Source organism: Scyliorhinus torazame, chromosome 11 (genome assembly GCF_047496885.1).
Source record: "Scyliorhinus torazame isolate Kashiwa2021f chromosome 11, sScyTor2.1, whole genome shotgun sequence".
NCBI lineage: Eukaryota > Metazoa > Chordata > Chondrichthyes > Carcharhiniformes > Scyliorhinidae > Scyliorhinus > Scyliorhinus torazame.
In genome coordinates, this window is record NC_092717.1 from 165174233 (window position 1) to 165750948 (window position 576716).

The 576716-nt window shown below is 51.4% G+C and overlaps 1 protein-coding gene across 2 annotated transcripts; it reads left to right on the forward strand.

Moving 5' to 3' along the window:
- Window positions 1–15435: 15435 nt before the first annotated feature.
- cnbd1 (cyclic nucleotide binding domain containing 1) lies at window positions 15436–443011 on the forward strand. Of its 2 annotated transcripts, XM_072468635.1 has the most exons (13): window positions 15436–15491; window positions 32609–32681; window positions 158836–158946; window positions 186950–187096; window positions 281035–281180; window positions 305930–306048; window positions 344457–344591; window positions 344717–344849; window positions 403896–404005; window positions 405627–405777; window positions 406973–407040; window positions 424528–424587; window positions 442473–443011. In XM_072468635.1, the coding sequence occupies exons 1-13, from the start codon at window positions 15437–15439 to the stop codon at window positions 442587–442589; spliced, it is 1425 nt and encodes a 474-aa protein (XP_072324736.1). In that variant the 5' UTR covers window position 15436; the 3' UTR covers window positions 442590–443011. The 2 variants fall into 2 exon arrangements, with proteins under 2 accessions (XP_072324736.1, XP_072324737.1); XM_072468636.1 differs by lacking the exons at window positions 15436–15491; window positions 32609–32681 and adding an exon at window positions 88001–88065.
- Window positions 443012–576716: the final 133705 nt, after the last annotated feature.

Sequence of the window (576716 nt, forward strand, 5' to 3'; positions counted from 1 at the left end):
ATTAATAACCTCAGCCGGTACAGGAATTGAACCCCCATTGCTGGCCTTATTCTGCATCACAGGGGGGGGGGGGGGGGGGGGTGAGGGCACGCCCACTGTGGAGATTAACGTGACGGAGGCTTCATATGTATGAGGTGTGACATATTTCCATTCCCCCTAGCTACAGATAGTAACCCCCCCTCCTCCCCCAGTGCGCCTCACTCTTCTTGATCTTCTGTGATCTAGTGTTACATCTAGGTGTGTACCCAGAGATGGAGATTGGCATGGTTACAGTACATGTGTAAGAATATATAAAATGCAACTTCAGTGATCTGCCAGTGATATTGGGATGACATCCAGCTACTCCAATGGGGGCATCTCAAGACCCTTCCTAGGCTGAAGAGAAATTGCTACTAAACTTATATTTTTGCTCCTAAATATGCATTGAGGGCAATTTCTAAACAGTTGATCCCTTTCAAGGATGATTATCTTTCTGCCAGAAGAGCGTGGGCCTTTTCTTCAGGCTTCACAGTCCTTACAGCAGCTCTCAGCTGGCATGGTTTTCATCGCCGCCCCTTAAAGATGGAATGGACAGAATTTATTGGCAAAGTCCCAAAGTTCCCTCTGGCATTTTCCTTTAATGATAAGCAAGAGGAGTAAGTCAGAAAATGGGTCCACAAATTTCCCCCACCCCCACCTTTTGGAATTTATAAACCAAACTGGATTCTTCTCTGGTCCCAGGTGGAAATCAAACATTTCTCTTTCCCCAGGCCAGGAATTTCAGGGTTTTTTTCCCCCCACATAGTACCTCAGGAACAAAAAGGAAAAAAGGAAAACTATTCTGGCCTTTTAACTCCATTCAATTCAATCATAACTGGTCTGTATGTCAAATTTGCGTGCCTCTTCTATTTTAAAGAGAATTCCATTCGAACAAGCTGTTTATACTATAGCTGAAAGATTTCTGAATCTGTGTGGTGTATTAGTCATAGATGCCAGTTTGAGTTTACCATTTGGCAAGAAAACAAAAATGAGAAGAGGAATGACCAGGTACATTTCTTTAGGCTGAAGCAAATTATAGGATTTCCAACAACATAGGTTTACAAATCAAACAAAAATCTTTTCTATAAATGGTGGTTTTATTTATATAACTGGCTTTGACCCTTGATACAATTATCTTCAGGAACATAATAAGGGGAATAGGTCTCTTAGCCCCCAGAGTCTGCTCAATCAGTCAGTAAGATCATGGGTGATCTGATCTGGCCTTAACTCCACTTTTCTGCCTGGCCCCCAAAACACTTGACTCCCTTGTCTCTGAAAAATCTGTCTAAATTAGCCTCAGATATATTTAATGACCCAGCCTCCATTGCCCGCAGGTCAAGAAAATTCCAAACATTAACGATCCTCTGTGGGAAGAAATTCCCTAAATGGGAGACCCTGGGTGGGACTCTCCACCGGCAGGATTCTCTGTTGTGCCGGCAGCGCACCAACGGCCGCTCTTTTCTCGGTGGCATGGGGTGGCCACAATGGTAAATCCCATTGTCAGGTGGCAGGAATGGAGAATTCCGCTACCGGTGAGGGCGCACCTCCGAGTTACACATGGCTGGCGGACCAGTGAATCCAGCCCCTTTATTTTGAAACAGTGCCTCCGAGTTCTTTATTCCCTTGTGAGAGGAAGCATCTACCTTGTCAAGCCCCATTGGAATCTTACATATCAAAATCACCTCTTATTCTTCCAAACTTTAATGAACATATAGGGGACAATTTTCCAGCCCCATTTACACAAATCCCATTATGGCTGCTAACGTTTTTGCGAAGGCCATAATGGAATTTGCACCAAGGAGATCTCGGAATAGGGGCTGCTGAGCACAGGGCTAAATCGCTGGCTTTGAAAGCAGACCAAGGCAGGCCAGCAGCACGGTTCAATTCCCGTAACAGCCTCCCTGAACAGGTGCCGGAATGTGGCGACTAGGGGCTTTTCACAGTAACTTCATTTGAAGCCTACTTCAAAAACAGCAGCAGCCAGAGCAGTGGCACCACGGCTGGCTCTGATGTTCAGAAGGGAGGGTCAAAGCGCAGAAGAGCAATAGTAATAGGGGACTCTATGGTCAGGGGCGCAGATAGGCGCTTCTGTGGACGTGAAAGAGACTCCAGGATGGTATGTTGCCTCCCTGGTGCCAGGGTCCAGGATGTCTCCGAACGGGTAGAGGGCATCCTGAAGGGGGAGGGCAAATAGGCAGAGGTCGTTGTACATATTGATACTAACGACATAGGCAGGAAGGGGCATGAGGTCCTGCAGCAGGAGTTCAGGGAGCTAGGCAGAAAGTTAAAAGACAGGACCGCTAGGGTTGTAATCTCGGGATTACTCCCTGTGCCACGTGCCAGTGAGGCTAGAAATAGGAAGATAGAGCAGCTAAACACGTGGCTAAACAGCTGGTGTAGGAGGGAGGGTTTCCGTTATCTGGACCACTGAGAGCTCTTCCAGGGCAGGTGTGACCTATATAAGAAGGACGGGTTGCATCTAAACCGGAGAGGCATAAATATCCTGGCCGCGAGGTTTGCTAGTGTCACATGGGAGGGTTTAAACAAGTATGGCAGGGGGGTGGGCATGGGAGCAATAGGTCAGAATGTGAGAGCATTGAGGGAGAACTAGGGAATAGGGACAGTGGGGCTCTGAGGCAGAGCAGACAGGGAGAAGTTGCTGAACACAGCGGGTCTGGTGGCCTGAAGTGCATATGTTTTAATGCAAGAAGTATTACGGGTAAGGCAGATGAACTTAGAGCTTGGATTAGTACTTGGAACTATGATGTTGTTGCCATTACAGAGACCTGGTTGAGGGAAGGGCAGGATTGGCAGCTAAACGTTCCAGGATTTAGATGTTTCAGGAGGGATAGAGGGGGATGTAAAAGGGGAGGCGGCGTTGCGCTATTGGTTCGGGAGAATATCACAGCTGTACTGCGGGAGGACACCTCAGAGGGCAGTGAGGCTATATGGGTAGAGATCAGGAATAAGAAGGGTGCAGTCACAATGTTGGGGGTTTACTACAGGCCTCCCAACAGCCAGCGGGAGATAGAGGAGCAGATAGGTAGACAGATTTTGGAAAAGAGTAAAAACAACAGGGTTGTGGTGATGGGAGACTTCAACTTTCCCAATATTGACTGGGACTCACTTAGTGCCAGGGGCTTAGACGGGGCGGAGTTTGTAAGGAGCATCCAGGAGGGCTTCTTAAAACAATATGTAGACAGTCCAACTAGGGAAGGGGCGGTACTGGACCTGATATTGGGGAATGAGCCCGGCCAGGTGGTAGATGTTTCAGTAGGGGAGCATTTCGGTAACAGTGACCACAATTCAGTAAGTTTTAAAGTACTGGTGGACAAGGATAAGAGTGGTCCTAGGATGAATGTGCTAAATTGGGGGAAGGCTAATTATAACAATATTAGGTGGGAACTGAAGAACATAGATTGGGGGCGGATGTTTGAGGGCAAATCAACATCTGACATATGGGAGGCTTTCAAGTGTCAGTTGAAAGGAATTCAGGACCGGCATGTTCCTGTGAGGAAGAAGGATAAATACGGCAATTTTCGGGAACCTTGGATAACGAGAGATATTGTAGGCCTCGTCAAAAAGAAAAAGGAGGCATTTGTCAGAGCTGAAAGGCTGGGAACAGACGAAGCCTGCGTGGAATATAAGGGAAGTAGGAAGGAACTTAAGCAAGGAGTCAGGAGGGCTAGAAGGGGTCACGAAAAGTCATTGGCAAATAGGGTTAAGGAAAATCCCAAGACTTTTTACACGTACATAAAAAGCAAGAGGGTAGCCAGGGAAAGGGTTGGCCCACTGAAGGATAGGCAAGGGAATCTATGTGTGGAGCCAGAGGAAATGGGCGAGGTACTAAATGAATACTTTGCATCAGTATTCACCAAAGAGAAGAAATTGGTAGATGTTGAGTCTGGAGAAGGGTGTGTAGATAGCCTGGGTCACATTGAGATCCAAAAAGACGAGGTGTTGGGTGTCTTAAAAAATATTAAGGTAGATAAGTCTGGGATCTACCCCAGAATACTGAAGGAGGCTGGAGAGGAAATTGCTGAGGTCTTGACAGAAATCTTTGGATCCTCACTGTCTTCAGGGGATGTCCCGGAGGACTGGAGAATAGCCAATGTTGTTCCTCTGTTTAAGAAGGGTAGCAAGGATAATCCAGGGAACTACAGGCCGGTGAGCCTTACTTCAGTGGTAGGGAAATTACTGGAGAGAATTCTTCGAGACAGGATCTACTCCCATTTGGAAGCAAATGAAAGTATTAGTGAGAGGCAGCATGGTTTTGTGAAGGGGAGGTCGTATCTCACTAACTTGATAGAGTTTTTCGAGGAGGTCACTAAGATGATGGATGCAGGTAGGGCAGTGGATGTTGTCTATATGGACTTCAGTAAGGCCTTTGACAAGGTTCCTCGTGGTAGACTAGTACAAAAGGTGAAGTCACACGGGATCAGGGGGGAGCTGGCAAGGTGGATACAGAACTGGCTAGGTCATAGAAGGCAGAGAGTAGCAATGGAAGGATGCTTTTCTAATTGAAGGGCTGTGACCAGTGGTGTTCCACAGGGATCAGTGCTGGGACCTTTGCTCTTTGTAGTATATATCAATGATTTGGAGGAAAATGTAACTGGTCTGATTAGTAAGTTTGCAGACGACACAAAGGTTGGTGGAATTGCGGATAGCGATGAGGACTGTCAGAGGATACAGCAGGATTTAGATTGTTTGGAGACTTGGGCGGAGAGATGGCAGATGGAGTTTAATCCGGACAAATGTGAGGTAATGCATTTTGGAAGGTCTAATGCAGGTAGGGAATATACAGTGAATGGTAGAACCCTCAAGAGTATTGAAAGTCAAAGAGATCTAGGAGTACAGGTCCACAGGTCATTGAAAGGGGCAACACAGGTGGAGAAGGTAGTCAAGAAGGCATACGGCATGCTTGCCTTCATTGGCCGGGGCATTGAGTATAAGAATTGGCAAGTCATGTTGCAGCTGTATAGAACCTTAGTTAGGCCACACTTGGAGTACAGTGTTCAATTCTGGTCGCCACACTACCAGAAGGATGTGGAGGCTTTAGAGAGGGTGCAGAAGAGATTTACCAGAATGTTGCCTGGTATGGAGGGCATTAGCTATGAGGAGCGGTTGAATAAACTCGGTTTGTTCTCACTGGAACGAAGGAGGTTGAGGGGAGACCTGATAGAGGTCTACAAAATTATGAGGGGCATAGACAGAGTGGATAGTCAGAGGCTTTTCCCCAGGGTAGAGGGGTCAAACACTAGGGGGCATAGGTTTAAGGTGAGAGGGGCAAGGTTTAGAGTAAATGTACGAGGCAAGTTTTTCCGCAGAGGGTAGTGGGTGCCTGGAACTCGCTACCGGAGGAGGTGGTGGAAGCAGGGACGATAGTGACATTTAAGGGGCATCTTGACAAATACATGAATAGGATGGGAATAGAGGGATACGGACCCAGGAAGTGTAGAAGATTGTAGTTTAGTCGGGCAGCATGGTCGGCACGGGCTTGGAGGGCCGAAGGGCCTGTTCCTGTGCTGTACATTTCCTTGTTCTTTGTTCTTGTGACAATAAGCGATTTTCATTTCATTTCATTTTTTTTCATTTTCAGAATGATATCTCAGAATGAGATATCCCTCCCAGTGAAGTATCCCTCCCAGCGAAGTAATCAGTTCATGCCCAGCACGAACGTGAACCTGATTACCAACAATTTAAATAAATTTGAATATGCCTCACCTTACTTTCCGAATTTGCTGGATGTTCCCAGCACACCGGCAGGATTCACTACTGCTCTGCAGCAGTCGAGATGACCACGCTGGGGTCATGGAAGCCAATGTAGCCACCAAGTGGTCAGGGACATGGTAAGGCAGTGCCCTGGCACTGCCAGGTTGGCATTGCCAAGGGGGCAGGGCCACGATTGGGGGGGCACCACGATATATGGAGGAAATTGTCAGCGATGATTTGTAGAGGGGGCTGAAATGCCGGTGATGTTGGATGGGGGGGGGGGGGGGGTGATGTCTGTGGGTGGGATCCCATCTCTTAACCTTGAGATCTGGATCTGTGTGGAACCAGGCTTGCTGCCATCTTTATGCCCCACTCCTCTAGAATGACAGTGCAGAACGTGCTCCCTGTTTTCTTTTGACGAAGTGTCAAAAGATCTTGAGAGAACCTGGCTGTTTCGCTGGGAAGAAACACACTGGTTTTCAGTCAGAACCATACACATGCCATTTTCTGGAAAAATTCCACGTATAGTCTCAACCTTTCATCATAAGACAATCCCTTCATCCTAGGAATCAGCCTAGTACACCTTCATTGAACCACCTCCAATGCAAGTATCTCCCTCCTAAAGTAAGGTGACTAAAACTGCACAAAATGGTCACACCAAAGCAGTTGAGACAATACTTCTCTATTTTTATGTTCCATACCCCTTGCTAGAAAGACTAACAATCTTTTTGCCTTCCTACTTACTTGCTCTACCTGCTTGCTGACGCTTTGTGATTCATGCACAAGGACACCCAGCTCCCTCTGTACTGCAGCATGCTGCAATCTCTCTCTCCATGTAAATACAGTAAAAGTGTTACAACACCAGGTTAAAGTCCACCAGGTTTGTTTCGAATCACTAGTTTTCGGAGCACTGCTCCTTCCTTAGGTGAATGAAGAGGTGGGTTCCATAAACATATATATATATAGGCAAACTCAAAGATGCAATACGATACTTTGAATGCAAGTCTTTGCAGGTAATTAAGTCTGCAGGTCCAGCTGGAGCAACTGGAGAGAGGGATAATCACAGGTTAAAGAGGTGTGAATTGTCTCAAGCCAGGACAGTTGGTAGGATTTTGCAAGCCCAGGCCAGATGCTGGGGGATGAATGTAATGCAAAATGAATCCAAGGTCCCGGTTGAGGCCGCACTCATGTGTGCGGAACTTGGCTCTACGTCTCTGCTCGGTGATTCTGCGTTGTTGCGCGTCCTGAAGGCTGCCTTGGAGAATGCTTACCCGAAGATCAGAGGCTGAATGCCCTTGATTGCTGAAGTGTTCCCCGACTGGAAGAGAACATTCCTGTCTGGTGATTGTCTCGCGGTGTCCGTTCATCCGTTGTCGCAGCGTCTGCATGGTCTCGCCAATGTACCACGCTTCGGGACAAGGGGGACACTACCCTGGTTCTGGGAGGGGGGATAGGGGGTGAAGGCAGAGGTGGGGAGATGGGTCGGACACGGTTGAGAGCCCTGTTGATCACAGTGGGTGGATAGCCACAATTAAGGAAGAATGAAGACATGTCAGCAGCACCATTTTGGGAAGTGGCATCATCGGAACAGATGCAACTGAGGCGAAGGAACTGGGAGAATGGGATGGAGGCCTTACAGGGGTGTGAAGAGTTGCAGTCAAGGTAGCTGTAGGAGTCAGTGGGTTTGTAATGGATATAAGTAGGCAGTCTGTCCACAGAAATTGAAATAGAAAGGTCGAAGAAGGGAAGGGAAGTGTCGGAGATGGACATAAATGGTAGCATCAGCTATCATGACACCTATTGCCTGGAGATGTATTCATGGGTGGCAGATAATGAAATCTTGCTGATGGTGCCAGCAGATCTCTGGAACAACTTGCAGCAAAGAAAATCAGGGCTGTGGTATTCTTAATGGGTCACTGGCAATGCATGTGCTTTTTAATTATTTGATTTGTGTGACTGTTCTTTGTGCTGTTAGTCAAAACTCTGGATGTTATTAAAGAGAAAATTAATTTTGCTCTTCAAAGTTTTTTTTAAATGCAGCCCACTCATATTTTTTACAATTAACTTGCTGGGGCAGAACGGTAGCACAGTGGTTAGCACAGTTGCTTCACAGCTCCAAGGTCCCAGGTTTGATTCCTGGCTTGGGTCCCTGGCTGTGCGGAGTCTGCACGTTCTCCCTGTGTGTGTGTGGGTTTCCTTCAGGTGTTCCGGTTTCCTCCCACAGTCCAAAGATGTGCAGGTTAGGTATATTGGTCATGCTAAATTGTGCTTAGTGTCAAAAAGGTTAGGTAGGGTTACTGGGATAAGTTGGAGGTGTGGGCTTAAGTGGGGTGCTCTTTCCAAGGGCCGGTACAGACTCGATGGGCCCAATGGCATCATTCAGTACTGCAAATTCTATGATTCTATAACTTACAATTAGAAGTAAACAAAACTGACTAACTTGGGGGTCAGGCGATGTAAGCACGGGAGTGGCTGCGTTTTCGCAAGCTCTGCTGCTACTCACCTTTAACATTTTTTATCCTGATGCACAACCCATAATTATTTGATCCTGATGTGAATGTTCCTTTAAGATCCTGGTTAAAGTTTGGCGATGGGGAGCCAAGTGAAATCAAGACAATCCTTGGTTGATTGAGGTGGTCGGAGAAGGTCGGAGATGGCCGGGTTGGGCCCAGTTTGCAGTGGCGGTTTCACTGGTGAGCGGGCCTACGCTTCGGCGATGCCGTTGGCGTCAGGATGATGGCTGCCATTGTGAGTGATGTTGTGGATGATGGTCTTGGCTCCCCGACAGAGGTTATTGGTGCTCCTTTTGATGAACTGAGATATATCCTAAAGAGAAATAGATGAAGCGGATAATAGAATCCTGTCAGTCTTTAGGGCAGTTTCCACAATGGGGGCTTGCCTTTAGTCCTTCGAAATCCTTCTGCATGGTATGTCAAACATACTGGTTCATTTCAGAGATGGATCCAGAGAAGGAGTGTTCATGTGCCCAGTACCTTAAGGGGAGCTAGGGACGGATTCCCAGTCGCAGTTGAGAACTGGCTGCCATGTTTTCACATTCTTGATTTGAAGGTTGGGCATTTTGAATTCAACGGAGCACATTGTAGCTAGTCTTTGAGGCCTGGGATCGGTTGGACACTCTGACCACTGGTCTTACTTTGTCTTATTCTCGGTGTTCGTCGAGAATGGTTGGAGAAGGCCGAACACAATGGGTCTTTGCTACCTGATGGGGCCTACATGTTGTTTTATCGGGGCTTCAGGACGACGACATGGCAGAGGTGCAGGGGCTTCGCTGAAACTCTGGATGGATCCTGGTTGCTCCTCGATGATCCTGTCATAGCTGTAGTCTTTCCTAGCTCCGTGGATGGTTATGTAATCCTGCAGTTCATCATCAATCCTGAACTTTGTTCCTTTGTGATGTTACTCCTGATTCCTCAGGCCTTTGGCCTTTCCAAGCTCTGTGGACGGTGATATTATCCTGAGGGTTGTGCAGTGTTTACCTCGTTTTGTTTTTATATATGGGCTGTAATCCTTGCTTTTACAATGAGGGAGTACACTTTTTATTTTAGGCACCCTTCATTTTGTTTACGTAGTGCCACAGCACAGTGGCAGGTAGGTGGTTTAGTGTAGAGGTGGTTGGTATGGCCTTGCAAGTCCTCATTGTGCGTGAGTGAAGTCGCCCCCCCCCCCCCCCCCCCCCCCACCATTAGATCTACTAATATCTTGTTTTTCTTCTCTACTTTTGTTATTTTGTGATTGTGGAATCTTTGCATGTTTCCTTTAGGGGCTGGTTTAGCTCAGTGGGCGAGACAGATGATTTGTGATGCAGAACGAGGCCAGCAGCGCGGGGTCAATTCCCATACCACCTTACCCGAACAGGCGCCGGAATGTGGCGGCAAGGGGCTTTTCACAGTAACTTCATACTTGTGACAATAAAAAATTATTATTATTGAAGATACCTCAGACTATGTAGATTGGGTTCCTTTTTTTTCTCTTTCGTGGTTGGTGCCTTTGGTGCTGTTGGAGTATATGTATTGGTGTATGTCTGGATGTGGTTAGTTAGTCCTCGGATATCTAACCTTTCTTGGGTTGGTCTTAGAGTCTTTCTTCAGTTGGAGTAATGTCTTCTTTCTTGAGGATTAGGCTCCTCTAGGGAAGCAGTGTGCTGTTTTTTATGAGGCTCTGCTGTTCTGTCTTTGGTATCCTTTGTGCACAGGTGTACATTGTTAGACCTTGTTTGACATTTGGTGTCTAATGCTGGTGTGCCTCTCTCTGGGATTTCCTTTATTTGGGTAGGTGAGGTGCTGATACAAACTCTGGGTTATTGTATTTAGTTTTCGAGGGTTTCCCATTTCGTATTGGGGGTGAGGAGAGTTGTATCTCTTTCCAAGACAGCTGTTGATGGGTTTCTCGATGACTCTTTTTCTCTTTATCACAGAATCATAGAATTTACAGTGCAGAAGGAGGCCATTCGGCCCAATTGAGTCTGCACCGTCCCTTGGAAAGAGCACCCTACTTAAGCCCACACCTATCCCCATAGCCCTGTAACCCCACCAACCTTTTTGGACACAAAGGGCAATTTTAGCAAGGCCAATCCACCTAACCTGCATATCTTTGGACTGTGGGAGGAAACCGGAGCAACTGGAGGAAACCCACGCAGACACGGGGAGAACGTGCAGACACCGCACAGTGACCCAAGCCGGGAAGCGAACCTGGGACCCTGGCACTGTGAAGCAACAGTGCTAACCACTGTGCTACCGTCCCACCCACAATACAGAACTTGTCTTGTGGTTTCTCAATGGGGATGGTTTCAGTCTTCCAGTGCTGGCAGGGACCTGAGAGGTGCCTCTGATTTGTCTGGTGGTCCAAGATCTGCTGTGTGACGGATCTTGGCATGATGTAATTACTGGCTGCTATATATGCGAGTGTACACCGCCAAACCATGTCTTGAACTGAGGGTGGTATCCTGCTACCTGAGGGCCTTGGGAGGCTGAGTTGGGTTTGAATGTGTCGCTTTGTCTTATGGAGGAGGGGATTCATGGCTTTATCCTGGTATCCTGTTATCTTCAGATCCCCTGCTCTTTTTGGCATCTGTTTATCCTGTCATTGTTTGTGTGAAGGGAAATGCTGACCACAATGATTACAATCTAAATGAATTGTATGAATATCTGCTTGTCTTTTCTGTATGAATATGTAGAATGGTGATAACTCTACACTGTACTGGATTTTGTTGTGTCTTGTGGTTATAGGTCTTAGAACTGATGTCTTTGCAATTATTTTCTGTATTACTTTCCTTTATTTTGTGGTTAAAGAATCCTAAGCTGCCGCCTGCAAATGTATAGGTAGGTCTCCTATCCGAGGGAGGGACATCATTGATGCCTCTGATACAATTGGAGTTGGGGAGGTATGTTTTGGTGTGTGCGGAGTGTGGCCTCTTGATGATTCTGTCGCCGGGGTTTCCTTGAGTGGTTTCGGCTTTCTGGTGTTGGTGGGGCCTAAACGATGCCTCTGGTACACGTAAAAGTGTGTGCCACTTTAACCATGTTTTTGTGGTTTTATCCTGTTCTCCCTCATTCTTTAGTTTATCTGCTTGTCATCTTTTCGGGTATAAACATAGGCACTAAGATTAATGATTGAGCTAAACTAACTGTGTTGGTGTTCTTGGTGGCACAGTGGTTAGCACTGCTGCCTCACAGGGCCAAGGACCCGGGTTCAATTCCGGCGTCAGGTGACTGTGTGTGAAGTTTGCACTTTCTCCCCGTGTCTGCGTGGGTTTCCTCTGGGTGCTCCGCTTTTCTCCCACAGTCCAAAGTTGTGCAGGTTAGGTGGATTGCACATGCTAAATTTCCCGTTAGTGTCCTTGGATGTGCAGGTTGGGTGGGGTTGCAGGGATAGGGTGGGGGGGGGGGGGGGGCTAAGGTAGGGTGCTCCTTCAGAAGGTTGACTTGATGGGCCAAATGGCCTTCTTCTGCACTGTAGTGGTTCTATGATAACTTCTGTCTTTTTCTCCATTTATGTATGCTGAGACTGTTTAGCACAGGGCTAAATCGCTGGTTTTGAAAGCAGGCCAGCAGCACGGTTCAATTCCCCTACCAGCCTTCCCGAACAGGTGCAGGAATGTGGTGACTAGGGGCTTTTCACAGTAGCTTCATTTGAAGCCTACTTGTGACAATAAGCGATATTTCATTCATTTATATTGTACTGTACCAGTTTTGAGGATTTTATTGCGTTATTTGTAAAAATAGGAAAACTCTCATAAAAATGTGTATAAAAGAAAATTGATTTGCTCAATGTTGTCATGCTTAATGGAGTTAGTCCATTTGTATCCATAAAGATTTACCATGAGCATAGTTTAGAAATGTTTACAGGAAAAGTAAAATAGTTCACGGTTCATGTGAGAGTACCTTTAAGAAATGCGTGTTTAAGAAATGTACCTTTAAGAAATGGGTATTATCAGTGATGTCAGAGTGTGGGTGGAGCTGGGCTGTCTGTCAGCTTTTTACTTTCGTTTTTGAGCAGACTGCAGGGTGTGTTTTAGTTTCGTTTTCAGTGTTGGAGCTGAAGCCAGACCAAGCAGGTGTACTGCTGTTCTCTCTGCCATCAAAAGACTATCTCTTGATCGTTTGGTGAATTCAGAATTATAAATGTTTTCAGTAGTGACTTTAACCTGATGTGCTTCTGGTAAAAGGTGTTTTTAAGTTGTATGGATGTTAAAAGGAAAGCTTAAAGGATTACTTAGTGTTGTAGTCTTTGGGGGTTGTATTTGAATTGATGGTTGCTAAGATATTCACTGTCTGTTTTAAAAAGGTTGAGTTCATAGAATAAACATTGTTTTGCTTTAAAAAATACTTTTCCATTTCTGCTGTACCACACCTGTAGAGTGGGCCGTGTGCTCCACATACCACAATCTATTAAAAGTTGTGGGTCAGGTGAACTCCATGATACACTTTGGGGTTCTCTAAACCCTGGCCCATAACAGTTATGATTACAAATTTAACAGGTTGAGAAAAAAGAATTTAACAAAACAGCAGCTGCTTTGTTACTCTACTCAGAACAATTCAACTCTTCATTGACATCTGGCATCAGAATGTTCAAGTATGTTACTTTCCTTCAAGCTGGTAAACACTTCACCAATGTCTAGCTCAAATATGCTATTAACTGTGGTCATTCCATCATCGGACGTGGTTGGAGAATCTTCTACAGTCTGGCTCTAATTCCTGGAGAACTCCTTTTGATAATTAGAAGGATCTGCTTCCATTTAAACTGCAGCATAGGTTTCCGATATGTTCAATCTTTTCCACCTCAAGTTAGTTTATTATATTGACAAGCCATTCTATCCTGTGTAGCATCTTTTCAAAGCACAATTCAAAATTATGTTCTGTGGCCTTTGTTTCAAGTATGGTTTGAATCTTCCCAGGAAATTGTCCATATTTCTTTTGCTTTCTCCCGAAATGTTCCATTCTGTGAAGCCGTTTATAGCCAATTTTCCAGGAAAAGATGTTTACATTTTGCTGGAACACATTTATCTTAATGTGTAACTAAAACAGTTATATCTCTGTCTGGCCTTTCATCTCTGTTGTTTTCCTTGATGACATTTGTTTTTGTCTCTTGGGTTGCGAGGTTTATTTTCAGAAAATTCGACAAAAGTTTATTTCCCGGTCCAGGTCATTTTATTGCAAAGCGTGACGCGGAGTCTAGTCCACCATTGTGCTGAATTTGTTTAAAAAAAGTGTATTTTTTGACTACAAAGTAGGCTGGAAGCTTGTGGCTTCAGAAATTTTAGAAGCTTTTGCAATAAAATCCTGTTCACACATAGAACCTGAAGTGTATTATCTCTACATAGGTCTGTTGTATTTACATACATTTAAGGTACAAAACACAATGGGCAAAATCTTGTGGCTGTTCACGTGCATGACACACCCCTGCCGCGGGTTTCCCAGATGCGTGGGGTGGATTCAATGGGAAATCCCATTGACAGCGGAAGGAGCAGAATATCCTGTTGCCGACCAATGGCGGGCTGCCTCCTGCCACCGAGAAACACGGCGTGTGGGGAGACCAGGAAATCTCGCCCAATAACTGGTGAAGATAATGGAGAATAATTTAAATTCAGCGGTTTCAGGGCCTTTCCTTTCCTCCCCAAGAATCTATTCCTGCCATAGAATTGATGAATTTTGGGGTTCAAAACCTACTTGCTCATTACAGCTATGGAGGTAGCAGCAAACAGCAAGAAGGGAACATTTGTCCAAAGCCTCAGGGCAGAAGGCCAGCAAGCACTTCTGCAGCTAACAGAAGACACATGGAAGACTGAAACCCCTGAGGTACAGTTGTTCAGTCATGATGTCAAAGCTGATCGTCTGCCTGAACATCCTATGATGGCCGTAATTCTTCCTTCGAGCTGGAGCTGTGTCCATGCTCTCTTCCGTGTAGAGTGGCATATGTCTGGGCAGCAGTTGTTGACATGGGTTTGTTCCTGTTGCTGCTCCTCAGAGATCCAGTGAAGTGTGACAGGCTGAAAGTTCAGATCCAGGTGCGTAAAGTCCAAGACTGATGGAATGATTTCCAAAAATTTGAAAATGACCCAGAAAGTAGGGAAGGTACACTGCCAGAAGAAGCATTTCACATTTGTAAGGAAACAGCTGTGCAGTTTCACTATTTTAAGTCTGTTAATTTTGCAGGGTATTGAATCTATGCTATGCCCACGCCTAGTTGACCCGACTGAGTTTCAAACCGCACAGGAAGCACATTGGTTGTTAAAGTCAGAATCCTGGGTTACAATCAGATTTCATTCACTCTTAACATAAATCAAATTACAAACCTTACATCTCCATTCTGCTCGAATCAGAATTAGAGCTGGTGTGGTAATATGCATCACTGTAAATGTGAATACACTAAGACTAAGTAAACACTAGAGGGAGCACCAGAGACATCATGGCACACAGCCATCCAACCAATAGGTCAGTAAGATAGGACATGACCAATGGGCAGTCAAGACACACCCAGAGGTGACACTACCACAAGGGGGCTACCCATATAAAAGGACAGGGCACACATGCTCTTTCTCTTTCCACAGGGGCAGATCGGAAGCATCATATACCCACGACGTGGATTAGAACAGTTAGTTAGACTGAGTTACTATAGCAAGATTAGCAGGAGAGTCGAACTCAAGTAGGAAAATTGTTAACTGTTCAATAAATGTGGTAAACCTATCTCCAAGTCTGAACCTTCCTTTGTCAGACCATACATCAAGGAAGCAGCTTACCCTACGTGAAGAAGCATAACACAACAGCTGCAAGTTAGAGGGTATTGTGAGCTTTCCGACATGTCAGCATGTTTGGCTAATTAATTCACTCCCCCCTCTTCCTGGCAACATGGTGTTGGGGGAGGGAGGGAGCATTTAAATTCTGCATGTTAACTTTGTTTCCCGCTCCACAGATGCTGCCAGACCTGCCGAGTCTTCTCAGCATTTCGATGTAGCCAGTGCAATTTAACAACTTCATCCTGTTTTAGGGATGGGGGCAGACGTGAACCCACATTCTGTTGAAACCAGTTGCTTATTTTCAGCCACGGCCTCATCATGTCTGTTTTCCCGCCCCACGATGTGACAAAACGCGCGGCCAGCATTGGGCCCGTCACGTGCCCGAGTCTGTGTGTGTGTGTTGTTACCATGGAGACAGACGTCTCGCCCCGACCTTCAACACAAACAACAAACATGTCGATTCGTGCAGCAGCTTTGAGTGACAGGAGCCAGGCAGCCCTGACTCCGGGTAAGAGGCCCTGCAGTGCGGAATGTGTCAGTCAGAGGTGGGGATGATAATATTCCCGGGGCAGCCGGACACTCCGCTCCCTCCACTTCTATCACTGCCTGTGTTATTACTCCCCTCACCGGCTCTTTCACCCAATGCTACTGCTTCAAGCTTTGTTAATCCCTCCTTGCTCTCTGGCCCTGTGTTCATTCTCAACTTCTCCGTTTCATAAGATCTCTTCGGACCTACTTTTCCAGAAAATCCTTTCGGAAAATGACCACAATGTATGGAGGGGGGCGGGGAGAGGGGGATGTGACTTGTTGGATTGCTTTTTCAAAGAGTGCTGATGGGCTAAACCACCTTTCATTCGGTATAATTCCACCTGTATAATTATTCTCATCAGGGTTCATCCGTTTTCTCTCCATTTGGTAATTCAAAAGATCCTCTGATGGGTTCTCATCCTCAACTCATTTTTTTGCATCTGTTATACCGTATCACTGAACCCCTTGACCCACACCTCCGTCTGATTTACATGCTTTTCTTGGGGGACAATTGTGTCATGTTAGGAGTGAACTCCCATTTGTATGCTGACCACACCGCACCTTTATCCTTCCCGCAATTTCAGCATTCTGTGCTGTCAAACTACCCATCTGACATTGACTGGTAGCTGGGTGAGAATTGCCTCCTGCTGAAATTCGGAAAGACGAGTCACGTCGCGCTGGATTCTCTGCCTTCCGACGGCGGCACCTAGAATCGTGATCGGGCGATCAATATTGGGTAATGCAAAAACCGAGATTTACGCCCGGCATCATTTCCTATGCCGTGCTCTGATCCACCATTGGCGTCGTTAGCGAAATACGCACCCAACGCCAGCAGGCCCATGAAAATCTGTAATTTGCATATATTTAAATGTCATTAGCAGGTTGGACACCATGGACTGGATTCTCCGATTTTGAGGCTATGTCCCCACGCCGGTGTGGGAACGGTGCCGTTCTCCGACAGAAAAACGGTGTAAAACTGCCACTGATCTTCCGTTTGGCTGGGGGCTAGCAGCAAGGCAGCGTAAAGCACCTGGCACGCGTGCCCCGGACCACCCCCCAGCCCCTGGCAAAGTTCCCCCTGCCTGCTGATTGGCCCTCCCCCGACTGTGGCGGCGTTGGATTGAGTCCGCAGCCGCCACACCGAATTCCTGAAACAAAACCGCATGAGAGACCCATGCCATCAGGAACTCGGGCGGTGGGCCCCAGGCAATGTCCTGAGGCCGTCGATACGTTGCGTGCCGTACTCAGAGAATACGCCACTTTGGAGGGGGTGGAGCATCGCGAAAGCGGCACCACCCCTGATTTGGTCGTAAACGGGGATTCTCCGGCCGATCGCCGAACGTGATTTCGACATCGGCGACCCGAGAATCCAGCCCCATATGCTCCACCCCTCTGTGTTTCTCCACCCTTCTAAGGAAGGAGTCACACTGGCGCAAACGGTGCTAGTATTTACAAGTGGGGTGCAGTGAGAAGGTAAGAAAACTCTCTAAACATGGTGCCAGGTCCGTGCACTCGGGAAGCCCCCTTGGGATTGGGGTGGCCTGGCTCATACCGCAATTATTGCAATATGTGACTGAAATACATCCCTTTGGTGCAACTTACAGTTCCCTGGCTGTTTACACCTCACTGATCACTGTGTCCTGTAAATGTTCAGAGATGGCAGCAGGGTGGCACAGTGGTTAGCACTGCTGTCTACGATTCTGAGGGCCCGGGTTCGAATCCCGGCCCTGGGTCACTGTCCGTGTGGAGTTTGCACATTCTCCCCGTGTTTGCGTGGGTTTCGCCCCCACAACCCAAAGATGTGCAGGGTAGGTGGATTGGCCACGCTAAATTGCCCTTTAATTGGAAAAAAAAAAAATTGGATACTCTAAATTTAAAAAAAAAGTAAATGTTCAGAGAGCCTTTGGTCATATGGGAACCCAGCCAGCCCCCCTCCCCCCCACATCCCATCTCAGGAACCCTTATAACCCTGCAGTATCGTCAACGGGATGGGCATTGTCATGCTCAGTCGCTGTGTCACCAGGTGTTTGCACTCAGAAGTGCAGCCAGCCAGCCCCACTGCAGAGCTCACCCCAAGCAAAGGACACCTTCACTGTGGAACCGTCCCTGGCACTCTCAGAGTAGAGGCCTCACCAGTGACACTATGAGCTAGCCCGCCCCCCAAGACCACAAGCTGCCTGCAATCCATGCCTGCCCACCACACCCCTGCCCTAGCCAGGAAACCTGACCAGCTAACCTCCCAGCAGACAAATCCATCCCTCGTACACCCCCAGCTGTTGGGGCAACTTGTACACAAAGATCCAGGCATGGAGGTGACTGGAAGCACACGTTGCCAGTCCCCACCACACACATCTGCGGCTCATCTGGCACTATGGGGGTATGAAGGAGGAGAGCAGCTCACGGTGGCTGTGAAGGTAATGGTCGCCCTGAAATCTTACGCCTCTGGCTCATTCCAGGGCTTGAGCGGGAGCCTATGTGGGATCTCTCAAATGAGCTGTATTGGATTGACTATGCACCTGGGCACCAGACTAGGCCCACCAGGATACCTGGCCTAAGGATGTCATTCATCTTCTTCCGGCATTGTGTGCCGGTCCACCTGGAGAGGCTGGCAGCACTGACTGCTTCTGCCACCTCCTTCCAGCACTGTTCAGTGCTGCAGGTTTGAGTCAGCGACCCACCCTCGGAAAGAGGGTATCCCTCCTCCTCGCGGGCCACTTCAGACTCCCAAATTGGGGGCAGGTCTTCTCTGAGCCATCTTCTTGGCTGGAATGTGAGAGCGTGGTGAGTGGAGTGCTTCCAAGCAGCTCCAGCTTGTCAGGCTCTTTAATGCAAATTCCAGCCCCAGCGAATTCAACGCCAACGGGGACGGGAATTGCTTCCAATTCAACTTGGCAGAGTGTTAGCCCATTTGCATCTTGCATCTCCTGAATTCCGATCAATTAGCCCCCCCCCCCCCCTTTCATCTCCTAAACGGAGAATCCAGCCCCTCATTTTTGGTTCCCTACAGGTGAAAAAATTCTTCTGGTTCCCTTGCCACTGAATGTGTCCCCCTCTTTGATTGTTCCCCCTGGATAACCATTTTCAACCTCAGTGTTCAGCTTGATACAGAAGTGTGGTTTTAATGTTTATTCCCCAAAACTGCATGCTTGATTCCCTCCAATCAGATATCCACTCTGCCACAGCACTCAAACTATATTGTCTGTAATGAGCTAGGAACTAATTGTTAAGAGAATGTACATTTGTTGCTGCACTGCAGTGAGGTGCTGAGCAACCATGTATCAATCCACGAGCAATATGGAGAAATGTAAGAGATACATTTGATGATGCCCCAGAATTTTGAGTCTAGAAGCGTGATTATTTTTAACTTATAGGAACCAAAAGCCATAAATACCTGTGCTCAAGATCCAAACAATTTAAATGGGTTTAATGGTGAATTAGATTGAGAAAAGTCAGCCCAAGTTAGTGCCAGAGAAAGAAAAACAGAGCGAATTGTTCAAAAATGAAATTATTAATGTATTTCGCAATAAATGCAAAACTGCAGCCCATGATGAATTGGGGAGCTAATGACATTTGTGGGGTTCAAACAGAAGTGCAGATTGATATTCAGGAGCCTCCTAAATGACATGAGTGAAGAGGAAGGGTCAACTGCTGTGGGTAGCAGATAAAGGGTTACATTTTCTAATACCGGAGAGATAAATGGTAAAAACCCGGACAAGACTTTTGAAAAATTCAGCACACCAGTCCAGTCAAAGTCAAATTTTCAGATCCACCGCTAGGAATTTCAGAGCCTGAGGCAGGAACCAGATGAGCCTGTTGACCATTTCTGAACAGGATTGAAAAATGCAGCCAGATAATGTAAATTCAAAGACGCAGATGAAACGCTGATAGATAAGCTAATTTAGCATTCTGCACACTCTGAAGTGAAAAAAGATTTAATTAGACACGACAATCTCACAAGGTCATGGGACACGAAGCAACCAGATCACATGAAGCTATGAGTAGCTGGATAAGGACACTGCCTATCCAAATGGCTAACCTTCAGTTAAGTCATAAGAAAGCACATAAACAAAATAATGCACACCTGACAGAGAGAAAGATATGCAAGAACTGTGTTCAGTTACTTGAATTCGCAGACATAAAGAAATGGATCAAACCATTGAGCCTGTGGAGAGCCCAGTCAGTGGGAAAATATGTGCAGAGCAAAGAAAGATGGTGGTAAATGAATTATCAGAGGCAAGAGAAGGAACAAAAGCCGAAACATCCACAACCTGGAAGATAACTATGAATTTGAGAACACATTAGACATAGGAACCATGCAACTGCAATAAATGGCTGGATGTGAGCCTTCCCAGAGGAAATAAATTTACACAACCATTCAGATCAGGAAGGAGGGAAGAAATAAACCCATAACCATCAATTTGAAATGGAAGCTTGATACCAGGACATACAATAAAACATTTTAAAATATAAATTTAGAGTGCCCAATTCAATTTTTTCCAATTAAGGGGCAATTTAGCATAGTCAATCCACCTAGCCTGCACATGTTTGGGTTGTGGGTGCGAAACCCACGCAGGCACGGGGAGAATGTGCAAACTCCACATGGAGAGTGACCCAGGGCCGGGATCGAACCTGGGACCCCGACGCCATAAGGCAGCAGTGCTAACCACTGTGCCACGGTGCTGCCCTGACATACAATAACATAATCACACTCTTAGAATATACTAGACAATCTTTACCCTGGACATTTGAAAGAAACTGGTTACTCAAGGAATAATGCTGTGAAACCAAGCAAAGTCATGCTAATAGCAGATTGGGGAACAACCCAAATCAGAGAGTCACAAATGGAAAATATGTTACTTGTCTGTTCTATGTCACTGAAACAGATTTTCCTGCTATCCTGGGGTTGAGCAGTTATAAAGAGCTGCAGCTTATCAGAGTAAACCATGAGGTGAAGGAGACAATGCTGAGGGTAGAAGGTAGTGCAGCTTTGAAAACATCCTCTGATCAAAAGCAAGGAAGATCTGGTAGAAATTTATTCAGGGTGATGCGTTAAGTGAGTTGGTTCAACATTGACCGCAACTCGATGCAGTGAAACTAGAAACAGGCTTCCAACACAGTGGATGGTCCAACATTGTTTTATTGAACTTGTTGATTGCTGTACATAATCTGCTGTGGGTTGACACTCTATTAATCTAACTGATAACCTCCTACTGGCTTGACTGGTATGAAGGCGGAGGTAGTTGATGCAAATGATGAGCATTTAAATTTTACGCAGCACAGGGGCGCCAACGAGTGAGTGTAGCATCAGAGATGTCTTCAGGTGGGAAAACGGAGCTGGAGGGAACTCGGTTGCAGTTAAAGCATGAAAGGGGATTTTTAAAAATGGAGACGAGGCAGAATGAATGGAAATGGAAATGGAAATGAGGAGAGAGGAAAGAGAGAATAAGAGACAGGAAAGAGAGAGAGAGTTCCAGTTTACGGTACTGGCACAGAGTGAAAAGATGCCAGAACCTAGAGGGGAGACTAGTCCTAGAATAGAACTGAGTGATGATATGTTTAAGTTTATACAGGCTCTCCCAAAATTTGACTAGAAAGAAGTAGAAACTTTATTAAGGGCTTTTGAGAAAATAGCAACCCAATTGGAATGGCCAAAAGAGAAGTGGACATTACCTCAGCAGAGTAAGTTGACAAGGGGGCACAGGAAGTTTATGCTGCCTTGCCAGAGCAGGAGTCTAGGGATTATGACACAGTAAAAATTAAAAATGGCCATTCTGGATGCATATGAATTGGTTCCCGAAGCATATAGACAAAAATTCCGGAATTTGAAGAGACTGCTGGGACAGACCTATGCAGAATTTGAGAGGGTTAAACAGAACAATTTGAATCGATGGGTACGAGCATTGGGAGTTGCGACTACCTGTGAGGCTCTGAGAGAGATCATTCTCTCAGAGGACTTTAAGAATTCTTTACCTTCAATAATAAGAACCCACATTGAAGACCAGAGGGTACAAACTGCCAGGCAAGCAGCAATTATGGCTGACGATTACGAGCTAATCCATAAATTTAAACCTTTGTTCCATCACCCCCATAATTTTGAAAAGGGCAGGAAGTGGGAGAGTGAGAGGACTGCAGGTAGCCAAGGTAAATAATGGATAACTGGGAAGGGGCCGTGATCTCCGCCTCAGACCAGGAGGGAAGGTACTGGGGGTGGGAGTGAGACTTGGAAGCCTAGGTGTTATCATTGTAGCAAGGTGGGACACATTCAGTCGACATGCTGGAATTTACAGGGACAACCCATGGCCCTTGTGGGGGTTCGGAAGTAGGATTCTGAGAAAGGAGCGAAAGTGGAGAACGCTCCGTGCAGACGGTAGCGATAATTGGACGTAGCAGACCTCAGGTCAACGCTGCTGTGGGAGCAGGTGTAGAGAATGAGGTAGATGTGAGATATACCGGTTTTGTGTCTCAGGGGACAGTCACCCCATTTTCTTTGACAAAGGTAGCCAAACCCATACTGATTTTAAGAGGAACAGGGACTACTCAAACTCTTGTGCTGGAGAAAGATTTGATTTTTCCTCCAGAGAGCTCTGTGAAAGCTGAGGTATTGGTGAATGGGATGCGTGGATGTTGTATCCCAGTTCCATTATATAAAGTGCAGCTGGAGTGTGACTTTTTGTCAGGTCCAGTAATTGTTGGAGTGGTTAAATAATTCCCAGTAGAAGGAATGGACTTAGTTTTGGGAAATGATCTAGCGGGAGTGAAGGCTGTAGCCTCACCCATGGCTACAGAGAGTCCAAAGGAAAGTTAACCTGACTGCACAGCATTAGTTAGTCAGGATGAGGATGGTAGGGACTGGGATGTGATACCAAGTGAGCGGCTGGCCGACCCACATTCTTTTGTAGGGTTACCCTCCTCTTCGAGGTAGCAGAAGTTGATATCCAGGAAGATGAGGTAGTAGGGCAGCACGGTGGCGCAATGGTTAGCCTTGCTGCCTCACGGCACCGAGGTCCCAGGTTCGATCCCGGCTCTGGGTTACTGTCTGTGTGGAGTTTGCACATTCTCCCCGTGTTTGCATGGGTTTCACCCCCACAGCCCAAAGATGTGCAGTGTAGGTGGATTGGTCATGCTAAACTGCCCCTTAATTGGCAAAATGAGTTGGGTACTCTAAATGTATAAAAGAAAAAAAAAGATGAGGAAGTTGGCCATCAAATCTTTTTAGGAATTAAGGGGGAAGGTGATTGGCAAATTTTGTGGTGGTTCTGTAACCACAGAAGAAAGGAAAATCCAAACTGTTCACGGAGTCAGCAATGTCCCATGTTCTGATTCCAACAATGGAGATGTAGGCAGTAGTTACGAAAACCCTGATGAGGAGGTAAAAGTTGCGACCTTAGGAATAGTGCCTGTCAGGTCAATCAACTTTGAGGACCAACCTCTCAGCAGCCCTTGTTGCTGACAGTGGCCTGTGAATGCCAAGAGAGATGTAAGGCTGGTGGTTGAGATGTAAGGCTGGCAAATAAGTTAAGAGCCCATACTGTTAAGGGTAAGATACTGGCATGGATAGAGGATTGGCTGACTGGCAGATGGCAGAGAGTGGGGATAATGGGGTCAGGATGGCAGCCGGTGACTAATGGTGTGCCTCAGGGGTCGATGTTGGGACCACAACTTTTCACAATATACATTAATGATCTGGAAGAAAGAACTGAGGGCATTGTTGCTAAGTTTGCAGATGATACAAAGATATGGTGTTGAGGAAGCAGGGGGGCTGCAGAAGGACTTGGACAGGCCCGGAGAGTGGGCAGATGGAATACAATGTGGAAAAACTGTGAGGTTATGCACTTTGGTAGGACAAATGGAGGCATAAACTATTTTCTAAATGGGAAAAGGCTGAGGAAATCAGAAGCACAAAGGGATTTAGGAGTCCTAGTTCAAGATTCTCTTCAGGTTAACGTGCAAATTCCAGTTGGCAGTCAGGAAGGCAAAAGCAACGTTAGCATTCATGTTGAGAAGGCTAAATTATAAGAGCAGGGATGTGCTTTCTGAGGCTGTATAAAGCTCTGGTCAGACCCCATTTGGAGTATTGTGAGCAGTTTTAGGTCCATATCTAATAATAATCTTCATTAGTGCTTAGTAAGCAGGCTTACATTAACACTGCAATGAGGTTACTGTGAAAATCCCCACACAAGTCGCCACACTCCGGCACCTGTTCGGATACACTGAGGGAGAATTCAGAATGTCCAATTCTCCTAACAAGCACGTCTTTCGTACTTGTGGGAGGAAACTGGAGCGCCCGGATGATACCCACGCAGACATGGGGAGAATGTGCAGACTCCGCACAGACAATGATCCAAGCTGGGATTTGAATCCGGGTCACTGGTGCTGTGAAGTGCTAACTATAATGTTCTTGTCAGCTGGCCTGATTTATATTACAAGAACACTTGTAGTTAAAGCTATAAATGATATCTTAACATTAACCATAGGTCTACTATATACAAAACAACAGATGAATAACAGTATTAACATGCACAAGCAACCTCTCTCTTCCAGCTCTCCAATAATTCTAAGGTCACCTGACTCTTACATTCACTTATATACTAATGAGACTCTTAATAGCCAGTCGGTGAATTGCAACACAACCATGATATCATTACACTAACCACTGTGCTACTGTGCAAGGAAGGATGAGCTGGCTTTGGAAAGGGTCCAGAGGAGGTTCACAAGATTGATCTCTGGAATAAAGAGCTTGTCATATTAGGAGCGGTTGAGGACACTGGGTCTGTACTTGTTGAAGTTTAGAAGGATGAGGGGGGATCTTATTGAAACTTATAAGATACTGAGAGGTCTGGATAGAGTTGACATGGAGTGGATGTTTCCACTCGTGGGAAAAACTAAAACCCAAGGGCACAGCCTCAGACTGAAGGGATAATCCTTTAAAACTGAGATGAGGAGGAATTTCTTCAGCCAGAGGGTGGTGAATCTGGAACTCTTTGTTGCAGAAGGCTGTGGAGGCCAAATCACTGGGTGCCTTTAAGACAGAGATGGATAGGTTCTTGATTAATAGGGGGGATCAGGTTTATGGGGAGAAGATAGGAGAATTTGTATGAAAAACATGTCAACCATGATTGAATGACCGAGCAGGCTCGATGGGCTGAATGGCCTAATTCTGCTCCTATGTCTTATGGTTTCATGTTGCTGAAACATTAATTTATGTCTTCACTAGCTCGAGGCTAGACTATTCTAAAATACTCCTGGCAGCAAAACACTGCTTACCCTGCCTTAACTTGCAGCAAGTATCCTTCCCCTATCACCCTTGTGCTTGCTGCCTACCATTGGCTTCTTGTCAAGCCAATGCCTTGATTTTAACATTTTGATCCTTGTTTTCAAATCCCTCCATAGCCTTGCCATTCCTTGTCTCCTCCAACCGCACAATCCTTCAACATAATCTACGCTCCTCTAATTCCTTCTGTTCGTGCCAAGGGCTCCAAACATTGGAATTCCCTCCCTAAAACTCTGCGCCTCTCTAGCTCAATTTCTTCCTCTAAGACTCTGCTATGTGGCTTGGTACAGACTTTGTTTTATAATGCTCCTCTGTAAAGTGGCAAGGGATGTTTCATTTTGTTAAAGATGCTATATAAATATAAAACCCTGTCCTATCCATTGCTAAGACTATTGATACCTTCACAGCACCTGTTTACACCTCAGCTGTCAAAATACTTAGACATACATTCTGTACTCTATATTCAATTTCTTTCACAGCCTCAATGCCACACATCTGATATACATTCCATAAACTCTTGTTAAAAACTTATTCACTACTTTGAAGTCCCAATTTCTCATCACATCTGTCGTTACTTACATAAAATATGTTCCTGACCTTATAAGTATGATACCCTTGTGTTTATCTACAAGATCCTCCACTATCATCCTGCCCTATCTTTAATGTTATATTGCCTTGCATGGTCACTGATTTATTTGGTTTTCCTTTTGATAAATCTTAATATCTATTGAGTGAACATTGACCCTTATTGATCAGAGTGATACAAATTCAGCAGTTCATACTAGACACATTACTGTCCAATCATTCACAAGGTATAATTAGGAGATCGATGAGCTAATTTATGCCTTTAGTAAAAGTTGAGGTAACAGGTGCCTGCATCCTCTGGTCTGAACCCCTGGCATATCCTCTGTAGCGCACAAAGACTCCATGAGACGAAAAGAGTGAAGTCGATGAGGCTTTATTAAGCGTGTCTGTTCCCCAGCAGCCCGATAGTAAACTGGCCTGCGGGGGAAGGCACCGGCTTCTTATACTTCGCCTTCAGGGCGGAGTATGAGGTCAACGGCCAACCAGGACCGGGATCTGTCAGCCAATGACATTAGGGCTTCCAGTCCCACATGACCCCCAATACATACTACCACATTCACCCCTTGTCAAAAATGAACCCGGCGGGGTGATGCTTCGTATGGTGGTAAGGGTTTACAGGGCTGGTCCTGGGAGGATAGAACAGTTACATGGTAGTACAGTATTGGACAGTATCGTCCTGTTACAACTATTTACAGAGGGTATAGGAAAAACAAAATGTTCGTTGAACAGTCCATCTTTGTTTTACATCGACGCCACGAGTCGGTCGGGCGGTCTGGTCGTCCGTGTCGATCGCCTCGGCCCCCGCGGTGGTGGTGGTGCTTGTACCAGCGTTGTCGCCTCCGGGAGCCGCACGGTTTCAGCTGTCGGTGCAAAGGGGAGGGGGACTGATCCTCCTGGGAAGGGGGCGGTCGCGGGGTGCGGCGGTGGCAGGAAGGGGGGCGGTTGGGTTGATGGTGTCGGGGGGGTGTGCGTGGTGCCGGCGGGCGCCAGATCCCGCAGGGAGACCGTGTTCTGTCGGCCGTCGGGGTACTCCACGTAGGCGTACTGGGGGTTTGCGTGGAGGAGGTGAACCCTTTCAACCAACGGGTCCGCCTTATGTGCCCGCACATGCTTTCGGAGCAGGATGGGTCCTGGGGCCGCCAGCCAGGTTGGCAGCGACGTTCCAGAGGAGGACCTCCTAGGGAAGACAAGGAGACGCTCGTGCGGCGTTTGATTAGTGCTTGTACATAATAACGACCGGATGGTATGGAGAGCGTCCGGGAGGACCTCCTGCCACCGTGAAACTGGGAGATCCCTGGACCGTAGGGCCAGTAGGACGGCCTTCCAGACCGTGCCGTTCTCCCTTTCTACTTGCCCGTTCCCCCGGGGGTTGTAGCTGGTCGTCCTGCTTGAGGCTATGCCCTTGCTGAGCAGGAACTGGCGCAGCTCGTCACTCATCAAAGAGGACCCCCTGTCGCTGTGGACGTATGCGGGGTAACCGAACAGCGTGAAGATGCTGTTCAGGGCTTTAATGACTGTGGCCGCGGTCATGTCGGAGCAGGGAATGGCAAAAGGGAAGCGGGAGTATTCGTCCACTACATTAAGGAAATATGCGTTGCGGTCGGTGGAGGGGAGGGGCCCTTTGAAATCGAGACTGAGGCGTTCAAAGGGGCGGGAAGCCTTACTCAGGTGCGCTCCATCTGGCCTGAAAAAATGCGGCTTGCATTCCGCGCAGATGTGGCAGTCCTTTGTGACTGTACGGACCTCTTCTAAAGAGTATGGGAGATTGCGGGACTTGAGGAAGTGGTAAAACCGAGTGACCCCCGGGTGGCAGAGGTCCTCGTGGAGGGTTTGGAGGCGGTTAATTTGTGCGTTGGCACATGTGCCGCGGGATAGGGCATCGGACGGCTCGTTCAGCTTCCCGGGCCGGTACAAGATCTCATAGTTAAAGGTGGAGAGCTCGATCCTCCACCTTAAGATCTTGTCATTTTTAATCTTGCCCCGCTGTGCATTATCGAACATGAAGGCTACCGACCGTTGGTCAGTGAGGAGAGTGAATCTCCTGCCGGCCAGGTAATGCCTCCAATGTCGCACAGCTTCCACTATGGCTTGGGCTTCCTTTTCCACTGAGGAGTGGCGGATTTCTGAGGCGTGGAGGGTTCGGGAGAAAAAGGCCACGGGTCTGCCCGCTTGGTTAAGGGTAGCCGCTAGAGCTACGTCGGAGGCGTCGCTCTCGACCTGGAAGGGGAGGGACTCGTCGATGGCGCGCATCGTGGCCTTTGCAATGTCCGCTTTGATGCGGCTGAAGGCCTGGCAAGCTTCTGTCGACAGAGGGAAGGTCGTGGTCTGTATTAGGGGGCGGGCCTTGTCTGCGTACTGGGGGACCCACTGGGCGTAGTACGAAAAGAACCCCAGGCAGCGTTTCAGGGCTTTTGGGCAGTGCGGGAGGGGAAATTCCATGAGTGCGCGCATACGTTCGGGGCCGGGGCCTATTATCCCATTGCGCACTATGTAGCCCAGAATGGCTAGCCGATCGGTGCTAAAAACGCACTTGTCCTCGTTGTACGTGAGGTTCAAGGCTTTGGCGGTCTGGAGGAATTTTTGGAGGTTGGCGTCGTGGTCCTGCTGATCGTGGCCGCAGATGGTTACATTGTCGAGGTATGGGAACGTGGCCCGTAACCCATGTTGATCAACCATTCGGTCCATCTCCCATTGGAAGACCGAGACCCCGTTTGTGACGCCAAAAGGGACCCGTAGGAAATGGTATAATCGCCCGTCTGCCTCGAAGGCTGTGTACTTGCGGTCACTTGGGCGGATGGGGAGCTGATGGTAGGCGGACTTGAGGTCCACGGTGGAGAAGACTTTATACTGGGCAATCCGATTGACCATGTCGGATATGCGGGGGAGAGGGTACGCGTCTAGTTGTGTGTACCTGTTGATGGTCTGGCTATAGTCAATGACCATCCTTTGTTTCTCCCCTGTCTTCACTACTACCACCTGCGCTCTCCAGGGACTATTGCTGGCCTGGATTATGCCCTCCTTTAGTAGCCGCTGGACTTCGGACCGAATGAAGGTCCGGTCCTGGGCGCTGTACCGTCTGCTCCTAGTGGCGACGGGTTTGCAATCCGGGGTGAGGTTCGCAAACAAGGACGGGGGTTGCACCTTGAGGGTAGCGAGGCCGCAGATAGTGAGTGGGGGTATGGGGGCGCCGAATTTAAACGTAAGGCTCTGTAGGTTACATTGGAAGTCTAAGCCCAGCAAGGTGGGGGCACAGAGTTGGGGAAGGACGTTAAGTTTGTAGTTTTTCAATTCCCTCCCCTGTACCGTTAGGGTGACTATGCAGAATCCCTGGATCTGTACGGAGTGGGATCCTGCAGCTAGGCAAATCTTCTGTGCGCTGGGGTAGGTAGTTAAGGAACAGCGTCTTACCGTGTCGGGGTGTATAAAACTTTCCGTGCTCCCGGAGTCGACTAGGCATGGCGTCACGTGGCCGTTAATTAGGACCGTTGTCGTCGTCGTCTGGAGAGTCCGGGGCTGAGCCTGATCGAGCGTAACCGAAGCGAGCCGTGGTTGTAGTAGTGGGGTGTGGTCCGTTGTTGCCATCCAAGATGGCGTCGGGGATGGACAAAATGGCTGCCCCCATACATCGCACGTGGCTGGGGGGTCACAAGATGGCGTCGGGGGTGGACAAAATGGCCGCCCCCATGCGTCGTACAGGTCGGGGGCGGTCCAAGATGGCGGCGCCCCTCCTCCCCTCGTGGTGGTCGGGACCCAAAATGGCGGCGTCTGCGGGTCGCACATGGTGTGCTGGGGGGTCTGGGGAGCGCTAGGACCGCGCGGAGTTCCTTCACTGCGAGCGCCAGGGCCGCGGGCGCTAGGACCGCGTGGAGCTCCCTCTCTGCGAGCGCCAGGGCCGCGGGCGCTAGGACCGCACGGAGCTCCCTCGCCGGGGACAGCGGTCGTCGGGGCCCAGGTAAGTTGCGCCGGCGGGTCAGGCGTGGGGCACGGGACGGGGGTGAGGGCCCAGGTCGGTGGCGCCGCCGGGACAGTCGTAGGGCCGCGAGCGCAAGGAGCGCGAGGAGCTCCCTCACCGGGGACAGCGGCGGTCGGGGCCCAGGTAAGTTGCGCCGGCGGGTCAGGCGTGGGGCGCGGGACGGGGGTGAGGGCCCAGGTCGGCGGCGCCGGCGGGACAGGCGTGGGGCGCGGGACGGGGGTGAGGGCCCAGGTCGGCGGCGCCGGCGGGACAGGCGTGGGGCGGCGAGCGCTAGGACCGCGCGGAGCTCCCTCACCGGGGACAGCGGTGGTCGGGGCCCAAGTCGGCGGAGCCGGCGGGTCAGGCGTGGGGCGTGGGAGGGGGGTGAGGGTGGCTTTCGGGACGCGAAAGACCCATTCCTCTCCGTGGAGAGTGTTGGCCGGCACCCAAATCGGGAGCGCCGGCGGCGGGTCGTACATGGACTGCGGGGAGGGGGGTTGGGGAGCGTAGGCGGCGTGCAGGGCTCCCAGTTCTCCCGGGGCCGCGGTGGTCGGGACCCAGAGCGGCTGCGCCTGCCGGTCGCACATGGCGTGCTGGGGGCGTTGGGAGGCATAGACTGCCTGTAGGGCTCCCTGTGGCCCCGGGACGGCGGCGACCTCGCGGGATCGGCACACCACCGCATAGTCGCCCTTTTTCCCGCAGCTATTGCAGATGGCTGCGCGGGCCGGACAGCGTTGTCGGGGGTGGTTCGCTTGGCCGCAGAAATAACAGCGCAAGCCTGTGGGGTGTCCGGGGGGGGGGGGGTTTGCCGCGACGGGTACGTACGGGGCCCAATGGCCTGCCGCGCGGTCGGGGCCGTAGGCGCGGGTAGCGCGGCGTAGAACTCGTCCATCGATTCTTCGGGAGCTTGCCGTCTCGTCGCGAGCTGGTAGCGAGCGTAGATTTGGTTAACTGGGCGGACATAGAGACTTTTCAGTGCTGCGAACGCCGTCTGGAAATCGTCAGTGTCTTCAATGAGGGTGAAAATCTCCATGCTCACCCTCGAGTGCAGGACCTGCAGTTTTTGTTCGTCTGAGACCCGGCCAGTGGTCGGTCTGAGGTAGGCCTCGAAGCAAGTCTGCCAGTGTTTGAAGGCTGCTGCCGCATTCACTGCGTGGGGGCTGATCCTCAGGCATTCTGGAATGATCCTGAGCTCCATAGTCCTTTTTAGGCACGCTTAATAAATTGTAGCGCACAAAGACTCCATGAGACGAAAAGAGTGAAGTCGATGAGGCTTTATTAAGCGTGTCTGTTCCCCAGCAGCCCGATAGTAAACTGGCCTGCGGGGGAAGGCACCGGCTTCTTATACTTCGCCTTCAGGGCGGAGTATGAGGTCAACGGCCAACCAGGACCCGGGATCTGTCAGCCAATGACATTAGGGCTTCCAGTCCCACATGACTCCCAATACATACTACCACATCCTCTGAGTATCTCTTGAAGCATTCCGTTCTGATGGAAGGCATTCTCCTGAAACACTGGGCTGGAATTAAGGCAGCCCTTTACAGCAGGAATAGGGGCCCACTTAATCCTGGTTGAGGCTTGGGCGAGTCACCATGTGGCAGCAAAAACTACCCTGATTAAGTTGAAGGGCGAATGGGCTGCTGCGCGATTCCTGGCCAGTGACAATGGGATGTCAAACAGTCTCATTAATGAGCCAATCGACACCCATTTTCCTGAGTCCACTGCAATTCAGTAGTGGCTCAGGGACTAACTGGGAGCTGCACCGCTTTTCTGCACTTCCTGAAGGTTGCCCAACAAACCCTGTCGGGTTGACAGTAGCCTTATGGCATGGAAGGGGGGTCGGGGGGGGGGGGGGGGGGGTGGTTGATCCTCATTATCAGGCACTCAGTGTCTGATCGAGGGACCCTGCATTGGGAGGGAGAATGTGCTGAAAGCCACGCCCACAACTTCACTTCTTTAAAAAAAAAAAATTTTGAGTACCCAATTCACTTTTTTCTAATTCAGAGGCAATTTAGTGTGGCCAATCACCTACCCTGCGCATCTTTGAGTTGTGGGGGCAAAACCCATGCAAACACGGGGAGAATGTGCAAACTCCACACGCACAGTGACCCAGAGCCGGGATCGTACCTGGGATCTCGGCGCCGTGAGGCAGCAGTGCTAACCACTGCGCCACCGTGCTGCCCCCACAACTTCACTTCTGACCGCTGCTGCCATCCCGTGACTCCAGTCCGTAGTCCCCATCCCGCCTTCACTCACATTTAGCCTGGGATACTCAGCAATTCTGTCCTTGCTCTCAGTCGCACTGATTGCAATAAGAATCTGCCAGCCTCTGATTGGCCAGCAGCTCTTGATGTGCAGGACCTCTGACACAAAAGTCCTGAATCCCAGAGAAGGCCGAGTGGTGGCCATTTATGTGACTGAAGGGCACTGACCCCCATTAGGCTTCACCCATGGAACTGCTGCTTCTCTGACGAGTGGATGAGACACCCCGTTGGGCTGGCTAAATCTACCCATTGTCTCTGTTTTCTGTCCATGGATGCCGCCAGACCTATTTCCGGCAATTTCTGTTCATATTCCATAGAAATTACAGTTTTCCTTTATATAATATCTCTGTGGATTATTATTTGGTAATTACTAGATGGAACATCTATTTCAGCATCTCTTATCTGCTTAAAGCTTTTGGCACTAGTATTACTGCCAATTTTCTTACATGCTGAGTGAGTAATTTCAGCTTATTTGTTCCTGCTGTGGTTTCTCTTTCAATTAGGCGTATACACACATTTTCATCAATGGTGATTAAACCCCATATGCCTTTCTTTCAGAGATTGTACTCAGTTGCCAACCAACCTGTTCAAAACTCTCCCACACATAAAACAGGTTAATTTTAATGCCAAATTTTGATCTATTCCTGCCCATGATATCTTTTACCTTCTGGGTATCTTACCTATTTGACAAGGTTTCCCAAGCAGTTTAGCTATTGGTATTATTGTTCAATAATTTCTAGATCTTTTTGCTATGTTGTTTGGTGAGCACGAATCAAATCCCTGAAAGATTGGTTTACAAACTCCTGACGCAAGGTAGCATTCATGGAAACTGAAAACTTGGCTTTAATACCTCACTAGTAAATGTGTGCAGTTGCTGCTGCAACCCTGTCCACACTTGATAGTTCAAATATTAGGCTCTTCATTTAATATCTAGAGATATAATGATATGGAGGTCATTTACCAAGACATTAATTGTGCAAGATGTTTTCAAACAAATGTTACTTTCAACTTTTCTTTCCTTCTAGGAATACAGTATTTTTTTGGGATTGAATATAATAATTTGGAGAAATTATGCAACATCTGTGGTCTACAGAGCAGGTACCAGTCAAAATAATATTTTGTGAGCTGCTTGAAGCATTTAGAGGCAGGAATGAAAATTGCCATCAATGACTCTGAAGGCTGCCATTGCCAGTGAATCTGAAGTATGATTAAATAAATCAATTTCTGCCCCATTCCAAAAAAGGGATACAAATTCAAGCTGCCATATAACACCAATAGCCTGGCTAAAAACAAATCAATTAAATTATCCAAGTAAGACATGTTATCATGATGAGTAACACACGCACTCAAAACTCATGGCTTTTTGGGTGGGGATTGAACACTGAACCATTTGAGTCAAAAGGGCACTCAGACTGAACCGATCTATTCAGCATGTTAGGATTAACTAACCCAGCAATATACTAGTGCTGCTGAAACCCTTATACTTACCTTTGTTACCACTCAATTTTGCTATTTCAGTGCTCTCCTGGCAGGCCTTCCATCTTACACCCTCCCAAAGCAAGGGCTCATCTAAAACTCCACTGCCCATATTCTCACTCATGTAAATCCAATTCACCCAGCTCCTCTGACCTCACTGAACTACATTGACTCCTGATCTGGCAACATGTCAACTTTAAATGTATCTTTAAGATCTCTCCAAGGCCTTGCCTTTCTATGTCTCTGGTACCTCCTCCAGCACCACAGTCCTGCATGAGATTTGTTTTCCTCTAATTCTGGATCTTTGCACATCCCCAGCTTTAATCATGTGGCTGTGCATTCAGCTGCTTCAGTCCTACACTCTGGAATTTCCTCGCTATACATCTGTGTCTCTCCATCTCTCTCTCCTTCTTTCAGCTGCTCCTTAAAATCTAGCTTTTTATCCAAGCTCCTGCTCAGCGGTTCTAGTATGTCTTTATGTATCAGGAGATTGACAGTTAATCACCAAGCATTATTTGACATTGAAACCAGGCAGATTGACCCAAATTGGTCAAGTAACGAATCAGTGAATGACTATCACTTATTTTGTTTAGTTGAGAAAGGCACAATATGTGTACATGTTATTTCTGTTGACAAGGAACCGGGCCCTGTATATTAATATATGTAATTTCTAGTGTAGGCATATATGCCGCATTGCGACATAATTTGGTTGTGAGTGTAGGTTTTAGCACACTGAGAATTATTGAGCAAATGATGTCCAATTGCAGACTCACATCTAATGTTGAACACGGTGTTTTGAGTTTTGCACGCATGGGCTGGTTAGGTACAGTCTGTACCTTACGCGTAGCCAACAGTGGCTGGGACATGCTGTTTGATATTACCCATAAGTCTTTGGGATGTATGGTTTACATACCGAGTATCACAAGGACACTGAAATTCTTCAGCCAGAGGGTGGTCAATCTGTGGAACTCTTTGCCGTAGAAAACGGTGGAGGCCAAATCACTGAGTGTCTTTAAAAAAAAAATGTTTATTCAAAGTTTTTCCAACAAAAATTTTCAACCAGTTAAACCCCCCCCCACCGTAACAGAAAAGAAAAAGAAAAAAGAGCAGAACAGAACATAAACGTATCAATCAAACATAATACAGAACTTATACAATGAGTTTCTCCCGCACATATTAACACTCCCGTATGCTTTTACAAATGCCACCTGGGAAAAAAAACCTCCCCCACTCGCCCAAATATCCCCCCCCGAAAGAAACACCCCCCTCCCCTCCCCGCCCCCCCCCCCCCCCCCCCCCCCCCCCCCTCCCCTCCCTCCCTGGGTTGCTGCTGCTGCTGACCGAGCTCCTTCTAGCGCTTCGTGAAATAGTCTAGGAACGGTTGCCACCGCCTGAAGAACCCCTGCGCAGACCCTCTCAAGGCAAACGTTATCCTCTCCAGCTTAATGAACCCTGCCATGTCATTTATCCAGGCTTCCACACTGGGAGGTTTTGTGTCCTTCCATAATAGCAAAATCCTCCGCCGGGCTACCAGGGACGCAAAGGCCAGAATGCCGGCCTCTTCCGCCTCTTGCACACCCGGCTCGTCCGCCACCCCAAATAATGCCAGGCCCCAACTTGGTTTGACCTGGACTTTCACCACCTTGGACATAGTCCTCGCGAAACCCCTCCAGAACCCATCCAGTGCCGGGCACGACCAAAACATGTGGACGTGATTCGCCGGGCTTCCCGAGCACCTCCCACATCTGTCCTCCACCCCAAAGAAACTACTCAGCCTCGCCCCTGTCATATGCGCTCTGTGAATAACCTTAAACTGTTTCAGGCTGAGCCTGGCACATGAGGAAGAGGAATTGACCCTACTCAGGGCATCCGCCCACAGACCCTCTTCAATCTCCTCCCCCAACTCCTCTTCCCACTTGCCCTTCAGCTCCTCTACCAAAGCCTCCCCCTCTTCTTTCATCTCCTGATATATCGCCGAAATCTTGCCTTCTCCGACCCATACACCCGAAATCACCCTGTCCTGAATCCGCTGTGCCGGGAGCGACGGGAATTCCCTCACCTGCCACCTCACAAACGCCCTCACTTGCATATACCTGAACGCATTTCCCGGGGGTAACCTGAACTTCTCCTCCAGCGCCCCTAGGCTCGCAAACGTCCCGTCTATAAACAGGTCCCCCATCCTTCTGATCCCTGCCCGATGCCAGCTCCGAAACCCCCCATCCATCCTCCCTGGGACGAACTGATGGTTCTCCCGGATCGGGGACCACACCGAGGCTCCCATCGCACCCCTATGTCGTCTCCACTGTCCCCAGATCTTTAGCGTTGCCGCCACTCCCGGACTCGTGGTGTACCTTGTCGGCGGGAGCGGCAGCGGTGCCGTCACCAGCGCCCTCAGGCTCGTTCCTTTGCAGGACGCCATCTCCAACCTCTTCCATGCCGCCCCCTCTCCCTCCATTACCCACTTACGGATCATCGCCACGTTGGCTGCCCAATAATTGTCACCCAGATTCGGCAACGCCAGCCCTCCCTGTCCCTACTACGCTCCAGAAACCCCCTCCTTACCCTCGGGGTCTTGTTTGCCCACCAAAACCCATGATGCTTCTACCTACCCGCTTAAAAAAGGCCTTGGTAATCATAATAGGAAGGCACTGGAACACACAAAGAAACCTCGGGAGGACCATCATTTTAATCGACTGTACCCTGCCCGCTAGCGAGAGTGGCAACACATCCCATCTTTTGAAGTCCTCCTCCATCTGCTCCACCAGCCGCGTCAAATTAAGTTTGTGCAGGGCCCCCCAGCTACTTGCTACCTGGATCCCCAAGTACCGAAAGCTCCTTTCCGCCCTCCTCAACGGTAGGTCGTCTATCCCTCTTCCCTGGTCCCCTGGATGCACCACAAAGAGCTCACTTTTCCCTACATTGAGCTTATAGCCCGAGAAGTCCCCAAACTCCCTTAGGATCCGCATGACCTCCACCATCCCCTCTACTGGATCTGCCACGTACAGCAACAGGTCGTCCGCATACAGCGACACCCTATGCTCCTCTCCCCCTCGGACCACCCCCCTCCATTTCCTGGACTCTCTTAATGCCATGGCCAAAGGCTCAATTGCTAATGCAAACAACAGGGGGGACAGGGGGCACCCCTGCCTCGTCCCTCGATACAGCCGAAAATACTCCGACCTCCGCCGATTCGTAGCCACACTCACCACCAGGGCTCTATATAAGAGCTTAACCCACCTGATAAACCCCTCCCCAAACCCAAACCTCCGCAACACTTCCCAGAGATACTCCCACTCTACTCGGTCAAAGGCCTTCTCCGCGTCCATAGCTGCCACTATCTCCGCCTCTCCCTCCACCGATGGCATCATAATCACGTTTAGGAGCCTCCGCACATTGATGTTCAGCTGCCTGCCCTTTACAAATCCCGTCTGGTCCTCATGAATCACCCCCGGGACACAGTCCTCAATTTTCGTAGCCAGCACTTTTGCCAGCAACTTAGCGTCCACATTGAGGAGCGAGATCGGTCCATACGACCCACATTGCCAAAGATGCCATGGACACAAGAGAAAGGAAGTCTTAATGGTAGCATTAACGACTAAATAAGGTTCTGATAGTGGTGGAAAGGTAAGATAGCAGAATGTGTTAATCGGAGAACAGAGTTCAGTGGTCTGTGAAAGCAAAAAATAACAAGTGACAGATGATCTAGAAACAGGGGCACTGGCATTGGGACAAACAAAGAGCTTCCAAAAATGCAGGAGCAGCCGAAATTGAAAATAGCTTGAGGAAACAAAACATCCCAGCAAAACAGCAATTTGATTGGTTGGAGAAGCTTACTGTGGGTGCTTGTTTGGTGAGAATCCAGTAAAATCCAGTGTTTAAGGTTATTCCATTCCTAAGGTTTAAAATAGCACACAACTGCACTTTGTTAAGTTAAAAATATATAAAAAGAACCATAAATAAGTAAATAATTTAAGTCAGTAATTATTTAAAACACATTTAGGATGACAGGACAGATGATGTTCAAGGCTGCAGCATGTGGGAGCTCCTGAATAACACTGTGATCCGGGGCTAACACGTCTGCAGTAAGTGATTGTGCCTGGAAGAGCCTTGGCTCAGAACATTGAGCTGGAGGATGAGCTATGAACACCGCAACACATCAGGAAGGTGGAGAGTTAACTAGGCGCTTTGTTTCAGGCGGTGGTCACACCCCGTCGGATAGGATCTTCTGGTTTGGAAAGTGTCAGGGACAAGGGGTGTGTGACTGCAGCCAAGACAGATAAGGGGTCCCAGACGGCAGGAATGTCAGCAGCGGCAAATGTCCAGCAGGTTTGAGATTGTCCCAGCTTGTTTGGATGAGAGTGGGGGCTGCAGGATGGATGAGCTGACTGACCATGGAACTGGAACTGAAGGACATTCAAGTGAGGGGGGGCACAAAGTGGTAGTAGGGGAGAACATAGTGAGGGGGATTAACACTGTTCTCCATAGCAAAGAGCCAGAGTCCAGATTGCTGTGTTGCCTGCCTAGTGCCAGGGTTCTGGACATCTGCTCTGGGGTTGAAAGGAACTTTCAGTGGGAGAGAGCACATTTCATTGGCAGGGACAATGTAAGTACCATTGGCATAGGTAGAACGGGTTAAGAGGTTTTGCACATCTTGAGGAGGTAGGCACAAAATTGAGCAAGAGAACCTCCAAGGTTATAATTGTTACCTGAGGTATGTGCAAATCGGCATAGGGTACATAAAATTAGAGAGATGAATATGTGCTCAAAGACATGGGGTGGGAGAAGTGGTTTTGGGTTCAAGGGGCACTGGCATCAGTATTGGAAAAGTAGGGGCTGTACCGTTGGGACGGCCTACATTTGAATCATGCTGGGATCAGTGGGCGGGATTCTCTCAGCCCACGCCGGGTTGGAGAATAGCCGGGCCGGGCGCGAACTGCGCGCGCCGCCCCAACACCGGTTCACCGACTCTCCGCTCATCATTGCCGTTGGCGCGGTTGGCGCGTCGCCGGTCGGGGGCCGCTCTACGCAGCGCCCCCCAGGCGATTCTCCGCCTGGGATGGGCCAAGTGGCCACCCAAAAAAGCCCGAGTCCCGCCGCCGCCGTTCACCTCTGGTCTTACCCAGCGGGAACTCAGCATCCATCCTGTCTGGAGCGGCCTGGTGGGGGGGAGGGGGTCCGACCCCGGAGAGGGCCTCCACCGAGGCCTGGCCCACAATCGGGGCCTACCGATCGGCGGGCTGTCTCTGGGTGGGGGTCTCTTTTGCTCCGCATCGGCCCCTGTAGCCCTCTGCCATGTTGCGTCAGGGCCGGCGCGGGGAAGGAGGCTACCGCGTATGCGCGCATTCGCGCCGGTCACAGCACACATGAGCAGACCCGCGGCGCCCATTTGACGCCGGTATCGGCAGATGGAGCAGCGTGGGTCACTCCAGTGCCGTGCTGGCACCCTGTAGGGCAGAGGATTGCTACACATAGCAGTCCGATGAGGCCGTCGTTAAACTCTCCAGTTTTTACGACGGCATCAACACTCTGCCTTCAGATGGGAGAATCCCGCCCAGTGTTCTTGCATAATTAGGAAAGTAGAAAGGCTTTTAAACTAAATAGAGGGGAGAGGGTGGTTCTGGAGGGGGATACGTTGGCTTACAAAGCAAAAAGATATGGCAGCTTTGCAAGGGAAGTATTTAGGTAATGATGCTCAAAGTGTGACAGGAAAGGACAGAGTTTACAAACATTTTTTAAAAATCAGCAAATAGGTTTAAAGGGGGGCATAAATGGTAAAAAAAAAAGCACCATTAATGTTATTTACTTAAATGCATGTAGCACTCAGCACAAAATAAATAAATTAAGACACAAATTGAGGTTAATGGGTATGAGCTTCTAACCGTTACAGAGATGTGTATACAAGGAGATCTTTTTCTCCTAAATTGTTTATTAAATCTGTCTCATTACACATTACCAGATCTAAAATAGCATGACCCACATGCTTGATAAGAGCATAAGAGCATAAGAACATAGGAGCATAGGAATTAGGAGCAAAAGTAGGCAATTCGAGCCTGCTCCCCCATTTAATCAGATCATAGCTGATCTCTTCCTGGGGCGGGATTCTCCGACCCCCCGCCGGGTCAGAGAATCGCCGGGGGCTGGCGTGAATCCCGCCCCCGCCGGTTGCCGCATTCTCCGGCACCGGATATTCGGCAGGGGTGGGAATCGCGCCACGCCGGTTGGCAGCCCCCCCCTGGCTATTCTCCGGCCCGTGATGGACCGAAGTCCCGCTGCTGGAATGCCTGTCCCACCGGCGAGAATCAAACCACCTCCCTTACCGGCGGGACAAGGCGGCGCGGGCAGGCTCCGGGGTCCTGGGGGGGGCACGGGGCGATCTGGCCCCGGGAGATGCCCCCACGGTGGCCTGGCACGCGACCCCGATCCGCGGGCGGGCCTGTGCCGCGGGGGCACTCTTTTCCTTCCGCCTTCGCCATGGTCTCCACTATGGCGGAGGCGGAAGAGACCCCCTCCACTGCGCATACGCGGGGATGCCGTGAGCGGCCGCTAATGCTCCCGGCATGCGCCGCATGGCAAAGTAATTTCCACGCCAGCTGGTGGGGCACCAAAGGCCTTTCCCGCTAGCTGGCGAGGTGGAAATCAGTCCGGCTCGGGCCTAGCCCCTCAAGGTGAGGGCTCGGCCCCTCAAGATGCGGAGAATTCCGCACCTTTGGGGCGGCGCGATGCCGCACTGATTTGCCCCGTTTTTTGGCGCCGGTCGGCGGACATTGCGCCGATTGCGGAGAATCACGCCCCTGGTCTCAAATCCACCTCCCTACCTCTTCCCCATATCTCTTTAACCCATTTTTAAAATCAGAAATATATCCATCTCCTTCTTGGAACCATTTAGTGATTCAGACGCCACCGCACTATGCGGCAATGAGTTCCACAAATTTACCACCCTCTGCGAGAAGTAGTGCCTCCTCATCTCAGTTTTAAATCTATTGCCTCTTAACCGGTATCTGTGACCTCTTGTTCTAGATTGCCCCACAAAGGGGAACATTTGCTTTATCAATCCCTTTTAGTATTTTACATACCTCGATCAGATCCCCTCTCAGCCTTCTAAACTCCAGTGAGTATAAGCCCAAACTGTTTAATCTTTCCTCACATGTAGTATTAAATTGAAAGAAAAATCGTACAATGTGGCAAAGATTAATGGCAAGACAGAGGATTGGGAATGTTTTAAAACCCAACAAAAGATAACCAAATAAATAATCGAAAGGGAGAAGATAATCTATGAGGATAAATTGGCAAATAATATAAAAATGGACAGTAAGAGAGAGGCCAAAATGAACATAAGCCCTTTAGAGAATGAGACTGGGGAAATAATTATGGTAAACCAGGAAAAGGCAGAGGAGTTAAAAAAGTACTTTGCATTAGTCTTCACAGTAGAAGACACTAATAGCATTCCAAAACAATACTAAATTATCAAGGGGCAAAAAGGGGAGGAAATAAATAAAATAATGGTCACTAGAGAAAAAGTACTAAGGAAAGGGATATTATAGCCATAACTGAAACATGGCTATGGGAGGGGCAGGACTGGCCTCAATGTTCCAGGGTACAGATGCTATAGGAAAGATAGAACAGGAGGTAAGAGAGATGGGGGGATTGTGTTTTCGATTCTGGAGAATATCACGGCAGTACAGAGGGGATATATCCGAGGATTGGCGCATTACGTCTATATGGATAGAACTGAAAAATAAGAAGGGAGAGATCATTTTGATAGGATTGTACTATAGGCCCCCAAATAGTCAGTGAAAATTGAGGAGCAAATATGTAAGGAGATTACAGATAGCCGCAAGAAAAATAGGGTGGTAATAGTTTGGGACTTTAACTTTCCCAACATATACTGGGACAGCTATTGAATTAGGGGCTTGGATGGAGAGAAATTTGTTGAGTGTATTCAGGAGGAATGTCTCATTCAGTATGTGGATGGCCCGACTAGAGAGGGGGAACAACTTGACTTCCTCTTGGGAAATAAGGAAGGGCAGGTGACAGAAGTGTTAGTGAGGGATCACTTTGGGACCAGTGACCATAATTTCATTTGTTTTAAGATAACTATGGAGAATGATAGGTCTGGCCCAAAAGTTAAAATTCTAAATCGGAACAAGGCCAATTTTGGTGGTATTAGACAGGAACTTTCAAAAGTTGACTGGTGGTATCTGTTGGCAGGCAAAGGGATGGCTGGGAGGTGGGAGGCTTTCAAAAGTGTGTTAACCAGGGTTCAGAGTAAGCACCCAAAGAGAAAATGCTGGAAAATCTCAGCAGGTCTGGCAGCATCTGGAGGGAGAGAAAGGAGCTAACGTTTCGAGTCCAAATTACCCTTTGTCAAAGCTAAAAGGCAGAGAAAGTTGGAAATATTTATACTGTGGAGGGAGAATGAAAGATGAGTCATAGCCACAGATACCAAGGGAAAAGAGTGCTAATAGCCACAGAAACCAAGGGAAAGAGTGCTAATGGCAGTCCCCAGAGAGGACAAAAGGTGTGAAAGGCCAAAACAGCAGAGGGTAAGCTGTGACAGATATAAATGTGGGGGGAGGGGAAGGGGAAGCAACGGGGAGAAAGGGTAAGGAAAGGTGGATAAGATGTGGGGGGGGGGGGTAAATATATTATAAAGAAAGACAAGAGAGAAAGAAATGGTAAAAGACAGTTAAAATGAAATGGGATGAAAACAAATGGGTCGAGGTGGGATATGTCATGATATTCAAACACACACATCATGATAGACACACCAACAGACAAATCAGAACACACAACACCACAACCAATTACAGAAAGATATAAAAGCACAAACACGACACCTGGTGGTCAGTATTAGCTGGAGAGGAGGACCAGGACAGACCTGCTACACGACACACTCAGGGAGACAGCACGTGCAGAGTATCCAGAACGAACTGTAGATAAGAGTTAAAATAAAATAGAGTTGTACTACATACAAATGTGTTGGCTCATCTGTGCACCAGAGAACCCAACACCACATGGTACAGGAGTGGATCGATACCTGCCGGCATACCTCAGTGTACAGAGACAACCAGCAGTGCCCAGGCAAAATGATAGAGCTCCCGGTTCCACAGCCGCTCCAGTGCCACGGCGATCTCCGCGAAAACTGGCGGCGATTCCGGCAAGTGTTCGAATTGTTCCTGGTGGCAGCTGAACTCCAAGACCTGGATGATAGCGAAAAAATTGAATTTCTCCTCACCATCGCCGGTGCAAGGGCAAGAGAAATATTCACAAGGTTCAGGTTCTTCAGGAGGCAGCAAAGGTACGATTACCAGGCAGTCCTGGATAAATTCCCCAAGTACTGTGAAGAAAACGCAATCCAATCGGCAAGTAAAGGTAAGAAAAGCGGCAGTACTCACCTCGTGGCCGGGATCCCGGAGCCCGAATTCCCAGAGGCTGAAATCCTGGGCCTGAGAGAGGGCTGGGTCGAGGTCGGTGGCCATCTTGCTAAAGGTATCACGCTAGCACAGTTGCGCGAGCAGTGCGCAGAACCGGAAGTATCGTTTGCGCATGCGCGAGATGCTGCGCATGCGCAGTCAAGAAAACGGCCATCGGTAAAGGAACAGCGATCTGCGCATGCGCAGTCGCTTCCTACGTGCTACATACCGAGCGTCAGGATGTCAGAGGCCCCAGACTGCACCAATTTAAAGGGGAAACGTCCCAAATCCAATTTAAAAGGGAAACGTCCCAAATCAAAAAAACAAAAATCTGTTGAAGCTGTAAAATAACCTTCCCTCACCTGGAATGACAGCACATTGCCGCAAATTGACCCAGGAGATGAATTTGACCTCCGAAGAGCCCTCCGACAAGCAGTTACCTACGCACAAGCCGATGATTCCGACCTCGAATACTTCGATGATGATCTTTACAGTGTTTCCGGACCTCGCGAGCCCAATGATAGCTCCGTGGTCCTATACGACTATGACTTGGACGAACCTTTCGTGTTGCACATTGGCGGCCCCCACATTGAATCCGACGCAGATGCGGATTCATTTTTCGGATTTGAGGATCTTCAACCCAGCAGATATGACATCCCAACTTATCAGTGCCGGATGATGCTGCAGCCTGACATTAACAGACAGGGAGCGCTGCAAGCACACGGAGAGCGCCCTGCTGCCACACAGAGCGTGGTCCACATCCCGCTCAACGTTCCCGACTCTATGAAAGAAGACATGCAAGACTCCAGAGCGCAGTCCTCGCATGAACCAGAAGTGACTCCAGAGTCACAAGCCTCCACAGCAAGCTCGTGGACAGACTCCACAATTGCAGAAACGCAAGACTCCAGAGCGCAGTCCTTGCATGAACAAGAAGTGACTCCAGAGTCACAAGCCTCCACACAGAGCTCGTGGACAGACTCCACAATTGCAGAAACGCAAGACTCCAGAGCGCAGTCCTTGCACGAACAAGAAGTGACTCCAGTGTCACAAGCCTCCACAGAGAGCTCGTGGACAGCCTCCACGATAGAAGCAACGCAAGACTCCAGAGCGCAGTCCTTGCACGAACAAGAAGTGACTCCAGTGTCACAAGCCTCCACAGAGAGCTCGTGGACAGCCTCCACGATAGAAGCAACGCAAGACTCCAATGTGCGGTCCTTGCAGGAACAAGACCATGAGGGTCTAGCAACCTCTCCTGACCAACCAGCGGCAGACGATGCAAGTCTGCCATGCTCACGTGAACAGCAAGAAGGCTATAACAGCCTACCATGCTCCACTACACAGCAGCATGACCATGACGGTCTCTCATGCTACAATGAAGGGCACAGCGCTGAAGACTGTTCCAGCCCAACTGAAGACAAGCCAAAGGAATCGCCTCTTCCAAGCCCGAAGAAAAAAGGTTTATGCGCTGACCTTCAGGATCATTATAGCCGAACAGAGATTAATAATGCTGCACGGTCACAGAAGGATGCTGAGGATTTGCTAAAGAAATTAATTGAATGTTTAACTTGCAAGGAGCAGACTGAGAATTGCCTGTGTTTTAGTACGGATCGAAAAAATGGACAAGACATTGATCCTCAGGTAATGGAAATAACTCGACCTGAATCATATCTACAGCAGGGACAAATGTCTTCCTTCAACACAACGCCGCAAAGTCCCAACTTCGGAGACCAGCTGTTAGTCAGTAATGACTCTTCAAACCTTGAGGGGAACATTAATTGCATTGAACCTATACACACTCCACTGATAAATGAGCAGAACATTGGAGCAAGAATCCTGAGGACACCGACATCGAGTAGCCAGATAACAAATTTAAAACCCGCAGCAGTTTCAAGTGAACCAAGTGTGCTTTCCACTAATGGTGAAGATGCAGATAAGGTCGACCCGATTATCCATTGTACTACACTAACCCCAGTGATTAAGCAGTTATGTATGGGGAGTATAATGTGGGCAATTGAGAACAGTAAAAGAGAGACTGTGACCATGCCAGTCCCAGCAAAATCAGACCCAGAGACCATGAAGGCATGTACAGTCGACAAAGATACATATGAGGTACCTGAGAAGAAAAGTGAAACGGAATTTTCTTTGGAAAATAGTATAATGTCGATAGAAACATTGGATCCTATATTCGAGACCATACATATGGGAGAATTTGGGGGTAATAAACAAGGTTCTGCAATGTCTGGGGGAAGATTTAAAATTCCAAAGAAGAAAAGCCCAAATGAAGGACAACGGCAAGACAATGCCAGTCCACCGACATGGTGTGCACCACCAGATGAAAACTCTGACAATTTACCCAACCCTAGTGAACAGCAAGCTGCTGATGAGGATCTATCCACGGGATGTGAGACAAGTGACGACAGCATCCCACTTCCCATGCAAAAAGGTGCAAGGTGACAGACCTCGCCTAGTGCGTACCGAGGCACTCGACGATCACGGTGGGACCACTGACGACTGCGGTGGCGGCGCACCGCTTCCACCCTCGATGGCTCGAGCCTCTCCACTGGTCGGTGCATTCCTGCATGTTCCGACTCCGGAAGTGCAGCTTCAGGGAATCTCGGCTGCCTCCAGTGAACCTGTTGGGACTCCGGACGGGGAGCATCGACAGAAGGCAGACCGGACTCCAGATGGGGAGCAGCCAAGCGCCGACTCTGATTCGCGCACGCCAGACCTTGCTCCGGACGGGCGGTGTCGCGGCCTCGGTGATGGCACGCTCAGGGTGACGGCGGATGCCATGGCGACAGGGAATGGATCGCGTGGCAGTCCCACTGGGTCGGCAGTGGCGACCAGCACCGGCGGTCCAAGACGGACACACCAATTCGCGCCATCGCCAGACGTTGATGCGAGCAACAATTCTCTCTCCAAGGCGACATGCTTCGACGTTTCTCTGTGGAGTCGCCCTTCCGGCACAGCAGGTGGCCGGAACCAGCGTGCACGGTCTCGGCCAACTTCCACATCTGGCACAGTCATCGCCTTGCATGATATTAGTGATGGTGCTTCTTCGATGGCAACGACCCATTGGCTACAAGATGCCGTCCACCACAAACATAAAAAGAAAAAAGACTCCACCTTGTTCCTGGCATGCAGGGCGGATGGATTGGGGCGTAGGCGCAATCAGTGAGCTTTGCGCCGCCTTCCACGCTCGCAACTGAACCGTACGCACACGCCGGATCCTCCATTGGTTCCCAAGGATGACTTTGTGGAGATGCCACGGATCATGCCCCTTCCATCGCCACCCGTGACCAGGCCACAGCAGCTAAAATCCTCCCCATGCAGAAGCTAAGGCTGTTTCTGGGACCTTGCCACCTGTCAAATCCAGGGCAAACTTTATTGAAGCAGACAAGTATTTTCTCCCTTTTGAGTTGGCATGCCAGTCGAAATGTCCCCGCATAGTCAGCACATCATCTGACTGTTTACAGAAATTAATTGATAGAATTATAGAGACAATATGTGGTGGTTCTCAAGGACCACAAACCGACGAAGGTGTTCAGTTGCAGATAATTAAGGCCTTACTAACTACAGTAACATCTCAGCACATAGAAATACACGAAGGAACTGTGTTACAGGCTGTTAGAACGCGCTACAATATACACCTGGCCAGCAAAAAAACTTAGTAAACCAAACCACAGCCAAGGCAACACTAACAAAGATGTTGAATGTTATATTTGCACGAATGGAAAACCAAGCACTGCACGAAGTACAACAAATGGAAAAGTAGAGACTTCGGCAACAGCATCACCTCCAACAGTCCAAGGTGAACCAGTGTGAACCCAAATCTCCACAGCTGAACCGGCTTGAGGACCAGCCTATTCTTGAGGCGGTCACCCATTAGACTGGACTTATAACGCTGTTCATACATTCAAAAAGTCAAACACTTCTGTATTATAACCTGTTGTTGTTTATCGTTCCAGATATCATCTGACCGGACCACTGTTCAAGTTTTTTTTTCTCTCGCATTCATGTTTTGTTATGGTACAACCTTGTTAGTGTGACGCACCCGACATCGCCCCATGTAAATAGTTACGTCATATACACACGCTGTACACAACACACACACACTCTTAGATGCACTCACGACACGATTATATTTATAACCACGTAGGCACATACCTTTGTAAAAAGGGGGGATGTCATGATATTCAAACACACACATCATGATAGACACACCAACAGACAAATCAGAACACACAACACCACAGCCAATTACAGAAAGATATAAAAGCACAAACACGACACCTGGTGGTCAGTATTAGCTGGAGAGGAGGACCAGGACAGACCTGCTACACGACACACTCAGGGAGACAGCACGTGCAGAGTATCCAGAACGAACTGTAGATAAGAGTTAAAATAAAACAGAGTTGTACTACATACAACTGTGTTGGCTCATCTGTGCACCAGAGAACCCAACACCACAGGATAGAGCTAATCATCTGAAGTTGTTGAATTCGATGTTGAGACCGGAAGGCTGTAGCATGCCTAACCGGAAGATGAGATGTTGCTCCTCCAGTTTGCGTTGAGCTTCACTGGAACATTGCAGCAGGCCAAGGACAGACATGTGGGCATGAGAGCAGGGTCTTGTGTTAAAATGGCAGCAACAGGAAGGTCAGCGTTCTGAATGCGTACAGACCGAAGATGCTCAGCAAAGCGATCACCCAGTCTGCGTTTGGTCTCTCTGATATAGAGGAGACCACATTGGCAGCAGCGAATGCAATAGACCAAGTTGAAAGAGGTGCAAGAGAAACGCTGCTTAACCTGAAATGAGTGTTTTGGGCCTGGGATGTTAAGCATGGAAGAGATAAAGGGGCAGGTGCTACACCTTCTGCGATTGCATGGGAAGGTGCCATGGGTGATGGGAGAGGTGTTGTGTGTGGTGGAGGAGTGGACTAGATTATCTTGGAGGGAAAGTCGAGTGGGGACGTAGCCCCATTTTTGGAGAATCCAGCCTCAGGCATTTAGAGAGGCAAGGACTGATTAGGGACAGTCAGCATGGCTTTGTGAGTGGAAAATCACGGGCTTGATTCTCATAAAATGGGGCTAAGTCTCCATGCCAGCGTAGAAATGCTGGCGTCTCATTTTGGACTTTCCTTAATAAAGTCTGAGCGATTCTCCGACCTGCAGGAGGCTAGCAGGGCCCCGGAGTGCTTCTTGCAGCTCTGGCTGCAGATATGGGGCGCCGCACTTCCAGTCGGGAGTCCACGCATGCGCACGGCGGCGGCCTGTGATGGCCGTGCCGTGCGACATGGCAGACTCACACTGCGGACCATCGTGCAAAATGTAGGCCTTCCCGGGATCGCGCGCGCCCACGGGTCCGTGTCACCCGATCGCTCCCCTGGCCGTCCATGAGGCCCCCCCCCCCCTCCCGGGTGATCGAACCCCCCGCCCCCCACCAGCCGCCACCCGAGGTTCCCAACGGCCAATATGTACTTGGAACCACGCCGTCAGGAACTTGGCCAGTTTTGCCCAGAGAATCGTGGGAGGGGGCGAACGCGATTTCGGCCCGGAGGCTCGGAGAATCCAGCCCCTGTCTCACGAATTTGATTGAATTTTTAAAAATAAATTTAGAGTACCCAATTATTTTTTTTTCCAATTAAGAGCCAATTTAGCGTGGCCAATCCACCGAACCTATACATCTTTGGGTTGTGGGGGTTGAACCCACACAGACACGGGGAGAATGTGCATAGTCCACGCGGACTACGTCCGTTTACGTCGCACAAAGTGCGTATTTCAGGCAAAGGAAGTAGTCTACCTAGGTTATCGGGTGGACCGCAAAGGTTTGCACCCCGTCGCAGAGAAGGTGCGTGCAATTCAACAGGCCCCCGCCCCGACTGACACTTCGCATCTTCGTTCTTTTCTCGGTCTCGTAAACTATTACGGGATGTTCCTCCCCAATCTGGCAACTACGCTGGCCCCTTTGCACCTTCTGCTAAAGAAAAATCACACCTGGGTTTGGGGTCAGCCGCAAGAAACCGCTTTCCGGCGTGTAAAGCACAATTGTCGTTGTCTGGGTTACTAACCCACTATGACCCTTGGAAGCCTTTGCTCGTCACATGTGATGCATCCCCGTATGGTTTTGGGGCCGTCCTGTCCCACAAGATGGAGAACGGGGCCGAGCGACCGATAGCTTTCTCCTCCCGCACATTGACTGCAGCGGAGAAAATGTACGCGCAGATCGAGAAGGAGGGCCTGGCAGTGGTTTTTGCGGTGAAACGCTTCCACCAGTACGTGTAAGGCCGCCATTTCACTATCGTGACTGATCATAAGCCTCTGCTGGGACTTTTCAGAGAGGATAAGCCAATACCGCCCATTGCTTCCGCACGGATCCAGCGCTGGGCTTTGTTGCTTGCCTCATACGAGTATTCTCTGGAGCACAAACCAGGTACACAGCTAGCAAATGCCGACGCACTGAGCTGATTGCCTTTATCGACTGGCCCCATGTCGACCCCCACGACCGGTGAGGTCGTTGCAACCCTAAATTCTATGGACACCTTGCCTGTCACGGCATCACAGATCCGTGAGTGGACCCAGACGCAGCCAGTCCTGTCAAAGGTTCGGCACATAGTCCTGTATGGTGGGCAGCATAGTCAGCTCCCAGGCGAGTTGCGGGCATTTTCCTCCAAGCTGTAAGAATTCAGCGTGGAAGACGGCATCCTCTTGTGGGGGACGCGTGTGATTGTCCCGGAAAAAGGCCAGGAGCTGATACTAACAGACTTGCACAATGGGCATCCAGGTGTGACCAAAATGAAAATGTTGGCCTGGAGTTATGTCTGGTGGCCAGGCCTCGACACCGACATTGAGAAGGTGGCCCAAAACTGCTCCATTTGCCAGGAGCATCAGAAGCTTCCGCTGGCCGCGTCCCTACATCACTGGGAATGGCCAGGGCGGCCTTGGGCACGCTTGCATGCAGATTTCACAGGCCCTTTTCAAGGATCCATGTTCCTTCCATTAATTGACGCCCAGTCTAAACGGCTAGAGGTGCATAAGATGCATAGGACAACGTCCTGCGCAACAATTGAAAAGATGCGTTTGTCGTTTAGTACGCATGGCCTCCCCGAGGTGCTGGTCACGGATAACGGCACTCCATTCATGAGTGAGGAGTTTGCGAGGTTCACGAAGATGAACGGCATATGCCATATCCGCACTGCCCCTTACCACCCGGCTTCAAATGGGTTGGCAGAGCGCGCAGTGCAGACATTCAAAAGAGGCCTAAAGAAGCAGTCTTCCGGATCAATGGACACGGGACTGGCTCGCTTTTTGTTTACGTATAGGACCACCCCCCCATGCGGTGACTGGGGCAGCTCCCGCAGAACTCCTAATGGGCCGGAGACTTCGCACCCGCCTTAGTATGATTTTCCCGGACATTGGCGCAAAAGTACGCCGCACACAAGAACGGCAGGGACAGGGATTTTCTCGGCATCGGACGATTCGGCAGTTTGCGCCCGGTGACCCAGTGTTCGTTCGGAATTTTGCTGGTGGTGCCCAGTGGGTTCCTGGTGTAATCTTTCGCCAAATGGGCCCTATATCTTATCAGGTGCAAGCCAAGGGTCGTCTCCAGCGCAAACATGTAGACCACGTTCGGTCCAGAAGACTATCCCCTCAAAAGATTCCCCGCCCCCGGAGCTCATTTCTACAGCCGCAGAGACCAGAGACAAGGGAAGGTAGTCTTCACAATCTTCCACTGGTTCCTCACTCGAAGCCTGCGCAGGTCGTTACAGAACCGAATGGAGATAGAGACGCTGACATGACAGAGGCAGCAGACTCTGACTCCGAGATGGAGACACAGGATGCATCAGAGGGGGAATCCTCGGGTCCACGGGCCATGGATGTACAACCGTTGCGCCATTCATCACGGAAGCACCGGTCTCCGTCTTGTTACACGCCGCCTGATCCAGCGCCGCGTGCAAATGGTGTCCGGCCTGCGGCAAAACAAATCCGACGCCCTCCTTCGCCAGGGTCTTCGGTGGATTCCTTGGACTTTGGGGGGGAGGGGTGTTGTAACCTGCCTACTTACCATTGGCTGGGGACTAATGACAATCCCACAATCCTGTGGGAGTATGAGCTTCCCCAATGAGGGGGGCGGAGCAACCATTAGTAAACTCCTAGTATAAATAAAGCTGGCAGTTTAGGAACCAGCAGGAAGGAGTGTGCAGCAAGGGAAGTTGCTGCTGCTGTTTTATATATATATATATATATATATATATATGTTATTGTAAATAAATGTTATTACTTTGTATCCTTAAAACTCGTGCTGGATTCTTCGTGGCCCTCACAAAATCTATTTTCCATAAGTAAGTTGTTCAAGACAGCAGTTTGTCCAAACTATTATTAGCTATTTATAGCTCGATGTACATGTTAGTAATTCTACATGAGCTTGGAACTCTCCTCCCTCCAGATCTCTGTTACTTAGTCATGTGACATTACATCATTGTTACATCACCATCAGGTGCTTCTGATGTTAACCTTTCACGTTACATCTCTGCATGCTTTTATGCAACTCCCAAAATCTGTTGTTTGCATCTGATTCGGTGAATGGGGTACTTTTACTTGATCAATAAGACTCTCATCCACTGATGCCATCAGGTGAATCACATAATCGACTGATTTGTTTAGTTTAGCCAATTACACGCTTATTCTCATTGAACCATCAGGCTTTGGGACCATGACCATTGCAGAACATCACTTTATCAGTAAGGTTACTGGAGAGATAACCCCCTTCTGTAGCATGTGCTTAATTTCACCTCTTACCCTATCCAAAGTAGGCGAGGGACCTTCCTCAGTGTGAAGAGATAAATTGGTTTAGCATCAGCTCTTACGGTAACATAGTATTCAGTCTTGAGTTTCCAAAGCCTGTAAATGGTCTTTTAAATTCATTGCTGCATGTGGTATTGTACTGCTTGTCAGCAACTTCATCAACTTGATTTGATTTGATTTATTATTGTCACATGTATTAGTATACAATGAAAAGTATTGTTTCTTGCATGCTATATAGACAACGATACCGTACATAGGGAAGGAAGGAGACACTGCAGAATGTAATGTTATAGTCATAGCTAGGGTGCAGAGAAAAGATCAACTTAACACAAGATAGGTCCATTCAAAAGTCTGATGGCAGAAGGAAAGAAGCTATTCTTGAGAAGGTCGGTACGTGACCTCAAACTATTGTATCTTTTTCCTGACGGAAGAAGGTGGAAGAGAGTATGTCCGGGATGCGTGGGGTACTTAATTATGCTGGCTGCCTTTCCGAGGCAGCGGGAATGGTAGACAGAGTCCATGGATGGGAGGCTGGTTTGCGTGATGGATTGGGCTACAGTTTTGTAGTTTCCTGCGGTCTTGGGTAGAGCAGGATCCATACCAAGCTGTGATACAATCAGAAAGAATGCTTTCTATGGTGCATCTGTAAACGTTGCTGAGAGTCGTAGCTGACATGTCAAATTTCCTTTGTCTTCGGAGAAAGTAGAGTCGTTGGTGGGCTTTCTTAACTATAGTGTCGGCATGGGGGGACCAGGACAGGTTGTTGGTGATCTCGGTATCTCAAAACTTGAAGCCCTCAACCCTTTCTACTTCATTCCCATTGATGTAGATAGGGGCATGTTCTCCACTACGCTTCCTGAAATCGATGTCAATCTCCTTCGTTTTGTTGACATTGAGGGAGAGATTATTGTCGTCGCACCAGTTCACCAGATTCTCTATCTCATTCTAGTACTCAATCTCATCTTTATAGGTCAGTTTCAATTGTAAGCATGCCTTCCTGCTTAATTACAGTGATTCTTGGCTCTATATGACATGCAGGGGTTCAATGTCTTCTTGATTCTTTTATTTTAATTTTGCCAGGTGTTGTCCTATGGCTTTCAGTATAGTTCCACCTGGATCTTGCAACTGGATGGATGATAGCTGCAGTGATATGCTGCTTAAGCCACTTAACTTAATCGGATAAGATTAAAGCATCTGTCCCGTGTTCTAATTTTTCAAAAGAACTCTGTGGGGTGTCCATCCACTTCAAGCATCCCAGTATTTATTTGCTGTTTTGTGTATTTCACCCAGCAAAGTTATTCTTTTATCTGTGGTTCTTCCACATCTTGACCACGGATTAGACATCGGCCGGATTCTCCGTTCCTGAGACTACGCCAGGTCAGGATTCATGGTCTACTACGACAGCAAAACTGGTGCCGCACCTGGACCGATTCAGCAACTGCTGAGGGGCAAGCACTGGCACAATGTGGGATACGATCAATTCCAATGGAAAATGGATCCGATTCGCCACGGTCGGGATTGACGTTCCTGAGGCTGACAAAATGTGGTAGTTTGTGTAGAGGTATTATGGTACCTGGTAATGCTGGAACACCATTGGTAGATATTGCATGCTTCCTATTGGTCAAGCTGTATGGTAGCTCCGCCCTGCTAGGCGGGGTATAAGAGCCCGTGCCGTCCCAGCAGCATTCTGTACTTGAGCTGCTGGGGGAAACATCTAGCTTATTAAATTGATGCACGATCAATGACCACTAAAGCGAGGTTGTAGCACCGAATCAAGCCAGAGTGTCTGCAACTCCCCCGCGCGGCGAACTCAGTGGCAATCTTCAAGCACTGGCTGGCGTGTTTTAAAGGATATCTCGGAACGGCCGAAAACACACCCATGGGAGAATAGAAAATGCAAGGCCTGCACTCGAGGGTGAGCCCAGAGATTTACACCGTCATCGAGGAAGCGGAAGACTTCGATGCAGCAAGAAAGCTACTAAAAGGACATTATATTCGCCCGGTAAACCAGGTCTACGCCCGACATCTGCTAGCAACGAAGCGACAAATCCCTGGGGAATCGCTGGAAGAATTCTACCATGCACTCCTGGTGTTGGGGAGAAACAGCAGCTGCCCGCAAGTTTCGGCGAGCGAACACACAGAACTCTTGGTCCGGGACGCTTTCATGGCAGGTATGCTGTCCTCCCAAATCCACCAGCGATTGCTGGAGAAAGACACCCTAGGCCTCAAGGAGGCATATGCCCTTGCAGGCTCCCTGGATGTGGTCTCCAGAAACGACCGCGCTTACGTTCCCGACCGCGCGGCAGCCCCCTGGGCAGCGTGGAACCCCTCCGCAGCCGACCCCGAGACACCCCCCATCCCCCCACGAGCTTGTGCTGCAAGGCAGCCTGACAACCCCGGGGGGCCCGACTGCTACTTTTGTGGGCAGGCCAAGCACCCCTGCCAGCACAGCCCGGACCGCGCATCCACCTGCAAGGGATGCAGTAAAAAGGGCCATTTCGTGGTGGTATGCCAGGCCCGTGCGGGATGTCTCCGGCGGTGAATGCGGACCGCCACCACAAACCTCTCCACGGTCCCCATGCGGCCATTGGGTGCCGCCATCTTCCCACTCCAGGGTCACGTGCGGCCCCCGGGCGCCGCCATCTTGTCCCGCGGACACCACGTTAGATGGATGGGCGCCGCCATTTTGTGCACCCCCAGCCATGTGCAACCAATGGGAGCCGCCATCTTGGATGGACCCCCAGGACCCCAGCTCGGCTAACCACACACCGCCCGAGGAGAACACTCAACTGCTGCAATTAGCCTCTGTGTCTCTGGATCAGTCCTGGCCTCGAACACTCTCAACTGCTACAACGACTGTACTTATCAACGGGCATGAGACGTCCTACTGGCCCTACGGTCCAGGAATCTCCCAGTCTCCTGCTGGCAGGAAGTCCTCCCGGATGCCCTCCACTCCATCCGGTCACTGCTTTCTACCACAACCAACCAGGCACCTCACGAACGTCTCATCTTCCCCAGGATGTCCTCCTCTGGGACCTCGCTCCCGACCTGCTGGCAGCTCCCAGACCCATCCTGCTCCGAAAACACGTGCGGGCGCACAAGTCGGACCCGTTGGTCGAGAGGGTCCATCTTCTCCACGCTAACCCCCAGTACGCCTACGTGGCGTACCCTGACGGCCGACAAGATACGGTCCCCCTACGAGACCTGGCGCCCACCAGAGCCCCAGGCACACCCCAGCCACCAGTCCCACCCTCCCCTCCATCAGGGCACCTTACAGGAGGATTGGTCCTTCCGCCGCCACCCCCCCCCCCCCACCCACCAATGCACCCCGCAGGCGCTCCCTTCCCAGGTCAACCATTTTCCCCACCAGCGCCGTCTAGTGGTGTTGAAGCTGCCACAGAGATCGAGGCCACGCTCCCGGAGTCACAGACGCCCGAGCCTCCACCGGAGTCACCACCGAAGCTCTGACGATCACAGAGGACGACCAGGGCCCCCGATCGTCTGATTGCTTCATTTTAAATTGTAAATTTAAATCATAGACTGTAAATAGTTAATAGAATTGTAAATAGTTACAAAACGCTGTACGGAGGTATTACGGTACCTCCATAACTAATTCTACCACGTTGCCATGTTTGTAGTATCAGGCCACCACCCCCGCCGGACTCTTTCTTAACAGGGGGTGAATGTGGTAGGCTGTGTAGAGGTATTACGGTACCTGGTAATGCTGGAACACGATTGGTAGATATTGTATGCTTCCTATTGGTCAAGCTGTATGGTAGCTCCGCCCTGCTAGGCGGGGTATAAGAGCCTGTGCCGCCCCAGCAGCCTTCATTCTGTACCTGAGCTGCTGGGGGAAACATCTAGCTTATCAAAGCCTTCAGTTGGACTACAACCTAGCTTTAGTGGTCATTGATCGTGCATCACAAGCATATTAGTACTCCAATCCCCACACACACTCATCCCAGCCAACAAGATGGCACTGTTATGCTGAAGCACTCCCATCCTGTTGAAGGGTCAGCTAGGAGGGGTGGCCTGGAGGGGCACCCTTATGACTCACGGTGCTAGGTTCACAGTCGGCAGTCAGCGGTATGCGCAGTCACATGGCTGCCTGGCAGGCTGCAGCAGTAGCGTTCCGTGCCTGTCCACCGAGACCTCGCCCACCTCATGGTCGCTCCCACCCAGTCCTGACAGAAGCCCCCCGGCCAGCCGCACAATTGTCAGCACACGATATTTGACACTTTCCTTACCTCTTCTCTCCCCCTCATCAGCCACGGTGCCTGTTTCACGATTTTTGAAAGCACAAATGAACCTCACCGTCAGGAATTCCTCCCCGGTGGAGACAAAGGATCCCCAAGGCCCCGGAGAATACCAGGTCAGTCCTGCTATTGATATGCCAAAAGCACCGGCCACGATTTTAGCGTCAAAACCGATTCTCTGCCCAATCGCGTTTATTGATTCCAGCGTTGACCGACGGAAAATCCCACACAATATGTTTTTCATTCTTTTTGCAGACTGTCTTTTCAATCAAAGACAATTTAAAAATATCCCATTTTTCCTCAATTGTGGCACTCTACTCCCTTTACTGGGCATTCTTCTGGTTGTGAAAGTTTGCCCCGCCATGGCAAGAGCATTTCAAGATGGCAGTTGCGCATTTTTCCCCATTTTCACGGTCTTCTGTTTTGGAAGCGTGTCCCTCTTCTGGGTTACATATTGAAAGGTCTCGAGGGGCGAAATTCTCTGTAAACGGCGCGATGTCCGCCGACTGGCGCCCAAAACGGCGCCAATCAGACGGGCATCGCGCCGCCCCAAAGGTGCGGAATGCTCCACATCTTTGGGGGCCGAGCCCCAACATTGAGGGGCTAGGTCGACGCCGGAGGAATTTACACCCCGCCAGCTGGCGGAAACGGCCTTTGTTGCCCCGCCAGCTGGCGCGGAAATGACATCTCCGGGCGGCGCATGCGCGGGAGCGTCAGCGGCCGCTGACAGTTTCCCACGCATACGCAGTGGAGGGAGTCTCTTCCATGGCGGAAGCGGAAGGGAAAGAGTGCCCCCACGGCACAGGCCCGCCCGCAGATCGGTGGGCCCCGATCGCGGGTCAGGCCACCGTGGGGGCACCCCCCGGGGCCAGATCGGCCCGCGCCCCCCCCCAGGACCCCAGAGCCCTCCCGCGCCGCCTTGTCCCTCCGGTAAGGTAGGTGATTTAATTTACGCCGGCGGGACAGGCAATTAATCGGCGGGACTTCGGCCCATTCGGGCCGGAGAATCGAGCAGGGGGGGCCGCCAACCGGCGCGGCGCGATTCCCGCCCCTGCCGAATCTCAGGTGCCGGAGACTTCGGCAACCGGCGGGGGCGGGATTCACGCCAGCCCCCGGCGATTCTCCGACCCGGTGGGGGGTCGGAGAATGTCGCCCCTGATCTCAATTTGCCTCACAATTTGTACTGCCTTAATTAAAGTTAGATCTCCTCTTTGTTTGCAAGAAATCTGCTAGAGCTTCATATAGAACCACAACTACTATGCAATCATAAGTTAATTCATCACTCAATGTTCCGTAGTCATAATTTTCTGCCAGCCTGTACAGATCATTCATGAATAAATCCATGTTTTCATCTGTTCCTTGATTTCACTTGTTAAATTTTGCGCAATCTATAATTGCATTTTTGTGAACATTTAAATACGTGTCAAATGCATGGTGGACCTTATCGTAAGAGCTTGAACTTAGTCACTTAGAGTAAAGTTCAAAAGACTGCTCGGTAGTGCACCAATGCTCTTGACGACAACTTTGCGAGAGTGTCCATATGTACTTTGGCACAGGGAATGTTCAAGGCATGTATGAAATAAGCAAAAAAGCAACAGGTCCTTCAGAAAAGAAAACAGCTCCATTGAAAGCAGGGAAGTCATCATTGACTGCAGTAATCTTGGAGAGATGGGTGAAATACCACCTTGAATTGTACTCCAGAAAGAACACTGTCACCTAAGGAAGCTTGAGACACCATACAGAGCCTGCCTGTCATGGCCGAGCTGGATATTGAACCCACAGTGGTGAAGCAAAGCTATTGACTTACTTGTCAAGGAAAAGCTCCAGGTGCTGATGCTATACAGCAGCAATTCATCAAACATAGGAAACTGGGGGTATACCTGTCGTACCTGCACAATCTTCTCTGTCTCTGCTGAATGGAGGGAGTTGATCTCCAGGATATGCATGTTGCAAAGATTGTCACTCAGTATTAGAACAAAGGCAGCTTCAGCGATTGCAACAACTATTGAGGCATACTGAGCATGATGGGAAAAGTATTCCCTATGCTGTCAGACTTCAGATCCTGACTGAGTGCATCTACCCCAAATCACAGTGTGATTTTAGAACTGGAGGATCCACAATTAACATTACCTTCTCAATCTGGTAACTGCAAGACAAATTTTGTGAACAAAGGGGACCACTATACATTTGCTTTATTGATCTCACCAAAACATTGTGCCATGTGAGCAGAGGCAGTCTATTGAAGCTGCTGGAGAAAATTGGCTGCCTGCCAAAGCTGCTTATTGTGACCTCTTTCCATAACAACATGATGGGTAAGATCACATAGGTCCTAAAGAAGAGTTATACGGATTCAAAATATTTACTCTGCTTCTTCCTCCACAGATGCTGCCAGACCTGCTGAGTCTTCCAGAATTTTCTGATATTATACCAGTGTTAACACAATTGAAGAGAAACTTAAGATGCAATAATTAGAATGAATAAGTAAAAACAATTAAGAATCCAACTTGACATTAAAACATTGTTGATATATTCAAATCATTGTCAGGAAGCCAAGTATAAACATGTCCTTGAGTACTTTGTTGTTGAAAGAATGCCAGACAGCTGCTTTCTCCAGACACTCAGACACTGTTAGGATACCAGACAAGAACCCAACTATTTTAAACCTGTAAAACTATGAGGAAATGTTACTGCACCACAGGAATGATAATACTGGCCAAAAGGTATCTTTCATGTTAAAACAAACTTTAATTTAAAATCCGAATTAACCACATTGGCAACAAGGAAATAGCTTTACAGTTAACAGTTACAACAGTTTTTAAGTAAAAGAGAAAACCTTAACTTACTTCCTAAACTGACCACTAAATTCTAATTAAGAAAACCAATATATTTCAAATACCACTCACGAATAAAGGTAACAACCAGGTTTCTACTTGATATTCTCCATGCAGAATTGTTAGAGAGAACCTTTCAGCACCAAACTGTTCACATGAGAGTTCTAAGACCAGCTACCTTTTCAGACAGATTTGCTCCTCCCATTAACTGCATCATCTGTACCTAAAGCATAAAGTATTCCTTTGTCTCTTTTTTTTAAGAAATGTTTTTTATTGGGTTTTAGAACAAAGTATATTTACCGTTATGTACACAGAATAAGATATATATATATATATAGACGAGAAGGGCACACACAAACATACCAAAATATAGGTAATAATAAAAAAGAAATAAAAAATTAAATTAAATAACTGGTAAGTTTTATGCACCAGCTCAATAGCAGGCCTTTGTCTCTTTTTACAAGATGTCCTTTGACTTGCTTTGCCAGGACCAAACACAATGGGTGGGATTCTCTGATCCTGAGGCTAAGTGTTGATGCCGTTGTAAATGCTGTCGCGTTTCCCGATGGCGTCAACATGGCCTCAGGATCAGCAATTCTGGCCCCTACAAGGGGTCAGCACGTCACTGGAATGGCCACACCGCTCCATGCCGATCCAACGTCAACTGTGCGCCGCGGGGCCGCGCATGCGCAGTGGCACCGGCGCCAACGCGCGCATTCACAGTGGCACCAGCACCAACGTGCGCATGCGCAGTGGCTCCCTTCTCCGCGCCAGCCCCGATGCAACATGGCATAGGGCTAAAGGGGCCGGCGCGGAACAAAGGAGGCCCCCAGCCCGAGAGGCCGCCCACCCCCCCCCCCCCCCGGGTCGCACCCCACCTCCCCCCCCACAGGTTGCCCTCAGACCCTTCTACGCCGAGGTCCCGCTGGATAAGACCACACGTGAACGGCGCGAGAGTATTTTGTTACGGCCGCTCGGACCATCCCGAGCCGAGAATTGTCGGGGCGGGGGCTGCTCTACCGGCGCCACGCGGACAACGCCGCCGCCAATGGCGCCGATTCTCCGCAGACCAGCATCGGGGTGGCAGGGCGTGATTCACGCCGGTCGCGGCGATTCTCCGGCCCAGCCCCGGGCTGAAAGAATCCCGCCCAATATTCATCATAAATTATGTACACTCCAGGGGTCCTTCAAATGTAAACAATATTCCATTCACTAGCTTTCTGTAAACAAGTAAATTCTTCTCAAGTTCTATCAGCAGAACACTTCACCTGCAAATCAATGATTACCTCACTTGTGACACCACACAGCTCTAGCAGTCAAACAGTCTGTATACATCTTAACCCAGGTTCTAAAAACATTACTGCAGAAAAATATAAAATATGACAATTTCTTACATTCATCACAACACCCAAAAGATAGCGCAAAAATATTTTAAAATTCGATAATTTTTTTTGTATTTTCTGAATAACAAAGGACAATGAACATCAGTTTTGCTTTCGCTGAATTGTCTTAAAAAAGACACTTTAGTCAATCATCCTTGGATATAGGTTGAGTCCTGGCCTAGTCCAGGATTCCCTTCTTGAGACAAAGACACTTCCAATTAAGGAGAAATTATACAGGATTGTGAGTATAATTATCTGTAATCAATATTTGTTTGTTGTGGTGGATTCAAACTTTGTATGCTATCTTCAACATTCTTAAACATCTTATGCATGTTATAATTAACATTATCATCTATAATCCACGTGTATAAGCTGGAATCTAGAATTGGTTTCAATAACAACAAATATTAAAAGAGTTATGGTCTCACATATACCGCCTAATAAACCTATGTATAAAAGATAACAAAATGCTTGGATTCTAGGTTAGAATTCCAAGAGCTGATATTGGGAAACTCCATGATAGTTGGTTCTTCCATGATGTACCTCAATGTATGTTCTGTCCTGAGTTAATTTTGCTGGAAGCTCCTGGGAAAGGACTTTTTATTTCAAGATCCAGTCTGTGGTTAATCTCGCAGACTATGTTCCTTTCACGATCAAACATTTCTTTCAGTTAAGACTCAAATAAATTAGAGGGAATAGGTTCACTTTACCAGGGGATAAAGATAGTAGGACCATCAATAACTTATCTGGTGCTAACCCACAATATACCATAAATGGCATCTGTTTCTTTTACATGAATGATATTATCCGCAGGATTTGTCAATCAGACATCTATCAGCAGCTCAGAAAAAATGTAGATTAAACTGTTGATCGGAATCTTTAAGAGAAAAATCAGACACAGTATAAAAATTCAGTACAGCCTTAACTCAAGAACTGGATTGTTTTCCCTTCCCCAGAAGCTGTTACTCAAGTTGTGTTGTACACTGTGAATTTATAACCTATCCCCACCAGTTCCATACGATGCTACATTACACATTATTGAAATAATTGTGCAAATAGTATTTTTTGAAGTATTATTGCTGCTTGAGTGGTGAAAGAAACAGGCAAATTAAATGGGAAAATGTAATTAATAAATAGGAAACTTCAGGTGTGACAGTAATATCCTGAGATAAATAATTTCTAGAAGCACTTAAATCATAAGATTTGGTTTTTATAAATGCCCCATATAGCAAAAGCTGTGTCTCTGGTAATTCAATGGATCTTATTACCAAAGTTACAATGTATGATTAAGAATCTACCCCTCAGGGAAATCTCAGTTCCATAGTCACATACCTCCTGCTAGATTTTATACAAGATGCTGCAGGGTGGGATGAACCTTGAATGGAGTAGAGTTGGTACAATCTTCCTTTGAGCAAACCCTTAGTGACAAAGATGGATTTAATTCCCAGATTTTGCAAGAACAATAAAGTGGACATGGGGCGAAATTCTCCGTTATCGGCGCAAAGTCCGCCGATCGGCGCAAAAAACGGCGCAAATCTGACTTGCGTCACGCCGGAAAAATGGTTCAAAAGTCTCCGGCCCGAAATGGGCTAGCAGCGACGTGACGGAATCCGCGCTTGCGCACGTGGTACACGCCGTGCAGCATCATACACGCCGCACGGCGTGACGGCTCATAAGGCCGCGCTGCTCCCCCCCACCCGACCGGAACACCCGACCGGAACACCCGACTGGATGGCTGGCCGCCGCTCAGCCCCGAGGTTCCAGTCACGGGATGTGGAGGCGCTCCTGGACGCAGTGGAGCAGAGGAGGGACGCCCTGTATCCCGGGCACGGCCGCAGAGTTGCCCCACGCCACAGCCGGCGTCTGTGGAGGGAGGTGGCAGAGGCCGTCACCGCTGCGGCCCTGACACCACGGACAGGCACCCAGTGCCACAAGGTGAACGACCTCGTCAGAGCAGGCAGGGTGAGCCTCCCCATATCCCCCTCCCCCATATACCCCCTTCCCCATATCCCCCCTCCCATATCCCCCCTCCCCCATATCCCCCCTCCCCATATCCCCCTCCCCATATCCCCCCTTCCCCATATCCCCCCCTCCCCCATATCCCCCCTCCCCATATCCCCCCCTCCCCCATATCCCCCCTCCCCCATATCCCCCATATCCCCCCCTCCCCCACATCCCCCCTCCCCCATATCCCCCCTCCCCCATATCCCCCTCCCCCATATCCCCCCTACCCATATCCCCCTCCCCCATATCCCCCATATCCCCAAGTGAATCCAGCCCTAACCTTAACCTCAACCGATGGGGTGCATTCATATACCTGCCTAACACTGTTGCCTTTTACCCCTGCCACCACCCCCACCCACCCCCCCGCCACAGGAGAAGCGCGTACACAACAATAGGAAGCATGTGAGGACTGGAGGAGGCCCCGCTGATGAGAGGCCACTGACCGAAAACGAGGAAAGGGCCCTGGAACTGGCTGGCGGACCTGACGACCGGGAGGTTGCTGATGCAGAGGTCGGGGGCGTAGTAGCAAGTGAGCCACCGACAGCCCGTCCCCATATCCCCCCTCCCCTATATCCCCCTCCCCCATATCACCTGATCACTGCCTGATGTCTAACCATGCATGCTTCATTGTGTATCGCAGGAGCAAACGCCGAGGCACCCATCCCCGCAGATGCAGACCGCCTGCAGGATGCCCCTCGGAGGCCACGGGAGACGGAGAGACCCGGACCCTCCGGCATGCGACGCCCGCAGGATGCCCCTCGCACACCACGGGAGACGGAGAGACCCAGACCCTCCGGCATGCGACGCCCGCAGGATGTCCCTCGCACACCACGGGAGACGGAGAGACCTGGAGCAACAGGGAGACGACACCCCCGTCACGTGCGGGAGCGACGACGCAGGCGTGTGCCACCCAGCGACGAGGGGGGCAGCCACAGGTCCCCGTCACATCCGAGCCAGGACACCACTACCCAGGACACCACTGCCCAGGACACCACTACCCAGGTCACCACTACCCAGGACACCACTACCCAGGACACCCCTACCCGGGACAGCACTACCCAGGACACCCCTACCCGGGACAGCACTACCCAGGAAGACGAAATACCGGACAGTGACTCAGAGTGGATGGGTGGAGACGAACCCCCACCCCAAAGTGCCATGGACTCAGAGTGGGACGAAGAGCACGACACAACGCCACTGCTGTCACCAACACCCTCCACCATCGCAGAGACACTCACCTCGGTTGGGCACTTTAGTGATGAGGCGTCTGGTACACTCACTGGTGCGCACAACACAGCCGTCCCGGTACAGCAGGTGGAGGTAGGAGCAGCAGAGGGGCCGGGCGGTCGGAGGGCAGCCCAGCCCAAGCGAACATCTGCCGCCCAGATGGATCCCGGGTTCCTGGAGTTTCCACACCCACACATAGATCCGATGCAACCACCGACCCGGAGACGAGCGAAGAGGGTGACGGGCGGCTTGCGGCGGCTGCAGTCGCAGGTGGAGGAGTCCACCCGCGTCCAGGAGCTGGAAGTGGTGCCGGTCATGCGTGCCACCCAGGCCGACACCGTTGTGCCGCAGGTGGCGTCCGCGGTGGAGGCAATGGGTGCGACGGTGTCAGACATGGGGAATGGTTTGCGAGGCCTGGGGCGTCGTCTCATAAGGCGACTGTGGCCCAGGACATGGCTGCCCTCTCACAGGAGGCCATGAGCCAGCGCCAGATGGCAGAGGCGCTCAACACCATAGCCCAGTCTCAGCAGGCCATGGCCCAGTCTCAGCAGGCCATAGCCCAGTCTCTGCAGGCCATGGACCAGTCTCTGCAGGCCATCGCTGAGGGCATCGGCGCCAGTGGCCATGTGCGAGCCGGCGTCGCACTGTCACAGACAGGGTTTGCCAACCCCCTGGGCTCCATGGCTGCAAACCTGCAGACCCCTGTCGATACCAGCACGGGCCTCCAGGACTGGCAGCGCCAGATGCCGGGGGGGCGTCAGATGGCCAGTCCGTTCGCATCCCCCACCCATGTAGAGGCCTGGGGGCCATCGGGCACCCCGAGGGAGGAGGAGGTGGTGTGGTCCGTCCCGGGTCCCCCTGTAGGGGAGGTCCGGGAACACCGCGACACCTCGGACTCCCCCCCCTTCTGTCCCAGGTGCATCGGGTGGGCAACGGGCAGGACAGGCTGGTAGCTCGCCATCCCAGTCACCCGGGCCGCAGCCTGGCCCATCTAGGCCAGCACACCCCAGGAAACGGCCGCCAAAGGGTTACCGTGTCAGAGGGCAGGAATCACAAGAGTCCACCTCCAGTTCTGCTGTACCGTCTGGGGAACCACGTAGACGTAGTCAAAGGGCCCGTAAGGCCAAACAATTAGACACTGAGTAAGTTGGCACGGGTGCAGGGCACAGATGAGTTTTAGGGGCTAGGGCACGTGCATGAACTCCTTTGGTTATTAAAGTCAATGTTACACCTACAGAAGCTACCTTTGTGCTCTGTCCAAAGCGTGTGGGGGTGTCATGTACGTTGAGCGCAAGTGTGTGTGTGAGGGGTGGTCTTACCTCAGCCCCAGGTGAGTCTGCCCCCTTCCCCCTGGGCCGCCATCAACATCCCCCCGGGCAGAGGACGGGACCGTGCGCTGCAGTGTCACAGCCGCATGCAGGGATGGTCCGGGTGGATGGTGGTATTGTGGCCATGGGTCAGACATAGTCCAACGATGTGGAGCCAGGAGCTCACCGCAGGGCGGGTTGTCATCATCCTCCATGGCCTGCAATAGACACGCGTCCACCCGCAACTGTGTGAGCCCGGCCGTTGTGCCGCAGGTGGATCGGCAATGGGGGGGTGGTGTGCATGCGGGTGGGGTGGGTGGGGTTGGGGAGGGGGGTGAGGGTGCTGGGTGGGTGGATGGGTGGGGGGTGTGGGTGGTCGGCTGTTGCCATGGTGTACGGTCTGTGGCCATCCTACCCGATTCCCACGCCCATCTAGTCAGTGAAGCGGGCGGCTATCAGTCTGTCCCGTGCCCGCTGGGCCAGCCGGTAACGGTGGACAGCCACCCGCCTGTGTCTACCCCGTCTGCCCTGACCATTGCCCCTATCCCCCTCATCTGGGGAGGACTGCGCCTCTTCCTGCTGCTCCTCCACTCCGCCCTCCTCTGCCTGCGGCACATCGCCCCTCTGCTGGGCTATGTTGTGCAGGACGCAGCACACCACAATGATGCGGCCGACCCTATCTGACCGATACTGGAGGGCGCCCCCAGAGAGGTCCAGGCACCTGAAACGCACCTTCAGCACGCCAAAGCACCTCTCTATCACTCCCCTTGTCGCTACATGGGCATCATTGTAGCGGTTCTCCGCCTCATTGCGTGGCCTCCGTACAGGCGTCATCAGCCACGATCGCATTGGGTAGCCCCTGTCGCCCAGCAACCAGCCCCTCAGCCGGGGATGGCGTCCCTTGTACATGCCGGGGATGGATGACCGCGACAACACGTATGAGTTGTGTACACTGCCTGGGTAACGGGCGCAGACGTGCAGGATCATAATGCGGTGGTCGCAGACCACCTGTATGTTCATCGAATAAGTCCCCTTCCTATTGGTGAACACGGCCCTGTTATCTGCAGGTGGCCGCACGGCGACGTGCATCCCATCGATCGCGCCCTGGACCATGGGGAACCCGGCCACGGCAGAGAAGCCCACGGCCGGGGCATCTTGGCTGGCCCGGTCCACGGGGAAGCGGATGTAGCGGTGCGCCATGGCATATAGGGCATCTGTCACTGCCCGGATGCACCGATGTCTGCGATATGCCGGACAGGTCCCCACTCGGTGCCTGGAATGACCCCGTTGCATAAAAGTTCAGGGCAACCGTAACCTGGACGGACACGGGGAGAGGGTGTCCCCCGCCAGTGCCACGCGGTGACAGGTGTGCCAGCAGGTGGCAGATGTGTGCCACGGTTTCCCGCCTCATCCGGAGTTTCCTCCTGCATTCCCGGTCCGTGAGGTCCTGGTATGACTGCCGGGGCCGGTACAAACGGGGCGCCCTCGGGTGCCTCCGTTGCCGTGGGGCCGCGACGTCCTCCTCCCCCTCCTCGTCCTGTCGGTCAGATGTCCCTCCTGCCTGGGCGGCTGCCGCCTGCCCCTCTGCGGCAGCCTGCGGCGCCTCTCTGGCACGCTCCTCCTCCTCCAGGGCAACATGGACATTAGCGGCTGCCGCCACGGCGGCCAACATCGCTGGATGATCAGAAAACATGACGGCCTGGTGGGGGGGGGGGAACGACGACATGTCATCATTGCCCATATCCCCTCCTCCCCCCAGCCAGGTGGCATGGACCGCATGGGTCCAACTGTTGGAGGCTGGCAGCTGGCCAGGTGGACCAACTCACTTGCCCCCCCATTCCCCTCACTTGCACGGACCCCCTATCCTCCTCCCCGGAACGGACCCCCCATCCCCCTCCCCGGCACGGACCCCCTATCCTCCTCCCCGGCACGGACCCTAACCTCCTCCCCGGCACGGACCCCCCCCCCCCCATCCGCCTCCCCGGCACGGACCCGAACCTCCTCCCCGGCACGGAACCCCCCCCCCATCCCCCTCCCTGGCACGGACCCCCTATCCTCCTCCCCGGCACGGACCCCAACCTCCTCCCCGGCACGGACCACCCCCCATCCCCCTCCCCGGCACGGGTCCCCCCATCCCCCTCCCCGGCACGGACCCCCTATCCTCCTCCCCGGCACGGACCCCCCATCCCCCTCCCCGGCACGGACCCCCTATCCTCCTCCCCGGCAAGGACCCCAACATCCTCCCCTGCATGGACCCCCCCCCCCCCATCCCCCTCCCCGGCACGGACCCCCTATCCTCCTCCCCAACACAGACCCCAACCTCCTCTCCGGCACGGACCCCCCCCCATCCCCCTCCCCGGCACGGACCCCCCCCCATCCTCCTCCCCGGCATGGACCCCAACCTCCTCCCCAGCACGGAACCCCTCCCATCCCCCTCCCCGGCACAGACCACCCATCCCCCTCCCCAGCACGCACCCACCATCCTCCTCCCCGGCACGGACCCCAACCTCCTCCCCGGCACGGACCCCCCCCATCCCCCTCCCCGGCACGGACCGCCTATCCTCCTCCCCGGCACGGGCCCCCACCCCCCCATCCTCCTCCCCGGCACAGACCCCCATCCCCCTCCCCGCACGGACCCCCCCCCATCCCCCTCCCCGGCACGGACCCCCTATCCTCCTCCCCGACACGGACCCCAACCTCCTCTCCGGCACGGACACACCCCCATCCCCCTCCCCGGCACGGACCCCCCCCCATCCTCCTCCCCGGCACGGACCCCAACCTCCTCCCCGGCACGGACCCCCCCCCCCCCCATCCCCCTCCCCGGCACGGACCCCCCATCCCCCTCCCCAGCACGCACCCACCATCCTCCTCCCCGGCACGGACCCCAACCTCGTCCCCGGCACGGACCCCCCCCCATCCCCCACCCCGGCACGGACCGCCTATCCTCCTCCCCGGCACGGGCCCCCACCCCCCCACCGGCACAGACCCCCATCCCCCTCCCCGGCACGGACCCCCCATCCCCCTCCCCGCACGGAACCCCCCCCCATCCCCCTCCCCGGCACAGACCCCCTATCCCCCTCCCCGGCACGGACCCCAACCTCCTCCCCGGCACGGACCCCCCATCCTCCTCCCCGGCACGGACCCCCCTCCCGGCACTCCACCGGAGCCCAGCCCACTCTAACCAACCCCCCCGCCGCACACACACACACACAACCCGAGACACACCTCTCCCCACACATTCAGTCTGCGGCCACGCCATCGCCTGCCCAGCGGCCAACCCCCCAGGCCGCCACTCACCTCCACGCTGGTCGGCGTGAACCTGGAGCACAGGTTCACGCCGATGAAAAGGAGGTTTGAGTTACGTCGACGCGAACGGTCATCACGACGGGACTTCGGCTCATCCGGAAGGGAGAATATCGGCAGGCCCAAAATCGGCTGCCTTGCGCAGACCCGTGCCATTCTCCGACGTCAGCGGCGCCATTAACGCCCCGCCGACTTTTCTCCCTTCGGAGACTTCGGCAACCGGCGGGGGCGGGATTCACGGCGGCCAACGGCCATTCTCCGACCCTCTGGGGGGTCGTAGAATGACGCCCATGATGTGGGGATGCCTGCATTGGACTGGGGTGAGCACTGTAAGACGTCTTACAACGCCAGGTTAAAGTCCAACAGGTTTGTTAGACTTTAACCATTCAATAAAATGGACGACAGTGAATCAATGCCTGTTTTGGATCACTCCATGTTTACTCAGTCACCTTTGAGTATATTTTGATGAGGCCTAACATTGTCAAGTCTCTTGTACATCAGCACAGTGTGTCATCAGAATTTTGCTTACTTTCGAGCATAGACTGCAATTTATATGCCGGTTTAAATTCAAAAGAGAATCTTGAGAAATGCACAGTATTTAATTTTGTAGTACAAAAACCACCAGGCGATGCTTAACACTGAACTGACCGCCATTGTCTTATGAGGCGAAAGGCTGTCACTGGTCAAATGGACCCCCTTTGCCCAGCAGTTATTATTAAGATGCTATTCCACCATTAAGGCAGTTGGGCTAAGGCATGGTTTGCAGAGTTGGTACAGAGAGTGGCTTTCATCACACATAGGCAGGTGTAGCAGCTGAATCTCATCCTCACATGTCCTGCAGTTTCCTTTTCAGTTTGAAGGCTGTCTTTTTTCACTACCCTTCTATTGTTACCGATAAGCGATCTCACGTGTTGTGATTTTTTATTTTTCCTTCAGTACTCCATGTATGCATTCATATACAGACCTCTAATACATATTCCATAAAGTATTTCTGTTTGTGGCGGAGGAGAAAAGATAACTCATGCAGTACATCCTTAAAGGTGGTGTGATTTCTGGGGGCCTGGAACTGCACCAAGCTCACAGCAGTACCAAAGAAGTCCTTGAAGCTTGAATGTTTCATGTCCAGGCAAGATTAATGTCTGCAGTCCAGTAGTGGCTTAATTGCCACTCGATTAGAAAAGAAGAATTCATACCATTACAATTGTAACCGTGTGAAGAGGATAATAGAGCATACAATTTGCTAGGATAAGAACACTGGTATCAGATATCACCTTGTTGGAGTCTATTTATAGAAGTGTCTTTCAATTCAGAGGCTTAATTTCATTGGAAGGTAACTCTAAGATAGAGAAAGAAATAACAGCAACTTGCATTTATATACTGGAGTGGATTCTCTGCCGCCCGCCACCAGTAGCAGGGATCCCGATGTGGCAGAGAATTGGGCGTTGTGAAGACAATCGTAGCAGCGCCCATTCTGAACCTCTGGCCCCCCCACTGGTGGTGGGAACGAGGTTCGCCCCCATATGCCAGGAGGATGCAAAGGGGTCCATAAGACCATAAGACATAGGAGCAGAATTAGGCCTTTTGGCCCATCGAGTCTGCTTCGCCATTCAATCATGGCTGATGTGTTTCTCATCCCCATTCTCCTGCCTTCTTCCCATAACCCCTGATCCCCTTAATAATCAAGAACCTATCTATCTCTGTCTTAAAGACACTCAGTGAGACTTCCGGTTGCGGCAATGCGGAGCTAAGCCGCACATTCGGCGGCTCCCATTAAAACGGACTTTTGGGCTCTCTTGAGGAGCCCCAACGGCAATTTTTTTCACAACTTCCAGTGTGGGAAGGTGAGCAAGGTCCCCCCTCCATAGTATATGGATTGGACCAGGAGTGGAGCGGTCAAAAAAGCGTTTTTGGAGCAGCGAAAAGTGCGAGGGAGAAAAAACAAGATGGTAGCGGGCGTAGATCAAGCAGCATGGGTGCAGGAGCAGCAGGAGTTTCTCAGGCGCTGCTTTGGGGAGCTGAAGAAAGAGGTGCTGGCGCCAATGCTGACGGCGATCGAGGGGTTAGTGGAGACCCAGAAGGCCCAAGGGGCGGCGATCCAGGAGATGCGGGAAAAAGCCGCGGAGAATGAGGATGAGATCTTGGGCCTGGCAGTGAAGGTGGAGGCGCACGAGGCGTTACACAAGAGGTGGGCGGAAAGATTCGAGGACCTGGAGAACAGGTCGAGGAGGAAGAATCTTCGGATATTCTGGGTCTCCCTGTAGGAGTGAAGGGGGCCGATGCTGGAGCATATGTGAGCACCATGCTCAATTCGCTGATGGGAGCGGGGGCCTTTCCGAATCCCCTGGAACTAGATGGGGCTCATCGGGTCCTGGCGAGGAGACCCAAGGCCAACGAGCCGCCAATGGCGGTAGTGGTGAGGTTTCAACGTCTCGTGGATAGAGAGTGTGTTTTGAGATGGGCCAAGAAAGAGCGGAGCAGCAGGTGGGAGAATACGGACATCAGAATCTACCAGGACTGGAGGGCGGAGGTGGCAAAGAAGAGAGCTGGTTTTAATCGGGCCAAGGCGGTGCTACATTGGAAGGGGGTGAGGTTCGGAATGTTGCAGCCAGCGCGATTGTGGGTCACATTTCAGGATTGACACCACTACTTCGAAACGCCTGAGGAGGCTTGGAACTTTATACAAACTGAAAAGTTGGACTCAAACTGAGGGTCTGTGGTTGTGGGGGGGAGGTCGGTTGTATACAGGGTTTTAACTATGCGTAGGGAATGTTCCACGGGTTGGATGATGGATGGGGATGGGGGAAGAGATCTGATGGGGAGACTGTGAGAAAATGTGGGCGTCGGTGCTGGAGGGAGGGGAGGCCCGGGGATGGGGGAATTGGGATACAGCCGCAAAAGGAGCTGCGCCATAGGGGGTGGCTTAGGAAAGCGAGGGCTTTTTCCCGCGTTAGGGAAGGATGGAGGGGGGGGTGGAGGAGCGCACACTGACTCATGAGGAGGAGGGGGAGGGGGGATTCCCACACGGGGGGGGGGGGTCAATGGGATGGCGGGGGAGGCCGGGGTCAGCAGGAGTCAGCTGACTTACGGGAGTGTTATGGGGGGAGCAAAAGAGCTAGACACGGGTCTAGCGGGGGAGGGGGGGAGATATAGGGTTGCTGCTGCATTGGCCGATGGGGAACTGGAAACAGAAGAGGTGGTCGGGACGGGGGACTGGAGGGTGTGGGAGGCGCGGGCATGGGACTGGCCGAGAAAATGAGATGGCTAGTCGGCAGGGGGTGGGGTGGGAAGCCCCCCAATCCGGCTGATAACTTGGAATGTGAGGGGCCTGAATGGGCCGGTTGAGAGGGCCCGAGTGTTCGCGCACTTTTTTTTTTTTTTAAATTTTTTATTCTCCTCCTTTTTCACATTTTCTCCCACATTTACATCCATCAACAATAAACAATAATCAGCAAGATATGTCAGTCCCCATAATAACAATGATCCCATCTACCCACCAACCCCCGAACCTCAACCCGCATGTTTACATAAACAAATGACAAAAAGGAATCAGGGATTACCCGTAGTCATCCTTAATCTTACACAGCTCCCCCCACTCCCCCCCCCCACCCACCACCTCCCCCCCCCCCCCCCCCGCCGCCACCCCCCCCCCCCCCCCACCCCCCCCCCCCCCCCCACCCCCCCCCCCCCCGCAGCCCCTTCCCCCACCTCACTCCCGTTCACTGGCCGGCTTAAACCGGCCAGTGTGGAGGCCCCCGCCCGGGTCCCTTTCCCACTTGCCCGGCCCGAGGAAAGCCCAAAGATCCCCTTTTAGCACACAAATCCACCTACACCCCAAAGAACCCTCATTTCGAGTGAAAGTCCCGTCCCTTCCCTTGTCCAAATATATACCACATTGGCTCCTTTAGTCTCTACACCCGCGCGCAGTGATACAAAAAAGAAGAAAATACAGTCATGAGGTTACATCGGCACATGGCCATTCCTCAATTTGTCAGTTCTGCCACAGTCCTTCTGCTTTCGCAAACTCCTCCGCTGCTTCCGCCGTTCCAAAATAAAAGTCCCTGAACTTGTAAGTCACCCTCAGCTTCGCTGGATGTACTCACTGTCTCCATGCATTTCGCAATCTGCGCCAACTGCTTTTCAAATTCCACAGCCATCACCTTAGTTATTTCTTCAGCCGTAAGCAGTGCGGCCTTCCCTGGTGCTCCAGCCTCCATTTTCCTTGGTGACCCCGCGGTGACCTTTCCACTCCCCGACGGACCTTCAGCTGTTTTTTTTCGGCCGTTTTCTTGCTCACCCTTGACATTTTTCTTTGTTCCTTTTTTCCTCCTGTGTCTTCACTGTGCCTCCTCTGTGCCTTCTTCCTGCTTCTGCCGCCTCCGTGGACCCTGGGACCGGGCTTCAAGCCCCGAAAATGCCGTTGCCGAACGGGAGCCCTCCATTGTGTGGCCGCCTCCCGCCCACCGTCACCGGAAGTCTTAGGTCCTCGAGTGTTCGCGCACTTAAAGGGACTGAAGGCAGACGTGGTCATGCTTCAGGAGACACATTTTAAGGTGGCAGACCAGGTCAGGTTACGAAAGGGATGGGTAGGACAGGTATTCCATTCGGGGCTGGATGCAAAGAACAGAGGGGTGGCAATACTGGTGGGGAAGCGGGTGTCGTTTAAGGCCAAGAATATTGTAGTGGACAATGGAGGTCGATACGTGATGGTGAGCGGTATGCTGCAGGGGGTGTGGGTGGTATTGGTAAACGTATACGCCCTGAACTGGGATGATGCAGGATTTATGAAGCGCATGTTGGGGCGGATTCCGGATCTGGAGGCAGGAAGCTTGATAATGGGGGGGGATTTCAACATGGTGTTGGACCCAGCATTAGATCGCTCCAGATCTAGGACGGGGAAGAGGCCGGCTGCGGCCAAGGTGCTTAGGGGGTTTATGGACCAGATGGGGAAGTAGATCCATGGAGATTTGCTAGGCCCCTGGCCAGAGAATTTTCTTTTTTTTCTCACGTACACAGAGCCTACTCCCAGATTGATTTTTTTGTTTTGAATCGGGCGCTGATCCCGAAAGTGGAGGGAACGGAGTACTCGGCCATAGCCATCTCAGACCACGCCCCGCACTGGGTGGAGCTGGAGTTAGGAGAGGAGAGGGACCAACGCCCGCTGTGGCGTCTGGATGTGGGATTACTGGCAGATGAGGAGGTGTGCGGGAGGGTGCAGGGGTGCATTGAAAGGTATTTGGAGGCCAACGACAATGGAGAGGTGCAGGTGGGGGTAGTATGGGAGGCGCTGAAGGCGGTGGTCAGGGGAGAGTTAATCTCCATCAGGGCTCACAGGGAGAAGACAGAGGGCAGGGAAAGGGAGAGGTTAGTGGGGGAGATCCTAAGGGTTGACAGGAGATATGCAGAGGCCCCCGAGGAGGGACTACTTAGGGAGCGGCAAAGTCTCCAGACGGAATTCGACCTGTTGACCACAGGGAAGGCAGAGGCACAGTGGAGGAAAGCACAGGGGGCGACGTACGAGTATGGGGAGAAGGCGAGCCGGATGCTGGCACATCAGCTCCGTAAGAGGATGGCAGCGAGGGAGATAGGTGGAGTCAAGGATAGCAGGGGAACTACGGTGCGGAGTGCGGTGAAAGTAAATGAGGCATTTAAGGACTTTTATGAGGAGCTGTACAGATCTCAGCCCCCAGCGGGGGAAGAGGGGATGCGACGATTTCGAGATCAATTGAGGTTCCCGAGGGTGGAGGAGCAGGAGGTGGCTGGTTTGGGGGTGCCAATTGGGTTGGAGGAGCTGGTTAAAGGACTGGGGAGCATGCAGGCGGGGAAGGCCCCGGGGCCAGATGGGTTCCCGGTTGAGTTTTACAGGAAGTATGTGGACCTGTTAGCCCTGTTGCTAGTGAGGATTTTCAATGAGGCAAGGGAGCGCTGATCTCTCTGATCCTGAAGCGGGACAAGGACCCACTGTCAATGTTTCCTTAGTTCCATCTATCCTTAACTTTCTATTCTACTCCACCTTCTCCCCCCTCCTCGATTCTACACCTTCTCCACAATCTTCACTCCTCTATTCTACTCCACCTTCTCACATTGCTCACTCCTCTATTCTACTCCACCGTCTCTACTCTCTTCCCTCCTCTATTCTTCTCCACAATCCTCCCTCCTCTATTCTTCTCCACAATCCTCCCTCCTCTATTCTACTCCACCTTCTCTACCCTCTTCCCTCCTCTATTCTACTCCACCTTCTCCACAATGCTCACTCCTCTATTCTACTCTACCTTCTCTACCCTCCTCTATTCTACTCCGTCTTCTCCACCCTCCTCACTTTCCCTCCTCTATTCTTCTCCACCCTCCTCACTCTATTCTACTCCACCCTCTCCACCATCCTCTATTTTACTCCACGTCCACCCTCCTCACTCCTCTATTCTACTCCACCTTCTCCACCCTCCTGACTCCTCTATTCTACTCCACCTTCTCCACCCTCCTCTCCCACTATATAATCAATCAGGGCGGCAAGGTGGCACAGTGGTTAGCACTGCTGCCTCTCAGCTCCAGGGACCTGTGTTCAATTCCAGCCTCGGGTTACTGTCTGGGCAGAGTTTGCACTTTCTCCGCGTATTTGCGTGCGTTTCCTCCGGGTGCTCCTGTTTCCTCCCACAGTCCAAAGATGTGCAGGTTAGGTGGGTTGGATGTGCTAAATTGTCCCTAGGTGGGGTTATGAGGTTATGGTGGGGGATTGAATCTAGGTTGGGGTGCTCTTTCAGAGGGTCGGTGCAGGCTCGATGGACCGAATGGCCTCCTTCTGCACTGTAGGGATTCTATTCTTCATATTCTTCTATTCTACATTTATACCCCTCTTCAGCTCTGAGGAAGTCATACGGACTCGAAGCGTTAACTCTGTTTCTCTCACCACGGATGCTGCCAGAACTGTTGAGTTTTCTGTTTTCATTTCAGATTTCGATCATCCGCAGCAGTATTTTGCTTTTATTTTAATTGAATTCTAATCTTGGTTCACACAAGGCAGTGATCTGTATCACAGTTAGCACTGTGGTAGCTGTGTGTGTTGAGAATTTTGTTCAGAGTCAGGTCTGGTGATGACCAAATCCAACTGGTACCAATGCCCTGAACTTGAATGTTAGTTACACAAAGCAAGTGGTAGTAGCAAAGCTCAAGTAGTCTCTGTCCACGTCCATTTATTTTTCCTCGGCTATGATGTCTGAGGCAAGAGGGCCATGCATCATGGTCTGCAACCACACTTATGTTGATGTCCTGACTTAGGGATTCTGCTGATAAGAGTTTCATGTTCTTTATTGAACTGGTCTTTCCCCTCTGTAGTGGAGTACAGTGTTGGATTATAGATACTAATGAGGTTTACTGGCCCTGCTTGATTTGAGAGGCAGAAGGAGAGAACATATTCTGATCAATTCTCTCGTTCATAGACAAGTCAGTCCGGTTGAATGAATAGAAGCAACATTTTTATTTCTTAAAAACACATTTTGGTACATTCACACAAAATTAACTGGAAAATGCTTTCTCCGTGCCTCTCGAAGTGTCCTTGAACAAGTAGAAGCAAAAACTTCAAGATAAAAGTGACCTCAGATTTTAAAAGACATTTCAACAAAGGCCTCGGTTGAAATGTTTTTTGTCCGACGACTATTATAATAATTTTTTAAATCGCTGGCTTTGAAAGCAGACCAAGGCAGGCCAGCAGCACGGTTCGATTCCCCTAACAGCCTCCCGGAACAGGCGCCGTAATGTGGCAACTAGGGGCTTTTCACAGTAACTTCATTTGAAGCCTACTTGTGGCAATAAGCGATTTTCATTCATTCATTTCATTCAAATTCTTAAGGGAATCCTTATCTGCATTCAGGTCCTTGCTTACTTTCATTGGATCTAGTCCTCAGCTGAGACCCCCTTGATTCATTCAGGAAAGCGTCAGTCACTTAACAGGCGGTTGGTTAATTGGACATTAATCAATTATTCCAAGTTAATTAAGGGTCCCATGACTTCTGTCTCATGTTCAAACTCCCTACGTCACGTCTGGTCTCAGCTATGATACTGTTTCAATCTTGTTGAATGTACCTTCACATCAGATAATGTCAGAACTTGTAGTTCATTATTTGTAACATTTGATACAGCCATGGGCAGTATTCATAATTATAACTTACTCATATTATTTCATATTATTTCTACAAATTCAGTACTTTTCAGGAATCTTTTTAGCTAATACTTTAAAAGACCCCCCTCTATAATTGCTGAATCCAACAGGTTCCATCATTGAGAATAGCAGGTTCCTTACAGTGAAACCTAAACCTTGCTCACCCCATGTGGAAGGGACTTTAGTTGGCGGATTAGTTGCCTTAATACCCTGTATTCTTTCTTAACCGGCTGCTTGACTATATTTCATGGCAATAGAGGACTTGGTAAAGCATGATGGGTATATTAGCTTTATTTCAGTCAAGAAGTTCTGCATGTAATAGGCAGAAGGTCAGACTATGTAAACAAGTGCACAGCTGCACATTGTTGCTGACAGTAGACAATTATTATTGTTCTTAGGCTAGGAATTCAAGGCCTGTTGTTTAAATCTGCTTGCTTTTCGGTCTCTGGGCTTATCAAAGGAATGCCTCGTTTTTCTAAATATTGCTTATTGTACCATATAAAGTACTGCTGTGCTTTTTGTAAGGTGGGGACATTTGGAAAGACTGCAGTCATTCTAATTCCCTCCACGAACTTCGTGTTAAATAAAGGACCTTTTGTGAAAACTCGAAGTGCTGACTATTTTTTCTTCAACACCCCATTTTCTCCAAACTCTTCTCCTGACAGATGAACACAGAATCATAGAATGTGATTTCGGTGTCAGCAATCTGGGAATTCCGCCCCTTATTTATGGAAGTCATTCCTATTTCTTTTTAAAAAAAATATTTTATTGAAAATTTTTGGTCAACCATCACAGTACATTGTGTATCCTTTACACAATAATATAACAGTATAAATAACAATGACCTGTTTTATAAACAAAGAATAAATAATATATAACAAAAACGAAAACTAAAACTAAATGGCAACTGCCTTGTCTCAGATAAACACTCTCCAAAAATATGATTTAACAGTCTAATATACAATTATTTATAGCAACGACCTATACATATTATACATATATATTAACAACCCTGAGAGTCCTTCTGGTTCCTCCCCCCCCCCACCGCCCCCCCCCCCCCCCTGGGCTGCTGCTGCTTCCTTCTTCTTTTCCATTCCCTCTATCTTTCTGTGAGGTATTCGACGAACGGTTGCCACCGCCTGGTGAACCCTTGAGCCGATCCCCTTAGGACGAACTTAATCCGTTCCAGCTTTATAAACCCTGCCATGTCATTTATCCAGGTCTCCACCCCCGGGGGCTTGGCTTCCTTCCACATCAAAAGTATCCTGCGCCGGGCTACTAGGGACGCAAAGGCCAAAACATCGGCCTCTCTCGCCTCCTGTACTCCCGGCTCTTGTGCAACCCCAAATATAGCCAACCCCCAGCTTGGTTCGACCTGGACCCCCACAACTTTCGAAAGCACCTTTGTCACCCCCATCCAGAACCCCTGTAGTGCCGCACATGACCAGAACATGTGGGTGTGATTCGCTGGGCTTCTCGAGCATCTCGCACACCTATCCTCTACCCCAAAAAATTTACTGAGCCGTGCTCCAGTCATATGCGCCCTGTGTAACACCTTAAATTGAATCAGGCTTAGCCTGGCTCACGAGGACGATGAGTTTACCCTACTTAGGGCATCCGCCCACAGCCCCTCCTCAATTTCCTCCCCCAGCTCTTCTTCCCATTTCCCTTTCAGCTCATCTACCATAATCTCCCCCTCGTCCCTCATTTCCCTATATATATCTGACACCTTACCGTCCCCCACCCATGTCTTTGAGATCACTCTGTCCTGCACCTCATGCGTCGGGAGCTGCGGGAATTCCCTCACCTGTTGCCTCGCAAAAGCCCTCAGTTGCATATACCGGAATGCATTCCCTTGGGGCAACCCATATTTCTCGGTCAGCGCTCCCAGACTTGCGAACTTCCCACCCACAAACAGATCTTTCAGTTGCGTTACTCCTGCTCTTTGCCATATTCCAAATCCCCCATCCATTCTCCCCGGGGCAAACCTATGGTTATTTCTTATCGGGGACCCCACCAAGGCTCCCGTCTTTCCCCTATGCCGTCTCCACTGTCCCCAAATTTTCAAAGTCGCCACCACCACCGGGCTTGTGGTGTATTTCTTCGGTGAGAACGGCAATGGGGCCGTCACCATAGCTTGTAGGCTAGCCCCCTACAGGACGCCCTCTCCAATCTCTTCCACGCCGCTCCCTCCTCTTCTCCCATCCACTTACTCACCATTGAGATATTGGCGGCCCAGTAGTACTCACTTAGGCTCGGTAATGCCAGCCCCCCCTATCCCTACTACGCTGTAAGAATCCCTTCCTCACTCTCGGGGTCTTCCCGGCCCACACAAAACTCTTGATACTCTTTTCGATCCTTTTGAAAAAAGCCTTCGTGATCACCACCGGGAGGCACTGAAACACAAAGAGGAATCTCGGGAGGACTACCATTTTAACCGCCTGCACCCTCCCTGCCAGTGACAGGGATACCATGTCCCATCTCTTGAAGTCCTCCTCCATTTGTTCCACCAATCGCGTTAAATTTAACCTATGCAATGTACCCCAATTCTTGGCTATCTGGATCCCTAAGTAACGAAAGTCCCTTGTTACCTTCCTCAGCGGAAAGTCCTCTATTTCTCTGCTCTGCTCCCCTGGATGCACCACAAACAACTCACTTTTCCCCATGTTCAGTTTATATCCTGAGAATTCTCCAAACTCCCGAAGTGTCCGCATTATCTCTGGCATCCCCTCCGCCGGGTCCGCTACATATAACAACAAATCATCCGCATATAGAGATACCCAGTGTTCTTCTCCTCCTCTAAGTACTCCCCTCCACTTCTTGGAACCCCTCAATGCTATTGCCAGGGGCTCAATCGCCAGTGCAAACAATAATGGGGACAGAGGGCATCCCTGCCTTGTCCCTCTATGGAGCCGAAAGTATGCAGATCCCCGTCCATTCGTGACCACACTCGCCACTGGGGCCCGATACAACAGCTGCACCCATCCAACATACTCATCTCCAAAACCAAATCTCCTCAGCACCTCCCACAGATAATCCCACTCCACTCTATCAAATGCTTTCTCGGCATCCATCACCACCACTATCTCCGCTTCCCCCTCTGGTGGGGGCATCATCATTACCCCTAGCAGCCTCCGTATATTCGTATTCAGCTGTCTCCCCTTCACAAACCCAGTTTGGTCCTCATGGACCACCCTCGGGACACAATCCTCTGTCCTCATTGCCATTACCTTGGCCAGAATCTTAGCGTCTACATTTAGGAGGGAAATAGGTCTATAGGACCCACATTGCAGCGGGTCCTTTTCCTTCTTTAGGAGAAGCGATATCGTTGCCTCTGACATAGTCGGGGGCAGTTGTCCCCTTTCCTTTGCCTCATTAAAGGTCCTCATCAGTAGCGGGGCGAGCAAGTCCATATATTCCCTGTAAAATTCAACTGGGAATCCATCCGGTCCCGAAGCCTTCCCCGCCTGCATGCTCCTAATTCCTTTCACTACTTCCTCTATTTCAATCTGTGCTCCCAGTCCCACCCTTTCCTGCTCCTCCACATTGGGAAATTCAAGCCGGTCCAGAAAGCCCATCATTCTCTCCCTCCCATCCGGGGGTTGAGCTTCGTATAATTTTTATAAAATGCCTTGAACACTCCATTCACTCTCTCCGCTCCCCGCTCCATCTCTCCTTCCTCAACCCTCACTCCCCCTATTTCCCTCGCTGCTCCCCTTTTCCTCAATTGGTGGGCCAGCAACCTGCTCGCCTTCTCCCCATATTCGTACTGTACACCCTGTGCCTTCCTCCACTGTGCCTCTGCAGTACCCGTTGTCAGCAAGTCAAATTCTACGTGTAACCTTTGCCTTTCCCTGTACAGTCCCTCCTCCGGTGCCTCCGCATATTGCCTGTCCACCCTCAGAAGTTCTTGCAGCAACCGCTCCCGTTCCCTACTCTCCTGCTTTCCTTTATGTGTCCTTATTGATATCAACTCCCCTCTAACCACTGCCTTCAGCGCCTCCCAGACCACTCCCACCTGGACCTCCCCATTATCATTGAGTTCCAAGTACTTTTCAATGCACCCCCTCACCCTTAGACACACCCCCTCATCTGCTATTAGTCCAATGTCCATTCTCCAGGGTGGACGCCCTTCTGTTTCCTCCCCTATCTCCAAGTCCACCCAATGTGGAGCGTGATCCGAAATGGCTATAGCCGTATACTCCGTTCCCCTCACCTTCGGGATCAACGCCCTTCCCAAAACAAAAAAGCCTATTCGCGAATAGACTTTGTGGACATAGGAGAAAAACGAAAACTCCTTACTCCTAGTTCTGCTAAATCTCCACGGGTCTACTCCTCCCATCTGCTCCATAAAATCTTTAAGCACCTTGGCTGCTGCCGGCCTCCTTCCAGTCCTGGACCTCGACCTGTCCAGCCCTGGTTCCAACACCGTATTGAAAGCTCCCCCCATTACCAACTTTCCCACCTCTAGGTCCGGGATGCGTCCTAGCATACGCCTCATAAAATTGGCATCATCCCAGTTCGGGGCATATACGTTTACCAAAACCACCGTCTCCCCCTGTAGTTTGCCACTCACCATCTCGTATCTGCCCCCGCTATCCGCCACTATAGTCTTTGCCTCAAACATTACCCGCTTCCCCACTAATATAGCCACCCCCCAGTTTTTCGCATCTAGCCCCGAATGGAACACCTGCCCCACCCAACCTTTGCGTAGTCTCACCTGGTCTATCAGTTTCAAGTGCGTTTCCTGTAACATAACCACGTCTGCCTTAAGTTTCTTAAGGTGTGCGAGTACCCGTGCTCTCTTTATCGGCCCGTTCAGCCCTCTCACGTTCCACGTGATCAGCCGGGTTGGGGGGCTTTTTACCCCCCCCCCTTGTCGATTAGCCATCCCCTTTTTACAGCTCCTCACCCGGTTCCCACGCAGCTGTGTCCCCCCCAGGCGGTGCCCCCCCGCCCATCCCACCCCATGCCAGCTCCCCCCTCTCCCCAGCAGCAGCAGCCCAATAATTCCCCCCTCCCACCCCCCCCGCTAGATCCCCCACTAGCGTAGTTACACCCCCCATGTTGCTCCCAGAAGTCAGCAAATTCTGGCCGACCTCGGCTTCCCCCGTGACCTCGGCTTGCACCGTGCGACGCCCCCTCCTTCCTGCTTCCCTATTCCCGCCATGATTATCATAGCGCGGGAACCGAGCCTGCGCTTCCCCCTTGGCCCCGCCCCCAATGGCCAACGCCCCATCTCCTCCACCTCCTTTCCTCCCCCCACCACCTCCTGTGGAAGAAAGAAAAGTTACCACATCGCAGGATTAATAACATAAAACTCCTCTTTCCCCCCTTCGCCCCCCATACTCACCCCACCACTTTGTTTCAAACGTTCTTTTTTTAATAACCCGCTCATTCCAATTTTTCTTCCACGATAAAAGTCCACGCCTCATCCGCCGTCTCAAAGTAGTGGTGCCTCCCTTGATATGTGACCCACAGTCTTGCCGGTTGCAGCATTCCGAATTTTATCTTTTTGTGAAGCACCGCCTTGGCCCGATTAAAGCTCGCCCTCCTTCTCGTCACCTCCGCACTCCAGTCTTGGTATCCGCGGATCACCGCGTTCTCCCACTTACTGCTCCGAGTTTTCTTTGCCCATCTAAGGACCATCTCTCTATCCTCTCTGCAGAGGAATCTCACCACTATGGCTCTCGGAATTTCTCCTGCTCTCGGTCCTCGCGCCATCACTCGGTATGCTCCCTCCACCTCCAGCGGACCCGCCGGGGCCTCCGCTCCCATTAACGAGTGCAGCATCGTGCTCACATATGCCCCGACGTCCGCTCCCTCCGCACCTTCAGGAAGACCAAGAATCCTTAGGTTGTTCCTCCTCGCGTTGTTCTCCAGCGCCTCCAGCCTTTCCACACATCGTTTATGGTGTGCCTCGTGCATCTCCGTCTTCACCACCAGGCCCTGTATGTCGTCCTCATTCTCGGCAGCCTTTGCCTTCACGACCCGAAGCTCCCGCTCCTGGGTCTTTTGCTCCTCCTTTAGCCCTTCGATCGCCTGTAATATCGGGGCCAACAGCTCCTTCTTCATTTCCTTTTTGAGTTCTTCCACGCAGCGTTTCAAAAACTCTTGTTGTTCAGGGCCCCATATTAAACTGCCACCTTCCGATGCCATCTTGGTTTTTGCTTGCCTTCCTTGCCGCTGCTCTAAAGGATCCACCGCAATCCGGCCACCTTCCTCTCCTTTTTACATCCGTATCCAGGGGGGATTCCCTTCTGGTTCACCGCACAGTACTTTTAGCCGTTAAAATTGCCGTTGGGGCTCTTATTAAGAGCCCAAAAGTCCGTTCCACCGGGAGCTGCCGAAACGTGCGACTCAGCTGGTCATCGCCGCACCCGGAAGTCCGTCATTCCTATTTCTTATATACATATGTTTAATATAATTGGAATGGTCTCTTATTAAAAAACGTACTTGGGTCTTAAACTTTTTGACATTTTTAATGGGAGGATTGTTGCTGCTCCTTTGTTCAAACCAGCGGAGTTCTGCTGGAATGCTCATTTCTGACATCCACACCCATTCCTCACTCACACACACACCATCCTCACACACACACACACACTCATCCACACACACACACTCATCTCTCATGTGCACAAACCCGTCTCTCACACATGCACACTCATCTCACACACACACATACACATCCTCACTCACACAAAGACCCGTCCTCACACAAACACTTATTGTAACACACACACTCATCTCTCACACATTCATTTCAGCCACACAAGCACACACTCATCCCTCACACCTCGCCGCTCTTGGATGCCCGAACCCCATCGAAGGCCAAGCTGTTCCCTGCTTCATCTTGCAGCCTCTCACAAACTGCACTCTTCCCCGTTCCACCTCAGACCACACTCTTCCCTGTGTATTATTCCTTGTGTCTGAATAAAGCTCGTAGTCTTACAGTTGAAGTAGATGCTTTATTTCTATGAGTTCATTCTCTCTCCAGCGCTTAGACTGTGTTACATCTGAGCTGCCTGTCTGTGTCCTGCTCACCAGCTGCCGTTCCTGTGAAGAGAGGCTACTTCCTGTTTGTCTATGTACATATACACATCTCTGGTGCTCCCTCTAGTGGTTACTTAGTTGTAGTGTATTTACCTTAACCCCTTGTGTATATACAGTGATGCATATCACTACATCCCCTCTTTTTTCTTGTTACATATTTTCTGTACTTTGTTATAGAAAATTGTACAAAACAGGTAGATAAATGATGATATGTACAAGTTGTGATGATATTGCTGATTATACAAAGCCAATTAATATTTATGAGTCCAATCTTAATTTTAAAAATGTATGAGTCCAAACTTTATGAATTTGTTCGGTTGAGTTGCTTTCTTCTTCTGTTGTTGAAGTGGTGATGTTGATGTTGTCATTTCTTTGTGAACGTCGTCAGTGTTCTTGTGTTTAAATAACCAAGAAGTCGTCATGAGGTGTTCGAATGGTCGAATCATTTTGTTGTCTGATTTAGACTTTTTTTCCTGTGCTTGTGGTAGCGATTCTGTGTGTCATCTTTGTTGTCTGACCTGGACTTTTTCCTGTGCTTGTGGTATTGACTCTGGATGTCATCTTTGTTGTCTGATCTGGACTTTTTTCAATGCTTGCGGTATTGACTCTGGATGTCATCTTTGTTGTCTGACCTGGACATTTTCCTCTGCTTGCGGTATTGATTCTGGATATCATCTTTGATGCATGACCTGGACTTTTTCCTGTGCTTACGGTATTGATTCTGTATGTCATCTTACTTGAAAGCTGGTTTGCTTGTTTGTAGTGGAGCAAATGCGAATTTGTGAGATTCGTTGTCATGCCATGGTATGTTTGTACTCTTGTCATTGGTTTGAGCTGTGCTGTTACATTGTCCTTCATGTGCAGAGTTGTACCATGTCGTAAAATTTGTTGTTTCATTGTTGTTGTTTTTGTCGTTTCTGTCTTTGTTGTTTTTGTTGTCGTACTTGTTTCTGTTTTTGTTGTTTTCATTGTTGTTCTTGTTGTTGTTGTTGTGTTTGTTGTTGCTGTTGTTGTCTTTGTTGTCTTTGTTCTGTTTCTCATTGTAGTTTTTGTTGTTGTTCTTGTTGCGCTCAATTACTTCCGTGTGGATAATTCGAGTCATTCTCAAAGTTATTTGTGTCAGTGTCCTGTGTGGTATTTGATGTTTCATTGAGCGTTTCTTCTTGAGGATTGTGAGAATGATCTGATGTTGCACTGATGTTGCACTGAAAGGTGACATCACTCCTTTGTAGTTGATGTGATTCCTCTTTGATTCCTTGGTGCTCCTCTTCTGGAGTCATTTCTGGTTCACTTGAATCATCTTTGGTTTCTTGATGCTCCTCTTCTGGAGTCAAAAGCTTCAAGATTTCATTTTCTTGTGGATAGGTTAGAGTCGATGAGGTTTTTTTAAATTTTAATTTAAAAAAAAAAAAAAAATTTTATTCAAGGTTTTCATTAAATATCAATAACAAAATGAGAAAAAAAAACAACAGGGTTAAGTACAAAACACAATCTAGAAAAGCAACCCCCCATACCCCACCCCCCCTGTACATAAATAATAAATTAACAGTAACACCCCGACTTAACACAACAGGTATATACACCCCCTCAGACCCTTCAGTGTAAATAACAAAAATAATAATAAAGTAACCCTCCCCCCCCGAGCTGCTGCTGCCATTGACCAATGTCTATCGTTCTGCCAGAAAGTCTAAGAACGATTGCCACCGCCTAAAGAACCCTTGGACCGACCCTCTCAAAGCGAATTTCACCCTCTCCAATTTAATGAACCCTGCCATATCGCTGATCCAGGATTCCACGCTTGGGGGCCTCGCATCCTTCCACTGAAGAAGAATCCTTCGCCGGGCTACCAGGGACGCAAAGGCCAGAATACCGGCCTCTTTCGCCTTCTGCACTCGTCGCTCCTCTGCCACCCCAAATATTGCGAGCCCCCAGCCCGGTTGGACCCTGGATCCTATCACCCTCGACACCGTCCTTGCTACGCCCTTCCAAAATTCCTCCAGCGCTGGGCATGCCCAGAACATATGGGTGTGATTTGCTGGGCTCCCTGAGCACCTAACACACCTGTCCTCACCCCCAAAAAAACGGCTCATCCTTGTCCCGGTCATGTGTGCCCTGTGCAGCACCTTAAACTGTATGAGGCTGAGCCTCACACACGATGAGGAAGAGTTCACCCTCCCTAAGGCATCTGCCCACATCCCTTCCTCAATCTCCTCTCCCAACTCCTCCTCCCACTTACCTTTCACCTCCACCACCGAGGCCTGCTCCTCCTCCTGCATCACAGAATCACAGAATTTACAGTGCAGAAGGAGACCATTCAGCCCATCGAGTCTGCACCGCCTCTTGGAAAGAGCAACCCCACCCAAGTTCGCACCTCCACACTATCCCCATAACCCAGCAACCCCACCCAACACTAAGGGCAATTTTGGACACTAAGGGCAATTTAGCATGGCCAATCCACCTAACCTGCACATCTTTGGACTGTGGGAGGAAACCGGAGCACCCGGAGGAAACCCACGCACACACAGGGAGAATGTGCAGACTCCGCACAGACAGTGACCCAAGCCGGGAATCGAACCTGGGACCCTGGAGCTGTGAAGCAATTGTGCTAACCACTGTGCTACCGTGCTGCCCAAACTCACCTGGTAAGTTTCTGAGATCTTCCCCATTCCCATCCACCCCCCACGAGAGCACCTTGTCCTGTACTGTGTGTGGCAGTAGCCGCGGGAATTCCACCACCTGTCGTCTGGCAAACGCCCTTACCTGTAAGTACCTGAAGGTGTTCCCCGGGGGGAGCCCGTACTTTTCCTCCAGCTCACCGAGGCTCTCAAACTTCCCGTCAACAAACAGGTCCCCCAACTTTCGTATGCCTGCCCTGTGCCACCCTGAAAACCCTCCACCTGTTCTTTCTGGGGCGAACCGGTGGTTCCCCCGTATTGGGGTCCACGCCGAGGCCCCAACTTCCCCCCTGTGCCACCTCCACTGCCCCCAAATTTTGAGGGCAGCCGCCACCACCGGGCTCGTGGTCTACCTCCTTGGAGGGAGTGGCAGCGGCGCCGTTGCCAGCGCCGCCGTTGCCAGCGCCCCCAAACTCGTACCCACACAAGACACCGTCTGCAGCCTCTTCCATGCAGCCCCCTCCCCCTCCATCACCCACTTGCGCAACATCGTCGCATTGGCGGCCCAGTAGTACCCACAGAGGCTGGGCAGCGCCAGTCCCCCCCTATCTCTACTCCATTCCAGGAACACCCTTCTCACCCTTGGAGTTCCTCGCGCCCACACAATCCTGTTAACCCGCCTGAAAAAAGCCTTCAGGATAAACACGGGGAGGCACTGGAACAGGAACAAAAACCTTGGGAACACCGTCATTTTGATTGACTGCACCCTACCCTCCAAGGACAGCGGCAACGCGTCCCACCTCTTGAACTCCTCCTCCATTTGCTCCACCAGCCTTGTAAAGTTAAGCCTATGCAGGGCCCCCCAGCTCCTGGCCACCTGGACCCCCAAGTACCTGAAGCTCTTCTCCGCCCTTTGAAGCTCCTCTCCGCCTTAGTAGATGAGGTTTAAATTGACATGGTATCACTGGACTCAAGAGTAGTTTCACTTTGATTGTTGAGTGCTTCTGTACATACGAGCTGAGATCTGTCAGTCTCGCTGTGATCTTGCACATCTTGTATGGGAATTGTGATTACTTCATCACTTGTCTCAGATACAGTGGGTAGACATTCACTGTCTTCTTGTTGGTTAAATGAGCCGGGTAGACATTCATAGTCTTTTTGTTGTTCACGTGAGCTTGGTAAACTTTCATAGTCAGTTGCTAGTTGCTCAGATAAGGTTGATAGACCTTCATGGTTTTGTTCATGCATGAACTTCGTTATGGAGTCTTGAGGTGCTCCCATTGTGGAGTCTGTCAACGAGCTCTCTGTGGAGGCTTGTATCACTCTCTCTGTGGAGTCTTTCATCGCTCTCCGTGTGGAGTCGTGCAGTGGTCTCTCTGTGGAGTCAATCTGTGCTCTCCCAACAGAGTCGTTCAGTACTTGCTGTGTGGCATCGTTTTCTTCTTGGGTATTTGACATGTTGCTGTCATCCAATGTATCGACGATCTGCCATTGCATCGTGGTATTCGAATCATTTACCATGCGTACAGTCGTGTTGAGCTTTTCAACCGTGGCGTTGATGCTTTTATGATCATCATATCCAAATTACTCAGCCATGTCTGAGTAGTATTCTATGATACACAAATCATTTTCTTATGTTTCGGATTTGTCATCGTGCTCTTCACTTCGGGTGGTGCAAACTGCTTGTTCCAGGGTGCTGTGGAAGTTATTTTCAAATGCTGGGAGAAGTTCAGGCATTGTTCTGTCTTTTGAGGTGAAGGAATTGTGTTTTGTAGCTTCAAAACTCTTTTTTTCAATTTTCGGACATTTTCCCTTTAAGTAGGCGTGGTCCGGGGCTTCTGACGTCATGACGCTCGTGACGTAAAGCGTAGGAATGGATTGTGAATGTGCAAATCGCTTTTCCATTACTGTGTGCTTTTTCGTAAATTGCGCATGCGATCCCTCTTCGAGCTGTGCGCTCTTTTTGTTCAACTGCGCATGTGCAGAACGATTTGCGCTATGTGGTTTCTTTCTGTTCTGATGATTGTTTGAGTTTGAGTTTTGCAATTCATTCCCTGTGCAATTTGGTCTCTGAGCATTGAATGTCTTAAAGCAACATTGTTACTGGTGTTACAGTAATCTTCAAATTTTTAAAGTACTACTTCTAATTTGATGTTGTCTTCAGCTTCCAAGTAATTCAAGCCGTTATAGATTTCTCTAGCTTCATGTCATGCTAGGAGAAGTGCTATTTTCATTTCTTCTGAGGCCACACTCAACTTATTAGCTACGATATATAGTTCGAGCGTTTGTTTAAAGATTTTCCATTTTCCATTTATGACTTAAATTACCGGTTGTTTTCAGCTGCGGTGGAGTTCCAACGAGTTGCATCGACTCAGCGAAGTCTCCCCACGTCCGAGTTTTCTTCTGTTTTCGATCGTGTTTTGTCTGCATCTTGTGTAACTTTTTCTAGCAAGCGTTCTGAAGTCACCTGGTCCTGGTACCATGTATTATCCCTTGTGTTTGAATAAAGCTCGTAGTCTTCCAGTTGAAGTAGATGCTTTATTTCTATGCGTTTGTTCTCTCTCCAGCGCTAAAACTATGTTACATCTGAGCTGCCTGTCTGTGTCCTGCTCACCAGCTGCCGTTCCTGTGAAGAGAGAGACTGACTTCCTGTTTGTCGATGTAAATATACACATCTCTGGTGCTCCCTCTAGTGGTTACTTAGTTGTAGTGTATTTATCTTAACCCCTTGTGTATATACAGTGATACATATCACAACACCCTGCTCCATCTCACACTCTTCCCTGCTCCATCTCACACTCTCTCCTGCTCCATCTCACAGACCAGGCTCTTCCTAGCTTCATCTCACTGCCAAGCTCATCCATGCTCCATCTCACAGACCACACTCTGCCCCGCTCCATCTCACATGCCTCACTCTGCCCCGCTCCATCTCACAGACCACACTCCGTTCCGCTCCATCTCACAGACCACACTCTGTTCCGCTCCATCTCACATGCCTCACTCTGCTCCGCTCCATCTCACAGACCACACTCTGCCCCGCTCCATCTCACATGCCTCACTCTGCCCCGCTCCATCTCACAGACCATACTCCGTTCCGCTCCATCTCACAGACCACACTCCGTTCCGCTCCATCTCACAGACCACACTCTGTTCCGCTCCATCTCATAGACCACACTCTGCCCCGCTCCATCTCACAGGCCTCACTCTGCTCCGCTCCATCTCACAGACCACAGTCTGCCCCGCTCCATCTCACAGACCACACTCTGCTCCGCTCCATCTCACAGACCACACTCCGTTCCGCTCCATCTCACAGACCACACTCCGTTCCGCTCCATCTCACATGCCTCACTCTGCCCCGCTCCATCTCACAGACTACACTCCGTTCCGCTCCATCTCACAGACCACACTCTGCCCCGCTCCATCTCACAGACCACACTCTGCCCCGCTCCATCTCACAGACCACACTCTGCTCCGCTCCATCTCACAGACCACACTCTGCTCCGCTCCATCTCAGAGACCACACTCTGCTCCGCTCCATCTCACAGACCACACTCTGCCCCGCTCCATCTCACAGACCACACTCTGCTCCGCTCCATCTCACAGACCACACTCTGCTCCGCTCCATCTCAGAGACCACACTCTGCCCCGCTCCATCTCACAGACCACACTCCATTCCGCTCCATCTCACAGACTACACTCCGTTCCGCTCCATCTCACAGACCACACTCTGCCCCGCTCCATCTCACGGACCACACTCTGCTCCGCTCCATCTCACAGACCACACTCTGCTCCGCTCCATCTCACAGACCACACTCTGCCCCGCTCCATCTCACAGACCACACTCTGCTCCGCTCCATCTCACAGACCACACTCTGCCCCGCTCCATCTCACAGACCACACTCTGCCCCGCTCCATCTCACAGACCACACTCCGTTCCGCTCCATCTCACAGACCACACTCTGCCCCGCTCCATCTCACATGCCTCACTCTGCTCCGCTCCATCTCACAGACCACACTCCGTTCCGCTCCATCTCACAGACCACACTCTGCCCCGCTCCATCTCACAGACCACACTCTGCCCCGCTCCATCTCACAGACCACACTCTGCTCCGCTCCATCTCACAGACCACACTCTGCCCCGCTCCATCTCACAGACCACACTCCGTTCCGCTCCATCTCACAGACCACACTCTGCCCCGCTCCATCTCACAGACCACACTCCGTTCCGCTCCATCTCACAGACCACACTCTGCCCCGCTCCATCTCACATGCCTCACTCTGCTCCGCTCCATCTCACAGACCACACTCCGTTCCGCTCCATCTCACAGACCACACTCCGTTCCGCTCCATCTCACAGACCACACTCTGCTCCGCTCCATCTCACAGACCACACTCCGTTCAGCTCCATCTCACAGACCACACTCTGCCCCGCTCCATCTCACAGACCACACTCTGCCCCGCTCCATCTCACAGACCACACTCTGCTCCGCTCCATCTCACAGACCACACTCTGCCCCGCTCCATCTCACAGACCACACTCCGTTCCGCTCCATCTCACAGACCACACTCTGCCCCGCTCCATCTCACAGACCACACTCCGTTCCGCTCCATCTCACAGACCACACTCTGCCCCGCTCCATCTCACATGCCTCACTCTGCTCCGCTCCATCTCACAGACCACACTCCGTTCCGCTCCATCTCACAGACCACACTCCGTTCCGCTCCATCTCACAGACCACACTCTGCGCCGCTCCATCTCACATGCCTCACTCTGCTCCGCTCCATCTCACAGACCACACTCCGTTCCGCTCCATCTCACAGACCACACTCCGTTCCGCTCCATCTCACAGACCACACTCTGCCCCGCTCCATCTCACAGACCACACTCTGCTCCGCTCCATCTCACAGACCACACTCTGCTCCGCTCCATCTCACAGACCACACTCCGTTCCGCTCCATCTCACAGACCACACTCTGCCCCGCTCCATCTCACAGACCACACTCTGCCCCGCTCCATCTCACAGACCACACTCTGCTCCGCTCCATCTCACAGACCACACTCTGCCCCGCTCCATCTCACAGACCACACTCTGCCCCGCTCCATCTCACAGACCACACTCTGCCCCGCTCCATCTCACAGACCACACTCTGCCCCGCTCCATCTCACAGACCACACTCCGTTCCGCTCCATCTCACAAACCACACTCTGCACCGCTCCATCTCACAGACCACACTCTGCTCCGCTCCATCTCACAGACCACACTCTGCCCCGCTCCATCTCACAGACCACACTCTGCCCCGCTCGATCTCACGGACCACACTCTGCTCCGCTCCATCTCACAGACCACACTCTGCCCCGCTCCATCTCACAGACCACACTCCGTTCCGCTCCATCTCACATGCCTCACTCTGCTCCGCTCCATCTCACAGACCACACTCCGTTCCGCTCCATCTCACAGACCACACTCTGCCCCGCTCCATCTCACAGACCACACTCTGCCCCGCTCCATCTCACATGCCTCACTCTGCTCCGCTCCATCTCACAGACCACACTCTGCTCCGCTCCATCTCACAGACCACACTCTGCCCCGCTCCATCTCACAGACCACACTCTGCTCCGCTCCATCTCACAGACCACACTCCGTTCCGCTCCATCTCACATGCCTCACTCTTCCCCGCTCCATCTCACAGACCACACTCTGCCCCGCTCCATCTCACAGACCACACTCTGCCCCGCTCCATCTCACAGACCACACTCTGCTCCGCTCCATGTCACAGACCACACTCTGCTCCGCTTCATCTCACGGACCACACTCTGCCCCGCTCCATCTCACAGACCACACTCCGCTCCGCTCCATCTCACAGACCACACTCTGCCCTGCTCCATCTCACAGACCACACTCTGCCCCGCTCCATCTCACAGACCACACTCTGCTCCGCTCCATCTCACAGACCACACTCTGCCCCGCTCCATCTCACAGACCTCACTCTGCCCCGATCCATCTCACAGACCACACTCTGCTCCGCTCCATCTCACAGACCACACTCCGTTCCGCTCCATCTCACAGACCACACTCTGCTCCGCTCCTACTCACAGGCCTCACTCTGCCCCGCTCCATCTCACAGACCACACTCTGCTCCGCTCCATCTCACAGACCACACTCTGCCCCGCTCCATCTCACAGACCACACTCTGCTCCGCTCCATCTCACAGACCACACTCTGCTCCGCTCCATCTCACAGACCACACTCCGTTCCGCTCCATCTCACAGACCACACTCTGCTCCGCTCCATCTCACAGACCACACTCTGCTCCGCTCCATCTCACAAACCACACTCCGTTCCGCTCCATCTCACAGACCACACTCCGCTCCGCTCCATCTCACAGACCACACTCTGCCCCGCTCCATCTCACAGACCACACTCTGCTCCGCTCCACCTCACAGACCACACTCTGCTCCGCTCCATCTCACAGACCACACTCCGTTCCGCTCCATCTCACAGATCACACTCTGCCCCGCTCCATCTCACAGACCACACTCTGCCCCGCTCCATCTCACAGACCACACTCTGCTCCGCTCCATCTCACAAACCACACTCTGCTCCGCTCCATCTCACAGACCACACTCCGTTCCGCTCCATCTCACAAATCACACTCTGCCCCGCTCCATCTCACAGATTACACTCTGCTCCGCTCGATCTCACAGACCACACTCTGCCCCGCTCCATCTCACAGATCACACTCTGCTCCGCTCCATCTCACATGCCTCACTCTGCTCCGCTCCATCTCACAGACCACACTCTGCTCCGCTCCATCTCACAGACCACACTCCGTTCCGCTCCATCTCACAGATCACACTCTGCCCCGCTCCATCTCACAGATCACACTCTGCCCCGCTCCATCTCACAGACCACACTCAGTTCCGCTGCATCTCACAGACCACACGCTGCCCCGCTCCATCTCACAGACCACACTCCGTTCCGCTCCATCTCACAGATCACACTCTGCCCCGCTCCATCTCACAGACCACACTCCGTTCCGCTCCATCTCACAGATCACACTCTGCCCCGCTCCATCTCACAGACCACACTCAGTTCCGCTGCATCTCACGGACCACACTCTGCCCCGCTCCATCTCACAGACCACACTCTGCTCCGCTCCATCTCACAGACCACACTCTGCTCCGCTCCATCTCACAAACCACACTCCGTTCCGCTCCATCTCACAGATCACACTCTGCCCCGCTCCATCTCACAGACCACACTCCGTTCCGCTCCATCTCACAGATCACACTCTGCCCCGCTCCATCTCACAGATCACACTCTGCCCCGCTCCATCTCACAGACCACACTCAGTTCCGCTGCATCTCACAGACCACACTCTGCTCCGCTCCATCTCACAGACCACACTCTGCCCCGCTCCATCTCACTGACCACACTCTGCCCCGCTCCATCTCACAGACCACACGCAGTTCCGCTCCATCTCACAGACCACACTCAGTTCCGCTCCATCTCACAGACCACACTCCGTTCCGCTCCATCTCACAGACCACACTCTTCCCCACTCCATCTCACAGACCACACTCTGCTCCGCTCCATCTCACAGACCACACTCAGTTCCGCTCCATCTCACAGACCACACTCAGTTCCGCTCCATCTCACAGACCACACTCCGTTCCGCTCCATCTCACAGACCACACTCTGCTCCGCTCCATCTCACAGACCACACTCTGTTCCGCTCCATCTCACAGACCACACTCTGCCCCGCTCCATCTCACAGACCACACTCTGCCCCGCTCCATCTCACAGACCACACTCTGCTCCGCTCCATCTCACAGACCACACTCAGTTCCGCTCCATCTCACAGGCCTCACTCTGCTCCGCTCCATCTCACAGACCACACTCTGTTCCGCTCCATCTCACAGACCACACTCTGCCCCGCTCCATCTCAGAGACCACACTCCATTCCGCTCCATCTCACAGACCACACTCTGCCCCGCTCCATCTCACATGCCTCACTCTGCTCCGCTCCATCTCACAGACCACACTCTGCTCCGCTCCATCTCAGAGACCACACTCTGCTCCGCTCCATCTCACAGACCACACTCTGCTCCGCTCCATCTCACAAACCACACTCTGCTCCGCTCCATCTCACAGACCACACTCTGCCCCGCTCCATCTCACATGCCTCACTCTGCTCCGCTCCATCTCACATGCCTCACTCTGCTCCGCTCCATCTCACAGACCACACTCTGCCCCGCTCCATCTCACAGACCACACTCTGCCCCGCTCCATCTCACAGACCACACTCTGCCCCGCTTCATCTCACATGCCTCACCCTGCTCCGCTCCATCTCAGAGACCACACTCTGCTCCGCTCCATCTCACAAACCACACTCTGCTCCGCTCCATCTCACAGACCACACTCTGCCCCGCTCCATCTCACAAACCACACTCTGCCCCGCTCCATCTCACAGACCACACTCTGCTCCGCTCCATCTCACAGACCACACTCTGCCCCGCTCCATCTCACAGACCACACTCTGCCCCGCTCCATCTCACAGACCACACTCTGCCCCGCTCCATCTCACAGACCACACTCTGCCCCGCTCCATCTCACAGACCACACTCTGCCCCGCTCCATCTCACATGCCTCACTCTGCTCCGCTCCATCTCACATGCCTCACTCTGCTCCGCTCCATCTCACAGGCCTCACTCTGCTCCGCTCCATCTCACAGACCACACTCTGCCCCGCTCCATCTCACATGCCTCACTCTGCCCCGCTCCATCTCACAGACCACACTCTGCCCCGCTCCATCTCACATGCCTCACTCTGCCCCGCTCCATCTCACAAACCACACTCTGCTCCGCTCCATCTCACAGACCACACTCTGCCCCGCTCCATCTCACAGACCACACTCTGCTCCGCTCCATCTCACAGACCACACTCTGCCCCGCTCCATCTCACATGCCTCACTCTGCTCCGCTCCATCTCACAGGCCTCACTCTGCTCCGCTCCATCTCACAGACCACATTCTGCCCCGCTCCATCTCACAGACCTCACTCTGCTCCGCTCCATTTCACAGACCTCACTCTGCCCCGCTCCATCTCACAGACCACACTCTGCTCCGCTCCATCTCACAGACCTCACTCTGCTCCGCTCCATCTCACAGACCACACTCTGCCCCGCTCCATCTCACAGACCACACTCTGCTCCGCTCCATCTCACAAACCACACTCCGTTCCGCTCCATCTCACAGACCACACTCTGCTCCGCTCCATCTCACAGACCACACTCCGTTCCGCTCCATCTCACAGACCACACTCTGCCCCGCTCCATCTCACAGACCACACTCTGCCCCGCTCCATCTCACAGACCACACTCTGCTCCGCTCCATCTCACAGACCACACTCTGCCCCGCTCCATCTCACAGACCACACTCTGCTCCGCTCCATCTCACAGACCACACTCAGTTCCGCTCCATCTCACAGGCCTCACTCTGCTCCGCTCCATCTCACAGACCACACTCTGTTCCGCTCCATCTCACAGACCACACTCTGCCCCGCTCCATCTCAGAGACCACACTCCATTCCGCTCCATCTCACAGACCACACTCTGCCCCGCTCCATCTCACATGCCTCACTCTGCTCCGCTCCATCTCACAGACCACACTCTGCTCCGCTCCATCTCAGAGACCACACTCTGCTCCGCTCCATCTCACAGACCACACTCTGCTCCGCTCCATCTCACAAACCACACTCTGCTCCGCTCCATCTCACAGACCACACTCTGCCCCGCTCCATCTCACATGCCTCAATCTGCTCCGCTCCATCTCACATGCCTCACTCTGCTCCGCTCCATCTCACAGACCACACTCTGCCCCGCTCCATCTCACAGACCACACTCTGCCCCGCTCCATCTCACAGACCACACTCTGCCCCGCTCCATCTCACATGCCTCACCCTGCTCCGCTCCATCTCAGAGACCACACTCTGCTCCGCTCCATCTCACAAACCACACTCTGCTCCGCTCCATCTCACAGACCACACTCTGCCCCGCTCCATCTCACAAACCACACTCTGCCCCGCTCCATCTCACAGACCACAATCTGCTCCGCTCCATCTCACAGACCACACTCTGCCCCGCTCCATCTCACATGCCTCACTCTGCTCCGCTCCATCTCACATGCCTCACTCTGCTCCGCTCCATCTCACAGGCCTCACTCTGCTCCGCTCCATCTCACAGACCACACTCTGCCCCGCTCCATCTCACATGCCTCACTCTGCCCCGCTCCATCTCACAGACCACACTCTGCCCCGCTCCATCTCACATGCCTCACTCTGCCCCGCTCCATCTCACAAACCACACTCTGCTCCGCTCCATCTCACAGACCACACTCTGCCCAGCTCCATCTCACAGACCACACTCTGCTCCGCTCCATCTCACAGACCACACTCTGCCCCGCTCCATCTCACATGCCTCACTCTGCTCCGCTCCATCTCACAGGCCTCACTCTGCTCCGCTCCATCTCACAGACCACACTCTGCCCCGCTCCATCTCACAGACCTCACTCTGCTCCGCTCCATTTCACAGACCTCACTCTGCCCCGCTCCATCTCACAGACCACACTCTGCTCCGCTCCATCTCACAGACCTCACTCTGCTCCGCTCCATCTCACAGACCACACTCTGCCCCGCTCCATCTCACAGACCACACTCTGCTCCGCTCCATCTCACAAACCACACTCCGTTCCGCTCCATCTCACAGACCACACTCTGCTCCGCTCCATCTCACAGACCACACTCCGTTCCGCTCCATCTCACAGACCACACTCTGCCCCGCTCCATCTCACAGACCACACTCTGCCCCGCTCCATCTCACAGACCACACTCTGCTCCGCTCCATCTCACAGACCACACTCAGTTCCGCTCCATCTCACAGGCCTCACTCTGCTCCGCTCCATCTCACAGACCACACTCTGTTCCGCTCCATCTCACAGACCACACTCTGCCCCGCTCCATCTCAGAGACCACACTCCATTCCGCTCCATCTCACAGACCACACTTTGCCCCGCTCCATCTCACATGCCTCACTCTGCTCCGCTCCATCTCACAGACCACACTCTGCTCCGCTCCATCTCAGAGACCACACTCTGCTCCGCTCCATCTCACAGACCACACTCTGCTCCGCTCCATCTCACAGACCACACTCCGTTCCGCTCCATCTCACAGACCACACTCTGCCCCGCTCCATCTCACATGCCTCACTCTGCTCCGCTCCATCTCACATGCCTCACTCTGCTCCGCTCCATCTCACAGACCACACTCTGCCCCGCTCCATCTCACAGACCACACTCTGCCCCGCTCCATCTCACAGACCACACTCTGCCCCGCTCCATCTCACATGCCTCACTCTGCTCCGCTCCATCTCAGAGACCACACTCTGCTCCGCTCCATCTGACAAACCACACTCTGCTCCGCTCCATCTCACAGACCACACTCTGCCCCGCTCCATCTCACAAACCACACTCTGCCCCGCTCCATCTCACAGACCACACTCTGCTCCGCTCCATCTCAGAGACCACACTCTGCCCCGCTCCATCTCACATGCCTCACTCTGCTCCGCTCCATCTCACATGCCTCACTCTGCTCCGCTCCATCTCACAGGCCTCTCTCTGCTCCGCTCCATCTCACAGACCACACTCTGCCCCGCTCCATCTCACATGCCTCACTCTGCCCCGCTCCATCTCACAGACCACACTCTGCCCCGCTCCATCTCACATGCCTCACTCTGCCCCGCTCCATCTCACAAACCACACTCTGCTCCGCTCCATCTCACAGACCACACTCTGCCCCGCTCCATCTCACAGACCACACTCTGCTCCGCTCCATCTCACAGACCACACTCTGCCCCGCTCCATCTCACATGCCTCACTCTGCTCCGCTCCATCTCACAGGCCTCACTCTGCTCCGCTCCATCTCACAGACCACACTCTGCCCCGCTCCATCTCACAGACCTCACTCTGCTCCGCTCCATCTCACAGACCTCACTCTGCCCCGCTCCATCTCACAGACCACACTCTGCTCCGCTCCATCTCACAGACCTCACTCTGCTCCGCTCCATCTCACAGACCACACTCTGCCCCGCTCCATCTCACAGACCACACTCTGCTCCGCTCCATCTCACAAACCACACTCCGTTCCGCTCCATCTCACAGACCACACTCTGCTCCGCTCCATCTCACAGACCACACTCCGTTCCGCTCCATCTCACAGATCACACTCTGCCCCGCTCCATCTCACAGATCACACTCTGCCCCGCTCCATCTCACAGACCACACTCTGCTCCGCTCCATCTCACAAACCACACTCCGTTCCGCTCCATCTCACAGACCACACTCTGCTCCGCTCCATCTCACAGACCACACTCCGTTCCGCTCCATCTCACAGATCACACTCTGCCCCGCTCCATCTCACAGACCACACTCTGCCCCGCTCCATCTCACAGACCACACTCTGCTCCGCTCCATCTCACAAACCACACTCTGCTCCGCTCCATCTCACAGACCACACTCCGTTCCGCTCCATCTCACAAATCACACTCTGCCCCGCTCCATCTCACAAATTACACTCTGCTCCGCTCCATCTCACAGACCACACTCTGCCCCGCTCCATCTCACAGATCACACTCTGCTCCGCTCCATCTCACATGCCTCACTCTGCTCCGCTCCATCTCACAGACCACACTCTGCTCCGCTCCATCTCACAGACCACACTCCGTTCCGCTCCATCTCACAGATCACACTCTGCCCCGCTCCATCTCACAGATCACACTCTGCCCCGCTCCATCTCACAGACCACACTCAGTTCCGCTGCATCTCACAGACCACACGCTGCCCCGCTCCATCTCACAGACCACACTCCGTTCCGCTCCATCTCACAGATCACACTCTGCCCCGCTCCATCTCACAGACCACACTCCGTTCCGCTCCATCTCACAGATCACACTCTGCCCCGCTCCATCTCACAGACCACACTCAGTTCCGCTGCATCTCACGGACCACACTCTGCCCCGCTCCATCTCACAGACCACATTCTGCTCCGCTCCATCTCACAGACCACACTCTGCTCCGCTCCATCTCACAAACCACACTCCGTTCCGCTCCATCTCACAGATCACACTCTGCCCCGCTCCATCTCACAGACCACACTCTGCCCCGCTCCATCTCACAGACCACACTCTGCTCCGCTCCATCTCACAGACCACACTCTGCCCCGCTCCATCTCACAGATCACACTCTGCCCCGCTCCATCTCACATGCCTCACTCTGCTCCGCTCCATCTCACAGACCACACTCTGCTCCGCTCCATCTCACAGACCACACTCTGCCCCGCTCCATCTCACAGACCACACTCTGCCCCGCTCCATCTCACAGACCACACTCTGCCCCGCTCCATCTCACAGACCACACTCTGCCCCGCTCCATCTCACAGACCACACTCTGCTCCGCTCCATCTCACAGACCACACTCTGCCCCGCTCCATCTCACAGATCACACTCTGCCCCGCTCCATCTCACATGCCTCACTCTGCTCCGCTCCATCTCACAGACCACACTCTGCTCCGCTCCATCTCACAGACCACACTCTGCCCCGCTCCATCTCACAGATCACACTCTGCCCCGCTCCATCTCACATGCCTCACTCTGCTCCGCTCCATCTCACAGACCACACTCTGCCCCGCTCCATCTCACAGACCACACTCTGCTCCGCTCCATCTCACATGCCTCACTGCGTTCCGCTCCATCTCACAAACCACACTCTGCCCCGCTCCATCTCACAGACCACACTCTGCTCCGCTCCATCTCACAGACCACACTCTGCTCCGCTCCATCTCACAGACCACACTCTGCCCCGCTCCATCTCACAGACCACACTCTGCTCCGCTCCACCTCACAGACCACACTCTGCTCCGCTCCATCTCACAGACCACACTCTGCCCCGCTCCATCTCACAGACCACACTCTGCTCCGCTCCATCTCACAGACCACACTCTGCCCCGCTCCATCTCACATGCCTCACTCTGCTCCGCTCCATCTCACAGACCTCACTCTGCTCCGCTCCATCTCACAGACCTCACTCTGCTCCGCTCCATCTCACAGACCTCACTCTGCTCCGCTCCATCTCACAGACCACACTCTGCTCCGCTCCATCTCACAGACCACACTCTGCTCCGCTCCATCTCACAGACCACACTCTGCTCCGCTCCATCTCACAGACCACACTCTGCCCCGCTCCATCTCACAGACCACACTCTGCTCCGCTCCATCTCACAGACCACACTCTGCTCCGCTCCATCTCACAGACCTCACTCTGCTCCGCTCCATCTCACAGACCACACTCTGCTCCGCTCCATCTCACAGACCTCACTCTGCTCCGCTCCATCTCACAGATCACACTCTGCCCCGCTCCATCTCACAGACCACACTCATTTCCGCTGCATCTCACGGACCACACTCTGCCCCGCTCCATCTCACAGACCACACTCTGCTCCGCTCCATCTCACAGACCACACTCTGCTCCGCTCCATCTCACAAACCACACTCCGTTCCGCTCCATCTCACAGATCACACTCTGCCCCGCTCCATCTCACAGACCACACTCTGCCCCGCTCCATCTCACAGACCACACTCTGCTCCGCTCCATCTCACAGACCACACTCTGCCCCGCTCCATCTCACAGATCACACTCTGCCCCGCTCCATCTCACATGCCTCACTCTGCTCCGCTCCATCTCACAGACCACACTCTGCTCCGCTCCATCTCACAGACCACACTCTGCCCCGCTCCATCTCACAGACCACACTCTGCCCCGCTCCATCTCACAGACCACACTCTGCCCCGCTCCATCTCACAGACCACACTCTGCCCCGCTCCATCTCACAGACCACACTCTGCTCCGCTCCATCTCACAGACCACACTCTGCCCCGCTCCATCTCACAGATCACACTCTGCCCCGCTCCATCTCACATGCCTCACTCTGCTCCGCTCCATCTCACAGACCACACTCTGCTCCGCTCCATCTCACCGACCACACTCTGCCCCGCTCCATCTCACAGATCACACTCTGCCCCGCTCCATCTCACATGCCTCACTCTGCTCCGCTCCATCTCACAGACCACACGCAGTTCCGCTCCATCTCACAGACCACACTCTGCTCCGCTCCATCTCACAGACCACACTCTGCTCCGCTCCATCTCACATGCCTCACTCTGCTCCGCTCCATCTCACAGACCACACTCTGCCCCGCTCCATCTCACAGACCACACTCTGCTCCGCTCCATCTCACATGCCTCACTGCGTTCCGCTCCATCTCACAAACCACACTCTGCCCCGCTCCATCTCACAGACCACACTCTGCTCCGCGCCATCTCACAGACCACACTCTGCTCCGCTCCATCTCACAGACCACACTCTGCCCCGCTCCATCTCACAGACCACACTCTGCTCCGCTCCACCTCACAGACCACACTCTGCCCCGCTCCATCTCACAGATCACACTCTGCCCCGCTCCATCTCACATGCCTCACTCTGCTCCGCTCCATCTCACAGACCACACTCTGCTCCGCTCCATCTCACAGACCACACTCTGCCCCGCTCCATCTCACAGACCACACTCTGCCCCGCTCCATCTCACAGACCACACTCTGCCCCGCTCCATCTCACAGACCACACTCTGCCCCGCTCCATCTCACAGACCACACTCTGCTCCGCTCCATCTCACAGACCACACTCTGCCCCGCTCCATCTCACAGATCACACTCTGCCCCGCTCCATCTCACATGCCTCACTCTGCTCCGCTCCATCTCACAGACCACACTCTGCTCCGCTCCATCTCACAGACCACACTCTGCCCCGCTCCATCTCACAGATCACACTCTGCCCCGCTCCATCTCACATGCCTCACTCTGCTCCGCTCCATCTCACAGACCACACGCAGTTCCGCTCCATCTCACAGACCACACTCTGCTCCGCTCCATCTCACAGACCACACTCTGCTCCGCTCCATCTCACATGCCTCACTCTGCTCCGCTCCATCTCACAGACCACACTCTGCCCCGCTCCATCTCACAGACCACACTCTGCTCCGCTCCATCTCACATGCCTCACTGCGTTCCGCTCCATCTCACAAACCACACTCTGCCCCGCTCCATCTCACAGACCACACTCTGCTCCGCTCCATCTCACAGACCACACTCTGCTCCGCTCCATCTCACAGACCACACTCTGCCCCGCTCCATCTCACAGACCACACTCTGCTCCGCTCCACCTCACAGACCACACTCTGCTCCGCTCCATCTCACAGACCACACTCTGCCCCGCTCCATCTCACAGACCACACTCTGCTCCGCTCCATCTCACAGACCACACTCTGCCCCGCTCCATCTCACATGCCTCACTCTGCTCCGCTCCATCTCACAGACCTCACTCTGCTCCGCTCCATCTCACAGACCTCACTCTGCTCCGCTCCATCTCACAGACCTCACTCTGCTCCGCTCCATCTCACAGACCACACTCTGCTCCGCTCCATCTCACAGACCACACTCTGCTCCGCTCCATCTCACAGACCACACTCTGCTCCGCTCCATCTCACAGACCACACTCTGCCCCGCTCCATCTCACAGACCACACTCTGCTCCGCTCCATCTCACAGACCACACTCTGCTCCGCTCCATCTCACAGACCTCACTCTGCTCCGCTCCATCTCACAGACCACACTCTGCTCCGCTCCATCTCACAGACCTCACTCTGCTCCGCTCCATCTCACAGATCACACTCTGCCCCGCTCCATCTCACAGACCACACTCATTTCCGCTGCATCTCACGGACCACACTCTGCCCCGCTCCATCTCACAGACCACACTCTGCTCCGCTCCATCTCACAGACCACACTCTGCTCCGCTCCATCTCACAAACCACACTCCGTTCCGCTCCATCTCACAGATCACACTCTGCCCCGCTCCATCTCACAGACCACATTCTGCCCCGCTCCATCTCACAGACCACACTCTGCTCCGCTCCATCTCACAGACCACACTCTGCCCCGCTCCATCTCACAGACCACACTCTGCCCCGCTCCATCTCACATGCCTCACTCTGCCCCGCTCCATCTCACAGACCACACTCTGCCCCGCTCCATCTCACATGCCTCACTCTGCCCCGCTCCATCTCACAAACCACACTCTGCTCCGCTCCATCTCACAGACCACACTCTGCCCAGCTCCATCTCACAGACCACACTCTGCTCCGCTCCATCTCACAGACCACACTCTGCCCCGCTCCATCTCACATGCCTCACTCTGCTCCGCTCCATCTCACAGGCCTCACTCTGCTCCGCTCCATCTCACAGACCACACTCTGCCCCGCTCCATCTCACAGACCTCACTCTGCTCCGCTCCATTTCACAGACCTCACTCTGCCCCGCTCCATCTCACAGACCACACTCTGCTCCGCTCCATCTCACAGACCTCACTCTGCTCCGCTCCATCTCACAGACCACACTCTGCCCCGCTCCATCTCACAGACCACACTCTGCTCCGCTCCATCTCACAAACCACACTCCGTTCCGCTCCATCTCACAGACCACACTCTGCTCCGCTCCATCTCACAGACCACACTCCGTTCCGCTCCATCTCACAGACCACACTCTGCCCCGCTCCATCTCACAGACCACACTCTGCCCCGCTCCATCTCACAGACCACACTCTGCTCCGCTCCATCTCACAGACCACACTCAGTTCCGCTCCATCTCACAGGCCTCACTCTGCTCCGCTCCATCTCACAGACCACACTCTGTTCCGCTCCATCTCACAGACCACACTCTGCCCCGCTCCATCTCAGAGACCACACTCCATTCCGCTCCATCTCACAGACCACACTTTGCCCCGCTCCATCTCACATGCCTCACTCTGCTCCGCTCCATCTCACAGACCACACTCTGCTCCGCTCCATCTCAGAGACCACACTCTGCTCCGCTCCATCTCACAGACCACACTCTGCTCCGCTCCATCTCACAGACCACACTCCGTTCCGCTCCATCTCACAGACCACACTCTGCCCCGCTCCATCTCACATGCCTCACTCTGCTCCGCTCCATCTCACATGCCTCACTCTGCTCCGCTCCATCTCACAGACCACACTCTGCCCCGCTCCATCTCACAGACCACACTCTGCCCCGCTCCATCTCACAGACCACACTCTGCCCCGCTCCATCTCACATGCCTCACTCTGCTCCGCTCCATCTCAGAGACCACACTCTGCTCCGCTCCATCTGACAAACCACACTCTGCTCCGCTCCATCTCACAGACCACACTCTGCCCCGCTCCATCTCACAAACCACACTCTGCCCCGCTCCATCTCACAGACCACACTCTGCTCCGCTCCATCTCAGAGACCACACTCTGCCCCGCTCCATCTCACATGCCTCACTCTGCTCCGCTCCATCTCACATGCCTCACTCTGCTCCGCTCCATCTCACAGGCCTCTCTCTGCTCCGCTCCATCTCACAGACCACACTCTGCCCCGCTCCATCTCACATGCCTCACTCTGCCCCGCTCCATCTCACAGACCACACTCTGCCCCGCTCCATCTCACATGCCTCACTCTGCCCCGCTCCATCTCACAAACCACACTCTGCTCCGCTCCATCTCACAGACCACACTCTGCCCCGCTCCATCTCACAGACCACACTCTGCTCCGCTCCATCTCACAGACCACACTCTGCCCCGCTCCATCTCACATGCCTCACTCTGCTCCGCTCCATCTCACAGGCCTCACTCTGCTCCGCTCCATCTCACAGACCACACTCTGCCCCGCTCCATCTCACAGACCTCACTCTGCTCCGCTCCATCTCACAGACCTCACTCTGCCCCGCTCCATCTCACAGACCACACTCTGCTCCGCTCCATCTCACAGACCTCACTCTGCTCCGCTCCATCTCACAGACCACACTCTGCCCCGCTCCATCTCACAGACCACACTCTGCTCCGCTCCATCTCACAAACCACACTCCGTTCCGCTCCATCTCACAGACCACACTCTGCTCCGCTCCATATCACAGACCACACTCCGTTCCGCTCCATCTCACAGATCACACTCTGCCCCGCTCCATCTCACAGATCACACTCTGCCCCGCTCCATCTCACAGACCACACTCTGCTCCGCTCCATCTCACAAACCACACTCCGTTCCGCTCCATCTCACAGACCACACTCTGCTCCGCTCCATCTCACAGACCACACTCCGTTCCGCTCCATCTCACAGATCACACTCTGCCCCGCTCCATCTCACAGACCACACTCTGCCCCGCTCCATCTCACAGACCACACTCTGCTCCGCTCCATCTCACAAACCACACTCTGCTCCGCTCCATCTCACAGACCACACTCCGTTCCGCTCCATCTCACAAATCACACTCTGCCCCGCTCCATCTCACAAATTACACTCTGCTCCGCTCCATCTCACAGACCACACTCTGCCCCGCTCCATCTCACAGATCACACTCTGCTCCGCTCCATCTCACATGCCTCACTCTGCTCCGCTCCATCTCACAGACCACACTCTGCTCCGCTCCATCTCACAGACCACACTCCGTTCCGCTCCATCTCACAGATCACACTCTGCCCCGCTCCATCTCACAGATCACACTCTGCCCCGCTCCATCTCACAGACCACACTCAGTTCCGCTGCATCTCACAGACCACACGCTGCCCCGCTCCATCTCACAGACCACACTCCGTTCCGCTCCATCTCACAGATCACACTCTGCCCCGCTCCATCTCACAGACCACACTCCGTTCCGCTCCATCTCACAGATCACACTCTGCCCCGCTCCATCTCACAGACCACACTCAGTTCCGCTGCATCTCACGGACCACACTCTGCCCCGCTCCATCTCACAGACCACATTCTGCTCCGCTCCATCTCACAGACCACACTCTGCTCCGCTCCATCTCACAAACCACACTCCGTTCCGCTCCATCTCACAGATCACACTCTGCCCCGCTCCATCTCACAGACCACACTCTGCCCCGCTCCATCTCACAGACCACACTCTGCTCCGCTCCATCTCACAGACCACACTCTGCCCCGCTCCATCTCACAGATCACACTCTGCCCCGCTCCATCTCACATGCCTCACTCTGCTCCGCTCCATCTCACAGACCACACTCTGCTCCGCTCCATCTCACAGACCACACTCTGCCCCGCTCCATCTCACAGACCACACTCTGCCCCGCTCCATCTCACAGACCACACTCTGCCCCGCTCCATCTCACAGACCACACTCTGCCCCGCTCCATCTCACAGACCACACTCTGCTCCGCTCCATCTCACAGACCACACTCTGCCCCGCTCCATCTCACAGATCACACTCTGCCCCGCTCCATCTCACATGCCTCACTCTGCTCCGCTCCATCTCACAGACCACACTCTGCTCCGCTCCATCTCACAGACCACACTCTGCCCCGCTCCATCTCACAGATCACACTCTGCCCCGCTCCATCTCACATGCCTCACTCTGCTCCGCTCCATCTCACAGACCACACTCTGCCCCGCTCCATCTCACAGACCACACTCTGCTCCGCTCCATCTCACATGCCTCACTGCGTTCCGCTCCATCTCACAAACCACACTCTGCCCCGCTCCATCTCACAGACCACACTCTGCTCCGCTCCATCTCACAGACCACACTCTGCTCCGCTCCATCTCACAGACCACACTCTGCCCCGCTCCATCTCACAGACCACACTCTGCTCCGCTCCACCTCACAGACCACACTCTGCTCCGCTCCATCTCACAGACCACACTCTGCCCCGCTCCATCTCACAGACCACACTCTGCTCCGCTCCATCTCACAGACCACACTCTGCCCCGCTCCATCTCACATGCCTCACTCTGCTCCGCTCCATCTCACAGACCTCACTCTGCTCCGCTCCATCTCACAGACCTCACTCTGCTCCGCTCCATCTCACAGACCTCACTCTGCTCCGCTCCATCTCACAGACCACACTCTGCTCCGCTCCATCTCACAGACCACACTCTGCTCCGCTCCATCTCACAGACCACACTCTGCTCCGCTCCATCTCACAGACCACACTCTGCCCCGCTCCATCTCACAGACCACACTCTGCTCCGCTCCATCTCACAGACCACACTCTGCTCCGCTCCATCTCACAGACCTCACTCTGCTCCGCTCCATCTCACAGACCACACTCTGCTCCGCTCCATCTCACAGACCTCACTCTGCTCCGCTCCATCTCACAGATCACACTCTGCCCCGCTCCATCTCACAGACCACACTCATTTCCGCTGCATCTCACGGACCACACTCTGCCCCGCTCCATCTCACAGACCACACTCTGCTCCGCTCCATCTCACAGACCACACTCTGCTCCGCTCCATCTCACAAACCACACTCCGTTCCGCTCCATCTCACAGATCACACTCTGCCCCGCTCCATCTCACAGACCACACTCTGCCCCGCTCCATCTCACAGACCACACTCTGCTCCGCTCCATCTCACAGACCACACTCTGCCCCGCTCCATCTCACAGATCACACTCTGCCCCGCTCCATCTCACATGCCTCACTCTGCTCCGCTCCATCTCACAGACCACACTCTGCTCCGCTCCATCTCACAGACCACACTCTGCCCCGCTCCATCTCACAGACCACACTCTGCCCCGCTCCATCTCACAGACCACACTCTGCCCCGCTCCATCTCACAGACCACACTCTGCCCCGCTCCATCTCACAGACCACACTCTGCTCCGCTCCATCTCACAGACCACACTCTGCCCCGCTCCATCTCACAGATCACACTCTGCCCCGCTCCATCTCACATGCCTCACTCTGCTCCGCTCCATCTCACAGACCACACTCTGCTCCGCTCCATCTCACCGACCACACTCTGCCCCGCTCCATCTCACAGATCACACTCTGCCCCGCTCCATCTCACATGCCTCACTCTGCTCCGCTCCATCTCACAGACCACACGCAGTTCCGCTCCATCTCACAGACCACACTCTGCTCCGCTCCATCTCACAGACCACACTCTGCTCCGCTCCATCTCACATGCCTCACTCTGCTCCGCTCCATCTCACAGACCACACTCTGCCCCGCTCCATCTCACAGACCACACTCTGCTCCGCTCCATCTCACATGCCTCACTGCGTTCCGCTCCATCTCACAAACCACACTCTGCCCCGCTCCATCTCACAGACCACACTCTGCTCCGCGCCATCTCACAGACCACACTCTGCTCCGCTCCATCTCACAGACCACACTCTGCCCCGCTCCATCTCACAGACCACACTCTGCTCCGCTCCACCTCACAGACCACACTCTGCCCCGCTCCATCTCACAGATCACACTCTGCCCCGCTCCATCTCACATGCCTCACTCTGCTCCGCTCCATCTCACAGACCACACTCTGCTCCGCTCCATCTCACAGACCACACTCTGCCCCGCTCCATCTCACAGACCACACTCTGCCCCGCTCCATCTCACAGACCACACTCTGCCCCGCTCCATCTCACAGACCACACTCTGCCCCGCTCCATCTCACAGACCACACTCTGCTCCGCTCCATCTCACAGACCACACTCTGCCCCGCTCCATCTCACAGATCACACTCTGCCCCGCTCCATCTCACATGCCTCACTCTGCTCCGCTCCATCTCACAGACCACACTCTGCTCCGCTCCATCTCACAGACCACACTCTGCCCCGCTCCATCTCACAGATCACACTCTGCCCCGCTCCATCTCACATGCCTCACTCTGCTCCGCTCCATCTCACAGACCACACGCAGTTCCGCTCCATCTCACAGACCACACTCTGCTCCGCTCCATCTCACAGACCACACTCTGCTCCGCTCCATCTCACATGCCTCACTCTGCTCCGCTCCATCTCACAGACCACACTCTGCCCCGCTCCATCTCACAGACCACACTCTGCTCCGCTCCATCTCACATGCCTCACTGCGTTCCGCTCCATCTCACAAACCACACTCTGCCCCGCTCCATCTCACAGACCACACTCTGCTCCGCTCCATCTCACAGACCACACTCTGCTCCGCTCCATCTCACAGACCACACTCTGCCCCGCTCCATCTCACAGACCACACTCTGCTCCGCTCCACCTCACAGACCACACTCTGCTCCGCTCCATCTCACAGACCACACTCTGCCCCGCTCCATCTCACAGACCACACTCTGCTCCGCTCCATCTCACAGACCACACTCTGCCCCGCTCCATCTCACATGCCTCACTCTGCTCCGCTCCATCTCACAGACCTCACTCTGCTCCGCTCCATCTCACAGACCTCACTCTGCTCCGCTCCATCTCACAGACCTCACTCTGCTCCGCTCCATCTCACAGACCACACTCTGCTCCGCTCCATCTCACAGACCACACTCTGCTCCGCTCCATCTCACAGACCACACTCTGCTCCGCTCCATCTCACAGACCACACTCTGCCCCGCTCCATCTCACAGACCACACTCTGCTCCGCTCCATCTCACAGACCACACTCTGCTCCGCTCCATCTCACAGACCTCACTCTGCTCCGCTCCATCTCACAGACCACACTCTGCTCCGCTCCATCTCACAGACCTCACTCTGCTCCGCTCCATCTCACAGATCACACTCTGCCCCGCTCCATCTCACAGACCACACTCATTTCCGCTGCATCTCACGGACCACACTCTGCCCCGCTCCATCTCACAGACCACACTCTGCTCCGCTCCATCTCACAGACCACACTCTGCTCCGCTCCATCTCACAAACCACACTCCGTTCCGCTCCATCTCACAGATCACACTCTGCCCCGCTCCATCTCACAGACCACACTCTGCCCCGCTCCATCTCACAGACCACACTCTGCTCCGCTCCATCTCACAGACCACACTCTGCCCCGCTCCATCTCACAGATCACACTCTGCCCCGCTCCATCTCACATGCCTCACTCTGCTCCGCTCCATCTCACAGACCACACTCTGCTCCGCTCCATCTCACAGACCACACTCTGCCCCGCTCCATCTCACAGACCACACTCTGCCCCGCTCCATCTCACAGACCACACTCTGCCCCGCTCCATCTCACAGACCACACTCTGCCCCGCTCCATCTCACAGACCACACTCTGCTCCGCTCCATCTCACAGACCACACTCTGCCCCGCTCCATCTCACAGATCACACTCTGCCCCGCTCCATCTCACATGCCTCACTCTGCTCCGCTCCATCTCACAGACCACACTCTGCTCCGCTCCATCTCACAGACCACACTCTGCCCCGCTCCATCTCACAGATCACACTCTGCCCCGCTCCATCTCACATGCCTCACTCTGCTCCGCTCCATCTCACAGACCACACGCAGTTCCGCTCCATCTCACAGACCACACTCTGCTCCGCTCCATCTCACAGACCACACTCTGCTCCGCTCCATCTCACATGCCTCACTCTGCTCCGCTCCATCTCACAGACCACACTCTGCCCCGCTCCATCTCACAGACCACACTCTGCTCCGCTCCATCTCACATGCCTCACTGCGTTCCGCTCCATCTCACAAACCACACTCTGCCCCGCTCCATCTCACAGACCACACTCTGCTCCGCTCCATCTCACAGACCACACTCTGCTCCGCTCCATCTCACAGACCACACTCTGCCCCGCTCCATCTCACAGACCACACTCTGCTCCGCTCCACCTCACAGACCACACTCTGCTCCGCTCCATCTCACAGACCACACTCTGCCCCGCTCCATCTCACAGACCACACTCTGCTCCGCTCCATCTCACAGACCACACTCTGCCCCTCTCCATCTCACAATCCTCACTCTGCTCCGCTCCATCTCACAGACCTCACTCTGCTCCGCTCCATCTCACAGACCTCACTCTGCTCCGCTCCATCTCACAGACCTCACTCTGCTCCGCTCCATCTCACAGACCACACTCTGCTCCGCTCCATCTCACAGACCACACTCTGCTCCGCTCCATCTCACAGACCACACTCTGCTCCGCTCCATCTCACAGACCACACTCTGCCCCGCTCCATCTCACAGACCACACTCTGCTCCGCTCCATCTCACAGACCACACTCTGCTCCGCTCCATCTCACAGACCTCACTCTGCTCCGCTCCATCTCACAGACCACACTCTGCTCCGCTCCATCTCACAGACCTCACTCTGCTCCGCTCCATCTCACAGACCACACTCTGCTCCGCTCCATCTCACAGACCACACTCTGCCCCGCTCCATCTCACAGACCACACTCTGCCCCGCTCCATCTCACAGACCACACTCTGCCCCGCTCCATCTCACGGACCACACTCTGCCCCGCTCCATCTCACATGCCTCACTCTGCTCCGCTCCATCTCACATGCCTCACTCTGCCCCGCTCCATCTCACAGACCACACTCTGCCCCGCTCCATCTCACATGCCTCACTCTGCTCCGCTCCATCTCACATGCCTCACTCTGCTCCGCTCCATCTCACAGACCACACTCTGCCCCGCTCCATCTCACAGACCACACTCTGCCCCGCTCCATCTCACAGACCACACTCTGCTCCGCTCCATCTCACAGACCACACTCTGCTCCGCTCCATCTCACAGACCACACTCTGCTCCGCTCCATCTCACATGCCTCACTCTGCCCCGCTCCATCTCACAGACCACACTCTGCTTCGCTCCATCTCACAGACCACACTCTGCTCCGCTCCATCTCACAGACCACACTCTGCTCCGCTCCATCTCACAGACCACACTCCGTTCCGCTCCATCTCACAGACCACACTCTGCCCCGCTCCATCTCACAGACCACACTCTGCCCCGCTCCATCTCACAGACCACACTCTGCTCCGCTCCATCTCACAGACCACACGCAGTTCCGCTCCATCTCACAGATCACACTCTGCCCCGCTCCATCTCACAGACCACACTCTGCTCCGCTCCATCTCACATGCCTCACTCTGCTCCGCTCCATCTCACAGACCACACTCTGCTCCGCTCCATCTCACAGACCACACTCTGCCCCGCTCCATCTCACAGACCACACTCTGCCCCGCTCCATCTCACAGACCACACTCAGTTCCGCTCCATCTCACAGACCACACTCTGCTCCGCTCCATCTCACAGACCACACTCTGCTCCGCTCCATCTCACAGACCACACTCAGTTCCGCTCCATCTCACAGACCACACTCAGTTCCGCTCCATCTCACAGACCACACTCTGCTCCGCTCCATCTCACAGACCACTCTCTGCTCCGCTCCATCTCACAGACCACACTCAGTTCCGCTCCATCTCACAGACCACACTCTGCTCCGCTCCATCTCACAGACCACACTCTGCCCCGCTCCATCTCACAGACCACACTCTACCCCGCTCCATCTCACAGACCACTCTCTGCTTCGCTCCATCTCACAGACCACACTCTGCCCCGCTCCATCTCACAGACCACACTCTGCTCCGCTCCATCTCACAGACCACACTCAGTTCCGCTCCATCTCACAGACCACACTCAGTTCCGCTCCATCTCACAGACCACACTCTGCTCCGCTCCACCTCACAGACCACACTCTGCTCCGCTCCATCTCACAGACCACACTCTGCCCCGCTCCATCTCACAGACCACACTCTGCTCCGCTCCATCTCACAGACCACACTCTGCCCCGCTCCATCTCACATGCCTCACTCTGCTCCGCTCCATCTCACAGACCTCACTCTGCTCCGCTCCATCTCACAGACCTCACTCTGCTCCGCTCCATCTCACAGACCTCACTCTGCTCCGCTCCATCTCACAGACCACACTCTGCTCCGCTCCATCTCACAGACCACACTCTGCTCCGCTCCATCTCACAGACCACACTCTGCTCCGCTCCATCTCACAGACCACACTCTGCCCCGCTCCATCTCACAGACCACACTCTGCTCCGCTCCATCTCACAGACCACACTCTGCTCCGCTCCATCTCACAGACCTCACTCTGCTCCGCTCCATCTCACAGACCACACTCTGCTCCGCTCCATCTCACAGACCTCACTCTGCTCCGCTCCATCTCACAGATCACACTCTGCCCCGCTCCATCTCACAGACCACACTCATTTCCGCTGCATCTCACGGACCACACTCTGCCCCGCTCCATCTCACAGACCACACTCTGCTCCGCTCCATCTCACAGACCACACTCTGCTCCGCTCCATCTCACAAACCACACTCCGTTCCGCTCCATCTCACAGATCACACTCTGCCCCGCTCCATCTCACAGACCACACTCTGCCCCGCTCCATCTCACAGACCACACTCTGCTCCGCTCCATCTCACAGACCACACTCTGCCCCGCTCCATCTCACAGATCACACTCTGCCCCGCTCCATCTCACATGCCTCACTCTGCTCCGCTCCATCTCACAGACCACACTCTGCTCCGCTCCATCTCACAGACCACACTCTGCCCCGCTCCATCTCACAGACCACACTCTGCCCCGCTCCATCTCACAGACCACACTCTGCCCCGCTCCATCTCACAGACCACACTCTGCCCCGCTCCATCTCACAGACCACACTCTGCTCCGCTCCATCTCACAGACCACACTCTGCCCCGCTCCATCTCACAGATCACACTCTGCCCCGCTCCATCTCACATGCCTCACTCTGCTCCGCTCCATCTCACAGACCACACTCTGCTCCGCTCCATCTCACAGACCACACTCTGCCCCGCTCCATCTCACAGATCACACTCTGCCCCGCTCCATCTCACATGCCTCACTCTGCTCCGCTCCATCTCACAGACCACACGCAGTTCCGCTCCATCTCACAGACCACACTCTGCTCCGCTCCATCTCACAGACCACACTCTGCTCCGCTCCATCTCACATGCCTCACTCTGCTCCGCTCCATCTCACAGACCACACTCTGCCCCGCTCCATCTCACAGACCACACTCTGCTCCGCTCCATCTCACATGCCTCACTGCGTTCCGCTCCATCTCACAAACCACACTCTGCCCCGCTCCATCTCACAGACCACACTCTGCTCCGCTCCATCTCACAGACCACACTCTGCTCCGCTCCATCTCACAGACCACACTCTGCCCCGCTCCATCTCACAGACCACACTCTGCTCCGCTCCACCTCACAGACCACACTCTGCTCCGCTCCATCTCACAGACCACACTCTGCCCCGCTCCATCTCACAGACCACACTCTGCTCCGCTCCATCTCACAGACCACACTCTGCCCCTCTCCATCTCACAATCCTCACTCTGCTCCGCTCCATCTCACAGACCTCACTCTGCTCCGCTCCATCTCACAGACCTCACTCTGCTCCGCTCCATCTCACAGACCTCACTCTGCTCCGCTCCATCTCACAGACCACACTCTGCTCCGCTCCATCTCACAGACCACACTCTGCTCCGCTCCATCTCACAGACCACACTCTGCTCCGCTCCATCTCACAGACCACACTCTGCCCCGCTCCATCTCACAGACCACACTCTGCTCCGCTCCATCTCACAGACCACACTCTGCTCCGCTCCATCTCACAGACCTCACTCTGCTCCGCTCCATCTCACAGACCACACTCTGCTCCGCTCCATCTCACAGACCTCACTCTGCTCCGCTCCATCTCACAGACCACACTCTGCTCCGCTCCATCTCACAGACCACACTCTGCCCCGCTCCATCTCACAGACCACACTCTGCCCCGCTCCATCTCACAGACCACACTCTGCCCCGCTCCATCTCACGGACCACACTCTGCCCCGCTCCATCTCACATGCCTCACTCTGCTCCGCTCCATCTCACATGCCTCACTCTGCCCCGCTCCATCTCACAGACCACACTCTGCCCCGCTCCATCTCACATGCCTCACTCTGCTCCGCTCCATCTCACATGCCTCACTCTGCTCCGCTCAATCTCACAGACCACACTCTGCCCCGCTCCATCTCACAGACCACACTCTGCCCCGCTCCATCTCACAGACCACACTCTGCTCCGCTCCATCTCACAGACCACACTCTGCTCCGCTCCATCTCACAGACCACACTCTGCTCCGCTCCATCTCACATGCCTCACTCTGCCCCGCTCCATCTCACAGACCACACTCTGCTTCGCTCCATCTCACAGACCACACTCTGCTCCGCTCCATCTCACAGACCACACTCTGCTCCGCTCCATCTCACAGACCACACTCCGTTCCGCTCCATCTCACAGACCACACTCTGCCCCGCTCCATCTCACAGACCACACTCTGCCCCGCTCCATCTCACAGACCACACTCTGCTCCGCTCCATCTCACAGACCACACGCAGTTCCGCTCCATCTCACAGATCACACTCTGCCCCGCTCCATCTCACAGACCACACTCTGCTCCGCTCCATCTCACATGCCTCACTCTGCTCCGCTCCATCTCACAGACCACACTCTGCTCCGCTCCATCTCACAGACCACACTCTGCCCCGCTCCATCTCACAGACCACACTCTGCCCCGCTCCATCTCACAGACCACACTCAGTTCCGCTCCATCTCACAGACCACACTCTGCTCCGCTCCATCTCACAGACCACACTCTGCTCCGCTCCATCTCACAGACCACACTCAGTTCCGCTCCATCTCACAGACCACACTCAGTTCCGCTCCATCTCACAGACCACACTCTGCTCCGCTCCATCTCACAGACCACTCTCTGCTCCGCTCCATCTCACAGACCACACTCAGTTCCGCTCCATCTCACAGACCACACTCTGCTCCGCTCCATCTCACAGACCACACTCTGCCCCGCTCCATCTCACAGACCACACTCTACCCCGCTCCATCTCACAGACCACTCTCTGCTTCGCTCCATCTCACAGACCACACTCTGCCCCGCTCCATCTCACAGACCACACTCTGCTCCGCTCCATCTCACAGACCACACTCAGTTCCCCTCCATCTCACAGACCACACTCAGTTCCGCTCCATCTCACAGACCACACTCTGCTCCGCTCCATCTCACAGACCACACTCTGCCCCGCTCCATCTCACAGACCACACTCTGCCCCGCTCCATCTCACAGACCACACTCTGCCCTGCTCCATCTCACAGACCACACTCTGCCCCGCTCCATCTCACAGACCACACTCTGCCCCGCTCCATCTCACAGACCACACTCTGCTCCGCTCCATCTCACAGACCACACTCTGCCCCGCTCCATCTCACAGACCACACTCTGCCCCGCTCCATCTCACAGACCACACTCTGCCCCGCTCCATCTCACAGACCACACTCTGCTCCGCTCCATCTCACAGACCACACTCCGTTCCGCTCCATCTCACAGACCACACTCTGCCCCGCTCCATCTCAGAGACCACACTCTGCCCCGCTCCATCTCACATGCCTCACTCTGCTCCGCTCCATCTCACAGACCACACTCTGCTCCGCTCCATCTCACAGACCACACTCCGTTCCGTTCCATCTCACATGCCTCACTCTGCTCCGCTCCATCTCACAGACCACACTCTGCTCCGCTCCATCTCACAGACCACACTCCGTTCCGCTCCATCTCACATGCCTCACTCTGCCCCGCTCCATCTCACATGCCTCACTCTGCTCCGCTCCATCTCACAGACCACACTCTGCCCCGCTCCATCTCACAGACCACACTCTGCTCCGCTCCATCTCACAGACCACACTCTGCTCCGCTCCATCTCACAGACCACACTCTGCTCCGCTCCATCTCACAGACCACACTCTGCTCCGCTCCATCTCACAGACCACACTCTGCTCCGCTCCATCTCACAGACCACACTCTGCCCCGCTCCATCTCACAGACCACACTCTGCTCCGCTCCATCTCACAGACCACACTCTGCTCCGCTCCATCTCACAGACCTCACTCTGCTCAGCTCCATCTCACAGACCACACTCTGCTCCGCTCCATCTCACAGACCTCACTCTGCTCCGCTCCATCTCACAGATCACACTCTGCCCCGCTCCATCTCACAGACCACACTCATTTCCGCTGCATCTCACGGACCACACTCTGCCCCGCTCCATCTCACAGACCACACTCTGCTCCGCTCCATCTCACAGACCACACTCTGCTCCGCTCCATCTCACAAACCACACTCCGTTCCGCTCCATCTCACAGATCACACTCTGCCCCGCTCCATCTCACAGACCACACTCTGCCCCGCTCCATCTCACAGACCACACTCTGCTCCGCTCCATCTCACAGACCACACTCTGCCCCGCTCCATCTCACAGATCACACTCTGCCCCGCTCCATCTCACATGCCTCACTCTGCTCCGCTCCATCTCACAGACCACACTCTGCTCCGCTCCATCTCACAGACCACACTCTGCCCCGCTCCATCTCACAGACCACACTCTGCCCCGCTCCATCTCACAGACCACACTCTGCCCCGCTCCATCTCACAGACCACACTCTGCCCCGCTCCATCTCACAGACCACACTCTGCTCCGCTCCATCTCACAGACCACACTCTGCCCCGCTCCATCTCACAGATCACACTCTGCCCCGCTCCATCTCACATGCCTCACTCTGCTCCGCTCCATCTCACAGACCACACTCTGCTCCGCTCCATCTCACAGACCACACTCTGCCCCGCTCCATCTCACAGATCACACTCTGCCCCGCTCCATCTCACATGCCTCACTCTGCTCCGCTCCATCTCACAGACCACACGCAGTTCCGCTCCATCTCACAGACCACACTCTGCTCCGCTCCATCTCACAGACCACACTCTGCTCCGCTCCATCTCACATGCCTCACTCTGCTCCGCTCCATCTCACAGACCACACTCTGCCCCGCTCCATCTCACAGACCACACTCTGCTCCGCTCCATCTCACATGCCTCACTGCGTTCCGCTCCATCTCACAAACCACACTCTGCCCCGCTCCATCTCACAGACCACACTCTGCTCCGCTCCATCTCACAGACCACACTCTGCTCCGCTCCATCTCACAGACCACACTCTGCCCCGCTCCATCTCACAGACCACACTCTGCTCCGCTCCACCTCACAGACCACACTCTGCTCCGCTCCATCTCACAGACCACACTCTGCCCCGCTCCATCTCACAGACCACACTCTGCTCCGCTCCATCTCACAGACCACACTCTGCCCCTCTCCATCTCACATGCCTCACTCTGCTCCGCTCCATCTCACAGACCTCACTCTGCTCCGCTCCATCTCACAGACCTCACTCTGCTCCGCTCCATCTCACAGACCTCACTCTGCTCCGCTCCATCTCACAGACCACACTCTGCTCCGCTCCATCTCACAGACCACACTCTGCTCCGCTCCATCTCACAGACCACACTCTGCTCCGCTCCATCTCACAGACCACACTCTGCTCCGCTCCATCTCACAGACCACACTCTGCCCCGCTCCATCTCACAGACCACACTCTGCCCCGCTCCATCTCACAGACCACACTCTGCCCCGCTCCATCTCACGGACCACACTCTGCCCCGCTCCATCTCACATGCCTCACTCTGCTCCGCTCCATCTCACATGCCTCACTCTGCCCCGCTCCATCTCACAGACCACACTCTGCCCCGCTCCATCTCACATGCCTCACTCTGCTCCGCTCCATCTCACATGCCTCACTCTGCTCCGCTCCATCTCACAGACCACACTCTGCCCCGCTCCATCTCACAGACCACACTCTGCCCCGCTCCATCTCACAGACCACACTCTGCTCCGCTCCATCTCACAGACCACACTCTGCTCCGCTCCATCTCACAGACCACACTCTGCTCCGCTCCATCTCACATGCCTCACTCTGCCCCGCTCCATCTCACAGACCACACTCTGCTTCGCTCCATCTCACAGACCACACTCTGCTCCGCTCCATCTCACAGACCACACTCTGCTCCGCTCCATCTCACAGACCACACTCCGTTCCGCTCCATCTCACAGACCACACTCTGCCCCGCTCCATCTCACAGACCACACTCTGCCCCGCTCCATCTCACAGACCACACTCTGCTCCGCTCCATCTCACAGACCACACGCAGTTCCGCTCCATCTCACAGATCACACTCTGCCCCGCTCCATCTCACAGACCACACTCTGCCCCGCTCCATCTCACAGACCACACTCTGCCCCGCTCCATCTCACAGACCACACTCTGCTCCGCTCCATCTCACAGACCACACGCAGTTCCGCTCCATCTCACAGATCACACTCTGCCCCGCTCCATCTCACAGACCACACTCTGCTCCGCTCCATCTCACATGCCTCACTCTGCTCCGCTCCATCTCACAGACCACACTCTGCTCCGCTCCATCTCACAGACCACACTCTGCTCCGCTCCATCTCACAGACCACACTCTGCTCCGCTCCATCTCACAGACCACACTCAGTTCCGCTCCATCTCACAGACCACACTCAGTTCCGCTCCATCTCACAGACCACACTCTGCTCCGCTCCATCTCACAGACCACTCTCTGCTCCGCTCCATCTCACAGACCACACTCAGTTCCGCTCCATCTCACAGACCACACTCTGCTCCGCTCCATCTCACAGACCACACTCTGCCCCGCTCCATCTCACAGACCACACTCTACCCCGCTCCATCTCACAGACCACTCTCTGCTTCGCTCCATCTCACAGACCACACTCTGCCCCGCTCCATCTCACAGACCACACTCTGCTCCGCTCCATCTCACAGACCACACTCAGTTCCGCTCCATCTCACAGACCACACTCAGTTCCGCTCCATCTCACAGACCACACTCCGTTCCGCTCCATCTCACAGACCACACTCTGCCCCGCTCCATCTCACAGACCACACTCTGCCCCGCTCCATCTCACAGACCACACTCTGCCCCGCTCCATCTTACAGGCCTCACTCTGCCCCGCTCCATCTCACAGACCACACTCTGCTCCGCTCCATCTCACAGACCACACTCTGCTCCGCTCCATCTCACAGACCACACTCTGCTCCGCTCCATCTCACAGACCACACTCTGCCCCGCTCCATCTCACAGACCACACTCTGCCCCGCTCCATCTCACAGACCACACTCTGCCCTGCTCCATCTCACAGACCACACTCTGCCCCGCTCCATCTCACAGACCACACTCTGCCCCGCTCCATCTCACAGACCACACTCTGCTCCGCTCCATCTCACAGACCACACTCTGCCCCGCTCCATCTCACAGACCACACGCTGCCCCGCTCCATCTCACAGACCACACTCTGCCCCGCTCCATCTCACAGACCACACTCTGCTCCGCTCCATCTCACAGACCACACTCCGTTCCGCTCCATCTCACAGACCACACTCTGCCCCGCTCCATCTCAGAGACCACACTCTGCCCCGCTCCATCTCACATGCCTCACTCTGCTCCGCTCCATCTCACAGACCACACTCTGCTCCGCTCCATCTCACAGACCACACTCCGTTCCGCTCCATCTCACATGCCTCACTCTGCTCCGCTCCATCTCACAGACCACACTCTGCTCCGCTCCATCTCACAGACCACACTCCGTTCCGCTCCATCTCACATGCCTCACTCTGCCCCGCTCCATCTCACATGCCTCACTCTGCTCCGCTCCATCTCACAGACCACACTCTGCCCCGCTCCATCTCACAGACCACACTCTGCTCCGCTCCATCTCACAGACCACACTCTGCTCCGCTCCATCTCACAGACCACACTCCGTTCCGCTCCATCTCACATGCCTCACTCTGCCCCGCTCCATCTCACATGCCTCACTCTGCTCCGCTCCATCTCACAGACCACACTCTGCTCCGCTCCATCTCACAGACCACACTCTGCCCCGCTCCATCTCACAGACCACACTCTGCTCCGCTCCATGTCACAGACCACACTCTGCTCCGCTCCATCTCACGGACCACACTCTGCCCCGCTCCATCTCACAGACCACACTCTGCTCCGCTCCATTTCACAGACCACACTCTGCCCCGCTCCATCTCACAGACCACACTCTGCCCCGCTCCATCTCACAGACCACACTCTGCTCCGCTCCATCTCACAGACCACACTCTGCCCCGCTCCATCTCACAGACCTCACTCTGCCCCGATCCATCTCACAGACCACACTCTGCTCCGCTCCATCTCACAGACCACACTCTGCTCCGCTCCATCTCACAGACCACACTCCGTTCCGCTCCATCTCACAGACCACACTCTGCTCCGCTCCTTCTCACAGGCCTCACTCTGCCCCGCTCCATCTCACAGACCACACTCTGCTCCGCTCCATCTCACAGACCACACTCTGCCCCGCTCCATCTCACAGACCACACTCTGCCCCGCTCCATCTCACAGACCACACTCTGCTCCGCTCCATCTCACAGACCACACTCCGTTCCGCTCCATCTCACAGACCACACTCTGCTCCGCTCCATCTCACAGACCACACTCTGCTCCGCTCCATCTCACAGACCACACTCCGCTCCGCTCCATCTCACAGACCACACTCTGCCCCGCTCCATCTCACAGACCACACTCTGCCCCGCTCCATCTCACAGACCACACTCTGCCCCGCTCCATCTCACAGACCACACTCTGCTCCGCTCCATCTCACAGACCACACTCCGTTCCGCTCCATCTCACAGACCACACTCTGCCCCGCTCCATCTCACAGACCACACTCTGCTCCGCTCCATCTCACAGACCACACTCCGTTCCGCTCCATCTCACAGACCACACTCTGCCCCGCTCCATCTCACAGACCACACTCTGCTCCGCTCCATCTCACATGCCTCACTCTGCTCCGCTCCATCTCACAGACCACACTCTGCTCCGCTCCATCTCACAGACCACACTCTGCCCCGCTCCATCTCACAGACCACACTCTGCCCCGCTCCATCTCACAGACCACACTCTGCCCCGCTCCATCTCACAGACCACACTCTGCCCCGCTCCATCTCACAGACCACACGCAGTTCCGCTCCATCTCACAGACCACACTCAGTTCCGCTCCATCTCACAGACCACACTCCGTTCCGCTCCATCTCACAGACCACACTCTTCCCCACTCCATCTCACAGACCACACTCTGCTCCGCTCCATCTCACAGACCACACTCAGTTCCGCTCCATCTCACAGACCACACTCCGTTCCGCTCCATCTCACAGACCACACTCTGCTCCGCTCCATCTCACAGACCACACTCTGTTCCGCTCTATCTCACAGACCACACTCTGCCCCGCTCCATCTCACAGACCACACTCTGCCCCGCTCCATCTCACAGACCACACTCTGCTCCGCTCCATCTCACAGACCACACTCAGTTCTGCTCCATCTCACAGGCCTCACTCTGCTCCGCTCCATCTCACAGACCACACTCTGCCCCGCTCCATCTCAGAGACCACACTCCATTCCGCTCCATCTCACAGACCACACTCTGCCCCGCTCCATCTCACATGCCTCACTCTGCTCCGCTCCATCTCACAGACCACACTCTGCTCCGCTCCATCTCAGAGACCACACTCTGCTCCGCTCCATCTCACAGACCACACTCTGCTCCGCTCCATCTCACAAACCACACTCTGCTCCGCTCCATCTCACAGACCACACTCTGCCCCGCTCCATCTCACATGCCTCACTCTGCTCCGCTCCATCTCACATGCCTCACTCTGCTCCGCTCCATCTCACAGACCACACTCTGCCCCGCTCCATCTCACAGACCACACTCTGCCCCGCTCCATCTCACAGACCACACTCTGCCCCGCTCCATCTCACATGCCTCACTCTGCTCCGCTCCATCTCAGAGACCACACTCTGCTCCGCTCCATCTCACAAACCACACTCTGCTCCGCTCCATCTCACAGACCACACTCTGCCCCGCTCCATCTCACAAACCACACTCTGCCCCGCTCCATCTCACAGACCACACTCTGCTCCGCTCCATCTCACAGACCACACTCTGCCCCGCTCCATCTCACATGCCTCACTCTGCTCCGCTCCATCTCACATGCCTCACTCTGCTCCGCTCCATCTCACAGGCCTCACTCTGCTCCGCTCCATCTCACAGACCACACTCTGCCCCGCTCCATCTCACATGCCTCACTCTGCCCCGCTCCATCTCACAGACCACACTCTGCCCCGCTCCATCTCACAGACCACACTCTGCTCCGCTCCATCTCACAGACCACACTCTGCCCCGCTCCATCTCACAGATCACACTCTGCCCCGCTCCATCTCACATGCCTCACTATGCTCCGCTCCATCTCACAGACCACACTCTGCTCCGCTCCATCTCACAGACCACACTCTGCCCCGCTCCATCTCACAGACCACACTCTGCCCCGCTCCATCTCACAGACCACACTCTGCCCCGCTCCATCTCACAGACCACACTCTGCCCCGCTCCATCTCACAGACCACACTCTGCTCCGCTCCATCTCACAGACCACACTCTGCCCCGCTCCATCTCACAGATCACACTCTGCCCCGCTCCATCTCACATGCCTCACTCTGCTCCGCTCCATCTCACAGACCACACTCTGCTCCGCTCCATCTCACAGACCACACTCTGCCCCGCTCCATCTCACAGATCACACTCTGCCCCGCTCCATCTCACATGCCTCACTCTGCTCCGCTCCATCTCACAGACCACACGCAGTTCCGCTCCATCTCACAGACCACACTCTGCTCCGCTCCATCTCACAGACCACACTCTGCTCCGCTCCATCTCACATGCCTCACTCTGCTCCGCTCCATCTCACAGACCACACTCTGCCCCGCTCCATCTCACAGACCACACTCTGCTCCGCTCCATCTCACATGCCTCACTGCGTTCCGCTCCATCTCACAAACCACACTCTGCCCCGCTCCATCTCACAGACCACACTCTGCTCCGCTCCATCTCACAGACCACACTCTGCTCCGCTCCATCTCACAGACCACACTCTGCCCCGCTCCATCTCACAGACCACACTCTGCTCCGCTCCACCTCACAGACCACACTCTGCTCCGCTCCATCTCACAGACCACACTCTGCCCCGCTCCATCTCACAGACCACACTCTGCTCCGCTCCATCTCACAGACCACACTCTGCCCCTCTCCATCTCACAATCCTCACTCTGCTCCGCTCCATCTCACAGACCTCACTCTGCTCCGCTCCATCTCACAGACCTCACTCTGCTCCGCTCCATCTCACAGACCTCACTCTGCTCCGCTCCATCTCACAGACCACACTCTGCTCCGCTCCATCTCACAGACCACACTCTGCTCCGCTCCATCTCACAGACCACACTCTGCTCCGCTCCATCTCACAGACCACACTCTGCCCCGCTCCATCTCACAGACCACACTCTGCTCCGCTCCATCTCACAGACCACACTCTGCTCCGCTCCATCTCACAGACCTCACTCTGCTCCGCCCCATCTCACAGACCACACTCTGCTCCGCTCCATCTCACAGACCTCACTCTGCTCCGCTCCATCTCACAGACCACACTCTGCTCCGCTCCATCTCACAGACCACACTCTGCCCCGCTCCATCTCACAGACCACACTCTGCCCCGCTCCATCTCACAGACCACACTCTGCCCCGCTCCATCTCACGGACCACACTCTGCCCCGCTCCATCTCACATGCCTCACTCTGCTCCGCTCCATCTCACATGCCTCACTCTGCCCCGCTCCATCTCACAGACCACACTCTGCCCCGCTCCATCTCACATGCCTCACTCTGCTCCGCTCCATCTCACATGCCTCACTCTGCTCCGCTCCATCTCACAGACCACACTCTGCCCCGCTCCATCTCACAGACCACACTCTGCCCCGCTCCATCTCACAGACCACACTCTGCTCCGCTCCATCTCACAGACCACACTCTGCTCCGCTCCATCTCACAGACCACACTCTGCTCCGCTCCATCTCACATGCCTCACTCTGCCCCGCTCCATCTCACAGACCACACTCTGCTTCGCTCCATCTCACAGACCACACTCTGCTCCGCTCCATCTCACAGACCACACTCTGCTCCGCTCCATCTCACAGACCACACTCCGTTCCGCTCCATCTCACAGACCACACTCTGCCCCGCTCCATCTCACAGACCACACTCTGCCCCGCTCCATCTCACAGACCACACTCTGCTCCGCTCCATCTCACAGACCACACGCAGTTCCGCTCCATCTCACAGATCACACTCTGCCCCGCTCCATCTCACAGACCACACTCTGCTCCGCTCCATCTCACATGCCTCACTCTGCTCCGCTCCATCTCACAGACCACACTCTGCTCCGCTCCATCTCACAGACCACACTCTGCCCCGCTCCATCTCACAGACCACACTCTGCCCCGCTCCATCTCACAGACCACACTCAGTTCCGCTCCATCTCACAGACCACACTCTGCTCCGCTCCATCTCACAGACCACACTCTGCTCCGCTCCATCTCACAGACCACACTCAGTTCCGCTCCATCTCACAGACCACACTCAGTTCCGCTCCATCTCACAGACCACACTCTGCTCCGCTCCATCTCACAGACCACTCTCTGCTCCGCTCCATCTCACAGACCACACTCAGTTCCGCTCCATCTCACAGACCACACTCTGCTCCGCTCCATCTCACAGACCACACTCAGCCCCGCTCCATCTCACAGACCACACTCTACCCCGCTCCATCTCACAGACCACTCTCTGCTTCGCTCCATCTCACAGACCACACTCTGCCCCGCTCCATCTCACAGACCACACTCTGCTCCGCTCCATCTCACAGACCACACTCAGTTCCGCTCCATCTCACAGACCACACTCAGTTCCGCTCCATCTCACAGACCACACTCTGCTCCGCTCCACCTCACAGACCACACTCTGCTCCGCTCCATCTCACAGACCACACTCTGCCCCGCTCCATCTCACAGACCACACTCTGCTCCGCTCCATCTCACAGACCACACTCTGCCCCGCTCCATCTCACATGCCTCACTCTGCTCCGCTCCATCTCACAGACCTCACTCTGCTCCGCTCCATCTCACAGACCTCACTCTGCTCCGCTCCATCTCACAGACCTCACTCTGCTCCGCTCCATCTCACAGACCACACTCTGCTCCGCTCCATCTCACAGACCACACTCTGCTCCGCTCCATCTCACAGACCACACTCTGCTCCGCTCCATCTCACAGACCACACTCTGCCCCGCTCCATCTCACAGACCACACTCTGCTCCGCTCCATCTCACAGACCACACTCTGCTCCGCTCCATCTCACAGACCTCACTCTGCTCCGCTCCATCTCACAGATCACACTCTGCCCCGCTCCATCTCACAGACCACACTCATTTCCGCTGCATCTCACGGACCACACTCTGCCCCGCTCCATCTCACAGACCACACTCTGCTCCGCTCCATCTCACAGACCACACTCTGCTCCGCTCCATCTCACAAACCACACTCCGTTCCGCTCCATCTCACAGATCACACTCTGCCCCGCTCCATCTCACAGACCACACTCTGCCCCGCTCCATCTCACAGACCACACTCTGCTCCGCTCCATCTCACAGACCACACTCTGCCCCGCTCCATCTCACAGATCACACTCTGCCCCGCTCCATCTCACATGCCTCACTCTGCTCCGCTCCATCTCACAGACCACACTCTGCTCCGCTCCATCTCACAGACCACACTCTGCCCCGCTCCATCTCACAGACCACACTCTGCCCCGCTCCATCTCACAGACCACACTCTGCTCCGCTCCATCTCACAGACCACACTGTGCCCCGCTCCATCTCACAGATCACACTCTGCCCCGCTCCATCTCACATGCCTCACTCTGCTCCGCTCCATCTCACAGACCACACTCTGCTCCGCTCCATCTCACAGACCACACTCTGCCCCGCTCCATCTCACAGATCACACTCTGCCCCGCTCCATCTCACATGCCTCACTCTGCTCCGCTCCATCTCACAGACCACACGCAGTTACGCTCCATCTCACAGACCACACTCTGCTCCGCTCCATCTCACAGACCACACTCTGCCCCGCTCCATCTCACAGATCACACTCTGCCCCGCTCCATCTCACATGCCTCACTCTGCTCCGCTCCATCTCACAGACCACACGCAGTTACGCTCCATCTCACAGACCACACTCTGCTCCGCTCCATCTCACAGACCACACTCTGCCCCGCTCCATCTCACAGACCACACTCTGCTCCGCTCCACCTCACAGACCACACTCTGCTCCGCTCCATCTCACAGACCACACTCTGCCCCGCTCCATCTCACAGACCACACTCTGCTCCGCTCCATCTCACAGACCACACTCTGCCCCTCTCCATCTCACAATCCTCACTCTGCTCCGCTCCATCTCACAGACCTCACTCTGCTCCGCTCCATCTCACAGACCTCACTCTGCTCCGCTCCATCTCACAGACCTCACTCTGCTCCGCTCCATCTCACAGACCACACTCTGCTCCGCTCCATCTCACAGACCACACTCTGCTCCGCTCCATCTCACAGACCACACTCTGCTCCGCTCCATCTCACAGACCACACTCTGCCCCGCTCCATCTCACAGACCACACTCTGCTCCGCTCCATCTCACAGACCACACTCTGCTCCGCTCCATCTCACAGACCTCACTCTGCTCCGCTCCATCTCACAGACCACACTCTGCTCCGCTCCATCTCACAGACCTCACTCTGCTCCGCTCCATCTCACAGACCACACTCTGCTCCGCTCCATCTCACAGACCACACTCTGCCCCGCTCCATCTCACAGACCACACTCTGCCCCGCTCCATCTCACAGACCACACTCTGCCCCGCTCCATCTCACGGACCACACTCTGCCCCGCTCCATCTCACATGCCTCACTCTGCTCCGCTCCATCTCACATGCCTCACTCTGCCCCGCTCCATCTCACAGACCACACTCTGCCCCGCTCCATCTCACATGCCTCACTCTGCTCCGCTCCATCTCACATGCCTCACTCTGCTCCGCTCCATCTCACAGACCACACTCTGCCCCGCTCCATCTCACAGACCACACTCTGCCCCGCTCCATCTCACAGACCACACTCTGCTCCGCTCCATCTCACAGACCACACTCTGCTCCGCTCCATCTCACAGACCACACTCTGCTCCGCTCCATCTCACATGCCTCACTCTGCCCCGCTCCATCTCACAGACCACACTCTGCTTCGCTCCATCTCACAGACCACACTCTGCTCCGCTCCATCTCACAGACCACACTCTGCTCCGCTCCATCTCACAGACCACACTCCGTTCCGCTCCATCTCACAGACCACACTCTGCCCCGCTCCATCTCACAGACCACACTCTGCCCCGCTCCATCTCACAGACCACACTCTGCTCCGCTCCATCTCACAGACCACACGCAGTTCCGCTCCATCTCACAGATCACACTCTGCCCCGCTCCATCTCACAGACCACACTCTGCTCCGCTCCATCTCACATGCCTCACTCTGCTCCGCTCCATCTCACAGACCACACTCTGCTCCGCTCCATCTCACAGACCACACTCTGCCCCGCTCCATCTCACAGACCACACTCTGCCCCGCTCCATCTCACAGACCACACTCAGTTCCGCTCCATCTCACAGACCACACTCTGCTCCGCTCCATCTCACAGACCACACTCTGCTCCGCTCCATCTCACAGACCACACTCAGTTCCGCTCCATCTCACAGACCACACTCAGTTCCGCTCCATCTCACAGACCACACTCTGCTCCGCTCCATCTCACAGACCACTCTCTGCTCCGCTCCATCTCACAGACCACACTCAGTTCCGCTCCATCTCACAGACCACACTCTGCTCCGCTCCATCTCACAGACCACACTCTGCCCCGCTCCATCTCACAGACCACACTCTACCCCGCTCCATCTCACAGACCACTCTCTGTTTCGCTCCATCTCACAGACCACACTCTGCCCCGCTCCATCTCACAGACCACACTCTGCTCCGCTCCATCTCACAGACCACACTCAGTTCCGCTCCATCTCACAGACCACACTCAGTTCCGCTCCATCTCACAGAACACACTCCGTTCCGCTCCATCTCACAGACCACACTCTGCCCCGCTCCATCTCACAGACCACACTCTGCCCCGCTCCATCTCACAGACCACACTCTGCCCCGCTCCATCTTACAGGCCTCACTCTGCCCCGCTCCATCTCACAGACCACACTCTGCTCCGCTCCATCTCACAGACCACACTCTGCTCCGCTCCATCTCACAGACCACACTCTGCTCCGCTCCATCTCACAGACCACACTCTGCCCCGCTCCATCTCACAGACCACACTCTGCCCCGCTCCATCTCACAGACCACACTCTGCCCTGCTCCATCTCACAGACCACACTCTGCCCCGCTCCATCTCACAGACCACACTCTGCCCCGCTCCATCTCACAGACCACACTCTGCTCCGCTCCATCTCACAGACCACACTCTGCCCCGCTCCATCTCACAGACCACACTCTGCCCCGCTCCATCTCACAGACCACACTCTGCCCCGCTCCATCTCACAGACCACACTCTGCTCCGCTCCATCTCACAGACCACACTCCGTTCCGCTCCATCTCACAGACCACACTCTGCCCCGCTCCATCTCAGAGACCACACTCTGCCCCGCTCCATCTCACATGCCTCACTCTGCTCCGCTCCATCTCACAGACCACACTCTGCTCCGCTCCATCTCACAGACCACACTCCGTTCCGCTCCATCTCACAGACCACACTCTGCCCCGCTCCATCTCACAGACCACACTCTGCCCCGCTCCATCTCACAGACCACACTCTGCTCCGCTCCATCTCACAGACCACACGCAGTTCCGCTCCATCTCACAGATCACACTCTGCCCCGCTCCATCTCACAGACCACACTCTGCTCCGCTCCATCTCACATGCCTCACTCTGCTCCGCTCCATCTCACAGACCACACTCTGCTCCGCTCCATCTCACAGACCACACTCTGCCCCGCTCCATCTCACAGACCACACTCTGCCCCGCTCCATCTCACAGACCACACTCAGTTCCGCTCCATCTCACAGACCACACTCTGCTCCGCTCCATCTCACAGACCACACTCTGCTCCGCTCCATCTCACAGACCACACTCAGTTCCGCTCCATCTCACAGACCACACTCAGTTCCGCTCCATCTCACAGACCACACTCTGCTCCGCTCCATCTCACAGACCACTCTCTGCTCCGCTCCATCTCACAGACCACACTCAGTTCCGCTCCATCTCACAGACCACACTCTGCTCCGCTCCATCTCACAGACCACACTCTGCCCCGCTCCATCTCACAGACCACACTCTACCCCGCTCCATCTCACAGACCACTCTCTGTTTCGCTCCATCTCACAGACCACACTCTGCCCCGCTCCATCTCACAGACCACACTCTGCTCCGCTCCATCTCACAGACCACACTCAGTTCCGCTCCATCTCACAGACCACACTCAGTTCCGCTCCATCTCACAGAACACACTCCGTTCCGCTCCATCTCACAGACCACACTCTGCCCCGCTCCATCTCACAGACCACACTCTGCCCCGCTCCATCTCACAGACCACACTCTGCCCCGCTCCATCTTACAGGCCTCACTCTGCCCCGCTCCATCTCACAGACCACACTCTGCTCCGCTCCATCTCACAGACCACACTCTGCTCCGCTCCATCTCACAGACCACACTCTGCTCCGCTCCATCTCACAGACCACACTCTGCCCCGCTCCATCTCACAGACCACACTCTGCCCCGCTCCATCTCACAGACCACACTCTGCCCTGCTCCATCTCACAGACCACACTCTGCCCCGCTCCATCTCACAGACCACACTCTGCCCCGCTCCATCTCACAGACCACACTCTGCTCCGCTCCATCTCACAGACCACACTCTGCCCCGCTCCATCTCACAGACCACACTCTGCCCCGCTCCATCTCACAGACCACACTCTGCCCCGCTCCATCTCACAGACCACACTCTGCTCCGCTCCATCTCACAGACCACACTCCGTTCCGCTCCATCTCACAGACCACACTCTGCCCCGCTCCATCTCAGAGACCACACTCTGCCCCGCTCCATCTCACATGCCTCACTCTGCTCCGCTCCATCTCACAGACCACACTGTGCTCCGCTCCATCTCACAGACCACACTCCGTTCCGTTCCATCTCACATGCCTCACTCTGCTCCGCTCCATCTCACAGACCACACTCTGCTCCGCTCCATCTCACAGACCACACTCCGTTCCGCTCCATCTCACATGCCTCACTCTGCCCCGCTCCATCTCACATGCCTCACTCTGCTCCGCTCCATCTCACAGACCACACTCTGCCCCGCTCCATCTCACAGACCACACTCTGCTCCGCTCCATCTCACAGACCACACTCTGCTCCGCTCCATCTCACAGACCACACTCTGCTCCGCTCCATCTCACAGACCACACTCTGCTCCGCTCCATCTCACAGACCACACTCTGCTCCGCTCCATCTCACAGACCACACTCTGCCCCGCTCCATCTCACAGACCACACTCTGCTCCGCTCCATCTCACAGACCACACTCTGCTCCGCTCCATCTCACAGACCTCACTCTGCTCCGCTCCATCTCACAGACCACACTCTGCTCCGCTCCATCTCACAGACCTCACTCTGCTCCGCTCCATCTCACAGATCACACTCTGCCCCGCTCCATCTCACAGACCACACTCATTTCCGCTGCATCTCACGGACCACACTCTGCCCCGCTCCATCTCACAGACCACACTCTGCTCCGCTCCATCTCACAGACCACACTCTGCTCCGCTCCATCTCACAAACCACACTCCGTTCCGCTCCATCTCACAGATCACACTCTGCCCCGCTCCATCTCACAGACCACACTCTGCCCCGCTCCATCTCACAGACCACACTCTGCTCCGCTCCATCTCACAGACCACACTCTGCCCCGCTCCATCTCACAGATCACACTCTGCCCCGCTCCATCTCACATGCCTCACTCTGCTCCGCTCCATCTCACAGACCACACTCTGCTCCGCTCCATCTCACAGACCACACTCTGCCCCGCTCCATCTCACAGACCACACTCTGCCCCGCTCCATCTCACAGACCACACTCTGCCCCGCTCCATCTCACAGACCACACTCTGCCCCGCTCCATCTCACAGACCACACTCTGCTCCGCTCCATCTCACAGACCACACTCTGCCCCGCTCCATCTCACAGATCACACTCTGCCCCGCTCCATCTCACATGCCTCACTCTGCTCCGCTCCATCTCACAGACCACACTCTGCTCCGCTCCATCTCACAGACCACACTCTGCCCCGCTCCATCTCACAGATCACACTCTGCCCCGCTCCATCTCACATGCCTCACTCTGCTCCGCTCCATCTCACAGACCACACGCAGTTCCGCTCCATCTCACAGACCACACTCTGCTCCGCTCCATCTCACAGACCACACTCTGCCCCGCTCCATCTCACAGACCACACTCTGCCCCGCTCCATCTCACAGACCACACTCTGCCCCGCTCCATCTCACGGACCACACTCTGCCCCGCTCCATCTCACATGCCTCACTCTGCTCCGCTCCATCTCACATGCCTCACTCTGCCCCGCTCCATCTCACAGACCACACTCTGCCCCGCTCCATCTCACATGCCTCACTCTGCTCCGCTCCATCTCACATGCCTCACTCTGCTCCGCTCCATCTCACAGACCACACTCTGCCCCGCTCCATCTCACAGACCACACTCTGCCCCGCTCTATCTCACAGACCACACTCTGCTCCGCTCCATCTCACAGACCACACTCTGCTCCGCTCCATCTCACAGACCACACTCTGCTCCGCTCCATCTCACATGCCTCACTCTGCCCCGCTCCATCTCACAGACCACACTCTGCTTCGCTCCATCTCACAGACCACACTCTGCTCCGCTCCATCTCACAGACCACACTCTGCTCCGCTCCATCTCACAGACCACACTCCGTTCCGCTCCATCTCACAGACCACACTCTGCCCCGCTCCATCTCACAGACCACACTCTGCCCCGCTCCATCTCACAGACCACACTCTGCTCCGCTCCATCTCACAGACCACACGCAGTTCCGCTCCATCTCACAGATCACACTCTGCCCCGCTCCATCTCACAGACCACACTCTGCTCCGCTCCATCTCACATGCCTCACTCTGCTCCGCTCCATCTCACAGACCACACTCTGCTCCGCTCCATCTCACAGACCACACTCTGCCCCGCTCCATCTCACAGACCACACTCTGCCCCGCTCCATCTCACAGACCACACTCAGTTCCGCTCCATCTCACAGACCACACTCTGCTCCGCTCCATCTCACAGACCACACTCTGCTCCGCTCCATCTCACAGACCACACTCAGTTCCGCTCCATCTCACAGACCACACTCAGTTCCGCTCCATCTCACAGACCACACTCTGCTCCGCTCCATCTCACAGACCACTCTCTGCTCCGCTCCATCTCACAGACCACACTCAGTTCCGCTCCATCTCACAGACCACACTCTGCTCCGCTCCATCTCACAGACCACACTCTGCCCCGCTCCATCTCACAGACCACACTCTACCCCGCTCCATCTCACAGACCACTCTCTGTTTCGCTCCATCTCACAGACCACACTCTGCCCCGCTCCATCTCACAGACCACACTCTGCTCCGCTCCATCTCACAGACCACACTCAGTTCCGCTCCATCTCACAGACCACACTCAGTTCCGCTCCATCTCACAGAACACACTCCGTTCCGCTCCATCTCACAGACCACACTCTGCCCCGCTCCATCTCACAGACCACACTCTGCCCCGCTCCATCTCACAGACCACACTCTGCCCCGCTCCATCTTACAGGCCTCACTCTGCCCCGCTCCATCTCACAGACCACACTCTGCTCCGCTCCATCTCACAGACCACACTCTGCTCCGCTCCATCTCACAGACCACACTCTGCTCCGCTCCATCTCACAGACCACACTCTGCCCCGCTCCATCTCACAGACCACACTCTGCCCCGCTCCATCTCACAGACCACACTCTGCCCTGCTCCATCTCACAGACCACACTCTGCCCCGCTCCATCTCACAGACCACACTCTGCCCCGCTCCATCTCACAGACCACACTCTGCTCCGCTCCATCTCACAGACCACACTCTGCCCCGCTCCATCTCACAGACCACACTCTGCCCCGCTCCATCTCACAGACCACACTCTGCCCCGCTCCATCTCACAGACCACACTCTGCTCCGCTCCATCTCACAGACCACACTCCGTTCCGCTCCATCTCACAGACCACACTCTGCCCCGCTCCATCTCAGAGACCACACTCTGCCCCGCTCCATCTCACATGCCTCACTCTGCTCCGCTCCATCTCACAGACCACACTCTGCTCCGCTCCATCTCACAGACCACACTCCGTTCCGTTCCATCTCACATGCCTCACTCTGCTCCGCTCCATCTCACAGACCACACTCTGCTCCGCTCCATCTCACAGACCACACTCCGTTCCGCTCCATCTCACATGCCTCACTCTGCCCCGCTCCATCTCACATGCCTCACTCTGCTCCGCTCCATCTCACAGACCACACTCTGCCCCGCTCCATCTCACAGACCACACTCTGCTCCGCTCCATCTCACAGACCACACTCTGCTCCGCTCCATCTCACAGACCACACTCTGCTCCGCTCCATCTCACAGACCACACTCTGCTCCGCTCCATCTCACAGACCACACTCTGCTCCGCTCCATCTCACAGACCACACTCTGCCCCGCTCCATCTCACAGACCACACTCTGCTCCGCTCCATCTCACAGACCACACTCTGCTCCGCTCCATCTCACAGACCTCACTCTGCTCCGCTCCATCTCACAGACCACACTCTGCTCCGCTCCATCTCACAGACCTCACTCTGCTCCGCTCCATCTCACAGATCACACTCTGCCCCGCTCCATCTCACAGACCACACTCATTTCCGCTGCATCTCACGGACCACACTCTGCCCCGCTCCATCTCACAGACCACACTCTGCTCCGCTCCATCTCACAGACCACACTCTGCTCCGCTCCATCTCACAAACCACACTCCGTTCCGCTCCATCTCACAGATCACACTCTGCCCCGCTCCATCTCACAGACCACACTCTGCCCCGCTCCATCTCACAGACCACACTCTGCTCCGCTCCATCTCACAGACCACACTCTGCCCCGCTCCATCTCACAGATCACACTCTGCCCCGCTCCATCTCACATGCCTCACTCTGCTCCGCTCCATCTCACAGACCACACTCTGCTCCGCTCCATCTCACAGACCACACTCTGCCCCGCTCCATCTCACAGACCACACTCTGCCCCGCTCCATCTCACAGACCACACTCTGCCCCGCTCCATCTCACATGCCTCACTCTGCTCCGCTCCATCTCACAGACCACACTCTGCTCCGCTCCATCTCACAGACCACACTCTGCCCCGCTCCATCTCACAGATCACACTCTGCCCCGCTCCATCTCACATGCCTCACTCTGCTCCGCTCCATCTCACAGACCACACGCAGTTCCGCTCCATCTCACAGACCACACTCTGCTCCGCTCCATCTCACAGACCACACTCTGCTCCGCTCCATCTCACATGCCTCACTCTGCTCCGCTCCATCTCACAGACCACACTCTGCCCCGCTCCATCTCACAGACCACACTCTGCTCCGCTCCATCTCACATGCCTCACTGCGTTCCGCTCCATCTCACAAACCACACTCTGCCCCGCTCCATCTCACAGACCACACTCTGCTCCGCTCCATCTCACAGACCACACTCTGCTCCGCTCCATCTCACAGACCACACTCTGCCCCGCTCCATCTCACAGACCACACTCTGCTCCGCTCCACCTCACAGACCACACTCTGCTCCGCTCCATCTCACAGACCACACTCTGCCCCGCTCCATCTCACAGACCACACTCTGCTCCGCTCCATCTCACAGACCACACTCTGCCCCTCTCCATCTCACATGCCTCACTCTGCTCCGCTCCATCTCACAGACCTCACTCTGCTCCGCTCCATCTCACAGACCTCACTCTGCTCCGCTCCATCTCACAGACCTCACTCTGCTCCGCTCCATCTCACAGACCACACTCTGCTCCGCTCCATCTCACAGACCACACTCTGCTCCGCTCCATCTCACAGACCACACTCTGCTCCGCTCCATCTCACAGACCACACTCTGCCCCGCTCCATCTCACAGACCACACTCTGCTCCGCTCCATCTCACAGACCACACTCTGCTCCGCTCCATCTCACAGACCTCACTCTGCTCCGCTCCATCTCACAGACCACACTCTGCTCCGCTCCATCTCACAGACCTCACTCTGCTCCGCTCCATCTCACAGACCACACTCTGCTCCGCTCCATCTCACAGACCACACTCTGCCCCGCTCCATCTCACAGACCACACTCTGCCCCGCTCCATCTCACAGACCACACTCTGCCCCGCTCCATCTCACGGACCACACTCTGCCCCGCTCCATCTCACATGCCTCACTCTGCTCCGCTCCATCTCACATGCCTCACTCTGCCCCGCTCCATCTCACAGACCACACTCTGCCCCGCTCCATCTCACATGCCTCACTCTGCTCCGCTCCATCTCACATGCCTCACTCTGCTCCGCTCCATCTCACAGACCACACTCTGCCCCGCTCCATCTCACAGACCACACTCTGCCCCGCTCCATCTCACAGACCACACTCTGCTCCGCTCCATCTCACAGACCACACTCTGCTCCGCTCCATCTCACAGACCACACTCTGCTCCGCTCCATCTCACATGCCTCACTCTGCCCCGCTCCATCTCACAGACCACACTCTGCTTCGCTCCATCTCACAGACCACACTCTGCTCCGCTCCATCTCACAGACCACACTCTGCTCCGCTCCATCTCACAGACCACACTCCGTTCCGCTCCATCTCACAGACCACACTCTGCCCCGCTCCATCTCACAGACCACACTCTGCCCCGCTCCATCTCACAGACCACACTCTGCTCCGCTCCATCTCACAGACCACACGCAGTTCCGCTCCATCTCACAGATCACACTCTGCCCCGCTCCATCTCACAGACCACACTCTGCCCCGCTCCATCTCACAGACCACACTCTGCCCCGCTCCATCTCACAGACCACACTCTGCTCCGCTCCATCTCACAGACCACACGCAGTTCCGCTCCATCTCACAGATCACACTCTGCCCCGCTCCATCTCACAGACCACACTCTGCTCCGCTCCATCTCACATGCCTCACTCTGCTCCGCTCCATCTCACAGACCACACTCTGCTCCGCTCCATCTCACAGACCACACTCTGCTCCGCTCCATCTCACAGACCACACTCTGCTCCGCTCCATCTCACAGACCACACTCAGTTCCGCTCCATCTCACAGACCACACTCAGTTCCGCTCCATCTCACAGACCACACTCTGCTCCGCTCCATCTCACAGACCACTCTCTGCTCCGCTCCATCTCACAGACCACACTCAGTTCCGCTCCATCTCACAGACCACACTCTGCTCCGCTCCATCTCACAGACCACACTCTGCCCCGCTCCATCTCACAGACCACACTCTACCCCGCTCCATCTCACAGACCACTCTCTGCTTCGCTCCATCTCACAGACCACACTCTGCCCCGCTCCATCTCACAGACCACACTCTGCTCCGCTCCATCTCACAGACCACACTCAGTTCCGCTCCATCTCACAGACCACACTCAGTTCCGCTCCATCTCACAGACCACACTCCGTTCCGCTCCATCTCACAGACCACACTCTGCCCCGCTCCATCTCACAGACCACACTCTGCCCCGCTCCATCTCACAGACATCACTCTGCCCCGCTCCATCTTACAGGCCTCACTCTGCCCCGCTCCATCTCACAGACCACACTCTGCTCCGCTCCATCTCACAGACCACACTCTGCTCCGCTCCATCTCACAGACCACACTCTGCTCCGCTCCATCTCACAGACCACACTCTGCCCCGCTCCATCTCACAGACCACACTCTGCCCCGCTCCATCTCACAGACCACACTCTGCCCTGCTCCATCTCACAGACCACACTCTGCCCCGCTCCATCTCACAGACCACACTCTGCCCCGCTCCATCTCACAGACCACACTCTGCTCCGCTCCATCTCACAGACCACACTCTGCCCCGCTCCATCTCACAGACCACACGCTGCCCCGCTCCATCTCACAGACCACACTCTGCCCCGCTCCATCTCACAGACCACACTCTGCTCCGCTCCATCTCACAGACCACACTCCGTTCCGCTCCATCTCACAGACCACACTCTGCCCCGCTCCATCTCAGAGACCACACTCTGCCCCGCTCCATCTCACATGCCTCACTCTGCTCCGCTCCATCTCACAGACCACACTCTGCTCCGCTCCATCTCACAGACCACACTCCGTTCCGCTCCATCTCACATGCCTCACTCTGCTCCGCTCCATCTCACAGACCACACTCTGCTCCGCTCCATCTCACAGACCACACTCCGTTCCGCTCCATCTCACATGCCTCACTCTGCCCCGCTCCATCTCACATGCCTCACTCTGCTCCGCTCCATCTCACAGACCACACTCTGCCCCGCTCCATCTCACAGACCACACTCTGCTCCGCTCCATCTCACAGACCACACTCTGCTCCGCTCCATCTCACAGACCACACTCCGTTCCGCTCCATCTCACATGCCTCACTCTGCCCCGCTCCATCTAACATGCCTCACTCTGCTCCGCTCCATCTCACAGACCACACTCTGCTCCGCTCCATCTCACAGACCACACTCTGCCCCGCTCCATCTCACAGACCACACTCTGCCCCGCTCCATCTCACAGACCACACTCTGCTCCGCTCCATCTCACAGACCACACTCCGTTCCGCTCCATCTCACAGACCACACTCTGCTCCGCTCCATCTCACAGACCACACTCTGCTCCGCTCCATCTCACAGACCACACTCCGCTCCGCTCCATCTCACAGACCACACTCTGCCCCGCTCCATCTCACAGACCACACTCTGCCCCGCTCCATCTCACAGACCACACTCTGCCCCGCTCCATCTCACAGACCACACTCTGCTCCGCTCCATCTCACAGACCACACTCCGTTCCGCTCCATCTCACAGACCACACTCTGCTCCGCTCCATCTCACAGACCACACTCCGCTCCGCTCCATCTCACAGACCACACTCTGCCCCGCTCCATCTCACAGACCACACTCTGCTCCGCTCCATCTCACAGACCACACTCTGCCCCGCTCCATCTCACAGACCACACTCTGCTCCGCTCCATCTCACAGACCACACTCTGCCCCGCTCCATCTCACAGACCACACTCTGCCCCGCTCCATCTCACAGACCACACGCAGTTCCGCTCCATCTCACAGACCACACTCAGTTCCGCTCCATCTCACAGACCACACTCCGTTCCGCTCCATCTCACAGACCACACTCTTCCCCACTCCATCTCACAGACCACACTCTGCTCCGCTCCATCTCACAGACCACACTCAGTTCCGCTCCATCTCACAGACCACACTCAGTTCCGCTCCATCTCACAGACCACACTCCGTTCCGCTCCATCTCACAGACCACACTCTGCTCCGCTCCATCTCACAGACCACACTCTGTTCCGCTCCATCTCACAGACCACACTCTGCCCCGCTCCATCTCACAGACCACACTCTGCTCCGCTCCATCTCACAGACCACACTCAGTTCTGCTCCATCTCACAGGCCTCACTCTGCTCCGCTCCATCTCACAGACCACACTCTGCCCCGCTCCATCTCAGAGACCACACTCCATTCCGCTCCATCTCACAGACCACACTCTGCCCCGCTCCATCTCACATGCCTCACTCTGCTCCGCTCCATCTCACAGACCACACTCTGCTCCGCTCCATCTCAGAGACCACACTCTGCTCCGCTCCATCTCACAGACCACACTCTGCTCCGCTCCATCTCACAAACCACACTCTGCTCCGCTCCATCTCACAGACCACACTCTGCCCCGCTCCATCTCACATGCCTCACTCTGCTCCGCTCCATCTCACATGCCTCACTCTGCTCCGCTCCATCTCACAGACCACACTCTGCCCCGCTCCATCTCACAGACCACACTCTGCCCCGCTCCATCTCACAGACCACACTCTGCCCCGCTCCATCTCACATGCCTCACTCTGCTCCGCTCCATCTCAGAGACCACACTCTGCTCCGCTCCATCTCACAAACCACACTCTGCTCCGCTCCATCTCACAGACCACACTCTGCCCCGCTCCATCTCACAAACCACACTCTGCCCCGCTCCATCTCACAGACCACACTCTGCTCCGCTCCATCTCACAGACCACACTCTGCCCCGCTCCATCTCACATGCCTCACTCTGCTCCGCTCCATCTCACATGCCTCACTCTGCTCCGCTCCATCTCACAGGCCTCACTCTGCTCCGCTCCATCTCACAGACCACACTCTGCCCCGCTCCATCTCACATGCCTCACTCTGCCCCGCTCCATCTCACAGACCACACTCTGCCCCGCTCCATCTCACATGCCTCACTCTGCCCCGCTCCATCTCACAAACCACACTCTGCTCCGCTCCATCTCACAGACCACACTCTGCCCCGCTCCATCTCACAGACCACACTCTGCTCCGCTCCATCTCACAGACCACACTCTGCCCCGCTCCATCTCACATGCCTCACTCTGCTCCGCTCCATCTCACATGCCTCACTCTGCTCCGCTCCATCTCACAGGCCTCACTCTGCTCCGCTCCATCTCACAGGCCTCACTCTGCCCCGCTCCATCTCACTGCCTCACTCTGCCCCGCTCCATCTCACAGACCACACTCTGCCCCGCTCCATCTCACAGACCACACTCTGCCCCGCTCCATCTCACAGACCTCACTCTGCTCTGCTCCATCTCACAGACCACACTCTGCCCCGCTCCATCTCACAGACCACACTCTGCTCCGCTCCATCTCACAAACCACACTCCGTTCCGCTCCATCTCACATGCCTCACTCTGCTCCGCTCCATCTCACAGGCCTCACTCTGCTCCGCTCCATCTCACAGACCACACTCTGCCCCGCTCCATCTCACAGACCACACTCTGCTCCGCTCCATCTCACAGACCACACTCTGCTCCGCTCCATCTCACAGACCACACTCCGTTCCGCTCCATCTCACAGATCACACTCTGCCCCGCTCCATCTCACAGACCACACTCTGCCCCGCTCCATCTCACAGACCACACTCTGCCCCGCTCCATCTCACAGACCACACTCTGCTCCGCTCCATCTCACAGACCACACTCTGCTCCGCTCCATCTCACAGACCACACTCCGTTCCGCTCCATCTCACAGATCACACTCTGCCCCGCTCCATCTCACAGACCACACTCTGCCCCGCTCCATGTCACAGACCACACTCTGCTCCGCTCCATCTCACAGACCACACTCCGTTCCGCTCCATCTCACAGATCACACTCTGCCCCGCTCCATCTCACAGATCACACTCTGCCCCGCTCCATCTCACAGACCACACTCAGTTCCGCTGCATCTCACAGACCACACGCTGCCCCGCTCCATCTCACAGACCACACTCCGTTCCGCTCCATCTCACAGATCACACTCTGCCCCACTCCATCTCACAGACCACACTCAGTTCCGCTGCATCTCACGGACCACACTCTGCCCCGCTCCATCTCACAGACCACACTCTGCTCCGCTCCATCTCACAGACCACACTCTGCTCCGCTCCATCTCACAAACCACACTCCATTCCGCTCCATCTCACAGATCACACTCTGCCCCGCTCCATCTCACAGACCACACTCTGCCCCGCTCCATCTCACAGACCACACTCTGCTCCGCTCCATCTCACAGACCACACTCTGCCCCGCTCCATCTCACAGATCACACTCTGCCCCGCTCCATCTCACAGACCACACTCTGCTCCGCTCCATCTCACAGACCACACTCTGCTCCGCTCCATCTCACAGACCACACTCTGCCCCGCTCCATCTCACAGATCACACTCTGCCCCGCTCCATCTCACATGCCTCACTCTGCTCCGCTCCATCTCACAGACCACACGCAGTTCCGCTCCATCTCACAGACCACACTCTGCTCCGCTCCATCTCACAGACCACACTCTGCTCCGCTCCATCTCACATGCCTCACTCTGCTCCGCTCCATCTCACAGACCACACTCTGCCCCGCTCCATCTCACAGACCACACTCTGCTCCGCTCCATCTCACATGCCTCACTCCGTTCCGCTCCATCTCACAGAACACACTCTGCTCCGCTCCATCTTACATGCCTCACTCTGCTCCGCTCCATCTCACAGACCACACTCTGCCCCGCTCCATCTCACAGACCACACTCTGCTCCGCTCCATCTCACAGACCACACTCTGCTCCGCTCCATCTCACAGACCACACTCTGCCCCGCTCCATCTCACAGACCACACTCTGCTCCGCTCCACCTCACAGACCACACTCTGCTCCGCTCCATCTCACAGACCACACTCTGCCCCGCTCTATCTCACAGACCACACACTGCTCCGCTCCATCTCACAGACCACACTCTGCCCCGCTCCATCTCACATGCCTCACTCTGCTCCGCTCCATCTCACAGACCTCACTCTGCTCCGCTCCATCTCACAGACCTCACTCTGCTCCGCTCCATCTCACAGACCTCACTCTGCTCCGCTCCATCTCACAGACCACACTCTGCTCCGCTCCATCTCACAGACCACACTCTGCTCCGCTCCATCTCACAGACCACACTCTGCTCCGCTCCATCTCACAGACCACACTCTGCCCCGCTCCATCTCACAGACCACACTCTGCTCCGCTCCATCTCACATGCCTCACTCTGCTCCGCTCCATCTCACAGACCTCACTCTGCTCCGCTCCATCTCACAGACCTCACTCTGCTCCGCTCCATCTCACAGACCACACTCTGCTCCGCTCCATCTCACAGACCACACTCTGCCACGCTCCATCTCACAGACCACACTCTGCCCCGCTCCATCTCACAGACCACACTCTGCCCCGCTCCATCTCACGGACCACACTCTGCCCCGCTCCATCTCACATGCCTCACTCTACTCCGCTCCATCTCACATGCCTCACTCTGCTCCGCTCCATCTCACAGACCACACTCTGCTCCGCTCCATCTCACAGACCACACTCTGCTCCGCTCCATCTCACATGCCTCACTCTGCCCCGCTCCATCTCACAGACCACACTCTGCTTCGCTCCATCTCACAGACCACACTCTGCTCCGCTCCATCTCACAGACCACACTCTGCTCCGCTCCATCTCACAGACCACACTCCGTTCCGCTCCATCTCACAGACCACACTCTGCCCCGCTCCATCTCACAGACCACACTCTGCCCCGCTCCATCTCACAGACCACACTCTGCTCCGCTCCATCTCACAGACCACACTCTGCCCCGCTCCATCTCACAGACCACACTCTGCCCCGCTCCATCTCACAGACCACACTCTGCTCCGCTCCATCTCACAGACCACACTCTGCTCCGCTCCATCTCACATGCCTCACTCTGCTCCGCTCCATCTCACAGACCACACTCTGCTCCGCTCCATCTCACAGACCACACTCTGCCCCGCTCCATCTCACAGACCACACTCTGCTCCGCTCCATCTCACAGACCACACTCTGCTCCGCTCCATCTCACAGACCACACTCCGTTCCGCTCCATCTCACAGACCACACTCTGCCTCGCTCCATCTCACAGACCACACTCTGCCCCGCTCCATCTCACAGACCACACTCTGCTCCGCTCCATCTCACAGACCACACGCAGTTCCGCTCCATCTCACAGATCACACTCTGCCCCGCTCCATCTCACAGACCACACTCTGCTCCGCTCCATCTCACATGCCTCACTCTGCTCCGCTCCATCTCACAGACCACACTCTGCTCCGCTCCATCTCACAGACCACACTCTGCCCCGCTCCATCTCACGGACCACACTCTGCCCCGCTCCATCTCACAGACCACACTCTGCTCCGCTCCATCTCACAGACCACACTCTGCTCCGCTCCATCTCACAGACCACACTCAGTTCCGCTCCATCTCACAGACCACACTCAGTTCCGCTCCATCTCACAGACCACACTCTGCTCCGCTCCATCTCACAGACCACTCTCTGCTCCGCTCCATCTCACAGACCACACTCTGCCCCGCTCCATCTCACAGACCACACTCTGCTCCGCTCCATCTCACAGACCACACTCAGTTCCGCTCCATCTCACAGACCACACTCAGTTCCGCTCCATCTCACAGACCACACTCCGTTCCGCTCCATCTCACAGACCACACTCTGCCCCGCTCCATCTCACAGACCACACTCAGTTCCGCTCCATCTCACAGACCACACTCCGTTCCGCTCCATCTCACAGACCACACTCTGCCCCGCTCCATCTCACAGACCACACTCTGCCCCGCTCCATCTTACAGGCCTCACTCTGCCCCGCTCCATCTCACAGACCACACTCTGCTCCGCTCCATCTCACAGACCACACTCTGCTCCGCTCCATCTCACAGACCACACTCTGCTCCGCTCCATCTCACAGACCACACTCTGCCCCGCTCCATCTCACAGACCACACTCTGCCCCGCTCCATCTCACAGCCCACACTCTGCCCTGCTCCATCTCACAGACCACACTCTGCCCCGCTCCATCTCACAGACCACACTCTGCCCCGCTCCATCTCACAGACCACACTCTGCTCCGCTCCATCTCACAGACCACACTCTGCCCCGCTCCATCTCACAGACCACACTCTGCTCCGCTCCATCTCACAGACCACACTCTGCTCCGCTCCATCTCACAGACCACACTCTGCTCCGCTCCATCTCACAGACCACACTCTGCCCCGCTCCATCTCACAGACCACACTCTGCTCCGCTCCATCTCACAGACCACACTCTGCCCCGCTCCATCTCACAGACCACACTCTGCTCCGCTCCATCTCACAGACCACACTCTGCCCCGCTCCATCTCACAGACCACACTCTGCTCCGCTCCATCTCACAGACCACACTCTGCCCCGCTCCATCTCACAGACCACACTCCGTTCCGCTCCATCTCACAGACCACACTCTGCCCCGCTCCATCTCACAGACCACACTCTGCTCCGCTCCATCTCAAAGACCACACTCTGCCCCGCTCCATCTCACAGACCACACTCTGCCCCGCTCCATCTCACAGACCACACTCTGCTCCGCTCCATCTCACAGACCACACTCTGCCCCGCTCCATCTCACAGACCACACTCTGCTCCGCTCCATCTCACAGACCACTCTCTGCCCCGCTCCATCTCACAGACCACACTCTGCTCCGCTCCATCTCACAGACCACACTCTGCCCCGCTCCATCTCACAGACAACACTCCGTTCCGCTCCATCTCACAGACCACACTCTGCCCCGCTCCATCTCACAGACCACACTCTGCTCCGCTCCATCTCACAGACCACACTCTGCCCCGCTCCATCTCACAGACCACACTCTGCCCCGCTCCATCTCACAGACCACACTCTGCCCCGCTCCATCTCACAGACCACACTCTGCTCCGCTCCATCTCACATGCCTCACTCTGCCCCTCTCCATCTCACAGACCACACTCTGCTCCGCTCCATCTCACAGACCACACTCTGCCCCGCTCCATCTCACAGACCACACTCTGCCCCGCTCCATCTCACAGACCACACTCTGCCCCGCTCCATCTCACAGACCACACTCTGCTCCGCTCCATCTCACATGCCTCACTCTGCTCCGCTCCATCTCACATGCCTCACTCTGCTCCACTCCATCTCACAGACCACACTCTGCTCCGCTCCTTCTCACAGGCCTCACTCTGCTCCGCTCCATCTCACAGACCACACTCTGCCCCGCTCCATCTCACAGACCACACTCTGCTCCGCTCCATCTCACAGACCACACTCTGCTCCGCTCCATCTCACAGACCACACTCTGCCCCGCTCCATCTCACAGACCACACTCTGCTCCGCTCCATCTCACATGCCTCACTCTGCTCCGCTCCATCTCACAGACCACACTCTGCTCCGCTCCTTCTCACAGGCCTCACTCTGCTCCGCTCCATCTCACAGACCACACTCTGCCCCGCTCCATCTCACAGACCACACTCTGCTCCGCTCCATCTCACAGACCACACTCTGCTCCGCTCCATCTCACAGACCACACTCTGCCCCGCTCCATCTCACAGACCACACTTTGCCCCGCTCCATCTCACAGACCACACTCTGCCCCGCTCCATCTCACAGACCACACTCTGCTCCGCTCCATCTCACATGCCTCACTCTGCTCCGCTCCATCTCACAGACCACACTCTGCTCCGCTCCTTCTCACAGGCCTCACTCTGCTCCGCTCCATCTCACAGACCACACTCTGCCCCGCTCCATCTCACAGACCACACTCTGCCCCGCTCCATCTCACAGACCACACTCTGCTCCGCTCCATCTCACATGCCTCACTCTGCTCCGCTCCATCTCACAGACCACACTCTGCTCCGCTCCATCTCACAGACCACACTCTGCCCCGCTCCATCTCACAGAACACACTCTGCTCCGCTCCATCTCACAGACCACACTCTGCCCCGCTCCATCTCACAGACCACACTCTGCTCCGCTCCATCTCACAGACCACACTCTGCCCCGCTCCATCTCACAGAACACACTCTGCTCCGCTCCATCTCACAGACCACACTCTGCCCCGCTCCATCTCACAGACCACACTCTGCTCCGCTCCATCTCACAGACCACACTCTGCCCCGCTCCATCTCACAGACCACACTCTGCCCCGCTCCATCTCACAGACCACACTCTGCTCCGCTCCATCTCACAGACCACACTCTGCTCCGCTCCATCTCACAGACCACACTCTGCCCCGCTCATTCTCACAGACCACACTCTGCCCCGCTCCATCTCACAGACCACACTCTGCTCCGCTCCATCTCACAGACCACACTCTGCCCCGCTCCATCTCACAGACCACACTCTGCTCCGCTCCATCTCACATGCCTCACTCTGCTCCGCTCCATCTCACAGACCACACTCTGCTCCGCTCCATCTCACATGCCTCACTCTGCTCCGCTCCATCTCACAGACCACACTCTGCTCCGCTCCATCTCACAGACCACACTCTGCCCCGCTCCATCTCACAGACCACACTCCGTTCCGCTCCATCTCACAGACCACACTCTGCCCCGCTCCATCTCACAGACCACACTCTGCTCCGCTCCATCTCACAGACCACACTCTGCCCCGCTCCATCTCACAGACCACACTCTGCCCCGCTCCATCTCACAGACCACACTCTGCTCCGCTCCATCTCACAGACCACACTCTGCTCCGCTCCATCTCACATGCCTCACTCTGCTCCGCTCCATCTCACAGACCACACTCTGCCCCGCTCCATCTCACAGACCACACTCTGCTCCGCTCCATCTCACATGCCCCACTCTGCTCCGCTCCATCTCACAGACCACACTCTGCTCCGCTCCATCTCACATGCCTCACTCTGCACCGCTCCATCTCACAGACCACACTCTGCTCCGCTCCATCTCACAGACCACACTCTGCCCCGCTCCATCTCACAGACCACACTCTGCTCCGCTCCATCTCACAGGCCTCACTCTGCTCCGCTCCATCTCACATGCCTCACTCTGCTCCGCTCCATCTCACAGGCCTCACTCTGCTCCGCTCCATCTCACATGCCTCACTCTGCTCCGCTCCATCTCACAGACCACACTCTGCTCCGCTCCATCTCACAGACCACACTCTGCTCCGCTCCATCTCACAGACCACACTCTGCTCCGCTCCATCTCACATGCCTCACTCTGCTCCGCTCCATCTCACAGGCCTCACTCTGCTCCGCTCCATCTCACATGCCTCACTCTGCTCCGCTCCATCTCACAGACCACACTCTGCCCCGCTCCATCTCACAGACCACACTCTGCTCCGCTCCATCTCACAGACCACACTCTGCCCCGCTCCATCTCACATGCCTCACTCTGCTCCGCTCCATCTCACAGACCTCACTCTGCTCCGCTCCATCTCACAGACCACACTCTGCCCCGCTCCATCTCACAGACCACACTCTGCTCCGCTCCATCTCACAGACCACACTCTGCCCCGCTCCATCTCACAGACCACACTCTGCCCCGCTCCATCTCACAGACCACACTCTGCCCCGCTCCATCTCACAGACCACACTCTGCCCCGCTCCATCTCACAGACCACACTCTGCCCCGCTCCATCTCACAGACCACACTCTGCCCCGCTCCATCTCACAGACCACACTCTGCTCCGCTCCATCTCACAGACCACACTCTGCCCCGCTCCATCTCACAGACCACACTCTGCCCCGCTCCATCTCACAGACCACACTCTGCCCCGCTCCATCTCACAGACCACACTCTGCCCCGCTCCATCTCACAGACCACACTCTGCCCCGCTCCATCTCACAGACCACACTCTGCCCCGCTCCATCTCACAGACCACACTCTGCCCCGCTCCATCTTACAGGCCTCACTCTGCTCTGCTCCATCTCACAGACCACACTCTGCCCCGCTCCATCTCACAGACCACACTCTGCCCCGCTCCATCTCACAGACCACACTCTGCCCCGCTCCATCTCACAGACCACACTCTGCCCCGCTCCATCTCACAGACCACACTCTGCCCCGCTCCATCTTACAGGCCTCACTCTGCTCCGCTCCATCTCACAGACCACACTCTGCCCCGCTCCATCTCACAGACCACACTCTGCCCCGCTCCATCTCACAGACCACACTCTGCCCCGCTCCATCTCACAGACCACACTCTGCTCCGCTCCATCTCACATACCACACTCTGCCCCGCTCCATCTCACAGACCACACTCTGCTCCGCTCCATCTCACAGACCACACTCTGCCCCGCTCCATCTCACAGACCACACTCTGCTCCGCTCCATCTCACAGACCACACTCTGCCCCGCTCCATCTCACAGACCACACTCTGCTCCGCTCCATCTCACAGACCACACTCTGCTCCGCTCCATCTCACAGACCACACTCTGCCCCGCTCCATCTCACAGACCACACTCTGCCCCGCTCCATCTCACAGACCACACTCTGCTCCGCTCCATCTCACAGACCACACTCTGCCCCGCTCCATCTCACAGACCACACTCTGCTCCGCTCCATCTCACATGCCTCACTCTGCTCCGCTCCATCTCACAGACCACACTCTGCTCCGCTCCATCTCACATGCCTCACTCTGCTCCGCTCCATCTCACAGACCACACTCTGCTCCGCTCCATCTCACAGACCACACTCTGCCCCGCTCCATCTCACAGACCACACTCTGCTCCGCTCCATCTCACAGGCCTCACTCTGCTCCGCTCCATCTCACATGCCTCACTCTGCTCCGCTCCATCTCACAGGCCTCACTCTGCTCCGCTCCATCTCACATACCTCACTCTGCTCCGCTCCATCTCACAGACCACACTCTGCTCCGCTCCATCTCACAGACCACACTCTGCTCCGCTCCATCTCACATGCCTCACTCTGCTCCGCTCCATCTCACAGACCACACTCTGCTCCGCTCCATCTCACATGCCTCACTCTGCTCCGCTCCATCTCACAGGCCTCACTCTGCTCCGCTCCATCTCACATGCCTCACTCTGCTCCGCTCCATCTCACAGACCACACTCTGCCCCGCACCATCTCACAGACCACACTCTGCTCCGCTCCATCTCACAGACCACACTCTGCCCCGCTCCATCTCACATGCCTCACTCTGCTCCGCTCCATCTCACAGACCTCACTCTGCTCCGCTCCATCTCACAGACCACACTCTGCCCCGCTCCATCTCACAGACCACACTCTGCTCCGCTCCATCTCACAGACCACACTCTGCCCCGCTCCATCTCACAGACCACACTCTGCCCCGCTCCATCTCACAGACCACACTCTGCCCCGCTCCATCTCACAGACCACACTCTGCCCCGCTCCATCTCACAGACCACACTCTGCCCCGCTCCATCTCACAGACCACACTCTGCCCCGCTCCAGCTCACAGACCACACTCTGCTCCGCTCCATCTCACAGACCACACTCTGCCCCGCTCCATCTCACAGACCACACTCTGCCCCGCTCCATCTCACAGACCACACTCTGCCCCGCTCCATCTCACAGACCACACTCTGCCCCGCTCCATCTCACAGACCACACTCTGCCCCGCTCCATCTCACAGACCACACTCTGCCCCGCTCCATCTCACAGACCACACTCTGCCCCGCTCCATCTTACAGGCCTCACTCTGCTCCGCTCCATCTCACAGACCACACTCTGCCCCGCTCCATCTCACAGACCACACTCTGCCCCGCTCCATCTCACAGACCACACTCTGCCCCGCTCCATCTCACAGACCACACTCTGCCCCGCTCCATCTCACAGGCCTCACTCTGCTCCGCTCCATCTCACAGACCACACTCTGCCCCGCTCCATCTCACAGACCACACTCTGCCCCGCTCCATCTCACAGACCACACTCTGCCCCGCTCCATCTCACAGACCACACTCTGCCCCGCTCCATCTTACAGGCCTCACTCTGCTCCGCTCCATCTCACAGACCACACTCTGCCCGGCTCCATCTCACAGACCACACTCTGCCCCGCTCCATCTCACAGACCACACTCTGCCCCGCTCCATCTCACAGACCACACTCTGCTCCGCTCCATCTCACATACCACACTCTGCCCCGCTCCATCTCACAGACCACACTCTGCCCCGCTCCATCTTACAGGCCTCACTCTGCCCCGCTCCATCTCACACACCACACTCTGCCCCGCTCCATCTCACATGCCTCACTCTGCTCCGCTCCATCTCACAGACCACACTCTGCCCCGCTGCATCTCACAGACCACACTCTGCCCCGCTCCATCTTACAGGCCTCACTCTGCTCTGCTCCATCTCACAGATCACACTCTGCTCCGCTCCATCTTACAGGCCTCACTCTGCCCCGCTCCATCTCACAGACCACACTCTGCCCCGCTCCATCTCACGGACCGCACTCTGCCCCGCTCCATCTCACAGACCACACTCTGCCCCGCTCCATCTCACAGACCACACTCTGCTCCGCTCCATATCACAGACCGCACTCTGCCCCGCTCCATCTTACAGGCCTCACTCTGCCCCGCTCCATCTCACAGACCACACTCTGCCCCGCTCCATCTCACATGCCTCACTCTGCTCCGCTCCATCTCACAGACCACACTCTGCCCCGCTGCATCTCACAGACCACACTCTGCCCCGCTCCATCTTACAGGCCTCACTCTGCCCCGCTCCATCTCACAGACCACACTCTGCCCCGCTCCATCTCACATGCCTCACTCTGCTCCGCTCCATCTCACAGACCACACTCTGCCCCGCTGCATCTCACAGACCACACTCTGCCCCGCTCCATCTCACATGCCTCACTCTGCTCCGCTCCGTCTCACAGACCACACTCTGCCCCGCTCCATCTCACAGACCGCACTCTGCCCCGCTCCATCTCACAGACCACACTCTGCCCCGCTCCATCTCACATGCCTCACTCTGCTCCGCTCCATCTCACAGACCACACTCTGCCCCGCTCCATCTCACAGACCACACTCTGCCCCGCTCCATCTTACAGGCCTCACTCTGCTCCGCTCCATCTCACAGACCGCACTCTGCCCCGCTCCATCTCACAGACCACACTCTGCCCCGCTCCATCTCACAGACCGCACTCTGCCCCGCTCCATCTCACAGACCACACTCTGCCCCGCTCCATCTCACAGACCACACTCTGCCCCGCTCCATCTCACAGACCACACTCTGCCCCGCTCCACCTCACAGACCACACTCTGCCCCGCTCCATCTCACAGACCACACTCTGCCCCGCTCCATCTCACAGACCACACTCTGCTCCGCTCCATCTCACAGACCACACTCTGCCCCACTCCATCTCACAGACCACACTCTGCTCCGCTGCATCTCACAGACCACACTCTGCTCCGCTCCATCTCACAGACCACACTCTGCCCCGCTCCATCTCACATGCCTCACTCTGCTCCGCTGCATCTCACAGACCACACTCCGTTCCGCTCCATCTCACAGACCACACGCTGCCCCGCTCCATCTCACAGGCCTCACTCTGCTCCGCTCCATCTCACAGACCACACTCTGCCCCGCTCCATCTCACAGGCCTCACTCTGCCCCGCTCCATCTCACAGACCACTCTCTGCTCCGCTCCATCTCACAGGCCTCACTCTGCTCCGCTCCATCTCAGAGACCACACTCCGTTCCGCTCCATCTCAGAGACCACACTCCGTTCCGCTCCATCTCACAGACCACACTCTGCTCCGCTCCATCTCACATGCCTCACTCTGCCCCACTCCATCTCACAGACCACACTCTGCCCCGCTCCATCTCACAGACCACACTCTGCCCCGCTCCATCTCACAGACCACACTCTGCCCCGCTCCATCTCACAGACCACACTTTTCCCCACTCCATCTCACAGACCACACTCTGCCCCGCTCCATCTCACAGACCACACTCTTCCCCACTCCATCTTACAGACCACACTCTGTCCCGCTCCATCTCACAGACCACACTTTTCCCCACTCCATCTCACAGACCACACTCTGCCCCGCTCCATCTCACAGACCACACTCTGCCCCGCTCCATCTCACAGACCACACTTTTCCCCACTCCATCTCACAGACCACACTCTGCCCCGCTCCATCTCACAGACCACACTCTGCCCCGCTCCATCTCACAGACCACACTTTTCCCCACTCCATCTCACAGACCACACTCTGTTCCACTCCATCTCACAGACCACACTCTGCCCCGCTCCATCTCACAGACCACACTCTGCCCCGCTCCATCTCACAGACCACACTTTTCCCCACTCCATCTCACAGACCACACTCTGCCCCGCTCCATCTCACAGACCACACTCTGCTCCGCTCCATCTCACAGACCACACTCTGCCCCGCTCCATCTCACAGACCACACTCTGCCCCGCTCCATCTCACAGACCACACTTTTCCCCACTCCATCTCACAGACCACACTCTGCCCCGCTCCATCTCACAGACCACACTCTGCCCCGCTCCATCTCACAGACCACACTTTTCCCCACTCCATCTCACAGACCACACTTTTCCCCACTCCATCTCACAGACCACACTCTGCCCCGCTCCATCTCACAGACCACACTCTGCCCCGCTCCATCTCACAGACCACACTTTTCCCCACTCCATCTCACAGACCACACTCTGCCCCGCTCCATCTCACAGACCACACTCTGCTCCGCTCCATCTCACAGACCACACTCTGCTCCGCTCCATCTCACAGACCACACTCTGCTCCGCTCCATCTCACAGACCACACTCTGCCCCGCTCCATCTCACAGACCACACTCTGCCCCGCTCCATCTCACAGACCACACTTTTCCCCGCTCCATCTCACAGACTACACTCCGTTCTGCTCCATCTCACAGACCACACTCTGCCCCGCTCCATCTCACATGCCTCACTCTGCTCCGCTCCATCTCAGAGACCACACTCTGCTCCGCTCCATCTCACAGTCCGCACTCAGCTTCGCTCCATCTCACAGACCACACTCAGCTTTGCTCCATCTCACAGACCACACTTTTCCCCACTCCATCTCACAGACCACACTCTGCTCCGCTCCATCTCAGAGACCACACTCTGCTCCGCTCCATCTCACAGTCCGCACTCAGCTTCGCTCCATCTCACAGACCACACTCTGCCCCACTCCATCTCACAGACCACACTCTGCCCCGCTCCATCTCACAGTCCACACTCGGTTCCACTCCATCTCACAGACCACACTCTTCCCCACTCCATCTCACAGACCACACTCTTCCCCACTCCATCTCACAGACCACACGCAGTTCCACTCCATCTCACAGACCACACTCTGCCCCGCTCCATCTCACAGACCTCACTCTGCTCCGCTCCATCTCACAGACCACACTCTGCCCCGCTCCATCTCACAGTCCACACTCGGTTCCACTCCATCTCACAGTCCACACTCTGCCCCGCTCCATCTTACAGGCCACGCTCTTCCCCGGTCCATGTCACAGGCCACAAATGTTACATTCTTGTTCAAAAAGGTTTGTAAGGATAAACCCACCAATTAGTTTAACCTTGGTGGTGGGAAGGGTTTTAGAAATGATAATCCAGGATAACATCAACATTTTCTTGAACATGTGTGGATTAGTTAAGGCAAGTCCGCACGTGCTGTTAAGGGAAAATTATGTTTAACAAATTGAATTGAGTTTTTCAGTGAGGTAACTGAAAGGGTGAACAAAGATATAGTGCGGTACATGGACTTCCAGAAAGCTTGTGGTAAAGTGTACTTGTCGATGAAATTGAAGTTCACAGAATGATTGGGACAGTACAGCAAAGATATAAAATGGCCAAGTGACAGGATTCAGAGAGTATCCTGAACAGCTGTTTTCTGGGCTGGAGGAGGTAGATGGTAGAGTTATCCATGGGCCACTATTGGGATTACTGTTTTTCTTGATCTATGTTAATAACATGGTCTTGGGAGTGCAGGACTCAATTTCAAAATTGTTGGGCTGGAGTTCGCACATGTGTGGTTTCAGGAGGCAGCTGGCCAGTTAAAACACTAGTTACTTCCACTGAAGTGGTACTTTGGTAGCCAGGAGTGTGAAACCTGAAGTATGCAGGTTAGACTAAGTAACGGCAGGTCTGTGTTTGGTGTATTTATTTGGATAGCCAATTGTTTTGTACCCCTTGTCCTGGGGCACCTTTGGGAGAGATAAGGCACCCTTTGGGATTGTTAAAAGAGTGTTGCAGTTTTTATGCACAAATTATTTGGAACAGTCAAGCTGTTAATGAACTGTTAAAGTGCTGCCCAGAACTGTTCAGCTGTCAAAAAAAATGTCAAAGAACTACACGACTGTCAAGGGACTGTCAAAGAAACATCAAAGATCTGTCCGGCTATCAAAGAACTTTCAAAGAATTATCCAGCTGTCAAAGAACAAACAAAAACAGTCTAGCTGTCAAGGAATTGTTCAACTGTCAAGGAACATTCAAAGCTGTCAAAGAGCTGTTGAATAATATTCAGTGAATTTGCATGGAGGGATAAGCAGAAAAGGTGCTGGTTGGGAAGGACATGGGTTGTCTCTATGTCTACCTGGGGCCTGTAAAGGGCCATGGGATTTTGGGGCATTAAGGATATGAGAGGCTATGGGGGTTGGGTAAAGGAGCACGTATTGATATAAGGTGAATGAAGGACCATGGGGAGTGGGTAGAGGGGTATTGGTTGGCAAAGGGAGAATGAAGAGCCATGGGGGTTGAGTAGGGGGGCATGGGTTGACATGGGGGGGAATGAAGAGCTATGGGATGGGAGGGTGCGGGTGGAGGTGGTATAGGCTGCCATGAATGCAGAATTGGAGTGAATGGGGATTGAGGAGAGGATGAGGGCTGTAGGGAATTATTTTTGTTTTATTATTTTTCTATTTTAATACAGTGTTAGAGCACAGCGCCAGTTAGTCCACCCATCCTGCTTCACACCTGGCAACGTCCACACACGTTCTTGGGGTGGCCGGTCCAACTTCTAACCGAGCCCGCCGACTGGAAGGGGGCTTGATAATCTGACCTGCTGGTGGCTATTTTTAAAGGTTGGGTTTGCGGAGCTGCGCATTCTCCTATCTCTGCACACCTGACCTGAGAATGAAAATCTGGGTCCCAGGTGCCTTTCCCTATTCTGCACCAGTATTGCTCTAAATATGTCTGTTGATGTATTTAAGTGTCACATTTCCTAGAAGGGTCTGAGGAGTTTGAAATATTGCCTTGCTTCCCTTCAAACTTCTCCCTTCTTTGTGTGGAGCTATCTAAAGTATCCTATTAAATTTGATATTGATTTGAAGAGGCCACTGGGTTGGAGACTCAGTTTCAGTTCTTTTCTATCTGGAAGGTTGGACACTTGTATGATAGATTCTCATTATCCGTGACTGTAAATTCCAATGTTCTGTTGTGGACGTTTTGCAATAGCGGCAGAAAAGGCATTAGGTGTGACATCAGGAAATTCAAATGAGGGATGAAACTGAATGACAGTTTAATCTGCCTCCACTTGTTCACTAGACCCAATGATATAGGCTGGTGGAATTGTCTGTGGATTGGTTCTCTACCCATGTGTAATTTAGGAAGAGGAATACTTGAGGATGCTGTTAAAATGAATAAACCTGACACTGATGTTATGCTTAATATGGAATTATTATAACTGCTGTCCCCAGTGATAAGCACTATTTTAAGACAGATCATTGATATCAAGCACCGGCTTTACTTGGTGAAAGTCATTTTTTTTTTTAATTTAAGAGTACCCAATTAATTTTTTCCAATTGAGGGGCAATATAGTGTGGCCAATCCACCTATTCTGCACATCTTTGGGTTGTGGGGACGAACCCACGCAATCATGGGGAGAATGTGCAAACTCCACACGGACAGTGACCCAGAGCCGGGATCGAACCTGGGACCTCGGCAGCGTGATGCAGCAATGCTAACCACTGCACCACCGTGCTGCCTGTGAAAGTCGTTTTTTAGTGCAACCCGTTGAAACCATCGCGCAGACCCCAAATAAAAAAGTTTCTCTGCTCCTTGTTTCTCCCCATTTAGAAAATGCTTTATATTTTTATTCACCATCTTTCACGGGTTTAAAGATGACCTCTCGCTCGACTCCATTCACCACATTTAACCTTGCTGGAGCCAACCCAGAATTTAAAATGAAAATTCCAGCCTCCACTTGCTGGCTCTGCCTGAAGCAGGGCTTGAATTCAACTCAGAGGTGGAATTCTACAACTAAGCTAAAGAGATTTGCTCCAGAAAGAGTATTTGTAGAGTACCGTTCATAACCCCAGCGTGCCCCAAAATGCTTTCCAATGAACCAAGTCGCTAAGTCATTGTTCTAATATAAGCAACAGAGCAGGTGTGGCTTAGATTTTAACACCTCATCTGAAAAACAATACCTGCAACCATGCAGCATTGGTAACAGGAACTGGGCCCCATCTGTGTCAGAAACTCACTTCTGCTGGGAAACCAACTGAAGTTCAAATTTCCAGGGAGTGAGCCTTTAATTGACATGGATAAGGGTTTTCTGTACAATTAAAGCCATTGGTGTGGGAACAGTGGTGGTTCAGGTGAAGTGGTAGACCTATTTATGTACTCAGGGCAACTATCACCGAGGCTGCTGGTTGCCCTGAGGCCGAAATCTAGGATTTGTGCCAAAGCCTTCCATTGCGTCCCAGAGAAGTGGGATGTCACAGGGAAGCCAGAGGCCTGGCACTCATAAGCGAAATGGAGAAAGGTCCTTTTCCTGGAGAGTGGCAGGAAGAGGCTGCCTTTTAGGTAACAGGGATACCTCTACGTTCAACGTCTTGTTCCATTGTCTCCAATTCCTCCTCCTCTTTTGCCTCCTGTTCCTTACCCAATGAGTTGTTCCCTTCGGGACTCAGTGTCTTCAAATTCCGTATCTCTCTGGAGGATCATGTTATGGAGAGTGCAGCAGACCACCAAACCCCTTGTAGGGGGGTATTGGACAAACAAACCAAACCAGATTATTCACCGCACCCAGTGTCCTCTGAGCCTGTGATGCTCCATTGGTTATGAATTTGATGCCCTGTATTGGTGAGGAAGGCATCAGTCACCTGGGTGATGCACTGGTGTGCAGCTGCCAGTGAGATCCTGCAAAGGTCCACATCTGACCCATGAAAGGAGCCAGTGGCATCAAAATTCAAGGCACAGTTACCTTATTTGCTACTGGCATGGCATGAGTGGTGCGAGGTGTGAGTACCACACTGATGAGGGCACAGATGTCTATGACCACCTGCCTGGAGAATCGCTGTCTCCTTCGGCACTGGTTCTTAGTCATGTCCAGAAACCTTTACCTCTGCCTAAAGATCCTCTGCTCAGGGCTGTGTCTCTTTCCTGCCCCTTTTCCCTCTCCTCTGGCTTCTTGGTGCCTGGTGCTCTGCCCTTCCAGTGCAGGCAGCTGCTCTTAATCTCCAATGGGCTTGATTTCTGAGAAATGAATTGAAAATTGCTTATTGTCACAAGTAGGCTTCAAATGAAGTTACTGTGAAAAGCCCCTAGCAGAGCTTCCAGCAGCCTTCCTGGTTCTCAGTCCAAGCAGCCTTGTCCACTGCTTCAGTATCCATGAGATGTCAGACGGAGGGTGACCCCTGGAACTGGCACAGTTCTCAATGCCAACTCCTCCCCTGATGTGTGATGTGCTGCTGCCACTTTTTCTTAAAAGGAGTAAACTGTTTCACCTATGATCAGCATGTAGACTTATGCTCAGAAATCTTTCTGGCCTCCCTGACAAGGTTCACACCTGCAGTCAGCTGGTAGGGGCAGGCAGCAACTAAACGCTGGCATCATCCATCAAATTTAAAAAGGTTCAGTAAGGCAAGCTTTTAACAAGCCCTGAATTACTTTAATTGGCTTCAACAGGAGAGTGGACAAGTTCGCAGGCCCACATTCACCCCAGCCATGTGAAATTTCAGGTGACCAGAATGGAGGTGGGACATCACTATCATCTTTTCTGGTCACCTACCTACTTGAACCTGATTCAAGTCTCAAAAGTCTGACCACAAGTGTCTGGAGTGGCAATTAAACCCAAAACCTTCTCCTGCAGAGGAGGAAATGTGATCACTGAGCCATATTCAAATTATTTTTATGGATTTCTGACATAAAAAATGGGTGGGGCCAGAAAATGCGACGAGCCATTCAAAATGCCATTGGGCTTGGAAGGAAGGTGATCCCGCTAGTGGGGGCGGGGGTGGGGGGGGGGCAATAAAATTCTGGCTAAGAGTTGAAAATGTCTATTCTAGACCATAGAAAGCCTATTTGGTTCTGTGGAAGACCCAGGGCAGATAGCTGAGATGTAGGACAATCTGCAGAAAGTATTTGAAGCTAAAAAAATACAGGTGTATTGCTAGTCAGCAAAAATGTTGTTCTGCTAACATGACATCCGTGGCCATTCTTTGTAGGTCTCCTGAATATAACCTTCAGCCACCGTTATTGAATTTATAAATTTAAAATCAACGGAGTAGACATAAGGCTGGTGATTAATTTGTTCTACATGATTACAGAAATAGCTCTGTACTTGTTTTCTACAAATTATTTCTACTAAATCATTAGTTGTACTTAATTTGAATTCTGTACTGATTGATTGTAAAATGAATTGTTTTGGATCGAATGAATGGAAGTTTCAGCTAAACTGGACTTTATTTGCTCTATTTGCAGGGATAATCCTCACACAACACCAGAGGCCCACCATGAATTCCTGCAGACATATCAAAGTGTATTCATTCAACCAACGAACGTGCTACCCAAGATTCCTGAGCTAATAGTCAAGTGAGAAATGCAAGACAAGCTTGTAAACAGCATCAGTAATTACAAAAATAGAAATATATAATTTTAAAAAGAGTAAATCTCAAATTAAGGCAGGATTGAAACAAATAAGCAGAGAAAGAGTGCTGAAGTATAGGTTTAACTATGTAATGTATAATACACAATATTATATAAATATATACACATATATAAACTGTACCAACCAGGGGCAAGGATGGCAGGATGCTATTGATGGATGAAGAGCAATGTGGGTGGAACATTTTCGGGAGGCTTCTGTCATTTATTGCAAGGGGAGTAGAACATAAAAGTAAGGATATGCTGCTATAGTTGTACAAGGTGTTGGTGAGACCACATCTAGAGTAATGTGTACAATTTTGGTCTCCTATTTAAGAAAGGATATAAATGTGGAATTAAGTGGTTATCCTATGATGAAAGGTTGGACAGGCTGGGCCTGCATTCATTGAAATTTTGGAAGATTGAGATGTTTCTTTTTGGTACATATGAGATCCTAAAGGGACTTGACAAGATGGATGTCAAACTCTCTCCCAAACAAGAATTGATGGAATTTCTTGACACCGAAGATAATCCTCACTGCTTGCCGTTCAATCTGGGAAGAGTTACTCTCAGCTTTGCTGAAGGTTCGAGAAGTCTTTCTTCACCCGATGGCATGATGGCAGAATGTAGCTGCCTTTTCAAGACGAGTAACACAAGTATAGTGTTTCGATAGACCAGTACAAATTCGTTGAGGCTGCAGGATCACTTATTTATTTTGAAAATACGAGTCATAGGTCCGGTTGATTGGAGGTGTTCAAAATACAACTTTATTGCTAAATAGTCACTTTAGTACACTTGCATAAGAACTAAAGTAAAGCTTAGAAATGAAATATACTTAGAAAAGGGTCGAACCCATGGCAAAAAAGCATAAAACATAAAAGCATAAAGAAATCTATTTAAACACAAACAGATTGATGATTCATGAACTCAGGAATGCAGGAATTCAAGAACGAATCCTTGCCAACGAGGTCTTACTTTTAAGGGAATCCATATCTATGGTCTAACCCCTTATTTACTCTCATTGGTTCTAATTCTCAGCTGAGGCTTTCTGATTTGTTCAAACAACTGTCTGTCACTTAGAACATGATTTGTTATCTAAGCATTGGTCATTACTTAAAATTCACTAATGTCCATCAAATTAATTAAATGTCTACGTGCACTCGCCACGTATGCCAATCCTACAAAGATAAGGCTGGGATTCTCCGACCCCGCGCTGGTCTCAGTCCATTCAAGATCTAATTGCTTGCCATTTGAATCAATGCAGGAGCAGATGAGATACCAATGGCAATCTTCGGTACCTGAACCAGCCCATGTGTGTCATGATTGTCAGAAGTTCCTGTGACTTTTTATCCATAACCATCTGCAATAAGCCTGGCTCAGGTCAAGTTTGCTGTATTTTGGCCTTCCACCAATCCTGCAAAACAGGTCCTCAATGTGAGGTAATAGTGTTCAGCACATAGCACTAGATTTATGGTGACTTTAAAGTCCCCACAAATCCTCACGGAGCCATATTTCTTGATGATTGGAACAATAGGTGAGGCCCATTCACTGACTGACAAGTTCTAAAACTACAGTCTTCGCAAGCTGCTCCAAGTCATCTGCCACCTTCGGCCTAATAGCATATGGTACAGGCTGTGCCTTCAAACATTTTGTTTGCCTTCCATTTTCTATTTTTAATTTAACTTCAATGTCCTTCACCTTTCCTTGGATTGCCACCTTGCCATGGTAGAGAGGCTTGAATGTTCCATTGGTAATGCTCTGGGGACACAGCTACAAAGATGTTGGAATTTAAATTCAATAAAAATCTGGAATTAAAAGTCCAATGGCGACCATGAAACCCTTGTTGATTGTTGTAAAAACTCATCTGGTTCACTAATGTCCTTTAGGGAAGGAAATCTGCCATCCTTACTTGGTCTGGCCTACATGTGACTCCAGACCCACAGCAATGTGGTTGGCTCTTCAGTGCCCTCAGGGATGGGCAATAAATGCTGGTCCAGCCAGCGACGCACACATCCCATGAACAAATAAAGAAAAAAAATGGACAAACCATCGACTCCTCTCTGCCATTAAACACTACTAGAAGCAACTGAGGATGAAAAAATAGCTCAGAAAAAAGATCAACGTTGAGTGGCTTCAAGAGCCGAGCATGCTAGTGAGCTTTCAACAATGTCTCCTCCATAATCTCCAAAGTTTTGTCCATTCTAATGGAGTGGAGGTAAACTAGAAAGAGCTGAATACAGCCATCATCTCAAAACTGTAGCGAAACCATCAGCTATAAGGACAGGAAACACCACGACTGGTTCGACGAGAATGACCACACCATTCAGGACCTCATTGACAAGAGGAGAGAAGCTCTCTGGCAAAATGACATAACCGTCAAGGCAAAGAGGAGAGTTGATCAATCAGCCAAGACGGAGGTACAAAGAAGAACTAGGAAAAACAAGAACCAATGGTGTACTGAGAAAGCTAAGGAGCTGTAACTCCTCATTGAGAAGCATGACACTCGAGGCTTCTTCAGTGCTACCAAGACAATATATGGACCCAATAGCCAAGGTCTCAAACTGGTGTGGAGTAAGGACCTTTCCCTCTTGAGAGACAGAGAAAACATCAGCCTTCCTTCAATGGAGAGAACACTTTAAAGAACTCGTAAACCATAATCCGATCATAGATGAGGATGTGTTTGACGGAATCCCCCAACGCCCATCAAAGATGATCTTGGAATCCCACCAATGTGGAAAAAGTCGAAGCCGCCATTAAACATATGAAGAATGGAAAAGTAGCGGATGGGATTCCAGCAGTGATTTAGAAACTTGGAGGAGAAGAGTTCACCCATCTTCTCCAACAGCTGTTGCTGAAAATCTGGGACAGAGAAGAAATTCCTGTTGACCTCAGGGATGCCATCATCGCCACCATCTTCAAGAAAGGAGACAAAGCGGACTGTGGGAATACCGAGGAACATCCCTACTCTCCATCGCTGGGAGGATCATCACCCAAATCCTAGCTTGCCACCTGCTGAAGAAATCCTTCCAGACAGCCAGTGTGGCTTCCAACCAAACCGTGGAACCATGGACATGATTTTCACTGTTCGGCAACTTCAAAAGAAATCCCAGGAGCAACATTAAGCACTCCACATGGTCTTACCAAGGCTTATTGGGAAGTGCTATGGAAGACCCTGTCAAAGACCAGCTATCCAGAGAAATCATCAAGATCTTCTGACTCCTCCACAACAAGATTGTGGGTGACATCCTCACCGATGGAAATAAAACAGAAACCTTTGCGGTCAAGACTGAAGTCAAACAGTGATGTGTAATCACCCCCACTCTTTTTTCCATCTTCACCGCCACCATCCTATACCTTGTCAAGAACAAGCTTCCCAGTGGAGTGGACATCGTCTATAGGATCGACAGAACACTTTTCAAACTCAACCGGTTGAAATCCAAAAAGAAGATGACACTGACATAGCTCGTGGAACTTCAGTATGCAGATGACATCACCATTTCCACTCTCTCAGAAGTGAATCTTCAATCCACACTTGACATATGTGGAATATAGGGTTAACGGTAGAGTTCTTGGCAATGTGGAGGAGCAGAGAGATCTTGGGGTCTATGTTCATACATCTTTGAAAGTTGCCACTCAAGTGGATAGAGCTGTGAAGAAGGCCTATGGTGTGCTCGCGTTCATTAACAGAGGGATTGAATTTAAGAGCCGTGAGGTGATGATGCAGCTGTACAAAACTTTGGTAAGGCCACATTTGGAGTACTGTGTACAGTTCTGGTCGCCTCATTTTAGGAAGGATGTGGAAGCTCTGGAAAAGGTGCAAAGAAGATTTACCAGGATGTTGCCTGGAATGGAGAGTAGGTCTTACGAGGAAAGGTTGAGGGTGCTAGGCCTTTTCTCATTAGAGCGGAGAAGGATGAGGGGCGACTTGATAGAGGTTTATAAGATGATCAGGGGAATAGATAGAGTAGACAGTCAGAGACTTTTTCCCCGGGTGGAACACACCATTACAAGGGGACATAAATTTAAGGTGAAAGGTGGAAGATATAGGAGGGATATCAGAGGTAGGTTCTTTACCCAGAGAGTAGTGGGGGCATGGAATGCACTGCCTGTGGAAGTAGTTGAGTCGGAAACATTAGGGACCTTCAAGCAGCTATTGGATAGGTACATGGATTACGGTAAAATTATATAGTGTAGATTTATTTGTTCTTAAGGGCAGCACGGTAGCATTGTGGATAGCACAATTGCTTCACAGCTCCATGGTCCCAGGTTCGATTCCGGCTTGGGTCATTGTCTGTGCGGAGTCTGCACGTCCTCCCCGTGTCTGCGTGGGTTTCCTCCGGGTGCTCCGGTTTCCTCCCACAGTCCAAAGATGTGCGGGTTAGGTGAATTGGCCAATGATAAATTGCCCTTAATGTCCAAATTGCCCTTGGTGTTGGGTGGAGGTGTTGAGTTTGGGTAGGGTGCTCTTTCCAAGAGCCGGTGCAGACTCAAAGGGCCGAATGGCCTCCTTCTGCACTGTAAATTCTATGATTAATCTAGGACAAAGGTTCGGCACAACATCGTGGGCCGAAGGGCCTGTTCTGTGCTGTATTTTCTATGTTCTATGTTCTATGACACCTTTGGGGAAGCATCCCAAAGAACCAAGGCGGGATTCTCTGTTCTGCCAGACCCATTTTCCAGCACAGCACACCCCAGCCTATAATGGGATTCTCCGTTCCCACAGCCGGCCAACGGGGTTCCCCATTGTGGCCACCCTCCACCATCGGGAAACAAATGGCTGTTGGTGCCCTGCCGGTGAAGCGGAGGATCCAGCCAACGGAAAATCCCACAGCAGGTCTCAGCCTCTACCTGAAGAGGACCAAAATCCTTGTCAACTCGCCCCAGGGCAAGATCCTGGCCGCGATTCTCTGGTCCGGCGCCAGAGTGCCGACGTTGGCGCCAAAATGGGAGTACTTTACTCTGGCACCGGCGCCAGTTCCGAGACCCGATTCTCAGATCCTGGGGGGGCTCCAGCTGCCGGTCCCGGCATCGACCCGGCGCCGTGGGGTCCGTGCATGCGCAGTTGGGCCGGCGCCAACTAGCGCATGCGCACTGGCCGTCATCCCCGCGCTGGGATCCAGGAGCCGGCGCGGAAGAAAAGTGGTTCGCAGCCAGAAAGGCCGGCCTACCGATCAGTGGGGCCCCGATCGCGGGCCAGGCCACTACGGAGGCTCTCCCTGGGGTTGGACCCCCTGCACCCCCCCCCCCCCCCCCCCACAGGCAGCCCCCCCGGACCCTTCAAACCCGAGGTCCCGCCGGCCCAGAGCATGTTAGAATGGCTCCGGTGGGACTCGTATTTTTTCGGACGGCCACTGGGCCGGAGAATCGCAGCGCCGCCGGAGGAGCACAGCTACGGCCGTTTGTGGCGATCTTCCGTGCAGCCCGGCACCATGCGCGTGAAAAAACGGGCGGGAGAATGGCGTCCCGGTGCCGGGTCAGCGTGGCGTGATTCGTGCGGCCCCCCGCCGATTCTCCGGCCCCTCGGGGGATCGGAGAATCGCGCCCCTGACCTCTCTGTTCATCAAGATCAATGGATAAACCCTCCCAGAGTGGAACAATCACATATCTGGGGAGCCACCTCTCCTCTAAGACTGACATCAATGCAAAGATCTAATGTTGTATCCAATCCGTGAATGCCTCATTTGGATGCCTAAAACGTGTGTCTTTGATGACTATGACATCCGTGCTGACACCAAGGTTCTCGTCTACAAGGCAGTTGTCCTTCCAAATCATATATAGCTCAGAAACCTGGACAACGTACAGACGCCACCTCAAGACCCTGGAGAGGTCCAATGAATGCTGCCTGAGACGGATTCTCTGCATCAGCGGGATGGACAGATGTAATAACATCGGTGTCCTTGAAGGAGCCAAGAGTACCAGCATTGAGGTCATGATCATCCGAAAGCAACTCTGCTGGGCTGGTCATGTGCTTATGATGTCAGAGTCCTGACTACCAAAGCTAATTTTCTTTCTCAGCCCAAGGAAGGCTTCCGAACAAGAGGAGGACAAAGGAAGCGCTTCAAAGTCACCCTGAAGGCTTATCTCAAGAAATGCAATGTAGCCATCAATGCCTGGGAGACCTTTGATCAGAAGAGATCTACTTGGATGAACATCCTGATTGAAGGACCACAATTCTTCGAGGACACCCGATGGCAAGACAAGGCCTGAGAAAGGAATATCAGTGACCTAGAGTCCAAGGACCTATCCCACCTCCCGGAAACACCTGTTAAGTGTGCGGTTGAAGATATAGCTCTAGGATCCAGTTCATCTGCCAAGTAAAATCCCACAGAACACATGACCAGAAACATGGGCCGGTATTCTCTGAGCCCCCGCGCTGAATTCACGCTCTGCGCGGGGGCGGAGAATGGAGCCTCAGACCTGCGATCGGGTCCGACACCGGGACGCGATTCTCCGGCGACTGTAGAATTTGCACCAGTCGCGCGCGCGCGGTCGATGCGGCACCGGTCAGGGGCCGTTGAAAGAGTCCCCTGCGGCGATTCTCTGCGGTCGGCCGGCTGAGTTCCCGCCGATGTGGTTCCAGTATGGTTTCACCCAGGGAAGGTCGGACCACGGCCGCGGTGGCCGTCCTAGTGGGGGTCGGGGGGAATCAGACTCCGGGGGGGGGCCTCCACGACGGCCAGGCCCACGATTGGGGACTACCGATTGGCAGGCGCGCGCAATCAGGGCCTATCCTCTTCCTCGCTGGCCCGCTGTGTGGCTCCAGCATGTTGCGCGGGGACTGGCGCGATAATGGCCACCGCGTGCAGGTGCTGACCCGCGGCCGGATGTGCAGGGCCCAGTATCGGCAGCACGAGCTGCGGGGCACACACCAGGGTGCTGGTATCCCTGGATTTTGAAAAAAGTCCGGAGTGATTCGCGCCCGTTTTCCAACAGGCGTGGGGACATAGTCCCATTTTCGGAGAATCCCGGCCACTGAGTTTCTTAGGTGGAGAATCATTCTCGTTAGCGAATGATTACCGAAGAAGAATGTCCTTCAAGCTTCCTAATTCTACTTTGAAAACAACAGTGTCCCTTTTAGAAATTTTTGTGAGGCCTGATTCTCCATTGGCCATCATGTGGACTTCAGCCCAGTTCAGTCGAATCTTCTCCAGCAATGAATGACCCATCAACACTAGGGAGTCTCGCTTCACTACTTGTAAAGACAAATCTGCCGGTTGGCCATTCGGTTGCACACCCACTTCAGTGTGGCCCTTCAGGGGAGCCACTTCTCCGTGCACATCTTTAGCAATATCCTTGATGACCTTAAGGGAATGTGTTGGAGTTTCTCATTGTAGATAGTTTCTGGCACCAGTGAGACTGCTGCACCCGTGTCAACTTCCATCAGAGGCAGACTTACCATGAAACATACAGCGCTGCAGCATCGGGCCCCAGGGGAGGGGGTGCATACTGAGTGGGGCCTGTGTGTTTCACCAAAAGTGTAAGTCTGCCTCTGTCTGAAATCACGGAAATGGTGTTCGGATATTGGCTTTTTTTTAATCAGTCCCCACAGTGATGGAGCTGGTGAGGGGGGGGGGGGGGCGAGCTGCAAAAGGGAGGATTGGAGATAAAACTCTCTCTCTCTGTGCTTCCTAAAACTCAGATTGTTTGTATTGAACCAGAGAACTGCTGATCTACACATATTCAGAATGTGACCCAAAGTCTGCAACAACAAAGACATGCTGGAGGATCCCAAAATAAGAATTAAAACAAAATAATGGCCTGCAGATTGATGAAAAGGCACTTTGAGCACTTATCCGATCTTGCTTTGAGTTCAGATTCCCCAACAATGAGCCCTTTAGTAGTGAAGGTTCCTTTCCAGAAATATTTAACATCTTAGTGAATAATTTGTGAGGATAAGCATCTCGTTGATGGGCAGCAAGGTAGCATTGTGGATAGCACAATTGCTTCACAGCTCCAGGGTCCCAGGTTCGATTCCGGTTTGGGTCACTGTCTGTGCGGAGTCTGCACATCCTCCCCATGTGTGCGTGGGTTTCCTCCGGGTGCTCCGGTTTCCTCCCACAGTCCAAAGATGTGCAGGTTAGGTGGATTGGCCATGATAAATTGCCCTTAATGTCCAGAATTGCCCTTGGTGTTGGGTGGGGTTACTGGGTTACGGGGATAGGGTGGCGGTGTTGACCTTGGATAGGGTGCTCATTACAAGAGCCGGTGCAGACTCGATGAGCCGAATGGCCTCCTTCTGCACTGTAAATTCTATGAATGTTTGCATTCGCCCAGTGTTGTCTACAAGTGAAATCTCATGTAGAACTGGGTACCATTTCTTACTTTGCCAATATATATGTGAAAAGAATACACATAACCGAGATTTTATTTCTTACTTTATGAATATATATGTGAACATAAGAACATTAGAACTAGGAGCAGGAGTAGGCCATCTGGCCCCTCGAGCCTGCTTCGCCATTCAATGAGATCATGGCTGATCTTTTATGGACTCTGCTCCACTTTCCCGCCCGAACACCATAATCCTTTATTCCTTTAGTCTTCAAAAAACTATCTGTCTTTATCTTGAAAACATTTAATGAAGGAGTCTCAACTGCTTCACTGCTCAGGGAATTCCATAAATTCACAACCCTTTGGGTGAAGAAGTTCCTCCTAAACTCAGTCCTAAATCTACTTCTGCTTTCACCCGCCAGTGGAAACAACCTCCCCGCATCTATCCTATCTATTCCCTTCATAATATATGTTTCTATAAGATCCCCTAGCATCCTGTTAAATTCCATCAAGTGAAGTCTTGTGGAGACCATGGCGAAGGCGGAAGGAAAAGAGTGCCCCCACGGCACAGGCCCGCCCGCGGATCGGTAGGCGCTGATCGCAGGCCAGGCCACCGTGGGGGCACCCCTCGGGGCCAGATCGCCCAGCGCCCCCCCCAGGACCCCGGAGCCCGCCTGTGCCGCCTTGTCCCGCCGGTAAGAGAGGTGGTTTGATTCTCGCCGGTGGGACAGGCATTCCAGCAGCGGGACTTCGGCCCATCGCGGGCCGGAGAAGCACCGGGGGGGGGGGGCCCGCCAACCGGCGGGGCGCAATTCCCACCCCCGCTGAATATCCGGTGCCAGAGAATTCGGCAACCGGCGGGGGCGGGATTCACGCCAGCCCCCGGCGATTCTCCGACCCGGCGGGGGGTCGGAGATTCCCGCCCCTTAACTTTCTAATGTTCACGTGCAACAAGGAGTCATATTTTCGTTCACTCTTAAATTTTTATCCAGACTCCCGGCAGCCCGTGGCATCCACGCTCCATATTCCGCAAATGAAATTGCGGAAAAGAACACAAGGAACAGAAGAAGATGGACACTGTGTTAAATGTGAGCAGTTACCTGACTCTGTCAGCTTACTCACACGAGCTTTACGCTTGTGTGGTCAAACATGAGATGCAAGCAAACCTGTTTAAAATAAGCTTCACGAGATTCAGCTGAATCTAATATCATAGAACATAGAAAATACAGCACAGAACAGGCCCTTCGGCCCACGATGTTGTGCCGAACCTTTGTCCTAGATTAATCATAGATTATCATTGAATTTACAGTGCAGAAGGAGGCCACTCGGCCCCCCGAGTCTGCACCGGCTCTTGGAAAGAGCACCACACCCAAACCCAACACCTCCACCCAACACCAAGGGCAATTTGGACATTAAGGGCAATTTATCATTGGCCAATTCACCTAACCCGCACATCTTTGGACTGTGGGAGGAAACCGGAGCACCCGGAGGAAACCCACGCAGACACGGGGAGGACGTGCAGACTCCGCACAGACAATGCCCCAAGCCGGAATCGAACCTGGGACCATGGAGCTGTGAAGCAATTGCGCTATCCACAATGCTACCGTGCTGCCCTTAAGAACAAATAAATCTACACTATATCATTTTACCGTCATCCATGTACCTATCCAATAGCTGCTTGAAGGTACCTAATGTTTCCGACTCAACTGCTTCCACAGGCAGTGCATTCCATGCCCCCACTACTCTCTGGGTAAAGAACCTACCTCTGATATCCCTCCTATATCTTCCACCTTTCACCTTAAATTTATGTCCCCTTGTAATGGTGTGTTCCACCCGGGGAAAAAGTCTCTGACTGTCTACTCTATCTATTCCCCTGATCATCTTATAAACCTCTATCAAGTCGCCCCTCATCCTTCTCCGCTCTAATGAGAAAAGGCCTAGCACCCTCAACCTTTCCTCGTAAGACCTACTCTCCATTCCAGGCAACATCCTGGTAAATCTTCTTTGCACCTTTTCCAGAGCTTCCACATCCTTCCTAAAATGAGGCGACCAGAACTGTACACAGTACTCCAAATGTGGCCTTACCAAAGTTTTGTACAGCTGCATCATCACCTCACGGCTCTTAAATTCAATCCCTCTGTTAATGAACGCGAGCACACCATAGGCCTTCTTCACAGCTCTATCCACTTGAGTGGCAACTTTCAAAGATGTATGAACATAGACCCCAAGATCTCTCTGCTCCTCCACATTGTCAAGAACTCTACCGTTAACCCTATATTCCGCATTTATATTTGTCCTTCCAAAATGGACAACCTCACACTTTTCAGGGTTAAACTCCATCTGCCACTTCTCAGCCCAGCTCTGCATCCTATCTATGTCTCTTTGCAGCCGACAACAGCCCTCCTTACTATCCACAACTCCACCAATCTTCGTATCGTCTGCAAATTTACTGACCCACCCTTCAACTCCCTCATCCAAGTCATTAATGAAAATCACAAACAGCAGAGGACCCAGAACTGATCCCTGCGGTACGCCACTGGTAACTGGGATCCAGGCTGAATATTTGCCATCCACCACCACTCTCTGACTTTTTTCGATTAGCCAGTTCGTTATCCAACTGGCCAAATTTCCCACTATCCCATGCCTCCTTACTTTCTGCATAAGCCTGCCATGGGGAACTTTATCAAATCCCTTACTAAAATCCATGTACACTACATCCACTGCTTTACCTTCATCCACATGCTTGGTCACCTCCTCAAAGAATTCAATAAGATTTGTAAGGCAAGACCTACCCCTCACAAATCCGTGCTGACTATCCCTAATCAAGCAGTGTCTTTCCAGATGCTCAGAAATCCTATCCTTCAGTACCCTTTCCATTACTTTGCCTACCACCGAAGTAAGACTAACTGGCCTGTAATTCCCAGGGTTATCCCTAGTTCCTTTTTTGAACAGGGGCACGACATTCGCCACTCTCCAATCCCCTGGTACCACCCCTGTTGACAGTGAGGACGAAAAGATCATTGCCAACGGCTCTGCAATTTCATCTCTTGCTTCCCATAGAATCCTTGGATATATCCCGTCAGGCCCGGGGGACTTGTCTATCCTCAAGTTTTTCAAAATGCCCAACACATCTTCCTTCCTGACAAGTATTTCCTCGAGCTTACCAATCTGTTTCACACTGTCCTCTCCAACAATATCGCCCCTCTCATTTGTAAATACAGAAGAAAAGTACTCATTCAAGACCTCTCCTATCTCTTCAGACTCAATACACAATCTCCCGCTACTGTCCTTGATCGGACCTACCCTCGCTCTAGTCATTCTCATATTTCTCACATATGTGTAAAAGGCCTTGGGGTTTTCCTTGATCCTACCCGCCAAAGATTGTTCATGCCCTCTCTTAGCTCTCCTAATCCCTTTCTTCAGTTCCCTCCTGGCTATCTTGTATCCCTCCAATGCCCTGTCTGAACCTTGTTTCCTCAGCCTTACATAAGTCACCTTTTTCCTTTTAACAAGACATTCAACCTCTCTTGTCAACCATGGTTCCCTCACTCGACCATCTCTTCCCTGCCTGACAGGGACATACATATCAAGGACACGTAGCACCTGTTCCTTGAACAAGTTCCACATTTCACTTGTGTCCTTCCCTGCCAGCCTATGTTCCCAACTAATGCACTTCAATTCTTGTCTGACAACATCGTATTTACCCTTCCCCCAATTGTAAACCTTGCCCTGTTGCACGTACCTATCCCTCTCATTACTAAAGTGAAAGTCACAGAATTGTGGTCACTATCTCCAAAATACTCCCCCACTAACAAATCTATCACTTGCCCTGGTTCATTACCCAGTACTAAATCCAATATTGCCCCTCCTCTGGTCGGACAATCTACATACTGTGTTAGAAAAGCTTCCTGGACACACTGCACAAACACCACCCCATCCAAACTATTTGATCTAAAGAGTTTCCACTCAATATTTGGGAAGTTAAAGTCGCCCATGACTACTACCCTATGACTTCTGCACCTTTCCAAAATCTGTTTCCCAATCTGTTCCTCCACATCTCTGTTACTATTGGGGGGCCTATAGAAAACTCCTAACAAGGTGACTGCTCCTTTCCTATTTCTGACTTCAACCCATACTACCTCAATAGGGTGATACTCCTCGAACTGCCTTTCTGCAGCTGTTATACTATCTCTAATTAATAATGCCACCCCCCCCACCTCTTTTACCACTCTCCCTAATCTTATTGAAACATCTATAACCAGGGACCTCCAACAACCATTTCTGCCCCTCTTCTATCCAAGTTTCCGTGATGGCCACCACATCGTAGTCCCAAGTACCGATCCATGTCTTTTGTGTTGGCCTGTATTTTACTTAGAAAACACACTTTCGTAATGAATTTTATATTCAGAATGTGACCTATTTGATTTTAAATGGAACGTTTCAAGTTACCAACAGATGGCGGTTTGTCTGTTGGAACCCCTGCCTGTGACTTACACTGTGTTCACACTGATCTGATTACAATTTCAATGAATCAGCACAAATACTACAGTGTATTCATAGAATTTACAGTGTAGCAGGAGGCCATTCGGCCCATCGTATCTACACCAGCCCCTGAAAGAACAGCCGACTGAAGTCCACACCTCCACCCTATCCCCATACACCAGCAACCCACCTAACGTTTTGACACAACTGGGCAATTTAGCATGACCAATTCACCTAACCCGCACATCTTTGGACTGTGGGAAAAAACTGGAGCACCCAGAGGAAACCCACTCAAACACGAGAGAACGTGCAGACTCCTCACAGACAGTGACCAAGCCGGGAATCGAACCCGGGTCCCTGGTGCTGTGAGGCAACAGTGTTAACCACTGTGCTACCATGCTGCCCCTATTTCATTAACCTCAGTGTGGGTATTCTTTTCTGTCCAATACTTCTGCACAAACAATTGGCAACTTTCTAATCATTTCACAAGTATGAGGGAAACTGGCACTGGAAGCAACCGGTTATCTGGCTTCAGCTAGTCTTTCTTGTGAAATTATTTGGCTGGGTCATGGGAGAGAAACGGGAAGGTGATTTGGTGTATGCTTTCCACTGAGTCATTTCTTCGCGCAATCATTCGGCATTTATCCTGAAAACTACTTGATCACGCATCATTGAATCAGAGGCCAAGTTACAGGACTGCACTCTGAGTTTTAAAGCTGTTATGAAACAATCTATTGACTCCCCTCTTAACTGCAGCCTTTTTCTGAACATGTAGCGCTCATAGGTCTCATTCACCTGCTTCTTACAGTGTATATCAAACTTTTGTATCACCGTGTTGGATTTTGTTTTGGCCTCACCAGCAGTAAATTCAGATGAATTATTCAGCTCTGATGCTTGAGGTCCAGCCAAATTTAATAGGAGTGCTATCTTTAATCAGAGGCACTTTCAAGCGCGGAGGCAAAAAGGAAAACTTCAAACTGCTGTTATCAAGTTTTGGTATAGTTTACCATTTGTCCTGAAGTGGTCAGGGTTCTTGAGACCCTCCATCTTCCAATTCATTTTTGATGTAGATTTTCAGAGTTTTGTAGTGTCTTGATTGTTTCTTCAATCTTTTTATGCTAATTTTTACTAATCTAACTGTTGCTTACTTACACCTGGTACCATGTGGTGTTCTTTGTGTTACTTAATTCAGGATGGTTGGCGGAGTGTTCACAAAGACCACAAAATAAGCTTGAACTTAAACAAAGCTATAAATTTATTAACACTACTAACTTGGATTCGACACGTACTTCTAAATAATTTACACAGTTGATTGTTAACATATAAACTACACTCATCTACAACTAATCTTAATACTGGTATAAACTATGATCTGCACTAATTCACACTAATAATACTTCTGACTGTCTCTAGCTAACTTCTGGACTACTCTCACCCACAAGGCTTAGCATCAATGCCTTATGTACTTGTATCTGTAGCTCACACTTGTAGCTACTTTAGACATTTAGTTAACATTTGTAGTTCTTACAGTTATGATAATACCACAGCAAGCACAATGGAGACCTTGATGCAGTAGACCCAGTCGGATTTGTGCTTGGCCTTGCATTTCATGACCACACACTCTGGTGGGCACCATCAGCATATAGGCTACATGGGGAATCCGTACCTTGATTTCTCTCCAGGTGCCCCATCTCCTCCAGCAGTCATGCTAATGCCCTCTGGTATCCACAGGAAGAGGGAAATCTGCCGGATACCTGGGAAACCTCTAGTCAGGACATGTCAAGGGTGTGAAACACTCTGCCTGTGCCCACACCAACTCCAGTGGTAAAAGCCTCCGAGAATGCTTCTGCCCCTGAGCAGGAAACAGTTATGTGTCTGGACCTCTCCAAGGCTTAGGCCCCCAGAGGATGTCTGCCGAGGTCATCACAGGCATCAGGATGTAGCAGTCAGCAGGTTGCTCCACCTGCATCGGTGCAAGACTCGATGGCCCAAATGGCCTCCTTTTGCACTGTAGGTATTCTATGATTACCCCTACTGTGGATGACGGGGCTGCACCAAGGATTGGGTCAGTTGAAAAATATTTCATGTCACTCAGGGTGACGAGTATTCTGTCACTTTGAAAAATTGCACTTTTGAAAACCATTCCATGGGTGTGTGAATTTATTGAGCATAGTTCTGGGTGCAGTGCCAGCAGGCAGTGCTGGTGTCAGTGCCCAGGCAGTGCCCTGGCAGTGCTGGGGGCATTCCTGAGCATGACTGTCTCCCAGCGAGCGATACACTCACCTGAACTCTTATGCAGGGTTCTGCTCGCTAAGTGCATGCCATGGGAGAAAAGTCATAATTCATGTTGGCATGCCCTCATTCCGGTGTGAATGGATAATGTAACGGGTGGATTAACAGGCATGGAGGCTTGAAAAAGAGATGTAAATTTATTTCAATGGGCTTCCTGAGGTTGAACATTGAGATTCCTGTTATGTCATTGGCAGGAAGCGGGGCAATCACAATGGGAAATCAGCCGACGTAAATCGTGTTTTGGGCCTCTTGAGATATTTTGCGCTCCTGTCGCCATTCACACCTGCTCAGGGGCACAAAATCCCCATCATGCACTTTAGGATGAGATCCCTATGCTGATCCACAATTCCTTTGCAATAGTGTTTACATCCTTACATGACATGGGAGGGGTCTAGACTCCACTCACATCGCTTTTCTTCCTTGCTGGATTTTAAGTTGACAGAGTGAGCGCATTAGCAGGATACCCATGACTCCAGCTAAGATCTGATCCTCGTGAGTCATGAGCTGTTAAGGCCCAAGTGTGAGTGCAGGACCCATCCTCTCAGATGGTTCGACTATCTCCTCAGAAGTCACAAAATGGCTTAAAGGGCTAGAGGAGATATGTCCTGATGATCGGTTGGTTTTGCCCCTGGAACCTTTCAGCTATGAGGGTGTCACAGGCAAACCCTCCATGTCTCCCCTGCTCCATGGTATCAACGTGGTCATGTTGTCCCTCAGCAGTCCCCGGGCTTCCTGTATCTCCTTATCTTCCGAGGAGGTCTCCTCCTGCTTTAATTCGCCCTCTGGCAGGGCCTCACCTCTCTGCATAGCCATATCGTGAAGGGCACAGCAAACTGCAATGATGCTGCAAACCTTCTCCAGTAAATATTGCAGAGAGCCACTTAACGCAGTCCAGGCATCTGAATTGCATCTTCAGAAGTCCTATGGTCTGCTCTACGAGGAAACATGTGTTGGTGTGAGCAGAGTTGATGGAATCTGAGGGCAATTCACAGGAGTCATGAGCCAGTGTTTAAGTGAGTAGCACTTATTCCCCAGCCACAATCCCTGCAAACATTCTGGACCCTTGAGGATCGCAGGCACCTAGGTGTAACTGAGGATGCAGGAGTCATTGCAGTTCCCAGGGAACCTTGCATTCACATACAGAATTAGCTTTTGACGGTCACATGACATCCTAGAAGGAATCAAAGCCCTTGCTGGTGGAAAACATTAAGGGCTGCTGCCAGGGAGTATGTGTAGCCACAAGGGTGCAATGTATTGCTTCCTGCATTCTTGGGAACCCAGAGGTAGCTGGAGAGTCTGTGAACCTTTAAGCCTGCCTATCTTTGCTAGTGCAGTTTTCATAATGATGGACTCTTGTGTAAAGGGCATTAGTCACCTCCTGAATGCACCAATATGTTTCTGAAAAGCTGCACGCTTTCTCAGTTGCTCCCTGGAAAGACCAGAGACAAGGAAATTGAATGCTGCTGTCACCTTCACGGCCACTGATGGAGTGAAGCCTCCAAACTCTTGTGGCATCAAGTCTTCACAGAGCATGTGGCAGATCAGATATCTAGACAATCGCAGCCTTGCCCTGCACCACCTCTCACTCATTTGTAGAAAGGATACCCATGGACACCATTTCACTGATGGGATGGCATCATTAATGCAGCTCTTGCCCCTTCACTGTAGCCTTCACTGTCTAAGGCTGATTTCCTGTCTTCCACTATGTAGCGTTTCAAAATTTGACACAAGACTATTGAATTGTCCCTATCATTTTAAAAGCAAAAATTTTGAAATCTGACTTGCTGTTGCTTCCAGGGCAACAGGGTTTGCGTCCTGTTTAATTGACCTGGACCCTGTCCACTGTAGCAGCACCAACAAATGAGTATGCATCCCAAGAAGGAACCCCAAAGCCCAGATTAGCGGTCATCTCACATTTCATCATACCCCTCCGAGACAGAACAGATCTTACTTTCGATTTTGGAAGATGTCATTTTGCCTCGTGCCTGCACGCATCCACTTATAGTAATACATGTGTTATCCCTTAGACCCCCACTTGTTTGTCTGCGTTTCATGCGGCCTTGTCGAGGCCCAGCTTCCCTCCCCTCAGTCTTCCCTCTGCTTTTCATTGTTCATCCTCTTCATCCACCTCCTTGCCCCTCTGTCAACCATTGTGAGTTCTCGCCCTTCTCCCATGCCCCTTCTTGCACAGCCTTCCTTCCACATTGCCCCCCGTGCCTTGGTCAGAGCACCACCCCCTGGCTTCACCACGAACCCAATCCCCATTGAATTTCAGACTTTTGTTGCCATGGCTGCATGAGGACCGCAGCACGGTGCTGTGTAGGTAAAGTCTGGTGGGTTGCACCGGGGCAAAAAATCAACCTCTGTACCCCTCAACCCCAGGAGCAATACTGAACTGACCCAGTGACACAGGCGGGTCCATGGGCCCAGCAGAACCGTGTTGTCCATGTCGACCAGTTCAGCAGGGAGATGGAGGACAGGAACAGGTCTGGTGGATCAGAGGCAATGCAGAACTGCAGCAGATAGGCTTCATTGCTCTCACGTCTAAGTCTCTGACGAACTGAGGGCCACATTGTGCACACCATTTTTAACCAATCGAGTTTCGGACTGGCATAAATTCTCGCTGCCGTGATGCAAGATTGGATGGACTAATGGGATTCTGATGGGCAGCTGTTTGAATGAATATTCATGATTTGCAAATGAATGCAAATTGCAATCATGCTACCAGCCAACAGGAAGACCAACTGGCATTACCCGCCAGTGGGAGAATTGCATCGTGGTTTTACGCCAGTGGGTTCCAACTTGTGGCTTCCAATAGATTTTCCGCTCCAGCCAGCCACCAAACGCGATTGCCATCCTACATCTCAGTCTCATTACCTTGAGCTGCAGGAAATAAAACACTTTAATAAATTTTTTTTAATGGGATATGGACGTCGCTTGTTAGGTCAGTATTTATTGCCCATTCCTAGTTGCCCTTCAGAAGGTGGCGGTGAGTTGACATCTTGCAGTCCTTGAGGTGTAGGTACACCCACTGTGCTGTTAGAGAAGGAGTTCCAGGATGTTGCCCCAGCGTCAGCAAAGGAACGGCGATATATTTCGAAATCAGGGTGGTGAGTGACTTGGAGGGAAACCTCCAGGTGATGGGGCTCCTAGGTATCTGCTGCTGTTGTCCTTCTAGATGGTAGTAGTTTGGAAGGTATTGTCTACACAATCTTGGTGAGTTACTGCAGTACATCTTGGAGATGGTACACGCGGCTGCCACTGTTCATCGGTGGTGGAGGGTGTGAATGTCTGTAGGGGGAGCAATCAAGTGGGCTGCTTTGTCCTGGATGGTGTGGAGCTTCTTGACTGTTGTTGGAGCTGCACTCATCCAGGCAAGTGGAGAGTATTCCATTACACTCCTGACTTGTGCCTTGTAGATGGTGGAGAGGCTTTGAGGGGGTCAGGAGTAAGTTACTCACCATAACAATCCTAGTCTTTGACCTGCCCTTGTAGCCACAATATTAATGTGACTAGTCCAGTTCAGTTTCTGATCACTGGTAACCCCAGGATGTTGATGGTAATAGAAACATAGAAAAATATGAGCAGGAGGAGGCCATTCGGCCCTTCGAGCCTGCTCACCATTCATTATGATCATGGGTGATCATCCAACTCAATAGCCTAATCCTCTTTCCCCCATATCCTTCGATCCCCTTTACCCTAAGTGCTATGTCTAACTGCTTCTTGAAATCATACAATGTTTTGGACTCAACTACTTCCTGTGTTAATGAATTCCACAGGCTCACCACTATCTAGGTGAAGACATTTCTCCTCATCCCTGTCCTAAATGGTCTATCCCCTATCCTCAGACTGTGACTCCTGGGGCAAAATTCTCCATGCTCGGCGCGATGTCCGCCGACCGGCGCCAAAAACGGCGCAAGTCAGTCCGGCATCGCGCCGCCCCAAAGGTGCGAAATCCTCCCCATCCTGACCGGCCGAGCCATAACCTTGAGGGGCTAGGCCCGAGCCGGACTGATTTCCACCCCGCCAGCTGGTGGGAAAGGCCTTTGGTGCCCCGCCAGCGGGCGCGGAAATGACATTGCCGGGCGGCGCATGCGTGGGTGCGTCAGCGGCTGCTCACGGCATCCCCGCGCATGCGCAGTGGAGGGGGTCTCTTCCGCCTCCGCCATGGTGGAGACCATGGCGAAGGCGGAAGGAAAAGTGTGCCCCCACGGCACAGGCCCGCCCACGGATCGGTGGGCCCCGATCGCGGGCCAGGCCACCGTGGGGGCACCCCCAGGGGCCAGATCGCCCTGCACCTCCCCCCCCCCAGGACCCCGGAGCCCGCCCGTGCCGCCTTGTCCCGCCGGTAAGAGAGGTGGTTTAATCCACGCCGGTGGGACAGGCATTCTAGCAGCGGGACTTCGGCCCATCCGGGCCGGAGAATTGCTGGGGGGGTGGGCCCGCCAACCGGTACGGCGCAATTCCCGCCCCCGCCGAATCTCCGATGCCGGAGAATTCAGCAACCGGCGGGGGCGGGATTCACGCCAGCCCCCGGCGATTCTCCGACCTGGCGGGGTGTCGGAGAATCTCGCTCCCGGTTCGGGACACACCCACCATCAGAAACATCCTTCCTGCATTTACCCTGTGCTGTCCTGTTAGAATTTTATTGGTTTTTAATGAGATCCTCCTTCATTCTACTGTACTCCAGCAAATACAATCCTAACTGATTCAATCTCTCCTCGTACGTCAGTCCTGCCACCCTAGGAATCAGTCTGGTAAACCTTCAATGCACTCCCTCTATAGATCGAACATCCTTCCTCAGATAAGGAGACCAAAGCGACACACAATATTCCAGGTGTGGCCTCACCAAGGCCCTGCATAATTTCAGCAAGACATCCCTGCTCCTGTACTCGAATCCTCTCGCAATGAAGGCCAGCATACCATATCCCTTCTTTACCGCCTGCTGCACCTGCATGATTACCTTCAGTAACTGGTGTACGAGGACAAGCAGGTCTTGTTGCACATTCCCCTCTCCTAATTTATGGCCATTTAGATAATAGTCTGCCTTCTTGTTTTTGCTACCTAAGTGGATAACCTAGCATTTATGAAAATTATACTTTATCTGCCATTCATTTGCCCATTCACTTAACTTGTCCAAATCACACTGAACGATCTCTGCATCCTCCTCACAGCTCACTGAATGCCATTGAAGGTCAAGGGGTGGTGGTTAGATCCTCTTTTGTAGGAGATGGTCATTGCCTGACACTTGTGTGGCATGAATGTAACTTGCCACTTGTCAGCTCAAGCCTGAAATATTGTCCAGGTCTTGCTGCATTTGGCCCGAAATATTGTCCGGGTCTTGCTGCATTTGGACAAGGACTGCTTCATAATCTAAGGAGTCACGAATGGTGCTGATCATTGTGCAGCTAGCCGCAAACATCCCCAATTCTGACCTTACGATGGAAGGGAGGTCATTGATGAAGCAGCTGAAGATGGTTGGGCCTAGGATACTACCCTGAGAAGCTTCGGCAGTGATGTCTTGGAGCTGAGATGATCGTCTTCCAACCAGTACAACCATCGTCCTTTGCGCTAGATATGACTCCAAACAGTGGAGAGTTTTCCCCCTGATTCCCATTGACTCAAGTTTAGCTAGGGATCCTTGATGCCATATTCGGTCAAATGCTGCATTGATGTCAAGGGCAGTCACTCTCACCTCACCTCTAGTATTGAGCTCTTTTGTCCATGTTTGAACCAAGGCTTTAATGAGATCAGGAGCTGAGTGACCCTGACGGAGCCCAAACTGAGCACCCATGAGCAAGTTATTGTTTAGAAGGTGCCTCTTGATAGCACAGTTGATGACTCCTTCTATCACTTTGCTGATGATGGAGAATAGACTGATAGGGCGGTAATTGGCAGGTTTGCATTTCTCCTGTTTCTTGTGTACAGGACGCACCTGGGCAACCTTCCACATTGCCGGGTAGATGCCAGTGTTGTAGCTGTACTGAAACAGCTTGGCTAGGGGTATGGCATGTTCTGGAGCATAGGTCTTCAGTACTATTGCCGGGATATTGTCAGGGCCCATATCCTTTGCAGTATCCAATTCCTTCAGTCATTTGTTGATATCATCTGGAGTGAATCATATTGGCTGAAGACTGTCATCGGTGATGCTGGGGACCTCTGGTGGAGATCTAGATGGATCATCCACTCTGCTAACACTAATGTTGTTTAAGCAAGAACAGTAAACTCAATTTTTAAAATATTAATTTATGGTATGTGGACACGTTTGGCACACCAGCAATTAGGAATACGCATTCCTAATTGCCTTTGCGAACGTGGTGGTGAGCAGCTTCTTGAACTGCTGCAGTCCACCTGGTGTAGGTGGACCCATCGTGTTACTTGGAGGGGATTCCAGATTTTCACCCAACAATCAAGAAGGAACGATTTAAGGTTCCAAGTCAGTGAGTGGAACTTGCAGATTGTTTTGTTTCCATGTGTCTGTTTCCCTTGTCCTTCGAGGTGGGACATTTCCTACATTACAACAGTGATTGCACTTCAAGGCTACTTTAATGGCTGTAAAGCAAAGAACAAAGAACAATGCAGCACAGGAACAGGCCCATCGGCCCTCCAAGCCTGCACCGGTCATGATACCAACCTTTGCAAAAACCCTCAGCACTTCCTTGTGCTGTATCGCTCTATACCCATCCTATCCATGTGTTTGTCAAGATCTCTTTTGAACGCCGTTAATGTATCTGCTTCCACAACCTCTCCCGGCAACGCGTTCCAGGCACTCAAGATGCTCTGCGTAAAAATACAGCCTCGCATCAAGTGTATTGAGATGTCTGGTGTTAATGAATGACTGCAAGTCTCTCTTTCATTTATCTTTGGATGAGATCTGGAAAGTGCTGTTGAAGAAGCCTTGGTGAGTCCTGCAAAAGCATCTAATCTCAAACTGTTGCCACTATATGCCGGTGATGGGGTGGTGGGGGGGGGGGGGGGGGGGGGGAATTAACGCGTAAAGTGGTGGATAGGGTGCCAATCAACAGGCTACTTTAGCCAGGATGGCGTTGAGCCTCTTGAGTGTTTTGGGAGTTACACGCATCCAGGCAAGTGGAGAGGGCTTCATTACATTCCTGACTTATGCCTTGTCGCTGGTGGACAGGCTTTCGGGAGTCAGGAGGGGAGTTATTGCTGAATGCCAGCCTTTCACCTGCTTTTGTAGCCACAGTATTTATCTGCCTGGTAAAAGATAAACCTCAATATGTTAATTGTTAGAGATTCATCGATGATTTAACATCAAAGGTAGATGATTTGATTCTAAATTGTTGGAAACCATCCTTCCTTGGAACATTTGTGGTGCAATTGTTACATGTCACTTATCAATCTCAGCCTGAATATTTCCAGGTCTTACTGCATGTGACCACGGACTATTTCAGTATTTGAAGGGCTGTGAATGGTACTGTACACCATGCAATCATCCATCAACATCCACATTAATAACATTATGATGGAGGATAGGTCATTGATGAAGTGTGTAAACAGCAGGACAAATTCTACTTGGCCAATTACGACCCCATCTGTATACACTTGGCCATCAGCAAAGTGATAGAAGGCATCATTGACAGTGCTGTCAGCAATAACCTACCACTGACGTTCAGTTTGGATTCCATCAGGGCCATTCACCCCCTGACCTCATCATAGCCTTGGTCCAACATGAACAAAAGAGCTGAACTCAAGAGGAACTCATTAAGGAGCTCTGGAGCACCTGAGTCAATAGAAATCAGGGGGAAAACTCTACACTGGTTGGAATCATACTTAGCATAAAGGAAGTAGATTATAGTTGTTGGAGGACAATCACCTCAGCCCCAGGACATCGCTGCAGGAGTTCCTCAAGGTAGTGTCCTCGGTCCAACTATCTTCAGCTGCTTCATCAATGAACTTCTCTCCAACATAAGGTCAAAAGTGGGAACGTTCACAGATCTTTGCACAATGTTCAGTTCAGCACCACTTGTGACTCCTCAAATACTGATGCAGTCTATATTAAATCAAGCTATGCCTGAACAATATTCTGGTTTGGGCTGATAAGTGGAAAATAACAAAAGACAGGCAATGCTCATCTCCAACAAGATAGAATCTAATCAGCACCCTTGACATTCAGTGTCATTACCATTGCTGAATCCTCCACTATCAACATCCTGGGGTTACTATTGATGACCAGGCCAGCCATATAAATACTGTGACCACAAGAGCAGGTCAAAGGCTGGGAATTCAGTAGTGAGTAACTCATCTCCTCACCTCCCAATTCTGTTAACCATCTACAACGCTCAAGTTAGGAGTGTAGCCATGTAAAATGGCTAACTTCTGATTAGAATGGCCAAACCCCGATTTAAAATGGCGAACGGAAGAGGCTGATGGCAAAATCAGCCAACAGGACTCAAACAGACAGCTACAGGTAAAACAGTGGGGAAGCCAGACCGAATCGATACCTGCAGCCATCATCATAACAACACCCCAGCCATCTGCATATTAATCAGCAATCTCCGGGAACAATTGATACAAAATAGACACACAAAGCCAACCCAGACCTTTCGGCGCCAGCAGGAGCTGACACAGAGAGGTAAACGACCACCCCTCGATCAAGGCATCGTTCCAGCATTGGAGAATATCGAACCAAGTCTAATCATTTGCAACCAGGTACAAGGTCCGCCCCGAGAGGCGGGAAACCCCTTGGGACCATAAGAATAGGGGCCTAGTTCAATTCGACCCTTCTCCTCCCGGCTGCACCCTTCACCCTTCTTCTCCTCTCTGCACCCTTCGAAACCCTTCTGCTGACCTTCTACAACAGCCGCTAGAATCGTAAGTCTTACTCCAATGATCGCTACAAGATAGACACTCCTGACTATCGACCTGTACCAGCTTTGAATCCCGCAGGCTCAGAACCCATTCGAAAGGCCATTTGTTTCCCTGACCTGGTGGGCCATTTCCAAAGTTAAGTATTGGTCTGTTAGTTGTAGGAAGTAGCTTAGAAGTAGAATTAATGTTTAAGTATTAATTGCTGAATATAATAAATGAGCGTTGATTTAACTCTTACTAAGCGGTGTGTTGGATTATTAATCATTACTCAGACTTGAACCACGTGGCGGTATCAGAAAGATACCTGGCGACTCAACAGCAAAGGTGACAGAATAAGAGCAATTAAACTAAGGCTAAAACGAGCAACAGGAGTATGATGGAATATTCCCCATTTGCCTGGATGAGTGCAGCTCCAACAACACTCAGGAGACTTGGCAGCATCCAGGACAAAGCAGTCCATGTAATTGGCAAATCACCCACCGCCTTAAACATTTATGCACTCCACCATGGATACACAGAGTCAGCAGTGTGCATCATCTACAAAATTCACAGCAGCAACTGACCATCAAAGCGGCAAAGTATTTTGCCTCTTTTCTAACAGCAGAAAGCACTTAGCTGCTTTGATGCGATGAGGGGCTGTTAATCATAGCACAAGTGTTTATACACATTGTGGTTAGCATCAAGCGTGAAGGGAAAGACAAAACCAGCTCAGTCTGAACCACTAAACTGCCAATCACAGGCTAGTTAAAGATGTTCCTCTGTGAAATTGAATGGATGTTTTGCATTTCAATAAGAAAGGGAAAGTGTTCCTGTAATGTTTCTTCACTGGACTGCCTGGACTGCTCTTTAGTTGTCAGGCAGAGCAGTTCAGGCTGAGGAGGCCACTTTACTGTTAACCAAATCAGACTAGCAGTTCAGCAGAGGGCTACCTCAGATCACCATGCCAAAATAAGTGGCGGGAATGTGTATCATTTTTCCAATTTTGTGGAAGGGTTATATCCTAATTATCAAATAATTAATGTGTTCTAAAGACCATAAGATATAGAAGCAGAATTAGGCCACTCGGCCCATCGAGTCTACGCCGCCATTCAATCATGGCTGATATTTTACTCATACCCATTCTCCTGCCTTCTCCCCATGACCCCTGATTGATCAAAAACCTATCAACAGGCGTCAGAATGTGGCGACTAGGGGCTTTACACAGTAACTTCATTTGAAGCCTATTTGTGACAATAAGCGATTTTCATTTTTCATTTCATTTTTTAAATCTCTGTCTTAAAGACACTCAGTGATTTGGCCTCCATAGCCTTCTGTGGCAAAGAGTTCCACAGATTCATCACCCTGTGGCTGAAGAAATTCCACCTCATCTCTGCTTTAAAGGACCATCCCTTTAGTCTGAGATTGTGTCCTCTGCTTCTAGTTTTTCCAACAAGTGAAACATCCTCTCCACGTCCACTCTATCCAGGCCACGCAGTATCCTGTAAGTTTCAATAAGATCCCCCCTCATTCTTCTAAACTCCAATGAGTACAGACCCAGATTCCTCAACTGTTCATCATACGACGACAGGCTCTTCATTCCAGGGATCATTCTTGCGTACCTCCTCTGGACACTTTCCAAGTCTAGCACATCCTTCCTTAGATACAGGGCCCAAAACTGCTCACAATATTACAAATGGGGTCTGACCAGAACCTTATATAGCCTCCGAAGTACATCCCTGGTCTTGTATTCAAGCCCTCTCGACATGAATCTAACATTGCATTTGCCTTCCTAACTGCCGACTGAACTTGCACGTTAACCTTAAGAGAATCGTGAACAAGGATTCCCAAGTTCCTTTGTGCTTCCGATTTCCTAAGCATCTACCCATTTAGAAAATATCTATGCCTCCATTTCTCCTTCCAAAGTGCATAACCTCACATTTTTCCACATTGTATTCCCTCTGCCACTTCTTTGCCCACTCTCCAGCCTGTCCAAGTCCTTCTGTAGCCCGCCTGCCTCCTCAATACTACCTGCCCCTCAACAGATCTTTGTATCTTCTGCAAACCTAGTAACTGTGCCTTCAGTTCCTTCCTCCAGATCATTCATGTATATTGTGAAAAGTTGTGGTCCCAGCACCGACCTCTGAGGTACACCGCTTGTCACCGGCTGCCATCCTGAAAAATACCCCTTTATCCCCACCCTCTGCCTTCTGCCAGTCAGCCAATCCTGTATCTATGCCAGGATCTTATCCTTAACACCATGGGCTCTTAACTTATTTAACAGTCTCCTCTGCAGCACCTTGTCAAAGATCTTCTGGAAATCTAAATAAATCATGTCCACTGGTTCTCCTTTGTCTAACCTCCTTGTTACTTCCTCAAAGAACTCTAACAGATTTGTCAGTCATGACCTCTCCTTGACAAAGCCATGCTGTCTCAGTCCTATTTTATCATGCATTTCCAAGTACTCTGCGATTTCATCTTTAATAATGGACTTTAAAATCTTACCAATGACCAAAGTCAGGCTAACCAGCCTATAATTTTCCATCTTCCGCCTCCCTCCCTTCTTCGACAGCGGTGTTACATTTGCCACTTTCCAGTCCTCTGGGACCCTTCCTGCCTCCAGTGATTCCTGAAAGATCACCACCAATGCCTCCACAGTCTCCTCAGCTATCTCTTTTAGAACCCTGGGGTGTAGTCCGTCCGGTCCAGGTGACTTATCCACCTTCAGACCTTTCAGTTTCCCCAGAACCTTCTCCTTAGTGATGGCCACTGCACTCACCTCTGCCCCCTGATTCTCCTTGAGCTCTGGCATCCCACTGGTGTCTTCCACCATGTAGACTGATGCAAAGTAACTATTCTGTTCACCTGCCATTTCTTTGTTTCCTATTATTACTTCTCCAGCCACGTTTTCCAGTGGTCCAATGTCTATCTTTGCTTTTCTCTTACCTTTTATATATTGAAAAAACTCTTCCTAACTTCCTTTATATTACTAGCTAGCTTGCACTCATACTTCACCTTCTCTCCCATTATTGCTTTTTTAGTTGTCCTCTGCTCGCTTTTAAAGGCTTCCCAATCCTCTGGCTTCCCACTAATCCTTGCCACTTTGTATGCTTTTTCTTCACCTTTTATGCTGTCCTTGACTTCCCTCGTCAGCCATGGATGCCTTGTCCTCCCCTTAGCCTTGTTTCCTCCTCCTTGGGATGAATTTCTGTTGTGCCGCCCGAATAACCCCCCAAAATCCCTGCCATTGCTATTCCACAGTCTTCCCTGCTAACCTCCTTTTCCAATCAACTCTGGCCAGCTCCTCCCTCATGTCTTTGTAATACCCTTATTTAATTGTAATTCCGTTACATCTGATTCCAGCTTCTCCCTCTCAAACCTAAGGGTTCCTTCACCTTAAGTTCCCTAATCAAGTCTGCCTCATTACACATCACCAAATCTAGAATTGCCTGTTCCCCAGTCAGCTCTGTCACAAGCTGCCATAAAAAAACATCTCATAGACATTCCACAAATTCCTTTTCTTGGGGTCCACTACCAACCTGCTTTTTGATGGAGGTTACTTGATATGATGAGCAGCTCCAGTGATATGTTTTTGGTTCACATTTACAGCAGTTGATTGCTTTTTGTTCATAGTAAATGGAAAGAAAAATAAAGAACTTGCATTGACTAGTGCCTTTCCCAAGCTCAGGTCGTCCTTTAAATATCTTTTAAGTGTTGTCATTGTTCTAAGGAAACATAACAGCCAATTGCACATAGGTTTCATATATAGCGACAAGATGATAATCTGCTTTAGCAACTTTGTTTGAGGGTTAAATATTGTAAAAGACATCAGGGAGCTCTTCAAAATAGTGCCTCGCCTATCTAAACATCTCGGCTAAAAATCAGCTCGGACAATATAGTTCTCCCTCAGTGTTGCACTAAAATGCCTGCCTGAAATACGTGCTTCAGGGCTTGTTAATTTGGTTGCAAGTTTTGACTGAATATGTTTCTCACTGGATTTATCAATATACATCTAAATTAGAAAACTGATTAAACTATGGATAAACTTTTGGAGATGACAGTTTATATTTACCTTCAAATTTCTGCTTTTTTTTGTAAGTAGCAGGTACTACAAGAAACCAAGTATAGCTGAATCAGTAAGTGATATTCATGCTCACAGGAAGAAACTACTGGACAGGAAAGCCATGGAGGACATACCGCGACATTTCCAGAAAAAGATTAAAATCCTAATTAAGATACTCAAAAAGCTGTAAGTACCATTATTAGAGAATGAGTTGAATAACAGTTGTTCTTCAAGCATTGATTTAAAAAAATGCTAATTTAATAAAATTAATCAATTATTTCATTTTAAATTTGTTACAAATTTGCTGAGAATTAAATTCTGAAGCTTCCCATATGTTTGTAGCAAATCATATTGTAGTTGCCATGATCACTGTTAATATTGTGATGTTTTAAAAGTACTTCTTGTGCAGCAGAACTGCACCTCACAGAAGTTGGATTAAGACTGTCCAAACAGGAACTGTATCTGCATCCATTTATTTGGAATCAAATCTAACTCCTGGAGATGAAATGTCAATGTTCTGATTTAGCGTGCTGAAGAACTCTGCTGATGCATGTAATAACTTTTGAATGAACTAGTTCAACATGATTTGGAAGTACGAGTTGAAAATGAAAAATGAAATGAAATGAAAATCGCTTATTGTCACAAGTAGACTTCAAATGAAGTTACTGTGAAAAGCCCCTAGTCGCCACATTCCGGCGCCTGTTCGGGGAGGCTAGTACGGGAATTGAACCGTGCTGCTGGCCTGCCTTGGTCTGCTTTAAAAGCCAGATCTTTAGCCCTGTGCTAAATGAGTTAACTGCTATAAGAACATAAACATAAGAACGAGGAGCCATCTGGCCCCTCGAGCCTGCTCCGCCATTCAATGAGATCATAGCTGATCTTTTGTGGACTCAGCTCCACTTTCCGGCCCGAACACCATAACCCTTAATCCCTTTATTCTTCAAAAAATTATCTATCACCTTAAAAACATTTAATGAAGGAGCCTCAACTGCTTCGTCGGGCATGGAATTCCATCTGCCAGATCCTAGCCCATTCAATTAACCTATCCAAATTCCTCTGCAGACTTCCGGTATCCTCTGCACGTTTTGCTTTCCCACTCATCTGAGTGTTGTCTGCGAACTTGGACACATTGCCTTTGGTCCCCAACTCCAAATCATCTAAGTAAATTGTGAATAACCCTTTGGGTGAAGAAGTTCCTCCTAAGCTCAGTCCTAAATCTACTTCCCCTTATTTTCATGGCTATGCCCTCTAGTTCTGCTTTCACCCGCCAATGGAAACAACCTGCCCGCATCTATCCTATCTAATCCCTTCATAATTTTATATGTTTCTATAAGATCCCCCCTCATCCTTCTAAATTCCAATGAGTACAGTCCCAGTCTACTCAACCTCTCCTCGTAATCCAACCCTTCAGCTCTGGGATTAACCTAGTGAATCTCCTCTGCACACCCTTCAGCGCCAGTACGTCCTTTCTCAGGTAAGGAGACCAAAACTGAACACAATACCCCAGGTGTGACCTCACTAGCATCTTATACAATTGCAGCATAAACTCCCTAGTCGTAAACTCCACTAGCAATGAAGGACAAAATTCCATTCGCCTTCTTAATCACCTGTTGCACCTGTAAGCCAACTTTTTGTGACTCATGCACTAGCACACCCAGGTCTCTCTGCACAACAGCATGTTTTAATATTTTATCATTTAAATAATAATCCCTTTTGCTGTTATTCCTGCCAAAATGGATAACCTCACATTTGTCAACATTGTATTCCATCTGCCAGACCCTAGCCCATTCAATTAACCTATCCAAATCCCTCTGCAGACTTCCGGTATCCTCTGCACATTATGCTTTACCACTCATCTTAGTGTCGTCTGCAAACTTGGACAGAGTGGGCGGGATTCTCCACTCCCACGCCGAAGTGGCCGCGCCGTCGTGAACACCGTCGAGGTTCACATTGGCGCGGAATGGCCCCGGTCCCGACCGATTCAGGCTCCGACAATGGGCCAGGATCGGGGCCGCGTCATCTACACGCGCCAGGCCTTGTCGCCGTGTAAAAGCGTCGCCGCATAGATGACGCGGCCGGCGCCGCATAACGGGCATCATCCGCGCATGCACGTGTTGGCCGGCGCCAACCCGCGCATGCGTGTTTGCCGTCCTCTCTAAGTCCGCCCCACAAGAAGATGGGGGACGGATCTTGCGGGGCCGCGGAAGGAAGGAGGTCCTCCTTCAGAGAGGACGGCCCGATGATCGGTGGGCACCGATTGCGGGCCACCCCACATTTAAGGTAAAGTCCGGTGCAGGACCCCCCCTTGCCCCCCTGCAGGCCGCCCCTCCAGCGTTCACGCACCGCTCACGACTGCAGCGACCAGGTGTGGACGGCGCCGGGGGGAACCTCCCGTTTTGGCCTGGCCGCTCGACCCATCCGGGCCTCAGAATAGCGGGGGTGCCGGAGAATCGACATTTTCGGTGTCTCCGGCGATTCTCCGGCCTGCGGCCCGCGAAACCCGACCGGGCCATTCCCGCCGCTTGGGAGAAACGCGGGAGCGCGTCGGACCGGCGTCCCCGGAAATTTTGGCGGCCCAGGCGATTCTCCCAACCGGCGTGGGAGTGGAGAATTGCGCCCAGTGCCTTTGGTCCCCAACTCCAAATCATCTATGTAAACTGTGAACAATTGTGGGCCCAACACTGATCCCTGAGGGACACCACTAGCTACTGATTGCCAACCAGAGAAACACCCATTAATCCCCACTCTTTGCTTTCTATTAATTACCAATCCTCTATCCATGCTACTATTTTACACTTAGTGCCATGCATCTTTATCTTATGCAGCAACCTTTTGCGTGGCACCTTGTCAAAGGCTTTCTGGAAAACCAGATATACCACATCCATTGGCTCCCCGTTATCTACCGCACTGGTAATGTCCTCATAAAATTCCACTAAATTAGGTAGGCACAACCTGCTCTTTATGAACCAATGGGACAATTTCCATCCAGGTGCCTCGCTATTTCTTCCTTGATGATAGATTCTAGCATCTTCCCTACTACCGAAGTTAAGCTAACTGGCCTATAATTACCCGCTTTCTGCCTACCTCCTTTTTAAACAGTGGTGTCACGTTTGCTAATTTCCAATCCGCCGGGACCACCCCAGAGTCGAGTGAATTTTGGTAAATTATCACCAGTGCATTTGCAATTTCCCTAGCCATCTCTTTTAGCACTCTAGGATGCATTCCATCAGTGCCAGGCGACCTGTCTACCTTTAGCCCCATTAGCTTGCCCATCACTACCTCCTTAGTGATAACAATCCTCTCAAGGTCCTCACCTGTCATTGCCTCATTTCCATCAGTCACTGGCATATTATTTGTGTCTTCCACTGTGAAGACCGACCCAAAAAACCTGTTCAGTTCCTCAGCCATTTCCTCATCTCCATTATTAAATCTCCCTTCTCATCCTCTAAAGGACTAATATTTTCCTTAGCCACTCTTTTTTTGTTTTATATATTTGTAGAAACTTTTACAATCAGTTTTTATATTCTGAGCAAGTTTACTCTCATAATCTATCTTTCTCTTCTTTATAGCTTTTTAGTAGCTTTCTGTTGCCCCCTAAAGATTTCCCAGTCCTCTAGTCTCCCGCTAATCTTTGCTACTTTGTATGCTTTTTTCTTCAATTTGATACTCTCCCTTATTTCCTCAGATATCCACGGTCGATTTTCCCTCTTTCTACCATCCTTCCTTTTTGTTGGTATAAACCTTTGCTGCGCACTGTGAAAAATCACTTGGAAGGTTCTCCACTGTTCCTCAACTGTTTCACCATAAAGTCTTTGCTCCCAGTCTATCTTAGCTAGCTCTTCTGTCACCCCATTGTAATCCCCTTTGTTTAAGCACAAAACACGAGTGTTTGATTTTACCTTCTCACCCTCCATCTGTATTTTAAATTCCACCATATTGTGATTGCTCCTTCCGACAGGATCCCTAACTATGAGATCATTAATCAATCCTGTCTCATTACACAGGACCAGGTCTAGGACCGCTTGTTCCCTCGTAGGTTCCATTACATACTGTTCTCGGAAACTATCGCGGATACATTCTATAAACTCCTCCTCAAGGCTGCCTTGACCGACCTGGTAAACCAATCGACATGTAGATTAAAATCCCCCATGATAACTGCTGTACCATTTCTACATGCATCCGTTATTTCTTTGTTTATTGCTTGCCCCACCATAATGTTACTATTTGGTGGCCGATAGACTACTCCTATCAGTGACATTTTCGTCTTACTATTCCTGATTTCCACCCAAATGGATTCAACCTTATCCTCCATATAGCACCGATGTCATCCCTTACTTTTGCCCAGATACCATCCTTAAATAACAGAGCCATACCACCTCCCTTCCCATCCACTCTGTCCTTCCGAATAGTTTGATACCCTTGGATATTTAACTCCCAGTCGCGACCATCCTTTAACCATGTTTCAGTAATGACTACTAAATCATAGTCATTCACGATGATTTGCGCCATCAACTCATTTACATTATTTCGAATACTACGAGCATTCAGGTAAAGTACACTTATGTTGGTTTTTATACCTCTGTTTTGAATCTTAACACCTTGATCTGTAACCTTTCCTAAGTTATTTTTCCTCTGAACTTTTCTCCTAACTTTCCTTGTCGTTGAACCCATATCTTCATGTAACAACCTGCCGCGTCGCTTTCGATTTATGTTTTTACTTCCCGTTTTATTCCTTTAAGTATTACTGGACCTATTCACTGAGCTCCCCTCAGTCACTGTGCCTTCTCCTGTCGCCCTTTTTGATTTTTGACTGTGGCTTCTCGGCCTTACACTTTCCCCCTTACTGCCTTTTGTTTCTGTCCGTTTTACTACCTTCCAACTTCCTGCATCGGTTCCCAGCCCCCTGCCACATTAGTTTAAACACTCCCCAACCGCTCTAGCAAATAGCCCCCCTCGGACATCAGTTCCAGTCCTGCCTAGGTGTAACCCGTCCAGTTTGTACAGGCCCCACCTCCCCCAGAACCGTTCCGAATGCCCCAGGAGTCTGAAACCCTCCCCCGACACCATCCCTTCAGCCACGTATTCCTCCTAGATATCCTGTCATTTCTACTCTGACTAGCATGTGGCACCGGTAGTAATCCTGAGATCACTACCTTCGAGGTCCGATTTCTTAACTTCCTTCCTAGCTCCCTGTATTCTGCTTTTAGGACCTCATCCCTTTTTTTACCTATGTCGTTTGTACCGATGTGTACCACGACCACTGGCTGTTCACCCTCCCCCTCCAGAATGTATCTGCTCCGAGCCATCCTTGACCCGAGCACCAGGGAGGCAACACACCATCCTGGAGTCTCGTTTGCGGCCACAGAAACGCCTGTCTATTCCTCTTACAATTGAATTCCCTATAACTATTGCACTGTCACACATATCACCCCTCCCCTCTGCAGCAGAATCAACCATGGTGCCATGAGTTTGGCTGTTGCTGTTTTCCCCTGAGAGGCCATTCCTCTCAACAGTATCCAAAATGGTTTATCTGTTCTGCAGGGGAATGGCCACAGAGGATTCCTGCACTACCTGCCTCACTCTCTTGCTCTGTCTGGTGGTCACCCATTCCCTTCCTGCCTGCGGAGTCTGAGCCTGCGGTGTGACCCCCTCTCTATACGCGCTATCCACGATGCTCTCCGACTCGCGGATGCTCCAGCCGCTGCTCCAGCGCTCAAACTCGAGCTTCCAGGAGCTGTAACTGGAGACACTTCCTGCACACATGCTGAGCCTGGGGACTGGAACTGTCCCCAGCCTGCCACATGGAGCAAGAGGAGCAGACCACGCCTTGGAGCTGCCCTGCCATGAATTATTCCTTTAAATTAAACCTTTGAAATTAAACTTTCGAAAGATGTTTTTGTGTCAGATCAAATCCAATCCCCGTGTACTATTTAAATAGATTTTTTTTAAAAACTGAGTATTTATCCCTCTTGATCTGACAACAAATTAAAAATAGTTATTTAATTGAAATTTAAAAAGTTATTTAAATCAAATTAAATATAGTAATTTAAATCAACCCAAAATAGTTATTTAAGTCAAATTTAAAAATTTTTAAATAGTAATTCAAATCACCTTAAAAATGGTAATGTAAGTCAAATCGAAACTAGTATTTAAATCAGTAACTCCAGATATTCAAATTTATCCCAGTCTACCTTTCAGCCAATCAGATCACAGTGTCGTGTGATGTCACAATACCTTTTTTTTTAAACAAACAAACAGCTGTCTTACCCGAGAGTGATCTTTACTGAAGACTCCCCCTCTCTCTCTCCGTGCTCTTTACTGAAGACTCCCCCTCTCTCTCTCCGCGCTCTTTACTGAAGACTCCCCCTCTCTCTCTCTCTGCGCTCTATACTGAAGTCTTGCCCTCTCCTTAACCCAATCTTTCTTTCATTCTCAATGGCCTGGAATTTTGCTCCTGAGCCTGGAGCGTAGAGTCACAACATTTCTTGGCCCTGCAAACCGACTTTGGAGAAAGTGTCCACAATGATGGGGTGAGTAATAACATGAATTGAGCCTGCTGCCCCCCCGGAAAGTGTTTGGAGGCAGCCAAAGTGGCTCTCGGGTTCCAGGCTGTGTGATAGCTTGCTCCGGTGCTGCGAGGCTTTGTCATTGCTGTTAAAAAAACTTTTTTTTTAAACCCTTCAGCACTCACCCCCTCACTCCACTACACACTCCCCAAGCTCCATCCATACTGATCCATGCCAACTCATGCCCTATCACCTTTTGCCATGACACCATCCATGCTGACTCATCCAGTATCCACCATTGGGCAGACCTTAGGACCCATGCTGAGATGAAATAAAATAAAGTTCTAAGAGTCTGTTGATGACTTCACAGGTCGAGTATCCTTTATCCAAAACCCTTGGGGCTGATTGTATTTTGGTTTCAGATATTTTCACGTTTCGACAATATATATGACAGGCCGAGCTTACAATAGCCTAAACCTAGACTAGTCGTAGTCTACAAATACTAGGTTGTTTCTCTATTTTATAACTCTCACACACCGTACTTCCTACCTGTTAACGCTTATTACACCTGAAATATAATATTACATTGTTTTATTAACATTCAAATTGATTGCATTGCCTTTCAAAAAATGTTCAGCTTTTGGATGGGTTTAGTTTTCGGATATAAGAATAAAAGATATTCTACTGTATTTTAAAAAATCACTCATTCACAAGAATCTACTCATGATATTTACATTCCTTCAAATGCTTAATCCTCTATAAAACAAATGTGTCATTCAAGTGCTTAATCTCTTATAGAAACAAGTAATTGTATTCATATCCCTATATTAAATGCTTCATAAACCGAGCGATGTTGGCCACCGATGTGGGGGCCGCTGCCCTGCATGTCGCTCCGTGTGTACCGGTGCCACATGTAGTTCCAAGACTCCTGGACAGGGCATGCAGAAGGAGACTGAGGATGAGCCGGGAAACCGTTGGCCGTCAAGGTTACAGTCGCCCTAAACTTCTATGCGTCGGGGTCGTTCCGGTTGCCGAGTGGGGACCTGTCCGGCATCTCACAGGCGTCGGTGCACAGGTGCATCCGTGCCATGACTGACGCCCTGTATGCCATTGCAGACCGGTACATCCAGGTCCCCGTGGACTGCGCCCACCAGAATGCCCAGGCAGCGGGGTTCGCTGCTGTCGCCAGGATACCCATGGTCCAGGGGGTCATCGATGGGACGCACGCCGCCCTGCAGCCACCCGCGGATAACAGGCCAGTGTTCATGAACAGGAAGGGCTACTACTCCATGAACGTGCAGGTGGCCTGTGACCACCAGATGAAGATACAGCACGTCTGCGCCCGGTACCCGGGCAATGTACATGAGTCCTTCATGATGGCACAATCTGTGATCCCCGACATGTTTGAGGGACACTGATGACGCCTATACGGAGGGCACGGACCAACGCGGAGACTCGCTACAATGAGGCCCAATGTGTGACCAGGGGTGTGGTCGAGAGGTGCTTTGGGCTCCTGAAGGGGCCCTCCAATACGACTCAAGGAGGGTCGGCCACATCATTGTGGTCTGCTGCGTCCATCACAATATAGCCCAGCAGAGGGACGATGTGCTGGAGGTAGAGGCGGGGGAGGTTCAGGAGGACGGGCACGCCTCTCCAGATGAGGAGGAGGGGGAGAGGCGGGACATGGGGGCTGGACATGGGCGGGAGGCAGCATGACGCCACCGGCAGGGCCACCGACGGTTTAATAGCCGCACATTTCACCAACTAGAGAGGGGGTTCTCTGATGCTAAGGGGCACGGACACCACAACATGGCACCACCTCACCACCGACCACACTCACCTCCCCCACCACCGACCACCCTCCCCTCCCACACCACCGACCACCCTCCCCTCCCCCACCACCGACCACACTCACCTCCCCCACCACCGACCACACTCACCTCCCCCACCACCGACCACCCTCCCCTCCCCCATCACCGACCACACTCACCTCCCCCACCACCGACCACACTCACCTCCCCCACCACCGACCACCCTCCCCTCCCCCACCACCGACCACACTCGCCTCCCCCACCACCGACCACCCTCCTCTCCCCCACCACCGACCACACTCACCTCCCCCACCACCGACCACCCTCCCCTCCCACACCACCGACCACCCTCCCCTCCCACACCACCGACCACCCTCCCCTCCCCCACCACCGACCACACTCACCTCCCCCACCACCGACCACGCTCACCTCCCCATCACCGACCACCCTCACCTCCCCCACTACCGACCACACTCACCTCCCCCACCACCGACCACCCTCCCCTCCCCCATCACCGACCACACTCACCTCCCCCACCACCGACCACACTCACCTCCCCCACCACCGACCACCCTCCCCTCCCCCACCACCGACCACACTCGCCTCCCCCACCACCGACCACCCTCCTCTCCCCCACCACCGACCACACTCACCTCGCCCACCACCGACCACACTCACCTCCCCCACCACCGACCACCCTCCCCTCCCCCACCACCGACCACACTCAGCTCCCCCACCACCGACCACCCTCCCCTCCCCACCACCGACCATCCTCCCCTCCCCCACCACCGACCACCCTCCTCTCCCCCACCACCGACCACACTCACCTCCCCCACCACCGACCACACTCACCTCCCCCACCACCGACCACCCTCCCCTCCCCCACCACTGACCACACTCACCTCCCCCACCACCGACCACCCTCCCCTCCCCCACCACCGACCACACTCACCTCCCCCACCACCGACCACACTCACCTCCCCCACCACCGACCACCCTCACCTCCTCCACCACAGACCACCCTCCCCTCCCCCACCACCGACCACACTCACCTCCCCCACCACCGACCACCCTCCCCTCCCCCACCACCGACTACACTCACCTACTCCACCACCGACCACACTCACCTCCCCATGCGGTTTTGGCCTGGGTGGCATGCATGACCGGTACCACTCCCTGCTCCTGCATCTGCAGGTGCTGGAAGCCGGCTGTCATCCCCTTGTCTGGTCCCTGGGTCACTGACTGCATCGCCTCTATGGGTGGGAGTAGAGATTCCAGGAACCCGGGACCTATCTGGGCGCCAGCTGGTTGCTGGGGCCGGGCTGCCCTCTGACCGTCCGGTCCCTCGGTTGCTCCTACCGCCACCTGCTGAACCGGATCGGCTGTGTGGTGCTCACCAGTAAGTGTCACAGAAGCCTCCTCACTAATGATCTCAACCGAGGTGATAGTCTCCACGATGGTGGAGGATGTAGGTGATAGCATTGCCAGAGAGTCTAACGCAATGTCCTCATTGGACCTGAAGTCTGGCGTCCCCTGTGTCGGTGTGTGCTGTGTTGCCGTCCCCTGTGTGGTTGTGTACTGTGTGTCCATCCCCTCTGTTTCTGTGCCCTCTGTTTCTGTCCCCTGTGTAGCTGTGTCCTGTGTTATGTGGCCTGTGTAGATGTGTCCTGTGTTGCTAATTGTGTTTCTCTTTATTTGGCTCTGAGTATGGCGGCCAATATGGTCGCCTTCCTTAATTCTAATTACGTTTTGCTCTCAAGTCGCCAGGTATCTTTCGATACCGCCACAAGGTTCATACCAAATACTGATCAAAGACTCAATACACCAGTTAGTTAGTTCAAAGTCAAATGCTTATTTATTTACACACACACAGTTAAATATTCTAATGCACAAATACTACAGACTAAACTATCACTACTGCTAAAGCCTATAATTAGCTTTGGGCACCCACTCAGTCAGGGGAACAATGGCCGTTGTTCGGTTCTGAGGCTGCTGGGGTGGAACTGTTATGGGATAACAGCTAAGGTCGTCTGTCTGGTAGCGTGCGTTGACCTTGGACTTACTTGTTCTGATGTTGCTGTTGGGCAGGTCTCCGTTTAGTGAGAGCCGGAGCCACAAGAGAGCGATTCTCTCTTGGGGGATCCTTCTTATACCCAAAGGGGCTGCGCGCGCTTTTGGGCGGACCTTGAACTTGGCCCCAATTAATTGGGCCGTTTCTCAATCGTTCCTATCGATTTTCTCCAATAAAGGGGTGTGTGCCCTGGTGGCTGGGCGTGTCCTAGGTGGCTGTTGGCCTGCTTTCTTTCGGTCTCTTCTGGCACCGGGGTGTCTGCCTTAGTATCGTTTACTTAAATGTTACTCTTTTGTCCCCGGAGATGGCCCATTAGTATGCTAATGGGTTTGCAGCTTTGGTCTTGTCTAGGAGCTGCGGCTCCAATAAACAGACAAACCCTGAACCTGCTTGTTTTCTCAGTATTGTCAATTTTCCCTGCAATCTTTGCAAAGTGTCCATTTTGTAATCGGGAAGTGGCCATCCCAGATGGCTACAATGTGTCCTATGTAGATGTGTCAGGTGCAGGGCTGTTGAGATGGCTGGCCTCCCCGTCGGTGCTTGCGTCCCTGGGAGTACCGGCCCTGGCACTGGCTGGGGGCGGGGGGCACCGGATGGGCCCGGAACATCACCGGCTGGTCCTGTAAGACACAAGACAGCATGTATGGTTAGACCGACGGGCGGGGGTAAGGGGGGGGGGTGGGTGAGCGGGTTGTGGTGAGGGGTGGTTGGGTGTGAGGGGGTTGTGGTGAGGGGGGTTGTGGTGAGGGTGTTGGGGGGGTTGTGGTGAGCGGGGGCTGGGGTGGGGGTGTTGTGGTGAGGGGTTGTGGTGGGGGAGTGGGGTGGGGTGTTGGGGTGAGGGGGGGTTGTGGTGATGGGGGTGGGGTTTGGCACATGTGTTGTGAGGGGCCACGGGCAGGCAGGGGCGAGTCTCACTTGGTGACACACCTCGGCATCGGCAACCTCCTGATCCTCGATTCCGCCAGCGAAGTCAAGTGCCCTCTGCTCGGTCATGGTGAGGGGACAGAGTTCAGGTGCTGCCCCCACAGTCACCTCCCGCTCCCTGTGGTTATGGCCATTCTTATCCTGGGAGGGCACACAAACATCAACAGTGGTGGGTACTCACCCTGGCTGCCCTGAGTCGGTCGTGCATCTTCTTGCGGCACTGCTCGCCTGTCCTGACAGCCGTCCCGATGGCACTGACTGCATCGCCCACCTCCACCCATGAATGCCAGATGGCGGCGGCTGCTATCCTGTTGCCGGGTGCGGGGTACAGGACCCCCCTCCTCTGCTCCACGGCGTCCAAGAGGGTGTCCAGCTCTCCCTCCTGAAATCTCGGCGCTGCACGGCGGGCGGCCATCCTCCATGCGACGGAAGTGTTTGGGGCGGATCTGGCTTTAAGGCGCTGCAGCATCGCGTCAATGACACGATGCCGCGTATCGGTGGCCGCTGCCTCAGGCGATTCCCGCGGCGCCCGTGCTGGCTCCTTGTGGGCTGTTGAATCGGTGGGCCTGAGGGCCTGTTGACACCGTCGGAAAACTCTACGGTCTTTACGACGGCATCAACATTTAGCCCCATTATCGGAGAATCCAGCTTAGGGTGCCCCAAAGGAGACTTCCATTCTGCTGTAGAAGGTGTCCCCCGCCCTCCACCTTGCACTCTAGACATCCCATAAACTCTGGCGAGCAGAGTTAGATCCTCAAAAGTAGTCAATAAATAAATTAAAGAAATGTAATAATGACAGCCTTCTTCTGTATGATTAAATAATTACTTCTATTGTCCAGCACGAATAAAATGAGGCAGCCTTCATCTGATTTTGGATCAGCAAAAGTTAACAAAGGATTGCAGATGGAGTATGCTGTTAATGGGACCTGATAGACAGGTTTTGTACAAGATTGTCTCTTGAAGGTAGTGCAATATGTCCATTCGGGACCCATGGCAAAACTAATGTGGGAAGGGCAATTAGAGCAAAGATATGTATGGGCGGGATTCTCCGACCCCCTACCGGGTCGGAGAATCACCGGGAGGCAGCGTGAATCCTGCCCCTGCCGGCTGCCGAATTCTCTGGCGCCGGGGATTTGGCTGGGGTGGGAATCGCGCCGCGCCAGTTGGCGGCCGCTGGCAGCGGCCTCCCCAGTGATTCTCCGTCCAGCGATGGGCCGAGTGGCCGCCCGTGTTCGGTGTATGTTACGACAGGTACTTACCAGCTGGACCTGGCTGCGCGGGCAGCCTCCATGGTCCTCGGGGGGGGGGGGGCGCGGGGGGATCTGGCCCCGGGGTGTGTGTAGCGCACAAAGACTCCGAGAGATGAATAGAGTGAAGTCGATGAGCCTTTATTAAGCGTGTCTATTCCCCCGCAGCTCGATAGTAGAATGGCCTGCGGGGGAGGACTCCGGCTTCTTATACTCCGCCTTCAGGGCGGAGCTAGAGGTCAACGGCCAACCAGGACCCAGGATCTGTCAGCCAATGACATTAGGGCTTCCAGTCCCATATGACCCCTAATACATACTACCACATTCACCCCTTGTCAAAAATGAACCCGGCAGGGTGATGCTTCGCATGGTGGTAAGGGTTTACAGGGCTGGTCCTGGGAGGAAAACATTCATATGGCAATGCAGTATGTACAATTTTGTCCTGTTTCAACTATTTACAGAAGGTATCGGGAGAAAAAGCAAAATGTTTTTGTGAAAAGTCCATATATTGATTTAGATCGACGCCACGAGTCGGTCGGGCGGTCTGGTCGTCCGTGTCGATCGCCTCGGCCCCGGTGGTGGTGGTGGTGCTTGTTCTGGTGTTGTCGTCTCCGGGAGCCTTACGGTTTCAGCTTGGGCTTTATTCTTGGTCGGGCCTGAGGGGAGGGGAACCGATCCTCCTGGGAAGGGGGCGGTCGCGGGGTGCGGCGGTGGCAGGAAGGGGGGGTGTTGGGTGAATGGTGTCGGGGGGGTGTGTGTGTTGCCGGCGGGCGCCAGATCCCGCAGGGAGACCGTGTCCTGTCGGCCGTCGGGGTACTCCACGTAAGCGTACTGCGGGTTCGCGTGGAGGAGGTGAACCCTTTCGACCAACGGGTCCGCCTTGTGTGCCCGCACATGCTTTCGGAGCAAGATGGGTCCTGGGGCCGCCAGCCAGGTCGGCAGCGACGTTCCAGAGGAGGACTTCCTAGGGAAGACCAGGAGACGCTCACAAGGCGTTTGATTAGTGCTCGTACATAATAGCGACTGGATGGAGTGGAGAGCGTCCGGGAGGACCTCCTGCCACCGTGAAACTGGGAGGTCCCTGGACCGTAGGGCCAGTAGGACGGTCTTCCAGACCGTGCCGTTCTCTCTTTCTACTTGCCCGTTCCCCCGGGGGTTGTAGCTGGTCGTCCTGCTTGAGGCTATGCCCTTGCTGAGCAGGAACTGGCGCAGCTCGTCACTCATGAAAGAGGACCCCCTGTCGCTGTGGACGTATGAGGGGCAACCGAAAAGTGTGAAGATGGTGTTCAGGGCTTTAATGACTGTGGCCGCGGTCATGTCAGAGCAGGGGATGGCGAATGGGAAGCGGGAGTACTCGTCCACCACATTAAGGAAGTATGTGTTGCGGTCGGTGGAGAGGAGGGGCCCTTTGAAATCCAGACTAAGGCGTTCAAAGGGGCGGGAAGCCTTAATCAGGTGCGCACCATCCGGCCTGAAAAAATGCGGTTTGCATTCTGCGCAGATGTGGCAGTCCCTTGTGACTGTACGGACCTCCTCTAAAGAGTATGGGAGGTTGCGGGACTTGATAAAGTGGAAAACCGAGTGACCTCCGGGTGGCAGAGGTCCTCGTGGAGGGTTTGGAGGCGGTTAATTTGTGCGTTGGCACATGTGCCGCGGGATAGGGCATCGGACGGCTCGTTCAGCTTTCCGGGACGATTCAAGATCTCGTAGTTGAAGGTGGAGGCTCGATCCTCCACCTTAAGATCTTGTCGTTTTTGATTTTGCCCCGCAGTGCATTATCGAACATGAAGGCTACCGACCGTTGGTCGGTGAGGAGCGTGAATCTCCTGCCGGCCAGGTAATGCCTCCAATGTCGCACAGCTTCCACTATGGCTTGGGCTTCCTTTTCCACTGAGGAGTGGCGGATTTCTGAAGCGTGGAGGGTTCGGGAGAAAAAGGCCACGGGTCTGCCCGCTTGGTTAAGGGTGGCCGCTAGAGCTACGTCGGAGGCGTCGCTCTCGACTTGGAAGGGGAGGGACTCATCGATGGCGCGCATCGTGGCCTTTGCGATATCCGCTTTGATGCGGCTGAAGGCCTGGCAAGCCTCTGTCGACAGAGGGAAGGTCGTGGTCTGTATTAGAGGGCGGGCCTTGTCTGCGTACTGGGGGACCCACTGGGCGTAGTATGAAAAAAAACCCAGGCAGCGTTTCAGGGCTTTTGAGCAGTGCGGGAGGGGAAATTCCATGAGGGGGCGCATACGTTCGGGGTCGGGGCCTATTATCCCATTGCGCACTACGTAGCCCAGAATGGCTAGCCGGTTGGTGCTAAAACGCACTTGTCCTCGTTGTACGTGAGGTTCAAGGCTTTTGCGGTCTGGAGGAATTTTTGGAGGTTGGCGTCGTGGTCCTGCTGGTCGTGGCCGCAGATGGTTACATTGTCGAGATACGGGAACGTGGCCCGCAACCCATGTTGATCAACCATTCGGTCCATCTCCCGTTGGAAGACCGAGACCCCGTTTGTGACGCCAAATGGGATCCTTAGGAAATGGTATAATCGCCCGTCTGCCTCGAAGGCTGTGTACTTGCGGTCACTTGGGCGGATGGGGAGCTGATGGTAGGCGGACTTGAGGTCCACGGTGGAGAAGACTTTGTATTGGGCAATCCGATTGACCATGTCGGATATGCGGGGGAGAGGGTACGCGTCTAGTTGTGTGTACCTGTTGATGGTCTGGCCATATAGTCTATGACCATCCTTTGCTTCTCCCCTGTCTTCACTACTACCACCTGTGCTCTCCAGGGACTATTGCTGGCCTGGATTATGCCTTCCTTTAGTAGCCGCTGGACTTCGGACCGAATGAAGGTCCGGTCCTGGGCGCTGTACCGTCTGCTCCTAGTGGCGACGGGTTTGCAATCCGGGGTGAGGTTCGCAAACAAGGACGGGGGTTGCACCTTGAGGGTTGCGAGGCCGCAGATAGTGAGTGGGGGTATTGGGCCGCCGAATTTGAACGTAAGGCTCTGTAGATTGCACTGGAAATCTAATCCCAGTAATGTGGGGGCGCAGAGTTGGGGAAGGACGTGTAGTTTGTAGTTTTTGAACTCCCTCCCCTGCACCGTTAGGGTAACTATGCAGGAACCTTTGATCTGTACGGAGTGGGATCCTGCAGTTAGGGAAATCTTTTGTGCGCTGGGATAGGTGGTCAAGGAACAGCGTCTTACCGTGTCGGGGTGGATAAAGCTCTCCATGCTCCCGGAGTCGACTAGGCATGGTGTCTCGTGCCCGTTTATTAGCACCGTTGTCGTCGTCGTCTGGAGTGTCCGGGGCCGAGCTTGATCGAGCGTTATTGAAGCGAGACGTGGTTGTAGTAGTGGAGCGTCTTCCTCGAACCCCGTGGAGCCGTCGACACTGGGGTCCGTTGTTGCCGTCCAAGATGGCGTCGGGGATGAACAAAATGGCTGCCCCCATACATCGCACATGGCTGGGGGTCACAAGATGGCGGCGGGGGTGGACAAAATGGCCGCCCCCATGCGTCGTACAGGTCTGGGGTGGTCCAAGATGGCGGGGCCCTTCCTCCCCTCATGGTGGCCGGGACCCAAAATGGCGGCATCTGCGGGTCGCACATGGGGCGCTGGGGGGTTGGGGAGCGTTCGGACCACGCGAGGCTCCCTCATCTCTGGGGACAGCGGTGGTCGGGACCCAAATTGGTAGCGCCGGCGGGTCATACGTGGGGACGGGGGGGGGGGGGTTGGGGAGCGTAAGCGGCGTGCAGGGCTCCCTGTTCTCCCGGAACCGCGGTGGTCGGGACCCAGAGTGGCTGCGCCTGCGGGTCGTACATGGGGCGCTGGGGGGGGTTGGGGAGCGTAAGCGGCGTGCAGGGCTCCCTGTTCTCCCGGGACAGCGGCGACCTCGCGGGACCGGCACACAACCGCGAAATGGCCCTTTTTCCCGCAGCTCTTGCAGATAGCTGCGCGGGCCGGGCAGCGCTGCCGGGGGTGTTTTGCCTGGTCGCAGAAATAGCAGCGGGCGCCCCCGGTGCGACTTGGCGTTTGGACCGCGCAAGCATGTGGGGTGTCCGTGGGGGGGGGGGGGGTGGGTTTGTCACGACGGGTACGTACGGAGCCCAATGGGCTGCCGTGCGGTCGGGGCCGTAGGCGCGGGTATTCCGCGCGGCCACGTCTAGGGAGGCTGCTAGGGCCCGTGCCTCTGAGAGTCCTAGCGACTCTTTTTCTAGAAGTCTTTGGCGGATTTGGGAGGAATTCATACCTGCCACAAAAGCATCGCGCATTAACATGTCCGTGTGTTCATTTGCGTTCACCGAAGGGCAGCTGCAGGCTCGTCCCAAAATCAGAAGCGCGGCGTAGAATTCGTCAATCGATTCTCCGGGACTTTGCCGTCTCGTCGCGAGCTGGTAGCGAGCGTAGATTTGGTTAACTGGGCGGACATAGAGACTTTTCAGTGCTGCGAACGCCGTCTGGAAATCCTCCGCGTCTTCGATGAGGGAGAAAATCTCCGTGCTCAACCTCGAGTGCAGGACCTGTAGTTTTTGGTCTTCTGTGACCCGGCCGGTGGCCGTTCTGAGGTAGGCCTCGAAACAAGTCTGCCAGTGCTTGAAGGCTGCTGCCACGTTCACTGCGTGTCTATTCCCCCGCAGCTCGATAGTAGAATGGCCTGCGGGGGAGGACTCCGGCTTCTTATACTCCGCCTTCAGGGCGGAGCTAGAGGTCAACGGCCAACCAGGACCCGGGATCTGTCAGCCAATGACATTAGGGCTTCCAGTCCCACATGACCCCTAATACATACTACCACAGGGTGCCCCCATGGTGGCCTGGCCCGTGATTGGAGCCCACCGATCCGCGTGCGTGCCTGTGCCATGGGGGCAGTCTATTCCTCCGCGCCAGCTGGTGTACCGGTCCGCGATGGCTGGTGTGGAGATGAACCCCCCTGCGCATGGGCTGGGATTACGCCAGCACACGCTGGCTCTCCCGCACATGCGCCAACTCGCGCCAGCCGGCGGAGGCCCTTCGGTGCCCTGGTGGACACAGGTACAAAGAGACAGGTAGCTTCAAAAGCTGAGCTAGTTCGGAGCTTTGCTTATGGCAAAAGTAAGTCATGTGGCTGAATGTTAGTGTGAATCTCTTTGGTGGCAACCATGTGTATCCTTGTGCTAAGTCACAAGCTAAATCTGCAGCTAACTGACTCTGACATATCCATTGCTCAATTGGTTGTCTGGTTTTGGCACATATACATTACTTTGGTGGAAGAGAGAGTGCAACCAATATGATGTTGACCCAAGGATAATAATATCTACTCCAGGTCTGCCTTTGCTACAAAGCACAGCCTCACCATGCTCACTTGTTGACATGAATGCAGACCCATTGACACCAATGAATGCAGTGAAGCCCTGCATAATAATTCTCTCAATATAGGACAGTGTTGGAGATTGCAACCCAAGATCTCTAACAGCAGTTTGAGCATTCCTGAGAACTATTGTAACTAGGATTAGGACCCAGGGCTCTGTTACAGATAGTCTTAGAATTAACCTAATCTCTGGGAGAACTGCAGTTTTGAAAAATGATTATTCATGACTACAGAGATGCAGAAGTGAACATGTGAAGACCTGCCCTCAGAATTTGGAGGTCCTTGGCACATTGAACAATTGCAGGAAATATTGGTACTCCTGTAACATTCTTGTCAGAAACATATTTGAAGAATCGGTGGGTTTTAGCAGCTGAGGGAGGACCTAAAGCAGCTCCTGGATGTCCTTTGTTCTTTGCATTCACCCTCTGTTTCTGCTTGTCTTGTCCTGTATTTCTGATAAGCTCACCTCTAATTAATAATGAGAATTCTTTGAGGTTATTGATTTGCTGGTGTTTGCTCCAGCTGAAACAAGTGATATAGAGTACTTGGGTCCTGCTTTGAGGTGCTACAGGGGCCTGAAGCTTGTGCTTTGGGATCTGCATGAAATTGGCTCAGTGACAGGTCACCGAGAGTAGAGGTTAATAAATGTGCTTTGGGCTGGAGTAATGTTTGTAGTGGAGCCCCCAGGGATCACTGTTGGGACACTTGCTTTTTCTGTTATATATAGTAATGACCTACATCAGGGGCGGGATTCTCCCCTACCCGGCCGGGGGGGGGGTTCCGGCGTAATGGAGTGGCGGGAACCACTCCGGTGTCGGGCCGCCCCAAAGGTGCAGAAGTCTCCGCACCTTTTGGGGCCAAGCCCTCACCTTGAGGGGCTAGGCCCGCGTTGGAGTGGTTTCCGCTCCGCCGGCTGGCGGGAAAGGCCTTTGGTGCCACGCCAGCCGGCGCCGAAAGGTCTACGCCGGGCGACGCATGCGTGGGAGTGTCAGCAGCTGCTGACGTCATCCCCGCGCATACGCAGGGAAGGGGATCTCTTCCGCCTCCGCCATAGTGAAGACCATGGCGAAGGCGGAAGAAAAAGAGTGCCGTCACGGCACAGGCCCGCCCGCGGATCGGTGGGCCCCGATCGCGGGCCAGGCCACTGTGGGGGCACCCCCCCCCCGGGGCCAGATCGCCCCACGCCCCCCCCAGGACCCCGGAGCCTGCCCGCGCCGCCTTGTCCCGCCATTCAAAAGGTGGTTTCATCCACGCCGGCGGGAGAGGGTTGACAGCGTCGGGACTTCGGCCCATTGCGTGCCGGAGAATCGCCGGGGGTGGGCCCACCAAATCTCTGGTGGCGGAGAATTCGGGACACGGCGGGGGTGGGATTCACGGTGGGGGGTCGGAGAATCGCGCCCCAGGTTTCTTTAAACTGGGTTCATAGAATCATAGAATTTACAGCGCAGAAAGAGGCTGTTCAGTCTGCACCAATCCTTGTAAAGAGCACCCTACTTAAGCTCCACCCTATCCCTGTAACCCCACCAAACATTTTTTTGGACACTAAGGGTAATTTAGCATGGCCAATCCACCTGCACATCTTTGGACTGTGGGAAGAAACCGGAGCACCCGGAGGAAATCCACACAGGGAGAACATGCAGACTCCGCACAGACAGTGATCTAAGCCGGGAATTGAACCTGGGACCTTGAAGCTGTGAAGCAATAGCGCTAACCACTGTGCTACCGTGCCGTCCCAGAGATTATCAGAGAATCATAGATAGGTGAATGTGAATGTGTGTGAGCAAGAGTGTATGCATGTTTGTGAAAGAAAGGTGTGAGTGTGTGCATGTGTGTGAGTGCCTGTGTGTGAAAGGGAAAGTGCTTGTGAGAGAGAGGTGTGAGTGTGCATGTGTGTGAGAGTGTGTGCAAGAGAGAATATGTATGCATGTGTGTGTTTGAGAGAGGTCAGTGACAGTGGAGATGTGTCTGTATGTGTGCGAGTGGTGAGAGTGCATGTGTGAGAGAGAGAGATGTGTGTGTGTTTGTAAAGAGAGGTGAGTGTGAATGTGAATGTTTTAAAAAAAATAATCTGTATTAGTGTCACAAATAGGCTTACATTAACACTGCAATGAAATCACTGTGAAAATCCCCTAGTCGACGCACTCCAATGCCTGTTCGGGTACACGGAGGGGGAATTCAGCAAGTCCAATTCACCTTACAAGCACGTCTTTCAGGACTTGTGGGAGGTAACCAGAGCACCGGGAGAAAACCCATTCAGACACGGGGAGAATGTGCAGACTCTGCACAGACAGTGACCCAAGCCGGGAATCGAACCCGGGTCCCTGGTGTGGTGAAGCAACAGTGCTAACCACTGTGCTACCGTGTGGATGTGTTTGTGCATGTGTGTGAGAGGTGAGAGTGTCCATGTCTATGTGTGTGTGTGAGAGAGAAGTGAGAGTGTGAGTGTGTGTGAGGTGAGAGTTTGAGCGTGTGTGTGAGAGAGGGGAGTGTGTGTGAGAGTGTGAGAGAAAGGTGTGAGTGTGTGCGAGAGAGTGCGAGAGCGAGATGAGAGTGAGTGTGCATGTATGTGTGTGAGAGAGAGGTGAGTGAGTGTACGTGTGTGAGAGAGTGTGTATGTGAGTGTCTGCGCATATATGTACATGTGAGAGTGTGTGAATCAATGTTGTGTGTTGTCTGTGTGTCTGATATAATCCAGCTCTTCAGCATGAATTTGTGAGCAAAGAAAACAATATCACTCCTTTGATTAAAAATGATAAAAATAAAGGAAGACTTAAGTACTTTGCTAATAATAATAATCTTTATTAGTGTCACAAGTCGGCTTATATTAACATTGCAATGAAGTTACTATGAAAATTTCAAAGTCGCCACACCCCGGTGCCTGTTAGGGTACACTGAGGGAGAATTTAGAATGTCCAACTCACCTAAGAAACACATCTTTTGGGACTTGTGGGAGGAAACTGGAGCGCCCGGAGGAAACCCACGCAGACACAGGGAGAATGTGCAGAGTCCGCACAGACAGTGACCCAAGCCGGGAATTGAAACCCAGTCCCTGGCGCTGTGAAGCAACAGTGCTAACCACTGTGCTACCATGCCGCCCGTACCGTTGAATAAGGAAACTTCTTAATTATAATAAATATCGACACATAATAAATAGAAAGACTTTTATAAACTTGTCCTTGTGTGTTTGTATGTATTGTGCAAAAACAATCATTTTTGTGTGGTTCAACTCTTCAACATAATGAGACTGTTTTTCGGGGTTCCATCAGTACCCTTGGGAGGCCAAAAGGGTTCCGTGGCTGTAAACAGTTTTACAAATCCTAACCTAGACCTTGAAGCACAAGGTGCAATTTCAAAATACACATATGATACAAAACGTGGAGGCATTGTGAACTGTGATAATAATAATCATTTATTGTCACAAGTAGGCTTCAATGAAGTTAGTGTGAAACGCCCCTAGTCGCCACATTCCGGCGTCTGTTCGGGGAGGCCGGTACGGGAATTGAACTCGCGCTGCTGCTTTGTTCTGCATTACAAGCCAGCTGTTTAGCCCACTGTGCTATACCAGCCCCAGGAGCATGGAGGAGGAGAATGTAGAACTTCAAAAGGTCATAGACAAATTGGTGGAACTGGCAGACAGGGGGCAGATGAAGTTTAATGCAGAGAAATGTAAAGTGATTCATTTTGATAGGAAAAACATTAGAGAAACAATATAAAATAAAAATTACAATTGGATAGAGGGGTGCAGAAGCAGAGGGAGGTTGATGTCTATGTGGAGAGGTAATTGAAGGTGGCTGGATAGGTTGAGAGAATGGTTAATAAAACATACAGTATTCTAGGCTCTGTTAATAGGGGCATAGAGTGAAAGAGCAAGAATATTATGTTGAACTTGAATAGAACATTACTTCAACCTCAGCTGGTGTATTGCGCCAAGTTCTGGGGCCAAGTTTTCAGGAAGAATGTGAACGAATTGAGAAATTGCAGTGAAAATTAATGGGAATAGTTCCAGGGATAAGGAAGATTAGTTCTGAAGATGAATTGGAAAGGTTAGGTGTAATAACATGGGACTCATCCAGCTGGGGATAATTGTTTCCCCATGCTCAATGGAATTGCAAGCTCTCCCTCTATGGGTGGGGTATCTTACCAGCACTGCTATGAAAGGTTGGCCAGTAGAGAGCCGACCAGATAGGAGAGAGGACCTGGTGAGGTGTAACTGGGCCTCGTCGAGATAATATTGTTGTTCAATAAATGTCTTTACTATAACTTGCTGTGGACTGCCCATGCCTTATTAAACTGGCGATGAGGGTAAAACTGGAACTGTCACCATGTAGCCTGTCTGGCTGAGCCACCTCCCCAAAGTTTTGTTTCAGGACTAAGGTCCGGAGTTCATCGATTTCCATTACTGCTGGTCGGGCGTTTGCATGTTTTTGATCCTGGGATGGCCTTCTGGAATCAGTTCGCAGAGTATCTGAGGTGCTTTTTCGGAGCCAGTGGTGACATGGACAATGATTGCCAGGCCAAGGTTTTGCTGCCAACCTGTGGAGCGCATACGTTTGGAGTTTTTAAAAAAATGTATTCATTTAGGGGATGTGTGCGGCACTGGTTAGGCCAGCATTTATTGCCCGTCCCTAGTTGCCCTTCAGAAGATGGTGGTGAGCTATCTTTGTGTATCTCTGCAGTCCCTGAGCTGCTCGGGAGGGGATTCCAGGATATTGACCCAGCGACAGTGAAGGAACAGCGATATATTTCCAAATCATGCTGGCGAGTGGCTTGGAGGGGAACCTCCAGGTGGTGGGGTTCCCATATGTCTGCTGCTCTTGACCTTCTAGGTGATAGCGGTCATGTATCTGGCAGGTGATGTCGAAGGAGTTTGGTAAGTTACTGCTGTGCATCTTGTTGCTGGTACACATGGCTGCCACTGTTCATCGGTGGTGGAGGGTTTGAATGTTTGTGGAAGGGGTAGCAATTAAGCGGGCTGCTTTGTCTTGGATGGTGTCGAGCTTCTTGAGTGTTATTGGAGTTGCACTCATCTAGGTAAGTGGAGAGTACTCCATTATACGCCTTACTTGTGCCTTGTAGATGGAGGACAGGCTTTGAATGGGTCAGGAGGTGAGTTAACTACTTGTTGGTCTCAGGGTAAGCTTCTCGCTTCGGAGCTTGTGCACTGTGAATTTGAGAGAGACCCCGGTTTCAAGTCCCGGATGAGCCCTTTAATTTTGTCTATAGGGCACACAGTAGCATAATGGTTAGCACTGTTGCTTCACAGCGGCAGGGTCCCAGGTTCGATTCCCGGCTTGGGTCACTGACTGTGCGGAGTCTGCACGTTTTCTCCGTGTCTGCGTGGGTTTCCTCTGGGCGCTCTGGTTTCCTCCCACAAGTCCTGAAAGATGTGCATGTTAGGTGATTTGGATATTCTGAATTCTCCCTCAGTGTACCCGAAAAGGCGCAGGAGCATGGCGACTGGGGGATTTTCACAGTAGCTTCATTGCAGTGTTAATCTAAGCCTACTTGTGACAATAATAAAGATTATTATTTGCCAGCAGATTCTTAGCCTTTGACATGCCCTGGTAGTCATGGTATTAATGTGGCTAGTCCAGTTCAGTTTCTGATCAATGGTTACCCTCAGGATGTTGATTGCAGGGGATTCAGTGATGGTAATGTCATTGAATGTCAAGGGGCGTGATTAGGTCCTCTCACCTTTCTTGTAAGAGATGGTCATTGCCTGGCACTTGTGTGGCATCAATATAACTTGCCACTTGTCAGCCCAAGCCTGGATATAGTCCATGTCTTTCTGCATTTGGACATGTACTGCTTCATTATCTGAGGGGTCACAAATGGTGCTGAACATTTGTGCAGTCATCCACAAACATCCCCTCTTCTGACCTTATGATGGGAGGTCATTGATGAAGCAGCTGAAGATGCTTGGGCCAAGGACACTAGCTTGAGGAACTCCTGCAGTGATGTCCTGGAGCTGAGATGTTTAATCTCCAACCACCACAACTATCTTCCTTTGTGCCAGATGTGACTACAAAAAGTGGAGAGTTTTCCTCCTGATTTCCAGTGACTCCAATTTAGCTCAGGTTCCTTGGCCTTGACGTCAAAGGCAGTCACTCTCAATTAACCTCTGGCATTCAGCTCTTTTATCCATATTTGAACCAAGGCTGTAATGAGGTCAGGAGCTGAGTGACCCTGGCAGAACCCAAACTGAGCGTCCGTGAGCAAGTTATTGCTGAGTAAGTGCCGCTTGACAGCACTGTTCATGACTCCATCACTTTGCTGAAGATGAAGAGTAGACTGATAGGACAGGGCACTGTTAAGGCAGGGCCTTACGAATCCGGCAGTACCGGATGTGGTATCATTTGACTCGACTTATCATGATGATGGCACAACTTTTCAGTCTGTCTGTCTCTCACCATTTTGCGGCGGTGTTGTCCAACGTGGAGTGCTTTGTCGAGTTTGCTGCTAGACTTTTGGATCATCGCCGAAGTTATGAAGATGGCACTGTATTGACCACATGTTCCGTGACTGATTGGTCTGCGGGCTACATATCAAATACATTCGAACTGAGACCTGAAGGTTATCGCGTGGCTGCAAGTTTTGCAAATAGAGACACTAACGCATTGTGCATTGCGGGTGCAGGCGACTGTTGCATGGATATGACAACCCTTAGTTTAGAGTTTGGATAGTGTTATCGAACGACTGCTACTCATATTGGGCGACAGCTCCCTGGCATTTCGGTGGATGCAGCAGCCTCCTTTTTAAACTCTAGCACTAAGGGGCTTTCAAGAGATGCGGGAGTGTGGAGGTGGACATTGTCAGGCTCCGCCTCTCCATGTGGTCCCTCTGTGGCTTGGAAGGAACGTTGCAGCGATTCGGGGTTTTTCATCGATGGGTCAGATGCCCTGCCATGCGGTGTCCCCAGGCTCGGCTGTTGCCGTCTTCGCCCCCTGTGAGATGTGTTGGGGTGCCGAGCCAGACGTCATCATTGGCAGGGTACATGCTGACCACTCCTGTTCTGTGACATCCTATCGGAACTCCAATGCATTTGTTTTGTTTTTTTGTCGCCCAGCTGCCACTGGTGCTGTACCGGTTGCATCCTCTTCTTTTTCCTCGTCTCCTCCTCATTGTTGTTCTTCAAGAGGGTTTTGGGACTTGGCTGGAAGGAATGTAATATCCTGCATGGGCCACATCCAGCTGGGGATGATTGCTTCCCCATGCTCATTGGGACTGCGAGCCCTCGGGGTAGCTTACAAGCACTAGTATAAAAGGTCGACTGAAGACCCGGTGAGGTTTAATCGGGCCCGTGTAGATAATATATTCATAAATAAATGGTTTTACTACAACTCGCTGTGGACTCTCCATGCCTTATTAAATTAGGTCTGTTTCCTTTAGAGGAAAGAAGGCTGTCAGGAGTAGAGGTATTCAAAATCATGAGGAGTCTGACAGGGTAACTAGTTTCCACTCCTGAAAGGATCGAGAACGAGCGGACACAGATTTAAAATTATTCGCAAAAGAATCAAAAGCGACATGAGAAAAAACTTTTTCACACAGCACATGGCTAAGATCTGGAATTCACTGTCTTGAGATTGTGATGGAGGCAGGATCAATCAAAGCATTCAAAATAGAATTAGACTGCTATCTGAAGAGGAAGAATTTGCAGGTGCAAGGGGAGAAGGCAGGAGAATGGCCCTAAGTGAACTGCTCATTTGGAGAGCTACTGCAGACATGATGGGCCGAATGGACTCCTTCTGCACTGCAAGAATTCTGTGACTCTGTGATTATAGATAAAGAGCAGAATGTATGTCAGAATGATAGCTGGAAGCACTCCTTTACATTTAATAACTGCGTCATGCTTTAATGTGTGTATATGACTGAGTGCAGGTGAGTCATTAAGGGCAAAGAAGACAGGAAAAAGATCATGCTTGCCCTCAGTTTTAGGAGTCTGCCAGCTTCATCATGGCCGGCTATCTCTTGATGCCAGTTGTGAAGCTTGCTGATTGCCAATTGTGAGATCTAAATTAAGAAAGATCTCTGCCGATTTGTGTTTTCTTCCTGTTGTTATGTACCACTTTGTGCTGCCTTGGCTTGCAAACAAGAAAGTGGTGCTGTAATGTTGAAAGCCTTGAAAATACATGAAAGATTGAAAATCAATTTGTCACCTTGAATGCTACCTCGTGTGGGTATATGAACATTTACTTTTCAGGTTAATTATGCATGTGGTAAACTAGCTTTATGCAGTTACCGTTCCAAATGTTTATGCAAAACAGTTGTAGTTTGAATTGCAGTAATAAAATGTGCTCAGCTACAGTATGGAGATGCATGTGAAGCTTGGCAAGAGCTATTTACTGGTGGCTTAGCTAGCAGCTTCCATCAGAATGTAATAGGATTAGGAGAAACTGATAGTGCCCAGCATTCCTTGCCCATCTACTTCATATAATGCGATGCCGGAGAGCTTTACCTTGGCACAGTTCCTGAGATGATTAGTATGGTTATTCCTGTGCTCCCACATCCTCCAGGTGCATTTAACTCGCCAGTCACCTCCTGTCAAGCAGCAAGAACATTTCTTTTCAGAAGGTAGTGTCTTGGAATAAAAAGAAGGGCTTTTTAAAACATTTTCTACACTTCCAAGAGGACGTCTAAACATTTATCTGAAAATGACACAAAGCCATGATGCTCTTTGGCGAGCAGCTGCAGACAGGCTGGGCCAAATGGCCTCCTACTGCGCTGTAACAATTCTGTGATCTGCTCCGTTCTGCGGTTTTATTTGCCTCTACTGAGCAACACTTAACTTGCTCTTTCAATAGCAGTTTCAAACATTGCTGACTGCAATTCCTTTTCCCCTACTGACAGTGAATTCCCCAGACAAGTTGGGAGCTACTGTTCTTATATAATTAGGCTAGCGTCAGAAACTCAAACAAGATTGGTCCAGAAAGATCACGGGCGGGATACTCCGACCCACCGCCGGGTCGGAGAATAGGCGGGGGGCAGCGTGAATCCCGCGCCGGTCGGGGGCCATTGGTAGCGCCCCCCCCCGGCAATTCTCCGGGCCCCGATGGGCCGAGATGCCACCCGTTTTCGGCCAGTCCCGCCGGCGTGAAATTTACATGGTCCATCCTGGCGGGACCTGGCTTGGAGCGCGGCTTGCAGGGTCTTCAGGGAGCGCGGGGGGATCCGGCCCGGGGGGGGGCCCCACGGTGGCCTGGCCCACGATCGGGCCCACCGATCTGCGGGCGGGCCTGTGCCGTAGGGGTATTCGTTCCCTCTGCACCGGCCTCTGTAAGGCTCCGCCATGGCCGGCGCGGAGAAGAAACCCCCTGCGCATGCGCTGGACACAGACCGGCGGTTCTGCGCATGCGGCAGGACACGCCAGCAGTCCTGCGCATGAGGCAACTCGCGCCGGCCCGCGGCGGCCCTATGGCACCGGTTGGCACGGCACCAACCTCTCCTGCGGTCTCCTCCTCCTAGCCCCCGGAAATGCGGAGAATTCTGCAACTTCCAGGCGGCCCGACGCCGGAGCGGTTCGCGCCGCTCTTGGCGCCGGTACGGGCCGCCCCGCCAATTGTGGGAGAATCCTGCCCCACAAGTGAAAACCCCATTGCGCTGATATTCTGCCTCAAAGTGGAAAATTTCCTTTTGTTTCTCTTTTGAATACTGCTTTAATGGTACAAAATTGAATCTCAGCTTTTGGATAATGATTCAGTACAATATATGACAGGGTTGTGCTAATTCATAGTTTTTTAGGAAAGGTTTTCACTGAATTGCTCAGATCATATATTTTCTTGTGTTATTACTGCAGATTACATTACTGATACCTTATGGTGAAGTCCCTGCATTTTATTCACACTCGGTATTGGGACAATTGACAAGGTCAGGGTCTGATTTGACATTCATAACTGTGATGCCTAATTATATTCTCTTTAATATACACTTCTAAATAACTTAATGAGAGTAAGGATAGTGAGAAATTTTCTGTCTACGTACATAATGCATGTGTTCCTTCGAAGTGCCGAATAACCCCCAGAGGGTCGGAGAATGGCCGTTGGCCGCCGAGAATCCCGCCCCCGCCCCCGCCGAAGTCTCCGAAGGGAGAAAAGTCGGCGGGGCGTTAATGGCGCCGCTGCCGCGGAGAATGTCACGGGTCTGCGCAAGGCAGCCGATTTTCGGCCTGCCGATATTCTCCCTCCCGGATGGGCCGAAGTCCCGTCGACGTGATGACCGTTCACGTCGACGTGAATCAAACCTCCTTTTCATCGGCGTGACCCGGTGCTCCAGGCTCACGCCGACCAGCGTGGAGGTGAGTGACGGCCTGGGGGGTTGGCTGTGGGCAGGAAATGGCGTGGCCGCAGACTGATAGCGTGAGGAGAGGTGTGTCTCGGCTTGTGTGTGTGTGTGTGGCGGGGGCGGGGGGTGGTTAGAGTAGGCTGGGCTCCGGGGGAGTGCCGGGAGGGGGTCTGTGCCGGGGTGGAGGTTGGGGGTTGGGGGGGGTCCGTGCCGGGGTGGAGGTTGGGGGGGGTCCGTGCTGGGGTGGAGGTTGGGGGTTGGGGGGGTCCGTGCCGGGGTGGAGGTTGGGGAGGGGGTCCGTGCTGGGGTGGAGGTTGGGGGTTGGGGGGGGGGTCCGTGCCGGGGTGGAGGTTGGGGGGGGTCCGTGCTGGGGTGGAGGTTGGGGGTTGGGGGGGGGTCCGTGCTGGGGTGGAGGTTGAGGGTTGGGGGGGTCCCTGCTGGGGTGGAGGTTGGGGGTTGGGGGGGGGTCCGTGCCGGGGTGGAGGTTGGGGAGGGGGTCCGTGCTGTGGTGGAGGTTGGGGGTTGGGGGGGGTCCGTGCTGGGGTGGAGGTTGGGGAGGGGGTCCGTGCTGGAGTGGAGGTTGGGGGTTGGGGGGGGTCCGTGCCTGGGTGGAGGTTGGGGGTTGGGGGGGGTCCGTGCTGGGGTGGAGGTTGGGGAGGGGGTCCGTGCTGGGGTGGAGGTTGGGGGTTGGGGGGGTCCGTGCCGGGGTGGAGGTTGGGGGTTGGGGGGGGGTCCGTGTTGGGGTGGAGGTTGGGGGTTGGGTGGGTCCGTGCTGGGGTGGAGGTTGGGGGTTGGGGGGGTCCGTGCCGGGGTGGAGGTTGGGGAGGGGGTCCGTGCTGGGGTGGAGGTTGGGGGTTGGGGGGGGGGTCCGTGCTGGGGTGGAGGTTGGGGAGGGGGTCCGTGCTCGGGTGGAGGTTGGGGGTTGGGGGGGGTCCGTGCCGGGGTGGAGGTTGGGGATTGGGGGGTGTCCGTGCTGGGGTGGAGGTTGGGGAGGGGGTCCGTGCTGGGGTGGAGGTTGGGGAGGGGGTCCGTGCTGGGGTGGAGGTTGGGGGTTGGGGGGGGTCCGTGCCGGGGTGGAGGTTGGGGGTTGGGAGGGTCCGTGCTGGGGTGGAGGTTGGAGAGGGGGTCCGTGCTGGGGTGGAGGTTGGGGAGGGGGTCCGTGCTGGGGTAGAGGTTGGGGAGGGGGTCCGTGCTGGGGTGGAGGTTGGGGGTTGGGGGGGTCCGTGCCGGGGTGGAGGTTGGGGAGGGGGTCCGTGCCGAGGAGGGTGATGGGAGGGCAAATGAGTTGGTCCACCTGGCCAGGTGCCAGCCTCCAACAGTTGGACCCATGCGGTCCATGCCACCTGGCTGGGGGGAGATGGGGATATGGGCAATGATGACATGTCGTCGTTCCCCTCCCCCCCACCAGGCCGTCATGTTTTCAGATCATCCAGCGATGTTGGCCGCCGTGGTGGCAGCCGCTCATGTCTATGTTGCCCTGGATGAGGAGGAGGAGGAGGAAGAGGAGGAGCGTGCCAGAGAGGCGGCGCAGGCTGCCGCAGAGGGGCAGGCGGCAGCCGCCCAGGCTGGAGGGACACCTGTCCGACAGGACGAGGAGGGGGAGGAGGACGTCGCGGCCCCACGGCAACGGAGGCACCCGAGGGCGCCCCGTGTGTACCGGCCCCGGCAGTCATACCAGGACCTCACGGACCGGGAATGCAGGAGGAGACTCCGGATGAGCCGGGAAACCGTGGCACACATCTGCCACCTGCTGGCACACCTGTCACCGCGTGGCACTGGCGGGGGACACCCTCTCCCCGCGTCCGTCAAGGTTACGGTGGCCCTGAACTTTTATGCAACGGGGTCATTCCAGGCACTGAGTGGGGACCTGTCCGGCATATCGCAGACATCGGTGCACCGGTGCATCCGGGCAGTGACAGATGCCCTATATGCCATGGCGCACCGCTACATCTGCTTCCCCGTGGACCGGGCCAGCCAAGATGCCCGGGCCGTGGGCTTCTCTGCCGTGGGCGGGTTCCCCATGGTCCAGGGCGCGATCGATGGGATGCACGTCGCCGTGCGGCCACCTGCAGATAACAGGGCCGTGTTCACTAATAGGAAGGGGACCTATTCAATGAACGTACAGGTGATCTGCGACCACCGCATGATGATCCTGCACGTCTGCACCCGTCACCCAGGCAGTGTACACGACTCATTCGTGTTGTCGCGGTCATCCATCCCCGGCATGTACGAGGGACGCCATCCCCGGCTGAGGGGCTGGTTGCTAGGCGACAGGGGCTACCCATTGCGATCGTGGCTGATGACGCCTATACGGAGGCCACGCAATGAGGCGGAGAACCACTACAATGATGCCCATGTAGCGACAAGGGGTGTGATCGAGAGGTGCTTTGGCGTGCTGAAGATGCGTTTCAGGTGCCTGGACCTCTCTGGGGGCGCCCTCCAGTATCGGTCAGATAGGGTCGGCCGCATCATTGTGGTGTGCTGCGTCCTGCACAACATAGCCCAGCAGAGGGGCGATGTGCCGCAGGCAGAGGAGGGCGGAGTGGAGGAGCAGCAGGAAGAGGCCCAGTCCTCCCCAGATGAGGGGGATGGGGGCAATGGTCAGGGCAGACGGGGTAGACACAGGCGGGTGGCTGTCCACCGTTACCGGCTGGCCCAGCGGGCACGGGACAGACTGATAGCCGCCCGCTTCACTGACTAGATGGGCGTGGGAATCGGGTAGTATGGCCACAGACCGCACACCATGGCAACAGCCGACCACCCCCCCCCCCCCCCCCCCATCCACCCACCCAGCACCCTCACCCCCCTCCCCAACCCCACCCACCCCACCCGCATGCACACCCCCCCCCCCCCCCCCCCCCCATTGCCGATCCACCGGCGGCACAACGGGCCGGGCTCACACAGTTGCGGGTGGACGCGTGTCTATCGCAGGCCATGGAGGATGATGACAACCCGCCCTGCGATGAGCTCCTGGCTCTACATCGTTGGACTATGTCTGACCCATGGCCACAGTACCACCATCCACCCGGACCATCCCTGCATGCGGCTGTGACACTGCAGCGCACGGTCCCGTCCTCTGCCCAGAGGATGTTGATGGCGGCCCAGGGGGAAGGGGGCAGACTCACCTGGGGCTGAGGTAAGACCACCCCTCACACACACACTTGCGCTCAACGTACATGACACCCCCGCACACTTTGGACAGAGCACAAAGGCAGCTTCGGTAGGTGTAACATTGACTTTAATAACCAAAGGAGTTCATGCACGTGCCCTAGCCCCTAAAACTCATCTGTGCCCTGCATCGTGCCAACTTACTCAGTGTCTAATTGTTTGGCCTTACGGGCCCTTTGACTACGTCTACGTGGTTCCCCAGACGGTACAGCAGAACTGGAGGTGGACTCCTGTGATTCCTGCCCTCTGACACTGGATCCCTTTGGCGGCCGTTTCCTGGGGCGTCCTGGCCTAGATGGGCCAGGCTGCGGCCCGGGCGACTGGGATGGCGAGCTGCCAGCCTGTCCTGCCCGTTGCCCACCCGATGCACCTGGGACGGAAGGGGGGGAGTCCGAGGTGTCGCGGTGTACCGGGACCTCCCCTACAGAGGGAGCCGGGACGGACCACACCACCTCCTCCTCCCTCGGGGTGCCCGATGGCCCCCAGGCCTCTACATGGGTGGGGGATGCGAACGGACTGGCCATCCGACGCCCCCCCGACATCTGGCGCTGCCAGTCCTGGAGGCCCGTGCTGGTATCGACAGGGGTCTGCAGGTTTGCAGCCATGGAGCCCAGGGTGTTGGCCAACCCTGTCTGTGACAGTGCGACGCCGGCACGCACATGGCCACTGGCGCCGATGCCCTCAGCGATGGCCTGCTGAGACTGGGCCATGGCCTGCAGAGACTGGGCCATGGCCTGCTGAGACTGGGCCATGGCCTGCAGAGACTGGGCCATGGCCTGCTGAGACTGGGCCATGGCCTGCTGAGACTGGGCCATGGCCTGCAGAGACTGGGCCATGGCCTGCAGAGACTGGGCTATGGCGTTGAGCGCCTCTGCCATCTGGCGCTGGCACTGGCTCATGGCCTCCTGTGAGAGGGCAGCCATTTCCTGGGCCACAGACGCCGCCTGCACGGAAGGCCCCAGGCCTCGCAAACCGTTCCCCATGTCTGACACCGTCGCAACCATTGCCTCCACCGCGGACGCCACCCGTGCGGTGTCAGCCTGGGTGGCACGCATGACCGGGACCACTCCCAGTTCCTGGACGCGGGTGGACTCCTCCACCTGCGACCGCAGCCGCCGCAAGCCGCCCGTCACCCTCTTCGCTCGTCTCCGGGTCGGTGGTTGCATCGGATCTCTGTGTGGGTGTGGTAACTGCAGGAACCCGGGATCCATCTGGGCGGCAGATGTTCGCTTGGCCTGGGCTGCCCTCCGACCGCCCGGTCCCTCTGCTGCTCCTACCTCCACCTGCTGTACCGGGACGGCTGTGTTGTGCGCACCAGTGAGTGTACCAGACGCCTCATCACTTAAGTGCCCAACCGTGGTGAGTGTTTCTGCGATGGTGGAGGGTGTTGGTGACAGCAGTGGCGTTGTGTCGTGCTCTTCGTCCCACTCTGAGTCCATGGCACTTTGGGATGGGGGTTCGTCTCCACCCATCCACTCTGACTCACTGTCCGGTATTTCGTCTTCCCGGGTAGGGGTGTCCTGGGGAGTGCTGTCCCGGGTAGGGGTGTCCTGGGTAGTGGTGTCCCGGGTAGGGGTGTCCTGGGTAGTGGTGTCCCGGGTAGGGGTGTCCTGGGTAGTGGTGTCCTGGGTAGTGGTGTCCTGGGTAGTGGTGTCCTGGCTCGGATGTGACGGGGGCCTGTGGCTGCCCCCCTCATCGCTGGGTGGTCGCTCCCGCACGTGACGGGGGTGTCGTCTCCCCGTCTCCCGTGGTGTGCGAGGGGCATCCTGCGGGCGTCGCATGCTGGAGGGTCCGGGTCTCTCCGTCTCCCGTGGTCTCCGAGGGGCATCCTGCAGGCGTCGCATGCTGGAGGGTCCGGGTCTCTCCGTCTCCCGTGGTATGCGAGGGGCATCCTGCGGGCGTCGCATGCTGGAGGGTGCGGGTCTCTTCGTCTCCCGTGGTCTCCGAGGGGCATCCTGCGGGCGTCGCATGCTGGAGGGTCCGGGTCTCTCCGTCTCCCGTGGTGTGCGAGGGGCATCCTGCGGGCGTCGCATGCTGGAGGGTCCGGGTCTCTCCGTCTCCCGTGGTGTGCGAGGGGCATCCTGCGGGCGTCGCATGCTGGAGGGTGCGGGTCTGTCCGTCTCCTGTGGTCTCCGAGGGGCATCCTGCGGGCGGTGTGCTTCTGTGGGGATGGGTGCCTGGACGTTTGGTCCTGTGATACACAATGAAGCATGCATGGTTAGACATCAGGCAGTGATCAGGTGATACGGGGGAGGGGGATATAGGGGAGGGGGGATATGGGGACGGGCTGTCGGTGGCTCACTCGCTAGTACGCCCCCGACCTCTGCATCAGCAACCTCCCGGTCCTCAGGTCCGCCAGCCAGTTCCAGGGCCCTTTCCTCGTGTACGGTCAGTGGCCTCTCATCAGCGGGCCCTCCTCCAGTCCTCACATGCTCCCTATTGTTGTGTGCGCGCTTCTCCTGTGGGGGGGGGGGGGGTGGTGGCAGGGGTAAAAGGCAACAGTGTTAGGCAGGTATATGAATGCACGCCATCGGTTGCGCGTGCATTGCAGAGGTTAAGGTTAGGGCTGGATTCACTTGGGGATATGGGGGATATGGGGGAGGGGGGATATGGGGGAGGGGGGATATGGGGGAGGGGGGATATGGGGAGGGGGATATGGGGGAGGGGGGATATGGGGGAGGGGGATATGGGGGAGGGGGGATATGGGGGAGGGGGGATATGGGGGATATGGGGGAGGGGGGATATGGGGGAGGGGGGATATGGGGGATAGGGGATATGGGGAGGGGGATATGGGGGAGGGGGGATATGGGGGATATGGGGGAGGGGGGATATGGGGGAGGGGGGATATGGGGGAGGGGGATATGGGGAGGGGGACATGGGGGAGGGGGGACATGGGGGGGAGATATGGGGAGGGGGGATATGGGGGAGGGGGGTTATGGGGGATATGGGGGAGGGGGGGCTATGGGGGAGGGGGGATATGGGGGAGGCTCACCCTGCCTGCTCTGACGAGGTCGTTCACCTTCTTGTGGCACTGGGTGCCTGTCTGTGGTGTCAGGGCCACTGCGGTGACGGCCTCTGCCACTTCCCTCCACAGACGCCGGCTGTGGCGTGGGGCAACTCTGCGGCCATGCCCGGGATACAGGGTGTCCCTCCTCTGCTCCACCGCGTCCAGGAGCGCCTCCACATCGCGTGACTCGAACCTCGGGGCTGAGCGGCGGCCAGCCATCCAGTTGGGTGTTGCGGTCGGGTGTTCCGGTCGGGTGGGGGGGGAGCTGCGCGGCCTTATGAGCCGTCACGCCGTGCAGCGCGTATGACGCTGCACGGCGTGAACCACTGCGCAAGCGCGGATCCCGTTACGTCGCTGCTAGCCCACTTCGGGCCGGAGACTATCGTCCCATTTTTATGACGTGACGCAAGAGGGATTTGCGCCGTTTTTTGCGCCGATCGGCGGACTTTCCGCCGATAACGGAGAATTTCGCCCAATATTCTCTATTTTTATAAATTATTTCACAGGATGCGTGCGCTGCTAGCTATGCCAGCATTTTGCCTATCCCTTGTTGCTCTTGAGCAGGTGGTGTGAACCATCTTCCTGGGTCCATGCTGTTATTACATTTAACAGTCCGGAAACCTAATGGTCTGTGAAGGATGTAACCATCAGCAAAAAGTAATAACTACAGTTTTTGAGGATCACTTTTAGAATAAATCACAGAGTTCTTCCTGCATTTCTATAATCTTAATAGCAGCACAACAATGATAATATATTGTAATTTATGCTTCAACGTATTCCATTGCTTTAAGGGTGAGTTGAGAGGGCAGCATGGTAGCATTGTGGATAGCACAATTACTTCACAGCTCCAGGATCCCAGTTCGATTCCGGCTTGGGTCACTGTCTGTGCGGAGTCTTGCACATCCTCCCCATGTGTGTGTGCGTTTCCTCCGGGTTCTCCGGTTTCCTCCCACAGTCCAAAGATGTGCAGGTTAGGTGGATTGGCCATGATAAATTGCCCTTAGTGTCCGAAATTGCCATTAGTGTTGGGTGGGGTTACTGGGTTATGGGGATAGGGTGGAAGTGTTGACCTTGGGTAGGGTGCTCTTTCCAAGAGCCGATGCAGACTCGATGGGCCGAATGGCCTCCTTCTGCACTGTAAATTCTATGATAATCTATGAACCATTTCTATTTACAATCTGCCAGGTGGTTTTGAAACATAAAGGACGTAATTCTCCCATCGGGAGACGAAGAGCCGACGTCGGAGTGAAAACCGGAGTGTTTCACTCCGGCGTTGGAGGCCGTTCCCAGCTCCTATTCTCCCGCCCCCAGGGGGCTAGGAGCGGCGCCGCGTCATTTACGCGCGCCGGACCTTGGCGGCACGTAAACGCGGCGCCGCGTAAATGACACGGCCGGCGCCGTGTAAATGAGGTCATCCGCACATCGCAGGTTGACGGGCGCCAACCCGCGCATGCTCCGTTGCCGTCCTCCCCGCGGCCGCCCCGCAAGAAGATGTCGGATGGATCTTGCGGGGCAGCGGAGGAAAGGAGGTCCTCCTTCAGAGAGGCCGGCCCGCCGATCGGTGGGCACCGATCGCGGGCCAGACCCCTTTTGAGTCCTGCCCCCAGTGCAGGAAACTCCCCCCCCCACCCCCCCCCCCCACAGGCCGCACCCCCAGCATTCCCACGCTGTTCCCGCCGGCAGTGACCAGGTGTGGACAGCACCGGTGGGAAGCTGTCGTGTTGGGCAGGCCGCTCGGTCCATCCGGGCCGGAGAATCGCCGCTCGCTCGTTACAAACAGCGAGCGGCGATTCTCCGAGCGGCCAGCCGTGATTCTCGCCGCGCCGGTTTGGTGGGGGGGGGGGGGGGGGGGGCGGGGGGTGGCGGTGGGGGAGGGAGAATCGCGTGCGGGTGCCGGGGCGGCGTGGCGGGACTTGCGCGGCACTCCGGTGATTCTCCCACCCGGCGTGGGGGGGGTGGGGGGGAGAATTCCGCCCAAAGTGCTTGAAAAGCTCAGCAGGTCTGGCAGCATCTGTGGAGAGAGAGACAGAATTAATGTTTTGAGTCCAATATGATTCTGAGAGCTGAGATTTTCCGTTCCCATCAGTTTCAGGCAGTTTCGGTGTTGGGAGCAGAAAATATTAGGTGAAGGCCAAAGTCGCATTTTACAGAGGCAAGAAAGCTTGCCACAATCGCCCCTCCCCAGGAGTGGTGGGCTGCATTTCTGATAGTTCAACATCGGGGATTTAATTTAAATACATTTGCATCTCATTATCGGACCTATACACTGGACTAAAATCCCTCCATCAAATGATCCATTTACAGCGGTGCGAGTCAGAATGGCACAAATCACGACGGGCTTCAAAAAGCCTGCACCTGGCAAGCATCCCTCCGAGGGGAGCTGGGAGGTGAGTGCAATAATCGCAGAGCAGCGCCACATATTAAGGGGTCTGACTTGTGGGGGGTGCGGGGGTGGGGGGGTTGGAAAGAGGGGTGTACAGGCTTTGCTTTGGGGCTACCAGTCTCGCAGCGCTGAGATGATGGCGGGACTGGTTAATCAGAGGCCACTCCACCAGCGATATGGCGTGGATCACGTGGATGAAGATGTTTGGCAATAAGCGCTGAATTATACGACAGGAAAAGCAGCCATTGCCATCAGTAGGCTTAACGCTGCTTACCCGCCTGCCATCGGTCTTTGCCGATTTCCAGAAAAATTTTTTTTTCTCTCCATTCACAGATACAGCCAGACCTGCTGAGTTTTTCTGGCACTTGCTGTTTGTACTTCAGATCTCCAGCATCTGCAGTATTTTGCTTTTCGTGCTAGCTGATTGGCTTGCAGCAGGTGGTAAAGCTAAGGCAGTTAACCAGTAATTAACTGACAAGGCCTGCACTTTTGGCCTTGGGCCTGATGATCTCCAGCATAGATACTACACTGTATCTTAAACTACAAATTATTCATGGAAACACGCAGGAGACTGATAATTCAAATCTCAAGTGGCTGGAATCTCAGGGCCAGACATGCGGCCAGAACAGCTTCCTCCTAGTGGCTGAAGAGCTCCTCCCGGAGTCTCTTCCGCCCATCAAGAGGCTCAGTGGGCAAGATCTTCGGTGCACTACAAATCCAAGAGAAGTGCAGGGAGTAGCATCAACCTCTGTACATGGTCTTCTTCGATCTTGTAAAGGTCTTTGATGCTGTCAATCATGAGGGATTGTGGAGCAGCCCCCTCAATTTCGGCTTCCTGCAGAAATTTGTCACCATTCTCCGCCTGCTCCACGACGACATGCAAACTGTGATCCTCACCACTGGAACCGCCACAGACCCAATACATTTACAAACTGGGGTCAACAGGGCTGCACCATCATATCTCAACACATTGCATCGCACCAACGCTCGGTGCAAGCAAACATGGACAATGAAATCCAGCATTGACTCCAATGTGCCAGTGCAGTCTTTGGATGCCTGAGGAACCTGTTGCAATCTCTGGTGCCTTTGGTTTGGCACGAGCATCGTCAGTGGTTACCTTAACAGGAGTTGATGTAGTGATCTGAAGTTGACTCGGTGTTTGACCCGCAATTGAGGTGATGTCTTCTCCACTTAGTTTGGTTAGGTCCAGGTTGTCTCTTGGCACAACCCAGGCAACATCCTGGTGAATCTCCTCTACATCATCTCCAGTACAATCACCTCCTACCTAGTGACCAGAACTACACACAGTATTCCAGCTGTGGCCTAAGCAAACTTTTATTCAGCCCCATCATAACCTCCCTGCTCTTTCAATGTATGCCACGACTGATAAAGGCAAGTGTCCTGTCTATCTTATTAACTATCCTATTAACCGGTCCTGCCACCTTCAAAGATCTGTGGACAAGTTCCCAAAGTCTCTTTGCTCCTCTGAGATTCCTACTGTCCCGCCATTAATTCAGTAGCCTTGAAACTGTTTCATGTTTATCCCAGCATGTCAATACCAAAGATTTGTCAGATGAAGTTGAAAGTCTTCCCTCTGCAGGGCAGAGCACCTGGTCTTTCTTGGAAGCTCCTCGAACAAATAAACAACCTCTTTTTAAAAAAACTGTGATTACAAACAGCCCCTGCTCAAAAGAGGAAGCATTTCACAGTTAATGGACCGGGAAGAGCTGTTAAAATAAAAAACAAAGCCAACCCTCCTTTGCGACCTGACAGTCAATCCAGAGTCTTGGAAAAGATAATGGACTGTGAAATTGAATGTAAACAATGCAGTTCAAAGCTTTTAGTCTTCTCAGCATGCCCAAAATCTTTAAAATGTTATCGGGGAATGAAATCGACTGAGAAAAGTACTTCAAAAGGTTTCCAACACATCAAACAGGTGTTTGTACAAGGTTTCACTTTCATTTGACAGATCACTGAAATTGACGTTCCTGGAGAGACAAAGGGTTTCAAGGCTGGAGAGTGAAGACTTTTACCTTCAATTGACAGATCTTAATATTGACATGCTGGGAGAGACATCAAACGGTTCCAACACATCAGAAGGAACACTTTTAATTTGAACTTGATATACTGAAAACTATGTAATAATTTTGAAAGCTATAAAGCGAAGACCTGCCACACGACCTTGTCATAATATACACCAGTATATCATGGTGCAGATACACACACACTGATGGACACACAGCAAGACCAATCAACACACACAACACCGTAGCCAATCACCAGTTAGAGCACACTCACTATGGGGGCATCAGAGTTCCTGCTCATTCGGGATGCAGCCTCCTACAAGGACAGAGCTTACAGCTTACAGCACAGATCCTCACCATGTGCTGAGTGCATAGACTGGTTCGGACAGGCATAAATCTTTAGTTTAATCTAACATCGTGTTAACCCACAGTGAAAGTATGTTCAACAGTTTCTAACTTAATAAAATAGTGTTGCACTATTTTAAGTGTTGGTGGCCTGTATGTGTTCCACGGATCCAGAGCACCCAACACATCATGATACCAGGAGTTGAGGGATGTTAGAACTTCTTAGACCTACCTGCAAGTGATCTGCCTTCCACCAGCATACAGTCATCCTACAAAATGGACAGCGTCCGCCCGCCGCCGCTGCTCCGCATCACCGGTAACCTGGGGGCCAACTGGAAGATATTCAATCAATGCTTCCAGCTCTACCTGGAAGCCACAGACCGGGAAGATGCCTCGGACACCAAGAAGATCGGTCTCTTCCTATCCACGGCCGGGGAACATGCCATCCACATTTTCAATTCTCTCACCTTTGCTGATGATGAAGATAAATCAAAATTCAAGACGGTCCTCCTCAAGTTTGACACTCACTGCAGCATAGAGGTGAATGAAAGTTTTGAGCGCTATGTATTCCAACAGCGTTTGCAGGATAAGGATGAACCTTTCCAGTCCTTTCTCACCCACCTCCGCATCCTTGTGCAGTCCTGTAATTACGGGCCCACCTCCGACTCCATGATACGCAACCAGATCGTTTTCGGTGTTCGGTCTGACCCCCTACGCCAGCAGCTCCTCAAGGTAAAGCAGCTCACCCTAGCGACTGCCATCGAGACCTGCGTGCTACACGAACACGCCACTAGTCGGTATTCCCACATCCAAGCGGCTGAAACGGCGCGGCAAGGTCCCCACGAGGCAGAACAGGTCCAAGCAATCAAGCAACTCCAGGGCTTCAGCCTGGATGAGGGCGGCCTTTTCGCGGACTCCCGCGCTTGTGTGCACTGACGAGGGGACGGCGACGTCGACGAACGTACTGCGCAGGCGCGCACCATGTATGGCCGCGCCGTGCATGCGCGGTGGCACAGCGAACGTACTGACGCTACAACGTGCGGCAACTGTGGCTCCGCCCACTTAAAGAGGCAATGCCCTGCCAAATCCCTACAATGCCTGGGATGTGGCAAACTTGGACACTATGCTGCTTTATGCCGATCAGCTCGGCCTGCCAATTTGTATCGCTCCGGCCAGCCTCGCAGGAATGTCCGGGCCATTCAACCCATGGTCACCGAGTCCGGTGTGGACCTACTACCCGATATTGACACCGAGGACCCATAAGCACCTTTTCGAATCGGTATCGTTACAAAAAACAGGGTGTCCCCAAAGCAAAGAATCCAGCCTCTATCGGTATACAGCATCGATCCAGACGATGAGTGGTGTGCCACCCTTACGGTCAACCGGTCCCAAATACGATTCCGTCTGGACGCTGATGCCTCCGCCAATCTCATTGCGCGGTCTGATCTCCAAAGCCTTTGTGTCAAACCAGCCATCCTCCCATCAGCCTGCCAGCTATTAGATTATAATGGCAATGTCATTGCTGCCAGCGGCTCGTGTCAGCTCGAAGTGACGCACAAGTCACGCAAAGCCATCCTTCCCTTTGAAATCGTGGGCTCCTCGAAAGCCTCTAATGCTTGGCGCGCAAGCATGCAAGCTGTTGAACCTAGTTCAGAGAGTTCACTCTCTCCTGCTGACGCGTCTGCCTTTCAGGACACCAACTTCAGGGCGCAGCTCAACGCCATTATCAACCAGCACCACGATGTCTTCGTGGGCATGGGCATGCACCCGTACACCTACAAGATTTTATTAAAACTGAATGCCTCGCCTGTGGTGCACGCACCTCGCAGGGTCCCAGCACCCCTTAAGGACCGCCTCAAGCAGCAGCTGCAGGACCTCCAGAACCAAGGAGTGATTTCCAAAGTCACGGAACCGACCGACTGGGTCAGTTCCATGGTATGTGTAAAAAAGCTTTCCGGCGAATTTAGAATTTGCATTGATCCCAAGGATGTAAATCACAATCCCATAAGGGAGCATTATCCAATTCCCAAGCACGAAGAGCTCACATGTGAGATGGCTCGCGCCAAGCTCTTCACCAAACTCGACGCCTCAAAAGGATTCTGGCAAATCCAGCTCGATAAATCCAGCAGGAAACTTTGCACATTTAATGCCCCCTTTGGCAGATATTGTTACAACAGGATGCCGTTCGGGATCATATCTGCATCAGAAGTGTTCCTAGGATTATGGAACAAATGATGGAAGGCATTGAAGGTGTTCGCGTCTATGTCGATGACATAATGATTTGGTCCACCACCCCGCAGGAGCATGTTAGTCGCCTCCAGTGCATATTCAGACGTATACATGAGCATGGCCTCTGCCTCAACAGGGCCAAATGCTCTTTTGGTCAGACAGAACTCAAGTTCCTCGGGGACCACATCTCCCAATTGGGTGTGCAGCCAGATGCGGACAAGGTAGCTGCCATCACAGCTATGAAAACACCAGAGGACAAGAAGGCGGTCCTTTGATTTCTGGGCATGGTCAATGTTTTAGGGAAATTTATCCCTACCCTCGCCTCTCATACCACGGCTCTCAGGAACCTGGTCAGGAAGACGACAGACTTCCAATGGCTCCCTGCCCACGAGCGCGAATGGAGAGAACTCAAAGCAAAACTGATCAAGGCCCCGGTCTTAGCTTTCTTTGATCCAGCAAAGGAGACCAAAATTTTGACCAATGCCAGTCAATCCGGCATTGGGGCAGTGCTCCTTCAACGTGATGAGGCCTCATCATGGGCCCCCGTTGCATTTGCGTCACGTGCGATGACCCCCACGGAGCAGTGCTACGCGCAGATAGAAAAGGAGTGCCTGGGCCTTTTGACCGGTGTGGTTAAGTTTCACGATTATGTCTACGGACTTCCTCAATTCACCGTCGAGACCGACCATCGCCTGCTGGTCAATATAATACAGAAAGACTTGAACGATATGACGCCTCGCCTCCAGCGTATTCTTCTCAAGCTCCGGTGATATGACTTCCAGCTGGTATACACCCCAGGCAAAGACCTCATCATTGCTGATGCTCTCTCCAGGGCAGTCAACACTCCATGTGACCCAGCGGGATTTGTCTGCCAGGTTGACACCCATGTGGCATTCGCGGCCTCCAATCTACCTGCCACGGATGAACGCCTCGTCCAAATTCGCCGCGATACGGTGGCTGACCCCTTGCTACAGCATGCCCTGCGCCACCTAACGGACGGGTGGCTCACGGGCCAATGCCCTCAGTTCAATAATGTGAAAGATGATCTGGCGGTAGTAGACGGGGTTCTTCCAAAACTGGACCGCATTGTCATCCCGCATAGCATGCGCCAACTTGTCCAGGAACAACTACATGAGGGCCACCGTGGCATGGAAAAGTGCCGCCGACGGGCCCGAGAGGCAGTGTACTGGCCCGGCATTAATGAGGACATAGCCAACACAGTGCTCAACTGCCCCACTTGTCAGCGCTTCCAGCCAGCCCAACCACGTGAGATCCTGCAGCCCCATGAGTTGGTCACGTCACCATGGACCAAGGTGGGCATCGACCTGTTTCATGCGCTGGGTAGAGACTATGTCCTGATCGTGGACTACTTTTCGAATTACCCGGAGGTGATACGGTTGCACGATATCACCTCGTCTGCCGTCATTCGTGCATGTAAAGAAACATTTGCTCGACACGGCATCCCGCTCACGGTTATGTCGGACAATGGTCCCTGCTTCGCCAGCCAGGAATGGTCCAACTTTGCCAGGCGGTACAATTTTGCCCATGTGACATCCAGTCCCCTGTACCCCCAATCCAACGGCAAAGCGGAGAAGGGAGTATATATAGTCAAACGGCTCCTTTGCAAGGCTGCCGATGCTGGGTCCGATTTCCACCTTACCTTGCTGGCCTATCGCTCCGTCCCGCTGTCCACTGGCCTGTCGCCAGTTACTCATGGGTCGTATCCTGAGGACGATGGTGCCGTCCATCCATGTCCCAGACCTCGACCACGTTCCGGTCCTTCGCAGGATGCAGCTGTCTCTTGCACAGCACAAGGCGGCTCATGACTCCCGTGCAGCTGATCTCCCTGCTCTGGCTCCAGATGGCAATGTCCACGTCCATCTTCTGGATGGGGGCTGTTATGCGACCGCTGTTGTCCTTCGGCAGGTGGCTCCCTGCTCGTTCCTGGTTCGTCTACCGGATGGCTCTATTCTGCGCCGCAATCGACGCGCCCTTCGTCTCATTCCACGCTCGCCACGTGATCCTCCACTGTCGCCTCGCCCTCCTGCTAACCCTGCCACGGACTATGCAGAGCTCTCTGTCACTCTGCCTCCCCCTGACTCTGACGCAGTCCAGCCCGCTCCTGAAGCGGCGGCTCTCGACCCACCCTTGAGGCGGTCAACCAGAATTCGTCGCCCACCTCAGAGACTTAATTTATGAACTTTGCGGACTTATAGACTCTCTGAATTGTTTCCTTGCTTTGTTTCATCGTTTCCCTGATTTGTATATAGTGTTGATCTCGTTAATCTTGTTGCATACTGCTTCTCTGCACCAGGCACCTTCCCATGTAAATAGCTTAGTTCTCATGTCCGTAGTCCTGTAAATATGTCTTCGCACCCCACATGTAGTTAGGAACATTCTCACCATACATTTTGTATTGCCACACACATACATTCTTTTATAAAAGGGGGATGTCATAATATGCACCAGTATATCATGGTGCAGATACACACACACTGATGGACACACAGCAAGACTAATCAACACACACAACACCGCAGCCAATCACCAGTTAGAGCACACTCACTATAAAGACAGGGGGCATCAGAGTTCCCACTCATTCGGGATGCAGCCTCCTGCAAGGACAGAGCTTACAGCTTACAGCACAGATCCTCACCATGTGCTGAGTGCATAGACTGGTTCGGACTGGCATAGGTCTTTAGTGTAATCTAACATCGTGTTAACCCACAGTGAAAGTATGTTCAACAGTTTCTAACTTAATAAAATAGTGTTGCACTATTTTAAGTGCTGGTGGCCTGTATGTGTTCCACGGATCCAGAGCACCCAACACATCAGACCCCAATCCTGGGAATCACCCCCAACCTGAATCTCCTCCAGCCCAGCCCGAACCCCCTGCCCGAGCTCCACTCTGATAAAGGACGCCTCACAGCACCCTGGAGGTCAGTGTAGAGAGGGTATTCAACCCCTTGCGCCCCGAGAGTCCATGGAACCAGGTCCCTGCATGTCAGGACCAGAAGAGACTTGTGCCCATGAGACTTCCAGCTTGGGGTTAGGGTTGGGAGCATACCGGCAGGTCAGAGCTTTTGGTCTCAAACCTCGTAATTATATTTAAATTCATGTTGATCAGCTGTAATCAGATTCTCGCTCGCTCTGGCTTAGAACATGTTCGGGCAAGGTGCAGCAGGCCTGGAGACATGAAACAGGTTTGACACTCAGCAGGAATCCCATTTTGGCAATCATGCCCGATTCAACAGGTCATTGGGAATCCCGTCTGGGGCTAGCGGCCCCCGGAGAATCACAGTTGCCATCTCTTCATCCCCATTAGAGGTGGCGACCCACAGTTTGGGAGCCACTGCTTTATATAGTTGAAGGAATGGCTGCCAGTGGTAGAACAATTCTAACCCATGATGCTTTGTCAGCCAGGATATGTGGATTGCAGAAATTGGGCTGGGAATGTTGTGGAATTGTGACGCGGTCAGAGCTTACAGAATTAAGGAGAGGTGAGGCTTATGATGCAGTTTGAAACCAATGCTAGGCTGGGTGCCAATTCAGTGAGCACAGAGGAGATAGGTGAATGTGACTCGAGTTAGAACATTGGGTCGATGAGTGTTGAATGCCATCTAGGACACAATAATGGCCATGCTGTGCCCAAAACGCAGAGTACCGTAGCACAACATGACTGATAGAAGCCAGGAGACCCCATTCCTGTGAGCTACCCAGCTCGCAACGCCTCGCAAGATCTTCAAATATGACGTCACTGAGGGGTTCTGGTGAGTGGAGCTCCTGAATGCAGAAAATGGGGCTGTGTGTGGCCATGGCTGTGCATTCCCCGCTGAGGCCCCATATCTAACCTGAGTGATGTTTGATAGCATTGTGTTTCTCGGTGATGCGAGCACCGGGAAACATGTGGCTAAATGTGCTCGCTATGGGACTTTGTTTCAATTTACTTAAATCGCGCCCCTAGTTTTTCAGCGAGTGGAAGGGTCATGGGAGACTGACAAAGTGTTCGTGGAAATAATCAGCCATATAAGTAACAAATATATAAATTTCAATAGCAGCTGAGCTAAGGTAAGGTTGTCGTGCGATGTTATAGAATGTGATGTTTTGTGTTTGTTTTATTTGTCTTTCATTTGGGTTTCACTGGCAAGGTCAGCATTTGTTGCCCATCCCTAATTGTCCTTGAGCTGAGTGGCTTGCTAGGCCATTTCAGAGGACAGATAAGAGTCAACCCCATTGCTGTGGGACTGCCGTCACAAATAGGCAGGCACGGATGGCAGATTTCTGACACGTGGTCATCATTCTTAAAACTAGCTTTCAATTCCAGATATTTTATTAATTGCATTTAAATTCTACCAGTTGCCATGGTGGGATTTGAACCCACGTCGACAGAACATTAGCCTGGGCCACTGGATAAGCTAGTCCGCTGACTTCACCAATATGTCACCATCTCTCCCTGCTTCCTGAGTAGGAAATTCCTGTTTATGCAATACTGGATGTCGGGCAAGCAGGTGAGCCAATTCTGAGAAGGAGGACATGGATCAAGAGCATTGGAATGGTGGAGCTGGATATTGTCAGCAAAGGTATGGAAACTGGTGCCATGATTTTGGATGATGTCACTGAGCAGTGGCATACAAATGAGAAAATGGAGGGGATCAAATGCGAATTCTTGGAGAGCACAAAGGTAACTTTTAAGATAGCTTTGCCAGAGTGAGAAGAGAAGCCACTGTATGTTATTTTATGGCCAGAACTGGACAGGTATAAATGAAACCAGATGTTTGCAGTTCTACCCAGCTGGTGGAGAAGTGTTGTAGATAGGTTGGGGAAGAGGAGAATATTTCACTTTTGTCACAGTCAACTAGTGTCATTTTATCCAACTAAGTATTAGAAAGACAGAAACCATTGCTTTCAGTCCCCATCACAAATTCCAGTCCCTCACCACTAATTCCATCCCTTTCCCTGGCAATTGTCTGATAATAAACAATACTGTCAGTGACCTTGGTCTTACACTTTACCTTGAGCTGAACTTCCTACCACGTATTCGCATCACCACTAAATGGTCATATCCACCGCCGTAACGTGGCTCAACAATGTTACAGATTTTTAAAACATTTCAACAGGTTTTCTGAGTTCTGTAGATGACCATTTATGCAACTATATTGTGCTGCAGCGCAGCACCGGTGGTGCAGTGGTTAGCACTGCTGCTCACAGTGCCGAGGACCCAGGTTAGATCTCAGCCCCGGGGCACTGTCCGTGTGGCGTTTGTACATTCTCCCCGTGTCTGCGTGGGTCTCACTCCCACAACCCAAAGATGCACAGGGTAGTTGGATTGGCAATGCAAAAATGCCCCTCAATTGGGAAAAAATATATATATTGTTTTGCTCTTCTGTCATGGGGCATCCCTGGTCTTTTTAAAATACAATAATTGTCTTCCCTTATTCTTGTTGGCTGTGACACCAACCGCAGCTTTAGTGAAAAAAATGTCTTCAAGACCATGGGCGTGTTTCTTGACGGTGGGATGCAACGTGCTGTTCGCTGGTGGCAGGATACTCTGGTCCCACCAATGTTAATGGGAATTCCCATTGAAGCCATCCCACGCTGCCAGGATCCAAAGGCAGGGGGATGATCTCGCTGGCATGAACGGCCGGCGAATTCCAGCCCATGACTATTCGAGACACAAGTAAAATGTTGAAAGTAATTGGGAATTTGTTACGTCTGACAGGTCATAGAATAGTTGAATTAAATAGAGAATCTTGCTGTTTTTGGATTATATTAAAATCTTTATTATCCAAATTTTAATATTTATCAATGCAGTTTGTAAATATTCATAGAAAAACATTGGCAAATAACTAACTGTTGATTATAGCGCTGATTTGTCACTGCAGTAAAAGAGCAATTAAACACCTTAACCCCTAAAATATGATTTTGTTTCATCATGACAGGAGCGTGACCTTGAGCTATTAATCCGTACAAACAAATATAAATTAGGGTTCTAAAGAGAGAAAAAATACATTTTAAGAAATTGTCTTTGAAATATGCTATAAAAGGCCATAAAATCTTTCTTCCATAGATAAAACATTGTAATATATATATCATAACCCAAATTATACCTAATGCGAAGCAATTGCCATACCATCAAAACATTACTTAGTCAATTTGTTTGTGGGAGAATGAAACTTTGTGAAGGTTTAAAGATCTCCTTAAACATAATTCTGTACAACTGGTGCTTTTGTCTGGATTTAGATGGAAAACAAAAACAGAAGATAGAATTAGGACCTTAGAACTCCTACAGTACAGAAAGAGACTATTTAGCCCATCAGGTCTGCACCAATCCTCTGAAAGAGCACCACACCTAGGCCCACTCCTCCATCCTATCCCCATAACCCGAACTAACTGCATATCTTTGGACACTAAGGGGCAATTTACCATGGCCACCGCATCTTTGGACACTAAGAGGCAATTTACCATGGCCAATCCACCTAACCTTCAAATCTTTGGAGACTAAGGGGCAATTTAGCATGGCCAATCCAACTAACCTGTACATTTTTGGACTGTGGGACGAATCCGGAGCACCCAGAGGAAACCCACGCAGACATGGGGGGAATGTACAAACTCAACTCAGACAGTCACCCAAGGCTGGAATTGAACCCTGCTGTGAGACAGCAATCCGAATCAGTGTCACCGTGCCATCATGGAATTTACAATCTTTTACACAATTGTGCAACATTCCCAGTCTCACCCGAATGAAATGCATTTTGTTTCTGTTAACAGGAATAACTACTGTGAAAGAAGAAATAAGTTACATTTAAATGGTATATTGTGATATGTAGGTGAGGTGTTGAAGGCAGTTGTCTGGGAGGCTCTAAAGGCGGTGGTGAACATAGAACATAGAAAATACAGCACAGAACAGGCCCTTCGGCCCACGATGTTGTGCCGAACCTTTGTCCTAGATTAATCATAGATTATCATTGAATTTACAGTGCAGAAGGAGGCCATTCGGCCCTTCGAGTCTGCACCGGCTCTTGGAAAGAGCACCCTACCCAAACTCAACACCTTCACCCAACACCAAGGGCAATTTTGGACACTAAGGGCAACTTATCATGGCCAATCCACCTAACCTGCACATCCTTGGACTGTGGGAGGAAACCGGAGCACCCGGAGGAAACCCACGCAGACACGGGGAGGACATGCAGACTCCGCACAGACATCGACCCAAGCCGGAACCAAACCTGGGACCCTGGAGCTGTGAAGCAATTGTGCTATCCACAGTGCTACCGTGCTGCCCTTAAGAACAAATAAATCTACACTATCATTTTACCGTAATCCATGTACCTATCCAATAGCTGCTTGAAGGTCCCTAATGTTTCCGACTCAAATACTTCCACAGGCAGTGCATTCCATGCCCCCACTACTGAGGGGGGAGATGATTTTGTTTAAGGCCAGGGTGGACAAAGAGGAAAGGTTGGAGCGGCAGAGGGTAATAGATGAAATGTTGGAGGTAGATAGGAGTTATGCAGACGATGGAGACCCAGCAAAGCTGGAAAAGAGGAACGAACTATAGTGGAGCTTTGACTGACTATCTACCAGGAAGGCGGTGCGCCAACTGAGACGAGCAAGAGGGGCAGTTTATGAACATGGAGATAAGGCGGTGCATATGTTAGCAGGTCAGCTCCGGAGGGAAGCAGCGGCAAGGGAAATTGTTCAGGTGAGGGATAGGGCAGGGAAGTTGGTGGTGGCTCCAGATCTGATTAACAAGGATTTTTTGGAATTTTATGAGAGGTTGTACAGGTCAGAACCACCTGGGGGAGACCGTGAGATGCGGAATTTCTAGATGGGTTGGAGTACCCGAGGTTAGGGGAGGGGAACAGGGCTCCATTAGAAGGAGCAATAGTGGAGCAGGAGATAAAGGATGCGATTGGGAGGATGCAGTCGGGAAAGGTGGCAGGGCCGGATGGATTTCCGGTGGAATATTATAAAAAATTCAAGGACAAGCTGGCACCCCTGAAGGTGGGGATGCTTGAAGAGGTGATAGGGAAGGGGGTGTTGCCACAAACTTTGGGGAAGGCGTCGATTTCCCTATTGCTAAAAAAAGATAAGGATCCGACGGAGTGTGGGTCGTATAGGCTCATATCACTTCTGAATGTGGACTCAAAAGTATTGGCGAAGGTGCTGGCGGGTAGGCGGGAGGAGTGCCTCCCGAAGGTCATAGATGAAGATCAGACGGGGTTCATGAGGGAGGCAACTCTTTTCAAACGTTAGAAGGGTATTGAAAGTCGTTATGGCACCGGCAGAGAGGAAGGAAAAGAGGTGGTTGTGGCATTGGACGCTGAGAAGGCGTTCGACCGGGTAGAATGGGGGTACTTGATGGCAGTTCTGGCGCGGTTTGGGATTGGACCAAGATTTGTGAACTGGGTGAAGCTATTATATAAGGAGCCGAGGGAGAGTGTCCGCACAAACAACATCAGCTCGAGATATTTTTCTCTCCACCGTGGGACGAGGCAGGGATGTCCTATGTCCCCCCTGCTGTTTGCACTCGCGATTGAGCCGTTGGCCATCTCAATAAGAAGTTTGGGGGTATGGAAAGGGATAGTGCGGGGGGCGGGGGGGGGTGGAAATAGAGCATAGGGTGTCCTTATATGCCGATGACTTGCTGTTCTACGTGACGGAACTGAGTGTGTCGATAGGGGGAATTTTGGAGCTGCTTCGAGTTTTTGGGTCTTTCTCGGGCTACAAACTAAATCTAGACAAGAGTGAGTATTTTGTGGTGTCTCGGCCAGAGGTGGGGGGGTTGCCATTCCCTCGGGCAGGGACTCACTTTAGGTACCTGGGGGTGCAGGTTGCCTAGGAGTGAGGGGCGGGGGGGGTGGTGGGGTGGGGGGAGTGCTCCGCTGGTACAACATTTCTAGTTTGGTGGGGAGAGTGAAAGCTGATCTGGCAAGGTGGGATGGTCTCCCGCTGTCACTGGCGGGTCGGGTACAGGCGATTAAAATGAACGTGTTGCCGCGATTTCTGTTTATCTTTCAATGCCTGCCGATTTTCCTGCTAAAGGCTTTTTTCAGAGAGATTGAGGGAAGGATTTTGTCGTTCATATGGGGATGGAAGGTGGCCAGAGTTAGAAAGGTGCTGCTACAGAGGATAAGGCAGGCAGGGGGTTTGGGTCTTCCGAACCTGATGTATTACTACTGGGCGGCGAATGTGGAGAAGGTGCGGAGCTGGGTCAGAGGGGTTGATTCCCGTGGGTCAGAATGGAGGAGAGTTTGTGCAGGGGGTCGGGATTGAAAGCACTAGCAACAGCGCCGCTCCAGATAGCCCCGGGGAAATACTCAGGGAGTCCGGTAATAATAGCTTCATTGAAAATTTGGAGGCAGTTTCGCCAACAATTCGGGTTCGGGGCAGGGACAAGGGAAATGCCGATTCGGGGGAACCACAGATTTGAGCCAGGGAGCTGGGATGGAAATTTTCGGAAATGGGAGGAGAAGGGGATTAAGACACTAAAAGATTTGTTTCTTAGGGGTCGATTTGTAGGACTGAAGGAGCTGGAAGCAAAGTATGGGCTGGAGCAGGGGGAAATGTTTACATGCAGGTTCGAGATTTTGCCAGAAAGGAGATACAGAGCTTCCGGGGGAGCCGGCCTCCACATTGCTGGAGGAGGTGCTGACGACAGGGGGACTGGAGAAGGGGGTAGTGTCAGCTGTTTACGGGGCTATTTTGGAAGAGGAGAAGGCAACACTGGAAGGGATCAAAGCAAAGTGGGAGGAAGAGTTGGGAGAGGATATGGAGGAGGGGTTCTGGTGTGAGGTGCGCCGGAGAGTGAATGCCTCCACCTCGTGCGCGAGGTTGGGGCTGATACAGCTGAAGGTGGTATACAGAGCACACCTCACGAGGGCAAGGATGAGCCGATTCTTTGAGGGAGTGGAAGATGTGTGTGAACGTGGCGAGGGGGGGGGGGGCGCTAATCACATTCATATGTTTTGGTCCTGTCCAAAACTAGATTATTACTGGAAGGAGGTTTTTAGGGTAATTTCTAAAGTGGTGCATGAGAAACTGGACCCGGGCCCCCGGGTGGCCATATTCGGGGTGTCGGACCGGCCAGGGTTGGAAACGGGTGCGGAGGCAGATGTTGTAGCCTTCACCTCGTTGATCGCCCAAAGGCGGATCCTGATGGGTTGGAGAGCAACTTCTCCACCCTGTGCCTTGGCATGGCGGGGGGATCTGTTGGAATTCTTGACTCGAGAAGGTTAAGTTTGAACTGAGGGGAAGGATGGAGGGGTTCCACAATTCATGGGCATTATTCATTATGCACTTTCAATAACTGGATAACATCGAACAATATTTGGGGGGGGGGGGGGCGCGGGGGGGGGGGGGGGGCTGGCGGTGGGTGTTAATGGTGACTATGGGTGATTCCCGATTCCTTTTTGTCATTTGTTTATGTGAACATGCGGGCTAATGTTTGGGGTTTGGTGGGAGGATGGGATCATGGTTATTGATATGGAGATTGACATATTTGTTACTGATTATTGTTTGTCAGTGGGTGTAAATTTGGGAGAAAATGTGAAGAAGGAGGAGAATAAAAAATATTTTTTTTAAAAAATGGTATATTGCATGACCTCTGTTTGTCCCAAAGCACTTGACAGACAATGCAGTACTTTGAAGTGTAGTCATTGTTTTAAACCTAAAACGCACCAGAGTACAGTAAATCATAGATAACGAACACACTAAATATTTTATATTCAGAATGTCTTTTCACCATTAGTTGTCTAACAGATAGTGCACGATAAAGGTGAATGAAAATACATGAAAGTACACAAAGGAATACTGTATCCTGTAGACAAATTCCACTCCAGGGAAATAACATTCACGTTGTTTAGTGCTGTTTCCAAGCATGCTGGAAATCCTTTGTTCCTAAGAATCTAATCCATTGAGTTTTTTTGTGTTGAGGATAATCTTTAATGCGAAGTAAAAACGATTTGGTGTTGCACAATGGAATGTAAAGGTACATTCATAAATGATTGGGGGGGGGTCAGAAAATCAGGGCAGTGTTCCTGAAGTCTTATCTCTGTACTTCCTAATGGAAGTGCAGAAATTATCCTATGGAGAAAATGTTCTTCAATCTTTTTTGACATTTTTACAATATTAGGTCACAGAAGCCGAACTAGCCTAACTATGTGTTCAGGCTCAAAACCACATTTATTTCAGCTACTGTAGGCAGTTGAATTAACCCATACTTCTTGTAAGCTTGCTTATTTGTCACTCCTGGCTGAAGAACCCACCATTCCTCAGTATGAACTGAACATGACGGGCACGATTTACTGGCCGCGTCCCGTTGAAACTGGGGTGAGACATGGCCGGTAGATCGCAGGAGAGGCCTCATCCCAGATTCCTGGTGGCCCTAACACCTTGCGGGATCGAACCAGAACTTGCGAGATGTTGCGATCTGAATCGCGCCCAAATTGGGCGGAATCCTGTCTCGCACGGCTAAGTGAGTTAAAGAGCCCACTTAGCCATGCTCGTGTCGGATCTAATGGCCATCTGGCATCTATTGGCCTCACTGAGGATGCCCAGCCGGGTGCTGTTCAGTACTGGTCCCCACCAACGGGGACCAGGTGGAATGGTAACCAGGTGGTTGGCCTCGGAGCAGGTTGGCACCCTGGCACTGACCACCTGGCACCCTGGCACTGCCCAGATGGCACTACCAGGCTGGAAGGAACACTGCCAGGGTGCTAGGCGGTCAGTGCCCGGCTTGCATTTTGCCCGTGCAAAGGATCGGGCCTGGGGTGCCTGCCAGTTTGAGGTGGAGTGCGGGGATTCTGAGGACCCCCCCAACCGGTGAGCTGGGACTTTGGGGATGCCCGGCTTGCGTAAAGAGGGGAAGCTGGAGAGATTGGGGTGCCATTTTAAAATGGCGTCCTGATCTCTTCCTGCACAGAGGACCTACGTTTGCCGGAACTCCTTGCTACAGGAAATGACACTGAGTGCTGCCTTGGGGGGCTGATCACCACCAGGGCATTAAAAAAAACTACCTTTAGATAGCGGGGTCTACCCCGCTAGTCCCTCTCAGAATGGTCTCTATTTTATTTTTAGTTAGATCGCGCCCGACACTCCCAAAAGTATGCATCTGGCCACAGCACCAGTAGGACATTTGTTAATCAGAGCAAGTTACGCGCACACTGTGCCTGGTGCAACTAAGGCTCTACGAGATATGGAGCCCTTCCTCAAGATCTACTATCCACCGCACGTCTCCATAAATGATCACTAAGGAGGCAAATTCCTGCTGTCCAAGACCGCTCCCTCTTCCACAGTTTCCAAGTCGTCTTTCAAGCTAATGGCTTGAGAATGGTAAATCTGTTAAATTAATCTACGGCAGCACGGTAGCATTGTGGAGGGGCAGCACGGTAGCATTGTGGAGGGGCAGCACGGTAGCATTGTGGAGGGGCAGCACGGTAGCATTGTGGATAGCACAAATGCTTCGCAGCTCCAGGGTCCCAGGTTCGATTCCGGCTTGGGTCACTGTCTGTGCGGAGTCTGCACATCCTCCCAGTGTGTGCGTGGGTTTCCTCCGGGTGCTCCGGTTTCCTCCCACAGTCCAAAGATGTGCGGGTTAGGTGGATTGGCCATGCTAAATTGCCCATAGTGTCCAAAATTGCCCTTAGTGTAGCGTGGGGTTATTGGGTTATGCGGATAGGGTGGATGTGTGGACCTTGGGTAGGGTGCTCTTTCCAAGAGCCGGTGCAGACTCGATGGGCCGAATGGCCTCCTTCTGCACTGTAAATTCTATGATAATCTATGAATACAATCTGAAACAAATAGTAAATATCAGCTTAGCTCAGTATTAGTCTTTATCTCCAACAAGAGAAAATATAACCAAATCCCTTTGACATTCAGTGGCATTACCATCATTTAATCTCCCCACCGTCAACATCCTGGAGGTTACCATTGACCAGAAACTTAACTGTATCAGAAAATTAATTGGCTACCGTGGTGATATGCCTGTGAGCAATATCATAGATTGCTGGTGGTGCGACCTCCAACCAGCAGGTGGCGGTACAGACACCCCATGAGGTCTTGAGACAGTGGTCATGTGACATGGCACTCCAATATAAGTGGGGACACAGCCGGTCACAAGGAGAGGGTTATGAGACGTTAGTGGACAATCGCGTAAGGAGTACTTCCAGAGGAGTGTAAAGAAACTCTCTGATAACATGCTCTGTAACACATCACTATCTTATCATGTGTGATTCAATAAAGATCCTGGCTTGAACAAGACTCAAGTTGTTTGGTAGATTCCTTGCAAGACATTGTTCACCAAACGCAACAGCTACAAGATCAGGTCAGAGACTGGGAATTCTGTGACGAATATCTCACCTCCTGTCCACAATCTTCAAGACACAAGTCAGGAGTGCAATGGGATACTCTCCGTTTGCTAAGATAATAGGAGCTCCAATAAAGCTGAAGAATCTTGGGTGAAATTCTCCGGTATCGGCGCGATGTCCGCCAACCGGTGCCAAAAACGGCGCAAATCAGTCGGGCATCGCGCCGCCCCAAAGGTGCGGAATCCTCCCCATCTTTGGGGGCCGAGCCCCAACCTTGAGGGGCTAGGCCCACGCCGGACTAATTTCCGCCCCGCCAGCTGGCAGAAAAGGCCTTTGGTGCTCCGCCAGAAGGCGCGGAAATGACATCTCCGGGCGGCGCATGCGCGGGAGCGTTAGCGGCTACTCACGGCATCCCCGCGCATGCGCTGTGGAGGGAGTCTCTTCCGCCTCCGCCATGGTGGAGACCGCGGAAGGAAAAGAGTGCCCCCACGGCACAGGCCCGCCCGCGGATCGGTGGGCCCCGATCGCGGGCCAGGCCACCGTGGGGGCACCCCCTGGGGCCAGATCGCCCCCCCCCAGGACCCCAGAGCCCGCCCGCGCCGCCTTGTCCCGCCGGCAAGGTAGGTGGTTCAATCCACGCTGGCGGGACAGGCATCCTAGCAGCGGGACTTCGGCCCAACCGGGCCGGAGAATCGCGGGGGGGCGGGGGCTGCCAACCGGCCCGGCGCGATTCCCGCCCCCGCCGAATCTCCGGTGCCGGAGAATTCGGCAACCGGCGGGGGCGGGATTCACGCCAGCCCCCGGCGATTCTCCGACCTGGCAGGGGGTTGGAGAATCTCGCCCCTTGTCACCACCCACTACAAAGCAATTCATTTTATTGGCTCTCCATCCAACTTCTTAAACATTCACTCTCTCCAGCGCCAATGCACAGTGGCGGGAGTGTGTACTATATTCAAGGTACACTCGAGCAACTTATTATGGCTCCCTCAACTGCACCTTCTAAACCTGCGACCTCCACACCTTGAAGTACAGGGGAAGCAGATGCACCAGAACACCACCACCTGCAACCTCTCCTCTGAGCCACATGAGTTGGAACTACATGGCCATTCTTCCAGCGTTGTTGGTCAAAATCCTGGAACACCCTTCCTAAAAGCACTGTACCAGCATGTGATCGTTTGCAACAGTTCAACAAATGAAAAAATGAAAATGAAAATCGCTTGTCACAAGTAGACTTCAAATGAAGTTACTGTGAAAAGCCCCTAGTCGCCACATTCCAGCACCTGTTCGGGGAGGTTGGTACGGGAATTGAACCGTGCTGCTGTCCTGCATTGGTCTGCTTTCAAAGCCAGCAATTTAGCCGTGTGCTAAACCAACCCCAGTCACGTTCTTAAGAGAAATTAGGGATGGGCAGCAAATGTTGGCTTTGTCAGTGACACTTACATCCCAAGAAAAACGTTTTTAGAAAATAATGATATTATAATCTTTATTTGATGTTGCAAGTAGGCTGACATGAACACTGCAATGAAGTGACTGAAAATCGCCAAGTCTCCACACTCCGGCGCCTCAGTAGATTTAAGCCTGATTGGAGGACTTCAACCTATGTTGGATGAGGTATAACCTGATAATAAAAAGCAAAATGTTGCAGATGCTGGAAATCTGAGGAAGAAACAGAGTATGCTGGAATCTACCATCACCTCAAGCAGCATCTGTCATGGCGTAAATAGAGTTAACATTCCGATATATGGGGCGGTATTCTCTCCACCCCCCCCCCACCCGCCAAGCGGGTGGGAGAATCGCCGAGGCGCCGCGCAAGTCGCGCCACGCCGCCCTGACACCCACACGCGATTCTCCCACCCCGCCGAAACCAGCGCTGCGAGAATTGCGTTGGGCCGCACGGAAAATCGGCGCAAACGGCGAGTGGTGATTCTCTAGCCCGGATGGGCCGAGCGACAGGCGAAGAAAATGACAGTCCCACTGGTGCCGTTCACCCCTGGTCACTGCCGGCGGGAACTGTGCGGGAACACTGGGGGGGGGGGGGCTGCCTCCGTTGGGGTCTAGCCCGCGATCGGGGCCCACCGATCGCCGGGCCAGACTCTCACCCCCCGGGCCTACCTCCTCCCGGCGCCATGTTGGCGAGGGGCCGGCGCGCGTAAGAAGTTCCCGCGCATGCGCAGGATGGGCGCACGGTTCACGCACTATGGGGGTGGGATTCGCTGAACACTGCCACTTGCACCATCACTCCTGTACACGGGCACCACACAACGCCCACCACCTCCCCCCCCCCCCCGCCCCCGCACCGCGTTCACGGCAACAATTCCACAAGACCTTACCACTGCGGCACTACGGGATTGCACAACAGTGATAATTGGGTAAGCGGGTGTGAACAGTGCCATGCCGAATGATGACAGCCCGCTCTGCGATGAGCTGTGTGCTCAGATTCGCCAGCCGAGGTCTGACTCATGGCTATGGCTGAACCATGCACTCCGGTGGTCACAGCCTTCGTGACGGATATTTCACCACATGCCCGTGGGGTGGCTGGCATCGGTGTACCGAGGACAACAGTGTCCGATTATGGGAGGCAGGGGGGAAAGGGTCAGCACATTCGGAACAGACCTTGAACGGCTCGTATACCACTACGCCAATGGAGCCCCCTGGCACCGGACATAGCACACAGGCTTACAAGTCAAATTTAACAGTGCGTTTATTCGTGTGGTAAACATAAGTGCCCTACCCACTACAACTAGACTGTGCCCTGCACCCGTGCCAACTTCTTACGTGCCTAACGACTTTGCCTTACGGGCTCTACCACTATGTCTAGGTGTGTTCCCAGATGGTACAGCAGGAGTGGAGGTGGACTGCTGAGAATCACACCCTTCGACATGGCTCCCCGTCGGCACACGTTTCCTGGGGCGGCCCGTCTTCGATGGGCCAGGCTGCTCTGCGGGCATGCTGGATGGCGTGGTGCCACCCTGACCTGCCCGCTCCCCACCAGATGCGCCAGGGACGGAACGGGAGGAGGCCAAGTGTACCGGGATGTCCCTTGATGGAACTACCGGGACGGGCCCCAGTACCTCCTCCTCCCCCCTCGGGGAGCCTGGTGGCCCCCGGGCCTCACTGTGGGACGGAGATGCGCTCGGAGACATGCCCCGTCGCACCCCCGACACCTGGCGCTGCCAGTCCTGGAGGCCTGCAGCGTTATCGACCACGGTCCGAATGTTCGCCGAGATGGGGCCCAGGGAGTGCCACATTCCTGCCAAGGTCTGTGCGATCTCGACCTGTGAGTGCGCGACACCATCCATCACGTGCGCCAGGCGGTCAATGCTCTCCGCGACTGACTGCTGGGACTGAGCCATCACTTGCTGGGACCGGGCCATGGCACGGTGAGACTCGGCCAGGGCCTGGAGAGCGGCGGCAATGTCATGTTGGCTCTGGCGCATGGCTACCTGTGAGAGGGCAGCCCTCTCCTGGGCCATGGATGACGCGTGCACGTGAAGCCCAACGCCTTGCAGAACCTGACCCATGGTCGAAACCCTTTCACCCATTGCCTCCACCGCGGACGCCACCCGTGCGGTGTCAGCTTGGGTGGCTGCGATGAGCGGCACCATTCCCTGCTCCTGGACACGGATAGACTCCTCCAGCTGCGTGTGCAGGTCCTGAAAGATGGCCCTCATCCAGTTATTCAGTCCCTGGGTGTCCACACGCATCGGTTGTCCGGGTGGGTCAATTACATCCAGGAACCCGGAAACCGTCTGGGTGACAGCTGGTTGCTGGGCCTGGGCTGCCCTCCGACCATCCAGCCCCTCGGCTGCTCCAAACTCCACCTGCTGTACCGGTTCGGCTGTGGGGTGCGTACCAGACAGTGACCCGGGAGCCTCACCACTTATATGCCCAACCGAGGTGGGTGTCTCTGTGATGGTGAACGGTGTGGGAGACAGCAGTGCCGCAAGCTCGAGGTCATCATCCGCCAAGAAGTCTGGTGTGTATTGTTCCCCCTCATGGCCAGGCGCAAGCTCCATGCGGGCCATGTCATCTTGACCTCCAGTTTGATCCAGCGGGTGTGTGGCCGTGATGTGGGCTTCGGCATGACTATCCACCCTGTGTCCCTGACTGATGTCTGTCCCAGAGGTCTCAGCGTCCCGGTCCTGTGTCCCAGACTGTGAGGTCTGCCCTCCTGTCCGACCGACTGCCAACCTCTGGCGTGCGTCCCTGGGTGCAGTTGCGGTGGGCGATGTTGCGCTGCTTCCTGGGCGAGACATGCCTGAAGGTTTGGCGGATGGCCCTGGGGAACATAAAAGATTTGGGGTTCGTTAGACACGGTGGCCCGGGTGTATGGTGGTGGTGGGTGCATAGTGTGAGGGGGGAGGGGATCGGGGGTGCAGTGGCCAGAGTGTGAGGGGGGGATGGGATCGAGGGTGCAGTGGCCAGAGTGTGAGGGGGGATGGGATCGGGGGTGCAGTGGCCAGAGTGTGAGGGGGGATGGGATCTGGGGTGCAGTGGCCAGAGTGTGAGGGGGGATGGGATCGGGGGTGCAGTGGCCAGAGTGTGAGGGGGGGATGGGATCGAGGGTGCAGTGGCCAGAGTGTGAGGGGGGATGGGATCGAGGGTGCAGTGGCCAGAGTGTGAGGGGGGATGGGATCGAGGGTGCAGTGGCCAGAGTGTGAGGGGGGCGATGACGGGTTGGGGTGGAGAGGACATGCAGGGTTCTCTCACTTGCTTCTGCGCCTCCGACCTGGCATGGCGCGATCTCCCGGGTGGCGGATCCCCCAGCGAGGTCCAGGGCCCTCTGCTCGTGAACCACTATTAGGGGGTGCAGGACCGGCGAACCCCCTTCGGTTCTCATACGCTCACGCTGGCTGTGCGCTGTCTTGTCCTGAGGGGGGGGGGGGGGGGGGGGTTGGATAAAGCATCACCATTAGGCGGGTATCATCAGGGCATGCAGATATAGACAACAGTGTTGCTGGTTCAGGAGACAGCACGCCATGGCTTCGCTCCGGGGGGGTCCCGGGGCTCATGTGAGCAGAGTAGATAGTTGGGCACCGTGACCCCCCCAAACCCCCCCTACATCGCCCCTGATGCCCCAGTCCCCCCAAACACTCACAACCGCCCCTGGTCCCCCCCAGCACCACCCCTGATGCCCCAATCCCCCCCAACACTCCCCTCCCCCCTACCCCCACCCCACTTCCCGGGGGGGGGGGGGCCTGGGGGCACCCTCATGGCACTTACCCTGGCAGCCCGTGTGAGGTCGTGCAGCCTCTTGCGGCACTGCTCCCCGTCCAGGGGGTCTGCCCCACAGCACTGACTGCGGTGCCCACCTCCCGCCAGCCGCGCCTCACCGCGCTAGATGGCTGGCGATGCCCACATATTGTGCAGAGGGTGTCCCATCTCCATTCCACCTCATTCACCAGGGTGTCCAGGTCCGTGTCCCGGAACCTCGGTGCGGCTCTTCGGGGCTCAGCCATCTCCTCTCTTCTCCTCCGGGTCCTTTGTGTGCGGACCGCGCAATTTATGATGCATCGCTGCGTCATTCGGGCGTTGCGCGGTGACGACGCGGCCTTCGCGGCACGCCCTCCCCCGAGGTTCCCGCGGCCCCGGTCCTAGCCCATTTTCGGGCCCTGAATCGGTCGGGATCGGGGCCGTTTCGCGCTGTCGTGAACCTCGACGGCGTTCACGACAGCGTGGGCACTTAGGCGCAGGAGCGGAGAATCGCGCCCCCCGGGATGTCTGATGCATGGGGAAACAAGCTTGCTTGTGGACAGGAAGAAAGCACTCCTGATTCTTGGCCATGCCAGGAAAGCACTTCTCATCCAGGCTGCAGACCTCCTCTTCTGCTGCTGGATTTTCCAAGGCCCAGAAGATGTGGCCAACTGGTGTTTAAACTAGAAGAGAGATAAAATTTGAGGCACTGATACACATTAAAATGTTGAAGTGAGTTGACTTGGTTCCTTCCCTCCTTTGTTAGAACCAGAGGTGAGTGGATTCAGGGTGGCTTGGAATTATGTTTGGAATGTTTTTACATTTTAACATCCCACTGGACTTAAACCAGCATGTTTCTTCGGGTTAAAATTACACCCAATAATTCAGATTGATGACTATGCATGCTTTGTCACTGCCAGGCATTGACTCATCAACCAGAAGCTTTCAGAATAACGACCATAAGACATAGGAGCAGAATTAGGCCCCTCGGCCCATCGAGTGTGCTTCGCCATTCAATCATGGCCGATATTTTCTCATTCCCATTCTCCTGCCTTCTCCCCATAACCCCTGATCCCCTTACTAATCAAGAACCTATCAATCTCTGTCATAAAAACACTGTGATTTGGCCTCGACAACCTTCTGCGGCAAAGAGTTCCACAGATTCACCATCCTCTGGCTGAAGGGATTCCTCCTCATCTCTGTTTTAAAGGATCATCCCTTTAGTCTGAGATGGTGTTCTCTGGTTCTAGTTTTTCCTACAAGTGGAAACATCCTCTCCACATCCACTCTATCCAGGCCTCGCCGTATCCTGTAAGTTTTAATAAGATCCCCCCTCATCCTTCTAAACTCCAATGAGTACAGACCCAAAGTCCTCAACCGTTCCTCATACGACAAGTTCTTCATTCCAGGGATCATTCTTGTGAACCTCCTCTGGACCCTTTCCAAGGCCAGCACATCCTTCCTTGGATATGGGGCCCAAAACTGCTCACAATACTCTAAATGGGGTCTGACCAGAGCCTTACACAGCCTCAGAGGTACATCCCTGGTCTTGTATTCTAGCCCTCTTGACATGAATGCGAACATTGCATTTGCCTTCTTAACTGCCAACTGAACCTACACGTTAACCTTAAGAAAATCGTGAACAAGAACTCCCAAATCCCTTTGTGCTTCTAATTTCCTAAGCATTTCCACATTTAGAAAATAGTCTATGCCTAAATTCCTCCTTCCAAAATGCATAACCTCACACTTTTACACATAGTATTTAATTTGCCACTTCACTACCCACTCTCTTAGCTTGTCCAAATCATTTTGCAGCCCCCTTGCTTCCTCAATACTACCTGTCCTCTACAGATCTTTGTATCATCTGCAAACTTAGCAACCGTGCCTTCAGTTCTTTCTTCCAGGTCATTAATGTATCTTGTGAAAAGTTGTGGTCCCAGCACAGACCCCAGAGGTACCCCATGGTCACCAGCTGCCATCCTGAAAAGACCCCTTCATTCTCACTCTCTGCCTTCTGCCAGTCAACCAATCCTCTATCCATGCCAGGATTTTACCCTTAACGCTCTTAACTTATTTAACAGTCTCCAATGCAGCATCTTGGTCAAAGGCCTTCTGGAAATCTGAATAAATCACGTCCACTGGTTCTCCTTTGTCTAACTTCCTTGTTACCTCCTCAAAGAACTAACAGATTTGTCAGACATGACCTCCCTTTGACAAAGCCATGCTGACTCAGTCCTATTTTACCATGCACTTCCAAGTACTTTGCGATCTCACCTTTAATAATAGACTCTAAAATCTTACTAATGACCAAAGTCAGGCTAACCGGCCTATAATGTCCCATCTTCTGCCTCCCTCCCTTCTTAAACAGTGGTGTTACATTAGCCACTTTCCAGTCCTCTGGGACCCTTCCTGCCTCCAGTGATTCCTGAAAGATCACCAACAATGCCTCCACAGTCTCCTCAGCTATCTCTTTTAGAACCCTGGGGTGTAGTCCGTCAGGTCCAGGTGACTTATCCACCTTCTGACCTTTCAGTTTCCCCAGAACCTTCTCCTTAGTGATGGCCACTGCACTCACCTCTGCCCTGATTCTCCTTGAGCTCTGGCATCCCACTGGTGTCATCCACCGTGTACACTGATGCAAAGTAACTATTCAGTTTGTCTGCCATTTCTTTGTTTCATATTATTATTTCGCCAGCCACATTTCCCAGTGGTTCAATGTCTATTTTTGCCAGCCTCTTATCTTTTATATATTGAAACAAAAGAAACTCTTCCTATCTTCTTTTATATTACTAGCTAACTTACACTCATATTTCATCTTCTCTCCCCTTATTACATTTTTATTGGCCTCTGCTCGCTTTCAAATGATTCTGGCTTCCCACTAATCCTTGCCACTTTGTATGCTTTTTCTTTTGCTTTTATGCTGTCCTTGACTTCCCTCATCAACCATGGATGCCTTGTCCTGTCCTTAACATGTTTCCTCCTCTTTGGGATGAATTTCTGCTGTGTCTTCTGAAAACCCCCTGCCATTGCTGTTCCACTAACTTCTCTGCTTGGCTCCTTTTCCAATCAACTCTGGCCAGCTCCTCCCTCATGTCTTTGTAGTTACCCTTATTTAATTGTAATACCGTTACATCTGACTCCACCTTCCCCCTCTCAAACTACAGGGTAATTTCTTTCATATTGTGGTCACTGCTCCCTAAGTGTTCCTTCACCTTATTATCTCTAATCAAATCTGCCTCATCCCAAAATCCAGAATTGCCAGTTCCCTAGTGGGCTCTACCACAAGCTGCTCCAAAAAAAATCTCTTAAACATTCCGCAAATTTGTTGTCTTGGGATCCACTGCCAACCTGATTTTCCTAGTCCACATACATATTGAAGTCGCCATGATTATTGTGATATTGCCTTTTTTACATGCTTTGTATGTCTCCTGATTTATTTTCTGCCCCATATCCTGACTACTGCTAAGGGGCCTGTACATAACTCCCAAAAAGGTCTCTTTACCTTTTGCGATTCCTCAACTCTACCCACAGAGATTCTGGGCAGGATTCTCCGATCCCCCGCCGAGTCGGAGAATCGCCGGGGGGCGCGCGAATTGCACCACGCTGCTCCGACACCGGCCCGCCGATTCTCTGGCGCTGATTCTCAGGCGCCCACGGGATCGCCGCCACGCTGGTTGGGGGCCATTGAAAGCGCCCCCCCCCCCCCCGGCGCTTCTGCATGCCTCGACGGGCTGAGTGCCCGCCGAGTATGGCCGAGTCCCGCCGACATAGGTTACATATGGTCCTACCTGAAGTTGCTGGGGGACGACCTGGTTGGGTGGGGGGGATCCAACTACTGGGGGGCCTCCACAGTGGCCTGGCCTGCGATCGGGGCCTACTGATCGGCGGGCGGGCTATTTCCATGGGGGGCCTATGTTCTTCCGTGCTGGGCCCCTGTAGGGCTCCTCCATATTGTCCTGGGGCTGGCGCGGAGACGGGAACCCATGCACATGCGCGAAGTCCCGCCGGCCGCGGCGCGCCGGATTTTGAGTGCGGAGCTGCAGACACCACTCCGGCGCCGTACTAGCCCCTGAAGAAGGGGTGAATACCTGGGCCTGGAGGCTCATTGACGCCGGAGTGGCTCGTACCGCTTTTGACGCCGGCATCAGAACTGGGCCATGGGATTGGAGAATCCCTCCTTGCTATCGATTTAACATCATTCCTTACTAGCAATGCACCCCCGCCCCCTTTTCCCATCTGCCTGTCCTTTCGATAGGACACATATCCTTGTATATTTAGATCCCAGACTTGAACCCCTTGCAGCCACATCTGTGATGCCCAGAACACCATACCGGCCAATTTCAATGTGCGCAACAAGCTCATTTACCTTGTTCCGTAAACTGCACGCATTAAGGAACAATACCCTCAGTCCTGCATTGACCACCTCCCTTCTCACACTTGTCACCTTTTTTGCTCTGCCTGATGGTGATGTTCAATTATTTTTGTTCTCTATTTCCCCTTCAGTTATGGCACCTTCTAAGCTAGCGCTCTGGTTCCCACCTCCCTGCCATATTAGTTTAAATTCTCCCAAGTGACACTAGCAAACCTCCCAGCCAAGATATTGGTGCCCCTCGAGTTTAGATGCAACCCATCCTTCTTGTACAGGTCACACCTGCCCCGGAAGAGATCTCAATGGACCAGAAATCTGAAACCCACTGGTTTAGCCGCGTGGTTACCTGCACTATCCTCCTACCTGTTGTCTGCGAATGAAAAGTGTCAAGAGTGACTTTGGTGGAATTTATGTGTGGCCAGGAGGAGAAGGATTTATCCTAAACTTAAAAAATATATACTTGACTGCCTCTAATCCAATCCTAGATCAGTCTAAATATCCAGTCCTCGCAAGGCTGAATTTGTCAGCCAGCTCAGCAGGGGTAACCTCTGATGCTGCTCTCCCACAATTGGCAAATTGAAGTTGGGTACTCACTTTCATAATATACACTAGTATATCATGGTGCAGACACACACACACACACACACACACTGATGGACATGCAGTGGGACCAATCAGCATACACAACACCTCAGCCAATCACCAGTGAGAGCACACGCACTATAAAGACAGGGGACGGGAGAGTTCCCGCTCTTTCTAGTATCAGCCAGCTCGGAGCACAGAGCTTGCAGCCTGCAACACAGACATTCACCATGTGCTGAGTGCCACTTGGTTAGGACTAGGCGAGGGTCAACAGTTAAAGCTGGTATTGCATTTACCCACAGTTCAAGTATGTTAATATAGTTAACCTTATAATAAAAGAGTTGCACCACTTCCAGTGTTGGTGACCTGTTTGTGATCCAGAACACCCAACACATCATACTTGGTGCTCAAACTTTACCGGTATCATTTAACTGAGACCTGGCTTCAAATGGACATTACAACCATTACATCCATTTTGGGCAAAAGTCTCCCAATGATCTCTGCATTTTGGGCTTCTATTTCCTGTGATTGATGAGATATGAGCAGTCCTGTATTTTTTGTTTTAAAGTTGTCCACAGAAAGATGTATGCAGTGATAAAACTATGTATCATCCTTGCAGTGACCCTGTGTTGAACCTCTCACTTAAATTACTCCTGCCCTTCCCTCTTCCTTGATATTGTAATAATGGCAGAGCTACCCAGGGAACCTGGTCTGAACTATCACAAATAAAGGAGAACCCCAATCGATTAATATGAATTATAAATAAACATTATTTAATAATTAATTGTAACTTAATTTAATAATTAATAGTAAACAACACATTAATTAATTAGTTTGTTAGGTTTTTTAGTTCATGCTTTGTTCTTGGTCCTGGTATATGTGACCCCCTTCAGCTGACAAGCAAGGTCAGTCTGAGCTGCTGACTTTTAATTTTACCCAGGTTTTATGTAACAGTTTAAGTCGGACAAATGGGATTATATTAATTTCTTCATGCCGATTCCCCCCCACTGCCACCCCCAAACCTGCTACCACCGTCCCTGCTCAAGTTTGCAAATTTCTGGTTCCATGTGGCATTCTAATTTAAGGCAAATGAGTTTGCATGCCAAGTAGCTATTAAAACTTTCAACCTATGTTTTCAGACATTCTTGACCAGTTGAACTACTGAGTTAACCAGCAGATGAGCAATAAGTTTAATATTTGCTTTCTGGCATTTGTGCCCTGGCTGGTACAACATTTATGAGCTAATTTCTACTTCCTTAAGATAAGCAAAGGGCAAGCAGGTATTCCCTGTAGAAACTTACTATTCCTTGAGAGCCTTTGACTTGTGACGATGGTCTAGTTGCATGTAACAAAGGGAAATTATAACATGCAAAGTATGCACGTTGCTTAGATTTATGCTGATCTTTCGAATGTCAGGAACGGGAAGTCTTGATGCAGTGAGGAAAATAAAGTCAGTTATTGTTTTCTTGTCAGAGAAATCACAAAGCGCAATTGCATTTTCTGATGGCACGTCTTCAGCAAACGAATAGATCAACGGATGTTATTTTTAAGGCTTAAGGAAAAGTGCGATGAGTTAATTATTTTTTGTTGAACAGTATTGCATTCCCTTACTATGTATGTTTTTGTCTTGGTGGCACAGTGGTTAGCACTGCTGCCTCACAGCGCCAGGGACCCGGGTTCAATTCCGGCCTCAGGTGACTGTGTGGAGTTTGCACTTTCCAGTGTCTGCGTGGGTTTCCTCCGGGTGCACTAGTTTCCTCCCACAGACCAAAGATGTGCAGGTTAGGTTGATTGGCTGTGCTAAATTGCCCCTTAGTGTCCCAAAGATTACATGGGGTTATTGGGTTACGGAGATAGGGTCCAACATGGGCCTAGGTACTCTTTACGAGGGTCAGTGCAGATTGGATGGGCCGAATGGCCTCCTTCGGCACTGTAGAAATTCTATGATTTGCTGTTTCAGTAATCTGTTATGGAATAAAGATTCATGGCATCTGTTTTATAAGATTTTCTAAAGTATTGCATGCATCAATAAAGCACAACATTGTACGACTAAAATAGAATAAATTTAAATCAAATTGTGTACTCTGTCATTCACAACATAAGCACAGAAAGCCAGCCATCATGCAGCACACTTCTACAATTTCCAGTATACCTCTAACTCTCAATGCCTCTGTTTTCTCAATAAAACTCTCTACCAGTTGCTCTTGAACTTATGTCAATGCCAATGTAACTTCTGGTCTCACTTAACGACTCTCAAGGCTAAGCTACCACAATCACTGTGGCACCAATTTCTGAAAGATTTAGGTTGAGTTCAGGAGTCACAAATTACACAAAAAAGGTGGTTGGGTGCTCACAATATTTTGAACTGAACTTATTAAGTAGTTTGAGAAGCAATAGTTTAGATATGACGCACAAGCTAAAGAGGCAGAAAAATGTATGACCAGTAACAAGTGAAGCTGGCTCACTGATTGTGGAGGACAAATGGAGGGATGATATAGATCTCTGTAGCTTGTGGTGGCAACCTTCTGCTCAATAGCACAAGTGTTAGGAAGCTCTTCTGATTTTCCTTTACCAGCTGTTCCCCACCTGAAGAAGATAGCTTCCTGACAAGGACTATCCCCTCAATCCCGTGGCTCCCATTCTAATATTTTATTTCTAGATCCTGGTTGTTTTATCCGTGTTTTTCAAACTTTTTTTGCCTGGGACCATTTTTATCAACCGGTCATCCTTTGGGACGTGCTTGTTAGGTGAATTGGACATTCTGAATTCTCCCTCAGTTTACCCGAACATGCACCGGAGTGTGGCGACTAGGGGATTTTCACAGTAACTTCATTGCAGTGTTAATGTAAACCGACTTGTGACAATACTAAAGATTATTAGTATTAGCACTGCGCCGTCTGTTGTTGGACCCTCTGCAGAATGACCTAAAAAGTTCTCGTGTATACATTTTAAGAACTCCATTTCATCTAAGCCCTTAACACGATGATTATCCCAATTAATGTTGGAAAAGTTGAAATCACCTAATATAACTACCCTATTGTTATTATTTTTACACAGCTCTGCAAATTGCACACTTATTTGCTCCTCAATATCCCGCTGATTATCTGGGGGTCTATAATAAATACCTAGCAATGTGGCAGACTCTTTTTTATTCCTAAACTCTACCCACAATGCTTCATTCCATGCCCACTCCAAGGTATCATCTCTCCTTACTGCAATAACGGACTCCTAAACTAATAATGCAATGCCTCTTCCGGTCTCGCCTGAATATTCTATATCCTAGGATGTTAAGCTGCCAATCCTGCCTCTCCCTCAACCACTTGTCCATGATGGCTACGATATCACAATTCACATGTCAATCCTCACCCTTAACTCATCCATTTTACCTGTAATACTCCTGACGTTAAAGTGGAGGTCGTTCTACCTTGCTTTACTCCATTGAAACTTACTACCGCTATATTCCCTCTGACTTGATTGCTTTACTGTATTGTGCTGTGTCCCTATTCTGCTAACATTCTGGGCGCGATCCTCCACTCCCACGCCAGTTGGGAGAATCGCCTGGGCCGCCAAAATTTCCGGGGACGCCGGTCTGACGCTCTCCCTCGATTCTCCCAAGCAGCGGGAACGGCCCGGTCGGAGAAAATCTCATTGTTTTCTTGTATCACTCCTCAAAATCCCAATGTTTTCCCATCCTCTCTCCTCGAAATCTCACTGTTTTCTGACCCCACTCTCCTTGAAATCTCGGAATGTAAATGGTGGTGATGATAACTAAAAAAGGTGCTGATAGTGGCCCTGTAAGAGATCAGAATATGTTAATGGGAGAACAGGGATAAGGGGCGACATTCTCCGACCCCCCGCCGGGTCGGAGAATCGCCGGGGGCTGGCGTGAATCCCGCCCCCGCCGGTTGCTGAAGTCTCCGGCACCAGAGATTCGGCGGGGGCGGGAATCGCGCCGTGCCGGTTGGCGGGCCCCCCCGCCCGATTCTCCGGCCCGGATGGGCCGAAGTCCCGCCGATAAATTGCCTGTCCCGCCGGCGTAAATTAAATCACCTACCTTACCGGCGGGACAAGGCGGCGTGGGCGGGCTCCGGGGTCCTGGGGGGGGCGCGGGGCGATCTGACCCCGGGGGGTGCCCCCACGGTGGCCTGCTCGCGATCGGGGCCCACTGATCCGCGGGCGGGCCTGTGCCGTGAGGGCACTCTTTCCCTACGGCCTCCGCCACAGTCTCCACCATGGCGGAGGCGGAAGAGACTCCCTCCACTGCGCATGCGTGGGAAACTGTCAGTGGCCGCTGACGCTCCAGCACATGCGCCGCCCCGAGATGTAATTTCCGCGCCAGCTGGCGGGGCACCAAAGGCCGTTTCCGCCAGCTGGCGGGGCGGAAATTCCTCCGGCGTCGGCCTAGCCCCTCAATGTTGGGTCTCGGCCCCCAAAGATGCGGAGCATTCCTCACCTTTGGGGCAGCGCGATGCCCGTCTGATTGGCGCCGTTTTGGGCGCCAGTCGGCGGACATCGCGCCGTTTCCGGAGAATTTCGCCCAAGCACTGTGCCAAAGGACAGGTTGGAACAGGCAACAGATGGTTCTGGTGGGGTGGGGTGGGTGAAGGGGTGGGGGAGGGGAGACAATGGTGAAGGGAAAATTATTCCATCCGGGATACCCTCGTCCACTCCTCCATCACCCCCAACACCCCACCCACAGCACCTTCCCATGAATCGCAGAAGGTGCAACACCTGCTTCTTTGCCTCCTCCCTGCTCACCTTCCAAGGGCCTGAACATTCTTTTCAGATGAGGCAGCGTTTCACGTGCAGCTCCTTCAATCTGGCCTATTGCATTTGCTGCTCCCGATAAGGTCTACCCTACATTGGAGAGACGCAACGCAGACTGGGTGACCACTTTGGAGAATATCTTTGGTCGGTCTTCAAGCAGGACTCAAGACCTTCCTCTGTTGAACATTTACACTTGGCTGTCATGATCAGATTATGAAGGGGATCAGGGGTTATGGGAAGAAGGCAGGAGAATGGGGATGAGAAAAATATCAGCCAAGATTGAATGGCGGAGCAGACTCGATGGGCTGCGTGGCCTAATTCTGCTCCTATGTCTTATGGTCGTATGGTCTTACTGTTAACTATTAGGTTTTATCCTGAACTTATCAATACCAATGGAAAGGAAAACTGGGAGAGGTGTATAACAGACATACCCCCACTTTACAGTGTCGCCAAATGTTAAAATTAAATTCAGTGTAAATACTTTGTACATAAATTTTGCTGGAAGGGTTTGGGCCTGCAAAGCATTGAGATAATTTTAAATAAAATGATGCAGTCTCCTGCGTGGCACGCTTGCAATCTGGGCTGATGGCATCATGGGGTGTGGTGGTGCTGGTGTGGATTTACTACAATCCAAGCTGGGGAGGATGGATCTTGCTGTGATTAGGGCTGAGGTTGGTGGGGTGGATTGTGGTGGGAGTGGTTTGCCTTAATTTGGGGGGGGGAGGGATATCCAGTCCAAAACAGTCCCTACGCTTCTTTGTGATGCCTGAAAGGAGACTTCTGCCCTTCCTGGACCACAAGAAAACCTGAAAAATAAACATTTAGCTTCCCTGCTGGGCTGTTCCAACTCAGACTCAGCAGATTTCTGCCTGATGTAAAAATGAGACTGCTGCTCCAATCTGCACCTCAAACACCACTTATCCGGCTAGTTGTTATTGCAGGTCAAATCCTGTGCAAAAGAGAAGATCAACATGGAGACATGCAGGTATGGTGGTGGTAACTGCCACATTATGTGGATTGCTGCCCAACTGGTTTCCAAAAACCGGGCCTTTGTCTCTGATCTGTTAATTGTCCAATACTCATTGGTTCTTAATAGTTACATCTATAATAGTACACGCATACTGTTAAAAACATAATTAACAGGAAATAACTAGTAAAGGAGCACTGATCAGTTGTCTTTGAAATATGTGTAGTAGGGTTATCACAAGGGATATTGTGATTTAAAAGCTTTGACACAAAAATAGCTTTCATGCCATCTTTAAGTAATTGGCAAATGCAGAAATATGTGGAAGCCGTGGCTCCAAACGTTTTCGTGGAAATTGAATATATTCATCATCTTGTCATGACCATTACCAAAATCTTTTCAGAGCTGCAAAAGGAATTCCCCACAAGATGAGAAATTGAACAAGAAAAAAAAAAATTACAAATCAGAATACTGCAGACACTGGGGGCGAAATTCTCCTACCCGCCCCGCCACATTTCTGCGCCGACCGGGCGGCGGGAGTCTCCGTAACACCGGCCGGTCAATGGGGTTTCCCATTGTGGGGCAGCCCCACGCCATCGGGAAACCCCCGGGCGCCGGCAGAACGGAGACTCCCGCCGGCGGAGAATGACGCCCAGGAAATCTGAAATAAAAACAGAAAGTGCTGTTAAAAATACTCAACAGGTTAGGTAGCATCTGTGTAGAAAGAGAAAGAGAATGGACTGTTCAGCTCTGTGACCTTTCAGAAGCCTTCTGAGTTTGTCCTAGCATTTTCTGTTTTTATTTAAGGGAGAAATATATTAATAAACCTAAAGCCTATGTTAGAAAAATATTGCTGCTTATTGCTGATTAAATACACACAAATCTTCCTGAATGACCTTCACATAATCAAATTACACCACATGTCATATACTGTATTGTATTAGTAACTATTTATATATGTGCAATTTCATTCTTTAGAAAATTATAATCAAGCTGTCTACAGCAGCTCTTGTATACTAATTTTCTTTAAATTCTGAATTCCATTTTAAGCCCATTAGTCTTGATTCTCCAACTTACGAGAGCAGTGCGGAATGATACCTTTTGGCCTGTGATGCCAGTGTTGGCTCTTTGAAACAGTAATTGTTTCACAGCTCTATCTTTCGTACATAACCCTATATGTTCCTCATGCTTAATTACTTGTCCAAATCCCTTTTAAAAAGTTTCCATCGCCTTATCAGATACAACATCCCAAATTCCAACAACATATGGTCTTATGTTTAACTCTTTAAGTGAAACAATTTCTTATCATCTCCTCTCTAGATTGTTTTCAATGATCTTGAATCTCCATCACTAGAAAGAGATCAAAAAGCCAATTTTAAATGGCGTCCCCATCTCCGAGGCCCCCAAAGTGACCCACGACACCCCCCCAGCCGAACACACTATGGGAAGGTGCGTTTCGATCTCTTTCTACACTTGGGAGTTCCAGTGAGCGGAGCTCCCAGTGTATAAAACAGGGCTATGTGCGGCTTCTTCCAAACATTCCCGCTGACAGAGCAACGCGGAAGGCCCGGAAAATACCACGTCGGGGCCCATTAATATTATGCCAACGGACTTTACTGTACAATTTGCATGCCCACGCTGCTGTGTGGTGTGGAACACATTCACGGCGCTTTCGAGGGACCGGAGCATGGCATTCCGTTTGGCGACCGATGCCAACGCGATTTCTGGCTGACGCCGAGTTCCTCGCCCAATTGCGTTTCCTGATTCTGCTATCGGGCGACAGAGAATTCCACCCGAGATGTCACGGAACAATTTAACATGTGAATGATTATTTAAATTTTAGGATTTGTGGGCACAAGAGTTAGTGTAGATCAACTTGAATGGGGTTGATGCGTGATCTGGACTTTGTTTGGGACTGGACCTGATGCAATTTTGGATAAACTGAAACAGTTGGAAGATGTCAGACTGGACAGAATTGGGGCCAGGATAACAAAGGCATTGATCAGCATTTGAACAGCAAAACTATTGATATTCATGGTGATTGTCATAGGCTCTGGTAATGCGCGTTCACCAGGTGCAACAGGGAGCAGGGGCGAAATTCTCCGGAAACGGCGCGATGTCCGCCGACTGGCACCCAAAACGGCACAAATCAGTCGGGCATCGCGCCGCCCCAAAGGTGCGGAATGCTCCGCATCTTTGGGGGCCGAGCCCCAACCTTAAGGGGCTAGGCCGGTGCCGGGCAAATTTCCGCCCTGCCAGCTGCCGGAAAAGGCCTTTGGTGCCCCGCCAGCTGGCGCGGAAATGACATCTCCGGGCGGCGCATGCGCGGGAATGCCGAAGTGGGGAGAGTCTCTTCCACTTCCGCCATGGTGGAGACCGTGGCGAAGGTGGAAGGGAAAGAGTGCCCCCACAGCACAGGCCCACCCGTGGATCGGTGGGCCCCGATTGTGGGCCAGGCCACCGTGGGGGCACCCCCCGGGGCCAGATCGCCCTGCGCCCCCCCTAGGACACTGGAGCCCGCCCGCGCCGCCTTGTCCCGCCGGTAAGGTAGGTAGTTTAATCTACGCCGGCGGGACAGGCATTTTAGCGGCTAGACTTCGGCCCATCCGGGCCGGAGAATCGCGGGGGGTGGCCCGCCAACCGGCGCACCGCGATTCCCGCCCCCGCCGAATATCCGGTGGTGGAGAATTCGGCAACTGGCGGAGGCGGGATTCACGCCAGCCCCCGGCGATTCTCCAACCCGGCGGGGGGTCGGAGAATCTCGCCCCAGGTCTTTTTCTAGGAGGCTGCAGATGTCTTCGACCATCTGATATGACAACTCCAGACCTTGGAAGAGGTAAAGGAAGTTAACCCTTGTATATCCTGTTATGAGGACTGAGCATTTATGTGTGGGCATTCTGAAGTTGATAGACACCCATGAAGCACACCTGTAACATGCCTCCTTTTTATTGGTCAGTTTTCCAAGATGGAGGTGCTAAATTGGAATGAAAGTTAATTTCCTGTAGAATCATTGCATCCAATTATCACCTTAAAGGAAATCTCCATTTTCCACTGACCTGCTTCTATAGATTGCATTGGTCGCATGCAACTGAACACGCTTCAGTGAACCCCAGAAGTCACCACATTAAGACCATAAGACAAAGGAACAGAATTAAGCCATTCGGCCCGTTGAGTCTGCTATGCCATTTAATCAGGCAGCTATGTTTCTCATCCCAATTCTCCTGCCTTCCCCCCATAACCCCTGATTCCCTTATTGATCAAGAACCTATCCATCTCTGTCTTAAAGACAGTCAGTGACTTTGCCACCACAGCCACCTGCGGCAATGACTTCCACAGATTCACCATACTCTGGCTGAAGAAATTCCTCCTCATCTCTGTTTTAAATTATTATCCCTTCAGTCTGAAGCTGTGCTCTTCGGTTCTAGTTTCTCCAACTAGTGAAACCATCCTTTCCACATTAACGTTATCTAGGCCTCTCAGTATTCAGTAAGTTTCAATGAGATCCCCCTCCCTCATCCTTCTGAACTCTACTGAGCATAGAACAGGAATCCTCAACTTCTCCTCATGTGACAAGTCCTTCATTCCCTCTGGACCCTCTCCAAGGCCAGCGTACCCTTCCAGAGGTACGAGGTCCAAAACTGCTCACAATATTGCAAATTGTGTCTGACCAGACCCTTATACAGTCTCAACATTACATCCCTGCTCTTGTATTCTAGCACTCTCGATATGAATGCGAACATTGCATTTGCTTTCCTCATTGCCAACTGAACCTGCATGTTAACCTTAAGAGAATCCCTAAGTCTCTTTGTGCTTCTGATTTCCAAAGGCTTTTTCCATTTCGAAAATAGTCTATGCCTCCATTCTTCTGACCAAAGTGCATAACCTCACACTTTTCCACATTGTATTCCATCTGCCACTTCTTTGCCCATTCTCCTAGCTTGACCAAGTCTTTCTGCAGCCTCCTGCTTCCTCAATACTACCTGTCTCTCTACATATCTCTGTATCATCTACAAACTTAGCAACAATGCCCTCAGTTCCTTCTCCCAGATCATTAATGTATATCGAGAATAGCTGTGGTCCCACACTGATCCCTGCGGAACACCACTAGTCACCGGCAATCTCATCCGTAATAATAGACTCTAAAATCTTACCAACAACCGAAGTCAGGCTAACCGGCCTGGGTTCTGCTTCCCTTCCTTCTTAAACAGGATGTTACATTAGCCATTTTCCAATCTGGGTGATGAATCCACCTTCAGACCTTTCAGCTTCCCCAGCACCTTCTCCTTAGTGATGGCCACTTCACTCACCTCTACCCCCTGACTCTCTCGAAGTTCAGGTGTGCCACTGGTGTATTCCATTGTGAAGACTGATGCAAAGTAATATTCAGTTCCTCTGCCATTTCTTTGTTTCCTATTACTGCTTCTCCAGCCTAATTTATATATTGAAAAAACTCGTCCTATCTTTTATATTACTAGCTAGTTTACACTCATATTTCATCTTCTTCCCCCTTTCTGCTTTTTTAGTTGTCCTCTGCTTGCTTTTCAAGGCTTCCCAATCCTCTGGCTTCCCACTAATACTCGCCACATTGTATACTTTTTCCTTTGCTTTTATGCTGCCCTTGACTTCCCTTGTCCTACCCTTAGCATGTTTTCTCCTCCTTGGGGTGAATTTCTGATGTGCCTCCCGAACAACCCAAAAAAATCCTGCCATTGCTGTTCAACTGTCTTCCCTGCTAGGCTCCCCTTCCAATCAACTCTGGCCAGCTCCTCCCTCATGTCTTTGCAGTTATCTTTATTCAATTGTAATACAGTTACATCTGATTCCAGCTTCTCCCTCTTAAACTGCAGGATAAAGTCTGTCAGAGTATGATCACTGCCCACTAAGGGCTCCTTCACCTTAAGTTCCCTAAACAAGTCTGCCTCATTATACATCACCAAATCCAGAATTTCTTGTTCCCGAGTGGGCTCTACCACAAGCTGCTCCCAAAAAACATCTCGTAGACAATCCACAAGTTCCTTTTCTTGGGATCGGCTACCAAAATAATTTTCCCAGTCCACCTGCATGTTGAAGTCCCCCATGATTATTGTAATATTGCGTTTCTTTTATGCTTTTTCCATCTCCTGATTTATTTTCTGTCCCACATCCTGACTACTGCTAGGGGGCCTGTACAGAACTCCCATCAGAGTATTTATTTTTTGTGATTCCTCAACTCCACCCACACGGATTCTATACCTTCTGACCCTTTTTCACTTCTTGCTATCGATTTACGTTCATTTCTTACGAACAATATAACCCCACCCCCTCTGCCCATCTGCCTGTCCTTTAGATTGGATATTTAGATCCTAGCCCTGATCCCCTTGCAGCCACGTCTCTGATTCCCACAACATTGTACCAATTTCAATGTGCGCAACAAGCTCACTTACCTTATTTTGTATACTGGGCATATTTAGATACAAGACCCTCAGTCGTGCAGAAACCCGGTTGGCCGGCTGCGGGAATGGAAAATCTTGCTGCCAGCAGGGGTGCGCCGCGCCACAAAAACGCTGCTGGTGGACCGGAGAATCCCGCCCTCATCATTAACCTGTACTCTCACCTTCTCCTTTAACATTGGTTTTCTAATTTGCGATACAACAGAACCCTCCCCCACTATTTAGTTTAAAGCCCTATCTACATTCCTAGTCATGCGATTCGCCGGGACTCTGGTCCCAGCTTGTTTCAGATGAAGATCGTCCCATTGGAACAGGTCCCCTTCTTCCCCAGTACTGGTGTCAATGTCCCATGAATTCAAATCCATTTCTCCCACACCAAATTTTGAGCCATGCATTTACTTCTTTAATCTTATTGACCCTGTGCCAATTAGCTCGTGGCTCAGGTAGTAATCCAAAGATTACCTTTTTGGTTCTGCTTTTTAATTTAGCCCTTAGCTGCTCATATTCCTTCAGCAGAACCTCTGTTCCTGTTCTACCTATATTGTTGGTACCTACATGGACCACAATAACTGGATCTTTCCCCTCCAACTCCAAGTTCCTCTGCAGCCCAGATGAGATATCCTGATTCCGAGCACCAGGACGGTAACGCAACCTTTGCAACTCTTGATCCTGGTCACAGAGAACAATGTCAATGCCCCTAACTATGTGGGCAGTACGGCAGCACAGTGGGTAGCACTGTTGATTCACAGCTCCAGGGTCCCAGGTTCTATTCCCGGCTTGGGTCACTGTCTGTGTGGACTCTGCACATTCTCCCCGTGTCTGCGTGGGCTTCCTCCGGGTGCTCCGGTTTCCACCCACAAGTTCCGAAAGACGTGCTGTTAGGTAATTTGGACATTCTGAATTCTCCCTCTGCGTACCCGAACAGGCGCCGGAATGTGGCGACTACGGACTTTTCACAGTAACTTCATTGCAGTGTTAATGTAAGCCTACTTGTGACAATAAAGATTACTTTACTTTATACTCTCCCCAATTACGACTACATTTCTTTTCTCTCCCCCCTCCCTCCCCCACTTGAATGGCTCCCTCTACCACGGTGCTGTGGTCAGTTTGCTCATCCTCCCTGCAGTCTGCATTCCCTTCCACACAGGGAGCAAGAATCTCAAACCTGTTGGACAAGGTCAGGGGCTGAGGCTCCTACAACCCTACTTCCTGCCTCACTTGTGTGGTGAACCACTGTACACCTGTATTAGGGGATGTAAGGTAGGACCTGTACTACAGGTTCGCCAGCAGCCCCTGCCGGCTGGCTCCGCCCAGTAGGAGGAGTGGGCTGGTTTAGCACACTGGGCTAAATCGCTGGCTTTTAAAGCAGACCAAGGCAGGCCAGCAGCACGGTTCAATTCCCGTACCAGCCTCCCCGAACAGGCGCCGGAATGTGGCGACTAGGGGCTTTTCACAGTAACTTCATTGAAGCCTACTCGTGACAATAAGCGATTTTCATTTCATTTCATTTTCAGCTGCCATTTCGCCAGTTGCAGCAGGAGCCACGCATCTGACTGCAATAAAGCCACAGTTGTACCCAACCTTAGTCTTTGTGCAATTGATCGTGCATCAATTTATTGCAGTCAGATTTGCTACAAGATGGACATGCGTATCAAACCAGATCGCCTGCAGCTGGATCCGTAATCGACCAACACCAGAAAAGACTTTAATCACTGGCTAGCTTGCTTCGAGGACTACATTAACTCAGCGACCACCGCATCGACGGAGGCTCAGAAGATACCGGTCCTGTATTCCAGGTTGAGCTCAAGCGAGTTCCCGCTGATCCAGGATGCCCCGACTTACGCGAAAGCCATGGCACTCCTCAAAGAGAACTACGCGCAGAAAGCGAACACACTCTTCGCCAGGCACGTACTCGCCACTCGCTCTCAACTCCCTGGTGAGTCCATCGAAGACTTCTGGCGGGCCCTAATCCCACTCATCCAGGACTGCGACTGTCAGGCCATTAAGGCCGCCGAACATTCTAATCTCCTCATGCGCGATGCTTTCCTAACGGGGATTGGGTCGGACCTCATCCGACAACGACTGCTGGAAGGGGTCACACACGACCTAGTGGAGACAAAACAATTAGCGCTCTCCATGACATTCGCCTCCCGTAATGTTTAGGCCTACCCCTGCAGCCGCGCGGCCCACCCCTCCTATCCCTCCTGGACCCCGCAAATGACCGCCTCAGCTGGGGCCCTGCCTGGCCAATACGACTGCGCCACATGCAAGACCGCGCACCCCGGGGGTCCCCGATGCTATTTCTGCGGTCAGCAGAAGCACCCTCGCCAACGCTGCCCGGCCCGCGCCGCCATTTGCAAGGCTTGCGGCAAAAAGGGCCACTTCGCTGCAGTGTGCCAGGCCCGCGCAGTCGCCCCCTCCCCCCCTGCCAAACGCACAATGGGCGCCGCTCTCTTCACCCCCACTGACCACGTGCGGCCAGTGGGCGCCGCCATCTTCACCACCCGGGGCCACGCACGGCCAGTGGGCGCCGCCATCATCTCCCCCTCAGTCCACGTGCGGCCCATGGGTGCCGCCATCTTGTCCTGCTCCACCAACGTGCGCCCCATGAGTGCCGCCATTTTGTCCCGTTCCCACAATGTACGCCCCACGGGCGCCGCCATTTTGTTCCCCGCAGGATCTTCAGCCGCCGCCATCTTGCCTTCCCCACGGGGCATGGACGCCAGCGACCTTCCACGACCTGGGCCCCCAACCCTCTTCGTCTGATACCAGTGACGATCACCCGCAGCTCGCCTCGATGATGCTGGGCCAGTCTCGTCCACACAACCTGGCCACCGCTTCGACAACGGTGAAAATCAACGGCCACATGACCTCTTGCCTGCTGGACTCCGGGAGCACCGAACGTTTCATACACCCGGATACGGTAAGGCGCTGCTCCCCGCCAATCAACGGATCTCCCTGGCCTCCGGGTCCCACTGTGTCCCGATCCGAGGGTTCTGCACAGTTATCTCACAGTCCAGGGCGTAGAGTTCAGCGGCTTTCGCCTCCACGTCCTTCCTAACCTCTGCGCTGCACTATTGCTCGGCCTGGATTTTCAGTGCAACCTCCAGAGCCTCACCCTCAAATTCGGCAGGCCCCTTCCAACCCTCACTGTGTGCGGCCTCACGACCCTGAAGGTCGACACCCCCTCCCTCTTTGCCAATCTTACTTCAGATTGCAAGCCCGTCGCCACCAGGAGCAGACGGTACAGCACCCAGGACTAGGCCTTCATCAGGTCCGAGGTCCAGCGGCTGCCTCGGGAGGGTGTCATCGAGGCCAGCAACAGCCCCTGGAGAGCCCAAGTGGTAGTCGTTAAAACTGGGGAGAAACACCAAATGGTCGTGGACTACAGCCAGACCATCAATCAGTACACGCAGCTCGACGCGTACCCAGTCCCATGCATATCTGATATGGTCGATCAGATTGCGCAGTACCGGGTCTTCTCAACGATTGACCTAAAATCCGCCTACCACCAGCTCCCCATCCGTAAATCCGACCGCCCATACACTGCCTTCGAGGCGGACGGTCGACTCTACCATTTTCTTAGGATTCCCTTTGGCATCACTGATGGGGTCTCGGTCTTCCAAAGGGAGATGGACCGAATGGTCGACCGGTAAGGTTTGCGGGTCACGTTCCCGTACCTAGACAATGTCACCATCTGCGGCCATGATCAGCAGGACCACGATGCCAACCTCGCTAAATTTCTCCGCACCGCCACTCGCCTCAATCTTACTTATAACAAAGAGAAGTGTGTGTTCAGCACGACCCTCTTAGCCATCTTCGGCTATGTGGTCCAGAATGGAGTTCTGGGGCCCGATCCTGACCGCATGCGCACCCTCATGGAGCTTCCCCTCCCCCAATGCCTCAAGGCCCTCAAAAGCTGCCGAGGGTTCTTTTCGTACTACACTCAGTGGGTCCCAAGGCCAAGGCCCGCCCACTCATACAGTCCACCCAGTTCCCCCTCACGGCCGAGGCACAACAGGCCTTCGCCCGGATCAGAGCTGATATAGCCAAGGCAGGGCTGCACGCAGTAGACGAGACACTGCCCTTTCAAGTAGAAAGTGACGCATCAGATGTCGCCTTTTCCGCCACCCTCAATCAGGCAGGCAGACCTGTGGCGTTCTTTTCCCGCACCCTTCATGCCTCTGAAATTCGGCACTCATCCGTCGAAAAAGAGATCCAGGCTATCGTTGAAGCTGTGTGGCATTGGCGGCATTACCTGGCCGGCAGGAGATTCACTCTCCTCACTGACCAACGGTCGGTAGCCTTCCTGTTCAACAACACGCAAGATCAAAAATGATAAAACCTTGCGGTGGAGAATCGAGCTCTCCATCTATAATTACGAGATTTTATATCGCCCCAGCAAGCTCAACGAGCCCCCAGACGCCCTCTCCCAAGGTACATGTGACAGCGCACAAGTAGACCAACTCCGGGCCCTACATGACAGCCTTTGTCACCGGGGGTCACATGACTGTACCATCTCATCAAGGCTCACAAACTGCCCTACTCCGTCGAGGAAGTACGGACAGTCACCAGGGACTGCCAGGTCTGTGCGGAGTGCAAGCCGCACTTCGACCGGCCAGACTGTGCGCGCCTGGTGAAGGCCTCCCGCCCCTTTGAACGCCTCAGCGTGGATTTCAAAGGGCCCTCCCCTCCACCGACCGTAACACGTATATTCTCAGTGTGGTCAATGAGTACTCCAGGTTCCCCTTCACCATCCCATGCCCGGATATGATGTCTGCCACCGTCATCACGTCCCTCAACACAATCTTCGCTCTGTTCGGTTTCCCTGCCTACATCCACAGTGACAGGGGATCCTCATTCATGAGTGATGAGCTGCGTCAGTTCCTGCTCAGCAGGGGTATCGCCTCCAGCAGGACGACCAGCTACAACCCCCGGGGAAATGGGCAGGTAGAAAGGGAGAACAGGACTGTTTGGAGGGCCGTCCAGCTGGCCCTACGGTCCAGGAACCTCCCAGCCTCTCGCTGGCAGGAAGTCCTCCCTGATGCACTACACTCCATCCGGTCACTACTGTGCACTGCTACGAATAACACACCCCATGAACGTCTTTTTACCTTCCCCAGGAAGTCCACATCCGGGATGTCGCTCCCGACTTGGCTCGCAGCTCCAGGACCAGTCCTGCTCCGTCAGCACGTCCGACTCCACAAGGCAGACCCGTTGGTGGATAGGGTACTCTTGCTCCACGCCAACCCCAAGTATGCCTACGTTGCGTACCCCAACGGCCGCCAAGATACTGTCTCCCTCAGGGACTTGGCACCGTCAGGTTCCAACTGAACACACTTCCCCGCCCCGGCACCATCCTCCCCTTCCCCGGCGCTTCCATCATTGTCCCCACCAGGCCCATCCCTCCTTCCCTTGCCCACGCAAGAGGACGACGAAGATTTCGGCACGCTCCCGGAGTCATCTAACAACAGGCCAGCACCGCCGTCGCCGCCAGTGTTACGCCACTCCCAGCGGAACGTGAAGGCTCCAGACAGATTGAACTTTTAACTGGACCTTCAAAATGGACAATTTCTTTTCTCTCTCCATGTTGCTTCTACGACACTGTAAATAATGTTCAACACTGTATATAGTTCCACACCACCCCCGCCGAACTCATTTTTAACAGGGGGAGCATGTGGTGAACCACTGTACACCTGTATTCGAGGATGTAAGGTAGGACCTGCACTACAGGTTCGCCAGTAGCCCCTGCTGGCCGGCTCCGCCCAGTAGGAGGAGTATAAATATGCGTGTCCTTCATTCAGCTGCCATTTCGCCAACTGCAGCAGGAGGCCACGCATCTGATGCAATAAAGCCACAGTTGTACCCAACCTTAGTCTTTGTACAATTGATCGTGCATCAACTTGCAGCCACACGCTCCTGTCCCTGACCACTGGCTGAATTCAAGTTAGTGCAGTTGTAATTACTTTTTCTCTGCATTTCCACAGTTGACAGTAAGCCACCCGTTCTTCCCTGTTGAAATTCCTCCCATTGACTCTGTGGCTGTTGGTTCTGCATGACTTTATTTACAAAGTGTAGCTGATTTATTAAAGTTGTCAGGATGATATGTTTCATTTTGGAAGCAATCTTTGATATTGTAAAAATCTTTTCAGTAAACAAATTAAATTGTTATACCGCTAGCTATGACTGGGGTATCTGGAGATAGCTTAGAATAAATAAATAAGGATTCATCCATTTACGGCTGTCTTATGAGAAGCTCTGCAGATTCTTTCAGTATAATTGATACCATAAATAATAACCCGATCAGACCATGTTGCAACATCAACCAATTTATCTATGGCATCTTATTCTGGCATTAAAAAGTAGCTGAGACAACATGGTTAAATGAAACTTAAATTAAGCCAATTTATTTTGTGCTAATAGTATTTTTGATGAGCACAAGACAAAAATGTGTAAAATGAAGACCTTGTTGTAGATGGGAGGCAGAGAGTCCACGAAAAGCCAGGCTACAGGGTATAACTCACTTTATTCCACACTAGTCGCAATACTCACTCCTCGGGGTCTCCTTCCCTGAGCTACTTCCATGTCAGGGTTTATATTCTGTGGGGAGCTCCTCAATTGGGAGGAAGCTCCGCTCCCTAGTCACCTGAGTAGCTCATACTCTCAGGTGTAGGAGGGGAATCGGATGCTATACAAGCTCTATCCGTGCAGGGGGTCATAACACCTCCCCCACCCCCAAGTCCGGAGAAATGCCCGTATCCTCAGGTGGAGGGTCGGTGGCTGCTTGGATTGTGGGCGGAGTTCCAGGTGGTACAGCCGGCCCGGGAGGTGTGTAGCACACTGGGGACCGCCGCATCCACGATGAACGTTATCGCTGGCCTGACCCAGCTGGTAAGGGCCACTGGTACAGTCGGTGCCAGCGTATCATTGCCGGGCAGTCCAATGTCCATATCAGAAGCCATCTCTGGCCAGGTCCACAGGCGCCACAGGTCCCCCAGCGTCTTGGCATTCAACAGGAGGCAGAACAGGTGGGTAGGCCCTGGTTCCCCTCTGGTCTCCGGGCTCCTCCAAGGCCATACGGAGGACGGAGTCCCGGTCCAGAGTGGGGCCTCTGGCCCACGTGCAGGTGGTTCCTGGTCGAGTCATCGTAAGTGGTCCAGGTGGCATTGAGTCTCTGTGCCCTGTACCTGGACCCCGTAGGAGACTGGCCCCAGCACGTGGAGGACTACCCTAGGGATCCATGTGACTCCGGTCCTGACGTTACTCACATAAACTGCGTCACCAGTCATGAAGGTGCGCGCTCGTAGGCGGCGATGACAGTCCGTCTTTGAGTGGACCTGCCGCTGATGGACCCATGCTCCGACGTTGGGGAGGATGAGGCTGAGACACATCCAGAGTCGGCGTCCCATGAGCAACTCTGCCAGTGTGATGCTGGTTGTGGCGCGATAACAAAATAAACCGTGCCACCTTTCTCCTGACTCTCTTAAATGTTCATACCACTCGTTTGGCTAGCCCATTGGAGGCTGGGTGGTGCGGGGGGTCTGCACTTGCCTGATGCCATTCGTGATCATGAACAAAGCGAACTCCTGGCTTGTGAATGCCGCCCCATTGTCGGACACCAGGACCTCAGGCAGTCCCGAGCGAGCTAAAAATATTCCTCAGCCTGCCCATAGCTGCTCATGGGGTCGCCTTGGGGACCCAGTGTACTTCAAGCCACTTTGAGTGGGCGTCTACTAATATAAAGAATTTGCCTCCCTGAAACAGGCTGGCAAAGTTGATGTGTACATGGGACCAAGGCTTCCCGGGCCACTCCCATGGTGCATCAGGGCCACCGGTGGGGCCTTCTGGTGTTCATGGCATGGAGTGTAGTTTTGAACCACCCGCTCAATCTCGGCATCCAGTCCGGGCCACCAAACGTAGCTGCGTGCCAACATTTTCATCTTGGCTACCCCGAGGTGCCCGTTATGGAGGTCTTTCCACAGGGCCGTGCGCCTCCGCTCAGGTACGATCAGCCGTGTCCCCCACAGGAAGATGCCGTCTTCAACGCACATTTCAGGAAGCTTGGAGGTGTAGGCCCTCAGCCAGCCTGGTGTCGCCCTATGTTGGGCCCCATATTGGACCATATGTCAGATCCTCGCCAACTTGGGGTCGTCTGGGTCCATTCTCTGATATGAATTGCCGCTATTAGTGTGCATGAAATGGAGAGTGGGTATCACCTCTGTGGCTGCCGCGGGAGGAGACGGCATTGTGGGTAGGGGCAGGCGGCTCAACGCATCCGTGTGCGGGATTCTAGTGCCCGGGCGATGCTCTAAAGTGTTCCCGTAGGCCGACAGAAGCAGGGCCCACCATTGAACCCGGGCAGACGCTATTGGTGGAATCACCCGATTTTCTTTAAATAACCCCAGCAGGGGCTTGTGGTTGGTATATACCTTGAACGTCTGCCCATAACCATACTGTTAAAATTTCCTCACTGTGAATATCACTGCCAAGCATTCCTTTTCTATCTGAGCCTAGATTCGCTCGGCGTCCGTCAGCGTGTGGGACGCAAGAGCTCTAGATGATCCGAGCCATCGGGCATGCGGTGTGACAGGACTGCCCCGACATCGTATGGGGAGGCGTCGCACATGAAGAGCAGGAGCTTTTCCGGGTCGAAGGGTCAGCAATTCCTCTGACGAGAGAGGCTGTTTCACCTCCTGAAACCCTTCTTCAGTAGTTGGTGGAGCGGACTGAGCAGACTGGCTATCCGGGGTATGAACTTCCCGTAATAGTTCACCAGTGTGGTAGTATGTATTGGGGGTCATGTGGGACTGGAAGCCCTAATGTCATTGGCTGACAGATCCCGGGTCCTGGTTGGCCGTTGACCTCAAGCTCCGCCCTGAAGGCGAAGTATAAGAAGCCGGTGTCTTCCCCCGCATGCCAGTTTACTATCGGGCTGCTGGGGAACAGACACGCTTAATAAAGCCTCATCGACTTCACTATATTCGTCTCATGGAGTCTTTGTGCGCTACAATTTATTAAGCGTGCCTAAAAAGGACTATGGAGCTCAGGATCATTCCAGAATGCCTGAGGATCAGCCCCCACGCAGTGAACGCGGCAGCAGCCTTCAAACACTGGCAGACTTGCTTCGAGGCCTACCTCAGACTGACCACCGGCCGGGTCTCAGACGAACAAAAACTGCAGGTCCTGCACGCGAGGGTGAGCACGGAGATTTTCACCCTCATTGAAGACACCGACGATTTCCAGACGGTGTTCGCAGCACTGAAAAGTCTCTATGTCCGCCCAGTTAACCAAATCTACGCTCGCTACCAGCTCGCGACGAGACGGCATGCTCCCGGAGAATCGATGGACGAGTTCTACGCCGCGCTACCCGCACCTACGGCCCCGACCGCGCGGCAGGCCATTGGGCCCCGTACGTACCCGTCGCGGCAAACCCCCCCCCCCGGACACCCTACAGGCTTGCGCAGTCCAAACGCCGAGTCGCACCGGGGGCGCCCGCTGTTATTTCTGCGGCCAGGCGAAGCACCCCCGACAACGCTGTCCGGCCCGCGCAGCCATCTGCAAAAGCTGCGGGAAAAAGGGCCACTATGCGGTGGTGTGCCGATCCCGTGAGGTCGCCGCCGTCCCGGGGCCACAGGGAGCCCTACAGGCAGTCTATGCCTTCCAACCCCTCCAGCACGCCATGTGCGACCCGCAGGCGCAGCCGCTCTGGGTCCCGACCACCGCGGCCCCGGGAGAACTGGGAGCCCTGCACGCCGCCTACGCTCCCCAACCCCCCTCCCCGCAGTCCATGTACGACCCGCCGCCGGCGCTCCCGATTTGGGTGCCGGCCAACACTCTCCACGGAGAGGAATGGGTCTTTCGCGTCCCGGACGCCACCCTCACCCCCGTCCCGCGCCCCACGCCTGTCCCGCCGGCGCCGCCTACCTGGGCCCCGACCGCCGCTGTCCCCGGTGAGGGAGCTCCTCGCGCTCCTTGCGCTCGCAGCCCCACGCCTGTCCCGCCGGCGCCGCCTACCTGGGCCCCGACCGCCGCTGTCCCCGGCGAGGGAGCTCCACACGGTCCCAGCGCTCGCGGCCCCACGCCTGTCCCGCCGGCGCCGCCTACCTGGGCCCCGACCGCCGCTGTCCCCGGTGAGGGAGCTCCTCGCGCTCCCAGCCCCGCGCCTGACCCGCCGGCGGCTTGGGCCCCGACCACCGCTGTCCCCGGCGAGGGAGCTCCGCGCGGTCCTAGCGCCCGCGGCCCTGGCGCTCGCAGTGAGGGAGCTCCGCGCGGTCCTAGCGCCCGCGGCCCTGGCGCTCGCAGTGAAGGAACTCCGCGCGGTCCTAGCGCCCGCGGCCCTGGCGCTCGCAGTGAGGGAGCTCCGCGCGGTCCTAGCGCCCGCGGCCCTGGCGCTCGCAGTGAAGGAACCCCGCGCGGTCCTAGCGCTCCCCAGACCCCCCATCACACCATGTGCAACCCGCAGACGCCGCCATTTTGGGTCCTGACCACCACGAGGGGAGGAGGGGCGCCGCCATCTTGGGCCGCCCCCGACCTGTACGACGCATGGGGGCGGCTATTTTGTCCACCCCCGACGCCATCTTGTGACCCCTCAGCCACGTGCGATGTATGGGGGCAGCCATCTCCCCCGCATATCCGACATGGTCAATCGGATTGCCCAGTATAAAGTCTTCTCCACCGTGGACCTCAAGTCCGCCTACCATCAGCTCCCCATCCACCCAAGTGACCGCAAGTACACAGCCTTCGAGGCAGACGGGCGATTATACCATTTCCTACGGGTCCCTTTTGGCGTCACAAACGGGGTCTCGGTCTTCCAACAGGAGATGGACCGAATGGTTGATCAACATGGGTTACGGGCCACGTTCCCGTACCTCGACAATGTAACCATCTGCGGCCACGATCAGCAGGACCACGACGCCAACCTCCAAAAATTCCTCCAGACCGCCAAAGCCTTGAACCTCACGTACAACGAGGACAAGTGCGTTTTTAGCACCGATCGGCTAGCCATTCTGGGCTACATAGTGCGCAATGGGATAATAGGCCCCGACCCCGAACGTATGCGCGCACTCATGGAATTTCCCCTCCCGCACTGCCCAAAAGCCCTGAAACGCTGCCTGGGGTTCTTTTCGTACTATGCCCAGTGGGTCCCCCAGTACGCAGACAAGGCCCGCCCCTTAATACAGACCACGACCTTCCCTCTGTCGACAGAGGCTTGCCAGGCCTTCAGCCGCATCAAAGCGGACATCGCAAAGGCCACGATGCGCGCCATCGACGAGTCCCTCCCCTTCCAGGTCGAGAGCGACGCCTCCGACGTAGTTCTAGCGGCTACCCTTAACCAAGCGGGCAGACCCGTGGCCTTCTTCTCCCGAACCCTCCACGCCTCAGAAATCCGCCACTCCTCAGTGGAAAAGGAAGCCCAAGCCATAGTGGAAGCTGTGCGACATTGGAGGCATTACCTGGCCGGCAGGAGATTCACTCTCCTCACTGACCAACGGTCGGTAGCCTTCATGTTCGATAATGCACAGCGGGGCAAGATTAAAAATGACAAGATCTTAAGGTGGAGGATCGAGCTCTCCACCTTTAACTATGAGATCTTGTACCGGCCCGGAAAGCTGAACGAGCCGTCCGATGCCCTATCCCGCGGCACATGTGCCAACGCACAAATTAACCGCCTCCAAACCCTCCACGAGGACCTCTGCCATCCGGGGGTCACTCGGTTTTACCACTTCATCAAGTCCCGCAATCTCCCATACTCTTTAGAAGAGGTCCGTACAGTCACAAGGGACTGCCACATCTGCGCGGAATGCAAGCCGCATTTTTTCAGGCCAGATGGAGCGCATCTGATTAAGGCTTCCCGCCCCTATGAACGTCTCAGTCTCGATTTCAAAGGGCCCCTCCCCTCCACCGACCGCAACGCATATTTCCTTAATGTAGTGGACGAATACTCCCGCTTCCCTTTTGCCATTCCCTGCTCCGACATGACCGCGGCCACAGTCATTAAAGCCCTGAACAGCATCTTCACGCTGTTCGGTTACCCCGCATACGTCCACAGTGACAGGGGGTCCTCTTTCATGAGTGACGAGCTGCGCCAGTTCCTGCTCAGCAAGGGCATAGCCTCAAGCAGGACGACCAGCTACAACCCCCGGGGGAACGGGCAAGTAGAAAGGGAGAACGGCACGGTCTGGAAGGCCGTCCTACTGGCCCTACGGTCCAGGGATCTCCCAGTTTCACGGTGGCAGGAGGTCCTCCCGGACGCTCTCCATTCCATCTGGTCGTTATTATGTACAAGCACTAATCAAACGCTGCACAAGCGTCTCCTTGTCTTCCCTAGGAGGTCCTCCTCTGGAACGTCGCTGCCGACCTGGCTGGCGGCCCCAGGAGCCATCCTGCTCCGAAAGCATGTGCGGGCACATAAGGCGGACCCGTTGGTCGAAAGGGTTCACCTCCTCCACGCAAACCCCCAGTACGCCTACGTGGAGTACCCCGACGGCCGACAGGACACGGTCTCCCTGCGGGATCTGGCGCCCGCCGGCACCACGCACACCCCCCCGACACCATCAACCCAACCGCCCCCCTTCCTGCCACCGCCGCACCCCGCGACCGCCCCCTTCCCAGGAGGATCAGTTCCCCTCCCTTTTACACTGACAGCTGAAACCGTGCGGCTCTCGGAGGCGACAACACTGGTACGAGCACCACCACCGCCGCCGGGGCCGAGGCGATCGACACGGACGACCAGACCGCCCGACCGACTCGTGGCGTCGATGTAAAACAAAGATGGACTGTTCAATGAACATTTTGTTTTCCGGAGAATCGGCGGTTCGGAGTGGCGTGGCGCGATTCTCACACCCACCCCCGGTGATTCTCCGACCCGACAGGAGATCGGAGAATCCCGGCCATGTTCTTTGGTGCGTGGATTAGGTTCTCCAATGTTTCCTGATGCGAGGTCCTGGTGATGAGAACATCGTCCAGGTAGACGGCCACCCTTGGCAACCCTAGCAAGATGTTCTCCCTAACCCTCTGGAATATCGCACAAGCTGAGGGGACTCTGAACGGCAACCGCATATATTCATGTAATCTCAATGGGTATTGATTGTCACATATTTCCAGGAACTTGGCTCGAGCACCAGCTGCAAATAGTTGTAACAGGACGAAACTGTCCAATACTGTACTACTATGTAACTGTTCTATCCTCCCAGGACCAGCCCTGTAAACCCTTACCACCATACGAAGCATCACCCCGCCGGGTTCAATTTTGACAAGGGGTGAATGTGGTAGTATGTATTGGGGGTCATGTGGGACTGGAAGCCCTAATGTCATTGGCTGACAGATCCCGGGTCCTGGTTGGCCGTTGACCTCAAGCTCCGCCCTGAAGGCGAAGTATAAGAAGCCGGTGTCTTCCCCCGCATGCCAGTTTACTATCGGGCTGCTGGGGAACAGACACGCTTAATAAAGCCTCATCGACTTCACTATATTCGTCTCATGGAGTCTTTGTGCGCTACAACCAGGCCGAGGAAAGAGCGGAGCTCCATTTGGTCACGTGTGATGGGGACCTGGCGAATCACTCGCACCTTTTCCTCCACTGGATGGAGGCCTCTGCTGTCCACCCGGTAGCCGAGATGTATGGGCCGGGATTCTCCGATCACGTGGCCAAGTTCTGACACCGGCGTCAAAAGCGGCGTGAGCCACTCCTGCGTCAACGGGCCTCCAGGCCCAGGTTTTCACTCCTTCCCAGGGGGCTAGTACGGCGCCGGAGTGGTGTCCGCTGCTCCGGCGCTCGAAAGCTGGCGCGCCACAGCCGGCGCGAGTTTGCACATGCGCGTGGGTTCCCGTTCGGCCGAGTCCCGCCACATAGGCCCCCCCACGGAAATAGCCCACCCGCCGATCGGTAGGCCCCGATCGCGGGCCAGGCCACTGTGGAGGCCCCCTCCGGAGTCGGATCTCCCCGCCCCCCCCCCCCCCCCCCCTAACCAGGACAGCCCCCACAGCCCGAACTCCAAGGTCCCGTCGGGTAGGACCATACGTAACCTATGCCGGCAGGACCTGGTCAAACTCGTCCGCTTTCAACGGCCCCTGACCGGCGCGGCGGTGATCCTGCGGTCGTCCGAGTATCAGCGCCGGAGAATCGGCGGGTCGGAGTGGCGTGGCGCGATTCTCACACCCACCCCCGGTGATTCTCCGACCCGACAGGAGATCGGAGAATCCCGGCCATGTTCTTTGGTGCGTGGATTAGGTTCTCCAATGTTTCCTGATGCGAGGTCCTGGTGATGAGAACATCGTCCAGGTAGACGGCCACCCTTGGCAACCCTAGCAAGATGTTCTCCCTAACCCTCTGGAATATCGCACAAGCTGAGGGGACTCTGAACGGCAACCGCATATATTCATGTAATCTCAATGGGTATTGATTGTCACATATTTCCAGGAACTTGGCTCGAGCACCAGCTGCAAGTACACGTGGCTCATGTCCAGCTTATTGTACGTTTTTCCTCTGCTGAACCAGCCGTAGAGATCCCACCGAGTAACATTCAAGGTGGGATACCCGGTTTATGGGTATTTTATAGTCCCCACAGAGCCACACTGACCCATTAGGCGTGGCCCAATCGGCATAGTGGACAGGGCAAATAATACCCAGCTGCTTCAAATGGTCCAATTCCCAGTCTACCTTGGCGCCAAGTACTTATGGCACAAAGCGGGCGGGGAAATATTGGGGCTGAGGGTTTTCCTCCACATTGATCGTGGCTCCTTTAATGGTCCCGAGACCTTCAGCGAAAACTGAAGGGAACTTGGACAGCACTCTACCCGGTACATTGGGGTACATCTGGCACATGCGTTGCTAATCCAAATGTAGGTGACGTAGCCAATTGCCCCCCAATAGGCTGGGCCCATTGCCACAGACTACTACCAATGGTAGGCATGCGGACTGGTCTCCATATGCCACATGGATGGTGTCCTCGATTTCTAATAGCTCCCTGGTATACATGGCCAGTCGGGCCCCTTGTCGCGAAGCTGTAGTGACTGAAGACCTGTCTGGATGGCGGTAAACGTGTGAAGACTGACGACCGAAACTTCCGCTCCCGTGTCCAGTTCCATCTCGATGGGGTGTCTGGTCAGCGGCAGTGTCACCCGGATAGGTGCCGTTCTGGGGCCAGTCACACAGAGCAACAGTAGCGATGGCCCCTCAGCTTCCAAGTCCTCCAGAAAATGTGTGCAGTCTCTTGGAGGGAAATGGTGACTCATCCCTTGCCGGCGGATTGCCCGGAACCTCGTTCTTGGCCTTGGTTTCCCGCTTGATACTGGCACCTACCATTCCACAACGGCGAGTCGGGGAAAGCCCCAGGTACCCCTTGCCTGAGTGTCCTCACTTGGTATGTGTTGGGTCGTGATGATGTGTGTGGGCTAAACTGGTGAGAAACTCCCCAGGGCCCCAAAAAGTGTCTAAGTGTCATTGAATAGCTGTGGGGAACTCGCCAGCAGAGCGGGGGGGGGGGGGAAACTCCCTGAAAAAAAGACCACAAATTAACTTAGAGATTTTTTGGGAGAATCATGCCCTAAGTGTCATTTTGGGCATGTTTGGCAGGGTGATTCCCGCCGGCCTTTTGGGTGAGATCCAGACTGGTACTCACCCACACTTAGGGTGCAATTCTCCCAAAAAGGCACAAAGTCCCCGAGCGAGCACATTTAGATGCCTGTTTCCCAGCGCTTGCAGTGCCGAGAAAGACACGGCTGTTCAACCCGACTCACCTTGAATAAGGGGCCTGAATGGGAAACGCAATATCTCTGTTTTTAACAGTGGGGAACTCCGCACGGCGGAAATCTCCATTGTAGAGAGAGATCAGGATGACATTTTTAAATAGCATCCTGATGTCCGAGGCCCCCAAAAGAAATCCCAACCTTTCCTACCCGCCCGAACGCTATGTAGGAGGGTCCCCGGCCTCCCGCCCCACCCCACCCTGCCGCACGAGCAACCCCACATTCCCCCCAACACCCTCGCCAGGCAACCCCAGCCTATGCCAGCTGGCAGTGCCACCTGGGCACCTTGACAGTGCCAAGCTGGCATCCAGGCTGGCAGTGCCAGGGTACCAGGCTGGCACAGCTAGGATACCCAGGTGGCACCACCCTGCCAAAGGCATGAAGCTGGGGGCCTTCGATCCCCTTGGAGAACCCCATGAGTGCCATTACATCTGGGGACCAGTGCTGAATGGCGCTCGCCCAAGGTCACTGAGGAGAAGGGGTTGAGTCCCAAAGTCTCAGATACCTCAGGAACCTGCTCATTAGAGTAAGTTGCTTTGTTCTAATATGCAAATTTGTTTCAAAGTGATCCTTCCCATTGTTGAAGCTTTGCGAGCCGGTAGATCCCGGGAGCGGGGTCTCCCGGATTTCAGCAGCCAAGCTGCGCCGCAGCAAACTGCTGTTCTGGCCATTTGATCGTGCCCTTAGACATTTTTGGGGGGCGTTGGGCGTTTCTACCCGGGCCAGCCCACATTTCAAACTTTTTTCGGCACTGGGGAGCTGAACTGGGCATGCTGGAGTGCTCACACCCCAGAAACAAATTTTAAAAAACACATTACAAAACTTGCCACTTCCTCACTCAACTACCAGTTTCAGCCCATTTCTAAATATCCAATTAATGCCCCTCACCTGGATACAATTAATATAGAATTAGCAGAAAGGTTGTTGACAGAGTTACCATCTCACCCACCCCTTCCATGGAACATTTCAGGGCTAGGCATTAAGAGGACCCCAAGGTCTTTAGAGAAAGACAATCCCTTCTCCAGGGGCTCCAAGTTTCAATGACTGCAGAAGACTGCAACAAGTAATTTCTTCACTGGGCCTGCCCTGGCCATTAATTAACCCACACAGCACGAAAGAATTTTAAAAAACTCCTGCAACTTGGGATGAAGTTTACAACTACCGTCATGGGTAGATGAAGTTCTGTCTTTCTGTATCCTTGAAAACCCAGAAATATGAGGGTTATTTCGAGGCCCATATAATATATTTGTATGACATAAGGCGAGTTAATAAGATTTGTGGAAGTTCTCAACAATGTTTTCAAAAAACAGGGGCGAAATTCTCCCCCAACGGCGGGATGTCCGCCGACTGGCGCCAAAGCCGGCGCCAATCAGACGGGCATCGCGCCGGCCCAAAGGTGCGGAATGCTCCGCATCTTTGGGGGCCGAGCCCCAACATTGAGGGGCTAGGCCGACGCCGGAGGGATTTCCGCCCCGCCAGCTGGCGGAAATGGCGTTTGTTTCCATGCCAGCTGGCGCGGAAATGCGGCGCATGCGCGGGAGTGTCAGCGGCCGCTGTCAGTTTCCCGCGCATGCGCAGTGGGGAGAGTCTCTTCCGCCTCCGCCATGGTGGAGGCCGTGGCGGAGGCGGAAGGGAAAGAGTGCCCCCACGGCACAGGCCCGCCCGCGGATCGGTGGGCCCCGATCGTGGGCCAGGCCACCGTGGGGGCACCCCCCTGGGGTCAGATCGCCACGCGCCCCCCCCCAGGACCCCGGAGCCCGCCCACGCCGCCTGGTCCCGCCGGTAAATACCAGGTTTGATTTACGCCGGCGGGACAGGCAATTTCTGGGCGGGACTTCGGCCCATCCGGGCCGGAGAATCCAGCGGGGGGTCCCGCCAACCGGCGCGGCCGGATTCCCGCCCTCGCCCAATCTCCGGGAGCGGAGACTTCGGCGGGGGCGGGGGCGGGATTCACGGCGGCCAACGGCCATTCTCTGACCCGGCGGGGGGTCGGAGAATGACGCCCCAGATTTAAAAATTTTGTTGGAGATTTAAAAGAATAGCATTGCAATCTGCCAACCGTTATTTCGCAGAACCCGAGGACACTACTTAGGAATTGGTGCAAACGGTTGAATGCTTTGATCATTCACCTTGGTTTCTCTATTTATAATTTCCTTTTCATTTCCGTGTGTCTTTTATTGAACATGAGCAAGGGGATTTTTGTTAAAAATGTCTCAGGGAAAAAGCAGCCTAATCCAATAGCCACTGTCTTTTTTCAAGATATTTGTCCAATTCACAGAATATATTGTGTGTTTATCCTTGCCTTTGAAGTCCGACCATGTGTTAAGATTTTCTGAATAACCCACGAAAACGAACAAAAGAGAGAAATTAAAGCTGTTATCTGTTTGAAAATTCAGACAGATTGGTGATTCCTGATCACATGATTTTCAATCTTCTTTGTAGACCCTTTCACCGATCACATTCTGAGCGTCTGAAGACATATAAGATACTGAGTCTGTTCCCAGCAGTCAATTCACGGTTTACAGATGAGGAGCTGAAACAACTCAGTGATCAGATAATGATGGAATCATGGGTTAAAGGTTCCACAGGTACCTCTTCTGCATCTTATTTTCATGTTTGTACGATATTTGCAATTATTCTCTGTTTTACTTTCATACACTAAAGTAGATGTAAACCTACATGTTTCACGTCTTTTCAGATTCAATTATCTTGCTACATTTCTTATACAATTAATCCAGTTCACAAAACAGTTGCCATCATTTAAGTCCCAAATATTGTGATGAGTGATCATACTGAATGTCAGTTATCCCAAGAACTGATGTTCTTTCATTAATCACTTTCCGTTTCTAAATTGTCAATAGTTATATTCCAGTGTAAAATAGATTGTGAGGCATGAACTGCCGCAGAGGCAGATTTACAACGAAGCACACAGTGCCTGGGCTTAGCGCCCCGACCAGTGGAGGGGCTCCGTGCCGGTCAGTGTCTAAGGGCACCAATCGGAGCCTTATAGCTTTGCATTTACTGATAGGCTCATGAACCTATCAGCAGGCAATGCAGAGCGACATCAGACTCCCAATTGATCGAGTTCCCTCAGAACGGGAAAACGCTGGTGAACATTGAGGTGACCTGGAGGAAGAGACGCAGCTGTCAAGGCGACGATCTCCTGTGTTTATTTCACTAACTTTTCTGCGAATTGGTGAAAAAAGCCAAGAGGGAGGGAGGTAGTGAGCCAGCCAGCTGGTCGGGACTCGGAAAAAAGCCGTAATCGAGGGGAGCAGAAACGACTCAATCCCTGGGCCAGGGCAGGTCATATTAGGGAGCCGAGCCAGTAGGAAGATAACATTGTCAAGGCGACGTGCGGGATGCCACCGGGGCTGGGCGAGTTGGCGAGAAAGACACGAGGAAGGTGATGACTGAGCCAACCAACCGGTCAGGACTCGGGGTAGCCGTCATCAAGCAGCGAGGGGAGCAGGCGCGACTCGACCCCAGGGTGGAGGATGGCAAAATAAGCCTGCTCTTTCACAAAATTCATATTCATTAAAATCATGAAAGATCAGTTCATGTGAAGCGGCATCATTAATCTGGTAGTCAAAAATGCTGAAAATTGAAGGTGAAGCAAGAGGACGAAGCTGGGCAAAAAGACAGTTTGTCATTTTACTTCAACGCGTTTGAAGTATTTAACAGTACACAATCTGCACCTTCACACTCATCCACCGAAAGTAAGGATGAATTATCTGATGACTTAGACAATCCCACACTTCTGAGTGTCTGGAGACAACTGTTTTGGAAATCATTGCAAATTTAGGCTTGGTCATCAAAAATTGTCAGGGGCAGAACTTTGATAATATCGCAAATATGGCAAGAAAGTATACATGTCTACAAGCAAGACTGAACAATGCCAACCCCTGGGCATTATTCATCCAATATTCCAGTTACTCCTTCAATTCAATCTGCAACGCTGCAGCTGAATCCGGTGGGTGCTATACATTTTTTAAACTTTGTTCAAAACATATATGTCTTTTTTTCAGTTTCCACACAATGGTGGAATGTGTGCAATCATGCTTGGAGCAGGCAAATGGAAAACATTTGACGGTCAAATAAATTTGTGACACCAGTTTGTCTGCTTGTGCAGATGTTGCTTTGGCTTTGAAGATGAACTTTGTTGATATAAAGGAGACTTTATCAGGTATAGCCACATCAAATTCAGAAAAAACACATGTGAAAGCTGAAGCAAATTCTTTAGCGGAGAAGTTTGAACAGCTGTTTTACTGTTTTGTGGAACCGTTTACTTCAAAGAATTAATGGCGTCAGCAAATCGCTGCAAAATGTTGATGCAACTTTATTGAATGCTGCACAGTTGTTAGCCTCAGTTAAGAATTTTGTCATGGAAGTTCAAAAAGACTATGGGCTGGATTCTCCTCCAGCGGGATGCTCCATTTTGCCGGCAGCCCGTGGGTTTCCCGGCGGTGTGGGACTGCCCCAACATGGGAAACCCCATTGACTAGCCAGCGAAATGGAGCATCCCGCCAGCGTGCTAAACCAGAAATCTGGCACGGCGGGACGGAGAATCCAGCCCTATAGCTCTGTGGAAGCAAAGGCACTAACATTAGCAAAAAGTACAGGTCCCTCTGATGATGAGAAACGTACAAGTGCTAGAAGTTATTTCTTTTTTTATTTTATTCCAAACATTAGTAGATTCTCAGATTCAAAGGTATAACTATATCATACAAAGTTTGTCATTTTTATTTTACCGAAGTAACAGCAACAACCCGAAATCTTCTATCCTCCCTCATTCCGACCATCCTTCCTGTCTTACCCCTTTATTTCCTAACCCTCCCGCCATATCCCCCTAACTGCTGACCACAAATAGGTTCTTAAAGAAAGTGATGAATGGCAACCATTCTTCCGACCCTCTCAGGGTATAATTAATCTTTTCCGATTGCAGGAATTCTGCCAGGTCATTCAACCATGCCGAGGCCCTGGGTGGCACCCCCGACCTCCACCCAAGTAAGACTCATCTCTGGGCCACCCAGGAGGCAAAGGCCAAGACGTCAGCCTTCCCCCCCCCCCTCAAGGAGCTCTGGGGAGTCTGACACCCCAAAGATCACCACCAGAGGACACGGCTCTAGTTTGACCCCAACATGATATAAAAAAATGAGGTCCAGAACCCAACTGACTTGGGCAGGACCAGAATATGTGTGAGTGAATCACAGACCCCCCCCCCCTGAACATTGCTCACATCTGTCCTCCGCCCCAGGGAAGAACCCACTCACATGCGTCTTAGTTTATGTGCTTGTTATAACCTGCCTGCTTACCATTGGCTCGGGACTAATGACAATCCCACAATGAGGGGAGCGGAGAAACCATTAGTAAACTCCAAGTATAAATAAAGCTGGCCAGTTTGGAACCAGCAGGAAGTAGTGTGCAGCAAGGGAAGTTGCTGCTGCTGTTATATATATATATTGTAAATAAATGTTATTACTTTGTATCCTTAACACTCGTTCTGGATTCTTCGTGGCCCTCACAAAACTGGCGACGAGGGTTAAAGTGAATAGCTGTCTACACTGCTGAAGCCACCTCCCTGGATTTTTGTTGGATACAGGTTGGAAGTTGTTTTCTATTATACCATTCCTCTGTACGGACGTCTGGATGTTTTTGATGCTGCGCTGGAAAGCTGGAACCAGTACACACAACGGATGCGTTACTATTTCCGAGCAAACAATATCACCGAAAACGAGCGCCAGGTGTTCATATTGCTCACCGCCCGCGGCCCGCATACATTTGGGGTGATTAGGAGCCTTACGTACCCAGCTGCGCCGGACACCAAAACGTTTGATGAACTTGTGAATATAGTGGGGCAACATTTTAACCCAACCCTGCCAAGATAGTCCAGCATTACCGGTTTAATACCGCTGAGAGGACCCCTGGAGAATCCCTTGCCGATTTTCTATCCAGGCTATGCAGGATTGCAGAGTACTGTGACTATGATGCGACCTTGTCAGAAATGTTACGCGACCGTATGGTTTGCGGTATTAACAATGCAGCCACCCAGAGAAAGTTGTTAGCTGAGCCAACATTGACTTTTCAACAGGCCATTCAAATAGTATTGTCCCGAGTGAGCGCAGAGCGAGGAGTGCAGGAGCTACAGGGAATGGAAGTGCATGCCTTGGGGCGCAACCCCTTCCGTCCGAAAATGTCCCCCCGCACTCCTGCGGTACCTTGGGCGAGGCGACGTCCGGACCGACGCCAGTGGCCGTCGGACATTCCTCCCCGAAGGGAGCCTTCTCCAGAACCAATGGATGCGGAGCCATGTCCGTGTCAGACTTGTAGGCGCCGACCCCGTCGCGGACGCCGGTCCTGGGGGCGCCAGAGGCGCCGTCGTTCCGACCGAAACTGGGACCAGCCCAAGGGCCGTACCTTCCATGCGGATGAACCTGCGGCGACTACTTCTGAGGACGTGGAGACGGAGGACGACTGCCTGCAGCTGCATTGTGTGGCAGCTCCCCGTGTGGCCCCCATTAAGGTGACAGTACGGGTCAATGGTCACCCGCTTGAGATGGAGTTGGACACTGGCGCAGCGGTCTCCGTGATCGCCCAGAGGACATTTGACCGCATCAAGCAGGGTATACAGACCCTTACATTAACCGACTCACAGGCCAGGTTGGCCACCTACATGGGGGAGCCACTGGACATTGCAGGAACTACAATGACCCCTGTTGTTTATCGACGCCAGGAGGGGTGATTCCCACTTATCGTGGTGCACGGCCATGGGCCCAGCCTGTTGGGTCGGGACTGGTTGCGCCATTTGCGGTTGCAATGGCAGCACATCCTCCAAACAGTTTCTGAAGGGTTGACTGAGGTGATAGGACGATACCCAGATGTATTGCAGCCTGGTTTGGGGCCGTAGCACGTATCCAAGTCGAACCAGGAGCCACGCCGCGCTATTTCCGGGCGCGCCCGGTGCCTTACGCCTTGCTCAAGAAGGTAGAAGGGGAGCTCACTCATTTGGAGAGTTTGGGTATTATCAGGCCCGTCCGTTTTGCTGACTGGGCAGCACCAATTGTACCTGTAATGAAGCCAGATGCCATAGTTCGTTTGTGTGGCGACTATAAACTTACAGTGAATACGGCTTCCCGACTCGACCGATATCCAATGCCTCGCATAGAGAATCTCTACGCGAAGCTTGCAGGCGGACTCTCCTTCACAAAATTAGACATGAGTCACGCTTACCTACAGTTGGAGCTGGACCTTACCTCCCGAACATGCGTAACGATTAATACACACCGGGGCCTGTATGCATATACACGGTTGCCCTTTGGAGTATCCTCTGCCTGCGCAATTTTTCAACGTGTTATGGAGGGCATTTTGAGAGGTTTACCACTTGTCGCTGTCTACTTAGATGACGTTTTGATTACAGGGACGTCGGAGCAGGAACATTTGGAAAATCTGGAGGCTGTCCTTAGACGCTTTTCGGAGGCTGGAGTCCGTTTACGTTGCACAAAGTGCGTATTTCAGGCAAAGGAAGTAGTCTACCTAGGTTATTGGGTGGACCGCAAAGGTTTGCACCCCGTCGCAGAGAAGGTGCGTGTGATTCAACAGGCTCCCGCCCCGACTGACACTTCGCATCTTCGTTCTTTTCTCGGTCTTGTAAACTATTACGGGAAGTTCCTCCCCAATCTGGCAACTACGCTGGCCCCGTTGCACCTTCTGCTAAAGAAAGATCACACCTGAGTTTGGGGTCAGCCGCAAGAAACTGCTTTCCGGCGGGTAAAGCAACAATTGTCGTCGTCTGGGTTACTAACCCACTATGATCCTGGAAAGCCTTTGCTCGTCACATGTGATGCATCCCCGTATGGTATTGGGGCCATCCTGTCCCACAAGATGGCGAACGGGGCCGAGCGACCGATAGCTTTCGCCTCCCGCACATTGATTGCAGCAGAGAAAATGTACGCGCAGATCGAGAAGGAGGGCTTGGCAGTGGTTTTTGCAGTGAAACGCTTCCACCAGTACGTGTATGACTGCCATTTCACTATCGTGACTGATCATAAGTCCCTGCTGGGACTTTTCAGAGAGGATAAGCCAATACCGCCCATTGCTTCTGCAAGGATCCAGCGCTGGGCTTTGCTGCTTGCTGCATACGAGTATTCCCTGGAGCACAAACCAGGAACGCAGATAGCGAATGCTGACGCACTGAGCCAATTGCCTTTATCGACCGGCCCCATGTCGACCCCCACGACCGGTGAGGTGGTTGCAACCCTAAATTTTATGGACACCTTGCCTGTCACAGCATCACAGATCCGTGAGTGGACCCAGACGGAGCCAGTCCTGTCAAAGGTTCGGCACATAGTCCTGTATGGTGGGCAGCATAGACAGCTCCCAGGCGAGTTGTGTGCATTTTCCTCCAAGCTGTCAGAATTCAGCGTGGAAGACGGCATCCTCTTGTGGGGGACGCGTGTGATTGTCCCGGAAAAAAGCCAGGAGCTGATACTAAGAGACTTGCACAATGGGCATCCAGGTGTGACCAAAATGAAAATGTTGGCCCGGAGTTCTGTCTGGTGGCCAGGCCTCGACACCGACATTGAGAAGGTGGCCCAAAACTGCTCCATTTGCCTGGAGCGTCAGAAGCTTACGCCGGCCGCGCCCCTACATCACTGGGAATGGCCAGGGCGGCCTTGGGCACGCTTGCATGCAGATTTCGCAGGCCCTTTTCAAGGATCCATGTTCCTTCTATTAATCTACTCCCAGTCTAAATGGCTAGAGGTGCATAAGATGCAGGGGACAACGTCCTGCGCAACAATTGAAAAAATGCGTTTGTCTTTTAGCACGCATGGCCTCCCCGAGGTGCTGGTCACGGATAACGGCACTCCATTCACAAGTGAGGAGTTTGCGAGGTTCATAAAGATGAACGGCATACGCCATATCCGCACTGCCCCTTACCACCCGGCTTCAAATGGGTTGGCAGAGCGCGCAGTGCAGACATTCAAAAGAGGCCTAAAGAAGCAGTCTTCCGGATCAATGGACACGAGACTGGCTCGCTTTTTGTTTACGTATAGGACCACCCACCATGTGGTGACTGGGGTAGCTCCCGCAGAACTCCTAATGGGCCGGAGACTTCGCACCCGCCTTAGTATGATTTTCCCGGACATTGGCACAAAAGTACGCTGCACACAAGAACGGCAGGGACAGGGATTTTCTCGGCATCGGCCGATTCGGCAGTTTGCGCCCGGTGACCCAGTGTTCGGTCGGAATTTTGCTGGTGGTGCCCAGTGGGTTCCTGGCATAAGCTTTCGCCAAACGGGCCCTATGTCTTACCAGGTGCAAGCCCAGGGTCGTCTCCAGCGCAAACATGTAGACCACGTTCGGTCCGGAAGACTATCCCCTCAAAAGATTCCCCGCCCCCGGAGCTCATTTCTACAGCCGCAGAGACCAGAGACGAGGGAAGGTAGTCCTCACAATCCTCCACTGGTGCCTCACTCAAAGCCTGCGCAGGTCGTTACGGGACCGAATGGAGATAGAGACGCTGACATGACGGAGGCAGCAGACTCTGACTCCGAGATGGAGACACAGGACGCATCAGAGGGGGAATCCTCGGGTCCACGGGCCGTGGATGTACAACCATTACGCCGTTCCTCACGGAAGCGCCGGTCTCCGTCTCGTTACACGCCGCCTGATCCAGCGTCGCGTGCAAATGGTGTCCGGCCTGCGGCAAAACGAGTCCGACGCCCTCCTTCGCCAGGGTCTTCGGTGGATTCCTTGGACTTTGGGGGGAGGGGGGGGGATGTTTTAACCTGCCTGCTTACCATTGGCTGGGGACTAATGACAATCCCACAATCCTGTGGGAGTATGAGCTGCCCCAATGAGGGGGGCGGAGAAACCATTAGTAAACTCCTAGTATAAATAAAGCTGGCCAGTTTGGAACCAGCAGGAAGGAGTGTGCAGAAAGGGAAGTTGCTGCTGCTGCTGCTGCTGCTGCCTCTGCTGCTGCTGGTGCTGCTCCTGTTATACATATATATATATATGTTATTGTAGATAAATGTTGTTACTTTGTATCCTTAAAAATCGTGCTGGATTCTTCGTGGCCCTCACAAAAGTGCTCTATGTACTACTTGAAACTTTATCAGGCACAATCTAGCGCACGAGGAGGTAAAGTTCACCCTATGCAGGATCTCACTCCACAACCCTCCCTCCAGCTCTAAGCCCAGCTCTTCTTTCCAATTCCCCTTCACCTTTTCTAGTGGTGGTTTCCCCGCCTCCAGCAAACATATATTTCGGAGATCTTCCCTTTCCCCATCTCTTCCCATGATAGCATCCTAGCTATCAATGTGGGTCTCAGCAACTGGTGGGGATGAAGTCAGCTTTTTACGAATAAAGTTCCTCACCTGCAAATACCTAAATGCACTCACCCTTGGAAGTTGAAATTTCTTCTCCAGCTCCTCCCGACCTGCAAACCTACCGTCCTCAAACAAATCCCTGAACTTCTCAACCCCTTTTCTCCTCCATACGCTGTATATTGCGTCCAGCCCTGATGGTGCAAATTTATGATCATCATAAATTGGCGACAGTAAAGACATGTCCCCCAGTCAAAAATGTTGTCTAAACTGGTTCCAAATTCTTAAAGTTGCCACTCCCACTGGGCTTGTCGAGAGTCTGGCTGGGGAGACCGGAAGAAGGGCCGTAACCAATGCCCTTAGACATGACCCTACACAAAGGGCCTCCTCCATCCGACCCCACCCCGGACCCGGCTCTTCAAAACACTTTCGCACTTTCCCAATGTTCGCTGTCCAGTAATAGAGTATCAGGTTTAGTAGCGTCAACCCATTGCTCACATCTGTGATAGTCGCCCTCTCTGCAGGAAAGCTATTCTAATCTTGGGAGTCTTTCCTGTCCAGACAAAGACAGAGATTAGTCTATCGATCCTAGAGAAAAACGATTTAGGGAGGAAGATTGGAAGATTCTGGAACACGAATAGAAACCTCAGTAATAATGTTCATTTTGACCATGTATACTCTATCCACCAAGGTTTGTGGGGGGGCATCCCACCTCCTCAGGTCCCCCTTCACCTCCATTAGACTGGTCAAGTTCACTTCCCACTGGGAAGTCCAATCCATCTAAAAATTGCTTCATCTCCGAGCCGTCCTCTGGCGGTTCAGACTTATATAGTCCTCGATTTAAAAATTTCAATGGCGCATTAATCTTGTCTGGGGCAGTAACCAGCTCTCCCCCCTCATCTTTAACCTGATCTATTTCCTGTGTGGCTGCCTGCTGTCTCTGTTGGTGAGCCAATAATCGACTGGATTGGATTGGATTTGTTTATTGTCACGTGTACCGAGGTACAGTGAAAAGTATTTTTCTGCGAGCAGCTCAACAGATCATTAAGTACATGAGAAGAAAAGGGAATAAAAGAAAGTACATAATAGGGCAACACAACATATGCAATGTAACTACATAAGCACTGGCATCGGATGAAGCATACAGGGTGTACTGTTAATGAGGTCAGTCCATAAGAGGGTCATTTAGGAGTCTGGTGACAGTGGGGAAGAAGCTGTTTTTGAATCTGTTCGTGCGTGTTCTCAGACTTCTGTATCTCCTGCCCGATGGAAGACGCTGGAAGAGTGAGTAAGCCGGGTGGGAGGGATCTTTGATTATGCTGCCCGCTTTCCCCAGGCAGCGGGAGGTGTAGATGGAGTCAATGAATGGGAGGCAGGTTCGTGTGATGGACTGGGCGGTGTTCACGACTCTCTGAAGTTTCTTGCGGTCCTTGGCCGAGCAGTTGCCATACCAGGCTGTGATGCAGCCCGATAGGATGCTTTCTATGGTGCATCTGTAAAAGTTCGTAAGGGTTAAGGTGGACATGCCGAATTTCCTTAGTTTCCTGAGGAAATATAGGCGCTGTTGTGCTTTCTTGGTGGTAGCGTCGACGTGGGTGGACCAGGACAGATTTTTGGAGATGTGCACCCCCAGGAATTTGAAACTGCTAACCATCTCCACCTCGGCCCCGTTGATGCTGACAGGGGTGTGTACAGTACTTTGCTTCCTGAAGTCAATTACCAGCTCTTTAGTTTTACTGGCATTGAGGGAGAGATTGTTGTCGCTACACCACTCCACTAGGTTCTCTATCTCCCTCCTGTATTCTGACTCGTCGTTATTCGAGATCCGGCCCACTATGGTCGTATCGTCAGCAAACTTGCAGATGGAGTTGGAACCAAGTTTTGCCACGCGGCCGTGTGTGTACAGAGAGTAGAATAGGGGGCTAAGTATGCAGCCTTGCGGGGTGCCGGTGTTGAGGACTATTGTGGAGGAGGTGTTGTTGTTCATTCTTACTGATTGTGGTCTGTTGGTCAGAAAATCAAGGATCCAGTTGCAGAGTGGGGAACCAAGTCAGGTTTTGGAGCTTTGAGCTTGGCTGGGATTATGGTGTTGAAGGTGGAGCTGTAGTCAATAAATAGGAGTCTAATGTAGGAGTCCTTGTTTTCGAGATGCTCTCGGGATGAGTGTCGCGCCAGGGAAATGGTGTCTGATGTGGACCGGTTGCAGCGGTATGCGAATTACAGTGGATCAAGGCGTTCTGGGAGTATGGAGGTGATGCGCTTCATGATCAACCTCTCGAAGCACTTCATTACGACTGAAGTCAGGGCCACTGGTCGGTAGTCATTGAGGCACTTTGCCTGGTTCTTCTTTGGTACCGGTATGATGGTGGTCTTCTTGAAGCAGGTGGGGACCTCGGAGTGGAGTAGGGACAGGTTAAAGATGTCCGTGAATACCTCTGCCAGCTGGTCCGCGCAGGCTCTGAGTGCACGACCAGGGATCCCATCTGGGCCCGTTGCCTTCCGAGAGTTCACTTTCAGGAAGGCCAATCTGACTTCGGAAGCTGTGATGGTGGGTATGGGTGAATTATGGGCTGCTGGGGCACTCGACAGCGGTATGTTGGTTACCTGCTCGAACCGAGCATAGAATGCATTGAGTTCATCGGGGAGAGGTGCACTGCTGCCAGAGATACTGTTCGGCTTCGCTTTGTAGCCCCTTATGTTGTTTAGTCCTTGCCACAACCGCCGAGAGTCTGTCTGTGACTCTAGCTTGGTTTGATATTCTCTCTTGGCATCTCGGATGGCTTTGCGGAGGTCGTACCTGGATTTCTTGTATAGGTCAGGGTCGTTTGCCTTGAACGCCTCAGATCTGTCCTTCAGTAGGGAGTCAATCTCGCGATTGAGCCATGGTTTCCGGTTGGGGAATGCATGTACTGCTTTCTTTCGCACGCAGTCGTCCACACATTTGCTGATGAAGTCTTTGACGGTGGTGGCATACTCATTTAATTTGGTCGCTGAGTTCTTAAATATGGACCAGTCCACTGTCTCTAAGCAGTCACGTAAGAGCTCTTCTGTCTCCTCGGACCAGCACTGCACAACCTTCTTAGCTGGATTCTCCCGATTGAGTTTCTGCTTGTATGCCGGGAGAAGGAGCACCGTCTTATGGTCTGATTTCCCAAAGTGCGGTCGGGGGATGGAACGGTAAGCGCCCTTGATTTTTGAGTAGCAGTGGTCAAGAATGTTGTCGCCCCTCGTGGGAAAGGGGATATGCTGGTGGAATTTTGGCAGTACACTCTTGAGGTTGGCCTTGTTGAAGTCTCTGGCCACGATGAACAAGGCTTCCGGGTGTTCTGTCTCGTAGTTGTTTATTACTGTGTATAGTTCATCCAGCGCCTTCCTCACTTCTGTCTGGGGTGGGATGTAGACCGCTGTGATAATGGCTGAAGTGAACTCACGTAGAAGATAATATGGGCGGCACTTCACGATCAGGTATTCCAGGTCTGGGAGCAGTAGGCCGCCAGAGTCGCCACATCCAAGCACCAGGAGGAGTTGATGAGGAGGCAAACCCCTCCACCCTTTGCTTTGCCTGATGATGCCGTGCGGTCCGCCCAGTGAATTGAGAAGCCTTCAGGTTGTATGGCACAGTCCGGTGAGGTGGGGGTGAGCCATGTCTCTGTGAAACAGAGCACACAGCAGTCTCGTACTTCCCTCTGAGAGGTAAGTCTGGTGTTAAGTTCATCCAGCTTGTTTTCGATCGCTTGGACGTTTGCCAGGAGTATGTTTGGGAGAGGTGTCTTGAAACCGCGTTGCTTCAGTCTAACCTGCAGACCGCCGCGTTTCCCTCGCTTCCTCGGTCGGCGGGTGCTGCTGGATGATCCTGGGATCCAATGGCAGATGTCAGCTCTTGTGGAAGGTAGGTGGTTGCGCCTGGTGGGGTCCAGGGCGCTGGCGGGAACGAGGGCGCTGTTTACGTATCTGAGGTCACATCTGGCAGGGTCTCGTGCACTGGTTGAGGTAGAGGGGTTGCTATGGGGGCATGTTTGCGATCTGGATGGGTACCGGCGTTCTGTGGGCGTGGGAATACCTTGTAGCGCGTTCGGGTCCTCGTGCAGGGTCTCCGCCGTTTTGGGGGTCCTGGGTCATGGGCAGGGGCTTCCTGAGGCAGGTTGGGCTGGATCCCGTGGTCTGTTCCCTCTCTGGGCGCTCCTGGGGTCGGATCTTGAAGTAGGTCCGGTCGGGCCTCCACGTGGATTTTTCTTTCTTCCATCACCAGGTAGGTCGGGTTGTTAGGCGGGCCTCTCCGGGTCGGGTCGCTGGGCGGGTCTCTGGGGGTCGCGTTGGGCCGGGTCTTGCCGTCGGGGGTCGGGTCAGGAGCTCCGGTGACTGGGCAAGGCGATCCGGGGGCTGGCGTCGGTAGTTAGGCCGGGTTGGGAGCTCCGAAGTCCGGGTCGGCTCCAAATCGAGGTCGAGGCTTCACGTCCGGTTTGGGTCCGATCTTCTTCCAGGTCACGGAGGTCAGGTCAGGTCGGGTCAAAAGGTCTCCACGGGCCTCGGAGGATGTTCAAACCTGCAAGAGAGGATAAAAGAGAGAGGTTAGTAATAATGTTAGTTTTAGAATTAATTTTTAAAAGATTAGAACGAGTATAAGTTAAGTAAAAAGTGGATCTGTTTGGGAGAGCTTGCAGAGAGTCGACTCTCCGGTGCCATCTTTGAAATCTTTATCCCCGTATACATAAAATGTCCCTCGCACACAGCGAAGCTTGCTCACCGCATTTCCTTGCCGATTCAAGCTCAAACATCATTTGTAGCCTCTTTCTGTCTGCCAACAACTTTGCTATAGGGGAGGTGGAGTACTGCCGATGCAACTCCAAGACTAAATCTACAAACATCTGCCTTTCAGCCCTGCCAGCCTGAACTATGTGGGCCTTGTACAATATTATTTCTCCTCTGATCATCGCCTTCAATGCTTCCAGAACATGGAAGGTGAGACCTCCCCATTCTGGTTAGAATCAAAGTAATTCCCTCTGGCTGAAGCCTCCTTTTCACAAACTCTTTATCTGCCAGGAGTGATGTGTCCAACCTCCATGGCAGGCACTGGGCTCGGCCCATCTCTGATCACATATCCACATAGTGTGGAGCATGGTCCGATATTACTATCACCGAGTACCCAGCTCCCACCACCTCCGGGAGTAACGCCTTTCCCACTATGAATAAATATATTCTGGAATAGGCCCGGTGCACGTGAGAGAAGAAGGAAACCTCACTCTCCATTGGGTGACTAATTCTCCATGGATGCGCCCCCCTCATCTGTCCCATGAACACAGCCACCCCAGAAGTAACCAAAGACCTGGGCCTTGACCTGTCCATCCTCGGGTCTAATACACAATTGAAATCTTCCCCATAATCAACTGGTGTGAGTCCAGATCAGGGATGGCTGCCAACACCCTTTTGATAAAATCTGGGTTGAACCAATTTTGTACATAAATGTTAATACTACTGGCGCACCCGGCAGCACCCCACTCACCATAATATATCATCCCCCCAGGGTCCATCAAAATTCTAGTCGCCGTAAATGCCATCTTCCTGTTGATCAAGATTGTGACTCCTCTCGACCTTGAATCAAAATTTGAGTGCAACACCTGCCTCACCCTCCTTTCCTCAGTCTTGTCTGATCCCTAATTTGCAAATGTCTCCTGCAAGAAGACTACCTCTGCGTTCAAAGTCCTCAAATTAATAAATACCCGAGACCTTTTAACCGGACCATTATGTCCTCTAATGTTCCACGTCACCAACCCAGTGGGAGGACTCCGGACCCTCGCTCTAGTAGAGTCAGCCATATCCCCTCTGTGGGGACCTCAAACTGGGCCCCAACTTGCCTCAAATTCAGGCCCATCCAAGATGGACACCGCCTCCACCCTCGCATCGGCCCATACATAAAGAGACCCTCGTCGCCAGCATTTTATCTACCCTCTCATTCCAACCCACCCCCCCCCCAGGTTGACTGTACAACCAAAACTCCTCCTCTCCTCACCCTTCCATACATCTGCTAACCATCCCTCCCAGCTCAAATAGCCACATACCGCCACCCCCCCCCACCCAACACAAAAAATGAAACCGACGTAATCCCATTACCTAATCCAACAAACAAAACAGAAACCACTCCCACTCCCATCTAGCCGCAGCCCCCAACCCCACTTTGCTTCGGTTAACTAGCAAAACCGCTAGCCAGATGGCCTCCGTCCAGCAACCAGAAAGAGCCAGACATCCAATTACCCCAATCCCTCATGCAAACCAAAAGTTCATATTAGGCAAAAAATGAGAAATAAAGAATCCCCACCCCTCATTGACCAAACTACTCCACACTATCATGTGCGAGAAGAAGAACACAGAACCCCAAATTGCTAAAACAGAAACAGTGACAGGAACTACAAACATGAACAGGCAAAGTTCGAAAAACTCCAAAACACATCCAATAGCCATAATCAAATCTCTCCTAGTCCACTCCCCCATTAGGGCAGCACGTTAGCATTGTGGATAGCACAATTGCTTCACAGCTCCAGGGTCCCAGGTTCGATTCCAGCTTGGGTCACTGTCTGTGCGGAGTCTGCACATCCTCCCCGTGTGTGCGTGGGTTTCCTCCAGGTGCTCCGGTTTCCTCCCACAGTCCAAAGATGTGCGGGTTAGGTGCTAATTATGTGCAGGCCATGCTAAATTGCCCTTAGTGTCCAAAATTGCCCTTAGTGTTGGGTGGGGTTACTGGGTTATGGGATAGGGTGTTGACCTTGGGTAGGGTGCTCTCTCCAAGAGCCGGTGCAGACTCGATGGGCCGAATGGCCTCCTTCTGCACTGTAAATTCTATGTATATGTCTATGACTCTTCCTCACAAAGTCGTTTGCCTCCTCTGGCATATTAAAGGTTCTCCAAGGCGGCCTTCAGGTCGCGCAACAATGCAAAATCGCCGAGCAGAAACTTATAGCCAAGTTCCGCACACATGAGTACGGCCTCAACCGGGGCCTTGGATTCATGTCGCATTACATTCATCCCCCACCATCTCGCTTTGTCTTGCGAAATCCTACCAACTGTCCTGGCTTGAGACAATTCTCACCTCTTTAACCTGGGGTACACCTATCTCTGGATCTGTAAAGACTTAATTACCTGCAAATACTCGCATTCAAAACATTGTCTTGCATCTTTGACTTTGTCTATATATATGTTTCTGGAACATACCTCTTCATTCACCTGAGGAAGGAGCAGTGCTCCGAAAGCTAGTGATTTGAAACAAACCTGTTGGACTTTAACCTGGTGTTGTAAGACTTCTTACTGTGGCCTATTAAAGTAATGGTCATTGTTTTTAAGTCTGATCCACGGTCGAACTGGATACACCATTCCGAATCACACCTCTTTTTTATAAAGCGCCGCCTTGTTGAACCCAGCTCGTCACTTTGCCAGTTCCGCCCAATTGCCTGGTAAATTCAAGTACGGTGCCCTTCCCAATAGCTTTCCTTCATGGCCTTTGCCCATTTCAAGATCTGCTCTTTATCAAGAAATCTTTGAAGGCAGACTGTGACTGACAATGGTGGATCTCCGGATCTCTGTTTCTGTCGTGGTGGCCGGTGGCCCCGGTCCACCTTGGGAAGTTTAGCAAAGACCCCTTCCCCCTCCAATTTCCTGAGCATCTTTAGCACAAATTCTGTGGCATTTGTGCATTCGATGCCCCACCGGTATCCCAACAATCCGCAGATTTTGCCATCTGGACCTGTTCTCTTAGTTTTTAACCTTGGCTCTTAAAATCTTTGGGTTTCCGCCATCAACAAAACCTCAGCCACCAAAGAGGCAATCCTATGATCTGAGACCACCTCTTCCAGCTCATGGATTCTCGTGCCTTGTGCCGCCATCAACTGCTATACTCTCTCCAAGGTTAATCGAACGGGGGGGGCACCACTTCTTCGATTGCTCTGGAAGCATCTACCCCATCAACTGCCTTTGTTTATGGCAATCCCCCACAAGGAATCACATCAATTTTTCTGTTGGCTCAGGGAAGGCGTCGTCAACCCAGAGGGCTTTGCCATGTTTTTTCCCCTCACCACGAGGTGCTACCAAATCAGGTGTGGAGTTTTTACTGTCTTCTGCCTGATTTTACCACCTGCAGGCATCCCACATCAGAGCGATGACTGGTACATACAAATTCACTTCCTTAAAAAAAATGACACCCAGAAATCGGGTGACAAGGGCCAAACACATGTCGCTGAATGGGAGACGCCTTGTACGCGACTGCTCACCACGTCGCCGCAACCGGAAGTCATAAGTTATTTTTCAATGTAACAGGAGACAATGAAATCACTTCAAAAGACTGTCAATGTTACTGGTGACATAGTAATGGTGCAGTTGCAGAGTAGAAGTGAATCTCTGAAGAAAACTGTTGATTTATTTTGCATGTATTTCGACAGAAGTTTGGATGAGAATGCTAAAAACCACTGCAATAAGAAACTAAGTGAATTCCACTGGGAGGACAGAGGCACAAATCGTTTTGAAGATGAAGTGAAACAATTCATTAATTTCATCGATAATGGTGAACTCTGTGCTTTGAGACCAGGTGATTTGTCGACTTGTACATGATAGTTTGCAGGCAAACTTTCCATTCTGAAAATACTTTTAACAATACATGTCACAAATGCTTGCGGTGAATGTCCTTTTTCGATATTGAAGCGAGTATAAAAATTATTTGCGAAGTATGATGAGTCAGGAACATTTGACACATTCAGCAATATTGATGATTAAAACACGATGATGCAATTGATGGTTTGTGGAGAAATTTATAGAAAAAAAGCTAGCTAAGTTTCCATGGCAACAAGGGATGAAGCAGGAAAATCTGAAAAAGCCCACCTTCCATATTCTCTTGTTTAAATTTTGTTTTTCCGAATGGATCATTGCTGACCTGATATAATGGCTGCAGCTTGTCACATGCTGATAGTTCTAATCACCGTCGCTCTCAAGATTGACCTTCAGAATGTTTCTTCAGGAAGAATGGAACCCTGGCCTTTAGAAAGTTTATTCAGGACAAAGAATGGAACTCTGCCACTGATATTGGACTTGGACTCACTGGGAACTCCACTTGAATTTATGACAACAGTTTCTTTGATTTTGTGACAGGAGATTAGGAAGTTAACTTTTGAAACTGAATGAGACTCTGACATATCTTGAAAGGCAGCATATGCACCTTGTTGATTGGAGTATTTGCTCCTGCACTGGACTGGCTCATTCAGCCCTGCACTGGCCTTTGCTGCAGTGTTGTCATCGGCTGATTATTCCATATCATTGTTCATCAGCAAGTTTCATGTGTCTCAAGCCACATTTGAAATATTGACCATCTTTACTGGCATTCTGACAAGAGGTAAGCTTGGGTTTCAATTCAGCAATTATGCATACAAAGAACAAAGAACAAAGATTTCTGTCAAGGCCTCAGCAATTTCCTCTCTAGCCTCCTTTAGTATTCTGGGGCAGATCCCATCAGACCTTGGGGACTTATCTGCCTTAATATATTTCAAGACATCCAACACCTGGTCTTTTTGGATCTCAATGTGACCCAGGCTATCTACACACCCTTCTCCGACTCAACATCCACCAATTCCTTCTCTTTGGTGAATACTGAAGCAAAGTATTCATTTAGTACCTCACCCATTTCCTCTGGCTCCACACATAGATTCCCTCGCCTGTCCTTCAGTGGGCCAACCTTTTCCCTGGCTACCCCCTTGCTTTTTATGTAAGTGTAAAAAGCCTTGGGATTTTCCTTAACACTATTTGCCAATGACTTTTCGTGACCACTTTTAGTCCTTCAGCCTCCTTGCTTAAAGGTGTGTTTTTGCAAGCTGAAAAGCACTGAAGCAGGTAAGCAGTGATCAATTTGTGTATTTTTGTGGCTTGGCCTTCATGTTCTGTGGTGGGTGGGATCAGGGGTGTGTGATGTCATTGGAGGAGAGGCTTAACGTCATGGGTGGGGGCAGATGGGAAGGTGAGCTCACCTTCACATCTGCCCCCACCCATGACATCATGCCTCTGATATATATAGTGCCAGTATCAGAGCTGACAAAATGATGAAGTGCTAAGGGGGGGCATGTGGCGTAATGGTTAGCACTGGTACTGCGGCGCTGAGAACCCGGGTTCGAATCCTGGCCCTGGGTCACTGTCCATGTGGAGTTTGCACATTCTCCCCATGTCTGCGTGGGTTTCACCCCCACAACCCAAAGATGTGCAGGTTAGGTGGATTGGCCACACTAAATTGCCCCTTAATTGGAGAAAAAATAATTGGGTACTCTAAATTTATTTATTTTTTAAATTATGAAGTGCTGGCATACTCTTCATTCAAATTTATTGAAAGAAAAGTATGATATGCATTTCTCTCATGGATTCAAACCCACATGATCTGGTAGATCGTATCGATCCTGTTGAATTCTACCATCCTTATGCTCAGTTTTGGGAACTCTGATCAAGGCTACGTTAAAGCAAGTATTCCCTGGAAATTCTACATTTGTCAACAATTCCAAAATTCTCCCAGTAGTTGTGCTCTTCCAAACACAACGACAGTGGTTTAACTGACATCACCCTGGGGTTCAATACCAGTTCTGGCCGAGGTAGACCCGGAACCTGCCTGAGGAAGGAATATGATTTTGGCTGATGCTACATCTGTAGGACTTTGTTTGGGGCTCAGCCTCTGCCCAAAAGAAGAAAATGCATAATGTTTGCACCCTTTGGGTGATGGGAACCGAGGCAAGTGTGCTTTAATAACAGCCGGGAGCCAAATCAAGATAGTTCCCTTAAGCAGTCCCACCCGCTGGGCAGTTGGCAGGGGAGGAGCTCAGTTAAAGACAGCGAGCTTACCTTCCATGCTGCCAGCAGCAATCGGTGGGCTGGCAGAACCAGACCCTCAGCAGCACCTCCAAGAGAAGTGGCTGCTGCTTAGGCGGCAAGGAGAAATTGCAGGTGCCACATTTTGTGACATCCTCAGAAGAGTGAGCATTAAATATAACTTTATGCGGACCTAGCAGGTAATGCCCAGAGAATGGAGTGGAAACCCTACCAGCGACTGCATTGAGCGCAGGGACATTAGTTGCTGCCAGCGGACCCACGCCCCCCGTCCGTCCCCGTCTCCGTGCCATAGAGTCCCTGGCTTTGATTCCCCCCACTTCCTCCCACTTCCTCCCATATAAACTGTTGGGTAGCTGCCTTCTTGGAGCTGGTAGCCTTCCCTTGCGGTTCAAACCATTCCAGCACTGGCAAAATGCTTCCCTGTGTCCAATAGGAAGCCGGACAACTGTCATTCCTGCCACTGGGAAAAGTCCCTGGCGGTGGGGACTACATTGGTGAGCCACACCACAAAGCTCCTCAGCATCTTATTGTCTTCTTCACCTCCGTGGGGACGGTAAACTTTCACTCGAGGCAAAATGTCAGAGGGGGTATTTCTTCGATGGGATTTTCCTTGGCTTCGGCTTAGGAATCTAATGGTAAACCAATATGTCAGTTGAAACAAGGCATACCAGCCTGCTGTCATACAGAGATGGGATTCTTTAAGTCTATAATATCTGGGGTTTGCTTCAATTTAATTATAAGACTGAGGTCAATTTTAATTACAGATTAAGTTGAGGGAGCAGATAAGAAGGGGCCTTCCAACTCAGCCTAGCTACAAAACCATAGATATGTGATGGTTTTAACACAAATTTTACTGACTTTGTTAATTTTTTCACAATGAGCATTAAGTTGGCATACTTAGTGCAAAGTGTGTGGTAAACCACTGTGTTCTGATATTAGGGGTTGTACGGTAGAACCTGCACTACAGGTTCACCTGGGCCCCTGCATGCTAGCTCCGCCCAGGAGCCGGGTTATACATATGCATGGCCTCCAGCTCGCAGCCATTTCGTCAGCTGCTGTGGGAGGCCACACATCTGATACTAATAAAGCCTCAGTTTGGATTCAACTTCGTCTCCAGTCAAACTGGTCATGCCTCAATTTATTAGTATCAGACTCAGAAGATGGACCTTCAGATTAAACCAGATCGCCTGCAGCTGGATCCACACACCAAGCGATGCCAGAAAGGACTTCCAGCACTGGCTAGCTTGTTTTGAAGCGTATATCAACGCGGCGCCGACCCCTGTTCCAGAGGCTCAGACGATTCAAATATTGTACTCCAGACTCAGCTCCAAAGTCTTCCCGCTGGTCCAGGATGCGCCCAATTACGCTGATGCCATGACTCGACTCAAAGAAAATTATGAGCAGAAGACAAACACGCTCTTCGCCAGACACGGCTCTCAACGCGTACTCAACTACCTGGTGAGTCAGTCAAGGACGTCTGTAGGGCCCTGATCCCACTAGTGCGGGACTGTGACTGCCAGGACGTTACAGCTAAGGAGCACTCAGATCTCCTTATGCGGGACGCTTTAGTAACTGGGATTGGGTCTGATGTTATCAGGCAGCGGCTCCTAGAAGGAGCCACGCGCGACCTCGCAGAGAGTAAAACACTAGCGCTTTCCATGACGGTCGCCCTGCGCAATGTCCAGTCCTACGCCCCCACCCGCGCGGCCCACTCCTCCTATGCTTCATGGGCCTCACCAGCAGCTGCCCCAGCGAGGGCGCTACCCACCCAATATGCCTGCGCTAAGCGCCAACCAGTGATCTCCGGGGGGCCCCGATGCTATTTTTACGGCCAGCAAAGACAACCTCGCCAATGCTGCCCGGCCCGCGCTGCCCTTTTTAAGGCCTGCGGGAAGAAGGGCCACTACGCAGCGGTGTGCCAGGCCCGCTCGGCGGCCGCGGTCGCCACCCCCCCGGTCACGGACAATGGGCGCCGCTATCCTCCCCAGGCCATGTGCGAGCAATGGACGCCACCATTTTCTCCCCCGCACAACATGTGCGTTTCATGGGCGCCGCCATCTTGCTCCACCCCCGCAATGTGCGTTCCATGGGCGGTGCCATTTTGTAATCCCCAGGACCTCCGGGCGCCGCCATCTTGTCCACCCCGCAGCACATGGATACCAACAGCTTTTCAGGATCCCAACTCAACGGCCGCCTCACTATCTGACGATCAACCACGGCTCGCATCCATGGCAATCGACCAGTCCCGACCACATACGCTGACCACCGCATCCACCAGTGAGAAAGTCAACGGCCATGTGACCTGCCTACTGGACTCCGGGAGCACCGAGAGCTTTGTACACCCAAATACGGTAAGGCTCTGCTCCCTTAAGGTACACCCTACCAATCAAAGTATCTCCCTGGCCTCCGGATCCCATCGCGTAGCGACCTGGGGCTACTGCACGGTCACGCTCACAGTCCAAGGCGTAGAGTTCCACGGTTTTCGCCTCTACGTCCTCCCTAACCTCTGCGCTGCACTTATCCTCGGCCTGGACTTTCAGTGCAACCTCCAGAGCCTGACCCTTAAATTTGGCGGACCCTTACCACCCCTCACTGTGTGCGGCCTCGCGACCCTAAAGGTCGATCCCCCTTCCCTCTTTGCCAATCTAACTCCAGATTGCAAACCTGTCGCCACCAGGAGCAGACGGCACAGCACCCAGGATAAGGCCTGGTCCAGCGGTTGCTTCGGGAGGGAGTCATCGAGGCCAGCAACAGCCCCTGGAGAGCTCAAGTGGTAGTGGTTAAGTCTGGGGAGAAAAACCGAATGGTCGTGGACTACAGCCAGACCATCAACAGGTATACGCAGCTCGACGCGTACCCCCTCCCACGCTTATCTGACATGGTTAACCAGATTGTACAGTACCGGGTCTTCTCAACAGTGGATCTGAAATCCGCTTACCACCAGCTCCCCATCCGTAAATTGGACCGCCCATACACTGCATTCGAGGCAGACGGTCAGCTATATCACTTCCTTAGGGTCCCCTTCGGTGTCACCAATGGGGTTTTGGTCTTCCAAAGGGAGATGGACCGAATGGTCGACCGGTACATCTTGCGGGCCACGTTTCCGTATCTAGACAATGTGACCATCTGCGGCCATGATCAGCAGGACCACAACGCCAACCTCGCTAAATTTCTCCGCACCGCCACTCTCCTCAACCTCACGCATAACAAGAAGTGTGTGCTCCATACAAACCGCTTAGCCATCCTCGGTTACGTAGTCCAGAACGGAGTTCTGGGGCCCGATCCCGATGGCATGCGCCCCCTCATGGAGCTCCCCCTTCCCCACTGCCCCAAGGCCCTCAAACGCTGCCTGGGGTTCTTCCCGTATTACGTACAGTGGGTCCCAAACTATGCGGACAAGTCCCGCCGACTCATACAGCCCACTCATTTCCCCCTGACGGCCGAGGCCCAACAGGCTTTCGCCTGGATCAGAGCTGATATTGCCAAAGCTGGAATGCACGCTGTAGACGAAACACTTCCTTTCCAAGTAGAAAGCGACGCGTCGGACGTCGCCCTTGCCGCCACCATCAACCAGGCAGGCAGGCCCGTGGCATTCTTTTCCCGCACCCTCCATGCCTCCGAAATTCGACACTCATCCGTCGAAAAGGAGGCCCAAGCTATCGTTGAGGCTGTGCGACATTGGAGGCATTACCTGGCTGGCAGGAAATTCACTCTCCTCACTGACCAACGGTCGGTAGCCTTCATGTTCAACAACACACAGCGGGGCAAGATCAAAAATGATAAAATCTTGCGGTGGAGAATCGAGCTCTCCACCTATAATTACGAGATTAAGTATCGCCCTGGCAAACTCAACGAGCCCCCAGATGTCCTATCCCGAGGTACATGTGCCAGCGCACAGGTAGACCGACTCCGGGCCCTGCACGACAGCCTTTGTCACCCAGGGGTCACTCAGTTGTACCACTTTATTAAGGCACAAAATTTGCCCTACTCCGTCGAGGAAGTAAGGACGATCACCAATGACTGACAGGTCTGTGCGGAGTGCAAGCCATACTTCTACCGGCCGGACCGCGCACACCTGGTGAAGGCCTCCCGCCCCTTTGAATGCCTCAGCGTGGATTTCAAAGGCCCCCTCCCCTCCTCCGATCGACACACATATTTCCTCAGTGTGATCGATGAATACTCCCGGTTTCCCTTCGCTATCCCATGCCCCGACATGACGTCTGCCACCGTCATTAAAGCCCTTAATTCTATCTTCACTCTGTTCGGCTTCCCGCATACATCCACAGTGACAGGGGATCCTCATTCATGAGTGATGAGCTATGTCAGTTTCTGCTCAGCAGGGGTATCGCCTCCAGCAGAACGATGAGCTATAACCCCCGGGGAAATGGACAGGTAGAATGGGAGAATGGGACGGTATGGAGGGCCGTCCAGTTGGCCCTACGGTCCAGAAACCTCCCGGCCTCCCGCTGGCAAGAGGTCCTCCCTGATGCACTACATTCCATTCGCTCATTACTCTGCACTGCTACTAACAGTACACCGCATGAACGTCTTTTTGCCTTCCCCAGGAAATCCACATCCGGGGTATCGCTCCCAACTTGGCTCACAGCTCCGGGAACCGTGCTTCTCCGTAAACATTGCGGCTCCACAAGGCGGACCCGTTGGTGGAAAGGGCGCACCTGCTCCACGCAAACCCACAGTTTGCCTACGTGGCATTCCCTGACCGCCGCCAGGATACCGTCTCCCTCAGGGACCTGGCACCAGCAGGTTCCACCCCCACACCACCCCGGTCGCCCCCGGCGCCACCTTCCCATCGCCCACCGCCCCCATCACCCCCCCCTAGGACCGTCCGTCCTCCCCCTGCCTACCCCCGTTGATGAAGAGGATTTTGGCATGCTCCCGGAGTCAACTTTAACCACGACAGCACCAACATTGCCTGCTTCACTTCGTCGATCCCAAAGGACCATCAAGGCGCGGACCGGCTGAACCTCTGACCGGCCCGCCGGATGACCAGAGATTTTTTTTTACTGCTCTATAAATATTAAAGATTGCTAATTGTATATAGTTATCCACCACCCCCACCGGACTCAATTTTAACAGGGGGTGAATGTGGTAAACCATTGTGTTCTGATATTAGTGGTTGTACGCTAGAACCTGCACTACAGGTTCACCTGGGCCCCTGCATGTTAACTCCGCCCAGGAACCGTGTTATAAATATGCGTGCCCTCCAGCTCGCAGCCATTTCATCAGCTGCTGCGGGAGGCCACACATCTGATACTAATAAAGCCTCAGTTTGGATTCAACTTCGTCTCCAGTCAAATTGATCGTGCCTCAAAGGGCTTTGTTACCAGTGGCATTCATGATGGAATACCGGACCTCAACCTCGAGGTGACTAGGCATCGTGTCTCTTAGAGGTTTATCTTCAGTCTTCTATTCTTCTTGATAATGATGCGTGCTTCCTATCTTCCAAATCCTTGCACAATACACTTTTCCCTGCTTGACTCTGTACATATTAGGTAAAGGCCATTTCTGTCCATTTGATTGATCAGTCTAATTACCCTTTCATGATGGTACCTTGAACCTGGTTGAGGTCATTGCCATTGTCATTCATTGGGTCTCCAGATGTGAGCTTTCTTGCAGGTTATTTATCAACACTGATCAATTAATGAGATTACTATGTTTTGTCCAATTTCACTCCTAGTTAGCTAAACACATTTACAGTCATTACTGTTTAAAAGACTAACAACTTCCCTGGGAGAATCCACATTTTTTTTAAACAAAGGGGTTCTTACATTTTTCTGAATTAATCATCGCTTCTTGACATGTAGAAAACTGTAGCCAATATTTATCCATCATGCTTTTTTTGTTATGTGACATATAGAATTCTAACCAATATGCTTAAGAATATGACAACTGAGTTCTAACAGTGATATAATAAAATAAATTAAATCCCACAAGTCTTGCTTTTGTAATGAATTTTATTACAATTTCTCCCTGATGTGTTGAAGTGCACCCTGTTACCTAATCTGGTAGGTTGAACAAGAGTCCTGTCAGAGTAAGGAACAACTGAAGCATTTGGATTTCCTTTTATCTCTACCCTGCAAAAGCTTTTGCTAAGTTCAGTAAGGATATACGGTCATTTAGTAATCATTATTCATTTCTATTTTGTGTAGTGTATGGAGACCTGGCATTCTACATGATTCTAAAAGGTTATGCTAGACCTCACACGATGGTTAGTGACAAAAGGAAAGTGGAATATCTTGATTTTTGGTTTCAATCAACTCCAAAAGTGGTATGAATAACTTACATTATATATTACATTTTCTAATTGACATTTAATAATGCAAGAGTTTACATACATTCTCAGGTAATAACAAGAAATGGAGAAACAAAGTACAATATGTGTTTCTTTGAGGGCTGCAATGACAATACAGATATATTCATCCAGAGTAGTTTACATAATATGATTCCTTACAAGTGGACAGGATTACAACTTGCCAGAATTGTGCCCTTTCTGTGTTGGAGAGCTTGCATCATGTTGAGATCGAAAGAACTGTGGATTTTTTGTTTAGAAGTTTTGACACATTGCCCCACATCTAAGAAAGATAAGGGATTCCTTGGGAACCAGGGCTTTATAAGTTTAAAAGTTAGCCTAGGATCTCTTCCTGTATAGAACGTGATGAATATCGATAACAGGCGTAGAGTGAGAGTATCCATTTCTGCTATTTTCTTTTGATCCACTGGCAGATGTCCCAAGGTATTTTTGGCCATGTTTTCTGTGAAAGCTATTAGGTTCGGCCGGAATCAAAAGATGCACTTCCTTGCCGCCTGGAGTGAAAGCTGGTTAAGCATATAATGGTTCTTTGCAACACTACTGGCAAGTGGAGTGGATCGGGATTGTACCTTGTAAAGTCGTAATAGCTTTCATGACCTCCAGGAGTACTGGGAATAATCATCAGCTGCCCCTCGATGCCTGCTCGAGTTGCACGTTTCTGTCATGGGCCTTCATGTGACTAAGCAGGTCAATTCTTATCCCACATATATATGTGGGCACATGGGGCAGGATATTCCATGAGGTAGTGGGATCCAGTGTGCTGGAATTGCTTCCTTTCCCTTCCTTCTCTGCTGCTGCTCTGCTTCATCATTAAGATGTTGGGACTCACAGCTTGATGTACAAGTTGTCACCATCCTGAATGATTGGCATCAAGCTCCTCCTAGTCATTAATGTTGCACTTCAAGAAAAGCTTCAGAGTGTCTTTGAAACATTTGAAGATATGCCAAAATGTAAATATAACCTAAATAAAAACTTGTAGAACTGTTTGCACAACCCAAATAATAACACCAAATCTAAAAAGCATCTGCTAAATGCACAAGTACAAAATAATGGATAAAACTTTGCCTCTAGTGGGGATGCAAATAGGGACATTTTTAGATAGATGTAATGCCCAATATTCAGTTCCACTGCAGTCAGCAGGTGTTGTGTACAATTGCTGGCTGATTCGAAACTGTCCTTTTGCGACAATGTCTGAGGCAAGTTTCTGCCTCTCGGTTTTTGACACTTTATTTGTTGCATTTCCAGCACTTGGCAGACTTAATACAGTCTGCATGGCACTCCCTTCCCAAATTCATTTCACTAAAGATATGACTATTATAACTTAATACAAATTTAAAATATTAAAGTGGTGATAACTTAGTCAAGACTTGTTTTCTAAACTAAAGAAAACCTAAAATAAATCATGGGCGGGATTCTCCAATGGCCGACACAGGAATCGGGAAAAGTGATTTGGTGGAGAATCGGTTCCGATGCCAAAATCGCGATGGGTACCGATTTCATGCCAAATCGCAATTCTCCATTCATTGGCACATCATTAGAGGTCCCATCCCAATAGTCCCCAGGGCCTCCGCGATTCTCCGCCTCCAATGAGCCGAGTTCCCGACGGCAAGGTTCATTTGTGCTTTTAAAATCATGAAACAGGTGCCGTGGCTGCTGAGGGAGAGACAGGGGGTATGGAAAGTGTCCAACATCGCCATAGTTTGCTGACAGTTGTGTCTCTGCCCGGGGGGCTTCTGCCAGGGCTGGGGGTGAGTAGCAGGGGGTGGCCAGGAGGTGGGCTGTGGGGTCGGGGTGGACGGGCATGGAATACCATTGCCACAGCCTGCAAGGCAGCCATGCAGCTGGTCACCTCGCTGTCTTCCCATTATGAACCTAGTGCCACGGGTCGTATGGGTGGTCTCCCCAGGCTACCCCCCGGGATGCCCTCTAGTCCCAGCCAACTCATCAGCCGTACGGGCACGTTCCATCGCAACCAGTGTCATCTTGTTGGCTGGGATGGTGTGTGTGGGGAGTGTCGCGTGCATATGCGGTTGCAGCTTGTCACCGTTCTGAGTGTCAATCGTGAATCTAGCACCATTTCGCATTGGAATTGATTGTGTTCCATATGGCGCCGGTGCTTACCCATTAACAGCCGCTGAATCGGTGCCAGGTTTGCTGCAATGGAACTCCATGAATCCTGCCCCGGCGTCAATACTTAGCCTCAGGAACGAAGAATCCAGCCGCATATATCTGAAGTATAAGAAATTTAACATAAACACATGGAAGAGCAAATTTAACAAATTACTGCTGTCAGTGTGGAGCTTTGCATTGTGATTTTTAATGGGCAGGAAATTATTCAGCCCCTGATGCCTAGATTTTTAATATGTACAATAATGACTGGAAAATTCTGCAAGATGAACTGACATTTGTATCTGAATTACCAACATTAGCTCCCATCCTGTGAAGCTCTGCACAGGGAGGGCAAATTTGTTAATGTCTCTCCTTCAAATATTTCAGTAACAACTTTCCAGGAGTCATGATTAAATCAAATCCACCAACAGTAAAAAATGTTCCACTAGTTACAGCAGGTTTTCAAAGCATGTAACTGTTGTGGATGTGACAAATATCTATTCACGGTTCATGTTAATCTCTTAGAGGTAATGTTTAGTTCTGAGAATATTGGTTTTGTGAAGATAAGGGAATTAAAATACTGGGCTTTAGAGTTTGCCAGAACACCTAGAAGAAAATGGCAGTTCAGAAGGTTGCCCAGGTTTGTTTAACACAGTCAGAATGGAAGAAAGAGGTTTATAAAACAGCAGTAGGCTTATGTAGCTCAGAACAGAAGACATGGACTGGGTTTGCGGACAGGACCTGTTACAGGCGGGGCAGATAATTCAGAGAGCCAGTAAAAAGGCCATACACTTTGGGCAGAATCAGAAAATCCCAGCTCTGGGGCGAAATTCTCCCCCAATGGCGTGATGTCCGCCGACTGGCGCCCAAAACGGCGCCAATCAGATGGGCATTGCGCCACCCAAAAGGTGTGGAATGCTCCGCATCTTTGGCGGCCGAGCCCCGACATTGAGGGGCTAGGCCGACGCCGGAGAGATTTCCGCCCCGCCAGCTGGCGGAAATGGCGTTTGTTGCCCCGCCAGCTGGCGCGGAAATGACATTCGGGGCGGCGCATGCGCGGGAGCGTCAGCGGCCACTGACAGTTTCCCGCGCATGCGCAGTGAACATAGAACATAGAACAATACAGCGCAGTACAGGCCCTTCGGCCCACGATGTTGCACCGAAACAAAAGCCATCTAACCTACACTATGCCATTATCATCCATATGTTTATCCAATAAACTTTTAAATGCCCTCAATGTTGGCGAGTTCACTACTGTAGCAGGTAGGGCATTCCACGGCCTCACTACTCTTTGCGTAAAGAACCTACCTCTGACCTCTGTCCTATATCTATTACCCCTCAGTTTAAAGTTATGTCCCCTCGTGCCAGCCATATCCATCCGCGGGAGAAGGCTCTCACTGTCCACCCTATCCAACCCCCTGATCATTTTGTATGCCTCTATTAAGTCTCCTCTTAACCTTCTTCTCTCCAACGAAAACAACCTCAAGTCCATCAGCCTTTCCTCATAAGATTTTCCCTCCATACCAGGCAACATCCTGGTAAATCTCCTCTGCACCCGCTCCAAAGCCTCCACGTCCTTCCTATAATGCGGTGACCAGAACTGTACGCAATACTCCAAATGCGGCCGGACCAGAGTTCTGTACAGCTGCAACATGACCTCCCGACTCCGGAACTCAATCCCTCTACCAATAAAGGCCAACACTCCATAGGCCTTCTTCACAACCCTATCAACCTGGGTGGCATCTTTCAGGGATCTATGTACATGGACACCTAGATCCCTCTGCTCATCCACACTTACAAGAACTTTACCATTAGCCAAATATTCCGCATTCCTGTTATTCCTTCCAAAGTGAATCACCTCACACTTCTCTACATTAAACTCCATTTGCCACCTCTCAGCCCAGCTCTGCAGCTTATCTATATCCCTCTGTAACCTGCTACATCCTTCCACACTATCGACAACACCACCGACTTTAGTATCGTCTGCAAATTTACTCACCCACCCTTCTGCGCCTTCCTCTAGGTCATTGATAAAAATGACAAACAGCAACGGCCCCAGAACAGATCCTTGTGGTACTCCACTTGTGACTGTACTCCATTCTGAACATTTCCCATCAACCACCACCCTCTGTCTTCTTTCAGCTAGCCAATTTCTGATCCACATCTCTAAATCACCCTCAATCCCCAGCCTCCGTATTTTTTGCAATAGCCTACCGTGGGGAACCTTATCAAACGCTTTGCTGAAATCCATATACACCACATCAACTGCTCTACCCTCGTCTACCTGTTCAGTCACCTTCTCAAAGAACTCAATTAGGTTTGTGAGGCATGACCTACCCTTCACAAAGCCATGTTGACTATCCCTGATCATATTATTCCTATCTAGATGATTATAAATCTTGTCTCTTATAATCCCCTCCAAGACTTTACCCACTACAGACGTGAGGCTCACCGGTCTATAGTTGCCGGGGTTGTCTCTGCTCCCCTTTTTGAACAAAGGGACCACATTTGCTGTCCTCCAGTCCTCTGGCACTATTCCTGTAGCCAATGATGACATAAAAATCAAAGCCAAAGGTCCAGCAATCTCTTCCCTGGCCTCCCAGAGAATCCTAGGATAAATCCCATCAGGTCCCGGGGACTTATCTATTTTCAGCCTGTCCAGAATTGCCAACACCTCTTCCCTACGTACCTCAATGCCATCTATTCTATTAGCCTGGGGCTCAGCATTCTCCTCCACAACATTATCTCTTTCCTGAGTGAATACTGACGAAAAATATTCATTTAGTATCTCGCCTATCTCTTCAGACTCCACACACAATTTCCCATCCCTGTCCTTGACTGGTCCTACTCTTTCCCTAGTCATTCGCTTATTCCTGACATACCTATAGAAAGCTTTTGGGTTTTCCTTGATCCTTCCTGCCAAATACGTCTCATGTCCCCTCCTTGCTCGTCTTAGCTCTCTCTTTAGATCCTTCCTCGCTACCTTGTAACTATCCATCGCCCCAACCGAAACTTCACACTTCATCTTCACATAGGCCTCCTTCTTCCTCTTAACAAGAGATTCCACTTCCTTGGTAAACCACGGTTCCCTCGCTCGACGCCTTCCTCCCTGTCTGACCGGTACATACTTATCAAGAACACGCAGTAGCTGATCCTTGAACAAGCCCCACTTATCCAGTGTGCCCAACACTTGCAGCCTACTTCTCCACCTTATCCCCCCCAAGTCACGTCTAATGGCATCATAATTGCCCTTCCCCCAGCTATAACACTTGCCCTGCGGTTTATACTTATCCCTTTCCATCATTAACGTAAACGTCACCGAATTGTGGTCACTGTCCCCAAAGTGCTCTCCTACCTCCAAATCCAACACCTGGCCTGGTTCATTACCCAAAACCAAATCCAACGTGGCCTCGCCTCTTGTTGGCCTGTCAACATATTGTTTCAGGAAACCCTCCTGCACACACTGTACAAAAAACGACCCATCTATTGTACTCAAACTATATCTTTTCCAGTCAATATTTGGAAAGTTAAAGTCTCCCATAATAACTACCCTGTTACTTTCGCTCATATCCAGAATCATCTTCGCCATCCTTTCCTCTACATCCCTAGAACTATTAGGAGGCCTATAAAAAACTCCCAACAGGGTGACCTCTCCTTTCCTGTTTCTAACTTCAGCCCATACTACCTCGGAAGAAGAGTCCCCATCTAGCATCCTCTCCGCCACCGTAATACTGCTCTTGACTAGCAGCGCCACACCTCCCCCTCTTTTGCCTCCTTCTCTGAACTTACTAAAACACCTAAACCCCGGAACCTGCAACATCCATTCCTGTCCCTGCTCTATCCATGTCTCCGAAATGGCCACAACATCGAAGTCCCAGGTACCAACCCATGCTGCCAGTTCCCCTACCTTGTTTCGTATACTCCTGGCATTGAAGTAGACACACTTCAAACCACCTACCTGAACACTGGCCCCCTCCTGCGACAGCAAATCTGTGCTCCTGACCTCTATACTCTCATTCTCCCTTACCCTAAAACTACAATCCAGGTTCCCATGCCCCTGCTGCATTAGTTTAAACCCCCCCAAAGAGCACTAACAAATCTCCCCCCCAGGATATTTGTGCCCCGCAGGTTCAGATGTAGACCATCCTGTCTGTAGAGGTCCCACCTTCCCCAGAAAGAGCCCCAGTTATCCAGAAATCTGAATCCCTCCCGCCTGCACCATCCCTGTAGCCACGTGTTTAAATGCTCTCTCTCCCTATTCCTCATCTCACTATCACGTGGCACGGGCAACAACCCAGAGATAACAACTCTGTTTGTTCTAGTTCGGAGCTTCCATCCTAGCTCCCTGAAAGCCTGCCTGACATCCTTGTCCCCTTTCCTACCTATGTCGTTAGTGCCAATGTGGACCACGACTTGGGGCTGCTCCCCCTCCCCCCTAAGGACCCGGAAAACACGATCCGAGACATCACATACCCTTGCACCTGGGAGGCAACATACCAAACGTGAGTCTCTCACGCTCCCACAAAATCTCCTATCTGTGCCCCTGACTATAGAATCCCCAATTACTAATGCTCTGCTCCTCTCCCCCCTTCCCTTCTGAGCAACAGGGACAGACTCCGTGCCAGAGGCCCGTACCCCATGGCTTACCCCTGGTAAGTCCCCCCCCCCACAAGTATCCAAAACGGTATACTTGTTTCTCAGGGGAACGACCGCTGGGGATCCCTGCACTGACTGCTTTTTCCCAGTCCCTCTTACAGTTACCCACCTATCTCCAATCTTTGGTGTAACTAATTCCCTGAAGCTGCTATCTATGACCCCTTCTGCCTCCCGAATGATCCGAAGTTCTTCCAACTCCAGCTCCAGTTCCCTAACTCGGTCTTGGAGGAGCTGGAGATGGCAGCACTTCCTGCAGGTAAAATCAGCAGGGACACTAACTGCATCCCTCACCTCAAACATCCTGCAGGAGGAACATTGCACTCCCTTCCCTGCCATTCCTCTTACTTTCTACCAAGATCTGGCTAACAACTAAATTAAATTTTTATAAAAAATAATAATAATATAATAAAATATGGTACTTACCTCAGACCAATGGGTTTTATTATTAGGTTAGAGGAGGAGGGCGGGTGGGAGACACTACACGTGTAGTGTCTCGGGTTTCCTCTCCACCAGAATTTATTGGTGAGGGTCTTCCCAGACGTCCGCGGGTCGACTTCCTGTTCCCGCCTAAAAAACTAATTTTAAAAAAAGAAAAATTCTCAGCTCCTGCTGAAATTGACTAACCAGCCAGCTCCACTCCCGCCGAAATCGACTGGCCTGCCCCTGCAAAGACAAGTGCTTTTAAAGGTTGACTTACCTCCCAGCAGCCACTTCCGCAATGCTCCCGCTGAAACTGACTCACCAGCTGATTCTCCCGCCGAAATCGACTGGCCTGCCCCTGCAAAGACAAGTGCTTTTAAAGGACAGACTTACCTCCCAGCAGCCACTTCCGCAATGCTCCCGCTGAAACTGACTCACCAGCTGTTCTCACGCCAAAATCGACGTGGGGAGAGTCACTTCCGCCTCCGCCATGGTGGAGGCCGTGGCGGAAGGGAAAGAGTGCCCCCACGGCACAGGCCCGCCCGCGGATCGGTGGGCCCCGATCGCGGGCCAGGCCACCGTGGGGGCACCCCCCGGGGTCAAATCGCCCCGCGCCCCCCCCCAGGACCCTGGAGCCTGCCCACGCCACCTGGTCCCGCCGGTAAATACCAACTTTAATTTACGCCGGCGGGACAGGCAATTTCTGGGCGGGACTTCGGCCCATCCGGGCCGGAGAATTGAGCGGGGGGTCCCGCCAACCGGCGCGGCCCGATTCCCGCCCCCGCCCAATCTCCGGTACTGGAGACTTCGGCGGGCGGCGGGGGCGGGATTCATGGTGGCCAACGGCCATTCTCCGACCCGCTGGGGGGTCGGAGAATGACGCCCCTGGTGTCTACACTTCATGAAAGCCAAATCACTCGAGTGTCTTTAAGACACAGATGAATACCTTCTTGATTAATAAGGGGAGCAGCGGTTACGGGGAGAAGGCAGGAGATTGGGGATGAGAAAAATATCAGCCATGATTGAATGGCGGAGCGATCTGGATGAGCCGAGTGGCCTAATTCTGCACCTATGTCATTGGCGTGTCATTGGCTGGCCCACCCATGATCCTCCGCCCCCGATGGGCCGAGTTCCCGAAGGCACAGGACACGGGTGGTCCCAGCGGCCGGGAACCGGCATGCGGCTGTGGACTGTGACCAGCGCCACCACACTCGACCAAGATCCCTGCTGCTGGCTGGGGCGGCATCTGCTAGGGCTGGGGGGAATGGATCTTGCCCACTCTGGCTGACAACCTAATCAGGCCAGGTGCAGCGGGCTTGGAGACCCGCAACGGGTTTGACACCCGGTGAGAATTCCATTTTGGCACTCACGCCCGATTCAACGGGCCATCGGGAATCCCATCTGGAGCTGGAGTCCGCAGAAAACCTTGGCCAGAATTAATGTTTTGAAACCAATGTGACTTGTGTTTGAAACTGACAGAAACGTGCTGAGAGGTGCTTTCTCCTGTAGCCATCTAAGATGGCCACCTGCAAAGGACCATGGGAATTATGGCCAACCCAGGACTCAGACAGATACACAGTCTATGTGTATCTAAAACACAGGTAACCAGACCTGATCGAAACCCCCGCTCGTTTGCATTTTAATGGCCCATTTTCCCAGGACAATAGAACTCCAATCAAGCAACCGGTACAGCCACAGACTGATCGGCGCCAACCCCCTTACTCAGAAAGCACAACTGCCAAGGTCAATGACCGCTAAGGACCCACCCAGCTACCAAGGCACCCGCCCCTTTATTGGCCGAAATCGAAGAGAGTGATCAGAGCCCTGTCGAACTATTGGGTCCAAGGTCAAGGACCGCCCAAAGAGTGCGAAATCCCAGAGGGATAAAAGAGGACACAGCCATGTGTTCTGTCTCTCTTGGATCCGGCCTGTGTCACCCAATTGCAGCAGGAACAGCCAGTTAATTTCAAGACCAACGATCCACTACCTGACGGATGAGCCCAGCAGAGACAGAGCCACTTTCTTCGAACTAGCCAAGTAAAATCCAGATCCTAAAGGCCTTTATCCATTTGCACAGTGCCTTTCGCCCTGAAGTTAAGTATAGGTTATTGTAGCTGATAGGTGTAGTTTAACTCGTAGAAGATATTGTGTTTGCATGTTGAGATAACTCTTGTGTATGTAAATAGACCATCTTTTGAACTAACTAACTGGTCATTTGATCGATATAAGGGAAAGGCTTGTGGTTAACCGAGATAAATATTATTAAACATTATTGGCGACTCTGGTGGGATCGAAACAGAGCAACATTATTGGCGAACTCTGATGGGACTCGATTAGGAGTGATTTTGTCACTCCGAGAGAACCCACAAACTTTGAATCCAGTTGCGAGAAAGCGAAAGAACCACAAATGCAAGTCCCGTATCGACCAAATAACCGAATTCCGGAAGTGCGTACTAACCCGTATGCGTACCTAACAGGAAGAGTAAGGTAAACTCGTTAGAATTGTGTACAACTATCGAGGGATTGTGAGCCGGAAAATAGCTTAAGCCACACCCGCCTTATTCCCCTATCCCAAATTAAAAGTAGAGAAAGAGATAAGAAAAGTAATGGCCACTAAAGCAATGGAAAGATTGATGAATTCACAGGAACCCGAGGTCGCAGCGACCAACAGAGCAGAGCAATGCCCCATATGGGAGGAAGCATTAAGGAAATACTTAAAGGGGAAAGGGTGGCTCCTTTGGCCAAATTTTTGCATTAATGATGAGTCAGGTCCAGGAAAGATAGGACAGACTTGGTGGGAGAACCTAAGCGAGGTCCACAAGAAAAATGTAGGGAAAGTCAGAAAGCCGGTGTAGTGTCCTGTTTGGCACAGTTGCGAGGCACAGAGGTGGTCGTGAAGACGCTCCGTAGGCAGTTAATTGAGAAGGAAGAAAAGAACGACGGAAACAGTAACGAAAGCGAGAAGATAATTGAGCAACTCCGGGAACAGTTAGCAGCTAAGGATAAGGAAATGGCCGATGTAAAACGCGCACATTAATCTTGTCTTGTTCACCTTAGTAGCTTCCAGACCCAGTATGATAGAGCCTACCAAGATACACAGGGCACAGTCCTGGTAAGAGGAAACAGAACAGCAGGTCGCCCAGCTAATGAGCAAATACGCAGATTTAAAAGCAGCTTTGAGAGCACTCCACAACTCCACTAAGGAACAGAGGCAGAGTACTGTTGGCCATGCTAAATGCCGACAGAAAATAGAAAAGTTACAGTTGCTACTCTCAGTACAGAATGGCTTCAGGTACACTTTCGGGCAGAATTTAGATGAGGAAGATGCTCCCGATTGGCAAGAGTTTTACGAAAGCGCCCAAAGATTCGTAGAGGACACGGGAAATCAAAATCAAACCTCCCACGCCCCAAAAAGAAAAGCACCCGCAGCACCGACTGCACAGGCAACACACACCCCCCACTCACAATTCGACCCCCATGAATCCGGTTACCACACAACGCAGGTCACCGGATCAGGAGGAGCCTGATATCGTTTACACCACCCCACTATCCATAACCCAATTAAGAGAAGCTTGCACAAAAATGAGTCCATTCCAGCCCACCGCAGACCCGCACAGCTTCTTTAAGGAGGTGCGCCACCAAAGGTTATGTACGGCCTAGATGAGAGGGAGGAAGTAAAGCTAATAGTTATGAGCCTTAGCCAGTCCGTAAGGTCAGCTTTGCCAGAACCCCAAAATATAGCAGGAGTAACCCTACAGGAAATGAACACAGCCATATTAGATGCCATCGGGTATAACAAAGGAGATCCAGTCGAGTGTTTAAATCACTGCAGGCAAAACAAGGGAGAACACCCGACCGCGTTTGCTGGTCGTCTATGGATTCATTTCATGGCAGTCTATGGACAATTGAACCGCACACACCTACATGAGGAGGACACCACTAAATAGTCCCGCACCTTAGTCTTGCATGCCACAGACGCAGGTCAAACGGCTTGTGTAAACTACGACCCCGCAAACCACATACATAATGAGATTTGGGTACTTAAATGACTTTCTAGAGCATGGGAACAAACCCTACACCGACGGAAGGATCAGGACGATATAGAAGCAAACATGCACCCAGTTAGGACTAGCCAGGACCCAGCATGGATAAACAAGGGTACTCACGAGGGACAGCACCCCAGAGCACAGGCACCACGAGTTTGTTACAATTGTGGCCACATAGGACATTACGCCATGATTGCCGACAAAACCGCCCGAACCATCAACAATACCAACAACCAAACTCCCCCACCTAGGAACAATGTTAGGCCCATGCATAATATTAGCGCCCATTCAGACGACTTAGCGTTTAACTCTACAGATTTACAGTGTTCGGACTCCCCAACTTGGGTCTGTGACACACGCTAGGACAAATCAGGCAGACCAGTAGTTACAGGCACAGTCCGGGGACATACAGTCGATATTCTTTTGGACACAGGAGGATCCCACATCACTTTAAACTCCTCCACCATGTTTCAACAGGACAAATAGCCCACCACAGACACCATCACCCTGAGTGAATTCACAGGCCACATGCAACAAGGATATAGCACAGCTCCTGTTCCCATTCAGATCGGCAACATTAGCACCAAACACTCCGTCGTTTTAGTTGACTTACCCAAAGTGCAGAGCACATTTTAGGCATTGATTTTATCAGCTCCCATAACCTTTTGTTTGACCCAGTAAACAAATGTGTATGGCGAATGGCTAAAACAGCTAGGGCTCCCGCTACACTCACAGTAGGGGATTATGAAAACAGGATTTGCTCAGTGGGGACTATTGGTTTAATCCACAAACAATTTGTGCAGACCAGACGATTAAGGAGGTCCTCATAAAACACAAAGCTTCGTTCGCACAACACAAACACGACTGTGGGAAGATCCCAGTTACAGTGAAGATTTCAGGTCCCGATCCAAAGCTGCAAAAGCAATACGGTTCCCCACAGCAAGCCGAGGGTGAGATTTCGAAGGTTATTAACAGGTTGTTACACCAAGGAGTTATTCGACCCGTAGCTTCCACAAATAATGCCCTAATTTGTCCTGTAAAAAAGCCCGATGGTTCATGGCGACTAACGATCGACTACCGAGAACTTAATAAGGTAACCCCTTTAGCAGCCCCCACTGTTGCCACGAGTCCCGCGACCATGTTCAAACAGGGAGTACAGGCAAAGTATTTCACAGTGCTGGACATCAGCAATGGCTTTTGGTCCATCCCGTTAGACAGGGCCTGCCAGCATAAATTCGCATTTACGTTTCAAGGGCAGCAGTACACGTGGACATGCCTCCCACAAGGATTCCATAACTCCCCCTCCATTTTCCACCGACAATTGGCCAACGGACTTTCTAAATTTTCCCGACCCGAATGCCTAATACAATATGTAGACAATCTGCTCTTGCAAACGGACACAAAAGAGGAACACGTCGAGCTCTTATCTGAATTACGAGGCCTACTGCAATCAATCGGATGTAAGGTAAACCCCAAAAAGGCCCAGATTTTCAAGGAAAAGGTTCTTTATTTAGGCACCATCATCACCCACGGGAAAAGACAAATAGAGCAAAAACGGATCGAGTCCATCGTTAAATTACCCCTGCCCCAAAATGTCACTGTACTCCGGTCATTCCTAGGCTTGGTGGGATATTGCAGAAATTATATAGATGGTTTTGCCACCAGAGCAGCCCCACTCTCAGAGCTCCTTAAAAAGGAAGCCCCATGGGAATGGCTTCCGCAGCACACAGACGCCATTGACGATTTAAAACCACCCGAGGCACAGCCCCCGCTTTACAAGTTCCAGACCCAGACTTGCCCTATGCCATAGAAGTAGTAACCAATGACCGGACCCTATCAGCAGTGCTCCTGAAAGAACGACACAATCACTTAGGACCCGTAACCTATGCCTCAAGAGTATTAGACCCCATAGAGCAAGGATTCTCAGCCTGCGAACAGCACTTGCTTGCAGTCTTTTGGGCAGTACAGTACTTTGCGTACATCACAAGCCTCAACCCAGTCACAATCTTGACCGAGGACACCCCCATGCAACTATTACTAGATGGTAGATCAAAGGGCGGTTCAGTCAGCCAAATCACAGCAGCTCGCTGGACACTACTATTACAGGATAGGGACATTATGGTAAAACGCACCAAAACCCACACATTTCTGGCCGATAATCTCCAATATGCAGGGACCCCACCTGAGTGCCAGATCATAGCAGCCCAACACCACACAGGACCCTTTATCCCAAAGTCACTACACCCACGAGCTGGCAGTAAGGCACAGAGTTCCCAAACCAGAGGGGATACTTAAAAAATTTATGTAGACAGTTCTTCCACAACCGAAAATGGAGTTAGAATGACTGGTTGTGGAATTTACATGGAAGACGCGAAGGGACGCCCACTAGAAGAGATCTCTTTAAAATTGCCCGGCCACCGAGGTTCACAAGCAGCAGAACTCACAGCCATAGCCTATGTAATTCAACACCCCAACTCTTTTCCAACCCCCGCAGACATACACTCGGACAGCCTGTATGTGTGCAACAGTTTAACAGAATTCCCGCCCCTGTGGGAATCTCGAGGTTTTGTTTCAGCCGATGGAAAACCCCTACCCTCTGCCCCGTTGTTAAAGCACATTCTCAAGACAGCCTCATACCGCACATACGGTATCGGTAAAGTAAGAAGCCATCATCGCTCCTCCCCACCCAGTAATGTAAAGGCAGACGCCTTAGCCAAAGCAGGATCCCATCATGGTGACTTCTGGCAGCCACCCAAAAACAAACCGATACACTCAGTCCAGGTTTCCCAGACCAACATTGAGGATCTATCTCAAGCCCAAAAAGCAGACGACACCCTCAAACAGGTTTTAGACGGCAACTTCCCAGCCCCCTATGATAAATGGAAGGACGCACTGACTGTACAGGATGGCATAGTTTAAAAAAACGGAATTTATGTAGTCTCCACCCAGGACAGAAACCAGCTCATTTACCAATTTCATGATGGACACGGACATCAGGGGATAGACAATACCATTGCCCATTTAAGACCTTTGTGTTGGTTGCCCGATTTAAAAAGCGATGTAACCCATTATGTCGAGAATTGCCTTATCTGTGCTCAGAACAATCCTGAACGTTACTCAAAGGACAATTATGTCACACCCGACCTGTGAATGGCCCTTGGACAAATTTGCCAATCGATTACATTGGCCCCTTCCCCCTTGCAGAAACGGTTTCACGTACGTGCTGGTTGTAATCAACACCTTTACTAAATGGATGGAAGCATTTCCCTCACGGACAAACACAGCAAAGGCCACCGCTAAGATTCTGACCCAACAGATATTCACACGCTGGGTCTCCCCCGCAGCATTGAGTCAGACCAAGGTTCCCACTTCACCAGCAGAGTCATGCAAAATGTTTTAACTATTTTTAGGATCAGGCAGAAATTCCATGTAGCATATCACCCCCAATCCAGTGGCATTGTCGAGAGAATGAATCGAACTTTAAAAGCGACCATTAGGAAGATGGTGCAACAGAACAATACTACGTGGGACACAGTCCTCCCATTTTCTCTCATGTTTATTCGGAACACCGTTTCCAGTTCCACAGATTTCACTCCCCACACTCTCATGATCGGACGGCCCATGAAGGGTATTGAATATTTATTAGGCTTCGATCTGGCAAGCCCTACAGTAACCGCCCTCACTCACGAAAAAGCAGTCCAACAGGTTACAGATAACGTTAAAGCGGCACAACTCGCTGCAGCTGTCCAATTAGGCGCTAGAAAGAAGCAGAGTAAAACTTGCTTTGACAAAGCCGCCCACCCTGTCGAGTACACAGTCGGTCAGCAAGTAATGGTTTCACTTTACAACCCCAGTTCTTTCCTCTCCCCCAAATTTGCAGGACTCTACTCCATTTCAGACAAAGTGAGCCCCTCCGTGTACAAGATAACGTACCCCAATGGTAAAACTGGTTGGTTCCACATCAACCAACTCAAAGTCTACGGATCACAATATAGTCACTCCCACCACATCTCTCTGGCAATAGGAGATGATTACACCTCACCCATCGACAACCTAGTCTGACCCCTATGGCAACCCTCCCCCAGCCATGCCAGCATTTATCCCTTGTCCACGCCCACAGACCCGAACTTGTCTCTGCTCACAGGTATGGACTTTCACCTTGAACTTGACTCCGACGACAGAGAGAGCCTCCCGGATTTGATTACTATCCCTGAACACTGGCGCGATCTCTCTGCCACCAGTCACCCCAGCCCCCGGAACCATGACTTAGATATCTTTGACCCCCCTATATGCCCTACCCCAGCCACCGCCACAGCCACCGCCCGACCACAGTAACTTGCCCTCCACTCCCACCGCCCCTACGCCTCACGACAAACAAGCCCCTCTTTGGTACCACGACAACTCTTGCAGACTAGTAAGGCACGACGATTCGGACCATCCGACGGCCCACGCGGCCAAGGCACAGAAACGGCAGACGAGTCTGGCAATTCAGGTCATTATAAATGTTTTATAGTGACCTGAATTAGATTAACCATTAGAGATGAATAGATTTACGAATGTATTAATGAAATATTAGGTAAATGTCCCAAACCATAAGATAGAGTAGAGTAGAACCTTGCCTTGACCAAGGGTGACTGGTCCACCAAGCACGAACAGGGATCAATAGTGTGATCCACCACGCTTCGCGTTCAGGTTCAATAGGACGGAATGTAGCCATCTAAGATGGCCACCTACAAAGGACCATGGGAATTATGGCCAACCCAGGACTCAGACAGACACACAGCCTATGTGTATCTAAAACACAGGTAGCCAGACCTGATCGAAACCCCCGCTCGTTTGCATTTTAATGGCCCATTTTCCCAGGACAATAGAACTCCAATCAAGCAACCGGTACAGCCACAGACTGATCGGCGCCACTCCCCTTACTCAGAAGGCACAACTGCCAAGGTCAATGCCCGCTAAGGACCCGCCCAGCTACCAAGGCACCCGCCCCTTTATTGGCCGAAATCGAAGAGAGTGATCAGAGCCCTGTCGAACTATTGGGTCCAAGGTTAAGGACCGCCCCAAAGTGTGCGAAATCCCAGAGGGATAAAAGAGGACATAGCCATGTGTTCTGTCTCTTTTGGATCCGGCCTGTGCCACTCAATTGCAGCCGGAACAGCCAGTTAAGTTCAAGACCAACGATCGCTACCTGACGGATGAGCCCAGCAGAGACAGAGCCACTTTCTTCAAACTAGCCAAGTGAAATCCAGATAAAGGCCTTTATCCATTTGCACAGTGCCGGTCACCCTGAAGTTAAGTGTAGGTTATTGTAGCTGATAGGTGTAGTTTAACTCGTAGTAGATATTGTGTTTGCATGTTGAGATAACTCTTGTGTATGTTAATAAACCATCTTTTGAACTAACTAACTGGTTGTATGGTCATTTGATCGATATAAGGGAAAGCCTTGTGGTTCACCAAAATAAATAAATAATACCAACATTATTGGCGACTCTGGTGGGATCGAAACAGAGCAACACCCCAATCAAAGCAGAGCTCCTCATCGGCCACCGTGACAACCGTTCGGCAATCTTTGCTTGCCAGAGAGGAACCAGGACTTGGATGTCACTCCAGCCTCCTCAAATCCCTCTGGTCCTGGCTCGGAGTCTCAGAACCTAGAGACAAAGTAATGAAGAATAGGCCAACACCCAAACCCATTACCCTATCAGTGAGCTGCTGAGTTTGGCTGTCCATGACAACCTCCAGTTTCTCAATGAAGAAAGTCACACATTCTGAAGAGTGAACTGATGCAACACTCGAGGCCTGGATGGACTCCACCGATGTCCTTGCGCAAGCCCCCTGGAACCTTTGCCATATATCCACGTACATATGCTAAACATCTAGTTTATGCTGCCTGACAGATGATTCCAAAGGTTTGTCAGCAGACTGGTGCTCAGCATCTATGTCACCTCTCACATTCTCTGAGTGTCAAAGGCCTGCTTCATCTCATTCTCCAACAGCTGACCTTTTGACTGTGCTGTGTTCTCACCAGTGTGTGGTCCCCTTTTAACTGAATCTTACATACTCATTGAGGTGTTGCATCTGCACTGGTGCTCATGCAGAGCAAGAATGTGATGCTGCACCCTCTGAGGTTCCCAGGGTTTGTGACAGCGGTGAGGGCAATAAACACAAAGGGAATGAGGGACATCATCATCATTTATGGTGGGGAAGAGAGATATGCTTCCTCAGAACACACTGGCATCATTAGGAGATAATAGGTAGTGTTTGAACTTCGACCTTTCTACATTTTAACAGCCTTCTTCGGAAAAAGCTTCAGCCTTCAAAGTATTATTTCTGATGCAGCTGGCACCGTCCTGTGCCAGGGATGCCTTTAAATGGGTGGTCATGACCGACTTCCAGTTCACGGCCTGCCCCTTTTGCCCCTGAGCGTACCACCTTTCCATCCCTGATTGAATGGACTACCCAGTCTTCCCACCTGTGGGCTGCCTTCCCATCAAATGGTCACAAAGTGGATTGAAGCCGTATTATTGGGCTTCTTTCAAAGGCGGGACAGGTGTCAACCATCATCCAATTCTGGGTTGGACTCCCACACATTGCTGAGCAGTGCAAAACTCCCCCTATCAGAAAGAAATGGGGAGAATTAGGAGTAATTTTCACCCTCCTTCCAATTTCCTCCTCCTTTTCTCCTCTCTTAACCATGCTGATGCTATTATAAAATGAAATTGCCTTGTACTAAAGCTCTAAAATATATATCCAATCAAATAAAATTGACATGATGAAATTAAACCACCCCAATTGCTCTCTGTCCCAATTCCCTAAACATGTTGATGTTCAACATATTAAAATGAAATTGCCTGGCTGAAAAGTAAGTAGTACACATCCAATAAAATCAAATTGACCATCTGCAATTAGCCAATTTTCTGAGTCTGCCAAAGCTGGGGCTGCTACATGTTGTTTAAGGGAAGGTGCCTCCATTTGTTCAGCTGAGGAAGCTGTGTGATGAGTACACACATTGCTTTGTATGATCATTTCTAGGAGTTGTTAACTGCTGTATGTGCATCAAGTAAGGTTGACCTGTTTGGTGCTGAATTCTGTAAAAACAAGCTACCTAGATGGAGGGGGTATTAATCCAATTAATGCATTTTTCCCAGGCCTGCTATTCTTGTAAACAAATGAGAAAGCAGTTCACTGGCAGCAGAGGTGCCAAGAAACACCTTATCCACATGTGTGCAGCATAAATATGCATTTGCTGCACCCTGGAACATGTCAGCTTTAAACTTTGTGCAGAACACTGATTCCTTTTAGCAGTGTTCTTTCATTCAATAGATGTTCCATATGTTGCAACATCCTGCACAGTCGATTCCAGCCCCACAGAGCCCGGAGTTCCAGCACAAGTGAATTAACCAATAGTTTGTATAAGGTTTTTGAGATCTTTGGACCTTGACTGCACCAGATTTGTAAGTGAAACACGAAAACTGTTTATTTATAACACAAATAGAGATAAGACATGCAATAATTATAATAGAATAACTGCCAGCTAATCTACTACCCCACCCCCTTTTCCCATCCACTACCCAAACACACACAAGACGGACACACACAGAGGGAGGCAGAAATAATAAGAGGATTAATATGAAATGGAAGATCAATATTGACATTGTTGCATCAGCAGGCTGTCCTCCCAGGATGCAGAGTGATTGGAACCACTATTGGATTGCTAACGAGGATCTTCTGGCAGGGGCATTAAGTCAGAAACCCCAGGCTGTAGGATTTCCTCTGGGGGAGACATTTTACCTTTCATTACCCTGGGCGTTCCCTCAAAACAACAGTCTCACGCCTGTGTAATTCTTATTTGCTTTCAACTCCACCAGAATGACCAACAGCCATTCTGAGACAAGAACAGTTTTCCACCCGAGAATTTAAAATGTTTTTTAAACAACTGATCTGGCCTGCATCTGGTGGGTTAAAATCCATAGAAGCCCTACAGTGCAGAAGGGACCATTCAGCACATTGAAGCTGCATTGACCCACTGAAAGAGCACCCTAACCTAGGCACAATCCCCCACAGTATCCCTGTAACCCCACCGAGGGACAATTTAGCATATTCAATCCATCTAACTTGCACACTTTTGTGAAAGGAAACTGGAGCACCCGGAGGAAACCGACGTAGACACAGGAAGAATGTGCAAACTCTACGTAGACAGCCGGATTAGGTCGGAATCACAACTAGGTCCCTGGCACTGTGAGGCAGCAGTGCTAACCACTGTGCCGCCCATGTCTGGATCGCCTTAAGATTTTCTTTGTCTCCTCTCAAACTCAGTTCTCAGTCTAGACTGTACTCTTACTTGGAATCCAGACTCACAAGAATGTCCTCCAGCTTTACTGAGGAGAAAACAGTCTCTAGATGGGTGACTGAGAGAGATTTACCCCTCAGGAAGAGAGAAACCCGAAAGAGCCTCCTTCAGCCCTGAGTTCAAAACATAACTAAAAACCAGATGAAGCCTTCCTAACCTTGGCACAACATTCCAGAATAGTCAGCACCAATCAGCGTAGACTATTAGCTGAGAGCCTATCAAAGCAAACAGCTCATCGACCAACAGCCAAGTCCATCAAGATGTGCCATCACCGATGTCAGACTAAACAGCACATCTTCCTGGATTCCTTGTTTTTTAAATTAAAAGTGATTTTAATAAAATTAATTGCCCAAGTACAAAAATTCTAAAAGCCAACACAAAAGAAAGTAACAGGAATACATAGCGAAAACAGGGTTTAAACTTGGAGCTTTACTGCTGAAAGTGGGACAAAAAAGGTTAATCTCATTTGAGCTGAACCCTGTAAAAACAAGCAACATGGATCGAGGTCTTAACTGAATGAATGCATTTGTGGAACAGCTTGTGGAGACCTGCGTCGTGGAAAAGGTGGATGACTATAATGCAAATGGGTGGCAAACACAGATACTGGATTTTGAAATCAGGCCATTTTTTATGCATAAGAATGGGCTGTCAGTTGATAAAGGGTAGGACATGTAGGCAGCAAGAGAGGTGATTCCTGAAAAATACAGATCACAGTTGCTATGTGATCTTCACAATCAACACTTATGAATGTGTTTGACAAGAGTTGAGGGAGGAGTTTTCTTTCTTTGTTGATCAGAGTTAGATAAGCACAGAGAAGACACAGTCAAACAGGTAGAGTATGTCAAGCAGTAGAGTAGAAGCCAACACTGCCTGGAAACGGTTGGCTAGAGTGTGGCAGAGACTGCACAGCTATTTATTATGATGGTCAGCCAATCGAAGTGTGTTGAAGGGTTTCCGATGAATCAAACTAGCAAAACTCTAGGTATTTTACAAGGTTTATTTGCTGCCTATCGATTCCCAGAGGAAATTGTGTCCAACAATTGACCTCAGTTTTGTTCAGAAGCGATTGCACAGTTCATCAGAATGAAAAGGGAAAAACACACAAGAGTTCCACCATGTAATCCTGCTTCCAATGGAGCTGCAAGGTGCACAATACAAATTGTGAAGTGCGCTTTTTTTAAGCAAATGCTCATTAAAAATCTGAAGAAACTTCATTTGTGATTGGATCAGTTTAGTAGCCGAAGGAAGAGACTTCATGGAATGCACAGTAGACTGGACAAGGACTAGGTAAATTTACACTGTACACAATAACCACAAGTACTACAACTCCTGACCCCAAAGGGAAACTTTCCCCGACCTGCAACCAGGCCGCGGTTTATACTGGGAAGCTCCTCTCAGTCATAATGGAGGCTCCGCCCCCTCAATTAGCAGGGGAGTTCATATTCCATGGTGTAGGAGGGGAATCGGATACAACATAGTGTTTGGCCCCTGAAGGGGTAGTAAACCCCTCACTCTTGAGAAATGTCCATTGCCTCAGAAGGAAGTATAGGTTCCCTTGTCCGCTTGGGGAGCGGACATTGGTCTGGCTGCGGTAAGGCCAGCCGGGGAGGCATGTAGCGTAGTGGCCACCGCCGGTTCTGTGCTAGCGTCGAGGTGTGAGCGTTGCGGCCGATTAAGATGCTGACGCCAAAGGTGCCTGGATGCTGTCATCGAGCATGCAGGTGTCCATTCTGGAGTCATTTTTGTTGTCATCATTGACTGGCGGTGGTGACGGCGAGTGGTGCGGTGATCTCAGCGGTGCCTCAGGGGGCTCCTGAGGCAGTAATGTGGACCATGCATGGACCCGGATCAGGGTACACCGAACCCATTCCAGTGGTTCCTCCATGCGGCGCCAGATGTGGTCCAGGTGGTGACTGGCTTCACGTCCTTGCATCTGGACCAAGCAGGGGAGCAGACCAGTCCTCAGAGGAACACACCAGAGATCCATGCAGCTCTGCCGCCAGAATTCCGAATGTTGACCGTGTTACCAGGCTCAAAGGTGCTCAGCTGCATGTGCCAATGCGAGTTCGTCCTGGGGCGATCCTGCCGTTGGTGGATCCATGCATCGATGCCAGGAAAAACACTGCTGAAATGAATTTGAGCCGTTGTCCCATTAGTAACTCTGCTGGTGCGACCCCAGTGGTGGCATGAGGGGTTGTCTGATAGCCTGCACAGTTGCTGATGCATACCAGGTGGTGGCAAGGATGCCCAGGTGAGACAGAAGTCGGAGGTCTGCTGGAACCCAGGACCCAGCTGGGTCCCAGTCAGATGCTGAACCTCTAGACCAGGTTTACCTGAAGCTGGTGCAGTCGATAGGGTGGAGAATAATGGAACTGGCTGGAGTACTTTACGAAGAGCCAGCATAGACTCAATGGGAAAATCTCTGTCATAATGCATCTATGACTCAAATGTTTCAGTTCCATCTTTTACACTGCCACACTAGGTTCTTCTATAAGACTATAAGAAATAGGAACAGGAGAAGGAATTTGGCCCCTGGAGCCTGCTCCGCCATTTAATAGCATCATGGCTGATTCGACTTTCCTGCTCTTTACCTGTAACCCTTGATTCCCTTACTGATCAAGAAACTATCTCATTTGTAAATATACACAAGGACTCTGCCCCCGCAGCTCCCTGTTGATGTGTTGGGTGTTCTGGATCACAAACAGGTCACCAACATTGGAAGTGGTGCAACTCTATTTTATTATAAGGTTAACTATATTAACATACTTCAACTGTGGGTAAATGCAATACCAGCTTCAACTGTTGACCCTTGCCTAGTCCTAACCAGGTGATTCACTCAGCACATGGTGAATGTCTATGTTGCAGGCTATGAGCTCTGTGCTCCGAGCTGGCTGCTACTAGAATGAGCGGGAACTCTCCTGTCCCCTGACTTTATAATGCATGTGCTCTCACTGGTGATTGGCTGCGGTGTTGTGTATGCTGATTGGTCCCACTGCATGTCCATCAGTGTGTGTGTGTGTGTCTGCACCATAATATACTGGTGTATATTATGACACCTGTGGCATGAATTTCCAAAGACTCACAACCCTCTGAAAGAAGAAATTCCTCCTCATCTCAGTCTTAAATTGGCATCCCTTTTTTCTATGCCTTCTGGTCCGAGACACTCGCATAAGGGGAAACATCCTCTCAGCATTTACCCTGTCCAGCCTCTTAAGAATCCTGGGCTGGATTCTCCCAAAATGAGACAATGTCTCCACGCTGACATCTGGAGTTTCCTGCAGAAAGGATGAGCTGATTTAATGGCCTGCTGGGGGCTAGCAGGGATCAAGAGTAATTCACGCAGCTTTAGCTGTGGTTAAGGGCCCCCCCCCCAACTTCTGGTTTTGAGTCCGTGCATGCGCACGGCGGCGGCCTCCAACGCCATGTCAGACTCGGACCGCAGAGGCAGATTGAAAATGTAGACCCCTCCAATCGGCCGCCCGCCCGAACATCCGATCGCGTAGATCTGTCCCCCGGCCGCCCAGAAGGCCCCCCTGGTGTCCGATTCCCCACTCCCCCACCATGGCAGCCGCGGACTGAGTCCGCAGCCGCCATGCCAGCATCCGGACCGGCAATAGGTGGTTAGTTCCACGCCGTCGAGAACTCGGCCGGTTGGGAGCGGAGGATTGCTGGGCGGGACTCTGGCAATGGGCCCCCAGCCGCACAGAGACTCCGCAATCATGCCGATTCTCGGGTCCCGGAGAATCGCCGGACCGGCGCTGGGCCTTGTGGAGAATCCAGCCCCCTATATGTTTCAATGAGATCACTTCTCATCCTTCTAAATTCCAAAGAGTAGAGTCCCAACCTGTTTCATCTTTGCTTGTAAGACAATCCCTCCAGATCGGGTATCCTAGCTTACATTCCCTGAAATGGCCCCAATGAAATAAAGGCCACAATTTTACGGCTGCATCATGCTTGAGCGAGAAAGCGCGCGGTCGTTAGATTGCGGGAGAGGTCAACATTGAGAACTGCACCGGGCGCCGATTAGTTTGCCACCTAACCAGACCACTCCCCTTGGGGAAATCAGGATCCCGCCATGATGTGGTGAGAAACCAATAATCACCACTTAAAGACAATCTCCATGCAATTAATGGGAGCGACCTCCTATCTAACGGTCTCCAGTGATCTATCTGTCTCCCCAGCAATTGGTCCAGCAAGTGGTCACGCAGGCGCCGATTATTACACCTTTTTAAAAACGTGAAGCTAGTGGAATGGTTGCTGTGGGGATCCGGGGAGGTGAGCAGCTATTTCCACTCCCAGGCAATGAACCCGGGGTGGGCCGCCATCGGTGGGGGATGGGTCGCCCCTGGGCTGGGTGGGGGGTGGGTGCGTCAGCGCATGCGGGTCTGCCATGCTACCCCCTGGATCGTGTGCACCTGGTACGGAGGCAACACCAGTCCCTGCCTATCTGTCCCACCTACCACCTATAACTCCCACTGATTATGAAGGTCTCTGGCAAGAGGCTGTAGGCCTCTGTTCTGAGTCATCGTGGCCAATTGTAGTTAAGTGAGCACTTCACTGCACACTTAGGGGCAGCACAGTAGCATTGTGGATAGCACAATTGCTTCACAGCTCCAGGGTCCCAGGTTCGATTCCGGCTTGGATCACTGTCTGTGCGGAGTCTGCACATCCTCCCCGTGTGTGCGTGGGTTTCCTCCGGGTGCTCTGGTTTCCTCCCACAGACCAAAGATGTGCAGGTTACGTGGATTGGCCATGATAAATTGCCCTTAGTGTCCAAAATTGCCCTTAGTGTTGGGTGGGGTTACTGGGTTATGGGGATAGGGTGGAGGTGTTGACCTTGGGTAGGATGCTCTTTCCAAGAGCCGGTGCAGACTCGATGGGCCGAATGGCCTCCTTCTGCACTGTAAATTCTATGATAATCTATGATTCACAACTCACAAGTGGATTCCTGTGGGTGGGTACCATGTAGCTTGTGGGAGTTATTGCCTCACCTCTCAATAAGACCATGATGCCTGGACACTTTGCCTGAGCACTGCAGGAAGCAACACCATGGATGCAGAAGCCAACATCTGAGCAAGCAGAGGCTGGGCTCCAGCACCGGGGACATATCCATGACCAGAGAGTGGGTGTGTGCACCGGGGAGGATACTAGTGTCCGGTCCAGGTACAGGGTCTGGGGTCCGGTGACCAGGGGCCCCTCTGCGGCTGGGGCTTGTCGGATGGCAGGGGTTGTGGGGAGAGGGAGTAATGGGGGATTGGAGGGTGCGGGGGTGGAAGACACTGTTGGTTGTCTGTCTCTCACTCTCTCCAATTCCGTACAGACATTGCACGGGATGGATGACATCGTGGAGCCCGCAGAGGCTGCCCTCGCGGTGCTGCTGGCAGGCCAGGTAGCCAGATGCCAGAGAATGCGGTGGCAGCAGCGTCAAGAGCCTCGAGGCGGCGGCCTTGTGTAGAGCCCGCCCACACTCTAAGGACCCGGCCGCCCATCAGGCCAGAAAGTGACCCACAAGGGGACACTGGCACCGACGAAGATGTGCAGGTGTTGCTGGTCTTTCAAACAGATGACGGACAGTGTGTGCCACAGGGGGTTCTGCCTCAACAAGGAAATGTTTTGACACCTCCGAGGAGGAGGACGTGGAAGCGCCAGACTAGGAGGGGCTGGAGGACAAGCTGTGGGAGGAGTCGCAGACCAGCCAGAGGATGGAGGATAGGTGGGAGCAGCGAGGGTCCGGCAAGCCAGAAGGGCCAGGGAGGCCCTGATCTTCGCCGCTTCACATAGTACGTGGCTTCATCCAGCATCTCATCCCCTCACACCCTCCAGCACCCTCTCAGTGATCCTCGACCTGCTTAGCCTTCCAGGCTCAACCACTGAGTCTCGGTGTGTTCCTAGGATTCACATCAAAGATGGAGGTAACCTGCTGCTAACCGTGTCCCGTGGCCTTCGAATCATTGACAGGCATCCTCTGGGGGCACTTGGTACGAAAGATCCTGACCCATTTGCCGGCGGCACATGCTTCACCGTGCCACCCTGTTCCGGGTGCTGATTCCGAGGCGCACCATTGTCGGGGAGGTAGAATGCGGGGGAGCTGGTGGCCACCATCCCCGCTCCGTAGCGTGGCTCTGGGTTTGCACGCAGTGCCCCTCCTCCTGGTCGGCACCCATAAGGCCCTGGGGTCACCTCAGGATGGAGGGGCAGCTGGATTGAGCCATGGTTGCCCCTGCGTCATCTGGCTCTACCAGACCTGGCAGCTCCCCAATGTGTGCAGCATGGTGTCGATGACTTTGGTGATGCACCTCAGTGACTGGGACATGCTCTTGAGTGACCCGGCATTACACACCTGCGACTGGGACATGCCCTGCAGCATTTCATTAAGGTCCACCTGGGACAGCGAGCTGGGCATGCTGTTGGGATGTTCAGCCATGTCCGTCACTGACTGAGCCATGCCTTGGACAGCTCCACTCAGGCTTCTGATGTCATGCACCAGGCCCTCCACTGCGGTTGCTACCCTAGCCGTGTTGGCATCTCGTTGCCACGCATTGCCGGCGCTATCTCCTGTACCCGTAGCCTCTGGGACTCCTACACTTGGCTGTGGACCTGCTGGAGTGTCTCTGACATCCCCCACCCTATCGACTGCATCAGCTTCAGGTAAACCTGGTCTAGAGGCTCTGCAGCTGACTGGGACCCAGCTGGGTCCTGGGATCCAGCAGACCTCCGACTGCTGTCTCACCTGGGGGTCCTTGCCACCACCTGGTGTGCATCAGCAACTGTGCGGTGATCACCAGAATGTTCCCCAGAAAACTGACCACTCCTGTCGCCCACCGAGGCTTGTGTCTCTGCGCTGGTGGAGGGTGGAGATGACAGCTGTGCTGTGAATATGGTTGTCTTCTCGGAGCTCCCCTCCAAGGTGTACTCATGTTCTCATGGAAGGCGGGAGGAGGGGGACACCCCGGAATGGCTGGCACCGTCGGATGGAAATCCTGTGGAATAATGGACATGTGGTCAGTGGGAGGGATGGGTCACTCTGTATGGAATTAACAACTCACATGTCATCTGAGAGGTGGCTGGATCCTCACCTCTGCAGCGTACGCCAACCTCTACGTCAGTGAGCGATCTGTCCTCAGCCACCCCCGCGATCTCCAGGGCCATTTCCTCATAGGGGATGAGGACTTTGATGTCCTGCACCCCTCCGCCTGGCCTGCCTGGGCCCTTTCCTGTCTGTTGTAGGCCAACTTCTCCTGCGGGGGCACAGAGGGGGCACCATGAGCCACGCACTTTGTTCATTGTAAAGGGAGGGGATCGGGGGGAGGGATGCGGGGGTGGGTGATGGGTGTGGTGGGGCGGTATGGGGAGTTTGAGGGGAAGATGGGGAGTATGGGGTGGTGATGGAGGGATGGGGAGGCGGAGTGGGCGGTACTTCTGGACATTGGTGGGGCACGGTTTGGTGCTAGTGGGGGTGGTGCCAGGCGCATGGGCGTTCGGGGGGTGGATGGTGGTCGGGATGGCAGGTGGGGCTGGCACTGCTGGAAATGGGTGGGCCGGGGCACTGTATGGTGCTAGCTGCATGGTCGTCAGGGGGGTGGCGAGGGAGCCGTTGCCAAGGGGTCAATGCCAAGTCGCACATGCGGCCCATTGCCATTAAATTGCGACTAAAACTGCTCACAGTACTCCAGATGTAGTCTCCCCAGTATCTTGTACAGTTGCAGCCATAATTCCCTACTCTTATACTCCAAGCCCCTTGAAATAAGGGCCAACATTACAGTAGCCTTGATTACCTGTTGCACCTGTGTGCTTGCTTTCTGTGTTTCGTGCACAAGTACCCCCAAGTCCCTTTGTGTTGCAGCTTTCTGCAGTTTTTCTCCATTTAAATAATACTCTGTTCTTTTGTTCTCCATTCCAAAATGAACAACTTCACTATTTCCAACATTATACTTCATTTGCCAACTTTTTGCCCACTTACTTAACCTATCAATATCTCTTTGCAAATTGTTTGTATCTCTCTCGCAACTTGCCTTTCCACCTATTTTTGTGTCATCTGCAAATTTGGCTACAGTAGATTCACTTCCTTCCTCCAAGTAATTTATTGTAAACAATTGCGGTCCAAGCACTGATCCTTGTGGGACCCCACTGGTCACAGGTCACCAACCTGAAAAGGAATCCCTCTTGCTGTTTCCTGCCCATTAACCAATTCTCTATCCATGCCAATATAGTACCTCCAACACCATGGGCTTTGATCTTATAACTTAACCTTTTGTGAGGTTTCTTGTCGAATGCCTTCTGGAAGTCTAATTATCACACAACTACTGGTTCCCCTCTATCTACTCTGGTTGAGATTTCGTCGAAACACTCTAATAAAGTAGGCAGACATGATTTCCCTTTCATGAATCCATGCTGACTCTGCTTGATCAAATTATGATTTTCCAAATGTTGTTACTATTACTTCCTTAACAAGTGATTCCAACATTTTCCCAACAATAGATGTTAGGCTAGGTGGCTTACTGTTACCCACTTTTTCTCTTCCTCCCTTCTTGAACAGGGGTGCCAAATTGGCAGTTTTCCAAGCCTCCAGTACTTCTCCAGAATCTAAGGAAAATTACAACCAAATTACAACTATCTCTATAGCTACTTATTTTAGGAACCTGGGATGCAAGCCATCAGGGTCAGGGGACTTATCTGCCTTTAGTCCCTTAGTTTGTCTAATACTACGGGCGAAATTCTCCGTTATCGGCGGAAAGTCCACCGATCGGCGCAAAAAAGGCGCAAATCCGACTTGCGTCACGTCGGAAAAATGGGTCGATAGTCCCGGCCCGAAATGGGCTAGCAGCGACGTAACGGGATCCGCGCTTGCGCAATGGTTCACGCCGTGCGGCGTCATACGCGCAGCACGGCGTGACGGCTCATAAGGCCGCGCTGCTCCCCCCCACCCGACCGGAACACCCGACCGGAACACCCGACTGGATGGCTGGCCGTCGCTCAGCCCCGAGGTTCGAGTCACGCGATGTGGAGGCGCTCCAGGACGCGGTGGAGCAGAGGAGGGACGCCCTGTATCCCGGGCACGGCCGCAGAGTTGCCCCACGCCACAGCCGGCGTCTGTGGAGGGAAGTGGCAGAGGCCGTCACCGCTGTGGCCCTGACACCACGGACAGGCACCCAGTGCCACAAGAAGGTGAACGACCTCGTCAGAGCAGGCAGGGTGAGCCTCCCCATATCCCCCCTCCCCATATCCCCCCCTCCCCCATATCCCCCCTCCCCCATATCCCCCCCTCCCCCATATCCCCCATATCCCCCCTCCCCCATATCCCCCATATCCCCTCCTCCCCCATATCCCCCATATCCCCAAGTGAATCCAGCCCTAACCTCTGCAATGCATGCGCAACCGATGGCGTGCATTCATATACCTGCCTAACACTGTTGCCTTTTACCCCTGCCCCCCCTCCCCCACAGGAGAAGCGCGCACACAACAATAGGGAGCATGTGAGGACTGGAGGAGGGCCCGCTGATGAGAGGCCACTGACCGTACACGAGGAAAGGGCCCTGGAACTGGCTGGCGGACCTGAGGACCGGGAGGTTGCTGATGCAGAGGTCGGGAGCGTACTAGCGAGTGAGCCACCGACAGCCCGTCCCCATATCCCCCCTCCCCTATATCCCCCTCCCCCGTATCACCTGATCACTGCCTGATGTCTAACCATGCGTGCTTCATTGTGTATCGCAGGACCAAACGTCCAGGCACCCATCACCGCAGATGCAGACCGCCCGCAGGATGCCCCTCGGAGACCACAGGAGACGGAGAGACGCGCACCCTCCAGCATGCGACGCTCGCAGGATGCCCCTCGGAGACCACAGGAGACGGAGAGACCCGCACCCTCCAGCATGCGACGCCCGCAGGATGCCCCTCGGAGACCACGGGAGACGGAGAGACCTGGACCCTCCAGCATGCGACGCCCGCAGGATGCCCCTCGGAGACCACGGGAGACGGAGAGACCCGGACCCTCCAGCATGCGACGCCCGCAGGATGCCCCTCGCACACCACAGGAGACGGAGAGACCTGGAGCAACAGGGAGACGACACCCCCGTCACGTGCGGGAGCGACCACCCAGCGACGAGGGGGGCAGCCACAGGCCCCCGTCACATCCGAGCCAGGACACCACTACCCAGGACACCACTACCCAGGACACCACTACCCAGGACACCACTACCCAGGACACCACTACCCAGGACACCCCTACCCGGGACAGCACTACCCGGGACAGCACTACCCAGGAAGACGAAATACCGGACAGTGACTCAGAGTGGATGGGTGGAGACGAACCCCCACCCCAAAGTGTCATGGACTCAGAGTGCGACGAAGAGCACGACACAACGCCACTGCTGTCACCAACACCCTCCACCATCGCAGAAACACTCACCACGGTTGGGCACTTTAGTGATGAGGCGTCTGGTACACTCACTGGTGCGCACAACACAGCCGTCCCGGTACAGCAGGTGGAGGTAGGAGCAGCAGAGGGACCGGGCGGTCGGAGGGCAGCCCAGCCCAAGCGAACATCTGCCGCCCAGATGGATCCCGGGTTCCTGCAGTTACCACACCCATACATAGATCCGATGCAACCACCGACCCGGAGACGAGCGTAGAGGGTGACGGGCGGCTTGCGGCGGCTGCGGTCGCAGGTGGAGGAGTCCACCCGCATCCAGGGGCTGGGAGTGGTGCCAGTCATGCGTGCCACCCAGGCCGACACCGCACAGGTGGCGTCCGCGGTGGAGGCAATGGGTGCGACGGTGTCAGACATGGGGAACGGTTTGCGAGGCCTGGGGCCTTCCGTGCAGGCGGCGTCTGTGGCCCAGGAAATGGCTGCCCTCTCACAGGAGGCCAGTGCCAGCGCCAGATGGCAGAGGCGCTCAACGCCATAGCCCAGTCTCAGCAGGCCATGGCCCAGTCTCTGCAGGCCATGACCCAGTCTCAGCAGGCCATGGCCCAGTCTCTGCAGGCCATCGCTGAGGGCATCGGCGCCAGTGGCCATGTGCGAGCCGGCGTCGCACTGTCGCAGACAGGGTTTGCCAACCCCCTGGGCTCCATGGCTGCAAACCTGCAGACCCCTGTCGATACCAGCACGGGCCTCTAGGACTGGCAGCGCCAGATGTCGGGGGGGCGTCGGATGGCCAGTCCGTTCGCATCCCCCACCCATGTAGAGGCCTGGGGGCCATCGGGCACCCCGAGGGAGGAGGAGGTGGTGTGGTCCGTCCCGGCTCCCTCTGTAGGGGAGGTCCCGGTACACCGCGACACCTCGGACTCCCCCCCTTCCGTCCCAGGTGCATCGGGTGGGCAACGGGCAGGACAGGCTGGCAGCTCGCCATCCCAGTCGCCCGGGCCGCAGCCTGGCCCATCTAGGCCAGGACGCCCCAGGAAACGGCCGCCAAAGGGATCCAGTGTCAGAGGGCAGGAATCACAGGAGTCCACCTCCAGTTCTGTTGTACCGTCTGGGGAACCACGTAGACGTAGTCAAAGGGCCCGTAAGGCCAAACAATTAGACACTGAGTAAGTTGGCACGGGTGCAGGGCACAGATGAGTTTTAGGGGCTAGGGCACGTGCATGAACTCCTTTGGTTATTAAAGTCAATGTTGCACCTACCGAAGCTGCCTTTGTGCTCTGTCCAAAGTGTGCGGGGGTGTCATGTACGTTGAGCGCAAGTGTGTGTGTGAGGGGTGGTCTTACCTCAGCCCCAGGTGAGTCTGCCCCCTTCCCCCTGGGCCGCCATCAACATCCCCCGGGCAGAGGACGGGACCGTGCGCTGCAGTGTCACAGCCGCATGCAGGGATGGTCCGGGTGGATGGTGGTACTGTGGCCATGGGTCAGACGTAGTCCAACGATGTAGAGCCAGGAGCTCATCTCAGGGCGGGTTGTCATCATCCTCCATGGCCTGCGATAGACACGCGTCCACCCGCAACTGTGTGAGCCCGGCCCGTTGTGCCGCAGGTGGATCGGCAATGGGGGGGAGGTGTGCATGCGGGTGGGGTGGGTGGGGTTGGGGAGGGGGGTGAGGGTGCTGGGTGGGTGGATGGGTGGGGGGTGTGGGTGGTCGGCTGTTGCCATGGTGTGCGGTCTGTGGCCATACTACCCGATTCCCACGCCCATCTAGTCAGTGAAGCGGGCGTCTATCAGTCTGTCCCGTGCCCGCTGGGCCAGCCGGTAACGGTGGACAGCCACCCGCCTGTGTCTACCCCGTCTGCCCTGATCATTGCGCCCATCCCCCTCATCTGGGGAGGACTGGGCCTCTTCCTGCTGCTCCTCCACTCCGCCCTCCTCTGCCTGCGGCACATCGCCTCTCTGCTGGGCTATGTTGTGCAGGACGCAGCACACCACAATGATGCGGCCGACCCTATCTGACCGATACTGGAGGGCGCCCCCAGAGAGGTCCAGGCACCTGAAACGCATCTTCAGCACGCCAAAGCACCTCTCGATCACCCCCCTTGTCGCTACATGGGCATCATTGTCGCGGTTCTCTGCCTCATTGCGTGGCCTCCGTATAGGCGTCATCAGCCACGATCGCAATGGGTAGCCCGTCGCCCAGCAACCAGCCCCTCAGCCGGGGATGGCGTCCCTCGTACATGCCGGGGATGGATGACCGCGACAACACGAATGAGTCGTGTACACTGCCTGGGTGACGGGCGCAGACGTGCAGGATCATCATGCGGTGGTCGCAGACCACCTGTACGTTCATCGAATAGGTCCCCTTCCTATTAGTGAACACGGCCCTGTTATCTGCAGGTGGCCGCACGGCGACATGCATCCCATCGATCGCGCCCTGGACCATGGGGAACCCGGCCACGGCAGAGAAGCCCACGGCCCGGGCATCTTGGCTGGCCCGGTCCACGGGGAAGCGAATGTAGCGGTGCGCCATGGCATATAGGGCATCTGTCACTGCCCGGATGCACCGGTACACCGATGTCTGCGATATGCCGGACAGGTCCCACTCAGTGCCTGGAATGACCCCGTTGCATAAAAGTTCAGGGCCACCGTAACCTTGACGGACACGGGGAGAGGGTGTCCCCCGCCAGTGCCACGCGGTGACAGGTGTGCCAGCAGGTGGCAGATGTGTGCCACGGTTTCCCGCCTCATCCGGAGTCTCCTCCTGCATTCCCGGTCCGTGAGGTCCTGGTATGACTGCCGGGGCCGGTACACACGGGGCGCCCTCGGGTGCCTCCGTTGCCGTGGGGCCGCGACGTCCTCCTCCCCCTCCTCGTCCTGTCGGTCAGGTGTCCCTCCAGCCTGGGCGGCTGCCGCCTGCCCCTCTGCGGCAGCCTGCGCCGACTCTCTGGCACGCTCCTCCTCCTCCTCCTCCTCCTCATCCAGGGCAACATAGACATGAGCGGCTGCCACCACGGCGGCTAACATCGCTGGATGATCTGAAAACATGACGGCCTGGTGGGGGGGAGGGGAACGACGACATGTCATCATTGCCCATATCCCCTCCTCCCCCCAGCCAGGTGGCATGGACCGCATGGGTCCAACTGTTGGAGGCTGGCACCTGGCCAGGTGGACCAACTCACTTGCCCTCCCATCCCCCTCCTCGGCACGGACCCCCCCCCCAACCTCCACCCCGGCACGGCACGGACCGCCCCCCAACCTCCACCCCGGCACGGCACGGACCCCCCCCCCAACCTTCACCCCGGCACGGACCCCCCCCCCAACCTCCACCCCAGCACGGACCCCCCCCCCCAACCCCCAACCTCCACCCCGGCACGGCACGGACCCCCCCCCCAACCTCCACCCCGGCACGGACCCCCCCCCAACCTCCACTCCGGCACGGACCCCCCCCCAACCTCCACCCCAGCACGGACCCCCCCCCAACCCCCAACCTCCACCCCGGCACGGCACGGACCCCCCCCAACCTCCACCCCGGCACGGCACGGACCCCCCCCAACCTCCACCCCAGCACGGACCCCCCCCCAACCTCCACCCCGGCATGGACCCCCCCCCAACCTCCACCCCAGCACGGACCCCCCCCCCCCAACCTCCACCCCAGCACGGACACCCCCCCAACCTCCACCCCGGCACGGCATGGACCCCCCCCAACCTCCACCCCGGCACGGCACGGACCCCCCCCCAACCTCCACCCCAGCACGGACCCCCCCCAACCTCCACCCCAGCACGGGCACCCCCCCAACCTCCACCCCGGCACGGCATGGACTCCCCCCAACCTCCACCCCGGCACGGCACGGACCCCCCCCCAACCTCCACCCCGGCACAGACCCCCCCCCCAACCTCCACCCCAGCATGGATCCCCCCCCCAACCTCCACCCCGGCACGGACCCCCCCCCCAACCTCCACTCCAGCACGGACCCCCCCCCCCAACCTCCACCCCGGCACGGCACGGACCCCCCCCCAACCTCCACCCCGGCACGGACCCCCCCCAACCTCCACCCCGGTACGGCACGAACCCCCCCCCCAACCTCCACCCCGGCACGGACCCCCCCCCAACCTCCACCCCAGCACGGACCCCCCCCCAACCTCCACCCCAGCACGGACCCCCCCCAACCCCCAACCTCCACCCCGGCACGGACCCCCCTACCAACCTCCACCCCGGCACGGACCCCCCCCCCAACCTCCACCCCAGCACGGACCCCCCCCAACCTCCACCCCGGCACGGACCCCCCCCCCCCAACCTCCACACCGGCACGGACCCCCTCCCGGCACTCCCCCGGAGCCCAGCCTACTCTAACCACGACCCCCCCGCCGCACACACACACACACAACCCGAGACACACCTCTCCTCACGCATTCAGACTGCGGCCACGCCATTGCCTGCCCAGAGCCAACCCCCCAGGCCGTCACTCACCTCCACGCTGGTCGGCGTGAGCCTGGAGCACCGGGTCACGCCGATGAAAAGGAGGTTTAATTTACGTCGACGTGAACGGTCATCACGCCGACGGGACTTCGGCCCATCCGGAAGGGAGAATATCGGCAGGCCGAAAATCGGCTGCCTTGCGCAGACCCGTGACATTCTCCGCGGCAGTGGCGCCATTAACGCCCCGCCGACTTTTCTCCCTTCGGAGACTTCGGCAACCGGCGGGGGCGGGATTCACGGCGGCCAACGGCCATTCTCCGACCCTCTGGGGGGTCGGAGAATGACGCCCTACATCTCTAGTATTCCTCCCTCATATTCTTTGAAGAATGAGTATTTGCACTGAACAAAGGTTAATCCCCTAGTTTGATCAAATATTAGAGTGAGGGTTCTTCTAGGTTATGAGTTTGCAGTTTATGGTTGGATACAATACTGCTGCTGCTCATGGTCCACAGCATTTCATGGATGCCCAGGTTTGAGCTTCTAGATCTGTTCTGAATCTATCCTATTATTCAAACCTATTTAGCCTCTTACCATTCTGACTTGAAATATATCACCATTCCTTGACTGTTGCTGGGTCAAAATCCCGGCACTTCCTCCCTAACAGCACTGTGGGTGTACCTACACGTGGACTGCAACGGTGCAAAAAGCAGCTCAAGGGCAATTAGGGATGGGCAATGAATGCTGTCCTTGCTACTAATGCCCAAATCCCATGAATTAATTTTTATACGTTACACTCAACATGATGGACGGTATCCTCAATGTGAAGTGGGGACTTGGCCTCTACAAGAACTGTGAGGTGGTTGTTCCTATCAATGTTGTCATGGATAAATGCACCTGCAACATTAACTTTCCAGCCAATTAAGTATTTTTGAAATGTAATAATGTCAGAATAAGCAACTTCCAACCTGCACACAATAATGACTCGTTAACAGTGATGAAATAAAGAATTTGTTAAATTGAGTATGATTTAACCAATGCATTGCACCTGGCACGGATCTGGGTACGGCAGTTGAATGATAGAAAAGGCAAAAATCGAGATTTGCGCCAGGCGCATATCAGTTTGCTATCTAACCGGCCCACTCCCGAAGGAAAGTTCCTGATCTCACCCAAATATGCCGACATTTCATTAACCCTCATTTGCATTAATTCCCACCTCATTAGTACGATTGAAGTCAAAAGAAACTGCCACCCAGGAATTAACTGGCTCCCCAGTGAGAAATCACACAAGCGTAGTTTACTACTCCTTTTTAAAAATGTGAAGCTGTCACAATGGCTCCTGAGGCGAACTGAGGTGGTGAAGAGCCATTGAATAAAATATCACACCATTCCTTTTAACCCAGAAATATAATTACCAATAGAAACATATTCAGAAAATAAAACAATTTACAATATCTAGCTTATGCTCTGATATTCGGGGGAAGTATAACATACATATGAATTAACAGGCGAACAGTGGTCAGACAACACTTCAAAATAAATGATAGATGCGACCCATGCAGATTCCATGGATTTCTCAAAACCCACCCAGAAGTTTGTCCCATTATGAGCCAATCAGTATCACTGAAACTTTGTTTTTCTGAAGCGAATTTCCAATCTCCACATTTGAAGATCCCACCTTGGAATGTTCTCCAACAAGCATCCACCTCCAGGATTTCAATTTCACCTTCCAAGACTAATTTTTCTAGATTTCCAAGTACAGTCAAGCCTTCAAAGCATAATTTCAGATCTTCAGTTGTGTCAAACAGAACACTGCTGCAAAAGATCTTCAGTAAGGAGTCATAAAATTTTGGCTGCCTCCTCGGATCATCAGGACTTCTCCCAAGCCCGCTTTCCTTAGAGTTTGATCATGGAAGATCAGGCTTCAACTCAGTGCCTCTTTCTCTGTTCCTTTCTCTCAACTTGACTTAACAGGATCTGTTTCTGATCTCTAACTTTAACTCCTACCTGAGACTGTCTCCTGCAACCTCTTTCTGATCCCTGCCCATTTCCTTGCCTCAGACTTTGTTCTGGAATCTTTCTATGTCCCACCCTCTGGCTTGGGACCTTCTTCTTGGTTTGACACCTTCACCGTTTCACCTTGCCCATCGCTTGCTGTTTGGGATGCGGGATGCGCTCTCTGCAATGGTTTCGGTTCAGTTCAGCTGACCCGCTTTTTCACACTGTTTGACTTCTTTGCTTCCTTTTCTTCTGCGTGGGTATTCAGGGCCAGTTCCTTGCCTGAAGATCGTGATAGACACTGAATGCGCATATGTGGCCATTTTCCAGTCAGCGCATGCACAGAGGTTCTGAGGTCAACTGGGAACTGTAGTTCTCATAAAACATCTCATAGAATCCCTACAGTGCAGTCGTAGGCCATTCAGCCCATCAAGCCAGCACTGACCCTCTGAAAGAGTATCCTACCTCTTTTATAGGGTAGGTCATGCCTCACAAACCTTATTGAGTTCTTTGAGAAGGTGACTGAACAGGTAGACGAGGGTAGAGCAGTTGATGTGGTGTATATGGATTTCAGCAAAGCGTTTGATAAGGTTCCCCACGGTAGGCTATTGCAAAAAATACGGAGGCTGGGGATTAAGGGTGATTTAGAGATGTGGATCAGAAATTGGCTAGCTGAAAGAAGACAGAGGGTGGTGGTTGATGGGAAATGTTCAGAATGGAGTACAGTCACAAGTGGAGTACCACAAGGATCTGTTCTGGGGCCGTTGCTGTTTGTCATTTTTATCAATGACCTAGAGGAAGGCACAGAAGGGTGGGTGAGTAAATTTGCAGATGATACTAAAGTCGGTGGTGTTGTCGATAGTGTGGAAGGATGTAGCAGGTTACAGAGGGATATAGATAAGCTGCAGAGCTGGGCTGAGAGGTGGCAAATGGAGTTTAATGTAGAGAAGTGTGAGGTGATTCACTTTGGAAGGAATAACAGGAATGCGGAATATTTGGCTAATGGTAAAGTTCTTGAAAGTGTGGCTGAGCAGAGGGATCTAGGTGTCCATGTACATAGATCCCTGAAAGTTGCCACCCAGGTTGATAGGGTTGTGAAGAAGGCCTATGGAGTGTTGGCCTTTATTGGTAGAGGGATTGAGTTCCGGAGTCGGGAGGTCATGTTGCAGCTGTACAGAACTCTGGTCCGGCCGCATTTGGAGTATTGCGTACAGTTCTGGTCACCGCATTATAGGAAGGACGTGGAGGCTTTGGAGCGGGTGCAGAGGAGATTTACCAGGATGTTGCCTGGTATGGAGGGAAAATCTTATGAGGAAAGGCTGACGGACTTGAGGTTGTTTTCGTTGGAGAGAAGAAGGTTAAGAGGAGACTTAATAGAGGCATACAAAATGATCAGGGGGTTGGATAGGGTGGACAGTGAGAGCCTTCTCCCGCGGATGGATATGGCTGGCACGAGGGGACATAACTTTAAACTGAGGGGTAATAGATATAGGACAGAGGTCAGAGGTAGGTTCTTTACGCAAAGAGTAGTGAGGCCGTGGAATGCCCTACCTGCTACAGTAGTGAACTCGCCAACATTGAGGGCATTTAAAAGTTTATTGGATAAACATATGGATGATAATGGCATAGTGTAGGTTAGATGGCTTTTGTTTCGGTGCAACATCGTGGGCCGAAGGGCCTGTACTGCGCTGTATTGTTCTATGTTCTATGTACCTCGAGCCCACTCTCCCGCCATTTGCCCATAACCCCTTAATCCCACTTTACCTGCACATCTTTTGAACACTAAGGGTCAATTTTAGCATGGCCACTCCACCTAACCTGCACATCTTTGAGCAGTGGGAGGAAACTGGAGCACAGTTCTTCATCTGTGACTGTAGATTTAAAACCATTGGAATTTGTTGAACTTTTAAAATGAAATAATTATATTGTGAAGGCTAAATGCTGCCATTCGGGTTTGATTGGACAAATGAATAATCTTCAGAAGGTCATTCTTACTTTTTATTTCCAGTTGACGTGCGGAGACAGCTTTGGTGCCTTGTCAACAAATTCACATCAAAAATCAAATAACGTTCTATCAGTAATCACAGAAGAAAAATGTGAAATTATCAAAATTTCCAGGGGGCAGTATGAACATGTGAAAAAGGTGAGTCCTTTGCTTAAATGTACTGACTACTGTTGTACTCTGCATTCCTCTTTAATCACCATTTTACCTGCCTAAGAAAATCAGCTAACAAAGATTCACAAAAATGCTTTTCCTTTGCATTCAAGGATCTAATGTTACATGATCAATCAGTGAAGGAGGAGCTGATCCAAGCCTGTCCGTTTTATCAACAATGGCCAAAATTGTCTGTCAATAAACTGGTTGAGTTAATTAAGTGGAAGAATTTTCCGGAAAACCATGGTTAGTGTCTTTATTTAATTCTGTTTCACTGCAGATATACTTGAGAGAAATGCTAACCAAGTAACCCAATCATTGATTATTATTTGGAGGAATAGTATAATTTAATTGCCTGGCACAAAACATGTTCTAATAGAATATGAAAGCAATCTCTCGTAATAAGAGCTAAGAACTGGATAAGTATAATACTTTTGGGCAGTGATTCAAGCATTGAGGCAACAGGATCCAGTTTGTTTGCAAGCAATTTAATGCTCTCCAAAAGAGGCTAACTTCAGCACTTATGGGCATATTTTGGTCCAGCTCCTTGGAGGGCAGTAATTTTTATAAAATGTATTTCCAGATAAAGTATGTACAACATAGGGTATTTACTTTTCTCCAATCTCTGAAGATATCTTTATGGATAAGGCAGGAAAGTGGAATTGAGGATTATCATATCAGACCATTCATGATCTGATATGATGAGCGCAGATCAGGGCGCCGTTTTGTCCAGAAGCTCCAATCTTTCCCTCCCCTGCCCTTTCAGGACGGTAGCATAGTGGTGGACAGCACGGTAGCATAGTGGTTAGCACGGTTGCTTCACAGCTCCAGGGTCCCAGGTTCGATTTCCGGCTGGGTCACTGTCTGTGTGGAGTTTTCACGTTCCCCCCGTGTCTGTGTAGGTTTCCTCCCACAGTCCAAAGACGTGCAGGTTAGATGGATTGGCCATGCTAAATTGCCCTCAGTGTCCAATAAAGGATAAGTGGGGGTGCTAAATTGCCCTCAGTGTCCAATAAAGGATAAGTGGGGGTTACTGGGTTACGGGGATTGGGTAGATATGTGGGCTTGAGTAGGGTGCTCTTTGTAATAGCTGGTGACACGATGGGCTGAATGGCCTCCTTCTGCACTGTAAATTCTATGATTCTATGATCTCATTGAATGGCAGAGGGACAGTGGGAGACCAGATGACTGGGAGGTTTTTAGGATCCAGCAGCAAAAGACTAAAAAGCTTACAAGAAGGGAGAAATTGAATTTTGAGAGACAATTTACTTGCAGTGTAAATACAAACAGTAAGAGTTTCTATGGATATATAAAGCAGAAGCAGACGGCTAAGGTAAATGTGGGACCTCTAGTGAATGAGGCTGGTGAATTAATAACAGCAAACAAAGAAATTACGAATTTGCTGAATAAAGGTTTTGCATCCGTCTTCACCATGAAAGACATTGCAAATATCCCCAAGATATCAGATGGGCTGATTTCAAATAACATGGTAGAACTTACAAAAATGGCAATCACAAGGGATAGAGTATTAGAGAAACCCAAGGGGCTAAAGGTGGACAAGTCACCAGGACCTGATGAACTGCATGCTAGGGCTTTAATGGAACTGGCTGCAGAGATAGTGGACCCATTGGTTAAAAATTTTCATAATTCACTAAATTCAGGGAGGGCATCAGAAGATTGGAAAACAGCCAATGTTCAAAAAGGGAGACAGGCAGAAGGCAGAAAACTATAGGACAGATGTTTAACATCTATTATTGGCAAGATGCTGGAATCAATAATCAAAGAGGAAATTGCAAATCATTTAAGGAAGCTGAATTTAATCAAACCTAGTCAACATGTTTTTATGAAATGGGGTGAGTAGATGGAGGGGAACCTGTAGATGTAGTGTATTTAGATTTCCAAAAGACATTTGACAAGGTGCCACATAAGAGGCTGGTGCATAAAGTAAAAGCCCATGGAATTGGAGGAAGTGTTTAGCATGGATTGAAATCTGGCTGTCACACAGAAAACAGAGAGTTGGAATAAATGGGTCCTTTTCAGAGTGGAAAAATGTAACTAGTGGAGTACCACAGGGATCAGTACTTGGCCGTCAATTGTTCACTATTAACATTAATGACCTGAAGGAAGGAACAAAATGCAAGGTTTCCAAATTTGCCGATGATTTGAAAATAGGTGGAAGAGCATGTTATGATGTGGATACTGTGATTCTGCAAAGGGATATATATAGATAGATTGGATGACTGGGTGAAAACCCGGCAAATGGAGTTTAATGTGGGGAAGTGTGAGGTCATGCACTTTGGCAGGAGGAATCAAAAGGCAGATTATTATCTAAATGGAGAGAGACTTCAGGTGAGTGAAGTTCAGAGGGATCTAGGTGTTCTGATGTATGAATCACAAAAAGCTAGCAGGCAGGTGCAACAAGTAGCTAAGAAGGCAAGCGGCATTTTGGCCTGTATTGCAAAGGGGTTGGGGTTTAACAATCAGGAGATTTTGTTATAGTTGTCCAGGGTTTTGGTGAGGCCGTATCTGGAATACTGCAGACAGTTTTGGTCCCTTACCCAAAATAGGATATATTAACATTGGAGGCAGTCCAAAGGGGATTCACCAGGCTAATTCCTGGGATGAGTGGGTTGTCCTATAAAGAGAGATTAAATAATCTGAGTCTGTATTCCTTGGAGTTTGGAAGAGTGAGGGGTGACCTTTTCAAACATATAAGATTCTGAGGGGAATTGACAGGGTAGATGGTGAGATGTTTTCACTAGTTGGAGAGTCTCGAACAAGGGGACATAGCTACAAGATAAAGGACCAGTCATTTAAACTGAGTTGGGTCGAACTTTTTTCTTGCAGAGAGTGGTGAATCGCTGGAATTCTCTGCTCCAGAGGATGGCGGAGGCTGGATCATTAAAAGTATTTAAAGTAGAGGTGGATAAATGTTTGACAGTTCGAGGAATAGAGAGCTATGTGTCATGGTATAGAAACGGAGTTGAGGCCGGCATAGATCAGCCATGATTGTATTAGATGGTGCGGCAGGTTTGAAGGGCCTGGTGGCCTACCCCTACTTCTAATTCTTGTGATACTTATGAGCAGCCAAATGGTGTACTTCTGCTCTTACATCTGACTGTCTAATGGAAAATAACCGGAAGTCTGCTGGGAAAATGATGGATAAGATTTCCAGCTAGAACTGAACTTCTATTGTCTATTTGGCAGGTTCATCAGTTTGCAGTTTTCATTGTGTAAGGGCTGATTGGCCACCTTCCAAACACTGAAGGAGAGATATCCACAGCTATTAACATGTATGTGAATTGTTAATATGCCATATAAGTAAGACTAATGAAACAAACAAAGGGAGAAAAAGTGAATTTGAAGAAAAAGGGAAAAACATAGATTGATATTCTTGGGGAAAAATACTTGTAACAACCTAACTTATATTATGTTGATTGCTACATTTTTGTCACTTCTTATTATTGTTGGCTCCTGATTTGTTGCGCCCAAAATAATTTAGATTTTTTTTTGAGTGATGCGTTTGGTACAGTTTTTACTCACTGGTTATGGCTACAATGGGGTTGGATTTAAATTTGGCCATCTGACATAAATGGACAGTAGTGGCTCGAAAATGGCTTACTTGCCTTAAACTGGAGTCAATGGGAAGTCAGGGGGAAAACCCTCCACTGATTAGTGTCATACCTGACACAAAGGAAGAAGATTGTGGTGGTTGGAGATCAACCATTTCAGCTCCAGGACATGACTGCAGGAGTTCCTCAGGGTTGTGTCCTGGGCCCACCATCTTCAACTGCTTGGAGAAAATGCTGGAAAATCTCAGCAAGTCTGGCAGCATCTGTAGGGAGAGAAAGGAGCTAACGGTTTGAGTCCGATGACTCTTTGTCCAAGCTGAGCTGAGCCACCTCCCACTGCCGAGAAACACACAGCTGGGAAATCGGAGAATCCAGCCCATAGTTTTCAGCTAAGTGGGGGTAGATTTAAAACAGAAATGAGGAGAAATTACTTCACTCAAAGGATTGTGAATCTGTTTTCTGTGGTGTATTTCGGACGCCAGAGTATAGTGTATGCCGGAGCATAAACAAATTTAAGGAGGAGACACATAAGTTTTTAATAAGTAGACGGTTGAAGGGTCCTGGAGAGCAGGCAGGAAGGTGGAGTTGTGGCCGAGATGAGATCAGCCATGATTGTATTGAATGACGGAGCAGGCTCAAGGGGCTGAATTATCTACTCCTGCTGCTAGTTCTTATGGTCTTATTTATGCTGGCACATCAGCAGCTGACATCCTCAAAGGGGTCTTCAGCTGAGTGGCTAGAAACCTGCCTGTTTCACCCCTAATATGGAATTTAGTTTTCAATGGTGTATTTAGGACCCCAATTGCAATCCTGATGAACAATTGGGCAAATGACCAGTTGAATACACCATACAGTTAACAGGAAGTGCAACAGAAAATGCATCAAAAAGATACGTTTCAAAATAAATGCCCTGCATAAATTAGGGTAATTCCAATGAAGTGAAAGGAGTACCAAAATGATTGGAGGTATTTAAATAAGAATTTGGTTGGGAGAGAGGAGACAGAGAAATGACGGTACTTATTTTGTAAGTAGTGGAATGTGATAAATGGTGTTCTTCAAGGATTTGAATTGGGGCCTCAAATTTCCACCACATGTATTGATGATATGGATAAAAGAATTTTAAAAAGAATGAATTCATGGTATGTGGGCATTGCTAGCTAGGCCAGCATTTATTGTCCTTCCCAAATTCCTCTTGGAAAGGTGGTGGTGAACTGCCTTCTTGAACTAGTGCAGTCCCTTTGGTGTACGCACACCCACAGTTCTGTTAAAGAGGGAGTTCCATGATTTTGACCCAGCGACAATGAAGGAACAGCGATATATTCCCAAGTCAGGATGATGGTGGCTTGGAGGGGAACTTCCAGATGTTGTGTTCCCATGTGTCTGATGCCCTTGTCCTTCGAGATGGCAATAATTGTGGGTTGGAAGACTAAGTGAGTTTCTGCAGTGCACCTTGTAGATGGTACGCAATGCTGACATTGTGCGTTGATGGTGGTTGGGGTGAATGTTTGTGGTTGGAGTGACAGTCAAGTGGGTTGCTTTGTCCTGGATGGTGGCGAGCTTCTTGAGTGTCATTGGAGCTGCACTTATCCAGACAGCTGGCGAGTTTCCATCAAATTCCTGGCTTCTTCCTTGTTGATGGTGGACAGGCTTTGGGAAGTCAGGAAATGAGTTACTTGCTACAGAACTGCTAGCCTCTGGCCTGCTTTTGTGTGTCACAGTCCATAGATGTGAAGGTTAGGTGGATTGGCCATGCTAAATTGTCCAACAAAGGTGGGGTTACTGTGTTATGGTGATGAGGTGGAGGTGTGGGCTTAGGTGGGGTGTTCTTTCCAAGGACCAGTGCAGACTTGATGGACTGAATGGCCTCCTTCTGCACTCTAAATTCTATGATTCTATGATGAATATTACTTGTCACTTATCAGCCGAAGCATGAATATTGTCCAAGTTTTGCTGCATTTGGACAGGGACTGCTTCATTATCTGAGGAATTGTGAAAGGTGATTAACCATTAAAGGGAGGCAGTGGTGTCATGGTATTGTCACTGGGCTAGTAATCCAGAGACCCAGGGTAATCCTCTGGGGACACAGGTTTGAATTCAATAGATATTCCAGAGGATAGTGGATAGATAGTTGCAGAGGAGAAAGCTGATGTTGATCTTGAAGATGAAGCAATTCTGTCTTATTTTTGTCTCATTGCTGTCCTTTTAATTCAGAGCATATTATTCAGAGTTAAAAAAGATACTCGCATTGCCCCAGACCAGGGCACAATTTTCTCTAATCAATGTAACATTCAAAATTGTCCAAGAGTTACTAATCAAACAGTCTTTCCATGAAATTGCAATACATAAAATAGAAGGGACAGGACCCATGAACTACCTCAGCGGATCCAGAGACTGAACCCACCCCATTAGCTTTATTAAGGACATGTTCAAATCAAGTAAGCTAACCGGCCTTACTGGCAAGATTTCAGCTCCTTTAAAGCCCGCCCACTTAAACATAGTTAAAATCAGGCCCAATGTTGCAAAGTTTATGGTTTTTGTTTCATAGTAACAGATTTGAGAAGCAGAGCAAGATACATAGACGTTGGGCCAATCATGGATATAAAGACAAAGTTAACAAAACATTCTGCAGCAAAATAGTTAAAACAAAATTGGAATGATGCATTTACGCCCATTAATCCAAATCAACCAAAACAATCGCCTGGAAACCTTGAGCAGAGCATAAATTTCCATAGATGGTTCAAAAGTAACCATCAGAAACAAGCCCTATAATTATTTTAGTTAAAATTTCATTAAGGAAATAAAAATAAAGCAGAAAATTGGATCGCATAGCATCCATACTTTCAGTGATACAGGTATTAATTCTATATAATAGTGTTTAATTGTATGCAGTTGCCGATGTATCCAAAGATGGTGTGATACATTTAATGTGTGGGTGGAGTAAACTGGCGGCGCATGCTGCTCCAGTGTGACGGAGGCCAGCTGCAGCAAGGGGTTTTGGTCCGGCAGCACGTAGCCAGCCGCGCTTGGGGCTTGAGGCCCCATCCAAGATGGCGCCGGCCAGGGATCGCCAATGGAGTTCGGGGACGGAGACCCCGATGATTGGACCGGCGAGGGACAAAATGGCTGCGCGTACTCCTCCAGCATGGTTGCTGGGGGGAAAACTGGCTGCGGCTGCGACGCTGCCTGGCGGGGCAAAGGCTGCGGTGCGCGTTGGGCCGGCGGGGCTGGGAAAAGGGAGTGCGGCGGTGGGCCTGGGACGGTCGGGACGTGGAAGAACGGCTGTGGTTGCGCAGCGGGCGGCTGGAGGAATGGCTGAGGGTAGTCATTGGACACCGCATTCACCACGCGGGCGAGGCAGACCGCGGCATAGTGGCCTTTCTTGCCGCACCCTTTGCAGGTGACGGTGCGGGCCGGGCAGCGCGCGCGGGTGATTCGCCTGGCCGCAGAAGAAGCAGCATTGGCCGACGGCGGTAGCAGGGCGCCTTGCCGCGCAGGCCTGCGGAGTTAGCGGGTAAGTCTGGGAGTTAAGCGGGTAAGTCTGGGGGGCTGCCGCGGCGGGGTGCCACACAGCCCAGGGGGGTGCGGTGCGCGCGTGGGCGTACGCAAGGGCGTTTTTGTATGCCACATCCATGGACCCTGCCAGGGCCCGGGCCTCGGTGAGGCCCAGCGTCTCCATTTCGAGCAGCCTTCGGCGAATGTCGGGGGAGATCATACCTGCCACTAAAGCGTCTCGAATTAAAAGTTCGGAGTGCTCGTTCGCCGTCACCGCTGGGCAGCCGCAGTTTTGGCCCAGCACGATCAGTGCCCTGTAGAAATCTTCTAGCATCTCATCTGGGCTCTGTCGTCTCGTTGCCAGCAGGTGACGGGCGTAGAACTGATTAAGTGGACGAATGTAGTGTCCTTCCAGCAGTTCCATGGCTTTATCATAGTTCGCCGCCCCTTCGATCAGGGGGTAGATTGCCTGGCTGACCCGCGAGCGTAGGAGGTGCATTTTCTGCCTTTCCGTGGGGGTGTCGGCAGCCGTCTCATCGCTGCTGGATACAGTTCTATCTGATTAAATTGATACACAATCAATACGCTTGAGTCCACGTGGAGTCATATCGATTCAGCTTTAATCAGATAGAACTGTACCCAGCAGCGATGTTACAGAAGTGGAGGCTGCTGGGACGGCATTGGTTCTTATACCCCGCCTCTCAGGGCGGGGCTATGTACATTGCCCAATGGTATTTCCACTTTTATGCACTACAGGTTTCTTCCTATTTTCAGCCCAACTGTTGGCTAGCAGCAATGCAAAAAAGAGAGCAAAATGTATAAGTCTCTCCATGTTAGTACACAGCCCTTCCATCGGCAAGTCTTCAGCTGTGCCTGCTCGTGGTGACACACACAAACTGGGTCCCTCGCAGCCCCAGGCTAAAGTTTCAGAGGAACTCAGAGGCGATTTGGCTCCCAGAGAAGCTGTGTGCAGGCTCACTGGCAATGTGGATACACCCTGGCACACACAAACCTATCTCCCAGATTTGGTTGAATAGCTCCAAAGGCTTGTGGATACCTTGGGAGAGTTGATATCTGGGGGAATAAACCCTGGATTGGAGCCCAAAGATGGATTGATGTTGAATGTATTATCTTTCCTGCAACTAAGTCAGTGCCAAATGTAGTACCTTCCATTCCTTTGGACTCAACCAGAAAGGTCGCAAGGGGGACCCTGATGTTTGGGCAGCCCAGGGCCTCCATGAATTTTACCCAGGAAAGCACATTCCAGTTTCACTGCAGAGTGTTAACACAACATAGGAGACGGCGGTTACAAATTATAAGTCTAACTTGATTAACACAGAGAATAGGTGCTGCAGGCTGCTCTTATTAATTTTGAGCGAGAAGATGCTGAAAATACTAAGAGCTGCTCAAAGTAAACCTCAAAAGACTGCTAAGTGTCTGACTAGTTACAACTTCTCCAGAATATCCAGATGTCTTTTGTACAGGGAGTACTGGGTAATGTATGAAGGGACCACAAAGGGAATAGGTCTATCAGCAAAGAAGTTGGTTCCATTGAAAACAAAGGCCGGGGGGGGGGGTCAACGTCGACTTCAATAACCAGTTTGAGAGATGGATAGAATAGTATCATAAGTTGTACTCCATGTAGAACACTGTCACTGAAGAATCTCTAGACACAATAAAAAGCCTTCCTGTCATGGCAGATTTGGATATCGAACTCACAGTGGAGGAGCTTCGCAAAGCTATTGACTCACTTGCCATATGCAAACATGCACTGCTGCAACATCTACACAATCTTCTCTATCTCTGCTGGAGGTTGGGTAGTGCCCCAGCATGTGTGTGATTTTTTTTATAAGAACAAAGATGACTGCAGCGATTGCAACAACTATCGAGTTATAGCCCTGTTGAGAATTGTAGAAAAAGTCTTTACCTGTGTTGCTCTTGTCAGAATGCAGATCCTGGCTGCAAACCAACTGCAAATCCCACTGTGGTTTCAGAACTGAAAGATCCATAACTGACTTAACCTTCTCACTCTAATTGCTCCATGGATAAAGGAGACCATTTATATTGTGCCTTCCTTGATCTCACCAATGTCTTCAGCCATGTGAGCAAAGTTGGTTCATTTAAGCTGCTGGAGAAAATTGGCACCCGCCAAAACTACTCAATGTGATTTTCTCTTTCTATGATGGGGCAACATCGGAACATTTGACATGTACAATTAGATCAAACAGGGTCGTGTTCTGGTACTGATACTTTTTGGTATATTCTTCACTTTGCTGCTGTCATATGCCTTTGGTTCATCTACAAAGGGTATCTACTCACACACCAGAACTGACAGAAAGCTGTTCAACCTTGTTTGCTTGAGATCTTAGACAAAAGTGCACCAATTCCTCATCAGAGAGTTGTTCTACGCAATGATTCTGCAATAGCACTCCATTCCAAACAATGCTTTCAGTGGCACTTGGGCAGATTTTCAAACCTTAAAGAGTTTTGTTTGACTATCAGCATCTGTATGACAAATTTCATGGTACAGGATGTTTCTATCTATCAGCTTTGACAATGTGACACCAGAAGTGGTTGACATCTTCACATATCTAGGCTCCACAATCTGTCACTTGATGCTGAAGTCAACACACGCATCACAAAAGCTACAGCTGTTATGTCCAAGTTGAAGAAGATAGTGTGGAACAACAGCAACCTGACAGGTCACCCAACTGTGAGTCTACCAAGTTTACATCCTCAGCACACTCCTCCATCAGTATACATACATGGCTAAGCCAACGACATCTGCGCTGGCTCCACCATGTTCATTGAATGGCTGACAACCATATGCCCAAATACTTTCTATGCAGTGAATTGACTACTGGGTCACAACCTCCTTCGTGACTATACCTCTACCATACATGTAATGATATGTATAATCTAAGGAGAGTAATAAGATGATGTTTATCGATCTCAACACTAGATGACATCACTGAGTAGTCTTATAAAAGGCTGTGTCTCAAAGCATTCTGGGAGAAGTTGATGGAGAAGGATAGTGAGAGGTTGAGATAGAGTGTTAGTTATATTAGAAAGACATTATAGATTAATGCAGCATCGATTTAATACTGTTGTTTTTTAGCTATTACCAAGGAGAGTGTGCAAACCATTTAAAGTAATGTAAAATAAACTAGATTTGTTTTAAATATATAGCTTAATGTTCTTTGTAAACACTACGACTTTTAGCTATCTTGGAGAACTATACAAGTAGCATCACAATACAGACACCCGCAAGTAAGATATGAAGATGGCAGACATTGGACGGGATTCTCTGACCCTCCGCGCCGGAATCGCACCCGGCGTGGGGGGTGGAGAATAGGCGTTCACGCCGGAAATCTGGCGCGACGGCGCTTCCGCGATGCTCTGCGGACCCGCCAGTCGCGCGCGCGCAGTCAATGCGATGCAGGTTGGGAGCCGTTGGAAGAGGCGTGGTTCACATCTTGTACTACCTGGCGGGACCTCGGACCCTCGGCCGCGGTGGCGATCCTGGTGAGGTCGCGGGTGAAATCTGGCTCGGGGGGGCGGGGCCTCAATGGTGGCCAGGCCCGTGATCGGGGGCCACAGATCGGTGGGCCATCGCGATAGGGGGGGGGGGACCAACCCTCCTCCGCGCAGGCCCGCTGTGTGGGTCCGCCATGTCGGTGGCGCCCGCGACGAAGTGGGCCCGTGCGCATGCGCGGACCTGCTTGCGGCCACCGTGCACATGCGCAGCCGCACCGTCTGAACAGCAGGGCCACGCCGGCAGCCAGAGCTGTGGGACGCATGCCAGGGCCCTGCTAGCCCTCTGGAAAACGGGGAATCACCCCGGACTTTCGAGGAAAATTTCCGGAGTGATTCCTGCCCATTTTCTGGCGGGCGTGGGGACTTAGTCCCCAAAAGAGAGATCCCACCCATTGTCACTGACAACAGGGAGACTTTTGTTGACAGCTGTGACATCTGGAGGCTGACTGTTAGGGCATTGGAAGGTTGATCAGAAATGAAAGCACAGCTGGCCAAGAAGAGGGCCCAGAGAAAACAAAGGTCAAAAAACCGTGCACCTTCTCAGCCCACTGTCCTCTGCAGCAAATGTGGCAGAGACTGCCATGTCAGAGTGGGCTCCTGAGTCACATCAAATTGACACAGAGTTGATTGTCTTACAAAGACAGAAGGCTGCCACAAATAAAGGTAGTTGGCATGAACTGTTGGTTTACTTGTGTTCCTATAAATAGGCACAGGTTGAAACTAAAGTTATTTGGTTCGGAGGTACATGCTAACTCTGGGTAACTTTGCAATTAAATGGTTATATGCATGCACCAAGATTGGCTCTAGTTCGATCCTTCATCAACTGGCTTTCTGAAATGTAACATGGTAACAGAGAACGGAGAAGGTTGGAAGCTAAAGAAATGTTTTTTAGACAGGAAACTACGGTAATAGCCATTGTGGATAAGGGCAAAGAATTCTTACAAATTTTATGGTATACTTTACCATCTGACCTTATGACCAAATGACCAGTGGAAGACTGAATCTCATGGTATGTGAGTATGTGGTACACGTTATGTCCCGTCAAAGGCGAAACAAGATGCAGCCTTGGCATTGTTGATTCCTGTCAGAAGGATATCAGAAGTAAATCATTTCGTGAACTGGAGGCCCATCAGTTGGATAGCGATAAAGCATTGGATCTTCTGTTTGGGTTCTTGGATGAAATTTACAAAACGGATGATTTGTTAAATGCCGATGAAGCATTTCACTTTGTTAGATTTCAGAAAACAGATTATCATTCTTTAGAAGAATATATCATAGGCTTCAACAGATTGTATAAAAGATTGCCAAAATTCAATTTAGAAATCTCTGGATCTCTAACATCTATAGCATGATTGTAGTAAGGAGTTTTATATGAACATACTCCAAGTTCTAACTGGTTTTCAATTCTCAGAGAGGGGTGCCTGTTGGATCAGATGGTCTGCTGCTTGAAAATATTCCAGCAGAAACAGTCATTTCCTTCAGCCTTTTTGAAGCAAATGATCTGCTCTGGGTGCAGGCATGAAATGTAGATTCGCTTCTGATCCTACCAAAGGCCACAGACTGAAATGATGGTTGCTTGGTGAAGGAGGTGCATGCCAGCTATGTGTAACTTTGAAAATAAATGGTTATATACATGTGAAAATGAAACATTGGTTTGACTTCAACTGGAATATTGTCTGGGATTCTCTGTTGTGAGTGCGCCCCACTACCGCTGCTAGTGAGGATGGACAATTTGGCGCTCAGCTAAACCTCCCTTTCACTGCAGAGGGACCAGTGCTGCAGTGAATGGATGGAAAATTACACCCATTGTGTTCAATTCTGGGCACTACATTTTAGGGAGAATGTGGCAGCATTAGTGAGGGTGCAGGAAAGATTTATGAGAATGGTTCCAGGGATGAGAGACTTTAATTATGTGGATAAATTGGAGAAGCTGTTCTTCGTAAAGAAGAGCAGCAGCATTCTCCTTTCCTGAGACATAAGTGTTGATGTCAGGGCAGGATTTGCGGACTTCTGCTACAGCAAAACTAGCTCAGCACCTGGACCGATAAGAGGCTAGCACCTGCACCATGTGGAACACAATCGAATCTAATGAGAAATGGTGCGAGATTCTCCAGGTTTGCGATTGACAAGCAGGAGGCTGACAAGCTGCAGCCGCATACACACACTTCACACCCCACACACATAAACCCAGCCAACAAGATGGCAGCGAGGAGAGCGGCACCCCATTTTACAGGCACCGAGCTTGAGACCATGTTAGTCGCCATGGAGGAGAGGCAGGCGACCCTGTACCTCAGCTCAGGAGGGAGGCTGCCAACCGCCGGCGTTCGCTGATGTTCTTTCTCCCAGAATCCTCTTCTGCCACCTCTGCTGGATGATCTTCCTCCTGTTTGTCATTGAAGGGGCTCTGTGGGTGGAAGAAGTAAACCAGTCACCTCAACTGTACTGTGGGTAGCTGAAGAACCCCTCCAGTGTCAACCAGGAGGAAGATCATCCAGCGGAGTCGTCAGAAGAGGATTCCGGGAGAAGTAAACTCCGTTACCTCGACTGTACTGTGGGGAGGTGAAGAACCTCTCCAGTGACAAAGAGGAGGAAGATCATCCAGCAGAATCGTCAGAAGAGGATTCTGGGAGAAGCAAACTCAGTCACCTCGACTGTACTGTGGGTAACCGAAGAACCCCTCCAGTGACAAACAGGAGGGAGATCATCCAGCAGAGGTGGAAGAAGAGGATTCTGGGAGAAATCCTCTCAGTTGCCTTGATTGTACTGTGGGTAGCTGAAGAACCAATGACAAACTGGAGGAAGATCATCTAGCAGAGGCGGCAAAAGCTGTCAACTTCTTACCAAGACAAGATACATGCTTAGACCACAGGGCGGGGGAGAGTGGGTGTGGTGAGGGTGTGTGCAGGGAGGGGGGAATAGGGATGGTGGTGGTGGAGTGAGGCTGTGGGGGTGGTGTGGGGGTAAGGGGATGGTGTAGGCATGAGGGTGGTGTTGAGGGGGTTTGGCACACGTGTTGTGGGGAATCGCAACTCAGTCGACTCTTACTTCCTTGCCTGACACTGACCCCCACCCCGGCGACTGCCCTTTCCTTGGGCCTACCGACCATGTCCAGGGCCTGCTGCTACAGCGGTGAGGTAGCGGTCCCCCTCCAGTCTTTACCCGCTCCCGGCGGATTTGGCCGGCCTTCTCCAGGGTGCGGGGGAGGAGACAAAAAAAACACTGTATTAGACAGTCCGCGCTTACAGCCCAGGGGTGGGTAGTTGGTGGCTTCAGTGGCCAGGGCATCCGACTATGGTGGTCGGTATGTGTGTTGGCACATGATGTAGGGTGGGGGTTCAGACACCATCCAGGTTAAGGAGGGCAGGGTTACGGGTGTGTAAGACAGGGGTTGGTGCCAGGGGTACAGTGCTGCCTACTCACCCTGGTCACCTGAAGAGGTCGTGCAGTTTCTTCCGGCACTGCTACATGGTGTTGCTGACTGCGCTGACAGCCTCTGCCACTTACGCCCAGGCATGGAGAACGGCAGTGGCTGGCAGCCTCCTTCCCGAGCCAGGGTACAGAGTTTCCCGCCTCTCCTCCACAGTGTCCGACAGGGTTTCAAGCTCGGTGCCACTCTCCTTGCTGCCATCTTGTTAGCTGGGATGGTGTGTGTGGGGACTGAAGTGTGTATATGTGGCTGCAGCTTGTCGGCCTCCTGAGCGCCAATCATGAATCCTGCACCATTTCCCATTGGAATCAATTGTGTTCCATCTAGCGGTGATGCTAGCCCCTTAACGGTCGTTTGATCGGTCCAGGTGCTGTGCCAGTTTTGCTGTCATAGAAGTCCACGCATCCTGCCCGGTGTCAACACTTAGTCTCAGGAATGGAGAATCCAGCCGTTGATGTCCCAATGATCACTCGGTATTAAAGTGGTCCAGATATTGGACGCAATTATCAGTACAATGAAAAAATTAATGGCAGGCAGAATGAGGAGGAAGGCACCTTTAACAGATCTGGCTGCTACTGCTGAAGACAGAATTGAGCAAATGAATCCTAGGAAGACACGAGGAAGAGTTAATAGGTACATCAGTTATGAGTCAAGTTTTAATTATATGATGCAGTGAATATCCCAAGGCTGAGGGACAGCGTCCTCGGAATGGCATGGCAAACAGAAAGAGAAAGAGGATGAAGATTGCGATGAATCTGAACAAACTATACTGGTCAAAAAGACTTTTTGAAGAATGTGATTGTATCAAACTCCTTTTACTGTGCCCTGCTCGCGTATCTGGCAGTATATGAAACAGATTATTAAAGTGCTAAAGCAAAATACTGTGGATGCTGGAAATCTGAAATATGAACATCTGTGAAGAGAGAGAAATGATTTGATGTTTCCAGTTGTTAATTTTTATCAGAACAGATCAGTTTTTCTTTCTACAGATTCTGGTCTGCCTGCTGAGTATTTTTAGCACTTTTAATTATGGTTAAAATGTTACCTTGATTCACTGAGGAGCGAGGTTAAGGAATATAAAAGTAGCACTTCCTCGAACTCTGGTGATAACAACACATTAAAGTCATCGAGGACAATTATAATTTCATGAGAAGTAGTTGGACTAAATCATTTTGTAGGTACTGATGAGATACCGATGCTGTTCAGTAAACCTCCTATGAAAAAGGCACAAATTAAACTTGACATGGAGCACAATAAGGCAATGATTTTTAGAAAATCTGTAGAAATGCAGTTTATTCAGTCAGGACATTATTGTTACCCCTTAACAATACCTCTGATGTTCCTCATCAAATCGCAAGACAAGTATTAATGGCATTAGATGATAAAAATAAGAGAGAAAAAAAGTAAGTTGTCTTAAATTACATAGAAAATGTTAAAAAAAACTCCAAAGTTTAAAACCTTGTCAAATATTAAAAACCTGTGCTAAAATTGTATGCGTGATTGATGAAGAGTATGCAAGTCTAATAGAAGCGTGAAACCTATAAGAAGTACTGGAGGATGCCGTCATGTCCGATTGTAAACACGCATCTGCATGTGACTTTAACAAGGTAGCTGCCATGGATCTAAAGATATGGGGCAAAGACAGAATATTGTTCATTCTATACTTTGTAGTTCTGGAGACCAGATATAATCTTTCTACAAGATAATTATCAAAGAACAAGAGAGCTATTTCAGACAAAGCGCAAGATTTTTCTGCCTCATCTGCAGTCGGGATCGTCTGTTCCCACCGAAAGTCAATGGATATTTGGCTGGCCCACTGTGGGGCAAGAAATCCTGAGCAAATTCAGGCAGAAATGGATAAGGACTGGACTTGGGGCTGTGGCAAAGTTTCTAACAGATAATGGGGAGAGCGTTTCCAATTCTGTACATGTTCTCGTGGAGTTGGCCAGCACATCCACACAGGGATAGATGGGCTCCAAGTTCTGTGCAAAACCATGTGCCAGGTTAGAGCTGGATTCAATACTGTTGTCAGTGAAAGTAGGCTCTCTGGCAGGCCTGCCAATATAGCAAGCATTTGTGCATGCATGCCCTTCTCCATACACCACTGTAACAAAGTCCTCAGCTGTTCTCTGTACCAGACTAAGGTTCAACCTCATCGAACTGTGGAACTGGAGCCTATGCTGTCCTGTCTTCCCACCCTGACTGCAGCCTATTCACGCTAGGTGACTCCTGAATGGAATGCCACATGGCCCTTGAAAATGGGCTTTGGTGGTTGGGGGGATGGGGAAGCAATGATGAGTTGGCTGTAGAGCAGGAGTTGGACATGCCAGAGGTTGAACCTTAGGCTGCTGCAGAGGACTCAGCTGAGGACTTTGATACAGTGATGTACAGAGTAGACTGATGAGCATGCATGCAGAGATGCATGGTACATTGGCAGGCCTGCCACAGAGCCTACTTTTACTGTGAAGCAGCATGGAAGAATCCAGATCCTGGCACAGGATCTTGCACAGACTTGCAGGAGAGGAGCCCCAATAGCGTGACATTGGATCTGCATCCTGCAAGCAACAGTAACTCTCCAAGGCAGTGTTCTTGATATGACAAGGACGGAAGGCTATTGTGTTAATTGACAAGGTAATTAATTCTCATTTAATGGTGCCAAATGTGATTTAGTGCAGAACTTTGAATTAAATGAGCAGCACACAGGTATCACAGGCCGTCAGATCCTAGACTGCTTAAAGCTAGCGCCATCAAGGGGATTACATTTGTAATGACCTCCAATTGGCATTATTGGTTGGCCAATTGGAGTATGAGCTCCCTCAATGATAGCTCATTGAGGGGGCCCATATAAGCACCTGTGAGACAGTCTTAAGTTGACTGGAATGCTAGTAGCACTGTTTGGAGCTGCTCTTGTATATAGTTATTGCAAATAAATACTGGTGTAGTGACAGTACCCCTGCCTCCTGTGGATTATTACAGTGGCGATGAGGTAAACAAAGAACCTTGCGGAGACCAGCTGCCGCACTCGGAGCCTTGCTATTTCAAAAATGCCATTTTTTGGGAGGGAAGATGCATTCGACTCAACTATTGAGGACTGGTCCCAGTATGTGGAGAGAATGTGTTACTTCTTCCAGGCCAATGAGATAATGACGGACGGTCTTCACCTGAACCATTCTGGGACCAGTGTTCTAGCGAATAGGATAAATAGGTTGGTCACAAGGACTTTAAACTAGCAAGTTGGGGGGAAGGGAAGTGTAAAGCTATGGACAGTTTAATGGAGATCAAGGCAGCAGGTTACGTGACAGGTTATTATGTAGAGATATGGGTTCAAAGACAAGGAAAATTAGGAGAAAGGGTAAGAGGAAAAATAATTTGCGAAAAGTTACTGATCAAGGTGTTAGGATTCATGACAAAGATATAAAAAACAGCATAAGTGTACTTTACCTGAATGCTCGTAGTATATGAAATAAGGTAAATGAGTTGATGGCGCAAATCATCGTGAATGACTATGATTTAGTGGCCATTACTGAAACATGGTTAAAAGATGGTCACGACTGGGAGTTAAATATCCAAGGGTATCATACTATACGAAAGGATAGAATGGACGGTAAGGGCGGTGGTGTAGCTTTGTTGTTTAAGGATGGCATCCGGGCAATAGTAGGGGATGATATTGGTGCTATGGAGGACAAGGTTGAATCAATTTGGGTGGAAATCAGGAATAGTAAGGCGAAAAGGTCACTGATAGGAGTAGTCTATAGGCCACCAAATAGTAACAGGATGGTAGGGCAGGCAATAAGCAAAGAAATAACGGATGCATGTAGAAATGGTACAGCGGTTATCATGGGAGATTTTAATCTGCATATCGATTGGTTTGACCAGGTTGGTAAAGGCAGCCTTGAGGAGGAGTTTATAGAATGCCCGGGATAATTTCCTGGGACAGTATGTAATGGAACCTACAAGGGAACAAGCGGTCCTAGATCTGGTCCTGTGTAATGAGGCAGGGTTGATTAATGATCTCATAGTTCGGGATCCTCTTGGAAGGAGTGACCACAATATGGTGGAATTTAAAATACAGTTGGAGGATGACAAGGTAAAATCAAACACTAGTGTTTTGTGCTTAAACAAAGGTGATTACAATGGGATGAGAGACGAACTAGCTAAGGTAGACTGGGAGCAAAGACTTCATGGTGGAACAGTGGAGAACCTTCCGAGCGATCTTTCACAGTGTTCAGAAAGGTTCATACCGACAAAAAAGAAAGACGGTAGAAAGGGGAAAAATCGACCGTGGATATCTAAGGAGGTGAGGGAGAGTATCAAACTGAAGGAAAAAACTTACAAAGTGGCAAAAATTAGTGGGAGACTAGAGGACAACAGAAAGCTACTAAAAAAGCTATAAAGAAGGGTAAGGTAGACTATGAAAGTAAACTGGCTCAGAACATAAAAGCAGATAGTAAAAGCTTCTATAAATATATAAGACAAAAGAGTGGCTAAGGTAAATATTGGTCCTTTGAAAGATGAGAAGGGAGATTTAATAATAGGAGACTGGGAAATGGCTGAGGAGCTGAACAGGTTTTTGGGGTCAGTCTTCACAGTGGAGGACACAAATAACATGCCAGTGACTGATGGAAATAAAGATATGATAGGTGAGGACCTTGAGATGATTGTAATCACTCAGGAGGCAGAATGGGGCTAAAGGTAGACAAGTCTCCTGGCCCTGATGGGATGCATCCCAGAGTGTTAAAAGAGATGGCTAGGGAAATTGTTAATGCACTAGTGACAATTTATCAAAATTCACTAGACTCTGGGGTGGTCCCAGAGGATTGGAAAGTAGCAAATGTGACACCACTGTTTAAAAAAAGGAGATCGGCAGAAAGCGGGTTATTATAGGCCGGTAAGCTTAACTTCGGTTGTAGGGAAAATGCTGGAATCTATCATTAAGGAAGAAATAGTGGGGCACCTGGAGGGAAATTGTCCCATTGGGCAGACGCAGCATGGGTTCACAAAGGGTAGGTCGTGTCTGACTAATTTGGTAGAATTTTTTGAGGACGTTACCAGTGCAGTAGATAACGGGGAGCCAATGGATGTGGTATATCTGGATTTCCAGAAAGCTTTTGACAAGGTGCCACACAAAAGGTTGCTGCATAAACTAAAGATGCATGGCATTGAGGGTAAAGTGGTAGCATAGGTAGAGGATTGGTTAACTAACAGAAAGCAGAGAGTGGGGATAAATGGGTGTTTCTCTGGTTGGCAACCTGTAATTAGTGGGGTCCCTCAAGGATCAGTGTTGGGCCCGCAGTTGTTCACAATTTACATAGACTATTTGGAGTTTGGGACCAAGTGCAATGTGTCAAAGTTTGCAGACGACACTAAGATGAGCGGTAAAGCAAAAAGTGCAGAGGATACCGGAAGTCTGCAGAAGGATTTGGATAGGTTAGATGAATGGGCTAGGGTCTGGCAGATGGAATTCAATGTTGCCAAGTGCGAGGCTATCCATTTTGGGAGGAATAACAGCAGAATGGATTATTATTTAAACGGTAAGATGTTAAAACATGCTGCTGTGCAGAGGGACCTGGGTGTGCTGGTGCACGAGTCGCAAAAAGTTGGTGTGCAGGTGCAACAGGTGATTAAGAAGGCTAATCGAGTTTTGTCTTTCGTTGCTAGAGGGATGGAGTTCAAGACTAGGGAGGTTATGCTGCAATTGTATAGGGTGTTGGTGAGGCCGCATCTGGAGTATTGTGTTCAGTTTTGGTCTCCTTAACTGAGAAAGGACATATTGGCACTGGAGGGAGTGCAGGGGAGATTCACTAGGTTGATCCCAGAGTTGAGGGGATTAGATTATGACGAGAGGTTGAGTAGACTGGGACTGTACTCATTGGAGTTTAGAAGGATGTGGGGGGATCTTATTGAAACATATAAAATTCTGAAGGGAATAGATAGGATAGATGCGGGCAGGTTGTTTCCACTGGTCGGGGAAAGCAGAACTAGGGGGCATAGCCTCAAAATAAGGGGAAGTAGATTTAGGACCGAGTTTAGGAGGAACTTCTTCACCCAAAGGGTTGTGAATCTCTGGAATTCCTTGCCCAGTGAAGCAGTTGAGGCTCCTTCTTTAAACGTTTTTAAGAAAAAGATAGATACCTTCCTAAAGAATAAAGGGATTCGGGGATATGGTGTACGGGCCGGAGAGTGGAGCTGAGTCCACAAAAATCAGCCATGATCTCATTAAATGGCGGAGCAGGCTCGAGGGGCCAGATGGCCTACTCCTGTTCCTAGTTCTTATGAAAGGAAACGGGTTATCCTGCTGTCGGTGTGCGGACCCTCAGCCTTCGCCATTATACGTAGTCTAACTTATCCCGATACGTCGGACACGATACCTTTCCAAGAATTAACGAAATTGATGTAAGAGCGCTATGACCCAAAACCACCCCTCATTTTGCGTAGGTACAGATTCTACACAACGAAGCGGGAAGACAGAGAGTCAGTCACAAATTTCTTGACCCACCTGAGAAGGCTGGCAGAAAAATGTGAGTTCGGCCTGACGCTAAATGCAATGCTTCGGGACCGGTTAGTATGTGGCATAAACAACCTCACAATACAGAAGCACCTGTTGGCGGAATGGCAGCTTGACTGCAGGCGGGTGTTACAGCTCGCACTGTCCCTAGAAAAGGCAGCAAGTGGGGCGCAGGAACTAGAGGGCACGCCAATAGAGGTCGATACCTGTGAGAGGGACTACCACAACGGGTCCAGCTACCAGATAGCCACCCTATGGAAAAGCCTGAGGAATAGAGAACCAAAGGAAAACCCCAGAACTGCCCCCAAGTCTGCTAGGACTAACTGGAGACAGAGGGAACTACCGGCTGAGGCTCCCCCAACAGAGGAGGACCGTTTCTGGCATCAGACAGAGTGGGGTAACAGTGACAGAAACCCTAGAAGGAGGTGGCAAAAGAGGAATAGCAGGTGGGGACGCAGGGAAGTACACAACCTAGACGCCCCATCCTCCTCCGAAGGGGAACAGTTATATAATATTGCGATGAATAAAGCAGAACCTATTAAGATTACCCCACGGGTGAACAGTCGGCCGACAATAATGGAAATAGACACGGGTGCGGCCGTATCAGTAATGGGAGTGGCAGCATTTTTTAAAAATCAAAGATGGTCTCCAGCCACTAACCCTAACAAAAACATCAACGAAACTTAAAACCTACACCGGGAAACCCCTGGAAGTTCTAGGCACGACTCAGATACCCGTGGAATATGACAAACAATTGCTCAGATTACCATTGACGATAGTTGAGGGCTCCGGACCGAACTTAATAGGACGGAACTGGCTGAAAGATCTAAATGTAGATTGGATGAAAATTTTCCAGAGTGGAAGCGGGCAGTTGAGTGGAGTACTCCAAAAATACCCAGAGGTCTTCCAAGAAGGTTTGGGGGAAATTATAGGCGCCAAAGCAACTTTGTACATGGACCCAGAAGTCCTTCCAAAATTTTGTAAGGCCAGGCCGGTACCTTTTGCATTTAAGGAAGAAAGTAGATGTCGAAATAGAAAGGTTACTGCGCGACGGCACCAGTACAGTTCTCGGAATGGGCAGCGCCGGTGGTACCAGTTTTGAAGCCAGACGGCTCGATACATCTCTGTGGAGATTTCAAACAGACGGTAAACAAATACCCACTGCTGGACAAATACCCGATCCCGAAAATAGACAACCTATATGCAAAATTGGCTGGGGGGCTTTTGTTCACGAAACTGGACATGAGCCATGCCTACCTGCAGTTACAATTGGACAAGGACTCCCAGAAGATCGCTACGATCAACACCCTGAAGGGACTTTTTCGTTATACTAGGCTACCTTTCGGAGTGTCATCAGCCTGCGCTATATTCCAGCATACGATGGAAAATATTCTGCAGGGACTACCGCAGGTGGCGATTTATTTGGACAATGTCTTAATCACGGGTAGGACAGACAGGGAACACTTAAGGAACCGGGAGGAAGTGCTCAGGCGTTTCGCAAAGGCAGGCGTACGGCTGAAAAGAGAAAAATGTGTTTTTCTGGCCCCGCAAGTGATGTACCTGGGATATAAAGTATCTGGGATATAAAGTAGACGAGTTGGGCTTACACCCATTGGTAGACAAGGTAAGGGCAATAAAAGAAGCCCCAGCTCCCACCACGGTACAGGAGCTACGATCATTTCTAGGGTTGGTAACCTATTATGGCAAATTTATTGAAAATAGGGCGTCCATCCTAGAACCCCTCCACCAGCTACTACAAAAGGGACAAGAATGGAAATGGTCTGGCCACCAAAACTGAGCATTTAGGGACATTAAGGAACAGCTGTCATCCGAAAATGTCCTAGAGCATTATGACCCAAGGAAGGAGTTGGTGGTCACGTGTGACGCATCACCTTATGGGGTAGGAGCCATCTTAGCCCATAGAGGAAGGAATGGGGAAGAACGGTCAATAGCCTATGCTTCGAGGACCTTGGCGATGGCTGAGAGAAAGTATGCCCAAATCGAAGGAAGGACTGGCGGTGATATTTGCAGTAAAAAACATTTCGCCAATATCTGTACGGGCGGAAATTCACCATAGTGACGGCCATAAGCCGTGATTAGGATTATTAAAAGAAGACAAGTCAATACCCCCAATTGCGTCAACTAGAATCCAACGCTGGGCATTGCTACTGGCGGCGTATAGATACGTTCTGGAGCACAGACCGGGAATGCGAGTAGAAAATGCAGATGCTTTGAGCAGACTTCCCCTCCCAGACACCCCGCCGCTAATACCGAAAGTAGAGGAGACAGTAATGACTCTAAATTTTTTGGACACCCTACCAGTAGACGCACAACATATTCGGTTGTGGACGCAAAAAGACCCAGTTTTAGCCAAGATGAAGCATTTACTGCTAACAGGGGAACTGGAGAGACCAGTGGAGCCCCAGATGCACCCATACTGGAGCAGAAGGGACCAAATAACCGTAGAAGACGGTATCCTATTATGGGGAGCCCGGGTAATAGTCCCAGCTTAGGGCCGTCGGGCAATCTTAACCGAGTTACATCACGGACACCCAGGGGTGTCTAAAATGAAGATGCTAGCTCGAAGCTACGTTTGGTGGCCAGGATTGGACACTGACATAGCAGCCTTGGTACGTCGGTGCCAGGAGTGCCAACAGGGGCAAAGTGCCACCAGCTGCGCCATTGTACCCGTGGGAATGGCCAGGCAGACCGTGGACCCGCCTGCATATTGACCACGCCGGCCCTTTCATGGGCTCAATGTTTTTGGTGATAGTGGACACCCACTCCAAATGGTTGGACGTCCACCGGTAAATGTGGCAAGCACAGCATCGACAATTGAAAAGCTCAGGGCCTTGTTTGCAACACATGGACTTCCGGAGGTATTGGTGTCGGACAACGGAACGGCATTCACAAGTGGGGAATTTGGAAAATTCCTCACGGGAAACGGAGTCCGCCACATCAAAACGGCCCCTTACCATCCAACGGCCTGGCAGAGAGAGCAGTCCAGACACTAAAAGTGGGACTCAAGAAGCAGCCGGCAGCATCAATGGACACAAAGCTCTCCCGCTGTCTGTTTGATTACAGGACCACACCGCATTCCACAACGGGCATACCGCCAGCTGAACTCTTAATGGGAAGGCGGCTGCGAACAAGGCTGAGTCTCCTTTTCCTAAATTTAACGGGGCAAGTGGAGAAACAACAGGAGGTCCAACGCAGGGGGCATGATGATAATCGGCAGCAGAGACATTTCCAGGTGGGGGCACCGGTTTGGGTCAAGAATTATGGGAATGGACCAACGTGGGTCAAAGGCACGATAGAGTCCCAAATAGGGCCCATATCCTATGAAGTTTCGATAGGAGGCAAGGTGCTGAAGAAACACCTAGACCAAATAAGGGCAGCGGAACCACACCTGGAGGCAGGCGAAGCAGGACCGCCTCAAGCTGGGCTAGCCCAGACGGAAAAAATCCCCAGCCCCGAGCAATTTCTCCAGACCCCGTCATCCAGTCGCCAGAGTCGGAGGTGGACATGTTAGGCGAGGCCGCTGCGACACCTCTCCCCGAGGAGGAGGACGAACAACTTCCAAGGATGTTGTCAAGGAAAAGAAAGGCACCTATAAGGTACACTCCGTCCACGTCGGAGAACGACCCGGCGGACGACACAAAACACGGACATGAGGAGCAGGAAGAAACTCCGAGGAATGCCAGCTGGCAGGAATTCCTCGGACCTGGTTGGGGGGCGGGGGGGGGTGTAATGACCTCCAATTGGCATTATTGGTTGGCCAGTTGGAGTATGAGCTCCCTCAATGATAGCTCATTGAGGGGGCCCATATAAGCACCTGTGTAGGCTTTGTGAGGCAGTCTTAAGTTGACTGGAATGCTAGCAGCACTATTTGGAGCTGCTCTTGTATATAGTTATTGCAAATAAATACTGGTGTAGTGACGGTACCCCTGCCTCCTGTGGATTATTACAACAGTTCTCATGTAGAAGGCAGCCATATTATAGCTGACTTCTATTGCCCTTGCCAAGAAGTCTCAACACCAGTTTAAAGTCCAACAGGTTTATTTGAAATCGCAAGCTTTTGGAGCATTGCTCCTTCATCAGGTGAAGTCCTCTGAAAGCTTGTGATTTCAAATAAACCTGTTGGACTTTAACCTGTTGTTGTGAGACTTCTTACTGTGCCCACCCCCGACCAACATTTCCACATTATGTTGTCATTGACATTGGTGGAATGGAGGAAAAAAGAGGCTAGGATATACCTGCAGATGGCAGAGTGATAGTATCAACTTGATGGCTACTGTTTACCGTAAGCTTACCTTCAATGACCACTATATATGTTGGGATTCCTATAGCTCTGAGTGCTCTGAGATTGTCCTTATCAGCAATCTCGTAAATAGGGCCTGAGCTGTTTGCCTACCGTGCAAACCTGATGCCAAAATAGGCATCACCAAAGCTAACTTTGGACATAATGGCTATGTTGATCAGATGATTGCTTGCTGTGTAGTGTGCATAGTCATGAATAGGTCTCAGTTGTCATTTTTGGACCTGAAAAGTGGCCTGTCTACCTCAAGTTACCCTGGAAGGGTATTTCAAAAGTTTGAGCAACAGGAAAAGCCAGCTATTTGACACTGCTACTCTGCAGTAGCAACATGATTGAAACTTTCCAGTAAAATGATACTGCCAACAAGCCAAAAAGTCATTCTTCCTATCAGACAAATGAATAATATGGTATATGAATTTCAGTGACAGTGTGATGCTAGATGCAGGTTGTACACTCCAATGGCTGGTGGATTGTATCAAAAGCATGTAACTTTGGCTGTTCGCAATAGGCAGAGCATGACTATACTCAACCACCCCATGCTTTCAAAACTCAAGAATATAATGTCTCAGGCTAGATATGATTCCATGATTGGCTAGCACAGGCTGAACTATCAGTCTGGCTTGCAATGTGGCTTACTCATGCTTGCTAGAAGCTACATACATTTTGTGGTGATATACATCACTGAGTACACAAAGGGTTAATGTACATACACTACACCTAGATAGACACTAGAGGGACCACCAGAGACATGACACACAGACAGTCAACCAATAGGTCAGTAAGATAGGACACGACCAATGGGCATTCACGATACACAGAGGTGACACTACCACAGGGGGGCATTACACCAACCCATATATAAGGACACTGCACACATGATCTTCCGCTTTCCAGTGGAGACTCTCAGTGAGCACAGATACAGGGTGATTGAAACACATCTCTCCCACCACGTGGATTGTAGCAGACTGGTTAGTCCGTCTGAGTAGCTATAGCAGGATTAACAGTAGCGTCGAATCCAAGTAGGAGAATTGTTAATAGTTTAATAAATGTGTTAAAGCTATCTCCAAGTCTGAACCTTCCTTTGTCAGAGTGCACATCAAGGAAGCAGCTTATGCTACGACAAGAGCATAACAAAACACATTTATAAGCAAGGACCTGTCTTTAGCAGACAAAAGGAACATGTCCAGGCATTTCACCTTTTTTGAATTTAACAAAAGCATGGATGACAATAGTTCCCTGGTACATTTCCAGGGCAATGCCTTGGCCAATCAGAGTCGACTTGTCAACTACTCAGCATCCCTTTCTCATACAGTGTAAGTTGTTACTCCCTTTGAAACTTGGCATTCTTGCCATTGATCTAATGAGTGCAAGAAAAAAAGCTTCAGCTGCATGTCACATTCGTTCAGCTGTACTTTATAAAACATGGTTTGGTCTCAATTGGAGTCTTGTCTCCAATTCTGGACATCACCTCTAGTGTTGTAGGCAGGGATTGAGCTGGTGTGCTAAATTCTGGCTGTACTGATGTAGAAAACTCTCCTGAATAAACTTTGAAACTCCTCCCTCTCTGCCCTTTCCATTATTACTATCCATGTCTGTATCAAAATTATTAAAGTCTCCCATTATCACTATATATTTCACGCTGGACAAAATATACACCACCTCAAATAGCCTTGAAACGGAAAATCCCGAGGCCTTGTTCATCGTGGCCGGGGACTCCAATCAGGCCAAGCTCAAGAGCATATTACCGAGTCACCACCAACATGTCACCTGTTCCACTAGAGGCCCAAACATTCTGGATCACTGCTACACAAATATAAAACATGCCCACTGCTCTACTGCCTGCCCACAGTTTGGCAAATCTGACCACATGGCTGTGCTCCTGCTCCCGGCTTATAAGCAAAAACTGAAGCGGCTGAATCCGTCAAAGAAAGTCGTGCAATGTTGGTCTGAGAAATTGGATCACTACTTAGAGTCAGTGGACTGGTCAGTATTTAAAAACTCTGTGACCAGCCTGAACGAGTATGCCACTACAGTAACTGACTTCATTAGTAAGTGTGTAGACGACTGTGTGCCAAAGAAGCAAATCCACGTGTTTCTCAACCGGAAACGCTGGATGAACTGGGATATTCACTGCTTGCTGAAGTCTAGGTCTGAGGCGTTCAAGTCAGGCGACCCTGTCGATATAAGAAAGCCAGATATAATTTAAGGAAATCTATCAAAAATGCCAAAAGACAGTACCGGACGAAGCTCTAGTCCCAGGCTAGCCACACGGACCCCCGCCGACTATGGCAAGGTCTGGAAGACATAACGGACTACAAGATGAAGGCATGTAAAATCGCCGTCTCCAACGCACCCCACCCTGATGAGCTTGACGCATTCTTCTATGCCCGCTTTGAGCAAGAGGTCAGCGAGAGCACACCCTCCACCCTAGAAGCCTCAGAAGAACTTGTATCTGAGGTCAACATTGCAGATGTCAGAGCAGCCTTCTTGAAGGTCAACCCATGGAAAGCCACTGGCCCGGATGGTGTACCCGGACGAGAACTCGGGTCTTGCACAGATCAGCTGGCAGGGGTATTCGCAGACACCTTCAGCCTCTCTTTACAACAATCTGTGGTCCCTATCTGCTTCAAGAAGACTACCATCATCCCTGTACCAAAGAAAAGCCAAGCAGCGTGCCTTAATGACCATCGGCCAGAGGCTCTGACATCCATCATTACGAAGTGCTTCGAAAGGTTAGTCATAGCACGAATCAACTCCAGCTTCCCGAATTGCGTTGGTCCACTACAGTTCGCCTACCACTGCAACAGGCCCACAGCAGATGCCATCTCCCTGACCCTGCATTCAACACTGGAACATCTAGATAACAATAACAAAGACATCTATGTCAGACTCTATTTATTGACTACAGCTCAGACTTCAGCACTATTATTCCTATGAAACTCATCTTCAAACTCCGTGGCCTGGGCCTCGGCTCCTCCCTCTGCGACTGGATCCTGAACTTCCTAACCCACAGGCCAAAATCAGTAAGGATAGGCAACAACACCTCCATCATCACCCTCAACATCAGTGCCCCACAAGGCTCTGTCCTCAGCCCCCTACTATACTCCTTATACACCTATGACTGTGTGGCTAAATTCCCCTCCAACTCAATTTTCAAATTTGCTGATGACACCACCGTAGTGGGTCAGATTTCAAACAATGATGAGACAGAGTACAGGAATGAGATAGAGAATCTGGTGAACTGGTGCAACGACAATAATCTCCCTCAATGTCAACAAAACGAAGGAGATTGTCATCGACTTCAGGAAGCGTAGAGGAGAACATGCTACGTGAATGGGAACGAAGTAGAAAGGGTCAAGAGCTTCACGTTTTTCGGTGTCCAGATTACCACCAACCTGTTCTGGTCCCCCCCCATGCCGTCACTATAGTTAAGAAAGACCACCAATGTCTCTACTTTCTCAGTAGACTAAGAAAATTTGGCATGTCACCTACAACTCTCTCCAACTTTTACGATGCACCATTGAAAGCATTCTTTCTGGTTGTATCACAGCTTGGTATGGATCCTACTCTGCCCAAGACCGCAGGAAATTACAAAAGGTCGTGAATGTAGCCCAGTCCATCAAGCAAACCAGCCTCCCATCCATTGACTCTGTATATAATTCCCGCTCTCTCGGAAGGCAACCAGCATTATTAAAGACCCCACTCACCCCGGACATACACTCTTCCACCTTCTTCCGTCAGGAAAAAGATACAAATGTTTGAGGTCACGTACCAACCATCTAAAGAACAACTTCTTCCCTGCTGCTTTCTGCCTTTTGAATGGACCTACCTCGGACTAAGTTGATCTAACTATGACTGTAACATTACATTCGATAGTCTCTCCTTCCTCTCCTTCCTTCCCTATGTACGGTATGAGTTGTCTGCATAGCATGCGAGAAACAATACTTTTCACTAAAGACTAATACATGTGACAATAATACATCAAATCAAATATATTTTTGCACTTCTCTGTAATTTCCTTACAAATATATTCCTCCATATCTTTCTCACCAATATGTGACCTCTAGAATACACACAGTAAAGTGTGGTATCTCTATTGTCATTGCTTCAACAAAATAGATTCTGTCCTTGATGCCGGAACCAGAGCTTCAGCTGTTTCAGCTCACACCATCTGCATATGTGTTTGCTGAGGACCCGAGAAGTAAACTGGAGTTGCCATGTGGCAGAGGTTCGACACTCCACTGGACTGAGATGCCCTAACAAAAAAATAGTAGAGCATGGGAGATGCCCTGTTGAACTGAATAACTTGAGAATTTCTGAAATAAGAGACATGTTGTTGAAGCTTTTAATCTTCCACTCATCAGGACAGAATTTGCAAGAATACCAATTATAAAGGGAACAGTAATTTGCATTGCATGAGAAGAAAGGGCTGATTGGTTGGCAAGTGTTTGCAACAGTACTGACCATACCCAATCAGCGCATGCTTGCTAAACTCAAAACCAATGTTCAATACTAGACATGGGGCTGGATTTTCTGATTTGAAGACTAATTGCTGATGCTGGCATGGCAACAATGGCATTTTACGCCCCCAAAACCAGCACAAAAGATGCACTGATCCTCCGTCTGGTGGGGGGCTAGTAGGCACGCAGTGTAAAGCCCCCGGCTTTACCTGCGAATACGGCTGGAGAATTGCCAGGTTCGTGGCCATGCATGCGGATGACGGCGGCCTGCAGAGGGCGTGCCATTGTAGCCACCTGGGTTGGCCAACTCCCGATGTAAAATGGAGAAAAGCAAAGGCTGAAGGGAAATTCAGCCAACAGAGGCAGAAACTAGCCGGTGCAAATTTACGGTGTATTAAAGTCTGCAAAAGCCCAGACAGCATCGATACAAGCAGCCATCTGCATAATAATGTAGCAGCCATCTACATACTAATGAGCGATCCCCGGGAACAATCAAAATATTTGGGATAAACAAAACCAAGCCAGAGTCCTCGGCGCCACCAGGAGTCAACACAAAAGAGGTTAACGGACACCTCCAGACCGCCCATCGATCAGGGAACCGCTCCAGGATTGGAGAAATCGAACCAAGCGATTGGAACAAAGTCCAATCACTTGGAACCAGGTACAGGGTCCGCCCCGAAAGGCGGGAAGGCCCTGGGGACTATAAAGTTAAGCCCCCAAGTTCAAATCGTCCTTCTTGACAGGGTCACTCAGCAAGGCGAACCAACCCATGAGCGTGACCTGTTCAGCTGCCGCCAAAAGACCGTAAGTCTTAAGTCAACGCTCACTACGAAATAGGCACTCCTAGCTACCAGTCCATACCAGCTTTTGAATCCCACAGACTCAGAACCCGAACGAAAGGCCATTTGTTCCTCTGACCTGGTGGGCCGGTCCGAAGCTAAGTATAGGCCTGTTAGTTGTAGAAGTAGCTTAGAAGTAGAATTTATGCATGAGTAGCGATTACTGTGTATAATAAATGTGCTTTGATTTGAATCTTACTCATTGGTGTATGAGTTATTGATCATTACTTGAACTTGAACCTCATGGCGGTATCATAAAGATACCCGGCGACTCGAGAGCAAAGGTTATAAAACAGAGCCAATTGAACCAACCAAAAGTTAGCAACATATCACTGGCGACATCTGATGGGACCCGATCTAGAAGTGGCTTAACCACTCAGGGAGAATCCAAAATTTGAATTAGAAATCCAATTGGGGACAGGAAAACCACAAGTGCTCAAGCAGTTCTGATCAATCCTCCTAATTCGGAAGTGTGTTAAATGCATGCGTAACTAACAGGGCGATAAGGTAATACTGATTGTTGCGACAAAACTGTCGGGAGTTTGTATTCCGGAAAATAGCGAAAGCCGTACCCGTAATTACAGCACCGCCTGAATACCCCTTGTTCCAAATTTTTAAAGAGTATTCAGATAGGAAAGATGGCAATGCAACGCCTCATGAACCCCGAAGAATTTGTGCTCGCAGCGACCAGCAGTAGAGTAGGATAGTGTCCCCTTTGGGAAGAGGAAATCAGGAAGTACCTCAAGGGGAAAGGATGGCCCCTTTGGAGCAAATTCTGTAACAATGAGGAAACAGGTCCCGGGAGTATAGGACATACTTGGTGGGAGAACCTGAGCGAGATTCACAAGAAGAGCTTAGGAAAAGCTCGCAAGCCGATGGCAATCGTGTCCTGCTTGGCACAATTGTGAGGCACAGAGGAGGTCGTTAGGACGTTCCGGAAAGAGATAGAAGGCATACATCGAATGAGCAAGGTCTATGTCAGTGAGGTAGAAAGAGAGAACGTAGAGTTAAGGAGGAAGTTGGCAGCAAAAGACGGAGAGGTGGATGATGCCAAGTGGACACAACAGTCTTGTATGGCGCACCTAAGCAGCTTCCAGTCCCAGTACGAGAAGGCCTATCAGGACACGCAACGTGCAGTCCTGGTACGAGAGGAAACCGAGAAGCAGGTAGAGGCATTGCAGAGGCAGTGTAGTGACCTGAAGGCAGCGTTAAGAGCACTCCATGCTGCCACCACGGAGAAAAGACAAAGCTCATTAGATCATGCGAAGTGCCGGAAGCAGATTGCAGAACTGCAATCTCTGCTTTCAGTTCAAAAAGGATTCCAGAAAACCTTTGGATCAAAGTTAGAAGAGGAAGACGGCCCTGATTGGGAAGAGTTAAATGAGACAGCGCAGAAATATGTTCAGGGAACATGTGCGCAGGGAAAGCCCCAAAAGAGAAAAGCGCCCCAACCCCCCATAGAGCAGATAGTTCAGGCTCCAATGAACCAAGTCACCACCCACCCCACAGCCACATCGGATGACATGGAATTTCTGTACACCACCCCCTTAACAGTGACCCAATTACGGGACGCGTGCGAGAAAATCACACCGTTCCTCCCCACCTCGGACCCCCACCACTTCTTTGCCAAAGTAAAGCAGCAGGCGACCATGTACGGCCTGGATGAGCGAGAGCACGTGAAGCTCAGTTTTGAGTTTAGACCCTTCGGTCGTAGCAGCCCTTCCCGACCCACAGAATGTAGGAGGAGGCACCCTTGCAGAAATGCATACCGCGATCCTAGACGCGATCGGGTATAACCGGGGTGACCCCATAGATGGCCTCAATAAATGCAGGCAAAAGAAAACCGAGCACCCCACAGCGTTTGCTGGACGCCTGTGGATCCATTTTGCAGCAGTTTTTGGAGACTTAGACCGTGCCCATTTGTCCCCAGACAACATGGCCAAATGGACCCGCACCCTTATCTCCCATGCCACAGAAACAGGACAAAAAGCTTGTGCGAATTATAACCCCTCAGAGGAGGCTCGTAATGAGAAATGGGTTGTAAAAAGATTGTCCTGTACCTGGGAGCAGTCGGTACAAAATAAACCCGCAATTAAAAATCCCGAAGAACAGCAGGCAGAAGCAGACAGACAAGCAGTTAAAACACACCAGAACCCCTTATGCGTAAATGAAGGCAAGAACAGCCCCCCACAGAAACCACAGGAGTGTTACAACTGTGGCCATTTAGGACACTTTGCAAGAGAATGCAATGCCCCACGAAAGCCACAGAAAGCCCAGCAGACAGGCACTCTAAGTAAGAATAAGACCGAGCCCATACATAGTGTGAGCATCCGTTCAAATCAGACGGATCTGAACGGAACGGACTGATGGTGTTCAGGCTCCCCCAGTTGGGTCTGCGACACCCTTTGGGATAGGTCCGGCCGACCAGTAGTTGCAGCAAAAATACGGGGACAGCTCATCGAGTTTCTCTGGGACACAGGAGGGTCCCGCACCACAATAAATTCCTCCACCATGTTTCAAAAGGACACGTGGCCCACTACAGCCACTAGCACCCTCAGCGGTTTTACAGGCCACTCACAGCAGGGACACATCATAGCCCCTGTACCCATTCAAATCGGCAACATCACCACCAAGCACCCTATAGTTTTAGTCGATCTACCCCACACAGCAGAACACATTTTGGGCATAGGAAAATCTATCCTTTGATCCAGTCAATCAATGTGTCTAGAAAATGGCAAAATCTGCAAGAGCCCCCGCAACGCTCACAATAGGTGAATACGCCAACAAAATTAGCGCAGTAGGCGGATTTTGGTTTACCTGACTACAATTAGCACGGACAAGCAGTTTAGGGCAGTGTTACAAAAGAACAGGGCAGCATTCGCGACCCACAAACACGACTGTGGCCGGGTGACTGGTTCAGTACAAATCACAGGACCTGACCCTAGACCCCAAAAGCAATATGGATTTCCCCAAGAGGCAGAGGGAGAAATCGCAAAAGTAATCAACAGCTTATTAGAGCAGGGCGTACTTAGATCATTAGCCTCCACTAATAATTCCCCGATTTGGCCAGTGAGAAAGCCCGATGGATCATGGCGACTGACCATCGATTACTGGGAACTCCACAAAATCACCAGGGCAGCAGCCCTCACAGTAGCAACAAGTCCCGAGACCATGCTCAAGCAGGGACTCCATTCCCGATACTTTACGGTTTTGGATATCAGTAATGGATTCTGGTCCATTCCATTGACAAAGGCGTGCCAGTACAAGTTTGCCTTCACCTTTAAAAACCAACAGTACACGTGGACATGCCTTCCACAAGGATTCCACAACTCTCCCTCCATTTTCCACCGACAGCTGGCAAATGGTTTAGCCAAATTTTCTCGCCCTGAATGTCTGGTCCAGTACGTAGACGACCTACTACTGCAGACAGACACCAAGGAAGAGCACATCGAGCTTCTGTCCGAACTCCTACAGAAAATTGGATGTAAAGTAAACCCCAAAAAGGCCCAGATTTTGGAAAACAAGGTGATATATTTGGGTACAATTATCAAACATGGTAAACGCGAGATCGAGCACAAAGATTGCCTCGATTGCAAAATTGCCTCTTCCCCAGAACGGTTCAGCTCTCCGGTCGTTTTTAGGACTGGTTGGCTACTGCCGAAACCACATTGACGGTTTCACCAGCAAGGCAGCGCCCCTCTCAGACCTCCTAAAGAAAGGAGCCCCCTGGGAATGGCTTCCGCAGCATACGGATGCTGTGGACTCGTTGAAAAGAGCACTCATAGCAGCCCCCGCACTACAAGTTCCAGACTCGCTTTCCCCTATGCGATAGAGGTAGCAAGCACAGACCGCACCCTTTCGGCCGTGCTCCTCCAGGCTTATGCCTCCAGAGTTTTGGATGCTGTGGAGCAGAGATTTTCAGCCTGTGAAAGGCACATTCTCGCAGTTTTTTGGGCCATGCAGAGTTTTTCTTACATTACCGGACTGAACCCCATCACAATCCTGACGGAACACACCCCCACCCAATTTTTACTGGACGGACGACTTAAGGACGATACAGCTAGTCAGATAAGAGCAGCCACATGGACCCTTCATTTGCAGGGACGGGACATCACTGTTAAAAGGACAAAGACCCACACTTTTTTAGCCGATAACCTACAGTTCCCCGGAACCCCCCATGAATGTGACATTATCTCACCGCACCACAACACAGGCACCTTTATTGCTAAAACACCCCCCAGAAAGATAGGTAGTTCAACCCAGCGTCCCAAGCACACAGACACGTGCGAACTCATAAGGATATATTTGGATGGATCTTCCACAATATTAGAAGGGAAGCGCATAACAGGATGCGGCATTTACATCGAGGACGCGCCCTAGAAGAAACAGCAATAAAACTTCCAGGACACTTAGGCGCGCAGGTGGCAGAACTTGCGGCCATCGCATACATAGTGGAACACCAAGACTCCCAATCCTGAGCTTGACTGCCAAGCCAGAAAAATGTGTATAATGCTGCTATGATTTTGTGTGTATTGTTTAGGAAGTTAGTGTGATGGAATGTTTGAGTGAGTGTTGTTTATTAAGGATAGTTAGAGGTTCCGATTTTCTTATCTTGTAATGCATGTCACTGTTTGACATAGCACCCCTCCGAATTGTCAGTTAAAAATTTTCTTGCGTAGTTATGGTCAGTGTAGAGGCCATAGAAGAGTGCTCGCCGGGTCAGGGAGTGAAGAACAACGGAGTTATGTGATCCTTCACGCTTCGCATTAGGATCACAAGGAGGGTGTGTAGCCACCTGGGTTGGCCAACTCCCGACGTAAAATGGAGAACAGCAAAGGCTGAAGGGAAATTCAGCCAACAGAGGCAGAAACTAGCAGGTGCAAGTTTACTGTGTATTAAACTCTGCAAAAGCCCAGACAGCATCGATACAAGCAGCCATCTGCATAATAATGTAGCAGCCATCTACATACTAATGAGCGATCCCCAGGAACAATCGAAACATTTGGGATAAACAATGCCAAGCCAGACTCCTCGGCGCCAGCGGGAACCAACACAAAAGAGGTTAACAGATATTTCAAGACCGCCCATCGATCAGGGAACCGCTCCAGTATTGGAGAAATCGAACCAAGCGATTGGAACGAAGTCTAATCACTTGGAACCAGGTACAGGGTCAGCCCCGAAAGGCGGGAAGCCCCTGGGGACTATAAAGTTAAGCCCCCAAGTTCAAATCGTCCTTCTTGACAGGATCACTCAGCAAGGCGAACCAACCCATGAGCGTGACCTGTTCAGCTGCCGCCAAAAGACCGTAAGTCTTAAGTCGACGCTCGCTACGAGATAGGCACTCCTAGCTACCAGTCTATACCAGCTTTTGAATCCCACAGACTCAGAACCCGAATGAAAGGCCATTTGTTCCCCTGACCTGGTGGGCCAGTCCGAAGCTAAGTATCGGCCTGTTAGTTGTAGTAGTAGCTTAGAAGTAGAATTTATGCATGAGTAGCGATTACTGTGTATAATAAATATGCTTTGGTTTGAATCTTACTAATTGGTGTATTGAGTTATTGATCAATACTTGAACTTGAACCTTGTGGCGGTTTCATAAAGATACCTGGCGACTCGAGAGCAAAGGTTATAAAACCGAGCCAATTGAACCAACCAAAAGTTAGCAACACCATGCAACATGGCGCCGGCTGCGCGCGGACCCGGCCTGCTAAAACCTGCCCAACCCCCCCCCCCTGTAATCAGCCTCGGCACCCCCTGGAACGCCTCCCCCCTGCCCGCGGAACGGCTCCCCCGACTGCAGCGGCGCTGGAGTCAGTCTGCAGCTGCCATGCCGGGTTCACAAAAAAAATAGGACCAGTGTTCCACGCTATCGGGAACTCGGCCCAGCGGGGACAGAGCTTCGGGGGAGGGCCTCGGGTGACATCCTGAGGCCGGCCCGACGGCATGCGCCGTACTCTTTGAGTACACAGTTTTCGAGGGGGCAGAGCATTGCAAAAGTGGCGCTGCCCCCAATTTTGGCACAAATGGGGATTCTCCAGCCGATCCCCGAACGCGATTTCAGCAACCGGAGCATCCCACCCATGATTCCTCAATTGGACAACATTTTGTAAACTATCGTGATTTCGTTAAGAAGGACACTGACAACCAATTTTAGATTATCAGTTGGGCTCACAGTGTGACTTGCTTATGCATGCTAGAAGCTACATATACACATATAGGGGCTTGTCCTTTGCAGACAGACGGAGCATGTCCACATAATGCTCATTTTCAATTAATTAAAAGCTTAGGGGACAGCCATTCTCTGATTCATTCCCCATGGTAATGCCTTGACCTATCCGAATCAACCTGCCTGGATTCAATTTAAACAAAAGCTTGGCAGTCAACAGCTCCCTGATGCATTCTTCCTGAAATCTCCTCTACCAGAGTCCAAACCAATCAGCACTCTCTTTTCATAAGTGCAAAACAAAAAACTTCAACAACAAGTCCCTTTTTTCAGCAATGATCAATTCTGTACTGCCAAATGAGTGTAAGAAATAAACTTATGATGTGAAGCTACTCATCAAACAGCTCCTTCCTTTGTGTTGGCATAACTTATTTTATAGAGGGATTAACCTGAATATTTTTACTTAATTCTCATTACCTTTTTCCTCAGATTTTAATTTACTGAAAATTTTAGAACCTTTTAATTTTACTGTCTTTTGTTATTGAATTTTAACACTGTCCCTTGGATCCAATTAATTCATTGAACACTATAATTATATGATACATTTTCAAATTGGCTTTAGTTTTATATTAATTAATTGATCTAATCTTATTTCATGGATGATTAATTTAAATTAAATTAAGACTACCAACAAACTCAACCAACATGACGTCACTTCATGATTTTTTTCCCCTCCTGTTCAATTCCAACACACAGCCAGAGAGAACATAACTTGCATGGTTGTAACCTATTTCAAGAAACAATGAAATGAAAATCCCTTTATTGTCACAAGTAGACTTCAAATGAAGTTACTGTGAAAAGCCCCTAGTCGCCACATTCCAGCGCCTGTTCGGGGAGGCCGGTGCGGGAATTGAACCGTGCTGCTGGCCTGCCTTGGTCTGCTTTCAAAGCCAACGATTTAGCCCTGTGCTAAACAGCAGGGAGTTCATTGGGAGAACATCTGCTCAACTAAGATTGTGAGGTTCTAAAACTAAGTGTAATAATGGAACCATCGATATGTTTGATTGTTAAGCTATTTGATGTGTACTATCTTCCGTGTGGTTCATGATCTGTATCTGTAAGGGTTTCACACGGACTACTCAACAGTGCTATTATTGAATCATATCATAGAATTCCAACAGTGCAGAATGAGGCCATTCGGGCCAACAAATCTTCACCGGCCCTCCAAAAGTGCATCCTACCCAGGCCCACTCACCAACCTTATCCCTGCAACCCCACCCCACCGGTGCATCTTTGGACACTAAGGGGCAATTTAGCATGGCCAATCCACCTAACCTGCACATCTTTGAACTGTGGGAGGAAACCGGAGCAGCCAGAGGAAACCCAAGTGGATGCTGGGAGAATGCAGAGACTCAACGCAGACAATCACCTGAGGCTGGAATTGAACCCGGGTCCCTGCCGCTATAAAGTAGCAGTGCTATCCACTGTGCCATTCTGTTGCCCACTTATTGGGATAAGACTTTTGGATAATGAGCATGTGAAGAAAAATGTGCATAAGTTAAGAGATTGATTTATTATGATACCAGACCCCAACAGTGGCTAGGATACCGGACCGTAACCCCAATTTTTTAGTTTATTTTAAGATAGTGCAAAAAGAATGATTCGCTCCAGGAGTGATTTCATGAAGAAATATGGCTTTGTTATTTCTAAAACAAAACTTTATTATGTATACCATATTAAACTTTTAACTTCACACCCGAAAAGAACAGCTTACAATTACCCCATACCACTACTATACAATTTCCCATTAAACAACAAGAAAATAAATATACAGCTCTCAGTCCATCTTAAAAACCAGCAGAGCATAGATTAAAACTGTATTTGGAAAACAGATGTAGCTCCGATTGGAGCCCCTTCAGACTCTGGCTGAATAACTTCAAATAGCTGCTTCAACTAGGTTGTTGCAGCTTCTTCCTTATCTCCAGAGAAGATGGCTCTACTTTAAAATATTATTACGCTTTTTTAAACTATCCTACTGGGAACTGTGCTTGCAGACTCTGTGGTAGCCGGATCAGACCTCTCTCTTCCAAAGCTTTTCCAAAAACTCTGTCTCTCTACACAGATTTCTCCAAAACTACCTTCCTCCACAGCTTTTCAAAATTTCTCTCTGCCTTCTTTGGCTCCACCCAATGACATCAGCCCCCCAAGCTAACAAACAAATTTACTTTCCAGGGATTTGAAACCACATTAACTCCCCAGGCAAATCACTAATCTATAGCCCAGACTGAAAAACACATTTCTTCATCAATTTCACCTGCTGGCTGTTAAAAACACCCAGGTCCTGCAAAACAGAGTTTTTTTTTAAAATATGACCATTGCAGCCAAACACACTCTAACCTCAGGCTTTTAACCCAATACTGAGAATCCAATATTCCTAAAGTCTTCCAATTTCATAGATTGAAAACTGCATTTGAAAACTAAAGATGACTAGATCAGATAAGGTGATCCAATTGAGAACAAGCATGACATTGAGCATTCATGATGAGAATTTTTACTAGGGTGGTCACCATCAGTCACTGAATCTTTAAATATTTTCTTGCTTTGCACCTCATTGTGAGCATTGTGGCCTTAAAGATTCTGGGTGCAATTTAACAGACTCAAGGAGAAGTCCGCTGAATTGTGCATTTAGTGAGGTGTTTCTCGGTGCCTGTAGTGCAGAGGAAGACCCCGCTATTCAACGGCACTTTGCCGTTTTCTTTGGCCCCGGTAAGAAAATCCCCATTGAGGCCATCCTTTAAATCATTTCCTGCAATGGCGAGCTCACTGCGGACTCAGGACACCCCACCTCACCCAAATTAACTCTTCTGCGATCTTTGAGCACCCCCCCCATAACCCCACCTCTTATGGCCCAGGCCCTATCCCTGGCACAGGCAACCTGGCATCTCAGCATTGCCAGCCTGGTACTCTGTCCCTTTCCAACCTGGCGGTGCCACCTGGAACCTTGGCAGTGCCAAGGTGCCCAAGTGCCAGGGGGAGTTCCTGACCTGTGCTCGACCCACCAGGGGCCTCAACTCCCCAGCAGCCCCCCCCCCCCCCCCCCCCCCGAGGTGCCGTCACGACAGGTTCACGATTTTGTGAACCAGTACCAAATGGTGCCCAGTTGAGGGCTCCCTGGCGAGGCCAGTGAATCCTGTGCCCCAGATGAATTGGGTCAGCGCATAATTAAATGAGCCTAATGGAAAGTCTGCAACTTGGCCTGATAATGTTTTCTATGAGGCACACAGAAGTGGCTTGAAGTGACCTCCGTATCATTTTCCATCTCTCCATTTGGGGAAAGGCTTCTACTCGGAACGTTCTGATGACAGAGATTTGAAGCTGACAGCCATCCGCAGAAATATTTTCATTAATATTTTTGTTTTGAAAACATTGTGTCACAAAATAATTTCAAAGGAACCACAACCAGTAATGAACCACTGAATAAATATTTTGTCCTTTTGCAAATGGAAAAAAATAATAATTTATAGTTGCCTGGGGAGACAGAAAATGATTTTCTTGTCACTTCATAGGAAATAATAATTTAATGTTAAATATTTATTTTCAGAGCTTTGCACCCTTACGAGCAGTAGGATTGAAAAAACTGCTGTCACAGTGATTTACTATGGCCTTAGTAGAGTTAAGCATAGCATAAATCAATGGCTACATGACTCTCTTTATTTGATCTTTAATTCTACCAAGTTGCAAGAAAAATATAATTTTCTTCTTCGAAAGTTTTGGAACCTGTTTTATGCTACACTGGTATCGGTGTGTATGATGGTCTATGTTAAAATGTATTAACCAGACAACATCCTTTACCCAACTGTCCATCAGATGTGAATTTCAAGATGTAAATTTAAGTCATATTTTCAGAGGCCATATGTGGCCCACTGGTTCGGAGAATCGCCGGGGGCCGGCGTGAATCCCGCCCCCACCGTGTCGCGAAATCTCCGCCACCGGTGATTCAGCGGGGGCGGGAATCCCGCCGCGCCGGTCGGCGGGAATCCCCCGGCGATTCTCCGGTCCGCGATGGGCTGAAGTCCTGCCGCTGTCAACCCACGGCAGCCGGCGTGGATTGAAGCACCTTTGGGACGGCGGGACACGGCGGTGCGGGCGGGCTCCGGGGTCCTGGAGGGGGCGCGGGGCGATCTGGCCCCGGGGGGTGCCCACACGGTGGCCTGGCCCGCGATCGGGGCCCACCGATCCACGGGCGGGCCTGTGCCGTGGGGGCGCTCTTTTCCTTCCGCCTTCACCATGGTCTCCACTATGGCGGAGGCGGAAGAGACCCCCTCCACTGCGCATGCGCGGGGATGCCGTGAGCGGCCGCTGACGCTCCCGCGCATGCGCCGCCCGGCAAAGTCATTTCCGCGCCGGCTGGCGGGGCACCAAAGGCCTTTCCCGCCAGCTGGTGGGGCGGAAATCAGTCCGGCGTGGGCCTAGCCCCTCAGGGTAAGGGCTCGGCCCCTCAAGATGTGGAGAATTCCACACCTTTGGGGCGGCGCGATGCCGGACTGATTCGCACCATTTTTGCCGCCGGTCGGCGGACATCGCGCCGATTACGGAGAATCCCACCCGTGATGAGTGGGCTCCTTATGACTTGAACAACGGCTTCTGAGAAAATCAATAGATCAATAGTCAAAGCATATAGTCATTTGATAGTACAGAACCTGAGTATTGTTGAAAAAAGAGAATGTCAAAGTTTTTCATCTTCCACTCATTAGGAAACATTCAACAGGGGAAAACAACAAGGAATAGTATATGAGAAGAGAACGCTGATTGGTTGGCAAGTGGACTCTGATTGGTAGAGGCATTGCCATGGAGAATGCACCAGTTAATGGTGACCTACAAATAATTGCCAAGCGGTGTTGGAAATTTGAACCAGGCAGCCTGATCAAGGCGTTGCCATGCGGAATGAATCAGTGAATGTCTGTCACTTATTTTGTTTAGCTGAGACAGGCATAATACGTGTATATGTTGTTTCTGTCTACAAAGAACAGGGCCCTGTGAATTAATATATGTAGTTTTAGTACACACAAATGTACCCCACTGTGATCTCGACTGACACTCTTAAATTGGTTGTCAGCCTAATTCTTAGCTCACTGAGGATAATCGTGGAATCACATCTAATGTTGGACAGGGTACAGTCTGCATCTTGCACATTGTGAATAGTGGTGGGGACATGCTGTTTGAAAAGATATGCCATACGGAACATACGACCTACACACCCAGCATCACACTAGCACTGAAATTTATACATCACTTTACTCATTTATGTGGTAGGCAGAATTTTACAGAGTGATAACAATTGTGTTGCTATTACATAGTAACAGAGTGAACTAACTAACTTCACCTGTTGCTCAAATTAGAATTCAATACTAACCGGATGCTGCAATCAAGCCTATTAATGCACAAAGCCTTCTTCTTTGCAGACAAACAGAACATGTAAACACATTGCGCCTGTTTCAGCTAACACAATAAGTGACATCCATTTGCTGATTAATTCCCCAGAGCAATACCTTGATCAATCAGCATCAAGCTGCCTGGTTTAAATTTCAAACTTTGCTTGGCTATTAGCTGGCAGTCACCATCTCCATATGCCACGACCAACCAGAATCCATTTGCCAACCAATCAGCATTCTCTTTTCATAAGTTGTTGTTTTCCCCTTGTACTGATTTCTGCAAGACAAAAAGCCATAACATCTCTGTTTTAAAAAAATATTTCGAGTAACCAATTATTTCTTTGCCAATTAAGGGGCAATTTAGCATGGCCAATCCACCTAGCCTGCAGATATTTGGGGTTGTGGGGGTGAGACCTATGCAAACACTGGGAGAATGTGCAAACTTCACACGGACAGTGACCCGGAGGCGGGATCGAACCTGGGTCCTCAGCACCGTGAGGCAGTAGCTCTAACCACTGCGCCACCGTGCCACCCCCTCTGGTTTTATGGTTCCAAGTCTCTTTTTCAGGACTAATCAAAGCATAGATCAGAATTCAACTGCAGTGGTATTTTTCCAAAAAGATTGTATCTTGAAACATTGTGCTGTGAAATAATTTCCAAAAGGAATGCTAATGGATATCTTTCGTTCAATTTGAAGGCGGCTCAAGATTCATCGTGCAGAACAACACCAAGACTGAAAAGGGAAACGTGTAAAATGAGCGAAATGGCTATTTAGAGTTAAATTGATGTCAAATTTGTGAAAAAGGGGGCACTGAAGTTAGCTAAAGTTCTGGGAAATTTGTTCCTAATTATAGAAAGAAGCAGAAATGATCATTTTTGCAGCCCGAGCTACGTTTTCATTATATATTGGCTAGCACCACTGCATTTGAGAGAATTGCTTGTTCAAGAGCCAAACTTGTAACATAGAATTCATGGTCTTGTTCAGTATTTCATCAGCTTGATATCCTTATTCAGCCATTGTCCTTCAAATCTGGCTATTGTTCACCTTCTCCTTTTAGGAAGTTACTTCATTCCTAAGCACTGATATAAATTTTGAATTCTCTCTTGCATCCTCCCTTCTACTCTCTCAAAGCTTTTAAGCTTTCTGTTTAAGGTCTTAGATACTTTACTGTTGTTGATATGAACTTTAAAATTTCAAATAAAATTCAACGACAGAGTGATCTCTGGAGCTCACTTCAAGGTCACTAATTCATTTTGAAAAACGTAACAGTTTGTCCTACTGTCCGGGGCCTGAGGTTGCCTTGAATAAAGGAATAATATACAAGTCAATTTGAATTCTAACCCCTTCTCTTTGGCAATCTCGGCTCCCTCAAATTAGGATGCATTGTCACCTTGGAGACATTGGTGGAATGTTCTGGACCTTGTCCTTGCTGGAATAGGGAGGCAATATTGGGTTTTGAACCCGATTTCCTAAAGGGTGCACTTGCTGAGGCTCTTTCCTCAGTGACCGCACCCCTGGCCAAGCTGTCCCAGTACAGCTACAACACTGGTTTCTAACCGGCAATGAGAAAAATTGCCCAGGTGTGTCCTTTGTGGCGCACAAAGACTCCGTGAGACAAACAGAGTGAAGTCGATGAGGCTTTATTAAGCGTGTCTGTTCCCCAGCAGCCCGATAGTAAACTGGCATGCGGGGGAAGGCACCGGCTTCTTATACTTCGCCTTCAGGGCGGAGTATGAGGTCAACGGCCAACCAGGACCCGGGATCTGTCAGCCAATGACATTAGGGCTTCCAGTCCCACATGACCCCCAATACATACTACCACATTCACCCCTTGTCAAAAATGAACCCGGCGGGGTGATGCTTCGTATGGTGGTAAGGGTTTACAGTACTGGTCTTGGGAGGAGAGAACAGTTACATGGTAGGACCGTATTGGACAGTATCGTCCTGTTACAACTATTTACAGAGGATATAGGAAAACAAAATGTTCATTGGACAGTCCATCTTTGTTTTACATCGACGCCACGAGTCGGTCGGGCGGTCTGGTCGTCCGTGTCGATCGCCTCGGCCCCGGCGGTGGTGGTAGTGCTTGTACCAGCGTTGTCGCCTCCGGGAACCGCACGGTTTTAGCTGTCGGTGCAAAGGGGAGGGGGACTGATCCTCCTGGGAAGGGGGCGGTCGCGGGGTGCGGCGGTGGCAGGAAGGGGGGCGGTTGGGTTGATGGTGCCGGGGGGGTGTGCGTGGTGCCGGCGGGCGCCAGATCCCGCAGGGAGACCGTGTCCTGTCGGCCGTCGGGGTACTCCACGTAGGCGTACTGGGGGTTTGCGTGGAGGAGGTGAACCCTTTCGACCAACGGGTCCGCCTTATGTGCCCGCACGTGCTTTCGGAGCAGGATGGGTCCTGGGGCCGCCAGCCAGGTCGGCAGCGACGTTCCAGAGGAGGACCTCCTAGGGAAGACAAGGAGACGCTCGTGAGGCGTTTGATTAGTGCTCGTACATAATAACGACCGGATGGAATGGAGAGCGTCCGGGAGGACCTCCTGCCACCGTGAAACTGGGAGGTCCCTGGACCGTAGGGCCAGTAGGACGGCCTTCCAGACCGTGCCGTTCTCCCTTTCTACTTGCCCGTTCCCCCGGGGGTTGTAGCTGGTCGTCCTGCTTGAGGCTATGCCCTTGCTGAGCAGGAACTGGCGCAGCTCGTCACTCATGAAAGAGGACCCCCTGTCGCTGTGGACGTATGCGGGGTAACCGAACAGTGTGAATATGCTGTTCAGGGCTTTAATGACTGTGGCCGCGGTCATGTCGGAGCAGGGAATGGCAAAAGGGAAGCGGGAGTATTCGTCCACTACATTAAGGAAATACGCGTTGCGGTCGGTGGAGGGGAGGGGCCCTTTGAAATCGAGACTGAGGCGTTCAAAGGGACGGGAAGCCTTAATCAGGTGCGCTCCATCTGGCCTGAAAAAATGCGGTTTGCATTCTGCGCAGATGTGGCAGTCTCTTGTGACTGTACGGACCTCCTCTAAGGAGTAGGGGAGATTGCGGGACTTGATGAAGTGGTAAAACCGAGTGACCCCCGGGTGGCAGAGGTCCTCGTGGAGGGCTTGGAGGCGGTCAATTTGTGCGTTGGCACATGTCCCGCGGGATAGGGCATCAGACGGCTCGTTCAGCTTTCCGGGCCGGTACAAGATCTCATAGTTGAAGGTGGAGAGTTCGATCCTCCACCGCAAGATCTTGTCGTTCTTGATCTTGCCCCGCTGTGCATTATCGAACATGAAGGCAACCGACCGTTGGTCAGTGAGGAGAGTGAATCTCCTGCCGGCCAGGTAATGCCTCCAATGTCGCACAGCCTCCACTATGGCTTGGGCTTCCTTTTCCACTGAGGAGTGGCGGATTTCTGAGGCGTGGAGGGTTCGGGAGAAAAAGGCCACAGGTCTGCCCGCTTGGTTAAGGGTAGCCGCGAGAGCTACGTCAGAGGCGTCGCTCTCGACCTGGAAGGGGAGGGACTCGTCGATGGCGCGCATCGTGGCCTTTGCGATGTCCGCTTTGATGCGGCTGAAAGCCTGGCAAGCCTCTGTCGACAGCGGGAAAGTCGTGGTCTGTATTAGGGGGCGGGCCTTGTCTGCGTACTGGGGGACCCACTGGGCGTAGTATGAAAAGAACCCCAGGCAGCGTTTCAGGGCTTTTGGGCAGTGCGGGAGGGGAAATTCCATGAGTGCGCGCATACGTTCGGGGTCGGGGCCTATTATCCCATTGCGCACTATGTAGCCCAGAATGGCTAGCCGATCGGTGCTAAAAACGCACTTGTCCTCATTGTACGTGAGGTTCAAGGCTTTGGCAGTCTGGAGGAATTTTTGGAGGTTGGCGTCGTGGTCCTGCTGATCGTGGCCGCAGATGGTTACATTGTCGAGGTACGGGAACGTGGCCCGTAACCCATGTTGATCAACCATTCGGTCCATTTCCCGTTGGAAGACCGAGACGCCGTTTGTGACGCCAAAAGGGACCCTTAGGAAGTGGTATAATCGCCCGTCTGCCTCGAAGGCTGTGTACTTGCGGTCACTTGGGCGGATGGGGAGCTGATGGTAGGCGGACTTGAGGTCCACGGTGGAGAAGACTTTATACTGGGCAATCCGATTGACCATGTCGGATATGCGGGGGAGAGGGTACGCGTCTAGTTGTGTGTACCTGTTGATGGTCTGGCTATAGTCAATGACCATCCTTTGTTTCTCCCCTGTCTTCACTACTACCACCTGCGCTCTCCAGGGACTATTGCTGGCCTGGATTATGCCCTCCTTTAGTAGCCGCTGGACTTCGGAGCGAATGAAGGTCCGGTCCTGGGCGCTGTACCGTCTGCTCCTAGTGGCGACGGGTTTGCAATCCGGGGTGAGGTTCGCAAACAAGGACGGGGGTTGCACCTTGAGGGTGGCGAGGCCGCAGATAGTGAGTGGGGGTATGGGGCCGCCGAATTTAAACGTAAGGCTCTGTAGGTTACATTGAAAATCTAAGCCCAGCAAGGTGGGGGCACAGAGTTGGGGAAGGACGTTAAGTTTGTAGTTTTTGAATTCCCTCCCCTGTACCGTTAGGGTAACTATGCAGAATCCCTGGATCTGTACGGAGTGGGATCCTGCGGCTAGGCAAATCTTTTGTGCGCTGGGGTAGGTAGTTAAGGAACAGCGTCTTACCGTGTCGGGATGTATAAAACTTTCCGTGCTCCCGGAGTCGACTAGGCATGGCGTCTCGTGGCCGTTAATTAGGACCGTTGTCGTCGTCGTCTGGAGAGTCCGGGGCCGAACCTGATCGAGCGTAACCGAAGCGAGCCGTGGTTGTAGTAGTGGGGTGGGGTCCGTTGTTGCCGTCCAAGAGGACGTCGGGGATGGATAAAATGGCCGCCCCCATACCTCGCCCGTAGATGAGGGGTCACAAGATGGCGTCGGGGGTGGACAAAATGGCCGCCCCCATGCGTCGTACAGGTCGGGGGCGGTCCAAGATGGCGGGGCCCCTCCTCCCCTCGTGGTGGTCGGGACCCAAAATGGCGGCGTCTGCGGGTCGCACATTGAGTGCTGGGGGGTCTGGGGGGCGCTAGGACCGCGCGGAGTTCCCGGGCCGCGGGCGCTAGGACCGCGCGGAGTTCCTTTGGTGCGAGCGCCAGGGCCGCGGGCGCTAGGACCGCGCGGAGCTCCCTCGCTGGGGACCGGCAGGTCAGTAGTGCGAGCGCTGGGACAGTGAGGAGGTCCCTCGCCGGGGACGGAGATCGGGGTCCAGGTAAGTTGTATTGCCGGCGGGTCAGGCGTGGGGCGCGGGACGGGGGTGAGGGACCAGGTCGGCGGCGTTGGCGGGTCAGGCGTGGGGCGCGGGACGGGGGCGAGGGCCCAGGTCGGCGGCGCTGGCGGGTCAGGCGTGGGGCGCGGGACGGGGGCGAGGGCCCAGGTCGGCGGCTCCGGCGGGTCAGGCGTGGGGCGCGGGACGGGGGCGAGGGCCCAGGTCGGCGGCGCTGGCGGGTCAGGCGTGGGGCGCGGGACGGGGGTGAGGGCCCAGGTCGGCGGCTCCGGCGGGTCAGTCGTGGGGCGCGGGACGGGGGCGAGGGCCCAGGTCGGCGGCTCCGGCGGGTCAGGCGTGGGGCGCGGGACGGGGGTGAGGGTGGCGTTCGGGATACGGAAAACCCCTTCCTCTCCGTGGAGAGTGGTGGCCGGCACCCAAATCGGGAGCGCCGGCGGCGGGTCATACATGGGCTGCGGGGAGGGGGGTTGGGGAGCGTAGGCGGCGTGCAGGGCTCCCAGTTCTCCCGGGGCCGCGGTGGTCGGGACCCAAAATGGCGGCGCCTGGGGGTCGCACATGGCGTGCTGGGGGGGTTGGGAGGCATAGACTGCCTGTAGGGCTCCCTGTTCTCCCGGGACGGCGGCGACCACGCGGGACCGGCACACCACCGCATAGTGGCCCTTTTTCCCGCAGCTTTTGCAGATGGCTGCGCGGGCCGGACAGCGTTGTCGGGGGTGCTTCGCCTGGCCGCAGAAATAACAGCGGGCGCCCCCGGTGCGACTCGGCGTTTGGACTGCACAAGCCTGTGGGGTGTCCGGGGGGGGGGGGGTAGGGGGTTTGCCGCGGCGGGTACGTACGGGGCCCAATGGCCTGCCGCGCGGTCGGGGCCGTAGGCGCGGGTATTACGCGCGGCTACGTCCAGCGAGGCTGCCAGGGCCCGTGCCTCTGAGAGTCCTAGTGACTCTTTTTCTAGAAGTCTTTGGCGGATTTGGGAGGATTGTATACCTGCAACAAAAGCATCGCGCATTAACATGTCCGTGTGTTCGTTTGCGTTCACCGACGGGCAGCTGCAGGCTCGTCCCAAAATCAGCAGCGCGGCGTAGAACTCGTCCATCGATTCTCCGGGAGCTTGCCGTCTCGTCGCGAGCTGGTAGCGAGCGTAGATTTGGTTAACTGGGCGAACGTAGAGACTTCTCAGTGCTGCGAACGCCGTCTGGAAATCGCGGGTGTCTTCAATGAGGGTGAAAATCTCCGTGCTCACCCTCGAGTGCAGGACCTGCAGTTTTTGTTCATCTGAGACTCGGCCTGTGGTCGATGTGATGTAGGCCTCAAAGCAAGTCTGCCAGTGTTTGAAGGCTGCTGCTGCATTCACTGCGTGGGGGCTGATCCTCAGGCATTCTGGAATGATCCTGAGCTCCATAGTCCTTTTTAGGCACGCTTAATAAATTGTGGCGCACAAAGACTCCGTGAGACAAACAGAGTGAAGTCGATGAGGCTTTATTAAGCGTGTCTGTTCCCCAGCAGCCCGATAGTAAACTGGCATGCGGGGGAAGGCACCGGCTTCTTATACTTCGCCTTCAGGGCGGAGTATGAGGTCAACGGCCAACCAGGACCCGGGATCTGTCAGCCAATGACATTAGGGCTTCCAGTCCCACATGACCCCCAATACATACTACCACATCCTGTACACCAGAAACAGAACAAATGCAACCCAGCCAATTACCGCCCTATCAGTCTACTCTCCATCATCAGCAAAGTGATGGAAGGAGTCATCAAAAGTGTTATCAAATGGCACTTACTCAGCAATAACCTGCTCACGGACGCTCAGTTTGCGTTCCGCCAGGAACACTCAGCTCCTGACCCCATTACAGCCTTGGTTCAAACATGGAAAAAAGAGCTGAATACTAGAGGTGAGCTGAGTGTGACCACCCTTGACATCAAGGTAGCATTTGACTGAGTATGGCATCAAGGAGCCCTAGCTTAAACTGGAGTCAAAGGGAATCAGAGGGAAACATTCTGCTGGTCGGAGTCATACTAAGCACAAAGGAAAATGGTTGTTGTGGTTGGAGGTCAATCATCTCAACTCCAGGACATCGCTGCAAGAGTTCCTCAGGGTAGTGTCCTATGCCCAACAATCTTCAGCTATTTCATCAATGACCTTCCTTCAATCAGAAGGTCAGAAGTGGGGATGTTTGCAGATGACTGCACAATGTTTAGCACCATTTGCGACTCCTCAGATAATGAAGCAGTCCATGTCCAAATGCAGCAAAACCTGGACAATATCTAGGATTGGGCTAACAGTGGCAAATTACATTTCTGCCACAAAAGGGCCAGGCAATGACCATCTCCTACAAGAGAGGATCCAACCATTGTCCCTTGACATTCAATAGCATTACCATCGCTGAATCCCCCACAATCAACATCCTGGAATCAGAAACTAAAGTGGACTAGCCATATTAATACTGTGGCTACTGGGGCAGGTCAAAGGCTAGGAATCCTACAGGGAGTAACTCACTCCTGACCCCCCCCCAAAGCCTGTCCAACATCTGCAAGGCACAAGTCAGGAGTGTAATGGAATACTCTCCACTTGCCTGGATAAACAAATACGTGGATAGGATGGGTATAGAGGAATATGGCACTGGGAAGTGCTGAGGTTTTTGACCAAGGGTAGTAGCATGACCGGTACAGGCTTGGAGGGCCGAGGGGCCTGTTCCTGTGTATTGTGCTTTGTATCCCAGGCTGTTGAGTGTGGCAAGAGAAAAAATAGCACAGGTTCTGGACTTTTAATTTTCAAATTTCAATTTCTCTCCAGCCACAGAAGGGGTGTCAGAAGAAACTACATGCCAGTCAATCTAACCTCCGTGGTGGAGAAATTATTATAAACAATTCTGAGAGACACAATTAATCTGCATTTGAGTGCATAGGAATTGATCAAAAACATCAACAGTTGACATGGTTTTGTCGAGGGGAGGCCAAATGTTGACGCCGGCGTCAAAACCGGCGCGAGCGACGCAGGCCTCCAGGCCCAGTCATTCACCCCTTCGGGGGCTAGAATGGCGGCGGAGTGCTGTGCGCTGCTCCAGCGACGGAAGCCGGCCCTACATGGTCGGCGCAGGTGCGCGCATGCATGCCACGGCCATCTCCGTGCCGGCCCCCGGGCAATATGCAGAGCCCTACAGGGTCCGGCGCGGAGGAACATAAGCCCTCCCCAGAATTAGTGTGCCCGCCGAACGATTGCCCCTGATCGCGGGCCTGCTCACGGAGTTGGCTCCCCCCGCCCCCCCACCAGGACGGACCCCACAGCCAGAACGCCCATGTCCCGTTGGGTAGGACTATACGCAAACGACGCTGGTGGGCACTCGGCCCGTCGAGCGCGCAGAATCACCGCGGGGACCGCTTTCAACAGCCTCGGACCTGTGCCGCGGCGTCCGCACCGGCACGATTGCCGCCGTCGGAGCGGCGTGGCTCCATTCGCGAGCCCCCCCCCCCCCCCCCCCCCGGCAATTCTCCTACCCGGCGCAGGCTCAGAAACCCGGCCCATGTCTCTCCAACTTGATTGAAGTTTTCGAAATGGGACCAGGTGTGTAGATGAGGGCAATACATTTGACATAGTCTAACTGGACTTGAGCAAGGCTTTTGATAAGGTCCCACATGAGAGACTGATAGCAAAGGAATAGCCCATGGGATCCAAGGAAATTTGAAAAATTGGATCCAAAATTAGCTGATTGACAGGAAGCAGAGCATGATGGTTGAGGGGTGTTTTTCCAACTAGACGCCTATGTCCAGTGGGGTCCCGCTGGGATCAGTGTTGGGGCCCTTGCTGTTTGTGGTTTTAATAAATAATTTAGACATGAATGTAGGAGAGTTGATCAGTAAGTTTGCAGATGATGCAAAAATTGGTGGGGGTATTAATATTGAGGAGAATAGCTTACTGGAAGATATCGATGGACTGATCAGCAGGGCTGATCAGTGGCAAATGAGATTCAATCCGGAGATGTGTACGGTGATGCACTTGGGCAGGACAAACAAGGCAAGGGAAGACATGATAAACTTAGGATCCTGGGAAGCAGCAACGATCAGAGGGACTTGATGTGCATGACACTGGTGCCTTAAGGTAGCAGGGAAGATAGGTACAGTGGTTAAGAAGGCATATGGTATACTTGCCTTTATTAGCCAAGGCATAGAGTTTAAGAACAGAGAGGTTCTGTGGAACTGTATAAAATGTTGGGGTTAGGTCACAGCTGCAGTGTTGTATGCAGTTCTGGAATGCACATTATAGGGGGGATGTGATAGCACTGCAAAGGGTAGGAGTCTGGAATTCACTTTCTGAAAGAGTGGTGGCGGCAGAGACCCTCGGAACATTTAAAAAGTATTTAGATGTGCACCTGCAATGCCGAGACAGACAAGGCTATGGATCAAGTGATGGAAAAGGGGATTAAAATATCTAGGTGGTTATTTTTGACCAGTACAGATGCATTGGGCCAAAAGACTATCTTCTGCCTCTCTGCTCTCCAACTAATTAAGGCAGACTCATGCGACATGTTCATTCTGTCACAGGAAGTCGTTCTAATTAAAAGGACCATTACATTGGTTGCAAGGTTTTACCAGAAACTAGAGTTTTGAGGCTGCATAAACAAGAGGAGTGGAAAGGACATGTGGGAGGGTCTTCTCACCAGCTTGGGTTTCTTAATTTTCCTTGTGATCCTGTTGTACAATCTGTGGGTGAGCACGACAGATTAAGCAAGGCAGCCAAAGTCCATTGACTTTGTCAGGAATGGAGGATCACACTGGCAGACAGGGCCAGAGAATTGCAACCTAGGGGTGGGGCTTGTACCCGAGGGATGGCCTTCTAATTTATTTAGAAAATGCAAGGTCCCTAAGTCGAGTAGTTTCTTCCTATCCTGCTGCTTTCAGTGTGGATAGGTCTCCGCTGAGTTTGGTATGGACATTCTTCTATGATGTGGTGCATAGTTTGCTCTCTCCGACAGACACATAGGGGGCTGACACTAATGCTCCATCTGTGGAGGTAGGCCAAGCAGGGCTGTGGTCAGGCCTGAACCTGTTAAGGTTGTAGTACAAAGTCTTACAACACCAGGTTAAAGTCCAACAGGTTTGTTTCGATGTCACTAGCTTTCGGAGCGCTGCTCCTTTCTCAGGTGAATGAAGAGGTCTGATCCAGAAACACATATATAGACAAATTCAAAGATGCCAAACAATGCTTGGAATGCGACCATTAGCAGGTGATTAAATCTTTACAGATCCAGAGATGGGGTAACCCCAGGTTAAAGAGGTGTGAATTGCATCAAGCCAGGACAGTTGGTAGGATTTCGCAGGCCAGATGGTGGGGGATGAGGGGAATGGTCTTCATTCACCTGAGGAAGGAGCAGCACTCCGAAAACTAGTGACATCGAAACAAACCTGTTGGACTTTAACCTGGTGTTGTAAGACTTCGTACTGTGCTCACCCCAGTCCAACGCCGGCATCTCCACATCACTGTTAAGGTTGGACCACTTTTTCATTGGAAGGCAGTTGTTGGGTTGGGTTTGAGATGATTTGCCATTGTTTGTCATGTCCAATGATAACCGTTAATTTGTCCAGGTGGAATCTGCATTAAAGTTCTATACAGGAGGGTTTTTCCAGATCGGGTATTTCGATGGAAGATATACTTTAGGTGGGCTGAATAGCTGAGCATGGCGTGGCAGGTGGGGGGCATTGTGAACTTTTCGTATCATTTTGTGGGTTTTTGCAAGTTGTGTGTGTGCAGTATACTGCTAATGAGTATGAGAGTGCCTGTGCTGCGGTTCTATGGATGGTCACTGTCCTATTTAAGGTCAGTCCAAGGTATGTTGGATTTGGGGGTACTTTAACCTGTAGCCATTCATTTGGATATTAAGCTCTTTATTGGCTTTTGCACTGTAAAGATGGAATAACCTGGATACTGTTTATACAGGGCTTGGCTTGAGTCACCATGTGTTTCAGTATTGTTCAAATTTTGACATGTACTAAAGGTCCGGTCCAAGGTATCGAAGTTAGGGTCTTAAGTTTTGAGGTAGATGTCATCAGAATACATTTCCGCGCATGGAATCGGGACCGGCGCTGGTTCCTCGATTCCTCGGCCCCCGAAAAGCTGAGTATGTCGCACCGCGTATCCCCTCCCTGCGGCCATTGCCAGAGGCCTGCACTGTTATTCTCCGCCCCCGACCGGCCAAAGTACCGATGGCATGGATCTAACATGGTCCTGCCGTTCGGGATATTTGCGTGGTGACTGCAGACTCAGTCCGCAGCCGCCATGGTCGGTGGTGGGCAGATCGGAGGGCAGGGGGGAGTCACACGGGACTGGGCTATTTTTGGGTGGGACGTCTGGGTCGGGCACACGGCCGATTGGGAGCACTATTTACGAGGTCCAGCTTGACGGTCTGAGTCACCGCCATGGAGCACGGTGCGACCGTTGGGGGCCGCCGCGGTGCGCATGTGCAGCCTCTGACCTGGATGTGAGGGGACCCGTCTCTCCAGTTAACGCTGCGAGCTTCACGATGGTCCCCTGTCGGGCTGTGAATATGTGGCCTTTTGACGCCAGTTTTACTGGCGTGAAATGCCACAGGTTTACTATGGTGTGGGGATATAGTCCCTGAAATGGAGAATCCAGCCCCATTTGTGTACAAGTTTAAGAAGGTTGGAGTCAATACTGAACCTTGGGGAAGTTCATTGGTTTGTCTGTTCCATGTACTTTATGCCCATCCAAAGTGAACCTTCGGTTTTTCAACAGTGTTCCAATGTATTCAGTCGCCTGTGGGGTGGGGGGAGGGCTCATTACAGCTTCAGGAGGAGGCCAGTGTGCCAAATGGTGTTGTATGCAGCTGGGAGGCCAAAGAACATAGCCTGTCTCCATGTTTTTCTGAAATCTATTTTCAATGTAGGTGGTAAGGGCCAGTACCTGTTGCCCTATACTGCAGTCCTTGCCAGAACCAGTTTGGTCGAGTGGACAAGGGTGAACCAGTGGATGCTGTGTATCTGGACTTTCAAAAGGCTTTCGACAAGGTGATGCACGATCAATTGAACAAAGACTAGATTTGGATACAACTGAGGCTTTATTGCTCTAAGATGTGTGGCCTCCCACAGCAGCTGGCGAAATGGATGCTGAATGGAGGACACGCATATTTATACTCCACCTACTGGGCAGAGCCAGAAGGCAGGGACTACCGGCGAACCTGTCGTACAGGTCCTACCTTTCATCACCTAATATAGGTGCAACAGTGGTTTACCACATTCACCTCCTGTTAAATTTGAGTCCGGCGTGGGTGGTGGAGAACTGTATACAGCAGTGAATCTATATTTACAGTATTTGAGCAGAAAGAATATGTCTTTTGAAGTCCAGCGGACCAGTTAGAGGTTTAACCGGTCCGGTGCCTTGATGTTCCGCTGAGAGCGACGTAGTGGTGGCGGCGATGTCGCTGCTGGCCTGATGTTCGGTGACTCTGGGAGCATGCCAAAATCCTCTTCATCCTCGGGCGTGGGCAGGGGAAGGACGGATGGTCCTGGTGGGATTAATGCTGGGAGCGCCGGGGGAGGGGAGGGTGGCGCCGGGCTGGAGGGGTGTGTGTGTGTGTGTGTGTGTGTGTGTGGAACCTGCTGGTCCCAGCTCCCTGAGGGAGACAGTATCCTGGCGGCCGTCGGGGTACGCCACGTAGGCATACTGGGGGTTTTCATGGAGCAATTGCACCCTCTCCACCAACGGGTCCGCCTTGTGGAGTCGGACGTGCCTATGGAGTAGGACTGGTCCTGAAGCCGCGAGCCAAGTCGGGAGCAACACCCCGAATGTGGACTTCCTGGGGAAGGCAAAAAGACGTTCATGGGGTGTGTTGTTAGTGGCGGTGCACAGCAGCGACCGAATGGAGTGGAGTGCATCAGGGAGGACCTCCTGCCAGCGAGAGGCTGGAAGATTTCTGGGCCGTAGGGCCAGTTGGACGGCCCTCCATACCGTCCCGTTCTCCCTGTCTACCTGCCCGTTTCCCCGGGGGTTATAGCTGGTCATCCTGCTGGAGGCGATACGCCTGCTGAGCAGGAACTGACGCAGCTCATCGCTCATGAATCAGGATCCCCTGTCACTGTGGATGAAGGCGGGGAAACCGAATAGAGTGAAGATAGTGTTTAGGGCTTTGATGATGGTGGCAGACGTCATATCGGGGCGTGGGATGGCGAAGGAGAATCTGGAGTACTCATCGACCACACTGAGAATATATGTGTTTCGGTTGGTGGAGGGGAGGGGCCCTTTGAAATCCACGCTGAGGCGTTCAAAGGGGCGGGAGGCCTTCACCAGGCATGCACAGTCCGGCCAGTAGAAGTGCGGCTTACACTCTGCACAGACCTGGCAGTCCCTGGTGATTGCCCGTACTTCCTCGACAGAGTAGGGCAGATTGCGAGCCTTGACAGAATGGTGCAACCGTGTGACTCCCGGGTGACATAGGCTGTCGTGCAGGGCCCGGAGTCGGTCTACTTGTGCGCTGGCACATGTACCTCGGGATAGGGCGTCTGGGGGCTCGTTGAGTTTGCCGGGGCGATACAAAATCTCATAATTCTAGGTGGAGAGCTCGATCCTCCACCTCAAGATTTTATCATTTTTGATCTTGCCCCGCTGTGTGCTATTGAACATGAAGGCTACCGACCGTTGGTCAGTGAGGAGGGTGAATCTCCTACTGGCCAGGTAATGCCTCCAATGCCGCACAGCCTCAACAATAGCTTGGGCCTCTTTTTCGACGGATGAGTGCCGAATTTCTGAGGCATGAAGGGTGCGGGAGAAGAATGTCATGGGTCTGCCTGCCTGATTGAGGGTGGCGGCTAGGGCGACGTCCGATGCATCGCTCTCTACTTGAAAGGGCAGTGTCTCGTCTACTGCGTGCATCCCTGCCTTGGCGATATCGGCTCTGATATGGATGGGCGAAGGCCTGTTGTGCCTCGGCCGCCAGGGGAAAGTGTGTGGACTGTATGAGTGGGCGGGCCTTGTCCGCATAGTTTGGGACCCACTGGGCGTAGCATGAGAGGAACCCCAGGTAGCGTTTGAGGGTCTTGGGGCAGTGGGGAAGGGGGAGCTCCCATGAGGGGGCACATGTGGTCAGGATCGGGCCCCAGAACTCCGTTCTGGACCACATAGCCAAGTATGGCTAAGCGGGCCGTGCTAAACACGCATTTCTCCTTGTTGTAGGTGAGGTTGAGGACAGTGGGGGTGTGGAGAAATTTGGCAAGGTTGGCATCGTGGTCCTGCTGGTCATGGCCATAGATGGTGACGTTGGCTAGGTACGGGAAGATGGCCCGCAAACCGTACTGGTCGACCATTCAGTCCATCTCCCTTTGGAAGATCGAGACCCCGTTAGTGACATCGAAGGGAACCCTGAGGAAGTGATCGAGATGACCGTCCGCCTCGAAAGCAGTGTATGGATGGTCCGATTTACGAATGGTGAGCTTGATGTAGGCGGATTTGAGGTCTACCATTGAGAAGACCCGGTACTGTGCAATCTGATTGACCATATCAGATATGCGTGGGAGAGGGTACGCGTCGAGCTGCGTGTACTTATTGATGGTCTGGCTGTAGTCCACGACCATTCTCTGTTTCTCCCCAGTTTTAACGGCTACCACTTGGGCTCTCCAGGGGATGTTGCTGGCCTCGATGGTGCCTTCCTGAAGCAGCCGGTGGACCTCGGACCTGATGAAGGTCCTGTCCTGGGTGCTGTACCGTCTGCTCCTGGTGGCGACGGCTTTGCAATCCGGCGTTAGATTTGCGAAGAGAGAAGGCGGATCGATCTTTAGGGTCGCGAGGCCGCACACAGTGAGGGATGGTAGGGGCCCGCCAAATTTGAGGGTTAGGCTCTGGAGATTGCACTGAAAGTCCAGGCCAAGTAGTAGAGCAGCGCAAAGTTTAGGGAGGGCAAAGAGGCGGAAGCCGCTGAATTCTACGCCCTGGACCATGAGTGTGACCGTACAGTACACCCGGATTGCGACGGAATAGGATCCGGAGGCCAGGGAGATTCTTTAGTTGGCGGGATGTACCGCAAGGGAGCAGCGCCTTACCATTTCCGGGTGTATGAAGCTTTCTGTGCTCCCGGAGTCCAGCAGGCAAGAGGTCACGTGGCCATTGATTTTCACGCTGGTCGAGGCGGTTGCCAGGTTGTGCGGACGAGACTGGTCGATCGCCACTGAGGCGAGTCATGGTCCGTCATCGCTGGCATCGGATGATGGGGAGCCTGGGGGGCCCAGGTCCTGGAATGCTGTCGGTGTCCATGCCCCGTGGGGGAAACAAGATGGCGGCGCCTGAAGATCCTGCGGGGGACAAAATGGCGGCACCCATGGGCCGCACGTTGCGGGGGTTGGACAAGATGGCAGAGCCCATGGGCCGCACGTGGACTATGGAGGAGAAGATGGCGGCGCCCACTGGCAGCACGTGGTCCGGGGAGATGAAGATGGCGGCGCCCATTGTGTGTAGACTAGGGGGGTGGGGGCGATAGCGGCAACTGCGCGGGGCCTGACACATCGCGGCAAAGTGCTCCTTTCTGCCGCAAGCCTTGCAAAGGGCAGCGCGGGCCGGGCAACGTTGGCGAGGGTGTTTCTGCTGGCCGCAGAAGTAACATCGGGAACCCCAGGGTGCGCGGGCTGGCATGTAGTACAGGCGTACTGGCTGGGTAAGGCTCCCGCTGGGGTGGCCGTCTGTGGGGTCCACGATGCGTAGGAGGGGTGGGCCTGACTGTTGCGCGAGGCGACCGTCATAGAGAGCGCTAGCTTCTTTGTCTCAGCTAGATCAAGCGTGGCCCCTTCTAATAGTCTTTGGCGTATGAGGTCCCACCCCAATCCCCGTAATGAACGTGTCCCGCATAAGGAGGTTCGAATGTTCAGTGGCCGTAATGGCCTGACAGTCACAGTCCCGGACGAGTGGGATTAGGGCCCGCCAGAAGTCTTCGATGGACTCACCAGGGAGTTGGGAGCGAGTGGCAAGTACGTGCCTGGTGAAGACCGTGTTCATCTTCTGTGCGTAGTTTTCTTTGAGAAGCGCCATGGCGTCGGCGTAGTTCGGGGCGTCCTGGATCAGCGGAAACACGTTGGAGCTCAACCTTGAGTACAGGATCTGTATCCTCTGAGCATCTGGAACAGGGGTGGTCGCTGAGTTGATATACGCCTCGAAGCAAGCTAGCCAGTGATTAAAGTCCTTTTTGGCATCGCTTGATTGCGGATCCAGCTGCAGGCGATCTGGCTTGATACAGAGGTCCATCTTTTAGAAAATTTTAGAGCAATAAATTGATGCACGATCAATTGAACAAAGACTAGAGTTGGATACAACTGAGGCTTTATTGCTCTAAGATGTGTGGCCTCCCACAGCAGCTGGCAAAATGGCTGCTGAATGGAGGACATGCATATTTATACTCCACCTACTGGGCAGAGCCAGAAGGCAGGGACTACCGGCGAACCTGTAGTACAGGTTCCCTGATATTGAGAAGTATTTTTTTTAAAGAAGTTGAACTGTTATATTATGTTATTCCACCATTTTTAATTTACAGCTGAAAAAAGTTGGAGAGTGTGTCTCCATTTTAAAGCACTCTCTCGCCCTCTCTCACTCACCTGCCATGGAATTCCACTGCTGCTTTCAAGTTGAAAGGCGTCCAATTGGTCCTCCAGCCCCGAAAGCCGACCGGCTGGCCATTTATTACCGCTTTGTAGAAAATCTTATTGAGTGACTGTTTTCCACATAATCTCCTCAGGAAAGTTTCAGAAATAGGAGGGAAAATGCTTACCCAAGCCTCCGTTTCTGTGGTCAATCTAATTTGGATAATAATAATAATCTTTATTGTCACAAGATGGCTTACATTAACACTGCAATGAAGTTACTGTGAAAAGCCTCTCGTCGGCACATTCCGGCGCCTGTTCGGGTACACGGAAGGAGATTTCAGAATGGCCAAACATTACCTAACTGCACTTCTTTCGGGACTTGTGGGAGTAAACCGGAGCACCCGGAGGAAACCCACGCAGATGCCCAATGCCCAGTGACAACAATTCTTTCTATAAGAGCTGAATCATTAGTGACTTGGGAAATCACACGTAACGTGAAGGGTCACAGGTGGGATTGTGGCAATGCTTCTACAAACTGCCCACCACCTCGATGAGGGAGAAATGAGTTGAAGTTAAACACAAACTAATTAAACGCACGCATTCAAATTATATGATTGAATACTAAAAATGTATTTAAACCAATAACCTTGCCTTGGAGATTTTTAAATATAAATTGCCTGATATTTATCTTATTATTTTTACTTTCAGTTTTAGTGAAAGAAGGCGAAATCAGTTCTTTTGCAGGATACATTAAGACTGGCTACTGCTACATTTTCAAAGACATAGAAATCCTGAAGAAACTTTCTCTGGGAAAAATGGTAAAAGTTTTTGTAAACTGTGCCCTTTATCTTCAATGAACTGTAGCTCAACCTAATTGTCAAGTTGCTGTTATTCACACTACGTGTCTCAATTGGTATTTTCTTTGCACTTGACTTGAGCACTAAGTTTCTCATCACTAGTTTTGTGACTTTAAGAATTTACCAGCTCGCAAGCAGCAGTTTTAACCCTTTCAATTTCATCTGAGCTATTCTTGTCAAAATTGCAGTCTGAGTGTCAGTATCTGACCGACCTTTGATCTGTCGGGGGTGAAGTCACTTTACTCTTGTTTCCTTATTTCCAAGAGGGTCCCAATCTGTTGAGAAGTATATGAGCGAACACACTTCCTGAAACAGAGGAAAAGGCTGATGCCCCGATGGTTAACATGATACCAATCCTTAGGAATAGTTTTAAATTTACATACCCGAGCAGAGACGGTAAAGATAGACAATCACTGCATCCCAAAAGCTATAAGACATTCTGCTGATATATTATCGCAGCCTATCATCCAGTTGTCATCTGTCATCCAGTTGTGTTATTTAAAAAGTCATCGCTGCTCATTATACTCCTTAGCACGAGATTGTAATAATCCGCCCTAGGAACATGAGTTTGTTTGTTCACTTCCACTGCAATTCTATCCCTGAATTTACAAACCAACTGGCATATTACGTGTTGTGTTCGATGTTGAGCAAGGAATCTACCAAACGACTTTAAACTTGTCCAAATCAGGATCTTTGTTAAATTACACGTGGTAAGATAACAATCTGTTACAGAGCAAAGATAACAATCTGTTACAGAGCAAGTTATCATGGAGTTTCTTTGTACTCCTCTGGAACTACCCCTAGGCATGACTGTTCACTTGTACGTCTTATAACTACCTGTCAATCACTGGATGTGCCCCCACTTATATCTGAGCGTCTTGTCACTTGACCACTGTCTTGAGACCGCATGATATGCCTGTACCGCCACCTGCTGGTTGGAGGTTGCACCACCAGCCATCTATAATATTGCTTACAGGCATATCACCACAGTACGCTCTCTAACTTATATTAAAAAGAAATTCTGTACAAAATTGATATTGCTTACAATGTTTCAAATAAAATCATGTGGACTTGAACGGACACTGCCAGCCAGACTATGACCTGGGAATTATGTTGGAACCCAAGTGCTCAGTGTCCAGATCTTTGTATTGAATTTCAGGGAACCTTTTTGGGCAGATCTTTCATCTACATCAAATCTGCTCCAATTCCATCAGAATGGCCCTGGCTTGTGGAGGGGCATATGAGGCTTGGGTTTCCTACCCTCCCCTCAGCCTGGTATTCACTTGGCTGCTGGGATACCAATTAAAGGAGAGGATATTTATTGACCTTGAATCTGATGGACCTGGGGCTCAGGTGTGGGACTTGAGCCCCTGAGGGTTAGAGTGCATTTTTAATCTTTTCAGCCTCCTTTATAAGAGCCAGATAAAGGTTAATTTCTGTATATTCATATCTGATAGTGATGGCTGGCCCTACATATCTGGTACCGTCCCATTTCCCACCCATTTTACTGATTCATCTTTAAATGTCCGTTATGCTGTGTCATTTACTTCTGTTACCATGGATGCCATGTTTTATTTCCCAGCAAAGTGTGGTGAAGCATATCATCATGGGAAAGCTCCAAGAGAAGGAATCCTTCGGAGAGATCAGTATTATTCTTAAAAAACCCTTCACATGTTCGATTATATCAGGAACAGACGTTGAACTTGGAGTAATTTCTGCCGATGATTTACAAGGTACTGTTCAATTATCAGCCTCATTGGTGCTCATTGTAATGTTTGATGTGGAACAGGCACCTTATAGTGTTATGGGCCAGGGTTTAGAAAACTCCAAAGTACATCATGGAGTTCACCTGACCTACAACTGTTTATTGGTTTTGGTCACGATGAGCACAAGAGCCTGCCTTTCAGGTGTTATTCAACAGAGGTCTTAGGGACTTTTAATCAAACTTTATTTTACGAATTTAGTTAACATTTGTATAAACACACACATGCAAGAATTTTTATCAACTACCAACATAAATACCCCACACAGCTACAGTAATGTATGTATAACCCTTAATGAATCCCCCCTTTACTGTTCCAATTTAATAACAAGATCCAAGTAAAACGCAGAACCTCCTTTTCAAAGGTGTGGCCCAGCACACGGCACTCTTACTGCTGTAAGACTTGGTATTGAAACTCTTGCTTCTTTTCCAAACAGCAAGTCTGAATTCCTTCCAGAACGCATTTATCTCTTTTAAGTTATCAAGGAGTCTGGAAACAGGTTTTAAAATGAAGATAGAGAAACCTTTCTTTCAACCTGTGCAGTACAAACCCAAAGCGAAAGTAAAGCTCAGAGCCACAGAAATCTCTCAACTCAAAAACAAAAGTAGCACCTCACAGAGCCACAGCTCAGCTCCACCCACACAACAAAATCACTGAAGCCATGTGATAAGACAAAAATATGACAATAGTTACTAACACACTTCTTTAGGGGACCTAAAATAATGTTGCATAGAATCCCTACAGTGCAGAAGGAGGCCATTGAGCGCATCGAGTCTGCACTGACCCTTCAAAAGGCACCCTACCCAGGCCCAATGCCATGCCCTATCCCTGTAACCCCACCTAACCTTTGAATAATTAGTACCAATTTATTAAGGCCAATCCACCTAACCTGTATATCTTTGGACTGTGGGAGGAAACCGGAGCACCCAGAGGAAACATCACGGGGAGGAGGTGCAAACTCCACACAGTCACGCAATGCCGGAATCGAATCAGGGTCCCTGGCGTTGTGAGGCAGCAGTGCTAACCATTGTGCTACAGTGCCACCCAAAATTTCATATTACTTGTTTTGAAAAAAATATATTCACAGTACATTATTGGAGTATTTGTTCTTTGAGATTCATTATTCACTGAGGTACGATTGAAGCCTCATTCTATTTGTTAACAGGACTTGACCCAGTAAATAAAATCCTTCTGCAACAAACAGCACAACCAATCTTGGGTAACCTCACACAGGTGAGTAGAGTTATACATTAATCATAAGGAACAATATATTATAGTGTTTTATTAAATTCTGTTAAGTAAACACAAACCTTAGTCCAGCACTGAAATCAGATTGGCTAAGGTGCAGCTCTTTAGACGATATCTTATTCAAAAAATGATTTGCAGCACTAAAGTAGGAGAGAGCTATAAATAACTCAATATTTAGAAACATTGCAAAAAGTGGATACATTAGTAGGACTTAAACTTGATCAATCCTTTGGACCAGTTGGCCTGCATTACATAATCTCCCAGAATTCTCTAGATTCTAGTACAATCTCTATGGATTAGAATGAAGCGTACATAACCCACTATTTAAAAAAAGTGGAACAGAGAAAACGGTATTAAAGGCCAGTTAGACTGGCATCAGTGGTCGGAAAAATGCTCGAACCAGTTATTACGGACATGGTAACATACACTTCGAGAATTATAACGTGATTAGGCAGAGTCAGGTTTATGAAAGGGAAATCATATTTGTCAAATCGGTTTGAGTTTTTTGGGGTTGTATCTAGCAGGGTAGGTAAGGGAGTACGTGTGGATGCAGTTGGGTTTTCAAAAAGCAGCTAATAAGGTGCCGCACAAGAGGTTATTATACAAAATTAGAGTCCCTGGGATTGGGACCAGTCTATTAGCATTGATTGAGGATTAGTTAATGGATAGAAAATAGAAAGCAATAATTAATAAGTCATTTTTGAATTGATAGGTTCTAACTAATGGTGAACTAGCGGTGAATCACAAGGCTCAGTACTTGGTCTATTTACAATCTATATCATTGAATTATCCAAACTCCAAAAACTAGGACTTGGCTCCTCCCTCTGCAACTGGATCATCGACTTTCTGACCCATAGACCACAATCAGTAGAGATAAATAGCAACATATCCTCCACGATATTACCCGGGCCCCGCAAGGCTACGTACTTAGCCCCCTACTATACTCCTTATACACACAGGACTGTGTGGCAAAGTTCGGATCCAATTCCATCTACAAGCTTGCTGATGACACGACCATTGTGGGTCGGATCTCAAACAACGCTGAGTCAGAGTGCAGGAGGGAGATGAAGAACCTAGTGGCATTGTGCAATGACAACAATCTCTCCCTCAATGTCAGCAAAACTAGGTCATTGACTTCAGGAAGCAAAGTGTCGTACACACCCCTGTCTGCATCAATGGCGCCGAGGTGGAGATGGTTGACAGCTTCACATTCCAAGGTGTAAACATCACCAACAATCTGCCCTGGTCCACCCACATCGATGCTACGACCAAGAAAGCAAAACAGAGCCTAGGCTTCCTCCGGAAACTAAGGAAATTCGGCATGTCCACATTGTTTCTTACCAATTTTTACAGATGCATCATAGAAAGCATCCTATCTGGCTGCATCACAGCCTGGTATGGCAACTGCTCGGTCTAAGACCATAAGAAACCACAGGGAGTCGTGAGCACAGCCTAGTCCATCACACAAACCCGCCTCTCATCCATTGACTCTGTCTACACCTCCCGCTGCCTTGGGAAAGCAGGCAGCATACTCAAAGACCCCTTCCACCCATGTTATTCTCTCTTCCAACCTCTTCCATCGGGCAGAAGATACAAAAGTCTGAGAACATGCACTAACAGATTGAAAAACAGCTTCTTCAACTTCTTCCCCACTGCTACCAGACACCTGAATGACCCTACTATGGACTGAACTGATCACTCTACGCATCTTCTCTACTGTTGTTAGTACTATACTCCGTATGCTTCACCCGATGTCCATGACTATGTATTTACATTGTGTATTTATGGTAGGTTCTATGTTTTTTCATACATGGAACAATCTGCCTGGAACAATACTTTTCACTGGTACCTTATGTAACAATATGTATATTGTAAGGAATACAACAGGTTAACAATTTGATGTTAATACGTCTCACCAGCAGGTAGCGATAAGGAGCATTCATTGAAATATCATGTGACTCCTAGGATTCAGGGAGAAGGTGCTTAGGCATGAAATAAATGATTTGCATAGTTAAATTTAATAACTTTTACCTTGGGATTTGTTTGAATCTTATTTAAGTAGTGTAAATAAATCAGCTTTGTTCATTTATTTAGCTTGATGTTCTTTGTTCCACACTACCTACTCAAGATATCCTGGTTTACAAAACCGAGAACATCACATGCTACCAGGAGTGGTCACTAAGGTAGTATTGTTAGATTTAGAGGGAGAATTTTTTTTTTAAGAAATTGGAAAAGAAAATCTCATCCAGACTCCGATCGCAACGACGTTGTGGAAGCCAGTCACATTGAACAGCAGAGCCCAGTCAAAGTTTCATGGAGGGTTTGCAGACCCCAAAGAAGTTCAGGACATCGGGTAAAGTAGGTGTGAACTTGAGGAACTTCAAACAACAGTTTGAATTGTACCTCTCAGCCTTAGACCTTGAAACAGCCAGTGATCACTGAAAGATTGCACTGATTTTAACCATGGCTGGACTGCAAATGTTAGACTAGTATAACTCATTCCACTTCGAGAATGAAGTAGATTTTTTAAGATATTATACGGTCATAGAAAAGTGTGACAGACACTGTGAATTGCAGATTAATGAAACATTTGAGCATTACATTTTCTGAAAACGAGTCCAAAAGGCAGGTGAAACAATTGACTTATTTTGTAACAGATCTCAGGCTCAAAGCACAGACCTGTAATTTGTCGCTATTATCAGACTCCCTTCTGCATGATCAGATTGAATTCGGTATAAAAAATGAAAAGCTGCGTGACAGATTGCTCAGGCAACAGAAATTAACGCTAGAAGAAGCTATCAGTATGTGTCATACTGATATTACTCCGCAATATTGGTTCGCAAAAGTGGCACGAAAACGAACAACGTGGCTGACGCCATTGATGCTGTGGCGTACTTGAAAAAACAGCGCTACAGATGGTGGCCATTTTGCACATGACGCAAACAGCGTCGTGACATGCAAATGTTGTGACCACGCCCACCCAGTGGGAAAGTATGCGTGAAGTGTCGTAGGCAGAATCATTTTGCCGTGCAGTGCTGTACGGGAACTAGATCGCCTCAGTCTAAGAAAAGAAGTTCAATTAGCAAAGAGAAAACTGTACAAACCGTTCATGCAAAAATGTGCAATGAAAGCGATCAAACCTGACACTGTCCCAGATATGTACAACTTGGAAGAAAATTTCCTTGTCGGCATTGCAGAAAAAATTAATGCTACTCCAAAGGTTACTTCTACAAATGAAAACTTAAAGCCGATATCAATTGTCAATGCCAAAGGTGACTGGACAATTCCATTGAAGATTAATGGAACGGCCATTCTATTTAAATTGGATACAGGTGCTCATGCCAATTTAATTAATAAATTGGACTTAGCCAAATTATATCAACAGCCTCCAATACATGTCAATGATTGTCAATTGCGAGACTACAGTGGCAATGTCATCAATACGTTGGGGACATATTATCTCACGGTACAAGTTAAAGACATGGAGATGCCTTTAAAATTTGAAATAGTGGGACCGAAGCGTTCATCACTACTAGGAGTGCAGGCATGCGAACTGCTGAAGCTGGTGAAAAGAATTCACAGCACAGACAAAATATCAGTCCATGCACAAGATCAAAAAGATGCCATTATTGAAAAATTTCCAAACATGTTTCAAGGAACGGATACGTTATCATTCAAGTACAAGATACAGCTGATGGAGAATGGTAAACTGGTTATTCACCCACCGAGGAGGGTTACTGCTCCCTTGAGGGAATGCCTGAAACAGAAACTCGACTGCATGCAGCAGTAGGGAATCATCACGAAAGTGATAGAGCCCACTGACTGGGTTAGTTCAATGGTGTGCATCAAAAAAACAAGTGGAGACCTCAGAATCTGTATTGATCCGAAAGACCTGAATCAGAACATTAAAAGGGAACATTATCCTAGCCCAAAACATGAAGAAATCAGTAATGAAATGGCACATGCCAAGATTTTTTCCAATCTAGATGCCTCCAAAGGATTTTGGCAACTGAAACTGAAACCCGCTTTGAGTCGATGGAACTGAGAAGAGTTCAAAGAAAGTCATTTGCGGCTGGCTAGCCACTGGAGTGTAGACATTCACAAAGTGAAGCACCATGAGCCCCTTGCTGTCTGTTAGGTACAGTAATCAGCCTGGCACAGGCTCCTTGAACACCAAGATCTCCAGCTGAAAATGCAGGGTCAACCGGATAACCACCCCGCCTGAAATGGCGGCCAGGTGACTCGTAGACCCCCCCCATAACCGCTCCAGGATCTGTGTGGCTTTGTCTCCCGGGATGGTGTGGGTGTCCTGCAGGAAGCGCACTGTATACTTTCCATCCTGGAGGACCAAGAAGCTATGGAACCTGCTTAGTGCCTCTCTGCTGCCGTTGATGTTGAGGCTGGCTATGGTCCTTCATGACAGAAATATAATGCTGCCTTCACCATCACCACTTAGAGTGTTTAGAGGGTGGGGAGGGAGAGGACACTTCTACTCTGCTCAGGACACCACGTCACCTGGTGAATATGGAAGAAGCTCTGGACCCAAGACAGAGGTGCCCAGGCTAAAGGTTGGGATAGAGAGCGGGGGGCCCTCTTCGCCACCACTACCCAAAACCAGTAAATCAGTGAGCCCCTCTGGGTCATGAGATGGAGTTTCAGGGTGTGTGGCCTGACTGGCAGTGCCAAGGTTCCCAGGTGGCAGCGGGAGTGCCAGGGTACCACCCTTCCCAAAGTCCGACCACCCTGATTCCTCTGGCCTTGGGAGACCCCACCAAGCACTGTTATGTTTGGTCCACATTTGTATGAACCAGTGCTAAATGGTGCCATGGTGAGTTCTCCCAGGCAAGACCTTTAGTTCCTGGGCCTCGGGATAATCAGGCACAGACATATTTAAATGAGCCTAATGGTCCATTTAAATATGTTAATCTGGATCTCGCCCAAGGAGGGTGAAATCCAGATCGCAACGTCTCACAAGATCCCGTTAGATATCACGAGGTATTCCGAGCCTTGCAAATCTCACGAGAGGTCTCTTGCGGGATTTAACAACCTCTTTGAGTCACCAAATCGAGTGGGACGAGGCCATTTGAATGTCGCATAGTCTCAGTTGACTTTTCAAATGATCAGTGAAAAAAATCACAATAACAAGTATTGTTTTTCTCGTGTGTTAGTATCATCAAAATATAAAATCTTGAGCACGAAAGAGGCTGTTTGGACCATCGTGCCTGTTCTGTAAAAGAGCAGTTCAATGTTGTCCCACATCCCAGATTCTTCCCCGTAAACCTGTATTAATTCTCTTAAAAAACATGGCCAATTTCCCTTTGAAAGTTCCTATGAACCCTTTACCACTACTCTTTCAGGTTGTGAGTCCTGAAGACTCTACTTCAAAAATAAATTCTTTCTATTTCCCCTCTAGTTCTTGTGCCAATTATTTTAAGTCTATATCCTCTGGTTACTGAACCACTTGCCAGAGCAGTTTCTACCCTTGGTTTCTGTGGCTATTAGCACTCATTTCCCTTGGTTTCTGTGGCTATGACTCATCTTTAATTCCCTCACCCTGCAGTATTAATATCTCCCACTTTCTCTGTCTTTTAGCTTTGACAAAGGGACATCTGGATTCGAAATGAGATTTTCCAGCATTTTCTCTTTTGGAGAGCAGTTTCTTTCTCTCTCTATTAGCTCTGTGAAAAGCTCAGAAGTTGGAATATCTCTACGATAAGTCCTAGATTAACATTCTTTTTACCAGTCCCACTTTACATTGTTTTTTACAGTAAATTTGACTTCTGCATTCAGATGGGCATGCAGAGGTGAAATAATCTTGTTGGCAACTGTACAGAAGTTCCAATAGAAACGGCATATTTATAATAATATAATAATCGCTTATTGTCACAAGTAGGCTTCAATGAAGTTACTGTGAAAAGCCCCAAGTCTCCACACTCCGGCGCCTGTTCAGGGAGGCTGGTACGGGAATTGAACCCGCACTGCTGCCTGGCCAAACATTCAAACCTAGACAGAGCCCCTTTTCTGAGTGTGGTGAACGTATTATGATAACCATTCACCACTGTATTACATTGTACTATGCTGTTGCCCATGTGGGCTCCACCTATGGACCATTGTACTGTATTACACCGCTTGTATCATGTTGGTGTCCTTGTGGGCTCCGCCCCCTTGAGGGGAGGTATATAGAACAGCTGTCCTGTAGGCGGCTCTCAGTGCAGAGCAGTCGCAGGCAGGCACTGTTCTAGTTGATTAAAGCCGCTGTTCACTTCAACTCTGTCTCGTGTGAATTGATGGTCGCATCACTGAGTTGCTGATTGATTAATGGAAGATGGCAGACAGAGATTTGCATCTCCGCAAGGCAATATTACAGGTTCCAGCAGCCTGGAGGGTAGTGAGGCGGGGATCAAGACAACGGATGAATATATCATAGTCTGGATTCTTGTGATTGTTAATGTTCAACCATTACGAACTTCAAAAGAGGTTTCCGGTTTCTTTGTCCTAGCAGACTCACAGTCTCCATTTGCTCGTCCTGGCTTAAGAAATGTAAATAGTTTTTATGTAAGTCCATTGGACTTATGCAACATATTGTGTCATTATCATATCTTCAGAGATAACACGATTTCAGCTTCTCTGAATTTGAGAAATTTCCTTTTGTTTAGGTCATAGCCAGCCATGGCTCCAGTCACTTTAAAGATTGTCTAGTTTTTAAAATTTTAGCCGTGATTAAATATATTGGACGGGGTTCTCTGTTTTTGAGACTAAGTGTTGACGCCAGCGCAAAATTCGTGAACTTTCACAACAGAAATGCTGGCGCCACACCTGGACCGATTCTGCTAATATTAAGGGGCTAGCACTGGTGCCACGTGGAACACAATTGATTCCAATGATAAACGGTGTGGGATTCACTGGGTCTGTGATTGACACTTGGGAGGCTGACAAGCTGCAGACACACACACATTACACTCCCCACACACACTTATCCCAGCCAAAAAGATAGCACTGGTTGTGCTGGAGCCTGTCCATACAGCTAATGGGTTGGCTGGGGCCAGAGGGAACCCAGGGGGATGCCGTGGGGGGACACCTAAACGACCTGTGGCACTAAGTTCAAAGTGGGCTGTTAGCGGTGTGCGCTGCTGCATGGCTGCCTTGCCGGCAGCGGTAATGGTGTTCCATGCCTGTCCACTCGGACCCCACAACCCATCTCCTGGCCACCCCCTGCCATTCCCCCAGTCCTAGCAGAAGTCCTCTGGCCATTGGCACAACTGTCAGCAAACTATGGCGATGTTGGACACATTCCCTACCCTCTCTCTCTCTCTCCCTCAGCAGCCACTATGCCGGGTTCACGATTTTTAAAAGCACAAATAAACCGCGCCGTCGGTAACTCGGAGGCGGAGAATCGTGAGGCCCCAGAGAATACTGGGTCGGGCCCGCTAATGCTATGTAAACGGTGTCTACTGTATGTGTGTTCCGGAATGCATTGACGCCGCTGTCGAGGTGCTAGAGCATTGCGATTTGGCATCAAATCGGCGCCTGCCGCGATTTTGGCATCAGAACCGATTCTCCGCCCAATCGCCTTTCCCGATTTTGCCATCGGCTAACGGAGAATCCTGCCCATTATATGTATATATCATAAAAATATAGTGAGGTCCTATTCCTCTGACAATCAGTAACTTAATTCTCACTTTTTGTGAAGACAGATGCAAAATATTCATTAAGTACATTAGTCTTGCCATCTGCATTCACCAGAGAACTTTCTTTATTATTCCTAATCAGCCATACCAAATCCTTTAACTATCCTTTTATTTTTATATGTTATTAAATGATTTGAGGGTTGCTTTATGTTACCCACTAATCTTTTCTCAGACTCTCTGCCTTTCCTATATAGTCACATTATGTTACGGAACTTGAGTATTGCTGAAAAAAGAGACATGCTGTCGAAGCTTTACAAGGGTTAATCAGGATAAACATCAGAATGCCAAATTTAAAAGGGAGCAAGAATTTACTCACCATGAGAAAAATGGTGCTCATTGGTTGGCAAGTTGATACTGATTGGTGAAAACATTGCCCTAGAGAATACAGCAGAGAACTATTGTTCCCCACACCTTTGTTTAATTCGAAAAAGGTGCAATGCCTGGGTATGTTCCTTTTGCCTGCAGAAGATAGGTCCCTGCTTATGAATATAAAAATAGGAGGGCAGCACGGTGGCACAGTGGGTTAGCCCTGCTGCCTCACGGCGCCAAGGTCCCGGGTTTGATCCCAGCTCTGGGTCACTGTCTGTGTGGAGTTTGCACATTCTCCCCATGTTTGCGTGGGTTTCGCCCCCACAACCCAAAGATGTGCAGGCTAGGTGGATTGGCCATGCTAAATTGCCCCTGAATTGGAAAAAATGAATTGGCTACTCTAAAAAAAAATTTTTTTAATTTAAGACTGAATATAAAATAGCTTCCAGCAAGTGTAATTGAGCCATATTGCAAGCCCGATTCATAATTTAAATTGGTTGTCAGTGCAATTCTTAGCACACAAATGCTGTCCAATTGTTGAATCATATCTGAAGTTAGACATTACGTTCTGAATTTTGCAGTGCTCTTCTTATTGCAACAGCGAAGGGACCTGCTGTTTGATATGATCCGCCGCTGCTAGTCATTGGCATGTGTACCCTACACCGCACTGGCACTGAAATTCATATACCAGTACTCATTTGGCAGTAAGCAAAATGTCTTTTTGGCCTGACAGCAGCATCCTGTTAGTGGAAAATACAACTCGTGTTGCTACTGCATTATAGGAGTGTGAAACAGTTAGCTTCATCCGTTGCTGAGAATTTTGAGAGATCTTGGGCTGGATTCTCCGTCGGCGGGATCCTACATGTTGCCGGCAGTGCACTCACGCCCACGGATTTCCCGATGGCGTAGGGGTGCCCACATTGGGAAACCCCATTGGCCGGCTGCCAGGACGAAGAATCCCGCTGCCGGAGGGGTCGCGCCGCATCACAAAACGGATGCAGCGGAATGGAGGATCCCGCCCCTTATCCTTCCAGAGTAATCTGAGGTGGACTGGGCACTGTTCAGGTCTGAAAGTGGCAGCCTTTGGCCCAGCTGCGAGTATGTGCAGGACACAGTGATCAATGATCTAATTAGGGTAGCTATTATACTGCAGGATAGTTTTGGTGCATGCTGTTTCGGTGTGAGTAAGTAGTTGAGGCCTTATTTGCAAGATTGCCAGTAAATCAAATCTTATAGTGTGCGGAACTGTAAGAATCCAACATGTATATTCACCAGTGAAGATGGTTTGTGGTGGATAGTAGTAAAGCCATTAACAGGTTTCTCAACTAGCATATTGGCAGTCCGTGCGCACTCCACCCTGCACCACATGTCAACTCCAATACTATCCATTATGGTCAGGCGCCCTGCACACCCAGGCCATTAGCGGCGGACCCCTGTGCTGCCTGTATCAAGTGTCTCACACTGTGAATTATCTGTTCGGGAGGCTTCCGGGTGCGGCGATGACCAGCTAAGTCGCACGTTTCGGCAGCTCCCGGTGGAACGGACTTTTGGGCTCTTGATAGGAGCCCCAACGCCAATTTTAACGGCTGAAAACACCGTGCGGTAAACCAGAAGGGTGTTCCCCCTGGACACGGATGGAAAAAGGAGAGGAAAGTGGCCGGATTGCAGCGGATCCTTTGGAACAACGGCAAGGAAGGCAAGCAGAAACCAAGATGGCGTCGGAAGGTGGCAGTTTCATATGGGGCCCTGAACAACAAGAGTTTTTGAAACGCTGCGTGGAGGAGATAAAAAAGGAAATGAAGAAAGAGTTGTTGGCCCCGATATTACAGGCGATTGAAGGGCTGAAAGAGGAACAAAAGACCCAGGAGCAGGAGCTTCGGGTCGTGAAAGAGAAAGCAGCAGAGAATGAAAACGATATACAGGGCCTGGTGGTGAAGTCGGAGATACAGGAGGCACACCAGAAACGATCTGTGGAGAGGTTGGAGGCACTGGAAAACAACGCAAGGAGGAACAACTTGAGGATTCTTGGCCTTCCTGAAGGTGTGGAGGGAGCGGACGTCGGGGCATATGTGAGCACGATGCTGCACTCGTTAATGGGAGCGGAGGCCCCGGCGGGTCCGTTGGAGGTGGAGGGAGCATACCGAGTTATGGTGCGAGGATCGAGAGCAGGAGAAGCTCCCAGAGCCATAGTGGTGAGATTTCTCCGTTTTAAGGATAGAGAAATGGTCCTTAGATGGGCGAAGAAAACTCGGTGTAGTAAGTGGGAGAACGCGGTGATCCGCGTCTATCAAGATTGGAGTGCGGAGGTGGCGAGAAGGAGGGCGAGCTTTAATCGGGCCAAAGCGGTACTTCACAAAAAAAAGATAAAATTTGGAATGCTGCAACCGGCAAGACTGTGGGTCACATATCAAGGGAGGCACCACTACTTTGAGACGGCGGATGAAGCGTGGACTTTTATTGTAGAAGAAAAATTGGAATGATTGGACTACGAAAATGAACGTTTGGACAAAGTGGTGGGACGAGTGGTGGGGGGGGCGAAGAGGGATTGTATGATTAATCCTGCGGTATGGTAACTTTTCTTTCTCCCACAGGTGGTGATGGGGGGAGGTGGGGAGGGAGAGGAGATGGGGCGTTGGCCATGGGAGGCGGGGCCGAGGGAGAAGCGCGGGCTTGGTTCCCGCGCTATGATAATTATGGCGAGAATAGAGAAGCAGGAAGGAGGGGGCGCCGCACGGGGCGAGCCGTGATCACGGGGGGAAGCCGAGGTCAGCCAGAGTTTGCTGACTTCTGGGAGCAACATGGGGGGAGTAATTACGCTAGCGGGGGGGGGGGGAGGGGGGAATTACTGGGTTGCTGCTGCTGGGGAAAGGGGGGAGTGGGTACGGGAAAGGATGGGCGGGGGGGGCACCGTCTGGGAGAAATACAGCTGCGTGGGAACTGGGCGAGAAGCTGGAAAAAGATGATGGCTAACCGGCAAGGGGGGGGGGTGGGAAGCCCCCCAACTCGGCTGATCACGTGGAACGTGAGGGGGCTTAATGGGCCGATAAAGAGGGCACGAGTACTCGCACACCTTAAGAAACTTAAAGCAGATGTGGTCATGTTACAGGAAACGCACCTGAAACTGATAGATCAGGTTAGGTTGCGCAAAGGATGGGGAGGGCAGGTGTTCCATTCGGGGCTGGATGCGAAAAACAGGGGGGTGGCTATATTAGTGGGGAAGCGGGTAATGTTCGAGGCAAAGACTATAGTGGCGGATAACGGGGGCAGATACGTGATGGTGAGTGGCAAATTACAGGGAGAGATGGTGGTGTTGGTAAACGTGTATGCCCCGAATTGGGACGATGCCAATTTTATGAGGCGAATGCTAGGACGCATCCCAGACCTCGAGACCGGAAAGCTGATAATGGGGGGAGACTTCAACACGGTGTTGGAACCAAGGCTGGATAGGTCGAAGTCCAGGACTGGTAGGAGGCCGGCAGCAGCCAAGGTGCTTAAGGATTTTATGGAGCAGATGGGAGGGGTGGACCCGTGGAGATTCAGTAGACCTAAGAGTAAGGAGTTCTCGTTTTTCTCCTGTGTCCATAAAGTCTATTCACGCATAGACTTTTTTGTGTTGGGTAGGGCATTGATCCCGAGGGTGAGGGGAACGGAATATACGGCTATAGCCATTTCGGATCATGCCCCACACTGGGTAGACTTGGAGATAGGGGAGGAAACAAGAGGGCGTCCACCCTGGAGAATGGACATGGGACTAATGGCAGATGAGGGGGTGTGCTTAAGGGTGAGGGGATGCATTGAAAAGTACTTGGAACTAAATGACAATGGGGAGGTTCAGGTGGGAGTGGTCTGGGAGGCGTTGAAGGCGGTGGTTAGGGGGGAGCTGATATCAATAAGGACACATAAAGGGAAGCAGGAAAGTAAGGAACGGGAGCGGTTGCTGCAAGAACTTTTGAGGGTGGACAGACAGTATGCGGAAGCACCGGAGGAGGGACTGTATAGGGAAAGGCAAAGGCTGCATGTGGAATTTGACTTGCTGACTACAGGCACTGCAGAGGCACAATGGAGGAAGGCGCAGGGAGTACAGTATGAATATGGAGAGAAGGCGAGCAGATTGCTGGCACACCAATTGAGGAAAAGGGGAGCAGCGAGGGAAATAGAGGGGGTGAGAGACGAAGATGGAGAGACGGAGCGGGGAGCGGAGAGAGTGAATGAAGTGTTCAAGACATTTTATAAAAAATTGTATGAAGCTCAACCCCCGGATGGGAGGGAGAGAATGATGGATTTTTTGGATCGGCTGGAAATTCCCAAGGTGGAAGAGCAGGAAAGGGTGGGACTGGGAGCACAGATCACGGTAGAAGAAGTGGTGAAAGGAATTAGGAACATGCAGACGGGAAAGGCCCCGGGACCGGACGGATTCCCAGTTGAATTTTACAGAAAATATTTGGACTTGCTCGCCCCGCTACTGACGAGGACCTTTAACGAGGCAAAGGAAAGGGGACAACTGCCCCCGACTATGTCAGAAGCAACGATATCGCTTCTTTTAAAGAAGGAAAAGGATCCGCTACAATGCGGGTCCTACAGACCAATCTCCCTCCTCAATGTAGATGCCAAGGTCCTGGCCAAGGTAATGGCAATGAGAATAGAGGAATGTGTCCCGGGGGTGGTTCATGAGGACCAAACTGGGTTTGTGAAGGGGAGACAGCTGAACACGAACATACGGAGGTTGTTAGGGGTAATGATGATGGCCCCACCAGAGGGTGAAACGGAGATAGTAGTGGCGATGGATGCCGAGAAAGCATTTGATAGAGTGGAGTGGGATTATCTGTGGGAGGTGCTGAGGAGATTTGGATTCGGAGAGGGGTATGTTAGATGGGTGCAGCTGTTGTATAGGGCCCCAGTGGCGAGTGTGGTCACGAATGGACGGGGATCGGCATATTTTCGGCTCCATAGAGGGACAAGGCAGGGATGTCCTCTGTCCCCATTACTGTTTGCACTGGCGATTGAGCCCCTGGCGATAGCGCTGAGAGGTTCCAAGAGATGGAGGGGAATACTTAGGGGAGGAGAAGAACACCGGGTATCTTTATATGCGGATGATCTGCTACTATATGTGGCGGATCCAGCGGAGGGGATGCCAGAAATAATGCGGATACTTGGGGAGTTTGGGGATTTTTCAGGGTATAAATTGAACATGGGGAAGAGTGAGCTGTTTGTGGTGCATCCAGGGGAGCAGAGTAGAGAAATAGAAGACCTACCGTTGAGGAAGGTAACAAGAGACTTTTGTTACCTAGGGATCCAGATAGCTAAGAATTGGGGCACATTGCACAGGCTAAATCTGACGCGATTGGTGGAACAGATGGAGGAGGATTTCAAGAGATGGGATATGGTAGCATTGTCAATGGCAGGGAGGGTGCAGGCGGTTAAGATGGTGGTCCTCCCGAGATTCCTCTTTGTGTTTCAGTGTCTCCCGGTGGTGATCACGAAGGCTTTTTTCAAAAGGATAGAAAAGAGTATCATGGGTTTTGTTTGGGCCGGGAAGACTCCGAGAGTGAGGAAGGGATTCTTACAGCGTAGTAGGGATAGGGGGGGGCTGGCACTACCGAGCCTAAGTGAGTATTATTGGGCCGCTAATATTTCAATGGTGAGTAAGTGGATGGGAGAGGAGGAAGGAGCGGCGTGGAAGAGATTAGAGAGGGCGTCCTGTAGGGGGACCAGCCTGCAGGCTATGGTGACAGCCCCATTGCCGTTCTCACCAAGGAACTATACCACGAGTCCGGTGGTGGTAGCTACACTGAAGATTTGGGGACAGTGGAGACGACATAGGGGAAAGACCGGAGCACTGGGGGGGTCCCCGATAAGAAACAACCATAGGTTTGCCCCGGGGGGAATGGATGGGGGATATGGAATGTGGCAAAGAGCAGGTATAACGCAATTGAAAGATCTATTTGTGGATGGGAAGTTTGCGAGTCTGGGAGCGCTGACCGAGAAATATGGGTTGCCCCAAGGGAATGCATTCAGGTACATGCAATTGAGGGCTTTTGCGAGGCAACAGGTGAGGGAATTCCCGCAGCTCCCAACACAAGAGGTGCAGGACAGAGTCATCTCAAAGAAATGGGTGGGGGACGGTAAGGTGTCGGATATATATAGGGAAATGAGAGACGAAGGGGAGACTATGATGGACGAACTAAAAGGGAAATGGGAAGAAGAACTAGGGGAGGAGATTGAGGAGGGGATGTGGGCAGATGCCCTAAACAGGGTAAACTCGTCGTCCTCGTGCGCCAGGCTAAGCCTGATTCAGTTTAAGGTATTACACAGGGCACATATGACTGGAACACGGCTCAGTAAATTTTTTGGGGTGGAGGATAGGTGTGCGAGGTGCTCGAGAAGCCCAGCGAATCATACCCATATGTTTTGGTCATGCCCGGCACTACAGGGGTTCTGGATGGGGGTGACAAAGGTGCTTTCGAAAGTAGTAGGAGTCCGGGTCGAACCAGGCTGGGGGTTGGCTATATTTGGGGTTGCACAAGAGCCGGGAGTGCAGGAGGCGAAAGAGGCCGATGTTTTGGCCTTTGCGTCCCTAGTAGCCCGGCGCAGAATATTGCTAATGTGGAAAGAAGCCAAGCCCCCGGGGGTGGAGACCTGGATAAATGATATGGCAGGGTTCATAAAGTTAGAGCGGATTAAGTTCGTCCTAAGGGGGTCGGCTCAAAGGTTTACTAGGCGGTGGCAACCGTTCGTCGAATATCTTGCGGAAGGATAGATGGGAGAGAACAAAGTAGGCAGCAGCAGCGGCCCAGGACTTGGGGGGGGGGGGGGGGGGGATGGGGGGGGGGTGGCCTGAGACAAGGCAGTTGCCAATTAGGGCTAGTTTTATTTTTTTGTTATTTAATATTTATTTATTTGTTGTTGTTTTTGTTTAAATTAAAAAAGGTCATTATTATCTGTATTGTTACAATGTTGTGTAAAGGATACACAATGTACTGTGTTGGTTGACCAAAAATATTCAATAAAATATTATTTAAAAAAAAAGAATTATCTGTTCGGCCAGGAGAAGGTAGCCCACAACCGCAGGAAGCGGGAGAAGACCAGAGGGGCCCGCCAGACATGTGGTCACTCACTGTCGCGGAGCAGAGAGCGATGGGCCTGGTAGGCGGGGTGGGAGAGCAGGAAGTCACAGAGGCGGAGGTCGGCATGGGACAACCAAGTAGCCCCCAATGCGTTGCAATGTCCCTATCGCACGTGAGTCACCCCTCACCCCACACCATGCCTACCCGCGATCTCACCATGTGTCGTCTTGTGTCTTGCAGGATCACCTCCCGATGAGATGGGAGGCTGGTGTCCCTTGCACCCCATTGCAGCCCCGCGAGTCACCTGTTGACAAGTCGAGACTGTTCGGGGTCCCTCGCCCTCCTGCCGCAGCCCCACAACACCACGGAGCACACGTCCAGGGACGATCCCAACTCTTCATCACTGCTGTCACCAACACTCTTCACCATCCCAGAGACACTCACCTTGTTTAGACACTTTAGTGAAGAGGCTCCTGGGGCCCTATCTGGTGCAGACAACACAAATACAGCGGTGCACCAAATGGAGGTAGGAACCCCTGAGGGGCTGTATGGTTGGAAGGCGGTCTGACCCCAAGATCTAACTGCTATCCAGACAGGTCTAGTTCTGGAAAGGGCGGTCCATTCAATGTTGGAGAGGCAGGCGCAGAGATGGGGACCACATGAGGGGGTGTCAGCAACCATCCAGCGCCTGCTGGTGCAGTTGGAAGAGTCCAACTGCCTGCGAGAGCATGAGGCGGTGCCAACAATGTGTATCACCCATGCCAACACCGCATAGGCGGTGTCCGCGATGGGGGCCTTGGGTGCGAGGGTCACATCCATTGGTCAGGATGTCCAAGGCCTGGGCAGTCTGTGTGGGCGGTGGCTGATGCACAGGACATGGCAGCCATGCCACAAGCAGTCATGTACCAGGGCCACATGGACATTGCTGCGGCGCTCCAGAGCATGGCCCAATCACGAGCCATGGCTGCAGGCATCGAGAGCATTGGTCGGGTGCTGTTTGACCTGAATCAGACACAGAGGGAGCTAGCACAGTCATTGAGTGACATGGCACAGTCACAGATGGGCGTGGTACAGTCTCATAGGGATGTGGCACTGTCCCAGACGGATGTGGCACAGTCCCTGTGCTCCATGGTTGCGAGCATTGAGTCTCCTGGTTGAGATGAGAGCGGGCCTCCAGGACTGGTTGCGCTGGGTGATGGCAGAGCCCCCGGAGCTCGCTCCGGTCGCACCCTGGTCTTAAGGAGTAGCCTAGGGGCATCAGGCATCCCGAGGGAAGAGGAGGTGATGGGGCTTGTGCCAGTGACTCTCCACTGTCCCAGGCACTCCGATAGGCAGTGTGTAGAACAGAGTGGCACCACGCCACCTGTAACACCCAGAAGACACCATGCAGGCCCGCTCGCTCCAGAGGACAGCTGCTAAATGGGACCCAGGTCACAGTGTGGGAGACTCAGCAGGCTGCCTCCACTTCTGGTGCACTGACTGGGGACCCACCTAGACGGAGCATTAGGACACGTAAGGTTAGAAAGGTCGGCACCAGTTAAGTTGGCATAGGTGCAGCACATAGAATAGTGTTAGGGGCTAGCGCACAGTTATTGTACATAGCACTGTCACAAATAAATACCTGTTCAGCGACGCTCTGAATTGCCTCGAAAGGTGTGAGGGATGGACTGGGATGGTGCAGAGGTTGTGCCAGGTGTTGGTGGGGTGGGCTGGTGATGTGGATGTGGATGTTGGAGGACGGCATGTGCCAGGGCTCCCAGGACAGATGTTGTAACAGGTCAATCTTCTCGGATTCCGATTAGATTTCCACTTAGTAGTGTGACCAGTAATATTTACAGGTAAGCCCTGGCATTTTAACCTTAATATTAGTCTAACCATTTTTCAATGGACCATACAGCCTATAGCTGGGTTTAATTCTAAAATAATCAAATATAGATAGATTCTTAAGGATTTTAACTGCTTGATGTAATCGCTTGATTCATTTATTCACTTTCAGAGCTCTCATATTTACAGTTTAATAACATGCCCTTAAAAATGTGGCCAATAGAAATGCAGCGGATAGCATTTTCTATGCCCCATTGCCTGTTGTCTGACAAATGGAATGTCATGCTCTATTTTAATTATTCCTTTTAGCAAATCTGCTCACCAAGGTCCATTCCTTCTATTACTTGACCCAAGTTTTATTAGAATAACAAAGCTTCATTGTGTTGGAAGTACCCTTCTATTTTGGAAAAGGCTTATGCTCCATTTAACTAGCTGTTGAATACATTGCTGAAGTAAATACACCATTATAGTGGTATGGCACAAACTATTCCTAAAATTGTGAAGTCAACAAGAAATAAATTAAGCTATCTTTGCAAAAAAAATGTATTTGTTTAATGCTACATTGATGTATTTTTTTAACCACGCAGGAAGAGGTCAACAACAGATATATTTCTCTTGAAAAAAAGAAAGAATGGCAGCAGTTTAAGGTAAATATGCGTAAAATACGATGGGCTGGATTCACCGTTCTTGAGGCTAAGCACGAACGCTGGCATGGGAACTGTGCAAAATCGGCACTGAACCCCCACCGGTCCTGGGACTTGGGACTGGTGAGGGGCTAGCAGCTGCGCCGGGTAAAACTCAGGGCTCCCACGACAAAAACAGATGGAGAATGGTCGGGTCCATGGCCGTGCATGTGCATGGTGACGACCTGCAGCTGTCGCGCCGTAAAACATAGCGCCGACCATGCGCGTCACCGACCTGCCAAATACATCCCCCCCTAGCCACACCAGAGCCACCCCCTACAGATGTCCCAGCCCTTGCGAAAGGCCCCCCCCCCGACCAGCAGCACGGCTCCCGGCCGACTGGCCACCGCTCCAGGTTCCCGACAGCTGAGACCACACGTCCCCGTGCGGTTGGGAACTCGGCCCATCAGAGGCGGAGCATTGAGGATAGGGCCTTCAGGGGACGTGCCAATGCCGTTCCAGCGGTGTGTGGTGCGCGACACGATGACACCATTTCAGAGGAGGCAGAGAATAGATAACCAGCGTCAAACTGGCACCACCCCTGATTTTGACGTCGGAAGGGATTCTCCGCCTGATAGCCGATTACGATATCGGCGACGGTGAATCCCGCCCAATGTGTTCGGATCACGACACTTATTGAGTAAGGACAGATCCTCACATCTTCAGTTTATGAGATGCCTACTTAGTGTGACTGTGATCCCTTGTTTGCAAGAAAAAGATTCGCAGGGTACGGGGTAGACCATTTTGGACTGATATGAGGAAAAATTTCTTCACTCAAAGAAGAGTGAACCTGTGGAATTCTCCAGCACAAAAGGCTGTGGATGCCAAGACACTGAATATGTTCAAGAAAGAAATAGATAATTGTTTTAGATTTTAATGTCATCAAGGGGTATGCGGAGAACGAGAGAATATGGCATTTAGATAGAGGATCAACCATGATCATACTAAATGGTGGAGCACGCTCAAAGGGCCAATGACCTACTCCTGCTCCTAGTTTCTATGTTTGAGCTGCTGAGTTTCATAACTCTCTTGATTCCTTTATACAATATTGATATGAAAATTCTAGATAAAACGGCAATGCTCACAATGTAAGATGCAGCCGATGGTAAAAATCCAGCAAGGATGACGATCCATTTTTCGGAAATAAGATTAAGCGATACCAAAGCTGGGTTTTATGAGCTTGCTGACCAGATACAGACCAAACTTTCTCTACTCTGTTCCAACAAGGCCTGGATTTTCTTTGATTTGATTTATTATTGTCACATGTATTAGTATACAGTGAAAAGTATTGTTTCTTGCATGCGAGACAGACAATGCATACCGTACATAGGGAAGGAAGGAGAGGCTGCAGAATATAATGTTACTGTTATAGCAAGGTGTAGGGAAAAGATCAACTTAATGCGAGATAGGTCCATTCAAAAGTCTGATGGCAGTAGGGAAGAAGCTGTTCTTGAGTCGGTTGGTACGTGACCTCAAACTTTGGTATCTTTTTCCTGAAGGAAGAAGGTGGAAGAGGGTATGTCCTGGGTGCGTGGGGTCCTTAATTATGCTGGTTGCCTTTCCGAGGCAACGGGAATTGTAGACAGAGTCAATGGATGGGAGACTGGTTTGCGTGATGGATTGAGCTACATTCACGACCGTTGTAATTTCCTACGGTCATGGGCAGAGCAGGATCCATACCAAGCTGTGATACAATCAAAAAGAATGCTTTCAATGGTGTATCTGTAGAAGTTGGTGAGAGTCGTAGGTGACATGCCAAATTTCCTTAGTCTTCTGAGAAAGTAGAGTCGTTGGTGGGCTTTCTTAACTATAGTGTCGGCATGGGGGGACCAGGGCAGGTTGTTGGTGATCTGGACACCTAAATACTTGAAGCTCTCGACCCTTTCTACTTCGTTCCCATTGATGTAGACAGGGGCATGTTCTCCACCACGCTTCCTGAAGTCGATGACAATTTCCTTTGTTTTGTTGGCATTGAGGGAGAGATTATTGTCGTCACACCAGTTCACCAGATTCTCTATCTCATTCCTGTACTCTGTCTCATCATTGTTTGAAATCCGACCCACTACTGTGGTGTCATCAGCAAATTTGAAAATTGTGTTGGAGGGAATTTGGCCACACAGTCATAGGTGTACAAGGAGTATAGTAGGGAGCTGAGGACACAGCCTTGTGGGGCACCGGTGTTGAGGATGAGCATGGAGGAGGTGTTGCCTATCCTTACTGATTGTGGCCTGTGGGTTAGAAAGTTCAGGATCCAGTCGTAGAGGGAGGAGCCGAGGCCAAGGCCATGGAGTTTGGAGATGAGTTTTGTAGGAATGATGGTGTTGAAGGCTGAGCTGTAGTCGATAAATAGGAGTCTATTCTGATTGCCATAACTTTGGTTCTCTACATTATTTTTTTAAAAATATTTTTTATTCGCCTCCTTTTTCACATTTTAACCAAATTTACACCCAACAATATACAATAATCAGTAATGAATGTAATGCCAATCTCCATATTAATAACAACGATCCCATCCTCCCACCAAACCCCAGAAATTAGCCCGCATGTTAACATAAACAAATGACAAAAAGGAATCAAGAATCACCCATAGTCACCATAAACACATGCAGTCCCTCTCCACCCAATCATCCCAGCCCCCAACCCCCCTAATGTTCGATGTGATCCAATTCTCAAAAGTGCATAATGAATAACGCCCATGAATTGTAGAATCCCTCCATCCTTCCCCTCAGTTCAAATTTGACCTTTTCAAGAGTCAAGAATTCCAGCACGTCCCCCCGCCACGCCAGGGCACAGGGTGGAGAGGTTAATCTCCATGCTAACAGGATCCGCATTCAGGCGATCAACGAGGCGAAGGCTACAACATCTGCCTCCGCACCCGTTTCCAACCCCAGCTGGTCCGACACCCCGAATATGGCCTCCCCGAGGGCCCGGGTCCAGTTTCATGTGCACCACTTTAGAGATTACCCAAAACACCTCTTTACAGTAATCCTCCAGCTTTGGACAGGACCAAAACATATGAACGTGGTTTGCGGGCCCCCCCCCTGTAACGTTCACACACATCTTCTCCCCCCTCAAAGAGCTGGTTCATCGTCGCCCTTGTAAGGAGCGCTCTATACACCACCTTCAGTTGTATCAGCCCCAACCTCGCATACAAGGTGGTTCACCCTCCAGAGTACCTCACACCAGAACCCCTCCTCCATACCCTCTCCCAACTCTTGCTCCCACTGTGCCTTGATCCCTTCCAGCAGCACCTTCTCCTCCAAAATAAACCGCCGATACTCCAGCCCATACTTCGCTCCCAGCTCCTTCAATCCCGCAAAACGACCCCTAAGAAACAAATCTTTTAGTGTTCTAATTCCTGTCTCCTCCCATCTCCAACAATTTCCATCCCACTACCCTGGCTCAAATCTATGGTTCCCCCGAATCGGCATTTCCCTTGACCCTGCCCCCAACCCGAAGTGCTGTTGAAACTGCCTCCAAATTCTCAACAAATCTATTACTACCGGACTCCCTGAGATTCTCCCCGGGGCCGACAGGAGCGGCGCTGTTGCTAGCGTCTTCAATCCCAACCCCCTAACCAAACTCTCCTCCATTCTGACCCATTGGGAGTCAACTCCTCTGACCCAGCTCCGTACCTTCTCCACATTCGCCATCCAGTAATAATACACCAGGTTCAGAAGACCCAAACCCTCTGCCTGCCTTCTTCTCTGCAGTAGCACCTTTTTAATTCTGGCTACCTTCCCTCCCCATATGAACGAGGTAATCATCCCTTCAATCTCTCTAAAAAATGCCTTTGGCAGAAAAATCGGCAGATATTGAAAAATAAACAGGATTCACGGCAGCACATTCATTTTAACTGCCTGTCCCGACCCGCCAGTGACAGAGGGAGACCATCCCACCTTGCCAGGTCAGCTTTCACCATCCCCACCAAACTAGAAATATTGTACCTACGGAGGCCCCCCCCCCCCAATCTTGAGCAACCTGCACCCCCAGGTATCTAAAGTGAGTCTCTGCCTTACAGAATGGCAACCCCCCCCCCCCCATCCCCGCCCCCACCCCTGGCTCAGACACCACAAAATATTCACTCTTGTCTAGATTTAATTTGTATCCCGAGGAAGACACAAACACCCGACGCAGCTCCAGTTTTCACCCTATTGACACACTCGGTTCCAACACGTATAACAAAAAGTCATCAGCATATAAGTACACCCTATGCTCTATTCCCCCCGCACTATCCCTTTCCATACCCCTGAACTTCTTAATGCGATGGCCAATGGCTCAATCGTGAGTGCAAACAGCAGGGGGGACATAGGACATCCCTGCCTAGTCCCATGGTGAAGAGGAAAGTATTCTGAGCTGATGTTATTAGTGCGGACACTGGTCCTTGGCTCCTTATATAATAGCTTGACCTTGTCCACAAATCTGGGTCCAATTCCAAACCGCTCTAGAACTGCCATCAAGTACCCCCATTCTACCCGGTCAAACGCTTTCTCGGTGTCCAATGCCACAACCACCTCTGTTTCCTTCCCTCCGCCAGTACCATAACCACGTTCAATACCCTCCTAATGTTCGAAAAGAGCTGCCTCCCTCTCTCAGACCCCGTCTGATCTTCACCTATCACCTTCGGGAGGCACTCCTCTAGCCTACCTGCCAGTACCTTCACCAATATCTTTGCGTCCACATTTAAAAGTGATATGGGCCTATACAACCTACACCCTGTCGGATCCTTATCTTTCTGAAGTAACAGGGAAATCGATGCCTGCCCCAAGGTTTGTGGTAACACTCCCTTCCCTAACGCCTCCTCAGACATCCCCACCATCAGCCGCACCAGCTTATTTTTGAATTTTTTTATAATATTACACTGGAAACCCATCCAACCCTGCCACCTTCCCCAACTGTATCCTCCCAATCGCACCTTTTATCTCCTGCTCCACTATCGCTCCCTCTAATGTAGCCCTGTCTCCCTCCCCTAACCTCGAGTGCTCCAGCCCATTCAGAAATTCCTGCATCTCCCTGCCTCCCCCAGTTGGCTCTGACCTGTACAAACTCTCATAGAATCCTTAAAGACCTTGTTAATCTGATTTGGAGCTACCACCAACTTCCCTGCCCTGTCCCGCAGCTGGACATTTTCCCTTGCCGCAGCCTCCTTATGGAGCTGACCCGCCAACATACGGCCCACCTTCTCTCCATGCTCGTAAACTGCCCCCCTCGCTCGCCTCAATTGGCATACCGCCTTCCTGGTAGATAGTCGGTCAGAGTTCGCCTGGAGTTCCTCTTTTCCAACTGCGCTGGGTCCCTATCTTCTGCACACCCCCTGTCTACCACCAGCATCTCATCTATTACCCTCTGATGTTCCAACCTCTCCTCTTTGTCTAGCCAAGCCTTGAACAAGATAACCTCACCCCTCACAACCGCCTTTAAAGCCTCCCAGACAACCGCTTTCGACATTTCACCCGTGCAGTTAAAACCTACATATTCCTCGATTACATTTTCAATTTTGTCACAGAATCCTCGGTCCCCCAACAGTCCCATATCTAACTTACACCCTGGTCTCTGTACCGTCCCCTTCTCCAGTACCATATCCACCCAATGCGGATCATGATCTGATATTGCAATTGCCGAGTACTCCGGCCCTTTAACCCCTGATGCGACCATCAATTCACACGAGACGATTAGTAGAAGTGAACGGTAGTTTTAATAAGCTAGATCTGTGCCTGCCTGCCTGCGACTGCTCTGTACTGAGTGCCGCCTACAGGCTACAGGTTTATATACCACCCCAAGGGGGCGGAGCCCACAGGGGCATCAACATAATACAGTACAATACAGTGGTGAATTGCAGTAGCAATACGTTCACCACAACCCCAGCCAGCAGCGCCTTCCCCACCATGAAAAAGTCAATCCGCGAGTACACCTTATGGACCGCTGCGAAAAATGAGTACTCCCGCTCCCTCGGGTGCAGAAAAATCCAAGGGTCCACCCCTCCCATTTCCACCAATAGCCCAGCCAGCGCCTTGGCCCCCCCCGACGGGCCCATCGTGCGCAGCCGTGAACTGTCCAATTTCCTGCACCAAGTTCCAGTCCCTCCCCCCACTATCAGTTTGTGTGTCCAAGTCGGGGATGGCGCCACACGTCTTCTTTGCGAATCCCACATCATCCCAATTGGGACCATATACACTTACCAACGACCACTAGCCTCCTCTCCAGCGCCCCTGTCACAATGACATAATTACCCCCCTGATCTGCAACCACCTTCTCTCTCTGGAACCGTATGTACCCTTTTGCTGACCATTACTCGAGGGGCGAGCTCTTCCGTCAAATCCAGAATGAAACACCTGGCGAACCCAGCCCTTTTTAAGTCTTGGTCCTTCACCCTCAGCATTGCTACATCTGCCTTCAAACTTTTAAGATGTGCAAACACCCTTGACCTCTTGACTGGGCCCCCCAGCCCCCACACGTCTCACATGACTATTCTAACTGGGGGTCTCTCACCCCCCCTTCTTATCCACCATCAGCATGCCACCGGGCCCTGCCCCATGAGCCTGACACGTCCCTTTCCATTATTAACATCGAACCCCCTACCACCCTCCCAGAATCCCCCCCTGCACTTCCCTTCTCAAAATCTCACCCAGTATCGATCCTCACCCCCCCCCCCCCACCCCGCCCCTCTCCCTTGCTCGCCTCGTAGGCCCATCAAAACCTGCTAACTAGGCTCCAATGTCTGCCGCCCTCCTCTCACCTCACCTCCGTTCACTAGCCGACTGTAGTTAGCCCACGCGGGTAGTCCCCCTCCCCGCCAAAATGCATACTATCCTCCCCCCAGCCAGTCCCAGAAGAAAAAGAAAAACAATTTAACCCATGCAATTCAACGAAATAACATATAACCGTTGCAACAAAGAAAAAGGAGCAAAAATGTCAATCAAACCGAAAGAAAACGTAAACTCTATAACAATGTGAAGTCAAGTAAGTTACAATACAGGTCAGTGAAAAGAAAGTTCCAACATTTGTACATTTTCCAGCTCCCCAATCACAGTCCACGATCCCTCTTCCAGCTCCACTCCTCACTTCTGTCCCAAGCCTTCTGCCTTCATGAACGCCTCAGGCGCCTCCACCGTTTCAAAATAAAAATCTTTGGCGTTGTGCGTCACCCTCAGCTTTGCCGGGTATACCATACCAAATCAGTGCCGCCTTCTCTCGGCTGAACGCCGCTCGTCTCTTTGCCAACTCCACCGTCAAGGCCTGGTAAATCCGAACTCTAGCACCATCCCACTGCACCGCCGGCTTCTGCTCCGCCCAGCTTAACACCTTCTCCTTCACATGGTATTTATGGAAGCAGATAATTATTGCTCCCGGCGGCTCATTTACTTTGGGTTTCGGCCTTAACGACCGATGAGTTCGGTCCAGTTCACACCGGGAGGGTTCTTCACCCTCCCCCACCAACTCCGCCAGCCTCTTCGCAAAGTACTCAGTTGGCCTTGAGCCGTCTGCCCCTTCAGGCAAGCCCACAATTCTCAGATTTTGCCGCCTCGAGCGATTCTCCAAATCCTCGAACTTTGCTCGGAGTCCTCTGTTGACCTCCACCACCCTCTGTAGTTTGTCTCCCATTGAGATGAGCTGGTCGGTGTGCTGCGACATGGCCTTCATCTTTTCACCCTGTTCCCTCACCTCGGCCGATGTCTTTGCCACATCCGCCCTCACCCGGGCGACTGCCTCCTCTACCAATGATCTCAGTGTGACCGCCATCTCCGTCCTCAACGCCTCGATGTGCCTCGCAAACTGCTTCTCCAGCTCCACCGCCATCACCTCGGTCATCCCTTCCACTGTACGTAGTGCGGCCCCACCACACCCGCCATCTTGTCAGCACTTTCACTTTTTGCGGCAAACCCGCGTTCCCTCCTTTCCTCACAGCTGTTTTGGCATCCCTTAACCACTTTGTATTTTTTCTCCTTCTTTCTTCAATCTCGAGGTAAACAAATAAAAAAATTTAAAAAATAAATAAAAAATTAAATAAAAATAATAATAATTTTAAAAAATTAAAATTCAAAAATCGAAGTTCAAAAATTCTCTTCTCTTGGGACCGGACTTCAAACATCCCAAACATTCATTTTCAGCGGGGGGCCACACAGTGTGCGCTGCTCCCTCTCTACATTTGTGCTGGATTCAGGCTTCGCCTCCGACCACGCTCCTCTCCCGCTGCTTGCTTCGGGCTCAATGCCCCTGCTCCTCCGGTCACGGGGTTCCCCACTGGCTTCAAACCAGCCCAACCCGGTGCCCGTCCCTCAGGCCCCAACAGCCGAAGAAATCGCAACCGGCGAAACCACGGGGAACCCCCCGGAAAAGGCTGAAATGCCGCCGCCAGGCGGGAGCGCCTCTCCAGCACGACCGCTCCGCTCACACGCACCTCCAGACGTCATCTACATTATTTTAATATTGACCACCCAGTCCCTCATGCTACCTTAAATGTCCCCGTACACAGCAACACCTAGGACAGGATTTTGTGTTTTATGCCTGGTCCCCAATGTCAACGCCAAGTGTTGGTTCCAACTCTGTGGAAGAGCGGGGAGACCCCTCTCCGGGACTCCTGTAATAGGGAGACCCCCTCCACAGAGACCCCAGGGGGACATTCCCAGGGATCCCCTGCCGAAAGGACCCCCCTCCACAGATTCCCCTCCACGCCCACAGGGAACCCCAACTAGAGGGATTCCCCCCCAGGGACCCCTACCTAAAGGAAACCCCCACAGTGACCCCCTAACTAGAGGGTCTCTCACATGGAGCCCTCTCCACAAAAGCGACCCTCTCTGGATGCTAGAGAGCAGTCTAGACAGGGGCAGTGAGAAGCATTATAGCTCCAATACTTACCTTCCAGTTCCATGTATCCATTCCTCAAAGGAGAGCAGCTGTGCCTGCATCTGGTTCCCACATATTTGTGGTGAACCACTGTGTTCCTATATTAAGGGTGAAACGGTAGAACCTGCACTACAGGTTCACCTGAACCCCTGCATGCTAGCTCCGCCCAGGAGCCGGGTTATAAATATGCGTGGCCTTCAGCTTGCAGCCATTTCGTCAGCTGCTGTAGGAGGCCACGCTTCAGAGACTATAAAGCCTCAGTTTGAATTCAACTTCGTCTCCAGCCAAAGTGATCGTGCCTCAATTTATTAGTATCTGATTCAGAAGATGGACCTCTGGATTAAACCAGATCGCCTGCAGCTGGATCCACACACAAGCAACGCCAGAAAGGACTTTCAGCACTGGCTAGCTTGTTTTGAAGCGTATATCAACGCGGCGCCAACCCCTGTTCCAGAGGCTCAGAAGATTCAAATATTGTACTCCAGACTCAGCTCCAAAGTCTTCCCGCTGATCCAGGATGCGCCCAATTACGCTGACGCTATGACTCGACTCAAAGAGAGTTATGAGCAGAAGACGAACACGCTCTTCGCCAGACACGCGCTCGAAACGTGTACTCAACTACCTGGTGAGTCAATCGAGGACTTCTGGAGGGCCCTGATCCCATTATTCGGGACTGTGACTGCCAGGACGTTACAGCTAAGGAGCACTCAGATCTCCTTATGAGGGACGCTTTTGGAACTGGGATTGGGTCCGATGTTATCAGGCAGCGGCTCCTAGAAGGGGCCACGCGCGACCTCACAGAGACTAAAACACTAGAGCTTTCCATGACGGTCGCCCTGCGCGATGTACAGTACTACGCCCCCAACCGCCTGGCCCACCCCTCCTACGCTTCATGGGTCCCACAGGCAGCCGCCCCAGCGGGAGCGCTACCCACCCAGTATGCCTGCGCTACGCGCCAGCCAGTGATCTCCGGGGGGCCCCGATGCTATTTTTGCGGCCAACAAAGACACTCCACCAACACTGCCCAGCTCGCGCTGCCCTTTGTAAGGCCTGCAGGAAGAAGGGCCACTACGCAGCGGTGTGCCAGGCCCGCTCAGTGGCAGCGGTTGCCCCCACCCCCCCCCCCCCCGGTCATGGACAATGGGCATCGCTATCCTCCCATCCTCCTCAGGCCATGTGCGAGCAATGGCGCCACCATCTTCTCCCCCGCACCAGGCCCGCTCAGCGGCAGCGGTCGCCTCCACCCCCCTGGTCACAGACAATGGGCGCCGCTATCCTCCCATCCTCCTCAGGCCATGTGCGAGCAATAGCGCCGCCATCTTCTCCCCCGCACCAGGCCCGCTCAGCTCCACCCCCCCGGTCACAGGCAATGGGCGCCGCTATCCTCCCATCCTCCCCAGGCCATGTGCGAGCAATGGGTGCCGCCATATTCTCCCCCGCACAACACGTGCGTTTCATGGGCACCGCCACCTTGCTTGGTAATCGACCAGTCCAGATCACACACTCTGACCAATGCATCCACCAGCGTGAAAGTCAACGGCCACGTGACCTCCTGCCTACTGGACTCCGGGAGCACCGAGAGCTTTGTACATCCAAATACGGTAAGGCGCTGCACCCTTAAGGTACACCCTACCAATCAAAGTATCTCCCTGGCCTCCGGATCCCATCGCGTAGTGATCCGGGGGTACTGCACGGTCACGCTCACAGTCCAAGGCATAGAGTTCCACGGTTTTCGCCTTTGCGTCCTCCCTAACCTCTGCGCTGCACTTATCCTTGGCCTGGATTTACAGTGCAACCTCCAGAGCCTGACCCTTAAACTCGGCGGACCCTTACCACCCCTCACTGTGTGCGGCTTTGCGACCCTAAAGGTCAATCCTCCTTCCCTCTTTGCCAATCTAACTCCAGATTGCAAACCCGTTGCCACCAGGAGCAGACGGTACAGCACCCAGGATAAGGCCTTCATCAGGTCCGAGGTCCAGCGGTTGCTTCAGGAGGGAGTCATTGAAGCCAGCAACAGCCCTGGAGAGCTCAAGTGGTAGTGGTTAAGTCTGGGGAGAAAAATCGAATAGTCGTGGACTACAGCCAGACCATCAACAGGTACACGCAGCTCGACGCGTACCCCCTCCCACGCATATCTGACATGGTTAACCAGATTACACAGTACCGGGTCTTCTCAACGGTGGACCTGAAATCCGCTTACCACCAGCTCCCCATCCACAAATCGGACCGGCCATACACCGCCTTCGAGGCAGACGGTCGGCTATATCACTTCCTGAGGGTCTCCTTCGGTTTGTAGTATATATAAATGATTTGGAGGAAAATGTAACTGGTCTGATTAGTAAGTTTGCAGACGACACAAAGGTTGGTGGAATTGCGGATAGCGATGAGGACTGTCTGAGGATACAGCAGGATTTAGATTGTCTGGAGACTTGGGCGGAGAGATGGCAGATGGAGTTTAATCCGGACAAATGTGAGGTAATGCATTTTGGAAGGGCTAATGCAGGTAGGGAATATACAGTGAATGGTAGAACCCTCAAGAGTATTGAAAGTCAAAGAGATCTAGGAGTACAGGTCCACAGGTCATTGAAAGGGGCAACACAAGTGGAGAAGGTAGTCAAGAAGGCATACGGCATGCTTGCCTTCATTGGCCGGGGCATTGAGTATAAGAATTGGCAAGTCATGTTGCAGCTGTATAGAACCTTAGTTAGGCCACACTTGGAGTATAGTGTTCAATTCTGGTCGCCACACTACCAGAAGGATGTGGAGGCTTTAGAGAGGGTGCAGAAGAGATTTACCAGAATGTTGCCTGGTATGGAGGGCATAAGCTATGAGGAGCGATTGAATAAACTCGGTTTGTTCTCACTGGAACGAAGGAGGTTGAGGGGCGACCTGATAGAGGTATACAAAATTATGAGGGGCATAGACAGAGTGGATAGTCAGAGGCTTTTCCCCAGGGTAGAGGGGTCAATTACTAGGGGGCATAGGTTTAAGGTGAGAGGGGCAAGGTTTAGAGTAGATGTACGAGGCAAGTTTTTTACGCAGAGGGTAGTGGGTGCCTGGAACTCGCTACCGGAGGAGGTAGTGGAAGCAGGGACGATAGGGACATTTAAGGGGCATCTTGACAAATATATGAATAGGATGGGAATAGAAGGATACGGACCCAGGAAGTGTAGAAGATTGTAGTTTAGTCGGGCAGTATGGTCGGCACGGGCTTGGAGGGCCGAAGGGCCTGTTCCTGTGCTGTACATTTCTTCTTTGTTCTTTGTTTGTCACCCATGGGGTTTCGGTCTTCCAAAGGGAGGTGGACCGAATGGTCGACCGGTACGGCTTGCGGGCCACGTCTCCGTACCTAGACAATGTGACCATCTGCGGCCATGATCAGCAGGACCACGACGCCAACCTCGCTAAATTTCTCCGCACCGCCACTCTCCTCAACCTCACGTATAACAAGGAGAAGTGTGTGTTCCGTACAAACCGCTGAGCCATCCTCGGCTACGTGGTCCAGAATGAAGTTCTGGGGCCCTCAAACACTGCCTGGGGCTCTTCTCGTATTATGCTCAGTGGGTCCCAAACTATGCGGACAAGGCCTGCCCACTCATACAGTCCATTAATATCCCCCTGACGGCTGAGGCCCAACAGGCCTTCGCCTGGATCAGAGCTGATATTGCCAAAGCTGGAATGCACGCTGTAGACGAAACACTTCCTTTCCAAGTAGAAAGCGACACATCGGACGTCGCCGTTACCGCCACCCTCAACCAGGCAGGCAGGCCCATGTCATTCTTTTCCCGCACTCGCCATGCCTCCGAAATTCGGCACTCATTCGTCGAATAGGAGGCTCAGGCTATCGTTGAGGCTGTGCGACATTGGAGGCATTACCTGGCCGGCAGGAGATTCACTCCCCTCACTGACCAACGGTCGGTAGCCTTCATGTTCAACAACACGCAGCGGGGCAAAGTCAAAAATGATAAAATCTTGCGGTGGAGAATCGAGCTCTCCACCTATAACTACGAGATTTATTATCGCCCTGGCAAACTCAATGAGTCCCCAGATGCCCTATCCTGAGGTACATGTGCCAGCGCACAGGTAGACCGACTCCGGACCCTGCACGACAGCCTTTGTCACCCAGGAATCACACGGTTGTACCACTTCATTAAGGCACAAAATTTGCCCTACTCCGTCGAGGAAGTAAGGACGATCACCAAGGACTGCCGGGTCTGAGCGGAGTGCAAACCGCACTTCTATCGGCCGGACCGTGCGCACCTGGTGAAGGCCTCCCGCCCCTTTGAACGCCTCAGCGTGGATTTCAAAGGCCCCCTCCCCTCCACCGACCGACACACTTATTTCCTCAGTGTGATCGATGAATATTCCCGTTTTCCCTTCGCCATCCCATGCCCCGACATGACGTCTGCCACCATAATTAAAGCCCTTAATTCTATCTTAACTCTGTTCGGCTTCCCCGCCTACATCCACAGTGACAGGGGATCCTCATTCATGAGTGATGAGCTCAGTCAGTTCCTGCTCAGCAGGGGTATCGCCTCCAGCAGAACAACGAGCTACAACCCCCGGGGAAATGGACAGGTAGACAGGGTGAATGGGGCGGTATGGAGGGCCGTCCAGCTGGCCCTATGGTCCAGAAATCTCCCGGCCTCCCACTGGCAAGAGGTTCTCCCTGATGCACTACATTCCATTCGCTCATTACTTTGCACTGCTACTAACAATACACCGTATGAACGTCTTTTTGCCTTCCCCAGGAAGTCCACATCCGGGGTATCACTCCCAACTTGGCTCACAGCTCCGGGAACCGTGCTTCTCCGTAAACATGTGCGGCTCCACAAGACAGATCCGTTGGTGGAAAGGGCGCACCTGCTCCACGCAAACCCACAGTACGCCTACGTGGCGTTCACCGACGGCTGCCAGGATACCGTCTCCCTCAGGGACCTGGAACCAGCAGGTTCCGCCCCCACACCACCCCCGGCGCCACCCTTCCCTCCTCACCACCCCCATCATCCCCTCCTAGGACTGTCCGTCCTCCCCCTGCCCACCCCCGTTGATGAAGAGGGTTTCGGCACGCTCCCGGAGTCAGCTTCGATCACGACAGCACCAACATCGCCGGCTCCACTTCGTCGATCCCAGAGGACGATCAAGGCGCCGGACCGGCTGAACCTCTGACCGGCCCACCGGATGACCAGAGACATTTTTTATTCACTGTTCTGTAAATATTAAAGATTGCGAATTGTATATAGTAATCCATCACCCCCGCCGGACTCAATTTTAACAGGGGGTGAATGTGGTAAACCACTGTGTTCCTATATTAAGGGTTATATGGTAGAACCTGCACTACAGGTTCACCTGGGCCCCTGCATGCTAGCTCCGCCCAGGAGCCGGGTTATAAATATGCGTGGCCTTCAGCTCACAGCCATTTTGTCAGCTGCTGTAGGAGGCCACACTTCAGAGACTAATAAAGCCTCAGTTTGAATTCAACTTCGTCTCCAGCCAAATTGGTCGTGCCTCAATATCCATTAGCTGCAAGCCATTCATAGCTTTTGAGTAGTCGTCTGTGATTGACAGCTCACAAAAAACAAATTCAGCTTTGATTCATTCATATCCCATACTGCTTCAATGGCCTAAGTGGTGAAACCCAAATGTTTGTAAACATTGACCACAACAAAGAGTGGTAAGTGCAGTGAAATGACATGCTTGAGTGATTGGAATGCAATTAGTGCTTGGAATGCACTCTTTGGGACTCAGGTCTCCTTCATCCACCCCTCCCAGAAGCCCCCCTGCTCCACAGGCACGGGGAACCCCACCGCACACGTGGCTCCCATCCCCCAGGGAACCCCCCCTCCATTGGGCCTCCATATTGGGAGCCCCCTGTTTCTGGCAGGGGTAGGTGCCAGGAGCAATGCCTGGGCACTGCCAGGGTACTGCCTAGGCATGACCCTTTTCCCCTGAGGGCTGTACTTATCTTTGCATTCCTCGCCAGGTCCCTGTTTGTTAAAAGCTGTTGTGAAACACTTGACGTTCTGTCATGACGGCAGAGAGAAAAACCCAAATGTGGGGTGATAATGCAATGGGGAAGCCCATCAATGTGATTAAAATATCTGGCAATAGGTTTCCCGACGTTTCATGGTGAGAACTCATGAAGTCATTGACGGGTGGGTGGTGGGGGTTTGGGGACAATCGAAAGAAGAAATTCCAATGGCATGAAAGCTGTTTGGGGATTCCCATTGGATTGTCCACCCTTGCTGTTATTCCCACCTGCCAATAATAGGAGTGAAAAATCCCAGCCTCCCCATGATTTCAAGTCTCTGGTGTGACTTGAAGGCACAACTTCTTACTCAGCAGGGAGACTGCTACTAGTGATTCAATGCTCTTCTATTCGGGACTGAACATTTTATTGAGTTTTTATTAATGAATCTGAGTTTCATAAATATTCCTTTCAATTTGAAGAGAGCAATTGGGATTGGAAATTCAGATTCAACTGTCCTCGATCCTGTCTGAATTAGCTGACCTCAAACAGGGTGAAGGCAGGGCGGGTGTAATTGACTGTACCATTCCTGAGTAATGATGAGCAATAAAAAGAAAAAAGAAATGAGTTAATTGAAATCAGGATCTAACTATTTGGACATGAAAAGTGTGGCAAAAGATCTTCACATTTGGTAACAGTACCCTCACAGGTTAGATCATTCTAGCCCTGAAATGTGGCACTTTACAAAGGGAAGGGCACAACTGGGGACGGACATAACTGTGGATAGCTGTAATTAGGCAAAAGCTCCACCCCTTTTCTGCTAAAATAACCAATTACACGCAGGAGGAAAGGAACTTCTACTTGGCAGATGCCTGAACAATCCTTTGGTATCTAGGATATGTTAGTGACTGCCCTCCTCTGGATTCTTGAGCAGCTGAAGTGACCGCCAATGATAGGTAAATTGTATAAAGTTTTTTTCCAAAAGAAAACTCCTCCCTGTGAAGTCAGGACAAGTATGAGTGCTCCCTGGCTCTGCAGAAATTGTAAATCACCATCCCATCCCCATTGTGGCCTGATTCAATCCCTCTCCCGGGATGTATAAAAGGGTGGTTGACATCGCAGAAGTCCAACATTGATGTGCACTTTGTCAGTGAGCTTTTTGGGGACCTGCAGCAGGTGACCATATTTCTTCCTTCTCCTTCTCCTTCTGGTACCAGGGTGCTGGTGACCCTGGACATCTATTGGATTGGTCCACGATAATAGTACTGCAGTGGTGTTTACATTGACATCTGCAGCATGACTGTCCAGAAAGCCCTCCCGCTCTTACGACCTGCCATCCCTCGTACCGTAAGGTTTGACAAGCTTATAATCAATTTGTTTGGCCACATTATGAACTCACCTTTTATGACCCTCAAGTCCTGAAGTGGGAATTGAACCCAGAGCTCCAGCCCAGAGTCACAGAGCCCACTGTGCTACAAGACCTCCCTCGACCACACCTCACAATGCAATTGAAGTAGGTCCAAGATCTAGGATGCGATCCAACCAAATTGCAACAGAGCTTGTTTAGCTGGGTGTTACCCAGCACTCTCTATCTAACGGGACTTTGTTACAATCCAGGGCCTCAGCGGGGAATGTCCCGCCGATGTCGCACTTAGTCCTGTTCCTGCACTGAGGAGCTCTACTTGCGGAACTCCGGAGTGCAGTAGGAGATCGGAAATGGCAACCCAATCTCTCAAACCCCCGTCACAACCACCTGACACTTCCCCAAAGCCCCAATTTACATATAAGGGGGTCCTCCGTCACCCCACCAACAGTGCATCTTATATGGGCAGGGCACCCCTGGGCCCAATACCTGGAACGGGAAAAATGCCAGCCTTGCAGTGCCACTGCCAGATGAAAGTGCCGCCTGGGCAGTGCCAGGTTGGCACTGAGGTGGCAGTCTGTCCAGAGGGCAACCACCTGGGGGCCTCCAATCCCCTGGGAGACCCCACCAAGTACTGTTCCATCTGGTCCCCGTTTGTGCACTGCATTTTAGAGTGAGACTCGGGGTGGAATTCTCCATTTCCCGACGCTGATATTGTAATCACTGATCGGGCAGAGAATCGATTCCGACGCCGGAATCGGGGCCTGTGCCGGTTGGATGCTGGTTTGCGAGTCTCCTCCTCCTCGAAAATGACATCATGGTAACGTGCGCCACGCGCAGTCACAATGCCGATAGCACCTCATGGCCGGCCCAATCGCGATGCTCCGTCCCCGATGGGCCGAGTTCCCGACAGCGAGGGACATGTGTCCTCACAGAAATCGTGAGCCTGGCATGGTGGCTGCAGACTGTGTCCAGCGCCACCACACTCGGCCGGGATCCGTGCCACTGGCCGGGGATGGGGGGGCCTTCAGCGAGGGCTGGGGGGACTCATGGGGACTGGCAGAGGGTGGGCAATGGGGTCGCAATTTGCTGGTCAGGTCACGTTGTGCGGCCACTGCTGGTCGCAGCCATGCACATGTGTGGCCCGGGTCGGTTCCCTGGCCGTTTTCGGCATGGTAGGCGGGAGTTTTGGTCGGCGCCAGTCCTAGATCTTTTTTGGATAGACCTCCCGTGGATTTACCATTCGAGCTGGCACTTAACCGCAAGAACGGAGAATCCCGCCCTAGTTGTCTCACTCAAACATCATGGGCTGCATTCTCCGTCCCGGCGCCGTTGTGAAACTCCCAGGCTGCTGGAAAAATCGAGCAACCCGCCAGTGGAGAATCCAGCCCCAGATTTGCCAAAAACTGATCTCATCCACAATGGGAGGGATTCAGATTGCAACACCTCCTGAGATCCTGTTGGGTAGATCTCGGAAGAGGGATCACCTGGTATCTACTGGATGCACATCCCTTTTGGGCGCAACGCAGCCATTAGATCACGCCACTACTTTCAATTGGGCCTCGGCCTTACCTGTTTTGCTGCCCCAAATTCAAAGTGCAGCTGATCACCTGGAATATCTAATGTTTGTTAATGAAGCGAGTTGATTTATTTTTCTATCAATTTTTCCAACAGGAAACAGTGATAAACCAAACAATATCTTACAAAGGAATAAGGCCTGGCATTGGAAAATGGAAACATGACTGGAATAAAAAAGAACGCCCAAAAGGAAAAGCCACTCAGTCGTTTTGAGAATAATATCGGAGTGCAAAGGTTGGAACAACAGGGTGGACCTTAATCATCTAATTACCACTGAGCATCTGGAGGTCAAAACTTGCGCTTCCATTTCCTATCCACTTCAGCAAAAAAGACTCTTCTTCCTGTAGAACCAAAAGCAGAGGCCTTGAAAACTGCACTTTACTCCAAACATTTCCTGTGGCGTGAACTGCTGTGACGATGGATAATTCATAAAAACAATGCATGTGATTTTTCATAATTGTCTTCCCTAATCCCACTTTTATTTTCATATTCTGGGCATAAAATAACTATGATGGATATTCAATTAACACGTTCTCCCCTGGAGTAAAATAAACCTTGAGACAGATGCTCAAGGAAATGGCAAAAGTAGACTTCTTCACTTTACCACTCAATAAAGATACAAATTTCAAAAGATATTCAGTACTGAAAAGGGTTGCTGAGTTATCTTCTATTTAGAACTTTCACAATCGGAACGGCATGACCTCTGGTGAAGTCAGTGGCAATAAATTAATCTCCCAACATAGTGTTACAACAACTGCAAGCACACAAACCAAATGATCACTCTACTAAAAACAGGGCAGCACAGTAGCATAGTGGTTAGCACAGTTGCTTCACAGCTCCAGGGTCCCAGGTTCGATTCCTGGTTTCGGTCACTGGCTGTGCGGAGTCTGCACGTTCTCCCCGTGTCTGCGTGGGATTCCTCCGGGTGCTCCGGTTTCCTCCCACAGTCCAAAGATGTGCAAGGTAGGTGGATTGGCCATGATAAATTGCCCTTAGTGTCCAAAAAGGTTAGGAGGGGTTATTGGGTTACGGGGATAGGGTGGAAGCATGGGCTTAAGTAGGGTGCTCTTTCTAAGGGCCGGTGCAGACTCGATGGCCGAATGGGCCTCCTTTTGCACTGTAAATTCAATGATTCTATGATACCCAATGGCTTGGCGTTATGGTCAGCAGTGAAGGAACAAAATTCACCACTGACCTCGAAGAAAGCTGCTCACAAAGATCTAGCAACCTCTGTGGCATGCACTTCCCCTTTCCCCACAGCAGTTTGAACCTGGTTCAACATGAAACGGATCTTCAAGCATTCAGTAGCAGTGATGTCAGCAAAAGTAAACAGCCAATCACATTGAATTATTCTCACAGACTATGACGGTGCAATTTGCCGCTTGTTACATGGCAGTGGTAGGCAGCTCGCCACAGGGGAGCGGCAGGATATTCTGGTCCTCAGATGGATGGCCTCTAGTTTAATGCCAAGAGTACTACAGGTAAAACGGATGAGTTAAGGGCGAGGATTGACATGTGAAATTGTGATATTGTAGCCACAGAGACGTGGTTGAGGGAGGGGCCGGATTGGCAGTTCAACATTCCGGGATATAGGATCTTCAGGCGAAACAGAGTAGGGGGCAAAAGAGGAGGAGGCATTGCATTATTAATTAAGGAGTCAGTTACTTCAGTAAGTAGACGTGCTATCTTGGAGAGTGCATCAAATTAAGCTTTGTGTGTAGAGTTTAGGAATAAAAAAGGGACAGCAAATTGCTAGGTGTTTATTACAGACCCCTTGATAGTCAGCAGGAAACTGAGGAGCAAACGTGCGCAATTCACAGCGATGTGTAAAAATAATAGCAAAAGGGTCATTATATTAGGTGATTTCAACTTTCCCAACATAGTCACTGTGGTAAGGGCTTAGATGGAGTGGGGTTCTTAAAAAGGTGCAGTGCTGGACCTAATTCTGGAAAATGGAGCCGGACCGGTGGTTGATGTGGTGGTGGGGGAGCGTTTTGGTGATAGCAACCACAACATGATACAATTTAAGTTTGTAATGGACAAAGAAACAGACAAGTTGCAAAAAAATGGTTTGGGATTGAGGGAGAGCTGATATTAGGAAAATAAGGCAGGATCTGGCCTAGGTAGATTGGAAAGAGTTACTTGTGGGGAAATCTACAGAAGAGCAGTGGGGGCATTCATAAAGGAAATTGCGAGGGTACAGGCCCAACATGTTCCCTCGAGGGTAATAGGAAGGAATTAGAAGTCCAGAGAACCATAGATGACCAGAGACATTCAGGGTATGATGAAAAGGAAAAGAGAGGCGTTTAGCAAGTACAAGGGGAGCAAAATCAATGGAGGCATTAGTGGAGTATAGAAAGCGGGGTGGAGTTTAAGGAAGCAATTAGGAGAGCAAAGAGGGAATATGAGAAAGCGCTGGCTAGAATAAGTTGGGAAAATCCCAAGATATTCTATAAGTATATCAATGGGAAGAGGATAACCAGGAAAGAGTAGAGTCCATTAGGGACCAAGGGGGAAATCTGTGGGTGGAGCCAGAGGGCATTGGTATGGTGTTGAACTAATACTTCACATCTAATTGCCAGAGATACTGACAAGGTTTTGGAAGTTTTGGCAGGCTTAAAAGTGGACAAATAGTAATAATCTTTATTGTCACAAGTAAGCTAACATTAACACTGCAACAAAGTTACTGTGAAAAGCCCCTAATCGCCACATTCCGGTGCCTTTTCAGGTACACTGAGGGAGAATTCAGAATGTCCAAATTATCTAATAGCATGCCTTTCAGGACTTGTGGGAGGACTCCAGAACACCCGGAGGAAACCCACGCAGACGCAGGGAGAACGTACAGACTGCGCATAGACAGTGATCCTGTAGTGATATGCATCACTGTAAAGACACAAGGGGTTAATGTAAATACATGTCGACTAGCTAGACACTAGAGGGAGCACCAGAGACATGACACACAGACCCTCAATCAATAGAACAGTTAGATAGGACACGACCAATGGGCATTCACGATACACACAGAGGTAACACAACCACAGGAGGGCATTACACCAACCCATATATAAAGGACACAACACACATGATCTTCCTCTTTCCAATGGAGACAGTGAGTAGAGACACAGGGTTGATTCAATATTACACCCATCACGTGGATTGTAGCAGACTGGTTAGCCAGTCTGAGTAGCTATAGAAGGATTAACAGTAGTGGCGAAACCGAGTAGGAGAAGTGTAAATAGTTTAATAAACGTGTTGAAGTTATCTCCACATCTGAACCTTCCTTTGTCAAGTGCAGCACAAGGAAGGCTCTTATGCTACGCCTAGAGCATAACAAGACAGACCCAAGCCGGGAATTGAACCTGGGACCCTGCCGCTGTGAAGCAACAGTGCTACCACGCTACCCAGATCTCCAGGTCCGGGTGTATTGTGTCCAAGGGGGCTGTGGGATGTGAGTGAGCAGATTGCAGGGGCATTGACCCACATTTTTAATTCCGCTCTGGCATCGGGTGCCAGAAGACTGGAGAACAGCTCATGTGGTCCCACTATTTAAGAAAGGTTGTCGAGATAAGAAAGATCAGTGAGTCTTACATCAGTGGTAGGTAAACTGTTGGTGAAAATTCTGAAAAAGAGAATCTATCTCCACTTGGAGAGACATGGTTTGATCAGAAATAGTCAGCATGGTTTTGTCAGAGGGAGGTCATACCTAACAAATTTGTTTGAATTTTTTGAGCTTGTGACCAAGCGTGTAGATGAGGATAGTGCAGTTGATGCAATTTACATGAATTTCAGCAAAGTCTTTGACAAGGTCCCATGTGGGAGACTTATAAAGAAGACAAATGCGCATGGGATACAGGATACCTTGATCAGGTGGATTCAAAATTGGCTTGGAAACAGAGGGTGATGGCAGAAGGCTGCTTTGGTGTCCAGTGGCATACCACAGGGATCTGTGCTTGGTCCCCTATTGTTTGTCATTCATATAAACAACATCGATGACTATGTGGGGGGTAGGATCATTAAGTTTGCAGATGGCACAAACATTGGCCGGGTGGTTAACAGCGAGGTTGAGTGTCTTGAGTTACATTGTAGGAAGATATAGATGTGATGGTCAAATGGGCTGCAAAGTGGCAGATGAAATTTAACCCTGAAAAGTGTGGGGTGATGCAATTTCGAAGGAGTAATTTGACAAGTAAGTATTCAGTGAATGGCCAGACACTGGGAAGTTCCGAAGAACAAAGAGACCTTGGTGTGTTAGTCCATAGATCTCTGAAGGCAGAAGGGCAGGTGAATAAGGTGGCAAAAAAGGCATATGGGACATTGCCTTTATCAATCAAGGCATAGATTACAAAGCAGGGTGGTCGTGTTGGAGTTGTATAGAACTTTGGTGAGGGCACAGCTGGAGTACTGTGTGCAATTCTGGTCAGCATATTATAGGAAGGATATGATTACACTGGAAAGGGTGCAGAGGCGATTCACCAGGACGTTATCTGAGATGGAACATTTAACTTATGAAGAGAGGTTGGATAAGTTTGGATTGTTTTCACTGGAGCAGAGTAGACTGAGGGGTGACCTGTTCATGTGTACACGATTATGAGGGGCATGGAGAGAGTGGATAGGTAGCAGCTGTTCCCCTTCGTTGAAGGGTCAGTTACGAGGGGACACAAGTTCAAGGTGAAGGGCAAGAGATTTCGGGGGAATTTGAGGAAAAGCTTTTTTATCCAGAAGGTGGTGATGGTCTGGAATGCACTGCCTGGGAGGGCGGTAGAGGCAGGTTGCCTCACATCCTTTAAAAAGTACCTGAATGAGCACTTGCTATGTCATAACATTCAAGACTACGGGCCAAGTGCTGGCAAATGGGATCAGGTAGGCAGGTCAGGTGTCTTTTATGTGTCGGTGCAGACTTGATGGGCCAAAGGGCCTCTTCTGCACTGTATTTTCTGTAATTTCATGATTCTGTGACACACTGCCTAACACGATGGCTGTTGAACGTAACACTGACCGAAGCTGCTTCCTCATTCCCACCCTCATATGGCTGGCAGGGCTCTGATGCCCATGGCACCTGTGCACCTTCTGGAAAATTAGAATAGTGTCATTAAATACTGGTTAGTTGGCACTTTAATTATTTTAATTACCTTTTGAAAATTTGGTACCATTTTTTGAAACCCCGCACATTCGTACTTGACTTGCCGTCCACGGTTGGTGATATCTAGGCCCAGTGCGATGATTTCGGAATTCTATTCCAATGCTACTCCACAACTCCACGTGATTTTCCGGCCTGCCTACATGCTGTCCTCAAGCAGCCAGAATATCCCGGCCTGTGTTAATGTTTCAGATTAATGACCATCATTTGGAGTGCCCCAGAAACATAATTCAGAATTGAAAATTGTTGGAGATGTCGCAGGTTTTAAACCAGAAGAGAAGAAGGAAAAGGGGAGAAGAGGAGGAAAACCAAAAGGGAAGGACTGTGATAGGATGCAAGGACTGAAAGGTTTATTGAGAAAAAGATGATGGTGCAAGTCAAAAAGGATGGTTATGGGACCAATAAACGTGTCCCTTGAGCTTACTTTGAACTTCACTGGAGCAGTGTGGGAGGCTGAGGACAGAGGTGAGAGGGGAGTGGGTTGGAAATTTAAACAGACAGGGAACTGGAAGCTTCAGGTTATGTTTGCTGATTAAGCAGAGTTATTTCACAAAGTGATCTCTCAATCTGTGTTTGGTCCTCCCAATGTAGAGGAGAATGCATGGTTAGTCGTGAGTACAATATTTTAAATTATAAAATAAGATGAAAACTGCTGGAAGGAGTGTTTGATGCCATGGACAGTGAGAAAAGAGAAAGAAAAACATGTTGCCACAGTCCCAGAGGCTGTTCACCCTTTTGAAAGCTGACTGGTGGTGATTTAACCTAGGGGTCATCACACTTCAGGCGAGGGGCAAGGTTGAGAAGGCGGGCCTCTCATAAATAACCTCAGCTGGTACGGGAATTGAACCTGTGCTGTTCACGTGGATCAGCATCATGAACCAGCCATCCAGCCAGCTGAACTAACCAACCCCTGAGGAGTAAAAGACAAATGTCACAACTTCTGCACTCACAAGGGAAGTGGCTATTGAAGGTTTGTGGGCTGATTGAGGGTGACATTAGCCTGATGTAGAGGGAACAGTTCCTTCAGAATGCTGAAAGAGGTAGGGTTGGATTTTAACCAGCTGCCCTTTTAGCAATAACTGTTTTCAGGGGAGAACTGTTTTCTGCAGCTGGGTATGGTTGTGATGATAGCTGCCTCTACTGTGTCTCTTTAGTTATTGTGCTGTGGATATATCATTATTTCCCTTTGATGTTACCCATCCTGTGGACCTGATCTTTTAGTATATGAGTGCCAATTCCCTTATCTCCATTTTGAAGTTACCTTTTCTATACCCCATTGTTTTCCTCTAATTAGATAGGCAAACACTTACTTTTCTCACCAGTATGCTAATTTGCAAGTCAAAACACCCATTCAGATAGCTGCCCTTATCTGTTCCATTTTTATTTTATCACAGTTTCATTTTTTTAATCTTCATTTTCCCCAATTCATGACACATCTGTTTCATATGGCAGTGAGTTCTACATTCACTTAAATCTATATCACTGTAAAGAAATTCCTCCTAAATTCTTCATGTTATCTGTTTGTGGCTGTTTTCGATTTATTTTCCTTTGTTTTGAATTTACCCACAAATGGAGACAGTTTCTCCTATCTCAACACTTCCCTTAATTTAAAATTTCTCTCTTCGAGGGAAAAAGGCCCTAACCTGTTCAATGTGGGGTTTTTTATTTCCTTCTGAGTTCAACTGACTTTCCGTCCCCTAGTTTCCATTTTTCCAATTCATTACTTCCCTTCTAGTTCAAATACAGTCCATCCTTGTTGAACGTTTTCCTCTGAACTTGTGCCAAAGCCGCATAAAATGAATCTCTCTTCCTGACAACATAACCACACCTTGATCCCAACAATCCTCCTGGCTTTTCTTACTCTTATTTATGGGTGGAGGAGTATTCCAGAGATGACCATCCTTGAGGTTCTGCTCTTAAATCTGCTATCCAATCTCCCAAACATCTATTGTGCGTTGAAACATTTTCGTTCCTACCTCATTGGTCCACGAGGGCTGCTATCTTTCCTTCTCCATCCATAATCTTCACAGATCTGACTAAAATTTCCCTTACCCCAGCATTTCGGAGGCAACACAGTATATGGCTCCCCAGGGTTCAAATGTAAAATATACCAGGAATTTACAGCACCTCCCTCCCGGTGAGATATTATGATCCTGCCGAAGTAAACAGCAGTTTAAATGAGCTGTTGCATCTACCAAGGGGAGACACACCGTGGTGGGCCCATAAAATCCTGGACATAGTGCCCACCCATCTAACGTTCAAGTCCTCTGTGGTTACTGCACTCCTAACTGAATTGATAATTTCATCCCAAACTCATATTCGATGCAAACGTAATCCCCATTTAATGCTGCTTGCCAGCGACATCATTATTTACACAGCGAGTTAGTGCTTCTAACTTCTTAGAAAGAGTAATTTACTCTCCTTTGGATGTGTATGCTTTTCCTGACCTCCTTCCCCTACTACCTGTTAACCTCGGAAATGCTCACTCAGAAACCTCTCTTACTTTGAGGATGTCATCGTTTCTTCCAATCTCACCGCTCAAGTTAGTGATTTTGATCTCAGCTGGAGGAACTTCCTGTCCATGTGTCTGTCCAACTTAACGCCTGCTACTTGGAACTTGTGGATCCCCGCCGGGTCGGGGAATCCCCAGGGGGCGGCGCGAATCCCGTCCCGCCGCCCCGTCGCCGGCTGCCGTATTCTCCGGCGCCGTTTTTCGGGCAGCAACGGGATACACGCCACGTCGGTCAGGGGCCGTTGACAGCGTCCCCCCCCGGCAATTCTCCGGACACCAATGGGCCGAGCGGCCATCTGTTTTTGGCCAGTCTCGCCGGCATGGTTACGTATGGTCCCACACGGCGGGACCTGGCAGGTAAGTCGGTGGGTGCATTCCTCGGGGGGAGCGGCGGGATCCGACCCCAGGGGGGTCCCCCACAGTGGTCTGACCCGCGATTGGGGCCCACCGATCTGCGGGCGGGCCTGTTCCGTGGGGGCACTTCTTCCTTCCGCGCGGCCCCTGTAGGACTCTGACATGGCCGGCGCGGAGAAAAGAACCCTCCGCGCATGCGCCAAAATACGCCGGCCGGTCTGCGCATGTGCGGAACCACGGCAGCGGTTCTGCGCATGCGCGAGATCACGCCGGCCCTTCGGGGCATGTGCAAACTCGCGCCAGCTGGAGCAGCGCCAACCCCTCCGCCGTCCACCTAGCCACCGAAGGTGCGGAGAATTCCGCACTTTCGGGGGCTGTTGACGCCGGAGTTGTTGGCGCCGGTTCTCCCGCCGGCGTGGGGGCTGGAGAATCCCGGCTGTGGATTCTGTAGAAGAAATATATCCCTGTCCTGTCCTGTGCTGTCAATTTCATACAAATGTTAGTTAATTTCACATTCTTATTAATTTAAATTTGAAACAAAATAATTTGTTCCCCCTTCACCTGTGCTCCATTTCAGGCAGGCACCCAAGACTTTCTTAAATTCTTTCACAGGACATGGGCATCAGTGTCTCGTCCGGAACTTTTCTTGTCCATCCCTAATTTCCCTTGAGAAGATGTTGGTGAGCTGCCTTCTTGAACAGCTGTAGTCCACATGGTATAGGAACGAGTTCCAGGATTTTGACAAACCAAGGAACGGCGATATAGTTCCAAGTCAGGATGGTGTATGGCTTGGAGGGGAACATGCATGCAACGGTGTTCCAAATTTGAGAGAGCTATCCCACAGACAGTTCAAGCAACAGCTTGACATAGTCATAAGAACATAAGGACTAGGAGCAGGAGTAGGCCACCTGGCCCCTCGAGCCTGCTCCACCATTGAATGAGATCATGGCTGATCTTTTGTGGACTCTGCTCCACTTTCCGGCCCGAACACCATAACCCTTAATCCCTTTATTCTTCAAAAATCTACCTATCTTTATCTTAAAAACAGTTAATGAAGGAGCCTCTACTGCTTCACTGGGCAAGGAATTCCATAGATTCACAACCCTTTGGGTGAAGAAGTTCCTCCTAAACTCAGTCCTAAGTCTACTTCCCCTTATTTTGAGGCTATGCCCCCGAGTTCTGATTTCACCCGCCAGTGGAAACAACCTGCCCGCATCTGTCCTATCTATTCCCTTCATAATTTTATATGTTTCTATAAGATCCCTCCTCATCCTTCTAAATTCCAACGAGTACAGTCCCAGTCTACTCAACCTCTCCTCGTAATCCAACCCCTTCAGCTCTGGGATTAACCTAGTGAATCTCCTCTGCACACCCTCCATACTCAGTCATACTCAGGGAATCAGACCTTTCAATGTCCCAGACATCATCATCATCCCTGAGATGGTTGCACAGTGGTATACAATTGGGAGGAAGTTGTCCAGAAAGTCCTTCCAGGTGACAGGATTGTAATTTTGGAAGGTGCTGTTAATGAGTTGCTGCCATGCATCATGGTTTATGATAAACAGTACTGTCACTGTGTGTTGGCGGTGGAGGGAGTGGATGTTGAAGGTGGTGGATGGAGTATCAATCATGCATGCTGCTTTTTCCTGGATGGTGTTGAGCTTCTAGAGTGTTGTTGAAGCTGCCCATCCAGGCAAGTGGAGATTGTTCCATCACCCTCCTGACTGGTGCCTTGTAGATGGTGGACAGGCTTTAGGGAGTCAGGGGTTGGGTTACTCACCACAGAATTCCCAGCCATTGATCTGCTCTTGTAAGCAAGTATTTATATGTCTGGTCCAGTTCAGTTTCTGTTCAATGTCAATACCCAGGATGCTGATAGTGGGGAATTCCGTGATCATAATGCCATTGAATGTCAAGGGACGACGGTTGGATACTCTCTTGTTGAAGGTGGCCATTGCTTGGCACTTGGGTGGCATGAATGTTACTTGCCATTTATCAGCCCAAGCCTGAATGTTGTCCTGGTCTTGCTGCATTTGGACATAGACTGTTTCAGTATCTGAGGAGTCATGAATGGGGCTGAAGATTTTGTTGAACACCCCCACTTCTGAACTAATGATGGAGGAAAGGTCATTGATGAAGCAGCTGAAGATGATTGGGCCTATGACTACTATGGCACCTACACCAAAATGGTAGGCAAACCTCAAAGGCTTTTGTGCCAGAAAAATAAAATGTTTTACATCTGAAAAATAAATGATTTGACATCCAATTTCTCTTCCACTTCTCAAAGGGAGACTACATTTTCAACTTCGAATATAATGGAAAAAAAACAATGAATGCAAAGTAAAAAAGAACAGTTTAACTTATTACTATTGGTAACAAGCTGCTCAATTGAGAACAGTAGAACTGGTTCTAGAGAGACTTTCCCAGCTAACAACAGAATCAAATATGAGAATCGATAGCAATAGGCACTAAAATTAGAAAACAAAGTTTCAACTGGAAATAGAAGAAAGTAAACAATCAGATCAACATTCTTCTGTGAAGTCTCTTCCTACATACCCCGTTGGAAATAATTATTTTAAGTCAGAGTTCAGCCCATTTGCTGCCCATTCCTATTAGTCGACTGAGGGTGCGATTCAATAGACTGAAGTGAAAGTCCGCTGTGTGGCGTGTAGCGGGTGCAGTGGACTGCAGCGGCGAGAAACACCCTGCTATTCGTAGAGCTTTTCCCCACTGAAGTCGCTCTTAGAGGGATTTCCTGCTGGTGAGGGAAAGGCTCCTCGCAGATCGGGGCGCCATTTTGTCCAAAGCTCCAATCTTTTCCTTCCCTGCCCTTCCAAGACAGTAGCATAGTGATTAGCACGGTTGCTTCACAGCTCCAGGGTCCCAGTGAGTCGGCATTTGCTATCTGTGTACCTGGTTTGTGCTCCAGAGAATACTCGTATGCAGCAAGCAACAAAGCCCAGCTCTGGATCCGTGCGGAAGCAATGGGCGGTATTGGCTTATCCTCTCTGAAAAGCCCCAGCAGAGGCTTATGATCAGTCACGATAGTGAAATGGCGGCCATACACATACTGGTGGAAGCGTTTCACCGCAAAGACCACTGCCAGGCCCTCATTCTCGATCTGCGCGTACTTTTTCTCCGCTGCAGTCAATGTGCGGGAGGCGAAAGCTATCGGTCGCTTGGCCCTATTCTCCATCTTGTGGGACAGGACGGCCCCAATACCATACGGGGATGCATCACATGTGACGAGCAAAGGCTTTCCAGGATCATAGTGGGTTAGTAACCCAGACGACGACAATTGTTGCTTTACCCGCCGGAAAGCGGTTTCTTGCGGCTGACCCCAAACCCAGGTGTGATTTTTCTTTAGCAGAAGGTGCAAAGGGGCCAGCGTAGTTGCCAGATTGAGGAGGAACTTCCCGTAATAGTTTACGAGACCGAGAAAAGAACGAAGATGCGAAGTGTCAGTCGGGGCGGGGGCATGTTGAATTGCACGCACCTTCTCTGCAACGGGGTGCAAACCTTCGCGGTCCACCCGATAAACTAGGTAGACTACTTCCTTTGCCTGAAATACGCACTTTGTGCGACATAAACGGACTCCAGCCTCCGAAAGGCGTCTAAGGACAGCCTCCAGATTTTCCAAATGTTCCTGCTCCGAGGTCCCTGTAATCAAAACGTCATCTAAGTAGACAGCAACACGTGGTAAACCTCTCAAAATGCCCTCCATAACACGTTGAAAAATTGTGCAGGCAGAGGATACTCCAAAGGGCGACCGTGTATATTCATACAGGCCCCGGTGTGTATTAATCATTACATATGGTCGGGAGGCAGGTTCCAGCTCCAACTGCAGGTAGGCGTGATTTCTAATTTTGTGAACGAGAGTCCACCTGCAAGCTTCACGTAGAGATCCTCTATGCGAGGCATTGGATATCGGTCGAGTCGGGAAGCCGTATTCACTGTAAGTTTATAGTCACCACACAAGCGAACTGTGGCATCTGGCTTCATTACAGGTACAATTGGTACTGCCCAGTCAGCAAAACGGACGGGCCTGATAATACCCAAACTCTCCAAACGAGTGAGCTCCCCTCTACCTTCTCGAGCAAGGCGTAAGGCACCGGGCGGACCGGAAATAGCGCGGCATGGCTCCTGGTTCGACTTGGATACGGGCTACGGCCCCTTTTATTTTCCCCAAACCAGGCTGGAATACATCTGGGTATCGTCCTAGAACCTCAGTGAACCCTTCAGAAACTGTTTGGAGGACGTGCTGCCATTGCAACCACAAATGGCACAACCAGTCCCGACCCAACAGGCTGGGCCCATGGCCGCGCACCACGATAAGTGGGAAACGCCCCTCCTGGCGTCCACAAACAACAGGGGTCATTGTAGTTCCTGCAATGTCCAGTGGTTCCCCCGTGTAGATGGCCAACCTGGCCTGTGAGTCGGTTAATGTAAGGGTCTGTATACCCTGCTTGATGCGGTCGAATGTCCTCTGGGCGATCACAGAGACCGCTGCGCCAGTGTCCAACTCCATCTCAAGCGGGTGGCCATTGACCCGTACTGTCACCTTAATGGGGGCCACACGGGGAGCTGCCACACAATGCAGCTGCAGGCAGTCGTCCTCCGTCTCCACGTCCTCAGGAGTAGTCGCCGCAGGTTCATCCACATGGAAGGTACGGCCCCTGGGCTGGTCCCAGTTACGGCCCCTGGGCTGGTCCCTGTTTCGGTCGGAACGACGGCGCCTACAAGTCTGCGGACATGGCTCCTCATCCATTGGTTCTGGAGAAGGCTCCCTTCAGGGAGGAATGTCCGACGGCCACTGGCGTCGGTCCGGACGTTGCCTCGCCCAAGGTACCGCAGGAGTGCGAGGGGACGTTTTCGGACAGAAGGGGTTGCGCCCCAAGGCATGCACTTCCATTCCCTGTAGCTCCTGCATTCCTCATTCTGCGCTCTCTCGGGACAATACTATTTGAATGGCCTGTTGAAAAGTCAATGTTGGCTCAGCTAACAACTTTCTCTGGGTGGCCGCATTGTTAATACCGCAAACCAAACGGTCGCGTAACATTTCTGACAAGGTCTCACCATAGTCACAGTACTCCGCAATCCTGCGTAGCCTGGATAGAAAATCGGCAAGGGATTCTCCAGGGGTCCTCTCAGCGGTATTAAACTGGTAACGCTGGACTATCGTAGACGGGGTTGGGTTAAAATGTTGCCCCACTATATTCACAAGTTCATCAAACGTTTTGGTGTCCGGCGCAGCTGGGTACGTAAGGCTCCTAATCACCCCAAACGTATGCGGGCCGCAGGCGGTGAGCAATATGACCATCTGGCGCTCGTTTTTGGTGATATTGTTTGCCCGGAAATAGCAACGCATCCGTTGGGCGTACTGGTTCCAGCTTTCCAGCGCAGCATCAAAAACATACAAACGTCCGTACAGAGGCATGGTATAATAGAAAACAACTTCCAACCTGTATCCAACAAAAATCCAGGGAGGTGGCTTCAGGAGTGTAGACAGCTATTCACTTTAACCCTCGTCGCCAGTTTTGTGAGGGCCACGAAGAATCCAGCACGAGTTTTAAGGATACAAAGTAATAACATTTATTTACAATAACATATATATATAACAACAGCATCAACTTCCCTTGCTACACACTCCTTCCTGCTGGTTCCTGAACTGGCCAGCTTTATTTATACTAGGAGTTTACTAATGGTGTCTCCGCCCCCCTCATTGGGGAAGCTCATACTCCCACAGGATTGTGGGATTGTCATTAGTCCCCAGCCAATGGTAAGTAGGCAGGTTATAACAAGCATAATGGACATAATTAAGACCCCAATTAGGTAGCAACTCCCTGCCAAATGTGGATGTCACAGGCTTAATGGAGGCAGCCTCACTGCATCAGATGGGAGGCTATCGGAGCTGATTGCTCTATCACCCAAAGAGGGCACCAAAGCTCCAAGCTGAGGGTTTTCCCCTCCACACCAGCTCTCCCACCCTACCTTTTACATTACCTGGGTGTTGAGGCACCCTGGCAGTCCCAGACCTGCCTCAACAGTACAAATTCTATCCCTACTGAGCTGCTGAGGCCCTAGAGCTTCTGGCGAATTCTGATTGGGCTGGCAGCATCAGGAGCCCACCCACTAAACTGGGACTACACAAGGCCAATTAGGAGACCCCCTCCAGGAAGATCACTGGGGCGGTCTCCCACCTGGCAAGTGCAGACTCGGGACTCTCATTAGGTCTGGACATCGGAGTCTGATGGGAAAACCCTGCCTTTTTTATTTTAAAAGCTGAACTAGCAAAACTGTTCACTAATGTACTGCTTCTCTCAGACCCACATTATGGATGGAGACAGGAAACACTAAATTACAAACAGCCAGGTTTCCAAAAACAATGAAATGATAAAATAACAAAATCTTTTTCATGCTATGTAGTGCCCGGGAATTGTGGTATGCATGTCCTTGTGGTAACCAGCTCCTCAAATTAATCCCAAAGTAAAATAAACATAGAGGAATCTGACTGTGTGTCATCTGTGACCATCTAAACATAATTTGGTCCATATTGAGCTGTTTCCGGTTTAATACCTAAAGGTATAAAAAATGTTTAAATTTAAAAATATGTATTTTTAAAAAAATACCAACTGGCTTAAAATAGATATGAACAAATTGAGCTTCTATGTGATATGTAAGGAAGGTTTTCTTGATTTCATTTTCTGCTTGGACAGTGCAATAGGTAATAACCACTTTCTTTTCAAATACTTTGTTTGTTGGAGTGGATTTCTCTTGTTTTGTGATTTATGGATGATATTTATCTTCATTTAGTTGTTTTCAAGCTGCGTTCTGCACGGATTGAAATTTAACCAGATAAATGCCACTGTGTGACCACTGCAACAATCGCTGTCATTAAATAGAAATTAATTGCTCTGCTACCTATTCCACCCATTCAAAATATACTGTAAATTATTCTTACACATTTCTGGCTGACATGTTTGGCTGGATCATTATCTCCCAATCCTGAGCCTGTCAATCAATGCTCTCCAACATTTCTGTTTTTACTCTGATAGCTGCCACCTGCTTTTTTTCATTTTTAAAGATCTGGAGATTTAAATAACTTCAGACCACGACACTTAAACAGACCTAATCTGTCTTCAACAGTGGTTATGCTACTGTTAGTGTTGGCAGAGGCAAGAAAACCTGTGTGCAGCTCACAGGCTGTACAAGGGGCTTTTCCTGCCTTATTTTCAGCACCCTGTGCAGAAGAATTCTCCCAGCATGGCCCACGTGATATGGTGGTGGGGCCTAATAAAGCCAGCAACACCGGCCTTACAGAGATCAGGGTGCATTTTTTAAAGGATGCCCAGATCTGCGATGTAAAACAATCTCCCCATTGATAAAGGGAATGCACCTCCACCCCAACGCGCACAAAGGAACCCCCCCCCCCATGGATAAGGGAAATCCCCTCCATACGTACAAAGGAAATCCACTCCATGGATAAGGGGAACACCACCCCACACAACTCCCTAGAGGGGCCCCCGACACTTACCCCGGCACTGCCCTTTACAGTGCCAAGTAGCAGGGCCAGCAAGCATTGCCATGGGCATTATCAGGGTGCAGTGCCGTGAGAAGTGCCAGGGTAATTGCCACCATACTGCCAGGCCATGTCCCCCTCCTCCCAGGTGCTTTACTTCCCTATGTGTCCCCTCTGGGTTCCCTTTGCCTGGTTCCTATTTTTGAAAAAAAGTTGCAAACATCACCAATGTGTTTTCAAGTCAGTGAGGAGTGAATTCCAAATGTGGGGGGATGATTTGGTGGGGAAGCTGGCTAATTATATGAAAATTTATTGAAATGAAGTCAGTCATGAACAGAAACCTCGTTACATCACTGGCAATGGGTGGGGAAAATCAGAAAATGCAACCACGCCCGTGGAATTGTCGTTTTCCAAGACTCATAAGATTTTGCACCTATGTTGTGTTTGCACTTGTGGCGAACACAGGCGCAAAATCGCGATATATGAGTTAAGGCCCTTAGATTAGCAAAAATGGGCACCAATTTCAAATGCCTCTGCTATGTTCAGGTTTCCTGCTCATGTGATTCACACTCTACCTCATTCTCCTGAATGGCAAAAATGGGGGGCTGGATTATCCATTATTGGGACTATGTCCCTACGCCGAAAAACTGGCATGAAAGGGACACAAACTCCTAGCCCTGCAGCGGACTAGCAGGGGCCCGACGTAGATCTAGCAGCTTTTGCTGCAGATACGGGCCGCCGCACTTCTGGGTCGGAGGCCGCACATGCGCATGGCGGCGGACTCCAGCGGCTGCACCATGCTCCTTGGCGGACTCGGACCGTGGAGCTAGACCCAAAAAAGAAACTCCCCGATCGGCCGTGCGCCCTACCTTTAACGCTCACACAAACATTCCCCGGCCGCCTATAAGGAGCCCCGGCTTCTGATCGGCCCGCCCCCGACCAGGAGGGACGTGGACTGAGTCCGCGGCTGCCACACGAGTATCACGACCGGCTGGACCACATTAGATCCACGTCGGGACTTCGGCTGGTCGGGGCAGAGAATGGCGGAACGGGCCTCTGGCAATGGCTCCAGGTAGGTCCCAGGCAGCGCGGCGTACACCCAGAGTACACCGCTTTTCGGGGCTCGCAGAATCGGGGAACCAACGCCGTTCCCGATTCCTTGTGGGAAAATTGAATCTCCGCCCCCGCGCTGGCTGCGATTTCGGCATCGGGGTGCGGAGAACCCAGCCCGGGATCTCCCAGAAATTGGCAGCACGGTTGCACAGTGGTTAGCACTGTCACTTCACAGCGCCAGGGTCCCAGATTCAATTCCCGGCTGGGTCACAGTTTGTGCAGAGTCTGCATGTTCTCCCTATGTCTGCCTGTGATTCTTCTGTGTGTTCTGGTTTACTCCAACAAGTCCCGAAAGACGTGTTATTAGGTAATTTGGACATTCTAAATTTTCCCTCTGTGTACTCGAGCAGGCGCCGAAATAGAACATAGAACAGTACAGCATAATACAGACCCTTCGGCCCACGATGTTGTGCCGGCCATTTATCCTAATCTTTTTTTTTTAATATTTTATTGAAAATTTTTGGTCAACCAACACAGTACATTGTGCATCCTTTACACAATATTATAACAACACAAATAACAATGACCTATTTTATAAACAGAAAATGAATAAATAATAAATAACAAAAATGAAAACTAACCCTAATTGGCAACTGCCTTATCACAAGTAACACTCTCCAAAAATATAATTTAACAGTCCAATATATAATTATCTGTAGCAACGACCTATACATATTATACAGTATATATTAACAACCCTGAGAGTCCTTCTGGTTCCTCCTCCCCTCGCTCCCCCCCCCCCCCCCCCGATCCTGGGCTGCTGCTGCTGCCTTCTTTTTTCCATTCCATCTATCTTTCTGCGAGGTATTCGACGAACGGTTGCCACCGCCTGGTGAACCCTTGTGCCGACCCCCTTAGGACGAACTTAATCCGCTCTAGCTTTATAAACCCTGCCATGTCATTTATCCAGGTCTCCACCCCCGGGGGCTTGGCTTCTTTCCACATTAGCAATATCCTACGCCGGGCTACTAGGGACGCAAAGGCCAAAACATCGGCCTCTCTCGCCTCCTGCACTCCCGGCTCTTGTGCAACCCTAAATATAGCCAACCCCCAGCTTGGTTCGACCCGGACCCCCACTACTTTTGAAAGCACCTTTGTCACCCCCATCCAAAACCCCTGTAGTGCCGGGCATGACCAAAACATATGGGTATGATTCGCTGGGCTTCTCGAGCACCTCGCACACCTATCCTCCACCCCAAAAAATTTACTGACCCGTGCTCCAGTCATATGCGCCCTGTGTAATACCTTAAACTGAATCAGGCTTAGCCTGGCACACGAGGACGACGAGTTTACCCTGCTTAGGGCATCTGCCCACAGCCCCTCCTCGATCTCCTCCCCCAGCTCTTCTTCCCATTTCCCTTTTAGTTCATCTACCATAGTCTCCCCTTCGTCCCTCATTTCCCTATATATATCTGACACCTTACCATCCCCCACCCATGTCTTTGAGATCACTCTGTCCTGCACCTCTTGTGTCGGGAGCTGCGGGAATTCCCTCACCTGTTGCCTCGCAAAAGCCCTCAGTTGCATAAACCTGAATGCATTCCCTTGGGGCAACCCATATTTCTCGGTCAGCGCTCCCAGACTCGCGAACTTCCCATCCACAAACAGATCTTTCAGTTGCGTTATTCCTGCTCTTTGCCACATTCCATATCCCCCATCCATTCCCCCCGGGGCAAACCTATGGTTGTTTCTTATCGGGGACCCCCCCAAGTCTCCAGTCTTTCCCCTATGCCGTCTCCACTGTCCCCAAATCTTCAGTGTAGCCACCACCACCGGGCTTGTGGTGTAGTTCCTCAGTGAGAACGGCAATGGGGCTGTCACCATAGCCTGTAGGCTAGTCCCCCTACAGGACGCCCTCTCTAATCTCTTCCACGCCGCTCCCTCCTCCTCTCCCATCCACTTACTCACCATTGAAATATTAGCGGCCCAATAATACTCACATAGGCTCGGTAGTGCCAGCCCCCCCCCCCCCCTATCCCTGCTACGCTGTAAGAATCCCTTCCTCACTCTCGGGGTCTTCCCGGCCCACACAAAACCCATGATGCTCTTTTCGATCCTTTTTAAAAAAAGCCTTCGTGATCACCACCGGGAGGCACTGAAACACAAAGAGGAATCTCGGGAGGACCACCATCTTAACCGCCTGCACCCTCCCTGCCAGTGACAGGGATACCATATCCCATCTCTTGAAATCCTCCTCCATTTGTTCCACCAACCGCGTTAAATTTTACCTATGCAATGTGCCCCAATTCTTGGCTATCTGGATCCCCAGGTAACGAAAGTCCCTTGTTACCTTCCTCAACGGTAGGTCCTCTATTTCTCTACTCTGCTCCCCTGGATGCACCACAAACAACTCACTTTTCCCCATGTTCAATTTATACCCTGAAAAATCCCCAAACTCCCCAAGTATCCGCATTATTTCTGGCATCCCCTCCACCGGGTCTTCCACATATAGTAACAAATCGTCCGCATACAAAGATACCCGGTGTTCTTCTCCTCTTCTAAGTACTCCCCTCCACTTCTTGGAACCCCTCAACGCTATCGCCAGGGGCTCAATCGCCAGTGCAAACAATAATGGGGACAGAGGGCATCCTTGCCTTGTCCCTCTATGGAGCCGAAAATATGCAGATCCCCGTCCATTCGTGACCACGCTCGCCATCGGGGCCCTATACAACAGCTGCACCCATCTAACATACCCCTCTCCAAAACCAAATCTCCTCAACACCTCCCACAAATAATCCCACTCCACTCTATCAAATGCTTTCTCGGCATCCATCGCCACTACTATCTCAGTTTCCCCCTCTGGTGGGGGCATCATCATTACCCCTAACAGCCTCCGTATATTCGTGTTCAGCTGTCTCCCCTTCACAAACCCAGTTTGGTCCTCGTGGACCACCCCCGGGACACATTCCTCTATTCTCATTGCCATTACCTTGGCCAGGATCTTGGCATCTACATTTAGGAGGGAAATAGGTCTATAGGACCCGCATTGTAGCGGGTCCTTTTCCTTCTTTAAGAGAAGCGATATCGTTGCTTCAGACATAGTCGGGGGCAGTTGTCCCCTTTCCTTTGCCTCATTAAAGGTCCTCGTCAATACCGGGGCGAGCAAGTCCACATATTTTCTATAGAATTCGACTGGGAATCCATCCGGTCCCGGGGCCTTTCCCGCCTGCATGCTCCTAATTCCTTTCACCACTTCTTCTACCTCGATCTGTGCTCCCAGTCCCACCCTTTCCTGCTCTTCCACCTTGGGAAATTCCAGCCGATCCAAAAAGCCCATCATTCTCTCCCTCCCATCCGGGGGTTGAGCTTCATATAATTTTTTATAAAATGTCTTGAACACTCCATTCACTCTCTCCGCTCCCCGCTCCATCTCTCCTTCCTCATCCCACACTCCCCCTATTTCCCTCGTTGCTCCCCTTTTCCTCAATTGGTGTGCCAGCAACCTGCTCGCCTTCTCCCCATATTCGTACTGTACACCCTGTGCCTTCCTCCATTGTGCCTCTGCAGTGCCCGTAGTCAGCAAGTCAAATTCTACATGTAGCCTTTGCCTTTCCCTGTACAGTCCCTCCTCCGGTGCTTCCGCATATTGTCTGCCCACCCTCAAACGTTCTTGCAGCAACCGCTCCCGTTCCTTACTCTCCTGCTTCCCTTTATGTGCCCTTATTGATATCAGCTCCCCTCTAACCACCGCCTTCAGCACCTCCCAGACCACTCCCACCTGGACCTCCCCATTATCATTGAGTTCCAAGTACTTTTCAATGCACCCCCTCACCCTTAGACACACCCCCTCATCTGCCTTTAGTCCCATGTCCATTCTCCAGGATGGGCGCACTCCTGTTTCCTCCCCTATCTCCAAGTCTACCCAGTGTGGAGCGTGATCCGAAATGGCTATAGCCGTATACTCCGTTCCCCTCACCTTCGGGATCAACGCCCTTCCCAGCACAAAAAAGTCTATTCGCGAGTAGACTTGATGGACATAGGAGAAAAACGAGAACTCCTTACTCCTAGGTCTGCTAAATCTCCATGGGTCTACACCTCCCATCTGCTCCATAAAATCTTTAAGTACCTTGGCTGCTGCCGGCCTCCTTCCAGTCCTGGACTTCGACCTATCCAGCCCTGGTTCCAACACCGTATTAAAATCTCCCCCCATTATCAGCTTTCCCATCTCTAGGTCCGGAATGCGTCCTAGCATCCGCCTCATAAAATTGGCATCATCCCAGTTCGGGGCATTTATGTTTACCAAAACCACCGTCTCCCCCTGTAGTTTGCCACTCACCATCACGTATCTGCCCCCGTTATCCGCCACTATAGTCTTTGCCTCAAACATTACCCGCTTCCCCACTAATATAGCCACCCCCCCTGTTTTTCGCATCTAGCCCCGAATGGAACACCTGCCCCACCCATCCTTTGCGTAGCCTAACCTGGTCATTCAGTTTCAGGTGCGTTTCCTGTAACATAACCACATCTGCCTTAAGTTTCTTAAGGTGTGCGAGTACCCGTGCCCTCTTTATCGGCCCGTTCAGCCCTCTCACGTTCCACGTGATCAGCCGGTTGGGGGGCTTCCTACCCCCCCCCCCTTGTCGATTAGCCATCCCCTTTTTCCAGCTCCTCACCCGGTTCCCACGCAGCTGTATCTCCCCCAGGCGGTGCCCCCCCGCCCATCCCCTCCCATACCAGCTCCCCCCTCTCCCCAGCAGCAGCAACCCAGTAATTCCCCCCTCCCACCCCCCCCGCTAGATCCCCCGCTAGCGTAATTACTCCCCCCATGTTGCTCCCAGAAGTCAGCAAACTCTGGCCGACCTCGGCTTCCCCCCGTGACCTCGGCTCGCACCGTGCGACGCCCCCTCCTTCCTGCTTCTCTATTCCCGCCATGATTATCATAGCGCGGGAACCAAGCCCGCGCTTCTCCCTTGGCCCCGCCCCCAATGGCCAACGCCCCATCTCCTCCACCTCCCCTCCTCCCCCCATCACCACCTGTGGAAGAGAGAAAAGTTACCACATCGCAGGATTAGTACATAAAACTCCTCTTTCCCCCCTTTTTAACCCCCCTCTTCGCCCCCCACATTCGCCCCACCACTTTGTTCAAACGTTCTTTTTAATAACCCGCTCATTCCAGTTTTTCTTCATCCACGCTTCATCCGCCGTCTCAAAGTAGTGGTGCCTCCCTCGATATGTGACCCACAGTCTTGCCGGTTGCAGCATTCCAAATTTTATCTTCTTTTTATGAAGCACCGCCTTGGCCCGATTAAAGCTCGCCCTCCTTCTCGCCACCTCCGCACTCCAGTCTTGATAAACGCAGATCACCGCGTTCTCCCATTTACTGCTCCGAGTTTTCTTTGCCCATCTAAGGACCATTTCTCTATTCTTAAAACGGAGGAATCTCACCACTATGGCTCTGGGAATTTCTCCTGCTCTCGGTCCTCGCGCCATCACTCGGTATGCTCCCTCCACCTCCAACGGACCCGCCGGTGCCTCCGCTCCCATTAACGAGTGCAGCATCGTGCTCACATATGCCCCGACGTCCGCTCCCTCCACACCTTCAGGAAGACCAAGAATCCTCAGGTTGTTCCTCCTTGCATTGTTCTCCAGTGCCTCCAACCTTTCCACACATCGTTTCTGATGTGCCTCATGCATCTCCTTCTTCACCACCAGGCCCTGTATGTCGTCCTCATTCTCGGCTTCCTTTGCCTTCACGACCCGAAGCTCCCGCTCCTGGGTCTTTTGTTCCTCCTTTAGCCCTTCGATCGCCTGTAGTATCGGGGCCAACAGCTCTTTCTTCATTTCCTTTTTGAGCTCTTCCACACAGCATTTCAAGAACTCTTGTTGTTCAGGGCCCCATGTTAAACTGCCACCTTCCGACGCCATCTTGGTTTTTGCTTGCCTTCCTTGCCGCTGTTCTAAAGGATCCACTGCAATCCGGCCACTTTCTCCTCCTTTTTTCATCCGTATCCAGGGGGGATTCCCTTCTGGTTTACCGCACAGTGTTTTTAGCCGTCAAAATTGCCGTTGGGGCTCCTATCAAGAGCCCAAAAGTCCGTTTCACCGGGAGCTGCCGAAACGTGCGACTCAGCTGGTTATCGCCGCACCCGGAAGTCCAATTTATCCTAATCTAAGGTCAACCTAACCTACAACCCTTCAATTTACTGCTGTCCATGTGCCTGTCCAAGAGTCGCTTAAATGACCTGAATGACTCTGACTCCACCACCTCTGCTGGCAGTGCATTCCACGCACCCACCACTATCTGTGTAAAGAACCTACCTCTGACATCTCCTCCAATCTCCTTAAAACTATGTCCCCTCGTGACAGCCATTTCCGCCCTGGGGAAAAGTCTCTGGCTATCCACTCTATCCATGCCTCTCATCACCTTGTACACCTTTATCAAGTCACCTCTCTTCCTTCTTCGCCCCAGTGAGAAAAGCCCTAGCTCCTTCAATCTTTCTTCATAAGAAGACATGCCCTCCATTCCAGGCAGCATCCTGGTAAATCTCCTCTGTACCCTCTCCAGAGCATCCACATCCTTCCTATAATGAGGTGACCAGAACTGGACACAATATTCCAAGTGTGGTCTAACTAGGGTTTTATAAAGCTGCAGCAAAACCTCACGGCTCTTAAACTCAATCCACCTGTTAATGAAAGCCAACACACCATACTCCTTCTTAACAACCCTATCAACCTGGGTGGCAACTTTGAGGGATCTATGTGCGTGGACCCCAAGATCCCTCTGTTCCTCCACACTTCCAAGAATCCTGCTTTAACCCTGTCTTCAGCATTCAAATTCAACCTCCCAAAATGAATCACTTCACATTTATCGAGGTTGAACTCCATCTGCCAATTCTCAGCCCAGCTTTGCATCCTGTCAATTTCCTGTTGTAACCTGGAACAACCCTCAACACTATCTACAACTCCCCCAACCTTTGTGTCACCGGCAAGCTTAAAGACACTTCCTCATCCAAGTCATTTATAAAAACCACAAAGAACAGAACAGAACCACTGGTCACTGACCTCCAGGTGGAATACTTTCCATCCACTACCACTCGCTATCTTCTTTCGGCCAGCCAATTCTGTATCTAGACAGCCAAATTTCCCTGTATCCAATGCCCTCTAACTTTCTGAATGAGCCTACCATGGGGAACCTTATCAAATGCCTTATTGAAATCCAGATACACCACATCCACTGCCCGACCTTCATAAATGTGTCTCGTCACATCCTCAAAGAATTCAATGAGGCTTGTGAGGCATGACCTGCCCCTCACAAAACTATGCTGACTATCTTTAATCAAACTATGTTTTTCTAAAAAATCATAAATCCCATCTCTCAGAATCCTTTCCAATATTTTGCTCACCACAGACGTAAGACTGATGGGTCTGTAATTCCCAGGGATTTCTTGAACAGGGGAACAACATTCGCCTCCCTCCAATCATCTGGTACTACTCCAGTGGAGAGTGAGGGCGCAAAGAGCATCGCCAATGGCACAGCAATCTCCTCCCTTCCTTCCTGTAGTAACCTTGGGTCAGGCCCAGGGGACTTATCTATCCTGATGCTTTTCAAAATTTCCAGCACATCCTCCTTCTTAATATCAACCTGTTCGAGTCTATTAACCTGGTTCACACTGTTCTCATGAGCAACAAGGTCCATCTCTCTAGTGAATACTGAAGCATAATATTCATTTAGGGCCTCCCCTCTGTTCTCAGACTCTAGGCACAAGTTCCCACCACTATCCCTGATCGGCCCTACTCTCACTCTGATCGTCCTCTTATTTCTCACATAAGTGTAGAACGCTTTGGTGTTTTCCTTAATCCTTCCCGCCAGGGCTTTTTCATGCCCTCTTCTAGCTCTCCCAAGTCCATTTTTGAGTTCCTTCCTGGCTGCCTTGTAATCCTCTAGAACCGTGCCAGATCCTTGCTTCCTCAACCTTACGTAAGCTTCCAACTTCCTCTTGACTAGAAGCTCAACTTCTCTTGTCATCCAGGGCTCCTTCACCTTACCATTCCTTCCTCGTCTCAGTGGGACAAAATTATCCAGCACTCGCAGCAAGTGCTCCTTAAACAATCCCCACATTACTGTTGTGCATTTCCCAAGAACAATTGTTCCCATTTTATGCTCCTCAGCTCCTGTCTAATAGCAGTATAACTTCCCCTCCCCCAATAAAATACCTTCCTATACTGTCTGTTCCTATCCCTCTCCATGACTATGGTAAAGGTCAAGGAGTTGTGGTCACTGTCACTGAAATGCTCTCCCAACGAGACATCTGACACCTGGCCTGGTTTGTTGCCGAGCACCAAGTCCAATATGGCCTCCCCCCAAGTCAGCCTACCTATATATTGAGTCAGGAAACCTTCCTGTACACACCTGACAAAATCTGCACCATCCAAACCATTTGCAGTAAGGAGGTTCCAGTCAATATTAGGGAAGTTGAAGTCACCCATGACAACAACTCCGTTACTTCTGCACCTTTCCAAGATCTGCCGCCCAATCTGTTCCTCTATCTCTCTGCTGCTATTGGGGGGTCTATAGAAAACTCCCAATAAAGTGACTGCATCTTTCTTGTTTCTGACTTCCACCCATACTGACTCAGTAGACAAACCCTCCTCAACTACCTCCTATTCTGTAGCTGTGATGCACTCCCTAATTAACAGTGCCACTCCCCCTCCTCTTTTATCTCCCTCCCGATTCTTCTGAAAGCATCTAAACCCCGGAACATCTAACAACCATTCCTGCCCCGGTGAAATCCATGTCTCCGTAATGGCCACAACATCGTAGTTCCAAGTATAAAAACAAATTACTGCGGATGCTGGAATCTGAAACGAAAGAGAAAATGCTGGAAAATCTCAGCAAGTCTGGCAGCATCTGTGGACAAAGAGTCTACAGCTTTGACAAAGAGTCATCGGACTCGAAACGTTAGCTCTTTTCTCTCCCTACAGATGCTGTAAGACCCACATTGCAGGGGATCCTTGCCCCGCTTCAGGATCAAGGAGATCAGTGCCCGGGACATCGTCGGGGGTAAAGCCCCCCCCTCACTTGCCTCATTAAAGGTCCTAACTAACAGCGGGCCCAACAGGTCCATATATTTTTTATAGAATTCGACCGGGAAACCGTCCGGCCCCGGTGCCTTCCCCGCCTGCATGCTTCCTGTCCCTTTGATCAGCTCCTCCAGCCCAATCGGGGCCCCCAGTCCCGCCGCCAGTCCCTCTTCCACCTTTGGAAACCTCAATTGTTCCAGGAAACGGCCCATCCCTCCCTCCTCCCGTGGGGGCACGGATCGGTACAATTCCTCGTAGAAGTCCCTGAAGATCCCACTGATGCCAACCCCACTCCACACCACGCTCCCTCCCCTGTCCTTAACTCCCCCGATCTCTCTAGCTGCGTCCCGCTTCCGAAGCTGATGCGCCAGCATCCGTCTTGCCTTTTCCCCATACTCGTAGACCGCCCCCTGGGCCTTCCTCCACTGCACCTCCGCCTTCCTGGTGGTCACCAGGTCGAATTCGGCCTGGAGGCTGTGCCTCTTCCTCAACAATCCTTCCTCAGGCTCTTCCGCATACCTCCTGTCTACCCTCACCATCTCCCCCACCAGCCTCTCCCTCTCCCCCCCCGCTCCCTCCCCTCTTTGTGGGCCCTAATGGAGATCAGCTCTCCCCTCACCACCGCCTTCAGTGCCTCCCATACCATCCCCACTCGGACCTCCCCATTGTCGTTGGTCTCCATGTACCTCTCTATACTGCCTCGGACCCGCTCGCTCACCTCCTCGTCCGCCAACAGCCCCACATCCAAGCGCCACAGCGGGCGCTGGTCCCTCTCCTCCCCCATCTCCAAGTCCACCCAATGCGGGGCGTGGTCCGAAATGGCTATTGCCGAATCCTCGGTATCCTCTACTCTCGCTATCAGCGCTCTACTCAAAATGAAAAAGTCGATTCGAGAATAAGCCTTATGGACATGTGAGAAGAATGAAAATTCTCTAGCCCCCGGCCTTGCAAATCTCCAAGGGTCCACCCCTCCCATTTGGTCCATAAATCCCCTCAACACTCTAGCCGCCGCCGGCTTCCTACCCGTCCGAGACCTGGAGCGATCCAGTGCCGGATCCAACACCGTGTTAAAGTCTCCCCCCATTATCAGGCCCCCCACTTCCAAGTCTGGGATCCGACCCAACATACGCCGCATAAAACCCGCATCGTCCCAGTTCGGAGCATACACATTGACCAATACCACCCTCTCTCCCTGCAACTTACCACTTACCATTATGTACCTACCGCCATTATCTGCCACAATGCTCAACGCCTCGAATGACACCTTCGGCGTGGGAAAAAAGCCCGCACTCTCCACCTACCAGGCCCCGCCATCAACCGAAACAGTGCCCTCCGGAGACTCAAAATAATGGCGCCGGTCCTTGTAGGTAACCCACAGTCGCGCCGGCTGCAACATGCCAAACTTCACCCCCTTCCTGTGCAGCACTGCCTTAGCTCGATTGTACCCGGCCCTCCTCTTCGCCACCTCCGCACTCCAGTCCTATAATATCCGAACCTCCGCGTTCTCCCACCTGCTGCTCCTCTCCTTCTTGGCCCACCTGAGCACACACTCCCGATCGACGAACCGATGGAACCGCACCAGCACCGCCCGCAGAGGCTCGATAGCCTTGGGCCTCCTCGCCAACACTCTATGGGCCCCTTCCAGCTCCAGGGGCGCCTGGAAGGACCCCACTCCCATCAGCGAGTTCAACATGGTGACCACATAGGCCCCCACGTCCGGCCCCTCCAGCCCCTCCGGGAGGCCCAGAATCCGCAGATTCTTCCGCCTCGACCGATTCTCCATCTTCTCGAACCGCTCCTGCCCTTTCTTGTGGAGCACCTCGTGCGCCTCCACCTTTACCGCCAGGCCTCAGATCTCGTCCTCATTGTCAGAGATCTTTTGTCGAGCCTCTCGGATCGCCACCCCCTGGGCCGTCTGTGTCTCCAGCAGCTTATCAATAGAAGCCTTCATCGACTCTAGCAGGTCCGTTTTAATCTCTCTGAGGCAGCGCTGGATACCCTCCTGTTGCTCCTCCGCCCACTGCCTCCATGCTGCCTGGTCTCCGCCCGCCGCCATTTTGTCCTTCTTCCCTCCCTTCTTCTGGTCCACCACCATCTTTTTTGTCGCCCCGCTCCTAGTTAAAGCCATATACTAATGGGGAGCTTTTATTAACTCCTTCCCACACCGGGAAATGTCGAAAAAGTGCCCTTGGGGCCCCTGAAAAGAGCCCCAAAGTCCGTTTTTGCGGCAGCCACCGAATGTGCGACTTAGCTCCGCATAGCCGCAACCGGAAGTCTCGAGAGGGAATCCTTTTGGCAGTGTTCGCTTCACCAATCTGCCCCAAAAAGTCTGTGAAAACTCCTGAAAAAGGTCTGAGAGTAAGTTCCAGACAGGAGCTGCCGAATGCACGACCTACTCCTCCATGGCCGCCACCGGAAGCCTCGCCCCCGCTTCTTCAATGGCCTTGGTAGATCTCTTCACAGTTGTTCCCTCTGCTGCTAGAATTCACCTTTATTAGAGGCCCTCAAGTCAGGTTGCAGCTTTAAGCTTGCCCTTCCCCCGCCTGCATGCTGGAAGAGGTTCCTCTCTCCCCTGCAGTTACAGACAAATCTTTTACTGTTTCTGCCGGGTCTGGTAACCGAAAGACATAACATTCCTGGGGGGCACTGTCAGGGGAATGTTACAGTCTTCTTCCCAAACTGGGAAATGTCAAACAAATGCCGTGGGGGCCCTGTAAAAGAGCCCAAAAGTCCATTCCAAGCGGAAGCTACCGAATATGCGACCTAGCTCTGCATAGCCGCACCCGGAAGTCATGTCATGATATTCAAGTGAACATCACAGCACATACACACATACATAATGATAGACAGAGCAACGGACCAATTAGCACACATAACACGACAGCCAATCACAGACAAGAGCATACACAGTACAAAACAAGAAACACGACACTTCCTGGGCAGTCCATCAGGAGATGGCACAGGGCAAGGACCTCAAAGCCAGACACTCACACAGTCACCACGAGCTGAGTATCAAGTTTGTTATATAAATAGTTTAAAGGAATAAAACTGCGTTGTACCAATCGCAACCGCGTTGGTCCGTCTGTATCTCAGAGCACCCAACACATCAGTGTGTAAATGAGGGAAATACATTTGACATAGACTACTTGGACTTCAGCAAGGCTTTTGACAATGTCCCACTTGATAGCGAAGGAAAGAGCCCATGGGATCCAAGGAAATTTGGCAAATTGGATCCAGAATTGGCTGAGTGTCAGAAAGCAGAGGATGATGGTCAGAGTGTGTTTTTCTGACTGGAAGCCCGTATCCAGTGGGGTCCCACAGGGATTAGTTTTGGGGACCTTGCTGTTTGTGTTTTATATAAATGATTTAGACATGAATGCAGGAGGGTTAATCAGTATGTTCGCTGATGACAAACATTTGTGGGGTGGTAAATAGTGAGGAGGATATGGACAGGCTAGTTAGATTGGCTGATCAGTGGCAAATGGAGTTCAATCCGGATATAGATTGGCTAGTTAGATGTGTTGACTGATCAGTGGCGAATGGAGTTCAATCCGGGTCGGTGTGAGGTGATGCACATAGGCAGGACATAGAAGGAAAGGGAATACATGATAAATGCAGGATCCTGGGAAGCACTGAGGATCAGAGGGACCTTGGTGTGCATACACTCTGGTAGATACAGTGGTTAAGAAGGCATATGGTATTAGCTGAGGCATCAAGTTTAATAGCAGGGAGGTTGTGCTGGGACTATATAAAATGTTGGTTAGACCTCAGCTAGAGTATTGTGTGCAGTTCTGGAATCCACATTATAGGAGAGATGTGATAGCACTGGAGAGGGTGCAAAGGAGATTTACCAGGATGTTGCCTTGGCTGCAGAGTATTAGCTATGAAGATAGATTGGATAGACTGAGGTTGTTTTCATTGGAGCAGAGGAGACTGAGGGGGGCATGATTTAGATATATAAAATTATGAGGGGCATAGATGGAGTAGACTGGAAGAAACCTTTCCCCTCGGTAGAGTGATCAATGATGAGGGGGCATAGATTTAAGGTAAGGGGCAGGAGGTTTAGAGGAGGTGAGGAAAAATGTTTTCAGCCAGAGGGTGGTTGGAGTCTGGAACTCACTTTGTGTGTGGTGGGGGCACAGACCCTCATAACATTTAATAAATATTTAGATGTGCCAAGGCATACAAGGCTATAAGCCAAGCGCTGGGAAATGAGATTCGACTGCATTGGTGATTGTTTTAGGTGGTTGTTTTTGACCAGCGTAGACGTGATGGGCCGAAGGGCCTTTCCTGTGCTGCAGATCTCTATGACTCGCTGACTCTAACCAGAGACCCCAGTCAGACACTCCATCAGTTCCCCATATCAGTCGCCTCCCATCAAAGAACACCCCCCCCCCCCTCTTCCCTCTCCCCTGTATCAGATACTCCCCCCATCAGAGACTTCCCTATATCAGAGACCGCCCCCATCCTCCAAAAGTCACCCCTGCCTGGAAGTGAAAGAGAAGTTTAGGCAGAAATAGTGAAAAATGACTGCTTTTTCATTTAGCTGTCCCTCAGATAGAAGTGTAGGAAGCAGCAGCTGTTACTTCATAGAGAGCCAAAACCATGTCACATCACTTTAAACCCCCTCAAATCCTTTGAATTACAGACCAGTTGCACCGAATAACCTATTTCTGTGCGATACTGCTGTGTACATCACAGAACAGCTGCATATTAGCATAGGTCACTTCATTATAGGAGAAATAAAGGAGCTGACCACTGTGGGTTTCTGGCACTTTATCAATGATTGAAGAGGTTAACAGGGCAATAATTGGTTGCTTTAGCTCTATTCCTGTTCTTCCACCACATTGTCAGATAGATCCCAGCCTCATAGCTGCACTGGAGCAGCTTGGCAAGGGGAGTGGCTAGCTCTGGTCTTCAGCATTACAACCGGGATCTACCAGTCTGATTTGCTAGACTCCTATTTCTGTATTGTCTGATCCTTTGGTGACCTATGTTTAGAATTAGTCTCCTGGGATTTAGATTGTTATAAACAGAGAATGTTGAACGGCAGTCTGTTTAATGTGATTTTACTTCCATAAACAAAACAACCAGGGATGAAATCTCAAGTCAGTAACAGATGGTCAACCTGTGTGACTGTAAATGCAAACATGTCCCACCGACCATAGTCAACAGTGTCAGCAAGAAAGAATTGTTTGAACAATTTATGCAGCATAATTTTAAAAACGCAAACTGTGGGTTTCATTACGTTATCACCAGCAATGGTGTAAATTTAAATTTCAACTATTCTGGGACACATAGGGCGGGATTCACTGTTGCCCGATGCCGATATCATAATCGGCGGTCGGGCGGAGAATCCCTTACTACGCCCAAATCGGGGGCACCGCCGATTTGACGCCGGATTTCTATCTCCGCCCCCTCCGAAATGGCATCATCGCATGCCATTGGAATGGAGTTGACGAGTCACCTGAGGGCCCTCCTACGATGCTCTGCCCTTGATAGGCCGAATTCCCGACTGTGTGGGGGACGTGTGGTCTCAGCGATCGGGAACCCGGCGTGGCGGCTGAGAACCATCTGCGGCCATGACCAGCAGGACCACGACACCAACCTCCATAAATTTCTCCAGACCGCGCACCTCCTTAATCTGACCTACAATAAGGAGAAGTGCATGTTTAGCACCGACTGTCTAGCCATCCTAGGCTACGTAGTGCGAAATGGAGTCATAGGCCCTGACCCTGAACGCATGGAGTTCCCCCTCCCTCACTGCCCCAAGGCCTTAAAGCGCTGCCTCGGTGTGGTGTTGGGTGCTCTGGTGCACAGATGAGCCAACACAGTTGTATGTGGTACAACTCTATTTTATTTTAACTCTTATATACAGTTCGTTCTGGATACTCTGCACGTGCTGTCTCCCTGAGTGTGTCGTGTAACAGGTCTGTCCTTGTCCTTGTCTCCAGCTAATACTGTCCACCAGGTGTTGTGTTTGTGCTTTTATATGTTTCCTGTCTTTGTCTGTGATTGGTTGTGGTGTTGTGTGTTCTGATTTGTCTGTTGGTGTGTCTATCATGATGTGTGTGTTTGAATATCATGACATCCCCCCTTTTTACAAAGATATGTGCCTACGTGGTTATAAATATAATCGTGTCGTGAGTGCATCTAAGAATGTGTGTGTTGTGTACAGCGTGTGTATATGACATAACTATTTACATGGGGCGATGTCAAGTGCGTCACACTAACAAGGTTGTACCATAACAAAACATGAATGTGAGAAAAAAAAAACAACAACTTGAACAGTGGTCCGGTCAGACGATATCTGGAACGATAAACAACAACAGGTTATAATACAGAAGTGTTTGACTTTTTGAACGTATGAACAGCGTTATAAGTCCAGTCTAATGGGTGACCGCCTCAAGAATAGGCTGGTCCTCAAGCCGGTTCAGCTGTGGAGATTTGGGTTCACACTGGTTCACATTGGACTGTTGGAGGTGATGCTGTTGCCGAAGTCTCTACTTTTCCATTTGTTGTACTTCGTGCAGTGCTTGGTTTTTCATTCGTGCAAATATAACATTCAACATCTTTGTTAGTGTTGCCTTGGCTGTGGTTTGGTTTACTAAGTTTTTTGCTGGCCAGGTGTATATTGTAGCGTGTTCTAACAGCCTGTAACACAGTTCCTTCGTGTATTTCTATGTGCTGAGATGTTACTGTAGTTAGTAAGGCCTTAATTATCTGCAACTGAACACCTTCGTCGGTTTGTGGTCCTTGAGAACAACCACATATTGTCTCTATAATTCTATCAATTAATTTCTGTAAACAGTCAGATGATGTGCTTGACTAGGCGGGGACATTTTGACTGGCATGCCAACTCAAAAGGGAGAAAATACTTGTCTGCTTCAATAAAGTTTGCCCTGGATTTGACAGGTGGCAAGGTCCCAGAAACAGCCTTCGCTTCTGCATGGGGAGGATTTTAGCTGCTGTGGCCTGGTCACGGGTGGCGATGGAAGGGGCATGATCCGTGGCATCTCCACGAAGTCATCCTTGGGAACCAGTGGAGGATCCGGCGTGTGCGTACGGTTCAGTTGCGAGCGTGGAAGGCGGCGCAAAGCTCGCTGATTGCGCCTACGCACCAATCCATCCGCCCTGCATGCCAGGAACAAGGTGGAGTCTTTTTTCTTTTTATGTTTGTGGTGGACGGCATCTTGTAGCCGATGGGTCATTGCCATCGAAGAAGCACTATCACTAATATCATGCAAGGCGATGACTGTGCCAGATGTGGAAGTTGGCCGAGACCGTGCACGCTGGTTCCGGCCACCTGCTGTGCCGGACGGCGACTCCGCAGAGAAACGTCGAAGCATGTCGCCTTGGAGAGAGAATTGTTGCTCGCATCAACGTCTGGCGATGGCGCGAATTGGTGTGTCCGTCTTGGACCGCCGGTGCTGGTCGCCACTGCCGACCCAGTGGGACTGCCACACGATCCATTCCCTGTCGCCGTGGCATCCGCCGTCACCCTGAGCGTGCCATCACCGAGGCCGCGACACCGCCCGTCCGGAGCAAGGTCTGGCGTGTGCGAATCAGAGTCGGCGCTTGGCTGCTCCCCATCTGGAGTCCGGTCTGCCTTCCGTCGGTGCTCCCCGTCCGGAGTCCCAACAGGTTCACTGGAGGCAGCCGAGATTCCCTGAAGCTGCACTTCTGGAGTCGGAACATGCAGGAATGCACCGACCAGTGGAGAGGCTCAAGTCATCGAGGGTGGAAGCGGTGCGCCGCCACCGCAGTCGTCAGTGGTCCCACCGTGATCGACGAGTGCCTCGGTACGCACTAGGCGAGGTCTGTCACCTTGCACCTTTTGCATGGGAAGTGGGATGCTGTCGTCACTCGTCTCACATCCCGTGGATAGATCCTCATTAGCAGCTTGCTGTTCATTAGGGTTGGGTAAATTGTCAGAGTTTTCATCTGGTGGTGCACACCATGTCGGTGGACTGGCATTGTCTTGCCGTTGTCCTTCATTTGGGCTTTTCTTCTTTGGCATTTTAAATCTTCCCCCAGACATTGCAGAACCTTGTTTATTACCCCCAAATTCTCCCATATGTATGGTCTCGAATATAGGATCCAATGTTTCTATCGACATTGTACTATTTTCCAAAGAACATTCCGTTTCACTTTTCTTCTCAGGTACCTCATATGTATCTTTGTCTAATGTACATGCCTTCATGGTCTCTGGGCCTGATTTTGCTGGGACTGGCATGGTCACAGTCTCTCTTTTACTGTTCTCAATTGCCCACATTATACTCGCCATACATAACTGCTTAATCACTGGGGTTAGTGTGGTACAATGGATAATCGGGTCGACCTTATCTGCATCTTCACCATTAGTGGAAAGCACACTTGGTTCACTTGAAACTGCTGCGGGTTTTAAATTCATTATCTGGCTACTCGATGTCGGTGTCCTCAGGATTCTTGCCCCAATGTTCTGCTCATTTATCAGTGGAGTGTGTATAGGTTCAATGCAGTTAATGTTCCCCTCAAGGTTTGAAGAGTCATTACTGACTAACTGCTGGTCTCCGAAGTTGGGACTCTGCGGTGTTGAGTTGAAGGGAGACATTTGTCCCTGCTGTAGGTATGATTCAGGTTGTGTTATTTCCATTAACTGAGGATCAATGTCTTGTCCATTTTTTTTTTTCGTACTAAAACACTGGCAATTCTCAGTCTGCTCCTTTTGTGACCGTGCAGCATTATTAATCTCTGTTCGGCTACAATGATTCTGAAGGTCAGCGCATGAACCTTTTTCCTTCGGGCTTGGAAGAGGAGATTCCTTTGGCTTGTCTTCAGTTGGGCTTGAACAGTCATCAGCGCTGTGCCCTTCATTGTAGCATGAGAGACCGTAATGGTCATGCTGCTGTGCAGTGGAGCGTGGGAGGCTGTCATAGCCTTCTTGCTGTTTACGTGAGCATGGCAGACTTGCATCGTCTGCCGCTAGTTGGTCAGAGGAGGTTGCTAGACCCTCATGGTCTTGTTTCTGCAAGGACTGCACATTGGAGTCTTGCGTTGCTTCTATCGTGGAGGCTGTCCACGAGCTCTCTGTGGAGGCTTGTGACTCTGGAGTCACTTCTTGTTTGTGCAAGGACTGCGCTCTGGAGTCTTGCGTTTCTGCAATTGTGGAGTCTGTCCACGAGCTTGCTGTGGAGTCTTGCATGTCTTCTTTCATAGAGTCGGGAACGCTGAGTGGGACGTGGACCACGCTCTGTGTGGCAGCAGGGCGCTCTCCGTGGGCTTGCACCGCTCCCTGTCTGTTAATGTCAGGCTGCAGCATCATCCGGCACTGATAAGTTGGGACGTCATATCTACTGAGTTGAAGATCTTCAAATCCGAAAAATGAATCCGCATCTGCGTCGGATTCAATGTGGGGGCCGCCAATGTGCAACACGAAAGGTTCGTCCGAGTCATAGTCGTATAGGACCACGGAGCTATCATTAGGCTCGCGAGGTCCCGAAACACTGTAAAGATCGTCATCGAAGTATTCGAGGTCGGAATCATCGGCTTGTGCGTAGGTAACTGCTTGTCGGAGGTTTCTTCGGAGGTCAAATTCATCTCCTGGGTCAATTTGCGGCAATGTGCTGTCATTCCAGGTGAGGGAAGGTTGTTTTACAGCTTTAACAGATTTTTGTTTTTTTGATTTGGGACGTTTCCCTTTTAAATTGGATTTGGGACGTTACCCCTTTAAATTGGTGCGGTCTGGGGCCTCTGACATCCTGACGCTCGGTATGTAGCACGTAGGAAGCGACTGCGCATGCTCAGATCTCTGTTCCTTTACCGATGGCCGTTTTCTTGACTGCGCATGCGCAGCGTCTCGCGCATGCGCAAACAAAACTTCCGGTTCTGCGCACTGCTCGCGCAACTGTGCTAGCGTGATACCTTTAGCAAGATGGCCGCCGACCTCGACCCAGCCCTCTCTCAGGCCCGGGATTTCGGCCTCTGGGAATTCGGGCTCCGGGATCCCGGCCACGCGGTGAGTACTGCCGCTTTTCTTACCTTTACTTGCCGATTGGAGTGCGTTTTCTTCACAGTACTTGGAGAATTTGTCCAGGACTGCCTGGTAATCGTACCTTTGCTGCCTCCTGAAGAACCTGAACCTTGTGAATATTTCTCTTGCCATTGCACCGGCGATGGTGAGGAGAAATTCAACTCTTTCACTCTCATCCAGGTCTTGGAGTTCAGCTGCCACCAGGAACAATTCGAACACTTGCCGGAATCGCCGCCAGTTTTCGCGGAGATCGCCGTGGCACTGGAGCGGCTGCGGAACCGGGAGCTGTAACATTTTGCCTGGGCACTGCTGGTTGTCTCAGTACACTGAGGTATGCCGGCAGGTATCGATCCACTCCTGTACCATGTGATGTTGGGTGCTCTGGTGCACAGATGAGCCAACACAGTTGTATGTGGTACAACTCTATTTTATTTTAACTCTTATATACAGTTCGTTCTGGATACTCTGCACGTGCTGTCTCCCTGAGTGTGTCGTGTAACAGGTCTGTCTTTGTCCTTGTCTCCAGCTAATACTGTCCACCAGGTGTCGTGTTTGTGCTTTTATATGTTTCCTGTCTTTGTCTGTGATTGGTTGTGGTGTTGTGTGTTCTGATTTGTCTGTTGGTGTGTCTATCATGATGTGTGTGTTTGAATATCATGACACTCGGCTTCTTTAGCTACTATGCACAATGGGTCCCTAATTACCCTGACAAGGCTCGACCCCTGATCCAATCCACAACCTTCCCCCTGTCGACGAAGGCCCGCCAGGCCTTCTGCCGCATCAAAGCGGACATCGCAAAAGCCACGATGCGCGCCATCGACGAGTCCCTCCCCTTCCAGGTCGAGAGCGACGCGTCTGACGTAGCCCTGGCGGCCACCCTCAACCAAGCGGGCAGGCCCGTGGCTTTCTTCTCCTGCACTCTCCATGCCTCCGAAATTCGCCACTCCTCGGTCGAAAAGGAGGCCCAGGCCATAGTAGAAGCTGTGCGACACTGGAGGCATTACCTGGCCGGCAGGAGATTCACTCTCCTCACGGACCAACGGTCGGTGGCCTTCATGTTCGATAATGCACAGCGGGGCAAGATAAAAAATGACAAGATCTTGCGGTGGAGGATAGAACTCTCCACCTACAGTTACGAGATCTTGTACCGTCCCGGGAAGCTGAATGAGCCTCCTGATGCCCTGTCCCGCGGCACTTGTGCCACCGCACAAGTAGACCACCTCCGAGCCCTCCACAAGGACCTCTGCCACCCGGGAGTCACTCGGTTCTTCCATTTCGTTAAGACCCGAAACCTGCCTTACTCCATCGAGGCGGTCAGGACAGTCACCAGGGACTGCCAAATCTGCGCGGAGTGCAAACCGTACTTCTACCGGCCAGAGAGAGCGCATCTGATAAAGGCTTCCCGTCCCTTTGAACGCCTCAGCATGGATTTCAAAGGCCCCCTCCCCTCCACCGACCGCAACACGTACTTCCTGAACGTGATTGACGAACACTCCCGGTTCCCATTCGCCATCCCCTGCCCAGACATGACAACAACGACCGTCATCAAGGCCCTCCAAAGTATTTTTACACTGTTTCCCCGCGTACATCCACAGTGATGGGGGTCCTCCTTTATGAGCGACGAGCTGCGTCAGTTCCGGCTTAGCAAAGGCATCGCCTCGAGCAGGACGACCAGTTACAACCCCTGGGAAAATGGTCAGGTAGAAAGGGAGAACGGAACGGTCTGGAAGACCGTCCTGCTGGCCCTTCGGTCCAGGAATCTCCCAGTCTCCCACTGGCAAGAAGTCCTCCCAGTGGCCCTTCACTCCATTTGGTCGCTGCTATGTACTACCACAAACCAGACACCTCACAAATGTCTCCTGGTTTTCCCCAGGATGTCCTCCTCTGGGACCTCGCTCCCCACCTGGCTAGCGACACCCGGACCCGTCCTGCTGCGGAAACATGTGAAGGCGCACAAGTCGGACCCGTTGGTCGAGAGGGTCCACCTGCTGCATGCCAACCCCCAGTACGCCTACGTAGCGTTCCCCGACGGCCGCCAAGGACCTGGCCTCCGCCGGAGCCCCACGCGCCTCCCCCCCCCTGGGAGGGGGGAGCCCGCGCCTCCCCCCCCCCCCCGCAGCACCTGACCGAAGGGTCAGTATTGTCGCCGGAACCCCTACCCAGCGCCGAACAGGCACCGACGCCCCCTACAGGTGCCCCTCCCCCCTGCCCAATTTTCGCCCCTACAGCGCCGCCTGGGTGTGACGAAGCTGCCTGGGAGGAAGACACCATGTTCCCGGAGTCACAGCCGCCGGGGCCCTCACCAGGATCGCCGCCGAAACTCAGACGCTCCAGAAGGTCGACCAGGCCACCCGATCGTCTGATTGCCGCACCATGAAAAGAAAAAAAACTTTCTCCGTTACCCTCGACATCATGGTACCTGCAATACCTGGTCCTACCATGCAAAGGCGACAGTAACACTGGCCATCACCCCGCTGGGTTCTTTTTTAACAGGGGGTGAATGTGGTAATACCAGGTATTGCAGTACCTGAGAGGTGAATGACCATTGGCTAGACCGAGGGGTCTACCATTGGATAATGTACATAGCCCCGCCCTGAGAGGCGGTGTATAAGAACCGATGCCGTCCCAGCAGCCCTCACTTTCTGTATCACCGCTGCTGGGTATAGTTCTAGCTGATTAAAGCCGATTAGATGACTCCCCTTCGTCTCGAGAGTTATTGATTGTGCATCAGAGGTATTCAAGATCCTGAGGGGTATGGACAGGGTCAGTCATGGGAAACTGTTCACTCTCAAGAGTACATCACCAGAGGGCACGGATTCAAAATAATGGGCAAAATGAGTAGAAGTGATGTGAGCAAAAACTGGGTTAAGGTAGGGGCGTGGGACTAGTTAGAATGATGTTTCAGAAAGCCTGTGCAGATTTGCTGGGCCAAATGGTCTCCAACTGCACTGTAAAGATTCAGTGATTCTGCAACATCAAGCAATTGGATCTCTCACTCAACCATAAAATCAGCGGTGCTCCAGTATGCAGTTGCATCTTACAGGGTGTTATAAGGAAAGGTCTTATTTCTGCTTCAACTATATATATGTCAATGATGTGGAGATGCCGGCATTGGACTGGGGTGGGCATAGTAAGAGGTCTTACAACACGAGGTTAAAGTACAACAGGTTTGTTTGGAATCACCAGCTTTCAGAGCGTAGCTCCTTCATCAGGTATGTGATGACTCACCTGATGAAGGAGCTGCTCACCGAAAGCTAATGATTCAAAACAAATGTGTTGGACTTTAACCTGGTGTTGTACGACTTCTTACTATATATATTAACATATACAGATTATCACACAGTTGAGGATGATAAACGACTTTCTCAACACAATGGACTAGATCTTGCTGGAAAAATGAGTTTGTTGGTGACATGCCATTATCAATATGTAAATTGGTCAGCAAGTTCAAGGATAAAGAGATATGGAAGTAGTTTGAATGGCCAGAACCTATTTGCTGACTCTGCCATTTGTTGCACACAAATGCCATCTCGCTCTTAGTCTTCCTGTTATTTTTAAGAACTTGCCAAATTCACACATTAATTGTCCATTAAACTTGTCACAGAAAGTAAAGCCTAATAATTACCTAATCAGTACCTTTCTGATGGCATGCTAGTTGTTAACAAAATGCCAATCAAATTCCCTAGCCTGGAAACTGAGCAATTTAAAGACCATAAGTCATGGGAGCAGAATTAGGCCACTTGGCCCATTGAGTCTGCTCCGCCATTCGATCATGGCTAATATTTTCTCATCCCCATTCTCCTGCCTTCTCCCCATAACCCCTGATCCCCTTATTAATCAAGAACCTATCTATCTCTGTCTTAAAGACACTCAGTGAATTGGCCTCCACAGCCTTCTGCGGCAAAGAGTTCCACAGATTCACCACCCTCTGGCTGAAGAAATTCCACCTCATCTCTGTGCTAAAGGATCATCCCTTTAGTCTGAGATGGTGTCCTCTGGTTCTAGTTTTTCCTACAAGTGGAAACATCCTCTCCACGTCCACTCTATCCAGGCCTCGCAGTATCTTGTAAGTTTCAATAAGATCCCCTCTCATCCTTCTAAACTCCAACGAGTACAGACCCAGAGTCCTCAAACTTTCCTCATATGACAAGCTCTTCATTCCAGGGATCATTCTTTTGAACCTCCTCTGGACCTTTTCCAAGGCCAGCATATCCTTCCTGAGATACGGGGCCCAAAACTGCTCACAATACTCCAAATGGGGTCTGACCAGAGCCTTATACAGCCTCAGAAGTACATCCCTGGTCTTGTACTCTAGACCTCTTGACATGAATGCTAACATTGCATTTGCCTTCTTAACTGCCGACTGAACCTGCACATTAACCTTAAGAGAATATCGTGAACAAGGACTCCCAAGTCCCTTTGTGCTTCTGCTTTCCGAAGCATTTCCCCATTTAGAAAATAGTCTATGCCTAAATTCCTCCTTCCAAAGTGCATAACCTCACACTTTTCCACCTTGTATTTCATTTGCCACTTCATTGCCCACTCTCCTAGCTGAAGTGGCAAATGAAATACAATGTGGAAAATAGTGAAGCCCCATTGCTTCAGGCGATAAATTGTTCTTGCTCCTTTCAAAAAAATGTCAAACTTTTAATTTTAAGATCTTTTTTCTTATTTTCCTTCCCTATTTTATCTCTCTTAATCCCTTTCTTTATTTCCTGTATCTGATATGACTCATTCATCCTCATTCTCAGTCATTTCTCTATTTCTTTCTCACTAGGTAAACCTCATTGGTTAAGGACCTCATTGGTCCCACCATTCACTGAAGTCCCAGATGCCCCATTGCCCTTGTCACACTGCCAGCAGCTTGCACTTCGAGACATTATGGCACAAGATCCAGCCGTGTCAGATAGCCAGGTCTCCGACTTTGCGGGCTTTGAGTCCCTCCAAGCTAATAATATCCATGGCTACCAGGGAAGCAAAGGCCAGAACGTCTGCCTCTTTCTCCTCCTGGATTCCTGGATCTTTTGACACTCCGATTAGCACACTGGGCTAAATCGCTGACTTTGAAAGCAGACCAAGGCAGGCCAGCAGCACGGTTCAATTCCCGTACCAGCCTCCCGGAACAGGCGCCGGAATGTGGCGACTAGGGGCTTTTCACAGTAACATCATTTGAAGCCTACTTGTGACAATAAGTGATTTTCATTTCATTTCTATTCAACCTCTGCAGGATTATGGGCAAGGAACCCAGAAGGACTAATAGATTTGAGAATTTCTTCTGCAGTAATAATTGCATTCAGAAATAACTTAATTGATTTTCAGTCTTTTGCTAAATTGAAACTGTAAAATCAATGGGCGCCATTTACCTGCCGGCCCCACTGGAATGTGAATTGACGCGGCCAGTAGGTCCTGGGAGAGGCCTCCCATTCTCAATGGCCATTACACTTCAGGAGATCAAACCAGATCTCACGAGACGTTTCTTTCTGGATCCTGCCCACAATTGCCAGGACCCAGCCCCGCACGGTAAAGTGAGTTTAAAAACCCACTTAACCGTGCTGACGGTAGATTGAATAGCCACCCGGCATCCACCGGCCATGCCAAGGAGACCCCAACTGAGCGCTGATTAGCATTGGTCCCCACAAATGGGAACCAGGAATACTGGCACTTTGTGGGGGGAGAGGTCTTCTAGGTGATCGGGGGCCTCCCCAGATGGTCTGACTTTGGCTAGGCTGGCACCCTGACACTGCCGCACGTTGGAGCTCCTCAGTGCAGGATATATGGCTAAGTGCGGCCAAGGCCACTGGGGGCCGAAACCCCCAGAGTGCTGTTGGATTGTGGGGTAATTCCCAGCAGTTAACAATCTCTCGTTTCCCTCCGAGAACGGACACGATGGGTGGGTTTCTCCGTCCTGCCACGCCAGGTTTCTGGTTCAGCACACCGTTGGGAGTCTCTGTTTCGCCGACTGGTCAATGGGGTTTCCCATTGTGGGCAGCCCCACGCCTTCGGGAACCCCCTGGGCTGCCGGCAAAACGAGCATCCCGACGGTGGAGAATCCAGCTCTATGTTTTTAGTTAAATCATGCCCAATGTTCCTAATTACCGATATCAACTCAAGGAAAATATATTCAATGTCATTCTTCCTCGAATCTATGATGGTTGGTACAACTAATGAAGGATGAAACTGCTCTGTTTTTCAGAGCTAACGTGCATTAAGTATGTGTTGTGGAACATTAATGAAACAGTGGTGCATTTTTAACTATGCCTCCAAACGACCAAATTGATTAAATGCATCAATGGTACTAAGTTCCAGTAATAGATTTTTGACATTTTAAACATCATCGAAAGATAAATATGTGTTACTTTGTTGCTTTAAAAACCTATCAAAGAAAACTTAGTATTAATTTCATACCTATTGTAGTCAATGAGGAGTCCTGAAAAGGCGAGTCAAAAGTAATTTATTTCCTCCTCACAGCTAGGAAATACAGCAACTAAGCTACAGTCCAAGTCCCAGCCGGGACCATCCTGAGATGTTGGCTCCTTCCTGGGCCGGCTTTTATCTGGGGAAATTAATGAGCCTGCTAGTTGGGCCTCAGTGTGGGAGCTCGTACTCCACAAGCCCATGGGAGATCAATTGGATTGGCCCCATGGATCTTGTGGGGGTTAGGACAGTACCCTTAATCTAGAAAAACATGGTAAGGCACTTTACAAAGGTGAAAATAAGAAAGAATAGGGGCCAAGTCATTTGCAGAGTCAGTAACTGTGACCAACATCTTGGAGGAAAAGATGGACTTGTGTAAAATATTTTTTAGAGGTGGAGAGAGAAGAAGGGGTTTGAGGGATTTGGGAAGGAGCTTTGTAATGTGAGGCCAAGGAATCTGAAGGCTTTGTCACCAACACTGAGGAGAAAGAGTGGAATTTCATGTTCCCAATGTGGGTCCCATGCGCTGGTGGGAGAACCAGTGGAAACCTGCAACACTTCAATGGGAGGCTTGACCAAATTAAGTGCCGCTCAGGCACTGAACAGGCCAGCGTTGTGTCTTCCCCAGGATTTAGGACCTGGGTGGTGGAAATGCCCCCTGCAAGGGCTGCCAGTCAATCAGAGGCTGGCAGGCCTCCATTGCCAGCACTGTCACCAGGAGCGGTCTCTCTAATCAGCCCAATTTCGTTAAGTCCTCAGTCACTCCGTCCTTAATTATAACTTTCCATAACGTTCCACTAACAAGTCCCTCATTTCTTGATTTCTTTACCACTCTTAACGTTTTAAAGGATCAGTTCCAATATCGAGAAAGCTTTGGAAAATTATGGCGAAAGCATTTGCAATTCCATCATCTACTTTCATTAAAATCCTGGCATGGAAACTATCAGGTCCTGGGAATTTCTCAGTCTTTAGTGCCATTATTTTTTTTCACCAATACTGTTCTCTTGTTTACATTAACTTTAGCTCCAGTAGTTAAATCATCACTAGTTTCACTGGATTGTCAGGCTGTCTACTTACTTTTTCTTCCTCTATTCCAACTGAGAAAGCAAAGTTGGTAAGCAATGAGCCATTGAAGGGTGTGAGAGGTGAAAAGGAATTTAGGTCCACGGTTGTTATGCAGTGAAAGTAGCTCGATTAAAGATGGAACATTAGAAGAGGTGAGCGACAGTGATGGTTTTGGAAGGAATGGGAACCCTTGAGCAAATGGAACCATTAACAATATTGTCAATCATGGCATGATAACCAAATGATCAGGAGTTAGTTGGGAGGAGATTAATGTTACCAAAAATAAAGCAGAGCCCAGTACAGAGAAGAGAAGCACAGATTACAAATAGTAATAATTACAGTCCATGGAGCTACGAGATCCACTCACAGCTGATATTCACATTGGCCCAAACCCTCTTGTCTCTGGATCGTCAGGGATGCACAGCTGAGGATGTGTATCGAGAACCTATGGAAGTTCTGACATGTGGGAATTGTTTGGAAAGATAAACTTCTGATGGGTAATTCTCCTGCTCCCCTGGACCCCTGACAAATGTCTTTGACTCTGAACTACAGTTGGTGACTTGGGAGAGATCCACAGGACCTACCTGGATATTTATCCAGGATATGTTAAACAGATGAAAACTTAGTCTAACAACTAGATACCTCCCATCTGACACTCCCTCATCAACCCCACCTCCGATTCTCCAATTATCCCTTCTTGACTATCCTCGACCCAACCTGACTACCCCTGGACCACTTAATTACTGTCCCGTCCCAACCAGATCCAACTACCTTCCCTGACCCAGTTACTCCCAAATATGACTACCCCTGGCCCAACTAACCCCCCCACAATCTCACTACCCTCTGACCCAACCCGACTACTCCTGACATGATCCAACACCAGACCACATGCTTGACTATGACCCAATCAGACCTGACTACCTCCCAACCTGATTACACCCCTACTCGACCCAACAACGCCCCGACTACCTGACTATGCCTCACCACCTTACTGCTCTCCTGATCTGAGCCAACTACTCTTGTCCTGACTATCCACTAATCATCCTACCCACCTAGCCACCTACTCATCATGCACCTTACCCACTACCACCCCAGCTACCTTTCCAGCTCACCCAACCAAGCCACCTAAATCTATGCCCCTCGTCATTGATCCCACGACCAAGGGGAGAAGTTTCTTCCTGTCCACTCTATCTATGCCCCTCATAATTTTATATATCCCAATCATGTCCCTCCTCAGTCTCATCTGCTCCAAGGAAAATAATAATGACAATAATAATAATCTTTATTAGTGTCACAAGTAGGCTTACATTAACACTGCAATGAAGTTACTGTGAAAATACCCTAGTCGCCACACTCCGCCGCCTGTTCGGGTACACTGAGGGAGAATTCCGAATGTCCAATTCACCTAACAAGCGCATCTTTCGGGACTTGTGGGAGGAAACTGGAGCACCCGGAGGAAACCCACGCAGACACAGGGAGAACATGCAGACTCCGCATAGACAGTGACCCAAGCCGGGAATCAAACCCAGGTCCCTGGCATTGTGAAGCAACAGTTCTAACCACTGTGCTACTGTGCCACCCATAAACAACCCTAATCGGTCCAATCTCTCTTCATAATTAAAACTCTCCAGCCCAGACAACATCCAGGTAAATCTCCTCTGCACCCTTTCAAGGGCTATCACATCCCTCCTATTATGTGGATTCCAAAACTGCACAAAATAGTCTAGGTGTGGCCTAACCAACGTTTTATACACTTCCAGCATAGCCACCCTGCTCTTAAACTCTATGCCTTGGCTAATAAAGGAAAACATACCATATGCCCTCTTAATCATTGTATCCACCTGCCCTCTTACCTGAAGGGACCGGAGTACATGCACACCAAGATCTCTCTGATCCTCAGTGCTTCTCAGGGTCCTGCCATTTAGGTAATATTCCCTTGTTTGTCCTGCCGAAGTGCATCACTTCACACTTATCCGGAATGAGTTCCATCTGCCACTGATCAGCACATCTGACCAACCTGTCTAAACACTTCCTGTAATCAAAAGCTATCCTCCTCACTTTTGACCACCATACCACTTTTTGTATCATCCATAAATTTAAAAAACCTTTATTAGTGTCACAAGTAGGCTTACATTAACACTGCAATAAAGTTACTGTGAAAATCCTCTAGTCGCCACATTCCAGCGCCTGTTCGGGTGCATGGAGAGAGAAGTCAGAATGTCCAATTCACTTAACAAGCACGTCTTTTGGGACTTATGGAAGGAAAATGGAGCACCCAGAGGAAACCCACACAGACAAGGGAAGAATGTGCAGAATCCACACATGTAATGACCCAAGCCGGGAATCGAGCCTGGGACCCTGGCACTGTGAAGCAATAGTGCTAAACACTGTGCTGTTTACTGTTCAACCCTTCTTATTCATGTCTAAATCATTGATATACTCCCCGTGTCTGCGTGGGTCTCACCCCACAATCCAAAAAGACATGCAGGATAGGTGAATTGACCATGCTAAATTTGCCCCTTAATTGGAAAAAAAGAATTGGATACTCTAAATTTAAATTAAACAAAAAAAATCATTTATACAAACCACAAATAGCAAGGGCCCCAATGCTGATCCCTGCGGGACCCCACTGGACACGAGCTTCCAGTCAGAAAAACACCCCTCAACCATCATTCTCTGCTTCCTGTCACTCAGCCAATTCTGGATCTAATTTTCCAAGTTTCCTTGGATCCCATGGGCTCTTTCCTTCACTATCAACGTCCCATGTAAAATGCATTGCCCTCATCTACACAGCTGGTCATCTTTTCGAAAAATTCAATCAAGTTGGTCAACATGACGTCCCCTTAACAAAATCATGCTGACTGTTCTTGATTAATGCCTGCCTCTCCAAATGTAGATCAATTCTGTTCACAGAATTTTTTCCAATATTTTACTGAGGTTGGACTGACTGGCCAGTAGTTCCCTGATTTATCTCTTCCTCCCTTGAATAATGGCACCACATTGGCTATCCTCCAATACTCCGGCACCTGTCCTGTGGCCAAAGAGGAATTCTCAAAAGACTACATTGATGAGATTCAGCACCAGAAAACCATGTGACAACAATAACCTCTGCAAGTCAAAAAACTCTCCCATTTTGCGACTAAGTGTGGTGGTGGGAGACTCCGGTGGTGTCATTCCAGCTGGACAGAGTGGCGGGGTCTTGCGCCAGATTCTGCGCTTGGAATCTCATTAATTAATCAGAGATAAGTTTCCCTCCGGGTCAGTTGGATTTGTCTGTGTGCTATCAGCTGACAGGTTCTAAGGTCCCGGCGCCATATTCAAATGCCAGTCCAGCACAGTCATATCACTCCCTCCAGCCCACCTGTCTTCACCAGATGGTGTAAGATGTCAGCAACTTAGAGGGACAAGGCTAGCAGCCTCAAGAAGAAGTCTGTTCTTCCGGGTGCGGCGATGACCAGCTGAGTCGCACGTTTCGGCAGCTCCCGGTGAAACGGACTTTTGGGCTCTTGATAGGAGCCCCAACGGCAATTTTGACGGCTAAAAACACTGTGCGGTAAACCAGAAGGGAATCCCCCCTGGATACGGATGAAAAAAGGAGGAGAAAGTGGCCGGATTGCAGTGGACCCTTTAGAACAGCGGCAAGGAAGGCAAGCAAAAACCAAGATGGCGTCGGAAGGTGGCAGTTTAACATGGGGCCCCGAACAACAAGAGTTCTTGAAATGCTGTGTGGAAGAGCTCAAAAAGGAAATGAAGAAAGAGCTGTTGGCCCCGATACTACAGGCGATCGAAGGGCTAAAGGAGGAACAAAAGACCCAGGAGCGGGAGCTTCGGGTCGTGAAGGCAAAGGCAGCCGAGAATGAGGACGACATACAGGGCCTGGTGGTGAAGACGGAGACGCATGAGGCACATCAGAAACGATGTGTGGAAAGGTTGGAGGCACTGGAGAACAACGCAAGGAGGAACAACCTGAGGATTCTTGGTCTTCCTGAAGGTGCGGAGGGAGCGGACGTCGGGGCATATGTGAGCACGATGCTGCACTCGTTAATGGGAGCGGAGGCCCCGGCGGGTCCGTTGGAGGTGGAGGGAGCATACCGAGTGATGGCGCGAGGACCGAGAGCAGGAGAAATTCCCAGAGCCATAGTGGTGAGATTCCTCCGTTTTAAGGATAGAGAAATGGTCCTTAGATGGGCAAAGAAAACTCGGAGCATTAAATGGGAGAACGCGGTGATCCGCGTTTATCAAGACTGGAGTGCGGAGGTGGCGAGAAGGAGGGCGAGCTTTAATCGGGCCAAGGCGGTGCTTCATAAAAAGAAGATAAAATTTGGAATGCTGCAACCGGCAAGATTGTGGGTCACATATCGAGGGAGGCACCACTACTTTGAGACGGCGGATGAAACGTGGACTTTTATTGTGGAAGAAAAACTGGAATGAGCGGGTTATTAAAAAGAACGTTTGAACAAAGTGGTGGGGCGAATGTGGGGGGCGAAGAGGGGGGTTAAAAAGGGGGGAAAGAAGAGTTTTATGTACTAATCCTGCGATGTGGTAACTTTTCTCTCTTCCACAGGTGGTGATGGGGGGAGGAGGGGAGGTGGAAGAGATGGGGCGTTGGCCATTGGGGGCGGGGCCAAGGGAGTAGCGCGGGCTTGGTTCCCGCGCTATGATAATCATGGCGGGAATAGAGAAGCAGGAAGGAGGGGGCGTTGCACGGTGCGAGCCGAGGTCACGGGGGGAAGCCGAGGTCGGCCAGAGTTTGCTGACTTCTGGGAGCAACATGGGGGGAGTAATTACGCTAGCGGGGGATCTAGCGGGGGGGGTGGGAGGGGGGAATTACTGTGTTGCTGCTGCTGGGGAGAGGAGGGAGCTGGTATGGGAGGGGATGGGCGGGGGGGGGGGGCACCGCCTGGGGGAGATACAGCTGCGTGGGAACCGGGTGAGGAGCTGGAAAAAGGGGATGGTTAATCGACAAGGGGGGGGTAGGAAGCCCCCCAACCCGGCTGATCACGTGGAACATGAGAGGGCTGAACGGGCCGATAAAGAGGGCACGGGTACTCGCACACCTTAAGAAACTTAAGGCAGATGTGGTTATGTTACAGGAAACGCACCTGAAACTGATAGACCAGGTTAGGCTACGCAAAGGATGGGTAGGGCAGGTGTTCCATTCGGGGCTAGACGCGAAAAACAGGGGGGTGGCTATATTAGTGGGGAAGCGGGTAATGTTCGAGGCAAAGACTATAGTGGCGGATAACGGGGGCAGATACGTGATGGTGAGTGGCAAACTACAGGGGGAGACGGTGGTTTTGGTAAACGTATATGCCCCGAACTGGGATGATGCCAATTTTATGAGGCGGATGCTAGGACGCATTCCGGACCTAGAGATGGGAAAGCTGATAATGGGGGGAGATTTTAATACGGTGTTGGAACCAGGGCTGGATAGGTCGAAGTCCAGGACTGGAAGGAGGCCGGCAGCAGCCAAGGTACTTAAAGATTTTATGGAGCAGATGGGAGGTGTAGACCCATGGAGATTTAGCAGACCTAGGAGTAAGGAGTTCTCGTTTTTCTCCTATGTCCATAAAGTCTACTCGCAAATAGACTTTTTTGTGCTGGGAAGGGCGTTGATCCCGAAGGTGAGGGGAACGGAGTATACGGCTATAGCCATTTCGGATCACGCTCCACACTGGGTAGACTTGGAGATAGGGGAGGAAACAGGAGGGCGCCCACCCTGGAGAATGGACATGGGACTAATGGCAGATGAGGGGGTGTGTCTAAGGGTGAGGGGGTGCATTGAAAAGTACTTGGAACTCAATGATAATGGGGAGGTCCAGGTGGGAGTGGTCTGGGAGGCGTTGAAGGCGGTGGTTAGAGGGGAGCTGATATCAATAAGGGCACATAAAGGGAAGCAGGAGAGTAAGGAACGGGAGCGGTTGCTGCAAGAACTTTTGAGGGTGGACAGACAATATGCGGAAGCACCGGAGGAGGGACTGTACAGGGAAAGGCAAAGGCTACATGTAGAATTTGACTTGCTGACTACGGGCACTGCAGAGGCACAATGGAGGAAGGTACAGGGTGTACAGTACGAATATGGGGAGAAGGCAAGCAGGTTGGTGGCACACCAATTGAGGAAAAGGGGAGCAGCGAGGGAAATAGGGGGAGTGAGGGATGAGGAAGGAGAGATGGAGCGGGGAGCGGAGAGAGTGAATGGAGTGTTCAAGACATTTTATAAAAAATTATATGAAGCTCAACCCCCGGATGGGAGGGAGAGAATGATGGGCTTCTTGGATCGGCTGGAATTTCCCAAGGTGGAAGAGCAGGAAAGGGTGGGACTGGGAGCACAGATCGAGGTAGAAGAAGTGGTGAAAGGAATTAGGAGCATGCAGGCGGGAAAGGCCCCGGGACCGGATGGATTCCCAGTCGAATTCTATCGAAAATATGTGGACTTGCTCGCCCCGGTATTGACGAGGACCTTTAATGAGGCAAAGGAAAGGGGACAACTGCCCCCGACTATGTCTGAAGCAACGATATCGCTTCTCTTAAAGAAGAAAAAGGACCCGCTACAATGCAGGTCCTATAGACCTATTTCCCTCCTAAATGTAGATGCCAAGATCCTGGCCAAGGTAATGGCAATGAGAATAGAGGAATGTGTCCCGGGGGTGGTCCACGAGGACCAAACTGGGTTTGTGAAGGGGAGACAGCTGAACACGAATATATGGAGGCTGTTAGGGGTAATGATGATGGCCCCACCAGAGGGGGAAACGGAGATAGTAGTGGCGATGGATGCCGAGAAAGCATTTGATAGAGTGGAGTGGGATTATTTGTGGGAGGTGTTGAGGAGATTTGGTTTTGGAGAGGGGTATGTTAGATGGGTGCAGCTGTTGTATAGGGCCCCGATGGCGAGCGTGGACACGAATGGACGGGGATCTGCATATTTTCGGCTCCATAGATGGACAAGGCAGGGATGCCCTCTGTCCCCATTATTGTTTGCACTGGCGATTGAGCCCCTGGCGATAGCGTTGAGGGGTTCCAAGAAGTGGAGGGGAGTACTTAGAGGAGGAGAAGAGCACCGGGTATCTTGGTATGCGGACGATTTGCTACTATACGTGGCAGACCCGGCGGAGGGGATGCCAGAAATAATGCGGATACTTGGGGAGTTTGGGGATTTTTCAGGGTATAAATTGAACATGGGGAAAAGTGAGTTGTTTGTGGTGCATCCAGGGGAGCAGAGTAGAGAAATAGAGGACCTACCGTTGAGGAAGGTAACAAGGGACTTTCGTTACCTGGGGATCCAGATAGCCAAGAATTGGGGCACATTGCATAGGTTAAATTTAACGCGGTTGGTGGAACAAATGGAGGAGGATTTCAAGAGATGGGATATGGTATCCCTGTCAATGGCAGGGAGGGTGCAGGCGGTTAAGATGGTGGTCCTCCCGAGATTCCTCTTTGTGTTTCAGTGCCTCCCGGTGGTGATCACGAAGGCTTTTTTTAAAAGGATTGAAAAGAGCATCATGGGTTTTGTGTGGGCCGGGAAGACCCCGAGAGTGAGGAAGGGATTCTTACAGCGTAGCAGGGATAGGGGGGGGGCTGGCACTACCGAGCCTAAGTGAGTATTATTGGGCCGCTAATATTTCAATGGTGAGTAAGTGGATGGGAGAGGAGGAGGGAGCGGCGTGGAAGAGATTAGAGAGGGCATCCTGTAGGGGGACTAGCCTACAGGCTATGGTGACAGCCCCATTGCCGTTCTCACCGAGGAACTACACCACAAGCCCAGTGGTGGTGGCTATACTGAAGATTTGGGGACAGTGGAGACGGCATAGGGGAAAGACTGGAGCCTTGGGGGGGTCCCCGATAAGAAACAACCATAGGTTTGCCCCGGGGGGAATGGATGGGGGATATGGAATGTGGCAAAGAGCAGGAATAACGCAACTGAAAGATCTGTTTGTGGATGGGAAGTTCGCGAGTCTGGGAGCACTGACCGAGAAATATGGGTTGCCCCAAGGGAATGCATTCAGGTATATGCAACTGAGGGCTTTTGCGAGGCAACAGGTGAGGGAATTCCCGCAGCTCCCGACACAAGAGGTGCAGGACAGAGTGATCTCAAAGACATGGGTGGGGGATGGTAAGGTGTCAGATATATATAGGGAAATGAGGGACGAAGGGGAGACTATGGTAGATGAACTAAAAGGGAAATGGGAAGAAGAGCTGGGGGAGGAGATCGAGGAGGGGCTGTGGGCAGATGCCCTAAGCAGGGTAAACTCGTCGTCCTCGTGTGCCAGGCTAAGCCTGATTCAGTTTAAGGTATTACACTGGGCGCATATGACTGGAGCACGGCTCAGTAAATTTTTTGGGGTGGAGGATAGGTGTGCGAGGTGCTCGAGAAGCCCAGCGAATCATACCCATATGTTTTGGTCATGCCCGGCACTACAGGGGTTTTGGATGGGGGTGACAAAGGTGCTTTCAAAAGTAGTGGGGGTCCGGGTCGAACCAAGCTGGGGGTTGGCTATATTTGGGGTTGCACAAGAGCCGGGAGTGCAGGAGGCGAGAGAGGCCGATGTTTTGGCCTTTGCGTCCCTAGTAGCCCGGCGTAGGATATTGCTAATGTGGAAAGAAGCCAAGCCCCCGGGGGTGGAGACCTGGATAAATGACATGGCAGGGTTTATAAAGCTAGAGCGGATTAAGTTCGTTCTAAGGGGGTTGGCTCAAGGGTTCACCAGGCGGTGGCAACCGTTCGTCGAATACCTCGCAGAAAGATAGATGGAATGGAAAAAAGAAGGCAGCAGCAGCAGCCCAGGATCGGGGGGGGGGGGGGTGGGGGGGTGGGGGAGGAACCAGAAGGACTCTCAGGGTTGTTAATATATACTGTATAATATGTATAGGTCGTTGCTTGCTACAGATAATTATATATTGGACTGTTAAATTATATTTTTGGAGAGTGTTACTTGTGATAAGGCAGTTGCCAATTAGGGTTAGTTTTCATTTTTGTTATTTATTATTTATTCATTTTTTGTTTATAAAATAGGTCATTGTTATTTGTGTTGTTATAATATTGTGTAAAGGATGCACAATGTACTGTGTTGGTTGACCAAAAATTTTCAATAAAATATTTATTAAAAATAAAGAAGTCTGTTCAACATCCTCCCCTCGAGCCCATCATCTGCGAGGTGCCCATGGCCCATTTGGACCTTTACCCACCACATCTGGAGTAATTATGCATCCCCTTCCTGTAAACAATGTATTTGACTCCCTTGTGAGCTTTGCATGCAGCGTTGTCAGGGTCCAGCTTCCCTCCCCTCGGGCTTCCAGCTGCCTTCCATTGTTCTCTCTTCTACATTTACCTCTTTGTCCTCTGTCTGCCATCATGAGCCCTCGTCTTTCACCCACCTCTCCTAACAAAGTCCTCCTTCCACATTGTCCGCCTTGTCTTCATCAGGCCACCCCACCCCGGCCTCACCTCGCACTTCACCCCCAGTTTAATTTCAGACCTTTGGTGCAGTAGGCGCATGAGTCCCACAGCACAGTGCTGTCCAAATAGACATTGGTGTGTGGCACCAGGGGCAAGGAAAGGTCTTTACTCTTTAACCCCAGGCGCAATATTAATCTGACTCGGTGACACAGGAGGATCAATGGGTCGAGCAGCACGGTGCTGTCCATGAAGACCAGCTCGGCATGGAGATGGATGGCAGGAACCAGTCTGCCCAGCAGAGTGGTGAACAGCACCTCAGGAGCAGCGCAGCACTATTGCAGAAAGGCTTTGATGCACTGATCTCTAAGTCACTTGTGAACTTGGACACCTCCGGAAGGCCGCTGCCCTAGACTCGACATGTATGCTCCAGCCGTCAGGAGTCGCGTCAATGCCAGATTCATCAGTCGCATTCACAAGACAGCCCCGAACGTCACCCAAGCACAACGCAATGCCATCCGCGCTCTCAAGATCAACCGCAGCATCGTCATCAAACCAGCAGACAAAGGAGGGGCCACTGTCATACTGAACAGAACGGACTACTGCAAAGACGTATACCGACAACTGAACAACCAAGAACACTACAGACAGTTACCCGCAGATCCAACCAAGGAACACATCCGCCAACTTAACAGACTGATCAATACCTTGGATCCAGATCTTCAGAGCACCCTACGTGCTCTCATCACACGTACTCCCCGCATTGGAGATCTCTACTGCCTCCCGAAAATACACAAGGCCAACACACCAGGCCGTCCTATCGTTTCAGGCAATGGGACACTGTGTGAGAACCTCTCTGGCTACATTGAGGGCATCTTAAAACCCATCGTACAAGGTATGCCCAGCTTCTGTCGCGACACGACGGACTTCCTACAGAAACTCAGCACCCATGGACCAGTTGAACCAGGAACATTCCTCGTCACAATGGACGTCTCGGCACTCTACACCAGCATTCCCCATGACGGCGGCATTGCTGCAACAGCCTCAGTACTCAACACCGACAACTGCCAATCTCCAGACTCAGTTCTGCAACTCATCAGCTTCATTCTGGATCACAACGTCTTCACCTTCGACAACAAGTTCTTTATCCAGACGCACGGAATAGCCATGGGGACCAAATTCGCACCTCAATACGCCAACATCTTCATGCACAAGTTTGTACAAGACCTACTCACCGCACAGGACCTTCAACCGACGTTATACACCAGATACATCGATGACATTTTTTTCCTTTGGACCCACGGCGAAGAATCACTGAAACGACTACACGATGACATCAATAAGTTCCATCCAACCATCAGACTCACCATGGACTACTCTCCAAAATCAGTTGCATTCTTGGACACACTCGTCTCCATCAGGGACAGTCACATCAGCACTTCGCTTTCCCGCAAACCCACGGATAACCTCACGATGCTCCACTTCTCCAGCTTCCACTCTAAACACATTAAAGTAGCCATCCCCTATGGACAAGCTCTCCATATACACAGGATCTGCTCAGACGAGGAGGAGTGTAACAGACATTTACAGACGTTGAAAGATGCCCTAGTACGAACGGGATATAGCGCTCGACTCATCGATCGACAGTTCCAACGCGCCACAGCAAAAAACCACACCGACCTCCTCAGAAGACAAACATGGGACACAACCGACAGAGTACCCTTCGTTGTCCAGTACTTCCCCGGAGCGGAGAAACTACGACATCTTCTTCACAGCCTTCAACACGTCATCGATGAAGATGAACATCTTGCCAAGGTCATCCCCACACACCCACTACTTGCCTTCAAACAACCGTGCAACCTCAAACAAACCATTGTTTGCAGCAAACTACCCAGCCTTCAGAACAGTGACCACGACACCACACAACCCTGCCATGGCAATCTCTGTAAGACGTGCCAGATCATCGACATGGATACCACCATTACACGTGAGAACACCACCCACCAGGTACGTGGTACATACTCGTGCGACTCGGCCAACATTGTCTACCTCATACGCTGCAGGAAAGGATGTCCCGAAGCGTGGTACATTGGCGAGACCATGCAGATGCTGCAACAACGAATGAACGGACATCGCGCGATAATCACCAGGCAGAAATGTTCCCTTCCAGTCGGGGAACACTTCAGCAGTCAAGGGCATTCAGCCTCTGATCTACGGGTAAGCATTCTCCAAGGCGGCCTTCCGGACGCGCGACAGCGCAGAATCGCCGAGCAGAAGCTTATAGCCAAGTTCCGCACACATGAGTACGGCCTCAACCGGGACCTGGGATTCATGTCGCATTACATTCATCCCCCACCATCTGGCCTGCGAAATCCTACCAACTGTCCTGGCTTGACACAATTCACACCTCTTTAACCTGGGGTTACCCCATCTCTGGATCTGTAAAGATTTAATCACCTGCTAATGCTTGCATTCCAAGCATTGTCTGGCATCTTTCAATCTGTCTATATATATGTTTCTGGAACATACCTCTTCATTCACCTGAGGAAGGAGCAGCGCTCCAAAAGCTAGTGTTTGAAACAAACCTGTTGGACTTTAACCTGGTGTTGTAAGACTTCTTACTATTAAGTTCTTTGGGCTGAGGACGGGCCTATTGTGCACTGAAAGAAAAAGCAGCACGAAAACCCAGGTCATGGGACCGGGAGCTGAGCGCCATTTCAGACAACTGTCCCAGGAAGGGAATAGGGACAGCAAGCGGTCCCAAAAGAGAGGAGCCCCAAACATGGAAAAGGTACAGGAGACACGGCAATGTCCCAGTTATGTCAAGAAGAAAGAGGAACAAAGAAAGAGTGCTCCAAGAAGAAACAGGACTGCAGTTAGCAGACATAATGTGGTGCAGGGTCAGGAGCCCTGAGAATTGAAGAGAGATCATGAGAAATCCTTGCGATCAATGAGAGCACAGTAGAAGCCCTGAAGAGCTAAGAAGGCAGCAGAAGGTTCATGACTTGGCTCTGAAGGCCACTGGGGCAATGGTACCCACTTTGCAGCAGTAGCATCCTGCTCAGTGTGACTGGAGAGCTGGAGCTGTACTTGTAACTTAGTCCTTGAGTGCATACTCGGAAATTCAGGGGACACTACCTCAGTAGAGGAGGTGGAAAGCCTAAAGGATGGGCCATCTTTGATGCTGTCTGAGTTGATGTGACTTTTGGAGAGAATTCCAGGCTAGATCTATGAAGGTGAAGAATGGAATCCCTAATGAGAGAGGCAGAGTTTCAACACGATTGGTAGATTCACAGTGTTTACTAATGTCTGGGTGTGTTGCCGAAAAATCCATGGAATCTGTCTTGGTCAAATCTTCCATCTATTGTGTAGCGTGGTGTGTTTGACCAGAGTTTGCCTGCTAATTCACATGTACCTCATATTAGCTCTGAATGTTCACATATAAGATAGAAATTGGAAATTATTTTATCTTTCTGAACCTGTGTAGTGAAATACATTTTTGTTTGTTTAAAACCAATGGAATCTTTTGGCTGTATTCTCTCAGTAAATGTCTTGCATCTCAGATTTTGTCTACTATAAACAAAAGGTCCCTAACTGGATTGTACCAAAAACGCGGGGATCTGATCCAGGATTGTAAGAACATGAACAAATCTTTGAAGGTTGATTATGCTGTTTAGAAAAGGCATATGGGGTCCTGAGCTTTATAATTCGGGACAGAGTACAAAATCAGGGAATTAAGTCACTAGTTGGGCCTCAGTTGGAGTGTGGTGTCCATTTCTGGGTACCACACTTTAACAAGGCTTTAGAAATGGTGCAGCGGAGATTTACTGAAACGGCACCAGTTATGAAAGACTTAGAAGCTGGGATTAAACTACATAGAGGAGAGAAGTTTACAGGGTAATTTAACAGAAGTGTTTAAAGTTATGAAGGGTTTTGAGAGACTAAATAAGCAGGAACTGTTTCCATTGGCGAGATGGCTGATAACTAGAGGACACATATGTAAATTGGCTAGCAACAGAATTGAGGGAATTATGAGGGGCATAGGCAGAGTGGATAGTCAGAGGCTTTTTCCCAGGGTAGAGGGGTCAATTACTAGGGGGCATAGGTTTAAGATGCGAGGGACAAGGTTTAGAGGAGATGTACGAGGCAAGTTTTTTACACAGAGGGTAGTGGGTGCCTGGAACTCGCTGCCGGAGGAGGTGGTGGAAGCAGGGACGATAGTGACATTTAAGGGGCATCTTGACAAATACATGAATAGGATGGGAATAGAGGGATACGGGCTCAGGAAGTGTAGAAGATTTTAGTTTAGACGGGCAGCATGTTCAGCGCAGGCATGGAGGGCCGAAGGGCCTGTTCCTGTGCTGTACTTTTCCTTGTTCTTTGTTGTTTGGAAGGATTTTCTTTTTGAATGTGGGTTTTTATGATCTGGAATGCCTTGCCTGAAAAGTACGGTAAAAGCTGATTGTTTAGTGTAGCTGCTCCTACAGTCCTGTCTGTTCAGGCAGCAACATCTGGGGAAGCCACACCATCTGTTTACAGCACCAGCTCCGTTATTTAAAGATTCCAGGTCAGGCAAGGGGTTGGGTGGTTGGAGTGGTGGCCTTGCAATCGGGATGAAGAGTTGGGGGAATAGTCAGGAATTGGGTGGAAGTGTTTGCGGGTGCAACGGAAGTTGAAACTTCCCAGGCAATTCCCGTACAGTCCTTTTGTGGGGACGTTCAGGGAGACTCCCAGTGCATTTGCCAAGGTACGATACCCCTGGAGAACAGAAAATCGAGGATAATGTGCACATATTTACTAAACAAATATCTACCATCACTCAATGCAAAACTTCTCTTTTGTTAAATATTGGAATTCTGGTCTGAATTTATCAGCGCCGCATTTTTTGCAGTATTTGGGATCATGTCCATAATGATTCGCACAGTGAAACAGGCTAGACCTGCTAAACTGACCTCTGCTTTCAACCGAGAAGATGGTTGGATGTGGCTCTCCCTTTGCCATTCTGTGCCCTCATAGAGATGCTTGCTGATGGTTGGGCTTGATTTTACCTGCTGGCCTGAAGCTGGTATTCCAATTGGCTGAACCTACCACAATAGCAGTTCCTCTCTCCATACAGTGCTGCTGGCATTTTCGTGATGCTGAAGTCCCGTGTTCTGGCCCAGTGACACACCATTTTAGTAGATAACAAGTAAGCAGTGACCAAGGAAGTCAAGCACACAAACTGATTAAAAAACACTTGCGCACTCTGCTTTTCAACTTATTATTTTACGAACATAAAGTACACATGCATATGTCATGTGAATATGATTACTAAGATCGAGGTAGTAGCATGACAGTAATGGTACTGGGCCAGTAAGGTATTAGCATGGATTAATGCTCTGGGTACAAGCTTAAATTTAATCGCAGGCGCTGGGAGAATTAAAATTAATTAATAAATCTCAAATAAACCAGTAGTTTCATTAATGATGTTTCATAAAGCTACCAGATAGTCATAAAAGCTCATCTGGTAACATGGTAGGTAGCGCTTGGCGGTCTCATAGAGGACGTAGGGGCGGCATGGTGGCGCAGTGGTTAGCACTGCTGCCTCACGGCGTCAAGGACCCGGGTTCAATTCCTGCCCCGAGTCACTGTCCGTGTGGAGTTTGCACATTCTCCCCGTGTCTGCGTGGGTCTCACCCCCACAACCCAAAGATGTGCAGGGTAGGTGGATTGGCCACACCAAATTGCCACTAAAAAAAAGAGGGCATGTGGTGGGTTCTCGGTACATCACTGTACAATGGGCCTCAAGATGGGGAGGGGTTCAGGGGGGAAAACAGGGATATCAGCAAGAATGACAATGGGATCCAGGATTAGAAGGGGTGGAAGGAGAGTGATCAAATGCAGAGAAAATGGCACATTATGCTCTTTCAGCAAAATGGGAGGGACTTTGGCAGTTATTGGGGGTGAGAGAAGCTGGCCTCATAATAATACCTGATCACCACCATTTTGTTAGCTAATCCAGTGACGTTGAGCATTCTGAAGAATAAACCAGAGTGCAGCATCTAAACTCATGAGGCCACATGATATGAATGTTTTAGGCAACCACCACATTCTTGTCGCTGCTGTGCAGAGAATTGCCAGGTACTTTAAACAGATGGTGCAGACAGTGTAGACCTTAAGCACATGATAGCAGATAATAGAGGAGGGGGGTGCATCTGTTAGACTTGTATGACCTGCGGGCATTTCATCACATAGGAGAGACATAACTAGATGAGAAGCTGACAGTATTCTGGGTGCAATTTAAGACCCTGTCCCTCCCACACCACCCTTCTCTCCCCGTCTACCCTGTTGCACCCTCTGAGGGTCTGTGTAAAACATTAAACCAGGATGATGGGCCTGTGTTGGTGCTCTCAGCAGCTCAATATGCAAGGCAGGACAGTGATGGGTACCCGCTGAGGTCCTGCCTGATGACGCCAGTGCAGAGGGTGGAGACAGAGGCAGAGTCCAGGTCAGCAGTTTCTGCAGGTGAGTGAAAACTTGTCGAGGGGCCTCACTGGGTTGTTCAGAGATGCTGATCTCAGTCTCTGTGCTGGCATGTGTCATAATATCCACTCATGTATATAATGAGTAAGCACACAACACAGTGCAGCCAATCACCAGACAGGACACTACCACTATAAAGCCAGAGGGCACTAGGTTTCCCGCTCTCTCGGGACCCAGCCACTGGGACAGTCAGAGTCCACGAGCTAACAAGTGCAAACACCATGCGGTAGCTAGTAAGTCTGGTCAGGCTATGACAAGGTCTCCAGTCAGTTCAGTATAGTGTCGACCCACAGCTGAATATGTATATCAGTTCTATCGTTGAATAAAACAGTGTTGGATCTTCTCCAGTGTTAGGCGCCTGTTTCTAGCTTCCCTGCGTCGAGTGCAGTCCACATCGAACCTACCTGCCTCACATATCAGCATGGACCCGGGCCTCACCAGCCAGATTAGTAATCTGCTCTTCATAGCCTGAGTTCCAGAATGCCTCTTCAGTCTGGGATCTGTTGTTGTTGATGATCTTTTTCTGCAGAAGGACAAATGGACAGACTGTGAGCAGGATGGATGGCAAAGTAAATGTTAAGCAGGCAGTCTTCTGTGTGTGCTGAGCAGACCTATACGTATTTTACGAGCTTATGCCATATTAAAATCAACGGCTAGGATTAACCACGCAATCTACCATGATTTCACACAGCAGGAGGTGGCCCGCCTTTGGCCGGCGATGGGATCTTCTGGTCCCGCCGTTGTCAACAGGGTTTGCCATTGAATGCACCTTCCGCTGCTGTAAAACCCGCGGCAGGCTGCGCCATCAACGCGATCAGAAGATCCCGCCTGCGATAACAGCCAAAATGTCCCGGCCAATATATCTTTTATGCACACTACATGGAATGGGAGTATCAAAACAAATAAAAGGCAATTAACAATTCTTATTGAGGAATAGGCATTTGTATGTATATATGAATTGTTTTAGCTGGGGAGAACCATCAAAAGATTTCCTAGCATTTCCTACTAATTCATCTGCACCCAAGAGATTCATTTGAACCTAATCAAATAAAGCAATTGAAGCAGGAATCTGGCTTGTTTCGCTTCGTAATTGTTACTGATAATGACAGGTAAGGAAAATAATGACAAATAATTATGGGTGAAAAATACATTTGTTGTAGATTTACAACCCCAAAGCTTTGTAATTTAAACTGTTTGTTGCTCCTGATAATTAAGGGTACTCTACCAATATTCTGTATTGTGCAAAATGTACAGAGAAAAACAACCTCATTTCATGTCCTATCTCTGCCATACCTATCACAGATACAATTTGCTTTAAATGGTAGGGACATAATGGGGAACATTTGCAATTCCCATTGCTTTGTGCTCGATCCATGTTGCATTGCTAAAGCAAACTCATTGCCATATTTAAAACCACAGTAAATATTGCCATTAAGTTTTATCTAAGTTTGCTTACTCACTCATGGTGGGACATAAAATCCAACATCATCTGACTTGTATTTGTTTTGCAATACCCTTCCAACCTGTAGATTTATACTCTCTCGAGTAAGCCTTTACCCACCAACACTTCTGCTATAATTTTTTTGTACAGAGTGCTTGTTAAAATATTCGGGAATGAAATGGCGATCATTTTTGCCTTGTGGGTACTATGAATACCATTACAGTTCCAAAATTGCATCGGCGGCTCACCGACACTTTTGGGGCAAATCATACTGGACATCATCGGCGGGATTCCCGCTCCTGAGACTAAGTGTTGACGCTAGGGCAGGATTCGTGGACTTCTACGACAGCAAACCTGGTGCCTCACCTGGACCGATTCAGTGACTGTTAAAGGGCTAGCACCGGCACCACGAGGAACACAATCGATTCCAAAGAGAAAAGTTGGGATTCGCCGGGTGTGTTATTGACACTCAGGTGGCTGACAAGCTGCAGGCGCATATACACATTTCTCTCCCCACGCACACCATCCCAGCCAACAAGATGGCAGCCAGACGTGGGGCCCCGAGGTTCACCGACGCGGAACTGGAGACCCTGCTAGACGCCGTAGAGAGGTGGGCGATCCTGTACCCTGGGGTGGGAAGGAGGCTGTCAGCCGCCGCCGTTCGCTGGGACTGGACGCAGATGGCAGAGATGGTCAGCGCCGTGGACAATACCGTCCGGACCGGCTTGAAGTGCTGGACTCTCCCTCCCCCCAGGCGAATGCCGCCCAGAATGCTGGGGGTGGGAGAAAACTGGAGTGGGACAATCGTACCTGCCATCCCTAACACAGCAGAGCAGCGAGCCCTGGACGTGGTCGGCGATCCACGAAAGGGCGGTAACTAGGGTGAGGTCAGCATCGGGGAAGGAAGTGAGACGCCGCTGAGTTGCGGTTCCCCATGGCATGTTTGTCACCCCCCACCACCACCCTCACCCCCACACCACCCTCACACCACCCCCTCCACACCCACACCACTCCCACACCCCTGCTCCCCACCCTAAACACTCCCACCACCCCTACTCCCCCACCCGTGATGCAATCTTGCATCTTGCCTTGTGTCTTGCAGGAGCTGCTGGTGATGGAGCAGGTACTTCTGGTATCCCCGCCCCCGAACCTAGCCTCATCCAGAGCCGCAGGTGCTGTCCAGCAATGAGGACGATACCGACACGGACCGGAGCCAATGACCTGAATCCCAGGACACCCTGGAGCTTGAGTCTGGAGATGACACAGATTTCCTGTGACAGCTGTCTCTAACACCCTCCACCATCCCAGAGCCACTCACCTTGGTTGGGCATGTTAGTAAAGAGGCTCCTCGGACACCATAGTTTTGCACCACACGCATGCTCCGGTACAGCAGGTCGAGGAAGGAACTCCCGTGGAGGCGGACAGTCGGAGGGTGGTCTGACCCCAGGGACGAGCTGCCGCCCAGACGGGTTTAGGTTCTGGAATGGACGATCCGATCGACTGTGGAGATGCAGTCATTGAGCCAGGCACTGCATGAGAGGTGCAGTTGGAGGAGTCCAACCATGTGCAGAGGCAGAAGGTGGTGGCGACCATGTGTGCCACCCAGACACAGGTGGCATCTAAGGTGGAGGCCTTGGGGCAGAGGTATTTGGCCATGGATCAACATGTCCAAGGCCTGGGGCACTCTGTGCAGGCAGTGGCTAAGGCCCAGGACAGGGCTGCCCTCTCACAGGCATCCATGTACCAGGGCCAACTGGACAAGCAATGGCGCTCTTAAGCATGGCCCAGTCACAGGGGGCCACGTCTGAGAGCGCCGGCAGCATTGCCCAGGCGCTGGCCGCAGTGGCATAGACACAGAGGGAGATGGCCCAGTCCCAGAGGGAGATGGCCCAGTCACTGGCTGATGTGGCACAGACCCGGGAGGTGGTGGCACAGTCACAGCATGATGTGGCACAGTCCTAGATGTAAGTGGTCCACTCCCTGTGCTCCATGACGGCGAGCATATGGACCCTGGTCGAGATCAGAATGGGCCTCCAGGGCTGACAGTGCCAGTGATGGGGGCGCCTCAGGGGATAGCTCCCCCCGCACACCCATCCCATGGAGTAGCCGGGGGCCAACGGGCACCCTGAGGGAGGAGGAGGTGATAGGGCCCATGCCGGTGACTCCCGCAGGGGAGGTGTTGGAACACCGCAGCACTCAAGGCGACGGTCGCCCTTAACCTTTAGACGACAGGGTCCTTGCAGGCGCCGAATGGGGACCTGTCTGGAATCTCACAGACCTCGGTGCACAGGTGCATCCGAGCCTTTTGATCTTGGACCACTGTGCCCATTGTTGGGGGGTGGAGGGGGGAAGCGGAGGTCAACTGGGGAGGTGAGTGCAGCCAGGCCTGCTGTGAAGATTGGTGTGACAGAGGCTTCACATGTTTCAGGTGTGACATGTTTTATTTGCAAACATTTGACATTTCCATTCCCTCTAGCTACAGATACTACCCCCACCACTGCAGTGGCCCCAGCATCCACTCAGTGACCCTCAAAATTCTTGGTTTTACATGGTCTACTGCTACGTCTAGGTGCGTCCCCAGCATGCATATCAGCGGTGGAGGCAGCCTGTTGCTTTTAGAACCCTGTGATACAAACAAATAAAAGACATTACGATCTCCTTCAAAAGCTAGTGCATATCAGAGGCAGAGAGAAAAGGCAAGGAGCAGACATTCTGAGCCAGAAACATGTTCATACCTTAGTTCAGACAGGCAGCATGGTTGGTGCAGGTTTGGAGGGCAAAGGGCCTGTTCCTATGCTGTAATTTTCTTTGTTCTTTGTTCAATTGTCTGCTGTATTCCGTCCTATTGCAGCTGAACCTACTGGATGCAGATCAGCATTAGCACTTACCAACTTACCTACCAAGCACATCATATGGTGAACATGGTCATCTTCACCTCGAAGGCTGAACCATAGGAAAGGTACATTGCCTGTATGCAAGTACCCAGCACATGTTGAAAACAGTAGGTTTATATTGCATCCAATAGACAGCAAATTGAAGGTGGTAAGTTGCTGCCTAATTTTAACTGCCTGTCCACCTAATTATGAGAATCTCTATCGTGGTATATTCCAGAGATGTTATGCTTTAATAGTCACCATTTATTGAGAATATTTCACAGCAATTTTAAGAGTAAGTGTATTTTTTTAACAAATGATTTATTTACTTACAATCTGAGTTTAAGTGGTATAGTCATAAGGTTAATGATCAAATAAAATAGTCGTTGAACGGACCTTTTTTAAAATAAAGTCCTTTCTGCTTTTTTATTGGCACTTTTCACAGGTTGTAAATTCTCGATTGGTTGTTTTGGGCCCTCCTTGCTACATTGGTATATTGCTTCACTTATGATTAATTGGCATTTTGTAAAAAGAATACTTGCATCAACAGGTCCTGGTTTGATGTATACTTCAAAGTGTGCCTCTGAGCTGGGACTGTGTGACACTGAGATGTGAAGGATGAACATCAGATGATAAATGTTTTATACGTAGTCAATTTCTCATGGTATTTTTCACTGTAAATGACAGGATATGCTATTTCACAATGAAAGGGCTTTAATACCCTGAATGCCAAACCATATTACTGTAGCTAAAGCAACTGATCTGCTGTGATGCAAAATCCTCACAACTCCTGTGATCCTTACTCTGGACTTTATTTTTTCTCACCAGTTCCTTGAATCACTTTAATTCTAATGCTACAATTTTAGAAGGTACCAGTGTTCGGCTTCTCTCAAACAATGACCAACCCTAATTATCTTTTTTATTTTGCAGATTCTGTGGTACCATTAAATATTCTGCCCTTTTGTGCACGTGTGGCATCTTAAAAGTGAGAACTTGTAACCTGGCCTGTGTGGCACTTTCTAGCCATGTTTGTATAACTTACAATGAACATTGCACCCAATCTTCCTAAAGCTGAGAGAAACTTCCAGTGGGAGACTGGAATAGTTGTTCGTAATCACCATCCATTTAATTCACTGCTAATTTAATCCAAACTGGAATTTTCAGCATCATCAGGAAGCTCACCATGTACCAATGGCCAATACAGTAATCAGCCAATGTTGTAATCAACTGAAAAATTATGTTTAATGGGTTGAGGGAGGCAGAATACTGGGGTTTTAAAGCATTTTTTCAGTCAGGTATAGTACACATCAATATTGCTTTTAAAATGAACTCAGAAAATGTGGATAAGTCCACACTCTACCTTGATTTGATGTTCACTACAAATATAAACAAATTAATTAAGTTACCTTATCTAATTATAATATTGCCATGCCTATGAGAGTTTGTTCTCAATAACGTTATATTTAATCTGTTTTTCTAAATGGTATTTTTTTTCTTTATCATGTCATAAACAGTATTTCCAATATCTTGTGCTTTGTTCAAGAAGCATTGCGATATTCCTTTCTGCTGCTAATATTAGTATGGATAGGAATGCCTCCCATGATTCCCCACATATAATTGTGGAGCAAATGTAACATTATAAATGTAGCTATTATTCTCACTCAGCGGAACATAGTAAGCCTGTGTTAATAGGTGTGATTAGAAATCAGTCTTTATTGAAAAAAGATGCAAATAGAACATGGGCACTGTTTTTCTTTATAATCACAATAAATCTTTTCTGCAGCATTTAACGCGTAACATATGTTTGATCTTAAATTACATATTGTTATACTTCCAGGGTGGTCCTGCATATTAGAACATTGAGGCTCAGATTTCTCACCAGATTTTAGTGCAGCCATTAACTCATTTATTTCAAAAGGGTTCACCATGGCATTAAAGGAATGTCAGTCAGAAAACATCCATTAACTTGTTTTATAGGGGGACTTCCGGTGACGGCGGGTGGGAGGCAGCCGCACATTGGAGGGCTCCCATTTGGGAACGGCATTTTCAGGGTCTAACGCCCGGTCTCAGGGGTAACAGAGGCTGCAAAAGCAGGGAGAAGGCACAGTGAAGGGAGATGTCGAAAACAAGTAAAATAACGGCCGTGAAAAAAGCAGCTGAAAGTCCGTCGGGGAGTGGAAAGGTCACCACGGGGACGGCAAGAAAAATGGAGGCTGGGGCACCAGGGGAGGCCGCATTGCCCACGGCTAAAGAAATGACTAAGGTGATGGCCGCGGAACTTGAAAGCCAGTTCTCAAAACACATGGAGGCGATGAGGAAGGAGATGGGGGTGGTATTGAAAGTGCTGGTGGAGGAGGCGATTGCCCCGGTGAGGGCGGTGGTATTGAGCGCAGTGGCGGAGGTGCGGGAGAAAGGCGAAGTGCTGAAGGAAGTGGAAGAGACATTATTGCAGCACAGTGATCAAATTACCTCGATGGGGAAGGAGATGTGGAAGGTGATAGAGATCAACAAGGGTCTGCGAGCCAAAATGGACGACTTGGAAAACAGATCCAGGTGACAGAATCTGAGGATTGTGGGTATTCCCGAAGGAGTGGAAGGCCCGAGGCCGACTGAGTATTTTGCCACGATGTTGGCGAAGCTATTTGGTGAGGGTGATGATCCCTCCCGATATGAACTGGATTGGGCTCATCGGTCGTGGAGGCCTGTACCAAAGGAGAGTGAACCGCCAAGAATAGCGACTCTGTGTTTTCGTAGGTACAGTGTGAAGGAGAAGGTCCTGAGCTGGGCAAAGCAGAAGCAGGTGGTGCAGTGGGCTGGAGCTGGTAAATGCATATATCAAAACTTTACGGTGGAGCTGGCGAGGAGACGGGCTGCCTTCAGCTGGGTGAAGAAGGCACTGTACATCAGTAAGGTGCAGTGCAGCATAGTATACCCAGCTAAGTTGAGGGTGACCTACAAATCCAAGGACTTTTATTTCGGGATGGCGGAAGCAGTGGATGAGTTTGCGAAGGCAGAAGGACTGTGGCTGAATTGAGAAGGGGTCATGTACTGATGTAGCCTCATGTAACTGTATTTTTTCACTGCGGCGGGTGTATGTGCTAAATGAGCCAACGTTGTATATACTTGGACAAGGGAAGAGAGGGGACTTTCACTTGCAATGATGATTCTTTGGAGCTTGGATGTGTATGTGGGGTTTGTGTGCTGAAGGGGATTTCTTGGTTTTCCTGGGGCCAGGCAAGGGGGAAAGAGACCCGAGTGGGGGCCTCCACGCTGGCCGGTTTAAGCCGGCCAGTGAACGGGAGTGAGGTGGGGGGAGGGGCTGCGGCCATTGGAGCCTGGCAGAATAGGTCCCAATGAGTCTAGCCGGGATGGAAAAATGGGGGGAAGGAACAGAGTTTGGGGGGAGGAGTTTGGTAAAAGGAAGTGCAGGGGAGGAGCTGGGGAGGGGGGGGGGAGGAGCTGGGGGGCGGGGCTTGCAATGCATGGGTATCATTTACAGTACTCTTTCGGGGATTGGATGGCATCGAATGTTAGGGGGAGGGGGGAGGTGCTGGGAGGAACTCTATAGGTTAATGGTGGCCATAGGCGATTCCTAAATCCTTTTTCTTTTATTTCTCCTTGTTTATCCCTCCGTGGCAGGGTTTGTTTTATTTGATGCTTATATTGTTAGGTGGGTCGTTGCTTGGGGTGGTGGGAGGATGGGATCATTGTTGTTGATTAGGAAATTGACTTTGTATTTGTTACCATTTACTGCTTGTGGGTGGGGTGTATATTCTGAAGAAAATGTGAAAATGGAGAATAAAAATATTTTACAGAAAGAAACTTGTTTTATAGAATAGCTCACTTGTGGATTAACAAAGAACAAAGAACAAAGAAATGTACAGCACAGGAACAGGCCCTTCGGCCCTCCACGCCCGTGCCGACCATGCTGCCCGACTAAACTACAATCTTCTACACTTCCTGGGTCCGTATCCTTCTATTCCCATCCTATTCATATATTTGTCAAGATGCCCCTTAAATGTCCCTATCGTCCCTGCTTCCACTACCTCCTCCAGTAGCGAGTTCCAGGCACCCACTACCCTCTGCGTAAAAAACTTGCCTTGTACATCTACTCTAAACCTTGCCCCTCTCACCTTAAACCTATGCCCCCTAGTAATTGACCCCTCTACCCTGGGGAAAAGCCTCTGACTATCCACTCTGTCTATGCCCCTCATCATTTTGTATACCTCTATCAGGTCGCCCCTCAACCTCCTTTGTTCCAGTGAGAACAAACCGAGTTTATTCAACCGCTCCTCATAGCTTATGCCCTCCATACCAGGCAACATTCTGGTAAATCTCTTCTGCACCCTCTCTAAAGTCTCCACATCCTTCTGGTAGTGTGGCGACCAGAATTGAACACTATACTCCAAGTGTGGCCGAACTAAGGTTCTATACAGCTGCAACATGACTTGCCAATTCTTATACTCAATGCCCCGGCCAATGAAGGCAAGCATGCCGTATGCCTTCTTGACTACCTTCTCCACCTGTGTTGCCCCTTTCAATGACCTGTGGACCTGTACTCCTAGATCTCTTTGACTTTCAATACTCTTGAGGGTTCTACCATTCACTGTATATTCCCTACCTGCATTAGACCTTCCAAAATGCATTACCTCACATTTGTCCGGATTAAACTCCATCAGCCATCTCTCCGCCCAAGTCTCCAGACAATCTAAATCCTGCTGTATCCTCCGACAGTCCTCATCGCTATCCGCAATTCCACCAACCTTTGTGTCATCTGCAAACTTACTAATCAGACCAGTTACATTTTCCTCCACATCATTTATATATACTACAAAGAGCAAAGGTCCCAGCACTGATCCCTGTGGAACACCACTGGTCACAGCCCTCCAATTCGAAAAGCATCCCTCCATTGCTACTCTCTGCCTTCTATGGCCTAGCCAGTTCTGTATCCACCTTGCCAGCTCACCCCTGATCCCGTGTGACTTCACCTTTTGTACTAGTCTACCATGAGGGACCTTGTCAAAGGCCTTACTGAAGTCCATATAGACAACATCTACTGCCCTACCTGCATCAATCATCTTAGTGACCTCCTCGAAAAACTCGATCAAGTTAGTGAGACACGACCTCCCCTTCACAAAACCGTGCTGCCTCTCACTAATACGGCCATTTGCTTCAAAATGGGAGTAGATCCTGTCTCGAAGAATTCTCTCCAGTAATTTCCCTACCACTGAAGTAAGGCTCACCGGCCTGTAGTTCCCAGGATTATCCTTGCTACCCTTCTTAAACAGAGGAACAACATTGGCTATTCTCCAGTCCTCCGGGACATCCCCTGAAGACAGTGAGGATCCAAAGATTTCTGTCAAGGCCTCAGCAATTTCCTCTCCAGCCTCCTTCAGTATTCTGGGGTAGATCCCATCAGGCCCTGGGGACTTATCTACCTTAATATTTTTTAAGACACCCAACACCTCGTCTTTTTGGATCACAATGTGACCCAGGCTATCTACACCCCCTTCTCCAGACTCAACATCTACCAATTCCTTCTCTTTGGTGAATACTGATGCAAAGTATTCATTTAGTACCTCGCCCATTTCCTCTGGCTCCACACATAGATTCCCTTGCCTATCCTTCAGTGGGCCAACCCTTTCCCTGGCTAATCTCTTGCTTTTTATGTACGTGTAAAAAGCCTTGGGATTTTCCTTAACCCTATTTGCTAATGACTTTTCGTGACCCCTTCTAGCCCTCCTGACTCCTTGCTTAAGTTCCTTCCTACTTTCCTTATATTCCACGCAGGCTTCGTCTGTGCCCAGCCTTTTAGCCCTGACAAATGCCTCCTTTTCCTTTTTGACGAGGCCTACAATATCACTCGTCATCCAAGGTTCCCGAAAATTGCCGTATTTATCTTTCTTCCTCACAGGAACATGCCGGTCCTGTATTCCTTTCAACTGCCACTTGAAAGCCTCCCACATGTCAGATGTTGATTTGCCCTCAAACATCTGCCCCCAATCTATGTTCTTCAGTTCCCGCCTAATATTGTTATAATTAGCCTTCCCCCAATTTAGCACATTCATCCTCGGACCACTCTTATCCTTGTCCACCAGTACTTTAAAACTTACTGAATTGTGGTCACTGTTACCGAAATGCTCCCCTACTGAAACATCTACCACCTGGCCGGGCTCATTCCCCAATACCAGGTCCAGTACCGCCCCTTCCCTAGTTGGACTGTCTACATATTGTTTTAAGAAGCCCTCCTGGATGCTCCTTACAAACTCCGCCCCGTCTAAGCCCCTGGCACTAAGTGAGTCCCAGTCAATATTGGGGAAGTTGAAGTCTCCCATCACCACAACCCTGTTGTTTTTACTCTTTTCCAAAATATGTCTACCTATCTGCTCCTCTATCTCCCGCTGGCTGTTGGGAGGCCTGTAGTATACCCCCAACATTGTGACTGCACCCTTCTTATTCCTGATCTCTACCCATATAGCCTCACTGCCCTCTGAGGTGTCCTCTCGCAGTACAGCTGTGATATTCTCCCGAACAAGTAGCGCAACTCCACCTCCCCTTTTACACCCCCCTCTATCCCGCCTGAAACATCTAAATCCTGGAACGTTTAGCTGCCAATCCTGCCCTTCCCTCAACCAGGTCTCTGTAATGGCAACAACATCATAGTTCCAAGTACTAATCCAAGCTCTAAGTTCATCTGCCTTACCCGTAATGCTCCTTGCATTAAAACATATGCACTTCAGGCCACCAGACCCGCTGTGTTCAGCAACTTCTCCCTGTCTGCTCTGCCTCAGAGCCACACTGACCCTATTCCCTAGTTCTCCCTCAATGCTCTCACTTTCTGACCTATTACTCCCGTGCCCACCCCCGTGCCATACTAGTTTAAACCCTCCCGTGTGACACTAGCAAACCTCGCGGCCAGGATATTTATGTCTCTCCGGTTTAGATGCAACCCGTCCTTCTTATACAGGTCACACCTGCCCCGGAAGAGCTCCCAGTGGTCCAGATAATGGAAACCCTCCCTCCTACACCAGCTGTTTAGCCACGTGTTTAGCTGCTCTATCTTCCTATTTCTAGCCTCACTGGCACGTGGCACAGGGAGTAATCCCGAGATTACAACCCTCGAGATCCTGTCTTTTAACTTTCTGCCTAGCTCCCTGAACTCCTGCTGCAGGACCTCATGCCCCTCTTTCACGTCCACAGAAGCGCCTATCTGTGCCCCTGACTATAGAGTCCCCTATTACTATTACTCTTCTGCGCTTTGACCCTCCCTTCTGAACATCAGAGCCAGCCGTGGTGCCACTGCTCTGGCTGCTGCTGTTTTCCCCTGATAGGCTATCCCCCCCGACAGTATCCAAAGGGGTATATCTGTTCGAGAGGGGGACAACCACAGGGGATTCCTGCACTGACTGCCTGCCCTTTCTGGTGGTCACCCATTTCTCAGCCTGCACCTTGGGTGTGACCACATTTACATAACTGCGATCTATGACGCTTTCCGCCACCTGCATGCTCCTAAGTGCATCCAATTGCTGCTCCAACCGAACCATGCGGTCTGTGAGGAGCTCCAGTTGGGTGCACTTTCTGCAGATGAAGTCATCCGGGACGCTGGAAGCCTCCTGGACCTGCCACATCTCACAGTCAGAGCACAGCACCCCTCTAACTGACATTGCGTCAATTAATTAAAATTACAATTAAAATTTGTCTTTTTTTTAAATATTTTTTTTTAAATTTCAAATTAAAGATCATTTCCATTCCAGTTTCAATTCAATCCATATTAAAGCTGTTGAAGAAAAGCTGTCCCTGAAGCATAGAGATAACTGATGAAGAATTTAATGCCTAGTCAAAAATGGGACTCACCAAATAACAAGTGTTGCCCGTGGTCACGGGGAAAGGCAGCTCTGTGTTACCTTACTGATGCACTATCAATTACGATGAAACGAGAGTAAAGAGTAATCAAAGCTTTATTACACAGAGATGTGGAGCCTCCTGCAGCTGCTGCCGAAATGGCTGCAGCTCGGAGAGCACACACATTAATACTCCGCCTACTGGGGGGAGCCAGCAAGCAGGGATCTACCCCCGTACCTGTAGTACAGGGGCCTTACCGTAATACCGTCGTATGCAGTATATACAATACAACAGTGGTGACTACCACATTTACCCTCATGGTTTGATCCATAGTGTTGATCCAAGGAATGAGTCTTGTTGACAAACTAAACTATTTTATTAACACTACTTAACTGAACTGGGTTTGATACTTATCCCTAAGAAACAAACAGTTGATTAATAACACAAATTATTCTTCTCTGCAACTAACTCACTACCAGATTAAACTATTATCGACCTCTCTATCTTCAATCCCTCTAGCTAACTCCTCACTTCTGCTGCTACCACCTTCTCCAACCTTCAGTCCCACAAGGCTCAGCGTCATCCCTTATATGCTTATAGGACTAGCTCCTTCTGGTGGCTGTCTATATGCTGTCAGGTACCAAGAGGTATAGAAGGTTGGAAAAGGAGGTAGCAGCAGGAGTGAGGAATTAGCTAGAGAGGGCAACACGGTGGTGTAGTGGTTAGCACTGCTACCTCACGCCGCCGAGGTCCCAGGTTCGATCCCGGCTCTGGGTCACTGTCTGTGTGGAGTTTGCACATTCTCCCCGTGTTTGCGTGGGTTTCACCCCCACAACCCAAAGATGTGCAGGGTATGTGAATTGGCCATGCTAAATTGCTCCTTAATTTGAAAAAATGAATTGGGTAGAGACTGAAGATAGAGAGATAGATAATAGTTTAATCTAGCAGTGTGTTGGTTGTAGAGAAGAATAGTTTACGTATAATTAATCAACTGTTTATTTCTGAGGGAGAAGTGTCGAACCCAGTTCAGTTAAGTAGTGTTAATAAAATAGTTTTGTTTGTCAACAATACTCGTTGTTCTTTGGATCAACACTGCGGAACAAACCTTGAGGGTAAAATAAAACAGAGAACAACACAGCTGCCTCCCTGTGAAACAACGGAAATGGTGGCAGCACATTTGTAAAGGCCATGTAAACTTGACGATTAAAAAAGGAACACCATGCCAGGAACAAATACTTAATGATAAAGTACGGGGAACATGAGATTTCCACAATAACATCACAAATAATCCAAGTTAAAACTATACAGCACTCCAAATGTGGCATAGTTAAGTAATACACCTTGAGAAATTATGGTTAAATAATAGTTTATGGCCATGCTGTGTCATTATGACATGGCAGATTGCCCTTCTTCACTCATCATCACCGCTATTTTATCACCTATGATCAGTAACATGCTTTACGTTTCTTCTTCAAACACAGGCCCAACTGCACCAGGGTGTAAAGTTAGAGCTTCCCTCCTCTGTGATTACCTCCAAAACCTGTCCAGTTGGTGAGTCTCACTTTTGACAGCAGAGAGCATTCCTCCATCCCTTCACAATAATGTGAAGGGCTTCATCGGTAAAATAAACTTCCTTCATCTCTCACCACTTCCATCAGTTCTCCAATTTATGTGTTCCCTGTTGGATTAATGTAGCAGGCATAATTTACAGCAGCAGTGTGTATGCTAAGGAGATAGAGGAGGAATCAGCATCACCCCTGTAGTTTATTTCTGACAATTATACATTCGTTGTGATGGATCCAAACTCATCTGAGCTCCAATAATGCATTCTGAGCAACACATGAGGGAAAAAAAAAGACTCAATGAGCGCATAATCATTTTTACAGTAACTTAACCTCCTTACTTTTTGCAGGCATAGAAAATTCTTCTAACCAGTCCACTGTGCCTATATTCTCTGGAGTTAAGAATAATGGGAGATCTCACTGAAACAGACAAGATTCTGATGGGGTTTGATGGGATAGATACTGAGGGGTTGCTGGTCAGGGAATCTAGAACATGGGGCCACAATCTCAGGATAAGGGGTCGATCAGTTAGGACTGAGATGAGGAGAAATTTCTTTACTCAGGAGGTTGTGAATCTTTGGACGTTTCTACCCAGAGGGTTGTGAATACTCCATTTTTGATTATACTTAAGATATTTGGGGCGATTTAATGGAAAAATTCAAAGTTTCATTCTTGTGTGATTGGCGGGATGTTTCCAGATGGCCAAGTGGTGAGATCGAGGCCCGTAGTTAACGTGCTTCGTGATGGAAATGAGCTTCCGTGAGCTTCTGGCCATTATTGGCTGTCTCATCATCTGATTCGCCATACTCGTGCCTCAGCGTCTGGCCGCATACAAGGGAGAGCTACTTTAAAACGCTCCCTCACCACTCACTCCTAGTCAACCCGCAAGCATGCCAGCATGCAGGCCTGCTCCTCATTTTGCCAATGCTGACCTGGCCAGGCTTCTCGATACCGTCGATGCAAGACGGGGCATTCTGTTCACAGAAGTGTTCAGAGGGTCGGTAGCAGGGCCACCAATACTGCCTCAGAGGCAATGGCAGCAGCTGTACCAGGAGGGCCAGAGTCCAATGTCAGAAGAAGACAAACGACCGACCTCCATTGAGCTGCAAGATCTCTCCCCGGCACTCCTCAAATTCCCAACAACGTCCGTCCCCCCCCCCCCCCACTGCCAACGAATCACTGGCGGACACCTCTCACAATCTTTGTGATTGTTCCTCAGCAGCCCCCTGGTAACCACCAGCCCATCCCTTCATGTCCAGCTGTGACACCCAGATGTGCCACCTGCCATAAACCCTCTGATCCATCAAGAGTGCAGCTCACAAAGATCCCTCCAGAAAAAGATTTCCCATAAAAAGCGGGAAAGGGCCAAGACGGGGTGGGGGCGGGCGCAGTACCAGAAATCTGAGTCCTCATCCCTATGAGGAACGGGCCCTGGGAATCGGGAGGTTTGTCCGAGGAGAGAGCAGTGACTAACAGCGAGGTTGGCCTACGCCACAGAAATGAGAATTCACTGCTCCTTCACCCAGATGGCTTGGCTCAAGTGGCTTGTTCATGCCAGACAAAATGAATGTTCCCTCTCACTGACCACATGTCTATTCTCTTGCACAATCTCTATCTGATTAGGCCAGGCCACCCAGAGCCATCCATCCCCCAGCACCCAAGAAGCCACCTCAGAGGAGAGCTCTGAGGAGTCCACCATCAAGGCATCACACCTATCACTTCCACCTTCCAGCAGTGCAGAGACACAAACCTCGTTGGGTAACATTAGTGGACAGGCTTTTGGGGAACAATCTAGTGGGAACCACACAGTTGTTGATGCATTGTGGGTGGAGGCAGGAACATCCAAGGGTGTCAGCAGACAGATGCTGGGCCTCTGGACAAGGTTATCCCGAAGCTGATGTAAATGCTAGGACACGGATGTGAGATTCAGGAGGGAAAGCTAGGTACTTTCCAGCGAGTGCATAGCTAATTGGAGGAATCACAAAGGCACTGGTGCAGGTGATGATGCTGACAATGCGTGGCACTGAGGCCAACACCAGTCGGGTGGCGCACACAGTGGAAAGCCAGGAGCACAAGGTCACCATCTTGAGTGGTCGTGACCAAGGTATGGCTCAATCCATGATGACCATGGCTTCGGGCCTCGATATCATACCCCAGTCACTGAGGGACGTTCCCCAGATACACGTGGACATTGCTGTGGCCTTCTGGAGCATGTCCCAGTCGCTGAGCAGCATTGCCGAGGACACCAACACCATGGTGCAGAGGCTTCTACAACTCAGTTCAGCTGCCACTCCATCCCATGGAGACCCCCAGGGCCCTACAAGCACTGCCAGAACAGAGCAAGCACTGGAGACCAACCCGGGGCCTGCCCATCAAGGAGACACCAGTGGTCTCCAGATTTTCCGAATCCCCCACCCCACACCTGACACTGGCGCATCTCAAGGGCAGCGATCACTAAAACTCAGTAGAAATTCGAGTTAACACTTCTCAGGTGCAAATAAGAATTGTTTTATTTGTCTCTATCCATTACAATTGAGAATCATTTAAATCTTATCCTCCAATAGGTCCGGCATGCAAAAATACTCAAAGAGAAGCAATTTCGTAGACAATTCAACTTTCAAATAATACAGAAATGATTTTCTTGCTTACGGCAAAACAGCTTACAATAACTTCGAAATTCAGAGTTGGAAAGTGAAAGCATGAAAGATAGAGAGACAGCGAATAAGTTAGATCAAAGTATAGATGATTCATGAAAGGAATATGGCCGCACGAACTATCACGGTTATACCAAATCATATCAGACATTCGCCATCTAGCTATACCCCGATGTAATCCTAATTCGTTTGGGTTAACATCAAATAAGTTTGATTCGATGTTTTGGCTGTCTGTCATTTAATAGGCAACATTAACTTAAATGTATTCTTGTATGAGCTATGGAATGCGATTCTGCTTCCTTATCGCATACAGCTTGAACCAGTTTCTTGCTGACTTGTTTGTTAGGACAATGGTCTCTATGCTATTGCCATGGAGCTTGCCTTGTCCTTGGGTTACTTTATCTTGTTAGCTGCATAGGAATTGTCATAATATACACCAGTATGTCATGGTGCAGATACACACACTGATGGACACATAGCGGGACCAATCAACACACACAACACCGCAGCTAATCACCAGTTAGAGCACACTCACTATAAAGACAGGGGGCATCAGAGTTCCCGCTCATTCGAGATGCAGCCTCCTAGAAGGACAGAGCTTACAGCACAGATCTTCACCATGTGCTGAGTGCATAGACTGGTTAGTTAACCCACAGTGAAAGTATGTTCAACAGTTTCTAACTTAATAAAATAGTGTTGCACTATTTTAAGTGTTGGTGGCCTGTATGTGTTCCACGGATCCAGAGCACCCAACACATCAGGAATGTCGTTTTTAATCGAGAATGCTGTGTTTTGTTGAAGCTATGTTTGAAATGCTGAATGTATGTTTTGAAATGACCTGAGGTTATGAGTGAGTTTTTAAAATGGTCAATAGACCAGGGGTTTAATGCTAAATAGCTATCTTTTAACTAGCACTTTTACCTATTAGATGTATGAGAAAACAGCGGGCTTCTACAAGCAGGTTCATCAGTTCTTATGGTTTATTCTTGCTCATATATCACTTCTGTTCTTGCATTCATTTAATGGCTTGGACTGAAATATTACCTGCTGCATGAGAATACATTCAAAATTCAAAACAGATATTTGATATACTTAATCTTTTTCACAATACCTACATTAAATGCAACATCTGATGAAACATGTTTTATGACCAATTTTCATGCAGGAACACCATTTCAGCTCCATATAAATAAATATTGTGATGTGTATGGTTTTCCCAATTTTTAGGATGAGGAGGTATTCATTTCCAGTCTCAGTCAGGTTATTTGATCTTTTGAATAACAACAGAAATGTTCCCTAAGGTCTTATTGCAGTGAGTTGCTGCAGTTCATGAAAAGAGAACAATTTTCCTCTTCTATGAAGTATTATGACAGCACTACTACACAATATAGCTTATTTTCAAATATGCATGGAAGTCACAAGGTAAACAAAATGTGCTTTACATCAGCTACATAAAGGGAACATGGACTAATGTTTGGAGTGCATTCCAAGGCTTGGAGCTAATATGCACAGGCACTACCTAGTTAACACATAACCATTGATGCACAGGCCATCAATGATTAAAGCAATGATGGTGAACAGCCAAAAGCAATTAGTTTTCATTATCTATAGTTATGAATAATAAAAGCGGTGACTGCCATGGTACAGATACCAATCTAGAATGTTGAGGTTGGTTGTGTTTAAACAGCCTTTTTGTGTTTTATTTGATTATGGTAAACTTGGAACGACATGAATACCACAGATCCTGCAACTTCCAATGAAACCATGAGCTTTTGTCTCTCATGCAGCCATGATTCTGAAAGTATAGCATTGAGCCACTGGGAAAAATTTCCTCTTTTGTATGTGCGTGTGTAAATAACTGCTTGGGCACAATATTGAATGGCGGAACATGCTTTTTTCATAGAAATTACAGTGCAGAAGGAGGCCGTTCGGCCCATCGAGTCTGCACCGGCCCTTGGAAAGACCACCCTATCCAAGCCCACACCCCCACCCTCCCTGTAATCCCACCTAACCTTTTTTTTGAACACTAAGGGCAGTTTATCGTGGCCAATCCACCTAACCGCAGGAGCGCCAGCGTGTGCTGGCATCATCCCAGCGCATGAGCAGGGGCGTTCTTCTCCACACCGGCCATGGCGGAGGTTGACAGCGGCCGGTGCGGAGTGAAAGAGTGCTCCCATGGCACAGGCCCGTCCACGGACCGGTGGGCCCCAATCGCGGAGATTTCCCATTGTAACCATACCTCACCCACGGCAAACCCGCTGGCAGGAAAAACTCATCAAAACAACCAGAGACTTCTGGTCAAGATTCCATGGACAGGAGGATTCTCCGTCGGACGACGCCGGAATCAAGAAATGTGATTGGGCGGAGAATCGATTTTGACACCGAAATCGTGGCAGGTGCATGGTTCCTGCCAAGTCACAATTCTCCGGTGCCTCCACAACGGTGTCAATGCATTCCAGAATGCACGTACAGTAAATGCCATTGGCATATCATTAGCAGGCCTGGCCCACTATTTACCGGGGCCTCCGTGATTCTCCGCCTCTACTGGGGCGAATTCCCGATGGCGAGGTTCACTTGTACTTTTAAAGATCATTAAACAGGTGCCAAGGCTGCGGAGGGAGAGTACAGAAAATGTCCAACATCATCATAATTTGATGACAGTCGTGCCACTGGGGGGCTTCTGCCAGGACTGGGGGGAGTAGCACGAATTGGCCAGGAGGTGGGCTATGGGTTTGAGCACAGAGCACCATTGCTGTGCCTGCAGGACAGCCATGCAGCTGCACACACTGTCCACTGTGAACTATGGGCCACAGGTCATATGGGTGTGTCCCCCAGAGCACCCTCTTAGGTGCCTTCTGGCCCCAGCTGACCCATCAGCGGGATGGGTGTGCTCCAACGCAACCAGTGGCAACTTGTTGGCCGGGATGAGTGTGTGTGGGGAGTGACGTATGTATATGTGGCTCCAGCTTGTCAGCCTCCGAGTGTCAATCACGGACCCAGCGAATCCCGCACCATTTTCATTGAAATCGATTGTGTTCTACGTTGGGCTGGTGCTAGCCCCTCCATGGTCGCTGAATCAGTCCAGTTTTGTTGTCGGAGAAGTCCACGAATCCTGCCCCGGCGTCACCACTTAGTCTCAGGAGCAGAGAATCCTGCCCCATAACTTTCGGCGCATAGAACTGGATGGCTGATGCATGTGGGAGAAGAAAACGGAATTTAAGGGGATGAAAACAATTAAAGGGGAGAGTCAGAATATGTGCTGAAAATCCTGAAAGCTGAAGGAAAGGATCAGAACGTAACTCAACTGATTAGCAGCTCAAATGAGGAAACAAATGATTAAATGATGAGCCAGAGGTGCATGTATGAGTTTTTAGGCAAATGAAGGAGCAACTCAGCCTTCAGCTCCCTGTTTACTGGCTGTAGAAGTGTAGATGGTACTGAATAAGGTGGCACTGTACTACTTTAGAAACATAGTAACGTAGAAAATAGGAGCAGGAGGAGGCAATTCGTCCCTTCGAGCCTGCCCCGCTATTCATTATGATCATCCAACTCAATAGTCTAATCCCACCTTCCCTCCTCTATATCTAACTGTATCTTTAAAAAATGCTGGGCGAGATTCTCCGTCGACTGACGGCGAAATCGGAAAAGGCGATTTGGTGGAGATTCGGCGGTGAAGCCAAAATCGTGACAAGCGCCCATACTCCAGTGTCTCGACAGCGGCGTCAATGTGTTCTACTCCACACATACAGTAAACACCATTGGCATATCATTAGCGGGCCTGGCACACTATTCTCAGGGGCCTTCGCAACGCTGTGCCTCACCAGGAGGAATTACTGATGGCGAGGTTCACTTGTGGCTTCAAACATCGGGAATCAGGCGCTGTGGCTGCTGAGGGAGAGAGAGGGGGGTACGGAATGTGTCCAACAGTGCCATTGTGTGCTCACAGTTATGCCGCTGGCCAGGGGACATCTGACAGGGCCGTGGGGAGTAGTGGGGGGGCGGCCAGGAGGTGGGCTGTGGGGTCGGGGTGGACGGGCACTGAACACCATCGACGCAGCCTGCAAGGCAGCCATGCAGCTGTGCGCGCTGCTGACTGCCCACTGTGAACTTAGTGCCATGGGTCACATGGGTGTCCCTCCAGGCCACCACCCCCCCACCCCCCTAAGTATCCTCTGGCCCCAGCTGACCCTTCAGCGGGATGGGCGCGCTCCAGCACAACCAGTGCCATCTTTATGGCCGGGATGAGTGTGTAAGGGGAGTGGATTATCAACTTCTCGAGTGTCAATCCCAACCCCGCTGAATCTGACACCATTTTTCATTGGAATCGATCGTGTTCTACGTGGTGCCGGTGCTAGCCCACTAACTATTCCTGAATTGCTCCAGAAGTGGCGCCAATGTTGGTGTCGTAGAAGTCCACCGATTCTGTCCCAGTGTCAGCACTTAGTCTCTGAAACGGAAAATCCCGCTGACAATGTTTTGGCCTCAACTACTTTCTGTGGTAACGAATTCCAATGGCTCACCACACCCTAGGTGAAAATATTTCTCCTCATATCTGTCCTAAATGGTCTGCCCCGTATCCTCGGAATGTGACCCCTGGTTCTGGACTCACCCACCATCGGGAACATCCTGGGTGCGATTCTCCCAGCCTCGCGCCGGGCCGGAGAATCACCGCAACCGCGCCAGGTCGTCCCGCCGCCGGCGTGCGATTCTCTGAGGTGCGGAGAATCGGCGCCATTTGCGGCGGCACGTTTGGCGCGGCGCCGGTCGCGGGCCACTGTACAAGGCCGGGCCGCCGATTCTCCGGCCCGGATGGGCTGAGCAGCCGCGCGGAAAAAGCAGAGTCCCGCCGGTGCTGTCCACACCTGGTCGCTGCCGGCGGGAACTCTGCGCGAAGGGTCGGGGGGGCGACCTGTGGGGGGGGGGGGAGGGGGTCTCCGTCCCCGGGGGTGGGCCTCCGATGAGGTCTGGCCCGCGATCGGGGCCCACCAATTGGCAGGCCGGCCTCTCCCCCCACCCGGGCCTACTTTGTTACGTGTCCGGCCCCAGAAATCCCCGCGCCATGTTGCGTCAGGGCCGGTGCGTTCCATAAAGCCACCGTGCATGTGCAGGTTGGCGCCTCCCCCAATGCGCACCAGGAAGTGAGGCTGGAGCGGTGTGAACCGCTCCAGCGCCGTGCCAGCCCCCTATGGGGCCAGAATCGCTAGTGCCGGCGTTCACGACGGCGCGGATACGCTGTCCCACGATTGGAGATCGCGCCACCTTTTTGCATCTACCCTATCTAGTCCTCTTAAAATTCTTTAGGTTTCTCTGAGATCCCCCCTCATTCTTCTGAACTGCAGCAAATATAGTCCTAACCGACTCCATCTCTCCTCGTATGCCAGGAATCAGTCTGGTAAACCTTCACTGCACTCCTTGTTGTACCCCCAATAACGACGCTTCGAGCGCAAAACGGTAAAGAAGGCTTTAATAAGCTAAGAACTAGCCTGGTGCCAAGACGGGTGCTAACTGGGTGCCGCCCACAAGGCGGCCCCTTATATACGGCTCCCAGTTGCGCGGAGCCGGAGGCGGAGTCCCCCAGGGTTCCAAGCCCGGTCCTAAAGGGGACATCACCTTACATGATGATAAGGGTACAGTAATACAGTAACTGTTCATCACAGTCCTCCACACAGCTCACCTTCCCTTTGTGCCACACTTCCCATTAATGCTGCAGTAAGGCTGCAAGCAGCCAGAGCGAAGTTTAAGGTGCCTTTTACTCTGACTGTATGTGCCGATGACAGTAACTGTCAGCATTCTTGCTGCAAAGAGGATTCCTCTGCATCCGCATCTCTGCTGAGCTGGCGCTTGTGAAAATGAACCTTAATGGGCATTGTCAGAAATAGTTGATGGCAGGTTTCAGCAGACTATGCAGTCTGTTGATCACCTTTGTGAGCTTTGTTTCATGAGGTGTCACTGAAAGCATTATATACTGTGAAGGGAATTCATATTGGAAGACATAGAAGTTACAGCCTACTCCTCAACCTGACAATGTTTGACATTTTTTTATTCATTCATGGATGTGAGCATCACTGGCTCACATCCATGAATGAATAAAAAAATGTCAAACATGGACAGGTTGAGGTGGAGGCTGTAACTTCTATGTCTTCCTATATGAATTCCCTTCACAGCCAACTCAATCTTCCTGATAGACCTCATCCCTCATTCTATCTAAGTTGTTGGTTCCAATATGGACCATGACTGCTGGCTGTTCACCTACCCCCATCTCAGAATGCTCCGCATTTAATCAATGACCTCCTTGACTCTGATGTGGAGATGCCGGCATTGAACTGGTGTGGGCACAGTAAGAAGTCTTACATCACCAGGTTAAAGTCCAACAGGTTTGTTTCGAATCACTAGCTTTCGGAGCGCTGCTCTGAGGTGAATGAAGAGGCGGGTTCCAGAAACATATATATAGACAAAGTCAAAGATGCAAGTCGATACTTTGAATGTGAGTCTTTGCAGGTAATTAAGCCTTTACAGGTCCAGAGGGAGCAACTGGAGAGAGGGATAATCACAGGTTAAAGAGATGTGAACTTTGTCAAAATAAACGTATGATTTAAATAACAAAAACTCACTGACTACCTACCAATCACCTGATTCCCTTGCGTTTATGCCACTGTACTTTATCGGAAGCTAACTTAAATGTTTTACTTCATTCTTATTATTTATAGACCTCAGATTTTAACTTACTGGAAGATGCAAACCCTTTAGTGTTAAAGCGCTTGCGATTTAATTTTAACTTTATCCCTGAGGTTTGATTAATTAATTGAACATTGATTGTAATTATGCTATAAATTATGAAATTGATCTTATTTTCTACATTAATTAATTGATCTAGTCTTACTATATGGCTGATTAATTTAAATTCTTAATACCCGCACCTCACTCCTTGCACTGCAACATCTCTTTCCGTTCCCTTCAGCCTCACAATCTGAACACCAATCCCAGCACCACTCCACTCCCAGGCTTTCCTTTTGAGCAGGCACCAGTGAACCAGATGGCTTTTTACAGCACCCTCGTAGTTGCATGGTCACCATTACTATTACTAACTTTATAATTACAGATTTGCTTTATTACTTGAATTTAAATGTACCAACTAGCTTGGTGGGAGTTAAACCTATGTATCCAGACCATTAGTTCTAGTCTCTATGTTACTAGCCCAATGACATAATCACTATGCAAATATTCCCATTTACATATAAAAGGCTACTCACATTTACCTATCTATTTCCCTTCAACTCCTTTTTCCTCATTCACCTAATTCAATTTCATTTCAAATTTAGTCATAGGCCAGTAGCTTCTTGGCTCCCCAGTGTCGGATTTGGGGACCATCCCAAAGATGCATTGGGGAGTCCCATACAAATGTTCCTAGGTAAGGTTTAAGTGGCAGATCTTCAGAAGCACTAACTTCCTCTGCATTGGGCTGGGAACCATCCGACAAAACAATTCAAATCCGTAACTTAGGATGTTCTGCCGGGTTTACAACAATAGTTACTTTGAAAGAGTTAGAAGGAATAAAACCACTTCTGACTTTAGCATAACCCCCGCCATCCCCAAACTGACCTGATCCTGACACACATGTGAGGCAGACCAGAATGCCACACCACCACTGCCACACCCCCATCCCTGGGCAGACACGGACCTGCCCCCCCCCCCCCCCCCCCCCCCCCCGCCTCCATTCCTCCAGGTTGGACCCGGACAGCCCCCAAACCCGTAGTGGACCTGAGCCCCTCACCCCAACTCCTCTCAAAGGGCAGACCTGACCCAATCCCTCCCACCCCTGGAGTGGACACAACCTGACCTATCATCGCCCCCCTGGATCCCCCCCCCCCCCCCACCCCCACCCTGCCCCGGACATCCCCAAATTCCATTCACTGACCTGGACGCTTACCTTCTCCTTGCCTGTGAGGTCACTGAGCCCCTTAAACCAAACTACTTTCCGACGGCTAGTGTGGTTAAAAAAAGGGGCCGTAGTTTCCCTGAGTTTGCCAGTGTTGCATTGCACTGTGGCCTTCAGGGACTCTTTCACTGCAGGTCCCGAGCAGCGCCAGCCAGCAGAGGTTTGAACAAAGTTTTCCACAGCATGTCAGTGTGATTTAAACTCTTGTAATTACAGCAGAATATCACTTTACAGCACTGGGGGAAGTTATAGCCCAATATATCTGTCTCAACTATGAACTATGGAAGTGAATTCCACATCCTCACATAATTAAGCTTTGAAAGAAAGATGGCGCCGGAGCGAGGCGACTTCTTGCAAGCTGTGCCCTGCGTACCCTCTAATTCTATCTTTTACTCTCGTTCTATGCTTCTAAAACTTCATTCTAACGCTTTTAAACTCTCTAACAATGTTCCAATTCAATTACTTACAGATTTAGCGCCTCGTATTAAGTTGATCTTTTCTCTACACCTTGCTCTAACTGTAACATTATATTCTGCAGTCTCTCCTTCTTTCCCTATGTACGGTATGCATTGTCTGTACAGCATACAAGAAACAATACTTTTCACTGTATACTAATACATGTGACAATACTAAATCAAATCAAATCAAATCAAATTCTTAAATTTTGAATGGCCTAAAAAGCTGAAGCCATAGATTATGTTAACTTGAAAAGAAAGTTCATACAATAGAATCCATAAACTGCAGAAGGGGGCCATTCTGCCCATCAAGTCTGCACCGAGCCTCCGAAAGGGCACCCCACTCAGGTACACTCCCCGGTTCATCCCTATCCCCCTAACCCCATAACCGAACCTACACATCCCTGGACACTGAGGGGAAATTTAGCATGGTTAATCCACCTACATTGCATATCTGAGAGGAAAGCGGAGCACCCGGAGGAAACCCACACAGAAGGGGAGAATGTGCGAACTCCACACAGACAGTCACCCAAGGTCAGAATCGAACCCGGGTTCCTGGCAGTATGAGGCAGCAGTGCTAACCACTGTGCCACTGCGCCCACACCCTCAGCTGCTATAGTGGCCATAGAAAACACAACCCAAACCCTACCATATCAATTTTCTATCCACTCCCTCAATGGAGTTTCCAGCTGGGGTGAGAGAACCCAGCATAATTAAAGTAATTGCCCTGAGAGTCAACAATTAATTAGAATCAAGAATGTATCTCGATAAGTCAACTATGTAATCGAATTATGAAAAGCGATGGCCAGAAGTAAAATACGGGGCGGGATTCTCCAACCCCCCGCCGGATCGGAGAATCGCCGGGGGGTGGCGTGAATCCTGTCCCGCCGCTCAGACGGCGGCTGCCGAATTCTCCGGCACTGGTTTTTGAGTGGGGGCGGGGTTTATGCCACGCCGGTCGGGGACTGTTGGCAGCGCCCCCCCCCCCCCCCCCCGGCACTTGGGCCCCGCCCGATGGGCCGGGCGGCTGCCCATTTTCGCCCAGTCCCGCCAGTGTGCAATGGACATAGTCCATCACGGCGGGACCTGGCTTGTAGGCCGGCTAGCTGAGTCCTCAGGGCGCGCGGGGGGATCCGGCCCCGGGGTGGGGGGCCCACGATGGCCTGGCCCGCGATCGGGGCACACCGACCTGTGGGCGGGCCTGTACCGTGAGAGCACTCTTTCCTTCTGCGCCGGCCATGGCAGAGTCACACAGAGGCCGGCATGGAAGGAGAAGAACCCGCTGCGCATGCGCAGGAACACGCCGGCTGGTCTGTGCATGCGTGGAACCACGCCGGCCGATCTGCGCATGTGCGGAATCACGCCGGCAGTTCTATGCATGCGCCAACTCGCACCGACCCTTCAGCGCCGGTTGGCGCGGCGCCATTCCCTCCGGCACCAGCCTAGCACCCAGAGGTGCGGAGAATTCTGCACCTTCTGGTCGGCCCAATGCTGGAGTGGTTCACAACGCTCTTGGCATCAGCGTCGGGCCATCCGGCCAGTTGCGGGAGAATCCCGCCCATGATTTCCTGTTGAACAAATGAAGCGGTACCACAAATTTTATTTTTAATTCACTCATGGGAAGTGGCCGTTGCTTGCTGGGCCTGCATTTATTATCTATAATTGCCCTTCAACTGAATGGCATTTCAGAGTCAACCATATTTCTGTTGATTTGGAGTTGCATGTACACCAGGCCAAGTAAGGATGGCTACGTACCTTCGCAAAAGGATATTAGAAACATGGAAAATAGGAGCAGGAGGTGACCATTCAGCCCTTCAAGCTCACATTCATTATGATCATGGCTGATCATCCAACCCAATGGCCTGATCCCACCTTCCTCCCATACGCTTTGTTCTCCTTCATTGCAAGTGTTATAACTAACTGCTTCTTGAAAAAAATACAGTGTTTTGGTCTCAACTACATTCTGTGCAGTGAATGCCACAGGCTGACCACTCTCTGGGTGACAACATTTCTCCTCGTTTCAGTCCTAAATGCCCTAACGTCCTAAACCCCGTATTCCCAGACAGTGATCCCTAGTTCTGGAATCACCCACCATTGGGACCATCCTTCTGTCCAGTCCTGTCAGCATTTTATAGGTTTCCATGAGGTCTCCCCTCATTTTTCTGAACTTCAATGAATACAATCCTAAACGACTCAATCTCTCCTCACATGTCAGTCCCGCTTTCCCAGGAACCACTCGGGTGAACCTTCTCTGCACTCCCTCGAAACCAAGAACATACTGCCTCAGTTAAGGAGACTAAAACTGCACAAAATGTTCAATCACCAGTATCTAACGTTAATTAGAGTACTTAATGATGCCCTATGAGCTTCACATTGGAAAAGACTGTCCCGCTAGCTGATTCACTGGGACCATGCTCGGCAGCTCCTCGCTAATGAGAAGAAGCAGCTCTTAAGCTCAGCCCACAGAGCAAACCCCAGACAGCACGCAGCCATGCCTTTGTGCAGACCAGCTCCACGATTCGGAGATGCCGACCTGGCCAGACTGATGGACGCGGTGGAGTCCAGGCAGGATACCCTATTCCCCCGATGGGGTCAGGAGGACAGCCACAGGTCAGCCAGTGCTGACTGGGAGGCAGTGGCAGCTGCCGCCAGCTTGGGGAGTGCCACCTGGAGGACCTCCACCCAGTGCCGCAAGAAGCTAAACAACCTCCACTGGGCTACACGGGTGAGTTGGCATTGGCCGCCTGACACCAATCCCGCCCTGCCACATCCGGGCGCCCCCCACAGAAACGTCCAGGAAGGTAGCAGTCAGAAGTCTGCTGAATCCCAGGACCCAGCAGAGTCCCGGACAGATGTCGAGCCTCTGGCCCAGACTATCCTGGAGCTGATGCAGCCAATAGGGTGCGGCCATAATATTCAGAGGGGATGTCCGTGACACTCCAGCAGGTCCATATCCGATTGGAGGAGCCCCAAAGTCTATGAGCGCAGGAAATTACGCCAGCAATGCGTGGCACCGAGGCCAACATTGCTGGGGTAGCGACCACAGATCCTGGAGCACGCGGTCAGCAGCATGAGTGGTAGTGTCCAAGGCGTTGCCCAGCTAGTGATGGACATGGCTGAGCACCTCGACATTATGCCTGAGTCGCACCAAAAAGCTGCGGAGCATGTCCTAATCTCAGGTGGACATTGTCGGGGTGCTGCGGAGCATGTCCCAGTCTCAGGTGGACCTTTCCAGGGCACTGCGGAGCATGACCCAGTCTCAGGTGGACATTGCCGGGGTGCTCCAGAGCATGTCCCAGTCTCAGGTGGACCTTTCCCCCCGCGACGCACAACTCCTCAAACACGGTCACAAACATCCCCCACCTTTCCTCAAACCCTCATGCAGAACCCCTTAACTCATGCTTTATCTTCTCCAATCACAGGAAGTCATACCAACTATGCTGCTACCCCCGGTGGCGATGCCGACCACCACTCCAGTAAAATTTGCCGCCCTGCAATCAGAGAGGCAAAGGCCATGACATTGGCCTTCCTTCTCTCCATGAGCTCCGGCTTCTCTAAAACCCCAAATATTGCCACCAAAGGGTCACAGGAACATAGGAACATAAAACTGACTCAGATTCCACCTCCTCCTCTATCCTGGCTAAGACCGTGAACACTCCCACCAAGAATCTTCCCAATTTTTTGCAACCCCAATACATTTGTGCATGATTCGCTGGCCCCCGCCCACACCTCTCATACTCATCTGCTACCCCCTGAAAGAACCCACTCATTCTTGCCCGAATCATATGCACCCTGTGCACCAGCTTAACCTGTATCAGGCTCATCCTTGCACATGAGGAGGTCCCATTTACCCTACATAGTGCCTTACTCCATACTCCCCAATTGATCTCCCCTCCCAACTCCGTTTCCCATTTCTCCTTGATCTTCATGACCCACTCGCTTCATTGCTCCCCCCGCCACTTGTATATATCCCCAATTTTTCCCTCCCCTTCCACATCCAGAAGAGCAGTCGCTCCAGCAGGGTGTATCCCGGCAACCTAGGGAACCCCCTCCAAAACGTTTGCGCAAAGTCCCTAACCTGCAGATACCTGGGGTTGGATTCTCCACCGTTGGGATGCTCCGTTTTGCCGGCAGACCGGGGGTTTCCCGACAGCGCGGGGCTGCCCCACAATGGGAAACCCCATTGACCAGCCGGCGAAACGGAGAATCCCGCCAGCGGGGTGAAACAGAAATGTGGCGCGGCGGGAGGGAGAATCCAACCCCGAACTCACTCCCCTCGGCAGCTCCACCCTCTCCCTTAGCTCCTCCAGACTGGCAAACCCTTCCTCCAACTATAGATCCCTCACCTTGACCAACCCCACTTCCCTCAACCTTCTGTGTACACTATCCATCCCCCCTGGCTCAAACCCATGATTCTTGCACAGCGGCGTTAGCACCGACACCCCTTCCACCCTAAAATGCCTCCTCAGCTGATTCCATATCTTCACCGTGGACTGCACCACTGGGCTCGCTGAATACCTACTCGGAGCCATTGGCAATGCTGCCGTCACCATAGCCCTCAAACTAAATCCCTTACATGGTTCTCCTTCATCCTAATCCACTCTACCCCTTACCCTTCCCACCACCGCTGCACCGTGTCCACATTCACCACCCAATAATAATGAAGCAAGTTCGGCAACGCCAACCCCTCATGCTGCCTCTGCCTCTGTAGCAGGGTCCTCCCCACCCTCGGCACCTTCCCCTCCCATACAAAGTCAGAAATGATTGTGTGCACTTTCCGAATAAAGGCCTTTGGTATAAAGATTGGGAGTGTCTGAAAGATAAACAAGAACCTCAGCAGAATATTTATTTTCACTACTTGGATCCTCCCCGCCAACGTTAAGTGCAGTGTATCCCACCTCTTAAGATCCTCCCTGGCCTCCTCCACCAGCTACATTAAGTTCCACTTATGGAGCCCCGTCCATTCCCTCGGTACCTGAATCCCCAATAAACCTATCCCTCGCCACCGTAAAAGCCATCCCCCCTAAATTAGCCCGCTGTCCGAGCTCATTCACCAGGAAAAATTTGCTTTTCCCTACATTCAGTTTGTACCCTGAGAACCCTCCAAACCTCCCCAGCAGGCCCGTAATCCTTCCCATACATGCCAATGGATCCAAAACATACAGCAAGAGGTCATCGACATAGAGCGACACCCGATGCTCCTTCTGTCCCCTCATTATCTCCTGCCACTCTGCCGACCCCTTGAGAGCCGTCGCCAATAGCTCTATGGCCAGCGCAATCTGCAGCGGCGACAGCGGGCACCCCTGCCTCGTACCCCTGTGTAAGTCAAAGCTTTGTGAGCTCATATCATTCGTCCTCACCCTCACTCTTGGTGCCACATACAGCAACCGCACCCATGCCACAAATCTCGGCCCAAACCCAAACCTTCCCAAAACTTCGACCAAGTACCGCCACTCCACCCGGTCAAATGCTTTCTCCGCATCAATGGGCACCACCACCTCCGGTATCATGAGCCCCCGATTGATTCATCACCACATTCAACAGCCGTCTTATATTACTCATGAGCTGCCTGCCCTTCACGAAGCCTGTTTGATCTGCAACCACACCCGGGACATAATCCGCCATCCTCCCCGCCAACATCTTGGCCAATAGTTTCACATCCGTGTTCAATAATGATAAGGGCCTATATGACCAACATTCCACTGGGCCCTTCCTCTTTTTTGGGATTAGTGTGATTACTGCCTTAGTCATCGTCTCTGGCAACTCCCCCTTCTCCAGTGCTTCATTAAACGCCCCTATTATGTATTTTCTTTTATTCCCTTTTCTTCCCATGTACTTAATGATGTGTTGAGCTGCTCGCAGAAAAATACTTTTCACTGTACCTCGGTACACGTGACAATAAACAAATCCAATCCAATCCAACAGATGTGGTGCCAGATCCGTCGCAAATTGCTTATAAAATTCCGTCGGGTACCAATCCGGCCCAGGGGCCTTCCCCGACTTCATACCTCTGATACTATCCAGCACCTCCTTCAGCCCCAGGGACTCCTCCAACTCCTGCCTATTTGCTTCCTCCACCTGGGGAAATTCCAGCTCATCCAGAAACCATCCCATGACCCCCTCCTCTCCCCCTCGGGACCGCCTTGTAAAGTCCAGGGTCGTGTAAAATAGCGGGATGTTTCTCGGTTCTGCAAGCGTCAGGAAACATATAGCTAAACATGCTCGCTTTGGGACTTTGGTCCCATTTAGTTAAATTGCACAATTAGTTATTTCTTTGGGCCTTGGGGAGTTCCTCCCTGGTCTAGTCCGCACAAATATTTTCATCACTGGGGAGCTGAACCCGCCGGCCAGACTGGCTCCTCAGAGATCGGGCTGCCATTTTGAAAGGGTGTTCCGATCTCTTAGAGAGCTTGAGGGTCTCCCACACCTCCTGCCCATGGACAATGTGATCCCCCACATACATAAGCATTATCCCACACCCTCCCACGAGAAGACACCCCGCCATGGGGTCACTGAGGGCCCTCCTTTTCAGGCCTTCCTATGCCCCCTTTTGGGCTGCCCCCTTTTTCAGGACACCCACCCTTCACCCACCCAACCTTTTGGAGGTCCCTTCACACCCACCCTTCACCACTCTTCATAGCCCCTTCGTCCCCCCTTTCAAGAACATGGCCTCCTCAGGCCCAGTCTCTTGGCACTATCACACTGCTACCCTGTAAGTGCCTCTGCCAGTCTGCCAGTGCCATCTGGGCACCTTGGCTGTGCCAAGGTGCCAGCTTGGCAGTGTCAAAGTGCCAGGGGGCCAGTGGGAGGGTCAGGGTGCCACCCTGCCATGTCCTTGACCGCCCATGGGTCTCCAATTGCCTGTGAGACCCCCTAGATGGTGTTCCACCTGGTCCACATTTGTGTGGACCAGTACTAGTCGGTGCTCAGATGAGGTTTCCTTGGCAGGGCTGATCGATCCCGGGAGCCTGTTAGAACCGGCATCAGTATAGTGATGTGGGCACTTAAGCTCACTTAACGATGCGCCTAGATCCAGACCGTTATGGGCGGTATCCAGATTGCGACGCCTCGTGAGATCTCATTCGATCTCGAGGGCCATCACGACTGTCGGGAATCCCGAAAGAGGCCTCTCGTGCATTTACCGGCTGCGACCCGCCCCGATTCCGGCAGAACACGGCCAGTAACTCGCACCCATTGTTTCCTGTCTGCCAACCAGTTTTCTATCCATCTCAATACACTACCCCTAATCCCATATGCTTTAATTTTTTATGTCAGACTTTGTCAAAAACTTTCTGAAGTTCCAAAGAAACCACATCCCCTGGCTCCTCTTAATCAACTCTAGTTACATCCTCAAAGAATTCCAGTATATTTGTCAAGCCTGATTTCAATTTCATAAATCCATGCTCTCTCTGTCTGATCCTGCCACTCTTTTCCTAGTGTTCTGCTATAAAATCTTTGACAATGGATTCTAGAATTTTCCCCATGACCGCCGTTTGGCTAAGAGGTCTATAATTCCCTGTTTTCTCTCTACCTCCCTTTATAAATAGTGGGGTTATATTTGCTACATTCCAATCTGTAGGAACTGTAGGAAGATGACCACCAATACATCCATTATTTCTGGGGCCACTTCCTTAAGTACTCTGGAATGTAGATTATCAGACCCTGGGGATTTATCGACCTTCAATCCCACCAATTTCCCCAATCCCATTTCACTACTACTACTACTAATAATAATAATCTTTAATAATAATCTTTATTGTTACAATTAGGCTTACATTAACACTGCAATGAAGTTACTGTGAAAAGCTCCTAGTCGCCATATTCTGGCACCTGTTCGGGTACACAGAGGGAGAATTCAGAATGCCCAAATTACCTAACAGTATATCTTTCGGGACTTGCAGGAGGAAACTGAAACTGGAGCACCCAGAGGAAACCCACGCAGACACAGGGAGAACGTGCAGATTTCACAAAGACAGTGACCCAAGCTGGGAATTGAACCTGGGACTCTGGAGCTGTGAAGCAACAGTGCTACCCACTGTGCTACCGTGCTGCCCGTACTGATATTCTTCCGTTTCTCCCTCTCACTAAACACTGTTATCCAACATTTCTGGTATGTTATTTGTGTCCTCCTTTTTGGAGACAGAACCAAAGTACGTATTTAGTTGGTAAACCATTTATTTGTTCCCCATTATAAATTCCCTTGTTCCTGACTGTAAGGGACGGGACCTACATTATTCCATATCTTTCCCTTCTTAATCAATCCCTTAGTCCTACTTTGCTGAATTCTAAACCGCATCCAATCCTCAGGTTTGCTGTTTATCTTGGCCAATTTGTATGCTTCTTTCTTGAATCGAATACTATTTCCCTTGTAAGCCATGGTTTGGCTATCTTTCCTGTTTTCTTTTGCGCCAGACGGGAATGAACAATTGTTGCAGTTCACCTATGCACTCCTTGAATGGTGGCCATTGCTTAGCCACTGTCATAAGCAACATTTTCCAATCCATCATAGCCAGCACATGTCTCATATCATCGTAGTTTCTTTTATTTAGATTCAGGATCCTAGTCTCAGAATCAACTACATGAGTCTCTATCTTGATGATGAATTCTATCATATCCTGGTCACTCATCCTCAAGGGTATCACACAACTAGATTGCCAATTATTCCTTTCTCATTACATAATATCCAGTTTAGGGTGGGCAGTTCTCCAGTTAGTTCCTCAACGTATTGATCCAGAAAACTATTCTCTATACACTCCAAGAATTCCTGCTCTATGGTAGTGTGACTAATTTGATTTGCCCAATCTATTGGCAGATTAAAATCACCCATAATTACAGATGTTCCTTTATCATATGTGTCTCTAATGGGCGGCACGGTAGCACTATTGCTTCAATGCTACTTTACCCATGAAAATGTATATTGGAAAATTACAGGGGACGACTTAGGAAATCTACCTTTAAGTGTTGTCTGGCCAGTTATGCATCTAATACTGATAAAATAAAATAAAAAGTCAAGTAGGGCGCTGAGAATGTTAATCTAAGCATTTTTAGTTTTGCCACTTTCCTTGAACAGCCTATTAAAAACAAAATCACTGTTGTGTAACATTCTGTGACCAAAAGGAGTAGGCAGCAGATGTTGAACAATTAAGACCTTTACCAAGAAATTAACAAAACATAGCTTCTTGCAAAGCCTTGCAGCAATGTTTTCCTATTTTTACAAGTTCAGTGTTATCCTCAAGAGATTATGATATATTTTTGCATGAATCTGTTTTCAGATTCATTTTCTTCAGATTTAATAAACAATGTATGTTACACTGTTGTGCTGGTTCGAGGCATAGAGGCTTCCAGTCGTTAACAAAAGGCGTTTATTGATGAAAAGAAAAAGGCAGTTCAGTAAGAGGCAGAGATCACTATTACTCTTCAGCTCCCTGGTTCACACTTCTGGACCCCTATTGGTCGGGGTTCAAGTGCTCCCGTGCAATTGGCCCGAGCCGGTAACGTAACCAGTGGAGCTTGGCCCCCCTGAAAGGAGTCACGCTACTAAATATCCTCCCCCCCTCACCAACTCCCTTAATACACTACTCCAAAAACTACATACAAAAGTTACAAGAACTCACAGAGAAACCAGAGGAAAGAAAGTCCATCAAAAAGTCAATCGACCTGGAGACCTGCGGGTCCTCCCAGACGTCCGTAGCCCAGCCAGAGGCTCGGCACTCTTTTGGCTGATCGAGTGATCCACAGTCAATGCCACCTCATGCAGGACCACTTCAACAACGGGCAAACTAGCCTTACCAACCTCAACAGACACAGCTAGTTTAACAGAGGCAGGAGCCCCGGCTCCCGTTGGCTGGAATGAGTTACAGGAGTATTCACGATGCTCGCTGGGCTCATTGACTCAATGTTGGGGGTCACCGCCCCTCGACTCCTCAGGTGGTCGACATGCTTTTTGACAGTTTCCCGTTAACAACGACCACATTGAACACTGACCTGACTGGGCCACAATCCATCCTTTTAACCAAGGCCAACCTGCTGCGAAATTACACACCAAAACCAGTCTGCCAACCGGAACTACCTGTCACCTCTCTGCTCTGACCACTGACTCTTCCGGGAGGCCTGACGTGCCACCACCTTCCTCACCAAACTTGGAAATTAAAGATCCAATTGGGTTCTCAACTGACGACCCATGAGCAGCTCAAGTGATGTGACCTCGTGATTGAATGAAGGGTTACGTTGTAGAACTAACAAAAAATTAGATAACCTCTGCCGAAGTGATTTATGAATCTGCTCAGCCACACTGTACAACGCTTGGTGATAGGGGGCTATTCATGTGTGTCGTATGCAATTTGATCTCACAAATCACTGGAAATCCTCGCTGGTGAAGGGGGTGCCATTGTCCAAACAATTGCCTATCGAAACAAATGAATGGCAAACCCCCGACACAAGGCATCTACGTGGCCACCAGGGTAATGGTCCCCATCTCCTGGACTGATAGCCACTTCCAGTGGGAATCTGCCAGCACCAAAAGCACTTTGCCCAAAAATAGGCCCGCATAATCCATGTGGACCCTGGTCCATGGGCGACTTGGCCATTCCCAGGGGTGAAGGGTGGTGGTACGTGGCAAGGATTGTGGCCGGCATTCTCCGTCCTTCCGCACCCATTTTTTCATGCAACGCGCCCCCGCCGGCAGTGCTATTCTCCGTCCCAGCAGCCGGCCAATGGGGTTTCCCATTGTGGGCACCCCCCACGCCGTCGGGAAATCCACAGTCATGAGTCCACTGCCAACGAAACGGAGTATCCCACCGACGGAAAATCCAGCCCTGTGTATTTGGCAAGGATGGAAATGTTGTACTAGTTCTTCAATGGCTTTGTCTAAGCCTGGCCACCAGATGTAACTGCACCAACATCTTCATCTTTGTCTGCTCTGGGTGGATTCTGTATAACTCTTGAAGGACGGGCCTACAAGCATGAGGCAGGACGACCAGCCATGATTCCCAAAGAATCACTCTGTCTTCACATGTCAACCCATCCTGATGAGGGAAGTAGAGCCTCACCAGTCCAGACTTCCCTTATCGCCAGGCAGACTGTATAATTCATTTAACCTTGTCATAATATGCACCCATTCACATCATGAGGTAAAAACAGGCAGTGACAGACACCAGGTTAGCCAATCAGCATACAGGACAGAACACAACCAATCACCAACAGAACACCAGAGGGGGGCTTCCAACTATAAAACACACGAGGCATTAGAACTCCGCCTCTTTCCACTGTTGACAACTGTAGTGACAGTCAGGGTGTATATATCAGTCAGCACCTTCTACACGTGGATCAGAGCTAGTCTGGTCTAGTAAGTTAGAGTTAGTACACTTAGAATAGTAGAGTGTCAACCCACAGCCAGCTGTGTGTATTGTTCCAGAAGTTCAATAAACCGTATTGAACCAACGCCTACATTTGGTGTACGCTTTACCGTGCATCTGCATCTTGTTGCTGTTTACCCCAGGGTGAATAACGCAACATGATACCAGGAGTCTACTTCATCTAAGTAATTTACCTTGAATAGTTCAGTGACGACCAGCAAGTGCCTTCCAGCGGCATGGAGAAGATCCAGGCCCCTCCACAGCTCCGGACCTCCGGAAATCTCGGCGCCAACTGGCGGGTCTTCAAGCAGAAATTCAGTCTATACATTACGGCCTCGGGTCTTGAAGATGCGTCCGATGCCAGAAAAATCGCACTGCTCCTATCGACTGCGGGGGACCAGGCCATCCAAATCTTCAATTCGCTCCCTTTTGCCGACGGCGAGGACAAGACCAAGTTCCCGACCGTGTTAGCCAAATTCGACAGTCACTGTGATGTTGAAACGAACAAGAGCTTTGAGCGCTATGTCTTCCAGCAGCGCCTTCAGGGTAAGGATAAGCCTTTCCAATCCTTTCTAACTCATCTCCGCATATTAGCGCAATCCTGCAACTACGGTGAAGCCGCTGATTTCCTCATCAGGTAACAGATCGTGTTTGAGGTCCACTCCGACGCCCTGCGGGAGCAGCTCCTAACAATAAAAAACATGACCCTGCCAGTAGCCATCGAGACGTGTAAAGTGCATGAACAGGCTAAAAATCGCTACTCCTGCCTTAAATCGGCAGAACAGGGCCAACTTGCCTCCCACGAGGCAGAGAGTGTAAAGGCCATCGCCTTAGCATCGATGAAGGGATTTTGCGCGCTTTTCCCGGGGTCCCACGCATGCGCACCACGTACAGGAGAACGAAGCGGCCGAAGACCACACTGCGCAGGTGTGATGATTCACGGAGCGTTACGACGTCAACGTCATGACGTGCCCGAACTGTGGCACCGCCCACTTAAAGTGGCAATGCCCTGCAAGGCAGGTGATGTTTAAATTGTTGGGAAGCCTGGCCATTATGCAGCCTTGTGCAGGTCTGCACCTCCGATCGTGGGCCAGCAATCGCAGTTCCAACGCAAACGCGTTCGAAGTGTGCAGCAAGGGCTGCTGGATTCGGAATCTGGTAACACCACAGATCCAGAGGACGACTGCCTGGAGTCCCCATATCGTGTGGGCATCATTACCACGTATGACAAGGCCTCCTCAAATTCAGCAACACGCCTACCCATCCTCAACGTGGTTTCTGTGGACAAATGGCGTGCTGTCGTACAAGTCAACCAATGCAGCATCCAGTTCAAACTGGACACTGGTGCTTCAGCCGACCTCATATCTCAAGCAGATCTTGCTCGCATCCAAAGGCAGCCAAAAATTCTTCCGCCGGCCTGCCAGCTGCTTGATTATAATGGCAATGCCATTACTGCTTTAGGGTCTTGTCACCTGCATGGCTCCAATAAGGCCATCAAAGCCACACTGCGGTTTGAAATCGTCAAGCCTGACAAGGCTTCCCAGCTTGGTGCCCATGCATGCAAGCTACTCAGTCTCGTCCAGCGCGTACACGCCATGTCATCTGCCAATATGAATCTTCAGGCTGACATTGACGAAATCCTGTCACAATACCCGGACATGTTCAGTGGGATGGGCACGCTGCCATACCGCTACAAAATCTTACTCAGGCCTGATGCCATGCCTGTGATCCATGCACCTCACCGGGTGCCGGCTCCTCTGAAGGACCGTTTAAAGGTGCAGCTGCAGGAGCTCCAAGACCAGGGTATAATCTCTAAAGTGACGGAACCGACTGACTGGGTCAGCTCGATGGTCTGTGTGAAGAAGCCCTCAGGAGAGTTGCGGATATGTATAGATCCCAAGGATCTTAACCGAAACATAATGCGGGAACACTACCTGATCCCGAAGTGGGAGGAACTGACCAGTGAGATGGCATATGCCAAATTCTTCACGAAGCTAGATGCATCGCGTGGCTTCCGGCAGATGCAACTGGACGAGTCCAGCTGGAAGCTCTGCACGTTTAATACACCTTTCAGAAGGTACTGTTACAATCGCGTGCCATTTGGTATTGTTTCAGCCTCTGGAATCTTTCACAGGATCATGGAACAGATGCTGGAGGGCATTGAGGGTGTGCGGTTTATGTTGATGACGTCATTATATGGTCCAGGACCCCAGAGGAACACATATCTCGTCTCCAACAAGTCCTTAGATGCATACATGCCAACAGCCTCAAGTTGAACAAGGCCAAATGCTCCTTTGACATGTCATCAATCAAGTTTTTGGCTGATCAAATATCCCAGCAAGGCGTGCAACCGGACTCGGACAAAGTCAAGGCCTCAACATCATGAAGACCCCGGAAGACAAAAAGGCGGTACTCCGCTCCCTGGGTATGGTTAACTTCTTGGGAAAGTTCATTCCCAACCTCGCATCTCACACCATGGCTCTCAGGCATCTGGTGAAGAAGTCCATTGCCTTTCAGTGGCTACCCACACATCAAGCAGAGGGGCTCGAGTTACAGGCAAAGCTCACCACTGCTCCGGTACTAGCGTTTTTTGACCCAGAGCGGGAGACAAAAATCTCCACGGACGCCAGCCAGGACGGCATTGGTGTGGTGCTCCTCCAGAAGGATGACTCCTTGTCCTGGGCTCCAGTGGCCTATGCGTCCAAGGCCATGACTCCCACTGAGCAGAGGTATGTTCAGATAGAGAAGGAGTGCCTGGGCCTCTTCACCAGTATTGTAAAGTTCCATGATTACGTCTACGATCTACCAGCCTTCCATAGACCCCTAGTCCATATCATTCACAAGGACTTGAATGACATGATGCCCAGGCTTCAGCGCATTCTCCTTCGACTCCGCAGGTATGATTTCGAATTGGTTTACACAGCGGGCAAGGAGCTAATCATTGCGGATGCCCTGTCTCACGCCATCACCTCGCCCTGTGAACAGGTCGACTGCATCCGCCAAACTGAGGCACAGGTGCAACTGTGTGCCAGCAACCTCCTGGCCTCAGACGAACGAGTCTTCAACATTCGAGAAGAGACTGCCAAGGACCCTCTTCTGCAGCGGGTCATACATCACCTTGCAAATGGTTGGCAGAAAGGGCAATGCCCCCAGTTCTTTAATGTCAAGGATGACCTAACAGTTATCGAGGGGATCCTCCTCAAGTGGATCGTATCGTTATTCCTCGCAGCCTCCAGAGCTTAGTGCTCAAACAGATCCAATAGGGACACCTCGGTATCATGAAATGCAGGCGCAGGGCCTGGCAGGCTATCTATTGGCCTGGGATCAACGAGGACATATCCAACATGGTCCTCAATTGTGAGACATGCCAGCATTTCCAGCCTGCTCAGCCCAAAGAAACACTCCAGCAACACGAGATCGTGACCTCTCCGTGGTCTAAGGTAGGAATCGACCTTTCTCACGCCATTGCGCGTGACTACGTGCTTATTACTGACTCCTTCTCGAGTTACCCCAAAGTGGTGAAACTGTCCGACCTCACATCAAGGACTGGCATCAAGGCCTGCATTTGCCAGGCATGGTATTCCGCTTACGGTCATCAGCGACAATGGTCCCTGCTTCTACAGCCAAGAGTGGTCCAACTTTGCGAAGCTATACAATTTCAAGCACATTATCTCAAGCCCACATTACCCGCAATCTAACGAGAAGGTCGAAAAAGGGTCCATACCGTGAAGCAACTGCTCAGCAAGGCTGCAGAATCAGCTTCTGACATTAACCTTGCGCTCCTGGCGTACAGGGTAACCCCTCTGTCCACCGGTATGTCTCCGGCACAACTCCTTATGAATCGTGAGCTGCGGTCGACTGTTCCAGCCATTCATTTACCTGACCTGGATCACCTCCCAGTGCTGCAAAAGGTGCAGCAACTCAGAAACCGGCAAAAGCTGACATACGGTGTCATGCTACTGATCTGCCCGTGCTCTCTCCGGAAAATGCTGTTCACATCAAGTTGCCTGGTGGAGGCTGATCAGCTCCAGCAGTTGTTATTTGACAGGCTGCTCCCAGGTCGTTCGTGGTTCGCATGGCTGGTGGATCCATTGTCAGGCGCAACAGAAGGGCACTATGTAAACTTGCCTGCCCACCACCGGATCTCACGTTCCCAGCTGTCGTTATGCCTTTTCCGGACACCTCACTCCATGATGCCACCAATCTGGCTGCAATCCCGCCTGTTAAGGCGCCGTCGTCTCCACCTCCACCTCTCAGGCGGTCGACAAGGATCCGACGCCAGCCCCAGAGATTGGACTTATAAATATTTCCTTTGTACATATTGTTCTGTATCTGCACGCTAGGCACCTTACATGTAAGTATGCATTCACTTGCCATTTGCTGTAAATAGTTATATCTGTAAATATGTCGTATATGCTCTAAGCAACCGACAAATTTATTTTTAAAAAAGGGGGATGTCATAATATGCACCCATGCACATCATGAGGTAAAAACAGGCAGTGACAGACACCAGGTTAGCCAATCAGCATACAGGACAGAACACAACCAATCACCAAACAGAACACCAGAGGGGGGGCTTCCAACTATAAAACACACGAGGCATCAGCACTCCGCCTCTTTCCACTGGTGACAACTGTAGTGACAGTCAGGGTGTATATATCAGTCAGCACCTTCTACACGTGGATCAGAGCTAGCCTGGTCTAGTAATTTAGAGTTAGTACACTTAGAGTAGTAGAGTGTCAACCCACAGCCAGCTGTGTGCATTGTTCCAGAAGTTCAATAAATCGTATTGAACCAACGCCTACATTTGGTGTACGCTTTACAGTTCATCTGCATCCTGTTGCAGTCTGTGTTACCCCAGGGTGAATAACACGACAAACCTTTTAAAGAATAGGGTCTCTTTGTGTCCAGCTGTGGATGTGCCCCATGCACATTGGCAGGATGTTGAGGAAGTTTATGGCTAGAATGATCTTCTGGAGCATCAGTGGTGGCAAAATGTTCTCGGGCAGGGGCTGGTGACTTAATGTAATTTGCAACCCAAGTCGATGCTGAAAAGCACAGTTGTAAGCCGCCAATAGTAAGGCCCAACGCTGCACCCTTGCCGAGGTTATGGGCGGTATGGGCTTATTTTCCCTTAACAGGCCCAGCAATGGCTTATGGTCAGTCACTATCTCAAACTGTCAACCATACAAGGCCCAACACGCACGCCGACGGAGACAATTGATGGTCTTCGCTTGTCTCCCTCAAAAGAACCAATAGTGGCTTATGGTGGGTTAATATGACGAACCGCTGTCCATAAACATATTGGTGCAACTTTTTAACACCATCGATAATGGCCAGTTGCTCCTTTTCGATTTGGACGTAATTTCCCTTCACTTCCGAGAGCGTCCTGAGGCAATGGCAATGGGCCGTTCTAATCTGTCCTCCATCTTATGGGATAGAATGGCCCCAAACCCAAATGGTGAGGCATCGCATCTGAGAAAAATTGACTTCCACAAATTGAACTTAGAGGTTCGAAGGTTGCTGAGTTTGTTTTATCAAGCAAAAAGCTTCTTTTGCTGCTCCTTCCATTGCCAATGTTGATGTTTCCTTAGTAGCTGGTGTAGTGGTACAAATGTCGTAGCCAGATTTGGAATGAACCTGCCATAATAGCTCACCATTCCTCGGAAGGATTTCAGCTTGACTACGTCCTGGGTGCTGGGATCTCTCTTATGACTTTGACGTTTTCTTTGAGTGGGTAGCATCCACTCGGAACCCCAAGTATGTGATTTCTGTGGACTTGAAAGTACATTTCTCACATTTTAAGGTGGATTCCTGCATATCTGAACCTCTTTAATACCTCCTCCAAACTTGACATATGATCTTCATGTGTGACTCCAGTGACTAAAGCATCGTCCAGGTAGACCATCACTTTTGGCATACCCTGAAGAACGTTTTCCATGATATGCTGGAAAATAGTGCAGGCCGAGGAAATGTTGAAAGGTAGCCTCGTGTACTGAAATAAGCCCTTATGTGCATTGATTGTGGTGAACCTTTGGGACACCTTGTCGAATTCCAACAGCAGCTATGTGTGGCTCCAGCTTGGAGTAAATGAGGCCACCTGCCAGGTTGGCGTTGAGGTCCTTGATTTGGGGGATTGAATACTTATCCACTTGGGCAGCCTGTTTGATAGTGAGTTTATTGTGGTCCCCACATATCCTTATTGATAGGTTTGACTTCAGCATGGAGACTATGGGGGCTGCCCACCCTGAGAATTGCACTGGTTTTATGGTTCCTAGTTACTCTAACCGCTTCAGCTCCACTTTGACCTTTTGATGCCGGGCGTTAGGGACTTGTCTGGCAGTAAAAAACTGAGGTGTCGTGTCAGGATCAACATAAATTTTGGCCTTCACGTCCTTGGTCTGGCTGAAAACATTACGGGACATGTCTTCATACCTTCGCAGGACGTTTTGTAAACACCTGTTTGTGACTTTGAAGATTTCCAGCCAATTTAATTTAACTCACAGCAGCCAGTCCCTTCCCATCAGGCTTAGTCTGTACCCGTCTATGACAATCAAAGGCAGCTGGGCCTCTTGTTCTTTGTAGGCTGCTGGCGTACTGGTGGCCCCAAGGATTTTTAGGGTTCCTCCGTAAAGGTTGACAACTTGGTCGCCGTGCCACTGAAGATCAGGGTCTGAGTACATTCTTAAATGTAATCAACTGTTTTCTCCCACACAACTCCCCCCTGGTACTGACTTCCATTTTCAAGGGTCTCCCATTCACTTGCAGAATTATTTCAATTGGAGTTGTCATATTTATCTTGACGACATTCCAACAATACATTTCATGCTCCTCCTCAGAGTTCTTCTCCACTTGGTTCAGTGGTGTTGTGGATTTCTTTTTGCATTGCACCCTCTGCCTCGTGCAGCAAAAGTCTGGATATGGCCTCGTCAGTTACAACGGAAACAAACAAACCCGCGACAATGAAAAGCTTCCTGGGGGTGATCACCCCCACACCGAAAACAATCCACCTCTGTCTTGAGCTGATGGCCCATCCATGTCCCGGTTCTGACTTCGACCCAGTCCTGAGGATTGTGTTGGGTTCTCTACTGTGCATATTGATCTCACCACACACCTCACAGCCATACCGCCCCAACTAATTCACCTCCCCACCTGGCACACTTTGGTGCTCAGATACACCTTTTTCAGTTCACTCTGTCGCGTGAGCTATCTCAATCACTTTGTCTAATGTGATTTTAGTTTCAGCCAGGAATTTTTTCTGGATGCTGATTGTTGATCCCTTAAAATAAGCGGTTGCACAGCATATGGAGAACAAAAGGAGAGCAAAAAGCAAACTGGCAGGTAAAATGAGTTGTTTTACAAGTACATTAAGGGTAAAAGGCTAACTAGGGAAAGAGTAGGTCCATTAAGGACCAGAGTGGTAATTTGTGTGTGGAGCCAGAGGATGTAGGTAGGATTCTAAATGAATCACAATGTTAATTCATGAGAGGGACGGTGTGGGTATAGAAATTAGGGAGATGAACCTCTGATAAAATTAAAGAGATTAACATAGACAGAGAGGATGTTTTGAGTGGTCTGGCCTGATTAAAAGTAGACAAATCTCGAGGGCCAGATGAAATGTATCCCAGGCTGTTGAGAGAGGTAAGGGAGAATAGTAGGGTCACTGACAATAATTTTCAATTCCTCTTTGGTCACAGGAGAGGTGCTGGAGGACTGGAAGATAGCCAATGTGGTACCAAAAAGGCCAGTCAGTCTAACCTCAGTGGTGGGGAAATTATTTGAAGCAATTCTGAGAGACAGAATTAATCTGCATTTGGAGAAGCAGGGATTAATTGAGAACAGTCATGGTTTTGTTAAGGGGAGGTCATGTCTGACCAACTTAATTGAATTTTCCGAAGAGGTGACCAGGTGTGGAGATGAGGGAAATGCATTTGACTTAGTCTACTCGGACTTCAGCAAGGATTTTGATAAGGTACCACTTGGGAGACTGATAGCAGAGGTAAGAGCCCATGGGATCCAAGGAAATTTGGCAAATTGGTCCAAAATTGCTTGAGTGGCAGGAAGCAGATTGGTGGGGTGGTAAATATTAAGGAGGATAGCTTTAGAGGATATAGATGGGCTGGTCAGATGGGCTGATCAGAGGCAAATGGAACTCAATCCGCATAAGTATGAGGTGATGCACTTGGGCAGGACAAACAAGGCAAGGGAATACATGATAAACGGCAGGACCCTGGGAAGCACTGAGGATCAGAGGGACTTTGATGTGCATGTACACTAGTCCCTTAAGGTAGCAGAGCAGATGGACACAGTGGTTAGGAAGGCATATAGTACACTTGTTTTTATTAGCTAAGGCATAGAGTTTAATCAGGTGACCTCCTTGAGGAACACTGTCAGACTGAAAGCATACAGCTATGAGACCACTGAGGATAGTGGAAAACGCCTGACTCTTGCTGGCTGCCGCTGTGACTGGGATGCTGGAGTTACGTTTGAAGAGGCAGCACCTTCTGAGGCCTGATACCGGGACTCCCTCCTCCAGTTAGCACCTCATGTCAGCAAGAACTTGTCGCCCTTCAAAGGATCAGGACAATGTGAGCCTGATGTATAGCTATTCACTTTCACATTTGAATATATGGTTGAAATGAGAGAATAGCCATTTTGGTGTTCATGTAGGTCCAAGTTGACAGGCACTTGTTCAAGAGGGTACTCCCTATAGCTCGTCATCTTCCTTGTGGAATTTGATGGTTGTTAGGGCTCACGAGCATGCGTCCAACCAAAGTTACTTCTTTTCAGACGTTAATCAAGTTCAACATAATTCATCTTCGATGTAAGCAGTTTTTAGATACATTTAGAATTTTCTTATGACTGCCTATTTTCTTTTAGTGACTTTAGCTGATTCAAGGCAGAATGGAATATAATGAAATAATGTCCACCTCATTAATCAACTCTTAAATTCAACAAAGTACTGAGAAACCCTTTCACTGGCATTAACTCAAGTCCGCCGAATCGCGCCCCACACAAATGTTTAAGTCTGCTGAATGGCATGATTAGCTCAGTGCTACATCCCACTAGTCAACGGCACTTTGTCAATTTTCTTGGTCTTGTGGAGATTCTCTCCACCAAGGCCACACTTAGAGGAATTTCCTGCTGGAGAGCTGACCCCCCTCACCCCCCAATCTTGGGGAGGCCTCCCCGGGAACACTCCCTCACCCTCTATCTGATAAGGTCCCCATGGACCCAATCCCTGGCACTGCCAACCTGGCATCTGGTCATCCTACCACTGCCAACCTGGCACCCTGGCAGTGCCCTGCTATCATGGAAGTGCCACTCAGGCACCCTGGCACTACCAGGGGCCATGTTTGTGGTGCCCATGTGCCATGTGGCAGGATGACACTACCAGGGTTCTCTGCTGATAATGTCAAGGTGCCCATGTTCCAGAGGGAGAGCCAGGGTGCCACTTTTGTCCTGTCCCCAACCACCCAGGCAATGGCCTTGGGGACTCTCCCAGGTGCCGAAACGACTGCTCCATGTTTGTGTGGACCCATACTAAATAGCGCCCTGGCGAGGTCTACCAGGTGCAGCCGTTGAGTCCCGTGTGCCGAGTTAATCCGGCGAACATATATTTAAATACGCAGATCTGGGTCACACCCAGTGAAGGCAAGATCCAGGTCACGACGTCTTGCAAGATTCCATTGAATCTTGCGAGACGTTTTGACCGTCACAAATCTCACGAGATCGCTCGCTTGATTCAACGGCCTCGTCCTGACATTAAGTCGGGGGTGGCGAGGGGCTGAATTGTACCCATGTGCTCAATTCCTAAAGAATCCCACAACAATTTTATGTTTCTAATTTTTATTGAAATGCTGTGTTCTTCAAAGTGAAGGATGTAAATGGAACACTGCCTTCTGCATTTAGGTAGGATTAACATGATATTCTCTCAGGCTAGCTATGGACTGGTTAGGTGCATAATGAATCCTTTCCATTCAGCTCCAAAAGTAGCTTGAATTTCCATTGGGCTTGGACAAGAAATGATACATGAGATGCCATTTCTTGTTACAATTATCCGATTTTCTCCCATGCTTTCCTGTCAACATCAGAATTATCTGTTCTAAAAATACATAGGGCTTTTTAAATGAGTTAGGAAAGATTTGTGGGCAGCACGGTAGCACAAGTGATTAGCACTGTGGCTTCACAGCGCCAGGGTCCCAGGTTCGATTCCCCGCTGGCTCACTGTCTGTGTGGAGTTTGCACGTTCTCCCCGTGTGTGCGTGGGTTTCCTCCGGGTGCTCCGGTTTCCTCCCACAGTCCAAAGACGTGCAGGTTAGGTGGATTGGCCATGCTAAATTACCCGTAGTGTCCATAAGGGTTGGGAGGGGTTATTGGGTTGCGGGGATAAGGTGGAAGTGAGGGATTAATGTGGGTCGGTGCAGACTCGATGGGCCGAATGGCCTCCTTCTGCACTGTATGTTCTATGTAATCTATATGTAATTTGGTGTCACCATATATCCTTCTTCCACCTAGCCCTTGATGCAGCCAAAATGGGGTCTGTTTGAACTCAGCATGAAATTAAAATAGCTCTGTGGAGTTTAGGGGTCCCCACCCTGATCCTAACTGTCAAAAATGGGAACTGTCGGAAATAGGAGTGGTACTTACGCATCAGGGTTCCAGCTGCCATTTTTATAGGTGGACAGAGTTTTTTTGACTCCACTGAAATCCTGCCCTCGGCCTCCGTTGGCACGGATTTGCACCACACCGCATCACCCCCTAATCCTGATTGTGAAATCCCCATGTGATCTTTCCAGAAATCAATTCCACCACTCCATGATTAGGTACTTCTTGCTGACTTACAGATTGGAAGAGGTGGGAAGTCTGCTTCTGAGAGTCACATGAGACTTGGGAGGTGAGTCATGCGAAATTCATTTCTGGAGCTGCAATTCAGAACTTGATCCATGCGTCCAAAAGTGTTAAAATCAGAGCTTTAACATACAGGCTTATGAATTAGGAACAAGAAAACGCCAGTCATCCTCTTCAAACCTGCCCCGCTATTTAATAAGATCAATGCTGATCCGATTGTGACCTCAAGTCCGCATTCCTGTCTACCTCTTTGACTCCCTTGTTAGCCAAGAATTTATCTACCTCTGCCTTGAAGAACATTCAATGACCCGGCCTCTACTGCTCTTTGAGAAAGAGGGTTCCAAAGACTCACAATCCTCAGAGAGAATAAAATTCTCCGAATCTCAGTCTTAAAAGGGAGACCCCTTATTTTTAAACCGTGTCCCCTCATTCGTGTCTCTCCCACAGGGGGAAACATCATTTCAGCATCCACCCTGTCAAGTCCCCTCAGGATCTTATATGTTTTGATAAGTTGTAAGTTGCTGATGGTTAAAATACATCTCGACCTTTCAGAACACATCAAATAATTATTGCCTTATGCTGCCTGTGGCTTCTAAAAATTCATGGGCAGGATTTTCTCTTCTGACGGCAGAGTGTTGTAAAAACCAGAGAGTTTAACGACGGCGTCATCAGAGCGCTAAGTGTAGCGATCCTCTGCCCTACTGGGAGCCGGCACGGCACTGGAGCAACTCACGCCACTCCAGCTGCTGATACTGGTGCCAAACGTGCGCCGCTGGTCTGCGCATGCGTGCTGTGACTGGCGCGAATGCGCGCATGCGCGCTGTGACCGGCGCAAACTCGCGCATGCGCAGTAGCTTCCTTCTCCGCGCTGGCCCTGATGCAACATGGCGTAGGGCTACAGGGGCCAGCGCGGAGTAAAAGAGGCCCCCAGCAGGAGAGGCCGACCCGCCAATCGGTAGGCCCCGATCGCAGGCCAGGCCACGGTGGAGGCCCCCCTGGGGTCGGATCCCCCCTCACCCCCAACCAGGCCAACCCCCGCAGGATGGACGCCAAGGTCCCTCCGGGTAAGACCACATGTGAACGGCGCCGGCGGGACTCGGGCTTTCTTGGCGGCCACTCGGCCCATCCCGGCAGCGAATCGCCGGGGGGACGGACGCGTAGAGTGTCCTCCGACCGGCGCTGTGCCGACCACGCTGGCACCAATGGCGCGATTCTCCGGTGACCGGAAAATCGGCGGACCAACGTCGGGGCGTCGGCGCGCGAATTGCACCCGGCCGGCGATCCTCCGAACCGGCGCGGGCTGAGAGAATCCCGCTCCCATCTCTAAATGGTGTCATTTCACTTCACCACGTCACAAAACACACAAAATGAGGACACCAACACTCACCTGGGAACAACTGTCATGTAACCGAGAAATAAAAGGCCTGGCACGTTTATACGAGTGGACAATAACTGATGGCCTAGCCAGTGGGGTTCACATCCTGTGAAATCATTTCTAAATACATGTCTCAGGAGTTGGTGTATTTAGTGATGCAGGATAAGCAAGAGCATCTGGAAAACAAGTAAGTTAGCGCGACTTGTGCTGTCAGGAGTTCCCAACTCTGAAGCTGAACATCTTTCTGGAAATGATAATGATGATAATCTTTTCATCTTGTCAATTAAAGAGAGTCATTAAGTCAGCAGAGACTAAATATAGGTTAAGCCTATTCCCAGAGTCCCACTGGCATTTTAAACTTGCAAAGAAGCGAAATGTGTGTGATAGGAAAGACAAACCTTTTTGAACTACTTGCTTTATGAAAAAATGGGAAGACAACAAGCTACACTTCTCAAGGGAAAGCCAAAACTTCATCTTGTGTGAAGTATACAGATGGTAAAAATCATCAATCTCCAGTGCTAATATAGACCAGATGGAATCATGACTTTCAAATGCTGCTGAATGAATGCAACCTGATAGGCATCAGCCTGCTGAATCCACTGAGATTAAGGCAGAAAGTGTCACTGATAATCCGCTGTAGCAGAAGGTGCAAAAATGCTCAATAACATGAAAGGTGGCAAGGCACAAGGTCCCAAAGAACTTACACTGGACCATGTACAATAGGCAGCCCATCAGTATTAATTAGCTGCACCACTCTGTCAATAACATGAGGCACGATTTAATGGCCACTTGCGCCTGGCGCGGACCTGGGTGCGGCGGTTAAATTGCGGGAGAGACAAAAATTGGGTTCCGTGCGGGTGCAAATCAGTTCGTAATCTAACCAGCCCACTCCCGGTGGCAGGACCGGATCCTGCCCAGACATGGCAATAAGATAATTGACACCAATTAAACCCAATCTTCATCTCATTAGCAAGATGTAAGTCCAATCTAATGGCCTCCCGGGACTAACCGGCTCCCCGGCGAGGGATCACGTGTGCGCCGTTTAGAACTCCTTTATGAAAATGGAACCCAGCGCATTTTGGCTGCTGAGGGGAATTGAGGAGATGAGTAGCCATTTCTAATCTCTGGCATGCAGCTCAGGGGCACTGGAGCTGCTGTACCAGTGCTCGGTGGGGGTTGGGGACCCGGAGGGGGGGGGGGGGGGGCGGGGGGGATGGGTCTGGTCGGGTGCTGGGCATCATAGGTCAGGGGTCACCCTTGGGCTGGGGGTATGAAGGGCTTAGCCTCTGTGGGGCCCACAGGCCATCCTCCAATATTGTGTATATCCATAACAGGGGCAACGACAGCTGCTGTCTGTATGTTCCCACCAAACTCTTCCAGGACAAAGCCCTGTTCCTGGCTGCATGCTGAAGGTCACTTGAACTCCCTTTGACTGTAAGCAGCCCATAGCTGCACAGCTGAAGGCTATTGCTAATATAAAATTAGCATTATTAGTGATATGAGCACTTCACAGCTCTCAAGTGGGTTGCCATGGGTACACGTATCATGTAACAGTGTTATTGTTATTGAGTGTTATTGTTATTGCTGAGCATTCCATTCAGAATGTCAGGCCTGGACACTTTGCCTGAACCCAGGATGCGTCAGCGCCACAGAGACAGCGACCAACAATCAGACACTCTGAAGCTGCTTCAGCACTGGGGATATCCTCGTGGCCAAAGGGTGAGTGTGTGGATCGGGGAGGGAACCTGAGCACAGTCTCCCTAATGTTCCAGGCTAGCTTCTGGGGTCTGGAGTCTAGGGGCTCTGGCTTTGGCTGGGGGTGAGTGTGCAGAGTGACGTGGTGTTGTCCATCCCGCAGCGGTGCTGGTGGCAGCCCAGGTGGCCAGAAGGCGGCAGTAGGGTCGACACAGGCTGGGAGCGGCATCCCGTGTGCACGGGGCTGCCCAACACCCTGCAGACCATTCGGCCCATCGAGTCTGCACCGGCTCTTGGAAAGAGCACCCTTCCCAACCGCGCACCTCCACCCTATCCCATAACCCAGTTACCCCACCCAACACTAAGGGCAATTTTGGACACTAAGGGCAATTTAGCATGGCCACTCCACCTAACCTGCACATCTTTGGACTGTGTGAGGAAACCGGAGCACCCGGAGGAATCCCACGCACCCAACTTCCCAGAGAGTGTGTATGACAGCTCCATCCTGGGGAACCCGGAGATCCCCAGGCCTCTTCGAGGACCATCCCAGGATGATAGATTGGTCTTGGATACTAAGGGGTACCTGCTGAGGTCCTGGTTGATGATGCCAATGCGGACCAAGAGGCAAATCCCATGTTCAGTTTCTTTTGTGGAGCAAATTCCACAGTTGCATTTTGCTGGAGTTATGTAACGGGCAGGGACCGAGGCAGAGACCTGATAGAACAAAGCCCATGCTGCATACTGTGCTACCATTGGACAGCTGACAATGCAGTTCCAATGCCTGGACCACTGTGGTGGTGCACTGCAATACTACCCCAGAGGGTCTTCTGCTTTGTGATGGTCTGCTGTGCTCTCCACAACCTCTCCCAGCATAGGGGCAACAGCTGGAGGAGGAGGGACATGCAGCCTTGTCTGAGAAGGATGAAGAGGGGGTGGATCAGGACAGGCTGGAGACGAGCCTGGGCAGATCCTGCGGGAGCAGCAGGAGGATGGAGGGCAGGCGGTGGCAAGTGTCTGGCATGCCCGGAGGGCCAGGGAGGCCCTCACCCTCGCCTGCTTCTCACAGGCCGAGGCTTTGTCTGTCAGCTCACCCCTTTCACCCCCATCCCCCTCCTTCTCCTCCTTCCCCCCCAATGCCCTCATTCGCCCACATTCTTATCCTTTCCTAATTCTCCTCCTTTGACCCATTCCCCTCCTTCCCCCAACACCTTATACATCCACTCCTCCATTGACCACGCCACCCCCATCCCTTTCCTCCTATCCTTCCCACACATTCCCTGACCCTCGCACCCCCCCCTCACACTCCTCAACTACCCTGTTCCACCCTCCAAGGGTCTGTGTGACATCACTCCAGGGTGATGGGCCTGTGTCAGGGGGTCAATATACAAGGCAGGTAAGTGATGATCACTTGCTGTGAGGTTATCTCTAGTGCACCTCAGTTTATGCCAAAGTCTGACTCCTGTCTTTCTGCTGACAGCCTGCTCAACCCATCCTCTGAACGGGGCCTGGAACATGGCATTTGATCTTGGAGCACTATGCCAGGATGATGGAGGGTGGGGGCTGGAGGGAGCAGAGGGCAACAAGAGTGAGGGTACAGCCAAGGCTGCTGTGGAGAATAACGTGACAGGGGCCTCTCAGATATCAAGTGCAACATTTTTAATGGTGAACATTTGAAACTTCTCTTGCCCCTAAGTACTGATAGTGCCCCCCCCCCCCTCCCCATTGTCTACGCATTGATCCTCAATCTTCTAGATCTTACATGCTCTATTGGTATGTCTAGGTGTGTCCCCTGGATACACATCAGAGGTGCAAGCAGCCTGCTGTATTTTGTGTCCTGTGGCCTTTGATGCCCTTCGCAGGCGTTCTTTCGAGGACCTGGAGCTGGAGGGCCCCGACGGATTTACCGGTATCACTGGCATCGCCGTGCCATCCTTTTCTGCCCGCTGACCTTGAGCCATGGCGGTGTAATGAGGAGGGTGATTCGGATGAGGTGGAGACCACCGTCGTCTCCAGGGTAGCGGGCCCCGGGTCGGCCTCCAGCACTCCTACTTCCTGGATGATGGGGATCTCCATAGAATAGTGGGGCATGGTGTGAGCTCCAGAGGACTCTGAGTCATCTGGCTTTGGCAGCCCTTTGTCTGCACCATGGTGTTGACACCCTCAGTGATGCTCCTCAGTGATTGGGACATGCTCTGGAGTCACGCATGCAGTTTAAAATCACTGTCCAATGCCTTGTTAATGGCTTTAATTGGCCGTTTAATTGTCAGCGAGCGCACAACATACTTCCACGCGTACCCATTGACCTCGAAATTATGCACGTCCGCGATGACATCAGGAGTTATTCAGGTAGGGTGGCAGGAAACTCTTCTTAATACTGCAGGATCGAAGATGACTTGTTTCCACTCTTGTTTGGTGGGTTCACAGATGACTGATATGCCCAGTGAGCAGACTGCCACGTGTGGGACAGATGGTGCTTGAAGTGTCGGGTAAATAAATTGGAGGTTTGTGCACCTTCCCAAAAGTCTTATTTGGCCTCCGTGTGTTCCTGACTAACAGTGTCCAGTGCCTTCCTGAATGAACCTTCTCCATTTTGATTTTCCACAGGCCAGAATGTCCCATGAGTTGGCAGAGGTGTTTGACTTCTTTGCGAATGCTTTGATGACATCCATAAAACCTTTCGATTGTCTCCTGGAAATTACCTTCTACAGTCGAGTTCCAAGTAGTGAAGGTAGGTAAGGAAGGTAGAGAAGAGAGTTGGCGTGACAACACAACCTTGTTTGACCCGAGTCTTCATTGAGACAGGGGCCGGGATTCTCCCCTACCCGGCGGGGCGGGGGGGTCCCGACGGGATGGAGTGGCGGGAACCACTCCGGCGTCGGGCCGTCACAAAGGTGCGGATTTCTCCGCACCTTTAGGGGCCAAGCCCACACCTTGAGGGGCTAGGCCCGCGCCGGAGTGGTTGGTGCGCCACCGGCCGGCGGGAAAGGCCTTTGGCGCCACGCCAGCCGGGGCCGAGGGGACTCCGCCAGCCGACGGAAGTCCGCGCATGTGCGGGAGCGTCAGCGGCTGCTGGCGTCATCCCCGCGCATGTGTAGGGGGGGGAGTCACTTCCGCATCGGCCATCGTGGAGACTATGGCCAAAGCAGAAGGAAAAGAGTGCCCCCACGCACAGGCCCACCCACGGATCGGTGGGCCGCGATCGTGGGCCAGGCCACCGTGGGGGCACCCCCCCGGGGCCAGATCGGCCCGCGCACCCCCCCCCAAGGACCCCGGAGCCCTCCCTCGCCGTCAGTCCCGCTGGTAAGGGAGGTGGTTTGATTCACACCGGCGGGACTGGCATGACAGCAGCGGGACGTCGGCCCATCGCGGGCCAGAGAATCGCCGGGGGTGGGCCCGCCGACCGGCGCGGCGCGATTCCATCCCCCGCCGAATCTTCGGTGCCGGAGAATTCGGCGGCCGGCGGGGGCGGGATTCACGCCGCCCCCTGGCGATTCTCCGACCCGGCGAGGGGTCGGAGAATCCCGCCCAGGGTCTGTGGTGTGTGGTGCTTCCATTGGTGAGGATCAGACTTGCATGTCATCATGAAGTAGGCAAAGGACGGTGACAAATTTGAGGAGGATACTCTCTAAGACCTCACACTTTCGTGAGGCTGAAAATGGTAATGTACTGCATTTTCTATTGGATTTGCCACGCACGGAAGATAATGATCAATGATTTCATTAACACTACACCCTGTATGCTTCATCCGATGCCAGTGCTTATGTAGTTACATTGTATATGTTGTGTTGCCCTATTATGTATTTTCTTTTATTACCTTTTCTTCTCATGTACTTAATGATCTGTTGAGCTGCTTGCAGGAAATTACTTTTCACTGTACCTCGGTACACGTGACAATAAACAAATCCAATCCAATCCAATCCAATGATCCTGGAAACAACTTTGCAGCAGGAGACGGGTGATGAGGATCCTTGCAATGATCTTCCTTGTGTTAGGCAACAGGGAGACTCCTCTGGACTTGCTGCAATCAGACTTGTCTCCCTTCTTGAATATGGTGACAACAATCGTGAGATCTGAGTTCTTGATAAAGAATAGGTAGCAGGAAACACATTCAGACAAACCGTTGACTAATGGTTTCAAGGATAATGTATGCTGCATGACATCAGCAGGAGGGTTGCTCTGTTTTCACACCTATTGACTACAAATGAAAAATGACAAATTAATACGTCTATGAAGTTGACATGTTGATAACTAATAATGACTAGAATTTGTACTCAGACCTTTTTATCCATCAGGAATTGTTGCAAGCATATAGAATAAATTTGCATTAGAAACAAAGTGTATTATTGGGCAAAGGAATGGGAAAGAAAGCATTCCACTCAGTGCACAAATACCTTTAATAGGCATGAAGACCTGGAGTGTTATCTGAACAAAAAGATAAAATGGCAGAAATAAGCATCATATTGTTACCTTAATGCACTCAAAATTATTCTTTGCTGTTGCAATGAAAACATTAACGCCAATAATATAAGGCCTCCATTCAGATAACATTTTATGATCAACAGGCCAATTTTTATCTCAAAGAAGAGTTGAAAGCAAAAGGATTTGATTTTTTCATTTCTGATCATACATTAGGCTTATGTTGGCACACCAGTTGAGGGCTCATTTGTCACTGTCAACCATGATGACTGTTAACCTTTAAGATTAGAGATTAGAAATTTTAGTTCATACATTGAACATTTATAACTCTACTCTATTATGTAACTTCTGTCCATTTTCCACCTGTTCTTAAATTGCCCCATGAGGAATAAACTGCAGGGCAGTATCGCACCTAAATCATGCATTAATCTTGTGTTCAATATGTGGAAAATTATTGGTGGGGCAGCCAGAAAATTGCAGTTTAATATTTTTGCAAAGTAATTTCTTCATTCCATGCATTTGAAATGAGTATTAGACTGGGGCCCAAATCTTTGCTCCCGGGTTGAGTGCGCAGAGATAGAAGAATTCCGGATTCAGGACGTAAAAATCACTGCCCACAGTTCGGTGTTTCATTCTGGGGTGGAGTGGGGGGGGGTGGAGTGGGGGGGGTGGGTGGGGGGGGGGTGCAGAGCGTAGGCTTGATTGGAATTTGGACCTGCCGCCCGTTGAATGAATGCAGAGGTTGCTGGGTTCAGGTGTGGGTTGGGGTGAAGGGCCTGTCTTTGTTCTCCAGTTCTGTGTTGAATTAGTTTATTGGAAAGAGTAAAACAAAAAACATCCCTCCAGCCCCCACCCCCCATGCCCCTCAACCCCTCACATGTCCCACCCAGCTGCATGCCCCGTCATACCTTCTTTGCCAATTTAGTGCCAACTCATGCCAACCCATGACCCCACCCACTACCTTACTCCCGAAATGCCAACTCACCTGGTATCCTATGATAGTTTCTTGACAGCTCCCTGACAGCTTAACAGTTCCTTGAGAGTTTGAAAGTTCCTTGACAAGTTGACAGTCCTTTAACAACTTGGCAGTTCTTTGATAGCTCTAATGAGTTTACCCACTTTTTACACACAATCTTTTAACAATCTCAAAGGATGCCTTGCCTCTTCTAAATGGTGCCTTATCACCCCAAAAGGGTGCCTTACCTCTCCCAAAGTGTGCCTCTCTCTCCCAAAGGTGTCCTGGGACCAGATCCAAAAGGTTATCCAAGAGAGCTGCCCAAGTTCAGGCCTCTTAATAATAATAATAATAATCTTTATTGTCAAAAGTAGGCTTACATTAACACTGCAATGAAGTTACTGTGAAAAGCCCCAGTCGCCACATTCCGGCGCCTATTTGGTACACTGAGGGAGAATTCAGAACGTCCACATTGCCTAATAGCTCATCTTTCGGGACTTCTTACTTGATCTCATCTGCACACTCGGGACGGGATTCTCCATCGGGCGGCTAAGTGTCGGCGCCGGCGTAAAAACGGGAGTTTTACTCCAGCGTCGGCGCCCGTACCGGGACCTCATTCACCGGCCCACAGGGGGCTAGCACGGCGCTGGAGCGACCTAAGCCACTCCAGCTGCTGATCCCAGCGTGGACCCGGCGCCACGGGGTCCGCGCATGTGCAGTTGGGCCGGTGGAAACTAGCGCATGCGCAGTGGCCTTCTTTCCCGCGGCGGCTCCGAAGCCAAATGGCGCAGGACTACAGGAGGCGATGTGGAGGAAAGGAGGCCCCCAGCCGGAGAGGCCGGCCTGCCGATCGGTGGGCCCCGATCGCGGGCCAGGCCACTACGGAGGTCTGGACCCCCTCCCCCTCCCCACCCAAGGCCGCCCCCGGACTCTTCAACACAGAGGTCCCGCCGGCTCAGAGGATGTTAGAACGGTGCTGTCAAGACTCGGATTTTTTGTGACGTCCGCTCGGCCGGGTGCTGGCCCGGGCCGGAGAATCGGCGCATACTCCGGAGAATTCCTCCCGGGTTTCACACTCCTGGCCTACCAAAACTCCACTTCAGTGAAGGCAGCTCAGTGAACTTGCATGTGCAAACGTTGGCATGACTCCACTCCTGATCCTGGAAAATGAAACATGCCATCCTCGGGTTTTAGATGGGTTTTAGGATTATTGGCCATTTCCAGGATTTTCACCATGACAGAGATGCTCTCCATCATGGTGAAATTCTGGGCCGGAAAGACCTCTTGCACTGACCATTTAGGTTGCCATGGCGGTCAGACCACTAAATTTGGCTCTATAGCTGGTTTTGCACTGGAGGAACGAGGACTGATGTGGAATTTTCTCCTGTTGACTTGTTGTGTCCCGGTTCAGTGTCCAACTCTGATTTGATGCCTGAACTGCCATTTTAAGCTTGGCAAATCCTGTTTTCACCCTTTCCATCCTCATCTAAGTGTACACAGTTGAACATGCATTCAGTTGCTGCACTAATGTTACAAAAGGTGATGAGAGTGATGTAAGGTGCAGAGAAACAAAAAGGGAGCATTTCAATCCAGTTCAATCAAATGCCCAAGGTTCGAGGCGCTGCAGAGGATCAACCTCGCCTCTTCCTGCACGGGGCAAACGTTGCAGCCTGATGCAGCCCAAGGTTTTTGGCCAGTCACTTTTTGGAGAAGGAGATCCAGATGAAAAGACAACCTGCATTTCTTCCATTATTTGATCATCAATTTTTTTTCACCACCCTCATTAATCTAACATGTAAATGCTTTCTAAGTATTATACCTGCTACTATACACTGCAATTAGCCAACCTGCTGCAGATGCCAGCCAGTTCACTTGCAGCAATAACGGGAATGTTGGGGATTAACAAATTGATGTGAATTCTCCCCATATTTTTCTCAAATTGCAATGAACTGATTATCGCACCAACAGGAATTATTGGCTGTAAATGTTTTAGATTATTAGTCTTCGGAATTAATTCTGATATCAAGTTTCAAGCTCAGGACAGCATAATCATCACTCATGCACATCACAGGTGCTGTACCAGTGCAAGCTATCCAGATAATTACTGCCGTTGTTAATTATGTCGATCAGTAATCCACGGCTGCTCTCAACCGCGAACAGTTTGTTTCACAGAAAAATTCATAACTACATTTATCACCTAATTCATTATCCTGTTGCTGTATTTCCAATATCATTTCAGAAAACATGTGTTGAAGGTGCAAATTTCTGTCTTTATTTTATTTATTTGAAGAATATTTTTATTGGCATTTTGCGCTTACTATCCAAACACTGCAGAATAATACAGAAACAACCATAATAATCAACATAGTAACAATAGCAACATAGGCATCACGGGCTGTCACCATGTCCGTGATGGTGGTCCCCCTTCTATCCTCACAGGCTGTCACCATGTTCATTACGGTGGCCCCCCTCTATCCTTTCCTTACTTTATTGACAAAGGTAGCACAAGTGGAGAGCATTGTGATTCACAACTCCTGGGTCCACGGTTCGATTCCCCACTGGGCCACTGTCTGTGCGGAGTCTGCATGTTCTCCCCGTGTCTGCGTGGGTTTCCTCCGGGTGCTCCGGTTTCCGCCCACAGTCCAAAGGCGTGCAGGTTAGGTGGATTGCCCATGCTAAACTGCCCTTAGTGTCCAAAAGGTTAGGAAGGGTTATTGGGTGACGGGGATAGGGTGGAAGTGAGGGCTTAAGTGGGTCGGTGCAGACTCGATGGGCCGAATGGCCTCCTTCTGCACTGTATGTTCTATGTAAAAAGGTGTGTATCTCATAGTTTTTTTTAGAAGTGTTTCACCTCCCCGCTCAGTTAGTTGCTGGTTGCGAAAAGATCTGTAAAGACATTTGTGAACCTCTTCCACGTGTCGTAGAATCTTTCCTCGGACCCCTTATCGGGAATTTTATTTTTTCTAGCCTCAGAAATTCAGCCAGGTCCGAGAGCAACTCCGAGGCCCAGGGTGGAGCTGCCGACTTCCAGCCTGGCAGAAGTCTCCGCCTGGTGATCAGTGAGGCGGAGGCCAGGGCGTTCCCCCTCTTACCTAGCCAGAGCTCGAGATGCTCTGACACCCCGATGGCCGCCTCATGGGCACAGCTCCACCTTGAACCCCAGCACCCTGGACATGGCCTTGATAAAGGCCGTCCAGAACTCCCTGAGTCTGGGGCAGGACCAGAACACGTGGGTGTGATTGGCCAGGCCTCCCCTGACACCGCTCGCACTTATCCTTCACCTCTGGGAAGAACCCGCTCATGCGTGTCATAGTGAGGTGTGCTCTGTGCACCACATTGAGCTGCATCAGGCTTAGCCCAGCGCAGGAAGAGGTGAGGTTGATCCTCTGCAGCACCTCAAACCAGAGTCCTAGCCCTATTTCCATGCTTAGCTCCTCCCATTTCCCTCTGGTCTCATCCAGTGGGGTCCTGACCTTTTCCATAAGTCGCCTGTAAATGTTGCTACATTTCTTGTCCCCTAACCTGTCCAACCCTACCATTGTGTCCAGAAATGTGTGTCTGTGTCTCTGGGGAAATGGTTTTGTCTCCTTGCGGAGGAAGTCGCGCGGCTGCAGGTACCTCAGCTTGTTCACCTGGTACAAAAGGTGAAGTCACACAGGATCAGAGATGAGCTGGCAAGATGGATACAGAACTGGCTAGGTCATAGAAGGCAGAGAGTAGCAATGGAAGGGCGCTTTACTGATTGGAGGGCTGTGACTAGTGGAGTTCTGCAGGGATCAGTGCTGGGACCTTTGCTGTTTGTAGTATATATAAATGATTTGGAGGAAAATGTAACTGGTCTGATTAGTAAGTTTGCAGACGACACAAATGTTGGTGGAATTGCGGATAGCGATGAGGAATGTCAGAGGATACAGCAGGATTTAGATTGTTTGGAGACTTGGGTGGAGAGATGGCAGATGGAGTTTAATCCGGACAAATGTGAGGTAATGCATTTTGGAAGGTCTAATACAGGCAGGGAATATACAGTGAATGGTAGAACCCTCAAGAGTATTGACAGTCAGAGAGATCTAGGTGTACAGGTCCATAGGTCACTGAAAGGGGCAACACAGGTGGAGAAGGTAGTCAAGAAGGCATACGGCATGCTTGCCTTCATTGGCCGGGGCATTGAGTATAAAAATTGGCAAGTCATGTTGCAGCTGTATAGAACCTTAGTTAGTGTATAACTGGAGTATTTACTTGGAGTATAGTGTTCAATTCTGGTCGCCACACTAGTAGAAGGATGTGGAGGCTTTCGAGAGGGTGCAGAAGAGATTTACCAGGATGTTTCCTGGTATGAAGGGCATTAGCTATGAGGAGAGGTTGAATAAACTCTGTTTGTCCTCACTGGAACGATGGAGGTTGAGGGGCGACCTGATGGAGGTCTACAAAATTATGAGGGGCATAGACAGCGTGGATAGTCAGAGACTTTTTCCCAGGGTAGAAGGATCAATTACTATGGGGCATAGGTTTAAGATGTGAGGGGCAAGGTTTAGAGGAGATGTACGAGGCAAGTTTTTTACACAGAGGGTAGTGGGTGCCTGCAACTCGCTGCCGGAGGAGGTGGTGGAAGCAGGGACGATAATGACGTTTAAGGGGCATCTTGACAAATACACGAATAGGATGGGAATAGAGGGATAGGTACCCCGGAACTATAGAAGAATTTAGTTTAGATGGGCAGCATGGTTGGTGCAGGCTTGGCGGGCCAAAGGGCCTGTTCCTGTGCTGTACTTTTCTTTGTTCTTTATTCCCTTTTGTGAATTGGAGCCTCTCTGCGAGTTCTCCCAGGGTCTCCAGTCTATCGTTCACGTACAAGTCCCTCACTCTCAGTGTCCCTCTGTCTTCCATCCACATCCCAAATGTGCCCTCATTTCTCACCAGTGTGAACCTATGATTGTTGGAGATTTGGGGCCTCTATGGACATCCTGCCAAGCTTGAAATGGCACCTGAACTGATTCCATATCCTTAGTGTGGCCACTACCACTGGGCTCCTGGAGTGTGTGTGTGGGGGGGCTGGGAGCAGTGCGGTGGCCAGCACTCGGAGAGATATCCCGTGCAGAAGGCCTCCTCCATTCCAACCCAGTCCAGTCTAGCCCTTAGCCACTCCCTCACCCTCTCCGTGTTTGCCACCCAGTGGTAGAATAGGAGGTTCGGTATTGCCAGATCTCCCACGTGTCACCCTCGCAGTATGATGGTCTTATGTATCCTAGGAACTCTTCGCCTCCCAGGCGAAAGCCATGATTAACTATGTCGGCCCTGGTGAAGAAGGATTAGGGGATTAAGATCGTGAGTGATCCGAATATGAAGAGAAACCTGGGCAACACGTTCATTTTGACCATCTGTACCCTTCCCGCTAGCGAAAGAGGGAGTGAGACCCACCTTTGCAGGTCCCTCTTCACCTCCTCCACCAGGCTGGATAGGTTCCATTTGTGGATCCTCATCCAGGTGTGGGCCACTTGGATTGGGTCATTTTAAATGGCAGTTCTTCCAGCTCTGCTCCTCCCTTTCCGTGGCTGACCGGGATGATTTCGCTCTTTGCCAGGCTGAGTTTGTAACCTGAGAAGGTGCTGAACTCCCCAAGGAGTCCTGTTATCCATCTCATGCTGGCTAGGGGGTTTGGCACGTAGAGGAGCAGGTCATCCGTATAGAGTGAAACTGTATGCTCTCTGCCCCCTCTTTGAATGCTCATCCACCATTCTGCCACTCTAAGGGCGATGGCCAGTGGTTCGATTGCCAGCGCAAACAGGAGCCTCGTTCCTTGTGCAGCTGATTCGGAGCTGGTAGCATTTGTCCGTATGCCCGAGGGGCGCTGTACAGGAGCTTAACCCATGCGGTGAACCTTGCTCCAAACCCAAACTGTTCAAGCACCTCCATGAGTTACCTCTATTCTCCTCGATCAAGGGTTTTCTCAAAGTCCAGGGAGGCGATCACCTCTAGTGTCTTCTCCCTAGATGGGGTCATTATTCCATTCAGCAAGGGCCTGATGGTCGCTGTTAGCTGTCAGCCCTTGACAAACCCAGTCTAGATCATAGATAGATATCGGATTTACAGTGCAGAAGGAGGCCATTCAGTGCATCAAGCCTGCACCGGCCCTTGGAAAGAGCACCCCATTTCCGCCCACACCTCCACCCCATCCCCACAACCAAGCAACCCACCCAACCCTTTTGGACACTAAGGGCAATTTAGCATGGCCAATCCACCTAACCTGCACATCTTGGACTGTGGGAGGAAACGGAGCACCCGGAGGAAACCCACACAGACACGGGGAGAACGTGCAGACTCCACACAGACAGTGACCCAAACCAGGAATCGAACCTGGGACCCTGGCTCTGTGAAGGACAGTGTTAACCACTGTGCTACCGTGCCACCCGGATCTTCCCAATCAGTTCTGGCAGGCAGCTCTCCAGACACCTCGACTTTTGCGTCAGTTTTTAAGAGAAAGTTGGGCCTGTCTTCTCCACACTCTGTCGGGTCTTTGTCCTTATTGGGGATCAGTAAGATCAAGGCTTGTGCCAGTGTGGGCGGCAGGGCCTTCGACAGTGAGTCGTTGAACATCTCCTGCAAATGCCAGTGCTTTCCCTGACTGCATGGAATTATTGCATTCCACGATTTCACCCAGTTCTAGCAGTGCTTCTAGTCCTTGTTTCCTCCTCCCCCGCCACTGGCATGTCCAGTCTGCCGAGGAACTGTTCCATCCCTGGGGGCTCGGAGGTGTATAGCCCTCGGCAGAAGTTTGCCAAGACCTCATTAACCTATTTTGGGTCTGCTACCATCCTACGATTTCTGTCTATAACCTGCGGGCCTGTCTGTTTTCTCAACTAGTGTGCCAGCATGCGTCTGGCCTTGTCTCAATGCTAATAGAAGGCAGAGCTGGTGGATTGCCTCCCTTGTGGAGAGCAGATCAGATTCCATCTGCAGCTTTTTCCTCTCCGCCAGCAGCTCCATGGTTTGGGCGGGGGTGTACCGTCAATCCACCTCCAGTATGGAGTCGATCATCCGCTGCGTGGCTGTTTTTCCTTCCTGTCCCTACGGGCCAATAAGCTATGGTTTTGCCCCTAACCACCACCTTCACTGCCTCCCAGAATGTTGAGGGAGAGACCTCCCCATTCTGGTTGCAGGTTACATAGCCGTCGATGGCGTGGGATATCTTTGTGCAGAATTCCTTATCGGCGAGGGGAGCTGCATGCAGCCACCATAGAGGTATTTGGGCCAGGCCCTTCTCCAATCTCACATCCATGTAGGGTGGTGAATAGTCAGAGATTACATTTGAGTATTCCACTTTTGTTACACTTGGAAGCGCCATTTTCTCGACGACAAAAAGGTCTACACACAAGTAGGCCTTGAGCACGTGGGAGAAAAATGCGAATTCTTTCTCTCTTGAGTGTTTGAACGTCCATAGGTCTACCACACACCCCCTCCACCTACTCGATGAAGGCGTTTAATTCTCATGCTGTGTCTGATACTTTTCTTGCCCTGTTTTTTTCTATGTGAGTCACATCGTCTAATCCTGCTCTCCTGCTCTCTCCTTGTATTCCTTTACAAGCAGCCATTTTCTTCCTTGAGGAAATCTATGGGGCGGGTTCTCTGTTTCAGAGGCTAGTGTTGATGTCAGGACAAAATCAGTAGACTTCTATAACAGCAAAGTCGCCGCTCCTAGATCAATTCATCAACCGTTAATGGGTTAGCACCGACGCCACGTGGAACATGATAGATTCCAATAACAAAAGGTGTCCAATTCGCCGGGGTCGGGATTGACACGCGAGAGGCTGACAAGCTGCAACCACATATTCGCACTCCACTCCCCACACACTCATTCCAGCCAACAAGACGGCAGGACGGAGAGCGGCACCCCGGCTCGCGGACACTGAACTCGAGACCCTGCTAGATGCTAAGGAGGAAAGGCGGGCTGCCCTGTACCCCGGGTGGGTCAGAGGTTGCCAGCCGCACCGTACACCGGGCCTTGGAGCAGTGGCAGAGGTCGTGAGCGCTGTGGGCCGCACCCCCAGGACCGGTCAGCGGTGCCGTAAAAAACTGCACAACCTCCTCAGGGTGGCCAGGGTGAGTAGGCAGCACTGTGCCCCTGGCACAAACTCCCTTCCCACGCCCCTGTATCCCCACCCCTCCCCACCTGGAGGGCAACCAAACCTCCACCCTGCACTACGTGCCAGCACCCACACCTACTGTCATGGCTGAGTGCCCTGGCCACGAACGCCACCAGCTATCCACCTTCTGTGCTGCATGTGTTTAACTGTCCAACACTGCACTTTCTGTCCCCAGGAGAAGGTGGCCCACAATCGCTGGGAGAGGGAAAAGACTGGAGGGGGACTGCCGGACCTGCAGCCCCTCACCACAGCAGAGCAGCAGGCACTGGACCTCGTTGGTGGGCCCGGAGAGAGAGCAGCCGTCGGGGATGAGGTTGGCATCGGGTAAGCAAGTGAGACCCCGCTGAGTTGCTATTCCCCATAGCATCACCACCACCACCTCCACACCACCCCATACCCCCTCCACCACCCCACACCGCCCCCACACACCCATCCACCACAACAACCCCCACACCGCCCCCACACACCCGTCCACCACAACAATCCCCACACCGCCCCCACACACCCGTCCACCACAACAAACCCCACACCGCACCCACACACCCCTCCACCACAACAACCCCAGCACCATCCCCATACCCCCTCCACCACCCCACACCACCCCCACACACTCCTCCACCACAACAATCCCAGCACCATCCCCATACCCCCTCCACCACCCCACACCACCCCCACACACTCCTCCACCACAACAACCCCAGCACCATCCCCATACCCCCTCCACCACCCCACACCACCCCCACACACTCCTCCACCACAACAACCCCAGCACCATCCCCATACCCCCTCCACCACCACCAAACATCCCCCCACAAACACCCTCCAAAATCATCAAACACACCCCCACACACCCGTCCACCACAACAAACCCCACACCGCCCCCACACACCCATCCACCACAACAAACCCCACACCGCCCCCACACACCCGTCCACCACAACAAACCCCACATCGCCCCCACACACCCGTCCACCACAACAAACCCCACACCGCCCCCACACACCCGTCCACCACAACAAACCCCACACCGCCCTCACACACCCATCCACCACAACAAACCCCACTCCGCCCCCATGCACCCGTCCACCACAACAAACCCCACACCGCCCTCACACACCCGTCCATCACAACAAACCCCACACCACCCCCACACACCCGTCCACCACAACAACCCACACAACGCCCCCACACCCCTGTCCACCACAACAACACCCACACCGCCCCCACACACCCGTCCACCACACCGCCCCCACACACCCGTCCACCACAACAAACCCCACACCGCCCCCACACACCCGTCCACCACAACAAACCCCACATCGCCCCCACACACCCGTCCACCACAACAAACCCCACTCCGCCCCCACACACCCATCCACCACAACAAACCCCACACCGCCCCCACACATCCGTCCACCACAACAAACCCCACACCGCCCCCACACACCCGTCCACCACAACAAACCCCACACCGCCCCCACACACCCGTCCACCACAACAAACCCCACTCCGCCCCCACACACCCATCCACCACAACAAACCCCACTGCGCCCTCACACACCCGTCCACCACAACAAACCCCACACCGCCCCCACACACCCGTCCACCTCAACAAACCCCACTCCGCCCCCACACACCCGTCCACCACAACAAACCCCACACCGCCCCACACACCCGTCCACCACAACAACCCCCACACCGCCCTCACACACCCGTCCACCACAACAAACCCCACTCCGCCCCCACACACCCGTCCACCACAACAAACCCCACTCCGCCCCCACACACCCGTCCACCACAACAAACCCCACACCGCCCCACACACCCGTCCACCACAACAACCCCCACACCGCCCTCACACACACGTCCACCACAACAAACCCCACTCCGCCCCCACACACCCGTCCACCACAACAAACCCCACTCCGCCCCCACACACCCGTCCACCACAACAACACCCACTCCGCCCCCACACACCCGTCCACCACAACAACCCCCACACCGCCCTCACACACCCGTCCACCACAACAAACCCCACTCCGCCCCCACACACCCGTCCACCACAACAAACCCCACACCGCCCCCACACACCCGTCCACCTCAACAAACCCCACTCCGCCCCCACACACCCGTCCACCACAACAAACCCCAACACCGCCCCCACACACCCGTCCACCACAACAAACCCCACACCGCCCCCACACACCCGTCCACCTCAACAACCCCCACACCCCCCCTACACACCCGTCCACCACAACAACCCCAACACCGCCCCCACACACCCGTCCAGCACAACAAACCCCACACCGCCCCCACACACCCGTCCACCATAACAACCCCCACACCGCCCCCACACACCCGTCCACCACAACAACCCCCACACCGCCCCCACACACCCGTCCACCACAACAACCCCCACACCTCCCACACACCCGTCCACCACAACAACCCCCACACCGCCCCCACACACCCGTCCACCACAACAAGCCCCACTCCGCCCCCACACACCCGTCCACCACAACAAACCCCACACCGCCACCACACACCCGTCCACCACAACAAACCCCACACCGCCCCCACACACCCGTCCACCTCAACAAACCCCACTCCGCCCCCACACACCCGTCCACCATAACAACCCCCACACCGCCCCCACACACCCGTCCACCACAACAACCCCCACACCGCCCCCACACACCCGTCCACCACAACAACCCCCTCACCGACCCCACACACCCGTCCACCACAACAAACCCCACACCGCCCTCACACACCCGTCCACCACAACAACCCCCACAACGCCCCCACATACCCGTCCACCACAACAAACCCCACACCGCCCCCACACACCCGTCCACCACAACAAACCCCACACCGCCCCACACACACCCGTCCACCACAACAAACCCCACACCGCCCCACACACCCGTCCACCACAACAACCCCCACACCGCCCCCACACACCCGTCCACCACAACAAACCCCACACCGCCCCCACACACCCGTCCACCGCAACAACCCACACACCGCCCCCACACACCCGTCCACCACAACAACCCACACACCGCCCCCACACACCCGTCCACCACAACAACCCTCACACCGCCCCCACACACCCGTCCACCACAGCAAACCCCACTCCGCCCCCACACACCCGTCCACCACACCGCCCCCACACACGCGTCCACCACAACAAACCCCACACCGCCCCCACACACCCGTCCACCACAGCAAACCCCACTCCGCCCCCACACACCCGTCCACCACAACAAACCCCACACCGCCCCACACACCCGTCCACCACAACAACCCCCACACCGCCCCCACACACCCATCCACCACAACAACCCCCACTCCGCCCCCACACACCCGTCCACCACAACAACCCCCACACCTCCCACACACCCGTCTGCCACAACAACCCCCACACCGCCCCACACACCCATCCACCACAACAAACCCCACACCGCCCCACACACCCGTCCACCACAACAACCCCAACACCGCCCCCACACACCCGTCCATCACAACAACCCCCACTCCGCCCCCTCACACCCGACCACCACAACAAATCCCACGCTGCCCCCACACACCCGTCCACCACAACAAACCCCACTCCGCCTACACACACCCGTCCACCACAACAACCCCCACACCGCCCCCACACACCCGTCTACCACAACAAACCCCACACCGCCCCTACACACCCATCCACCACAACAACCCCAACACCGCCCCTACACACCCATCCACCACAACAACCCCAACACCGCCCCCACACACCCGTCTACCACAACAACCCCCAAACCGCCCTCACACACCCGTCCACCACAACAACCCCAACACCGCCCCTACACACCCATCCACCACAACAAACCCCACACCGCCCCTACACACCCATCCACCACAACAACCCCCAAACCGCCCTCACACACCCGTCCACCACAACAACCCCAACACCGCCCCTACACACCCATCCACCACAACAAACCCCACACCGCCCCTACACACCCATCCACCACAACAACCCCAACACCGCCCCCACACACCCGTCCACCACAACAACCCCAACACCGCCCCTACACACCCATCCACCACAACAACCCCAACACCGCCCCCACACACCCGTCCACCACAACAACCCCAACACCGCCCCTACACACCCATCCACCACAACAACCCCAACACCGCCCCTACACACCCATCCACCACAACAACCCCAACACCGCCCCCACACACCCATCCACCACAACAACCCCAACACCGCCCCCACACACCCGTCCACCACAACAAACCCCACTCCGCCTACACACACCCGTCCACCACAACAACCCCCACACTGCCCTCACACACCCGTCCACCACAACAACCCCCACACCGCCCCCACACACCCGTCCACCATAACAACCCCCACACCGCCCCACACACCCGTCCACCACAACAACCCCCACACCGCCCCCACACACCCGTCCACCACAACAACCCCCACACCGCCCCCACACACCCGTCCACCACAACAACCCCCACACCGCCCCACACACCCGTCCACCACAACAAACCCCACACCGCCCCCACACACCCGTCCACCACAACAACCCCCACACACCCGTCCACCACAACAACCCCCACACCGCCCCCACACACCCGTCCACCACAACAAACCCCACTCCGCCCCCACACACCCGTCCACCACAACAACCCCCACACACCCGTCCACCACAACAACCCCCACACCGCCCCCACACACCCGTCCACCTCAACAACCCCCAGACCGCCCCCACACACCCGTCCACCACAACAACCCCCACACACCCGTCCACCACAACAAACCCCACACCGCCCCCACACACCCGTCCACCACAACAACCCCCACACACCCGTCCACCACAACAACCCACACACCGCCCCCACACACCCGTCCACCACAACAACCCCCAAACCGCCCCCACACACCCGTCCACCACAACAACCCCCACACACCCGTCCACCACAACAACCCCCACACCGCCCCCACACAGCCGTCCACCACAACAACCCCCACACCGCCCCCACACACCCGTCCACCACAACAACCCCCACACACCCGTCCACCACAACAACCCCCACACCGCCCCCACACACCCGTCCACCACAACACACCCCACACCGCCCCCACACACCCGTCCACCACAACAACCCCCACACCGCCCCCACATACCCGTCCACCACAACAACCCCCACACCGCCCCCACACACCCGTCCACCACAACAGCCCACACACCGCCCCCACACACCCGTCCACCACAACAAACCCCACACCGCCCCCACACACCCGTCCACCACAACAACCCCCACACCGCCCCCACATACCCGTCCACCACAACAACCCCCACACACCCATCCACCACAACAACCCCCACACCGCCCCCACACACCCGTCCACCACAACAAACCCCACACCGCCCCCACACACCCGTCCACCACAACAAACCCCACACCGCCCCCACACACCCGTCCATCGCAACAACCCCCACACCGACCCACACACCCGTCCACCACAACAAACCCCACACTGCCCCCACACACCCGTCCACCACAACAACCCCCACTCCGCCCCCACACACCCGTCCACCACAACAACCCCCACACCGCCCCCACACACCCGTCCACCACAACAACCCCCACACCGCCCCCACACACCCGTCCACCACAACAACCCCCACACACCCGTCCACCACAACAACCCCCACACCGCCCCCACACACCCGTCCACCACAACAACCCCCACACCGCCCCCACACACCCGTCCACCACAACAACCCCCACACACCCGTCCACCACAACAACCCACACACCGCCCCCACACACCCGTCCTCCACAACAAACCCCACACCGCCCCCACACACCCGTCCACCACAACAACCCCCACACCGCCCCCACATACCCGTCCACCACAAAAACCCCCACACACCCGTCCACCACAACAACCCCCACACCGCCCCCACACACCCGTCCACCACAACAAACCCCACACCGCCCCCACACACCCGTCCACCACAACAAACCCCACACCGCCCCCACACACCCGTCCACCACAACAAACCCCACACCGCCCCCACACACCCGTCCATCGCAACAACCCCCACACCGACCCACACACCCGTCCACCACAACAAACCCCACACCGCCCCCACACACCCGTCCACCACAACAACCCCCACTCCGCACCCACACACCCGTCCACCACAACAACCCCCACACCGCCCCCACACATCGGTCCACCACAACAAACCCCACACCGCCCCCACACACCCGTCCACCACAACAACTCCCACACCGCCCCCACACACCCGTCCACCACAACAAACCCCACACCGCCCCCACACATGCATCCACCACAACAACCCCCACACCGCCCCCACACACCCGTCCACCACAACAACCCCCACTCCGCCCCCACACACACCCGTCCACCACAACAACCCCCACACCGCCCCCACACACCCGTCCACCACAACAAACCCCACACCGCCCCCACACACCCGTCCACCACAACAGTCCCCACACCGCCCCCACACACCCGTCCACCACAACAAACCCCACTCCGCCCCCACACACCCGTCCACCACAACTACACCCACTCCGCCCCCACACACCCGTCCACCACAACAACCCCCAAACCGCCCCACACACCCGTCCACCACAACAGCCCCCACACCGCCCCCACACACCCGTCCACCACAACAACCCACACACCGTCCTCAAACACCCGTCCACCACACCGACCCCACACACCCATCCACCACAACAAACCCCACACCGCCCCCACACACCCGTCCACCACAACAACCCCCACACCGCCCTCACACACATGTCCACCACAGCAAACCCCACACCACCCACACACACCCGTCCACCACAACAACCCACACACCGCCCCCACACACCCGTCCACCACAACAACCCCCACACCGCCCCCACACACCCATCCACCACAACAACCCCCACACCGCCCCCACACACCCGTCCACCACAACAACCCCCACACCGCCCCCACACACCCGTCCACCACAACAACCCCCACACCTCCCCCACACACGCGTCCACCACAACAACCCCCACACCGCCCCCACACACCCGTCCACCACAACAAACCCCACACCGCCCCGACACACCCGTCCACCATAACAACCCACACACCGTCCCCACACACCCGTCTACCACAACAACCCCCACACCGCCCCACACACCCGTCCACCACACCGCCCCCACACACCCGTCCACCACAACAAACCCCACACCGCCCCTACACACCCATCCACCACAACAACCCCCACACCGCCCCCACACACCCGTCCACCACAACAACCCCAACACCGCCCCTACACACCCATCCACCACAACAACCCCCACACCGCCCCCACACACCCGTCCACCACAACAAACCCCACACCGCCCCGACACACCCATCCACCACAACAACCCACACACCGCCCTCACACACCCGTCCACCACAACAACCCCAACACCGCCCCTACACACCCATCCACCACAACAAACCCCACACCGCCCCTACACACCCATCCACCACAACAACCGCAACACCGCCCCCACACACCCGTCCACCACAACAAACCCCACTCCGCCTACACACACCCGTCCACCACAACAACCCCCACACCGCCCTCACACACCCGTCCACCACAACAACCCCCACACCGCCCCCACACACCCGTCCACCACAACAACCCCCACACCGCCCCACACACCCGTCCACCACAACAACCCCCACACCGCCCCCACACACCCGTCCACCACAACAACCCCCACACCGCCCCACACACCCGTCCACCACAACAAACCCCACACCGCCCCCACACACCCGTCCACCACAACAACCCCCACACACCCGTCCACCACAACAACCCCCACACCGCCCCCACACACCCGTCCACCACAACAACCCCCACACACCCGTCCACCACAACAACCCCCACACCGCCCCCACACACCCGTCCACCACAACAACCCCCACACACCCGTCCACCACAACAACCCCCACACCGCCCCCACACACCCGTCCACCACAACAACCCCCACACACCCGTCCACCACAACAACCCACACACCGCCCCCACACACCCGTCCACCACAACAACCCCCACACCGCCCCCACACACCCGTCCACCACAACAACCCCCAAACCGCCCCCACACACCCGTCCACCACAACAACCCCCACACCGCCCCCACATACGCGTCCACCACAACAACCCACACACCGCCCCCACACACCCGTCCACCACAACAACCCACACACCGCCCCCACACACCCGTCCACCACAACAACCCCCAAACCGTCCCCACACACCCGTCGACCACAACAAACCCCACACCGCCCCACACACCGGTCCACCACAACAACCCCCACACCGCCTCCACACACCCGTCCACCACAACAACCCCCACACCGCCCCCACATACCCGTCCACCACAACAACCCCCACACACCCGTCCACCACAACAACCCCCACACCGCCCCCACACACCCGTCCACCACAACAACCCCCACACCGCCCCCACACACCCGTCCACCACAACAACCCCCACACCGCCCCCACACACCCGTCCACCACAACAAACCCCACACCGCCCCCACACACCCGTCCACCACAACAAACCCCACACCGCCCCCACACACCCGTCCACCACAACAAACCCCACACCGCCCCCACACACCCGTCCATCGCAACAACCCCCACACCGACCCACACACCCGTCCACCACAACAAACCCCAAACCGCCCCCACACACCCGTCCACCACAACAACCCCCACTCCGCCCCCACACACCCGTCCACCACAACAACCCCCACACCGCCCCCACACACCCGTCCACCACAACAAACCTCACACCGCCCCCACACACCCGTCCACCACAACAACCCCCACACACCCGTCCACCACAACAACCCCCACACCGCCCCCACACACCCGTCCACCACAACAAACCCCACACCGCCCCCACACACCCGTCCACCACAACAACCCCCACACCGCCCCCACATACCCGTCCACCACAACAACCCCCACACACCCGTCCACCACAACAACCCCCACACCGCCCACACACACCCGTCCACCACAACAAACCCCACACCGCCCCACAAACCCGTCCACCACCACAAACCCCACACCGCCCCACACACCCGTCCACCACAACAACCCCCACACCGCCCCCACACACCCGTCCATCACAACAACCCCCACACCGACCCACACACCCGTCCACCACAACAAACCCCACACCGCCCCCACACACCCGTCCACCACAACAACCCCCACACCGCCCCCACACACCCGTCCACCACAACAACCCACATACCGCCCCCACACACCCGTCCACCACAACAGCCCCCACACCGCCCCCACACACCCGTCCACCACAACAACCCCCACACCGCCCCCACACACCCGTCCACCACAACAACCCCCACACCGCCCCCACACACCCGTCCACCACAACAAACCCCACACCGCCCCCACACACCCGTCCACCACAACAGTCCCCACACCGCCCCCACACACCCGTCCACCACAACAAACCCCACTCTGCCCCCACACACCCGTCCACCACAACAACACCCACTCCGCCCCCACACACCCGTCCACCACAACAACCCCCAAACCGCCCCCACACACCCGTCCACCACAACAACCCATACACCGTCCTCACACACCCGTCCACCACACCGGCCCCACACACCCATCCACCACAACAAACCCCACACCGCCCCCACACACCCATCCACCACAACAACCCCCACACACCGCTCCCACACACCCGTCCACCACAACAACCCCCACACCTCCCCCACACACCCGTCCACCACAACAACCCCCACACCGCCCCCACACACCCGTCCACCACAACAAACCCCACACCGCCCCCACACATCCGTCCACCACAACAAACCCCACACCGCCCCCACACACCCGTCCACCACAACAAACCCCACACCGCCCCCACACACCCGTCCACCACAACAAACCCCACTCCGCCCCCACACACCCATCCACCACAACAAACCCCACTGCGCCCTCACACACCCGTCCACCACAACAAACCCCACACCGCCCCCACACACCCGTCCACCTCAACAAACCCCACTCCGCCCCCACACACCCGTCCACCACAACAAACCCCACACCGCCCCACACACCCGTCCACCACAACAACCCCCACACCGCCCTCACACACCCGTCCACCACAACAAACCCCACTCCGCCCCCACACACCCGTCCACCACAACAAACCCCACTCCGCCCCCACACACCCGTCCACCACAACAAACCCCACACCGCCCCACACACCCGTCCACCACAACAACCCCCACACCGCCCTCACACACACGTCCACCACAACAAACCCCACTCCGCCCCCACACACCCGTCCACCACAACAAACCCCACTCCGCCCCCACACACCCGTCCACCACAACAACACCCACTCCGCCCCCACACACCCGTCCACCACAACAACCCCCACACCGCCCTCACACACCCGTCCACCACAACAAACCCCACTCCGCCCCCACACACCCGTCCACCACAACAAACCCCACACCGCCCCCACACACCCGTCCACCTCAACAAACCCCACTCCGCCCCCACACACCCGTCCACCACAACAAACCCCAACACCGCCCCCACACACCCGTCCACCACAACAAACCCCACACCGCCCCCACACACCCGTCCACCTCAACAACCCCCACACCCCCCCTACACACCCGTCCACCACAACAACCCCAACACCGCCCCCACACACCCGTCCAGCACAACAAACCCCACACCGCCCCCACACACCCGTCCACCATAACAACCCCCACACCGCCCCCACACACCCGTCCACCACAACAACCCCCACACCGCCCCCACACACCCGTCCACCACAACAACCCCCACACCTCCCACACACCCGTCCACCACAACAACCCCCACACCGCCCCCACACACCCGTCCACCACAACAAGCCCCACTCCGCCCCCACACACCCGTCCACCACAACAAACCCCACACCGCCACCACACACCCGTCCACCACAACAAACCCCACACCGCCCCCACACACCCGTCCACCTCAACAAACCCCACTCCGCCCCCACACACCCGTCCACCACAACAACCCCCTCACCGACCCCACACACCCGTCCACCACAACAAACCCCACACCGCCCTCACACACCCGTCCACCACAACAACCCCCACAACGCCCCCACATACCCGTCCACCACAACAAACCCCACACCGCCCCCACACACCCGTCCACCACAACAAACCCCACACCGCCCCACACACACCCGTCCACCACAACAAACCCCACACCGCCCCACACACCCGTCCACCACAACAACCCCCACACCGCCCCCACACACCCGTCCACCACAACAAACCCCACACCGCCCCCACACACCCGTCCACCGCAACAACCCACACACCGCCCCCACACACCCGTCCACCACAACAACCCACACACCGCCCCCACACACCCGTCCACCACAACAACCCTCACACCGCCCCCACACACCCGTCCACCACAGCAAACCCCACTCCGCCCCCACACACCCGTCCACCACACCGCCCCCACACACGCGTCCACCACAACAAACCCCACACCGCCCCCACACACCCGTCCACCACAGCAAACCCCACTCCGCCCCCACACACCCGTCCACCACAACAAACCCCACACCG

What these genes read in the sequence shown, in the direction of transcription:
- cnbd1 (XM_072468635.1), top strand. Translation starts at nt 15,437, where the DNA reads ATGTCGATTCGTGCAGCAGCTTTGAGTGACAGGAGCCAGGCAGCCCTG. An exon ending in CCAGGCAGCCCTGACTCCGG is followed by an intron (nt 15,492 to 32,608) that starts GTAAGAGGCCCT and finishes CTTTCCTTCTAG; the next exon opens with GAATACAGTATTTTTTTGGG. An exon ending in AACTTTCTCTGGGAAAAATG is followed by an intron (nt 404,006 to 405,626) that starts GTAAAAGTTTTT and finishes TTTATTTCCCAG; the next exon opens with CAAAGTGTGGTGAAGCATAT.